The sequence below is a fragment of the Tursiops truncatus genome, chromosome 1 (assembly GCF_011762595.2).
Source record: "Tursiops truncatus isolate mTurTru1 chromosome 1, mTurTru1.mat.Y, whole genome shotgun sequence".
NCBI classification, from domain to species: Eukaryota; Metazoa; Chordata; class Mammalia; order Artiodactyla; family Delphinidae; genus Tursiops; species Tursiops truncatus.
The window spans coordinates 64,308,307-64,885,022 of NC_047034.1; the positions used below are offsets into that span (position 1 = coordinate 64,308,307).

General features: G+C 41.9%; 1 protein-coding gene, 1 non-coding gene and 1 pseudogene across 6 annotated transcripts; all 3 read right to left on the reverse strand.

The window, feature by feature from the left end:
* Positions 1–62,246: 62,246 nt before the first annotated feature.
* On the reverse strand, positions 62,247–345,112 carry PBX1 (PBX homeobox 1). 5 transcript variants are annotated; one of them, XM_019931872.3, is made up of 11 exons: positions 344,705–345,112; positions 344,213–344,503; positions 340,870–340,943; positions 119,344–119,588; positions 112,809–112,999; positions 108,327–108,389; positions 104,682–104,817; positions 99,477–99,636; positions 91,970–92,082; positions 90,534–90,623; positions 62,247–67,492 (listed from the first exon to the last, which is right to left on the reverse strand). In XM_019931872.3, the coding sequence occupies exons 2-11, from the start codon at positions 344,401–344,403 to the stop codon at positions 67,400–67,402; spliced, it is 1,356 nt and encodes a 451-aa protein (XP_019787431.1). In that variant the 5' UTR covers positions 344,404–344,503; positions 344,705–345,112; the 3' UTR covers positions 62,247–67,399. The 5 variants fall into 5 exon arrangements, with proteins under 5 accessions (XP_019787431.1, XP_019787446.1, XP_004312575.1 ...); XM_019931887.3 differs by lacking the exon at positions 91,970–92,082 and having other exon boundaries at positions 344,213–345,111; XM_004312527.4 differs by lacking the exon at positions 108,327–108,389 and having other exon boundaries at positions 344,213–345,106.
* Positions 208,645–208,748, reverse strand: LOC117309767 (U6 spliceosomal RNA). Its single transcript, XR_004524065.1, has one exon. It is a non-coding gene; the product is annotated as a U6 spliceosomal RNA (small nuclear RNA).
* Positions 345,113–456,850: 111,738 nt separating the features above from the next.
* Positions 456,851–459,061, reverse strand: LOC117312159 (RNA-binding protein EWS pseudogene; annotated as a pseudogene).
* Positions 459,062–576,716: the final 117,655 nt, after the last annotated feature.

Sequence of the window (576,716 nt, forward strand, 5' to 3'; positions counted from 1 at the left end):
CAAAGCACTCACTATCTCCCTCCACTGCCTTCTTTTTCTAGCATTTATCACCATCGGCCGTAGTTTGTAGTTTATTTTATGTTCTCCCATCCTCCCCAGCTAGCATCTAAGCTCCTTAGGGCAGGGATATTGTCCATTTCATGGAACAGAGCCAGAAACATAGAAGGCACTCAACAAATACTCATTGAGTGAAGGAACCAAAGAGTAGCAAGGTTCATTAAACATATATCAATATACCACCTATGATGCAGGTGCTACATATATTATTTCATTCAACCTTCACAACCTCCCAAAGAGCTAGGTATTATAATTTCACACACACACACACACACACACACACACACACCATGAGAAGACTGAGGCAGAAACAGGTTAACTGCGTTCAATTAGCAGCTGTCACGTCAGATTTAGAACGCATACCTACTTACCTTGTTAATCCGCGCTCCCAACCACTCTACTCTACTGCTTTCTTGTGAATCACCCAGGTAACCAGAGTTACGGGGATTCAAAGAAAAGAGAAATGGTTTGCCACTGAGGGGAATCTGGGAAAGATTCACCCAGAAGCTAAAATTTGAGATGGATCTTGGCAGATGAATAAATTTCTAATAGGTGGAGAGTAAAAGGTGATGTTCCAAGCAAGAAGAGAAGTATGAGAGGTATGGAAGCGGAACAACTCAAAATGTGTTCATCCAAGAGTGACTTAGAGAGGACAACCTACTCGTTCCACTTTGCCCAGGACTTTCCTGGTTCTAGCACCAAAAATCCTGTGTCCTGGGAACCCCTTCTGTCCTGGGAAAACTGGAGCAGTGGATCATCCTATGTGACAAATGTATCAGCTTCAATAGAATGGAGTGTTTGCATGCATTGTTGAGGAAATGTTGAGAGAAAAAGTGCAAAAGAACTTGGAGGCTGGGGGAACAAGTTTGGAGCTCATGGTGCAGGTAAGGGGAAACCTTCTGAGGTTTTTGAGTGGAGGTTGGTGAGTGGAAACACAAGCCCACATGAAACAGGAAAAGACAATGCAAGCCCAGTTGTGGTAAAATGCTGCCTTGTGTGGGGTAGACCGTGGATGCCAGAGTAGCTAATAGTAGAGGGAGATTGATCAAATCTCATCTATCCCAGGTTGTTTCAGATAGCTGCTGCCTCTTGAAACTGACATCCTTCCCTCTCCTTAGAGCTCTTCAGTCCTTGGTAACAACTATTGCCAACATCAGCTCCTGGAGGATAGAGGTATGTCATCTTCCATGCCTTTGCATCCAAAAATAATTTATGAGCCCTGGGGATCCAGGGAAAGCCCCTGTCTTGGCTCCATTTCACATTTTCCCATCCCCTCAAATTTCTCTTTCTTCAAGCATGAACCTACAAAATGCTTTTCCCTAGAGTGGCAGGGCTTGTGGTCAAATCCTTACTCACTCTATATTAGCACTTCCCATGATCTCTTTTGGGAGTTCTACACTCACTAATTTAGTAAAATGTCCTTCTTGAAATAAAAGTGAGTGCAGTGCATATTTAAACACTAGATGAAAAAAGAAGTACCAGGGAGCTTATGACTGCCTTTATCCTAGGAGAGATATAGGATCATCTTATGCAAATTGCACAAAAGGCAGTGATGCTGGATAAAAACCACCAAAATAAATGCACGTGATAGTTTTTTCCTCACTGTGGTATATTTAATATTGACTGCAACAGTCTTGCCATCAGAGGTCCTCAGCACTTCATGAACTAAATGGAGTGGGACGAAGGCTTCAAGCAAAGTACTGTTAAACTGGGATAAGCAAACTAGGGTCCTGGTAGAGCTGGAAATTGTCCTTGGCTTCCACAGATATCCTGGCAACACACACACACACACACACACACACACACACACACACATTTCTTCTTTTTCCATCTCCAGAACATACAAAGGAATTTTGTCTTAACAATACAAGTTCCCCCAGAGATAACTGACCTCAGTGCCTAGGAAATTATTTGTCCCCAGTTCTCTTCATGAGTAAAGTCCGATTTTACCCAAACCTCAGAACACTTAGCCCTTTCTATCTCTACCTCAAGCTTAGCTTTCTGGGTGAGTAGAAGCCAGTGCCCTATAATTGCAGCTGAAAGGAAGCTCTTTCCACGGCAGCAGAGTCTGCACAATGAGATGGACGGAAATCAGCCAGGCTCACCCTCCATCCCACAATGCTTTCTGAGGCAATAAGAATGGAAAGAGAAAAAGAGGCTCTGACACCGTATCACACTCCACTGCCAGTGGCAAAGGGGAGGGAAACTCCCCTTTCCTCCACATCCTCCATATTTCCTCCTCATTTCAATGTTGCTAATTTGGATTCAGATGGAGCTGGATTCAGTTCAGGTTACCTCAGTAACAATCTGTGTGAACTGGATAATCTGCTTGACTTCTAAACTTCAGTTTATTCATCTGTGAAACAGGGAAACATCTTTCCTGGTAACTTCAAAGTTGCCATTGGGTTGTTGTAAGAACTGATATACCAAGTGCTTAGTGCAGAGCCTAGTATATAGTAAGAGATCGGATAAGGTAGCTAGAATTATTGTGCCTCCAACCTCTCTCTTCATTTTTTTGTTTGTTTGTTTGTTTGTTTTTGCCATGCCTTGCAGTATGTGAGATCTTGGTTCCCCTACCAGGGATTGAACCTGTGTCCCCTGCAGTGGAAGCGTGGAGTCCTAACCACTGGACCACCAGGGAATTTCCTCTCTTCATCTTCTTGCTTCCTCTGTTTCTCCCTCTCCTGCTCACTCATTTCATACCCCAACTTCAACTCCCGGCCCCGGAAGGGCAAAATAATATCTGCTTTCACCTGTCATTCATTGATTTGCTAGATGGGCTGCTTCCCAGAACCACTCTTAGAAACTTAACCGTATTTGAAATTTAAAACCATCTCATATTCATGTGTAGCTTAGACATTGCTTTGAACCTGGCTAATTCAAAAAAAAAAATTTTTTTTAAAGACGGATATGTATTTTAAAAGCTCACAAGTTCTCCTGGGTACCAAATGCCTCTTTGGAAAGAATCCTGTGACAAGTTAAGCGTAAATGAACCAGAAACATAGAGATTAAATTCCTCCTGAAACACTCCTGGGTGTGGAAATTAAGGAAAAAGCAATTGGAAGATGTTTCCCCGTTTTGCAGAGCTACATGCAGCTGGCTTCCCTTAAGGATGCCTGCTGAGCTGTGGGAAGAGCTGGGCTGGCTCAGCGGAGCCTCCGGGGTACCCCTGAAGCCAGTGGGTGACTTACCCACCACCCCCAGGGTGGGGCAGCGGAGGTGATTTGATGGGAGAAACTTTCATTCTAACTGCTCTTCTGGCAAAGCTCCTCTCTGGGGACCTCAGACTGACACCTTTCACCATTGTTAAATTCACTTAAGATAAAAGCGACACCAGGCAAATGACAAGGGAAGTGTCATTAAGGGATGAGCATCAGTGGTGACTGACAGGCAGGCTCTGTTAAACGCTTGGCTGCTAGCCCCAGCCTCGGTGAGAACTGCTACCTGAATGCCTGCCTCAGCCAGACAGACGCACAGGATGCAGACCTCAGCGTGTGGGCCTCAGCCCTTTGTTTCCCGAGGAGCCTCGGCCTCCAGCCCTGGCACGCACACCCCGCCAGCCCTCCCATCCAGGAACGGCACCAGCATCCACCCGGAGGGCTCAACGCCTGCTGAAGGCGGGTGCCTGCAGGTGGTGGCCAGGAGCTCAGACTGGGCAGGAACCCACTCATCGGGCAATTAGGAGAGAGGAGAGGAGGCTAACTCAGCAAACCATAGGGCACATACTCTGTCAGGTCTCTCTTTCATCCTGTTGTGTTTCGGTCTTAGTTTAAAATCATATTGGCCGTTTTGATCCTTTCCTGGGATTGTGGACCAGGAGACCCACTGGGGCCCTTGCCTGGATATGCTCATATCCATCAACTCGGCTCAGGTCAGGAGCCCTACAGCACTGGGTCTTATTGAATTACTTGCTTAATCATTTTTATTAGGGTGAATTCTTGTATTGGAAAATATTTGAAAAGTACAACAACAACAAAAAGCCACAAAGAAAAAGAAAGATGGTAGTCACACAGAAAGTCTGCAATTGTTAACATACTGTTGGAAGGTCTCAGAAGCCAGAATACATGGGTTCCTAGTCCAGCTCTGCTGTATCATAGCATGTGAGCTTGGGAGAGTTACTTATCCCCTCTATGCTTTCAGTCTCTTCATCTGTAAAATGAAGTACAGAACCCACCTTATGGAGTTGTGAACCTGCCATAAGTTTAAAAACCAAAGCACTTAGGAGAGGGCCCAGGGCACTGTAAAGACTCAACAAATGTTAACTCTTTTCATGCAGCAATTTTCACCAATCTGTCATTGCAGTTGCCGTTCCATTAGATCAGTGATTCTCTGCCTGGGGAGATTTTGCCCCCCGCCCCTGCAGGGATGTTTGACAGTATCTGGAAATATTTTCTGTCACCATTGGTGGAGGGGAGACTACTGGCATCTAGTGAGTAGAAGTCAGGAATGCTACTAAACATCCTACCCTACACAGGTGGCCGCCCCAATAGCCAAGAATGGTCTGGCCCCAAATGTCAATAGTGCTGAGGCTGAGATCCTGCATTACATTAAGACACAAACTATGACAAATCCCAGCCCCCACTCGCTCACCCTGGACTTCAGCTCCCCCTCAGGGCATTTTGTAGTATTTTCCAGGGGTCCTGGGTGATGGTGTATCTTATATATGCTTGGGAACTCACCTCTCTTCTGCTGCAGCCTCATCTCCACCTGTGTGGCTGCTCTCCCTGTGATGGCCCCTCTGCTGGTGACACCCAGAGCTGAGTTGGAGGTTGGGGACAGGGTGGACCTTCTCCCAAATCTCTGAAGCTTTGTTACCTAGGTCTTGAGGAGGCATCATGGGTGCCCAGAGGCTGGCGGTTTTTACCGACACAGCCTCCAGCTTCTCTCCTTAAATGCTTTCTCAGTTGAGTCTCAAAATCAGACTCTCTGGCTGGGATTTAGAACAGAGTCTATGTTATTGAAATTATCCTCATCTTCTCATCTTCATGGGTGTCTCCATCCCCAACCTTCCTTCAGTCCAAAACATAACAATCTCATGCATATCGTATCTCTCATCAGCTCATGCAAACAGACTCTTTGAGGCAGCGAGACAAAGGTGTCCATTTCTCAGCAATATTCTTGCTAGTACACACGAACTTACAGATATATAACTTTAAAACACAATTGTGATTTCACCATACCCCTGAGGCCTAAATCTTTCACTAAACAAAATAGCATTAGCATATTCAGATGTCATTAAATTGTCTTCCACATCTCTATTTTATTGACTGTATAGAATTCCATTTCATTGCTATATAATATCTTTGAACTCATTTCCATTTTATTAGACATTGATGTTGTTCCCTAATATTGAAAATAATAAGATAATGTAGCACTGAATATCCTTACAAAACATCTTCATACTCTTGTCCAATTATTTTCTTAGGATAAATTTCTAGAATATAATTTAAGGGTTTTGATACATATTGAAGAAGAAGAGATTTAGACACTTTGTCTTAGCAACAGTGTCTGCCTATCATAAGGACATCAGAATAGCAATTCAATATTCAAAATGGCTGGGAAAAATTAAGTCTTTTAGTAACTGGAACATTTTAGTTAGGTGAGAATTTTTACCCACTAATATCACATATGGAAGGATTATTTTAAATAATACACTTAACACTAATTTACCCAGAACAAATTTCCACCTTGCTTTAATAATTCAAAAGGCATTCACAGTGCTTCAAGGTCATTAATATAACCTCACTTCTCACTGTAGAATTTCAGATCATGTGTGTAAAAGGTCTTTGTAAGTGGCAAAAGAAACAATAGAGATATGAAGGTTTATGATTTCAATTTTTAAATAGAAATTGTATTGGCCTGATTCAACAAGAAATGACATATCTTGAAAACTTCTTTTTTGGATAAGGCCCTGATATTTACTTACATACCATTTATCCCTTCCTTATAAAAGCAAAGTAAAGAATGTTGAAAAATTCCTGTTGCTTCAGGTATTTTTTATTATGTTCTAGATGAATATATTTTACTATAATTTTGATATCTCAAAATATCAGTCATAAATTCTTTCCAGTACCCCCCCAAATGATAAATTTAGGATAATAATAATAGAGAAACATCACAGTGAAGGAAAAAGTACTTTCCTCTGCCTTCATCAAGTGAGGAATCTATAGGCAGACCCATCACTACCCTTAGCTACCTCTTATAGCCATGACCTTGGGCAAGTCAGTTATCCTTTCTGGAACATGTTTTCTTCATAATGAAAAGGCAGTGGTTTCTAAGATCTCTTTAAGCTCTAAAACTTCTATGACTTTATGACTTGGTTCATCTCTTCTGAAGGATTTGAATTCCATTCTCTAATTTTCTTGAAGAATTCTTGAGCTAAAGAAAAGCATTTTTCTTAGATAATAGGATGTTGAGTGGGAATTTCCCCAGTATCTTGGACTGTTGGCTCAAGCTCCAAAGCTGAGAACAATGGATGAGAAGTAACTCCTCATTTTAAAGAGAAGAAATAGAAACATCTTGCCAAAATGTACTCAAAGGAAGCGGAATGTCTCCAGCAACCATCCGCCCCATCAATAGCTGACAGTGAACGTGAGACAGCTGCAAAGATTCAAATGGATGACTTAGAGATGCATTGAAAGAAGGTTTTTAGACTAGTGGGGAGGACAGGGATATCTCTTCTCCATTTACTTTCCTTTTCCAGGTTGCCTCCCTCCAAATCGACTAATGAGGACCCAAGAGAAATACTCATAGAGATTGAAGGTGACTGTGAGAAGTGGAGAAAGGTCTCTCACTGCCCCCTGGATATTTAGGAAGTGCGGAACTCTGGGCTCCAGGACTGAAGGAGAGAGATGGAGTGAAAGGGTCCTTGGAAGGCTTCTTTGAGATTGTACGTGAAACTCACGACTGGTGCCTGTTCCCCACACAGAGAATTCAGAAGGCTGGAGACCAGCTGTGGCCACGCACAGAGATAGGATCAGGAGAGAGAACAATAATAGGCAGCCAGCTACACTACCACCTTGTGGTCTGGCAAGGATGAATAAGATTCCTATGACCAATTAGGTCCTATGGAAAGTCTCTGGGCTCAAGTCACCTTACAAGAGGGCAGCCTGTCAGAGCAAGAGTACTTCAGGAGTAAGAGTTATAGGGTGAAGAGTCTAGACAACTAAGGTTAGTCAAGAGAGTGGCACCAGTGACGTGAAAGTCTACCCCTCTTAATCTAACCTCCTTCCCCTTGCTTGGATCTCAGGAGGTCCAGAAGACAAAATGGGGAGGTGACAGACAAAGAACAAAAGACCATATCATGCCCTCTCCCCAACTGTGGGTGCTTGAACCATGAGTCAGACATGAGTTAAAGAGAGGAAGGAAGTTATGGATTGCATTTGAGATTGAAGTTATAATATTAGACCAGATTGAAACTTTTAATATCTTACAGGGAGTAATAATGAATTAAATTACCCATTTACAGCTGAAAGTGAACAAACACTGCAAGATCTGCCTGAGATTCCATGAAGGGGTGGGAAAAGGGAATAAAACTGAGTAAATAAATATTTTTTATTTAGTTATACCTGTAAAGGCCATGTAGAAAGAAATCTACACTTCTCAAAGAAATTACTTAATAAAATTGGGTTTATGGAAAGTAATGGTCTTTGAAGACAGACAGACTTTGGTTAAATTCCCATCTCTACCACTTACTATTTATGTTACCTAGGGCAAATCATTTAGTCTGTCTGAATGTCAGTTTCCTCATACATAAAATGGGACTATTAATATTTATTTCACTGAATTGTAAGGATTCAATGAAATCACATTGACTCAAAGTACACAGTCAGTAAATTTGTTTCCTGCCTTCCCTCTGCTTTTCAGTCCTAAAAATGTTCGCCTAATTTTATTTATTCTAGTTTGAATAAATAATCTGCTTCATCTATTACATATCCTAATAGTGTGTGTGTTTATTTTTATTAACTGGATTTTTAATAATTATAAACTTGATCTGTAATTTTTGTTACAAGTCAAAGAGAAATTTAATGAAGTGTTAATGACCTCAACACCTCCCTAAATTAACCCAATATTAACAGTTTTGGGGGACCCTTTTTCATACTCTTTCCTTTGCTCGTGCAGACATTGTTTATACATTATTCTGAAAATTGCTTTTCCCTCTTAAATATGTATTTGGGCACATCTCAGGTCGATACACATAACTTATGTTTATTCTCTATAATAGCTATAAAACATTCCATAACTTGATATTCCTATTTTAATTTCTCCTTTTCATTGACATTCAGGTTACTTTCAACTTTTTGCAACCATAATTAATGCCACGATCACCCACATATGGGAATCATGCCCACTGGGGTCTGCATTTCTGAAGTCTAGAATCCCCAAAGAGAGACTGCGGAGGCAAAGAGTGTGTGCATTTTAATGTTAATAGATATTGACATATATTGGAAATATATTTGAATTAGGTAAATTCATATGTAAAAAAAAACCAGCAAACAACTCAAAGAAAATTTGGTGAATTATTCTATTAAGCGAAAGCAGCTTTTTATCTAACAAGACTTTAATTTGGTAAATGCAAAACCTCAGAGATTGCTTTTTCTTAGATTGAGGGAACTTTCCATGCCAGAAAAGGTATGGTGAATGGCTGAAGGGAAGTTTAATAATGTATTTTCAATTTAGTGTCCAAGGCAGGGCTCCGGTCCTCTGAATAATTTCTTTCCCTCTGGCCATTGGCCACGGTGAGGGGAATGTGAGCTACTAGCTGCATCGGAAACTGCTCCTGATGTCACCATGCGAGCTCTTCCCATTTAGAACAAATCCAGTCTCTGGGTCACTAGAAAGTCACATGTCACATGTCACATATTGTCAGCTTTTCTCTCCCATCACTCATTATTTAAGGGTGTTGGCTGAGATCCCAACATCTTTATCTCTTAGGGGGTTGGAAGCCTCGGCAGCTTCCTTCCTCTCTCTCTCTTCCCTTCCCCATATTCCTCCACTTTGGTCACTGCCTTTTAGGAAGATGTTGCTCAGTGAGTCTCAGAGTTGTCTGGCCTTTTGGAGCCCTAGATTCCAACACTGATAACATCAATATCACCAAGATCAATGGGGAAAAATCTACATCTGCATCCAATTCTGGGCAGACTACAATGTGGGCTCAACCATGGAAGTTGGGGTGTCATTTAAAACAGAATCATCAGAAACCATTGCCCTTTCTGCCCTCCTGTGAGCATGAGGACCTAACATCTGAGAAGTGACTTTTCTTAGTTTTCTTCTTTTATAATGATAACAACAACAATAACAATTTTGTGAATGCCCCCTATGTACCAAGTTCTTTGGGAAACATTTTCTATACATTATCTTGTTTAATCCTTATAACAACCATTTTTGGATGAGGAAAATCATATTCAAGAACATTAGGTAACTTTTGCAGTGTATCACAACTGTAAAGGGTAAAGTTGAATTTGAACCTAGAACCATCTTCCTCTGAAAACCATGTTCTAATATAACCACCATGTTATGGTATTAGAAGACAAAAGTCCCAGATAGAATTAATATAGGCAGAATAAGGTGGCACTGGGTTTTCCCAGTTACCTTGGCCAAGGGTGTCATGAGACGTTTCTTTTATGTGCATAGTTGGACAAAAGTGTTGCATGGTTAAAAACAGGAACGTGGTCAATATTTATCATATAAATTCTATTGCTGAATAATAAATTTCAAAGGCATTAAAAATCCAACTTTTTATGGTAAAACTGTGATAACATGTTCTTTCTGATTATTTACAAGGAATTTCAGTATTTTATGGGGTCTTGGGATCATAGAAATTCAAACACTCAAAAGTAGAAAAGTCTTTTTTACCCTCTTACTTGATTCTTAATTCTCCTATTCTACCTCCTTGAAATATGTCATAGATCATCTATTTGGAGTTCACTAGCATAACCAACATGACACAGAAGAAGAACCAGACAAGTAAATAGACAATTACAATCAAATGTGATGAATGCTATAAAAGATCTACGTACAAGTTACTAGGCAGTGTAGAAAGGGGACCAGCTTGGATGGATGGGGATTCAAAAGAGGCTTCTGAGGGAGTATGACAGTGTGTAGCTCTTGAAGTAAAGAAGTAAGTCTGGTAACAAAGAGGGATAGTAGAGGAATGAATGGAGATAATTCAGACAGCTGGAAGTGGGCAGAAGTACCAAATCTTCAGCAAGCATGTGAGTCATAATTACGAGAGTCCCAGTGTGGCTGGAGCACAGATTTGGGGTGAAGGAGTGTTGACCGCTAAGGCAAGACCCACACTGGAAAAGTCTATCCCATGCTAATGAGTTAGGATTTTATCCTGAAGATGAAATGGAGTCACTGAAAGTTTTTAAGGGACAGAATCAAATCTGCATTTTTTAAATGAGCACCAGAGGGCAGCAATGTGGGTGATGGGTTAGAAGAGGATGAGGATGGAATCTGGGAGACTATGAGGAAGTTAGTGCAGGACTTGACAAAGAGGTGGAAATGAGGAGGACAGTGAGCAATAGATTCCATCAGTACTTAGCAGTTAAGTTGAAAGAATTTGGCAGTAACATGCGTGTAGTATGGGTAAAGAATGGGAGAACTAAAGGATGATGCCCAAGTTTCTAGCTTGGGTACCTTGATACATAAGGAAGAAGAACCCAGGAAGAAGCAGAGCCAGTTCTATCTCACCACAGGCAAACTCTAGTTATAAAACAATTCTTCTTGTATTGACCTGACAACTACGACCCTTTAACATTCTCTGTTTTGGTCTTCGTCTGTTCTCCATCATTACAAAGAACAATGATAGATGCTCATAATTGATAGATGCTTAAAAAGCCAGATTTTATTATCCCTATCTCTGTATATATTTATTTATATATTTATATGTTCCTCTTTGAGCTCCTACAAAAACAATAATTATATAACTCCAAGGGTTCATTCCCATAATTTTGCTTAATATCTGAAAAATAAGGTTACCTTCTGAGATTTTATAAGAAACAAGTATTAAAAGTTCAGCCAGCATATACACTAAGAGGCAATGGATAAATTGTGAAAAACGTAATTGCACCCCATTCTTTCCCTCCACCCACTGGCCTTTTCATTGCTGGGTGTTATATGTATTACCATTTATTCCACCATAATGACTAGGAGGCTGACTGTAGTTCTGTTCCTGATATGATACTTTTGTTTTACAAAAGCCCTTGGGATGAGAGAATCAAATATGGAATTTGCTGAAGGGCACAAATATCGGCAGTATTCAGTGATCCAAATCCAACTTAATGACATTCAGCTAAATCTAGGATGTCAAAGATGCCATCCACTCTCAATGACAACTGCTTTTTTTCTTTTTTCCTATTCAGACTTTTTTCAAAGGGAAGATAAGTTTTGACTTGGTCAGTTACTGAACTTCACTCAAAGAAGATACATGAAGAATGAAGTGGTTTTGTATAGAGACACAGTATGTGGCGGTTATAACAACTCCTGCCTCCCGATTAAGAAATCGGTGTAAACCCAAGCTGCACAGTCTTTTCTTCCTTCTGGGCAGATCTTTACTTGGATAGCCAAGTTGCAAGCATATCTTATTTTAGTAGGAATAAGTGAAGGTATTTCTCATTCTTATATTGAGCCAGGATCATTTTTCAAATATATGAAAAAACATTGTGTTTTAATATAATCCCATTAAATTTTAAAAAATGGTATAAAAATCATCCACGGATGTATATTTAAAGATGGTAGAATAATGATATTTTCATTTAGCTCCTCTCCATTGAAATCTACTAATCCATTGACATTAATTTTTTTAATGAAAGAATAAAAAGGAGAGAAGTCTTCCTCTTTAATAGATCAAGAAACCTCCAAAAACCCAAAGCACAAATTACAAAACACATCCACCTAATAATGTAAATTCTAGGATAATATGAGGGGCTATAGGGAAGCCAAATACATGGCTTCTTAGAACATAAGTAAGTTATAATGTCTCCAAACCTTTTTGCCAAAGAAATCTCTCTGTGGACTCTGGGTGAAGGAGGGAGGGCATAAATTGACATGGCAACATGAAAGGTCTATGAATTAAAGCAGAGAATCTGCTCCCATTTTTCTTTTGGAGAACCAAGTCTTTTATGGATTTATAAGCACTCCTGTACTAAAGATCTGAACCTTTTGTCTGTTATGTAGGCTGAACATTTGCTTCCTAAACTTTTTATGTTTATTTAAATTTTACATATAATTTATGTTTCAGTGTTGCCTTTACTGGGATGGGGGCAGAACAAGGGGTCTTTTAGGTAGTCAAATACATTTTTTCCTACCTTTGGTGCTATTTTTAGAAAATCTTATCCATTCTGAAATTTTTACTGAAACGTTAGTTCATCTGAAATTGATCTTGAGAGTTACCTTTTTGAGGACTTCCCTGGTGGCTCAGTGGTTAAGAATCTGCCTGCCAATGCAGGGGACACAGGTGCGAGCCCTGGTCCTGGAAGATCCCACATGCTGCAGAGCAACTAAGCCCATGCGCCACAACTACTGAGCCTTCACTCTAGAGCCCATGAACCACAACTACTGAAGTGTGTGTGCCTAGATCCTGTGCTCCACAACAAAGAGGAGGCACTGCAATTAGAAGCCCGTGCACCACAGTGAGGAGTAGCCCCCACTCACCGCAACTACAGAAAGCCTGAACACAGCAATGAAGGCCCAACACAGGCAAACATAAACAAAGAAATAAAGAAATAACTTTATTAAAAGCAAGAAATTTACCTTTTAGAATAAATTAATTAATTCAACAGTGAATAAACCAGCCTTTCCACTATCACCTTTATCATATATTAAATTATTATATATGCTCATGTCTATTTTTGAACTTTTGAATGTAGTTTTGCGGCTGTTTAAAGTGGTGGTGCAAGACTGGGTATTCTTAATGAATCATTGCTAAACCCAATAGATGAGAGGGAAGACAGCAGAAGCAAGAAGAACTACAATCCCGTAGCCTGTGGAACAAAAACCACATTCACGGAAAGATAGACAAGATGAAAAGGCAGAGAGCTATGTACCAGATGGAGGAAGAAGATAAACCCCAGAAAAACAACTAAATGAAATGGAGGTAGGCAATCTTCCAGAAAAAGAATTCAGAATAATGATAGTGAAGATGATCCAGGACCTCGGAAAAAGAATAGAGGCAAAGATCAAGAAAATGCAGGAAATGTTTAACAAAGACCTAGAAGAATTAAAGAACAAGAAAACAGAGATGAACAATACAATAACTGAAATGAAAAATACACTAGAAGGAATCAATAGCAGAATAACTGAGGCAGAAGAACGGATAAGTGACCTGGAAGACAGAATGGTGGAATTCACTGCTGTGGAAAAGAATAAAGAAAAAAGAATGAAAAGAAATGAGAACAGGTTAAGATACCTCTGGGACAACATTAAACACAACAACATTCGCATTATACGGGTCCCAGAAGGAGAAGAGAGAGAGAAAGGATCTGAGAAAATATTTGAAGAGATTATAGTAAAAAAATTTCCCTAACATAGGAAAGGAAATAGCCACCCAAGTCCAGGAAGCACAGAGAGTCCCATACAGGATAAACCCAAGGAGAAACACGCCGAGACACATAGCAATCAAACTGGCAAAAATTAAAGGCAAAGAAAAATTATTGAAAGCAGCAAGGGAAAAACAACAAATAACATACCAGGTTACTCCCATAAGGTTAACAGCTGATTTCTCAGGAGAAAATCTACAAACCAGAAGGGAGTGGCATATTATACTTAAAGTGATGAAAGGGAAGAACCTACAACCAAGATTACTCTACCCAGCAAGGATCTCATTCAGATTCGATGGAGAAATCAAAAGCTTTACCAACAAGCAAAAGGTAGGAGAATTCAACACCACCAAACCAGCTCTACAACACATGCTAAAGGAACTTCTCTAAGTGCGAAACACAAGAGAAGAAAAGGACCTACAAAAACAAACCCAAAACAATTAAGAAAATGGTAATAGGAACATACATATTGATAATTACCTTAAACGTGAATGGATTAAATGCTCCAACCAAAAGACACAGGCTTGCTAAATGGATACAAAAACAAGATCCATATACATGCTGTCTATAAGAGACCCACTTCAGACCTAGGGACACATACAGACTGAAAGTAAGGGGATGGGAAAAGATATTCCTTGCAAATGGAAATCAAAAGAAAGCTGGAGTAGCAAAATTCATATCAGATAAATTAGATTTTAAAATAAAGAATGTTACAAGAGACAAGGAAGGACACTACATAATGTTCAAGGAATCAATCCAAGAAAAACATATAACAATTATAAATATATATGCACCCAACATAGGAACACCACAATCCATAAGGCAACTACTAACAACTCTAAAAGAGGAAATCAACAGTAACACAATAATAGTGGGGGACTTTAACACCTCACTTACACCAATGGACAGATCATCCAAACAGAAAATTAATAAGGAAACAGAAGCTTTAAATGACACAATAGAAAAGATTGATCTAATTGATATTTATAGGACATTCCATCCAAAAACAGCAGATTACACTTTCTTGTCAAGTGCGCACGGAACATTCTCCAGGATCGATCACATCTTGGGCCACAAATCAAGCCTCAGTAAATTTAAGAAAATTGAAACCCTATCAAGCATCTTGTCTGACCACAACCCTATGAGATTAGGAATCAAGTACATGGAAAAAAATGTAAAAAACACAAACACATGGAGGCTAAAAAATATGTTACTAAATAACCAATAGATCACTGAAGAAATGAAAGAAGGAATCAAAAAATACCGAGAGAGACAAATGACAATGAAAACACGATGATCCAAAACCTATGAGATGCAGCAAAAGCAGTTCTAAGAGGGAAGTTATAGCTATACAAGCCTACCTCAAGAAACAAAAAAAATCTCAAATAAACAATCTAACGTTACACCTAAAGGAACTAGAGAAAGAAGAAGAAACAAAACACAAAGTTAGCAGAAAGAAAGAAATCATAAAGATCAGAGCAGAAATAAATAAAACAGAAACAAAGAAAACAATAGCAAGTTCAATAAAACTAAAAGCTGGTTCTTTGAGAAGATAAACAAAATTGATAAACCATTAGACAGACTCATCAATAAAAAGAGGGAGAGGACTCAAATCAATAAAATTAGAAATGAAAAAGGAGAAGTTACAACAGACACCGCAGAAATACAAAGCATCCTAAGAGACTACTACAAGCAACTCTATGCCAATAAAATGGACAACCTGGAAGAAGTGGACAAATTTTTAGAAAGGTATAACTTTCCAAAACTGAACCAGGAAGAAATAGAAAATATGAACAGATCAATCACAAGTAATGAAATTGAAACTGTGATTAAAAATTTTCCAACAAACAAAAGTCCAGGACCAGATGGCTTCACAGGCGAATTCTATCAAACATTTAGAGAAGTGTTAACACTCATCCTTCTCAAACTCTTCCAAAAAATTGCAGAATAAGGAAAACTCCCAAACTCATTCTATGAGGCCACCAACACCCTGATACCAAAACCAGACAAAGATACTACAAAAAAAGAAAATTTCAGACGAATATCACTCATGAATATAGATGCAAAAATCCTCAAGAAAATACTAGCAAACAGAATCCAACAACACATTAAAAGGATCATACACCATGATCAAGTGAGATTTATCCCAGGGATGCAAGAATTCTTCAATATATGCAAATCAATCAATGTGATATACCATATTAACAAATTGAAGGATAAAAACCATATGCTCATATCAATAGATGCAGAAAAAGCTTTTGACAAAATTCAACACCCATTTATGATAAAAACTCTCCAGAAAGTGAGCATAGAGGGAACCTACTTCAACATAATAAAGGCCATATACAACAAACCCAAAGCAAACATCATTCTCAATGGTGAAAAACTGAAAGCATTTCCTCCATGATCAGGAAGAACACAAGGATGTCCACTCTCACCACTCTTATTCCACATAGTTTTGGAAGTCCTAGCCACGACAATCAGAGAAGAAAAAGAAATAAATGGAATACAAATTGGAAACGAAGAACTAAAACTGTCACTGTTTGCAGATGACATGATACTCTACATAGAGAATTCTAAAAATGCCACCAGAAAACTACTAGAGCTCATCAATGAATTTGGTAAAGTTGCAGGATACAAAATTAATGAACAGAAATCTGTTGCATTCCTATACACTAATGATGAAAAATCTGAAAGAGATTTAAGGAAACACTCTCATTTACTATTGCAACAAAAGAATAAAATACCTAGGAAGAAACCTACCTAGGGAAACAAAAGACCTGTATGCAGAGCACTATAAGACACTGATGAAAGAAATTAAAGATGATACCAACAGATGGAGAGATATACCATATTCTTGTATTGGAAGAATCAATATTATGAAAATGACTACACTACCCAAAGCAATCTACAGATTTAATGCAATCCCTATCAAACTACCAATGGCATTTTTTATGGAACTAGAACAAAAAATCTTAAAATTTGTATGGAGACAGAAAAGACCCTGAATAGCCAAAGAAGTCTTGAGGGAGAAAAATGGAGCTTGAGGAATCAGACTTCCTGATTCCAGACTATACTACAAAGCTACAGTGATCAAGACAATATGATACTGGCACAAAAACAGAAATATAGATCAATGGAACAGGATAGAAAGCCCAGAGATAAACCCACACACCTATGGTCAACTAATCTATGACAAAGGAGGCAAGGATATACAATGGAGAAAAGACAATCTCTTCAATAAGCGGTGCTGGGAAAACTGGACAGCTACATGTAAAAGAATGAAATTAGAACACTCCTTAACACCATATACAAAAATAAACTCAAAATGGATTAAAGACTTAAATGTAAGACCAGGCACTATAAAACTCTTAGAGGAAAACATAGGAAGAACACTCTTTGACATAAATCACAGCAAGATCTTTCTTGATCCACCTCCTAGAGTAATGGGAATAAAAACAAAAATAAACAAATGGGACCTGATGAAACAACAGCTTCTGCACAACAAAGGAAACCATAAACCGGACAAAAAGACAACCCTGAGAATGGAAGAAAATATTTGCAAATGAATCATCAGACAAAGGATTAATCTCCAAAATATATAAACAGCTCATGCAGCTCAATATTAAGAAAACAAACAACCCAACCCAAAAATGGGCAGAACACCTAAATAGACATTTGTCCCAAGAAGACATACAGGTGGCCAAGAAACATATGAAAAGCTACTCAACATCACTAATTATTAGAGAAATGCAAATCAAAACTACAATGAGGTATCACCTCACACCACTTAGAATGGGCATCATCAGAAAATCTACAAACAACAAATGCTGGAGAGAGTGTGGAAAAAAGGGAACCCTCTTGCACTGTTGGTGGGAATGTAAATTGGTACAGCCACTATGGAGAACAGTATGGAGGTTCCTTAAAGAACTAAAAATAGAATTACCATATGAACCAGCAATCCCACTACTGGGCATATACCCAGAGAAAACCATAATTCAAAAAGACACATGCACCCCAATGTTCATTGCAGCACTATTTACAATAGCCAGGACATGGAAGAAAGCTAAATACCCATCGACAGACAAAGGGATAAAAAAGATGTGGTACATATATACAATGGAATATTACTCAGCCATAAAAAGGAATGAAACTGGGTCATTTCTAGAGACGTGGATGCATCTAGAGACTGTCATACAGAGTGAAGTAAGTCAGAAAGAGAAAAACAAATATCATATATTAATGCATATATGTGGAACCTAGAAAATGGTACAGATGAACCAGTTTGCAGAGCAGAACTTGAGACACAGAAGTAGAGAAAAAACGTATGGACACCAAGAGGGGAAAGTGGCAGGGGGTGGTGGTGGTGGTGTGATGAAATGGGAGATTGGGATTGACATTTATACACTGATGTGTATAAAATGGATGACTAATAAGAAAAAAATATATATATATACTAGATAATAATTTAAATACTCAGGCTAAGTGGGACATTCTATTAGGGGCTTTTCCATTCCGTGCTTGAACAGAGAAGTATTCCTATTTGTTGTTTCATGTGTATGAAGAACAAGTAGTCAAAACTGTCTCCCACTATAAGGGGAAAAATTATAGCAGACGGCTATTATACCACTTTTGAACAGTGGTATTTCCTTTTATGGGGGTTAATGTTTGAATGTGGCATAAGAATTATTACAAGACATGTTAATACTGAAATGTGCAGCTAACCTTCTGTATAAAATTTTATTTTCTCCTGAATTTCTTACTCTATCTGATCATTACAAAAATATGTATTTATGGGAATGCCACAAAAAAAAAACCCAGTAGATGTTGGAAATGGTACTATATTAAAAAATTTAAGGTGGATATTGAATTATTAGCGAAACTAAAAGGGGGTAAAAATGAAGCACATGTGGAAAAATAGTAGCTATTGAAGCTGGGTGATGGGTAATGCTGTACTCTGTACTTGTGGGCATGTTCAGAAATGTTCATAATAAAATCTTATAAAAAAAAAGATTGGGTTGACTGTGTATGGCAACCATTTTGGACCCTCCAATAACAGAAGACCTGCTGTTTTATCTCAATCTATATTATAACCTCTCATCTGAGTTTGGCATTTCCCTAAGCAATGGTACCCAAGGATCCTCCAGTTTCCCCTTTCTTGCTTTGGCCTCTTGACACACTGTTGATGCTGCCCACCATGCATTGTTTTGGAGCAGCTTGTATGAGGTTACTGCAGCCCCATGGGCTGTCCTCCAGAGGGAAAGAAGGAGAAATTTCTGGAGGTCCCTGGTTGGCTACTTCCCCCTGCCACCTCCCACCCCCACTTCATGGTCAAAGACATTAAAGGTGTCCTTTCAATCAAATATTCCTTATTATCTTTCTATACTTGTTTGGAGAGAGCAAGAAACTGATTTTCTTTTAAACATGATTATATGTCCTCTTATGAGCTCATACTTCAGTTGTCCTTCTCCCTCTCCTTTAAGTTTCCAAAACCAATATTGCACTCCTATAACAATTACCATGAATCTTGTAGAATTTACTACAGAAATTCCTAGGGCTGAAATATTTCCACCAGAAATATTTCCAAAGTGGGGCAAGTTGCTTCTCCCCAGTGTTTCTCCAGTCATCCAACTGCTGGGTCTCCTCTTACTTTTTTCCTCTGACACCTTATTATTATCCTACTTTTACAGAAGGCAAAACGAAGAACCAAAATAAACTGGCAAAACTAAAGTGGCAGTAGATTAGAACCTTCCCATAATCACACCAAGACTGTATTTTTTCCAGGCCTTTTGCAAATGGCTTTGCATGCATTTTCATTTAATCCTCAAAACACTCCCATGTAGTATATATTATTATGTCACCATTTTGCAGATGCGGAAACTGAGGTCCAGGGAGGTTAGTTTCCCAGGGCCATGCAGCTAATAGGGATCAGTGCAGAGATTCAGACTCAGTTCTGTCTGAATTCACAGCCTACTGTTGAACACCATCTAATGGTGCCTCACAAATCCTCATTTATTCAGGACTCACATCAATACTAAACACTCTTCCTCCCCTGCCAGGCCTCTCTCTTGTTGCTGGGTGAGCGACGGTGCTGTTAGCCACCACTGCGGAAAGAAACCTCTGTGACAGTTAGTGGTCTTCATGCACGTAGGAGACTCAAAATAAAGCAAAATAGCCGATTTGCATGAGTACAATCTGCTCAAATGTCAGCGAACACGAGCTGCGACAAATTTGAAGATAAGGAAAAGGAGGACAAAGCACCGCCACTTGCCTCCCACCCAGCCTTGTCTCCGCAGCCATTGTCCGAGCCCTGGGACCTGCTGGAGAGCACTTCCTGTCGGATAATCCCCAGCAGGACAAACATTGCCATTGGACTTCAGCAGATCACTCTCATCCAAATCAGTTCCCGGTCCAAGCTCGACACCCAGTCATGAGTGGAATTTGGTTTGACATGTACCTGGCTGTGAAAGCCAAGCGCTCGCCCCTACCCCTGCCCCTCTTGACCCCCGTAGCCTCATATGTCAGAATGTGACATCTCAGGGGTCAGCTGTAACTCCAAGCGCACAGAGCAGGAGAAAGATGGACGATGACAACAGAGGCTCTGGTGCCCGACCCAAGCCTGGCACCAGCACCTGCCTCCTGCCTGGATGGGGGAGCTGGGACCCACTGGCTGTGTGTCAAGGGAGGCTGGAACCCCACTGCTAGAATCTTTTCCTTGCTTAAGTACCTTTCATCATAAACTCTGAACCACTCAGTGTGAATCTGGATATCAAATAGCATCTTCCCTGGCTGGAAGAACCCAAGGGTGCAAGAGTGTAGACATGAGATCACCAAAGACAAGACAATTCACAGTTCCGCCTAGGATGGCCCCTAGAGGCAAGGCAGGAAGGAGACGTGAGCAAACGGGGACAGAGAGTGAGGCCGACTGAGCATTTAGTACAGACCATTCTTGAATTAGGTGCTTTATCTAAGTTACATCATTTTATTGTCACAACCACACTACAAAGCTCAAAAAGGAACCTGCTCAAAACCACATGCCTAGGGCTTCCCTGGTGGCACAGTGGTTGAGAGTCTGCCTGCCGATGCAGGGGACGCGGTTCGTGCCCCGGTCCGGGAAGATCCCACATGCCGCGGAGCGGCTGGGCCCGTGGGCCATGGCCGCTGAACCTGTGCGTCTGGAGCCTGTGCTCTGTGGCGGGAGAGGCCACAGCAGTGAGAGGCCCGCGTACCGCAACAAAAGAAAAAAAATAAAGCCACACACCTATTAAGTAATGGCCCTGGCGTCCAGCCTGGTGCACTGCACGGCACCCTTCCTGTTACACTTCTCCACCTGGGGCAAGGAGAGCAGTACCAGGCGCATGCAGCTGAGTTCTCAGTTCTTTGCATTCTCTCTCTTATCTGGCACCCAGAGATGGGAAGGGATAGTCAAGTTCAGGGTCACATCAGCCCATCTACCTCCTAAGCCCCAAAGGATTCCGTGACAGCTGAAAATCTCCCCTTCCTCGCAGACGTCTTGCAGCATCCCTGGAACTTTGCACGTTCCTCACAATGCACTAGGCAGGAGCTTTCAGCTCTGTGAGGGAAGGGTCTTCCCCCCATGGTGCTGAGGCACAGAATGATGATGGCTTCTTGACAAGATAATGAGTCAAACGCTTGCAGACACCCCCTGCTCATCTTTGCCAACATTGCTGGCAACCGTATAAATGGTATTGTAGAGTACTGTGTTCCCAGACTTTGGGACTTTTAATTTTTAATAACTCTGAGGGCTGTCATGTTATTGCCTGTGTTTTAATTTGCCAGGCAAATATATAAACCACCCCCAGTTATTATCACTATAATTTTATAAAGAAGGAAACTGTATGAAACATGTAGGAAAGACACCATCTCATCATAAAAACAGGCTTTTCCAAGAAAGGAACTTGGCAAGCATCTGTGGACATATGTATATGTTTCATATTTTGTCACAGATAAATGAAAATATTATCAAGCATCAGCATGAGTCCTTGGGCTAACATTTAGGGACCCCTAATTAAGGTGGAAAGACCTTAGACTGAGAGTCAGGGTACCTGGGGTCAATCCCTGACCCCACTGCTAACAATCTACGTGGGCAAGTTACATCATCTCTCTGGTACTTAGTTTCCTACCCCATAGCATGGAATAATAGTACCCATCTTAGAGGGTCGTTAGAGGATTAAGTGAAATAATGAGTGCAAAGCACAAATGAGGAGACTTGTCAATTTCCTCCTCTGTAAAATAAGGGAAATGGAAGAAATGAGCTTTGAGATCCCTTCCAGCTCCCTGTGATTCCAGGAAAGCAGCCCAACCCTCCCGACTGAGCCGTATAGCATATACCTAAGAGAGAAGATACTTTCTCCAAGAGAGACTCTCAAAGAGAAAGTATCTCATAAATCTCAGGGCAGATCAGATTTGGGGTGAATGTGAGCAAATTCTCAGCCCCTCTTTCTTTTTTATTTTATTTTTATTTATTTATTTTGTATTGAAGTATAGTTAATTTACAATGCTGTGTTAGTTTCAAGTGTACAGCAAAGTGATTCAGTTATAGATATGTTTATATTCTTTTTCAGATTCTTTTCCATTATAGGTTATCATACAATATTGAGCATAGTTCCTTGTGCTATACAGTAGGTCCTTGTTGCTTACCTATTTTACATATAGTAGTGTGAATATGTTGATCCCAGACTCCTAATTTATTCCCCGGCCCTGCTATCCCCTTTGGCAACCATAAGTTTGTTTTCTATCAGCACCTCTTTCATCCATGGTCTTTTCCCAGTCTTACTAGTACACAAATAAAAGCAGCAAACACTCTCACGTTGTTGAAATGCTAGGTTACCCACCTCAGGAAGCTGAGGGCAGGGTCAGGAGATAAACATAAGAACCTGAAAAATTAAATAACAAAAAATTTCAACCCCAACAGCATACTGGCTCTGAGCCCACTGTTTGCATCAGGACCCCTGAGTCCTTTTCCATCTCACTTCTACACTGCGATGCTCTCAAGAATGTCAAATCTCAAGAGAACGCAGGGGAAGAAGGTAGGCCCGGGGCATGCATGCTGTGCTCCTGCACGTGCGTGAAGGATGAGGCAGTGGGGTGTCCTTGCTTCTCCCTCCACCGTCCTCCCACCTCTGGGCCTCATCCACCTGAAACCCACCAGGAGAGAGGGGCCCTACACACCTCCAGTTGTCTAGTGAGCAGATAATCACTTGCTCTCCCTCTCACGCAGCGAGATGTACACATTAGGTGTATGAGGCCAGAGAGCTTAGGCGGGGACACATTTTCCAAAGCTCCAAGAATGATTTAAAAACACTACAGGCTCAATGCATCAAGCTCCAGGCTGGATACAGGTGCACTGGTGGCACCTGCCTTTGACCAACTGTTGGATTTCATCCTGTCTCCAGACCCCATTACCTCATTGTCACCAAACCTGGTTCAAGTCCAGTGCCTTCCATTAGGGTTAGTCCTGTCAGCCTCGAGAGGTTCTGAAAGCTGACCATCATAGGAGAAAGTCCATGAACGAGAGTGTATGTGTGTATGTTCGTATTTCTCATCGGGGAAGAGTGAAGACAGTCAAGGATGCAGCTTGTCAAAGGTCCCCAAGCATCAGCATGTTATCAGATGATGTTCTGAAGGTCATCTGCAAAAGCCCAAGTGCAGTTGAAGGTCAGGATGCCCAAGGGAAGTGGCTTTAGCAGCTTTCACTAGGAAAGGAAGATGGAGCAGAGTACAGCTCAGAGCCTCGCTACTCACTTACCCAACCTCCTCAACCAGCTGGAGGAAGCTGCAGGCAGCCCTCCAGATTCCAGAACTTGGCTCAGGGCTACATAAGAGGATGGAGCTGGTAGAGGGCAGCAGTGGAGGTGTGAAAGACATACAGAGCTGGAGAATGTTTCATAGCTGCCAACATCCGGTTTCCCCTCTGTTCTTTTAAGGTAAAGCTCAAGGAACATCTGAGGAGGGCAGGAGGCAGGTTTCTGAGTCAGGGTCTCTCCTTTTTTATTATTTGCCCGTGTGAACCAGAAGCTTTCAAACAAAACTCAGCAAGTTTTATTGTCTTTTTCTGCACAGCAGAGATAGTTTCTGGAAGAGCCGTCACAATTAAAATGGCACCATAAGAGCATCTACATAGCTATAGAATTAAATACTAAAAGAGATGAAACAGCTCAAGTGCACAAACCACGGTCCCCTCTCCCATCTCAAGCTCCTGCCTCTCTTCCCAGGAAGACCTGACTTTTAAAATACTTCAGGTCTCCACAGGGAATCTGCTGAAGATGCAAGAGTGAAATGTAATAGGGGCTGCTTTGTGCTTGATCACCTCTCGGCCAGTGGGGACACGTAGTATTGGAAAGAATGACAGGTCACACAAAAAGAGCAGGGAAAGACCACCAGGGTGACATCCTGGGACAGGCAGCTCTTCGGTGAGAAATCCTCCTCCAGAGCAGGGAGGGCTCTGCTAGGACCTGCCAGGGCTGGACTGCAACGGAAAACCCCATCTCCCCTGGGTGGATGTGCCTAAAAGTGGCTTTGGGCAGGTTTGCAATAAGCCAGAAAAACGTATGTCACACATATATTGAGCTGGGGCTGACATGTCAGGCATTGCCCAGAGCACTGTGTTAGTCAGGATTCTCCAGAGAAACAGAGCCAAAGGTGATATATTGTGTGTAGGTATGTATGTGTGTATGTGTATTTATGTATACATACATACATATATGTATACCATGTTTGAGAAGGGCATGAGAGCCACATTCACCTTAATGCCAAATGTATTCTTCCCTGTTCCAATTGGTAACAGCAGTACTACCGCCTAATCAGAGTCAATTACCTTTGTTTTCTTTTCTTGCTGTCTGGTCTTTTGTCACAAAGAGTTTAAAGTGCCCAGATAGTAGCTATAGCTTATAGTCCAATGGGACTAGCAATTCTCCTGGAGGAAGCATTTCTTCATTGTGAATTAGACTTCCAACCCACAGAGACTAGAGTTATGGGCACGGGATATACAGATCCCCTAAGTCCGTCACTGGAAGTGATGGAAGTAGGTTCACTTCGACTCCTACACTTTGGTCTCAGATTCATGTGCTCTACATATCAGGGACATAGCACAGGAATGGTCATTGATTTAAGATGTATAGTATATTCTGAAAGATGAGCCCTATCATTTCAAGGGATCATCTCCAAGCTGGTGCTGTCTTCAGGTATCCATTTTATCACTCTCACATGCTAGCAGCATCTGGATGCTGCTGCATATCATAGAGAAAGTGAAACTCGTGGTCATGTGCTCACTGTCACCCTTCCTTTGCTATACGGTGTGTTCCTTGGTATGATGTGATATTATGTAGACTCCTGTGTCAGTGGATCATATGCTTTAGAAGCCCTCAAAGAGGTTTTGAAGGTAGGAAAGACAAACTCAAATGTGAAATATCTGTTGATTGTAATCAAGATGAATTATTGCTCTTACAGAGTAGAAAGGATCCCACGTTGCCAAGTTGCTACCAAGTGGTTGGTTTGTCTTCTTGGAATGGTGCTATCTTGGTGAGGGAGGGGCTCAGTTTGGTCTGCATTGCTGCATGGACCCTTGACAATTGCGATAGCTAGATTAGGCTTGGTGAGTGGGAAAGCCATGCATGTTTCCTGTCACCATGAACATTCCATTATATGTCCATTGTGCTGACACTGGGGTGACCAGTGAGAAAACAGGCTGAGTCATTCTGTCCACGTGGTTGCTTAGTGCCTCTTCTGTGAGGGATGCTGTCTGGGGCATTAAATAAGGGATGTAAAGTTCTTCCTTCTTTGTACTCACTCCCATACGTCCATCCACCATATGTCCTCCCCAGGTCTCTTTGTCTCTGACCTTGAAATCTTTCTTCTTCCAGGCTCCTGTACCATTAGCCATGGAAAAGCAGAAGTTTCAGAAGCTTGCACTTGATCTTCATTGCACAAGCTCTTACACCACAGTCCTAGGAAGCTTGTGAGGTTTCTATCAACTACCAAATATATATACTCCAATTATTCTAATTCCCAGGGACTGAGGAAATTACCAGGTGTGAGTCCATGGACCTAGTGAATGTACTGTGAGCCAGACCTAGGACCCCTCCCCTAACAACAGACCATGACAATTATCTGGGTCCCAGATATCACTGTCAACTTGGCACCTGTGTCAAGCAGTCTTCAAAATGCTTGGGCAGTCCTCTTCCCCCAGTATATGCTTACCTGAGTAAATGGCCAGGGACCTTTTGGTGAAGGAATGGGAAAATCATTACCATATACACATACTATAATATTTATAGGGTCTTTCTACCTGGGCACCCAGGCTTTCTGTCAATGGGTTCTGGATCTGAAAACTGACTCACATCTGGAAGCTGGGTAACAGACCGTGACTTTTAATTAGGGTGCCTGTCCTCTTCTGAACATGTATCCTTGGTTTCTTTGACTATATAGATTAAGCAGTGTTTTTATTGGCTGTCCATTTTTCTTGCCCCTAGAGATGTCATGCTTTACTATGCATCTCCATGGCTCTCTAAGAGTGTGACTCACTGGCTGTATTCCAAGCTTGTCCCTCATTACGATAATTATATCCAGGGTCAATGAGATATGGTTATCCAGCTTCTAGGAGACCTCTAGGCATGAGCAGTTCACCATCTCCTGAGACAGCTTATTCCATCATTAGACATCCAGTTTTCTGGAAATCCTTTCTTATGCAACAGAAATATGCTTCATGGAATTTCTATCCATGTGACCACAGCTTTAGGTATTTTCAGGTAGCTACCATGCAAATCTTCTCCCTTATTTCCTCACAATGATTAATTCTTCTTGCTTTGAGACTAATTTCAACAGAGTCAGACCTTCACATTTACCAGGAAAATCAGAATGCTCACCCTAGGTTATCTGGAGGGGAAAGAGAACAATGCGCCCCACTGAGGTGCGGCAACATAATAATAAAATGATAATAATAAACAGACAACACGTATGGAGTGTTTACTATGTGAAAGGCCCTGTGCAAAGCACTTGACTCACATTATTCTCACAACAACCAGTCATTTATGCAACAAATATTTATTAAGCACCTAAATCATTCTAGAAACTGAAGATACAGCAGTAGAGAATATAAAAAAAACCCTGCCCTTATAGAGCTTACATTCTAGAGGTGGGAAACAGGCAATAAATAAGATAATTAAGTGCTATATATAGTATGTTAGGTGTTGAGTGTTAAGGAGTATAATAAAATGAGGAAAGAAGACAGGAAATGACACATGGTTTGCAATTCAGAGATCATGTTCAAGAAAAGTCTCACTAAAAAAGTAACTGAGTGAAGACCTGGAGGAGGTAATAGAACGACATTTGTGATAACTGGGGAAGACCGTTCCAAGGAGAACAAACAATATGGGCAAAGACCCTGAGGTAGGTATTATTATCTCCATTTTACAGATGGTTGAATGACTTGCCCAACAGCCACTGCTTGAGGATGGAGCCAGAAGTCAAACTCAAGGCTACTTGACATGAGAGCTGGTACATTATATACCTGCCCGGTGACAGAGTGTAAGCGACCTTAGACAAACCAGAAATGCTCTGTATTACAGACGGTGACCCAAAGGCCTAAAAGAGGGAAGCAACTTGCTCAGATGAACACTTGTAGATAATGGCAGAACTGAGACCAGAGGGCTGTCATTTCAAATGCACCATCCCTGCCTCCAGAATCCAAACATTTATTCTCTGGCTAGAAATCTCTCCCAAACCAATGAATGAACTTGGCAAAACTTTATCAATGTATTTTACTGGGAGGTATTTTAAAGAGCCTTGTCTTGACCCAACAGCATAAACGATGTCTAGCTCTGATTCCTCTCATTGGCAGTGGGTAACGAGGCATAGTCCATAAAGTTAGATTCCTCTAAACTTGAAAACAGGCTCCACACTTTTCTCACTATGTGATCTTGGGCAAGTTATTAAGCATCTCTGATTCCCAGTATCATCATCCGTGGAACAAGGATAGAAATGTGTCTCAGGGATGTGGTAGGGATTAGATAAAATAATATGTATACAGCACCTTGCACAGTGAATGGAATACAGGAGATGCTCTAACTGTGTTCACTGTCTTCTTCCCTATGTAATTAGTTGTATTTTCACATGCACAACTCTTGCTTTCTTAATGTATTATAATTTTATTGAGGGTTGAGAGGTCATATATGTAGGTACTCACCACATTTTATATTATATGGTGGTACATAGTGAATGCTTACAAGTGATTATTTGATTGCTGGATTAGTGGGGAAGAGAAAGAAGAGTGATTATTGCTTTGGGATTCTGTTGATGCAACAGTCATCTGGTTGCAACATGTGCCAGTCCACTGCTCACCATAGTTGTTTGGGCCGATGTGACTGACCAGGAGGTATCCTCTTACTCCTTCAAAAGTCAGTATGTGTCATTCTGGAAGACAGACCACTATTCAGGTCGAGGAAGACATTTCTTCAGTCAAGAGAAGAGAAGTAGTTGTCAGCACCAGGACATCCCAGCCCTTAGTAGGTTCTTGCAATTTCCTGGTAAGAAGCAGAATTCCAGTTTAACTCACAACTTTAACACCCTCTACCCACACATTTTTCATCAGGACTGCTATCAAAGAGTCAAATTGACCGATTTCAGTTTTTATTTCTTTTGCCCACCCTCTGGCAAGATCTCAATAAGCAGCTAACCAGCTGAAAATAGGAGGAGAAGGAAAAGGCCTGAACCTAGATGATTCAGGAAATGGCTCATCAGCCATCCAAAATTGAAGTTACTTTTTCATTCGTATAATGTGGAGAAAAAGGTCTCTGTGATAAATATTAGGAATAATTCAGTGGGGTAACTGTTTATAATTTCTTTTTTAAGAAAGAAAAAGCGAATCATTTGTGTTGTCCTTTCCCCTACATTAGCTTGTTTAGTCCTCATAACAGCCCTGTGAAATAGTTATTATTACCCATGTTTTATAGATGAAGCAACTGATCCCAGGAATATTAAATAACTTGCTTGAGATTATACAGCTGATAAATTGCAAACCCAGGAATTACATCGACGTGCTTTTAATTTGAGTCCAGTGGCTTTCCTCTGTACCTCATTTTTCTGCCTCCATTTCAAAAGGATTGATAAAGGATAGTCTCTCCTGATCCTATTATGAAGGGTCAATGAATGTGAAGAGGGAGCATTGTAGAACTATCTTCTCTTTTTGTAAATCGTACAGAGAACCCAGCCTTAATACAAACAGATTTTTTTTAGAGAAAAAAAATAGTTTTCAGAAGTTAATAATGTATCTAATATTAGTTTGTACTTGTCTCTGAATAACTGAGAAGACCTCACAGACATGATGCTTCATCCCCAATCACTACAGAGAGGGGGAAAGGGTGTCAATGTTCCCATTTTGTGGCTACAGGATGAAGAGGAGAGAAAGAGAAGGTATAGCAAAGCTGGGAAAAGAACCAGTAATTCTAAATTCTAGACTCGTATATTGGCCAAGTTCAGCTTGACAAACTTTTAAAAATAAATCAGTCTATCAATAAATTGCCAAAACATTCATCATACACATACAGAGGAACAAATAATAAAAGAGAATAAGGAAAATAAGTACTGTTGTGTTAGGGAGATAGAATTATGAAGAAATGTCCCAAGTTTACATATTTTGCAATGATTTTATATTATTTTATTATAATATAAAAGGAAGATATAAAGCAATAATTATATTCACTTTACTGGATGCCGTGAAAGTACCCATTTGTCCAGGGCTAGGGTACTTCTTTCTATCAAATTCCCAACAGGACAGTTGATTGAATTGACGCCCTTGGAAGACAGATTTCTTCTGGGTCAGGAGTACCACTAACATCTTCTCAACGACATATTGTAGGTGGAATCGGTTCTCATGGAATTAGCACCCCGCAGCTGAACAGTGATGGCCTCAGTTTCCTCTAGTACTCCTCAAAATGAACAGTGATGTAGAACTTGACTTTTTGGACTAAAGTCTCTTTGAACAGCTTTGGTAACAAGGCTTTTCACTGTGTTTTTATCTTAAAGGCTTGGAAGAGTTTTCTTTCAATTATTTCAGTAAATTATGCCCAATTTGCTAACTTTTATAATTTCTCATTTATTTCACTAGCTTTTATAATTCACCAAGTGGCTTAGAATGCTGGTGCTTAAGGGAGAGAAGAGTTAAACTTTCCTGTCTGCAGATGAAGAAACTGAGGCTTAGAGAATATATTTCTAAATTTAAAGTAAGTACATATCATATCACTTTGGAGCATAGCCTATATCACATTTTTCCAACTATAATTACAGGCTGCCCTATAAAATAAGTACAGCAGTTCTTCTCCTTGATATTACTGGTTTCCTCAATTATAATATTCATTAGTTCAGCAGAAAGCACTCTAGCTGTAGGTACCGAGGGCTTAAGAATAAACTTGAACTATGACGTTTTCACATTTTATAGTGAGAGACAGACATTGCACATGTAAGAACTTACACATGGACAATTTCAATAACTGGTTCCCATTTCACTTGTTTTCTTACAGGAGGATATTATCCCATGACTTAAAAATCCAAAACAAAATTTATCAAATCAAAAGAAAAGGGAGTCATCCCTGCCTCTTTTCATCTAGCGGAATTCCATAGCTTGAATATGGGTGATGCCTCCCCCAAATTTCTGCTAACTCAGATGGGAGTAAGTGAGGTATGGCATAGAGGAGGGGTTTCTACCTTTGTCTGTGCCTCTCTACCTATATACACTTGAGTGTATGCCATATATATATATATATATATATATATATTTATTTTTTTTTTTTTTTTTTTTTTTTTTTGGGTATGCGGGCCTCTCACTGTTGAGGCCTCTCCCGTTGCGGAGCACAGGCTCCAGATGCGCAGGCTCAGCGGCCATGGCTCACGGGCCCAGCCGCTCCGCGGCATGTGGGATCTTCCCAGACCGGGGCCTGAACCCATGTCCCCTGCATCGGCAGGCGTACTCTCAACCACTGCGCCACCAGGGAAGCCCAAGTGTATGCTATATTTTACAGAAGAATTCGGGGCAGCCAAGGTTGGGCAGAATCACATTACCCAATACCCAGTTACCCAGTACTCAGCTCCCTGACATTTTTTTAGGCTCCCTTTTTCCTCCCTTCTTCTTTCTACATTTCCTCCTTCTTTCATTTCTGCTATCCTGAGCACTCCAAAGTCATCTCCCTGTATGATAAAGAGCAGCATCTCCATTCTTATGTCTTCACACTCACCTCATAACGCTGACACCTCAAAAGTCACTCTTCTTTTTCTCCAAAAAGATCATTCTCTCTTTAGTAGTTCCTGTTACAGTAATAAATATTTCCCCCATTGTGATACCTACAAGATGCAAGCCACTGAATGGGCCACAGAGGCAGACAGGACAAGGTCTAGGGAAGGTACAGTCAGAAAAAAATTGCTGGGAGAAATATGCTATGGAAAACAATTTTACAGTTTCTCCAAAAGTTAAATATAGAATTGTCAGACAACCCAGCAATTCCATTCTCAGTATATATCCAAGAGAAATGAACACACGTCCAGACAGAAACTTACTCATACATGAATGTTCATAGGGACACTGTCATAATAACCAAAAGGTGGAAACAACTCAAATTCTCATCAACAAATGAATGGATGAATAAAATGTGGTATAGCCACACAATAGAATATTATTCAGTTACGAAAAGGGACAAAGTACTGATACGTGCTATGACATAGATGAACTTTGAAAACATTGTGCTGAGTGAAAGAAGCCAGACACAAAATCTCACCTATTATATAATTCCTTTTATATGATATATCCGTAATAGGCAAATCCACAGAGACAGAAAGCAGCCTAGAGGTTACCAGGTGATGGGGGCGGGAGGAACGCGGAATGATTACTTAACGGGTGTGGGGTGTTTTTATAGGATGATGAAAACGTTTTGAACCTCGAGAGAGATGCTTGTTGTACAACATTGTTGAATACTCTGAATACTTCTGCACTGTACACTTTTTAATGGCTAACTGTATGGTATACAAATTTCACCTCAATTAAAAAAATACACATACACCAAAAAAAGAAAGAAAAGGGAGTCATGAAAATGAGGGTAGCCGTTGAGAATTTCCCAGGCTCTCCCTGCAGACTCTCAGGCAGTTTCCAGGAGTTGCCCCACTTTCTCAGGAGATGCACAGTGAGCTCTGTATTCAGGCAGCAGCATCTCATGGAGTTAGAGGCCTGGACTCTAGGCCCCATGTGCTAATTATTATCTGTGTGATTCTGAGAATATCACTTAATATCTCTGGTCCTCAGCCTCCTCCGTCAAAGAAAGGGGTTGGACTAAACAATCTCTAAGTCACTTGGATTACATGAAACAGACTGGTTAATTTAAGCAGAAAAGGAATGAACCAGAAAGATATCAGTTGGTTCACAGAACTTAGGGAAGGCTGGGTAATTAGTCTTGGAAAAAGATGCAACCACGACAGTTTGGTGGGTGAGTTGAGGAGGGTGGAGGCTGACGGTGGGAGGGGTACCGTGTAGGGGAAGAGGTTTCATTGAAGCGCTGCTGCTGAAGCGAGTGAGCACCTAACACTCTCTCCTGTAGCTCTTTACTCAAGACCCAGAGCCCCAGGACAGAGGCCAGTAGGGTATGTCCATGTGTGCAAATCTCAACCAAAGACAGCAGCCAACTTAATTAGAGCCTCAACAAGGCTGCCTATAATGGTGGAGAGGCTGTTACCAAGCAGAGGGGCAGATGCTGGGATGGAAAAAATAAAGACTTTTAGGACATTTCTAGTTCTTTTCTTCCTCTTCCTTCCCATTCTCCCTTCCTTCCTTCCTTCCTTCCTTCCTTCCTTCCTTCCTTCTTTCTTTCCTTCTTCTTTCCTTCCCTCCTTCCCCTCTTTCTTTCTCCTTCCTTCCTTCCTTCCTGCCTTCTTTCCTTCCTTCCCTCCCTCCCTCCTCCCTCCCTCTCTCTCTGTCTCTGTCTCTTCCCCCACCACCCCCAACTTTCTTCCTGGCTCTTGCAAATATCAACTGGCTTCTATGCAATGGCGAGATTATATTTTAGGACATATCAGTGAGCTATTTTCTCCCAGAAAAATTCCCATTTCTTTCCAGACTCCCAGGAAGATGAACTCATGGTGGGAAAAGGAAAGGGTTGCCCTGGCCGCAGCTGGGTACCAGAAAGCTGGAGAGTGGTACTGCCCAGAAGGATCAGAGCCAGAGAGGGCTGGGAGCATTGAGATTAGAGCAGATGGCTAGGAGAACCGTCCACCAAAGACCCCTAGGTACAGCTGCTAGTCAGAGGGGTTTCCTTTCAGAGTGTTCCCATTAACACATTTTCTTGGCATTAGCCTATGGCTGCTGGGATGAGTGGCTTTTTTCCTCTTCCAAACTGTCCTTATCAGTAATGCAACAATAGCTAATTTAATTAGCTGACCTGAACGGCAGCCAGTTTGAGCTAATTTGGTCTGCTAGCTGCTCCCTGGTACGTACAGAACTGATAAGCATACTTCCCTCCAGACAAACAGTGGGGGCTTTGAGGGGGCAGAGAGAGGGATAGTGGCTCCTCCAAAGTCTGTCCTACACCTGTGGGATTTAGTGCTTGACCAATGGCAAGTTATTCTTGAGTCGCTATTCCCCAAGGGCCTGTCCAATTTGTCAGCAGAAAGAGACAAAAAAGACAACCAGGAAATTGCAAAGGCAAGGTGCCCAGGATGAGCATGCTGGGGAAGAAAACATTCTCCTTCGCAGAAAGAACACTTGGCCAAAAAGATCTGGATCTCAGCCACTGATTGACCTTCCCCAAGTCAATCCACCTTTGTGTCTCAGCTACCCATGCATAATAATAATATCAGGATATATGCATAATATATATTATAATATTATATGTATATAATATGAATAATAATTATCATTCCCCTACTTCCTTCACTGACGTGTTGTAGAACTCCAACACTATAATGAGATGAGATTTCTTTGACACATATAAAGGACTATGCCAATGGGAAACGTTTTGGTAATTAGCACACTATTAGGAGTGTATTCTCTGTTTCTCAAGAACAAGAACCAAATACTACTCCTCTCTGTGGCCCTAGCACTTGACATGTGCCTACACAGAGAAGATGTTCAACATGTGTTTGTTGACTGAATGATAGAGAAATACGGGTATGAGGAGATGGGTAGGCATAGTTTAAAGTTTGATGAGGTCAGTACACAACTAGCTAAATATCATAAACTGTAAGCCTTCTTTTCAGTTCAGTATCTTAATCTTCTCCAACCCTGATAAAGGAAAACTGGTTCAGAAAGACACCACTGTTGATGTCAGATTTATGTTCACAGAAGAGCTGCTCTATCCCACCTGCACCTCTGCCCACCATCCCTACCCCAGGGTCTTCCAGAGCGACCGCCCCCACTAGTAGGTGAAGGACCACACCCAGAGCAGGCTTTTGTGTTTGCTTTGGGGTTCTTTTTCCTTTTAAATACTGCCTTTCAATGGGATACATTGAATTATAATTCGCATCTATTCACAGGGAATAAATGGCGTATGCTTGAAATGAGCGGATTTGAAAAAGTTGGGACTAGGAAAGATCTAAATGATAATCTCCATTCCTATAACTTTAATATGCTTTCTGATATTGGTTTTCGGTCCATCCTATTTTTAACCATCTGGACGACCGTGTTAACAACTTCGTCTTACTCCACGCACTCCGCTGGGAGATCACATTCATTCCCATGGCTTCCACGGCATCCATCCCATATGTTGACAGCTCCCAAGCCTTTATCTTCAACCTTGACCTCACCCCTGAGCTTAGTATGCAGGAACACAACTGCCTGTTAGAAGTTTCCACCTGGATCTCCTCTTACACCTCAGAGCCAAGGTTCCCAAAATTACCCTCATTACCTAGTTTGCAAAGTCTGTTTGTCTTAATTCTCTGTGTTTTTGAGTGGCTCACAGTTTCCAGACCATAACCCCAACCTTTCCTTTATGCCTACTTCTAGGTGTACAATGAGTTTATCAATTTTGACTTCTAAATATCCCTTCAATTCAGGTCTATTTTTCACCACTGAAATTATCTTATTTGTATCTTTCATCTTCTATCCCACTAAAAACAGGAATTTCTCCAAGGCAGAGATTCTGTGCATATCAGGCAAATAAGAAATGTTTGTCCATCTGAACTGAATTAAAAGCACCCTCACTCTGTTCTATCAAATTCCGAATCTTTAATGAAAACCAATTACTGTACTTAAGACAACCGAAGATATAGCTGAGTTTCTCTATTCTACTGTAACAGCTATTCCAATGGACTCTAAATTGACAGTCAGTCCCCAAACTTGGGGTGCATACAGTCTGCTCAGCTGGGACTGTGCAACCTCACTGATTGGCCTACTTTCTGGGCTTGCTCTAAAACTTACGACTCAGACAGAGAACACTCAGCTCCCTCTCCAGTGTTTTCCAGGAAAGGCGGAATCTATTCTATCTGCCTTAATTACTTCTTTACAGATTCCTTGTCTTTGATTTACTCACAGTTAGACCTAGAATCAGGTGTGGATTCCTCTTCATAATGTCAAATTACAAGTACATTTGCCTATAGTACATTTGAAGTACTGGATATCCCTTAATAATTGGTATCAATGATAATTTTTTTTTTTTTTTTTTTTGCGGTACGCGGGCTTCTTACTGTTGTGGCCTCTCCCGTTGCAGAGCACAGGCTCCGGACGCGCAGGCTCAGCAGCCATGGCTCACGGGCCCAGCCACTCCGCGGCATGTGGGATCTTCCCGGACCGGGGCACGAACCCGTGTCCCCTGCATCAGCAGGCGGACTCTCAACCACTGCGCCACCAGGGAAGCCCATCAATGATAATTTTTAAAATGTTATTAGCTATTTCTCTTTTGCTTAGTTACTAATATGGTTTTCATATCTGTTTTTTTCCTAAAACTTGAACCCTAGAGTTAGTGGATGACATCACTGCATATGGAAAGGCATCCCAATCAAAAAAAAGGGTCTTGACCCCGACAGCCTCAGTTCAAATTCTGATCCACCACCTACTATCTGTGAGAATGGGTAATTGCCATACTTCTCTATCTCGGTTTCCTCAACTCTAACTGGGGTAATAATGTCCCCACATACTTGTTAGGCTTCTTGTGAAAATGAAAAGAGCTAATTTGTATGTCACATTTAGTATTCTACTTGACACAATATATGCCAGCTATTATTATATTACTTGATAGTGAGGACCGAAGGACATCAAAGGGGATTTTGATGAAAAAAAATTTTATTTTAATTGCAAAACTAAGCGCTTACCATGGACAGATTCTGCGCTATTCATTTTACCTATATTACCTCATCTAACTCACACACCAACTCTGTAACGTAGCTTTTATTACGCCCATTTCACAGATGAGAAAATTAAGCCTTGTAGAGGTTAAGAAAATGACCACTTAGCACACAGATACTAAGTGACAGAACTAGAATTTGTACTCTTGACTGAGTCCAAAGCTAAAATTAAATACAAACTAATTATTCCAAGTCCTTATGTCTCTGTAAATAAAACAAAGAAAACACTTGGGGCTTCCCTGGAGGCACAGTGGTTGAGAGTCCGCCTACCGATGCAGCGGACGCGGTTCGTGCCCCGGTCCGGGAAGATCCCACATGCCGCGGAGCGGCTGGGCCCGTGAGCCATGGCCACTGAGCCTGCGCGTCCGGAGCCTGTGCTCCGCAACGGGAGAGGCCACAACAGTGAGAGGCCCGCGTACCGCAAAAAAAAAAAAAAAGAAACCACTTGGATGAATCACAAAATAACTATGCTGAGTGAGAGAAGCCAGACCAACAAATACTATATACTACATGATTCCATTTATATAAAACTCTGGAAAATGCAAGCTAATTACACTGACAGAGAACAGATCAATGGTTGCTTGGGGAAGGTATTAGGTGAATGGGCTGGGATGGATGAATCGAAAAGAAAACTTTTGAAGGTGATGGATATGTTTACTACCTTGATTGTGGTGATGGCATCACTGGTGCATATGTACGTCAAAATTAACCAAATTGTGTATTTCAAATATGTACAGTTTATTATATGTCAATTATGCTGAATAAAAGAAACTGTTAAAGAAAAAACAATCTACTTTTATACCCTCAAAATCAGACAGTTAAACAAAGAATAATTAATCATTATTAATAACACAGCCCAGTGTTGGGCAAAAAAGAAACAAATCCCCAAGCATCAGGGCCGCTGAGTTCACATGTGGTGTGACAAGATTCCACATAGTTAAAAGCCCAGGCTTTGCTGACGGACCTGGTTCTCGTCTCTTTCCTCTTGAACTAGTTGTGTGACTTTTGCAAGTTACTTGGCAAAATCTTAGGTGTTCTCACTTCAGGTGAAAACTCAGAGGCATTAAATCCTGCACCACAGTGTTGCCGGGAGAATTAAATGAGGTGATGTGCATACGCCCCTCAGTGGAGTGTTTGGCTCCTGGTAACCCTGGATCAGTATCTGCCGACTGTTGTGGAGGTGTGCGGAAGGTCTGAGTGAGGCTCCGTTGAACTTTGCTGTCCAGGTGGCATCAGGTCCACAGTGGAGGCTAGGAGGAGCAGTTATTCTGGGTGTACCCCAAAGGGTGAAGTGACTGTCACCATACAAATGTGTGTCCTGAAAGGTCTGAGCACTTGGGGACTGTGATCAATCATTGGATCAAGCTTTCCCTCATGCCCTGGAGGCCCCTCGCCATTGTCCTCCAGGTCCCACTCCTGCCCAGAATGCAAAAAGCAAAACACCAGCTACACCGCTGGGCTCAGGCTTTGTGCTTTTCTACAGAAAATAGTCATGCCTTCTGCTTTATTCCACTCCTCTGTTACCGTAATGTGCTGGCCTGGAGGATAAATGAGATAATAAACCCAGAACCCTGAACACAGGGCCTGGGTCACAGGAGGAACTCAATAAATGTTCGTTCTCTGCCCCCTTTCGCCTTATAGATTAGACCTGACTTCTCAGAAGTGCAAATCCTTACACACTCACTTCAGTCTGCTTTCAATATCCCTACACAGGAGCCTTTTTACGACCCCCTTAAAGCCACCCAGCATCCCTCTCCTCGGCTAATTGTCCCACAGAGATCAGGGGCGGGGCAAGTTGAGGGGCGCATATGGAGGCTTGAGCGTCCCAGCAGAAGAGACCGCGCAGGTGCCGAGCTCTGAGAATGAGGACCTAATTCATCTTAACTGACGTTGCTGCGCCATCCACTTTCAATGACATGGTAGCCGACCTGTTTATCAAGATCAGCATACTACTCTATTATTATGATTATTTAGCAGTTACATAACATTGGATTTGCAAAGCGCTTAATAATAATTTATTTATTATTTCATCTAACTCTTCACTAATGGAAAATCCAAGGGGTTGTCCTGAGTTCACTGACCTTCACTCTGGAGACCCCTTAGGCCATTTCCAATAGCTTGCCCAAGTGCCGGCTGTAAAATATTTTAATGAAAAACCAATTAGTATATATATATATATATGTATATACTATATATATACATATATATATATACATGTTTTTTTCCTCTTGGCATTTGTAATGTATCTACTGAGATAATACTCTTACTTTACAATAAATAAAAATAAGCATTACTATAATAATAAGTCACTGAAGCTATGTCTCTCTAGAACTGATATGAAGCCTACAGGTGTGAACCCCAGGTGTATGGCAGGCATGGAAATCCACCACTCGCATCTCCCTTCAAGGAAGGGCTCATTGCCCAGCCCTGAGGTGTGTATTAGCTGGCAGTCTCTGGTTGTTAGAGCCTTCAGGGTCCACCTCAGACAGTGACTGAGCATGGCCATGGTCCAAAGGTTGGCCTTTTCTGCCCAACGCGGGACTCATCTAAAAGGCAGGCTTTGTTCCAGAGCTCCTTTTTTTCAGGTGTGCATCACTGTTTGATGGCTTCTCTACCCAATCATGCTTCCTTCCCCTTTTCCTTCACAGATGTAACTCTCCAATCAACATTTTTAAGTCCTTACTTCACCTGAGTGTCTGCTTCCCAGAGAACCTAGCCAGCCAGCATGAACCCAGAGTTTATACTCTGACAATAAGCCATGTCATTTTAGGCAAGTGTTTCTGGACTGTAAATTTTTCACCACCCTATTGGGATGACTAACTTTGGTTCTTCCAAAGACCTTTCTATTTCTTCCATCCTATGATACTTATGAACTTAGGTAGAATGGAACTTGGTATAAATTCTGCGCCTTTAGTCTACATGCAAGGGGGTTTTGTGATGGAGGAGGGTTTTGAGGAGCAAACTCAAGACCCCCCATTTTCCTGTCTACAGTAACCTATAATGACTCTACCTTTCTACTGCGCATTAAAATGTGCAATAGAGGGGCTTCCCTGGTGGCACATTGGTGGAGAGTCCGCCTGCCGATGCAGGGGACGCGGGTTCGTGCCCTGGTCCGGGCATGCCGCAGAGTGGCTGGGCCCGTAAGCCATGGCCGCTGAGCCTGTGCGTCTGGAGCCTGTGCTCCGCAACGGGAGAGGCCACAACAGTGAGAGGCCCGCGTACCGCAAAAAAAAAAAAATCCATGAAAATGTGCAATAGAAAGATGATTATAAGTGTGGATTGATGTGTGTGAAAATTATACTGTAAGAATGTATGTGTATGTGTAAAATAATATCTTTAACATAAAACATGCAAAATGCATATAGTTAAATAAGTGTCATGGTATAGGTGATTTAATACATATACTTACATATATACATGCATTTTATTTATACATAAAATATCAGTCAAGACAGAGATCTGCTGTGACAGAAGATCTCACAGCAGAGAGAAAATATGTAGAAGGTCTCACTGAAAGATGGGGAAGACAGGACTGCACTCTTAGAAGACCTAATACCTGAGTCTAATGGTCCCTAAATCAAACTATACCCAATAAGGATAAGAAAAAGTTTAAGTGAACCACCCCAAAAGTGGACAGCTCCTTGGACAGTGCACACCTCAGAATTCTGGGGGATGCAGCCCCCCTTATCAGATGCTCAGACTTGTCACCTGCAGAGGTTTGGTTTTCAAGCCCAGAATCAGAACAAAAGGTGTGTGCCTGCTCCCTTCATGTCCCTATTTCTTTTTTTTTTTTTTTTTTTAACTGTTGCTCTCTAAACAATCTTTGACAAAAGGCTTGTCTCCACCTTTTCCCTGGATTCCTCAGCGGTCTCAGGTCAAAGGTGTCTGCCACAAGAGAAACTGTTAAGAAACTTAATTAGGGTTTTTGAAATTAAAAGCCAATACGAATTTATTTCTGTAGTAATAATTTTTACAGAAGCTGTCATTGTAAGGCCTAAATGTAAGGTTGTCACTGGACACTGGTCCTGTGAGTCACATATGTAAATGGAAGTCTAGTTTAAAAGGTAGTACTGGCTAAGATTTTAAAGCATAGTCAACAAAGTTTTATGTAAATTCATGGAAGATTGATCTGTAATTAATTAGGATGGGGATATGGGATATTTGAGAGATATTTTGCTGTAGCTCTTAGAAGCCTGGTGAAAGAAAGTGTACCCCCAACTCCCAATGAAGAAGACTCAGCAATATTCCTGGGCAAGACTCTAGACTTAATTCTTTAAACAACCATTTCAGAGCAGGTAGTAAAGGAATCTGGGACTTAACAGAGGGCAGCATGAAGCTACCAAAAAGAAGTCACCCCACATTCACATCATTTACAATTTGGTAGGGGACTCATGGATTAGCACAGAATTACTATAAGTGCATTTCTTCAAAACAGTGTACAAAATTCTTCTTGTTATGCCTTGGGATCAGGTGGGTACCGTGGGAGGTAACTTGCCAATCACAGGGAAGGAATCATGATACATGAGTCAACCCTCAGGCAAAATCGCTCTCAGGTATTTTTCTACAAGGCCCGGGACCTGTCCTGTCCTGTGCAAAATATGGCTTGGATGAAAGCAGCATAGGAGGGTGGCTATGTACCTGGCCTTTAGAGTCAGACGGAGTTGGGTTCAAATCCTGACTCTACTACATACTGGCTGTATATCTTTGGACAAGTTACTTAATCTTTCCAAGTCACAGTGTGCTTAGCTCTAAAATGGGGACAGCACGCACTTTGTAGAGTTGGTGAAGGCAGAATGAAATAATGTGATGTGTAAAGCACAGTATCTGTCAGAGACATGCTCCCAAAATGGTAGCTCTCTGCTGCACATTGAATACATTGTCTGAGAGTAATGAGCTAATATGCTGGATGACAAAATCAGGATCCAAAAAGGTCTCGCCAGGCTGGACTCAAGGACCAAATCTAATAGGATGGCATTTAACAAGGATAAATGTAACGGTACTGCAATTAGGTCTGAATGGCAAGCTGTACACATGCCCAGTGGGGAGATAGGGCTTATCAACAGCACGCCTGGAAAAGACTTGGGGGCATTACGTGACTTTTGCTCATTAATGGGTCAGTGGGGTGAAGTGGCTGCCCAAAAGCAAACGCAGTCTTAAGCTGTGTAAAGGCAAAAGCTCATTGTCAGGAACAAAGGGAGAAACAATGCCTGTCTCACTGCCCCTCTCTGGGCACTACCCTTTAATAGGGGTGGCGATAAGCTGTGCTTTTTTCAAAGATAAAGAATCAGGATAGGGCGAAGACATAAGCTCCATCAAAGCAAAGAACAGTGGAGGCCAGGGAAGACAAGGGAAGCTCAGGACAAGTATTTACAAACATTAGAAAAGCAGTTATGTACATGATGATAAATCAGAGCTCTGTGATACAAATTCCTAGCTCCTTCCCTATTTAAATTTGCTCAGAGAAGAATGAGGATGAGGGTGGCATTACAGAAAGGAAGGTTGCTATGCAATATAAAGAAGATACCTCTAACCATTAACGCTGTCACAATTGGGGAGGGAGCGAACTCCCCATACCTGGAAGCGTCCAGGCTGAGGCTGCAGGATTACCTGTGAAAGATGTTGTTAAGTGATTAATACACCCTCTGGAGCAGGGCTCAACCTGCAGCCCACTTGCCCCCAGAAATTGTTTGAAAAATCCTGTAAGTATGTGCATAAGTTCATATTTCTCTGGGATTTCTTCAGATCCTTTATGGAACCTGAAACTCTACCCCAAAAAGATTAAGATGAACTGAGTTGATGCACTGCTGCTTTCAATTTTGGACATCTACTGTATGCTACTAGGCTAGGTACTGGAGACACAGAGATGAGTAAGATATTATCTCTATCCTTATAAAGGGAAACTTTGAGCTTGGTGTGTTCTTTTAAACAAACAAGTGTACCTGGCCTTTAGAGTCAGACAGAGCTGGGTTCAAATCCTGACTCTACTACATACTGGCTGTATATCTTTGGACAAGTTACTTAATCTTTCCGAGTCACAGTGTGCTTAACTATAAAATGGGGACAGCATGCACTTCATAGATTTGGTGAAGGCAGAATGAAATAATGTGATGTGTAAAGCACAGTGTCTGTCAGTCAAAAATTCCTTATCTGTGCTATGATAGAGAATGATGTACAGAAGAGCAACAGGAAAGAGTGGTCCTTTCTTCCTGGGAGGCGGTTCCTTCCGACTCTGTGATTTGGGGATTCCATCGGCCTCCTTCACCACTCTTTGGGCAGACGCTAGGCTCACAGACTCACCAAGGACTCCAGATTGGTGGTGGAGACTTGGCAAAGCAGCAGACCTCTTGAGAGCCCCAGAAGACTCTGGAAGTAGCTTATCTCCAGACCTGACCTTTCCCCCAAGATCCGTCTTATCTACCTATGATGATGCAGGCTCAGTAGGATGTCCTAAAAAGAGATGTCATGAAATCTGTAGGAATATGTTTTTGATCACTTCGTGAAAACCCAAATCACCCACTGCCCGGGCCTGTGAGCACAACATTAAACTGCCAACCTGCTTTACATTTACTTACCCACCATGTAATGCCTGCTTTATTGAGCCAGTAAGTTGGAGGCAGTAATATTCATTCACCCATCAAATCTACCTGGCTTCCAAGGCCTGGCTGTCACCCTACATCCTTCCGAGGTCCCCTCAGGCCCTCTGCCTGCTGAGAGCACCTGCTCTCTAAACCCCTGCGGTACCCACTGTGTATACCTGTCATTAGGCACCGACTGTTTACCATTTTGTACTGTCACTTAGCTGGATCCTATGAGTACATTTGGTCTAGTTTTAGACTAGACAACTCTTGCCTGATCATCGGTTCTCCAGGGATGGAGGACCTGTCTTGAATCCTTCTCCTCTGTCTTCCATTGAGCTTTCCCCGGGACAGCTTATGTCATAGGGGCTCAATTAAATAGGATGGAACAATCATTATAAAACTAGAGTGTTTTAGATAATCAGCTTGATCTGTTTGACAAGCACATGTGAAAGAGGAGCGGATGTGAGATTTAAGACCCCCGTAGAGACATAGATTAGTTTTCTATACCTCTGATCTGTCTCCACACTCTGAACTAAATAGGAGATGGGGAATAATGCCCTCCTGGTTTCTCATAGTTATCTGTCCAAAGGAACTCTGGACAAGCAAGAATGTGGAAACGTGCCCTTCCAGTGCTAACAAATTTTGATTTAGTTTTGAATTTGTTTGGCTAAAATCACAGACTGTCAGAGCTAAAAAGATGCTAGAATTCAGAAGTACAAACTCCTCATTTTGAAGGTGATGAAACTAAAGTCGCTAGAAGCAAAGTAATTTTAGGACAAGGATAACTAAAATTACTTGGTTATAGATCTACTTAGTAGCAAAGTTGAAACTAGATCGCTTGAGTTCCAGATAAGTGCTTCTCTACTTAAATACTCTGGACTCATGTCTGTCCAAGTAGAAGGTATAGTCCTGACAATGGACTTTGTGGTCCCTTAGTTACTAAACCTACTGCTGTCCCTCTTGGTCTCTCTGCGGCAGGCATGCCGGCCTCTGTGCTGTTCCTTGAAATGCCAGGCAACCTCCTGCTTCAGGACCTTTGAACATGCTGTATCTGCCTGGATGGTTCTTGCCCCAGATATCCGTGTGGCCTGCTGCCTCAACGCCTTTAGGTCTTGTTTAAATGTCACCTTCTGAGTGAGGTCTCCCCTAGCCATCCCAACGAAAATGACCTGCTCTACTGCCTGCCCCAGCCAAATATTCACTCTCTCCTTTCTCTGCTAACTTTTTTTTTATTTTTAGCACTTACCACTAACATTTACTAATATTTTACTTATTTATTTTGTCTATGCCTCTCTCCTTTATTATACTGTGTCCTCTCAGAGGGCAGGGTTTTTTTTTTGATCTGCTTCATTTGGTTATATACCCCTGATATTTAGCACAGGTCGCGACACATAGAAGGTACTCAGTAAATCCTTGTTAAATGAGTGATAGCAGTGCTGATCGGGACTGAAGCCAAAGCCCAAGAGTGTTGTTGCAAGATTCAGGGACATGTGAGCCAATGGCCAGAGAGGTAGCCCTATTCTGGTCCTTGAGTCTTTCCTAGAAACCTGCCGGAGCCACATGGAGCTAAATCTGGGAAGTTATCCCACCTCTTCCTGGCCTGTTGTAGTTACCCAGGCTCCCTGACAGCAGGGCAGAAGGATGCAGAGGGATCTCATGGGGTTTTAGCCATGGATGTAGAATTGCAAACTACATGTCTTTCAGTGGAGTCAAGCCCTACTGACCACCCAGTCAACCGTCATATAGCAGCTAAAGAAACCTCAGCAGATGAATCTAATGTCTGGGCTGACTGGGGTAGGGCATCCCTGAGGCGATACTTAGGTTTCGTTAAAGTGAAAGCTCACGATTAATACACACCAGCGACAAGAACCAACATTCAAACTGCCACAGGCTCATTTGCGAACGTCCAGGAGACCCCTTGTCATCTGCCAGCGAGGGTCCCAGCCACGCTTAGAGAACCACGGACATGTACGAGGAAGCACCGTGCAGTGTCCAGACAGTAGTGAAACCCTTCACCATCTCGGCACCATCTGAGTCGCAAGGTTGTAATTGGCTCTTAGAGGGACTCAGAGGATCTGAGTCATGCTCCATACCTGGCTCCCAGTTGAGCACCAGCTGGGGGAGGAGGGTGCCAGCCCCACAGACTGTCGGGGGTCTCCGTCTGTGAGCCCAGACCTTCCATAAGAGCTTCTCATTAACTCCCAACCACTGAGAATCCTTTAAGGGCCAAAGAAACCCACGACAGAGAATTTCTTCATACCCAGTGACACAGATCCAGGTGTTTCCAGGCATTTTCCAAGCCAAAGTGTCCTATGGTCCCCTTTTGGTCCCACCCATCCCTTGGACCATGTTACTTGCAGATGAACTAGGTTTCAGTGGTCACCTGAGGTCTTGCTGTCCCCGCCTTTCTTACGCTCCACATAGGGCTCCTGTGTTTGGGGTAAACCTCTAAACTCAGGTCCAAACACCGATTCAGAACAGGAAGATTTTCCAATAAAGCTTGAACCCTTAACCATGGAGTTTGTGCTGCCCCTCCCAGCTCCCCCCAGCTGTCAGGATGCAGGGAGGCTGATCTTATCTGGTCTGGGGGCTCTCAAAGTCCTTCCTGCCCTGGGGAGCTGCTCTGAAACCCAGTTACACCAGGGAAAGGGAGGACAGCTCCGTGTGGACACTGGTTATAAAAGTGGCCTCCCTCAGAAGTCACCTCCAGCTCTGGCCAAGTGGGAAAACATCAGCCATTTTCTTAAGCTGCCGTCGTACACGAGCTGAAATCTAACGCTGGCTGTGAGACCCTCTCTTCCTTCTCTCTCTCCAGATTCTCCTCTTCCTCCAGCGCAAAATGCTTGGGGCCCACCTGAGACCTAACATTTGTCTGTTTTGAGAATAGATGAGTATTTATTAGAATTAAACAGCTGGGAGGCCTGTGATATTTAGACGGGTATTAGGAGGAGTGTATGAGAAGAAGATAATGCTGGGTCTTTTTTTCTGTAAACCAGTCTGGGCTTAGTTACTGAGGGGATTTCTTGGGTCTCCTGTGAGAGCCAGATACAGTTAATTTCCTGCGAAAGCTGCGGGCTGGGCTGCGCTGATATTGCAGTGTTATTTAGAATAGAAAGGTCAGGCCTGAGATTGAATAATCATTGACAAGAAATCCATGGGGGATATGAAGCAGTTGGTGATCAGTGACTGAAACCTAGCCTAAATCCTCCCCTCCTTCCCTTCCTTCCCGGGAATCTGGCTGATCCTGGGGTTTGTTAATTATTTTTTTCTGCAAAATGTTTCTTGAACCTCAGAGCTAATGGACAAGGTGTGTGGAGACAGGGAACAGGACAGCTTTCAGGCCACATTCCAGATGGGAGTATCAACCTTACACACATGATGCTCTGGCTCTGGGGCCACCCTTTGCCCCGGGCACCTGCGTGTGAATTTTCATATTACAAATGGCGGCTTTCTCCTCAGCACCTGGAAGCACTCTGAACACCAACAGGGCATCTTTCTCTGCCTTGTCTCTGAGATAGTCTGCGTAGCCCAATCTCGCTGCCTGTCCTGAGTGTGAAGCCAAATGCAGGACGTCGGGAAAGTGCAAGGGGAATCGGATGGATGTGAAGTAGGAGATAGATGGGTCCCTGGGCCGGACAGCTGGTGTTTGTCACGTGGAGTAAAACTGAAGCTTTGTTCTCACCCAGACACTCCAAGGACAAAGCTAGTGGCAGAGCTGAGCTCTGCTGAAGTAAAGAGGTAAGGTGCCCACTCCTGAGGTCAAGGAGAACTCTCCTGTCTGCACATTCACAGGAAAGCTCCTTGGGGGTCATAAAGGGAGGGGGCACCACCCCATAATAAGTGTGGACATGCACCCACACGCCTCTGCGGTGGGATCCATCTTAGCAAAACGTTGCACACGTGTGTTGGGGAGGGTCCTGGGACCAATCAGGTGTGAAAAAAGAAACGAGATAATTGGCCAAAGGTAAACAGAGACCCAGAAGAACTGTCCTATACAAGGGATTTAAATCACCTCTTTACTGCGCTCCTCCTTAGAGAGGACGCCCATACCCTTTCTCCCTGGGCGTGTATTTCTGCCTTGCTTCTGTCTTAGATAAACAAACTGCTTCTCTGTGTGCTCTCCCATTCCTTGTGCTGTGTGTCTGATAATAAACTTTGTACCTGTTTTTATAGTTTTTGCCTCCTTGAAACATTCTGACTTTCAAATGGGGGAAAGAGCCAGGGCCACTTTGCCTCTAGCCTCTAGCCCCTGGTGGTCTGGCGGTTAGGATTCCTGGTTTTCATCCAGGCTACCCAGGTTCGATTCCTGGGCGGGGAACTAAGATCTCTCTTCAGGACCGCTCACCGATGTCCCTCCGAGATCAGATGGAGAACCCACTGTGTGTCACGCACGCAATGTGCCCTTTGAATAGAGTGTCTCATGAATCTTGGCAGCCCTGAGATCCCTGCTTTACAGATGAAGAGAAAGGCTCAGGAGGCTCACAGAGGTTGAATAACTTGCTCAAGTTCTCCCAGCTCCTAAGCAGCAGAACAAAGCTTTTAAACCTAAGGCTTTCCAGGTGCCAAGTACACATTCTTTGTCTGAGTCATGCTGTCTCATAAATTTCCTAATCTCCACTCAGACTCTTTCCCCGTTGCTGCCCTCCTTCTCTTTAACCCAGTCACCCTAGAGCGCTCTCAGAAATCCTGATTCTCAATAAAAAATTGAGAAAACCATCTTGTTGAAAACCATCAGTAGCCACTGTATCAGAGGTCAGATCCCACAAACTGGATGGCATAGGGTGGTGTCCAGCTTGGAAAGGGGAGAAGTAGGCAAGGGGATTTCTCAGATCCCTTTTGAATCTCAGATGCCATGCAATTTATTTATTTTAAAATTCAATTAATTTCTTAAAACTTTGGTCTTGGAACAATTCTTCAAAGCATAGGTATCTTGCTTAACTTGGGAACCTTAAGGGCAAAAATAATAAATAATCAACAAATAGTCCACGAGCTATCAATTGCAAGCTATCGTCTATGGTTAAAGTTATTCTGAGGGTCATGAGTGGGTCATGAGTGGTGCCAGGTAAGGATTAGTGTCCATGGTCTGGTTAGAATAAGGTCAGGATCGGTGCTATATCTTTGTGGGTAGCTCATAATCTAAGTAAGATTATCAATAGGGAATGTCATTTGAGGATGACTTCAGGGCACAATGGGACACATTTGGCCTGTTGCTGCCCTGTGTTGTCACAGACTGTTCTGGCATCTGGTGACACTTTCTGTGCTCTCCGAGATGCCATGCCTGGGTAACATGAAGGAATCTTGGATAATGGACTGGGTAATAGAAGAAGCTTGGACCAACAGACTCTTCCCCAGGGTTGCCCACCAGGAGGCATGAGTATCTTTAAGTATGAATATCCCAGAGTGTGATTAAATGACCTGAGTCATCAGTTTTTCCCCAGGTTATGGAAATTCACCTCCTTCCCTGAGATGCAATTTGATCATCATTGCCAAACTAGTTACAGAATAATGAATAGAAACATTTGTTTGCCTTTTATTAAAATTTAAAATATTGATTAAAGAAAATAATATACATTTTTAAGGACCATGATCTGGTGTCTGGTATTTGCACTAGAAGCTAGAAGTCCTGAGTTTTATCTCCAGATTGGACTGCAATTTCTCTGGAAAGAATTGAAGTAGAATTCTTTCACAAAGAATTTTGGCCTTGAGTCCATTTCCTGAAGCTAGAGAAAGTGCAGGGACTTGCCAAAGGGCTTGAGAGTTTGTTTAAAAGGTAAGTTCTTTAGCCCAGCAAAAATATCTTCTATACACTAATATGTATAAAATAGATAACTAATAAGAACCTGTATTATTAAAAAAATAATAAAATTCACAAAAAATATATCTGCTATTATCTACTGTCTCCTCTTGTTCCTGAGCTTCCAGTCCTACACCTCGGCCAGAACTGCTTCCTTCATGCCACCTGTACCTGAATTCTGAGACCTCTGGGACAATGAGATACGGAAAGCAAGAGGTTGCACATTCTGGAAGAAAATAAAGAGGAGGTATGGCAGAGTGCTCAACAGCCCAGACGCTGAGGACTGACCACCAAAGTTTAAACCTGGGTCTTCACTCTGTAGTTTTGGACCCTTAAGAAAGTTGTTCAACCTCTTTGTGCTTCAGTTTCTTCATTTGTAATGATATCATGATAGTACCTATCTAGGTTTGTTGAGAAAATTAAATAAGTGAATATATCCCTTAGAACCATGCCTGGTCCATCAGAAGCACAGTATCTCTCCCTGCCTGCGACACATCTACACCTTCAAATCACCCTCTCTAGCGTCGAGCCCTTTGACATGCAGAAGAATTAATTAAGGGGAACTGGCGGTGATTTCCTACCCATCTGGTTCAGGTGGAAGCTGCAGCTTCCTAGGACCTTAGTCCTAGACCTTCCTCTGGATGTGGTTGCAGAAGCAAACCGAGGGACATGACTTTGAGGCAGCATGAACCCATTCGTTCCTTCACTCCACAGTCCCCCCATCTCAGTTTCAGAATGGGAATCATAACACTCGCCCTGTCGCACTCACAGGACTGTCGTGAGGCTCCAGAAGAATGTGTCAGCACGCATTATAAGTGCTAGACAAATTGATGTTGCCAACACTATAACCATGATGACTGTCTCTCTCTCCAGGGTGGTGGCCCTGCTGCCATCAGACGGCAATCCCTCTGGTGCAGAGCGGCACTAGATCAGATGTATGACCTCAGGAACACTGGCGCCAGGGCACCATCTGGCATCCTCTTTGCCTTTGAGTTATCAGCGCGGAACTTTCCCCGTGCAACACAAGGTTGGTGACACCTTTACTGCCTGACACAGTGTAGAGCAGCAGTGATCTTATGCGTTTGAGGACAAAGTGCAGAAGCTCACCTCTGCCTTCTCAGCACCTGTTTCTCAGGCTAGAAAAAGCCACAGGTGCTGTCCAGGAGAACGTGGGCACTCTAGCCGCCCCCAGAGAGGTCAGGCTGAGCAGAACAGCCAAGGCCGAGCCAGGGGAGGATGTGTTTCTGCAAACCCTCCCCCCGCCTCTCCCTAGTTTGCTCCTGTGGCTGCCATCCCTGAAGTTTATAGGTATAATTATCTATGAAAAATCTGTTCTATCTGAAGACAGTCGGAGATGGAGATGGGTGGCAGATTGCAATTTAATGATCAGATTAAAATATGCTAAAGCAAACAAACAAATAAATAAATAGCCCAGCAGCCTGGAGCACCACAATTCATTCTGTGGGCAACCGAGGCTGGGGCTCCAGAGACCGGCTCGTAATTCACCCCACAGGCAGGTTTAGTAGCCTGTTACTGTATGACCACAAGGAGAAAAACTCTCCAAGAAAGATTTACACTGAATGGCACTGGGAGCTGAAGGGCTCAGAGCCAGGAGAGGAGAGAGAGGTGGGAAAGTAACAGTGGTGGTAATAATGGGAAAAGAATGGGTGCTCGAGTTCCCTGTGTCAACATCTTTCCTCCTCTTCCAAGTCTCCTCCTGTCCCTCCATTGACTCACCCCCTGAGTCAATGCCACCACATGGCAATGAAACATAACGTGATTAAGACCACATCCCAGAATGTAGGGTCATGTTTCTATTTCTATCCATCTCATCAGCCTGTGATCTCATGAGGGATGAGCATGTGAATTGTTCCTCTTATGATTCTTCCTTTTAGATACCAAGATACTGCTCCACAGGTCAATGTTAGAAGACTCAAGGAATGAGCTATTACTCTTCAGAGCTTGTGTTCCTCATTGAGAACCTACTTCGTGGGGCACTCTAGAGTGGAGAGCGGGGAGATGGGGGAACACAGCATCCAGACCCCTTGTGGTCCTCGCATGTCCACCTCTCTGGCCTCTTCGTCTTCCTCGGGGACCTTCCCTTGCTGTCTCTGGCTTGTACCTGCCAGGTTCCCTCTTCCAAGATAAGCTTTGTACCTACTATTCCCCCTTGCCTAGAATTCTCTTCTTATTCATCATTACAGTTAACTAATTTTCCAGTTTGCACCCTGAGACACAGTTTCTCAAGAAAACATTGCTGACTCCCTTGACTAATTCAGCTCTCTTTATTGTGAACTCTCATAGAATGGTATATCTTTTTCCATATTACATATCCAGTTGCAGGTGTACCCCTATCTATGTGAATAATGGATTGATGTTAGATGCCCCTACTAGGCAGTAAGCATCCTGAGAGTAGGGAGAGTAGAGAGAGTAGAGAGTAGAGAGTAGGGAGAGTAGGGAGAGTAGAGAGTAAGGACTAGGTATTTTTATTTTTGCTTATCATCCCAGCATTCAGAATAATGGCTGGTGCACAGGAGGTTTTCAGGAAACATTTGTTGATTGGAGGAACAGAACCTATCCTTAGGCGTCTCATTATCCTACGTGGAGTGGACATCACTGAAGCCTCCACCTCACCATATCCTATTATTCCACGACCCATCACCCTTTGCCCTCCACTGAAACATCTACAGTTATTACAATAGCTCATCTCCACAAAGCCGGAATGTAAAAACTGATTAGGGCAGCTCCCCACCAGGGCCCAGCATGGCTGTGCATGGCTGTTGTGTCTGAAGGAGGAGGAAAAAGGGTGAGGAGATCTGAGATAATCATTCATTTCTGCCCTTGGGGGAAACTCTTTTATTTTTTTTTTTCCACACTCAGCAAATGATGCTCTTGTACCAATAACAAATGTCAAATGTTCTGCTTGGGACTTGGGGGAGACAGAACATTAGCAAAGGAGGAGCCATTCAGTGAAAAGGACAGAATTTCTGTTTAAGGACTGAAAAGCCAAGTAACAAATGTCACCAAGAGACTCCAGGGAGACAGCCTTGCAGCAGCAACCAGTACAACAGAAAAAAATAAATATATCCACGACCACCTTTAATCATCTTTCACGGGGTCTCTTTCACGGGGTCTCCCTCTCTCACTCTGACAAGACCCTTAGCTCTCAGCACTGTAGCATCTGTGGGCAGGTGTCCTGCTGGACCAGCACCGGGGAAACAGCAAGGGGAGGCCGTGAGAGCAGCAGACAAGACCCTGCCTTGCGACTCCTTAAACAGCACTGTAAATAAGAAGACCACAGCTCCATGCCACGGTGGCATGGCTTCTGGCAATTTTCTTTGTTCCTTTATTTATCTGACAGCTATGAGCCAAACTCCGTGATAAGCATGGGAGCTCAGTCTCCTGTACTAGGTTGTCATTGGGATAACGATTTATTCACCTTTTTATTCCCCCTGAATAAAAGTGTTTGGGAACTGAGCTGAAATGGAGGTGTTCTCATTGTGGAGGGAGGCAGATGGAAACCAGTAATTGCAACACAATTTGATGAGTGCTACAAGAGAGGCATATACAGGGTGCTATGGGGACAATAGTCCTCCCTGGGGACTCTGGGGACTGGGTGACATGAGCACTGAGCCTTGAAATACGGGAAGGTGTTCTAGTAGGGAGAAAGTCATTCCAGGCAGAGACACTGTGTATACAAAGGCAGGTCCCAGCGAAGGCAGATGGGCTTTCTTTACACTGGGTTTTCTCGGAGTCCATGCCACCATCCTCTCTTGTCCCAAATACTCCAATTATCTTCTAACTGGGGTAACTATTTCCAATCTTATTTTCCTGTGGTCTATTCACAACTCTGTTGCCGGTATCATACTGTTAAAACTTAAAGTCTCATCATATGACTCCTTGCCCCAAACCCTCAGAGGCCTCCAGGCTCATTCAAAGGAAGAGCTAGAGTCCTTGCCACGTCCTACAAGAGGCTCTGTATGTTCTGCCTCTCCCTTGCACTGTTCATTTTCTGACCACATCACCTAATAATCTTCCCCTCATTCTATCTCTGATTCAGCCACACTGGGTTACTTGCAATTCCTCAAACCTACCCGATGTGCTCTGGCCTCAGGCCCTTTGAACGGGCTGACCCTGCTGCCTGGAACCATTTTCTCAGATATCCTAATGGCTTCCTCCCCTCCCCTCCTTCAGCAGTTTGCTCAAAATCATCTTCCTAGTCAGTCCTGGACCAACCTATCTTGATCCTCAACAGCAATTCCATCATCCTTTCTTACCTTTTCCCCAGCACTTACCACCATCCAACACACCATCCATTTTACATATTTTGTTTCCTGTCCGTTTCCCCCACCCACAGGCATCTAAACTCCCTGACAACAGGGATTTGGTCAGTGTTGTATCCCTAATTCCTAGACTAGTACCTGGCATGCAGGGCAGGGTGCTTGTTCAGTATTGACTGAGTGACAGAATAAATGAATGGATAGTTGCAAATAACCATGTGTTCAAGCCAAATGCTGGCAGGGCTAGTGAGGTCTGTTAGACACCCCAGGTTTGCATCTTAAAGATAATTAGAAAGCTTTAAATAAATCACAGACTTCCTGTTCAGAAGCGAGGTTGGCAGAGCTGCTCTTAAACAAAGCTGTGTGGTCATGCCATGGTAGTTTGTCTTCATCCCTGATGCCCGCTTTGAGACCTTGTCTCTCTTCACAACCCCACGCTTTTTTTTTTTTTTTTTTTGGCCATGTGGCTTGCGGGATCTGTTTCCTAACCAGGGATCGAACCTGTGCCCTCTGCAAAGGAGGGCAGAGTCCTAACCACTAGACAGACAGGGAAGTCCCCACACCCCCTTTTCTGACTTCTTACTACGCAAGTGCCAGGGATCTCATTTTAAGGGGGAAGATGTGACCTGCCTCCAATGTCTTACTCGGCTTTGATTTCCCCCCCTCCTTTTCTCCCCTCCACCCCTGCTGTCCTGCTGTCCTTTAATATTTCTCCCTCAACCTTTCTCCTCTCCTTTCCTCCCATTTTCTTTCTTCCCTGTCCTTTCTACCTCCTCCCTCCCCTTCTCTCTACCCTCCACTCTTCTCTGTCTTTCCTCCTTTCCCCTCTCCCTCCTTCCCTCATTCAATCTTTCCTCCCTCCCACCTCCCTCCCTTTGTCTGAGCACCTACGAGGCTTATAAGGTGGTGCTTCTTTCTCTGTGTGAGAGACATCTGGCCCCTTGAGTTCTAACAATTTATGTGGGGAGATAAGATATTTCATAACAATTCAAAGCAGGGCCAAAGACACACCAGAAGACTTTGGGGGAACAGATGACTTCAGGAAGGAGAAAGTCTTCCTAGAAGAGATGGACCCTGCTTAGAGAACAAGCACGTGAGCGGGTCTGTGAGTATGGTAGGGCCATCATTTTGGGTGGCTGATATCATGACATCGTGAGCAAAATTTGCAAAAAGGATAAAAGAAAGGGAGAAGCTTGGAATTTTGGAGGTGCTATGAGAAGACCATTGGCTACAGCTAGCATTTCTTATTTGCGCTTATAGGAAAAAGGGGGCTAGATTAATGAAGATCTCTCAGAATGATATTTCTTTTCTATCCTAACGTTGTTTCTTTACCTCTACAGAGCAACCTAAATGTATGTACCTATGTTTTAAGAAAGCAGTTACTAACTGGTCTGAGTGACCTTGTTCACTGGCGTATTCCCAGTCCTCAGCTGTCAAGAGTTATTGGTTGAAATGGATGGAATCGAATTTCCGTATGACTGGGGGAAGGGAGAGTAACTACAGTCCAGGCTTGGGAAGGCTCTAACTCGACACCATCATTGCTTCTGGGTGTTAGGGATGCCTGCCTAGCATCCTTCCACCTTCTCCTTGAAGCTAGGTGATTTAAAATAATGAGGTCATACATTTCCTCAGCAGCTTCTTGGGCTTCCTATTGTCCTATCCCTTGATGGGATTAGTTGCTTCAAATCATCCAGTAGCAAGAATGTTTTCATTCTAATCCACATCTGTTCCCATCAGCCCAGCCTAATTCCATTTCCCTTTGGTTTTGGGCTTTGTTAATGGACACGATAATTCTAAATTCTTTCCCAAGCTTGTTAATTGATGAATACAGTTGTTATTCATCAACAGGGACCTAGAGATTTGGGTTGTTTTTTGTTGAATAATTTGTCTTATTGAAAAAGTCTTCCCAGTGGTAGTCCCTCTAGAGGTTAAGATCCTCCTGAAGTACAGAGCCACCGCTGGCACGTAGGAGGTGGTGAAGTGCATGCTTGCTACCTGAAGAAATGTAAGGATGGTCACACAGAGAGCTGCCTGTCTGGCAAGTGTCTGGGATGTCTCAAGCAATAACCTCCTGGGAGAGGAGCCCAGGGGGCTCACAGAATCCTCAGCAGAGATTTTGTTATTGCCATAAAGGAGGTATTGGCCATGCAAGGAAAGTCCCAGGGAGGGAAGTGTACTGAATAAAGCAGTAATGTGTGGAGAGGTAAGACTGTAGACCCAGAAGTAAAAGAGCTGGGTTTCTGTCATTGAAGCTTAAGATGCAGTGAACTGACTGATACAAAGCAAACTTGGGTGCAGAAGACAGATGGTTAATGTGATTGATGAGATCACAGTCGCTTGTTATCTGGAACCAGGTGCAGAGGGCCCTGTTTGAGCTTCCAGTCCATGTGGACATGAAGAGGTCTGGGCTCTCCAGGGCTCTCTACTCATTGGTCTGTCCTCTTAGACATGCCTGGTGGGTGATTCAAGCCAGACCTACACAGAAGGGCCTTTGTCTTCACTTTGAGCTAAGAGTTGGGAGGTCTGCTCCATTCTCTAGGAAAGTTTCCCAGAGCCCTGCATCTGGAGAGCAATTTGGCATCTCTGACCATTAATAAAAATTGTTTCTTTTTTTTTCAGTTTTGTTGAGATATGGTTGACATAGAGCACTGTATAAGTTTAAGGTGTACCACGTGATGACGATATATATATATATGTGTCACTATATATATATATTTATTATATATGTCAATATATATAGTGACATAATTATATTTCATTGTATATACGTGTGTTTATATATATACACCGTGAAACGATTACCACAATAAGTTGTTAACATCCATCATGTCATAGATCCAAAAAGAAAAAGAAAGAAACGATTTGTTCCTTGTGAAGAGAACTTTTAGGATCTACTCTTTTAGCAGTTTTCAAATATACAGCAGTGTGAACTGCAGTCCTGGTGTACATGTCTTGATTCCCATTCAACTACTGCTCCCTGTATTGATTAATATGAAGCTAGAAACTCAAAGTAGGTTTGGCCTGGAAGACTTGTGAATAAACCCAAAGACTAGAATTCAGAGAGCAGAGTATCCCCTGAGGAGAGATTTTACACGTTGAAGCCATTCAAGTAAGACATTAGAGGCACAGCGCATCCTTTCCTCCTGGAAAACGAGAGCCAGGAGAGAACAGGGATTCGGAGAATGTGGCATGTGTGAGACAAACTTCAACGACCTCACAGTTTTGTCCAAGACCAGCTCTGCTTATCTACTTCTAAGCATCAGTTTTGTGCTTTGTTTAAAGAATCCTACATTTTCTTAAGTTAGGGACTGTGCAATAGTGAGTGAGAAATGAAGAAAGACACTGATTGAACCAGAGAGATAACAGGAATTTCCTCAGGATGGACAATATCTTAGCAGCTAGGCTAGACTGATATAAAAAAAGAAAGAAAATATCCATAGCTAATAGTTCCTTATGATGGAACTAGGAAAAAGGAGGACATTCTAATTGTTACTAGTTCAGAGATGGCGATACACCCAGACAGAAATACCAGAAGAAAAAGTAATACTACTAATAAACATATTCTTAGCACCTATGTGTGTCAGGCATTATTCTAAGATTTTTGGTTTTTTTTTAAATTGATATATAGTTGATTTACATATGATATTAATTTCAGGTGTACAGCAGTGATTCAAAAATCTTATCAGTTGTACTCCATTGAAAGTTATTATAAAATATTGGCTATATTCCCTGTTAACTGTTCTAAGTATTAATGCATTTAATCCCCCCCTACAACCCTATGAGGTAGGTGTTAGTATTATCTCCATTTTATAGGTGAGGAAACTGAGGCATAGAGAGATTAAGCAATTTATCCAAGGTCACAAAGCTAGTAAATAGTTGTAGTATAATGGGGAATGTATATCTGGTCTCTGTCCCTGGTTCCTGACACAGAGCTCCGAAAACCCTTGTAACTTCCTACGTGATAAGAGTGACAGGAGTATCTTTAGTCTGTGGGCCCCTTGATATCTTCAGGATGGGGGCTGGTCAGAGAACGACCAAACCTTGTTGAGAAACTTGAAGCTTTCAGTCCCACCTCCCAACCTCCAAGTAGGAGGAAGGGCTGGAGATGGAGAAAATCACCATTGGCTAACGATTTAATCAATTGCATGCATGAAATGATACTGACATAAACACCTCCAAGCCACGGCACCCACATGCTGGGAGGGTAGGACACCCCAGCTCCATGGAGAGAGAGGATTCTGCACTCAGGACCCTGTCAGACCTTGCGTTATGTACCTCTGCATCTGGGTGATCATCTGTATATCCTTTATAATAAACCAGTAAGTATAAGCACATCAGCTTCCTGAGTTCTGTGAGTCGCTCTAGCAAATGATCAAATCTGAGATGGGGGTTGTGGGAACTCCCGATTTATAACCGGTCAGTCGGAAGGATGGGTGACCTGATACTTGCAGCTGGCATCTGAAGGGAGGGTAGTCTTGTGGGACTGAGCCCTTAAGCCTGTGTTGTTTGATGCTAAATCTGGGTAGCTGTTGTCAGAGTTGAGTCGAATTGCAGGACACCTAGTTGGTGTTGGAATGTTGGAGAATTGGGGTTGGTATGAGATAAAAACCTCTCATGTAGTGTCAGAAAGAACCTGACAGTAGCAGAGCTGAGATTCAAGTCTATGTGGTCTGGCTTTTAAGATCTCAGTGAGCAAACTACATGTATCCCTCACATCAAAGGCTCCAGGAAAGATCCTCTGAATGCAGCAGATGGGGGGTGGGTAATGAAAGCAATTGGAGATGCTCCCATGGATGACTTTAAAGGTCTCACTAGGGGACTTCCCTGGAGGTCCAGTGGTTAAGATTCTGTGCTTCCACTGCAGGGGGCGGGGGTTCGATCCCTGGTCAGGGAACTAAGATTCCGCATGCCATGTGGTGCAGCCAAAAAAAATAAACAAAGAAACAAACACATAAATAAATAAAATAAAGGTCTCGCTAGATGATATAAGAAAATGTGGACAGGGCTTCCCTGGTGGTGCAGGGGTTGAGAGTCCGCCTGCCGATGCAGGGGACGCGGGTTCGTGCCCCGGTCCGGGAAGATGCCACATGCCGCGGAGTGGCTGGGCCCGTGAGCCAGGGCCGCTGAGCCTGAGCATCCGGAGCCTGTGCTCCGCAGTGAGAGAGGCCACAACAGTGAGAGGTCCGCTTACCGCAAAAAAAAAAAAAAAAAAAAAAAAAGAAAATGTGGACACATTTGAAGTGGAAAATCGAGAAGATCCTGGTAAAATACTTCAAGAGCTATTACTGAATTCCAGCAGAGCAGTTATTGTGTAGAGAGACTCAGACATGTCCTGTGTTATGAAGCTGCTCTACGGAGATGGTGCTCTACGGTAGGACTGGGGAGGGCAGGAACACACCTGTTGGGAAAACAATACCTGAGTGGGTGATTGGAAGACACCTCTTGTGGAGCCTGACTCCACTTAAGGGATTAAAGCTAGCAGGATGTATCTGAACAATGGAAGCCTTGGACCGATCCAGAACATTGGAAACAATTTTCAAAATAGAGTTTAGAAAAGTGTGTTAGGAGAACATATGTCTGGGACCAGCAACAAAGAGAGGGAGCTGTCCACAAGACAGAGAAGGGATGTGACTGGGGAAAGGGTGGGTTACACCATTTTCAACTTTGTTGGCACTGCTTAAAAGGAGTTGGGGAACAATAGGAGAGAGAAACGTTAGGGTGAACATCAAAGAGATTGCAGAAAGGAATGTTTCTGCTGATACGGAAGCAGCACCAGACACTCAAGGCCTAGGACCCCAAGGCAGAAGGAAGGAGAGGCTTTGTGGGCAGAGGTGATAGAGGGACATCACCTCTGTTGCCGGCATCGTGCAACGTCAACCTAAGCTCGGGCTTAGCAACTGGACACCAACTCCAGTGGAGACAAGAGTGGGTCACAAGCTGGAGAAGTTCGAGAAGGAAGAGAATTCACAGTGATACAGGATAAATGTATCTGGGATTAGGAACACGAGGCTTAAAGGGAAATGGAAATTGCGATTCATCTTAAATATGTCAGTGGATACCAGGAGGGAAGAAGGGAGCCTCAAGTAGCCTGTGGTGGGAGGGGGCCCATTTCACATTTTTGAATTTTTCACAAAGACATGAATATTTCAAAGGTCACTCTCTGAGAGAGGAGGCAGAATGCAGAGGTTGGATTGTTTGCCCCAGGATACAGGAAGAAGAGAGCAAAATTAACCTCTTGTTGGTGGCTTTTTCTCAACACCGCAGTTGATACTAGTCAACTGGCATGGTAAAGACTGAAGCAAAGATTTCCTTTTTACTTTTTTATGCGTTTTCTGTCTTTCCTGCGCCCTCCCTGTATTATCAAATCCCTGATCCAGTCATTCATTAGCAATAGTCATGTGGTACCAGGATCTGGGTTCTGGGAACTTAATTTTGCTCTAGTAGTCTGGGCTTTGCTTGTGTTTTCTAAATTCTCTGAGAGGAAGCTGATCCTGGGATGCGGTTCATATGCTTCCTGAGTGACTTTTTAGGAAAACTGGGGTGCCAGAGAAATTCAAGTCTGGATTGATGAACTTTGGAGGAACTGAAACAGCTACCCCCATGCCAGTAGAAGGGACCTCTGCTGCTGCTATAGAAGGAAGAGGGCCTTGCCTCTACCTCTGGCGATGGAGTGCGCTTTCTGGCTGATGACGAATGAGCATAGTAGGAGATCAGGAAAGGCAGAGCCGTAGACTAGCATTCCTTAGAACTTTTAGGTTATGAGAGAAGGAGATTTTATTTTAAACTTTAATTTCTCTCTGGATATATATTAATGGGAGATTTATATTCACATGTACTGTAGCACTTGGTGCCTTTTATGCTGTCCAGAGGTGCTCACTGCCAATGCTGGTGAGCTACCCTGGACAGTACGGCTGGTTATCATGGAAGAGAGGGAATGTGGGCTTGGAGTGTCCCCTGGACATAATGAATGGACCCTATGATCTATCCAGAGGAATCCAGAAGCGTGAGCTAAGCTCTTTTGTATGGATCCCAGGTGGATAACAAGGACAAACCTGTGGCCCTTTACCACTCCTCTTCCCGACCCACACACTGCCCAGGGTGGCCTCGGGAGCCTGCCCGAGGCTAGAAGCCATAGACTGTGTCTCACTGTGTCTGACTGACCCAGACAGTAAATCCATTGCTCTCTTTATTTGTACACTGTTGGAGCTTTTCTGCAAGGCGTGAGAGTAGAACCCCCAGAGCGTAGCCTCAGTCCTCTCCCCGGGCCTCTGGTGCAGAGATCCAGGGTAGAACACCTTCCTCGGCTCACCCACTAAATGATCTCATACGACTGAACGCTTGCGCCATCCTCCATGCCGAATATTTCCAGAAGGGAGGCGATATTTTGGATAACAAAGGGTGGTCGAAACACTGGGATATTACTTTTTGTTTTAAGTGGGGAAGGTGTGATAGTCTATAAGGATAGGCAGGTAGAACTCTATGTTGGGGGAGGGGAGTGCTGAGCATATCCGATTTTGTGATTTGAAAGCTTTAGACCACTATGCTTTGAAGTGACTGCTGGCCACCAGACTTGACCCTTCTAGACATCAATAAACACGGAAATGACTTCCTGACGGAGGGAACAGGCTGCCTTGAGGGATGGCAGCTCTCCCCTCAATATGACCACAGGCTGAGCGCCCATCATGAGTTTAGACAACAACAAAATTTGGAGACTGATGGGGGGGCAGTATGGGGTGGATCAGTTCTGGCCCCTTTGTGATACCCCTTTCTGGATCTTCCCTACTGAAGAGTGGCAAAGCCAAGTCTGGGATGTTACTGGAACTGTTTTTACTGGGAGAGTGTCCAGTGCAGCGACACCGCCATGCGGGCTCGTTTTCGCCCTCACTAATCCTTTTGATCACTAGGTGTGATACAGATGGCCAGCTACTCAAGGAGCTACTGTGTGCTGTTGTTGCCAGGAAGTAGCCGCCTAGCCAGGGACCACTTTTCCATCCTCCTGCCCCACCCCCAACCCTCACATTTAGGAATACGAATATAAGGGAGGTCTTGGTTAAGGTTTTCAAGAAATGGTGAGCCTTCTACACACACTTTCCCTCCTGCAGGCCAGATGTGGAGGACTACAAATTCCTGCAGGGTGAAGGAGCGTGATGCCCGAATCCCCGCATGGAGACAAGGTATCCTGACCAGGAACGTTTGCCGGAGACTATTACCATTATAAGTGAGAAGTAGACTCGTACTGTATTTGAGGCACTATACATTTTGCTCTATTTGTTACAACAGTTTAGTACCACTCTAAGTAATAAACTAAGTGGCTGAGTTAGGTCCACAATTTTCCAGGCAACGGAAAAAGGAAGTGGTCTGAAACTGCCTTGCGTACCCAAACTCCCATAAATGTGCTCCCTTGTTCAGATTTGAAGAGGGAAGGCAAGACCTCCATCTTGGCTCCTGGAAATGCTCTCCAAATCAATATTGGCAAGCTAGTCTTATACTTTTGAGTCCATTGGACCCTTAGCTAGTCCCTTAATAAAAATAATAATTTGATCCCTGATGACTCTCCATTCCTTTGATCATGATCATTAGAATCATGATAGAGATGAAAGGGTGAGCGACTGGTGTTTTCAATACAGACCGGCCTCACTGTGGGGCTCTGGGCGAAGCCTCCCGAGAGCTAAGGTGTGAGAATGAGAAAATGATGCGTGTGAGTCCCTAGAGGAACAATATGCAGAATGGCGGACAAGCGGCTCCACCCCACTCCATGCATGGGAGAGGGTGTTAAGGGCTGGGGTGCAGAATTAGCTGTTGAAGGCTGAAGTGGTGGTCCAGCCAGAACACTCTGAGACATCAAACTCTGTAACAGACCACAACCCCAAAGGTCGGGGCTCAGTGCGGGCACAGACAAACCACTGGGAGAGACACACGGGATGGAAGACATAACACACGGTAGGCGTGGACATCTAGTGGAGTGGCATCTAGCTAGCATACTTCTGAGAGCCTACAATTGGGTAGTGTTTCTAACCTAGATTCCTTCCCCTGAAGCATCTCTTGGCTACCACAATTTTCCTTATGACCAGATCACAGCAGACAAAGACAAGGAAAGGAGAACCACTGGGCGAACAGCTGTGACTCAGAAACTTAGAATTTATTCTGGAACATCACCCTGATATTTTAACCGGTGCTTGGTGGATGGGAGCTAATCACAGGCAAGCAGACAAGATGGGGTGCTCTGCCCTCCTACAGCACAGCTAATATTTGCACATAAAAGATCCTTCTTTCGGGCTTCCCTGGTGGCGCAGTTGTTGAGAGTCCGCCTGCCGATGCAGGGGACACGAGTTCGTGCCCCGGTCCGGGAAGATCCCACATGCCGCGGAGCGGCTGGGCCCGTGAGCCAGGGCCGCTGAGCCTGCGTCTCCGGAGCCTGTGCTCCGCAACGGGAGAGACCGCAACAGTGAGAGGCCCGCGTACCGCAAAAAAAAAGATCCTTCTTTCCCTCTCTCCCTCCCTCCCTTCCTTCTTACTTCGGGGTAAGTGACGCAAGGTCATTTGCCCCACTGTCAATGTAGACTTTAACATGATGAGGGTCACAGTTTAAAGCCACACTAACCCACGTCTTACTTTGGGGAAAGACAAGTTTCCAGCAGGTATAAATTTACACAAAATACAAGTATGCTTTTTTGCAACAAAAGAAACTATTTATTTGGAATATGCATTACCAGTACAAATTAGGAGACTGTAAAACCTACACCGTGTTAGTATCATTAGAGAACACAAAATTTCAGTTGGAATCAAAAGGGACAGAAGCCTGTGCTCTCACAGAAGCAGGAAAGCTTAAACTTTCAAAACCAAAACAGAGCAGAGCTTTGCAGGTTTATACTCTGAATAATAAGAACAGGGGAGGGGGAGCGGGAGAATAAAACCAAAAACCAAAGGAAAGCACTTCAAAATAGTTGAAAACGCCAAAGGAAAGAAAAGAAGTAAAAAGAGAGAAAAGGGGGAAAACATTGGATGTTTTATTAATTTTAACAAAAGGGAAAAAAAGTTTACAAAAAAATAAAAGATTCCAGAAAGCTTTGAGCTAGGGATTGAAACCATAAAGGTGATGTGAAAAGCTTGTCATTATTTTGTTATGACTTAAAAACAAGAGTGCAAGCGATTGGGTAGAAACACTTCCTAAAGTGTTCTTAACTCTTCTTGCTTGGGTTCTTGCTGCTGTCTGAATGCTTAATCATTTGTTGAATGAAAAACATTTAAATTAAGCTTCCTCCAGATAATATTGCTTTCTTTTCTCCCCTAACTTAACAAAAACATTCCAAATCAAGCCAGTTTGACAGCTGCCTAAATCAGAGGTTCATACGAGGCGCACGGCCAATGAATCAGGTGTAACTGCTCAGCACTGTAACAACAGCACTGAGTCTGGCTCAAAAGATCAGTAGGCCAAATGACTCCAGGACGGCTTCCTGGATCTGGTCTACTCAGCCAGTGGTGCACAGCCCACCAGGATCTCCTGTGGGATTCTACTGGAAGAAAAAAATCCTCTCTAGCTGGAAAGAGTCGTGGAACGTTGTTATTAATCAGGAAGAAAGAAAAGAAAGCATTTTATTGTGTCATTCACAATCAACCAAGGCAAAAAGCTTTCCCTACAGTACAAGAAGGTCCCCTGGACCAATTCCTTGAATTGTTAAAGGGCTAAAAAGAAAACTCAAGTCCTTGCCTTTGTTTTTCTCAGGGATTGCAAGAATGCCACACACTCCAAAAACTGCAGGTGAAAAAATATGAATCATGGTGGGCTTGATCTTTGAAGTCAACTGAATTCTGAAACAAACGGAAGTACAAGGAAACAGCCTATTCTACAAATGTCATCTTTTCACATCACCTCAAATACATATTTAAGGAATAAAAACAGCAAGACCATAATCCTGACGATTAAAAAAAGCCCCCCCATAAACAAACCAAAAATAACACAAAACAAAACATAGTTTCTTTTTTTATATTTTAAAGAGCAGAAGAAAGAAAAGAAAAGAATTTATTTCTGGGTCTCGAAGTTAATAAACATAATAACGTGTTAGGCTGTACCTATTATGCTCACTATTCCAACCTTTTTTTTTTTTTTTTTTAGTTTACAAAATGAATTACTGTCACTTTTAAACATTGTGAAACAGGAAATGGATGTGCACAACTCGACACTTTTCTAGCATTCTTGAACTAATTCACAAATGCAAGAAAATAAAAGAAAAATGGGGGAAATGGTGAATGTAGGTAGTTCGGTGTTAAAAACTAATGCAGGAATGATGTGCATTGTCACAGAAAGAAGAGGGGAAATCCCCCATCCTGTTTTGCGTGCTATGAGGGTCATTTTTAAAATTTTTATTATAAACACTATTAAATTCAGACCGCTTTTTTGGTTTTTTTTCTTTATCTGAATATACAAGAACATTCATTATCAAATGTTCATCATCAATACTACAAAGAACGAGACACGAGTCGCAAGAAACAATGGAAAATGTTAATAAAGCTGAAAGAATCGTCGAGTATTTTTTTGTGTTTTTTTAAGTTTTTTTTTTTAAATTTGAGTTTCTGTAGTTTCATCTTTTTTTGGTATCGAAGTCAGGTTTTTCTGGGCAGAAAAATAAAACTCAGAAGGAAAGAGGGGCAGGGAAGATATGTGAGAGAAAAGGCAAACGGTAAATAAAGAACTACCACCACAGCAAAATGAAAAATAAATGGAAAGGTGTCACTTGGCAAAAGTACCGCACAGGAGTCAATTCCAAGCCAGGGGGAGGAGTCAGGGATGAAAAGGAGGATGTGATGAAGAGTTACAAGGTGGGCAAACCCTAGGGCTGGTATCATTTCTCAGGGGAAATCTGCCAGGGAAAATGGAGCGCTCCCACTTCCATCAGAAAATGAAGGCGTCTTGGGGCACATTTTGGTATCTGTAGGATTGACCTAATACGAATTCCCAGGGAGCTGTATTTCCAGAGGCACGCTACTTTCCACCCCCAACCTTCCGCTGCCAGTGTTCTCATGCTTCGCTTAATGCAAAGAGATGTGGTGGCCGCCACGTTGGATGTGATCGTAGGCGAGGAGGGGAAGTCGTGGGAAAGGTACTGGATGCGAAGAGCACTGCATGAAGTGCTAGGTGGGGAAGATGCTGTGAGAGGTGATCAGTGCAAACTACTGCAGGGAGAGAGACTGCCTGTGCAAAGGTAGCACTGCTCTGATCTATTTCATCAGCTTAAAACGGCAATCATTCAACCCAAATCTGGAATCATTCTTCCTGTTTCCAAGAGAACCCTTTTGTGTCCCTTTTGTACTTTGCCCCTAATCAGGGGGAGGCGATCCCACCATATTCCTCTGTGGGTAGTTTCAATAGATCCCTGCCACTCAGACAAAGTTCTCCACTGGTTTTAATCACTGTAGAATGGTCACAGGATGGCTCCTTCCAGGAATCCTCTTTATCAAGCCCTGCTCTGATTATGGCACTGGTTAGAAGAGAGTCTTTCTACTGACCTCAGTCATCCAGGCATAATGCCATCTTGCCAACTATTTACTTTTTGCATTTCCTTCAAATACACATACCTTCTAGTTCCTTAGGTTAACCCCCCGCCTCCCAACAGCCACACACAGGAACATTTTCGACTCATTACTGAAGCGTCATGCAGAATGTCCATGACCTTGTTAGCTGGCCACTCTCACCCCTCAGGGTCTTATACCTCTCCCGGAGGCCGCTCAAACATAGCAGATGTGACAGGGACTAAGTAGTTACAAGGCCACATACTGGATTCAAGTACAAGCTTAGAGAACCACGTCCCATTTTTTCCAATTTAGAGACATCTCTATTCTAAGAAACCAAGCAGACCAAAACAAACAGAAGGAACAACACTAACCCTTCTCTTTGTCATCAGGCTGATGACCTCAGGGGACTAATGTTAACCAGAAGTTAGAACAGGAAAACCATTTATTGCCCCTATGTGGCATGAACCAGTTTATCTTAGGGATGCTTCTTCCCCTGACTTCACAATTACAGATTGGATATGAACGAAATCAACTTCTTCGGCCTCTCACACGCCTCTTGGTGAGCCAGGCGTAATAACCCCCATTTTACAGATGAAGAAAATGAGGCACCACCTCCCACTTAGTCAAGTGACAGAGCTGCCATGTTTATTGCCGGCACAGTTGGCTATGAAGCATGTGAGCACAGGCGACATGAGGACAGCTTTCTAGTACCTCCTCTTCACTCTCAGATATTACCAGGGAATAAAAATCATGGATGATTTCACTGAAAGCATGACCTCCCTGCTCTCCATCACTCTCAGGTCTTCAAAGTAGGCAAGCAAAAAGTTTGCCCAAGTCATGTTCTTATACGTCTTTCTCCTCCAGGACGAGAATGTTGGAGCCATATAACCCTTTGGATAATTAATACAATGTCCCTAACATAAACACAAAAACAAAACAGAACCAAATCCATTGTAGGCTTTGTAAGTACTGTGTGTGGCTCCCTGAGAGCTCCAGAGGTGGTGAGAACAGGATTAGTTTGTACTGGAAACCTGGGCTTCATCACCATCGAGTCCTGTGTATGTCGTTCTGGTGTGTGCACGCTGGGGGCCTGGAAGCCCCAGGCACACGCTGCTTCTCTGTGTCAGTGACCTTCACTCAGAGTTGTTAATTCCCTCTCTTGGGCTCACAAGGTATAATGCTATGGTTACTAATATAGGTATCTGAATGTGGCACGTGCCTGATTTGGGGCAAGTGTAATGTGTGAGGCTGTGCACATGCCTACGTTTGTATGCTTGTGTGTGTGTGTGTGTGTGTGTGTGTGTGTGTGTGTGTGTGTGTGTGAGAGAGAGAGAGAGAGAGAGAGAGAGAGAGAGAGAGAGAGAGAGAGAGAGAGAGAGAGAGAGATAAAGGGGATAGGTAAAGGGTTGCAGGATAAGAACCTTCTACTCCTTAGTGATGCATTCACCACCATGCCTAACTCAGACCTGGTTTTGCAGTAGATTCTGAACACCATTTACTGCACGGTCTCCAGAGACTGTCCCTCTGAAACCAAGAGCTGTTATTGGGAAGATGCAAAAGCCTCTAGGAATTCTGCCCTTGTTCTTGAGGCTTGTCTTGCTGCCTGATGTCCTGCTGGGAACCAAGCTAGCAGAGGTGAACCCAGAAACTGTGGCACTTGTAGAAGCCCAGCAAAGGCAGCCCCCAAAGAATAGCTGGGGCTGAGAAGGAAGAGGAGGAATTGTATTCTAATCAGAATCGCCCCCGGGGAGGTTAGAGCAAGAGGAGGTAGGGCGGCCTGGAATGAGTAGGGCAATGTGGCGTATTCCTGCTAAGAGGTAGTGAGAGTAACGAGAGAAACAGAGAAGGACTGCCTGTTAACAGAGGGAGCAAGGGATCCCAGGGAGGTAAGTCTGGCCCCTCAAACCACCAGCATGAAAACATACCAACACTTTTATTATTTTCTTTGTATTTTTTTTTCCTCTTTAAATTCCTCTAATTGTTGAAAATATCCTTCAGGGATGTAATAGAGGGCAGGGACCCAGGGAGTCTAGGACAGAGGGAAAGGGGCAGGGAAGATGATGGACACCAGGCTGACAGCTGGAGGCAGGGAAGGGTGGCTTCTACCCAGAAAAAAAGGGAAGAGAGTATAAAGAAGTGTCCAGATTGGCTGAAACAGCATCCCAAAGAAGAGAAGAGAAGGAGACTCTTATTGTGTGTGCTGATTGCTTCGACCTCCAGTCTGACCGCTTCAGCGTTGAGAAACCCTCCCTCCTGGCCCGGCCCCGACTGGAGCACAGGGTCAGCCGGGATGCGACTGCTGGGAGATCAGTTGGAGGTATCAGAGTGAACACTGCCAGGGCCTTCTGTAGGGGAGGTCACTGATGAAGGGGTAGTAGCATCCTGCCAACCTCCATTAGCCTAGAAGGGAAAAAGGGAGAGAAGTCAGTCCTCTGAGATCGGGTGGCCGTTCTGAGCAGACAATGACAATAAGGCAACTTGGGTAAAGGGCCGAGCACAGTGCCTGGCCCACGGGAACACTCATCCAAGGGGCGGCTAAGACTGTGGTCGATAATGCCCACCTCCCCCACCCTCAGATGAGTTTGGCTCTTCCCAGCGAGCCTCTGGACACAGTACTAGCACCTCTCCCTTCTCACAGGCTTTGTAATTCAGTCCAAGCCACCAGATGATTGTTCTGTGTGCTCTAGGATGACGGCAGCTGTCCCTGCAGGCCAAGGGACCGAGTTCTAGCTCCGACCCTGGCAACAATTAGCTATTGGTTCTGGCGAAGCACTTCCCCCTGTTTGGCCTTGGGTTCCCCTTTAGAAAACTTAAAAGATTAGCTCAAATGCTTTCTCGGGTCCTTTCCAGCTCTGGATGTTCCCTGTATTATGGGATCCCAGGCACCTGTTCTACGCAAGGTTCTGTTCTAGCTGCTCGAGGGTATATAATGATGAGTGAGATACAGTTCATGTCCTCAAGTATGGGGATGAGACAAGCAGACGAATGAACTATAATGTCAGGCAGAACCTAATACATGGTACAGCCCAGTTGTCATGAAGCTTCAAATGAAGGCAGTATCTCCTCTTGAGGCAGTATCAGCAAAGGCTTCATGGAGGAGGGATTCTCTGAGGTGAGCCTTGAAAAGCGGGTGATCAGACCAATAAAACAGGTAAAACAATGGTGCCAACACCACAAGGACTGGTCTGTGTGACTATATCTAAAAAGGTGGTAAGACAGGAAGCTACAAGTTTGATCTGTATTTGTAGATCATCTTCTAAGACTCTAAATCCAGATGCATTAAAACAATAACATTGTCCTAAAAGGATTTGTTTTAATGACCACCCCTTTCCAAAAATACCCCACCATTAAACAGCTGAAGAATGATTTGCTACAGTGGTTGATTCATGACTGTTCACATATTTTAAAGCACTGAACTGTACATGTGCTAAAAGGCCCCTTTTCCCCAGTCACTGGGTTCCTTTGACGTTAATAGACTCTCGACACTGGAAATGTTAATACTGAACAGACCAGATTTTAGGGAGTCCCGGTAAATTATTTTTATTGTACTTTCCTCTCCTTTTACTCCCTGAAGTAGGTGGGGGTACCTGGGGGTAGGTATTATTCTTGCCATTTGGGAGGGACCACAGCTTCCACCCTGGTATAATCCACAGTACTTAGGAGCATGGCTGGCACTTGTAGGTGCCGGCAAACATCCATTCACGTCTCGTTCATAAGAAAGCACAGGTGTGAGAGAAAATCAGCCTTCCAGATTCCGACTGAGACAGAACACAGGCTTCCTAACCTTTGAACCGGGCTCCTTTTTCTCTGCCCTTTTCATCCATTTGGCTCTCTCTGTCATTGGCTCACCCAAATGACGCTCCAATGTTCCCAGGAAAGCCAGGCTTTTCATTCAGAGATGCTCCCACCACTTACTTCAGCATGAGGGTAGGTGTTTCCCCACACACCTCACTTTAAGAGCAGATCTGGACACTAAGCGGGCAAAAGGTCATCCTGGGCAATGCCAGGAACACGGCCCCTCAATCTTGGATTATCGAATAACTGCTCTCAAGTTCAAATCTCCATCTCTTAACTGAGTCAGGCAGCTCTACCCACTCCCTTTTTCTGTTGGACGCCATTTCCCCTGCTGTTTGTTAAAGAGAGATTAGGAAGAGGGCAATGAGGGGAAAATGAGAATCCTTTCTCTTATAACAGGAGGCTTTGCTATCTTTTGGGGCCTAAGCCTCTGTAGTATGATCAGAATCAAGAAGAGAATTCATTCAATTTCCACATTTAGGTTGGTCACCAGAGTGACAATATCTTACTTAGCCTCCCCTCTCAACCAAGAACACATGTATTCTTTTGGTACCATTTTAGGCTGATTGAGAATCATCGTTCTGTTTATTTTTCCCTGAAGAAAATCCTTTAGCATCATTTATCTTTTCTGACGGTAAAAGTAAGATGTGCTTATACGATATTTGCAAATACAATATTTGCAATTATGCATGCAATATCATATTTGAAAATAGGAGAATTGCAAAGAACAAAGAGTACTCTAGCCATAATCCTACTACCCAGAGATAATTACTCTTAGCATTTTGATATGCATCCTAATAATTTTTTAATATGTGTATGTTTATCAGATAGGTAGATAAATAAATTAATTAACTCACTAATTAAATAGACTGGAAGAGGTGTGTGTGTGTGTGTGTGTGTGTGTGTGTGTGTGTGTGTGTGTGTTTGCTGGGTAGCATGGGATTTTAGGAAACTTTCCAGGAGCTCCATAAGCACAACATCATAAAGCAGAGAGTGAGGTGCTTATAAAAGAGGAAAAATGTCATGCATCTTAGACTTGACCTGGTATGAGACAAGTAGGGGAGGAAACTCTCTAAAGCAGCTAGTGTCCATGTCACAGCACGTGGCACAAAGGCATGTCATTACATTGCTCACAAATTACCAGCACTACCATTGTCGAGCCATACCCTAATTCCATTAAAATAACAGTAAGTGGTGCCCCAAATGAAGCCAGTAGTAAAAAAAAAAAGGAGCTCTGTGGCGTTTCATTAGCAGGGAATTAGCAAGGCACTGTATATTGACCAGAAGGTTCTAGGAGACTTCTTTTTGAGTCATCTCTGAGCTGAAATAACTCAAACAGCAGACATTTGATCTCTTTCCTTCAAAAGTTCTGTTTTCTCAGACCAGTGCTCAGGACGCCAGAGGGGAGAGAGAGCTCACAGATGGTGGAAACAGGAATTAGTGCAGCCTGATACCAAAACCAGCATTTAAATTATGCTAGTTGGCCTGGTGAAGAAGAGTATATAAAACCTTAAAAAACCTTATTAAAAATAAAGAAAGAAAACAAATCTCTTCAACTGCCTTTTCTTCACTCCCCCTCCGTCCACAAACACACACACAGACACATATGCACACACACTTCAGATGGGGTGACCAATTGCCCCAGTTTGCCCAGGACTCTGGGATTTAATGGAATGGGGGATTTTCAGTCCCGGGTCACCCTACCCCAGGATATCCCAGCTATGACCCTTGACTTCTTGCTAAATTCAGGACACTGTAGCCTATGGGTTTCAAGTTAGATGAATGCAAGTACTTTTTAGAACAAACGAGTCTAACACTGGGAAATGCTGAAGGATCCTTTTCTCTGGAGGTGCTTTCTACCATGGCATATTGTCTGCCGCTGCTCAAGCCTCCGTGAGATCAGAAAGTGCGAGCAAATCCACCCTAACCGGCTTTCCCGTAAATCACTTCAGCCGTTTCAGCTGTATCATTCCAGCTTTAATGTAAGACGTTCAGAGGCTGCACCGTCTTGGGAAACAGCTGACCTCGCTTACTGCCACGTTAACCCGGGGAGCAATTCCTTCCCTCTTCCTCCACTGCGGGTGAATATTAAGTAGGAAACGCCGCCTTTGTGTGTTTGTTTATCTCTGGGAACAGTGAGAGTCAAAGATGGTCTCATTAACAACCGTGTGAGGTGGCGGGAAAATAAGACCTCTGTTTTAATTTTTCTTCCGCACCCCAACTGCCTCCTTCACTCTCCGATGCAAACCAGCCTTTAAAGGGACACACTCACTTTGTAAAATGCTGTTGTTGGAAACCACCCTGAGGGGATACAGGGGTGGGAATCTGCAAAGCCAAATATGCCCTTTTTATCTCAAAGCATCCATAATGGGAGAGAGTTCACATTTACACCCAGTTCCTTCAGGTTAATTCTGTAGCCTGTAGCCTGGGAAGCAAGACTTGGTGTAACATTTAATTCCACCAGGGGAAACCTAAGCCGGCAGCAGGCTTGACCTGGAACCTCATGAAGAGGAAGCTAATAGAATATAGAATTAGGACAAAACGCAGTAGATTTCCTAGTTAAGGAAATCTGGACTTTCAAAACACAAATTCAAGGCATTTGGGAACAAAATGTTTCAGGAACAAAAATGACTACTCTCTATCCTACCCACATAACTTGATAGACGCCACATTTTGCCAGAATCCCATCTAATGGATAAGGCAAAGCACGCCTATCAGAGGAGGTGGAGGAAGCCAGCCATGGAGCTGGGGATGGAGCGATGGTGGGTGGCAAAACCCGCACGGCTCCTCCTGACATACACAGGAGCAGAGAACTGCAGCTTAAGCCCTGACTTCCCTGTCCTCTGTTGCCCTCCTCGAGCCAGAACTCAGGGGGCCACCTGCCTCTGCCTCGCTGTTGCGGAGCCAGTACCCCTTTTCGCCCAGAGCAGCGGCTGCTGGGCTGAGTGAGAACCGCTGGTCCCATCCTGCTCTTATTCCCGCTCTTCCTCTGAGCTTACCTTAGCAGTACACGGTTGATGCAGAGAATTCATCACCTGATGTGACAGCCCAAGCGAGCCTGGCACTAAGAAACTCTCATTTGCAACCCAGAAATACACTGAGGTGCCACAAACCGGCTGATGTCAGCACCGAGTTGAGCTTGATCTGCATATGGGCCAGATGCCATTACCAGCAATGCCTTCAGCAAGGGTGAGGTAGACGTGCTCCAGGCCCTCAATAACCCAGGCTCTGGTGGGGCCAGACAGGAAGAAAAACAAAGAAACATGCATGCATCCTCTCCCCCCCCCACACACACACACACTTGCACATACAAGCACACACACAGCCACCATTTATCAGGGGAGACATCAGCTCACACAGTGGAGTCACACCCTAGATCCAACATTCTTCCACCAAGACAGAACTATGTCTTGCTGATATGCATAGACTTTTCCCAAGATTATTCTGTGAGCACTTCCCAAGAGATGCTCTGGGATGAAAAAATGCTACTGGAAAGCCCCCTTAGGGACAAAGGATTCAAAATTTCCCTGGGAAATTTTACAACAGTAAACAGACCCACGCCTATTTGGCACCCCTACAGTTCCCTCTCGAGCTGCCCTCAGCGTGAGCTTTCACAAATGTAGTTTTGATCATGTCACCTCCCTTTTCAAACCTTCAGTGTCTTCCTACTGGACTCAAGGTGAGGTTCAATGTCCTCGTCAGGTCTATCATGTCCTGGACCTTGCTGACTCTTCAACTCCATGCTCATGTTTAATATTTCAACCGTATCAGGGTACTTAGAAATTCCTGTAACAGAGCTGCCATTTCATGCCCATTTCTTTCCCCTTGAATACAGTGCCCCACTCATCCATTTACTTGCCACTATTGCCCTGCTTCTTTTTCAAGACTGAGTTTAAGTATCCTTGCACCTGTATCTGACCCCTGGCAACTTTTCTTCCTCCTATAAGCCCTCCAGGTCATCGCCCCCCCCCCCACCCCGCATCTCCCTGCCAGGATGTACCTCTATCACAGCACCTGTGCCGCCGTATTGTATTTGTTCTTTCACACGTCTGGACCATGAGAACAGGGCCATGGAACTTATCTTTGATTCCAAAGTTCCTACCATGATGCTTGACACAGCGTAGATTTTAATAAATATCTCTTGGAGGAACATAAGAAGAAGTAAATAAACATTTAGTGGCACTGTAACATCCATCCTCCATCGTGGGTATGGACACAGAGAAGGGTATCAGGTCCCTGACCTCCACAGTTCAGTCTGACTACACGTAAAGAGCTGTGTATACCTAGAAAATATTCAAGATGCAAAGCAGAGGTAGCACCAGGGTTCAAGGTAACTTTTACACCTAGGAAGTGAACGTTTCTCCTGCTAATAAGTAGGCATAAAGGAGATCTGGTACTTCATAGCTTAACCCAAACAAGAAACTATGTTTCATGTTTAGATTGTTCTGTTTTCTTTTTAGGGAAAGCAATTGAGAAAAACATGGGATACTGCCTGTTGCAGTTCCATCTTAACAAGGAGTGTTCTCCACAGGGCACAAGGAGCGGGAAGATATCCCACCCTGCATCTGGAACAGTCTCCTAGTCACCACCTCAGGCATCCTGGGAATCAGACAAATGTACAAAATAGACATAGTCCCAAAGTGGCCTGTAGGTCTTTGCCCATCTTTAGTCTCTCGAGGGCTGAGACCCACATGCAGGTAGAGCTTCCACCATGGGACCTGGGAAAGGAATTGCCAGATAAAATATAGGATACCCAGTTGAATTTGAGTTTTAGATAAACAACAAATAATTTTTTAGTGTAAGTATGTCCCATGCAGTATTTTCATTTGCTAAATCTGGGTAACCCTGTCTGGGAAGAACATGTACTCTTAGCCAAAAATTGTTTATTCTAGTCTAGTTTGGCTAGAATAAATTTTTTGAACTTTGACCTTCTGCACCTGTATCTTCATAGAGGGAATGTCTTCCTTGTGGCTGTGACCATCTCTACCAAGCCCTTGCCTAGTTTCTGCTTGGTGTCCTGCTATTTACCACAGTTCATTTAAGAATGAGGTAGTGACATACATACACTACTATGTATAAAGTAGATAAATAAGGACCTACTGTATAGCACAGGGAACTATACTCAATATTTTGTAATAATCTACATGGGAAAATAATCTGAAAAAAGAATATATACATACATATATGTATAACTGAATCACTTTGCTGTACACCTGAAACTAACACAACATTGTAAATCAACTATACTTCAATTTTTTAAAAAAGAGAATGAGGTAGTGACTTGCTCTTATAAATGAAGTCCTGCTCTGGAACCTCAGCCCACCAACTACTGCCTGCCATCACGTTTCCCTGAAGTTGGTCCTCTGTCTGGATTATCCCATGCCGCTGGCTCTAGGATTCCTGTTTCCATGGTCCCCTGCCTATTGGGGGTATCCTCTCTGATTGCCACTTACCACTAGGTCAGTCCCTGGTGACCTTACACCCAAGTCACACCACCATACCCCTTGCTAGTCTGCTTCCCACCACAGACTCTTGAGCCCTGAGATTTTGCTGTGAAGGTTAAGAGAGATCAGTGGTACCATTAGCCTTTCCCGGTAGAGAACAGACGTCAGTACTTTAAGGTGCTCTGAAGGAATAACAGATTTCTCACTGTCCAAGTGAGATTCCTTCCTACTCTACAGAGGAGTCAAGTGAGAGGTTTTCGCCTTTGCCTACCCCCTTCTCTGGTCTCTAGGAATCCATATCTTCTTTCATGGCCCAGCCTGAGGGCTACCTCCTTTCTGCAAGTCGCTTCAGGGCAAACCATCACCCACTTCTCTACGTTCTAGTACCACTGACTTTTTGACCTTTCATGTTGACATTTAACCACGTGCAGCTTTTATTTATGTAAATATCCATGAGAGCACCAGATCTTATTAGCTGCAATCCTTTAATTCTTAAAATCTACAAATATGTGTTCAGTGCCTACCTCATACTATGTACTAGGCATACTGTGGTAGATATAACACATTTTAAAAAAATGTGATGTCTGCCCTCATGGAGCTTGCCGACTTGTGGGAAATAGACATTCAAAACATATCAAAAGAACAAATATAGATTCCAGATGGTAATAAATGCTATGAGACAGAGGAACAGGGACCTCACTGAGGTTGGGGCTTCTGGAAAGTCAGCCTAAAAGTGAACAGAAAATAGACAAGTAAAGAGTGGGGCAAAGAGCCTTCTAGGCAGAAGGAGAAACCTGTCCAAAGGCTCCATGGAACCGAAAGAAGGCCTGAAAGAATGGAGCATAGGAGCACAGTGGCGAGTGCAGCAAGACGGGCCTGGAGAATGGGATGGCTTGATCACGCCAAGACTTGCAGGCTTTGATTTTTATCTTCAGTAAGATGATAAATCATTCAACCACAAGCCGTTAGAAGACAAGGATCATGTCTGATAGAGCAACTGCTCAATTAAGTACCTGAGTTGAACAAATAGAGAAATGAATGCTTTGAAAGCTTCTTTTGGTGCCTGTCCCTGTGTCTGTAAGGCCATCTGTATGCTGGTACCCATCGTAACTTTGTAGTTATGTAAGAATAGTAATAATAATTCTCTTACTTTGGTTGAAACAAATATATAATGGTACATAAACTCAGTGTGAACATCTATTCTTCTCAGGCCAGGAATCTACGACTCAGAAACTAGAATTCGCCAGACTTAGTCCCCACTATATGCCACAGCTTCTGGACATTTCAGGTTTCAAAAGCTTGGGGTGCATGAAGTGCAGAGCATGGCTGCTACTGACTCATGCTCTTAAGTTCACCTTCTGGGAATCTATGCGCTGTTTATGAAGGTGCTAGAACCTATGAACCACGAGACTGGCCTCAGAGAATTCTTTCCGGGGTCTAATACCTTCTACTCTCAAGTCTCAATCCACCTTACCAAACTTGGTTTTGGACAAGACAAACTGTATTCCTCGGGGGTTATACTTCTGAGACATCACTGTGTGTGGTACCACCTGGTTAGTTAATACAGTTTACCTTACACGGGCAATGCGAAGTCCTGGGCTGAGACCTGTATAGTCAGAGGGTAACCCTGATCCATGTTCACTTGGTATGAATGTGAACTCTCTCATTACAAGTCATTATCTCCAACTGTATCTGGCATGCACTCAAGGGCACTCAGTCAAAATCCAACTGCAAAATTACAGCACCATCACAGTGCAACATCCTGCCAGCTCTCAGCGCCACACGACTGAAGTACACGCACATATAGGTCAACTCCAAGATCAAGATCTATTTTGGAACCTTCTTAACTTCATCCTTCCTTAATTCATCTGTTGTGAAGGCCCAGAATTAATACTGCCATGTAAGGCACTTGAGACACAGAGGATGGTCTGGGTTGAACCTTTCGTAGCTTGCACAGGATACGAGGTAGTGTACATTTCCAAGTTTAAGGCTGGGATGCTTTTGGATTTCTGCTCAAAGTGCAAATAGGACAGTTACATGTAATGTTTCCATGTTCCACAGACTTAGGGGGGCCTTAGATTAAATGTACATACAGGAAGTGAAAACTTCAAATTTGTTTTATTTAACTTTTCAGAGACAAAGAAAAATAAGCTCAGCTTGCTTTAGCTAAATAGAGGTGTCTTAGTGCAGAAAACTATTTATATCTGAATAAACATCCTCTACATCCAGCCCTGCAAAACTAAAGCACACGCACACTTACACCCATCCACACACACTGCACAAAAACACACATAATTTCCACACACTTTATCATACTGACGTAGAGCTAATACGTGTTCAGAAAATACTTATGGCACCTAAAAAATGTGCATACACACACAGATGCTGCAGATGCTGGAAAAGAGTAGCTCTATAAGACAATAGATAATTATATTTACTCATATAGCCAAATCTGAAAAATTCAAGCAAAGGGTATTTTTTTTTACTCTCAGTATAAATTATCTGATTGGCTGATACAGACAGCTCCAGATTCTTCACTTTAGTTTCATAACCTTTGATTTTGCCGTGGCTTTGTTGAAAGGCTATTATCTACTCAGGGTACACACAGGAATTGTATACACACCTGAACGAGAAACGGTGGCTATCTACGGAACACACACATAACTCGTGGTGCAAACCTTGAGGCTATTTACCATCACACAGGAAGCTAAATCCTCTTACACTTTCCTGACCATCCAAGAGACAGCAATTACCCCAGATTATCAGACCAACAATGACATGTCGCGTAAAGAGAGACACCGAGCCAACTTCACATCCCAAAGACTGGCATATTCAAGTACACTTAGGACATTAATAGCAATTTACGTGCCATCACTGAGACAAAGCCACAAAGGCTCCGTTGGCAGCCTCTTATTTTGAAGCCTATTATTTGTGGGAGTTACAGGCTATAATCACAACAGAAACTTTCAAAACCCTTATCTTCCGTGACGCACCAAATCTATTTCAGAGCCATAATTGCTATGTCACCGGAGAGTCTGCTGCTTAATGCACTCAAATGCCATTTAGTGTTTGCAGGGTCATTACAGCTAACAGAAGGGTAGGAGGGAGAGATGGTGGGAAGTTGTGGGGTACAGGCAGACAGAGAATGTTGAGGGGAACGTGCTAGAATGGGGCATGAGGCTCTACTGTGCCTTATTTAGGGAACGATACTGTTGTTTTGAGAATTCTATGTACCTATGAAATGAAGGCAAGTGCTTGGAAACTACGTACTCAAGAATTCAGAGTTATTTTGACACCACCCCAGATATCTTCAGTGGATGCTGGGGGATATCCTCTTTTATTCTGAGATTCTCATCCAAGTATAAGACTGGGTTGATTTTTTAAATTTTAATTTTTTTCCTTTTAGATTGTCCCAGCAATCTCTGCAGTGGAAATCTTCCAGCTGTGCTGTGGGCTCAGGAGTCTGACTTGGCTTTTCTATATGCGTTCTGCCACGGAATGAGAAGGGCAGAGGGGAGTGATGATGGTGAGATGTCAAAATTCAATCATCTAGAAGAATGTGCTACCTTTCAGACGGTAAAAGAAGATGCAAGGAGACAGATATAGCCTCCAAAATATGAGAAAACACCTAGTCACTCAAAAGACCATTTTTTAGACCTAAGTTGAGCTAAGGTCATAAGAAAACTTTTAAATTATATGTAGCTTTATTTCTTCAACCTGGCTATAAACTAGCCAATGACTTATTTGGCAACTCCTAATACTTAGGGGAATACTAGACATAGGGTAAATCTTCAAGGAAAGTTTTGACTGACTAATGTATCTCTAGGTTCTTTTTTTTGTTTGTTTGTTTTTTTGCGGTACGCGGGCCTCTCACTGTGTGGCCTCTCCCGTTGCGGAGCACAGGCTCCCGACGCGCAGGCTCCGGACGCGCAGGCTCAGCGGCCATGGCTCACGGGCCCAGCCGCCCCGCGGCATGTGGGATCTTCCCGGACCGGGGGCACGAACCCGTGTCCCCTGAATCGGCAGGCGGACTCTCAACCACTGCACCACCAGGGAAGCCCCTCTCTAGGTCCTTTTAGACAATTCTTGGGTTCTATTTTATAGTCCTGAGTTTTTTCATACACTAGAAATACACAAAATGTCAAGCCAGTTCAGATTGCAGGGTTAATATTTTTTTTAAGATCGCCACCAGTATCACATATAGATCTGCCTTTAGTTTTCCCAGGATAACAACCAGCTTTCACTCTGAAGAACCTTCCACAGAAACAGACAGAATGAGACCTGGGGCCTTATTCCTCCTGAGTCTTCCTCCATTGAGAAATAGAATCTTCTCTATTTTCTAAATATTGGCCAAGTGAGAAATGGAATCATACCTTTCTCGTGTAAGAGTTCTTAGAAATCAATAAGAAAAACATGAGCGTTTCAAGAATGCATAAAAAAGACTAACAAACAGATGAAAAATGTTCAATCTCATTAGTAAATCAAAGAGAGATACAAATTAAATTAAACTAAAAATGAGATGGCATTTTATAATGTGATAATTGAAAAAGACTGAAAAACTGCTAAGACATGGTTATTGAGAATGTAGGGAAATGGGAAGGATCAAAAATGCTGGTAGGAACCATAAATTAATAGGAGTTTCCAGGAGAAAAGTTTGCAATACATCACAAAGGCCTTAGATTTGTTCATACCCTTTGATCTAGCAGCTCCATTTCTAGGAATTTATTCAAGGAAATAATAGAAAACATGCACTGAATTTTCTGTACTATGATGCTTACCACAGTGTTATTAATAATAGTAAAAAAAAAAAAAAAGAAAACAGCTTAAACGTTCCACAGTAGAGACTGATTAAATAAATCACGGACCTTCCCAGTAACAAGCTCTTATGCAGTTATTAAACTTATGTTTGAGAAGAATGTTTAATGATATGGAAAATATTCATAATATATTTTTAGTAAAATAAGTAGGCTACAAAATGATGTGTTCCATATGATCCTAACTTTTCTACACCCACACAAAACATACTTAGACACAAAATGCTAGGAGGCTGCCACGCAAAAAGTTAGCAGTAATTTTCTTCTTTGTGAATTGCCTGCATTCTCCAAATTTTCTATATTAAATATTAATTTGTAATCAGAAAAAAAAGTAAATGTAAAATTTAAACGAAGTGTAGGAAGGAAAGTCCACATCTAATTTAGGTCTTTGTCTTGTGTGTTTGAAAGGTCGTGGCCAACCTCTACAGCTCATTGGAAAAAAGACCAGTGCAATTAATGGACAAATCCAAGTCTGAGGAAGAAAGACGGAGGTAAGAGGGACTCTTCTGCCTGGAGACTAGTGCATTAGCAGGTGATTTCACAACTCTCTTCAAAATATAATTACCTGTCAGGAGTATTAATCAGTTGTTTTTCCCATTCCACAAAAATTAAGGTCAAAGGAAGGAGGCTAAACATAGCAATCAACTTAGACAAGATGGAGAGTTGCTTGAAAAGAAGCATTTGATCTCTTTTTAATTTTCCCTGTCCCAATGCCCAACACAACTAGTTAATAGTAAATTCCAAGAAAATGCCTGCTGATCGAGTGAGTGAATATGAATGAATGAATAAATGAAGGAATTGCAGATCAAGCCCAAGTCTTCAGAGATAACACTTGCCCCAGAGAAAAGTATGGGGAAGAGAAGAAACAGCAACAGATACCTGGTCTCTGAACATATGCATAAAAGGGTTCTAGCATGAATTAGTAAAGATTATTGGGTATAAGGTATATGGAAGTTGGAGGTAAAAGATGGGTACTGGGATATGATAAATAGAGAGAAAAAGAAGAAAGAGCCATAGTCTTATGGGAGAGACTCTTTCTGGACCACAGAAACCCCAAAATGTGTAGGGGTTCCAGGCAGGCAGAAAATCCAGACACAGGTTGGTTGCTCGTTTTTCAAAAAAAGAAAGAAAGCAAAGAAAAACCTCTTGACAATAGGTTCAAGTAGGCTCACTTCAAAAAGTATGCATTAAAAAAAATTAAAAAAAAAAAAAGCATGCATTAAGCACCTAGTGTGTACCAAGTCTGAAAGGAAGGCTGGGATACAAACTAGAATCCTCTTCAGAAACCTACGGCTGAGAGGAAGTAAAGAAAAGAATCAGAGAAGAACGCCCATTCCAAGCCCAGCACACTAAGTACTACGTAGGAACTAGGAAGAACTTCTAGGAGGAGATAATCCTGATCTAAACCCTGTAAAATGGGTAGGATTATGAGATGTTTTCCCACTGCCACAGGTTCTGGGCCATGGATTCTACTGCTTGAGAATTTTAACCACTAGCAATTGTCTCTAGGAAAGGCCAAGCTTACTAGGACAAGAGGGTTAAAGAACCAACATTTACAGTGCCAGGCACTGCTCGAACATGTAATCTAGAGAAGTACCGGGGCAGGTACTTGGTGATTTAACAGCAAAAACAATCACTCCAGACAAGGAATGAAAATTGACACCCATAGGTATATTTTTTCTAACCTTTAGACGTTTTTTTATTGCTGTTGTTCTGATGCCTGATTTCATCCCTCACTAAGCTTTTTTTGTTTACATTTTTAAGGTCCTAATTATTTTAATAAAATTAAATAAGTTAATGCATGTAAAGTTAAATGAATTAAAGTTAAATGAATTAAATAAGTTAATGCATGTAAAGTGCCTAACACATGGGAAGAAGTCAGAAAGTGTTAGTTATTAATACAATTATTAAATGTCCTTTTAGCCTGTTAATTTTCTCTTCTTATTGTTTTATAATTGTTCTTTAATTTACTGCTTTATACCACTTCCTTATTTTATTACTACTTGATCTGTTTTATAATCTTTGTAAGTATGTTCTTAGAGGAGGCTATTTACTTTAACCACTCATTCTAGCTTATTTTATGTTGTTATTACCCTCTTTGCTACTTGCATATTTTAATTGCTTTTAATGTTCATTTTGCCATTTCACATGCAATTTTATCCATCTCCTGCCTTTTTATCATTCCATTGCCTTCTTTCTTCTTAATTTTCTGTTTTTCTTATTTCCTGGATCTTTTAAATTTAATATTTGCCATTATTTTTTTCTATTTATTTTTTCTAGTTTTGTTCATCTATTACCCTTGTACCTGTTGCACTTATTCTTTTAACTTATTCTTTTAAATTTTTATTCTTTTTAATTATTAAAAATGCCAAGTACTAAGTGTCGACAAAGGGGGCCACTTGACAGAAGTCCTGGCCCAGTGAAGCAAGGTGGCTCCTTCTCATCTTTTCTGTTGGCCTAGGAAAAACTGCTACTTCTATAGTTAATGCTCCAGTTTCTTCACTGCTGATCTTCCATCCTCCAAAAACATTACTTAACATGTATAATTTATTAAGTTAACAGGCGAAATTTTCCTCTTCTTCCATTTCACTGTCCCCAAATTAAAACTTCAAAACAAAACAAAACCTCTATTGATATTTGGTACCTAGATTCCTGAAACAGTCTTGCCATCTATTTTAGTGAACCATCAAATCTCTCCATGAAGAGACACTTGATCTAAAATCCCTCTTCTCTCTTGTGTATGATCACTGGGACCCTGGCTAAGTTGGCTAGCCAAATATGACATAATAGTGGTGAAGAGTAAGCTATATCCAGGGAAGGACTTACTTACTATATAAGTTTTAGATTTAATTCTAGTAAAAGAACCAACCAGTCTTAAGCCTTCTATACGCTACCCTGAAAGGATATATAACAGAATAGTCATAACTGAGTTCTTATAGTTCTTTCCCATATCAGCCAGGCTCCAAAATATTTATTACTAGGAAACATAATGGATTCTCTTACTGTAAGGTTCTTGACACCTCCCTTCATTAAGCGTAAGATCTAGAGGTTCAAGTGTCCATCTGGATAAAGGGAAAGAACAGAAGCTTCGGAGTTAGACCGTCTTGGCCCACACCCTGGCTCTATCACTGACGGGCTATTTGACTTCTGGGCAAATTACTTAACCTCTCTGAGTCTCCATTTTCTATCCATAAAATGGAGATGAGAATGTTTATAAAGACACTGGATTAGGGTACTCAATAACTATTATGAATTAGTATTCTTAGTATGATATTTGTGGAGGCTCAAGTTATCCCCAGAACTTTAAGCATGTAATTAATTGTGCTTTTGTTCTTCTACCCCTCTAAAAAGGCACAGAACCCTCAGTAGTTACGCTGGCTCTCTGTAGAACTCCTGAGCTCTGGTGAGAGAGGGATCCGAAACTTCCCTCATGAGAACCTCATCCTCTTACAGAGAGAGTATCCTCAAGGTCTACAGGTCGGCTGAGGCTGGCTTCCACACTCCCAGGGACTGGACCCCTCTAAGCCCCGAAGAGTTTTTAGAAATGTAGAAAGGTTCAAGTCAAGATGAGTTCAAAGACACGTCTGGCTTAGGCTTGAAAAATTATTAGGTTAGATGAATTAGTGGCGGACAGAGTGGGAAATTATGATGGCCGTTCCCCAAATTCTTTAAAAATCATATTATCTTGATTATATAAAGGTGGTGTAGTCCTTCCCTTTCAGTGAAGCAGGGGACTGAACCAGGTAACTCCCAGTCCTTCTAGCTTTCTGTGACTTTACAGAGTGCAAGAACCATGTCCTATTGATATTTGCATTCCTGGTACTGGGTATCAGAAGGTTCTCAATAAATCTGTCAAATAAAGAACTTATTCATTTACTTAACCTGGTTAGTTGTTCCAGACTCAAGTCAGTCATGCCTTCTGCCTTATATATCTGTGAATTTGGAGAATATTTAGGGATCCAAATACTTAATATTTAAAGATGTGGAACAGAATATCCCAAAACTCACTTAGAGCCAGGTGTAAGTAGAGATTTTTAAAATGTACCAAAGTTAAAAATAACAATTGGATTTTCTTAAAAAAGAGGTCTAATATTTTCTCTGAAAACAAACTTGTCTAAGAACATGGAACTCCTTCCCAGATGTCAAGAAGAGGGCCATCTTCTGAAATCAATACTAACTTTTCCCCACAATTAAATTCAGCCAATTCAATTAGCTTAATATTTACCGAGGTCTAAAGGGGCTATGCCACTTTCAGGAGCAACCACAAAAACAAACTGCCCTTTTGAGGTTGTAACTGTTTTTTCTTTATGGAGCAGAAGGCGGGGTCGACTTGAGTCTGGAACAGCTAACCCAATCCTAGCCCAAGGACAGCATGGCTGCAAGGACAAATGTGGGCCCAACTGGACAGGATGCTATAACACATCGATTCCAATGAAAACAGCATGGCGTCATTGTCGTGTCAGAGATAGGACTATTTCCAAAAACACAAATTTATCTTTTCCTTATAGCTTTGAAGTATTTCCTCTCCTCCTGGATTTTCTTGGGAGTGGAAAAACATCATGCTTATAAGTAGAACAGGGATACTGCAAGAGGCCTTCGACAACATCCAGCTCAACTGTCCTTTTTAGAGTACAGGAGACTGAGTCTTATCGAGAGAAAGTGACTTGTCCACAGTTACACAGGCAGAAAGTGGCAGAAGTGAAAGTTGTGTACACACATTATAAATGTGATCATGTTTGGAGTGATTGTATCACTAGGTTTGAGATCAAGAAAATTCTTTGTGACTACTTCTACTTCTACAAAGAGATAAGGGATCTCCACAGAAGGATACTTATTTTAAGTCCATGGTATGGCTCGTTTGTGCAGCGGGGAGTAGGTTTCTCAAACTATTGCTGGTTGGTCTTGAATTCCTCTCTTCTGCTATATAGCTTAATTTCAAATTCCCTCCTAAACTACAAAGTTGATTGGCTCCCTTGTCCTAGTATTCCAAGAACAGGAAACGTAATCTCAGATAAAGTGTCGAATGAGACTGAAAGTTAAAATACATCTTGATTGGCATCAGGGTTTCTCCAACTTGACCTGGATATATTATGATGTAGCCTCATTCCCCGAGGTCAAAAATGCTATTGATGACATATTTATTGAAGGAATGGATGAACGAATTAATGAATACATGAATGCATGAATATTTAAATATGCCATTGAATGATCTGGCCCCATTCATCTTCTGTACCTTTAAGGACTTTCACCTGGCAGCTGGTGAAAAACAGTGGATTGCATATGAAATTACAATATTGGGATTTTTTTTTTTTTTTTTTTGCTTCTCCAACTATTGTGGGCTCAAATAAAATGCTGTTCTAGTCTCGAATGCTCAGTTGATACGGTATTAAGGCTGAAAGGCCTCATCATGTAAGAAGCTAAAGGGACTTTCCCTTTGGCTCTGTCATCAGGGAGAGCCAGGCTTATAAGCTTCTGGAAGGTGGGAGTCCATCTCCTCTGTACTGCTGCCTTCAACCCTGCAGAGACTGGTTCACCGTGTTCAAGCCTATCCTCACTCCCTTTACACCCCAGACTGGGGCTGTTCACTGGTCCCTGGCTGCAGCACCAGAAGGTACCCAAAGGCAAGTAACTGGGAGCACGTCTGAATATGTTTTAGTAACTTCAAAATTCACATTCAGCTTGGTAGAACAATTAAAACTTCACATAATTAAAGTGAGTTTTTAAAGATCTGCATATGACTTTAATTATCACCCTCACTCTCCAGTCTTACAAGTCCACATGTGGCAACATCTTATTAATATATACTTTAAGTGGAAGGAGGTCTCTCAGAAGTAGTTAAGAAAAAATGAAAATGATGGCAGGTGGCCAAGTATTACCAAGTAAGCCCTGTGATGTTTAAATGCCTGAAACGTGTTCACTTAAACAGTTCTCTATTTTTGTCCCAATGATTCTATATTTTATTTATTTTCTTCGTAAATGTCCTTTTGTCCCTTTGCCTAACATGGGAGAAAGCAAAAAAAAAAATAAAATAAAAACACGTATGTTATGGTTTACAAAGATCAAAGCTTCATATCTATTTTTCCACTACTATAATTATCACAAAGCAAAATCAATGAGACTTTTCTGTCATAAACTGACGTTTATGACACTTTGCCTTTATAGAGAGAACACTAACACTTTACTTCTATTTTCACTTAATCTCTTGAATAATGACAATCTTATAGGGGTATCTGTCAACATTTAAGATGTGGCTGGAGTGAACTCACTCCCTTAACTCACATGTTATTTTATTTTTTAAAAATTTATTATTTTTAAATATTTATTTATTTATTTGGCTGCGCTGGGTCTTAGTTGTGGCACGTGGGATCTAGATCCCTGACCGGGGATCGAACCCAGGCCCCCTGCATTGGGAGCACCGAGTCTTAACCACTGGACCACCAGGGAAGTCCCCTCTCACATTTTAAAATAATCAAAAATAATTTCACCCTAAAGACTAATGCTTTCTGCTATCTCCGTGAATTCAAAGGGAGAAGTTCATGTAATGCAAGCTCTTCCTCCTTCCCTCAAGATCCAACTGAAAGGGGAAGCGATAGGGTAGGCTAGAAAAGATGGCGGAGACTAACTCAACTGAAAGAGTTTTCCGGAAAGAGGAGCCTACAGTTGAGCCTGGTGTCCCTTGAGTGAACAGTAGGAATCAAAAACCATACTTGTAGGACTCCAGAACTACTAAGCTGAAAGGAACTTAGAGCTTGTTGATGGGATAAATTTGACAGATGAAGCAACGATACAGAGATGAAGAGACTCGCCAGAAGAAGGATCCAAGTTTCCTGATTTCAGGTTGCTGCCACTGTCCACCCGTTTGTTTGTGCAGGTTCTAGTCCCACGTCTGGTAGGGAAAGCAGTGAGAACCCCATGAGAAACGGTGTTCTCCAGGCTTGTGGTTGCCAAAGGAGAGTGGGGATGGCGGAGGGAAGGATTGGGAGTATGGGGTTAGCAGATGCAAACTATTATATATAGGATGGATAAACAACAAGGTCCTACTGTATAGCACAACTATACTCAATATCCTGTGATAAACCATAATGGAAAAGAATATGAAAAAGAATATATATATGCATAACTGAGTCACTTTGCTATACAGAAGAAATTAACACAACATTGTAAATCAACTATACTTCAATAAAATTAAAAAAAAAAAAAGAAACGAGGTTCTCTTGCTGTATAGATGGCTACCCCACAAGCAGGTTTTGATAAGGGGATTCTTTTAGGAAAGAAGGTGCTAAAGAATTCAAAGGGTAATTCTCTTGACAATATCATCACTCTATAACTTCATCTATTTAATGCTGATCTGACTCTTAATTCTCAGAGAATCTGCCTTGGTCAAAAAGTTTAGAAACTTTTTCCAAAAAGAAAGACTTAAGAAGCTTTTTGAATTAAACTGAATTAAAAAAGATAGTCTATTTGTGGGTTTTGAATTAAAAAAGATAGTCTATTTGTGGGTTAGTAAGGCATTTAAGAGAGAAAATCATTACTAGGTATTTTACAGCTGTTACATAAGATGTGGCATTTTTTAATTCAGTGGTAGCTTGTCTTCTGATTTATTCATTCAACAAACATGTTTTGAGCAACTAATATATGCATTTTGGGATCACATGCGTATTTGGGAATGAAAGACAAAGACTGATTGAGTGTGTCCGTGCATATATCCATAAGGCAAGGGAGTGTGTGTGTGATAAAGTGGAGAGAAGAGAGGAAGGAGGGCTAAGGAGAAGAAGACAAACAGCAAGGAGGATCTGGGCGTGGGAGAGTCAGTGTGACTTGGGGAGTGAGGGGGATGCATAGGTAGATGGGGCCGGAGCGTGGAAGACTCTGAAAATGTCCGACTCAGGGATTCAACTTGCTTAGGTGGGCAATAGAGAAGTGCTCTTGATTTCTGGGCAAGGAATGACAAAATTCTGGGGGTGTGTGCAGGAGAAAGGAGACACTAAAGGCAGTAACGGTAATTAGGAGATAATCACAATAGCCTAGCTAATGAACCGTTTCTAGAACGAGGATGGTGGCAGTGGGAAGGGAAACCAAAGAGTGGATGTGATAGCTAAGTGATCTTTCAGTCTGTCTAACTGACAGAGAAGTGAAGTAACCTCCCTCCATCACTTAGAGCCACTCTAAACCCAGTAAGCATTGCCCGTTGTCATTTGAGAATACAAAGCACTCAAAAAGGTATAATTTAACACAACTTAAAATTGATACCAAAGGAACAGACCGTATCATGAGCAGCCTTTGATTCACTTACCCTGTGTCTTAAAGACCCAGGGTCTTTAACGCTCACTCTGGCTAAGGAAGGGGGTCCTTAGGCCTTGCATAACTCTGTATCCTTGTCAAAAGTGTACCTTTCCATCAGAAGAGAAAAAAGTGACAACTGTGTCCTAACCTATCCTCACTAGGAACTACCTACTGGGAAAACTGCTCACACAAGAGGAGGAAAAAGGTCAAATTAGAAAGTTATCACTTGTAACTTTTCATGCTGCATTCATGTGGAAAAACGTGTGCTTTGCCAAGCCCATTCCTACCTAGTTTCTCATTTTCCCTAAAGCAGTCATGAAGGCACTAAGGGTGAGAATTACCGGCCCCATTTTATAAAAGACAAGGTTTGACGCCTGCCCATGGGCACATGAGAGTTACAAGGACCAGAGTCTCCCAACTCCCAACGCAGGGCTCTCACCACCACACCTTGCAACCCGATCACTACGTGGCCTCAGTTAAAGGCAAGCCGTCTGAACTCTACAAGATTTAAAATAGACGCTGGTTGGATAAGATGTGAGTGCTGTGAAAATCCAGGCAGGGGAGTAGATAAAGGCTGCCCAGAAAATGTCCTCCACTGAATGAAACACAATCCAGCCCAGCTGGGAATTCCATTGCTGCCATGGGTTTTGGAATTGTTTATTTCTATTCATTGGCTCCAATCTCTCATTCCTGTCCTTGTCTCTTCTTGTCTACCTCCTTTTCTCTCTCTCTCTCATTTCTCCTAGCAGCCAGTGCCCCTCTCTGCACATACACATGCTTCGGCATCTAATACCACTCTCTAAAAATACATCCCACAAGCTTAGTCTCCTGCAAGGTGGCACAACTTAAAATCGATACCAAAGGAACAGACCGTATCATGATCGGCCTTTGATTCATTTACCCTGTGTCTTAAAGACCCAGAAATAAAATAAACAGTTCACAGGGGAAAAAAATTAATGCAAAATGAGAGACTCTTTCAAGTGGCATTTTCCAGCCCAGTTTTTGCGGTGGGCTTATGTAATCAGACATAATGATCTGCACATGTTTGGTTACACTATTTCAGAAATGATTCCCAGCCCACCAGATGACGTCAGAGGGGCCAACGTTGACCCCCCAGAGTCTGAGTGCCGCTCTCTCCTGTGCTGCCCAATTAGGAAAGAAAGATACCAAATAGCAGAACTGTCAGCCCCACTTCCCGCCCAGTCATGTAGACTTTCTGCAGTTCTCTTTCTGAGTGCGTCCATAGTCTCCTCCCCACACTCTTATACTTTCCTCATGTTCCTCTCTTCCACTTACATACAGAGCAAAACTTTTTCTGGAAAGCCCGATCTTCTAGCTCAAAAAGATCCAGGAAATGGATAAATGCCTATGTGCTTAAACCTCCCCATACAAACACAGAACAACTTAATTCATTTGGGATCCATGTTTGAGAACGTAATTCTCCACCACGGTATCTTGGATTTTTTCTAAGCAGGCGTCTGACAAGTCAGCCATGAATACAGGAATAATAATTAGTATAAGCACAAGAAGGGAAAAATCCCTCTGCTCTGGAAACCCTTTCTAAAAAAGGGACACAGGTGCCCAGAGTATGTTTAACAGGGTCAGCTCTAACCTCCCTCCTTCCATCCCAGAGAGGAACTTGATAAATATTATATAAACTCAGAGGAGATTCTGCCTAAGGAAGGTAGAAAATAAAGAATTCCTAATTGGAAGGGGCCTTAAAAGTCACCAAGACAGTCATCACCTGGTACTTAACTCCCTTCCACAACATCCTTACCAAGTAGTTAGCCAAACAATGTCTGAACGCGCCAATGATGGGGAATTCTTGGCTTCCAGAGGCAAAAGATCCCTTCTTTGGACAACTCTGACTGCATCTTAGAAAGGCCCTTGAGATGCTGAAGTGAAATCTGTTTCCCTGAATCTTCTACTCAGTGATCTATCCTACCTCCCTTTACATCATTCACGATGAATCCAATCTCTCTCACTGATGACAGCGTGTCTCAAACTATTACTTACCAGCCAAACCTTCTCTTTAATGGGCTAAGAATTCCTAATTTTTTCAACCGTTCCTCATCTGATGAAACATCTGGTATCCTCTTGCTTCCTTCCAGTCTGGCCATTGTCATATATGATTTCACCAATGCAGAGTTAGAAAGCTATCACCTTTTTCACTGCAGATACCATTCCTCAATTAGTATAGGCTAGAATTACATCAACACACTATGCCTACCTTTCCTTCCCTCCATCCCCAATTTACTTTAATCCTAACAACAGAAACAACAACAAAAAATCCTCACCATCATCCAATCATAGTTTTCTTAGACAGTTCTGAGCCAATAGTTCTACTGGAGCATCTTATGACCTCTAAAAGCCCAGGAAATCACCTCTGATCTAAAGAACAGCTTCCTTTTCCAGGCTGCCCCCTTGTCCCAGCTTGCTGTCACCGCTGCTGAGATAGCGGACGATTGATCTGAGAAATCAAGTTGGATTGCTGTCCCAAATCTACACTCGATTCTCCTTGTGTCTGTCTGATCGATTTCACTCTGTGCGACATAGCTTGTCGCTATGAATTTTCATGCTAGTCAGGAGCCGCCAGCGCACCCAAGAACAAGTAGAAGATGGTCTGCACCCCTCCCCATCCCTTCAGCATACCCAGCCTCTGTGTTAATTTTTTTTAATCGTCCTTAGATGGGAGAAAGGTTTTTTTTTTTAAGACCACAGACCTGGATGCAATGGATTTCGGCTACTGGTTTTTCTCCCCAGGTTCCCAGGCCCCCGCTGGTGGGGACGTTTCCTACCACTGTTGTACTAGGTGTCACCTGTTTAGCAGCCCCTCTCAGCTGAATGCATGTGGCCGCAGGTGCCATGCAAACACTGATTGTGTGTGACAGCCCTAGACGCCAGCTGCCTGCATGAAGCCTGCCCAATCGCCACTTTTTTTGAGGGTAGAATGCTGCCGACGGCATGACCGATACAGAAACAAGAAATAGGTGACCGTAAAGCTAAGAAGTCCTACTAAGTGGCGTTCTGAGCCCTGTGGCTTTGAACTAATTGATAGTGATAGAATAAAAACAAAGGGTGGCGGGGGGAGCCTTGTTTTCTTACACTGATGCCCTGCGGACTGTACATCTGACTGGCTGCGAGTCCGTCACTGTATCCTCCTGTCTGGCTGATAACATGGCGAAGGGTATCCACCTAAACAGATGAACAACAACAGAGAGGAAATTAGTCAGGGAGATGCAGGGAAAGGGAGGCACATCATCATCACACAGGCTACCATTTGGGCTCGCCAAATTAATGCGATCACTGGAGACATTCTTCCTGGGAAAGGAACCATTAGGAGGAGGCTGGGCCTCCTCTCTATGCCGAATCCACTATCCTTTCTGATTTCAGTAAGGAAGACAGAAAAATGGTCAAAGAAAGCTGGGATTCCCAACACTGAAACTAATTCAACAATGCTGCATGAGACGGCAGGGACTGGGTGATAGAGGGGCTGAGAGTGGGGAGAGTGAAGGGATTTTCCCTGCCCTCCGGATCATCCTATCTAACTTCTTTGCTGGGGATCCTACAAAAGTCAAGGTTCTGTGTAGAGGGGCTTGGCCAGGCCCCTCCCAGAGAGAGCAGTGTGCGACTAATGTTGTCTTTCTGAGGACTTAAATGATGGCCAGCTGTTTAGTCATCTGACCGAAGTCTGACTATATCTCCTCGAACTTGTTTCCAGGCAATGTTTCCTGAGCAGGGCGCTGAATTACCGGCCAGGTGGTCTCTTCCAGGCATGTAAAGCTTCCTGCTCCTCTGGCAGGGTGGGAGCCTGGATGCGCTTGGCTCAGAACTTCCCTAGCGATTCTGACCCAGAGCACAGGACCTCACCCTGTCACATCAGGCTGCGTGCTGACACAGGAGGATGGCTTCTGAGCTCTCGTGAAGGCGAGCTGCCGACTAGGGAGCGCTGAGGGTTTACAACCACACGCTTGATTTTTGTTTCCCAGCATGGACTTATAGACTCATCACCAGAAACCCAAATCCCTTGACCTCAAGGATGACTAAGAAGATGAGTTTAGTCAACCTGGCTGGGTGTTTTCAAAGGTTAAAATGAAAACGTGAGATCCTAAGGTATGTGCCTAGTCATTCATGACCTCTATATTGGGCAGATGTTGAGTGTGGAAAAGCAACAAACAAGAGAGGGACCTGAAAAGTGAACTGATGGACTCAACTCCTCCTCCCTTTCCCTTTCATGAGCAAAGAATACACTGGGTCCACTTGCCTGACGGGCCTTAGTCACCTCACCCCGTGCTTGCCGCTCTCCTGCCCTCCTAGGGTGACTGACAAGCCAGAGCCAGACGCATTCACAAAGTGTGGACGAGATTCCCCACGACAATGGTTGTCTTTGATTCGGTTTGGTTGTTGGTAAGGTTTTGTCTCTACATCTCTCTCTGTCTGTCCGTCTCTCTCTCTCTGGACAGAAGCAGGAGGTGCCAATCCGACTGAGGGCTCTTGGACGCTAAAGCATTCACCTGGCGGCACATTGGCTGGGTCCCTACCTGTGATTGCACGTTGGCTCCAACCTGGGCCCCTTGGTAAGAATCCCCATTGAGTGACTGCACGCTCATGAACAAATCTCCAGAGTTTGACATGTTAAAAGAACTGGAAGAACCTGGAAAGGAAAGAGTGAGGCACCTGAATCACAGAAAGGAAAAGGCTTAACCCCCGCAACTAACAGCCAAGAGGAAGAATGACATGCAAAGCAACCCCCCCCCAAATAAAAACTAAAATCAAAACAACATCAACAGAGTCTGGTTAGTAGCATGAAGAACAGAGCAAGCAATAAAGGGTGCATATCATTGATGTTATGCGGAGCCCACATCTCACTGCAAGTTGCCCATAGGTCTGCTTCCCCTTAGCAGCTTCAAGCTGAGACAGGAAACATGTATTCTTCTCAACTTGCTCTGTTTGAGTTGAAGACAGTCTCCAGACCCAGGGTCTCTCTCTCTTGTCTCTAAAATTCTAGGATTGGCTGGGGGACTGTGGGCTGGAGACTACAGGCTGGTCAGTGGTACTTCTGCCACCACGATGGAGCACGTGAGCTATCAGCTGGATTCTAAATAAACTAATGCTACACCCATCTACTCTCACATGGGTAGCAGCACCTGGGAGGGGAGGGCATGAAGGTAACGCTGCACAGGAGGGCTGGCCCTGTGATATGAGTCACCAACATTCCTGATTTCTAGAAAGAAGGTGATGTTCCCTGCTGGGTGGCAAACAGTCCAAGAGGATCATGAGGACTGCAAAAATCAGTGAGAATAATATGCTCTTCTCTGCCACCTGCCATTTTGGAGGAAGATGAGACAGAAAATGGACCAGGAATTCTCAAGCATGCATGAAATATGAAATGATAGTAATAATAATAATAATAAAGTGAGTCTTCAGAAGAGCAGTTAACTATCTGCTTTCACCTCCTAGAGTTGAAACTTTCTCCCAGACTTAGCCTGTAGGCACCACCCGGGTTCCACCGGTTCTACTGTGGTAAACCTAGTCCCCCCCTCAACCTAAACACAAGGCCGTGGAAGAGCTTAATATTATTCTGAAGCCATCGTGCAGCTCAGTGCATTAGGAAAGAAAGCTCAACGTGCAAGGTTTGGTTAAAACATGACGTTAGCCTGGAAAAGGAGAGACCTCAGGGACCCAGGTCAGTTCCACTCTATTGTTTCCGTCCCTATATTGCTCAAATTGCACTCCTGCCCTTGAATTCTGAGACAGCCATCATCCGTGTGGAATCGCCCAACAATGATTCATGCCCCAGCTCTGACTCTCTTTTATCCCAAAATAGGGATTTGTGCCATCCTAGAGAGCCGTCTCGCCTCACATGAAGAGCTGCAGCTAAGCTGAACAGAAGGTTTTTTTGTTCCATGGCAGGACCACTTAACTAGCAATGACTTCTAAACTCTGCCACTCTCCTCAACTATTCATGCTATCCTCATCCTTCAAAGGCAAGAGCCATTTAGAGGAACCAAATGATTTACTTGAAGACAATTGACTTGGGGACAACCTCAAGTTAAGGAACATCTCCATCCTGCTTTGTTCTTTGGGGTGTCCGTCCATATGCAAGGAGCCAGCTGAGTATTTTGCTACACAGACGGATCCTCCACTCTTAACTCCCTTCTCATGGGAAAAAGGGACTGCTTTCTCTGGGGGGCGGGGGACAACTCAAGCACCATCCAAAGAATTATGACGTCCTGATTAACTCTGAAACATGTCCTATGTATGTCATCTGGTACACGTTTCTCGGTTTAGCTTATCTGAAAGGAATTAGAAAAGTTGGATCTTAGGCAAAATAGGTACAAGATTTGACCAGGTGTGGCTTACACCCAATCAGTGGGCAGAGGCTTTGGCCTGGACCCTCCTTCCATTAACGTGCTGCAAATCTTTCAAACAGTCCCCCCCACAACGTGTGGGTGAAGCAGTGGGTAGCACAGATCACATTCGTATGTTAAGATATATAAGACCCAGGCATCTATGTCCTAGTTACATCCCTCTCAAGTCTTTCTTTCAACCACAGCGATATAACCTAAATATTAAAAGCCATTTTATAATAAGTATTACAACACATGCTCACAGGTAGATGTCATCAGAACCAAGAACCAGCAGCTCTAAGAACCCAAATTATAATTGTTTATATGATATCAGAATTTTTTTTCCCCCGAGAGTATTCAGTTTGAAGCCCAGGTATCTTATTTCTCTCCCAACCAAATACCATGTAATAAACATACACTCTACATGCTTGGTTGATGGTTTATTGGAAATTAGCACACAGACTGAGAAATGGGAGAAACTTCCAGAGGGCTACCCTGATGACAAGGGACATGGCACCCATGGAACCATGAAGCCACGGAATGTGCCACTTACAAGATACACACTGCAATTGACACAGATGATTTAAAAAATATATGTGCATAGATAAATTGTAAATATGTCTGGCTGCCTAATGTACATAGAGATAAATATGCACATATCAATGTACTTCGTGTACAAATGCATTTGAATCAGAGCAGTAATTGCAGAAGGAGTCCCTGTGCTTTTGGCCATGCTGTTTCAGCATTTCATTGTCTCTGTACACCCACGTACAACACCGCCATGGCTTCTGCTTCTCTGATAAGTAACTAGAGGCAGTGATTTCACTGAGGAAAGAGACCAGGTGTCACGAATACCGCAATAAGGCAGACACGTCCACACAAACATCTAAGTAATGAGGGGGAGACTCATTCTTCATCTGGCACTGGAAGTTGGAACGAACTTATCCTGGATTGGATAACCTCCTGGGAAGGATGTGATTCATAGACAAATAGCATGTGGGCTCTCTCGGAGGTGCTGTGGAATTCTCAAAGAACTAAAACAGAATTACCTGGTTTGCTGAGAAGGTCAGTCTGGAACCTTACCTGCAGGTGGCTATAAAGTGATGGCAATGACTAGAAGCACATTTTAAGACGTGCTTGCCAGTTAAAAGGTTCTGAATTTGGCTTGGAAAGGGAGGCAAGTAGCTCGTTGAAGCCATAATCCAGACAGCTGGGGCACGTACAAAGCTAAACTTGCACTCAACTAGACAGAGAAGTGATAGATCACCTACAGATTCTGATGCATTTGCTCATGCAAACACGATGTGGAGATGTGCTAACAGCCATTTTCATAAAAGACAATTTCCTGAACACTCTGTTTCTACTCTAAAGAGTCTCCAAGAGAATTACATTTGCTCAGGGGGAAAAAAAAAAACACCGAAACTCAGTTAACTTCAAAATCCAAAACATGGAATACTAATGATAATATCTCAATCTGGAGCGGGGTTTCTTGACTTTGGCACTATTCACATTTTGGGCCAGATAATTCTTTGTTGTGGAGGAATATCTTATGTATTGTAGGACGGTCAAACACATCCCTGGTCTCCTTAACTTCAAAATCCAACAAATAGAATACTAATGATAATAGCTCAATCTAGAGTGGGGTTTCTTGACCTCGGCACTATTCACATTTTGGGCCAGATAATTCTTTGTTATGGAGGAATATCTTACGTATTGTAGGATGGTCAAACACATCCCTGGTCTCCATCTCATAGATGCCAGGAACATCCATCCCCCTACAACTGTGACAGCCAAAAATGGCAACTTTACTGACATTGAGAACCCACGACCTAGAACAGGAATGAATTTACTTTTTCTTCCTAAGGAACTTGAGGTGTTTTAAAAGTATTAGCTCATTATAACTCACAGCATTTTTAGGAAACAGATGGATGGCAAGTATTACCTTAATTTCTGCAATCTAGAAGTCTAGGTAGGCGTCACACAGATTAGGTGGCCAGTTTGATCATACTGGACTCTGTTGGCCTCCTATACCATTTGGAGGCTCAAAGATAGAGTCTCTTTGCTGGATGTAAGCTTAATTATATTATGCTCACTTCTCTGTTTTTCAAGACTTTTCTCTCCAAATTAAAATAAAACCATTATTACTTTCTACTCAGGGCAAAGTACAAGAGGGAAAGGTTATCTGGTTCAATGGGAAACCAGATAACCTTCAGCAGGTGTGCATGTCCAGGTTCTAGAGTTCCAATTCCAGGAGGCCGTGTTTTCATTTTCCACAAGGGAAGAAACATAGGAAGAACGAACACAGCAGAAAACATCAAGGGGATAAATTCTTTCACTGGTTTTAAAAAACAAAACCATGAGTGTTCCGATGGCTTTACTAGAAGTGTCAGTCAACTTCTCTGGATGTGTTACCTCCTCTCTAACCATGTGTACTATACATAAACTTCTCTTAGGAAGCCAGTGTCCAGGGCCTTAATATGATAACCTTCCACCAACCCAGAAAAACACCAAACTTCCTATGAGGGGCATAATAAGAAAATGTTAAAGGGCTTGCTGCTAACTAATGTCATGGCTGAATCTACTGTTGTCCTTGACACACACAAACACATACAACTAAGCAAAAGAATTCAAATCTGTGGGTTCTGAGCCTCAAAAAACGGGGATTGCTTAGCTAATCACAGATCCTGCTAAGATATCAAGGCTGATGCTATGCCACAGAAAATATCTGTAACGCATAAGCCAATTTCTTTCTTCTTGGATATTAAAATGTTCTCCAACCTTCCAAAATAGATAATCCAACCTTCTTAAAAGGGCCTTATTTTTCTGAGATATTAACTCTTGCTTTCATAATCTCATCAAAAATAGGAAATTGAGAAGGTATCACTTTAGGTCACTCCAAAAGAATGATGGACCCAGGGTTATTAACCATTGCTTCAGTTGGTCCCCATTTTTGTTTCTTTTTTTTCAAAACTTAATTTTCTTGTCTTCTCTCTATGTTTCCTCCTTGCTCCATCCATTTTGCCCAACTCTGCTGGTATAAAATATGAAGCATTCCAAGTATCTCGAAATACTTGTTCATTCCTCACAGGCTCCAGCCCTACGTGATTTTTATGAATTATGCTTAAGGAAATAGGAGGCCAGGCATACATCAACAAAGAGGAATATTTAGAAGAGGCCTAAATAAAGATACTGAAGTACTGCTCTCCACACAAAAGCCTCTAGAAGGAATAAGATTTACTTGCAAAATATCTTCCTTGCAGTAGAAATGAGTATTTATATTTAGTAAAGCTTCTGGAAAAAACTCCTGCTTCTATACTGAGGATATAAAAAGTTCCCAGGTTCCAGAACTCTAAACTCAACTAAAATATATTTTCACTTCCTAACCTCTTATTTAAAACTTGCTAGTTCAATTATTATTTACCCTTCGGAATTATCAAAGAGCTGGTATACAACATTATAAACACCCTATGTGCAAAGCTGAAACATTTGAAAGTTCTCCCTCTATCTGTGTAGCGATTTGGGTTGTGTTAAGAGCAAAGAAAAGATAGAAAAACCCATTTATAACTTCTCCTGTTAAACCATTTATCTTTTAAAATTCCACGCTATTGCACATATACAATAGTATTTTCTTTTGTCTCTATTTTAGAAAAAGCACTACAAAGGGGTTCCTCTGCATATTATTTCTAACAACTTAGGCACCACTGGAAAGCTTAGCTCAAATTTTCCATAATAATTTACTCTGTGCTCAGAATAGTCACATGAAGTTTAAGCCACCAGAAAAATTCCTTAGAAAACTGTAATCACATACTGATATTCCAAGAGAGCCAAAATAATTCTTAAATGCAGACGAGGGGGTTAAAACGCTCACTTTTCTCTTTTCAAGTACTTTAGGAAAGAAGAAAAAGGGATTTAGTAATGAAGGGAGTCCACGGGGCCCTTCTAAAGACTGTTCATAAATCATGCTAAGCCATCTGCGATGCAGATATATCAGGGACAGGAAAAAGTCATTTTGATATCTGTTTTACATTATGATAACCTTTGCAAGAGTATCGAATGTGTTTTTGCTAATGTTGACAGAATTGTACTTCTTCCAAAGAGACAAGTGAAAATGTCTGCCTAGCAGTACAATTCAACTAGCGTTGCTGGGTCTGAAATGCTTAATAATTGACCAGATGGGGATGAAGGAAACTCTCTGGTTATTGAACCTGTTAGCCTTGATCCTTTGTCAATCATACCATGATGAGAAGAGAAGGAAACACACACACACACACACACACACACACACACACACACAAAACCTCAAAAAGCAAATATGCTCTCCATGGTTACCTAATCTGGAGTGCTGGGAAAAATGAAACTGGATTGAATTCTACATTGTCTTACCATATCCATGTTTACAAAGCCCAGGCCACTCTTCATGCATGATTCCATTTAAACAAAAGAAAGCTGTGATGGTACAGCCCAGTGACTTGGAGAACTTTATGATAACAAATTAGAAGCATCTAGAAGCTCACAGAAGACACTAGTGTGTGGAGCCTTACATGCCTCCAATAACAATCTACCACAGGGTAGAAAGAGGACTTATTTTAGTGGGCAAACAGGCGGGGAGGTCAAAGACACCACATACCCCCAAATGTTAGAAATTAGATTTAAAAGTCATATTATGATCTAACATATTTAATTTGTGACCCTTTAAAGTTGGGGCATCAATTTTCTTAGATATGTACCCCACAGCCAAAATCAATGCATCTGGTTCATTATGGGGAGAAATATCTTAATCTAACTTATTTAATAAAGCCTTATTTAATAAATAAATACTTATTTAATAAGAAATATTTCTGGTTTTCCCTTTAAAAAAAAAAGCACCAACATGCATGCCTTCCATAGCATACAAACACCAAGGTTACATTTTTTATGCATTACTGATTATTCTTTTCACATGTGGAAATTAAGAACTGGTGGTACAAGGCACACCCCCAAAATATATTACGTTAGCCTAACTCTGAAATTAGTGATACAACGCACATTTACTAAAATAAAACCAGGAGTACAGCACGTGACTGATACTGTAACAGAAAAACTGGAATCTGAAATCATTTGAATTAATGACTGGCAATTTTCTTTGTAGTTTACATAAAGAAAACCAACACAATAAAACAGTAAAGAACGATAACTATAAAAAATGGATAGCAATCACCATAGTTGGCTTTGCAGACCAGAACATTTTAATAAGATATTTAAAGAAGAGTGAATATTCCTTCAAAGAATGCATGCTAGTAGATGACCCAGACATCATGTGATAGGAACAGCAAAATAGATAAGGACAACAACTTTGTATGAGACAGACTAAATGCCTGAACCCCAAGGGACTATCTCAAAATATTAAGTCGAGCTTACTTATTAGAATCTCTGAAAGGAGAATTTAGTGGTCTCCTCATCAAAACCAACCAATTTACCTCTGTCCGACTTAAAGAGACACATTAGTGCAAACCCTCAGACACGTCCATCTTATAAACAGCAAAACACATTGCTTTTTGGAAATGAAAAGAAAAACCCAAAGGCGCATCAACAGTAAAAAAGACAATCAAATACATAAATCAACCCATCCATAGCCTAAAGAATTAAAAGAAAACCCCAGTGTAGGAAAAGCACATATAAAAATGGAGAACATTTCCCCCAATTCAAAGAAAAAACTAACCAGCTGAATTGGGAGTTGACGGTGAGTTAGCTTGGCTTCCATGGGCTGACACATTGGTAGCAGTGACAGCTGTTTTGGCAGCATAAATATTGGCTTCCTCTTGAAATTTACCTATGTTCTTCTTGTACCGGATTCGTTTATTTCCAAACCAGTTTGATACCTAGAGAGGTTTAAAAGAAGACGAGAAAGTTACCAGTTCATCCCGCACAAATATCACAGAGGAAAAGGAAGAGCTTATGAGAGGGTTGAAGAGGTAGGCTAATTGGTCTCATCCTAGCTCTGATTCTGCAACATCAATTAAAAGATCTGAAGGAAGGGCTTGGAGAGGAGCAACTACATAAAATGAGATTCTCTTGCTTAATATAACACAATCTAGCAAAACCACTGTGACAAAGATTTTTCTAGGGAGGAGCTGCTCATTTAACTAGGACCCTTGTAGTTTAGGGCGAGCATTTTAAATCTGCTTACCTCTTAAGTATAGGACACTAAAATAAACCTAGCATTTCAGGAGAAATGCCTGTTACTTACCAATGCTAAAGCTGACTTTGGGCAATCAAATTATACAGACCTTTAAATATTCAAAGAAATCTATATCAACATATGGGTGCTTTCATGGATGGATTAATTTCACATTTTTATTAGTTAAATAACTTTAATATGGACTAGATTCTTAGCTGCATTGTACTACTGACCTTAGGATCAATATAATTCAATCCAATAAATTTCACTAAGTATTTTGTGCAAAGCTTGGTGTTATCTATATGAGGAAAAACTGAAGCCTAGCACTGATTACTCCTTTGAATTCCAGGCTTTAAATGTTAACAATAATACACAAAATAAATGTAATTTACTTTCATTTGTTAACCTATTTCCTTCATGTGGCTCACAGCGGCTGTCCTGGCTTGATTCTATGCCCGTTCTCTTTATACCAAGACCTCTGCCAGACACAAGTGGAGACACAGTGAAATTCAAGTTTTACTCCCATAATCCTGCCTTAGGAAGCAGAGTTTTATACCCCATATTTCAGATGTGATTTCAAACTAAAATATTGTGGGTTTATACAATTACAAAACAAACCATGAATTTGGTGAGAGAAGGAGAAGTTGGTAACACATGTACCATAGCTTACATGTAATTTAATTTACCCCAACAATGGCAGATAAAGAAAATTCTTGCAAAACTACACTTATTTTTAAAGTGGATTAGCTAAATTTAAAAATCTTATAAGGCTATCCCTCATAGACCCATACAGCTCATACTGAAGCAGAAATGCCAAGCCTCTGTAATAAAAATCAAAACATAGCATTGCAATATTAGTAAACAAGAGAGAAACTCAAGAGAAAATGCTTTATTTATTGTAAATGCTGGTGCCTACAGAAAGAGAGTTAAACTGGAAGAGGAAGGGCATTTCTGGGTCCATTCAGGGGCCACTGCCTATCTAATTTCACTCCCAAACTCATGCTTTTCTTGCTGTAACTTTCACTATTCATAGGAATCAATCATCGTTGTGGTTGGGTTTTGACGTCTAAGTGGAACAGAGAGAGAGGAAAAGAGGCAGGGAGATTTTTTCTGAGGTAACTGGATGAGCTGGAAGAAAGGGGGAAAGATGAAGGAAGTTTGGAACGACTTTTGAGGAGGAAAGAAAATGCCTGTGCTCTAATAAATTGGCTACATGAGAGAAGGTGAGAAGGAAGAGGGTGGAGAAGGGACCGGTCCTGGGATGATTCCTTTCTACAGGAGAATAGATGCTCATGCAGGGAAGATGCTGGGTCAGTTCAGGCATTTCCTGCATCGTCCACTAGGGGGATGTCATATGCCCTGAACAATGTATAGAATCGGTGTTTTCATTAATTAACCCACTGTTCAACAATCATTGACAAGGTCTACTATGTGCTAGGCACTAGGGATACAGAGATGACTGACTTACTCCGAGACAGATAATGCAGAAGGAATCACTGATTCTCCGGGGAAAGTTTGGTTCACATTTTGGACATTAAGTTTGAAGAGCCCGTGGGCAGAGCCATGGTGAAGTCCAGTGGGAAGTAAGATATATGAGTTCGGCATTCCAGGAGAGAAGTCTCATGGGGATATTTAAAGAGAAGTATATTTGCAGCTGTGAGCACGGAGGGGGCCACTCCAATTCACTGTGTAGAACAGCACTTTTCAAAGTCAAGTGTGCATGGAGGGCTTATGAAGACAGATCCCTAGCCTCCTCTCCTTTCCACCAGAGATTCTGATTCAGGACTGGGGTGAGACCCAAGAAATTTTTTTTAAATTGAAGTATAGTTGATTTACAACATCGTGTTAGGTTTAGGTGTACAGCACAGTGATTCAGTTACATATATATATATATACACACACACACACACACACAAATATATACGTATATTCTTTTTCAGATTTATTTTTCTCTTATAGGTTATTACAAAATATTGAGTATAGTTCCCTGTGCTATACAGTAAGACCCAAGAGTTTACATTTCTAACAAGCGCCCAGCTGATGCTGCCTTCTGTAGATCACACTCCAAGCAGCACTCCAAGCATTAGAATAGAGGAAGGGCTGTTCTGGGATCAAAGGAGAGGATGGTCAATAGATGGGTTTCTGTGTCTGAGCATATTTTTGTTTGGGAATCACAGGAGGACTCACTAGTAAGTGGATTTTAAAAGAATATGTGTCTTAAAAATAATTAAGGACCATGGGCTAGGACATGATGAGATGGGGGTTAATGAAAGAACAATACTTTTAGGATAGGTAGAGACGGCAGATCCTCTAAGAAGACTGAGCAGGAGTGGCCCAAGAGGAAGGAGAAAACTCCAGAGAGAACAATGTCAAGAAAGCCAAAGTAGGAGAATTTCAAGATGGAGGGTGATTATTAACAACAACAAAAAAAAAAAACACCCCAAAACAGGGCTTCCCTGGTGGCACAGGGACACCTGCCAATGCAGGGGACACGGGTTCGAACCCTCATCCAGGACGATCCCACATGCTGCGGAGCAACTAAGCCCGTGAGCCACAACTACTGAGCCTGTGCTCTAGAGCCCGCGAGCCACAACTACTGAAGCCCACGTGCCTAGAGCCAGTGCTCCGCAACAAGAGAAGCCACCACAATGAGAAGCCCGCACACCGCAACAAGGAGTAGCCCCCGCTCGCCGCAACTAGAGGAAGCCTGTGCCCAGCAACAAAGACCCAACTCAGCCAAAAATAAATAAATTTAGTTTTAAAAAAACCCAAAGCGACAAACAAAAAACAAGAAAGATACAGTCAAAGGCATCTCCTAGATCTGAGAACTAGAGATAGAGGGAGATTTAATATATCATGTGGTCCAACCAACCATGACTGGAGATGGGGCAACGAAGACCCAAATAGAAAGAGTGAGTTCCTAAAATCCCACGGTTGACTCAGCATGAACACGCTCCTAGCAAATGCTCGTTCTAGGATATCATGTTGTCTCCCACTGGAACTTGTGTGGCAATGGTAGAACAGTCTGGTTATTGTTGGGAGGAAGTGATGTGATGGGGAAGGAAGAATGGTATCGCCCTGGGATGGATAGGGGAAAGAGAAAGGTGATACAATATATGTAAATCATCATTTTAATGGACACACTATTTGCACCCTGGATTTCCATAATGAAGGATGTGAAGGTTGCTGGAATAGGCCAAGATTCCATTTTTTATTCACACACAATACAGACTAGATCCTGAAGAGTTCATTCTATTTTCAATACGGATTTGGAATTCCAAATCCCAGAATTTGAATTCAAACAATATAGTGATTTTCAACTTTAGCAGCAGAAGATTCCATGACCGAAATTCACTGTTTGTGGGTTAGTGGTATGGTTTATACCTGGAAACATGCAGCAAGCACCACAAAACATCGGTTCACTTTACTTGTGGACAATGAGTCTAGATTTGGACAAGAATGCTTAGAAACCTAGATAACAATCAGGCCACCTGAATTAGACCACCGATGTTCTGCTCTCCCAGGGTTGCCAAGACTGGAAACGACCTTCTGCTGGGTCCAAGTACCTGAGGAAGGTCCAGGTTAAAAAGGAGACGATTCTTTCTGCCTTGTCTGAAAGGAGGTTTCCAAGGCTGCTGCAAAAATCACACATAGAGTGCTGGGGAGAGCCCGGCAATCTCTTCATTGCAGATCCCCTGTGTGGAGTTCTTTATTTTGACTAGACCTAATTCTGCTTAGCTAAACACAGGTTGATGGGATCAGCACCCGGCGGGGAGTAGCAGAAGCCAGGATTCAGCTCAAGGAAGTACAGATGCTCAGTTTATACAAAACAGCATCTACTTCATTTACAAAATGTTAAGTGAAGTTTTTCACTAAAGTAGGCCTCTTCTCCCCAACTTCCCCCTCCCCCTTGCCCTTTTTGGAAACACTAGTACATTTGATTCTCTTGCACGTGACATAATTCTGAGGAAAGCTTTCTCTGAGAGGTTTCTTGACTATCCCTACTGGTCTCAACTAGAGACTGGTGGTGGTATTTGAGGTTCAGACAGAGTAAGAAGTTTGGATGGATCCTTTGTGTAGACAAAATGTAGACACATATAAAACTTGCTGACCTTTCTACTTCATATTAATGCTGAACACTCCAGGTCCATAAAAATTTTATGTCACGTACCTTTCCACGTCAACAGGCACCTGTTACGGTTATTGCTCTTTGGGGGAAGGGGGCACTCAGTGACATTTTGTGCAATCATTCCAATGCAAGCATAGTGACACGTTAAAATTCCTACACTCCATCAGTTACAGAGTGAGGACATCAAGAGAGGACATTTGAGTCCCTTTCATTTAAAAGTTCCATTCACTGACTCTTAAAGTTCCTGGGTTGGGCAAAAAAATGGGCCAAGGAATTGAGCATGCTTGAGAAAATAACACGAGAAATTCAGATGGCTTTCCAAGTACATGTAGAATTCTTCACCCATTTGAAGCAACGGAGAGCTCAGAGGGAAGAACCCTGTCCCTGTTTTTACACTGTACTTAGTCTTCTCCTACTTCTGCTGGTTCCTCTCAAGTTTTTCCAGGTACTGCCTTGGAAACTCTCTTATGCACATTATGTGTTGACCTTGCCATTTTAAGGCTTAAGTTGATGGAACTTACAAGGCATGAAAGTTCAGGAAAGCAAGACCTCCAAGACTCTGCACTGTGACTCCACCAGGGCCAGGCTATGGGCTGAGCCCTTTGAGGGCTTCTTACCTGGGACACTGTGATGCCACACTTCTTGGCTAACTCCTCTTTGGCTTCCTCACTGGGGTAGGGGTTGCTGAGATGGGAATAGAAATATTCATTCAGGATTTCCGTCGCTTGCTTGTTGAAATTCCGTCTCTTCCGCCTTCATAAAGAGAAAGGAAACAACAACGACAACGGAAAAAAAAAAGTTCACACCAAATACATATAAAAAGGGAGAGGAGAGGATCTACGTCTGGGAGAAGACCCTTTTTTGAGTGAAAAGTGAACAAGAGGAGATTTGAGCAAAGGGGTTGGATGCTGAAAGCAGTGCTGAAAGCGTCCTTTAAATACTTCATTGTGTACTGTCGGGACACTAAGCAGAAGAACAATCACATGTATTATACAAATATTTATACAGAGCGGTGAGGGGCATGAAGTTTCAAAATTCCACCATGTTGGTTTTGAACCCTGGACCAGCTGAGTACCAGCTGGGTGATTTGGGGTGCCTCTTCAAACTTCAGCTTCTTCAAATGACAGTCAAAAGAGTCAAACTGACCTCACGGGGTGACAGGGAGAAATCAGGTCATACACAGAGAGGACTCAGCACAGTGCCTGGTACATGACAAATACTAGGACTTACTGGGGATTCTTCCTACCAGGTTCCAGGCCTTGGGCCATACGCCCTCAGAGCCATCAATTCAAATTATTCACTTTTCACAACTAGTGAGGTAGCTATGGTTATTCCCATTTACCAATGAAGAACTGAGTTCAAAGGTCACTCAACTAGTAGGTTATAGGGCCAAAGTATCAATTCAGGTCTGCCTGACTACAAAACCCAGCCTCTTTTTTGTATACAGATTGCCTCCTGGCAATTACACAGACACTCTGTAGCCATAAGTTAAAAATAAGTTGTCTGGACTTCCCTGGTGGCACAGTGGTTAAGACTCCATGCTCCCAATGCAGGGGGCCCGTGTTTGATCCCTGGTCAGGGAATTAGATCCCACACGCATGCTGCAACTAAGGAGCCCATGTGCCGCAACAAAGGATCCTGTGAGCCACAACTAAGGAGCCCACCTGCTGCAACTAAGGAGACTGCCTGCCTCAACTAAGACCCATAGCAACCAAATTAATAAATAAATATTTTTTTAAAAGTTATTTTCTCTCTGTTCTATCCCCATATAGGTGCATGCAACATTTTTAAAAGGCATGGGGAAGGGGGGCGAGAAAGGATGGAAATTAACCCCCTGACTACTTGACCTCCCTTGAAAGGAGAAAAGCAGCACTTTCTAAGCAGGAACAGCTGCTAAATGGTAAAACATAAGCCCACAGAAATCTTTTTAATATATAGGTTGCTAAAATGAAGAAAACCACTTTTTGAATAAAAGCGTTTTTCTTCTTAAAAGAAAAAGTGCTAATTGAACTAATTTAAAGTGAGAATCACTTTGTTGCCTCCTCCCTGCTAAGGCCTGAGGATAGCTGGGGTTTGCTTAGGGATGCCTGGCTCCTTGCAGATGCTGGCTGGCCCTCCTTGAGGGGGTGGGGTCTCTATCTTTAAATTAGCTCCATTAGCACTTCTGCCTTTCTAGCTTTTATCAAAGGCTTTTCCTTATGGGGAAGAAAAATTTCCAGAACATCCCTGGTTATGCCAGGATATTGAATTTTCTGATTTAAGCCAACAGAAAGCACCAATCGCCTTGCTAGACAGGAAATTCAGCTAATATTGTATTTTCCGGGTCCCACTTGGATTAATTAACATAATAAAGTGCCTGATTTTACCGGATGAACACCATCTGTCCATAGGTATTAACCACATCTGCCCAGATTATGCCAAGCCCAAGTCACCCTCCCAAATCATGCTGAGTTTCTGGGTCACCCAGCATCAGAAATTGGGCAGATTGGATTAAAAGGCCCAACTAAAAAGGAGGCGTGTATTAAGAGCTCTTGCATGATGGGAATTTGAGGATGGTAGCCAAGTGGCTAACCCGGTCTCCAAGCTAGTCTTTGGATAACCTCTGGCTTCCTCTTGGCCTAAAGAAAACAGTTGTTTTAGGCCTGGGGAAGTGGCCCCTGAAGGCTCCCCTAATTGGGAGTTGTTTGCATTAGCATTACAGTGTATTTCTTGGGACTCTTCCAACTGAGCTCATAGGAAGCCTCTCTGGAATGAGCTGGGGTGCAGGGATGGTGCAGACAAGCTGTTCCCGGCTCTCTCCTCCTGGTGATGTGCAATCTTCCTTTAGGTGGTCTCATCTACTCAGATGAATGCACTTAGCACCTTGTGCAGTGGCTGTCTCAATCTAGGGCCTTTGAAGCCCCAGAAGTAGGATTTTGCAGAATTTCAAGAAACTCAGTAAAAATAATATAATTCTGACTATAAGGTTATTTGAACGAAGACACCTGGTTTCTTTGCTTTGGCTGGAAGCGTTTTCAGCTCGGTGAGTTAACATGTGTTATTTCAAGCCAACCAAAAGCTCTGATCATCAGTTATCCAGGTAAACTTAAGAGATGTGGAAGTTGATTAAATTTTAGGGATGGAACCTTTCAAATCACAGTGACTCAAGAGGGTGGAGTGTAGGCGCTGTGCACATACGTTGCTAACCACCAAATGTGTTATCTCTGACCAAATGCCTCTCCTAAAAGCCAACACCCCATTTACTACTGCATACCCCAGACACTTCCAACAAACTCTGTGTTGCTAAGACTAGTATCACATTTCACCCAAACCAGCTCCATTTTCTTTTCTTTCCATATTATATAATGACATCACCATCGATACAGAGTTCATTGTATTTGCTAATCTGTTCGTCCCTTCATTCGTTTGTTTATTCCTTCAAATATTTGAGTACCTAGCATGCGCCAGCATCTGGGAGCGATTCTCAGTTCTTCTTGTTCTCTTACTGGATAAACACTCTCTGTCCATAGGTGTTAACCACATCTGTCCAGATTATGCCAAGCCTAAGCCACTTTCCCAAATCATGCTGAGTTTCTGGGTCACCCAGCATCAGAAATTGGGCAGATTGGATTAAAAAGCCCCACTAAAAAGGAGGCGTGTATTAAGAGCTCTTGCATGATGGGAATTTGAGGAAGGTAGGCCCCAGAGCAAGTCTTCCCAGTTCTATTTTTCAAATCTATCCCTTTTGTTCCATCCTTAGTGTCACTGTTGTTTTTGAAATGGGTTTAGAGGAACCACAGTCTGTCATATAATGGTCTTAGTAGTGTTGTCCAACAGCACTTTCTGCAATGAGGAAAATAAATGTTCTCTGTTCTCCAATATAGCAGCCATCAGCTGCATGTGGCTATCGAGTGGCTGAAATAGGGCTCGTATAACTGGAGTGCTAAAGTTTTAAATTTTATTTACTTTAATTTTAATTAATTTAAATTTAAAATCAAGAAGCCACAGACTAGACAGTGCAACTCCATACTGATGCTTTCCCTAAATCATGGCCAAGCAACCCTCCTAGAAGGAGAGCATGGACTCACAGCCCTGGTGCACACCATCAAAAGCACGAAATGGCTCCAAAACCTCCTGCTGTAGTCTATTCCATCACATACCAATGTTTATCTTAAAATAAGAATATCTTCCTCCAAATATCTGAGTAAAATGGGGAAGGTTTTTCATACTTATTCTGTATTTCCCCAGTTTGAGAAGCACACACCTCAACAGTGGTCTCCTACCGTTTCTTTGAATTCAGCTCATCTTCAAGAAAATCACTAGAGGAATTCCTCCAAACCATGGATCTGATCATGAAAATAATAATAATAATAATAATAAATAATATATAATATACTGAACCTTACTATATTATAGCTGAATTACGGTGTGAATACTATGTTCCAGACACTATACTTTTTTAATATATTATCTTATTTATACTTGTATAGAATTATCCCCATTTTAGAAACACAAAAACTGAGTCTTAGGGAGGATAAGCCACTGACCCCGGGTCACAAAGGTAGTCAGGGTTGTAGCAAGAATCTGAATCCAAGAAGTGCAGCTTGAGAACTTACACTATAAATTACTACATCCCCTCCTTAAACAGCTCAGAGTTTCTGCTGCTTCATAGGACCAAGTTGAAATCTTTGCTGGTACAGTTAAGGTCTTTCAGTGGATCGAGCCCCTCCCTAGTGTCTCATTTCCCTCCAATCCTACACATGCTCTACATAATTTCATCCAGCTACATCATATGCTTCTCCATTCCCCAAAGACACTCACGGCGTTCATGTTCCCTTGCCTTTTCATACCACCCTGTGTATTTCTCTCCAGCAGCATTTGCCACAAGTTTACATGTGTCTTCCCAACTAAACAGCAAACCCTCAAGGGGAGGAGCCATGTTTCACACATATTTGAAACCCCGCTGCCCAACACACAGTATGCATTCCAGTAAGTAATGCCTGTGGAAGTTGAATTATGTTGCTCACTTTGCTTCTGTGATTCCTTCTATGTGTTAAACATCATACTCCTCTGAGACTCAGCACTGTCTGCCTCTCCCTGATTTTCGATCCTCTCTCCCCTTTGGGTAAACTTGGCAGATGTACTTCCTGTGATCATGCGCAGTTTTATGCTGTTATAAGAGCACCTGTCCCAGGAGGACCCACATTTACATGCATTTTTTCATCTTTGTTATTCCAGTGGCTAATATAGCATTTGACAGAGAGTAAAAACTCAGAGAAGTAAATAAATCTAAATACAGTGCCAGTTTGGCCAGACCTTATTGGATGTCCTTTCCTCTTTCTTACCGTCCCCTTTGCTAATCATTTTAGGTAACTCCATCTACCAGGGTGAAGTGCAGAGGTGTACTTCCAACCATGTGTTTAGGTTCTTATTGTTCTCTCTAGCAAGATGTTATTTTTAAAAAACAAGATAAAATTACTGTATTGCTAGAAAACCATTAAAAGGGTTTACAAGTTCTCTCTCTCAAAGAATTATTGTAGTCCTGACAATAAGCTTACCAAGTTTTACAGCACAATGCTTGATATAAAGCTGAAATAATAAATGTTGAGTGAATGAATGAATGAGTGGGATTTTTAAGTTAAACTTTTCTGGCACTATAAGGAAGACAAAAAGGATATGACTTGGGGCTTCCCTGGTGGCGCAGTGGTTGAGAGTCCGCCTGCCGATGCAGGGGACACGGGTTCGTGCCCCGGTCCGGGAAGATCCCACATGCCGCGAAGCGGCTGCGCCCGTGAGCCATGGCCGCTGAGCCTGCGCGTCCGGAGCCTGTGCTCCGCAACGGGAGAGGCCACAACAGTGAGAGGCCCGCGTACCGCAAAAAAAAAAAAAAAAAGGATATGACTTGAGTGGACAAACCCTGGCCCAAATGCTCAGCTGGGGAGTGTGGAAGGCAGAATCCTAAGAAGATATGTAAGATTCCACCCTGGGGTACATCTCTTTCCCTTGAGCGTATGTGTTGGGGGGCACTGTGAAAATAACAGGATATCCTTCCTGTGATTAAGTTACCAATCAGTTGACTTTGCGTTAATGAAATGGGAGATTAGGTTAAATCCTTAAAATGGTGACATTCTCCAGGAAGAAAGCAAGCAGACAACTTGTAAGCTGCCTGTGGAGAGGGCAGCTTCTAGGATCTGGGGACTTCAGTTCTACAACCACAAGGAACTGAATTATGCCCCTACTGGAATGAGCTTCAGATAAGAGCGTGGCCTCAGCGGACCCCTGGGTTGCAGCTTTGTGAGACTAGAGCAGAGAACCCAGGTTAGCCTGCCCAGGCTCCTGAACAACAGAAACCGTGAGATAATAACTCTGTGTTGTTCTAAGCTGCTAAATTTGTGGCGATCTGTTCTTCAGCAACACAAAATACAAGGAATGTTACACAACAAAGCAGTAACATTCAATTCTGCATACCCATTACATGACGAAGACTAATCCTGTTACTAAATCAAGTCCTCCTTGCATTTTGTCTTCCAAGAAATCTTTTCCGATGAAGCCCTGCCCATCAGATGCATGGTTTAGAGAAGCACATGAACATTAGCAGTGAATGTGTCTCTCTTAGTAAAGCGTGTTTAGCTAGCTTTCCCAATTATAGATAGCACTAGAAGCAATGATATTAGCTACCGCAATCAGGAAGTCCAGGCAAACGTTTATTTTTGAGCTGGAAAAACCATTTGCTTAGCCTGGGGTTGGCACTTGGGGTCATATTTTTTCAGCGATACTAAATATACATACCTCTAAGTAAATGCTAATAACAAAGACAAAAGGTTAGTTGTTTTAGTTTTGAACCTTGGCTCAGAGGCAATGATTTAAAGCTTGCAGCCAAAGCAGGAAAGAGACCCTCTCTTACAGTGACTGTCCTTCTGGTGCCAACTGGAACAATCTAGGCAAAGGCTGGTGGAAGTGAAAGGGACTGTGTACAAAGCTCGCCTAGTTTCGCGTCTTTTAGAGTCTGACCTTCTGCTGGCCACAGCAGAGTTACTGAGAGGAGAAATCCTATGAGAAAATGATTCTGCTCCTCCCTTCTCTCTGATTTCTTTCTTGAAAAGAACCGAGTCTGGGCCCAATTTTTCTTCTTTTTTTTTCAGTATCTGCCAACATAAATGCCAACTCCAGCATTTTAACGAGGGGAGTTACCATGGGGATGTAAACAACACACGCAGAGTGGCAGCGGCCACAGCACAGGGGAAAGACCCAGACACAGGCCACCAGTCACTTGCACTTTGTACCGTGCGGAACGGCCTGCTTTAAAGAAGCCAAGCTGGCAGCAGGCCACGGGGTGAGGGCGATGCACGGCGGTGGGGGTGGGGGGGGGGGTCCTGCTTCGGAGGGCCTGTGCATTCCCCCACTCATCACCATGCTCTGCTGGGAACAGCTCTCTTCATTTGTACTTTCTCTCGACTTACTCTATGGAATTCTATTAGCCCAGAGATCCAGTTTGCTAGCTGGCGTTCTTATTTCATATTCCACGTGATCCAAAGCACAATGAATAAAAGGGAGTTTAGGAGGTGCCAGGGAGTTTTAAAGAGGTCTGTGAACTGTAAAGACCACACTTGTGAAGAGAGAGAAAAGTACAGGTAAGAGAGCTGAATACTACATGATTTCCGGGGTGACAAAATTTAAAAAGCAGAGCATTTGGGTGTCTGAATGAAAAGGAACAAAACTACAGATTATTAAATGGTATATGACCCTGACATACCTAATGTTTCAATAATAAAAATCATATGTTGGGATTACATTCAGGAATTGAAACAATGAATGATGAAATCTGCATTGATAGAAGATGGCTAATTTAAGATGAACTGTAGATCACAAAGGATATCCACACTCTGAAAACTTATTTATTAGATCAATTATCAACACACTCCCCTAGAGTAGATGAAAGATATGATATCGTCATTTTACAGGCTGGATAACAGAAGCCAAAGAAATCAAAGGGATTTGTACAAATCCATTGGTCTAGAGGGTAGGAGGACCAAGGACTGATTATTTGTTCTATAGTCTCAGTTTTTGTCGTAAAGGACCTTTCTATCCGTGATTTCAACTGAATTCTTTGACCTCACAAATTAGGTCACAAGTTAACGTCAGGTAGAAAACATCAAATCTTGATTGAAAATCTGGCCCATATCAGACCAGTCCCTTGCCCCTCTACGCCCAAGGGACCATGTCTTCTTCATCTTTTCATCTCTGTGCCCCTAAAACTCAGCCCAGAGTAGGACACATGGTAATCTAGTTACAAATATTTGTTGACTCGAACTGGGTGCCCTCTCTGCCTACATATACTGTGGCAAAGATTCCCAGCTCTCAATCAGAACTTTCTGGGAGAAAATAGGTCATTGCACTATCTAGCAAGACCTGTATGGGCCCATAGTTACAAACGATTCCTGTGAAAGAGACACCTAGCGGTATGAAAACAAAAAGTCCTGCTTTTTCTGTCCCTGTAGCTAAGTCATCCTTGCTTCTCATGAAGAGTGAGTAAGCAGCGGCCATAAAAAATACCCCCGCCCATGACACGTTTTCCTGGAGCCGTATAAGACCAATGGCCATCCACCCTCCCTGCACTCCTTTCCCTGACTAAGAACATTTCTCAGGCTACCACTTGGCTTAGCCTTGAACATGATGACAACGGAGTCTTTGGAGAGGGCCAGCCGTGGATTCCAACCCTGGATCAGTGGGTTCTCCCCAAGGACAGACCCCTGCTGGGGACTCACCGCGCATCCAGAAACCGGGAACGCAGGATCATGACGGCCTCACACGTGCTTTGCTTCAGCTGCATCTGGATGGAGCTGAACTTGCGGTGGATGATACTGACCATCCGCTCGATCTCCTTCGGGGAGATGGGCCGGGTCCGGCTTTGCTCTCGCAGGAGATTCATCACGTGGGTGGTGAACTCATTACAGGCCTGGAACGGCAGGATGACACACGTGGGGTGTGGGGAGGGTCCAAGCCTCAGCACACTCGACGTGAGGCTGTGTAGGTCTTTTGCTAGAGACGTGTGCAGGTAAGGAAAGTGGGCTAGTTTGTGGCATTTTGTCAAATCGGAAAAAATAAATGATGCCTGGAAATCCCTTTCCTCCCATCTGATTATAATTTTTGGCCATGCTGTGGATTTTTTTAAAGGGAAAAGAAAATTCTTAAGTATTTTTCAAAATCAATTATTTTTCATGATTTTACTACTATGAAAGATGAGAACACGGACACTAGTATAAAACACACTTCACAACCCTTCACCCCAATGTTAACAGTCAAAGAGAGTTTGGGGCCACATATAGCATGAACTTTCTGTCTTGCCCTTATCTCTGATATGTTAAAGCTTCCAAATATTCAATTCAGCATAAACAGCCCGAAGAGTGGAATCATGGACTTAAAAGCTCTGATAACTCTTCTGGGAGATTTCTCATCCATCTATTTCTACTTCTACTTTTATCGTAAGGACTCCCTCCTATGCTGGTCTTCTGAAGATCTGCTATGTCTATAACACAAAGGGAATAGGTTAAAAAAAAAAAAAAACAGCATCTAAATATGAATTAGAGGATTCAAGAGTTATCCCTCCAGAAAGGAAAACTCTCAGGTTAGAGGCCAACATACTCTCAGCTCTGGAAGTGAAACTGGAGATCATTTTTCCCACCTCCTTATTTTACAGTTGGGAAAACTGGCTGCAAGAGATGAAGGGCCCACAGCAAAAAACAGCAGCTGAGGCAGGACCTGAACACATTCTCATCCAGGCCAGGGTGTCTGTTCTTTCCCAGACCCTGAATCTGCTCCTCAGAGCACCACTGCCCTTTCTCTTAGTTACTATTACTTATCATCTCGGTAGTCGGGTTTTATTAGTGAACATTCAATAAAATATCTACTCACAGGTTAACTCACAGTAATGTTCTAAAACTGTATAAGATTGTTCACAAAAAAGGGCAACTTGATGCTGTGAGACTTGAAGAACTAAGGACTCAAAGGGTTCAACTTAATATTAACAGTGGAAACATGCCCATTGAGGCTAACACTGCCTTGCCCTTGTTTTTTACAGCACCAAGCCCTTCCTAGCTGTCAATTATGCAGTAACAATAACATATTTACAGTTCATTTCTCCAAGAAATCCTTTGAGGTCGGCTGGCCAAAGATACAAAGGCAGACGCATCCACTGGGCTGTGTCTACACTGGGGGCTGGGAGGCCTGGGTTTTGACCTGCCTCCGTGAGTATGTGGGTAAATCCTTTCACTACTCAGTACTTCGTTTTATTGGTCCGAGAGTGGATTTAATCATTCCTAACCCTTCAGCAAGGCTAGCAGTGCCCATGCTCTAGTGCAGTGACCTGCAGATGGAGTAAATCGCTCACATGAACGCAGCAGTGGGCTAAGAGCACAGACTGCCTGCGTTCAGATCCTGCGCTGGCACTCACTTCGCTCTGGGGCCTTGGTTAGTTATGTAAGATCCCTGTATCTCGTCTTCCCTATTTGTGAAATGGGGATGACAGTACCTCAAAGGGTGTGGTAAGGACTACATGAGTTACTCTCTTTGTGTCTGGCCACATAAATTGTGTCATTATTATCTCTTCAAAGTACAGAGAACTTAGAAACCCAGCACAGGATCACGATTGGGCAAACCTCCCCAGGCTTCAGTCTGCCCCGTGGTAAAACTAAAGGGGGTCACAAATACCTTCTTTCTAGGCTGCAGGCATATGCTGCAGACAGAATCCACAGCAGATCAGGTCCAACAGCAGTTTGCTCTTACTAAGAAAACTGCTACCTAAACACAAGATCTTAGTATAAGCTTCATCTCTCCCCAACCTCAACAAGGGAGGGAGATAAAACCTGGCAGCGAGTTGGCGGCAAGTCGATGAGAAGTCGGGGTGGGGCGTGGTGGGGGGAGGCACACGGCAGGCATCCTAGGTGGCTTTCCGGAGAAACGCTTCATCCCCCGCTGGGCTGCAGCCTCCCCCCCCCCCCAATGGGGGCTCACAGGGAGGAGGGACTGGATGTGAAGGAGGTATTGTCAAGTGCACTTGCTCTCTGCTGGGGAGCCACAGTGCTCGGCTAATGATGATGTGCTTCATTTCGGTGAATAAAAATACTCACAATACCTGATGCTTATTTAGGGCATTGGATCCCGGGCCCCTTTCTGCTCTGCCCCAAACAGACAGTGGAGTCTTTTCACCCACTGCTGAGGTGCAGCAAGACAGCTGCTCAACAGCTGCTCGGGAACACGCAACAGACAGTGCAGAGGAGTTCCAAGTCCATTTTAGACAGACAGAACACAGTGATCCAGATTTTTCCAGGACCTGAACTACCCACGTCTCCTCCTCAGTTCCCCCAAGCTCGGCACCTTCACAAGCTGTGCTGCTCCCATGTAGCCAGGCGCTCCTGATGGAATTGGGAAGCGTGGGGATGGCAATCGTTCATTAAATAGGACCCTCGCCGGCTGAAGGTTTCTGTGACAGAGGAGACTCTGCTGCAGACTGTCCGAAAGATGGTACACCTCCTGGAGCTACCGCTCCAGCTGCCCCCAGAAAGCGGACGCTTTCTGAAAGGAGACGTCCCAAGTTCCAGGGCAAAGGCCCTTCTGGGAGCAGCCTACCCAAGAGAAGCTCTCTTAGAAAATCCTGCTTGAGTTTAAGCAATTTAATCCTAGACTTGAAGCCTCCTTCCTGCACTTCTCTTCAGCCCACCTTCTTCGCTTACTGCTTCCAACTGGATTCGGCTGCCAATTTCAGCAACGAATGTGACTGGGATTTTAAGACTTTCTTGGCTATGAGTGGACCTGACCCACCTGGGTTCGGCCTTAGAGACAGCCTTGTCAATGCCCTGGCAGCATTATTCACAAAAACTGAAAAGTGAAGAACTCTGCAAAACGACAAGAGTATCGTTTCTTAGAATAGCACTTGGAACAAAATTCAGGTTTCTGGATATCACGGTTTTATCTATTAGAATATGCTAGCTCTTAAATACCTTAGCTTCCAACATGATCTGCTGAAAAAGTGTTTTACCAGCACCTTTTAATGAAGAAAACAATTTCCTTCTTTTCTTTTGAATGAAAGTCTCTAGAAGCCTTCTTTATCTAATAACCTCAGGGTGAAACAATGGCTGGCTCACGTGGGTTTTTTTTGGCGGGGGGGGGGGGGGGGGGGGGGGCGGGGGGAGGTGGGGGATGGGGGATGGGTGAGTAGGGTTATGGTAGCTACTTACTGGAAAGCTAACTGATCCTCTGGTTATCTACCATCACCAAACTAAAATCAAAACAAAACAAACCAAAACAACAGAATCAACTCTTAAATAGTCAGTCTGGTAACCATCTAGGTACTACTAAAACAGAGACTGACATTTTTCCTAAGGTTTCCTATTTTTAAGGAAGCTCCCGCAAGGAATGCTTACAGAAAACAATGAAGAAGATCTGTCTCTCAGACATACTAGCTAGAAGGTTAATGGCATAATTTCCTTATAATCTATTTACTATAATTAACAATACAACTAATATTAATAAATTATTAAGCACATAGAGTATGTTAAACGGTATTCAGTTCTTACCCAGAAAATGCCCAAAGAAATAAGGAAATGATTTTTTAGTGTTTTTGAAGAATAACAAATACAGACTGCTACTACATTTACCTAATTTGCTCTGTACTGATGGAGCTCTTCCTTAAGCTCCCAATTTCCAGCATGATTATTATTTAGAATAGGTAGCCATCTATGAGAAGTTTCTGAAGAAGAATACTTTTTTTTATCACTAGCCTCTCTTAGAGAGCATCAATCTAGTCCATGAAAGTAACAGAGAGGTCAAGCCGGTTACTTCATTGTCTACAGCCGTCCACACTTGTTCCACATTAAGTGCGGCTGGCTGGGTATTGTTCCAATAAAAGCCCTTGGGCTAAGGGTCAAAATCTGGCTTCCAGGGCCAACTCTGTCCCTCCTTTGGATGTGTGACCCAGATACATCACCTAACCTCTTTGACCTCCAGTTCCTCAGCTGTATCGAAATGAAGATGATGACAGTACCTGTCTGGAGGACCCAGCCTTAAAATTACCTTGAGGAACAAGTGCAGTTAAGTTGACAGAAGTGCTTTAGTCATTTTGGATGAGGATGGAAGAGTGAGACAAGGGGGGGCTTAAATCAAGGAAAGAGTCCATTCGTCTATGTTGCTGGCAACCTGAGCTAAGAAGAAAGCCAGTTCTAAACGCCATCCAGCCTAACATCCATGCCAGTTATGGGTTTAGGGAGGAAGCCACACTCGTCGTGTACCCCTGGAGTTTGGCATGAGTTAACCTGGATACTACGTCAAGATAGTTTGTTATGCCAGAGGCCAAGCTTAGCAGTGAAGGTAAAATAGGGAAAGCACAGACTAGGAAGAACCCAAGAGGCCAGCTAGGGACCTTGTCAGCAAACGTCCCCATGTGTCTTCCCAAGTTATCCCATTAGTTGGGGCAGACTCTGAACCCTAACATGATGGCCCAGGTGGGGAAGCTGTCATAGATCAGCCAGCTTACCTGAGCTCAGCCTCTCCTGGGAACTGAGGAAATGTCTACATGAGCCTACACCGTGTTAAGAATGTTTCTTCTTTCCCAGGAAGGTGGAGGGTGATGGTCCACAGGTTCTTACCACAAGATTGCTTTTATTTTCCTCCCCTTGAACCCTCCCTACACCCGTCTGATGGCTGAAATTCACCACGCTTGGCTTCCAGCTTCACACCGTTTTCCCTCATAAAAGAAGGGACTTTGTAGAAATCCATTTCAAAGGTACATAGGAGTGCAATAATGAAACTTTCTTCACTTTAAATTTTAAAATGCCTATTTCTATTTTAAAATTTAAATTTTCTATTAAGTTTGCATTTGCCTTCTACCTAGACAGTCGTAAGTGGACAGTACAGGGTCTTCCACTTTTTGCTTTTTTTCCCCCTTCTTCTGTGACCCTTAAAAAAGAAAAGAAAGCCATAAACCTAACAATTCAATGGAAGTAAGTTAACTTAGAACTTCAGGACAATGTCACATCCAAAGAGATGACAACAAATATATCTATAAATAATGGGAGGACAGCCTGACGTTAAGGGTCTCCTAATAAAGTAGTATTGCTCATACTGACCAGAGGAAACAATATTGATATTTAAATTCACATGTGGGGTCTTCCCCGGTGGCGCAGTGGCTAGGAATCTGCCGGCCAATGCAGGGCACACGGGTTCAAGCCCTGGTCCGGGAAGATCCCACATGCCGCAGAGCAACTAAGCCCTTGCGCCACAGCTACTGAGCCTGTGCTCTAGAGCTCGTGAGCCACAACTACTGAGCCCACGTGCCACAACTACTGAAGCCCACATGCCTAGAGCCCCTGCTCCGCAACGAGAAGCCACCGCACCGCAACGAAGAGTAGCCCCCGCTTGCCTCAACTAGAGAAAGTCCACGCACAGCAACGAAGATGCAATGCAGCCAAAAATTAAATAAATTAATAAATAAATTAATTAAAAAAAATTCACGTGTGTGTATGTGTGTGTGGGGGGGGTCCTCTAGTAGAGAGGGGCGCTATTATAATTAGAATACCGTACAACATTTATATACTGTTCTATGACTTAAAGCCTTTCTTAGCCTTTCCTTCATATGATTTTTATGGCTCTTTGATATCCTAGACTCCAAATCCACAGCTCTTTGCCAAAAACCCCCAGCTTTTAGGGTATAGTATGTGGACCACTGGATCCCAGAGACCATTTAGTGGAGTGTTAGGACTGGAATTCAACTTTGTCTGACTCCAGGGGTCCCCTGAGACCCTCTACTCTTCTTCTAGCGGGAGGCGTGTCTCGTATTGCACACCATATATAAAAAGCAGAACATGTTTGACTCCCATTTGAACTGAATCTAGGTAGAGCGAGGGACTTTAGTGTCCATTTCCATAGGATTCCATGAGCACCATGACCCTCTGCTCATGACCCTGAGAGCCCTGGGGCTGCATGTGCACAGGGAAACACTCCAGAGCTCCAGGAACTGAGTTTTCCTTATATTGACTATGGATGTTTTCTGAAATCATCATTTACAACTTCGACTTTTTTTTAATGGCTTTATCTCTAGTTTGCCCGGGTTTTCAACAGTGGACACCAAGGACTCGGTGGGCTCAGGTTCAGCAAGTGGCTCTGGGGTGAGGCCGGAGATGCTGGACCCCAGATGTCAGTCTCCAGGAAAGGCTGCCCGCCTCGGCGCCCACAGCCCTGAGTTTCCTGATGCCTCCGCCCTTTTCCTGAAGGGCTGGGGGGGCCCAGACCCCACAGGGCTGTGGTTACCTGCTCGTATTTCTCCAGCTCCGTGTGGTAGATTTGTCTGATCTGTGAGAGTTTGGCTCTGTAATCAGAATGCTCCACCGAATTGTCGGAACCGGCGCCTCCAGAAGCTGCCGCCGCCGCAGCCGCCGCGGCCGAGCCGCCACCCTTCTCTGGCCCGGCCACCCCCTCCGCCAGCAGCATGTTGTCCAGTCGCATCAGCTGGGGGTCTGTTGGCTCTTCTTCCTGCGCTCCCCGGATACTCAAAACTGCGGGAAGACCCAAAAGAGTGGGGAGGTGTTAAGAGTAACCCAACGAAGCAAAGGTTAACAACAACAACAACAGACTCCCGATGTATCGTTTGGCTAAGTCTCAAATTACTTGCAATATGGCATCTGAGCAATGGGTTGGAAAAAGAGAGGGATTGGAGGAGGAGAAAATGCAAGGACAGATTTGCTTCGTTCCCCAAGTTAATTATATCCCATCCTATGAGGTACCTAGCATAGTCCAATTGATGAAGGCAGAAAGTAGACCAGTGGGTACCCATGGGCTGCCGGGAGGGAGGGAGATAAGGAGTTCGTGATTAACCGGTACAGAGTTTCATCTTGGGAAGATGAAAAAGTTCTGGAGATGGATGGTGGTGACGGCTGCACAACAATGCGAATGTACTTAATGCCACTGGACTGTCCACTCAAAAACAGTTACAATGATAAGTTTTAGGTTACGCATATTTTACCAGTGAAAGAAATTTCAAATCTACAAAAAAATTAATGATAGCAATATAATTTTCACTTTCATCCCCAAACTGCCGAATTTTAATTCAAGGAAAAGCATTTCCTTCTTCATTTCTAATTTTAGATTTCTGTGAGGTTGTGGTTTTATACTCATTGACTTTGTAATATTCGATCAGCCTGAATTTTCATCTCCCAAATGATCTAAGCCAGGCAAATCCAGTTAATTTGGAGGGAAGTGTTAAACCTCTCCCCCGGACTAGGGATTTCCATCTCCCCACATTGAGATCAATCTGCTCCAGGTGATAAGAACTCCATCCTGGTACAAACAAGGGTGAGGTCCTTTTAACAAGCTGTCTCAGGGATTCAGAGAAGCCAGTATTCTGATAGGATGGAGAAGGCTCAGCTCTGTTAGAGGCTCTGCTTTTTATTAAAACACCATGACCATTTGCGGGGGATGAGGGGGTGATTTGGACTGAAAGAGATCAAGTGATTTAGTAAATCAGCAGAAGAGCTAGGCAGTCTCTTTTTACTACCTTCAGACAACCTGCCATAAAGTAAATCACTCATCTGAGCCCAGTTTACTTGTCAGCAGCCAAGTCTTTGTTGAGAGCGAACACGAAAAGAATTTCCAATTAAAAACAAACGGAGAGTAGGAAAGGAGGAACACGATTAAAGACGGAGGAGAAGGCGTCCCATGCTGGTTCACATCTTGGGGACGGAGGTGGCAGGGTCTACGCAGCCTGGTGGGTATGTGAACACTGGTGCAGCCAGAGAGCCCAGAGCTGTTTCCAGCCGGGATGCATCCGGTGAGCACCACGGGGACGGTGCCAGGTGCAGTTGTCTCCTGAGCCCTAGCAAGGCAGCCCCACGGGGTTGTGACAGGGAAGGTGGATCTGAGCTCAATCCGAGGGGACATGTAGACACTCAGGGCATTTCATCACATATAATACCAGCATAACTGCTGGCTGTGTCCACATGCTCCTGGCTTCTAACAGGCATGACAAGAAGCAACCTTGGAAGCTGTTTCAAAGGAAAGCCCGATTCCTGTGCTAAAAGGAAAACGGCAGCTTTGCTTTCATGAAACAGGAGACAGTCAAGTGGAAGGTCAAGTCATGTGGACCAGGGCTGGCGGTTAGGATTAAAGGCACGGGGTAGGGACACGTGCCCCCCACACCCCATGAAGTAAGAAAGGACGGGAGGAGGGAAAGGAGGACGTGGGGTAGGCAGTTAGCTGGGGAGGAAAGAAGGAAGTCCTCTCTGACGCCCAACAAGCCAGACTTCAGGACCCAGGTTCTCCTCTTGCATCTGAATTTTTAATATTCTGCTGCACTAAAAGAAAATTGCTACATTGTTAATGGCACAGGTTAGGGGATCCTGGAGGTTTATTTTGTGGACCTTTTTCCAATGACATGCTTTTTTTGTAATGGGAAACTGTCCCTTTGATCTTAGAATAATAAAGATTTAGTCATGTTATTCAGTTCCTTGAATTTATTTACTCAGATCTACAAAGTCCTCAGAAGAACATATCACTAACAAAGGTTTCCTTAAGAAAGGAAATGAATGCAGTAACCATTTCCTGAATACCAGTCCCTAAAGGTGGGGAAAAGAATGTGACCCCGCAAGGAGCTGGGCTCAGAGCCCAGGAACCCTTCCTTCCTGGCCTGTACAGCCCAGTGAATTCTTCCAGGTGAGGGCATTTACGTGGGGTTTATGGATGTTTCCCCAGTGAATTTTACTGAATGAATTTTCATTACTTTACCAACGACAAATATCGATGGGCCATTTACAAATGAAAAAAGAAAAAGAAGATCAACTCTGAGCCATTCTGTAATTGTTGCACTTTTGCTTGATCATTAAGAAACTGGTGCTGAGGCAAAACCTGACACTAATATGGCCAGTGTATCCCAGAAGAGGCTGCAAACTTTGGCTGACGGGAAATCTCCCCAAGATGCTGAGGCTGGTTAACTCCGGAGCTGGGCAGTGATGCCTCCAAGTGCTTCTTCCTCATCACTCTATAACAATCCTTCCTGACAGATCCAGCACTGACAGATCTTGTGATGGTTTCTGGTCGCAACAATGGTAGCAAAGCAAAAAATAAGCACGTCATCTTAATGGTGAAGACGCACTTTCCTAGGGCTACCTAAACACTGCGTTACCTGAGGTGGTGATGAGCATCGTCAGACAGCACCTGTGCCTAAGACTGACCTGCTCACCCCATTAGCTTGCTCCTCTAGCAAAGTTCAATTCGTTATGAGAGGAGCAAGAGAGGCAAAGAGACAGGCATGCACAGACCAAAGTGCTGGCACTAGTTCCTCCAGGTACCAGGTAGGTGACTAGGTGGGCATGTTCCTACTAGTATTTCCCATGTGCCCAATATTTACCTCTGAGAATATTTTCCTTTTCCAGCCTCTCTCAGTTGCACCCACGCCCATGCCCTACTTTTTCGTTTAAACAATCAACGGGAAGCACGAAACGTCCACACAAACTCTGTACACCTACCTAATTAATATTTTTCTTGGTCTTGAAATCTAACTGGTTTTAAATGAAATAAGACAGCAAGTTGCTAAAGCTGGCCAAGGACACTGAAAGGATACAGCGTTAACCCCCTACCCACCAAAGAAGTTCCAGGACTAGCACAGAGGGTGAAGCCGTAACCTATACTGACTCTTATTTTTCTCCCCCCTCAGGTACGAAAGATACATTTAGTTGGGGGAAAAAGACACACACACGCAGAGTAAGAGTGTTATCATTTCGCTTAGCTTTTATATAATTGGATGACTCCTGTAAATAAATACTCTTCAGAAAGAAATTTGGATTCACTGAGATTTAATATAATTGATTTCTAAATGTGGCCAAGAAGAAATTGGTATGCTAGAAATACAATGTACCATAACATCAATGGTGCTTGCACTTATATTCAGAGTTCAGGACACATAAATTGGCCCCAAACCAGAGATCTGAAGAAAATAAAGGAACAGAAAAATGTGGAAAAACAAAAAACCCAACAGTCTTCTCCAAATTACACCCTTTAAATTATACTCAAATGATTGTGAAAATAGAAATTTCAGAGTATGTGTCAGAACCACCACCATAACTATCCACACACACACACACACACACACACACACACACACACACACAATATAAACAAAAGAAAACTTTCCTCTTCCACTATTTTACATGGAAGATTCTGGTTCTGAGGGTCTTGGACTGTGTATGTGTGCTGGGCAGAGGCCCGGATGGACCAATAAACAACACTGCATGTACAGGTTTCTGCCCAGAAGGAGCAGCATCCGTACCACTATAAAAAGGGGTGTTGGGGCTTCCCTGGTGGCGCAGTGGTTGAGAGTCCGCCTGCCGATGCAGGGGACACAGGTTCGTCCCCCGGTCCGGGAAGATCCCACATGCCGCAGAGCGGCTGGGCCCGTGAGCCATGGCCGCTGAGCCTGCGCGTCCGGAGCCTGTGCTCCGCAACGGGAGAGGTCACAGCAGTGAGAGGCCCGCGTACCGCAAAAAAAAAAAAAAAAAAAAATGGGTGTTGAGATTCACTGGTATGAGAAACTGTTCGGCCAGGGAGTTAAAAAAAAAAAAAAATCCCACCAACATTAAATAAACGAAAAGGCTGATATGTCTAAGCAGAGTGATGCTACCCATTTACTGCTTGAAGCCGGCACTCTGGCAAGTAGGAGACAAAATGATTATTTAAAAGCTCCTTTTTTATCTCTGTAGCACCATGCAGGTCTCAAATGAACCTTTCACCGGGACACCAGAGATGTTAACACTCACCCTCCAAGATCCAATTTCAACCAGCGGAGCTGTTACCTAATCCAGCAACCATCACATATGATCAGGTTCCTGCTCCCCTGATGGGTGTCCTGCGCCCTCCCTAGCCCCCGCCCCTCTATGCTCCGTACCCAACAGCTTTTACTGAAACAGGTTTTAAAGGGAAAATTCCCCTGTTTATGCCAGTACATACAGGGTTTTAATAGTCAGATCTGTACACTTCCACTACCAAAAATGAAATCAACTGCGGTGGATTTGCTCTCCACGGAGGGTCACCCGACAAGATATTTAACCCTTTCGGTAATCATTCTTCAATAGAGTTTCCTTCTCACAAATCTAACCCCTCATGGAAGAGACCGGCCAAGACAGGTAAGTGATGTATATAGAAATTGTCACATGCCCTTTAAAAAGCACCCGATGTCATGGTCTACCTTGCTGCCATCACTGGCCCTGGGGTTCTTTGGTGAACCTCCCAAGACAAGGAGGCTGTCAGAGCACTGTCGGAGCTGCTCTCACAACTGGTCTCCCGCTGTTCTTTCTTTATTTTTCTTCACACAAGGAGAAAAACAAACCGAACCCAAAGGCAGTTTCGAGATCCTTGGCAGGAGGGCCACGAGCGGGTTGTTTTGTCCTTGGCTGAGCTGTGACATGGATCCGGAGCAGCTCCAGACAATGCCCACTAGAGGGCACTCTTTCTTCACCAAGGACTGGTTGGACTGGGAGGGTCCGGCTGTTTCCTGTCCCAGGTTATTTCAGAGCTGGGGAAAATGCCCCCCGCTTAGATTCATACTTCCACGTCTGGGGCAGGCAGCAGGGGAGGAGGGCAGATCTACAGAGAGGGCTGTCTTCAGATTCGGACAGCAGTCCAGGGACCCAAAGCCGGGCTGAGAGATAGAGAGAGATGATAGAGATAGACAGCCAACAGACAGGCGGTTTGGGAAAGGGCATGAGGCGTTCTCCCCAGGACGGGAGCCCTCACACTTTCTGGCCAACCTCTTTGCTTGATTTGAAGGCACGAGACTTAACCTCCATGCAATTGTTCCACTGTCCACGAGCTGTTCGTCAACATACATGACCAGGAAAGCTGGGGGAGGGAAGCTCTGCCAGCCTCACCCCCAGCCCTGCTCTGCCATCTCCCGGGGGGTCAGAACTTTGGACAGAAGTACTGGGACAGAAATCCATTGTCCTTGCATTTTTTAGAAATAGAACAAAGTGCCTGCCTCCTGAAAATATCACAGTTAACACCTTTTATTTGTTCAGAAAGTACTTGTGCGCAATGAATTGCATCACCTTATAAAACATGAAGGAATATTCCAAACTTAGAGAGTAGATAACTGCAGGTTACAAAGGCAGAGTAATTTCCCCCAAATCAAAGCAAACGGGACAAGCCACGACTAGAATCTAGGTCTTCAACTCTTAGACGCTTTACCCTCTACTACAACGTTAGGATTCTGACTGTCACAAATGGTAGGCAAGCGGATGCTATTTCAATTCTGCGTATGTGTGCGTGTACGCACACACACACAAACGCACACACAAACTGTCTTTTGAGGCCTAGGTCATGACTGACACTCTAGGCAGAAGACAACCAGATATGAGGTAGGGAAGGAAGTTGTTCCTACTGACTTCTTAATTTCTTTACAATTTCCTCCAAATCTGGTCCTCTTCAATTACTTCTTTCGGCCAATAGGACCATCATGATTAGAGCCACTGAGCCGAGTGATAGAATGCCCTCTTCCATCTCAGCCAGAAGAATCCACTTACTACAGTCCCATCCTATTTCAAATCTCAGCTCAAAGTCCTTCTCCATGAAACCCACCCAGACAACAGCTAAAAAGGAGCTCCCTTGCCTCTGAGCCACCAGGGCAAGTACTATCTACACCACGGCCACAGCACATCTCAGAACAACCAAGGTCACACCTGCCGCCTTGAGAGCAAGGCTGTGAGCTTCTGAAAAGCAGTGACAACCTGTCCTACATCTACGTATCCCCCCATGACCACACAGAGCCTCTGGCACTGAGCATCTATTCAAGCATCTCTTAATATATGAGAAAAAGGGAAGGAGGGAAGGATGCAGGATGGTACTCTCCGATGCTCTCTGCCTCGGTCCACTGTCCTTGGCGAGGCAGTTCCTTAGATGGGCTCTTTCTCCCTCTGGTCCAGTTACCAGACCAGAGTCAGCTACTAGTAGAGGGCCTTTCCCTCTGTCACCTCTTCCACCCCCACTTCAAACATCTGTCAAATCAGCCTGAAAATTCTAAGTAAGCAAATCTACACAGTCATTAAGCCAGAGCCTCCGGAACGCGCAGCCTGGTATGTCCCCAGTAAGCCAACATTATCCACGATGAAGGCTCTGGGTTTTGGGGAGAGCCTGGCACATGACTGGTACCTGGGGAAGAATTCCTGGGAGGGCTGAGAGTGGCCCACAGTGAAGGGGCCACACATACCATGTCACCCAAAGTGAGCCCTCTGAGGAATGCTCAGTTCACTTACATCACTAACTGAGGGCCTCTGAGGTGCCAGGAACGAGGTGGGTGCTGGGATTCCCAAGAATCATGAGACACGGGCTCTGGCTTCAAGAAGCCCAGGGTTTAGACTCCTCTAGTCCCTTCTTGCATGCTACACCAACTGCCCTGAGGCCTGTGGTGGGCGCATAATGTTGTCAGAGTTGGTGGTTGGCAACCAAAAAAGTCCCAAGGGATACACACCCTCTCTTCCTTCCTCCAGTTTCCTTCATTTCCCACAAGCACACCTGTACCCACAAATCATAAATTCCTAGCTTGAGCTGAAAAATACCGATGACATAATTTGATTCTTCTGAACCAAAGATGGGACCGACATCTGATGTCAGTGGCTTGAAGCTCAGGGTAGTATGTCCCAATGTTTTTCACCCCCTAATTCTCAACCCCTTCGTTTGTTTGATGGACAAGCGTTTTTGTGTGTTTTGAAAGGAGTCTGTCCATCCAACAAATGGAAACGATTAGCAATGTGATTTCCTGAATTTTACAAACCAGCATTAGAGACAGCTGTCAGTCAGTGCTTCTGGATAGCATGGAAGAACGAGTTACCACCTGAGTGGAGACCATCCAGCCTAGGTGGAGATCTCTGAGGCTACAGTTGCCTGGAGCAGATGTGTCAGATGAGAAGGCCAAGTTCATGGAGACTTCAAGTGTGACAGCCACCCTCGGACTGCCAGCTGTTTGTCTCTTAGCCCTTGAGAAGCTTAGGGACACCAAGGTTGGGACCCACGGGTCTAGGGTTTCTTATAGCATCACCAGGGGTTTAGACATGAAGATAAGATGTCTTCTAGGCCTTTCAACTTTTCATCTTGGTTTGTTAGGCAGGTAGACCAAGCAAGGAGACTTGAGGGCTTTAGTCAGTTGACAGCAAGACTTTGAGATTCCTCAAGCATTTCATCGCACAAATATTCATTGAGCATCTCCTATGGTACCAGGCACTGTGCTGTGTTGCAAAATAAAATTGGTCGAGCAGGGACCTTAATGATACACTCATTTTTTCACACTTACCATCCGCTACTACGTGCAAGGCTTTCGGAGAAGTTTTAGGGCAGGAGGTGAAAATACAAATATATGACACTCTCGAGACGGTTTTACAGATTTTTGTTGTGGTGGTGGTGGTTTATATCTTTGGGTCTTCTTTAGAGAAACATGCCTTGCTTTTCTTGTCATCCCTTTTTCTGGGCCAGGCTTTGGCAGCCCTGGTCACATGCATTTTCTACTTCTCAGGAAACACTCGGGCATGGATCCCGTCACACATCCCCTGCTTGGCACACGGAGCCTCCTGGGCCAGCTGGCAGACAGCAGGCTCATGTGCTGGGCAGCAGACTCCTGCCTTCCTGGACAGGTGCCGGCTGCCTGGGTGAGGGGCACTGGGCCTTAATAGCTCTAGCTTGGACTGCTGCACGGGGAACCCCTTGGCCTAAAGAGTTATTGCAGAAGTTGGTAGGAGGGCATGACGTCACACTGGGCTTGGCCTCAGACGGCCATGCTTAAAGGGGTGAGAGAAGAAGAAAAGCTCCCCGGGGAGGACCAGCACAGGGTGCGAGAGGCCCAGACGGCACCCGGTAGCTCATGATGCAAGAAACGGTTTCCTACCCAGTTGTACACAAAAAGCATGAGAAATTGGGAGCCACTGGTTGGCAGCTTGCTGTGCAATCCCAGAGATGCAAGCTTCTCCCTGCAATGGTAGCTTCTCAAGGAAGTGACCACGGAGAAAGAGATCGCTCACTATTCTCTTGCCTTAAGATGAAAATGTTCTGTAGCTTTTGGAGTCTCAATTAGACACCTAGCACATTGCCTGCAAGTGCTAATTCCTGACAGATTTCCTCTCCCATTAGATTTCAATATCCTCCCAAAGTGTAAGGGCCCAAGCCCTCTTCTGTCAGCTCTGTAACATGGCACGAAGGAAGGACACTGGTACAAAGCCAGGTCCAAGGCTCCCACTGCATGACCTTGCCTCCCTTAAGCTCAGTTTATCACCCGACCGTCAATAATAATATCAACCACGCCACGATTCTTATTAAAGGATTAAATAAGGTTATTTTTACAAAAGCACATGTCCGTGCTTGGTAACTGGTAGGTTTTCAATTGTTGGTTAAATCTAAATCAATTCCATCGATAAAGGTCCCTTTGGGAAGAATAAGAAAGCAAGATAGATTTAGGGTTAAGAGTTTGGTTTTCATATATTAGGAATCAGCAAGGCAGAAGGAACCAGGCTAAGTTAATGAGTGTACAGACATACACACACACACACGCACACACGCACACACACACACACACCCTACCTCACTGTGCTGTGCTTCCAAGGCAAGCTCAGACTGACACCATCAAGCCCAGGAAATCGATCCTCAGCTCAAAGAATTCATTTCAAAACGTCTTCTTCTTTTTTCTCCTCTTTCCCCCTCTTTATGTTCCTTTCTTGCTATTCTTCTCCCAAGCACATTAAGAATCCCACTTCCTCTGAAGCCTGGTGTGTCCCCTCTTTACAAGAGCCCCCGGCTTTAGTCTACCTAAGCCAGAAAGCACCCTGACCTGGCAGAGCTCACACTGTAAGACGCAATCCTCCTAGAAGGCTGAAAAGACCCTTCTGGGAACCACTCAGCTCTGAAGCAATCTCACCTTGTGTCAGACAAGCTAGCCTGGATGTCCTCTTTAATGGTTACTTTCAAATTTCCATTAAAAAGTAAATAAATTATAACCAGAAGGGAGCAAAGATTCTATTCATGATCAAGGTTTGAAGAAATGTGTTTCAGTTTCGACTTTTGGGTGGGATTCAGACCTCACAGTCATCCCTTTCTGCCGGGGCATAGAGAAACTCCACACTCAAAATATTAAGATAATTGGATATTGCCACATTTGTATCATGTGTTATCTTATCATCTTGACATAATTCCACTGTCTTAGGACTACGAATGCTTTTCTAGCTCCTAGTGACTAGCGGTGACTTGCATATTTTCAAGTTCAATCATAGCAGAATTTTTTTTTTTTCCTCCCACCTTCCAAACGATTTCCTCAGAACTAAGTTTGAAAAAAAGAGCATTTTGTTCCCACAAAAATCTTTCCGGTTTTTGAAAATTACAGAATAATTCAACGGCAGGGTTCCTAATACAATGTGCTGTTGATTTTGAGGGGTCCTTACGGAAGATAGTGATAACTTAGCTAACTTGCTTCATGATTATTTCCAATTCCACAAATCACAGAAGACACATACTTCTACTAATAGTACACCTCCATCCTCTGGAGGAGGCTTACTCTCTAACAGGCGGGAAAGGGACACCTCTGCCAGATGACCTCCACAGACAGAGGTGTGCAGACCAAGGACAGAGGGATGTCATCACAGTTGGCAGACAGCAAATTCTAGTCAGGGTCAGACACAGGGCCTAGAATCAGGAAATGAGGTGAAACATTCTGGCTGTCTCCATCCCTTCGGCCTCTTTAACTTGGTCCTTCTACTTCTCCCTCCACTGGAACACAATTTCTTTGAATCTATAAGAGGATGGAAAAGACTCGCTGAATCTCAGGACTACCGTTACCACTGCAACTAACACTGATAATAATAAGATCACTTCATGTAAATGTGTGCTTTACTAATATTTTTCTTGAGATATGAGATGTGATGGAGCATGTGTCTCTCTCCTGTATGGGACCTAGGAGAGGGGACAGCTAGGAAAAGGGCCTGGCAGAGAGCTTTGGTACAAAGATGAAGGAAAAGGATGACCTGCTGGTTTCTTCCAACACATTCCTCTCCATGGACACAGAACACTGATTTTTAGTTAAGTTCAGGGTCACTGGGAGGAAAGACAATTTCCAGCTTCCCTTGCAGCTAGATGTGGTCATGCCTCCAGTGACAAAATTCCAGTTAGTGATAGATGAGTAGAAGCTAGATATAAAACTCCTAGGAACGTCCTTAAAAAGAAGGAATGCCTTTCTTGCCTCTTTCTCTCTTTTCCTTTTGCTACCTGGAACATGAATATAATGGCTGGGGCTCTAGCAGCCACTCTGGGCCATGAGTTGACCTGGGGAACAGAAGCCACTAGAGAGAGAAACCAGATAGAAGTTCTCATATCCTACAGACCAGTCTGTGGTCACCTTCAGACTATATGAAAGTAAGAGAGAAATAAACTTGCATTTTTTTTAAGCCAAGTTGTCTTGGGAGTTGGGGAGGTTTTTGTTTTATTTGTGTTTGGCAGCTCAACCAGTCTAAGCTAACACAAGCTATTAAGAAAAAAAGAAAGAAAGAAAGAACTCTAGAAGGCAGAGTGATTTCTTGTTGGGTAGAATGTTACAGAGGAAATTAGAAAGAGGCAGATTTAATAACTAGAGGCAAGTCACAGAAAAACCTGAGAAGCCACTGGGGAGAATTTCTCCCTGCAAAAAAAGAGAAGGTTTAGAACAGATAGAAAAAGCCTTGATCATTAGAGGGGTCTCTCTTGGGTATCACTCAGGCTATTAGCAGAAGTGGGAGAAGATCTGGGAAGCCTGGAGTTTGGAGCAGGGGAAGGAGAGGCCTCCTGGTCGGGGTGTTGGATGGCCTGGAGGAGTGTAGTCTGAACCAGGAAAGAGAGGGGTGGGTGGTGAGGGGTGGCTGCATGTGGAAACCCGCCAAGAGTACTCTGCCACCTCTGTGACAAAGGAAGCAAAGTGGGGATTCCATCTTGACCAGAGGAAAGCTAAGGCAGGCTAAACTGTCATCCTAGGAGCAAATGTAAGAGCAGTTGCAATATGTGAGACCAAGTTCTAACAGATGACTTTCGGCTGCTGGAACTTGCCCACCTACATACAGCTTGTATTGGGATATTTTCCTTACACCATAGTAACATAATGTTTGTACTCTAACCAGCCTGCTGGATTTGCCAGCTCCAGAGAACTGGAAGAGGGACACGGGAGAAGGGAAAGAGAAATCCCAGTGCGGCCCACTTAGAGAAGAAATCACCTCCGTTCGCTTTGGTGGTAGCAGAAATTCCCCAGCGGAAGGACTCCGGTCTATTTATGGGCATCCCAGGTCCATTTCAAAACACCTGCCAATTAGCTTTCCTTTTTCCATGACCACAAACAACACCTGTGACCCCAGACAGTCATCTCACAAACGTACACAAGGTCAGTCAGGGTCCTTCAGGGAGGGTATGTGAATGAGCCATCACCACTCTTTACAAAAACCACCCGAAGCACACGTCTTGCTGCTAATGAGTCGCCGGTGTCATTCTCAGACACCAGGGGCTGCAGAAACCGCAGGCACACAGGCTACAGGAGAAGCAAGAGGCTTTTTCTGCTCCTCAAAACGTTCTGAGTCGCCTCTGAAGGCACCAAGTCTTTTCCTGATGAGGAAGGTTGGAAGGCAGGACAGGCTGCTGGCTGTGTCTAGAGTCTCATCCTGGGCAAGAGGAGGAGAATGCTGAACAAGAAATGCTGGTTGTGGTGGTGGAACGGGGGGAGGACGCTGAGATGATGAGCTCCAGATTGCAAAACACGCCTTCAGTCATCACTAGCCTGGTCTCACCATAAAGGAGAAACGTGTCATGGGGACCAAGAAAGGATTGGCTTAAGAGGGGCGTGACATTTCTGCTCTGGGGAAGAGTCCACGAAGCCATCATTTCCAATCTTTCCCGTCTCAGCACGTGTGCCTTTCCTTGGGGAATGAGCTCCGCAGTGGCTCTGAGCTCCTGGGCTGTCCTCCATGGTGTCCCCTCTTCCCACCAGAGTCCACGTGGCCGAGATCTCGAAAACATAAACACCTGGCAGTCAAATGGGTTTCACTCTTCTTGCACTTGAGTGTAAGCGTTCAAACTCTACCCTGAGCAAGCATTCTCAAAGCGCCGATTCAAGTTTCCAGGGGGATATCTTAAAGGAGAAGTCGATTTCAAGTAAATGATCGCAACTTATCGAAAATAATGTGCTACTTAGCGTCTGCGGCAAACATCCTGGCAGGCAGCAAGGGGAAGCAGCGCTGAAGCAGATGGGAGCGATTAGGCTCTGATTTTCAGTCGGGCTTTTTCTTGTTGGTGTTGCTTTTACATCCTGGTAAAGTCAGGATGTGGGGGAGAGAAGAGAGAAGGGTTCTCTGGACCATTCCTTCCTTCTGTGTGCTTGCGATGGAGCCCCCCCCCCACCAAGAACTCTCACACAGGAGGTGCCCTCCCTCTGTGGGGAGGTACGGTGGTCATCATGACCATCATCATCAAAAAGCATTTAGCACCACGAGGCACTCGCTAAATACATCAACGGTTGACAGAGAGACAGATGATGGAGATCTTAATTTTCCTTTAAAGATCTGCCTCCCTGAGGCTGGGCCTTATTTACTGTGGTTCTTACTACACTTATCTGAACAGGTATCTTGTTTTCTCTTCTACTGAGTGAGCCGGCATCTCTCCAACCCACAAAATATCTCTTAACTGTTCCACCAGGCTGATGTCACCATGGTCCTACTAGGCCCCTCCATGACGGTACATCACTGGCAAAGTGCATCTCTTTTGCTGAGGACACGGAGGTACAGAGTGCTGATTGCCCAGCAAGTCCCCTGCAGTAAAGAGAGGAGACCCCACCTGTCCCCACTTCATCAGAGGCCCTTACAGGACCTCGAGCTCTTTGGGGTGACAGATACACAGTCATCTCAGAAGCCAACTTTGCTTTTCTCTTTGGGAGCTGCTTGCTTTCCAGTGACACTCTGACTCTGCCAGACTGGTCATGTCCACTTATGTCTAGGGACAGCCTTACAGCTCCGTTAAAACAAAAATCTCTCAGCCTGCACAAAGTGTTGCCAGCCTGCACAATTTCACCAACACGGCCATCCCAACAAGGACCCAGGCTGGTCTCTTGGTCAAGCACTCAACAAACATATGCCGAGTATCTACTCTCTGCTGGGTCCTGTATTTCAGCTGGAGAGACTCGACCAGAAATAAGAGAAGTCTGCAGAATCATGGGGAAAAGAGAAGCATCGGCTGATAACACAAAGTGAAAGCAATAGGTGTGTGGACAAATGGTACGGGAGCCATGGAAACAGGGATATTTTCTTGTGGGGGAATGAAACTTCAAAGCAATTTGCCAAAAATAAGCTCATTTGCTTGTACTCTCACCTGAACATTATGGGGTATTATTAACCCCTTTATTCGGATGGGGGAATGGAAGCACAGTAGATTCAGAAGGGCCCATGGGCACACAACTAGTTCTGCAGTGGACTCACTGCCAGGGCCTTCCCTCTACATCCCAGCCGCCTCCAATCTTAGCCGGGCTGGTAGCAAGCAAGGGCCAGAGCCCTGAAGAAAGCACAGGGCTGACCCAGGACGCTAGGGCCTGAATTAGCAGCTGGCAACTCTCACAGGTTGGAGGTCAGTGTGAACTTTCATGCTGCCTTTTGCAGAATTTCATTTCCTCTGCTCTCCTGAAAGAGGCTAAACCAAGAAAAGCTACTAACAACACACATGTGGTTTTCCCAGCTTCAATGCCCTCTGCCCCATTATGTCTTCAAGTAAACCAAAAAGTCACAGAATTGTTCATACACCAAAACCATCAGTTTGCAGTTGTGCAAACCTTTTTTTTTTAAGCTGAATTTGTCTTCAGTTCTTGTGGCAGGAGACGTGGAAGTGAAATTTAAGGTGCTGTGCTGTTGCTGTTTGGTAATGTGTGGAGACGGGTTGCTGGCACGTGACCTTGGTTTCACGGTTTGATATCACACAGTAGGAGACACCCTCCAGTTCCAGGTTCTGTTCCCAGTTTGCAAAGCAGAACTGCAGGGCCATCTCTCTGCCTTCATATGCTACCAAATGACACTTAGACCCATAGAAAAATGAGGAGAAAGGTTCTTTGACGTCCTCCAATGAAAGAAGCGCTTAGCACTCGCATCAAGATGGTTGAATGTAGTCTTCTCTCTCTTTTTGAAATTAGGCAGAGATCGTTCAAGTCTTGTTTATAGTATGGGGTATGAATGCGGAATAAAAGCAAAATTAAAATGTAAAAAAGATGGCTGAATGTGCATATATATATGTATATATATACATATATATATATTCATTTTGCCTGGATAAAATAAAAAAGTTATAGAATTATTCTCAGCCTTTCCTTCTCATCTTCAAACATTATCGCAAACCCGTTATGGAACCATGACAACGTTAGGAAAACAACTAGCTAATTTAAAAATTCTGTAAACCAATGCAAATGCTGTGTATGCAGTTTCCCCCAAAACCGACTTTGGTTCCTGGAACCCTAAGGTTCCACTGACCTCCATGCAAGGCCAATTATTTGGATTATTTTGGCATTTATTAACTATGCTAGTAAAAGCTGTTTTAAAAAAGGGATGGGGCGTGGTGGCATTTGAAAGCGGCCGATGTAAGCCCTATACAGGGTATAAAACTACTACTTGGTGCTAGCTGCCACCTAATGGTTTTGCAGGGGTGGGTGGACCTACACTCTTACACTTTTAAATTCCCTTTTGTTTTCCTGCCCAAATCTAAATACTTTTGCTACTTTTGCTGCTGGCCTTAAAACTCAGGACAGCAGCAACACATGTAAGATGAGACAGTTGCCCAGCCTTGAAGTGACAGGGATGGAAAGAAATATGAACAGAATAAAAAGCAGAGATCTTCTTAATTGCTCTCTGCCTTACTGCTATTCATGCAGCTCTGTGTTTGGTAGGACCCTAGACTCTCAAAAGGCATTAGTCTGTGCTTATGTCCCATGAGAAAATGCTCACAGCTAGTTCTGCGGTCAGAGGCAGAGTCTCTGGGATTGCAGGATCACTGGTCATTTCTTCACTCTAAAATAATTCTGAGATTATCTCAAAGATGCTAAGGTGAATTTCAAGGTATGGTTTTCCCAGACAATTATTTTTTGGATAGCCAAGCGTTTACTCAGTTCATGTGTAGAAGTGGAAAGACCCCATTACTTGGCCCTCCATCATCTAAGTGACAGCACCCACACTCTCTCACATACACACTGGGAACATAGGAACGTACAATCCTGGGATCTCGTGTAGATATCCTGTCTTAAATTTTAACTGAAATTTAGAAGTTCAAGCCATGTACACAATGATGGGTATACTAAAGGCATAGGTTTATCATCCCTTAAAATGAAAGAAGAAAAAGTTAATCAATGCATGTCAAAGAAACTTTTCATTGCTGAAATTAGACTTAAAAACTTTGCACTCGCTTTCCACAGCTCTGTGTTATTGTACAACAACCCTCTGTGTGGATCCTTCTGGATTTTTCCTAGGAGTATAAATTAAGTCCCGAAGAAAAAGAAATCCCCCAAGGGGGTACAATTTATCCATTTGGAGACTATGCTGATCTTTAAAAGACATCGATTTCCCTAGAAAAGGTAGAGAGGGAAGGAGAGATAAAATAACTCTCAAGATGTTTGTGGATCAAGAAGCATTACCCTGGGGATTCCTTGGAGGCCCAATGGTTAGGACTCCTCGCTTTCACTGCCGAGGGATCTCTGGTTCGATCCCTGGTCAGGGAACTAGGATCTCAAAAGCCATGCAGCACGGCCAAAAAAAAGAAGAGAAAACAGAAGTGTTACATAGACCAGATGCCCAGTGGTTAGGACATAATACAGTGGCCCTTCCTCCTAAATCCTAACATGTGACTTGGCTTTGCGGTGTTGCTGTCCTGCCTTTAGCTGGCCATGCCCTTTATATCGAAGGAAACACCCATGTCCCTGGGGATTTGGAGTCTCTGCTTCCTGGAAAGAATAGCAGGAAAGGTGCATGAGAAGGAATACACGTGCGGTGAGCTATGATAAATAGCTAACAATTTATATTTATTCTTGGGTACAGCTCTTCTTTACTGAAATACAGTAATTAGGTTATTCATTCATTAAATCAAAAACATCACTTCTTGAGGGCTTACCATGTGCCAGGTAAGTACTATGTGTACTGGGGACACAGAAATAAAAGACAAAATGCCTGCCCTAAAGGAATGGACCGTTTCATGGAGAATAGCTGACAAATAAATAGAGCATTAAAATGCCCTGGTGTGGAGGAAGTTTACCCTCCAAAAGGCCTCTGCTTGTGATATGATCACAATTAAGCCGTGTTGACATTCATCCTAATTTCCTTACTCCAGCAAAGGCTGTCACATATTCAAATACACAAACAGACACCAACATATGCTGGCGCAGTGGTGGACCAAAGCCAGGGACCAGGTGTTCACATTTACCTGTAACTGTTTCAGCCTCACCTCATCCCCACGCCGTTAAGTGCAGCAACTACTTGCAGGACTTAAACAATTAAGAGCCACTATTAAAAAGAACCTCAGCTCTGCATCTGAGGACACAACACCCCACCCTCTCTCCCCGAAGAGCTGCTTCAGGGAACGGGGTGCGGGTAGGGGGACCACGAGAGTGCAGCCAGCATCCGTCCCACCAACATCCCCCGCAGACAACTGTAACACATGCACTTCCTCCTCTGTGAAGAATCAGGGCTTCATAGCCTGCACCCAAGCCACAAGCTGCACACCAGACCAGAGATGGGCTGGGAGGGAGAGACAAAGGTGGTTTCCAGGCTTTTGTGGCTTTGAAGAAAACATCTCTGAATGTGAGAAAGCATTCAAATGGTCTTGCAGGCATCCCGGCCCTGTGGTTGGGCACTCTTGGGTCTGTGGCTATTGCGTTCACCTCAGGCTCAACTGCATCCCACTGTATTCCTCTCTCACTTAGCCCTCGAGACACCCCACCACTGGGATGGCCCTGCAAACCTCATCAGAAACGTGAAGAGTCTGGGGCAGTGATCTTTCACCCTTGATCTTTGACAGGGCGTCCTGAAGGCAAAAGTCTCAGACTCTTGAAATCTTATCTGGTTCTTTCCGGTACCAGAGAAGAAAAGTAAATATTTAGCCACGGGCGCAGAGGTTGAGGGAGCAGCAGCTGTAATCAAGACTCTGTTTCTCACCCCTCCCGGATCCAAGATGAAGCCTGATGCCCCCACCCCTCCCTGACCCCTCTGTGCAAGCTTACCCGGGGCAGTAAAGCACAGACCCCAACCAGCAATAATTCCACATATAAACAACTCTTGCTAGGCATGAAGCACACACCAGACAGTAATCAGCTTATCTAATAGAACAGGCCTCTTTTCCTAACGCAGAGGAGGATTAGTAGGCTTGAATTACAGCCGTGAAGTGTAATCAAGCCCTGATCGACACTGGCAAAGGATACTGTATATTCCTGCTGGGCCACGGGTTGTTGGCGCGATGTGGTGTACCTACAGGGGACGGAAAGGAAACGCTTGCGATGGTAATGACTCTGGGAGAAAAATTAGATTAGAGCTGGTGCCCATGGCCTCCCTCTACCCCTTCCAGTCTTTGGAAGGTCTTAAAGTTACTGCATTTGAACAGATTTTGCAGGTCCATGGAAAATATACTCTCCCCCTAAATCGTAACCAAGGGTGAACTCCCCCCTCACTTTTGGTCACAGAAGCCACTTCAGCGGTATCTGTGACACACAGCCCACGCTGTCTCTAACCACAGTGAGGGCTACGGCGTGGTGCTGTGCAACCCACTGGGGGCTGGAGGCGCAGGGGGGACACGGCTGACACGGAAATCACAAAGGAATCTGTACTGGGCCTCAGAAATCCAAGGACGTATTGATAATTTAAGAAACTCATTCTCACTTTGAAGATGCTAAACCAACCCAAACCAGCTAGGAGCTGCCTTTTCTATCTCCCGCCACAGAGACTTCTCATCTCATTTGGGAGGCCGGCATTTAATGACATGCTTGTGAAAAGGACATCTTTATTTAGTAGATTCCATGAGAGGAGACAAAAATTTTTTTAAAAAAAATCTGAATTTGTTGAAGCTTCCCAAAGGACCCTGTACCTGACTTAAAAAGGAAAACATCTTACTTAAAGTTTATTTTCTCTTGCTCTGTCACTTCTCTGTGAGGAACTTCCTGTCACATCCTCTTCAGAGCAGCCCTCTGAATTCAACAAACCAGTGGCCTTCTCTTCTAAAGGATAGAGAATCACAGCCCCCTTTGAAATTCATCTGTCTTGCCATCTAGCCTTTTCTCCTATTCATGTTTCTTAAAGATCAAAGAATCCAAAGTGGACCTAACATTTTAGGAAACTGCCTCCGCACAGCATGAGGAATACTAGGAGAATCACTTCCTGACCTTCCTGAGTCCTGGACCTCCCTCTCGAGGTGGATCCACCGCACTGACCCTGCAAAGATGCTGGTCACCTCTGCCCTGCCCCCAGAGGTCCCTCGCCAGGCCTGCTTCTCTCTCATCCAACCTCACCTCAACTAATTCTTTCCAACACCTGCTTTTCCATGTGTTTCCAACACCTAATTCTTTCCAGTACACTTAGCAGGTGTCTCATGGCGACTTCATGAATGCCCTCTAGAGATACTCCACAGGTGAGGAAGGAGAAGCAAGGTGGGGGGGGGGGTATAGGTAAAGGCTGTAAGATGATGTGTGTGGACCACTAGTCCTGCCCTTCCCATCCTCTTCCTCACCAGCTTATCCCTTAAGACACAAACCCCCCAAAACACTCTCCACACTTAAACACAGCGTGGAAATCCCGCAGCAGAGATGTTGAACTCTATGGTCTCTGACACGAAATTTTAAGCCCAAACTGTCAGACTCTTCAACAATTGATAAGCACACAAAACTAATGCTTAAAGCAATTGAATGGACTACAGTATAACTGCCAGTACACATGAGATACACATGTGCCTGTAGGTAAATGCTGAGTTGAGTGGTTTCCCCAGTTCTGTCTATCGGGGGGCAATCTATCCACCAAGACTTGAAGATAAGAGGCAGCGTCTTTTCAAGGGCAGTGTGTGGTAACTGTATTTAAGAGCTGGGTCGGGGAAGAAAAGAGCTCTATTCAATGAGGGACATGGGCTGAAGATCCTCTGAGAGATGAAAATTCATTCCAAGACGCAACCAAAACAATTCTAGGGTTCAAAATTGTGCTGCGAACACAAAGGCTGAGAACCACTGCTCTCAGTGAGACAAAGCCACCAACGGCAAGAAGGAACCCAGCTTTATCGAGAACGTCCTTGGTGATGAGTTAAGCTGACCTGACCTGACGTTAGCTTTGACAGCCAAGGAACAGTTAGGGCTGAAGCCTGGAACTGGATGTGATCAGATCTGAGAAATCAGACACTGAGTATGAAACGCCTCTCTGGGTCTGAGTCAGCGGCATCTCCCCTCTCTGACAGGCCCCACCACTTACCTTGAGCTCGCCGTGCACTCAGGGGTTGCCTCAAGGATGAATGCCGCTAGCTCAGCTCAGACTTCCAGCCAGCCTCTGTGTCATCTCTGGGGCCCTCCAACTGGCCTTTCAAACCTCATTCTAATATCTCCACCCAAAAGAGTGTGCAGGGCTGCAAAGTATTGTCCCACCACGCCAGTCCTCTTGAGGGGTAGTGTGGGCAGGGGAAGGGGAGGGGGCAGTGCTGTTCACGAGCCATCCTCCAAGCCACATGTCCAGTTTCTATTATAGCTTTCCAAATGGATATGTGATCCTGAGAATGAGTCGCTCTTTGCACCCAAGTGAGTTAACACCGTCTGCAAAATGGGCCCGTTGCCTCTCCCTTGCAGGCCTGGTGTGAGCTGTATCGACACACTCCCCCAAAGTCCTCTCAAATGTATTTTCCCAGCTGACATCTTATATTTTCCCATCAACAAGCATGCTGTCAGAGTGGCTTGTCAGTGGTGTTGCATCTTTGGCTAGGATTTAAAATGTCTAAAAGGATTTTAAACCGTATGCTCTTTTAAATACAGACTTTGTTAAATTAAAAAAAAAAATTGCATCGCTGAACCCCAAAGGTCTAACGGCAAAGAATTTGGGTAGAGTAAACCTGTTACAAATTACATCCTGTGGGGGAAAGCATTGCAAAATTAGAAGGTGTTGCTGCTGTAGGCATCTGTCTGTGGAGTTTCCTATCTGTAGCTAAAATGAATCTCGCAGCATCTTTCTGCTGAGTTTCCTATCTGTAGCTAAAATGAATCTTGTGAGAGCCACCAGGTGCTTTCGTGAACAAGGGTGATCAGACAGAGGCACAGCTTGACTGCTTGAGATCAGTGGGGTTTTTCCTATTCTTGGGGTAGGGCCCAAACTTGAATTCAGCCCTACCTTGCCCTACACAGATCTCGGGTTTCTACATTCCATTCTCCTTCACTCATGTTCGCCCAGCCCCCCTTCCGGCCTGGAGGCCCGCAGGGTCTCAGGCAGACAGGTCTGGCGGGGGCAGATGGGTAATTTTTCCTTTCAGCTTTAATGGCTGCTATTAACAATAAGTTACCCTGCCCTACTGATGGCTCAACTTTCAGCTTTTTCTCTGATTGCCTATGAGTAACACTGTGTCACACGAGCTGTGTTTAACAGAGGTGTAATAAATGCCAAAGAAGAAATATTACCCCAAATAAAAAATAGTTTGTCCCCGTGTGGCCAGGATCTCATGACTCACAACAATGTTCATTTCAGCTTCCAGCATAATTTCCATTTGCATTTTTTTTAAGGGTCTCCGGGGGCTTTAAAAAAGCTGTTTAAGAGAAAAGACAGAAAGACTGTAGTGATTGTCAAGTTTGGGGATTTCTGCGCTCCAGAAAAACAGTTCCTGCCTGCAGACAAGAGACAGACTGACAAGAGAGGAGAACCCTATGGACACAGAGGACAGAGAGAGGCAGGCAAGAAGCTAATTACTGATGGTCTGCCTTTGGTGAAAGGCAGGCTGCCCTCCTTGGTGTGGTTCAGAACATGGGCTTTGGCGACCAGGAGAAAGAGATGGAGGAAGGGAAGGCTGGACACCCCTCTACCTCCCTCGCCCCCCGTACACACACACACACACACACACACACACACGCGCGCACACACACACACACACACACGTGCAAACTCACACCCTCGGGGCAAGAAAGGTATCAAGTTCTCATTTAGTTGCAGGAAAACTCTGTTCTCCTTTTGATAATAAGCAAAAAATACCGCTATGTTTTTCAAATAGTAGCTGGTTAGAGCTATTCCGATCCCGAAGAAAACAGCAATAAAATCTGAAATCCCCTGGTGGTCCCTTGGTTGAAAACGTGGGCAGGAAGTATTCCAAATCCTCAAGGTTTTCAGGGAGAACGAAGATGGAGATGGAGGGAGGGTGGAGGAGGGCTCACAGAGGCCTGGGAGTGAAGTGTGCTCCTTGTGTGAAAGCTGGCATCTTAAGGCAACAGGATCAAGAGGTATCTACTTTTAAACTGGCTTTGCCTTTGAGAGGGATCAGCTACACGCTGCCCACACAGCAGTCTGGAATGAGTGGATGCGTGAGCCCCGCTGGTACTGGCCTAGGCCTCCTCACCTCCTTCTCTGCACATCTCTCCTGCCTGTGTAATAAACACCAAATCCTCACTGTGCATCTGAGTAAGGGGATTTAGAGACATCAACAGTGGCACTTGACTTCAGAAAGGCACTCTGCTCAGAGTTTCTGAGCCGGCAGTGTTAACTGGTAGAGATGGTGATGAGCTCCAAAAGTTATGGCCCAAAGAATAGACGGGCAAGTAGGATAACTGCCTGGCCATACCCTACAGAAGGCCCAGGACGACGGTGAGCCCACATAAATGCAGAACGGCTGCAGGCATCGTCTGCAAGACAATCCGGGCGATGAAGCATGGCAGGAAAAGGGAAGAGAGTGGCTCCAGCCTGCCTTGGTCACTACGGGAAGAGCATACCCACCAGCCTGTGAGGCCGAGGGCAGCTGGGGCACAGGAGGTGACTCTAGTGATTGTACTGAGTGATTGTAGTGATGCCACAATCAAGAGGTGACTACAGGGACTTCCCTGGTGGTCCAGTGATTAAGACTCGACGCTCCAAATGCAGGGGGCCAGGGTTCGATCCCTCGTCAGGGAACCAGATCCCGCATGCTGCAACTAAGACCCGGCATAGCCAAATAAATAAATAAACAAATATTTTTTTTAAAAAAAGAGGTGACTACAGACGGAAAAGCACTGGTTTTTAAGTAAGATCGATGTCCTTGGTCTGCCATGCTTGATATCTGTGATCTTGGGCAAGTCATTTTACTTTATTGATTAAAAACCATAGCTGGGACACAGAGGGTTCCTTAGGTCATTTTTAAAGGTCTCGGTTGTTAAGGCACGTCTCTGGAAAACCAGCCATTGTCTAAATGGGAAGAGCTCGTCAGACAGCCTTTGAACAGGTTCGGATGCCTTTTCTGCTATAGCGCTTTACACACTACCAAGATCTTTCATGTTATCTCACCTACAGTATCTCATCTGAGCCTCACATCCATCTTCAGAAATTGATCTTGGATACCCATTGTTTTGGAAACTGGTTCAGAGAGGGGGAAATCAGCGCAGGTTTACACAGTTCACGCAAGTCCAGTTCTTCAAAGTCCAGGCTCTTTGCACAATCCTGGGCTTACGCCCTGCTATTCGGAGAAGCACGGACTGTGTGTGTACGAGCAGGAGGAGGTACTGGTGTCACGCCAGTTACCATGTTGTGAGCTGGAGTGGGGAGTACAGAGGTAGGGAGGTGGGGTAGGTGCAGGCAAGTGGAGAGTGTGGCGAGATACACGGACACGGCGGAAGGCAGTGGGGCAGGCTGGCAGCGACTGGACCCAAATCCCTTTCAGTAGTTCAGCGTCTCATCACTTATGTAACAGTTATTCATAAACCATTCCATTTTGTGCCATGGTAATAAAACTTGGCTCAAGGTCCACATTTGGTTTCCTGAATTTCCAACTCAAACCCTAGCTTCCTGGTTATAATGATATTATTTGCGTTTGTACGGCATACACAATACCTCATCTGATCCTTATGACAGGACCAGTTCTATCAGGCCCATTTAATAAATGACAAAGTAAGACTCCACTATGCGAGATATGGAGAAGAGAGCATGACCCAGGTGCCTTAATTAAGGGCAAGGTGTTTTCTTTCTTTCTTTTTTTTTTTTTTGCTGTACGCGGGCCTCTCCCTGTTGGGGCCTCTCCCGTTGCAGAGCACAGGCTCCGGACACGCAGGCTCAGCGGCCACGGCTCACGGGCGCAGCCGCTCTGCGGCATGTGGGATCTTCCCGAACCGGGGCACGAACCCGCGTCCCCTGCATCGTTAGGCGGACTCTCAACCGCTGCGCCACCAGGGAAGCCCGTGTTTTCTTTCTTTATAGGGTCTTCTGAGCCTAATTCTTTCCTTGCTTCACACTACCCCTCTCAGGGCCTGAGTCAAAGATGGAAAGGCTTCTGAAGTTAGAGGATTGTGTCTTCTGCTCAGCTCTGTAGGGGCCACAAAATGAAAGGAACCAGAGTACAGTTCCACAATCTGGACCAGTCTCATTCATTCAGCCTCTGTGGGATTCTTCCTGATCCCCCAAACTTTAAGCCAGCAAGTTCGAGTCATTAGTAATGGAGTCCAACACGTATATGCAAGTTGAGGCAATGGACCTGATGTTTAAATTAATTTGAGCGGACTTCTTAAGGAATGTGCTCTTAACTCCCACAACTAGGCTGACGATACTCAGGGTCCGAGGTGGGGCAGTGAGTCAGAGTGGAGTGGCCAGAGAAAATGACAAGAAAGTTAAGTTGGTCTGCTGGAAGAGTCGATATGCTTCTGGCCTGACTGGGCCACACTCAGCCCAAAGCGACTGTCCTTGCTGGCTGGAACCCTTCTATCGGGGACCACTGGGTTTCACACAATGGAGAGGCGATGTGGGTATCAATCCAAGTCACATTTCGGAAACATTTAAGGGAGTAAAAGCTAAGTTACAAAGCAGTACTCAGCCTCCACAAGGACCTAGTGGATACTGACAGAGTCCCCCCTCTGGATGACAGGGTTCCTACAAGGTGGAGAGGTTGCTTTACTTTGCAGGCCCTATTCTCTACACCTCTGGCTCCCTGTGTTGGAATTGCAAATAGGATGGGTTATCTAGTGAATGAGGAGAATATAGCTTTGGACTTAGCCTTTAAGTTCTACCTCTATAACTTATTGGCAGGGAGGCCTGGGCTGACATCTCGGGGCTTCTTTCCTCAATTGTAAAATAAAGTTGGCAGGGCTCTCCGTCTGCAGTTCTGGTGAGCCCCTAGTATATGGCCTGTGTGAAATAAATGTTAAGGTTTTTTTCTCCCCTTTTCATGTCCCTTTTGATGGTATGATTCAAAAAGAGTACTAAATGAGAGTACTGAATGAGAAAAACTGTCTTTGTTAAGTGGGCACATCCGCTGATGTGAAGATAAAGGGGGCCAAAAAAATATATATGTACATATATGTATAAGTAGAAGAAGATCAAAAAATACCCTCCTCCTTCAGAAGACGTAGAGTTAAACCACATTCCGGTTCAACAATATGAGTCCTTCGTTTGAAATCTTGTTCTATTTAAATACCCTGTGGTTTTCGCAGCAATTTCATGTTTTACTTAATTGTCCAGAGTGGCAGATGTGATTTTTGTATAAGTTTCTATCCCATCTGTTTTTGTGCTAGAAATACATGTGGAAGGTGCTGGGACTTCTACATAAGGATGGGCCTTATCTACACTTATAATAACACGCTTACGAACTTGAAAATGAACCCAATCTGAGTTGGCAGTGAGTACAGAAGGCCCATTTTTTGACGTTTGTGCTGCCTCCCACTTCTCCATTCTCTCCTCTGCTCCAGATTAGAATTCTTCAGGAATGACTAATAGAGATATCTTTCCTTATGCAATGGAGAGTTAACACATTCCTGGTACATCTACACAGACAAGCAGATGCAAGATACCACCTCCATCCTGCACCCTGTACGCTGCTCCTTTCCAGCCCCGACATGGGCATATGCCTCCTCTCCACTCCTGTTTAGGGGAGCTCTGATAAAGCTTCTAGGATAAAAGGTATTCCTTGTATTCTAAGCCAAACCTCCACACTGGGCTGCCTTTCTGGGCAAGGGACCTGTGCAGTCACACAGGGCCCCACACTCAGAAGGTCCCTGCCTTTGGTTTAATGCTCTGATGTCACCATCTTGAAATTCTTAATAATTTTTGATCCAGGGGTTCACATTTTTGTTTCGCTCTGGGTCCCCCAAAATTATATAGTCAGTCCTGCTTCAAAGTATAGTTTCTTATTAAAAACTATTTTGTAGTCATGGAAGCAACCTAAATGCCCATTGACAGACGAATGGATAAAGAAGATGTGGTACATATATACAATGGAATATTACTCAGCGAATACAACCCATTCATAAACTGGAACCCACTGATAGGGAGTATCGAACTCTAGAAAAGCCTTTACTTTTTATACCCAAACGGGAGTCAGAAGACTTGGGACAAGGCCACATCTCTGCGTCTCGCTAGTGGCGTGACCTTGAACAAATGTGGTGCCTCTTCTCTCCTAGCCCCAGATTCTCTCATTCATTTCTTTCAGAACCCTTCACAGAGCCCAGGAAATGCTTGGAACAGGGCTTGGTTGGTGTTTCTTGTTTGCAAAACGGGAGTGATGATGACGATGATGATGACATTAATACTAACAATATCTGTACCTCAATAAGAGAGGAAGTGAGGATAAAAGAGATAAGGAAACATAAGTGCTTAGAAAACTGTAAAGTGCCAGGCCAGGCAGATATTATTCTTACACCTGCAGATGATGATACTTTGTGTTTCTACAGCCAATGCTCAGTACGGCTGTTCCTCTAAGGTCTTCTCTTTAGCCCCTTCATCCAGCCACCCTTAATGTGTCCTTCTAGGTTCTGTTCAACTCTGCATGTATTAGTCTTCCCCCTTCTCTGCTTCTGGATATCTTCTCTGAATGAAAACGTACGGCTCCATAGTTACTGTTGACACCCTACAAGTCACAGGTTTATTAAAAATCATCGTGGCTATCAGTTGTTCCACATACTGTTTTCTCATTGCCTCTGAGAGTTATCCGTCCAAGGGCTGGGACCACATCTTACCCTTCTCTTGTACCCCTACGGCATTTGGGACTTAGCTAGGGGCAGGGAACAGGTTCATAAATACTTCTTAATTTAATGAAACAAGGTAAGCAGAGTCAATGAGGATAGCCCATAAAGCCATTGCCATGATTTTGCATAACAGTATTTTAAGGGGCATTTCACATCCTGACGGTGTATCTGACTCACAGTGACACAAGTTTCCATGGTACCCTGGAAATAGGATGGTTTTATAATCAGACGAACCTAAGGTATATTCTGACTCCTCTGCCTCTTATTAGCTGTCTGACTCCAGGCGAGTTAGTTAACTGCTCGAAGCCCTAGTAAGTAAAGTGGGGAGAATCACATTTATCTCACAGGATTGCCATCAGATTAAAACGAGTTAACGTGTGTGAAGCCATTAGACTAGCTTGGCACCACAGAAGGCACCCAATAAGTGAGAGGTGCTTTCTCCCTGACTTTTACTAGGTGAACTTCATTTTGAACAGTTATGACTCCACTAGCTGTTTGCCTCCTCCTTCCAAATCTAGCACCGAAAGAGAGCCGTTATCAGGAGCCAATCATCTTCACAGGTGAGGCCAAGTTCCCCCTTTCCAAGTTTCCGAAACAAATCAGAGCAAACAGTATCCTATTTTCTTCAATCAGAAAAAATAATTAATGCCCACCCTACTGCACATGTGCGCACACACACACACACACACACACACACACACAAACCTGCACGTATAATGCACCCAAGACAAATTTTGTAAAAGATAACATTTAACCTTGCTGGGCAGTGACAAAAGTCATGAATGAATTAATAGCAGGACTGTATGTACGTATGTCTTTAACCTGTCTGCCATTTCTTGTCGAGACATTAGGTCTATATGCTCCTGAAACTGAGGCTTAAATCAATATCCGTATACTACTGATGACCATATATGTGGTCACTGGTAGAAGCTACCATGCTGGAAAGACCAAGGTGGAGGAAAAGTATTTTAATCTGTAACTACATGGATATCTGTCTTGCTGTGCTGGAAAGTTCCTTCCCAGAGGAAGAAGCTCAGTTCACAGAAGAATTATAATTATGACAACTTACAAAAATAAAACAAAAGCCTTAAACTTGATCTTTAGACATCATAAACATGGTCAGTAGTTTCAATAACAGTAAAGAAATATACTGACCTAAATATTTGATACAGGATTGTGAAAAAATTTTGTATCTAATATTTCACTATGCATTTCAAATCCTATAACGTATACATAGATCTGTGTACCAAAGTTGCCACAATTAATAAAGTATTTTTCCATGTAGGAGACCTGTAGCTATTTAGACAAATTCCAGTAGAATTATAAAGGCAAGATAAAAGAAAAATTGCAGCTGAAGATATAACAGAATAAGACAACTAAATTATGGGACCAAACATCTGTGGTCTAAATAAAATATGTGATGGTACAGGCAGCACCATAAAGTCTCTCCTGACATTCTGAAGAGACCAGCAGTGGTCACTCATGAGTAATACGGTCACCTCCACATTACTGCCACAAAAACATTAGAGCAAGCTACACTGTCAAATATTCTATATGGATGTGTGACCTAAGGAAAATCATATTAGGAGTCTAAAGTGATACACAATGTGAAATATTATACATAGATACACACACACACACAAAATGCTTCCTGTCATGAACATATAGGCGCCCGATTTTCATCTTATTCTTTTAAAAATATAAATAAATGAAAGCCACCAGCCAGCCGTCAGTACCTCTGAGATGTGATGTGCGTACAGTCTGTCTCCCAAAGCTTTTGAGGCTGTTGATACAACTGATAGAAGTGCCCAGGGAAGACGCCTACTCACTCAGCTCATGGGCAAAGACTTGAGGGACACTTGGGCTACAAAGCAAAGAGTACATGCCCAAGTACTTAAAAACTTGGACTTTTTCCTCCAGAAATAAAGCTAGTAGTAAGATGCCCTCTCCACTGAGGCTGTATGGAACATTCAGGTTCCTTGACCATTGGCAATAGAAGAGCCAAGAAACTGAACCTATCAATCTTCACAATCCTTTAAATCATTCTTTTATGATTTGGGTGGAAGTAATACCAAGGGGGCATGAGGATTTGGCGGCTACCTATTAAAGAAAAAAGAAAGAAAAAGAAGAAACCTCTGCTGGCAGCACAAAAAGTCATCTTAAAGAATTTATTCCAGGCCTTGAAGGTCACTCCTATCTCCATGGATTGGTCATCCATGGTGTGATTAGAGTCAGACCTTTTTAGTGTCGCTGTTCAAAGCATACCACCTCCTCTTATCTGATGTGCCTCATCGTGCCTAGGTTTAGTTACACCAATTTAGTAAACATGCATTAACGCAATCAAGATTCGCCTTTGCCTTTATAGCACACGGGTTCTCTGGTCTAATATGACCCTTATATTCCAAATCAGATCTAGACAATAAAAATGACTAGCCAGTCCATCTTCCCCGGTCAGGGGAAATTTGGGAGCTAAGGCTCTCACTTCTAAATCCAAGTGCAGTGCCATTTCAGAAACTTGCCCTCTTTCTTGGAGATCGCTGAAACATTTCCATCCAGCTGCATTTCCACGGCTCTCTTATAATTAAGTATAGTCATGTCAATAAGTCCTAGTCAATGGGATACAAGCAGAAGTATGAGTAATATTCTACAAAGTCCTCTTGAAAGAGAATAAGTCCACCCTTCTTCCATTCAGATGTATGGGATAGCTGGAGCTCTAGTAGCCATCTTGGATCAATGAGTATGTCAAAAGATTACACTTGTCTTATGTTTCTTGAAATGGGGTGAACAGTGGTTTCTGTTACAGTTAAACCTAACCCTAACGCATTCACACTGGATTTGAATTGTGATTTTGGTTAAGTTGTTTAACCTCTCTAAGTTTGTTTTCCAATCTGTACACTAAGAAAAATAAAAACCTATCTATTCAGAGTTATTATAAGGGTGAAAATTGAGACAACGTATATGAAAAGTACTTGGTACACTGACAATTATGGTACCAATATCAGTAGTGTTGCTATTATTTTCCAGTTTACTTATTGCCAGAGAAAAGTAGGTCAATGACTGACAAATTACAACTAGCTAAAAATAGGAACTCCAATTTCATTTTTCTTGCAAGATTTTTTATTAACAGAAAGTGAGTCCAAGATAATTAGTTGTATGAAAGTGACCATAGGTTATTAAACATTTCTAATTGTTGTGTTCCTAGAAAATTGGCTGCCAAGATTTTAGCTACCTGAAAAACAGAGAACAACAGTATTTCTCATTCCATTGAGGTCCAAAGTTTTTGCCCCTTGCTCACCTAATATCATTTGGATAATAGAAGCCAAGCCAGGAATCAAGGTGGATTGAGACACAGGGAGGAGTCTGTGTACAGAGCACTTCAGAACCAGGTCTTCAACTACAAGATCACCTCCAACAGGTGTGGTAGCATAAACCAATAAGAAAATGAAGCACTTTATTTTTTATGATATATCATAAGTCTGAAAAACTTAGCTTTCTGTTTTGGGTTAATTTTCACCATTATCTCTAGAGTTAGGTTGGATCCCATTTAGCTGAGTAGGAAAATGAAGGAAGACTCTGAGCTGAGAATTATTGCAACTTGCATGAGAAAAGAACAGAGATCCTTAAGCCAGGCTGCTTCTGCTAGGGCATCACAGCTCTTACCATAACCTTCTGACACTTTCTCTTTTCAATTGGCAATGTCTCTGTAGGCTGCTTTCTCTTTCCTTTTAATGACTTAAACTTCCAGAAATGTAGGTGGTTAGGAGATACTACAGATGTATATCCCTATTTAGCTTTACAAGAATAGAACATCAGAGTGAGGTGGAAACAATAACAGATACGATCATGCAAAGCTGGTTTCCAACAGTAGGTGAGGAACAAGGTGAAAGTTTTAAAAAATTGATCTGTATAATGGAGCATCCACACGAACTAATGAAATTTCAGTTAATCAATCAATCAATCCAAGAGAAACAGGGTTAATGATTTTCCCCCCTTCTTTCAAATTACTGGTAGATATTTGAATCAGCCATTCCTCTAAGCTAATCTGTAGCACTGCATGAATCTGGGATTGCGGGGGAAAAATCTTACATGGATCCCAAATAAATATAGCCCGAGGTAAACAGCTATACCATTTTCTAAATGCTTTACTATTTACTAAAAATGTTCATAAAAATAATGCCCAATAAAAGAAGATATGCAGTGTTTACTTTTCAAGCTTTCAAAAACACACCAAACCCAAGTCTTTCGGCACACAGACACACACACTTAAAATACTACTAGTATCTAGTAAATATGTGCATATTAGATTGCACTCATAAGTTTGCATAATTTACTATACACGTGTGTTCTATTTTTATATATTGAGTTTTAGTAAGCAGGGTATACATGTTTCAATGTGAAGAAAAATCCTTGCCCCTGACCGCCAATGTGTCCTAAAGTGGAACGATGTGAGGGGACAGGACTTTTTAGGGTACAGAGAAGGGGAATGGTTTTACTCAAGGTTCTTGACTAAATCACGGAGTCATAGCTAAGGAATCGATGAGAAATAGAAACTAAAAAGAAAGGGGCAGGGGTTGGGGCAGAGGCCACTTGTACTTTTCGAAGACAGCCCGAGTCCAAGTGGAGGGGAAGAAAATATCCAAAGAAATAATTACGCATTTGGCTTCCAATGTGAGTGCAACCCAAGTACTCTGAGGAGAGATCTAATTGGGAAACGTCCGAGGAGAAAAAGAGGCAGTTTGAGAAATTCCTACCCATCAAGCTTTATTGTGTTATTCCAACTAAGCAGAGACAAAAAGACAAATCTCAGCTCCCTACTTTCATTTATAATTGAACCAGGTCCAGAAGGATGAAGCAAGTACCATCTGTAACGCATGCTGCATTAGCAGCCGGGAGAATGAAATATTCAAATTACTCTAGGCTACCTCGCATAATGACAGGAGTACAAAAACTGACTTGGAATCGGGGAGGGGATTGGAAGAAAATAAAGTTTTTTGGGTTGTGTTTTGTTTTACATTGTTGTTGTTGGGGGGCATGAATTAACCTAACAAAATGTTATTCTCAAAGAGAGAAAGAAAACATAGACCAAAGCATGTCCCGGAAAAACAAAAAACTTATCATCTATTTATTATTCTCAGAAAAGCTGAAGAAGGGAAGGAGACAGGGAAGGAAGGAAGGAAGAGAGGGAGGGAGGGAGGGAGGGGGGAAGAAAGGAGAGAGAAAAGAGATGGAAAGAAAATGCTAGCCCAAACTTTATCAGTTTGGAATCCCTCTCGCTTTAGATAAGATGCCGTTGTTCTAGTATTTTGCTTCATGTAAATAGGGGCACTATTTGGGGGGAGGGGGTGGGGGAGGGGAGAGTTGGAGCTGCTCATTCAGATACTGTTAATCAGGGCTGCTGAATTGTGTGACATGGTAAGTGGCTCTAGCCCCTAGCAGTAGTCAAGATGGAGTGACAGGCTCCATTTAAGATGTCACTGCATATAATAAAGTGTAAAACTATACTTAAAATAAACGAGATAGAAACAATAAACTTGACTCAGTATTTGAACTTTCACAGACACACAGAGACTGGAGGAAAAAGCATGTGTGCTTTGGGACTTTTCAGAGGGCCCTGTCGCTACAGTGCTTTCACAGCTCTCATTTTTAGGGGGATCCAATCTGGCTCCAGGTGGAGGTCAAGTGGTCATATCTTATCAGGTGAAATGGGCATCTGACTAGCTCACAGCCAAAACCCTCTGGGGGGCTCAGGAGCACAAGCCGGTCCAAGGGCCAGGCCTGGAGTTACCAGTCTTCCCTGAAGAGTGTGTCAGAAAGGTAGTGTCAGCACCCTTACATCTCCTGCTTCCAGAAGATTCTCCTGGCTACTCTCTTCTGTGTCCCCTATTGTTCACCTGCACCAGGGGGGCCTTGCTGCAGCCTGGCTTCATCTCTTTAAAAGGTTTAACACAACATTATCAAGGCTGGTTGGCCCCAAATTGGAATGATACTTTTTTTTTTTCCTCCAGGCCCTGCAATTACTGTTACATGTGGGGGTGGATTCAATGTCAAAGCAAATGTTTTCCTTATGTTTCTTTCTTTAAAAAAAAAAAAAAAAAAAAACCATAAATGGGAGCCAGCAGACAGAGCTGAAGCAGCCACCCAGGCTTCTGCGTCATCGACGGGGCACTGAGTGTGGACTTCCTCGTGTATGACCTGGAGGCTTCAGCCCAAGGGCTGACCCGCCCCCCAGAAACCCATGTTAATGTCACCCATAAGGGCAGAGCTTGGAATGAACCGCTCGTTGCACTGCTATCACACCAGTTACTGGAATTTGGATTCGGCCAAATAACATTCTAATTTGTTGCCTCCATATTGCTTACCGCCTCTGCCTTCCATGCCACCCCCCACCCCTGGCAATTACATCGTACGTTACTTGAGGACAACCTTTAAAAACACTGTTTTTAATTGCAGGGCAGAGTACATTAAATAAAAGTACACAAATCATAGATGCCTGGCCCCATGAATTTTCACAAAGTACATGCAGCCCAATATTCAGAATCAGGATCAATAAGGAAAATATTAGCACAGCCCAAAGTCCTGGTCACCCTCTTCCAGTCACTATCTCCAAAGGTAACCAGTATCCTGACTCCTCTTACCCAGAGGTTTGTTTTGCTTTACTCTTGAACTTAATTTTCCCTTCCATTTCCTCATCACTCCCACCCGGCCTGCTACTTCCATTCACTTAGTAATTCAGCAAGTATTTCGTGAGCACTTTCTATGTGCCAGGCACTGAGCTAGGTGAGCACATCAGGCCCTCAAGACATGAGTGTGGAATTGCCTAAACCGAAAGCAAAAAGAAACAGATTTTAGTTTTAAGCGTCTTGCTGTTGGCATCAAGAGAGCGAGAAAAAAAGTCATCTAGCTAACACACTTTGAGGAGGCGAAGTATAATTTTATATCAGAGTTTGCACTCTTGTCTTGCACTTGGCTGACTGTTGAGGAGGAAAAGAAAGGCTGTGGCATGCGTTCTGATGGTGACAGAGGAAAAAGGCAGTGAAGTTTCTACTCGACCACAGGCCCTGGAAGTCTTTCTCCCGTGCTCTGGCAGGGACCCTCCTGTCATCTGCTTTTCCTATGTCCTCCACTCCACGGAGCTGAGATCAATTCCTGGCATCAGGGAACATCTAAAACCTGCCACTTCAGAGTCCGCCTGCAGCTCGCTATGTCACTTCCCACCAAGCCAGGGTGCAGTCATTCGGAGTAGGAGTTTTACTAGCCATAAGCACGACACCATGTGATGATATATTTAAGCAATTATGAGCAAGAAAACAGTGGTTGTCTGAAACAACCAACGAAGTGGTAAAAATAGTCAACAGTGTTTTGTGATCGCAAAGCCCTACCTGCAGACTTGTGAGTCTGTAAGAGGTGAAAATAATGCAGGTTTGGGGGGGGGGGGTAAGTTGTAGGATCAAAGAGGAAAAATCGCTGTGAACCATGAGGTGGTCATAGGTGAGGGTCTAAGTGGCCAAGGAGATGGATCTGTGTAGATTGGCTGCCCAACCAACAACAGAGTTCAGTTTGGCCCCAAAGTCTAATCACTTCAAAAGCCATGAGATACCATTCTAAATGATAAAACCAAAAGTGCTGCAGTGAAAATCACTCAAGTACAGGAGTACTTACTCAGTCTCATTAGATCCTAATAGACCCCAAGGTGCACTCTGACCAGCCCACAGAAGATGTAAACCGTGTCCTTGGGTTATAGTCTGAACTAGTCTGGTGGTTAACGAACCTCAGGAAGTTTTCCTGGGTCAACACAACCTAGTGTGTTGTATGTAGTTTCACCTGAACGAGAGCTTGCTGGGCTACAAAACAGTAACTGTGTGACTCAGAGTTTTTTTGCTTTTTTTTTTAAGGCTGAAACCAGAAAAACACCTTTTAAAACTCTTTTCTTCATTCTCTGACAGGACCCAATTGACTGCAGGACCCACTGACTTCATTGGCTAAACATAATTTATGTGATTAAAAAGGTAGATGAGATAACACCTCAAGTCCTGACACCTCTTTCAATAATTTGAAAATTAAAATATTTCTTTGGAATCGCTATTTATATTCTTTTTTTTTTTTTTTTTTTTTTGCGATATGCGGGCCTCTCACTGCTGTGGCCTCTCCCGTTGCGGAGCACAGGCTCCGGACGCGCAGGCTCAGCGGCCATGGCTCACGGGCGTAGCCGCTCCACGGCATGTGGGAACCAGGGAAGCCCTATTTATATTCTTTTAATCAATCCCTTAGTATTCCTTATTTGGTCAAACTTCAGACAATAATAGAAAATATGAATCCTCCTGAGTTGAAGAGTGAAAGACTCTAATATAGGACCAATTATTATTAGGTTACAGTGACTCAGAGCTTTCCACATGTCGTGCCAATTTTTAAAATTACAATATTTCGTGATTTTTTTCCATTTGTACTCTTTGGAAGTCGTGGTCAGCCCATCAAAAATATCACTGCACCTTATCAAGTTATGTCCTTAAACCCCAACGTAGTTTATATATGCCTCCCCTACAGGAATCTGGGTTCCAAGGGGGATAGGGAAGATAGTGATGGCCTCTGTCTTGTTCATTGATATGTCCTCTGTTCTTAGTGCAAGAAAGGGTCATCTTTCTCTTGACCACCACGACCACCACCAACAAAAAACCCACCTTGATCAGTCAGTTTCAGAAATGCGGCTAAACATCACCTCTGCTCCTTGGACTCCAAACTCCCTCCCCTACAACTCCCAATGCATCGCTGAGCTCAGATTGTCGAGCTCTTCCATGAGTTGCTACATAAATATAAAATTGTTCTCCTTGTCTAGACTTTATCTTTGACAACTATTTGAATCATGATTTTTTGCTATATTATCACATTAGGAATTCTCCGGGTCCCAATGTCTACCCTTCGTCCCTGTGCATATAGGTTCATGTTGTCATAAGCCTAAACACATATATTTATATGTTAGTATACAGACATGCAGAGTTTGTACTAAATATATTACCTTCCTCCATTTGTCTTATAAACACTGAAGCTGGTGAGCTAAGAATACCAGGAATTCTCAAATCAGTTTTCCTCTAGTGAGTACATTTTGTGGTTCTTGTATTTTCACGAAAGAGGCTTCTATTCGGAATTATCAAAATGTATGTGATGGTTTTTTTGTTCTGGACTATGTATGTATGCAACGTTAGGGTACCTTAAGACCTCGTAGCCAAGTGCATGTTTTTAAATCACAGCAAAGAAAAAGTAATTATAAATACGGCTGTGAGCAAATGTAGGTACAGTCTTTCTGTGTAAAAAAATGTATAAATTACCTCTCTGGAGAAAAACACTCTACTAATTTTTAACATGTTTTGCAATGCCCGAATTCAAGTGGCCTTTTTAAAAACTGAGGTTTCCAACAGAGGCCACTATTTTCCATAAGACTACGGAGGGTACGAAATCCATAAGCCATTTCGTGACGAGTACTTGGGTTACACAGGACAGTGTGTGAGAGAGGGATGGGGGGGAGGGCTAGTCTTTGTGTTCGGCCATTCCTGTGCAACGCTATTCATATAATATGACAATGATGGCTTACATCAAAAGCCACAGTGCAAATAATCCCCTTCTCCATGCCATCCCAAAGCAAAAGCTGGCCCCTAAAATGAGGGGCAATGTGCCAGCATAGATATTCCTTGTATGCCAGCTAGCTCTGTGCAGAGGGGAAAGCAGGGGAGAGTTTTTTTGTTTTTTTGTTTTTTCTGAATTGGGTTTTACAATGAGTGTTGACTGGCACCAGGAGGCTACCTTGGGCCCCCAGAGTCTTCTTAAAACCCTGGCAGCCTGCCAGGGGAGCTCCAACTTTGCAGCCCAGAGACAGCCACGCTGGCAGCTTGTCAGGAGCCAGGGAGTTACATGGCGCCCTGGGGGTAATAATATTTTCCAGAACGCTCAAGCTAATAGTCCCATGATGGGTGATTCAAAGGACTATAGGTATGTTCTTCCCCGTCCGCAGTCTTGGGACTCCCATGCATCTCTGCAAAGTGCTGCACCACACTCTGCTGACCTTGATGGCAGAGTTGGGGACACAGTCTTTCGTTTCACTTTACCTCCACACCGAGGGTGTTCCGTTCAAGCCAAGCCCGGTTGCTACTTACTGTCATGCTTTGAATTCATTTATTTAAGACAAGAATATGTAGGACATGTACCTAGAGGCGTGTTTTTATATCTTCTTTAAAAAAAAAATACTCCAATGACATATACATAAATACATGTTAAAATCCACCCAAGTTTAGTAGGATATCTAGTTCACACATTGGTTTCTCCCCAGATCAATGCGATGGAATCTTCTGTTGTTTCTCCGAGGGTAGCTGCAGAAACTGACAGTTGACTAGCTTTTGTTCTTCCACCAAAGTTCCATGGAGAGGAAAAGCTATGTTTCATCTCCCAATGTCACCTTAAATTTTAATCTTTTAATTTCTCTCATCAAGATGGCTTTTAATTCTTAGCATTGCATTCAATATGATATAGAAACTTGTAGGGCCCTCTGTTTACACTGTATTGATTAAAAAGACAAAGGCAGAATAACTGAGTTCCTTTGAGTAAGCTTTCAGATAAAAGGATCCACAGGGCCCTCGAACCTTCCAGATGAGCTGAACTACTTCAGAGGACCTGTCCTATGATTCACAACCCACCTATCACAAAAAATGATGAAGTAAACATGCCCATAAGCCCATCTGTATTATCCTAATATGTAGATCTCTCTCTCTCAAACACACCCCTCTATTTGTTTTCGAACAATAAACTGCATTTAGTTACTCCGTTGAAAAGGAGGGTAGTCATTTCTCTTTACACAACGACTTTTTTCAGGCCTTGCAATGCAACTACACGGAAACCCACATACAGGTTGATGCCAGTTTTACGTGTTGAAACAAACCAGTCACTCTTTCTCCTGCTAAGCAGTTAAATTAGAGAGTCTTCAATTAATAACAGCTGAATATTCTGTCACATTTAGGAAGATGTATGGTAAGACAAGCGAGTTGTGATGTATCTGACAGAAATGATAAAGGTTCTCCCGACACAGTCTGGCAGATACTTGGCTCCTACAGCAGCTCTTTCTCATGTTCTAAAACGTCAGCAGCACAGACCCAAGATCTAGCACCGGCTTCAAGAAAAGAAACACTCCTAAGTGAACAGGGAGGTCTCTGACAAGTCCTCAGAAGGTGCTCAGCCTCTGCGTTTACTCGTGAGCGCACGAGCCTGTGTTCCTGTCCACCAGTGAGCCGGCCGCGGAGGCAGCAGGGCAGCGGGTGAACTGGCATCAAGATGCTGGGCATGCGGGTGGGGCGCAAACCCTAACCCCCCACCTGCCCCATCCAGCTTTGCTTATATATTCATTTCCCCCCAAGCCCACCCTGTGACGACCCAGGGAAGGCGCTTTTCTTATTCGACATCTACCAAACCAAGGCTAAGAGTGCTGAGCTCTCGGTCGTACTAAACAACAATCTCTCCACTCAGGGGTCTTTCAAGTCTCCTCCGGCCACTCTACAGGGTGAGGCAACTACTCAAACTGCATTATTCCTGCTTCCAATACTGAGCGCCTTTATCCACATTCTTTGAAGAAACTGTTCAGGCCCAAATTGAAAAGGAAATAAAAGAGACCATGGTAAAATTGCTACCAGACGGGGAGTAATGGAAACACTCCGCGACACAGTTCTATTGTGCTTTTCCCCCAAGACGGGCCAGCCAGCCCCGTGGCCCAGGGGAGGAACCACTCTCATTTCCAGGAACCAAAGGGGTCAAAGCCATGTACAGGCTGTGTCACTCACAAACGGAGCTTCCAGAACCACACAAGGGCAAATGTGGTCTTAAAAAATAATGCATTTTTCAATACCAAAGAACTCCTTTTCTAAAACTGAAGCATCATTTCACAAACCTGGGGACCAATGTACCAAGAACAGTATAAAACAGGGGGGTACAAAGTCCTGCTACAAAACAGTGTGAGACAACCACCACCAAAAGAAGCAAAACCACACAACAAAAGAACAAGGAGAATTCCCATAACCATGCTTTTGTACAGAGAAAGGATTGAAGCAGTAGTCTAGAGGCTTTTTTGATATAAAGACTAAGAGTTGCCAATTTAACTTGTGATAACTATGTTTAAAATTGAACCGCACCACCTAAAAAGAATCTCAGAACCACGCACATTTGAAAACATTACAAAATAATTCGAAGAAACAAAAACACATAGACAATATCCTGCACTTTTTCACTTTCCATTAAGAACTTTTGAAAGCTAGAAGAGATAACGATACAACTTTTCTCTTGCAGCATATATACAGGATTCAGGTCATTTTTACAGTTCGCTCACCATACCTGCCTTAACAAAAACTACAAAATACAAACTCACTCATGTTTCCTGTTAGGAAATCAAATTCATCCCCAAAACCCTTTCAAGTTACATTCTTTTGAAACTTTTATGTCAAAACACACATATGCACACACAATTTTTCCCTTCAAGGTACTTTATAGAATTGAAACTAGTTCTAGGGATTCTTTAGCCATTTCCCAAGTGCAGAAAATACTTATGTAGATGTGGAAGGGCACACAGGAGGACCTCACCTCCCTTGCCCCAGTGACAAAGGCCCCAACATTACACGGGCAGCACCTCAGCTGATTCACTGCGCTCCAATCCAGGTCAGAATTGTCCCTTCAATTCTTCCATGTTCCATAAAATTATTATTATTGCCGATTTTCCCATCTACTTTATTGGCAAAATGCCTTGGGTTAATAAAGACCTCATGGTGTTTATGAGCGGAAGATCACTTTATTCCCTTCATACACCCAATGACACTGTGGGGCAACAGGCCCTACCACTTAATTAGATTATATAACTGTCAGGAGTTGGTGAGGTTTTGAATTTATATTTCAATTCATATTTAATAGAGCTTAATGAACAATTCCCCCCTCTCCTCCTTCTGCATTCTGCATTCTCCCCTATGTCTTATTTCTCAGATCTTGTTCTAGAAGGGGAATCTGGCTCATGGCATTTGGTAGGGGAGCACCTATGTACTGGAGGTCATTTTCCTTAGAAATGACTTGGCTATGGAAATGATTGGGAGAGGTGGGTCTCTTTCTTAAGAGTTGATTCTCTATCTACCTGGATATCTAAGCACTGGAGGCACCAATACCCACACCACCCCCCCTCCAAAAAAAAAAAAAAAAAACTGAAGGAAGTTAAAATAACACACTAATTGCCGACTCCTCTGACTTGTTCATTTCTTGGGGAGGCACCTGAAAACCTCTCACAGCACTTGAAAAAAAATAGTTGACTTCCGCAAACCCATGAGACACACAAAGGTATAGAGAGCCAGTTTGCAGAAGTAGTGGTTCGCAAACATTTCGGGCTTGGGACCCCTTTACAGTCTTAAAAATTATTGAGGACCCTAAAGAATTTTTATTTATATAGATGATATCTATCAATATTTCCTGTATTAGAAATTTGAAACTAAGACATTTTTTAAATGTTTACTAATTCATTTTAAAACAAAAATAAGCCCATTATATGTTAACATAAATAACATATGAAAAATATTAATTTTAAAACAAAAAATTAAGAAGCGTGAGTTTGTTTTACATTTTTGAAAATCTTTTTAGTGTCTGACTTAATAGAAGGCAGCTGGATTCTCATACTTGTTTCTGTATTCAGTCTGTGGTAGTTTCACATGTCATGTAGCCTCTAGAAAACTCCACTGCACCCTCATGAAAGACCAAGGGTGAAAAAAGCAAATAATCTCTTAGTTTATCAAAATGGTTTTCACCTCATGGCTCCCTGAAAGGGTTTGGGGATCTCCAGACTATAATTTGAGAAATGTCACTTTTGAGAATTTCAAAATGTTTTATGGACATAACACAACAGGCCTGAAGTAGGTGAATTCCTCCTTTCCTTCCCCAGTCCCTACCCTGATCATCTTAGCTAATGACATGATATGTAAGCCGCTAGCTGCAAGTCACAATGAAGACACATCTGAATATAGTCTTTCTGTCCCATAACTTAGGTGCTAGGTCTTATAGAACCTTCTTACCTAGGATATAAGATAAGGGATGGTTGGAAAAAAAACACACACACTGGAGGAAGAAGAAAAAGGAGAAACAAAGACTTTCCTAAGCAGCCAGACAGGCAAGAGGATCCCAGACTATTTCAGATCAGTTTCATTCCTACCCAATAGGAATAGCTTGCCCAGACATCAACTATGGGTATATTTGTTCTTTTGTGGGCTTTTTTTTCCCTTTTTAAATGCTCTTGTTGGAGAGCATATTTTAGTTGCTAAGAAACTAGTTTCTTATTGTAGACTCAGTGAGAGTAAAGATAAAGCAACTGTCAAAATAGCATGTTATTGTGACAGTAGCCATATCATAACCATAAATGAGACAGTTTATCTGTACATCTTTACCCTCACTAATGGGATCTAAATACTGTATTCTCAGATATTTCATACATACACAAAGACACACACACATGCATTTTAGTAAGAAAGGCCATCACACAGTTAGCAATGAGCATTCAGGGAATACATACACACAGACACACAGACACACAGACACAGACACACACCCCACCAGCCTCCCAGTTTGAAAGCTCCTTTTAAATGAAACTTCAGAGAAGTACACGTACTGTACTGTCTTTAGCTCAGTGTGTACTGTCTTTGAAGTATTTTTTAAAGGTAATACACATTTTCCCTCATCAGTAATATTTTTAAATCCTAACTTTTTACGTAAAGCAAAAAAGGTGTGGGTATGTTTGTATCCATTCAAACCATCATTCTTACATACTGATTCTTGATCCAAGAGATGATGGTACCCACTATCAGACGGGGTACACCTTCCATACTGGCCTGCTCGGTCCATGGTTCTTCTAAACCATATACTTGTGCTTTGATCAATGACAGATTCATTTCTTCCCTCTTTCTCTCACATCCATCCATCCATCCATCCATCCATCCAATCATCCCTTAGCTACTGCCCTTTAATGTGGCAGCTAATCCCTTAGCTACTGCTTTCAATGTGGTTAAAGGATCCAACCCTGCTAATAACAATATGTTCATGTGAAGGAACAAATCTACCAAAAATCTCCAAAAAACAAATATCTGAATATGTACCTCATTTCATTTTTGTTTTGCTCACAAGTAGTATCTGGCAGAATTTGAAGCAGGGAAAAAGCAAAAATAAATCATTATCTCCCTGTGTCTGCCCAGGTTTGACAATAATAATGAATGCTATTCAACATCACTTTCACCTCTTTCTAACTAAGGTGATGATTCTTAAAACTCTATCTGAAATATATTAAGCAGGTGTTTAAAATAATGATTTGAAAGTAATACAGCAACATGGAAAATTCTTAAGAGTGTTTTAAATTGTGAGTTCAGTAAGCAAGACACTTGTACAGATACCAGTTTTAGCAATCTAATCTGTATCTATACCTACCTACCCACCTACTTACCTAACTATCTGTCTGCAAATGGATAAAAACTGAAGAGGGATAATAAAAAGTGCAGGGAGTCACTGTATTGGGGGGATAGGACTAACAGTATTTTCCCCTTTGTTTTCCAAATTTTCTGTTGCCTTAATATTGTCTTGATAATCATGTAGAGAAGGAAGGGTATCTTTTTTTTTTTTTTGGTACGTGGGCCTCTCACTGTTGTGGCCTATCCTGTTGCGGAGCACAGACTCCGGACCCGCAGGCTCAGCGGCCATGGCTCATGGGCCCAGCCGCTCCGCGCATGTGGGATCTTCCCGGACCGGGGCACGAACCCGTGTCCCCTGCATCAGCAGGCAGACTCTCAACCACTGCGCCACCAGGGAAGCCCAGGAAGGGTATCTTAAAGGGCTTTAGTTGTACTTGATTTTCCTGACTTCTGGTGGCTTGAAAAGTTTCTGCAGAGGGAGTGAGACCTACTCAGCAATGTCAAGGTGAAGAGTAGGCTAAAATCAAACCTACTATCAAGTTGTGATATTTTTCTCTTTGGTGTCCTCTTCATACTCCTGATCCCACTTGACATAGAGAAAGATTTCCTCCTGTCCTCTCCATCACCCACCACTATCCCCACTCCCACTCCATCCTGAGGTGCTCCCATGAGGTCATGGTGTTCTTTTCCAACCCCCATTGGATATCTGATGCAATGTGTTGACCTTGCTCCTCGTTGGAGTGAAGGAGAGATATCATGGTTGCTTGCTCCCCATGACCACAATTCCCATTCCCATCAGGGTTCAGGGGTGCTCCCTCTGAATTCAGCCAAACTGCGATGTATAAACATTTCTGCCGTGAGATTTGAAATTTGCGAAAAACATTCCAAGAAGACAAAGCCTTCTGCAAAATATGTGAATCTTCGGGAAAGAATCTGCTCTTTTCCGATTGACCCTTTTAATGATGTATTATTTAACCTCAGATGATAGAGATCACAGAGACTGCCACGACCTCTTCGAATGGCTGTTAAGCTGACCTCAGGCAACAAAGCCAGCAGGAATCAGAATTGATTAGGAGGATGTGCTACCTCTTTCTGAAGAGGCCGGCTGTAGAGTTCTTATTTCCACTTAATTATCCCTTGGCCTGTCCTCGGATACACATGACTGCTCCTAGAAGCCAGCAGGAAACGTGAAGCAGCGGAAGTCAGTGGAACCCCAATGAACTGCCTCTCTCTCCCACACTGGAGACACACACACACATATACATACTCCCTTTGTCTTGCACAACAATTATTTACAGTATAATATTTCTATATCTTGTATTTTGAATAGAGGATCCGGATTTGATGCTCTTAGTTTTCAACATTTTGCATCTCAAATCCTGCTAGTTTGTATTATCAGCAGTACTTTTACTTCTCCTGACAAACCCCAAATAAAAGAGAATGAAGGGTGCCCATACCATTTATCACATTGGCTAAATGTCTTCATTTTGGAGTTAGAAGGGTGGGTAGACCTTTTTTCATGGATTGTTTGACAGGTAACACTCTAATACAATCTGTTTATATATTAGGAGATGGAGTAAGAAATGTTTCTCTTCTGATTTGTGAACCTCTATTATCCAGCTCTCAATCTCCAGTTTAAACAAAATTCTAAACCTTCCTGGCCCTGGCATGTTCTGGTACACAATAACTCCACGAATATGCCAGTAGTCACTTCCTTTATCTCACTGCACCTCAGGTCAAGTCCCAGGAAACTTAAGCATCACCAAGGTCTAGAAAATTTCTCCATTGAAAAGAATTATTAATTATTTCACAGCTGCTCTAATCCATGGCCCAAGAAGAGACAGCAAACAAAATCCTGCTTTGCCCACTCTTCATGTGGAAACTAACAAATACTTTCATTTCCAGTGAGCCCATATCATTAAAGATTCAGAAAGGTAAGTTACCTGTTTATGATTACACACAATTGATGGCTGTTGTAATCTAAGAGCAAGCAAGCGACCACAAAATATATAAAAATGCACTGTCATATTACATCCATAACAGGCCAACAATATAAACATGACTAAACTTATCTTTGTAAATAGTTTTAGTCCTACCATTTTGTACTTTGAAATATATATACATATTACACAAAATATATATATATACACACACATACATATATATATGTATATATGTGGTTTGTACATATATAGATGTCACATTTCCATAAGTAGGAGAGTTACAAAACATAGCAGCCTGGACCTGCTAAAATAAACAAGATCATTCTCAAATAAACTAGTATTTTAAATCTGGAAAAAGGAGTCAGTAGTATTTAGTGGTAAGAGAATAAAATTTAGAGTCAGGAGATCAGAATTTGAGCTGGTGTTCAGCAACTTATGAGTTAGGTACTCCCTGGAAACTCAGTTTGTTTACGCTTCGATTCCTCATCTGCATAATGGGAACAACAATAGCTCCTCAAAGACTTGTGGAGAGAAGAAAAGGAGAAAATGCAGTGATTTTCGAAAGAATTTTGTGAAATATGAAATCCTTTCTTTAGGATTACTTAGAAGCCCAATATGTAAAATAGAGCAAAGTGGTCCTCCTCCAGAAGAAAAGTGGGATCCTGCAGAAGCTCACCTGCCAGCCCTCATCTCATCCCCACCCCATGCACCAATGCGGAACCATGAGGATCCTTACAGAGCTGTTTTTTTTTTTTTTTTTTTTTTTTTTTTTGCGGTACGTGGGCCTCTCACTGTTGCGGCCTCTCCCGTTGCGGAGCACAGGCTCCGGACGCGCAGGCTCAGCGGCCATGGCTCACGGGCCCAGCCGCTCCGCGGCATGTGGGATCTTCCCGGACCGGGGCACGAACCCGCGTCCCCTGAATCGGCAGGCGGACTCTCAACCACTGCGCCACCAGGGAAGCCCCCTACAGAGCTCTTTGCAAAAAAATTGAGATAATCCATGTAAAAGTGATATAAAACTGCTGCTGTTAAAATGAGGTAGGAAGAATCTAGGTAAGAGTCACTTAGAAAATAAGACAACTATTCATCATAACTTTCTCAAGTTATATTTAAGAATGTTACTACCACTTTTACCTATGAATTCCACGCTAAGTGACTAAGACATAAGTGCGGTGCCTTCCATTACTATACTGGCTGCTCTGAACCTCTTACACAATCGAGATGCCAGACACAAGCAAGATACTTCTCAACACTTTTGAAATGTAAAAGCCGACTTTCCTGGCTTTTCTTTGGCTTTAAGAAAATTAGATTTAATACTTTACTTAAAAATATACACGTTAACTACTGATTATAGGCTTTGCCTGAGTATTTTTCCTAATAAAACAAAGCAACTCACATTTAGCTTATATATATATATATATATATATATATATATATATCATATTGAGCTTACATATATATCAGCTAAATGTGAGTTGCTTTGTTTTATATACACACAGACGTGATATTGTTCTGTTATAGAACAATCATATGCTTTCCTGGGTAATGCCAAGGGCCCTGTGGGAACAACAGATCAGTAAGTGATTGTTTATTCTGATATTTACGATGTATGATGGAGGCCAATGGAGGAAAATCTTTCATAATTGCATGACTCAATAAGGTCAGCTCTGGTTGGATTGGAAAGTGAAAGTATTTGGAGGAGAATGGAACTCAGGAATATGATATTAGTTACATTTGGTCACATATGCAACTATGAAGGCACACAGCAGAATTCATTAAGAGACTTTCCCGAAGGCTCCTGGAAAGGTCTTCTCTCAGACGGGCTCTACTCTGCTAATGACTTTGTAAGACATTTCATAGTGGGAGTAAATTCCCTGGAAGAAAATGCATAGAGGCTCTGGGCTAACCTGTACCTGGTTGACTAAGTTTATCACTAATTGCTATTGAATTGATATTGTTACTATTACTTTTACCTTCTTTCACTGCTTTAAATTTTAATGCTCAACTAGAAGAGCCAAAATCACTTTACAAATTTACTCTGTTGACAAATGGTGATGTTTAAAAGGCACCTCATTTGTAGTTCTCTGAGCATCTTCCAACGTATTGATTACTACAGGACTTTGGAGAAGAAACGGTATTATTAGCCCAATTTTATAGGGGCAGAAATGCAGGTGTAGATATAAGTGTTATTATTAAGATGAACTAGAATTTGTATAGTAAGGGCTCGAGTCTTTATAAAGCACTTTTATTTAACACGCAGCTTGTGATGATAAAGAAGGTCCCAGAGCACAGTCGTGGAGAGACAGAATTCAGTAATTCTAATTTCCAGGCCATTGCTCAGTCTGTGGCCTGTGCTTTCCTTAGATTTTTCACTGTAAAGTTTAAGTTTCCTGCTTTGATATTTTTCCTTGGAGAGGCAATGTGTCATAGTGGAAAAAATATGGATTTTAATATCAGCTTTGCCACTCACTAGGTATGTGACCGTAAGCAGCTTTCTTCATCTCTCAGACTCAGTTTCCCCAACTTTAAAATGAGAATACAACTGTTCACTTGCAAGTTTGGTGTAGAAAATAAAAATATGACTTTGTATGTTTGGTGTGGAGAATATGAACATTGCCTTGCAAGCTTAGTATATTACATGGAATACAGTCTTGCAGATGACAGGTAATCAAACAGGATGCAATCCTCCTTTCTCTCCTTCCCTCACCCACTGTCTTCTCAGATAAGATACTAGCCCAAATAGCTCAACTAAGATTTGGGACTTATGTAAAATTTTTTCCTATGCTGCTGAATGAAATCTCCTCAGATTACCTATGTATCGCCAGTCTGATTAACAGCTACTTTAGAAAAGAGGTCACGTCTGTAACTTCTACTTATTAACCCTTTCAAACTTCTTCCTATGAGACAGTGGGGAGAAGTTATTTATTAGGCAACCACCAGGTACCAGCCATTGCTCTAACCACTGGGGATGCAGAATCGATACAGACAGATCAGGATGTTCTCCCAAAGACAAGCCCTGGGCCCTGTTGGATTGCTGCAAGGAGGCAACAAGGCAGTAGATTTGAACTCATCAGGTACCCTGTGGAGCTATACAGACATCAGAGTAACCATGAGTGTTATTGTTATGTCACATAAGAGGAGCTGTGTTCAATAACCACTTGCTCATTGGATATATATGAGATGTTGTGGATGGAAGTTCTTCAGCAGTAAGATATCTCAATCCAAACGTAAGGAAGTAAGGAACTAAGAAATAGACAAGAGGGATTCTTCTAAAGTTACAATAATAGGCTAGAAATAAGCCTAAGAAGCATAATTTGCCGTTGAGTCAGACATATGAGCTTGAACTGCTGACTTCAATTTCCCAGCATCAAATACATGGGGATTACTGGCCTGTGTCCTCTGGGTATTCCTGAAATTCTGCCGTTGTTCTCTGATGTTCTGTGACCCTACCTCCTGGTGTATCTTCTGGAGCTCTGGGACAAATGTGAAACAAAGTTATCAAGACAATCAAACGTGTCCATGTGATCCCATTGGACTTCAGTTAACTAACCAATATCCATCCTACCTTTCCTCCTTAGAGACAGAAATCCAATTTATTTAAAGAATACGCCCAGGTAAATAATTACATTTCTCAGCCTCCCTTGAAGCTAGGAGTGGTCATGGGACTAAATTCTGGATGATTTATATATATATATATATATATATATATGTATGTATGTATGTATGTATGTATGTATTTATATGTATGATTATATGCACGTGGAAGCGTTACATGAGAGTTTTAAGAAGGCTCCTTAAAGGGAATTAACTCAGGGCTTCCCTGGTGGCGCAGTGGTTGAGAGTCCGCCTGCCGATGCAGGGGACATGGGTTCGTGCCCCGGTCTGGGAAGATCCCACATGCCGCAGAGCGGCTGGACCCGTGAGCCATGGCCGCTGAGCCTGCGCGTCCGGAGCCTGTGCTCCGCAACGGGAGAGGCCACAACAGTGAGAGGCCCGCGGACCGCGGGAAAAAAAAAAAAAAAAGAGAACTATCTCATTTTTTAGCCTTCTCCTTCCCTCCTTCCTGCCTAAAATATTAATGTGATGGCTGGGAAATCCAGCAGTAATGCTAAATTATGAGGTGGTCTTGAAAATGGACATTAAATGTAGAATGATGCCTTTATAAGTCCCCTGGTTCTCTGTTCACTCACCTTTGGAATTCTATTCCGTAAGATATTGTTTAAGCCACCATAGTTTTAAAATGCTGCCAGCAGACAAATATAATCCTAAGTGATACAGTGTTAGTAAGCTATCTGACAGAATCCTGGATTTCCTTGCAATCAACTTTGGAAACATAGATGAAAGATCACACACAGTCTCATAGATGGTGCCTATAAATTCTGAGGGGTCCAGCACACATGGTTACACAAAAGTACAGGTTCAACATATATCATTTCCAACAGCGGCAGAGGGAAGTAAGTATTTGAGTAAAAAGATCAAAATAGCAGATGGCAACAAGGGCTAGGAGTGTTGGATCCTTGAGTCCTGAGGAAGTCTCATTAAAAGGAAATCAAGAGAAAAGAAGAAAGGGACACTTCAGCATGTCAGGGTCAACCAAGACTCTGACTGCAGTAGAGAAAGGAAATAAACAAGAGATCAATAGAACCGTTATCAATTTTGTTATCAAGGCAATAAATATTACTATGATCATGGCCATCTTATTATGTTGCCATTGATTGGATGTTTGTGTAGAAGGAATGCAACAGCTGAAATACCACCAGGAGCACCCCTTTTAGGCTAGCTGGGTTGGTCCATCACTAGACTTGCCCCGCTAGGAATCTTTTTCACTGGCTTACACTGCTGTTTGCCGGAACTGACCCTGCAGCAGGAAAGTCAATCATACTATTGGAGTCAAAGCCTAGTTCCACTCCTTCCGTCCAGTAACTAGTATGCAAAGCCACGATATCTCTGCTCCATTATGAAGTTATTCATTACTATTTCACATTCATCACTGTCAACTGCTCTACAGTCACTCTCAGAATCATGCCTCTAGCATCTTCAAGCAGCAAGCTGGCTAAGACTATTAACTCCCATTCTGTAGATATCTAAATAAAAGTCCAAATTTGGTTAAAACAATCTCCATGTGGTCTTTTTGGGGTCAAGCTACAGGTCTCTGACTTCATTTTTTAAAAGTCGGAGGTTAAAACAAGGTTAGTAAAAAACAGACTGTTTTTATGTAGCAGTTTCCTGAAATTTAGTGTAAATATTGGTCTCAATGTGTCATTCATTCACTGTTTTTGTTTTTGCGGTACACGGGCCTCTCACTGTTGTGGCCTCTCCCGCTACAGAGCACAGGCTCCGGACGCGCAGGCTCAGCGGCCATGGCTCACGGGCCCAGCCACTCCGCGGCATGTGGGATCCTCCCAGACTGGGGCACGAACCCGTGTCCCGTGCATCGGCAGGCGGACTCTCAACCACTGCGCCATCAGGGAAGCCCTCATTCACTGTTTAAAATGAGTCTACTACTGTACTGGAAGTCCAGTTTTGCGATCCTTAGTGTCAAATATATGATAGGTCTTCCAGTCCATAGTAATACAGATATCTTGAGGTTGAAGACCTTGAAGGTTTTTCTCCCCTTACCTCAGAATAAAATATCTGCAGTTTTCCCCATTCTGGAGTTTCTCTAGAACTCATTGTACCGTGAGTAGGAAAGATACTCTTCTCTTCAAGAATCCCTGAAGACTGCCTCTCAAAGATTGGGCATTTTTTTATTTAACTCTTACATAAAAACTACAACTTCCAGCTTTTCTTCTTGCCCATAAATTTGTATTTTTTTCCAGGTGGGATGTAGTTTCACCTAGAAAGGTTAAAGAAATTTCTATTTTAAAAGAATTAAACCGTTGGCTGTTAGCTCCAGGTTTACAAGTCCCTCTTGGAATGGATGGTGACATTTCTTTGCTGTTAACATAGGTGATTTTCACCCTAGTACTTCATCGTGGCTTTGGTGGTTTATAAATCAAATGCAAACACACACACACACACACACACACACACACACACACACACACACACACACGCTGACTCCAGCCTCCTAGGACACCAGCCTCACAAAGTTGTCTTCATCTAGCGATCATAACTATGGCAATGACCAGGGGACTTATTAAAACACTCTCACCATTTATTAGAGCAGTGTAGTGAAAAAGAAAGAAAAAAAAAGAAAGGTTGGCTACCATCCCACCGCTGCAACCTACAGGGACGCACAGCCCATTTCTGCAGTTACTTCCTTGCAACGATATTACATTTAAACGACAGAAACAAAAGACTATACGACCCCGTATATCATTCTTTCACTCTTGGATCTGAAATACATTTTACTTCTAGGACCCCTTCTGGCTGCTTGTTAACAGGAATTGCAATTTATAACCTTAAAAATCCATCCAGCCTTCTTTGGCATAGTAAGGCCATAAATCTGAGTCATACGATTTCTGGATCACTATGAAGAATTTTACCAAAAAGTCCTCCTGGGCCACTAAATCCAGAGCTATCTTCTTCATGGCCCATGGATGCTATCTTCACTCCATGAGCCTCAAATACCCACAATGGCTACTTGGCCAATCTCTTTAGTGATGTCCTAGAAAATGTGCCCATCAGTCTATTCCTTAGCTAGGATAGGCAAAACTATTAATCCCACAGAGTGGCAAAGAAGAAGGAGAAATAGCCCCTCTACTAATACCAACACTCACACATATATAAATTACCGATTCTTGTTGGAGTTTCATCTTTATATTTTTACTTTGGCTGCCATATTCAATAATGGCAGTTCCAAGTATGATGGTTTCAAAATCTTTATCCTATATCTAGTAACAGAGATCAAATATCAATATCCACCGGGAGAATTAGTTTTCCTGTCTTCCCATTGAATTTTACAAATATCTATATTACAAAGCACTTATTATGTACAGGAAAGAGCTGATTTCGTATCTGTCTTCCACATTAACTACGAGCTCCTTGAGAGCAAAGATAATGTCTTATTCATGCCTGGCACATAGCAGATACATATTCAATATTTTATGAATTAATTAACAAATTCATCTTTGTATCCCAAGTACCTCAAATAATCGCTGGCACACATCAGCTACTCAGAAAACATACTAATTCCATAGTACACAAACCCTTAATAGCGGGGTCTGAGCTTTGAAGGGGTCTTCCCCCCAAATTGGCACCAGGATGGTTTTTTTCCATCCATTGTTCCTCTATCTGCCATGGTCACTTATTTGGAATAGAGCTGGCTACCACTGGGAGTACAGTTTATGGCCACTAGACTGAGTTCCCTAAAGACAGAACTGACTCTTTTCATAGTTTTTATTTTTTCCACACTACAATTTAAAATGTATTTTCTTCATCATAGGGTTCAGCACATATAAAGCATATGGCGTGAAGTAATGGCTCACTACGTTTTGTTGTCATGGTCACAGATCACTGTAAAGATAACTGTGACCCATGGGAACTGGACCCATGACATTGGATCCATGAATAAGATGCTCTCATGGCCTCTGCCAAATGGCCACAGGATTTTGCCATCACCTCATTCTTCCCTACGTCCCATCCCTAGTCCTTCACTGTACCTCTTATTTCATCTCCCTACCTTTGTATCAAATTGTCTCTTCTTCTGATATGAACATTTTTAAAATGTACCCTATCTTACCTACTCTTCAGTCACTGAGGCTAGTTGCTACCATATCTTTTTCCACAAAGAAATAGAGACTTCCCATTAGGTGCATTTCTTTTAGCTATAAACCTCTAGTATTTGTGCCTAGAGAAAATAGACTTTAGAATTAAAATATAAAATGTTAATCGTATATATCAATATAATCTTATTACACCTCTGAGATCTCAGGTAAATGAATACTAATGTGCAAGGAAACACACACACACACACACACACACACACACACACACACACACACAGAGACAGCCACTTCATAAAGGCTGCAGCAGGAACTGTGTCCAATCCCAGAAAAAGAGACGGCACTGTGCTGCTTACATGAAAAGGAAGAAAAAAGGCAAGAGGGAAAAAAAAGTATAATCATCTAAACTTTTAAAGACAGCAATTTAAGCAAATTGCCATATCTGCTTTTAGAAATGAAAGGGGAAGAAAAATGCTCCTTTCTTTTGAAGTAAAACTGAGTAGGCCAATGGCTGTGACAATCCTCTCAATAACCACTAACAAAAGACCAGTTTGGATGGTTAGGGGAGCCGCTCGATAGCAGGTATTCATTGAATCTTGGAATAATTTCGCTTACCACAAGCTGCGAGAGAGAACCAAGCACGGCGCAGAGTACAGCCCGCTAGGTAACACGTCAGCAGCCGACGTGGAAAAATAAAACCCACGACCAAATAGTTCTTGAGCTTCAGTGTGTGAGTATTTACTCAAAGGCAGGGAGCTGAATGTGGAGCCCATTTAAGGCACATGAACACGCAGGATGGTTTCAAAATAAAATTGAGTATGAACGTATGTCTATGACTGATTTACACCAGGGAACCCTTACGTGTTATTTAAGCTATTTTACCTTAGACTACAGACTGGTAGTGAGTTTTCTGAACTGTAGCTCCTGGGGACTAGTTTCATTTATTCAAGTATTTATTGAGTACCTATGGTATGCATGACAAGAGTAAGATGCACCATGACTGTGAAGAGGAGAAGACATGCTCCAGTTCATAAGGGACCTATACCAAAACTGGTATCCCTAAACAGACCAACTATCACACCAACTAGAAACAACTGAAGAGTTAAAAAATACTGTCGGGCTTCCCTGGTGGCGCAGTGGTTGAGTCCGCCTGCCGATGCAGGGGACACGGGGTCGTGCCCCGGTCTGGGAGGATCCCACATGCCGCGGAGCGGCTGGGCCCGTGAGCCATGGCCGCTGAGCCTGCGCGTCCAGAGCCTGTGCTCCGCAACGGGAGAGGCCACAGCAGTGAGAGGCCCGCGTACCGCAAAAAAAAAAAAAAAAAAAAATACTGTCTAAAATGGATGGCACTACAGTATAAGTGACATGAGTAAGAGTAGAAAGAATGAGAATTAAGGAAGTTCAGGGTGGAGTTGATTAGGGAAGGTGAGAAATTGGGCCATGTAACACGTTGAGTAGTAGAACTGTTTTTCATGTTTCTTTTAAGTAACTGCACATTCAATGAGATCAACTAATAATTAAGACCTGTAGATTTTAGGAAAGGTTTTATTCTAATGTTATTTAATTTAAAAAATTGAATAATTTGAACTGTTCATCTGAGCATAAACACAGCTTTATAGAACATGCGAAGCCTATATCCACTGGCCATACCTATTTGTATCACTTTATGTAATATCTCATTTAATTTTTCCTGTGTGGAAAAGAATGTACAGTCTCACTCAAGAAGAGCTAGAGGTATAACCACTTTGAAAAACAGTGTAGTAGTGTCTTATAAAATTAAATAGATAGTTATTATATAACTTAGGAATATAAGTCCTAGGTGTTTACCTAAGAAAAGTGAAAATATATGTCACACAATGATTTGTGCACAAGTGTTCATAGTAGCTTTATTTATAATAAAGAGCCCAACTGGAGACAATCCAAATGGAAAAATGGATAAACATATTGTAGTATTTTCTCACAATGAATACTACTCGGTAACAAAAAGGAAAACATTACTAAGTCGAGCACCAATGTGGATGTGTCTCAAAATACGATTTTTGAGATTTTATATATAAGAAGTCTGACACAAAAGACTGCATTCTGTACAACTTCATGTACATGAAAATCTAGAGGAGACAAAACTATTCTAGAGTGGCCGGGGATCAGGGATAGTGGTGGGGACTGATTGCATAAGGGCATGAGGGCATGTTTTGGGGTGACAGATGTTCTCAATCTTGATTGGGGTGGTGGTTGGAGGAGATACACATATTTGTCAAAGCTCATCAAACTGGACACATGAAATACAGTTACTTATGCAAACTGCATCTTTTGAGTTGATTAAAAATAAAAAAAGAAATAATACATTGAAGTAAAAACTCTGATATATTTCCCTAACTTCAACCTAATTTATTTCTTTTTTTAAGGGACTGATCCAGTCCATCTTTAAATACCACTAATGTTATATTGTGATTCACGTCAATCTAACTTCAAACAAATGATCATTCAGAGGTCTGAAAGTTTAATAACCCAAGGCTCAAAGAAGGAGCTTTTCTTGTGGGGCTCTGCCACCAGGTGCTGAGAAAACACAGAGTGGTTAAACTTCCAGGGCCACTGAAAGTAAAGGCAAGGAGATGCTTAGGTACCACTGTCAGGTAGAATCCACTTGGACACACACCATTCCTCCTTGTCTCTTTGAATCTCTGTCAATGGCATCACATCCCATTTTACCTCATAATCCTTCCTGAATATCTACAGAGAGACTTCTTATGAACTGAAAAATCAAAGGCATTCACATGACATCTATTTTCTGGCTCCACCATATTCCCACTCTACTTTCCTTCAATAGAGTGAAACTCTAGGCTTCATTTAAAGAGGGACTACAAGGAAACTAGACCATGAGAAACCCACGGTATTTTCATCGTCTCTTCTCTACCTTGTTCTCTTTCTGATTTTTAAGCAAGTTTTTCCCTCTTTTCTCTTTCTTTCCACGCTGCTTTGCTGACTTTTTTCCTATCTCTCTCCTGCATCTGTCCATCTTGTCTGCCTCATACGTGGTTGACAATTATTATTTTGACTTTCGGTGCCTTTCCTGGTTTGAGCCTTTGTTAAAATCTATGTATTTTTTCTGGAGGATAATGCATATGTCATTGTTCTTCGTGTGGCTTTTTCCCTTTTCTTTATTCGGGGAGCAGAGGAATGGATTTTTCTCCAAGAAGGAAGATGAAAGGAGGAATTAGGTTGAGACGAGAGAGCGTGGAATAAGAGAGGAAGGTGTCAATTAAAAAAATGAACCCCACTGCATCCCCCTCTTGACAGGTGGGGTGAGTGGAGCTGACAGCCGTCACATTAGCTGGCTTTGGTGGAACCCTCATGCCTTGTGGTCCCCTGAGCTCAAAAGGAGTGATTCCAGGGCCGGCGGACACACTCACACATTTTTACTTGGTGTTCCAATGCTTCCCCCGCAGCTATTTCTAATAATGGTAATTATAATGATTTGAGGCTTAAGCAGGGCAATTCCGGCCTGAAGGCAGATTGTAATGAAGTAGTCAGGGTGAAGGGAGGGGAGTGGGCAGCGGTGGGAAGAGGTTGCATGGGGCACTTTCAGGCCTTAAATAGCTTTGTCTAGTCAAGTGCAACCAGGGCGGCCTCATCCGTGGAGCCCAAAGTTTTGTCCCGCAGGATATTCAGAAATCCGTCTCTGCTGGGGAAGGAGGATCACTTACATCCACAGACAGGCCACGCTGACTCCTGGGCAAAGCAGCAGCTCTGTGTGCCGGGACATCCACAGCCGTGGCCCTTCGTGGCCGCTGCTCTCTTGACTGTGGCTTGAATCACACACCACTTGGCTCGGTCCAGCCCCTCCCTATTCCCTCACCATCGATAATACTGTCCTAAGAGCCTTGGCCAGAATCCAATTACTGCTGATATACATCTTCCCTTGACTCCAAATGACTCTTTCTGCCATTGAAGGATACCCTGGAATGTTGAAAACTTGTCCTGATTGCAGAGTTAATGGTCATGTGGTCCTCGGCTCTGACGGAATGGCCTTAGGGACAGCCTTGATGGGTCTCTCTAGTCATCAGTGTTACCCCACCTCTCCGCTCTGCCCTTATTAAAGCCATTCGTTCTGAAAGCTAAATGAATATGTTTCATCTTCAAGTGCTGGAAAACAATAGCAGGCAGCCAGAGATCAGTATAGAACAATGCGGGCTTAATCGCTGCTATTCTCTTTCCTTCTCCCTTTCTCAATTGCTTCCTCTCCAGCTTTGTTGCTACTATCAGCAAGGAGGCCCTAATACACAAGTTCATGAATCCATCTATGTGGATATAAGCACACACATATGGGCAACATACAAATCTCTAATATTTACAAAAAACGTCTGAAGTACAAAAACATACATCTTCTATACATGTATACTGTATATAACTTAATCTCATTATACCTCTTTTAATCTCATTATATCTCTAGATATAATGTGATATGCGTAGATTATGCATATCTAGGCATGCTTACTTTTGGCCTCTCTATCCCTTCAATAAATTCTTTTGCACCAAGTGTTGAATGAATACTTACATCTAAATACTTCATTTTACAAAAGCAATGTATATTTTTTTCAAATGACTGTGGTGTTGCAGACATGGAATATATTTATATTGGAACTGGAACAGAGATGAGCTAAAGCTATAGTGCATATGTAGTTTATGCAATACAACATAAGTAACTGCATAACATATAATCAAATTAAGCATTTACACTAAATTTTAACTGAAGATGTATATTTTTGTAATAGCATTAATGAATTATAGAAGCATTTGGAACGTTCCATGTTTCCCTTTTCACCTAATGTCTATAGCTCTTGCTATCCAGCTTGGAAAATGATGTCATGATATTATCTCTTTATTCCACATTTCCTTACTTCACAGATATTCCTGAAGTAACTGAATTCATTGGCAGAAAAGTACATAAATATTCCCAGTCCAGATCACAGTACCATCATAGGTAATTTCATCTTTCCATTCCTAGCCCCTTACGTGCTATCCAGGCACTTAAGTAAATACACACCACCGCAAGAGAGAAAAGTGTTCTATATGTCAAACTATATTTGTTACTCATGGTAATGGTATATTATTAATTTTATCACACTGTAATTCATCACTACAGATGATTTAATACCATGTTATCCTCAGGGCCTAGTCCTGTGTGTGACATACAACAGGCATTCAAACAGTGTGTTAAGTGAATCACTTATGTTACAGCCATTTCATATAATGGGCAAAATACACCCATTCCCTAACTTCAAGAGTTAACACGTAGTCCTGGCATAACACATTATCTGATGGTGATGGCTTACAAATCACTTTGAAGGAGAAATTCAAATCAGGAAGCTGATTATTCAGCCAGGAAATAATAGATTGCAGTTAAGTAATTCAGTATTGTAGTTTTTATATTTTCTGTATTTTACACATGCAAATGAGTTGTCCGTTGAAGTTGGTTCTGGTTCATTGTGTACAGGAAATGCTTCCTTTAAACCATCACTGGGAATCTGGACTTTCAGCAATACACTTCTTACAACAAAATTCCAGGGGAAAACAAGAAAGCATATGACTTCAAAACAAACAGTTCTAGCATTTGATGTATTTGTTCTGTATATAAAGTGCAAACCCACTGAAATTACATACATCCGAATGTCCATTCAAATCACAATGTACAAACATGTAGTGAAAAATACAAGCACACACACAAAATGAAGCCACACTTACACAACATAACAACATAAAGTAAGTAAATACCTGCAGGGGTACAAGTAAGCCCAACATCCATTTGCACATTAGTCAACTAAAGAAAATAAGTAATAGAATATTTCTGTGGACATAGAAAGAAACATATAAAAGAGTTTATTTTTTAAAACAACACAGTTTAACTTTATGAAAGTTATTTTCCTTTAATTGATCAACAGGTCTAGTGTAAGATTTTAAAATATTTAATAAAAGTTAAAATCTTACTTATAATTGATTCAAATATAAAACTGTTTAATATTTTTACTTTTTAATTTATTGAAAAATTTCATTGGCAATAGTAAAAAAATATTTTCCATGTTCCTTTAGCACTCAGTTACGGTTCCCTTTACACTTGAGCAGTATCCTTTGGTCAATTTGAAGATGATCTTACTTATGTCCAAGCAGGTTACTTTTTATAAAGAGATGGTAGTATAGAGAATAAAAACATACCACATAGTATTCCAGCATTCTTTTTCTGCATCAATGACACATCTTTTGGAATTTCACAATAAAAATGACCTTCTTCAGACCCCACCTGAAACAATCTAGTCGCCCTAGGATTTTCTTGAATGACAAATTCAAAGACCTGCCTCACCGCAACAGAAAAATCCTCCTTTGTAAGGGTAAAGGTTCCACAGGAAACAAGAAAGACCCTTGAAAGTTGCAATGGTGGGTATCAAAAGATGCACATGACCCAGGGTTCCATGGTCCAGAAAACAGAAATAACATTGTGTTGATGGTAGCACTACATCCTTGTGGGACACAACAATGAATGAGATACATGACTTGGCGTCAAGGAGTTCTTAGTCTAGTGGGTGAGTCGCAAACATCCTGCGATTGATGGGATCAGCCAGGAAGTATGCAGAATGAGATCCCTCCACAACCCATCTGAGGTCAGAACTCTAGGGAAACACCAACATCTAAGGGTCTGATGGAGAAAGAGAAACCCATTAAGAGGAACAAAATAATGCAGAATCACAGAGGCCCAGGGGGTAGGACTTCTGAGAAGAAGTCATGAAGGAAAGTATCGAATACATCAAAAAGCCCATTAAGATGAGAACTGGAAAATATACATTGAACGGAGCAACTGCGGGGCCTTGGTGACGTTAAGCAGAGCAGTCTCAGTCAAGGACGGAGACAAACGAAGACTGGAGTGGTTAAGAAAGTACAATTTCTGTCTTTGATGATTTGAATGAAATGAGGAAGGGAAAGACTGTATATAGCTGGAGAAAGATGGAGACAAGGGAAGGTTCCTGTAGGTTAGAAGAGACTTCAGAATGTCCACGGACTGGAGGAAAGCAAACATCTGAAAGGGACAGAGTGATGTCACAGAGGACAAATATAATGATGGGCAAAGCAAAAGACCAGAAGGGAGAAGAGGCTAGTGTAAGGGGCACAGGTAGAAGAATCACCTTTATATAGAAAAGAGAATATCTCACAGAGAAAGTCTAAGAAAACTGGATCTGTATCCAAATGGATACATTTGGAGACAATGTGGGGGGAGACTGAGGGATCTCCAGATTAAAGGGTTCAATTTTCTTCATGCAGTAGAAGGCAATGCCCTCTGCTAAGGAGGAGGCAGAATTCAGGACTTAAGGATCGGGAATGTTTTTTAATAGTCACTAGGGTAACTAGCTTCCCCATCACAAGGGAAAGCGTAGACAGGCAGAGCTGAGAGCCCAGGTGAAGCTGAGGAACTGATGTCTGCGGTGGCGCTAACCCTCATATTTGTATGATTAGGTCCAAGCAGTATGCTCACCGTCCCTTTATCCACTCTTTACTACAAAACAAGACCACGTTTTAAGAAGGAAAGGTGGTACTCAGAAAGAAATGGATGACCTGGGGCTGATTTCCAGCCTCTCTTTTATTTTTCTTCCAATTACGTATGGTGAACCTCTCCTGTGTCTCAGCACCGATGTGAAATGTTGGCTTCTTACTAGCTCACAAAGCCAACGCTGTAATAATAGAAAAAGAAGACACACCTGGCTCCCACAATTGCGGGGGTGGGGGGGGCAGGCTGGTGCTTTGTGCACCTCTCTGCAGGTTGTCCAGGCCATCTCCCCAGCAACCTCCCCGTCCTCCTGGTTGCCCACTCTGCAGGGAAGTGCCTGGTAGCTGATGCCCTGTGAGGGCTGGAGCGCTGACCCTTCCTGCGCCTTTGGCCCTCCTATCCCGCTGGTGATGCTGGAAGGTCAGGAAGATTTGTGGGAGCAGGGGTCCAGGCGATACACGGAGACCTGCCTAGCTCACACAGGCCGCCAAGCCATGCTCACTTCGGTGGCAGACTTCATAAGGCTCCGCTCTTTGACTGGCGTTGAGTTTATGTGAAAGTAATTAACAGTAATTAATCCTTAATTACAGTAATTAGCCAAGTCGCAGTAAATTAAACCACATCTGGAGCAGATGAGGGCTTCCGAATGGGAGGCAAAGAGAGGCGACAATCGGGGAGATGCTGAATTCATCTGACAGCATCTGATTAAGTCTACCTGTTGCTGGCGGCCTCATTTGCATGTTGTTTTTGTTTGCATTTCCCAGTAACCCTTTCAACGGCATTCACAGTGTGGACCTCTCGGGCCTGCTTAACTACCAGTTAGGCAGCCCTGCTGCCATGAGATGAGGGAGTTCCTTTGTATCCCGCAGGGTGGTTGGGTTTGCCTGGGCTTTATTTATATGTTCCCCCCTTCTTCCTACAAACAAAAATATAAATAGCAGGGACCTCATCAAGTAACAGGCTGAAATCAGAGGAGAAGCCAAGAGAGTTTTTTTTTTTTTGGCTGATGAAAAGGGAAGATGATATGAGCCATTAACATGTGTGATGGGAGAATGGAAGCAAAGGGTGAGAAAAAGGCAAAAGACACTTGCAAAAGTAGGTCAAGGGGGTCATCCCTTGTAGACAAGTTCCTAGAGATGATAGAGAAGGAGGCCAGCCTCTGAAAGACATTGTTGACCACATGTCACAGACTCAGACATGAGTAGACACACATGTGTACGTACGTACACACACACACACACACACACACAGAATGCATTGGCAAGAAAACACTGGAACCCTCCATTTTTCTGACTTCATTCTGATGAGTGCTACCTATCTGTGCATTACATTTTTGCACATTAAAACAAAGGAATACACTCAAAATCCCACCATCCAGAGACGGGTGCTGACAAATCTTAAAAGAAGAGAAAATACGGCCCAAAATTGCAATGAATGGTTACTGAGTTGCTTCTTTAACACCAAGGGAATGGAGCCAGTTGAGTTCACTGGACTTTATGTCCTGTTACTGTACTAGACTTGACCAAGTTCACACAAAGCAGAACTTTTTCTGGGTAATGAATCTTGGAGCCGGACCTGCAAGGTTGGTCAGACCCCAATTTAGCTGCGGTGGCTAAAGCGAGGGGAACAGGGAGAGCCATAGACGCCTTTGCTCCAGTAAGACCTTTCAAGGGGGAGAACACTGAACCTTTTCGGAGGGATAGGAGAGGGCTGGGGGAAAGGTGAGAGGAGATAATCAGCTCGCCTCCTAATCTTATACCTAACCCGGCCCTTAGGCCAAAGAGGAGAAAGTGACACTATTTCTTCCTCACCATAAATAGAGCAGTTCCAGGAGCCACACCTCCACCTCTCGAGGTGGCAAAGGAGAGGTCAGGACGTCCACATACCAGACTTCTGGGCACACAGCTGGCAACAACAGGTTACAGCCAACAAGGCACGAGCTTCAGGTCAGTGATCTGGCTGTGGGGATGCCTGTGCACCACTCCATCCACGTTTGCTTTTCTCATCAAGGCCACCAGGTCTGGGACTGACAGTTAGGGGCTACGTTCATGGAGCAGAGCAAAACTAACTGACAAGAAATGGGTTCACTGACTCCACACTCTACCAGGTGGAAAGACCCTCCGTTCCTAACCTCCGCCAACTCTCTACTTTGCCTTCTGCTGCCTCACAGTGGTTTACTGTGGCCTTTAGATGTTCTGAAGCCCTCCAGGATTTATCCCAACAATAATAAGTGGCCCTGCTACTTACTATGTGTGTAACGTGAGGCAATTTTAGAAACTTAAGTCTGTTTCTAAATATGGAAATAGGGGATACTAATGGCACCTATGTCAAAAAACTACTGGGAGGATTAAATGAGGCAATGAATTTAAAGTGCTTGCCACAGTACCTGATGCACAGGAAATATTCGGTAATGTTTACTACTATCACTACTACTACTACTGTTACTACTTACAACTTCTTCTTATTATTAATATTATTATCATTATCTGTCCTTTGCTTATTGCACTACGCTGATAAGCTGCACAGTGTACTGATTAAAACATAGACTCTTGAGCCAGATCGCCTGCTTACATTGACTCAATATGCCACTGATTAGCTGTGTGACCTTAGGTAAGTGAGTTAACCTCTCTGGGCCTCAGATTCTTTAACTGTTAAGAGAAGGATAATACTTATATCTACTTCATCTACTTCTTTTAAATGCATTAAATAAATTGCTTAAAAAGTGTTAAGTATAGTAAATGCTATATAAAAGTTGCCTGTTATTTACTATTAATAATAAATAATTTTTGACGACAAAAATAGGAAAACAATTTTTTGATGATAAAAAATACTTTTCGATGATGATAAAGATGAGGAAAAAGAGGGAGAAAAAAGTGAAGGCACAAATATGAGCACAGGGATAAAGGGCAAAAGGTAATTCAGTAGGTCAGTTCTGACCATTTCATAGCGAGTGAATCTATCGATAGGCTATCATTTAGCGAAAAACTCACTTTTTATCAACGAAGGCATTCTGATGATTTGAAGCCGACTGCCCAAAATTTACTTCCTAATTACTGCAGGGATTGAGTCACATATTTTATGTTTGCTTTTTTAAACCGCTAAGGGCAGTTACCAAATAGCCCTGCATGCTGCCTGGAAAATTCTGCCTTGAAAATGCATGTCAACCACCTTTATTCAGATGGCCTATAAAAGGGCCTGTAAAGAGAAGCGGCTCTTGCAAGCAGAGCAGAAAAGAGTATAAACACTTAACACAGTGCTGGGGAGCCTACCAGCAAGAGCCCTACAATTATCTTGTGGTTTCCTAGAAGTTATAATGAGCTGATCCACTTGGCGTATCAAATTCCTCCTGGCCGGTTTTGTAGTTCTCACCCATGCAGAGACACGGCTCTATGAAGAAAAAGATCAGACCACTTAAACTGAAATATGTTGCAGTGGGTGGGGAGAATATAGAGAAAGAGATGCATCCTGCCGTTAAAAATTACTCAATGACTCTTAACTGGTGTTGTAAAGTTAAAAACCAGAGGCCCTGCGCAAAAAATATGCCTTTTTGGGAAAATAAACAAATCTTTGGGCGAGGTTCCCTCCTTCTGTTGAGTGAAGCATGTTAGTTAACACAAATACCCAGATTTTCTGCATTTCCTCCAATTTCATTATTCAGGCCATAGCGAAAACCAAGATAGGTTATAATTCTGCATAATCGGCTACATGCTGCCTGTGAGGAAATATTACAATGGTAATAAATAATTTCTGAAAATTACGAATGACTTCTGTGTTTTTGGATTCACTTTGGAAAACAAATTATTGGTTTGCACGAGAAATGGGAATGTGTTCGTGCAGGACCTCGTCAGTGCTTGTGGGCACTTTGTTCCTTTCTCCAAGAAGCACAGTCTGCAATGGTTCACCTGTGTTAACTAGCGCCACCCCAATTCTCACCAGGATCAGTTGGAATGAGCCAGCTCTGCTTTTTGTACATTTGTTTCTTTTCTCACATCCCAGAAGATGATGAAGGGAGAACGCAAATGCTGACAAATTCTACTAAAAACATCAGTGAGGTAAAAGCCTCCCTTCTCAGATCTGGGACAGTGGCCCTCATAGGTTGGGGGAAGGCAGTATTAACTGTTAAGTTGGAAGCTGGGGCGAAGACCTCCAGCACACAGACAAAAGTCAGTTCATGTACCAGGTACCTACATCCAAATTCTAGCAGCTGACAAAGGCAAAGAGCTTCATGGCATGTGTGGCAGAGGTCACCTCTTCACGTTCCAAAGTCATCACTAGTGCATGAGAGGGGACTGCTGCCTTCTGCTCCGAACTAACTCAAGACCTTACCATCGGGCTTCCCTGGTGGCGCAGTGGTTGAAAATCTCCCTGCCAATGCAGGGGACACGGGTTCGAGCCCTGGTCTGGGAGGATCCCACATGCCGCAGAGCGGCTGGGCCCGTAAGCCATGGCCGCTGAGCCTGCGCGTCTGGAGCCTGTGCTCCGCAACAAGAGACGCCGCGATAGTGAGAGGCCCGCACACCGCGATGAAGAGCGGCCCCCGCTTGCCACAACTAGAGAAAGCCCTCGCACAGAAACGAAGACCCAACAGAGCAAAAATAAAGAAATTAATTAATAAAACTCCTACCCAACATCTTCAAAAAAAAAAAAAGAAAAAGAAAAGAGCCTCGTGGTCACATAAGCCTGGACAGGGCAGGATTAACAAGGTTAAGCTTGCCTCTTAAAAAAAAAAAAAGACCTTACCGTCATAGGTGTGCGTCTGCAACACTCTAAATCAATCTCTAAATCTCAACAATAAAAACAACTGCAATTGTGTGAACGGATGCTGCTGCCAGAAGACCCACCCAAAGAACGACGACGGCTCTGCTCAGAACCACCAAGTGAAGGTTATTTGCCCTATTTACTTTCAAAATCACATTAGTTCTTGCAAAATGGACTTTATTAAAATACTCTATATAGGAATTGTATTCTTTTAAATTATAACCAAATGTAGCTTTATTAATGCCATACAAAACTGCACAGCCACAGTCCCTGTGTTCTGGAATCTTACAATCAAAACCAACAGAATTACAGATTCCCTAAGATCGTAAGACAGACATTAAGGGCACACATTAAACAAATACATAAATTAAATAAGTTAATTACTGAATTTCATTACATGTTCATTATGTACATGCCAAGGGGTGAGTGCAATAACTCATTCAGGAGCTGCTAAAGGGTCAAAATATTTATCCCTGGGGGTCTGTGACAGTAAAGCCTAAGCTTGGTGTCGAGCTTTAGCAAAACTACCACCGTATTGCACTGCTCAAGCATCTGACCAAAATGAAGTGAGCGAACAGAGTAGCGGGGGGCTCCCCTGGTGGCGCAGGGGTTGAGACCGCCTGCCGATGGAGGGGACGCGGGTTCGTGCCCCGGTCCGGGAAGATCCCACATGCCGCGGAGCGGCTGGGCCCGTGAGCCATGGCCGCTGAGCCTGCGCGTCCGGAGCCTGTGCTCCGCAACGCGAGAGGCCACGACTGTGAGAGGCCCGCGTACCGCAAAAAAACAACAAAAGAGTAGCTGGAGGGAACCCAGAAAGCTAAAGGGGAGGGCTTCTTCCTGCATTGTGGAAACACTGGAGCAGCTCTCAGAGAAAGCGAACGCTAAGATGGATGCCCATCCCCAGCTCTGCCTCTGCCCGCAGACACTCTGACGGTGTCACTGCCCCTAGATGTGCCTCAGTTTCTTCCTATGTAAAAGTGCACTCTGCCAGCCCCGTACAAAGAGTGCAATGAAGACACGAACAAAGCATACCTAGGAAGAACTGCTTCATAGGGTGAAGTGCAGGGCTGCTTTTACTAGTAAAGCCTTCTTTTTTCATTATAGGTTTTAAGAATTACCTCTCTTCCTAAAAGACTTTCTAAAGACCCTTTTTATACTCCATAGACCTCCACCTTATACTCAATAGACTTCAAACATAGGGCTGATTCAATGAGGTAAGTGGCCAGGCTTACAATTTTATATAATTCCCTGGGGTGGTTTCAGCATGCATCCACTCATATACCCAGATGTGACCAGGCTTTTTTGGTTAATTCATTGGTTCCAGCCATATGCATGGAGGAATGCCACCTGGTTGATTAAACCGATCCTATGGTGATCTAACCTAATCACTGTTGCATGGCTAAAATAACTGGGCTGTCAGGGTCACTGTCCAGTTACTCAGGTGATGGACAAGTAGACCCAGGAGCCATCATTCCCATCCTGTCCTAGTCTCTCTACGCTAAACCCATGGCAGAAAAAGACCACAGTCTCTGTAACTTTAATTAACTTATTCAAATCAGAAAGATCCCATTCCCTAGAGGAGGCAGCTGTGGTTTGACCAAAATGTTGGTATGTAAAAAGAGAACTCACAAATAAACACCCTGCAGAAACTGCATTCCACAGTAGTCTCAAATGATTTTTAATATTTTCAAAAACAGATTAAACTTGTAAGAATAAAGGGCCATATAAGACACCACGTAGTATAACACTTTTCCAGAGATAATATCCAATCACCCAGGGCAGTCAAAAATTTTCAACTAAACACAAGAGAAGGAAATTCCAGAAGCTCTTAGGTAGTTACATTTCATTTCCAAATCCTGGGGTCATCTAAGACTCCCTCTACCAACCGAAAAGGAGGACAAAGCAAATCCCATCATGGTGCCAACCACTCCAGTTGCCTTGGGCAAGTCACTTTAATTCTGTCTCTTGGCTTTCTTGCCAAAAACATGATGGATAGCTACTTCAGAGTAATGATTTACTTGCATAGGCAAAGTGCTTTGAAGATAGGAAGCCAGACATATCACAGGACCATTATTTTTGCCCCGAAATGCGTTTGTTATGGGTTGGGCATCAGATGTTCCTTATTTGTGCATTAGTCTGAGAATGTTAGACATGCAATAGTTTAAGGATTGCTGGGAGCAAAACGGAACCCTGAGATGTGTTTATGGGTAATCAGTCAGTCTGGCAAACCACCAGGGGCTGAAACCCTACCTGTGAGGAAGCAGAACGGTGGTATAGAAGTTAAGGTTGTGCAAACAAAGGCAGGTTAGGGGAAGCATGCAGGTCAAGAGAGAATAAAGAGAACTGGTGTGCAGGACACCGTGGCATATGAGGCCCTGAATGACTAAGGCGGTCTCTCACTGGCACAACTTCCTCCCGGGGTTTCTGGTTAAGTGTGTGAACGTGGGGCAGACGGCAAACCACTCTGTGAGAGACAAACATTCTGAAGACTCAAGAATCTGAAGTTAACGGAGGCTCACTTTAGTCCAAACCTTGGGGGGATTTATGCATTATTAGTCTGTATCATAGCTTCCAGGCATTTGTCCCTTTAGAACAAGAACTCTCAAAGGCCTGCCAAAGAGGAAGGGACAAATGCAGGTCCCTGTTTAGCCTTCCTCCTCTCTGAGAGTCTCCACTGGGGGAGGAAGATGCCACGCTTAGGAGGCTAAAACACCAGAAGGGATTTTCTAATGAAAAGTGGAACCCAAAGGTCCCTCTGCTTACTACGGCATTTGTCATTCAAAACCAAGCAGCACACAAAAGGACCAGAGTAGGCATCGCAAAGATACAATAAAGGGATCCCAGTCAGCGTCTGCAGAAGACAGGCAAAAGGCCCAGCAAGCTATGTCATCATCACCGGTAATAAGCAGAACCACGGTGCTCTTACACCTCGAGAGGTGACAAAGACGAGCATCACAAAGTAGCCTGAAAGTAGCAGAAAAGAAAGGCGGAGTGGTTCCAAACTCTGTGGACCAGGCCCCATCTCTGGATGAGGCACTTGGGCTCCTTCCCCTTCACTTTGTTGCTAAAAAACGGCACCGAGAATACCTTTCTTCAGCTATTGCAAAGGGCATCTGCGAGGAAAAAGAAGGTACTAGGTGTGAGACGTAGCAACACTGTTGTCTAGAGGAAGTTGTTTGCATTTCCCTGTGTGCGTGTCTGTGTGTACAGAAGAGGAAGCGCACTCCTGAGAGAGAAATCTAGGGGCCAGGAAGCTCAACAGAACTCCAGAATTTGGGGATGTGACTTATGTCTCTGCCAAGTGCAGAAAAGACCAAAGGTTCTGATGGAGGCTGAACAGAACCCCTGTGCCACAAAGATCCGTAACCCAGTAACATCTGACAGTCTCATTTCCCGTTAAAATAAGATTCTTCTGGGGCTTCCCTGGTGGCGCAGTGGTTGAGAGTCCGCCTGCCGATGCAGGGGACGCGGGTTTGTGCCCCGATCTGGGAAGATCCCACATGCCGCGGAGCGGCTGGGCCCGTGAGCCGTGGCCGCTGAGCCTGCGTGTCCGGAGCCTGTGCTCCGCAACCAGAGAGGCCACAGCAGTGAGAGGCCCGAATACTGCAAAAACAAACAAACAAACAAACAAAAAAAAAACCAACAAGATTCTTCTGGGGCCAGGGAAGGGTGAATCAAAACCAATTAAAATGCTTTGGAGCTTCTAAGAAGCTTAGTCCAAGTTTTAGATGAAAGTACCTTGTTTCAGGTAAGCCTATGTGTGCAGAGCGACCCACAGACTCACTACACCTACCCTGTGAGCCGATTTACACTATTTGAGGACAGAAGCTGAGTTCAGTAAACACTCCCCACACTTCAGCTCCTTCCAGGCTGTGGGCTCTGGCCCTTCTTCTCATCTGCACGGTTCAAATTAATTATACACTTTAATTTCATGAATTATTAATTTGATTCTGACTCGGCAGCTTATGATTATCCAGCGCTACAGACTATACAATTCCAGCTTCATTAAAACATCACCAGCTGCCTGAGAGACAGACATTAAATAGGGGAGAGCAATAATAAAATTAAGCTTCCGGCGCATAGCAACAGAGTCTTCCCCAGCCGCAGGCAGTGCAGGGCTCTGCTGCCTGGCTGGCCCGGGCAGAGAGGAAAAAGTCCTTTTAGACACGTCCACGCCCCTTCTCAGAATGTTTCTTGGCCTTCCACCAGGTACGCAACTTCAGATGGTCAGATGGCATGATGGGGGGTAGGGTGTTCATCTGTCTACCTCTCCCTCCAACCCCTTGCATTTGCCTACCACCCAATTTGAACTCTTTGATGACTGCCACGGCTCCAGGCACAATGAGGCTGGCCACCACCCCGTGTCTGCTGGTGCCAGCTTCTGAGGAGGGTCCACAATGGCTTACAACCTAGCAGTCAGGGCAGAGCTTAAGCCTCTAGGGAGTGAGTCCAAGGAACTTCTTTGCACTGAGTCTCTCTTCCCTCTCTTTGGCTGTTTGGTTTAAGAAGGGACAGCATGGTGATTGGAAAGGAACTGGGTTTTAGGTGCAGCTTGTAATATGCCCAGAAGTCAGTTACCTCACCATTCAGAGATCATTTATGCATAATGCCTAGTCTAGGGTCTGGTACATGATATGGGCTGAATCGGTACAAATTCTCTTACCCCCCGTTTGCATTTATCAAATGAGGGAATCAAGTTCATAATCTCTGAAGTTCCTCTCGGTGATGATTTCTCCCTATGGAAAGATTACTGTTCTTACAAACCTTACGATGCTTGAGCCAGATTTGATAACTGTTCCCCAGAAATTCCATGCTTACTATTAGCAAGGAACATTAGAAAATCACATATGTAAAACTCAAGAAGAGCACTGCCGTAGGATTTTAGCTGTATCTTCTTGGAAAACATCTTGGGCAGTTACTCTCGGAAAAGTCCTGGTCACACCTGTTTTCAAAGAATGAAGAAACCACTGGCTGCTAAGACAAGGTCTCAGCTCCACCAGGACTATGGAAGTACAAGACAAAAGGGGAAGATGACCAAAAGAAAGGAGACAGTGAGAAATGTTTCCTGAGGGGGAATGGGAGAAGAAGGAAAGAAGGTGAAAGAAAGAGACACCCAAGCACCTTTCTTCTTCTCCCTTGTATACAAAAAGCCCAGTGAAGAATGCAGAGTCCTCTGTGGGTTCATAGACTCCTTGAAATAAATAAAACCGCAGCATTTCCTCCCAGCAACTTTGTGGCAAAACAATTTGTAGAAGGAAAAGGCTGGAATTTAGACATTCCATTTAGCTGCTTCAGAAATCTAAGGACCTTGAACCTTGTGGGATTTGAAATCGATAGAATTAATTAAGGGAGATGTCCGGCACTCTCCACTAAGTAATCAGCAGGTACAGTAGACCTGAAAGTCTATAAAGAAAAATGGAAGAGGATGACATTGAGGGAGGCAGCAAGGATTAAAAAATGAGCATCCAAGTGGGAAAGGCACACACCCATTGATCGCGGCATAAGAGATTAAGGCTTCGGTGAGCAGCAAGACGCTTCTGTAATGGAAAATGGTTACAGAGCACAAGAGTAAGCCCTGCAGGTATCTATAATCAGTGACAGCCAGGCACAGCCACACGGGGGACCGACCACTTGCCAGGGAGCCTAGAGCTGAGAGTCGGTCCCGGGGAAAGATGCAAAACTGGGTTTAAAAGAGAATAGTATCTTACAGGATCGTGTATGATTTTTCACCATGCGATAGCATATTTATTGTTTATTTCCTTCATTAAAGTGGAAGCTCCACGAGGAAAAGGATTTTGTCTATTCTGCTCGTGTGGTATCCCTAGTGCTTAGAGTACAGCCTGACCCAATAAAGAGGCTGAAAAAAGTTTTGTTACGTGAATGAGCATCACCTGTTAAATGAAGAACAAATGAATGAAACATTGCAAGTGAATATAGTATATGTAATAATAGATGTACCCCCTCGCTAGTCCTTGGGTGGGATTCCCCCTTTCCCTGGGGCAAGCCAGCATCAGGTGGAGAAAGTGGACCCACAGGTGAGCTATCGATGAGAAGCCAAATGAAATGTTCAGGATTCTTACCTGGGGAACAGGAGTGGACCTTTAGTAACTCCATCTTTCATGCTAATAACAGCAAATGGAAAGGGAGAGAATCCAGATAAACACTTTGGAAGGTATTCCACAGCGGAAAACAATGGCACTGGCCTAATAGAGCACTGCTGCCCAAAGAAGTCAAATGTCTCTGCTTTTAAGGCCTTATGTTTCTACCTCCATTCTCTCCTAATCCTATACAGAGGACAAACAAAAACACCTGCCACCCAGTTTTACAGATGGAGTCACTGAGCTGTGGAGCAGTGTACCTAAAGAGAATTCTGGCCACGTTGAGAATCAGATAGAAGAGAGTCTTAAGAGCCTCTAGCTCCCAAATTCATATGCAACCCAGTCAAACGCCTGTTCAAGTGCCCGTGGGGGAGAAGCAGAGAGTCCCACGTTCCTGGGTGCACAGCTGACCTTTCCACCACGAACCGCAACTGGAAAAAGCCCCCTGCACGACAATGCCAAGAGGCAAATTCCAGAAATAGGAACAGACAGTCTGCATGAACCTGAGAGTGCTTACAGACCCTCGGGATTAGAGAGACCCGTACAGGCACCCACACCTGCCCTGATTCCCTCAGCCATCTTCTCACGGGTTCAAGTAAAGAGATGAGGATGCCTATCAAAGAAGTCCTGACACTCTTTTGGAGAAAGAGCCCCCCCACCCCCTGCCAGGAGGGTTCTCCGAAAATTTGTCTTTTGTTGCAATGAAGTTACAACCACTGTGAACAGACCTCAGGAAGGAAACCACAGAAGCCCTAAGCCCACCGTAGCTTCAGGAAAGGAAGCAACTCCCTTGGACCAGAGATCACAAGACCAAACAAGCAATGTTCCACTGTGCATCTCTGTTACCTTAACAAACATCTCACCACCTCCTTGCTATTCCTACTGAAGAAGACAGTAGTCGGGCCTGGGGGCAGGGGTACTCAAGCGCCAATGCTAATATTTCTCTGGGTGGGCCCCTGGCAGAAAGCATGCTCGAGGGGCTCCTGTTTAGGTCAGCAGATGCTAGCCTCATAGGTAGCAGCTTTTGTATCCGTGACTTCTTCCAAATGAAGTTACAAGGCACCGGGGCTCTCGGATACATCACACGGTCCTAGGAGCTCTCCTTCCTTGGTGGACAGAACTACAAGGTGGGGAGTAAAATGCCGACTTTCACTGCAGAGTTCAAATGTCAGTCACGTATCCAAGAGAGCCTCAGAGGGATCAGCACGACAGCATAAGGATCCTTGGCACACGGGAACTTCACACAGTAAATGATCCAGCAGACTCTGCCATCTAGGAGTTCAGAATCCAGACAGGGTGAAGTTTCCCATGAGCCCCGAGGTCTTTAACAACTCCCTGTTGTCATTAGCCCCATGGGACTACAAAAAAATAAAATAAAAATATGTAGAACAGTGAAGGGAGGATTTTGTGAAACAGAAAACACAATCTTTCATTGTTTCCCCTGTCTTAAAAACACAGCGTTGGATCCTGTCTGGACATGGGGACTTTCCAGTTTACATGTGAGGCTGGACATTTTGCATTCAATACAAATTAGTTCCTCAAAATCAGAATCAATTGTCCTAAAATGTAGGGAAGTGTTTTCCCATGGGGCAAGCATTTGTGGTAAAACTGGAAATGTTCAACTTGAGTCTAATGCTTTACGAAAAGGTCAGCGTGGGATTCCAGAGCTTTACCTAGAGGATGTGAACTCTGTTTGCAGGCAGGGTGAAATGGGGAGGGTTGGTGTGCCCAGGCTCGCCATGTCCACATTGCTCTGATCACATGTCACAGGGCCAGCAGCAGGCCGTGTGCTTCCGAAAACAAATGGACGCACGCATACACACGTACACACACACATATCCCATGTAATTTCAGGAGCCAAAACACTTCCAAATTCAATGACAGGAACAGCAGGCCACGGCTGGTACGCTCATTGGACAAGACAAAAACAATGTTGCTATGGCATTAATCTAAAGCCCTGGGCTTCAGTGGGGCCTGGAACAGAATCACCTGGGGATCTTCTCAAAAACACACATGCCTGGGGCTCCCCACATCCAGAGATTATACCCAAGACATGTACAACTTTAAAAAGGTCTCCAGGGAGTTCTAATACGCCATCCGTCTACTCCCTGGTTTCTTGTAAATACGATTTTTACAATTTGAATTAATAGCCTAAAGCTTTCAAATACTCAGGCCAAGTGAAAAGGGCTAGTACTTCCCGGCGTCCAGGTTCCTTCCGGCTGTGGATTCGTCAGAGAACTGCATCACAGTTGGAATCGGGGCTCGCATTCTACACGTTACCCTGTACGTCAGACCATTAGCCTCCTAACGTTCCCTCACACAGGATGAGGTACAGACAGAAGAGTTTCTCCCTACCCCTACACACCCAGATTTAAAGCTGAACGAGAGCGGGTAGAAAAATGGCTCATCATGGCATTGCCTGCTCCCGGGACGCCACCCTGACCATGTGTCCGTCTCATGGGCCAGCATGCCTGGGTAGGTCTCCTAGGCAGATCCTGGTAGCCCTCGGCTTGTTCAGTTCATCGGATATGATGGCGTCTCTGGCTGGGAGTAAGGCTGAGTAGAATTCTGAAACACTTTCGTTATCAACCAAGAGTTGTCATTTGGCCAGTTCCTGAGGGTCAGCCCCTCCTCTTTCAGTAAATCCAAGAGTGATTCAACTGGGCTGGGTGGGGCTGCTTTACCCTAAGGACTGGAAAAACAGGACTGCAATTCAGCTACAAAAGACCTAAAACAGGCCTTCGCTGCAATTCACATCTGTCCATTTGAAAATCTGAAACCCTGAAACAGACTTCCCTCTCACAACCAGTCCTTGCCACAAAAGTAAGATTCTGTCAGTAGCTCCATCATCTTTCTATCAAGTCTGGATGGTCAAAAGCATGACTGAGTCTCTGGTGACCTTCAGCCAGGTAACCTCTGTCATCAGCTTTGATTTCACCAAGTAGCAAAGGTGGGCTTAGCTCATCCCCAAAGCCCGGGCAATCCAGGGTTTGGCTTTTCATGTGCTCCTAAGTCAATACCACACGAATCCTCACCATGTGATAACAGTTAGCACAGCAGATCTGCAGAATCGTCTTAGAGACTTCATTTGCCACCCAATTCCTAAATACTCCTGGTGGGCAAATATTCCTCTTAGACCTACACATACCAGAGTTAGTCCTATAGGAGCAGCAATCACAATAATGAAGGTCACCACATCTTGACCACTCAGAGTCATGAGTCAAGAGTTCCCAAATGTGATCCAACTGGGGGCTTCAACTCGTAGCTGCTGATTTTCACCCAGGCACGTTGGGGGTAACAGATCCTTTTGCAAAACACAATCTAGATTCCCCAGAATGACCCTGAACACGCTACAATGCCAACACCACATGATATCATTATATATTAATCTATATGTATGAGTTTAGAGTAAAAACATAAATAAAAAGGTAAAGCATGCTGTTACTGGCAAGTTCGCATGGAAATACACTAACATTTTTACTAAAGTGTGCATAGCTTAGGAATCAGGCTTAGACCTAACTCCCAACTCCATGACTTAAGTGTGTGTGCCCTTGGGCAAGGTTCACTATTTTGAAGCTCAGTTTCTGAATCTACACAAATGGGGATAATATTACCTACCTTGATTCTTCTTTTGCAGATTAAATAAAACAGCAAATATGGTGTCTGACACATAGTAAGTACTTAATAAAAGACTGCTAATATGGTAACAGTTACCATCACTTTGGTTATTAATAGAGATTACTCTCCTTGAGATCATGCTAGGTATGGTCTGTTAGCGGTGGACAAGAACTGGATGGGGGCAGATAACATTAACTGCAGTTACTGCCCTGAAACCACAGTCTCCCCCTAGTGGAAGCCTATTAATTTGTTTGTTCTTGCACTCTGATGGGTTCAGCAAGGCACACCCTGTTTCCAGGCAGGGCTGCATGAAAAAAAAACTTTGTTCTGTTTCCCCCTCGGAAATGAGCCCTGGTCCATGCAGGGCATGTATCCAGAGAGCGTCTGTCCTAACTTTCTGGAGCCAACGCACACCTGCCCGAGTAGCTGGGACGCTGTACTCCCATAGTCCCAGAGCTACTCAAAGACCATCCCAGTTGCCGCTGGAAGTATTTCTAGCTGCATTATTTATTTGAACACCTGTCTGACAATCCTAGACAGCGCTCGGTCTTGGAAGGGAGGGGCCACCGGGCCACCCAAGATTCCTTCCCAATATGGCTGCCTTTGCTGGTCTGTATTCATCCTGCAGCCAAGAAGGGCCGTCCTCTTCCCCAAGTCTGGTTCTGCTCATACCATACACCAGTGGATAGATGTCTCCAAGAAATACCTCCAATGTCATGTTCTTAAATGCTCTCAAGAGACCCATGTACCTAACGCCATGCTCATGTGGATCAAATAAAGAGCATCTAACCATGGCAACTAACAACATATTAACCACCCTCAGCTATCCTTCCTGTGGTGGCATGCTACTAGCCAATATCATTTCCTTCATTTTTACCAATAGGAGAACAGATAGAGTGAGAATTGCTAGGAAAGCACAATCCTCTTTCTGATCTTTTGGCCTTTTGTTTATTTGGTTCTTTTCAAATGTGATGTCCATTCATCTGCCTTCTGCTGACTCCAAACCTACCTATTTCTCAACTCATTGTCCCAACTCCTCTCCATGGCCATCAATTTCCCACCACCACTACCCTGGAACGAAACTGCTCTCTGCCTCCAAGACTGAATATTGTCTCTATTATAGGATTCACTATTTTAATTATGTTCCATAGCGAACGGTCATGGCCGGAGTGAGCTCAACCAACTGAGATGACTGCTTTTTAGGTCTTGTGAGAAAGCAATTGTGTATGTTTTGCCTTTTTTTCCCCCTTTAATAGTTTCTAACTCAGTACCAGGCACATACCAGCTGTTGAATAAAAGCCTGAAAACTGACTGAAAGCCTCCTCTCAAAGCCGCACGGCAACCTGCCTTCCTACGAATGTTTACAGGTAAGATTCTCGCTGCCGGAGCTTAGGTTTGGCTCACTAGGCCCTGCTTTCTCTGCACATACTGCCTTGGGCTAAATTGCCTAATTTTGTCAATATTTAGGTTTCATAGTCTGTTCAAGGGGCTAAGGATCTTATTATTTATTTAACTCACAGGAGTCTTAAGTGACTGCATGTTTATGAAAGGTTCTGAGGGCCCGTGATGAATGATGCTACATGTGTACAGAGCCCCACTGCCTTACATATAGATCCGCGGGTGGTGTGTTCAGTCATACACGTAAAAACACTACTTGGCAGCCACCACGCACACCATTTTCCTATGATCTGAAAACACCTTGCTGGCATAATTCATAAGCAGACGCCTTTATGTTTAATGACCCAAATATGCCAGCCACGTGCCTCTGAGAAGCAAGTTAGAACCAATAAAACAGCAACAATTTTGCTATAACCCCCTACCCCCAAATAATCTCTCTGCCTTAGATTCTGACCTCTCTGAATGGCTGCTCTCAGAAGCCTAAGAGGGTTGGAATCAAAGGGCCCTGGCAGTGTGAGTTATAGGTCCAAAGATACAGATTTTTAATGGACTGACAGAATTTATGCTTTCAGGGGAAGACTTTATCCTGGCCAGGGTTTCTGAGTCAGAGGAACAGACTCAGATAATTCACAGACTGAGAAAGAAAACTAACAACAGTCCCCCAGTCCAGCTTCCCACATCGAAGGCACGGGCTAGAGAAGCAAAAGCGGACCTGTGTACATTGAACTCATCCACTTACTGAGTTCCTACTATGATCCGGGTATTATTTAGGCACTAGAATATAGCAGGAAACAAGTTAGATCAAGTCCCCATCCACAGTCCCCTATAAGTTCCCCTTCTATCGTCAGGAAAAATGAAAAGATCCCACAGCAATCTGCTGGAGAGGGTTCTTGGGTTACTAAGAATGGACTGACCCTGCTGCTGAGAACCTCGAAGTCAAAGGACCCTCAGATCACTAAGCCTTCCGAAGGCTCCATGAACAACTAATTGCAAAGAAAACAAACAACCACAACAACACTTCCGTGATTGTAATCAGGTCTCTGCGGCACTGAAAGGTTCTCCATTAGAACCACCAAAGACGACATCATTTTTCACTGCTTTTCCTGAAAGAGATTTAAGAAATGAATGGCTAAGAATGGGCACACAACTGAGAAAAATCATTTAATGAAAGAATCATCGCTTGAGAAGTCCAATTAAAAGTCGTATTCATTTATTCAGTCAATTATTCAATAGTCAACATGTATTGAGCAACTCTGTGTGCGAAGCACCGGAAGAGCTTGGTGCCTTGGGAAACACTGAGATGGATGGCAGAGTCCCAGCTCTGGAGGAACTTAAAAATCAATTGGGAAATTACAATGCTCATTTTACAGATGAGTAAACAGTGGCATGGACAGTTAAGGGATTTATTTTAAATGCTTCATCCTATAACTAAATCATAAAGTCATCATATAGATGGAAAACACTGAGTTGGAAGGTAGGACGTCCTAGTTCTAGCCCTGGTCCAGTCCCTTCTTTGGTGCTCCAATCTCCTCTGAAAAATAAGGAGGCAGGTCTTTAGAGGGGGTCCCTACAGCTCTGAGATTCTAGGACTCTACAACTAGTGACCAATAAGGTTTGGTGGTTAGAACTGAAGAACTAAACCTTTCGACAAAGGGAATATCTTTTTTTTTTTGCGGTACACGGGCGTCTCACTGTTGTGGTCTCTGCCGTTGCAGAGCACAGGCTCCAGACGTGCAGTTTCAGTGGCCATGGCTCACGGGCCCAGCCGCTCCGCGGCATGTGGGATCTTCCCGGACCCGGTCACGAACCCACGTCCCCTGCATCGGCAGGCGAACTCTCAACCACTGCGCCACCAGGGAAGTCCAAGGGAATATCTTTCAATAAGAATTATTATTTAGCTAACTTCCAGTCCTACCTAAAGGAATATGGAAGCCATTCCATTCCGTTGGCATTGTTGTATCTCTTCTTAGAACATGCTTAGTTCTAGGTGGGATATGTCTTCTACGGACTTTCTAGCTGGTATCTCTGCCATCTTAGCAACAATGGCAAAGAAAGCTGAAGCCCTCCCCTACATCTCCCTTCAGTCCCTGTTAATTGTTATAACACAGGGTACTAAGTGTTTGCAAGAGCTATGTTGCTCCGTGTAAGAATAACTGCTCCAAAGATAATGTAACCAGTCTGTGTGTGATGTGACAAATGCAGATTTGGACTATGTGTAAAGAACTCTTAATTAAAGGTTTAATAGACAGAGGATTGAACGAGATCATATGCAAGGTCCCTTCCAGTATTAGCTTTCTGTATTATATTACTGTGAATTATGTGAAGATAATGTAAAAGATTATCGAGTTAACCAGTGAATCTCAAGCGTTAACTCATTTCTATTCCACGTGTGGGTACTAACTTCCAAAAAAGAAGAATAAAAATTAGTGTAGAAACACCTCTGTTTGGATTTTTAAAGACAGACCACTTAATACTTTTATTACATTTTCAGATTCTTCTCAGAACTTGGGGGGTGTCTCCTAAATTGCCAGTCAGCTGGCCACTTCTGCAGTATGTGAGCTATAAAATCATACGTGTGAAGATCTAAAGGACAGAAAGATCAGGTTTAAAGCCTTTTGCTTATATTTAATTTTTTCCTTCCTGCTTCCATTTGTCCTTAGCACTCATTTTTTTGTTCCTAGAGGCACAGGTGGTTCTTATTTCAGGCTGCATGCACGGTTCTGCTATTCAAAGATTAATGAATAAAGGGGGCCTTGTAAACAGATTAGCATGATAATGGTAATAGTGCTCTCTGCTGCCTTCTGTGCCTACTTCAATCTGTGTGCCCCTGTGAACGCCGCCCCTCCCCCGCGCATGGGTCTCCTTGTCCCGCTTTCCCACCACCTGATTCTCCCCTTTCAGTCTTAGGCAGACAAAAGTGAGTCAGGAATCAGGCAGCTGCTCAGAGAGCAAGAGAGGACAGGAAGAGGAGGCAAGTGACGGAGACAGACAGGCAAGCAGAGTAGACAGTAAAACACCCAATGCGCTTTAGGATAAAAAGCTTTATGCAGAATAAACAGACAAAATACAAGACTTCCACTGTCTAATGCAAACAATACCTTCACACTTCCTTCTTCTTAGGACATTTGCTGCCTATCACGATTGTATCTTCCCTCCTACTTTTTATTTTCATCACATGCTTGACATCATATACTTGACATCACATACATACCTTTGCATCTCAAATTCCTAACTGTTCTAGAACCACACACATGTCAAGGAAGGCCCAGAGGTAACTTGTCCTTTTGGAGAATGCGGTCTAGAAGCAAAAGCTAGCTGTCGATTTGGTTTTTATAGGGACAAGTTCAAAGGGCCTTTCCTTGAAGGCTTTAGCGAGAGGCAGAAATCTGGACCTCTCTGAAAACTTCCAGCTCCCCCCTGGGGGCTGAGTATCAGTTATTAATCCATGGTTCTGTGGGGCCTCAGTTTACAACCTCCCTGAGCCTCAGTCAGTCGATGTCTCAATCTCTGCACCCATGGACCTTTCCGTGGGTCCTCTCCGCACCCGCGTCCCTTTAACTCTAACCCACTGTCTGTTCTCCACACCTGCGTGAGGATTAGCTGGGCAGGGAAAGTGACTCTGGAGGGACGCCCTCAAGAGGCCCACGATGTGGATTAAGTCCGATAGCCAAGGTCGGTCCCTACAGCAGGAGAGAACGTGGAAAGCACCCAGCACCCATGCCTGCTGGCCCAGACGGAGACTCCAGCAGCTGGGAGACACTGAGCTGAACAGGCCTCGGGGCCCACACACCAGGCCAGGAAACTCAGCCCCATCCCTTCCTTTGTCTCCTAAGACCTGCACGTGTTTTCCCTCATTTGAGGGGAGCCCAGAGCACGGAGAGCCGGGCTGACCCTCTGTCTCTCATGCTGATTAACGTTCCCCCGCTGCCTCCCTCTGACCCCCATGGGGGCACCCACCCCACCTCCTTCCTCTGTGCCTTCTGATACCAACCGGGAAAAGGGAATCTAAAAATAAAGCCGGGGCCAGAGTGTGTACCACTCGATTGGGCTCCTGTGCTCACAGATCTGCTTATTTTGGGCCTATCTCTCCCCAGCGAGAAGACTGCTAACAGCCTGTTATCAGCCAGTCGGTGAAAATGTGCTCCAGCCTGATTAGGCCTCAGTCTTTGCCAAGGTTATAAACAGCCGTTATCGTTTTCCCGAACAGAATAATCCGGACAGTATCAGCTCAGAAACATATGGGCCACACAGAGAAGATAGCCGCTGACGGACACTTCATTTTAATTGTAACGAGTGGGTAGCGGCAGCCTGCAGACGGCAGACAGAGAGCTACCCGATTGGCAGCAAGGTTTTTTTTTTTTTTTTTTTTTTTTTTTTTTAATAATCCCTTCTTCCTTCCCTGGTTTCCAGTGCCTAAACGGCTTTGATATTCTGGGTGGCATAATGAACTAGACCCTGCCCCAGATGTTACCAGTTACCATGCATGACCCTTCCCTAGAAGGCAGATGGGACCCTTCTGATTCTCTTACAGGCGAAAACAACAACAAGAAAAAACAACAAAGTAGAAAGCGGGGGCTGGTGATGGTGGTGGTGACCGATACAGTTCTTTCTACCCTTCAGCCCCCAGTTCAATTTCAATAACCCATCCTCTCGCCGCACCCTGATCTCCTGCCCCACAGCCAGGCTTCTTGTTCAGAGACCCACCCCCCAACCCAGCCTAGGAATGCCACATCCTAGTGCCCAGCAGAGAGCCAGCCCTCCATACGTGGTGGCTGAATGTTTCTAACAGAGCGTGTATATTATTTCCTTCAACTTTTCACAGGTAGACATAGACATCAACCAAGATTACGCGTGTGTGTGGGAGAAGCCCAGGCTTGTAGGGATTCTGTGTCCTGAAAGCAATTTCCCCAATCTGCTTTCTCCCCCTCCTCTTTTGGGACCGACTTGTTCCTCAGGCTTGTCGCAGAAATTCAACTATCTGTAGCACTGGAGGGTAGGCAGGGGGGTATCCCCAAAAGAGAAAACTGGGATGATAAAAGTTTCGGTGAAAGGGTTCATCTGTGTTTCCAGGTCAGCAGACATCGCGGTTGCTGACAGCTCAGCCCTGAGTCACTGCTGCTAGCCCGTGGCCAACACCACCACCTCCCCGTTCTTTCACAGGGTGATGCAATCTTTCCCCCTCATGTGTCACTAGAAACAGAGTGGAAGGAAGAGGGAGAAAGAGCCGATAGCAAGAGGGTAGAGTGAGATGAGCGTGTCTCTCGCATCCTGCAGCAGACTCACTTGGCGGCACCTGCCCTGTTGTTCTTGCCGTTTGCTGCCGTACTTGGGCTCACACCTGGCTGGCCAGATGGGGTCAACAAGAACAGGTGGATTCCGAATCTGAGGAAGATAAGCACGGCTGTCCCCATCTTGGACTCAGCTGCCACTCTTCACTCTTCTGTTAGGCATCCACATGTGTCAACATTTCAAACAATTAAACACCTTCAACGTGGTCTTCCTTTCCTGGCCCTCTTCTGTTTCCTCCATAAACCCTCAAGTGTCCTTTCCCTTTTACCATAGAAAACCAGCACCTTCCACTGCCCATGCACACACTCAACAAATTCAACAGCATTGGAGGAGTCCCCCAGTTTAAATTCAACTTCTGGTGGCCTTCGAATAAAGAGGAAAGGAGAGAACCGAAAGGAGAAAAAGGAAAAAAAGATAACTGAACCAAAAAGAAATTCCCTCCAACCACAATGTCGTCCTTCTTTTCTTGACATCAGTTTCCAATTCTGCAGAGAAAGGATATTGCTTTGCCCAGGAAGACACGGTAACTATAGCTGATATTACCGAGCACGGGTGTACGTGCCAAGCACTGGTGGACGCGTTCTACATACATTTGCTGATTTGACCCTCAAAACAATTCTACGATTCACACCCAACTGACCTGCTTCCTGGCTGCATCTCTACAACTCCAGCATCTCCTGGTCCTGAGCAGCTCACATCCAGGAAGCATCCTTTCCCAGGGGCCTCTGGAGGCCCACGACTAGCTCCACCACCACTCCATCCTCGTGCAATCCTCTCTCAGATTTACAGGGGCTCAGGGGAAGCCCACCCCCCAGGACCGACAAAGCACTCTGGCCCCAAGCTGACTTCTGGTATTTCACTGTCAAGTGAAAACTGTGTCCGTGGTAATGTTCCTGTAATAATATCAAAATCAAAAAGAAAAGAGGAGGGAAATTCTGCTGCCAGCTGAAACGAGCCTCAGGCCCATTTTTGTTTTCTTTTTTTTTCATGGCCTTTCAACACCTGCCTTCGCTCTCCCACTCTCCCAACAAAATATGGCTTAGGTTGCCTTGCAGAATTATCAAAAGACTGGCCGGCAGATCTCTGCAAGAAAGTCTGCAGTGGGTGGTCTGTGTGCAATGTCTTGGTGGTCTTAAGCTCAGTCCCTCCAGACCAAGTTTCAAGGTTACAGCGGTCTTTCCCTAATTGCCATCAGAAACTGGAAATATCCTGGAAACGTGAGACTCCCCCTCTGAACTCCTGAGTCGGCTCAGCGGTAGTTTATTCAACTTAAAGTGTTTTTTTCCCTCCCCTTTGCTATTTTTTGTTTTCTTATTCTTTCTGTTTCAATGGACCCAGCTTTGTTCTTCCACACTTTCGGGCTCACAAGACTAGAGGATTTCCTGAGATAAGCAGCTGGGCCTATTTTACTGGAGGGTCTGCTTCTCATTTTGTCCATAGCCCTCTTCTTCTAAGAAGCTTCCACTGTCATAGAAAGAAGGCCAGCTCTCTCAGGTGGAGCCTTCTGGGTAGTCGATGTTGACAAATGTGATCACAAGAAGTTGGTGGGCTGCAGCCATCCTGTCCCCACTGCACTGCTGCACTATGGGCTGCTGGGCCCCATGAGGACTGTGTCCAACCGTCTCAGAGCATCTATGACACCACTGCCATTGCTGATGTGCTTGGGTGTCCCCATGACTGTGACAACCTGAAGGACCAGGGCGCTGTCTTCCTCCAGTCTTGACCCCTAGCCCCTAGCATGGAACCCAGCATAGAGTAAGCATCCAGTAAATGCTGCCTGAAATGAAGGAACAGATTCAGCCCAAACCTGCCCAGTGGGTGTTCAAGGCCAAGTACTTTGGAGATAGCCTCGATTCCACATCTGGCTCTACCACACTTCTAACTCTGCCTCAGCCTCAGTTTCTCCATCTCTAAAATGGGAATAATCAGAGTACCCGTGTCATAGATGTATTGCGAAGATGACGTGTGTTAAAAGCACTTAGCCCAGCGCCTGACACATAGAAGTCACCTGACACATAAATATTTCCTGCTTGTGAATAACTACCCCTTATTCATCCCCATCCACCCCTTCCAGAGCTGCTATAGTAGGCGACGCGCTCTGATCAAAGAAAGGGCTGCGTCAAGGACCCCCGGTTCGGATCTCCATTGTGCTGGGGCTCCAACGGTCGCTTAGTCACTCAGCCTCGGCCTCTGTGGCCTGCCTTAGGCTGGGGTCACTCCACCTCACCTAACTGACTTGCAGATTGGCTGTGAGACAGCGCGACCTACCAGATGTGGACATGTGCGGAAAAGCAAAATCCAGACTCTCAAATCTGCTGCCAAGTTTTGTTCTGGCAAAGCAGCTCGAAGTCTAGCACTCCACGGACCTCGCTACATGCCCCATGGCGCCTGCGTCTCTCTGGGGCTCTGCCAGCCCCTGCCTGCCATAATCCACCCCCCACCCCGCCCCGCCATCAAGACAATGCAGAGCGTCTGCTTGGCCCGCAGTCCTCACCGGGATCCCTGCTGGAAATTAAACCAGCTTAAGGGCGAACACCCAGACGACCTCCCTCCGGCCCACAGCGTCACTGCAGCAGGACACGTGGCTCCCCCCATGGGAGCAGCAGCCTCTCATTTCCACATCCTTTCACTGTGCTTCCAGGCTCCAAAGCCGTTGGGTTTTTTTCTTCCCCTTTTTCCAAAAAGGGCATCTTAGTTTGGAGACTCTTAAACCTATTTGCGTTCCCAAGATAAGCTCTTGAGCATAAAATTCATATCAGCATGGGGGTCTCTTCCTCTTTTCTTTCCTTCCTTTCATTGTGAAGCTTTCATGAATTCATAAACAGCCCTAGTGGTTTTAGTATCAGTGTCTTATATGAGGCGGGGATTTGTTCTCTCTCTCTCTTTCTCTCTCTCCCTTTCTCTGTCCCTCCCTCCCTCTCTCTCTCTCTCTCTCTCTCTCTCTCTCTCTCTCTCTCTCTCTCTCTCTCACACACACACACACACACACACACACACACACACACACACCCCGCAGTGGCATTAGCCACAATCCTGTTCTCCTCCCTCCCACCTCTAGACCTGTCCTACCCCTGGCTCAGTCAGCGCTCTCTTTCCTGGCCTCCTGTGGGAACACTGCCACATAAAATAACAAAATATTCATATGGTAAGCCACATTAAAACCTTGGGAAGATTTAAGCCTGGGCTTCATGTCACGGACACTCCCTCTTGTAATCTGTATTCCAATCTCGGTGTCAGTGGAGCTGTGATCAGAATATCCAAGGTCTCATAAAAGATTCAGGGCTTCCTGACTTCCCTGACATTTGCTGTTTCATGTGGCTCCTGCTGGTTCCCTTTCAGCCTCTGAAGAGTTCACAGTCCCTTTCAACTCGCCCCTGAAGATGGCAAACTTGCCGAGAAAGTCTAGGAACTCAGGACAAGTATAGGACCTAAGTTGTCCTGGGAATTTAGCTGTGACTGGGGTTAGGGTTCTTTAGTTTCTTTTGTTGGCTTCTTTTGTTTGGTTGAGGGTTTTTCTAAGATGGCATTGCTGCCGCCTCCTCTGTGGTACCTGGAAGTAGGATTTAGAAATCCAAAAGGGTAACAAGACTTGATGAAGATTTTCCCTTTTCACCCTGAATGCTTTGGAGGGGTGGGTTGCGTATGCCTGACTCAGTGTGTTCACATCTTTCAGGTTCTCTTTATGATTTAAATCATAATAAGACCGTATTTATTATCTAACCTCGACTGTATGTATTATCTAACCTTGGAAAGCATTGCGGCTATCATTTGTAGGGATGGCAGTCCCTCAAATGGGGGCCAACACATTCTCTGATGGTCAAGTTTAAAGGCAGGTAAGTTACGTGTGTGTGTTTCACAACAAACACCACACTGGCATGGACACAGGTAGTCTACACATTCAAGCAAGGTGTATTATGATTCAAGGAAGCCAGATGTAACTAAAGGGGTGCTTGTGAACAGATCTTTTGTTTTATTATGAGAATCATCATAGGTGTCTTAGCCAGACGCACAAGCAGATTTCTAACATGATTTACTTTCCATTCATGCAATTTATACCTAGCTTCTCAGAAACACATTTAGGGAATAAACTGAGTTATACCATACTTCTTAAGGATGTCACACATCTTCACAAAAAAAAAAAAAAAACCCTGATGCACCTACAGAGATGGCGAGAAAAGAAGAAAAGACACATTGTCATATGGCTAACATTACCCAGCCATCGGAGGCCCGAGGGAGAGAAAAGAACAACAGATTCAAGGCACTTTCACGATACCGCTTAGTAAGTCACAAGTGTATAGAGTTTTTAAAAAGAAGGAAAGGGGCTTCCCTGGTGGCGCAGTGGTTGAGAGTCCGCCTGCCGATGCAGGGGACACGGGTTCGTGCCCCAGTCCGGGAAGATTCCCACATGCTGCGGAGAGGCAGGGCCCGTGAGCCATGGCCGCTGAGCCTGCGTGTCCGGAGCCTGTGCTCCGCAATGGGAGAGGCCACAACAGTGAAAGGCCCGCGTACCGCAAAAAAAAAAAATGTAGAACTCCAAAACTCAGGCAATCAAAAACTAAACGCCTTTTAAAATTGAATCTCTTTTGAAAACATATTATCTTAATTATTTCTGTAAATGCTGTGGCCATTAGGCAAATTAACACAAAACCCCAGATCAAAGTGCCATTCACACACAGACAACTTGCGTAACATTAGGTAGCACGAAGGTGAACAGGTGCTATAAACAACTTCTTGGAATGTTTTTAATGTATCCACTAATAAAACCTTCTGAAGAGGTTAAAAAAATGCTAGAACACAAATTGATAATTAAAGGCAAGTGGATGGTACCTCAAAATTAAAGCTGTCAAGGGAGAAAATTATAATCAAAATTGTCTGTCTCTGTACTTCTCAAATCCTTCCCTGTGTAGTCACATAATATAAACATATATATGTATATATATGCATATGTTTCTGCATATGTGTATGAAAAATCAAAGAGGCAAACACATAGCGGTGAATCACAGATAACACAAAAAGAATATGCAATCCAGCTTCATAAGGAGATATACCTATAAACACACACCCTCCGACACAGGCGGGCAAACAGGACATTTCCTGTTATAGAGCAATGTAGTTCTGAGAAATCATATGCACGGTTTTTGAGTTCTGTTACGTTCTTTGGAGAGTACATTATTTAAGAGAAGTCCACAGTCAGATATTTCTGGAAGTAAATAATCCTATCATTCATCATATTTGGTAACTATAGGGTTTTTTTTTTTCATTACCAGACATAGCCCATATTTTTTATTTAGAGTAAAATTTATTTTTTTCAAAGACATAATACTGTATAAAAGCGTGCTTCTCAACAGGGGGTGAGTACGCCCCCAGGGCACATCTGGCAATGTCTGGAGACATTTATGGTTGTCACAGTGGAGGAATGGAGATGCTGCTGGCATCTCTGGTAGTGAACAGGGACGCAGATAAACGTCTTCAGTGCACAGGATAGCCCCTCTCAACATAGAATTTTCTGGACTAAAAAGGTCAGAGGTTGGGAAACCTGGATATGGATTATCACAAACATTTCAAAATTCCTCAAATCATGTCCCTCAAAGACTTGAAAAATGAGAAGCTGGAAAACATAAAAAAGAATTTTTTTAATAGTATTTTGATTATCAAAAGAACAGTTACGTTTTGTAGATGCTACAATATATTGCTTCACCTAAAATATGTTCTTTTTTAAATTTTATTTTTATTTACTTATTTATTTTAATTGGGGTATAGTTGCTTTACAATGTTGTGTTAGTTTCTACTGTATAGTGAAGTGAATCAGTCATATGTAAGCATATATCTCCTCTTTTTTGGATTTCCTTCCCATTTAGGTAACCACAGAGCACTAGGTAGAGTTCCCTGTGCTATACAGCAGGTTCTCATTAGTTATCTATTTTATACATAACAGTGTATATATGTCAACCCCAATCTCCCAGTTCATCCCATCCTACCCCCCCCACAAAGTGTGCTCTTAAAATCTACCACCTGTAGTTGCATTACAGTCAAACTGTGAGAAATGCTGGAAAATCAGCAAGGATCTCAGAAAAAAAAAACATTTACCCTGAGACACCCTTCACTGCACAAGGAGAGTATCCTAACCGATTGTGTTAAAATCAAATAAAGTAAGATATAACAAAAGCTCACTTTTTAGCCAGTGAAAAATAGACACGTCTGGCATTTAAAGTCCTACACGTGTGTATCCATCCAATTCCATAGCATCAGAGCTCTGATGTTCAGTAATATAATACTATTATTTGTGCGATCAGTTAAGGTATAAAATGTGCGTACCCTCAGTCTTTAATATTAATAAGTCTTGTAACTAGCGGTTTCTCGCAGCTCCGAATTCTTGAGCACAACTAGAAAGGGCACTTATCCTGAAAAATCTAATAAATTTACAGTTTTATATACTTCCTTCAATTGTAAAAGTCTTGTTCAATAAACTTTAAAATGCCACTATAGAGCAATAACACAGACAGTATAAACCCAGCCCTGGGAAAGCTGTGCAACCAGAAATTGTTCCCCTTTCTGCTAGAGCAATAAAGTTTTATATGTTTGAACTGACTGTAAAAAGGTTTGAATGTTGGCAACTGGGGAATAATCTGTCTTCTTTATAGTTATTATCATATTTCCCACAAGACCCCTTGGTCTGTGTCAATCCTTCTTGTATATGACACCTTTGTACTGTCAGCGAAAGCAAGACTACTTTACTTTTTTTTTTTAACTATAGGACTTGTATCTGTTTTCCTTCAGATTACAGCTAACAGGAATAAATTATTTCTGACAAGCATCTATTGCAGCATTTTACCAAATAAAGCTGGTTGTGAGCTGCTTTTCCAAGAGTGGGGGGAGGGGGGAACCTCCCCTCTTCTTCTCTCTCTTTCTCTCCACTGATTCAAATGCAATTTAGGGATGGGTAAATTGGAGGAAATGCCAATAAAAAGAGATTTGTAGGAAAGTTGCTCTGAACGCCAGAGCCCATTGTAACAAGGTGGCTGCGTCCTCAGGAGTGCTATTGGACGTGTGTGAAGGTGAGGTTTAGGAAAAGGGAGAGGGGGAACCATCCCTTTTCCTTCCAGACATGTCTCAGGTCTGAGAGCAGCTATGCTGCTGGGTTCAGACAGAAAGCCGAATCCAGCACAAGTGGCTAGAGCTTCCCAGACTCTGATTAACAGCCAGTGAGGACACCGTGGCTCTGACCAGCAGGGGCAGACCCCCAAGCTGTCCCACGGAGGCTTGGGCTCTTGGTTAACAGGTCATCTCAGATGAAAGCAGTTTAGGCTCATGATAATCAACAAAGAGTCAGAGTGTGTGTGTTCGTGTGTATTTATGTGCGTTTGGGAGGGGCGGTGTTAAGGGGCAAAGGGTCTCTTCCCCTCTCCCTCTCCCAGCCCCACCACCATAGCTTAACAACAGATAAAGGAACCTGGACCCAGGAATCCATGACACACAACCCAGCTTGACTAAAACACTCCCCTCTCTCTCCCAACTCTGCACCACCATCCTCAAGTGCCCCTGCCTTCCCGCATTTAGAATAACACAGCGGAACAAGTTAGAGAGGAATAAATAGATACTTGCAAACACCAGGTTTTTAAAAATCAAAAGACATTATATGGCCGGTGGTCCGTGGAACTGGCACAAGAAGTCTCTGCACTTTGGAACAAAGTATCTCTAAGAGACCATGAGAACAGGATGGCCAGGCACATGGAGACAGATATATACATATATGCCTGTGCATACTCATCGTGTAGCCCTGTGAGGGCACACGCACACTCAAACACAACTCAGCCAACTCAAAATGAACAGTCAACTCAAATACGGAAGTTCTGGTGCGGGAGGGTAAATGCAAAATTATATTCATAAATATAGCAAATCTATCAGAATGGGGCCATGCAAATAAAACTGAGTAAATATGACTCATCTCAGTGACCCTGGGAACAGCCTAGCCTCACGCTCATGAAGGTGAGCTCAGGGTGTCCTCTTTCCCCACCTCATTCTCCACATCTCCACGAGTGCTCAGGGCCACATTCTGACACATTCTCCTCACTCAGTTCGCAGAACAAACATTCTAACGTATGTACGGTGACACCAAAAAACCTCATCGCCATAAGCGCCTCATATATCAGGAGGCTCAAGGAGCACTGTATCCCCTCTTACTCCCCACTCCACCCCAGAACTGCTACAGACTACACTTGTTAACAAAGGTGGACTCTCATGCCCCTTAATATCCCTTGAAATATCCCAGCTGCCTCCTGGAAAACCATGGATCCATGCTAACGGCTTTTTATTCTCTTCAAAATAGGTTCTTGGGCTTCCCCGGTGGCGCAGTGGTTGAGAGTCCGCCTGCCGATGCAGGGGACGCGGGTTCGTGCCCCGGTCTGGGAAGATCCCACATGCCGCGGAGCGGCTGGGCCCGTGAGCCATGGCCGCTGAGCCTGCGCGTCCGGAGCCTGTGCTCCGCAACGGGAGAGGCCACAACAGTGAGAGGCCCACGTACCACAAAAATAAAAATAGGTTCTTGATATAGGTCAAAAGTTCTTGGGTTGGGTCATATATCACAGTGATATTAATAAAAGGACAACAGATGCTTTTTTAAATTTTTGGTATGTAACACAGATATAGAAAAGTACACAAATTACAAGTGTACAGCTCAGTGAAAAAATACAAAACACTTTACAAATGTGCACATGATCTTCCTGCAAAGCCCATGCTAATCATCTCTGTATCCTTCTCAATTTTTCTATGTGCTGTCGAAGTGAGCACCTTCACCACCAGTGGAATGGAAGAGGAGTGGAGGTAGAGGTATTTCCCAAAGAGTAAAGCATGTACCACAGGCATCGAATTCATCAAAGGTGTTCATGAGATGCAGATTTCCAGGCCACAGAGCAAACCTGCTGAGGCCAAGCCTGTGAAGCCGCATTTCATAAACACCCCCAGGTTACTCTGGAGAACAAGTGACATTGCCTGCTGAATACACCAGCAATGCCCCTCCTGAACCCCAATCATTCCCTTTTTCAAAGATGAAGGGCCTCAGCACACACATTTCTGAGATCATAGTTGGTGAAGTTCAAAGACTGGCACTGTGCTTTGACACAGAAAAGAAAGGGATTTAGAAAAATAACTAATCAACAAGGGAAAAGAATTGTCCTGGAAGCTCTGCGTCATTCTGCCTTTCCCCTGAACTCTGTAGTCTGCAAATCTTACTATTCTGGGCATCCTAGTGGAATTTTAAAAATGCAGAGAGGCAAGAGTCTCCTGAAAAGGCCAGAAGTTGGATCTCTCCTCCTCTTCCTTTATTACTGTCCTTTTTATAAATTTTAAACAAATCCAGGGATTTGTACCTCACTGGTCCTAAAATACACCTTCCTTCCTGAACCCAAAAGGAGTTGGCTTTTGTCGGGACATATTTCAAGACAATATCCTGGGACCGCAGAGGTGCTCAGGAAGACACCATGGTAGGGTCCCAGCCTTTAGAATAAGTAAGGAGCAGAAGGAACCCACTAGCCCAGGGAAGACTCTCATTTAGAGGGTCTGGTGTTACTGTTCCCAAGCTTATAGATTCTCTCCATTATCTGATTATATGTGGAACTCGACCAAAACACAAACAGAGCAAAAAAGGCAGATCAGTGGGCATTAGGTATTACTGCTACATTCTACTACTTCTCAACTATCAATTACTGCAGATGCTACAACTACTACTATAACTAACAGGTTCTGATGCCTGCTCTGTGTGACGCATCATTCTACACTCTGCACTAATCCTCAGAGCTTCTCTTACTCAAATGTACCAACAATATTATTTTGTGAGAGACAAGATCCTGTCACAGGTTAGTACCATTTTTCTTTATACATGGATTTCATTCCCATTCCATTCAAGGCTGAATATAAGGATGTCTGAGTGTGTAAACTAGACAAGTGCAGGAAGAGAACTTTTCTGTTAAAAACTGTCAATAAGTTGAGGAAATAACAAGAGAGGCTATATACTAGATGCCTTGGGACAACCAAAGATACCTTCTTTCTATAAGGAACAGCTAGTCTCGTGAGAAAAACCAGAAAAAGCAAAAGAAAGCTCTACGTTATAAAAGCATTCTAATGAAGTAGATGACAAATCACTGAAGCAGAGGGAAGTGGGATGCCAATTATAAGAAAAGGTATATACAGGGTATATCCTTTTTTGGAGAAAATGTTAACACCCTTAGCAAGATAGTCTCATGTGAAACAATCAGAGAAATACCAAATAACTGTATATAGCCAGCTGTTACATACAGTCGTACAAATCTGAAGAATCAAGAGAAGAGAAGATTCAATGCAAGTTGTAATTACTGGAAAAAAAATAAGAAGCAGCAAAGTTTGAAGGATGGATAGAGACTCGATATACAGAGAAGACAAAAAAGCATCCCAGGAGGAGTGGGGGGACAGCAAGGCAACCAACTTGCCTGGAAGGTCTGGACCCACGAGTGAGAAAGAGGAATAGGGAAAAGGACGCAGGGAGAAAGACTGTCCCCTCACCTCACCAGTGGGCACCACATGCTAACGTCAGACTTGGAGCAGAGTCCAGACCACGGTTGAGCGGGCCAGCCAACCTAGGTCCTTCTGCTCCTGTGGAAATACTGAGGATCTCTGAAAGCTTAAATGACAATCCCAAAATCCCCCGAATGTGGACCATCTTAAGGACAGGGTTCCTAGTGACATGACCTCACAGGCAGCAACTAGATCTCAGAGGATGAGGTTGGGCTGAGGAACATCTTCTATAGAAGAGCTCCAGAGAAAGACCAAAAGCTGCTAGAGGTCAGGCCTGTGCTTCAGCAAGAAGCACTTTCCAAGCTAAACGAAGGACAACGATGGGCATGGATTAAGGTCCTTCTAACTCCAAAATTCAGTGATTCTGTGAAAGCTCTGAACAGGAGTGTGAGGCATACCACAACTCTTAGGTGACTGCGGTCCCCTGCAAGAGTTTCCGAGGCTCCCACTGACCCGGTGCCTACAATATAAACATCCAGCCAGGGTGGTGTCCTTGCTGATGTGACCACCACTGAAAGCAAAGAGACACACTTTAACATCAGACAAGAACAGCCCTGTTTGGGTAAAAGCATGTGAAGCTGCTAGCTTGAAAACATTAATTTCTTGGGTGAAGTTCTTTGCTGGATCCTTGATACACAGGTATTGTTCTGTCACTACCTGCAGAAATAACGGTAAAACTTTGGTGCTTGCGTAATGTTTTATAGCCTGCCCACACTTTCATTAGTATGAGTGTGTTTCATCTTGATAATAAATCTATGAGGTGGTATTATCCCCACACCATAGAAGAGAACATTAACACCCAGAGAGGGTAAATGACCTGTTCAAGGCCACACAGCATGTAATCACCAGAGCTAGATGAGGGCCCCTATTAACCAAGTCCTCACAGTTTTACTAAATGCTTGCCATGTGCAAGACACGGGGCTGGCCACCACCAGGACACAAAGATGGGTCGTAAAGGTCACAGGAACCCAACACAAAGGGAAAGCACCTTGCTCATGGAACCTGGTCACCTTTCAGTTCACTTCCCTTCACGTCACCTAGGCTGGCTGGACTCCTGCCGTCGTCCCATCTGAGGCCGGGTCTCCCCCTGGCATGCTCACCTTTATTACGTCTCCAGCACAGGCTCTGTACTGCTTGACAAGGAGGTAATAAAGAGGACCACTGTCAGCCCCTCTCCCTCCCATCTCACAGCAAAGCCCCACATCCCCGGCAGTGGGAGAACAGCTAGGCACTGGCTACATAAAGTGGCAGGGAATCTTCTGGGGCCACTAAGGCAGCCGAGTAACATGAATCATGAACTTCTCTCCCAGGGAACCAGAACACCCCTCAGCAGTCCCCAGTGGAGAAATCAACAGAGCCCCCAGCTCCCCCAGCATGCCTCCCTGCTTCTCCATAACCCAGCAATCAGGGCATGTTCTGCTTCCTGCAGCCCCGGGGATCCCGAGCCCCTCGGGAGCTGCCAAGGCTTTCTGATGTACAGGCTGCTGCTAATACCGTGTTATTAAGCACACATTTGTCTCCACTCCTCTGCGCACGCCTGCTTCCCTGCCTGAAGAAAAGCCACACATGTGCTCGCACAGAGGGACACGGCGGAGGGCCCTGGAACCCACAAAGGGAAATCAGCATGCCAAGGGTTAAGCACACCCTGTAATAAGCATCTCTGTTCCGGCATGTGGCGAAAGCCCATTACCTCCTGCCACATTACCTCATTCATTTCTTATATGCGGATGGTTTATTTTCCCATGAGCACCCTGGCTCTCAGTATTAAGTCCCCTCCTTCGCCTCTATTTCTCTATCCATCACATTTAACACTCTGACAGTAACAGTCTATAATGTTTCTATTCTACAAAACCGCTCTGTCAACTCCGGGCTTCCAGAGCAGCAACTGAGGAAAATAAATAACATCAACGCCAGGGACGACAGCATCACAGCTCCCTTTCTGCTGGGCTTTTTTTTATTTTATATTATTCTAAAAAGGGAACAAAAAAAGAAAGGGGATGGGGGAAGGTAGAAGCAAGGAAGAGAATTTCCTTCTCATCCAGTAGACAGACCTGAAGGGGTAGGCACGGCATTTCCCTTCCAGGCAAAGAAGTGATTTCCCCTCTCTGCTCTCAAATCCCCTGACCACCCCGTTCCACGTTCATGGTGGTTTATGGAAGCACTGGTATTTACTGCACTGCATTCCCTCTACCTGCCACCGCAGAAGCAAAGCAACAACGTCGAGTGGGTACAGGGCACCCCATTCACAGTGTAGAGTGATTCATAAATTCTTGTCATCTTTCTGGAAAAAGAGTCCATGGAGGAGATGCAGGCTGTCCACAGGTCTGTAACCTTTGTTCTGGGGAGACACCCAGGGAACAGAGACTCTGGAAGCCAGGAGCAGGTAGAAAGGTAAGAAAACATTAACTCCTGAGAAAGAAACCACTCTAGAAAGCTGCCCCCTCTCCCTATTCCTAGGGGTTTACCAAAACTGGGTTTATTTCATCTTTTTAGATATAAATCACTTAAAAACATGTTATCTTTCCTCTAGCTTCTTTAAAAGATATCCGGATAGATAGATAGATGGATAATCTTGAACGTAACTTGGCTTCCTCTTCAGAACCCAAATCATTCATCATTATGAATGCCAATTATCACCCAGGCCCACTGCTAGGTGGGAGTCTGCAAGCCTGTTTTACGTAAACTCCATCTGCTGGGCTTTTTATAGTTATGCTGAGCCTCGCAGAGTTTCCTCTTCTTCGTAGGTAGTACAGTGTTATAGTTCACATGGCTGTGGTACCAGATCCTGGGAGCCGAAGCTGACCTCGATTGATGGGTTGTGGGACCTTGTTTCTGATCCCCTCCCTGCTGGGTCCTCACCTGTAAAATGGAGACAATCGTGTTTCCTAGCTCCTGGGGTGGCTGTGAGGATTCCCCGAATTAATACCCATGAGTGTTAAAGACAGTGTCTGCCAGTAGTAAGTGCCCAGTACATATTAGTGATGACCATGCATATATTCTAGCAGGGGTGGGGAAACCAGACAACCATCCAGTTAGAATCATGTTTGAAATAAGAGTCAAGGGGTTTGGCGGGGTTGCGGGGGGGGTGGCCTTTGGGCACTCTGTTGAGTCAATTACACAAACTGATGTGCTCGGAGCCTTTACTGGGTCCCGTAGAGGCCTTCTGTGCCAACGCCCCCTCGCTTCACATGGGGGAGGCTGCCAACAGTGGGTGCTGAATGGTGAGAGGTATCAATAACTACGGCGAGATTCATTCAGGATCAGGAAAGAACGAGGGGACGGAAGACAAAACGAGAAAAACAACTAAAGGCCTTTCACTGAACACAGCCAAACACAATTCTGTGATTCCTTCTATCCATCTCCTCAGGGCTGTTTCTCAGAGAAAGGGAATACGAGGTACTGTGTATGAAACTGCCTCGAGAGGTATGAAATACTCTGCATCATTCTTTTGACCAACAGGACCATTACTATTACTCAGCTTTGCACCCAAGAGCAGTTAAAAGGCACCCTGTTGTTGTTTTGTTTCCGTGTTATGTTGAATTATAATTACTTCACAATGTTGTGTTAGTTTCAGGGGTACAGCAAAGTGATTTAGCTCATGTATATGTATGTATACATACATACATATATTCTTTTTCAGATTCTTTTCCATTATAGGTTATTACAGGCTTTGTATATACTTCCCTGTGCTATACAGTAGGAACTTGTTGCTTATCTATTCTATATAACAGTAGTGTGTATCAGTTAATCCTGCACTTTTAAACCTAAAGGTATTCAGAGGTGGGCATCTTGCTTTCTCCCTCTGCTGCTACATAAGGGGTCGTGGAATTTCTTTTTTCCATCTCAGGTGTGGTAGAATGGAGAAAAGGACAGGTTCGGGGCCTAACCCTCTCGATAATGGGTACCATGGGGATTCACTCACATCCACCTCGACTGCCCAGACCCACTCCCCACCAAGGGGAGGTCAGACTCCAGCACATCTCGGCCTTACAACTACGCCTGCATTCCAACTGAAGGGGCCGATGAGAGAAAAAAGTTAAGACCAAGTGGGATGGAGTATTTCTGATACCCGGAGGCAAGGAGGAACTGGTTCCCAATACTTCATTTTTTGTCTGGTTCAATTCTAAACACCACAAACAACTTACTGAGGAAAGATTACTTCTGCTTTTATGACGTTTGTGTGTTGCAGGGCAGGGCGGGTGATATAAGGACTCTACTCAGACTAACTGACTTTATTTCATTATTTTATTTTTTTTTTTTAATTTATTTCATTTATTTATTTATGGCTGCATTGGGTCCTCGTTGCCGCACGCGGGCTTTCTCTAGTTATCGTGAGCGGGGGCTACTCTTCATTCAGTGTGCGGGCTTCTCACTGCGGTGGCTTCTCTCGTTGCAGAGGATGGGCTCCAGGTGCGCGGGCTGCAGTAGTTGTGGCACGTGGGCTCAGGAGTTGTGGCTCCCGGGCTCTAGAGCTTAGGCTCAGCAGTTGTGGCGCACGGGCTTAGTTGCTCCGCGCCATGTGGGATCTTCCCGGACCAGGGCTCGAACTCGTGTCCCCTGCATTGACAGGCGGATTCTTAACCACTGTGCCACCAGGGGAGCCCTGTTTCATCATTTTAAATGATCATATTTCATTAGTGCCACTCATAGTATTCCTTGACACTTTAATCTTCCTATTTTGGTGACAGAAAGGCAAAGGTGAGCTCATGGCACCAAAGGTGTCCCCCCTAGGGAAGGAGTGAGCCTTTCATATAATTTCTTTCCAACAAATTAACATTGAGAATGCCTATGTATAAAGAAGGCACTGGAGGGATAATACATAGGTAGGCACAGTTCCTGTGTTCAAACGTTTGTAATTTAGTGAAGAGAGAGGAACTTAGGAACAAATGACTAAAATTAAAGGTTGAATAAAGGGTTGAAAAATGACAAAATACATGCTAATAAAAGCTATAGGTATTTGTTATAGGAACAAGGTAGAAGGGGTAATTAATCTGAATGGGGGTCTTAGGAGAGCTTCCAGATTTTCACAGAAAGAGTGATTTTGGGGAGGCTACAGAGCTTTCTTTTGGTCATTAAGCGTTCAGCTGTTAGAGTCATTCAACCTAGGTTCAAATCCTTATTCTGCCAATTCCTACATGGGTCATTTAGGGCAAGTTATTTAACCCCTCTAAGCTCAGTTTACTGGTCCATATAATGGGGACAATGATAGTATAGGCCTTACAGCTTTGCAGGGAGCATTAAAAGAAATAATGAATGTAAATAACACAGTGTCTGTTAACCCCTAAGTTAGTAGTAGCTATTTTTATTATGATTATCCTTCCCCAAACCCTATGAAGTAGGTGACGTTATGATTTCACTTTCAGTATTGAGGAAACAAGCACAAGACAAATTAGGTAACCTGCCCAGTGTCACATAGTACACGGAGGATCCAGGACACAAATTCGGGTCAGTCTGACTCCAAAGTCCAAGTTTTTCTTTCCCATTCTATTTTATTCTGATCGACTGCAAACTCTGACTCCTCACAGAAAGGAGGCCCCAGAAACTTGAGAGCTAAGTCTTGGAATCACCTGCAAATAAAGTATGATTCTAGGAGATCACACTTTGTCTCTAGGGAGACAAAGTCAAATGAATGTCAGAGATGTAGCCCATAAAAGAAAGTGAACAATTATACAGAAGCAATCACAATATTCTATGAAACTAAATAATTTGCCCCAATTTGGAATGAACGAAACTCTAGCCAGCATCCAAATTCCCTCCCTTTCCTAATTTCCTTGCTTTTATTAATGCCAAGCCCATCCTCCCAGGTAACCAGATTGGAAAACCTATAAACACAGATACATAGAAGTAAAGACGGATGACATCTCAGAGCCTAGTTCAAACTTGCATACAACACAGCAGAGGCTTCTGTGACAACCCTGGCAAAGCCTCATTTCTGACAGTTACAGGCTTAAGTGGGCATCTGTGACCACACCTTCTGGCTATTTGGGGACAGTTATAATTGTTAAACAGTTTTTCATTTCATTGTACTGAGTCATCTGTCATCTCAAAAGTTAATAAATGAATTAAATGATTCAGTCATCCTTGAGTCGTACCTATCCTTCAACCTCCTTCTCTAGGTGGTCATCAGGCTCTGCTAATCTCTCTTTCAAAATAGCCTGATCCTTGTCACTCCCCAAAATACCATTCGTTTATTTAGACCCCGTGTCCTTTTGTCTCCTGGCTGAAGTTCCTGTCTTCAATCTCTCTCCAGTCTAGTACGCCCTGCACATTTTCACCAGACAGAAGGTCCTTAACTCTGGTTTCAGCATATGTCATCTGTGCTCAGGGAACCACTGGGCCTCCATTTCTTACCACTTATCTAAACCCTTCTGCTGGACACACAGTGCCACAGGATCAATAACCACCACATGGGCCTCATTTTACCCACTGCATCCTCTTCCCAATATTTCCTCCAATTTGGTCTAAATGACCATTTCAGAGGACAGTCCCACAAACAGACCATGCATATAGAAACAGGTGTATAGAAATTTTATGGAACATGTCTAGGGCCATATAACCACACATGGATGAGCCAGGACTTGCTTTTCAGATTCCCTGTCTAGGGACATCAAGATAGGATATGGTACTAAAGGTGCCTGACTCTGCAGAATGTTGGGATCAGTGGGTAAGATGGTATCTATAGGACTCCCTCGTTCATACGATGAATGATTATGCAGCACCTACTATAGGCCCAAGCCTGTCCTAAAAAATTGGGAGAAGAATATAAAAAGACAATAAACTCAAAGTACTTACAGTCCAATGGGAAAATAAACATGTAAAAATTAAAATGATGTGCAAAAAATAAAATTACAAAGACTAATTAATCTAAGTCGTATATCACCTTGAAGGAATATACAAGGCAAAATGAACACAAAGAAGAAATATCTAACACTGGATCGGAGTACTCGGGCTAGGATTTGCACAATTAGCAATAGTTTCACCATGGGGATGGTAGGTACGGGAATTCCTAATAGAGGAGACGATTTCTGAAGTATGAGGGAAAAAAAGTAGCAGGTTTTAGGTATTTGCAGCCTGTGATGAAATAGAAGAAAATGGTAGGAAAGAGCCCTGGAGAAACTGACAAGGGCTAGATCATAAGGTTAACGTAGGTTACACTAAAGTCTTCAGGGTTCATCCTGAAGACTTCAGCCTTGCGTCCATCATACCTGCACACTCAATGATGATCAGATTTAAAGCATACTCCAGAGGGTATGCCACAGAAACGCACAATTCCCAGCAGGCTATAAAGCTACGTCTTCTCTTCCACTCAGGAAAGCATATGGGACTTCAAGTGAGTGAAAGTGACATTTTTATGGTGATAATTTGAATTAGTTTAAAATTTTAAATCATTTGCAAACCTCAGGTCTTAGACTGTTATTAATATCAAAATTACTTGTGACATACTTCACAACCGATCATGGCACAATAGTTTTGAGATTCAGGACTACAGCTTTTGACATTGGGACTGCCAGTGAAGAATTCTCAATAGGGGGACGGCAAGCAGGTTTGCATGTTAAGAGTGTCATGGTGGGCCTTAGAGAGGATGGATAGTGAGAAGATATTTGAGGCAGAGATACCAGCTAGGAGGTCAGCTGTCTGGGTGAAAGACATGAGGGCCTGACCTAGGACAGTGGCAGATGGAGAGGACACATGAGATGGGATATAGTTAGGGTGTGTTTGTTTCCTTTTGTATTCCCTCACCTGGCACCAACTCTGGCATAAAGCATTCAATAAATTTTTACTGCCAGAATCAACACAAATTGGCTAATGATTAGATGGGGGGCAGGGCAGGCTTAGAAGAAAGAGTCTAACACAGATAGGAGGTTTCTGGATTGGGCAGATGAAAGAGAGAAGGAACAGAGGAAGAAGATTTGATGTGGACCAAGGGGCTGAGGAGGTCTTCCCTGGATGTGCAGAGTTTGAGGATTCTGTTGAATGTAGATGCAGAGATGCCTGCTTGGCAGTTATACACGCAGGTCTGAAACTCATAGCATCAGTCTGGATGGAAAACACAGGTTTTAATTTACCACTTGTTCAATAAATATTTACTGGATATTTGCTTTGGTTCAGGCATTGTGCTGTTCAATGGGGATGCAGAGGTTGGCAAGAAAGAGAAGTCCCCTGTCCTCAGGGAGATTACAAGTAGATACATTTGCGAGCCACAAGTATTGAGGGGATAAATGGAGTCATGGGCAACGGTGGGGAATATCGCAGCGGTGAGTCGAAAGAGATGCACCCCTGAGGTTTGCTATGAAGCAAATCAGGATGAAATGGAAATCAGGAGAGGTGAGAGTTTCACTGAGGAAAGATCATTAGTAGTAAATACAGCATGAGTCTACAACTGAAAAGAGTGTAGATCGGATTTGTTAGCTGGGAGCTCCCATGTCCTGGAGAGGCGGAAATCTCACCTCAGCAGAAGCATAGAAACTTTCTAGAAGTTAGAAATCTTAGACTCAATGGGAGGTGGAGGGGGGAGGTGCGTAAAGCCTGGCATAGCCCTACCAGAAGGCTTCACGGAAGTAGGACCTGAGTCAGGAGGTGCAGAAGGTACACTGGACAGTTTTAGACAAAATCGAAACAGAACATGGCACACGAAAAGGGCTGGCCTCAGAGAACGCTGACCTAACTCTTCTGAAAGGCAAACAGGGAAATAAGATAACCTCTGATTAGCGACTGGTTGCTAAAAGAAAGGTATTGTGGTGTTCAGGGCAGTAGATCTCCCTCCTGGAGTCTATGGTCAGATCAGTTCTTCACTGGCTCCGTGATACTCAGGAAAAGGCCTTGCTCTTAACTAGCTGGGTCTGGAGAGCACAAGTATGTGAAAGTTGCAATGGAATGACAGATATACTAAGTGAGAACACATGAGAACAGCTGAAGGCGCAGCTCTCCCTCTGTTCTACTACGTGAGGCAGCCCTAGCTAGAGGTCAAGGAGAAAGAGTGGAGGCAGGGGGCAGGGGTGGCAACACGGGAGCTCTTCTAAGCAACGAAGGTAGCGTAAACATCTACAGAGTAAAGGAGACACCTACCTGAAGGATGCCATACAAATGTCGCACTTCACCCTCAAAGACATATGTCCTGCTCTACTAAATGTACAAGACCAACAATTTTTGGCATTTCTCCCTGCCAGATTTGTCCTCAGGTCCTCTTAGGTATTACGGTAATTGTAATACCTCCGTGATTCCTCTGGAGGCACCCAGAGAATAGCAGGCCCACCCTAAGGACCAGGTTAAAGCTACCATGCTGCCTTCCTTCCCCCAGAGAGAGTCTGAATTGCAGGGCTGGTTCAGAGACAATGCTTCTTGTAGCTCCAAGTCAGATCTTACTGGGAATATAAACCTGCCGTGTTTCAGTGCCAGTGGGGAGGGCCCCTAATCCCACATCTTCTCCCCTTCTGCAGAGACCTCAGTACATACACAGTTACTTTGGCAAACAGAGGTCCCAGGAAGGACCCCAATCACACAGGCACCCCTCTGGGGATTAGCACAGTTGGGCCAAGGCTCACAGACGCCACATGCTATGGTGAAAAGAACCCAATCTGGGTTTAGTCTTCATGCTACAACTTACTAACTCCATGACTTTGGGTAAGTTACCTAACCTCTCTGTGCCTTGGTTTCCTTATGTGAAATTAGAACATAATTAAAATGCTCCCCTATAACACATGGTTGCTGTGAAAATTAGGTAAGTTAATGCTCCCTGAAAGGTCTTTTGATTTTAATCTTATTTTTAAACACGTAATACATTTACAATATAAAAACACATCCACGACGTACATATTATGATTCCCATATGCTGCTGAGTCTTGGGCCCAGCCTTGTCTCCATTCCCCCATCCCCACCTCACCGCTAGCCCCTACAGGTAACCATTTTTATTCCTTTCTTGTATATCTTTTCAGTGTCTTTTGAAAGGTTGTTTTCAGTGTAAAGTGCTCTATAAATCAGTGATCATTATTGCAGTAGGAAAGTGGGCTGGGAGGGGTAGGATGGGATGGATGGTTGTGTTATCTACAAGGGGCCCCATCTCCTCCAAGAAAACCTGCCTCATTATTACCAGAATCAGACTGATCCCTCTCATTCATTCACTCAACCAACATTTGGTGAGTGCCTACTCTACTCAACGTACTGGGGCTAAGCATCATCATAATTCTAGGAATCCTAGCGAAGGTTAATAAGTGCATCTATGGTACTTTTGAGTTACATCATCCTCACTCACACTTACCCTCACCCTCATGCTATTTTTCTGCCTGGGTATAAGCTGCCTATGGCCAGTATACCATATAAATTTATATGACCATATACCATATACATTTTTAGTATTTCCAATAGCATATGGTCTGGCGCACACAAATACATATAGTAAATACTCAAACAGACCTGTGTACTTGAGCCGGTATGGGCAAGAAGTCCCATTAGATGATTCCGCCATAGTCAGACAAGCAATTTTGGGTTCAGCAGCCTTTCTACCAGCCCCTGAGAAAATCCAAGATGGCCTGCAAGTCCTGGGGTAGGCTCTGGACCGGGAGGATACTGTAGCCTCAGGTGTGGCTAGATGAAACCGAGAGAACGGTCTCCAGGTTCTTCCTTGGCAAGTAGAAGTGATAGAGCAGGAAAAGCAAAAGGAAGGGAGCTTAGAGCTGCTTAAAACATGGTGAAAATGACCAAGGAGAGAAAATTCATCCTCACAAGGAAATGTTACAGGCCAGCTGTTCTCTGGTGTGAACTGTGTTGCATCAATTCACAACACAAGATATTCCAGCAACTACTGCCCCTGCCCAGACAGGCAAAATACTTCCTTTTTAAGATCTAAACACTCTCAATCACTTTCTAGCACATCCTTGAGGTGCCCTTCAGAACCCTCTGCATTCTTAAGGATTCCTCCTCATTTTGCCACCATGTGGCTTTGCGACCTTCAACTATAATGTAGTGTAGCCTCTCTGTGTCTCCACTGCTTCCTCTGTAAAATGGGGACGGCAATTCCTGTTCTCCCTGTGTGGTGCTGATGGGAATCAAATGGGTTAACATATGATTCAGGTGTGCTATAAAAACAAAATGTATCACTGGTATTAGAATAAGTATGAGCTCTGATCTGGGGGGAAAAAAAAGGTGTTATTTTTAAATGAAAAATTTCAAGGTAAGGACCAACTAATCACACACACAGCAGTCATTTCACAGTCATTCTTTTTCTTTCCTTTTCTGATCTTCCAACCCTAGGGAGACCTTTCTGGCCTCTTCTCACAGCAGGCCTGACAACCGCTTCCAAAAAAATATAACACTAAAGGTTAATTCCAAATGCAAGCATAGAGTCCTTAATATTCCTTCCCCACTAGCCCTTTCATTCTGTCTGTCTGTCTGTCTGTCCAAGATGCCTTCTTTCCCAGAGACCACAGCCCCCTCCCTTTCCAACCCCCAGGCCAGCATCCAACGTGGTGGAGATGATAACGGATAATGCAAACCTGCTGCCTGCAGACACTGGAGAGAGAGAGCACAGAGGGGAGGCCGAGGAGGAGCCGGTCAGGATGCATGTAATCAGAAGGGTTATCTAATGCTAGTTTCATTCTAATTGAGTCAGTACCATATGTCACCCTGCAATAACATTGCAAGCAGCATGCAACTGAATACATATTTAATTCACATAATGGGTACAGCAGTAGAAGTAATCAAGGCAGTTTGCCATAAGCCATAAAGAAATGTAGCTTGTTCCTATCAAGAAACATTTGGCACTTAGGGAGAGAACTGTATCACCAGCGAGAGGGGAACTGCATTTCTGCAAAAGCTCAAGGGGGAAGGGGGAGGGATGGGTGTGGGAAGCACGGCGTGGGGGTTGGGGGGGAGAGACGAGGAGACGGAGAAAGAAATGAAAGATGAAAACACCAAAGAAATGAGAGGCAGAACCTCGACCCATGGCGAATGAAAATCAATGAAGGGGGCTTCCCTGGTGGCGCAGTGGTTGAGAGTCCGCCTGCCGATGCAGAGGACACGGGTTCGTGGTCCGGTCCGGGAAGATCCCACATGCCGCGGAGCGGCTGGGCCCGTGAGCCACGGCCGCTGAGCCTGCGCGTCCGGAGCCTGTGCTCCGCAACGAGAGAGGCCACAACAGTGAGAGGCCCGCGTACCGCAAAAAAAAAAAAAAAAAAAGGAAAATCAATGAAGGAATATTATCAGCGGATCGTTGGCCATTTCGATATAATTAACAGTAATGGATTTATTGGCAGAAGCTTAATGATTTAACGTTAAATGTGCCCCAGAATTTCCTGTACTGTCATTCCCTCCTGGGCCAACCCACGTCCCCGGAAATGGATGTATCTGTGGAAGGTTAAAAAAAAATTTTTTTTTCACATCTCTTCATCTGGATTGGCATCTGACAGAAACCTGTTCGCCCATTCCCTTCATTTCCTCCCTCAAGGAGATGATTAATACGGCTGGGCAATGCTCATCAATATGTTTGGACAGATCAACTGGAGTTTTCATTAAACTCATATTAATGTCCTAGATACACAGCTGTGGACAGGTTATTCTTAAAAAAAAAAAAAACCCAGAAAAGAAAAGAAAGAAAGAAAGAAAGGAAAGGAAAGAAAAGAAAGAAAAAGGAAACCTGCACCTCCGCTAACTATTCGCCTGGAATTAACAGGAAACCTGGCCCCTTCCCTCATTAGGGCTTCTTCCACCAACATGTTTTGATGTATATTTCATGAGGATAAACAAACATTCATTTCACTTTGGGAAGGTGTTTGCTGTAATGTATTGTCAGCGTAGCCAGCAATGAGGGGACATTAATTTCAATTCTGGTGTTTAAACACTTTGGCGAGTCCCTATTACTCATTCCCCAGCTCGATATCAGGAGCCCCGGAGGAAGGTCGCCAGCTCTCCAAGCGGCCCTGGGTGCCAGCGGAAAGCAAGGCTCCATCCTCTAGCTGGCTGGCTCTTCTCAGAGGGGACTGTTACCCACCATTCCTCAGTTAGATGGCGACACGAAGGGCCACTCCTTCAGGGAAGACCCAGCCTGCACTACTACAATCTTTATGAAAAGCTGTGTGCTTACAAGTTTGGAATGGAAATGAAACTCTAGTTTTTCTTGGCCTAAGTCTGAGGATGCCAAACATTTCATGGAAAAGAGCAAAGCCTTGTAATCTAGAAAGGTAAATTTTGGGAGACGAATGGGAGAATGGAGATAGGGTCATGTGTCATTGATGAAGACCTTAAAATAGATGCAGAAGAGGTGGTGGCCACTAGTGCAACCAGAGGGACTCATGGTGGCAGCTTCCAGCCACCCCATTACCCATTAGAAATGTACGTGTCAGCCTTTCCACCTGCAAAGGATCAGAGATGGAGACCACATGTATCACATGAGAGAATGTGCGGATGAGCTCTGCAAAGCTAGAGGACTAGACAAATAAATAATCACTGATTATTATTCATTTGTAGCTCCATTTCTGATTGCACCTGCAACTTTAGCTAAAAGTTCTTTAGCAATGCACCAAACCTCTCTTTCAAGCTGTTACTGGTCTATACATGCTCTCAAATACACCAGAGAATCTATTTATAGGAGCTAGCAAGCAAATACTTCACCAATCTAAGGAATCCTTTTTAATAATGTGGATATCTACCCATAAGTCTGAAGGGTTATTTCCAGTTAATGATAAACTATCTAAAGGTAGTTGCACATGCGTTTCAAAAATACAACCCTGACTAAGGCTGAGAAAAGGAAGATGAAAAGATGACATGAGATGCTTGGGCCCTGGAATGAGCCAGGAAGAGCTGGGAGAGGCAGGCATCCCCCCGACAAGGGGCTCTGCCACAAAGACTAGTCCCCAGAAAGCACCATGGGGGTCGCAAAGGGGAAGCGCCCAGGGCTTCTGTTGGGGGTAACCCGACACACAGGGTCTCAAACAGGTGCCTACAGCAGGACACAGCTGGGGAGAGTTAGTGAGATCCAAAAAACATGAAACCAATAAGGAAAAGGAAAAACCCACCTGGTTCTTATCAAAGTTACCTCTTCCTTAAATGAGCGCTAAGTCCACACTTTCTCCGTGTACAGATTCCTAAAAAGAACCCAGAACTGAGTACCAGAAGCCAGTGCTGGTTATGGTTACTAGACAAATGTTCAACCTCATATTGCCAATAAGACACACAAAATGCTCTTAAAACCTTGCACGTGTTTCTGGCTTCATTCAGATGCACACTGAAAAGCCCTATAGTCACCCAAGCTGGGCTGGTGCATGATAGTAACAGTACATGTGGACCATTGGTTCAAATCCTAAAATACTTCTCTACCAGTTGATAAACAGCTGTTCCTCAACCAACCTCTCTACCTCCAAGTGCCACCCTCTTTTTGCCCCAGTGTCTCCCCTGTACTTTCCAAAGACTCAGCAGCTGAAGCGTTAATATCCAGCACACAGAAGGCAGTCCTGTCTTGAGGACCCTGCTTTGTCACTATGGCTCTTGTCCACTCTGCCTGGCTGGTGCCCATGCCACCCTGGCTGTTGTTAAACAGTCTGAATACCACTTCTGCATCCAACAGTTATCAATGATCAACGCGTCCCTCATTTGTCAAACAAACTTAACCAACACTGAGGATGTTCCTGGCCTGCACCCAGGGAACCAGGGAAAGCAAGTAGAAACCTTGTCTCTCTCACTGACTCACCTCTGTGAACCCAAGGAGGCATCATCAAGCCCCCCTCCCTGCTTCCCCGGCCCTGGAGGTAAAAATGGCCGGGTTAGTTGCTTACTTCCCAGCCCCCAATTCCTTTCTGCCTTGTAATTTCTTTTTTTGTTTTTTTTTTTTTTTTGCGGTACGTGGGCCTCTCACTGTCGTGGCCTCTCCCGTTGCGGAGCACAGGCTCCGGACACGCAGGCTCAGCGGCCACGGCTCATGGGCCCAGCCGCTCCGCGGCATGTGGGATCTTCCCGGACCGGGGCACGAACCCGTGTCCCCTGCATCGGCAGGCGGACTCTCAACCACTGCGCCACCAGGGAAGCCCTGCCTTGTAATTTCTTAATGCACACTTTCTTCCAATCATTCTGGGGCAGCCAAGGAGAGTTCTTGGGGTCCAGTTGTTCCTGATGGTAGCAGCTGGCCCTACCTCTCATCCTGCCTGATTCCCATCAGATGGGCCAGCAAAGCTTCCCAAGAGACAGACCAGACAGGTTTGGCAAACGGAGAAGCCCGGTAAGATCTGGATCTCCGGCACAGTGAAGAGACTGGGACATTGGCAACTAGTTCTGCCATAGATCAAGTAGCCTATGTGTTGAACAGCGCACCCTTGTAGGTTCCAGGTGACCTAACACGTTCATCTAAAACAAAGTAGAATGGTAATCACCATAATAATAAAGAGCATCTATTAGCAGACACCTATCAAGTTAGGGCTTTGCATATATCCTCTCCTCTTATCTGCACAGGTTCCCCACCCTGTAGGTAGCTTTCCTTTCTATAGGTGAATTAATGGAGGTCCAGAGCAGGTAAGCAACATGTCGAAGCGATCAATACTAAATGACTAATGCAGGATTCAAACCCAGGCCTGACTAACTCCTAAGTCCAGCCAGGCTCTTCCCACTGGGTGGCGCTGCACTCTGTGACACTCTCCAAAGGCGACGGGCACCTAATGGTCTCCAGCCGGAAGGCTGCAAGAAAGCCATGGTCTGTGGTTTTCTCCAGCAGGAGGGAGGGCATCCCATGTAGACGGAATGCACACAGGCTTCAGGATCATACAAATCTGGGTTCCTGTACAGGCTTCATCTCTCGCTTCATGTGCCACTTTGGGAAATGTTACTCTAGTCCCAGTTTCCCCATCTGAAAAATGGAGATGATGCTGACCTCATGGAACTGTTGCAATCACTATTTTGATTGCAACACAATCACAATGTTTGTCATAGTCCTAACATTGTTCCTTGTACAGAGTAGGTGTTCAATAAATATTAATTCTCCCCTGGTCTCAGAACCCCCTTTCTTTTTCAGAGAAAACAGAATTATTTCATGCCTTATGTCAGGGCTTGAAGAGCTAGGAGGGAGGAAAGAGTGGAGCATGGGACCTAGGAGAGGATGAGTGACCGCTGGCTTTAGATGTCTACTGGGGGCAAGCTGATTATACATTCCTTCCACCCCAGCAACCATGAAGGTGTCCCTAATCTGCAGGTGAGATAAGACCCTCCTCATTCTGGAACACTCTGATAAGCTGCTGCTATGCTATTTTCCTGGGCTAAAAGCACATTTTTCATGAAAATAGAACTAAAAATAACAACAACAATAATAATGCAGAGAGATCTAGGAAAAGCCATTTCCATCTCCCAGGATAGCTGTGACAGCAGGAAACCATCAAAAAATGGGCTGCAGAAAATTCTCAGTAAGACTGGGAGATCCTGCTAATGCTTTTGGATTACTAGACATTTCTTAACAGAGCTAGAATGCTGGATTTGGAAGGCTAGGTTCAAGTCTTGGTCATAGCATGTAACATCCTGTGTCCTTGAGGAAGTCACTTAACCTCTTAAGACTCAGTTTCCCGATTGGTCTAATTCCTAGGGTTGTGGTAGTGATGGAGTGAGATAATATATCTGCAAGTGAGTTTTCTTTTATTTCTTGCTGAAGTTCAACACACAAGACGAAGTGGTTCTTAACCATAAAATACTATATAAAATTGATTTACTTTCTATACTACAGATACGAGTACAAGCAAAAGAAGGATATATTCTATAAGTACATATGGCTAAGAACAAAGAAGTGACATTACTAAGTGCAGAGCATCAAATCCCTTTTTTGCCAACACAACGTGGCCTTAGAAGGACTCTGTCTTGGAAAGCTCATAGGAAAAGCACCTCCCCCCGATGTTAAGTGATTTCTGGGCATGTGCAGTGATAATCCTCTGTCCACATTTATTACACTTAGGAAGTAACATCTACATATATCTTGATATCCAGTGAGGCCACTCCGGTCTATGAATCTAGGACACTTAGAGAAACATCTAAATACAGTCTTCTCAAACCAAGGGCTGGGTCAAAGAAGTATCCGGTCTGCTTGACCACATGGGATCCTTCCTTCCAGCATCTGCCCATTCTGGCTTCTAGAAATTTTAAAGCATCTTCTAAACCTGCTTCTCAATACTTAGGGCGAGCATTAAAGCACAGATTTCCTTTGTTCTCCTTCAATTTTTCAGAATTCATAAAGCATAAGAGAGATCAAAGAATAAAGACAGTTCTTTTATTTCTGCAATACTTTCACAAAGCATCAAGAAACAGGGAAAACATGACGATAACGCTCTCTGCCAGAGATAGGTAGACAGATCTATAGACACATCTACAAAAAGCAAACAGTACCCTCGCTGGAGCTGGAGGTCTTCACAAGGTTATTCACATGGCTGCTTTAAATGTAACTCTAGCTGTTAGATGTTCTTGTACATAAACAGAAGGAAAGAAGTCTTAAGAATAAACATAAATCTTAAGGTGATCCCCCATCAATACTAAAAGGAAGAAAAGGGGGCACACTAACTATAACACAAGCACAAATCAAAAACACACCTGCATTTCCCCATCACAGTAAATCTCCGGACCAGGTTCAGCAGTCCTTAACTAGTACACCTTGCGATTGCACGCGCGCGTGCGTGTGTGTGTGTGTGTGTGTGTGTGTGTGTGTGTGTGTTAGGAGGCGGGGTGGTGGTTCCTGACACATAAAGCAAAGTGATACAGCAGAAAGATTCAATTCAGATGATCTGGATTTGAATCTCAATTCTATCACCACCTATTCAACCCCAGGCGAAGCACTGAACCTTTTCAGTCTCAGGACTTGCCTTTGTAACATAGGGAAAACAAGGCTATAAACTCTGCTTATCTCGTATATTGGGAGTTAGGATAACAGCGGTGAACAATGTGGCCTGTTAAAAGGAGAATGGTCTTGGAATCACAGGGCCAGGGTTAAAAGTCCGATTTTGGACACTTGCTATATGACCTAGGGCAAATTCCTTGGAATCCTGGTTTCCTCTTCTGTAAAGTAGGGCTCTACCTTCTGCCTCAGGGCACCCTGATGGGGATCAAATAAGATGACACCTGATATGATATCTGGGAAGCTGTACACCACTACACAAAAGCTATTGTGGTTGACTGATAAAGGGTCATGCAAAGGTAAGTTATTATTATCTGCTTACTGATACCTATCAGGCAACTTCTGTTTGTTAAACCAAAATTTGATGATGGTCATAGAATCACAACTTTCCCTTCATCCTCTTCCTCAGGACATGCTTAGTGAACAGCTCTCCACATCAAAAAAAAAACTCACAGCCTGGGTTCTTAGCAGAAGTAGCATGCGGGGAAAATAAGTAGAAGGACAAAACTCGCCTGCCACCACTGCGAGCTGCTCTGTCCTTGCAATTATCCTATCTACAAGGAAGGAAGGAGTGAGGTGAGCAAAAGGGTATGGGAGGAATCCCCTTCTTCCAATTCAAGTTGTTTCCTACTGACAGACTCCAATCCATGAGGGACTCTGCCACGGCAGCGACTCCCAGCACTTGTATCCCCAAGCACACGGGCCTAATGACCCTGCCACCAATTCCATCAGCAGCCTGAGGAACGAGGTGCTATTTAATAGTAAGAGAAAAATAAAGAGCAGAACCTGGAACTTGATTAATCTTGGGGCACATGATTAGTTTTTTTAAGTTAAAAATATCCAGCTCGGGGCTTCCCTGGCGGCGCAGTGGTTGGGAGTCTGCCTGCCGATACAGGGGTTACCGGTTTGTGCCCCGGTCCGGGAGGATCCCACATGCCGCAGAGCGGCTGGGCCCGTGAGCCATGGCCGCTGAGCCTGCGCGTCCGGAGCCTGTGCTCCGCAACGGGAGAGGCCACCACAGTGAGAGGCCTGCGTACCGCAAAAAACAAAAAACAAATATCCAGCTCATAGGTAGAGTTGATAGTTGACAAAAACAGCAACTATTAAGTGACTAACGGTCATCATTCCTAAAAGAAAAGCTCTTTGAGGTGAGAAGGTTTATTTTTTTTTTCTGTTTTGTTTAACTGATGTATTCCAAACACCAGAAGAGTGCCTGGCATCTATTAAATGCTCAATAAATATTTATTCAATGAAGGGATGTATAAATAAATGGAAGGACAAACAGATAGGCAGATAGATGGATGAACATGTCCCTCCTGTGGGTCCAGGGAGAGCCATACGAAAACCACTCTTATTTCCAAACACTGGCAACAAAAGTGAGTGATTCCAAAAATCCAATTTATATGCTACTTTCTCCCCAATTCAGAACAACCATAAAGGCCTGTCTAAATTAGTGATAGCTGTCTAAGAGAGTATATTATATAAAAGTAGGATGACTTCCTTCTAACTCTTACCATTGAGCCTATAATATCCGAGACAGATCACATCTACGTTAATAAATCTATAAGAAAGATTTGTGTTTATATTACCATTGTATGTAAATGAGGCTCTAACAAGACATAATAATATAATCTTATTGAGTACTTATATAACACAAAAGATACTTGAAGGTGCTATTCTGCTTGAGTGAATACTTAGAACATTCCCTCTGAAGTCTTTTTATACTATTAATTTATTTAACAAGTTTATTTATTTGTGGATAAATATTTTACTACTAAAGACAAAGGTAAATTGGAGTTCACCAGGACCAAAGATCAAAACTTTGCCAACAGGGCTTCCCTGGTGGCGCAGTGGTTGAGAGTCCACCTGCCGACGCAGGGGACGCGGGTTCGTGCCCCGGTCCGGGAAGATCCCACATGCCGCGGAGCGGCTGGGCCCTTGAGCCATGGCCCACAGAGCCTGCGCGTCTGGAGCCTGTGCTCCACAACGGGAGAGGCCACAACAGTGAGAGGCCTGCGTACAGCAAAAAACAAAAAAAAAAACTTTGCCAACAGCAGAGTTTAAATTAATGTCTTTTTGCAATTTGATTTTCATTTACTTTCTATGTCTTGGTCTGGAACAAAACTCAACAGGCTGTTAAAACTGCATTTCTCTCTTCACAGGCATCTAGGACTGCCAATTAGTTGCAATGTATCTTTGAACAGCTCTGTCTCTAAAAGGCAGCTATAATTAACCCCATAATTCCTCTCTTAAACTATCAAAAGTAAAAAGATTTATTTTAAATGTCCAATTAGCTTTTCAACTTATTTACTTCCCAGTTTTTATTCCCAATGGTTTATGATATGTATGATATATATGTGTATATATATGTATATATACATATATGTGTGTGTAAGCAAACATACACACATGCAAACACACATACACACACACACACACACACACACACTTCATTTTCTATTACCTGAGTGTAAAGCAAAGAATACAATCAGTTTTCTTCTCCCTCACAATTTATTGCAAGGAAAAGGTTTAAATTTAGAAATGCCAGGCCCACACACAGTAGGTGCTCTACAAATATCTGTACAATTATAAATTAAGAATAAAAAATGTATATATAACACACAGAAACTCAAGGAATTGAGAGTGTTCAGCCTAGGGAAGAGAAGATGAAGGGAGAAAAAAATAATGGTCTTCAAATATTTGAACAGTCTTTGTGCAGAAGAGCAATGGATTTGCTTTACACTGTGTCAAAGAGGAGACCCCAGATAGATGGGAGAAAAGTTTCACTGAGGCAGATTCAGTTCGTCAAGAGAAAAAAAACAGCCTGTTTCATGTATATAATAGCGTAGCAGCTTTTTATTAAATAATAATTACCTCAAAGGCTCCTTTAAGATAGAAAAATTCTGTGATCTTACTACCAATTTCTAGAAGTATTTAGAAAATATCCAGATGACATTAGCCATCCCTGTAGTTGTACTGGTAGGTCCACTGGGTAGGAGTTTAATACTGAATCCCTTCTGAATCTGTAATTCTAAAATTGTAATGTCCTCTCTTTCAGATACTCCTGAAACAAGCTTAAGGGCTTTGCTTTAAAAAAAAAAAAAGCAAATGAATGAATATAATAAATGTTTGCTTTGTGATCTACTAGAATATAATATTTTAGTAACTAATTTCTAGTTCTTTATGGAATACCTATTGGACCCATCTTCCTAGGAAAGAGACTTTCCTTCTGCTTTCATTAAACCAACGAGGTCCACTCGACCCATGGTACAGGGGCCAGATTTCCACATGGGATGGAGTAATGCATCTGCTCCATTCTGCGGACTCATTTCCACCAGGAAGGAAGAAACTATTAGTTAATTTCACGTGGTCACTGGTATTTCCAATGACACCTCCTTGGTCCAACTAAGATCAGATCAGTGGGCTTAAAAAGCAGGCATTTAGAGTGAGAAGACATAATTTGTGAACTTCATCCCATCACTTCCTTTCTCTGACCCTCAGATTCGCCATCTTTAAGATGGGGCTAGGTCCATGTTTTTCCTGAGAACCTACTTCAAGGGGGTGGTTACAAATATCAAATGAGAGCATAAATATTAATGGAAACCTACAGTGCTCTTCACAGGTGGGGGCCTGTTTTCTGGGTAAATTTTTAAATAACTATAAAACATAAAGTAGTAAAAATTTTGTCTTTAATGACTTAGGCAATAATTAAATGAACTTAACTTCTTTTGATTTTCCTTAAAAAGCAACATTAGGTCTCAGATCTAGTAATTTGGGATTTTTTAATTGTGCTTGACAGTCTGATGATCTCATCTGGTGACTTTATAAATAAAAAGACCAAAAGAAGACTGTCTGCTCGTAGTAAAAGCCCAGACAATTGCACACGGTGTCCATCACCTATTTTCAACAAAGCCCTTCAACTATATCATAAGTACGTCTCTCCACCTGAGGTCTCTAAGTCCCGACAGCCCCACCACGGCCATCTACCTCTCTGGCATCCACAGCAGCAGACTGTCTCCTTCATTGTCTCATGAAACTTTTTCTAGCCCTTTCAGAGTACAAACCAAGTTCGGCCAGGGTTTCCCAGTCTTCCGTCTCACCATCTTCTCCTGCCTGGTGATCATTCACCAACCAAATAAAAAGCTCAGCCCAGTAAACAAATTATTTGATGTGGTTAATTAAGAGTATAGAAAGCCGGGGCTTCCCCGGTGGCGCAGTGGTTGAGAGCCCGCCTGCCGATGCAGGGGACACGGGTTCGTGCCGCGGTCCGGGAAGATCCCACATGCCGCAGAGCGGCTGGGCCCGTGAGCCATGGCCGCTGAGCCTGCGCGTCCGGAGCCTGTGCTCCGCAACGGGAGAGGCCACAGCAGTGAGAGGCCCGCGTACCGCGAAAAAAAAAAAAAAAAAAAAAGAGTATAGAAACCCACGTAACCTTTAGGGGGAAGATGAAGAGTGGGAGGAAAAGCTACGCATGTTTTTTATATTTATTGGCAAAAGCCCATTTCTCAAAACATCAGTCTCAACACAAGAAGATACGTGTAGAATTTGATTCCGTTTTTTTCTCCCCCTGCCTAGATGAGGACAGTTAGCTCACCATGGATGATTTCTTTGCAGTCTCAGATAAATCTAAATTAAAATGAATTTAGAGCTCCTCCCACCTCCAGACAGGTCCCTCCTGGAGTTTGGAATATGCCCTAATTAACAGATGACGTCAGTAAAAAAAGCAGCTGTCCATAAAACTATCCTACAGACTGGGGGTAGGGATGGGGGGGTGGTGCCAAAGGCAGGGCTTGTGGCAATGGTGCCCTTAACTTTGGTCTCTTTGGCACTGTGTAGGTAGTGGCAAAGGTTGAGGCAGAGGAAATGATCTCTAGCGGATAAAAGGTCTCCCACCGGTGAGCTTAGAGGCGATTGAGAAAAAGGTTTCCCCTTTAGGGGTCCCCAGGGACAGGGAGAACTAATGCCCTGGATTGGACCAAGCAAGAACCCACCCTCCTGTCTTTTCTCCTTCGAGCCCCTCTGCCCTACTCCCAACAAATGCCATACAACCAAACAGTTCGACACCTTTTTCACCTGAAAAACTGTGAGTTGAGAAGGATCACACCATCAATGTCTCTCTCTCTCTCTCTCTCTCTCTCACACACACACACACACACACACACACACACACACACACACACACACGAGATAAGAAGAACCTGGAACACATGCCCAAGCTTCATATTTCAGTCTTTGGTTAGAAACTTTCTGACAACAAAATCTGTCACAGGAACGCATCTTCTTTAATAAAGCGTTCTTTTACAGGGATAATTGTTAGTGTATGTGTTAGCTAATGAAAACCAACAGATTACAAACATAGTTCAAAGGACCACAGGGATGGGGGCTGCTTCACCCTCAATGGGTGGTGGCAGCCGAGGGACTGGTTCCTGAGATTTTTCACCTGAGGCCCCCGCCACCAGCTCATGTTCTCAACTGTTGCATGAAGAAGGCCAACAGCTTTGCTCGTCAAAAATGCAATTTCCCACACATGGAGGGCAATAGCACAAAACTATTTCCTTTCATTGCCAAATGAATTGTATCTGGTAATCTGAAAGCATCATTAATTGTAGAGACACAGACCCAAGAAGGATCATGCTTTTATGCCCGTTGGGATGCAGACAGAATGTGGATACAAACGATCTGGATGTTGCCAGTACATGGGGAAAGGATGCAGATCTTGGGAGCTGAGTTCATAATCTGACTCGAGTTTGCCTTTTTGATGGTTCTACATGTTCCACCAAAGGATCTCCTTGTCCTATATAAATAGATGTATCCATGTGCAGTAAACAACTTCACTATTAACCCCCTTTCACTTACACCTCCTTTGTTAGGAACTTGCAGTGGTTCCCCACTACCAACCATGTCAATCCTACAGGTTTGCCTGGAATGCAAGGCACCATGTTGAATTGGGAAGAGCATGGCTTTACACAGACATAGGCATGGACACCATCACACATACTTTCTGTAAAATGGAGCCAATAATACTAAATCAATAGGGTTGTTGGAGAATTAAATGACAAAATACATATGTGAACTATCTACTTTAAATTGTTTTTGCCTCCTCTCCAGAATCTGATCCAACTCATCCTACCCGTCTTAGTCCATTCAGACTGCTATCACAAAAACATCGCAGACTGGTAGCTACCCGTCTATAAACAAGAGAGATTTATTTCTTACAGTTCTGAAAGCTAGGGAGTCCAAGATTAGGGTGCTGGCAGATTTGGTATCTGGTGAGGGCCCACTTCCTGGTTCACAGATGGCCATCTTTTTGCTGTATCCTCACATGGTAGAAGGGGTGAGGGAGTTCTCTGGAGTCCCTTTTAGAGAGCACTAAGCCCATTCATGAGGGCTCTGCCCTCATGATCTAGTCATCTCCCAAAAGTGCCATTAGGGATTAGGTTTCAACATTAGAATCTTGGGGGGACACAAGCATTGTCTATAGCACTACCTTCCTCTATCACTACTTTAACCCAAATCCTATACAAAAGGCAGGCCAGTTTCCTCCCTGTCACCCCCTCCCCACGCCAAATTAATTCCCACCTCCATATTTCCTTAGTGCTGGTTACCGTCTCCCCTTATTACCCCCATTACCTCACCCCCCCCACCTCAGCTTCATGAAGCCGACTTTAATTACCATGAACCCCAAACACCCAATTAACAACTTCACTGAACATTATCATCTGCAGTTTATGTATTTTAGTCTAGTCTCCCAAACAACAGAAGCTCCCCTAAGGCAGAGATCAGTTCTTTTATGGACCCCACAGCACCTTAAAAATTGTGAGTAAATGGTGCAAATACACGTACTTTATAAACTGTAAAGCAGTATATGCATGGAAGATATTCATTCGTACTTGCCACAAACTACGGAGGTTTGGCTATTATTCCTGTTGAGATCTCAACAGTACCTTCCAGTTGGGCAAGGGGTAGAAACTAGACCAAGAATCTTAACTGGAGTATCCAAATGGGTGTGACGGTGATCAAATGAGCCTGATATGATAATCTGATGCCAAGAAAGGGAAAAAACAAAGAAACAAAAAGCCCCACCCAGGTAGTCACTGCTATGTGTGAGGCAGACCCTATGAGGCAGCACGTCCACCCACTTAAAGGCAGACCTCAGGCCCTAGCTTAAGGATCAAGATTGAAGCTTTAGGAAAAGGAACTCTGGGCAGCTAGGAGTGAGTCGGGCAGAGCTCTTTGAAGAAAACAACAACGCCAACGTGTGTTATGCACAATAGTTGAAGAACCTCAACATCACTGAGCTAGCAAGCTGAGGGGCAGGCTTTGAACCCAAGCAGTCCCACTGAAGAGACTGTCCTCTTCAACGCTTCACTATAATCCATTTCAAGACTTGGTGTCTGAGCCAAAAACATCCTAGACCATAAACTCTGTACCCAAGGCAGCCAAAGTCCAGGGCTTGAGATTTTGTATCCTCTTGTCCTTAGGAACCATCTTGCTTCACCTGGGTGAAGGTTTCCACCTTTAATCACAATCCTGCCTCCCTGCCTTACCTTCTTGGTTTGACCCACTGCCCTACTTGGATTTGATATTAATTTCATATCCTGGTTCCCCTGTAGTTCCATTCTCTGTTGGTCTAAAGCTAGCCATATCCTACTTCTACTACAAAAATCCAGTACCCCAAGGGTTCTGCTTGTTTAAGAGCAGATCTGAAAACAGAGAGAGAATTGAAAGGAGAAGCCCAGGCAATGGGCTGGACAAACACAGCAGTTATAAAAGCATGTCATGGGCTCATGGAAGCTCTGGTTTATCCTACGCAATTCAAAGACTGACCTGTGGCAGCCCAGAGAATGCAAAACCCCTCCTCTCTCTCTGCTCCCCTCTGTGCAGTGAGCTACTTTGATCTAGCTCCTCTATCAAGGTGTGCTCAAGAAATCAGATGAGAGGCTGAGTTTGCAAACTGCACAAGTTTATGCCAAATGGAAACAGCACAGTCCTAACAGCAAGGCATGACGGGAGAGGTCCTGCTGTGAGAAAGGTCCTGTTGTGAGAAGTTACCAGACTCCGACTGCAGAAATGGAAGGAGACTCAGCACACAGATCACAACAAACAAGGCATGCACAAAAAGTCCAAAACCTAGGGTACTGGAGCGAATGTTTGTCTCCCCAAAATGTATATATTGAAGTCTTAATCCTCAATCTGATGGTATTAGGAGGTGGGGCCTTTGGGAGGTAAGTAGGTTAAATGATGACATGAGGGTCCCACCCTAATGATGGGATTAATGCCTTTTTAAGAAGAGGAAGAGACATCAGAGTGTCTTTTCTGTGCCGTGTGAGGATACAATGAGAAGGCAGCCATCTGCAAGCCAGGAAGAGAGCCCTCACCAAGAACTGAATCTGCTGGCACCCTGATCTCAGACCTTCCAACCTCCTGAACTGTGAGCAATAAACGTCTGTTGTTAAGGCCACCCAGTCTGTGAATTGTGTGTGTTATGGCAGTCCAAGCTGACTAATAGACCTAATCTGATGAAATATAGAGATTTCAAATCCAATCCCCACCAGGATCTGCTTGAGAAGTTTGCATCCAAGCAGGTCCCGTGGGCTATAACACAAGAAGACAGCACTTAGTCCTTAGATGGAGGGTCCTGGAGTTCATTCGTGACGAGATGAGTAATATCAAGTGAAAGGATCTTGCAAGATACAAAGGGAGAACATGAAAGGAAAAGCCAGTAAAGTGCATGGACCCCTCATAATGATGGGCAGCCCAATGCACGGCATACATCAGAATAGCTCCTTTATTGAGAAGGCCCTACCCACTTGGCAGGTCTGGTTTTGGCTGGCTCGGTCTGAGCAGTGCTGGGCACTGGGGTGGTGGCTGGATCATGCAGAGACTGCTGTCTCCACCAAGAAGGGGCTAGGACAGAAGAGAATGATGAGTAGTATTATTAATACTTCTTGGGCTTCCCTGGTGGCGCAGTGGTTGAGAGTCCGCCTGCTGATGCGGGGGACATGGGTTCGTGCCCCGGTCCGGGAAGATCCCACATGCCGCAGAGCGGCTGGGCCCGTGAGCCATGGCTGCTGAGCCTGCGCGTCCGGAGCCTGCGCTCCGCAACGGGAGAGGCCACAACAGTGAGAGGCCCGCATACCGCCAAAAAAAAAAAAAAAAAAAAAATTATCTTTAATGCCAAGGGTTGGATGCCAGAGACAGAAAAAAAGACCCAGAAGGGAACCTTTATTTCTATTCCATTTCTAGAGATGAAATAGTTTTATAATTTTTTCACTAAAACTCCTAGAGGAGAGATCTGTGGACATCACCTATCAGTCCAGGACCAGGAATTACAGCTTAGATTGTTCTTCCGGCTCTGCCATCTACCAGCTATGTGACTTTAAACAAGCCATTCTACACCTCTAAACCTCAGTCTCCTCATCTTAAAACAGAGTGAATTTTATTTCCCTGGCCAGTCTCCTAGGGTTGCTTTTAATAGGGATGTAGATATGAAAGCATTTAGTAAGCTATAAAGCACCATGTCAAAGAAAGGGTTTACTTTCATGGGTACCATGAAATCACAACACCATTCCATCAAGTTTAAAGACCCTTGCAGGTGGGTGAGCCTGTGATGTCCTTCTCTGACCAAATACCCAGGATCACCTTCGGTCTCTGTTAGCCGAGGACCAGCGGCCTCCAGGATCAGCTGGATTCCAACTTTTAAGTGTTTCTTCATTTTCTCCAGTTTGGTAGAATTAGTGGTTTTGCTCCCTGAAGCTATGGCACATTGGGTGGTTTCTAAATTTTGGCAGCATCTGAAAAAATTTCTGCCTATTTAGTTGGCATCAAGTTCTTAATGGTACTCAGTGGTTCAGAATTAATTCTCCCACCACAGAATTATCCAGGATATTCCATGCCTATTTATAATTTTCTCAGAACTCCTTGACTCTTAGCTTTCACTCCAAGTCCCTAGGCTCTCTCTCTTAACTCAAAAAAGGGTTTTGGTGGCAATTACCAAAAAGCAGCATCCCAGCTTAGCAAAGCAATGATGACCTTGGCAGAGCAAAGGCAAGAATAGGGGAAGCAAACTATTTGCATACCTCAGCCCCAGAATCAACGAGAATGGTCCTGAAAACACAAAGACGCTAAGGTTCTTGGGTCTAGAGTTCAACTTCTCATTCCTCCTTGTTCAGGTGTATGTCATGACCCCAGGATAACCAGACTTGATACCATGAAAGCTAATCTGCTTCTAGCAATAAGCATTGGGGGGGGGGGGGGGAAGCAACGCCATCTCATGAAATTAGGAAGCCCCAACCTCAACAAACTTGAGAAGCAGAGATGGAGGCTGACCAGTGATTAATGACGAAAAGGTAAACAAAACTTGCCACATCATGAAAGGTCAACTGGATGAGAAAACTGTCTCACATGGGTCTATGAAACTACAGAGACCCATGTCTTGATGAGACCCATGTCTCAGCATCACTTCATCTCTGTGCCCCAGGTTCCCAGTGTGTAAAACAACCATAGTTATTCAAGCCCCTCTCTGACCTTTGCCTACAAGTTTCCCCGTAGCTGTGCCTTTGTTGGCATTGGACAAGAACAGACTCCTCCAGTGACCTTGCAAACCACAAGTCTCTCGCTATGCCCCCTGGTGGCTGGGTGCAGCACGTACTGAGATATTACTGTGAAATCCCACCTCCATCCCGCTGGGAGGTTTACAGTTAAAAGAAATGTTCTCAATGCCAAAATACAAGCAGATTCACAGGAGTTTAGTGTCTTAAGGCAACTTGAAAATGTCAGTTACTTTTCCAGAAGAAAAAGTGCCAGAGAGGCTGGGCTGATGAAAGCAGAGAGAAATGGTGGCTCTTGGAGCTTGGACTCTCGGAGGACAAGGTACACTCCCCTTTTCGGGTCCTCCCTGCCTGCCTCACTCTGACCCTTTGAGGACAGCACTGAGCATGTATTTACAGCCTTCAATGATTGTAGGGGATGAATATCCCAGTGGTTAATCTTCCAAGGAAATACCTTAACTGTAAGATGCTTTTTTTTTTTACCCTTTTAACCTTAATATAAAATATGTCCTATACTATGGTCATTGTCACAGCATTTACCTGTCTTGTTAGTAGGTATACATTGTATGAATTTGTTGGCGCCCAAATAGGTATGCTGGAATTCCTCAGAAAATGACCCTATTAAAGAACTCAGAATTTTATTACACACACACCCACACCCACATCTGAGCGAGTGCGGTGCTTTGGTGTTGCCCCTTTCTGTTGAGCACGGTTGTAGCTGTAAGACAGATGGGGAAATTAGACAGAGAATAAAAGAAAAAAAAGGAGGACTTACACCCCTGCCTTTGAAGTGCCTGAGCATTTACCAGATGAATTTGGAACGGACAAATCACAGTAGCCCAAAAGCCCAAACAAGATGACTGAGGGTCCTCCCCAGACAAGAACAAAACTAAAATCTATATGTGCTTAAGTGTATATACACATTTGCAAATAATCAGACGTACACACAAGGGGCACAGGCATGCCTCTGCACATTTATGTGATACACAGACAGAAGTTCAAAGAGATGAGGCCGATATCTTTTTATAAATACAATTGAGCAGGTATAAGAATGCCGATCAGCTGCGGCTTCAAAAAACGGGGAGAAAATCCTATGGAAATCATGAATACTCCAAGAACCTCTAAGACTCAAGCTGAATGCAGACACTTAAGCTCTCAGCTTTGCCATTAAAGCTGGGGCCTAAATTATTGATCTCCTGCCTTTATCAGCATAACAGTCACGTCCCAGTATCGAGATCTAAGTACACTGCAGTCCCTCTGCTGCAGCCACTGAAATAATTAGGAGAAATTCTCATTAAAGGAGAGTGAAAGGTTCAGAGACAGAGGCAGAGCAAAGGGTCTGAGAGGGTGTTTACTGTCTTCCACGGGGTCGAAAGATCACTGCGATCAAATCCCCGAGCAGTGCCCACAGATGACAGCTTATCAAAGGGAAAAAGTACAAACAATTCACACATGCGGTGGCCCTCTCTGCTATGTTTACATCTGTGAGTGTCTGTGTAGAGACACACACAGGCTGCAGAGAAATTGCTGTCTGTGTTCATATGGGGTGGGGGGGGGGGTGACAGAGCTGCATACTTGGTGTGTCAATAGGAAAATAAGAGAGAGCAAAAAGGAAAAGAAAGACCAAAAGAAGGAAAACAGCCTGAGTAAGAAAAATACATGAAAAATAAATAAAAAGAAACATATTAATAATGGAAAAGCCACTGTGGACTCTCTTCAATTGAATTTATTCATTCTTTGAAAGTACAAGGGGTCTGGGGAAGAGAGGAGAGGTAAGGCGTATGGGCAAGCCAGCACTTTCTCATGAGCTCCCAGTTGGCTTAGCAGAGATACCAGGATAATATATACCAGGATTCAGACACTCACACTCACAGAAAACCTTTACTCGACGACAAGGCTCTCTATTGATTTGAATGCAGATTTCACCAGCCTCTTACCCTCCCCCAACACGTACAAAAAGAAAAAAAAAAAATCAGCCTTTCACACATGTTCCCAGAAATGGCCCAGCCTTATGAGAGGAGAGAGCAAAGGACAGAGAACAGCCTTTCAGACACTGTACTGCTGGAGGGAAAGGGTTACAACAGGGAAAATTAAAAATGAAGCAAGTGGTAAAACAGTGAAGGAAGAGGGCAAGGATGAACGGAAGCCTCTCTCCCAGCCCCAGGTGCGGGCACACGCGTGCGTCCGCACCCAAAGTTTGCCCATATCTAATGTCAACGTGCAGTCGTTTAAGAGAAAAATTCCATCTCACCCGGCTAATCAGAATTGTTAGAGAGACCATTACCACAAACACTGGGAACATCTGAAATTGATTATTTTGACTTCACTCCGTTAATGAAATCCTCCAGCGACCAAGAACTAGCCTTGGATGAATTTCTACATAATGAAAAGAAAACACAAGAGTAACTTCACTGACTTAAAAAAAAAAAATTTAAAAAGAAAGGAAAAAAAAGGACTATCTGTGTATTTGCAAGGTACATGTATTTATTTGGTGATTTCTGTCGGTGTGGAATAGTTGAGCCGAGCTGAATCTGTTCCCACCATTTTGTGCGAGTGCAGATATTAGCATGGACCTCACATCCCATGAGGAGCACCCCACATCATTAAATGTCTTGGGCTGGCGCATAGGGAAGAGAAATGCGGGATGTCACCGGCTGATAGGGAAGAAGACTTGATGTTATTTATTAGGGAACACTTACCAGAAACTGCATTTTCTCCATTTGCATTAGATACGGCACTGCTGCCTTTGTAAAGTGCGTACAGGCGCGCGGACTCGGGCAGAAAGGGAACACTCCTTCCGAAACCACCGCCCCCCCACCCCGCGCTTTGTTCACTGTCCCCTCAGGCTCAGGTCTTGGTCTACAGAGCACCTGACCCTACCACCTTCTTCTGTTCCCTCTCCCTTCTCTGCTCCCTACCCCATTTTTCTGCCCCGGAGTCGCTTTGTCGCTCTGAAAACCCCTTTCTCACCCGTGCTCCCGGCAGGGTCAATACATTCAGCTCACCCCATCTTCCTTTCAATTCTGACCCCGAATGCCTTCAGTCAGCTAGCTATTGAGATGTCAGGATGCCTACAAAGAAAGGCCATCCCAGCAGCGCTTATAGGTGGATTTCCCCTAAATTCATGAATTACTGGAGTCACACGGGGAGGGAGAGAAGGGGGGAGAGCTGACATACATATTTTTAACGAGAGTAAGGGGAAAACTGAGTTAAGGCTTCCAGTGGAAGTGCTGAAATTTTCCACCAGGGGATTCTCCTGGAAAGGGATTGTGTGTGGAAGCATAATTGCTAGATCCCTGGCCCCCCCAGGTTCCTCCCCAGCATTTCCGTGTGACAGTCATCAAAATAATCCAGAAATTTGCTTTAAAGATGCAAGCCTCGGGCCATCAGCTCTCAAAGAGGTCTGAGGCTATTTCCCCTGGATCTCCCTGAGGGTGTGTTACAGGTAAGGGAAGAAAACCGAATAAGCGTTTTCCCGTTGTGGCAGCTCTCGGGAGTCCTCGGCACGGGGCCTCGGTCACTCGAGGACAGAGACTGGCTTCCTTGCAGACTGCCCACCACTTACAGGTCCTCATATTCTTGAAGCAGCCAAATGGATAAGAGGAATTCTCTCCAGCCCTCAAAAACGCCAGCCGGTAGTCCGATCTCCATACCGGCAGCAGCTATAGAATTGGGAGAGAGAAGGAAAGGGCTCGTAGAGGACCAACCCGTGAGGGTCCAGGAAAAGCTCCCACGTGGGCGTATCCACTGCAAAAGCCAACTGGGTGGCAGAAAGTACTGGAAGGCTGTGAGCATGGGAGTTTGGGGCTGAGGGTAGAACAGAGAATTCCCTAAGAGTACGGGGATGTGTAGTGTGAACTCAGAAAAGGACAGTAGCCCACAGACAGAAGGTCAGAGATGCAGTGCACATATTCTAGAGAATTCATCTTCTGGAAAGGAGTCTGGAATTAGAACTCGGTCCATATTTGAGACCACTTACTCCCGGGGAGTCCAAGAAAAAGGAAGAGAATAGGAGGATTCCTGTGAAACAAGTATTGCTCACCTGCAATACCCATTCTCCTCTGCTAGGAGAATCTGCCCTGGCCCCACATCCTCTGTACATCTTTTAGGGGGCACCCCTTACCCTGATCCCTTGCTCCCAACTCCCTAATGCAGCGGCCTCTCCCCCACCTAAAGAAAGTGGCCGAGTGTAATTATGCAGAAAGCACCACTGGAGCTATATCAATAAGACAGACGTCTGTTGTATCATTCTCTCTCAGTAAGGCATTTCTTCTCCCCAATTGCTCATATAGAATCATAGCCTAATAGCATCCCATTAACATAATTGCCAACACAACTAGTGTTCCGTGTCTCAGAGCCATTTACTTACTTTACCATAAAGAATACCAAAACAGCCTAAAATCACAAAGAGGAAGGAAGAAGAGGGGTGGGTGCTGGGGAAGGCGAGAGGAAAAATGTATCCCCTTTATATTCCCTTTGGTCCCCCGAAAGGGGTTCCAAAATGATAAACACAGGAGTGCCTCTCTCATCTGCGGGAATCGGAACACAGAGCCTTCCTACCAGACTCCCAAGCAGACGTGTGCTAAAATCTAAACGGATTCTGCCAGGCGAAATGAAATTCCCATTATTTTTAATTAATCCTTAATTAAAATATATTACTCCGCAGATTCCGCAAATCTCTCTTAATATGCAAATGCGGCCCATTCAAGGATATTTACATATCATTAATTAAAACGGCACATTCTTTCAGTCTAACAAGCTGAGGGGCTACGGCTGCTGCCACGCTGGCGTGAGGAGCCCGTCCTGGCAGTGCCAAGCTCATCTGATAAAAAGACGTCAAGCGTTGGCCGCGTCTGGGGACGGTGAGGCCAAAGGGGGAGAGTGCATTATACCTCGATGCTCTCTAGAACAAGGACTTCAAATATTATCTTGGGGCTCTGGCCAAGTGCTTCTGGCAGGGCTCTGAGGTTCCCTGTTATCTACACCTACCTAAAGATCACCTCAGGTCCCAGCCCAGCTGGGCCTTGGCTGGGAGACCTTGCGTTTCTCACTCAGGCAACCATGAGTCACGGTGGAGGTGGACTGGGTGGAGGAGGGTGCTGCCGTGGGAGAGAGGATTTGTACACACTTGTCCTATTTTTGCCACAGAAGTGACGTCTTTCTGAGCCTCAGAGTCGACCCCCGCACCCACCGCCCTCCAAATCAAGACACAATGAGGTTTGGTGGGGGAAAATGAAAATGGACCCAGTACACCAATTGCTTAGGTTAACAACAAAGGATTCCCAGGGGAAAAAGAGTCTCTGGGGTGGGACTTTGTGTTGGATTTCACAGAGCTCTGTAAAGGCAAGTTCAGGACCAGGTAGCAAAGGGGTTGACCATTGGCAACAGATGATGGAAGGATGGTAACAATGACACAGTTCCCAACCAAAATGTATGGTGGAGGGGGGGTTTCACCTAGGAAAAGCATGTAGAAATGGACATCAATCACTATTTCCACAGATAAGCCTTATCAATCAGGGAGAGACCCACAAACAGCACTCCACCCACCCCCGAAGTTGGACAGAGGTAGCCATTTGTGTATAGCCAGAAGGACAGCCCGCTGGCCTCACGTCTCTCACTATCTGGACCACCTGAGACAAGGACAGGCCCGGAAACAAAATTCAGGGAGCATAAGCTGCGTTTACTATAAGTCTTTGCCCTGAGACCTCTGGGAACGCCCACATCTGAGAATCTTACTCATCGAGATGGGCTGCTGGCAGCTGGCTGGGCTCTCTTACCAGCTAACTGACTCACTCTTGCACAAATCATTCAAATGTGCGCCTCTGCTAAATTACAGCTGATTATATACCATAGACATCGGTGGTCACTGTTTAATAGTCGAAAACAAAAATATGAAATCCTTGAATGCCAAGGGTCTACTGCGCTTAACTGAAAAACGGCTTATCAAATTATGACAGAGGTCTTGTCCATATGATATCTTCAGGCTGAAGTGGTGACCCAAAGGGTCTGAGATACAGCTCAATGACCATGATCCGAGGCTCCTGTCTTGGCCCAAATGCCCTCTGCTTCACTGTACTCCGTAGTCCCATCAGAATCAGAGTTATTGCTTTGCCAGTATTTATTTTTTCAGATTATAAATTTCTATAATGAAAGGACCTTAGCTAAAACACTGCATTGTTTTTTCTTTAGCTCACTGCCATGTAAAGACAGGAACTAAATACACACACAATGGATGATCAAAATGAGATCAGTAAGAAAAAGGAAAGGTCTCAAGGCCAAGCGTTCATGCAAGTGGCACAGTCGGCCTGCAAAAGCCTTTGGAAGCAGCGTCAATATGGGTGGGGAGAGACACAACATTTGCAAAAAATTAACTAGGGTGGGTAGAACCATCCCAAGATAGACATGATCTCAGCTTCTCTTCTTAGGGGGCAGCCTAGTGCTTAAAATCAAACCCAGGATCAAATCTCAGCTCTACCCAAGACGAACAGCGTGACAAAATCAGTTGCATAAAAATCTCTACATCTCAGTTTATTTATCTGAGAAAAGGGGAATTAATGCTGTCCTTTCATGAGTTCTGTGAAAATAAATGAGATAACTGAATAAGGGCCTCAGCACATAATCAGGACTCAATAAAAGGCAGTAATTATTAAATTATTATTTATTGTTACTTTTGGGGGGGGGAGGGGGGCAGATGTCAGGACCTTAGTCTGAAATCTCTCCCAATTTTTTTTTTTTTTTTTGCGGTACGCGGGCCTCTCACTGTTGTGGCCTCTCCCGTTGCGGAGCACAGGTTCCGGACGCGCAGGCCCAGCGGCCATGGCTCACGGGCCCAGCCGCTCCGCGGCCTGTGGGATCCTCCTGGACTGGGGCACGAACCCGTGTCCTCTGCATCGGCAGGCAGATTCTCAACCACTGCGCCACCAGGGAAGCCCTCTCCCAATTTTAAAATCCAGTGACTCTCGGAATCTTCTCATTCCCATCCTTCATCTTCCAAAGGCATTATTTACTGATAGCCTTTGAAACTAGTCTAGGGACATTTCCATTACTAGAATAGCAATAACAAAAGCCCCACAGTTCTACTGAGCTTATCAAGCTGCAGGATATCTGCTCCATCAGCCAGAATCTGTTATCAGGCTTCTTAGAGCAGCTATCATTATTTCATTATTCTTTCTCAAACTAATCTGAGAAACGAACACACTAGTACATTAGAACAACATAAGCGTTAGCTAAATACATTACTGAATCGTTGAAACCTCAGGCATATTTATACACAAAAGCATCAAATAAGAATAATGATAATAAGGGATTTGAGCCTCCTTTTAACATTCACAATGTGTCCACTGAATGCAGAAATGAATAGAGCCTTCTCTCTTTCCACCCAGCTTTTGAAGCTATGGGGAAGAGCTGAGTTGCAGGCAGATGAAATGGGTTCCATATTTGCAGAAGACTCACAAGACTTGGATTTGGAAGAGCAGCAGTTGCATTCAGAGGACTCGATCTTTTGGCAACCACGGGACTGAGGCATGTGGTTCTTCAAGCGCAGAAGTGGCTGAATCATTGGCGTCAGGTATGGAGTGTCCTGGCTGCCAACAGCAGAGGCAGAAGTTGTTTCTAGTGGATATGCCTCCCATGATGCTGTGGACACCGGCTGCCCGGCCCTCCAGACATTCTGTGAGCCAACCAGTGTCCCATGTACTTTTTTACCCTTTGTCTTTTAAATCCAAGATCTTTCAATAAATTTTTTTTTCTGCTGAGAGTAGCCAGAGTGTATGACTTTTAGTGCACCCCAAAATTCTGACCAGTACAGCTTTGCTGCCAATATAAAAGAGATCAGCAATTATTTCTGCCCAGTTAGACAAGGATTTTAAAAGTAAACTACTCACAGAATTCATTACAGGGTTGGAACTCCTTTGAGGAAGTCCTCCTCTGCCCCCACCCATGACAAAAGGTCTCTTTTCTAAGATCCCACAACACAAATTCCAAGTCTATGACACCATGAAGCACCAGGACAACACAGACTGACGCCAGGACCTCTCTCATGATGGGGGTTCAACCCAGGCCCCAAACCTTAATATTCTGTGCTGGTATCATGACCAGCGTTGGCACTGCTGTCACCTATTATCAAAAGCAACGTGGGGGCTTCCCTGGTGGCGCAGTGGTTGAGAGTCCGCCTGCTGATGCAGGGGACACGGGTTCGCGCCCCGGTCCGGGAGGATCCCACATGCCGCGGAGCGGCTGCGCCCGTGAGGCATGGCTGCTGAGCCTGTGCGTCCGGAGCCTGTGCTCCACAACGGGAGATGCCACAACAGTGAGAGGCCCGCGTACCACACACACACACAAAAAGCAACGTGGACATGTGACCAGAGGGAAAGTCCCCACCTAAAGGGGTTTAAGAAGACACAGAGCCTCAAAAGCTCAAGACACCTGGACAAGGTCCCCAGCTGGTTAATGTCACATCATACTGAAAAGGAAAGACTTTATTAGGATGAGGGAAACCTGGACTTCCTATGACCTCAGTTCATCCGCTTCAGTTGAGATATCTGAGTCCTCTTCTTTACCATACAGCCACCTCCCTTGGTTACATGGCTTAATATTAAGTAATTCATAACATTCACCACATGCTAAGTGGCTACCGGTTTTTGATTGACAATGCAGCCTTTTGCTCTTTCAGGATTTACCCGTCACAAATGGGGAGACTGTACGAAACCCCTTGACAGAATCATCTGGCACCATTCAGCAGGTGCTTGGATTCCTGCACACAGGGCGACCACCTAACTTTCTTCAACACTTGACTTCTGAGAAGAGTAATTAACTCACACATCATCTGATTAGTCATAGCTGTATTATGAAAGGTGGCCTAGAGTTCACCCCAAACTTACCTGGCAATTGGTATTTTACTTAAGGTGCCAACACACTTCACCATACTTCCCCAATGTAATTATTTGCATAGGACTATGATGGATAGGATATCATACCAAGAGCAATACATTGCGGAGCACTCAAAAAGGTGTTTGATGATCTCATAAATGTTTTAATTGCAATGACAGACAGGTGCAATCATCTCATTAAATGTAAGTATCTTTGATATAGCTTTACTTTCAAAGAACACACAGCGTGTCGACGGTAAGTAGCGTTACTTGCAGAGCCTAGATCAGGCAAGCTACGGGCCAGACCCCAAAGCACGAAATGTCAAACAGACTCCACGTTTCATGAACAGTAACATATTATTACACTAGGTCACACTGTACCCATGGGGAGAGGTGCCCCACTAAGATACCTCTGCTCTGTCCAAATCTCAAGATAAAAGACTTACAGGAAAAAAAAAAAAAAAAAACTTTAGATTTTGCTGAAGTCATCCCTTTGGCTGATAGACGCTAAGGCTGTGGCTTCTGGGAAACATCTGAAACTTACAAAGCTGGGCAGGACATATTTTCACAAGCTGTGCTTATGTTAGCACCAATGCATTTCTATGATATCATAGTCAATTTTAAAACATTTGTGTTTTAGAGATGTAGTTCTTTGTAGTAACACAATAATAAAAGGATAAGGGAGGGAGAGAGTTCTAATTCAGGAGGAAGAAAAACACTTCTGATCAAAGTCCTGCACATTAACACCCTCCTATCCAAAGGAAATCAGTAAATATACACCTTCATATGCATGTATAACACAGAATGATAATCTTCACATAACAAGGAGGTACAATGGGGGAGAAACAGTGGTCATAATAACCAAGCAACCAAACTCCAGACAACCGTGGAAAAGACCAGCGCAGCTTAAGTGTGGCACAAAGGCATCGCACTGCTACCCGGCCGTGTAGGGGGCCCCTGATCCAGGGGATGGTCAAAGTCCACATTTCTGAACACCATAATGGGCGCAGGGGGTGCTCCAGGCTTGTCTGGAACGAACTGAAGATGTCTCCTCTGACCCCGAGCCATTATGCATGACACCAGACCACCACAATTGACCATGGAAACTCAGGATTGACTTAGTACAGGCTGCAGGATGTACCCAGGGCTTTCTAGGGCTTCCAGGTGTTCTATAAAAGCCCTACGAACTCTGCCTAAACCCTGTCTCCCAGATGGCCTGAAGTCTGGCCAGGATAAAAGTTCTAAAAACAGACTAAGGAGGTATTAAAAACAGGCTCGTTCTTCAAGTCTGAGAGGAATTGATTTCATTGCATTTAGACAGTATTTAAGAAAACATTCGGACAACTGATGCTCTCCATGGGAGGGTATGTTTTAGGTCTTCGGGGTTTTTTTTTTCTTTTTTACTCTGGAACCGACCTAACCAACCCTGCTTGAAAACATGAAGTGAAAAAAGAGCTAACACTACTTTTATCTGAATGTCCAATGAGGTGATGACGCTTACGTACACATTCACTAATACCAAAAATAAAATTACAAAGGTCAGGATAAGAAACTGGCTTACAGTGAAATTGCCAGTGATCCTTGGACCGCACAGAGGGAACAGTCTCAGGGCTCTCTCTGTGGATGTGGAGATCTCTTGGACATGAACCACTGAGACTATTATCCCTCATGCCAGATGGTATGTCCTGCAGACGCATGGGAGACAAGGGGCCTCTGCTGGCTTCAATCACAGGTACTCAAACATTGGCCCTCCTTGTCTTTCTGACCACTACGGATGCTGAAGAAGTAAAGGATAAGAGAATGGCATCAGGGGTTCAATTTATGAAGAACATAGAGCCCAGTGAGGAAGAGTCAGCGGGAATAGAGAAAAAACGAGGAGAGGTTGCCTCCTCTTCGCTATTTCCAACCTGTGTCGCCTGAAGCAAGGTGAACAGGCACAGCGACAGGCGATGTGTTTGCCTCCCTCCAAATGTGCTCAGCTCTTTGAATGTGGCAATTATCTGATTGCCCTCCCCCCCCACACACAGGCATACTGCAGATATTAATCAAGGCTCCTGGCTCCACAGGTAAGGTAGGTAACCCTTGTGCTGAATAGCATTTGTGGGGAGGAGTATATAAATCCTTGAAAGGGAATTAGTAGTATCAACAGCTGATGCATTATTTATTTAAGAGGCACAGACCACAATCTATATTATTGTTAGAACCGAAATGAAATACCGTACTAAAATGAAAAACGTCATCCTCTGCTTGGTTTTCGAAGCTCAGTGACTAGAAAGCAAGTATGTTGCAGTCAAGGGTAATGTACATAAAAGTAGCACTGTTTTGTTAACCAAGAAAAGAAAGTGCTGGCAGCAGGCAGCAGTACAACCACTAAGTGCGACCTCTACACGATACTACTTCCTTCTTCCTCTGCTGATGTTGCTTACAACTGAATGGGCTTTTATCCAGTTGATAGGGTGACGAGGAGCAACAAGTTAATATAAAGGAAGTTTATGTAATGGCAGAGGTCCTTCCCTTTATCCCGAGGAGATCCCTAAAGCGTCCTTGATCTTTCGCCAATCTCTCCACGCAGGTGTTTTGAGTCTTCTCAGCACTGCCATGTCAGCTGCAGCTGAGAGGCCTCTGTCTCCTGGCTGCCGCTTTCAAACCTAGTGTTAAGTTCCCCAAGGCTCCAGGCCCCGGCATGTCCCATGTAGGCAAGGTCCCCAAAGGCCTCCATTCAAAGCCCAAACCAGTATTTCAGGCTTCGGCAACATTCCCTGATATATTAAAGCCAGGTGCAACCCTTCTCCAGTTTGCTTACACCTTATTTTCTACCAGGACAGCATGTGATTCTCCCCAACCTCTTCTACCAGTCAACGTTTTGGGTTGCAAACAACAAGAATGGACTCTGGCTCACCTAGTAAGGAAAGGAATTTATTGGACAGATATGCAGTGCCTCACAGAATCAACAGGAAGTCTGGGGAACCAAACTCGGCAAAATAAGCCCAGGCAGCTGAGGCCACAGCCAGGGCGCTGCCACAGGAAGTCAGTTAGGAGACAGGCACCACGCTGCTAGCTCTGGGGACGCTGACCGGCCACGACCCCCGGTTCTGCCGCCACCTCTGTCATCCTGTCCCTCTGCTCATCTCCCTCAAAGTTCAAGTTTGGGGGCTTCCCTGGTGGCGCAGTGCTTGAGAGTCCGCCTGCCGATGGAGGGGACACGGGTTCGTGCCCCGGTCCGGGAAGATCCCACATGCCGCGGAGCGGCTGGGCCCGTGAGCCATGGTCGCTGAGCCTGCGCGTCCGGAGCCTGTGCTCCGCAACGGGAGAGGCCACGGCACTGAGAGGCCCGCGTACCACCAAAAAAAAAAAAAAAAAAAAAAGTTCAAGCTTGGGCACACATTTCCAATCAGCCAAGTGCTAAGTGTTCGTGTTCCTGCTGCCAGGAACAGGCAGGCTCTGCAGGAGCCCCTCAAATGGCAAGAGAACGTTCTTCCCAAACTCATCTCCTGCTTCCTCGGTACAAATCCCACTTCCCTTTACACACTCAAAGGACCCTGCTTGGTTCAGCAAAGAGTCTGATAGATTAGAAATAGAATATACAGTATATATTCGCTCCCGTAGAAGGTGCTTTGGGGATACAAGGGAAAAATAAGCTACAGCTGCTGTTCTCAGAAAACTTCAGCATTAATATAAAGGGAGGAGGGCTATATTCCTAAGGAGGAGGTGGCAGAGAAATACATGTCCCGGGCTTAGAACTTAAAATGAAGAGAGCTGTGGGTGAAGCATTTCCAGTGGTATTTCAACAGAACCTTCGCCCATCTCCAGCTGAGATGATATGTGTAGCTTCAAGTCTGGACACATTCCCGGGATGTGATTACTACAGCTTGAAACGACACACCTAACTTCCAGCCCTTCGGGGAAAGAAGCATTTCCGCGCTGGCGTCTACGTCACACTGTTCACGGGTAGGGATGGAGGCGTGGGGATGGAAACCACACTTTCCAAGTGCCTCCTACCCACAGGCACTGTGCGACACGAGTGATAAGTATGATGGCCATTGGTCATCCCAATAATCTTGGTGAGGCAATTGTAGACTAGAGGCTAAAGGCGAGGGTTCTGGAAATCAGAGTCTAAGATCAAATCCTACCTCTGCTACTTAGTAATTGTGTGCACTTGACAGGTTACTCAGTCTCTGTGTCCTTTGTTTCCTCAGCTATAAAATGATCATAGTAAGAGCCTCTGCCTTGATAGGTTGTAGTGAACGTTCAAACAGATAATATATGTAAAGCGATTATAACAAGTACCTAGTATATAGACGCTCAATAAATATTAGCTATTATTATTATAAGGTAGCTAGTAAAATCCCCCTTTTACTGCCCAGTAATCTGAGGTTTGCAGAGGCTAAGTATTCTGTCCAAGGTCATAAAGTCGGACCTTATATGTAGAAATGCAGAACTGGAGTGTCAAACTCGGGTTTGACTCTAAAAGCCACTGTTATTCCCATGACACCATGCTGTGTCCACACGCCTATAATATCAAACACACTCAAGCTGCTGTCCAGAGCCAAAGCTGGTGTTCCACTGCTGTGACGCTGAGGAACTGTCAGAGCAATTATCTATATTAATAGATCTCTAGTATTTCATCTCTAGTGGTTATCTGTACTTGTTTTGGTCATTCTTAGAAAGGCAAGGACTGGAATTCCCAGAAACCTTTATGACCACGACAGATAAAAACAGTTTTCAGTGGGTCCATCTACACACACCAGGCTGACGAGAACCTTTAGAAATGACACATTCACTTTCCTGGCCTTTGGGCACAGGGTCACTTTTACAAGTAGGCTAAATCATGGCTGCAGAATTACAGTGTGTTATAAGGTTGATTGGGTTTTTGTCTTTGCTTTTTTTTTTTTCCCAGTTCTCCTTCTTTTGTTCTTCCTTTTTTCTTTCTTATTTATTATTTGAGAAATAACCACAAATTCTGAATGCAACTGCGGTTAAGAGAAAAAGGAACCATCCTCTGAATTTTTAGGTCTCCCCATTTGCCACCCACCTGCCACCCATCACTCTTCTCCCCCTTTCCCCTAGAATCTGCCTGACAGCGGGGCACAAATACCAGCAACCATGACACTGAAGCTGCTGGGAAGCACCTCTGCAGTGGTGCCTTAGCAGATGGCCATCCCCAAAGCCTCCAGAATGACGGGATGGCAGCTCAGGGAGGGGCGGGGCACCAGGAGTTTGTGTAACTCTGGGACTATCTGTCCATCACCTTTCTTTCCTGCACAGCATGCAGGTTGCATAGGCTTAACCACAGCAGTCGAGAGAGCCACACAGATCAGGGTGAGTCAGTGAAAGACAGTAAGACAACAAATTTAACTGAGGAGAGAAAAAGAGCATCTCTTTCCTTGACCACCCCATCAAAGTAAAATTGAGCCTCCTTTCTACTTGAGCAGACACTCATATCACCTAATGCCGAACAGGAAGGTGTGATCTAAATGTTCCTACATCCCACGTTCCGTAGTTCAGGACCAACTAAAGTTGTTGCTGGCATCTTGTATGGATTTTGTGTCTAGTTTCTGCCCTCAGAGAACAGGTACCATCAATATACTAGGATTGTGAAATTATTGCTTTACTTCTGACTTGAAGTAAATCGTACTTACATTGCATAAGATTTACTGTTATTTTGATTTTATTGCTTCAATTAATCCAGTTTTAATACATCATGATAATATGGGGTTTAGTTTACCATATTATTATTGTCTACTGTCAAGATAAACGTCTCCCGATTACCTGAAAGACAGCAGATGTCCCCACCTTCCAAACAGATACCAACGCATGACACATCTCCTACATCCTAAAAATGTTTAACTAGAGCAGGTAGTCACCGAAATAAGTGTTCCGCTCTGATGTCCCTCTATCACCACGTATTTCAGAAGCTTGTCTCTTGGAGTCAACTACTTTTTATCATCTCTCCATATGTTCTTGTTACTTTTCCACCCTGTGGAAAACAGTACCAATACACCCCATTGTTTTGTTTACCAAACAGCAGATTATTTGCTCATTTGAACTAGAATATGTTGTCTTAATATCATTGCTTTAGTCCAATATCCCACATAGGAGATTTTTTTTTCATTCTTAATCCAGGTTTGGTGTCATACATATAATCCACAATTAACCCATTCCTAAACCTACCTGGTGACCCAAGTGTACCAGCTGATGAAAAATCGTACCACCTATGTTTGATACAGTATAATCATATATTATATGCAACATATAATAGCGAATATAATAGCACAATAGTGTACCATTTACATAACTTGAGGATTCCAGGAGCAGAACTGATATCCACCACCTCATACACAGTTAGTCATATTATAAGAATTTCCCATAAGTTTCAGCGTTTTATTGTCCTTTTACTTTCTGTTCCACATTGCGAAGGTTTTTTTCCTTCATTCCTCAGCGTCCATCACTCAGTCCTAAATTGACACAGCAAATCCTCCAGTGGCATCAAATGGCACGCCACGTTTCAGCCAAATTCCAGACAGTTTTCTCCTCGTAATTTATCTAAGATGAAGGGAATAGATGTGCTGTGGTCCTACGTAGATTTGAGAGCCTGCTTCGTCTTGAAATGCTATGGAGAAGTATTTCTCATAATTTAGTTTCACGGGAGTGAAAATCCTCAGCATTACCAGTTTGTTGATCTAAATGAACTCAGGTGAGATGAATTCTACTATTATTTTAAGTTTTCTGACTCTGCGAAATATGGATTGGATCCATTAGAAGAATACAGATTATACACACAGATATGGCTGGGGAAAAAAACTTCCAAGAGACATGTTAAGCATTTGCCTTCTGAATTATTATTGACTTGAAAAAGATCCCTCATTCTATTAACTAGTCAACTATAACTGAGATTTTGTCAGGACATAACCACTTTTGCTACTCCATTTCTCAGCTTCCATATTTGCTCAGCTATTTGGCCAGAGTTACATTATTTATGTATTAGAGCAACAAATATGTGACATTTCTTACCACTGAGGAATTATACCAATAGATCCTAACAGTTATTCATTATATTAAGCAGTCCACTTCCTGGTCAATTAATCAGATAAGGAGAATGTCTTATTTTGACTCCCTTAAAAATATCATTTCTAAAATATTTATGAATATAACATATTAATTCCACTCTCTACCTGCAGCTGAAGGCAATTATCCACAACAGTCAAGGAGGTGTATACATAATGGTGAAAAGTTACATTACCTTCTTGTTCCGTACATCTACTAACTCCAAAGACAGCCACAGCCTCATTTATCATACAAAATCTTCAACAAGTCCTTATACCATATTAGATTCTAACAACGATGAGTAGATTCATTCTAAAACCAGCATATCCATGCCATGTAAGAGCCTATTCACTCAGGTTTACAGCAATTGCATCACACGACTGTCTACAATGTTTTATAAATCTAAAGCCTGGTGCAAACAAACAAAACAGAAACAGAAGACCACAGTCAAGGAGGTAAACTGGAGCTCCAGACCGGCAAACACAAAAGCCAGACTGATCACAAAAGAAAGTTCACTGATCATTACCAGAAATACATTGTCCTGACCATCCCAATGGGACACCACCACAGGTAGCTCATGTGGGGGGAGGTTAAGAGTAGTCCCAGCACCCACGCGCCTCCTCCATCTCTATTTATTCAACACTGGACTTTTCTACTCCAGAAGCCAGCCCACACCCTATACAGCACGGTGCCCTGCAGAAGACAGGTGTTCAAGGAAGGCGTCAGAGATGGGGAGAGGGAAATGCTCCTTTCGGCTCATTTCCCTAAAGTCAGTTCTTCTCCTGGGGCATCCGCTCCAGGGTGCCGTCCCTGACCCAAGCAGGCCACGTCAGGGGCCCTTCTTTCATTTCCCATCACTCTGTGTTCCTCCCTGTGATGATACACATCACATACTGTTTACCACATGTGAACCCCCTGAAGGCAGGGACTGACTATTTATTTCTCATCCCCAGTTCAATAAATGTTGCTGAATGAATAAGTGAACGCTCAAGATTCAGTTAACTGCCTTGGTTCTTCCACTGACTGATAACAACTGAGTCCTTCCTAAAGAGGCCTTATAGTGCCACATAACTAAATCTCTTTTCGTGAATTCTGGAGCAGAGGAGAGAAGTAAACAGGACACTGATGTGCTGTACCAAAGCTTCTACTCTCAGACCATTCTCTCTCCATTGTGACTCTTGTGAAAGTCAAAACATCACTAGTATATATCAAAAGTATAAACATCACAAGGGAAAGCTTAAAGATGGGAAGAATTTAAATTCCAGTATTTCTTGCTTTCTTGTCCCCATCTTTACAAACCTCCTGGATCCTTTTCCTGCTCTAATGTGCTCAGCATGGCCAAAGCAGAGGATTTAAAGAAAAAGACCATCAATGAGGAGACAATCACATTACATAACAAATTTAAAATCAATGAAACCTGAAAACTTATGTCTCGCCATGATGTCAACTCTAACCAGAGTACCAAAGACTGGGCCTCTTTTCTGTCAATACAATACAAGTGGCAATTCTCAGGGACCTTGGAAACACACACACCCTGCCTGCTTGGTTCAAGGTAAAAGCACTAGGCTATATGTCAGGGAACCTGAATATTCTTGCTATTATAAGTTATCAAACAATCTGACAAAGTTTTCCACGTTGTCCCCATCTACAAAATGAAGCTATTAGAGCGAGACACCCCGCTATTTATTGTGCTTATAGAGTACCTGCCAGAGATTTCTAGTTCCGATTTTTTATATCCTTGAGTTTTTCTCTACCATTTACCAGAAAACAAAACAACGGAAATTTCTCAGAAATAAAGTTGCACGTTAATCCGGAGAGGAGCAGATTTTTAAAATCAAATAATCAACACAGTGACAAAACCCCAAAGAAGAAGGGAAATGTTATTCTATTGTCATACTTATTGTCATCAACAGCAAAGGACAATGAACCAGAGAATGAACCCTAAGCAGAGAGAAAATTAAGTCCCAAGCTACTTAAAGCACCGATTTGTGGGCCAAGGTCTGAGAAGTGTGGTCATGAAGCCTTTGCTTACCCTGACCTCAGTTCTCCCGTCCCTCTTGCCTGGCAGCCTGGCCCTGCCACTGAATCCAGGAGACTCAGGCCAAATTGACCACCACGTGCTCCAAAACATTTTTGAAAAGTTGTATCTTAAACATCAAATTAATTTCAAAAGATTTTTTTTTCTTAAAGAAAAATCACAAGTGAGATTGGATAAATATACTGTGATATATTCATACAATGGACTGCTCACTTGGCAATAAAAAGGAACAAACCACTGATGCAAGCAACAACATGTATAAATATCAAAAAAAAAAAAAAAGATGGTGAGTAATAACCAGACACAAAAGTATACGTACTGCATGATTCCACTCATTTAGAGTGCAAGAACTGGCAAAATTAACCTAGGATGAAAAAAATTAGAACAAATGGTTTTTGGAGGTGAGAGGTGAGGGTGGGGAGAGTGGTGAATTGAAGTAGAAAGGACCAGGAGAAACTTTCAGGGTGATGGAAGTCTCTAGATCTTAACTGGGGCGTTGGTTACACGGGCATACTCGCTTGTCCAAACACATCAACGTGTATACTTAAGATCCATTCCCTTTTACTGTACGTAGATTTACCTCAATTTTTAAAATTCACAAGCTTACTCATCGCCAACCTCCTCCCACCTCTGACTAAATCTAGCACTGTTAGTGGTACAGGGGAAAAAACACTGAATTCTGGAAGCAGAGGACCTGAAATGTAACCCCGGTCCCCTTACCTTCTAGCTCTATCACCTTAACATCTCTACTCCACATTTGCCCCATCTACAAAACGGGAAAATTGTATTCATGGTCATTCTGAACAAAAGACTCCAAAGATAAAATGACAACATCATATAGAAAAATGCTTTGTAAATGGTATAATGTTATGTACAAAAGAGATTATCATTCCCCAAATTGGGGTAGGGATCAGAAAAGGGCATCTACCAGAGGGCACCCCCATTGGGATAATGGTCGTTTATGTGATGATTTTCTCTTTCTACCGTTTTGAAACATGGTTTCTGCAGCTGCTCAGGCCACTCAATGTTTGGCCCCCACCTTTCCTTACATGAGTGCGTACACACACACACACACACACACACACACACACACACCCCTTCCATAAGCTCAGTCTGCTTTCCTTTGCTTTAGCCACTCTGTCTGCTTCGCAAGATGCCCGATCTGCATAAACCATGAGGATAAATCAACCAGGCAATGAGAAAAAGGCACCAAACCACAGCCAAGGCCAAGGTGCAAAACCCCACGCCACGAGGGGTAGGGCAGTAGGTCCTGCTGGGAGTCTTGGCTGTCCCCTTGCTCAGAGTGGACTTGGTTACAGGAAGTCACCTATTGGTGGTAATCCTCTCTGCACCACTCCCCTCTCCTCTTCTCCCCAGCCTGCTCCGTTTGGGTGGTTGTTTATGTGTTCTCCGTCCCTCCCTCTTCCCCGGCTCTCAGTTCTCTCCCGCACTTTCTCTTTCTCTCCAGGCTGGGTTTAATTTGACACCTTGAGCTTTGGTAACGAGGTGGGGAGCAGAGCAACCACAGCGGAATTCATTAGGCTCAACACTGCAGGGCCCGCTCTCTGTGCGTTAATGACATCGGAGGGTAGGGAAACGAGACAGCCACCACGCGAGATGAAATAAACATGAAGACTGTCAGCAGTGACAGCCTAAGCAAAGGGGACAAAATGAGCCAGGTAGAGACCTTTCCCCGTCCGCACAATGCAAACCGACAGCTTGCAAAGACCCGGCCCCCTCCCCACATGTCCCCGCCCTTACCCAAAGCTGAAGAGTGAGGAAGAGGTGGAGGGACATGCAAGTGTGGATGGGAAAGAAGGATAGAAAACACAATGAAATTATCATTGTTTCAGCATACAAATTTCATTTATCAGTTTAATGTTGGCGCAAACCAAATTCATCACCCTCCTTCGGAGACAGGAGGTACAAGGAGGCTGGGGGCGGACCTGGGCTGCGTGATGCTTGGAGCGATCTTACTTTCCTCCTCTCCCCACCCATCCCCACTTAAGCCCTCCTGGCTGATTCTTTTTTCTGCACAGCATCCTTCCCCCCACCTTCAACTGCTGTAACTCCATCTCTCCCCGTTACTAAAGGAGGAAAGGAAGAGAGAGAGGAAGCAGAGGTGATGGAGAAGGAATAGACATGCTGGCTCCTCTACATGTGTGCACTTGTAGCAAGAAGAGCAAGGGCACCGCTCCCGGCTACCAGGTGTCAAGAGGGTTAACTGGCAAGGGAGGTCTTAGGGATTGTGATGGCCTTCTCTTCTCCAGGTAATGCAGAAGGAATGAAATGGCTGTAATCAAACTAAGCCACGGCCGCCTTCTTCCAACAGAAATCCTACATCCGCAGGAGCAAAGCGAAAGCCTCCCTCGACTGCACTTGCCTAAGAGAAAGGTGCTTCGCGATCTCCAAAAAGAGCTGACACCTACGGCTGGTATCTGGAGGGCTCCATTTGCCCCAGTGTAACCGGCAGATCCACACAGAGTGGAGAGCTTCTTTCACGCCCCTTCCCAGAAAACCTTCCACTCTTTCAGCCTTTCTCAGAGATAGGACGCATATGAGCCAAAGCACATACTTTAAAGCCAAATAGCACTGTTTTCTTTGGCCATGGACGTCTCAAGCAAGGTTTTCAAAGAACTCCCAAAGCTGCCAATATTATTATTAGAAGGGAAAAGAAAGCCATTATTTTTATTAATTGGCATTCAAAGGAAAGTTTATGAAGGCTGGATCAATGACATAATTCAGACTTAGAACAGAGCCAGCATGGCCATTTGGAGTTGCATGAATGTTAAGTTTGCCCTATCACACCCACGGCAAGGAGGGGGAGGGCAAAAACCCCCACTAATTTGCAAGTCTGCTACAGGGCTTGCTACAGGGATGTGAAGATTGTGCAGGGGGAGTGTGAGCCCCTTACACTTAAACCTGGTGGGCCATGATCTAGGGAGCCAAGTGGCCGTGACTCCAAGCCACGGGCATGTACAACTGATATCAGAAAACTGCCTAGTTGTTTTGAATACTAGAAAAAATGGATTTGGGGTGTCCTGGGTTTAAGGCCTAGAGAAGCCCAACAAAAGTTGTCTCGACACTCAACAGGCCCTTAGCTTCCTTATCAGAAAATGGTTCAGGCCTTCTTCCCCTGGACGGTGTGAAAATAGACGAGCTAGCACCCTACACGAAGTATCACCATCCCTGAAGCAAAGCAATCCACCAATAAAAGTGCTTTAGAAGTGTTTTACATTTAAGAGACCGATTTTGCTTTACACTAGAAAATCTGATTTAGAACGTTCTGTTAAGGGACGGAGACGCATACAGTCCATTTGTTCTGGAAGGTGTAAGTGGGGTGATTTAAGAGTAAGGCTTGGGGAGAGGGCTGAACTAGACCTGAAGGCCAGCATTACCACAGTCTAGCACCGGCCACCTGAAGGGGAGCCCGGTAGTCCACTGTGAATACGAAGGGAACAGCACACAGGCTGCCATATTGAACCAAGAGAAGCAGCGAGCTTAAGCAACGTCAAGGACACCAAAGGCACCAAAGGCTAAACCAAAAGCATGATCCCCATACTACTCACATTCGGACTGGCCCACAGTTTTATGTCCTTTGGCCCAGATGTAATTTCAAGCGTGTCCCGAGACCAGGGGCTCCTTTCCATTTGCATGTTTTCATGACTCTACATGACCTTACCCCCTCTCAAAGGTCATCCCTACAGAAGCTGATCGCTCCTCTCATGTTTTCTCCCTTATCTGAAAGAAGAAAGCCAAAGGCTTTCTCACCAAGAGGAGGCAGTTGACAAACAACTCCTGTGTCATCCTGAGAGGCAGGGAGTATAGTGGAAAGAGGGAGGTGGCTTTAGAGCTAGATTCACAGGTTTGATCCTCTTTCTCCACTATTTACAAGTCTGGTGACCCTGAACAAATACTTTAGCTTCGATGGGCCTCAGTTTCCCCCTCTGTAAAATGGGGAGTAGTGTATCAGCAACCTCTGCGCCACATGCACTTTAAGGATGGTAAATGTAACACACCTAGAACAGTGCCTGGCATGTGGTGGATACTCTTTCGATAAGGACCAGGTAACTGAAAAAGTGTCCAAAGAAGTTGCTATGACAGTTCTGAAGTTTCCCCGCCTCAAAGTATGTGAAAAATGAGCTACACGAGCCAAAAGGACTACACGTACTACCAGAATAACCTATAGCTTGATAACATCAAAGCAGTGCAAAATTCCCTCCCCCCGTAATTAGCACTTAAAATCATGTCCCCAGTTTTAAGCCCTTCCTTACTTTTCTTTAGGTATCCTCAACCTCTCAACCTCCCATGCTCTAATCACCACGCTCGCCCCAGTCCCCACTGCAGTATTTTACAACCTTGGTGCATAATACTGTAAGCTGGGATGCTTTGGGAAACTACGAAAAAATGCTCAGCGCCAGCCCCCTCAGAAGTTCTGATTCCACTGTTCCAGGATGGAGTCCAGACATTTGGTGGTATTTTGTGAAAGTTCTGCAGGTGATTTAAACGGGAAGTCAGGGTTTGAAAACCACTCTGTACCAAATATAATTGTTATTGAAAGGTTTATGCATAACATTAAAAACACATTTTTATGACCATAATAACTTGGCAGGAGTCTTAGGTCTGCTCACCAAAAAAGGTAGGCTTCTGAGCCCCCGTGAAAGAGCATACCTGGGAGGGGCGTGGGAGGTGAACTAGGTCACCTCCGTCTCAGGAAGGAGGCTCAGGACAGTAAAGTGACTTCCGCTAGTAATACAACAACTTGTACTGGCGAAGCTGGCTTCCTCCTCACAGAGCCCTAGGTCTCTGGAACCTACTTCCTTTGGCTCAAGGTCTGAGGTCTGAACTGCGAACCCTCATTCTCTCTTCTGGTCTCCCTCCTTCTCATCCCATCCTTCCCAGAGCTTCCTCCCCTGCCGGCCTTTGTTTTCAATTTTAGTGCTAACTGCCTCTGCTTCGAAGTGTTCCGTGTAGTGCCTGGAGCTTGGAGAGGAAAGGTGCCATGAAAATGTTAATAAACAAATAAATAATTCATACTAGGTATTGGTCTATTCTCTGCACCACTGGGTTTCAAACATTCCTTAGGAGCCGACTCTCACCCATAAAGTCAAACAAATAAAATCCATGATACAGAAGTGCAGAGGTTGAAGTTGGGATGGGGGTCCAGAGCCTCAGGGTCTCACCCACCTCCTGCCACTGCCAGGAGGGCCACCCTGGGGCACCCTCGCCCCTTTCCGGGGCCCTATGGGGCAAACATGGGAAAATTCCTCACCACAGGACACCCAACTGTATCGTTTGTTTATGATGGACAGCCCAAAGGATACGATTTCATTACATTACACATCCTCATCCCCCAGAAAACAAGAAAGAGAGGCATTTGTTTTAAAATAAGTACACTTCTGTTAAAACTGCATGTATTGCAATTGGGTTGTGAGGAAAATAAAGAAACATGGCCGGTCAGATCTACTCAATCCACTCAATCCTGAGATGGGATTGTAGTCCCCCAAAACTATCAAAAAATCTCTCAGACATCCCTGAAGGTCCAGTGGTTGGGACTCCGTGCTCCCAGTGCAGGGGGCACAGGTTCGATCTCTGGTCAGGGAACTAGGACCCCGCATGCTGCATGGTGTAGCCAAAAAGAAAAAAAAAAAAAAATCTCCTCTCAGCAAGCAGGGAAATCTCCCTAACATATGTGCACGCATGTCTGGGAGTCTGTTATCTCCCCTGAAGCCTCAGGGTCCCCACATACTCTTTCCATTCAGAAGGAGGGCATACTGGAGAACAATTAGAAGTGAGGAGATCAGTTTGGCCACACTTCCTGCCTGGAAGCATCCATAGGTCTTTGGCAGCCAAGAGAGGCTGCCTCTTCCTGGTTGTCAGCCTACACAAGAAACTCTAAAAACCACCTTCAGGTTGATTCCTTAATTGATGTGGCTGTCAGTGACAAGCGTCCCTACTGTTGATCAAACTAGTCACACAGTAACAACTACTGGTTCAGTGGCTAAATTTGCCAAAAACATCACATTGATTATTTTAAATGATTTTCATAACATAGATGAAGTCAGGGTTACAACCGAATTTTTGTTTCTTTGCTCACTTTGCTTAATTATGTCTTTACCCACCATGAGCTTCCAAATCAATGTCCCCTTTATTCTGCTCCAAAACAATCCTGGCTTGCTTAAGGCCTAGGTCTGAACATCTAGAAGGCTGTCAAGGAGAGGAGGCAGAGACTGAAAAATAAAATCTCTTCTGATTTGCATTATGGGTTACTTGCCAAAACACTAATGTTTCATCCTCGGATCTCCACGAGGCAGATGCCATGCTCCCCATTTAAAGATGAGACAACCGAGGCTGAGAATGGTTAAGTGACTTGCCCAAGGTCACACAGTCTGTGCGTCCTCGGTCTTGGACCCAAGGTCGTCTTCTTCTAAATGTAGCGCTTTACCCACCACATAACTCCTGCCTCAAAATTCCAGGCGCCAATTGTTAAACTGTACTGAAATGAGTCAGAAGTCACTGCCAAATGTTTAATTCAGCAGGTCAGGTGACTACGGTGGTGTCATTTCTCCCCAGCAGAATCTTACCACCATCCCCAATTTCTCTGCTGACAAATCTGCACACTAATTGGGAGTGAGGAAGGTACTGGTGTGTATGTGTTGGCAAGCATAATAGGCCACGAACAATTTTCAAAGGGCCACTTACTTTGTCCTTAGTATATCAAACCCAAGTCCTTCTGCCATCGTTTTCCTCCCACCTCTTGCTCCAGATTCTTTTCGATCACTCCCCTCTTACTGTTTTAACCCCCCCGGCCTTCTCCTCTGCCTTAAAATCAAACAGCCATGGAGTTTGTTCAGATTCCCTATTCATCAAGGAAATGAATTCCATATGCATAATTCATTTCTTTTGTGACTTTTTTCCCCTGCAGGGAGTTAATGCTCCCCAGTGCATTGGGAACAGAGACAGTGACAGAAGGAGGAGAGAGCAAGGGGGCAAAAATGCCTTTCCCCATGTAGCCGGGACAGATAGGGGCCAAGAGGTCTGGCCTCTGCTGGCTGACACCTTGAGCTCCACAATTCCATCTCGCCAAAAGGAGGGGGCACCCTGTGCTGGTTATTAGGAGACAATAAGCTTCAAGGGCGAGTAGCCCGCGGAGCCTGGAGGCCTTTCGAGGCTGGAGGCCTTCTTTCCAAACCCAGTGGCTGACTCACGGGTGGAAAGAAATCGATAGCGTCCTCCCACTCCTTTATGGCTCTGCTCATATGAAAAGCCCCAAACTAAACAAAGAGATAGACACCGTGCCCAATGTACCATGTTTAACAGCTGTTGCATTTGGAGAAAAAGCAGTCCCTAGTCCAAAGTCAGATTTGAAAAACGGCTTTATTAAGAGAAAGATTTACTGTATATGAACTCCAAGCCTAGAAAGTGGAGGAGAGCAGCTGAGAAAGACAGATCTGCCAGACGGGGAGCCCAACTGACTCCACTGGCTGGTGTTACCTTTTGGCAACATCCACTGACCCACACGACATCCTGGAAGCTACAGGCCTTCGGTTATTAACTCTTTAATAACAGCCGAGAGTCCCCAAAGTTCAGAGCTCGCTTGATAAATGGCAGAACAGACTTTAAAGCCAAGATGGAGCTTTGATTCCAGCACAATTTATTTCAGGGAATTTATGTTACTTAATATCTTATTTAAATTTTTTTTTTCAAAAATCCATCTTTCAGGGGAAAGGGGGGAGGGATAAATTAGGAGATTGGGACTGACATCTACACACTACTATATAGAAAATAGATAACTAATAAGAACCTGCTGTATAGCACAGGGAGCTCTACTTAATACTCTGTAGTGGCCTATAAGGGAAAAGAATCTAAAAAGGAGTGGATGTACGTATATGCATAACTGATTCACTTTGCTGTACAGAAGAAACTAACACTACATTGTAAATCAACTATACTCCAATAATAATTAATTTTTAAAAATCCATCTTTTCTCTCTTTTTTTACTTCTGCCTTCCTCCATCTGTATAAAAAAGGTGCTGGGGGGGAGTAGCTGATATTCATTTTTAGATTTGGGAATTGTTTTACCTAATTTCAAAGACCTCCTGTAGTTTAGGATCTGCATCTCGGAAAGGAAGATGGGCTGGCTACCCTAACTGTCTAAGATCAGCACAATTTTGTACACAGCTCCTCGAACAGACTGGCCCAAAGTTGCTGTTTAATAAGTAATCATGAAATTTCACTTGTTATTTACTTTTTTTTCTCTGTGTGGTCTGATATGGGCTAGGTAGGATGAAGCCAGTAAACTAGTAGAAGACAGAAGAGGATCTACCAAGAAATTTTACTATGATTCCTGTCAAATTAACTTGTAAAGACAAATAGAACCCTCTACAGCGTTCATGCAATGTACGAAAACCAGAAAGCAGCTGGCCAGCTTTATTTACCACCGACGAGAAGCACAGTGGCAAACTAAGCCCTCTACGTGGAAGCTAGGGACATCAACAGTGGACAGGTGAGTTATTAACCAGAATGTTTGGTGTTTGGGGCACTAGAGTGAGGACCCTGTCCCGGCCTCAGAGAGCTTATGGTCTATTTAGGAAAGAAAGAACTGTAAAGAGAATACTAAAGTTAAAGTGAAAGTGAACCCAAAGAATATATAAATATATAAGTGAGCCAAGCTACCCCCAACAATTAGCAGGGATTCCCAGATACGCCCTGCATAAGAGCCATCAGATCACGGAAGTTTAATGCAAAGGCTTTGGAGTTGGATGGACGTGTGTTCAAACCTCAGCCACGCCACATACTGGCTATGTGATTTTGGACACGAATTTAACTCTCAAACCTCATCTGTAAAATATATGCTACAGTTTCTCTTCTTCAAGGGTGTTTGTAAGCACTGAATTAGGTTAAGCTACATAAAATACCTTGGTAGTGTACCCAATAATGTATGTATGTAATAGGTACTTAATAAATTATAACTTTAAAAAAAGGTATTAGCTCATTTAACCACTGGAAAGAAAGACAGTGATACAAACTGACATGGTGACAGATACGTTGCTGTGGCACAAAGCGGGAGGTTGCGCTCTGGAACTTACAAACCAAAATGCTTCCCCATCTGCAGTATGGACTAGTTAGAAGGTGTGACAAAGAGAATAAAGCAAAACAACCCCTTCACCACAACCTGAGCTTTTCCATCCCATCCTGGAGTGTGCGTCTCTGAATCTTGCCCTTTGTTTCTGCTAAGTGGCCCCTCCACCAATATTCTGTCTTTGACCACAATACCACGTCAACACTGCTCTCCTTCCTATACTAAATCTGGACAGTAAGCAGAGATGTACGCCCCGTCACAGGGGTATGGAGAGCGTCTGCAACGCCCCATTTAACTGCTCTGGGCTCCTATCTCTCGTCTTCATTAGCATATTTCAGCAGTGCCTTGATGGATGAAGATAGATGGGGGAACATCAGCCTTGGTGAAATCACTGTTTCATCAAGGTTAAACCAGCCTCGAGCTTCGCCACCTCCCTTTGTTTGGCTAGGTCTCTAATAACAAAATTAACGGCAGAATTAATGCCCAGGAGGCTCCCAATGAAATATACTGATGCTCCCAGAATGAAGCTTTAGCCTGGACCTCCCAGTTTATAATCCATCAATCAGTTGCTTCCATACTTTATCTTAAAATAAAATATCACCTCCATCACAGCAGAAGCCCGCCTCTCTATCCTTTCCTTTAGGCTAAAACGGCTGGGCTGGGTAAAAGGATAAGAAGTGGCCTGTTGCCTTAGAATCGTCACAGCGTCACCTGTCAAAGCAAAGGACAGACATTCTGTATTAGGTCCTCTCTCTACCAGTAGACTGTGAGCTCCTTGAGGGCAGACGGGTTTTGTTATATTATTTCCTTTCAACGTTTCACGATGTCTGTTGTTCTCTGAGGCAAGGGTGTTCTTTACTACACCCTCGCTGATAGTAAAGAACTGTGTTAGCCATGACAAAAATACCTAATCAAATCGATACATGTATACTGAACACTTCCTATCTTCGAGGACTTCACAAGACAAGGCTGTAGAGCCAATCCTTAGGCCTCAGGACTGTAGGAACTGCCCCATGTTTAGATGTTCCAACATCACTTCTACAGGATTTCATCCCCTAAGCAACCCCTGGGACACCCTTGGGTGTCGGTTGGCCATATGAAAACGGTCCGATGTCCTGCATGTCCTAACGGAGACCAAGCCGAGGAGTAATGCAGAGGAGAGCTGGGTGAAAGGTCTGAGGTCTATTTTTAGTTCCCCTTCTTATTAATAGTTACATCCCCCTGGCAAAACACTTCCACTCACTGGGACTCAGTCTCCACGAGACAGAATAAGCCTGAGCTCAATTCCCTCAGTTCTGAAGTGGGGTTACTACCAACTTCTCATGCATCCTCTCTCAGGGAGATGGTGACGGAAATGCAGAAACACACCTGAGTTCTTCTGAAAAATAGGCCTGAGAGAAATAAACAGTACTAGAGATAGGACTTATCGTATGAAAGTAGACTATTGCTAACCTATACAAACAATTTTCTAACAAAATGAGAGAGAGGGAGAGAGAGGGAGAAAATGGGGGAGGGGGCAGGAGGGAGAGGGAGAAAGGGAGAGAGGAGGGGAAAGAGAGAGTGGGGGGAGAGAGAAAAAGGGATAACCGAAAAGCAGCCTCCACGTTATATAATTAATCAAGGTACTTTATCTCACTGGACCTCAATTTTCCAGGAGTATTTGTGAGGATCAAAGGCTTAAAATCTATCCAGTGTTCTAACTTCCTGAAAGGAAGGGTGTTAGCTGAATACCAAAAGCCGCCATGCCCATGCACAATCAAACACAATATGTGATATTGGTCGTGGAAAGGATGCAGACCCCCAGGCCCACGCCACTTGGGGGGGCTTTGAAACTCAGCAGGCAATAAAATCTCTTTCCTCACACTATTCTCTGATGTAGACTAAGTGCTGACATTCCTAAAGTCCACGGGAAGAAAGAGCACTGGGGAAGACACATGACCTTGAAGCTGTTCTTCATGCCTCCCCAAAGAATAGCTGAGGGAAGAGCCCTGAGATGGGCTGGGGCCGAGACCGCTCCATAAGCTTCCTCTGGTGGCAGGCAAAGTCTCGCAGAGAGAACCACATGAAACCTGGGCGTAAGAAGGCGGGTCATTTCCAGATACAGCCAAGTAAGAGGGCAGCTGGGGAGGCACGTCTGGTTGGGAAAAGGCCTAACTGCTTTTCTGGTCTACATTGGGTTACTGGGTGTCCTCCCGGCCTGAGCAAGTTTCCTGGGTGCCCCAGTAGGAGCTGCTGTACCCCTTTAACGCCAGATAGCGGGGGAAATGGACCCCATGCACGTCTCTCCTCTCCTCTCCTCTCCTCTCTTCGCTTCTCTCTCCTTCCTCCCTGCCCCCCAACCCCGGAGGAAAACACTAAGTGAGTATCACAAGTCAGCTGTGGCCCAGGGCCATGGAATGTGAGGTCAGAGGCAGCTCAGGACGCAGCGCAAAGAACAGGTGGTGTGGAATTCTAGAACCACACTGCTTTCCATGTTCTGCTCACAGATCACGAATGGCTGCTTCGACGGGAACTTTTTGAGGGATGGTGTCTCCCTGCGCAGAGAACAAGAAATGGCCGAATATAGTTCTATAGCATCTTATCACATGTAGATTTGTGTAACCACCACTGCCATCTAGATACAGAACTGTTCCTCGCTAGGATCTCCCTCCAGCAGGCCCTTTTAGAGTCACACCCACCCGCTCTGGCCACTATCCCTAATTCCTGGCAACCACTAATCTGTTCATCATCTCTATAACTTTGTCATTTCAAGAATGTTGTATAGGGCTTCCCTGGTGGTGCAGTGGTTGAGAGTCCGCCTGCCGATGCAGGGGACGCGGGTTCGTGCCCCAGTCTGGGAGGATCCCACATGCCGCGGAGCAGCTGGGGCTGTGAGCCATGGCCACTGAGCCTGCGTGTCCAGAGCCTGTGCTCCGCAACGGGAGAGGCCACACAGTGAGACGCCCGCATACCACATAAAAAGAAAAGAATGTTGTATAAATGGGATCTTACAGTGTGTAACCATTGGGACTGGCTTTTTTTCAGTCAGCATAATGTTCTGGAATCTCCTCCAGGCTGTTGCACGTGTCAATGGCTCATTCCTTTTTGATTGCTGTGTGGTGTTCCATCGAATACTCACTGTCCTGTCTAAGGACATCTGGGTAGCTTCCAGTTTTTGGCTACTCCAAATAAAGCTGCTATGAACATTCATTAGAAAAAAAAGAAAAAGAAATGACCGAGGATGCTGGTATCATGCAGAGGTTCTAACTTGCAGAGCCAAAAGGGTTCTGAGAGACCAAGTCCCTCCCTTGACAGAGAATTAAAGCTATTAACAGTTGTCGGTCCAGGAGACTGTGCCTGTGTTTGCCTTAAGACACAAGGAACCGGTGAAAAAGAAGCACATCCTGTCCTTCACGCTGGTGTCATCACATGTTTCCAAGGATCTGTGTTGGGCACGGAGCCATCCCGAGTGGAGTACTTTTAGAGCAGTGCAAGCTGGTAATTCCTAACCCTAGACTTACCTTACTCTGATCATCAGTCTCTCTGGGGAAACTTAAGAATGAGAGCCTTTAGCAGGACTTTCATGAGAGGCAAGGTGAGAATCTGGAGCTCCCCCATTAGAATCCCTTTGCTCCTATGCCAACTGTGGACACACAAATCTAAACACAACAGAGAAGACACAGGCCTGATTTCAACCCTGCTCAGCTAGGCTTCCAAAATCCACACTGCCGTCTGTCCAGAGGACACTTGCTGACCTGGCAATTCTGAAATCTAAAATCCAAGTCTTGTCAGCGCCTAGAGCATTCTGACTCACTGGGACTTCCTACACCACCCTGTCCACTCTGGCTTTGCCAGAGGCTTCATTTACCCAGTCAGGCCCTAGGATTTTGATCTCATCTTGGAACCAATGGTTTCTAGAATCCCAAACAAATAATCTCACTGTCCTGTATGACTGTCTCATCATCTGTGAAATGGGAGCAAATCATCCTCACTGATTCTGTAAGGCGTATCTAAGAAACTACTAAAAATTAATGACCGCCTTCCCGGCTCCCTAGGAACCCGGTCAAGCTTCATAAGAGGAGAGGTCTCTTGCCTTGTGTTACCTACACGGAGGGAAATAATGGCTCTTCGTTTGGAAGGCTAAGACCGGGGACAAAACCCAAGACACTGAAGTCTGTACTAAGCAGGTGGGCTACAGGGCTCGCCTTGTCCTTCTCACTTCCTGCTCTTGAACCGATAAGAGGAGATTAGCAGCATGAACCCCTTCGTGCTGGCCACAGGCCAGATGTGCCAACACGCTTGTGCCTTTTCGAACCTTCAAAACCACCGTAAGAGGCACATATTGATATTTTCCTTTCCAGACAGGAGCACAAAGGTTCAGGCGGGACAAGGGGCTGCATAAAGCCACACCGCTAGCAGGTAGTGACATTAAGGACTGAACTAGGGCCTTCTGATGCCAAGCCTGTACTTGGCTACCACTCAACTCCCAGAGCAGGAACCGGGCAAGCAGCACTGACTCACCCCAGGAAGGGTAAGGGGTCGTATGCTCACGCTCTATCTCTGGCCGCCAGATACTACCTTCCTTAAGCGTTCAGCTCCAAACACTCCCGGTGCTGCATACGCACGACCGCCAAGAGGGGCAAAGGCCACACTCTGACCCAGGAGGCCTCTGCCAGGGAAGCATCTTTAGAATCGGTAGTGAGCAGGTGACCTCATTGAGGAGTGTCCCGTGCAAGGTGCCAGTCAGAGCTGGGAGAAAGGGCAGATCAGCAGGGCTCGCCTGCCTTTATCTCTCCCAACTGCTTTGTTCCTCAGACCCCAAAGAACAATAGGTGGTCACGCTCTGCTCCTCCTGTCTTTTTCACACGGACTGTGTGTGTGTGTGTGTGTGTGTGTGTGTGTGTGTGTGTGTCTTTATCAGAAAATTGACTGTTTTATATTATATTCACACATGCTTTCCAGAGTAAAGGCTCCACCAGGCTCAGAAGAGGCAGCACACAGAGAAGTCTGGTACTTTCCTAAGACTCCTCTTCTGGCTTAGCAATCAACCTGCAGGTCCAGCTGTGCACAGGGTCTTCAAAGGGGAAACTGAGCAATGCTGTACAAAAATCAACGCTTGGCCCAAAACAGTTTGGAAAGTAATCATTTTAAAGCACACACTTGTGTATTTATCCACCCTGGTTCACTATGTTTTCCTACATCTCACTGTGGCCAGGGCAGAGCGTGACCCAGAGAAGGCATCTGTATTTTCCAGCAGACCAAACAGGAAGAGGCGTAGAAATCTGCACAAGTGACCACGCTGCCGCTGTTGCTAGGCAGCAAGATTATGTCCATTCCCCGCTGCTTGACAACTAGCATTTCCCATCACATACACACACAGCCATAGCAGCAGCACAAGTGCCCTGAACTGTTGTCTTACAGCTTTCAGAGAAAAGGGCTGAAATTCAAGGAACCTTAGAAGTCCAAATGGGTCCCTGGCAACATTCCACTGATATCCAGGTGGCCCCTAGACCAAGACGGCCCCATTCAATCAAAAAGTGTCCCTTTGGTGACTCACGAATTTGTACCTGATGGTTGCACAAATATTCTACCGAGTGCAGTGACACGCCAGAGAGATGGGGAAAGAGCTTGAGTCAGCAGGCTTGAGCTTTCGGAGAAGAAAGTCTATGCTGTCTGCTCCATACCTCCAAAGAACTCATCAGTGAAATAATCATCTTTTTCCTAGGATTGCCTGTGTAGCGGACTGGGACACAGTAAGAGGGCCAAATACCTTAAATGGTGATGTTTCTTTCTGGGGTCCCCAACAAATGCCAGGGGAACTTGGCAAACCTGTCCTGAGGGCAAAATTGGCCAACAGTCATCCTAACCTCATTGGCCACAATCTGTCAGCTTCTCTACAGCAAAGCCAAAGTCATGCACTTATTGTTCAAATCGAATAGCTGCCTACTATATAACAGGACGCCCTCGGTCCACCTCCTGTCTTTGAGTGATAAAGAAACAGATGTCCCAGCACTGGAAGTTAAGTGTCCCAGCGTGCACTCGAACTCAGAAGCCCTTAGCTTCTAGTCAACTGTCTCAGCCACTGTAATACCAGCTCCATTGTCTTCAAGCTAGACCCACATAAGAATCATGTGCGTTTATTTTTTCTTTCAGTTTTATTTCAGCCCACCTTTTTAATGTGTTAACTTTTCTAACAGCCCCTTTAAGAAGAACCATATAAAGTTCTGCTCTGCTCACCAGGCAAGCAGTCTCATAATACCATTGGGGGCATATGCCTTCTCTTCTAAATCTCTCCACAGCACTTCAGAAAATTCTCCAGGCATCATTCCGATTCTACTCTGAATTCAGTGAGATCATCCAAAGCGATAACCTCACTGGTATTTCATCTTCTCCTCAGCCCCAGCTGGAGAATTTTTCCCCACATTAAAATTAACGAGGTCCGTTTCCCAAGTTCAAGACGGGGTGCACTCCTGTTGGTGGAGTTTTGTTTCTTACATTGAGCTACAGTTCTCTGAGTGCAACGTTATACTAAGCGTCATTTACTTTACTGCTACGTAATAAGAAGCCAAAATGGAAGTGCTGAGCTCTCCTCCTAACACATCCGACACTTTGGCGGCCACGTGCAAACACACACAAACCACACATCCCCAGCTCAGCCCACAGTCTCTCTGCATTTGGCCACAAAAGGAAACTTAACCGCAGTTTAGAATCGACAGCTTGGAAGAAAAAACTAAAAACTCGTGCCTTTAAGTGGCCAGGGATCTAGCGTTACAGCCCATCTAAGAAGAAAGACACAGTCTCCCTGCATCTGACAAAGCCACGGTGTCCATCCATAAAGTACAGGATAAAAGGATCTGAGCAGATGGGAGAATTTCTGTTCCCTTCTCTGCAGCCAGCGAACAGGTGACTAAAGCCAGAGCTGAATGTGGCCTTAGTCAACAGTCATAAAACACTCCCGTCTGACCAAAGTCAAGGGAAAATACTGTGTCACCAAATAAAAGATGTACTCGACACTACAGTACTCATGAAAGGAAGGGGAGAGAAGGATAAAAATAAAAAGCCAATTTCATAAATGAGGTGGAAAGGAACTCTACAAGGGAACTATAAATATTCAGATCCTACACACCCGCTAGAAACAAGCTGGCCTCGTCCCCAGTGTTCCAAGCTGAAATAAGATGCTTTCAGATGGTCACGGAGAAAGGAAAACGGTCGTTCAGACCCACTCCTTCGGTCACCCTTTCGAGTGCCTCTCCTTAGTTTAGCCCAACCAATTTTGTTTGCTCCAGCTTTTTCTCCCCTGTCTCTGTAGACCTGTGTTTCGGTAAAAATAAAATATAACTGTAAGTGAGATCAAAAGGAAAAAAAAAAAAGATGCTGAGGGCTAGGACTGAAGCTGGGGTAGGAGCGGTGGTGCTGTCCAGTGATTCTAGGCCACCAGATTTGTCAGAGCCCATTAACCCAGGCAGGGAAGGGAGCTCACAGCTCCCACTGTTGGCTGATCAAAGTCCAATCAGAAAGTAAGGGAGGAACCCAGCCAGCCTCATGTGACCCAGCACAGGAAGCCAAGTCTAAAAAGAATAAGCGCTTGTGAATAAGGTGCACCCAGACATCGTTACTGAGCCTGCCAGAGAGAGGGGGGAGGGGGTGGGAAGGAGGTCTATTTGAAGCTGCCTCCTAACTAACCTTAATAAGTTAATGCAGAAATCCTCCCAAGGAGTCTGGCTATAGGAGACGCTGTTCTCAACTGAATCAAAATCTGTTCTGTGGTAATATAATAGATGTAAATTAAAACAGAAAATCTATCATGCCTCTAATGTACCCTGATAGCTGAGTGTGTGGATCGTCCAAGGAGAGGCACCAAGAGGAAGGGTGATATATGGCGGAGCTGGATGGAGGGTGAAAAGCGTGGCGAGCCGCGCGGGAGAACGGTGCAGCCTGCTTGCGCCCCTCAGACCCAAGGGCAAGAGACGAATAAATGTTGATTAGTGTTGATTTTGTCCGACAAACGCCTGTCGAGTGACAGTTGGGCTAAGCTGCACTGAAAGAGAACCATTAATCTTGGTCTGGTTTAAGTAGAGTATATTAATTTGTGTCATTTTTACTAAGTTGTACCGAGAAAGGCCTCTCGCTGCTTTGCATATGACTGCTTTGGCGGTTCAGCCCGGTTCCCCTCCCTCCCTCCCCACCAACCCCCCACTTTTTAAAACAGATACCACGGTGGCAGCGGTGGCAGCAGCAAATTCAAATGACACAGCAGGGGACTGAGAGCTCCTCTCTTGGATTAAGAAAATAAACTCCCAGGGTGTTGGCATAGCAACAGCATTTCAGATGAACTGCTATATATTCAGTGATTAATAAATTAACATTTTTTACAGTGGTTCCCCCTTTCCTCTCCACCCCCGCCCTCACCATAAGCCCCCTCCCCACACACACACTTCCACCTTCTCTAAGCTGCATCTCTGCTCCTAGAAGGCGAAAGAAAGGAAGCTCGGCATAGCTGCAGCCTCAGAGCTAACTCCTGCCCACAGCTGCCATCTCTAAAGACAGACATCGCAGCCCCTTGTCACCTATAAGGCTGTGAGGAAGCTGGGGCTAGGGGGCAGACCCAGACAGAACTACGTTCAACAAGGTGCACGGAAAGCTCTCCAAGATACTGACAGCAGGAGGCCCCCGCCCCAAAGGTTTGGGCCTTTCCAAGTCCCGACAGGCTAGGAAATAACGAAGAGGTTTTGTTCCTCCCCAAAAATACATCCCTGAAACAATGACCCCAAACAACGTCCAACAGAGTCCTGACCTCCCACGCTTGTGCTACGTGAAAAGAAAGCTTGTGACCCTAGGATGGCGGTACCTTAATAGGAAGCTGACACTTCCCTTTGAGCTTACAGTTGGCCAGCAGACACTACAACAAATTTGGGCAATTCACATTCCAGAAACAGGACCCGATTAGCATTGTGGGAGGAAGGGAAGAACAAAAAGATATTAAGGACTGCCATGGCAGTCTAGGCCAGTTTCAACAGTAAGTCAGATTCAAAAAGCAGGGGCTCCCCTGGTGGTGCAGTGGTTAAGAATCCGCCTGCCAATGCAGGGGACACAGGTTCGAGCCCTGGCCTGGGAAGATTCCACATGCCGCGGAGCGCCACAACTACTGAGCCCGCGCTCTAGAGCCTGCAAGCCACAACTACTGAGCCCGCTTGCCTAGAGCCCGTGCTCCGCAACAAGAGAAGCCACCACAATGAGAAGCCCACACACCGCAACGATGAGTAGCCCCCGCTCGCCGCAACTAGAGAAAGCCCACGCGCAGCAACAAAGACCCAACTCAGCCAAAAATAAATTTAAAAAATTTTTTTTAATTTTTAAGAAAAAATTCAAAAAGCACTCTTTTTTCAAAGTCTTTGTAAAATAATACTATGCTTAAGGCATAATATAGGAAGAGGGAAATGATAAATTCTGTTTCTTCACAGCTCTCACCTGTACCAGTGCTTTAGCATAATCACGAGTCCAAAGTGAGCCCCAGCAGGTGTGGCACGAGGCTGGGTCCTGCTAAAAGCCAATGGCACTGACACTGGTCCTCAGGAGACACACGGCCACGACATCCCTGAAGGAGCCTCTGGCTGAATCTCCCAGTAGCCTACAATTATAGGCTCTAAGAAACCAGGAGGAATACTCAGTGAGCAACTTAGAAGCTACCTTCAAACCGAAAGAAAGAATAGACGTACTGTGTATAGGTCCAGAAGACAAAGCTGGCACGAAGGATGAGTATTACAGGTAGTGGTGAGCTAGCTTTCAGAGAGGCAGTGCTACAGAGCTGGGTAACCCTTACCCAGGACCGTTACAAACAGGTTCCTTCCTCAATTAAATGGCAGGTTAAACTACATAACTTTTTAGATAGCTCAAAGCCACTGCTGGAGGATGAAGAAAACAAAGAACAGCAACAAAAATATTCTATGAGGCTTAACGTGTGCCAGAAGCTGTTTCAATGGCTTTACACATATTAACTGTGAGAAGGATATCTATGAAGCAGACACCACTGTTATTCTTCCCATTAGGTAGATTAGGATGCTGAAGCAAAGTGAGGTTAAATAATATATCCAAGTCACCTAGCATATAAATGGCAGAGCTGGGAGTCCGGAGCCAGGCTCTTACCTACTACGTGATGAGGTTCTCCATCAATTCAATTCAAATTCTACCAGATCTAAGACACAATCCATGGTGGGACCCTTGAATAATAGCAAAATGGACCTGGCAATGAAAACACTAGTAATAGAAAATGATGTGATTATTAATAATATAAAGAGAGAGAGAGACAGAGAAACATGGCCCTGGAAAACAAGAAAAAGTCAGTCAACGCCATTCATTTGAGGACATTCTACATGGAGGGTGTAGCACAGCGGATGTGATAACAGGAAAACTGATTCTGAGTCCCAGCTATGCCACTAACTCATTGTATGAATCCACTCTGGGTTTTCTTCTCTGTAAAACAAATCGGTTGGGGATTTCTAAGGGTGCTTCTAGTTCTTAACCCTATATGAGCAGATTGAGGGTCCAAGCACCATAAAATCAATTGCCCACTTTTTAGGTTATTCCCAGAGTCACCCGAATAACATCATTTTGTGCTTCCATCTCTACCTTTCCACCACCTCCAAGCTTGTGGAGAGCACCCGTGAGTCCACGGTTACATGTTCTCTGGATCATACGTACCACGTGTATCTAACGCATCCAGGCCGCTGATTCTCCCCAGTCTATTCATCATGAGAAAGGCCTCGTCATAAGTGTGTTGGAGTGGTTGATATAAAGCAAGAGGTTGAGAAAAAGCCCAAACACAGGGCCTGAGCAGTGTCAACTCCATCGTGGGCACTCTGCCTTTTCTATACTAATGGACATCTCTAATTCCTGAAATTATTCATGGATAATGAAAACCTATACACTCAAGTTCATAGAGTTTGGCTTTTCTCCCCCTCCCGTGTGCAGCAGGAGAAAAGCTGTGTTGTGAGCCTGAGGACAGGTACACCAGGTCTCACCTCTCTCAATGCAGAGCCTGGCTTCTTCCCTACCTCCCCCTGAAATCAGGATATCTGAGATTTTAATTCCTTGGGAGAACGGGCAGCAAGCATTACAGGGGGAGGGAAAAAGCATAATGAAGATGAAGGGGTTGAAGGCAGTGGGGGCACTAAAGGATACTTCCCTCCTTTGTAACTTCAACTCCAGTTCAGCCACGTCAATGAGGTGCTGCCAGGGCTACTGATGCCGAGGCCGTGGCCAGGTCCTAGGGCTTCAGGGCAGAAGGGTGTTAGGTCAGCCCCAAGTAATCAGGATGATACCAATAACAATATTAGTATTTGTCCAGAGAGAGGGGTGGTGTGAAGGGAATCACATTAAATCCAAGAGGACTCAGATAAAATGATGCTAAGGGTCAGACTGAATCTCACAACAGCCTGTGATTTGTGGCTTATGCCGCTTTTCTAATTTGCCTCTCCCTGGCTGATGGCCCATGAAGGTGAGGGGGGTTACTGAGTGTTGCCCAGGCTCGGCTTCCAGAACAAGCAAGTCACAACACTGCTCGCCCCGTTCCTGACTCTGCTGCAGCCACCGTGGCTTCCAAAATCATGTTTTGAACTGTGAAAATAGTCAAATGTGGAAGCAAACCCGTTTCCGAGTCCTTGATTTGTATTATTTTCCTTCACTTGCTACGAATGCTGATTTATCTTAGTGATTTCATATGCATCTTAATTGCTTTCCTCTTGTGTGTTCAAAGTGTATCTGATGCAAGTGTCTGTCTGCAAAAACAATATGTCCTGTTTATATATTATCTATCGTGGACTGTAAACAGTAATGGCAGGGACTGTCTTTTTTCTATCACACTTGTAAATATGCCCAGAGGCTAAGCAGCTTCTCCAATAAGTAAAATAAATAATGAATTAAGTAAGTGGACTTGTCACTCTCTGTGTGGAATATTTATGCTTCGCACCTTATCGCACTAAAAGGGTCAACACAGAGTGATAGCGTTTACTTTCCTCTTTTACTTAATTTTTTGTCCCCCTCCTCCACCCCCACGATTTTATTACATGAATCTGAGAGCTATAGTTTCTAGCTTCTCTATGTTGTTTACCTCCAAAGACATTTAAGTTTGTTCATAAAGTACTCTGAACATTGTAGAAAAAAAAATTCTCGCACTCACTGTGCCTATTTGTTTTATTTTAACCAGAACTTTCATCTAGCACTTAAGCCAGATGGAGGCTTTTAAAAGGTGTCAAAAAAAAGAAGAAGAAAAAAAAGGGTGGTAACGGTTATGTACATGAACCTGGAAGAAAAAGAATAAGCAACTCTGTGTTTAATATATTGCTTCTTCCTTTCTTCCCTCCCCAGCCCCCAACTTCTGCCAGGTCCCTATATCTCCCTTATATAGCCCATAGTGCTGCTATTTCATAACCTACTCTGTCAGTGACATCAAACTACCTGGAAACCTGCTAGAGCAGACAAGATACCTTCATAGGAAGGTGAGACTCACGGACTCTCAGGCTTTTGTGTGGTGACGCCAAGTGCCTGCCATTCTTGTTTTACTAGGAGTTGTGGAGGATCGGAATTCAGTACATGATAAAAGCAAAGATCCAAAGACTGTGCAGAGAGAGTAACTGCCAAGTATCTTGTGGGGGAAATGTGATCAAGAGGAAAGAATGTAGGCTTTGAAATCAGAGAAACCTGAGTTTTGTCACTTACTAGTCATAGGAGATTGGACAGTTTATTTAATCTCTCTAGGGCTCAGTTTCCTCATCTGTTAAATGAAAATAATAACTCTTTCAGGATCATTCAATGTACTTTACACGGATGATCGCATTTCATCTGCTTTCTCTTCTCCTTATTATTGAGAAACAGAAAAATGATATCAAACGGGATATTACAGTGTCTCCTCGTTGATAGATGGATCAATGGAAAATCGCTAATTACCACAGGCAGGCTACATATAAAAACTGCATATTCAAATATATGAGCACCAGGCCTACAGGTCAGAAAGGTCAGCTGAAGATCTAAAGGAGACCATGACCTTTCTCCTAAAATGCCCCAATACCCAAGCATATAAAATACCTCACTCAGACTTAAGAAACTCAGAAAAGGAAAATATACTCAGAATTCTTTTTTTATTATTATTATTTATTTATTTGGGGCTGCATTGGGTCTTTGTTGCTGTGTGTGGGCTTTCTCTAGTTGCGGCAAGCGGGGGCTACTCATCACTGTGGTGCGTGTGCTTCTCATTGTGGTGGCTTCTCTTGTTGAGAAGCACAGGCCCTAAGCACGCAGGCTTCAGTAGTTGCAACACACGGGCTCAGTAGTTGCGGCACGTGGGCCCTAGAGCACACGGGCTTCAGTAGTTGTGGCATGTGGGCTCAGTAGTTGTGGCTCGCGGGCTCTAGAGCACAGGCTCAGTAGTTGTGGCACACGGGCTTAGCTGCTCCGTGGCATGTGGGATCTTCCCAGACCAGGGCTCGAACCCATGTCCCCTGCATTGGCAGGCGGATTCTTAACCACTGAGCCACCAGGGAAGCCCAGGATTCTTTTTCACGTCATCCAAGAATAGATTAAACAAATCTTTCTTTCTATGCCAAAAGACTCTCAGATCTAAATTCTTTTCCCTAATCAGAATCACTAACGTCCAAAAGCATCTCCACAGTTATCACGAGCACTAGCTTTTCTAATGACTTCGCAAAAGGACATTAGGACTAATTTCACATTGTTTTAGGGTTATTTTATTCACCTTCCTGAAAAAGTGGGGGTTTTTTGATAGCGTTTTTTATATCATCTGTGATTTTTGGCATACTCATTCACACTGTCTTTCAAAAAAGAAACAGTCAAAATATTGCCCATATAAAATATATAAATAGATGGAGTCATACATACAAGCATCCCAAATGTGGCTGAGATAACAGATTACAGGAACTACTACCTTTTATCAAGGAGTTGGCAAGCCAACCTTCTAGCTGGAAAAATAATTGAGAAATTTGGAGGCATAGCCTCACAACCAGTCTACTTTTGCCAAATGATCTCTCTACTACCGCTACACCCACATTTAACAGAAATGCTGAGGTGGCTTGATGGGAAATTGGCCTGACAGTAAAACCTTTTGAATAATTTGTTTTAAAGAATCAAGTAATCGTGGCAAAGCTGAAGTCCAGCTAGGGACCAGGAGATGTGGGTTTTCATCCCATTTGTGCTGCTACAGGCCGAATGACCTCAACAAGCCACATGCATGACCTTTTGCATCTCAGCTTCCCTGTAAATGCAATGAGTGGGTTGAACTCAATTCTATGTGACTCCTCTCCAACACTAACAGTCTGTGAGTCAAGAAAAGGGAAAGTCTGCTAGAAGGGGAAAACCTTAGAGACACAGAGAGAAGACCTAAAAATGCATATGGTAACCTGCAGAAACTGTGCCTGTGAGGGAACTCTAAAGAGCATTTTGATATGCAAAAGGCTCCCTTCCCCCTTCTGTCTGGTCTCAGTATTTCCTAAGTAGCCAACCACTTACACAGCTCCATATTTAACTCAAAACGCTCAACGTTAACTTTCTCTTTTTCGATTTTTAGATCACAAATGTCAGCTTCTCCACATTCCTTAGAGGACAGGTCCACAGAGACATGGAAAATGATTAATGTAGGAACGGCCACAAGCAGTCAAATAAGCAGAGCTACAGATATTAAAGAGAAAAAAGTGCCACAGATGACCAGGGTATGGGCCCCAGCCCTGGCCCTGGCTGAGAATTGGAGGTCAGCCCAAACAAGCACTGACTTCAAGAAGCTTGCAGGAGGATGTCAGTCTGCTCCGCCCTAAGTAATGATGGAACCGTTGCCATGGCAACAAAGGTACTTGAGAGGGACATGAGCAAAGGGAGACTTAAAAAGAAAAAGACAATATGTGGCCTAAACAAAAATATGTGACGGCGTAAGGGGTGCTGTAAAGCCTTTACTGCCACTTGTTAAGGAAGACCTGTATAGCTCACTCGTGAGTAATAAGGCGGTCAACCCAAACTAAGGCACTAAAAATTTTATAGCACCCCACATATCATATAGATCTAGATAGACAGAAAAACAGAGAGATACATATATAAAGGATTTCTGCAGATACCCTCACAAACACACAAGGAAATGCTGCTACTGATTCTGGAAACACCATCTTCTAATAGAGTCGTTAAATTTACCAATATTCTTAATTTATCTGCTATCAAATTCCACATCCCATCAGTTCACTTCTTAAAAGGTTCAGAAAGCTCAGCTGCAATGAGAAGGCGCGGTGATGGTTTCACAGGGAGTACAAACCAGCCAGGTGCATAAAGCTAGGAACCTTAGTTCTAATGGTGACACCACAACTAATTTATTATTTCACAGTTGGACTAAACATCGCCTACTGCCATCAGAGATTGTCAAGGTGACCGTTGGGGACTTGAACAGCGAGGACCATTGCGGCCCAGTATAGAAGATAAGAGACTGCTGTGTTGAGAGTCTATATCCCTTACCTTACCCAAAAGATACGCTCCAGGGGGACTAGTCGTAAACTGATTTATAGTCTTATTAGAAGACTACAGGACTAGAAGACTTAGCCATTTAAAGCAAACCTGTAGTAAACGATTTTAGAGTAGACTTTTTAAAACCTTCTTGTAAAATGAATAACGACTCCTTTAATTTTTTTCTCTAAATTTAGTTTTCTATGAGTTTTTTCAAAGTGAAGTACACATAACCCAGGGGAATTCCACTGTGCACTGTGCCAAGAACAGACATCCCCCAAACAATCGAGGTACTACTTCTCAGTCACCTGAATCTAAAACAGGTCCAGAGGGCTTCCCTGGTGGCGCAGTGGCTGGGAGTCCGCCTGCCGATGCAGGGGACACGGGTTCGTGCCCCAGTCCGGGAAGATCCCACATGCCACGGAACGGCTGGGCCCGTGAGCCATGGCCACTGAGTCTGCGCGTCCGGAGCCTGTGCTCCGCAACGGGAGGGGCCGCAACAGTGAGAGGCCCACGTCCCGCAAAAAATAAGTAAATAAATAAAATAAAACAGGTATAGAAAGATGCCTTCTTGGGGCCTATGCTCTATTTGCTGTAACTCCCGGCTGCCAGTTTGAAATGCATGGCCCCAGCAGGAAACCAGCTTGGTGAAATTCAGAGGCCCCATCTTGCCCACCACTAAGTACTTCGCCATGATATGTGAGAAAAAAATGAGATTACATGGAGGAAAGTGCTCCATGCTCACTGGAGAAAAAATACTATAGAAATGGAATGGATTGGTATTATTAATTATTATTTCTACTGAACCATTTCTGAAGCACAGACACGGATGCTTGCCTGACTTTTAAAGAGAGAGCGACGTCCATCCCTCAACCAAAGGCCACGTTCAGTCCCTTTGGTAGCTCAGAAGACGTGAACAACCAAGTCGAGCTTCCCAAAACATCCTGTCCATCATATTGGCTTCCAATCTCTTGCAACTTCCTTTAGGTGGAACGTTATTGCCTATTCTGACTCTCCTGTCCTGTTGCTGAGGGTTCATTCTTGGGTCCCATGTGGGTCACCATGTGGGCTCACCATTGCCAAGCTGAGCCACGCTCACTTATGCAGGAGGCAACTCTCCCTGAATTGAACACACAGAGGCTGTAGGTGACACAATGATCAGGCCAAGCCGCACATGTGTCCCAGCGCATTCCAAAATCAATAGGACGTTTATAATAATGGAAGTTCAACGGCTTCCATTTTGTGAAGTATTAAATGTGCCAAGAGACTGAGTTAAAGCTCAGGCTATGAAAGGGGACTGTAAGTTATACTTCCTTAAAAAAGAAAATTAGCAAATGGTTCATTTTACCTTAAGGGAAAAAAAGAAAAGGCATTTTCAATTAGGTGAGTGGAAGGACAAACGCTCCAAAGTGCATTCTGCTGAAGTTATAAGTGCTTTTGAAACCCCTCCTGTCAAGGCGTTAGTAACACAAGATTTAAGATGCCCAATTAATTTTTCCCAGCCACCAGCCAAAAGTAGATGCAGGAGGAGGTTAAAAGCTAAGTGTTTAATTAATATTAAATTTATAAGATTCTCTATCACTGAAAGCATTGTAAAATTGAAAAAGCAGTTAATTTTACGGTTGCTGTGTATTCCTCTGCTTTGATCTTTGATCTATGATATAAAATCACCAACTGTAAAGATTCCTGAGCTTTATTATACCTGTTTAATGGTGAGAAGGAAGAAGGAGAGGGGGAACCTACAGACATGAGTGGGAGTGATGTCCTGAAACCGGTCATTAGCGTTGATCAGCAAAAAACCTAAACATGGGATATATTCAAGAAATAGCCTTTGACCAAGCCACAGAGAGAGACAAGGCATACTCATCTCACCCACTGCTTACACCTCATTTTTCTAGAGTACTAAGACCTACACACAGCAGCTGTCTATCTATGACTTCAGACAAAACACTGAAGCAGAATTAGGGAAGAATTTTCCGAAATTGAGAGTTGCCAAGACTTACACTGTTCACTGGAATCGACCACCACATTGCCTTTCCTACAGAGAAAAATTCTGAAATTAGAAAAGTGTGTGTCTGTCTTGAACAGTCTATATAGAGATTCATTCTACCAAGGTTTCCATCAACTCACCCACGTGGAGAAACCCAGGCCTGGACAAGGAATGCTCAGCCGGGGCAATGAGCCCTCTTTCATCAACGGCATTTGCCAAAGCTCTACTGATAAAGGACAAAGGGACAAGAGTCGGAGGAGATGGGAGGAAAACCTGCCGCTAGAAATGTTACCATCCTGAGCAAGGTTTCCCCAGGGTTTCAAAACACCCTATTTCTGCCAATCTAGACAGACGCCTGGTCTCTTTGTACAAGACCAAGTCATGAACGCTTAAAGTTAAAAAGGGGAAAGGGAGTATGTACCCCTCAAATAAACCGAACATTCAGCCTGCGAAAACATCCAATACTTGCCTTCACCCCCTCCCCACCCAAAGTTGGGGTTGGAGGAGAGGAGCAGTTTGAGGATGGGGGTGACAGAGTCCAGGGAGGAACGGGGCTAGGAGGTGGAGGAAAAGAGAGCATTCCCTGCCCAACAGAAGTTTGTATCCTGGTACCCAAAAGAACAATGGGGGCACTTCCAACTCCTGGCCTCCTTCAATTCTGTCTCAAATCCAGAGACAAAGACCTATTATGCAGAATAGATTTTACAGAAAGGCACAAGGAGGGTGAGGGGGAAACGGGATAATTCATGTGAGGTGTTTTTTCTTTTTTTTTTTTAATCCCATCAGGGATCTCATTATAATTTCATTATTAGCAGAAAAACCAAATAAGTGGCAAGAAAAAGAATATCAACTTAATATTAACACACACACACTCACACACACAAAGATGAAAGATCTTCTGAGCTTCAAAGCGGCTGCTAATTTTCCCAGCTTCAAACGACTCAGTGAGAAAGACACTGATAATGAATGTGCTTTTTCCACTGGCTCACTTATAAACTTTTTCCCTTTCCGTCTCCCTCCCCAAAATTAGTTCTCATTTTTAACTGGAAGCATACATCAGATGCAATAACAGAATCCTGACTTCATACATGATCTTCCTCCAGTGCTTTATCAATAAAAATGCAGAGGAAACAGAGAAGGAAGAAGTACAGATGATGCTCATCTGAAACACGGGGATGCTGAAGTGGTGGAATGTACAAGGCTGCATGAGTACTGGAACCTTACACAGTTAGTGAATCAGGGTCTCAAAGACGGGAATCCACATCTCTGAAGTCTCAATGCTGGGGACAGTCAAAGAGGGAGAGAAGACAGAACACAAGAGAAAAAACAACACAAGTTTCTCAGAGCACCAAAACCACACAGAATCTTTTTTTTAATTTTTTTTTAAATTTTTAAATTATTTTTTAATTGAAGTATAGTTGATTTACAGCGTTTTGTTAGTTTCAGATATACAGCACAATGATTCAGTTAAACATATATTTTTCAGATTCTTTTCCCTTATAGGTGGTTACAAAATACTGAGTATAGTTCCTTGTGCTATACAGTAGGTCCTTGTTGTTTATCTATTGTATACATAGTAACACGTATATGTTAATTCCAAATTCCTAATTTCCACCCCCTCCCCTTTCCCTTTTGGTAGCCATAAATTTATTTTCTATGTCTGTGGGTCCACTTGTGTTGTGTAAAAAAAAAAAGTTCACTTGTATCATTTTTTTAGATTCCACGTATAAGGGATATAATATGATATCCGTCTTTCTCTGGCTGGCTCACTTCACTCAGTATGATAATCACACAGCATTTTTGACTCACCGCATTCAAAAAGGGAGTCCAGGTAGGTCTTAGCACATTTCTAAAGAGACAACCGCTGGTTCCCTTTAAAAGACAAGCTCTCTCACCAGCAAGCATCTGTCACAAGCACAATGATGGGCAGTGTCTAAACTCAGAAAACTAAATGTCTTGGATGTCAAGAGGCCACAATTTAATAAGTGGAGTGATACATGTTTTTCCTTCTTTCTTTTTACAATCAATCTCCTTTAAGGTAACACAGAGCAAGCCAAAGGAAGACCACCTCGAAAACTAAGGTAAGCATCACTGTGGGAGGCCATTCTGTTCCCAAGCCCATGTCCTAGTACCAACCCAGAGGGAGGTCCCGTGATGAAGCTTGAGGCAGTGAATAATAAAAAGCACTTAGCACTGTGCCTGACACAGAGGTGGTGCTCAGTAAATAATAAAACCCAAACAAAGAAATCTATCCCCCTCCACCTTCCTCAACAGTAATAGGGCATATTGCCTTGGGAAGAACTGCCAAGGAAAAACTACAAATACACCTCATCGCCCATAACCTGAGAAAATACATTTCAAGAGTACAGAACTGGTGCCCAGAACACTAACTTTCTTTGTCTCTGTAACGGTCTTTTTCCATCAAGAAGCTACAAACTTGAGACGTGTTTGCACTGAATGTATGTTTCTGAAAGCTTTCCCTGGTGGTGAAGTGGGATACTGCGAGCCTAGCTCTCCTAGGCAATTTCATTCTGGACCAAAAAATAAAAGTGAACAAGTTTCCAGAACTGAAGTTCCCATAAGCTAGTGCCAAGTGGACGCTGCAGCGCTCAAGAGTCTATGTGAGTCTCTTTCTGTTTTGGAAGTAAGTTCATTTGTATCTTTTACTTTTTAGATTCTACATATAAGCGATATCATATGATATTTGTCTTTGCCTGGCTTAGTTCACTGAGTATGATAATCTTTAGGTCCATCCATGTGGCTGCAAATGGCATTCTTTCATTCTTCTTTATGGCTGAGTAATATTTAATTGTGTGTGTGTATATATATATATATATATATACCACATCTTCTTTATGCGTTCATCTGTTGATGGACCGTTAAGTTGATTCCATGTCTTGGCTATTGTAAATACTGCTGCAGTGAACACTAGGGTGCATGTATCTTTTCAAATTACGGTTTTCTCGGGATATATGCACAAGAGTAGGATTGCAGGATCATACGGTAGCTCTATTTTTAGTTTTTTAAGGAACCTCAGACATAGAAAACAAACTTATGGTTACCAAAAGGAAAAGGGGGTTGGGGGAGTGACAAATTAGGAGGTTGGGATTAACATATACACACTACTATATATAAAATAGATAACCAACAAGGACTTACTGTATAGCACAGAGAAGTATACTCAATGTTTTGTAATAACCTATAAGGCAAGAGAATATGAAGAATAATACATATATATTCAATATATCTGAATTGCTGTGCTGTACACCTGAAACTAACATGATATTGTAAATCAATTATACTTCAATTAAAAAATATAGAGAGAGATATATACATGAAAAAAAAGCGTCTATGCGGTGGGTCGTGACATAACACATTCTGTAGGAAAACCATTCAATTCTGACTAAGGGGAATTTTCTACCCTAAAGAAATATATTTCCAAATTTATGATAAAAGTCACTGGAGAGGGAAGGAGGGAGACGCAAGAGGGAAGAGATATGGGAACATATGTATATGTATAACTGATTCACTTTGTTATAAAGCAGAAACTAACACACCATTGTAAAGCAATTACACCGCAATAAAGATGCTAAAAAAAAAAAAAGTCACTGGAGAAATAGACAACACTTACACAAATTTTCACAAATATATTTTCTAGAATTAAAATGGTTTTCAAAAGTGAAAGTTATTTGCTTAAATTTTTATAAGCAGCTTTCATGACCACAGGCTAGGCAAAGGTTCCCAACCTTTGTGACTATACAGTCTCCCTTTTTCATGCCAAATAAATTGCAAGGACCACTAGGAGACAGTAGTTCTACTTTTAGCTTCTACAGATGGAGGAAACTACACATGACAAAAAGCCAACAGAAACTGAAAAGTGCTTTTTTAAGTGAATAACCACAATAGCGTCTCATACATTTAAAGAATTTCAGTAGGTATATCTGTATGTGCATCTGTGTGTACGTGCATGACACTCTTCTGTTTACAGACAATGCTTGGTGTACACAAGGATTTTCCAAACCTTTTCAACAACTTCATGGTTCCCCCAGGGTCCATGGCCCACAAAATGGGAATCACTGCACTAGAGGAAAGAAGATTCCAGTTGAAGAAATATATGCCTCTAACCAATTCTTTCATTGAGAGAAAATGACATTCAAACAGCTGAACGATTTTATACTCACCACTCCTCATTTTACTACTTCTACCAACACTATCAAAATGTTGATAGACACAATAGAGATAATTTCCCAGTTTACATGGTCTTGGTTTATAGCACAGTAAAATTTCTCTTTGGTACAAGAACTGATCTTCTTCTACCTTCTGTGTATACATTTCCTATTACAAATTATCTCCGTAAGGGTATTGCGGAGAATAACATAATCAAAATAACATTTCTAACAAAGATATATGTGTATGATCAATAACAAGAGTAGCAATTGCTTAAGAAACATTAACAAAGAATTCTGATCCAGTTCGCCCTGTGGTTTTAGGACAGTGGAAGGATGAGAGGAAAGCAACAAACCATACAAAAGACTAACCTCCACCCAAACAGCCACAGGCACTCCCTCCCCCAGCACACACCTCGTCCCCACTATCTCCCTATCCGATTTCCACTCATCCGTTCTCAGCTCCCGTTTGTCTGAGGCCACACGCAACTGGATTTGTCAAGCCCCCTTTTAACAACTTGTTGTCACAGTCCATTACCAAATTGCATATAGTTATATATTCCACTAATTAGGCTTCTAAAATATCATTAACATGTCTCTTGATCATTAGCATAACGTATGAGGCGTCCTCGTTAGGCACGACTCGAGTTTGTTAACGTGGTAATGAAAGGCACAAGGCAGACTCGGCAGGAACCGAGACACACAGAAGTGGAGACCATCCAGGCACCGATGCCAAGCCACACAGACGTGGACGGAGATTCTGACAAAGGCAAAGAGGAAGAGGCAGAGAAACACACCCAAAAGAAAGCCTCAGAAACTCAATGGGTTTGGCATTTAGATGGCTGTTTTGGCATGAAGGTGAAATTTAATGCACCCTTCCCAGCTTGAAGGGAATTGAAACCTGGCAAGGCTGTTAATCTGCCTAAGCAGGAGAAGTTTTAAAATTTCCTAGACAAGAAGGAAACCAAGTACAGAAATCTCATTTCCTCTGACCTAACACGCTGGTGCTCGTCTCTCCCCTATTCCTCTCCCACCTCCTGTCCAGTCCTGGTTACAGCAAACGGCAGGCAGTCTATTAGAATTACCTGGGGGCGGCATTTTTCTAGTCTTCACCAGGCCCTTTATTAACACCCTGCTAGATGTCTCTATCTGTACCCACCGCGTTAGTGATGATCACCTCGTGTGTAATGGGGCAGGTCTTACCTCCAGAGATGAGAGGCATGCTTTGTGAAGAAAACAGGAGGGAGGAAGGCATTTAAGGAATGGCAACTGTGTGTCTGTGTGGTGAGCGTGTGTCAGCATGTGTGTGAGCCCATACCAACAATGTGCCAGACGTGGATGGTCATCTCAAACAGCCAGTCTGAGATGGTGAAAATGTTTCTAAATGTTAGGACTCACGGGACGAGGACAGAATAAAGTATTTGGTTTAGAAAAGTGACAAGCATATGCTGGGTTGAGAATTTGAAGGGATTTGGAGAGCTGAGCTAAGAGCATGTGCAAATCAAATGCCTAATTCATCCTAAACAGAGAAGAGCTTGGTCCAGGTGACTATACTTTGGTCACAGGCTGAGGGCATACGAGGGCAGCCTCAGAAACAAGCAAGAGAATCTCAATCCTGTGATCACTACCATAAAAAAAGATCAATCAAGAACTTGGGAGTTCAAAGTCCCACCCATGACCAGCACAGAAGACTCGCTGGGCTAATATCTCGGAGTCTGAAATTTCATACAGATAAACTGAAACTTTCCAAAACACTCTCAGTACAGCACAGAGAGAGGTTGTGTCACAGTGGCTTTCCCAGAATGGCTTCAGCAGAAGCAACAGCGGAAAGAGAAATCAAGGTGTGTGACGATCCACTGTTTTAAACCATATCTCCTCCCAATAGGATACCTTCTCCTATGTAGGGATCATTACCACCCCAGTCTTGCCTCCTGGGGCCACTTCAAGAAGCATGTACTCAGCATTTACAAATATTAAAGCCAGTGCCACAGGAGAAAAGAGGCTGGGTAAACTCAGATGACGCCTAAATGGAAGTTTTTCCTGGACTGCCTGGCCCAATTGACACCTGAATGAGTAGCCTTAATAGTGTCTCAACAATCCCATGACTTGATATGTCTATGCAACCAGGGTTTACTTACAGGGAGGGAGAATAAAAGTTAGTTGGTTTTATAGACCAGATTTGATACGAATGATGGGACCTTTTTGCTTTAATCTACCTCTTTCTTAAATAAGATAGAAATAAAATGGTAGAAAAGAATCTACCCAAATGCCTGTTCAGACATTCTACAGGCAGACACAGGAGTAATCCTCTGTGAGCTCTGAATGTAATTCTTGCATTCCAGAACCATAAAATCCTTTCTGATTAGGTATGTCCATCCATCCTTTTCTCAGTGGAGCTGTCAAAATACTCCACTGGCCGGATATGCATCTGGATGTGGAAGATTCTTAATTATGGCCAAATAGATGGAATGTGCACCAAAAGCGATGGCCAAATTTCATGATTATTTCTATTCAGAAGTCCTCTGTTGCTTGTGGAATGGTCAACTAAGCCAGCCCAGGACCGCAGAGCCACTGACCTAAAACTGACTCTGAAGAAGAATTGGCAGTAAGCCAGCCGTCATCCCAAGGCCCAGCCCCAAACTGCCCCTCCAGGCTGTCCTTTGCAACACTTTCCCACATCTTCAGCAGTCAGGCCAATGTCCGTAATAGGTTCTGAAAACCTAATTCTCCCTCTCTGACAAAAAAAGAAAAAGAAGGCAAAACATAAAGACAGAAAAAGAGGAGGACAACTGAAAAATGGAAAAGATGAATTGAAAAGAAAAAATTTCTTTGGCTTTCCTCGCCAAACCTGAAGTCAATACAAATCCAATCATGCGTTCAATAATGTACTCTGCACCAGGCCTGGTTTTACACTGTGGGGATATAGTTGTGGACAAATCCCTACTTCACGTCAGGGGATGAGGTGAGAACGGAAAAAACTACACACACACACACGCACACGCACACGCACACGCACATGCACATACACGCAGGCAAGAATGTGAACTAGTAAAAGAGCCTAAAATGATAAGGATTATTTTTAAAGACATAAAAATGTTATGTCTGCATGCCTACAATAATTAGAATTAGCTAAAATGACACTAACAAAATATAGCCTCTAAATAGCGACTTAGGAGATACACTTTAATTAAAAAAAAATTAAGTAGATCTGCTTCTTAGACATTTAAATACAAATGGGTGTCTCTGAAATACTTGAATACAAACTTTTTTCCTAAGGTCCTCTATGTTTTCCTGTAAAAGTTTGCCTAGATCTTTACAATATGTATTTGATGGGTCTGCCTCATCAATGAAACAAAGGTAAACTTCAGCCACGCCTCTGCAATAGTTATCACAAATTCAAAATCAGTAAAATCAGCCTTGGCGACATCTGACCATGGATAAAGAAAAAATAGTTCCCCTGTCTTCATCTCAATACCAGAAGTTGATGGAGAGAAGGCGCCTCACCTCTGAGCAAAGTCAGCTGTTCTACCTTCACTTCTCTGAGTGGTGCTCCTGGTAGATGGTCCTCCCCCGGCCCATCCCCTCCCACTTCATCTTGCTCTTCATCAACCAAGCACATACTTAGGTGGGATGGAGCCTCGGCAAGAACTGGGACTTTTTTTTTTTTTTTTTTTTTTTTTTTTTTTTTTTGCGGTAGGCCGGCCTCTCACTGTTGTGGGCTCTCCCGTGGCGGAGCACAGGCTCCGGACGCGCAGGCTCAGCGGCCATGGCTCACGGGCCCAGCCGCTCCGCGGCCTGTGGGATCTTCCCGGACCGGGACACGAACCCGTGTCCCCTGCATCGGCAGGCAGACGCTCAACCACTGCGCCACCAGGGAAGCCCTAGAACTGGGACTTTTAACAGAGAAAGCAATTAGTGATAGGGAAAACAATACCCACTTACCTGGTGGGACTGTGGTGAGAGCTAAATGGGATGTTTAAAAAGTGTCCTCTAAACTACGAAATCACATACACAAAACTTACTATGATCACCATGAAGCAGGAGGGGAAGAATGGAGGACAAAATACTTCGAAAAGCCCCAGTTCAACAGAGCTCTCGCTGAAATATGCTGGGTAACCACACTGTTATTTCTCTGGAGTCTAGAAAACTTCCTGGTCCTACCTCTGCATCTAAAGCAGGATTTTTTTAACCTGACGAAATTAGAAGATCCATGGATGGTCTTTCACGGGTTCCTTAGCTTCCTGAAATTACTTGAGGAAAAAAAATGTGTGTATCTAAGTTGATTTTCTGAGGAGAGGGCCATAGCTTTCATCAGAATATAGAGACACCATGACCCAGAAGAGGTGTCCTGCTCTTGCTGTAAAGGTGAGTGTTTAAGGCTGTGTGCCAAGGATGAAGATCACGCAGCAGTTAACATTTCGAGAGTTTAAGAAAGCATCCACTGCCACGTCCAAACCAGCTGGTCCTTCAGGTCAATTTCCTCCCCTTGAGGACTCCCCTTACCCACAGGCCCTTAACTGAATAATCCAGTAAGTCCTTGCTTGAAAGATATTGTAAATAGCTCCAACTGAGTGCAGGTTGGGGCAGCTTCCAATTCGCCTTCACTTAACGGTCTTTTTTCCCTGCCAAGTTTGAGCAGTGAGGATACAAGGCCCTGCCCTCTGCTTGGCTCAGGGTTTAGGGGCAGGGGGGAGTCAAGTTCGTGATCAAGCCGGTAGGTGTCAGCTCGCACGTGTCCACATGTCCCACCTGAAAGCCGAAGAGGGAAATTAAAAGGTGCTTTCGAAAGAGGTGTGCCTGGCAGCCCGGTAGCAAAGGGAGCTGGTTTCCCGTGAGTTTCCTTCTTTTGTTTCTCTCCCTCTAGCCTAACCCTAACTTTCCCTGCTGCCACTTAATCATCCAGGATCATTTTACCCTTTCCTCTGCTTACTGGCTGATTATCTCCCCATTTCATTTGAATCCCACTGGAGATACAACCCAGCTAAAAACAAAGCTGATGGCCAATTAAAAGGTAAGTGCCTTATGTCCAAAGCCAGAACACTTCAATATTCATAAGGAGGTAACTTCTGAATGACGGAAGAACAATGCATGTCCATAGACGGGGCTAATCAAGCACCTACCTCTTGCAATCCAAATCATCCAGCGTCTGTTTAACTGATTGCTGGGAATTACCTGCTTCCCTGTTGCTGGCTGGGAGCCTCACTCCTTCGTAAATATTAGAGATGTAAAAGACCACGGAGCTCCTAATGTGTTTATTTCAGCATAATGAATTCTTCACGCAAGTGATAGGATTACTGAAGCAGAGCTTGGTAAAAACGCTACTGATTTTGGCAGCTCTACTATTCTTCAGGAATAGCATCTAAATATAACTGAGGAATAGAGCATAACGATCATTCCCTTGGACTTCATTTTGTAAGTAAAATAAAACTTACTTTTCCCTTATTTTCCAAATGATCAGACCACCAAAATTGCCGCTGGAGTAGTACAAAGTTAAACAGAGAAATAAAGGAGAAAGTGAGCCCTGGAGCAGCAGGGCGTCTTTGACAAGATGCAAGTGGACTTCAGCATCTCCAGGAGAAGGTTAGGGGTCTGTGTCGGTCATCTCTTGAGTTCCTCTCCAATGTGGTGATTATTCTCCCAATAGAAAGTCAATTTAGAATTTGCTCTTAGGACAAGGGATGCTTTCCAGTGTTTATTAATAATACTGCTAATTTGGGGGTGGGGGAGGTGTTAAAGGGAGTTCTTCAGTCTTGCGCAGAGAGGTAAGACAATGCCACTTTACAAACTGAGGCAATGGCAGGCCAAAGAAATGTTAAGTCACAAAGCAATTCTTTTTCTAGAAAAGAATCAGGTATGAACATCTCTGCTCCCTGCAAATGCTATGTCCACTGGGAGGCAGCATAGGCTGTTGGAAAGAGAAATAGGCCAGAGTCCAGAGATCTGGGTTCTAGTCCCTGCTGTGTCACTGACTTGGGGCACGTGATGTGGCCAGCAACAGGATCCCAGTTACAAAATGAGGGCACACAGGGAGAACGAGACAAGTGATGTGGACACACTTCAGAGGCAAAGCTATAACCTGCTAAAAGGAGATCCACACATACACAGAAGCTTGGGGAATGTGGAAACTGATCTTCTCAACTGTAACTGGCTCTCTCCTGATGTGGAGAGACACCACTACTACAGGGATTTAAAATGAACAGAACAACAGGGCAAACACACCTTAAGACAGAGTTTTCTAAAGGGTATTTCTAAGAATCCCAGTCCAGGGAGAACGTCCTCAGCTCAAATTCTGAAAAGCAACCTCACTACACCATACACACCCCTCTGGAAGATTTCCAGCGCTCATGACAACAAATATTAGCTCCACGGAGCACACTAAGAAATGCTGTTTGAATCTATTAAAAATGGTAATAATGCCTAGTTCCAAACTGGAGAGAGAAGATTCTTGAAAGACCAGCCATAGTCTTAGGTGGCCGGTCAAGTGGTTTCTACTATTTTATCCACAATCCCCTCCTTATTCTTTGAGATGAACAATATTCATTTGTGAGGCAGCTCACCCAGGTGAAAGGTTAATCCATGGTCATGAAACTCAGCCCAGCTAACACACTCATATGGGGGTTGAACCTTGCCACCCTGGCCCCATTAGCTCTAACCAACTGAGCTGACCAGCCCAGACATTAGCCTTAGTTATAATCTCTCAGGGAAATAAAAGTTTAAAGGCACCAGCATATGGCCTATGGACTTTAGCAGATAAACTTAAGGAATTTTTAAATAATATTTGAGATGAAGGTATGCTATTTCACCCATAACAGGAAAGAAATAGTCAAGGGGTAATATGATCTGACCTCTGGAGCTGGGCTCCAGGTGGGTTCAAATCCCAGTTCTACCATTTAACGGCTGTATAACCTTGAGCAAATTAATTCACTTATTTGAACCTTGGTCTCCAAATCTGTAAATTAGGATAAATATATTCCATTCCTCAAAGGATTATCAGGAGGATTATGTGAAATGATCTATGTCAATGGATTTAGCACTGTGCCCAGCACATGAGAAATATGAAAAAATATTAGTCACTACCGCTACACTCAAAAGGACTAAATAATCTCAGAAAACGCAGCTCCCTCTCAGGTGAGCATCTAGAAAACGCAATTTGGGACTTTCTTTTCTCCATTACATAAAGTGCTTTTACCTCGTAATTTATCAGAAAATGTGCCTCTTAAACCTTTGCTGAGAATTTCAGTGTGTGGTTGAGATGGCCGTGGTCAGGTTTTTGTCCTTGAGAACAGATTCCTAAATTAGTAACTTCAGAAGTTATAAAATATGATTCAGCTAACTGAAACTCATTTTACTGGTATACTCCCAGGAACATATTTCTCAAGGGAGGTACACCCAATAAAATGCTAAATAATTGCAAGGTATTATTATTTGGCCTAGCCTAGAATTTCCCACCAACATAGATGGGTAAACGGAGCTTCCTACCACGTATCAGAGGAGTAGGAGGAAGGAAAAGGTGGGGAGGGAGTCCCGGAGGACACAGGGACAGCAGGAGGCTCGGAGCACGGACACGGGGACTCCAGGGGCACAGGGCTGTAGCAGCGGGCCTCCTGAACTAAGCCCTGGTGACAACGTCAAGGACCAACCTAGACGTGTTCACACACTGAATCAGCCCCAGGTTTCGAAAACAGCCATTGGAAAGTTGCCTAGGAGTCTCACAGCAGCAGCTCCAGAGGCCAAATATAGAAAGAGACTAAGCCAACCTTTCGAGCCCCATCTCGCGGTTCACAAAACCGTACTCTACACGGACATATCCTGGGTACGTCTCCTGTCATCTCAGGAGACCCCAGTGAGCAGGATTTCCATGGTGACCACCTGGAAGGCACCTCAATCACCAAATACAATAACCCTTCGCCTCCCCAGACTCCTGGCTCTTAACCTCTGAGACCTTTCCAGGCACACCCAGCCCAGGGAAGCCAAATCCCACAGTCAGTAGGGTGCTTCTGTCGTGCACACAAGGCCTGCAGGCTCTCCCTCCCACTCCTTCTCCGACTTCACTTCTTCCCTCTTGTGACAGGTCATTTGTAACTGTCTCGTGGGTTTTATGTAGTTGTGGTGGGCACAATTAAATGCTGTTCTAACTAGCAGAGTCCTTGTCCAGAAAACAAAAACCACGCACAAGTCAGTCTGGTAACTCTGGCCACGTCTAGCAGCTGCTTCACATGGCCGCCTCGTCGATCCAATCAATGGTCAGCTGTTAATAAAGCGGGATAAAAACAAATTGATCACAAAAGGTCAGTTTGGTACCTAACATTCAGAAGGCTGCTGAGTGAACACTTGCTATCTGTGGGGAATCCACACCACATAAAATCAGCAATATGCCACCTTTACAGAGTCATTTGCCTGAAAGAAGGAAAAACGACTCCAGAAAAATAATGTTCTGTATCTCTATCAGTGCAGAGGAAATAAGGTGTGGAGAAAAAGAGTAATAAGTTAGTTTTCTTTTATTCTAATTCCTTGTGTATATTTAAAAGATTATTCCAACCAGAAGTAGAAATGGAAACAAAGTGGTCCCGGCGTAACCCGCAGATTGTTAATAAGAAAGGAGATGAGTTTCAGCTCAACTCTTTATTTTCATACCTGGTTACTACATGTAGAAATTGTGCGCATAAACTTCCTTTGACTACTTGAGAACTACAGTTTTGAGGAGTCCTCACTCCCCTACAATAAAGGGAAAAGTTGAACAGGCTTACAGAGTTCAACTGACATGCCCAGGAGTGCCAGGCTGAGCCGCCAACCGGTCATGCCCTACCGAACCTGTTTATCATTACCATGTGCATTGTATTAAGGTCCAATTTAGACCTGCAAAATGTGTGAAAAAAATTTTTATGAGCTGCAAAAAATTTTTATGAGCTGCCTCTCCATTTCAGAGGGTGAAAATGAAGACACAGCAAAGTGGGAGAGGAGACCCTTCGTCAGTCCGTTGGCAAAAATCAGCGGTCTAGGTGGGAATGAGGCAAGAGCCAGATGTCACAGGTCGGCAGACACAGAGAGAATGAGGAAGGAGGGAGGTGGTGTGTGTGTGTGTTGGGGGGGGGGGGGGGTCAGAGAGAAAGAAAGCCAGACAAGAAAGGAGCAGCTGAAGAAAAGGCTGGCGGGTATAGGCTGACCCGACCACGTGGACCTGGCATTCAGAAGGCAGCATGGTTAGGTACTGGATCTGGATACCAAGCTTTCGTCATAATATTGGTCTGTGTCCTTGGTCAAGTCGCTTCATCTCTCTTTGCATCACTCTCCTCACACATCCTCTAACTCTGTCTCCATTCTGCTTTCCTGCACTTGAACACGTAGGGAAGACCCAACCACTGAAGGCCCCAACGCATGGAAGAACAGAATTATATCTTGCTTCCTGAGTGTTACGGGCAAAGAACTGTGTTTGATTTCTTCAATCCTATGCTTTTCCCCCCCATTAGACATCCCACAGAAATATTCTAGGAAGGTTATCTCTGGGAGTTGATGGAGTTTACCTCTGGCAAGGCCATGAGGACACGCCAGGTCTTCTTGGGTTCTGAGTGCCCCCTGGGAACACCACTTAGGCTCCAGAAGAAGAGAAGGAACCCCAAGGGGCAGTCTAGCTGCAGCCCCCCGGTAAAGCCCAGCATTAGACAGCACATGCTCTGGAGTCATCCCACCTCAGACTGAGAGTTCAGTCAGATCCTAACATGGAGTTTGATTTCTTTGTTTCTTCCCCAAGGTGACCTCACCAGACATGCAGGTAAGACAAAGGAATGTATACTGTTGTTACCACAGGGTACTTGTTTGCTTATTTATTAAGATAAGGAGCATTAACTATCTAACAGGCACTGTGCCAACTACTGGTGCTGGTCTGGGAGAGCTCGGGGCTCCCACCTACACACAGACACAGGAGCAAGACAACAGCACAGTGACCCTCACACCGTCTCCGAGGACCCCCAGGAGGAGCCTGGGGAAGGTAAGAAGAGCTCTCCAGCACCACTGATATTGGAGCCGGTCCTTGAAGGAGGAAGAAAAGTTTGCCAGGTGGTGTGGAATATGGGAAAGGCATACAAGGCAGAGGACACAGTGCAACCGCCGAGAGTCAGCAAAGAGTGTGACCTGTTCTGAGAATAGTGACAAGTTCAGTGCCGTTGGTATAGCATGCATTCCTTGGCAGTCCAACAAGGCTTTCGGTATAAATGTCTAGGTGACGGCCTCAGACGGCTTGCCTACAGGGATGGTAACAAAGCATTCAGGTTCGAAAACTGGAACATAAGGACTGAACATGAGCCACTTCAACCTTTAAGAGTCACATAGGGGCTTCCCTGGTGGCGCAGTGGTTGAGAGTCCGCCTGCCGATGCAGGGGATGCGGGTTTGTGCCCCGGTCTGGGAAGATCCCACGTGCCGCGGAGCGGCTGGGCCCGTGAGCCATGGCCGCTGAGCCTGCGCGTCCGGAGTCTGTGCTCCGCAACGGGAGAGGCCACAGCAGTGAGAGGCCCGCGTACCGCAAAAAAAAAAAAAAAAAGGTCACATAGAAAGAGAATCTTAGGTAGAGAAAATATAAATATAGTCGTAATTTGTCAAAACATTTCTGGAAGGACTTTTTAAAGGACATTCTCCTACAGTGTCCCCTATGTACTAAGGACTATTCTAAGCACTCTCTGTATATTAACTCATTTAATCTGCTCAATAACCGCAGATCTGTCATTCCTCCTACTCAACCGATAAGGCAAGGAGGCGAAGAGTTCAACTAACTTGTCCACGGTTAATCAGCCAATTAATAACAGGGCCAGGACTGGAAAGCCAAGTTGGATTCCATCTCCAGTGCTCTTAACCACAGTGCTCGACCACCTCTCACGAGGCACTGGTAACGCCCTCACCTCTAGAAGGCGAGAGCAGGGGGACACAGGTGCGATCCCCATCTCTTCCTTGGCATAGGGCAGTGCTCCCAGTGAGTGCCAGGCAACTTTCCACTGTAGAATCTTTTGCACCTTTGAATTCAAAACAAATGTAAAGACAGAAATGGGCCAGTTCTGAAATTTTCAGGATATAGGTAGTGTCCACAAAAAGGCCACAAGCAACGGGCTTAAGGGGAGGGAGGATGAGGGGCCCGCAGGCTCCCTCTCTCCATTCTATCGTCACTTCCTAGTTCAGTCTTGGCCACTGCAGGCCGCTCAGTGGCAATGCATTACAATGGCAACAGATCCCAGCAAGACAGCTCTGCAAGGGGCAAGTGCCAAACTTCCTTCCACCAGAGCACTGCCCAACAGCAAAAGGTTGGCTTAGACACCCGGAAGTGGAAGGTCTGAGTACCAAAGAGCCTTACCCCTCACTACCAACTCCAGTGCAGAGCCCCGCTCTATCCCCTACCGCCACCTTCTTGATCTAGGAGCCATGGTTCATTTCAGCAAAACTCAACTAGCATTCTTCTGACCTGGGGCAAAAAAGTTCCCTAACTGAGATCCTGAAAAATAACATTACATCATGTTGCCCGTGTCAAGTTTATAAATGGGCTAGGGGGAGGCTGGGGTGCAACCTGACACTATCAAAACACTGGCCCTGGAAGAAGAAAGGAGGCCATTGTTGTAGGCTGTCAGCCCTCCTCTAACTGGAGGTAAAGTGAGATGCGAGAAACGTGAGCGGGAGGGAGGCACAGAGCAGCCTCTCACTCCCTGTCTCCCAAGAAATTAGGCAGCCTCCCTGCAAAATGGGGTTGTCTCCATTTCCTGTGGGGTGGGTCACCCTCCTTTCTGATGGTGGATGAGCTTAGTAATTTTTATTCCCATACCTCAGAGCAAAACAGGTATGGATAGAAAAGTCCAGGGGCCTTTTTTTTTTTTTTTTTGTAGCAAGACTCCCATCTCTTAACGGACAACCCAGGGGGGAACTGAGCCCCAGTAATTGTGTGTCCACGAGAGTAACAGTTTTATTTGAAAGACAGAAATGTGAACATGGCCAGAAGTTAGAGGAAAAAAACAAACCCCAAGAAGGGTCAAGTGAACATCCAACCATAAAACAAGAAATCCTGAAATCTGAAAAAGAAAAGGAAAAAAAGGCATTTCAAAATGAAGGGCTGGGGTTCAGATCAGGAGACAATAAAGTGACAAAAAGAATGTGAGGGGGATTAAGGAGCTGGGACAGACGCGGAACCAGCCAAAAGACAAAGCGTTGGCACAAAGATTAAAAACATTTTAATGGATAAAAGGAGAAGAAAAAGGATTTATGGTGAGCGAAAGTTCAGAAAATAGAAAGCGAGACAAATGCAAGCCAGCCTGACTGGAGACACTGTTCTGCTGGTTGAACATTTCATTTGATTTTCTCTGTTCTTTCTTCCCCATCTCCCAGCTCAGCCTCGAAGCACAGGAGAGCATGCACATGTGCTATCCATGGCAGAAGGTGCAGGAAGGCCTGCCAACCCGTCCCCAGCAAGGGTGGCACCAGCCCTGCAATGGTCCAGGACAACAGGGCTTAAGGGCCACCAGTGAACCAGAGAACCCAAGGACAGGGCACCAAACTGATCACTCGAATTCCTGCTGGTATTCTGCTCGTTTCCACCCAGCTGTTGCTAATCCTATCATCACTCCACCAGGAATTTAGCCTGGTACAAAAGTTCTCCCCACCCCCTCCCAGTGCCTTCTGGGCTTAATTCACCAGCAGTTAAGAAAGCAGACCGTTGGGAACCCTGGGTTCCTGGTTGCTAAATTCTGCTTTTATGTTAATCCCACCACATTTTCTTTGGGACACAACAGGAACCCCCTCAACTAAAGTGGAATGGTGCCCTGTGGCCCAAGTGCATCGCCCTTCCAAAGAGCTTTCCTACAGAGCCTGGAACCGGCCCCCTCCCTGGTTCAAAGAAGAGAAGGGGAGGGGTCGTGGACCACCCTCCAAGCTCAGAGCTTGCATTTCCCTCACTCAATTCCAGTCCCTCAAGTCTCTTTTTCTTTTGGCTGGGGAGACTGTTATTGGCGCCAGAGTGTGACGCATTGAGGCTTGCTGGCTGATGGCAAGCGAAGACACACAGGGGTCAGGAGAGGCAGCCACCAGTCACCTCAGTCCAGAACCTAACGCGCAGACGCAGAAGGTGGGGGGCCCTTGGACACAGGACGTCCACGAACTTGCACCAACCCTTCGGTGTAGCAGGCGCCCCATGAGAGTTCTTTCCCTGTTGAAGGTGCGCGGACATTGTCTAACTTCCTCTTCTTTTGCCGTATCCCCCAATTAAATTATCTGTCACATTTCACTGAACAGGAATGGAGGGCCTACTCTGTGCCAGTCCCTGGCTTAGGTGCTGGGAATACAGTGACAAGCAAAATCAGAATGGTCTTCACCCCTCAAACTTGTTTTCCTTCCTTTTCCCTCCCCTGTGTCCAAGGCTCTTACCAAACTCAATCAAACGGTTTCACGTGATTTCATGTAAGCCATGTGGTTCATGGTGATTTGCCCAAAGAGAAACGCCCAGATTCTAGAAGATGCTGAGAATCTCAGAGTACCCAGGAAAGTGGGGGATGGGAAGGCCTCAAGGAGCAAAGAGGAGAGAAAGGGAATTCGGGGGGATGGATGTCGGCTGAAAGAGAAGGAGAGGAAGGATGCGGGAACATAAAAATGGCGATTTTAGGAATCTACCTACACATTTTTTAGATTGTTATACGAGTCCTGCCAAGCTTCTATCCCCTCAGGGATAATATCTCTGATTATCAGGAAGAAAGGGCTGGTCCAAAACAAAAATTAAAATTGCCTAGCCTGCTGAAGCACGGTGGGATTATGAGGAAAGGCCATGTCCAACCAACCCTCACCATTCTGTGTTCTTAGAGACTTTGGTCTCTTGCTCTGAACTTCTCACTTTCTCAGGAAAAAAAAAAAAAAAAAAATTAGCGCTAAGAAAGGTCTCCTGAAAGTCTGACACCTCTGTCCCTTAATTTACTTTCTCATTAATGAGTAGAGGGGGGATTTATTGTTTGAAACAATGTCTGTTTCATATCAACTCTTTTTCCCTGTTTTTCCCCTAGACAGTGGAGCTCCAATGAGACCCAGAGCAGATGTTTTATATTTCAGGAGAGAGCAGTCTCCCCCAATTCCTGAAAGATTCCTGGAATTCTTATACTTAACAAAAATTAGCTACAGAGAAAGAATCATGAATCATGACTTGGGAGTCCACGAAGCCTCTGGGAGCCCATGGTGTCTTCCCTCCTCCTACCAACCTTCCACCACCCCAAATGCTTGTCTGTCACCCACTGGGTTTCAAGGGAAAACCCCTCTGAAAAATGAGGCATCTGCCTCAAGAGTAGACCTCTATGTTTGATCAGAGAAGCCAATCCCTCTGCCATAATCCCAAGAGCTAGAAGTGGGAGTCAGACCTGTGTTCTACTCCTGGCTCAGTCTTGGCTTTGTTAATCATTCCAGAAATATAGATCTCGATTACCTCATCTGTCCAATAGAGGTAACATTTGACCTCTCACTCTTGTTGGAATCATGCAAAGATGAAGTAAGATGCAAGTGTGCTCTAATAAGTTAAATCCTTATAAAAGGGTCCCTTTACCACTGCTGGTAAAGGCTGTTACACTGCGAGCCTTGAACCGTTCCACATTTATTCGATAACCATTTATTGAGCGCCTGGCACGGTACTTGGCACATGTAGGGGGCTCAGTAAATGGTCACTGAATAATGAATGAACGAGTGCCTAATGCAGAGGTGAAGATGACACGGCAAGCTGCCACCACTCTCTGATCCTGAACCCATATCCAAAATCATTAGTGGGTTAAGGCACTCTTCTCTGAAGTCCCTGGCCTCAGCTCAGAATTCTCAGACTTGGCACATGAAATGAAACCTCTTTGCCATTCCTGACCTAGGCACAAAGATAAAACACATTTTAACCCTGCTTTCATGGAGCTCCTGAACTAACAGGGAAAAGGCAGTAAACAGACAAATGTAGCACAGTATATGTTAAGAGAGAAGTATAAGAGCCCAGAAGAAGGTCGTGGCATCTAATGATGTGGATAAACTTATTGTTCTCAAACTTGCCTTGCCTCTTAAGATGCCACTCCCTCCAGGTTTCTCTTCCGCATCCCTGATAGAACTTTTCTTATTCCCTGCCCTACTCAACTTCCATACTTTGGCATTCTCAGGGTTCTGCCCTGGTCCTCTTCGATTCCGTACAGACTTTCTGGGATCATCATTCCTTCTCTTAACATCAGTCGCCATATACATGCTGATTACACCCAAATTTACGTCCGTAGCCCTGACCTCTCCAAAGCTTCAGACGTGTATTTCCAGCTGCCTCCTACACGTCCACTTGAATACCAACAGGCTACTCAACTCCTAACTCATGAAGTCTCTTCCCCTAACCCTCCTCAGCACCTCTCTTCAGCCTCTGATAATCCTGATTTCCTTTAACACATTACCATTCAAGTTTTCCAAAATACAACTTCTTAGCTTGGCTAATCTGTCCCTGTGATGGCCTGAGTCTCTGGCCATAAAGGTCATATGACTCTAAGCCTCTGCCCACGCTGTGCACTCAGCCTGGTATATACTACAGACTCCCTCTTTACTACACCTTTGCATCCTTCCAACATCCAGAGACCAATTCCAACATTACTTCCCCAATACTCCATGGCAGAGTTAGTTATGCCATCCTAACTAATAAATGATCTTACAAGATTCTGAAATTCTTCTCTCTCATCAAAACAATTAAGTTACGCTGAAGGCAGTATGAATGTTTATGCAATCTAGTTTATGCAAAACTTGCAAGTATCGTCAATTTCCTTGCACAAATAAAGTATCAACTGTTTCATTCATTAAATAAATAGGAAGTCCTTGCCATGTGGCAAGGCATGTTCTAGGTGTTAGGGACAGAGCAATAAGACAAAGTCTCTGCTATCATGGATCTTATATTCTAGTGGGAAACACAGACAGTAAGCCAATGCAACATCAGATTACCAGATTTGATTTTGACTATCAGATTATCACAAATTTATTGCAAAACTCATTTATTAGAGAAGATGGAAGATGAGAGTTGTTTTAAATATACACAAAAAAATTATAACTCTTGAATAATGAAAAAAATTTTTAAATCCCTTAAAGCCGAAAGGAATTACTCTCACCCTTCCCATGCCCTTCATGGTCACCGTCATTCACATGCTTATTGTTATTAAAAGAACAGACTGCAATGACAGTAAATCTTCCCAATCTAGGGAAATTAGAGGAAAGGCATGAATTACCAAAAGTATCTGCATTTAAAGAATTTTAGTGAAAAATAAAATTTTTAAACTTTATAAGACATAAACACTAATTGCTACAAAATTAGTGTTTCCACAAAAAGGCACTACTTTTTGGAAGAGTGTATGTTGCAATTGGTATGCAGATAGATGTTGTTCACTTTATATAGGCTTTAAAAGTTTATTTATTTGAACTGGCTACATATTTCTTTGAGCAATCTTGAGTACCTAAACCCAGTACCCTAAACTTTTAAATGTTCAATACATACTTATTAATTTAACATATTATTTATATGCTTGATCAACTGCTTTTTATGGGAAGACTTTCACAAATCGCCAAACATTTTAAACACTGGAGTTTGAACTGAGAAGACTGTGTTATGCCTAATCTGAAAGAAGAGGAAAAGCCATCAGTACAGCCAAGTAAGAGAGTTAGTGAGACCTGAGCTCCTCAGGGGTTAAACTCACATTCCAAAAGACTGGCTCATCTGCTTTAGGATGACTCAACTCTGTTACAGTCTTGGAAGCTCTGCTGTAGAACTTCAGAGGACCCAAAGTCATCTTTCTCCAAACAAAAGCATTTTCACAAAAATGTTCTTCTGCCACTCTGCTCCTCTCCATCCCTTACACCCACCCCATCTGGCTCACTTCCCTTCATTCCTAGCACCCTGCTCATGTGTCATCTTTTCTTTTTTTTTTTTTTTTTTGAGGTACTCGGGCCTCTCACTGTTGTGGCCTCTCCCGTTGCGGAGCACAGGCTCCGGACACGCAGGCTCAGCGGCCATGGCTCACGGGCCCAGCTGCTCCGTGGCATGTGGGATCTTCCCGGACCGGGGCACGAACCCGTGTCCCTTGCATCGGCAGGCAGACTCTCAACCACTGCGCCACCAGGGAAGCCCCATGTGTCATCTTTTCAAAGAAAATTCTGTGGCCCTCACCACCCCCAAGATGGCGAGGTACCCTCCTAAACACTCCCACAATACTCCATCTGTATCCCCATCACAGCATTTCATACTCTGAATAGGACAGTTTCCTTGTCTTTTCCCCCGGAATACGAGTTCCTGCAGATCAGGGTCTATGATGTGATCATTGATGTCTTTCCAGCAATGAACACAGTGCCTGATGCGTGGAAGGCACTCTAGCCTCTACAGAATAAAGATGTTTGTCTTGCCTTCTCCCATCTTTACTTTTATTTATTTGTTTGTTTGTTTGGAAAACAGAGTAAGAAATTTCAAATGCAGTTTATCTAAAAATGAAGTATTTCATAAATGAAAAAAACTCAGTCCTAGACATGAGGAGGTCATAGGAAAAGCCTCAAAGGAACAGCTCAGCTCTACACCAAGACACGTTTCCAGCTTATTACTTAGAATTCTTCCTATTGCAATTTAATGCAGTCTTCTCTAGCAGTTCATTTTGTCTGCCAAGTCCTTTATGACTATTTTGATAAGTTATTTATTACATATGGATGCCACAGTAACAAGCGGGTAGCGTAAGCAAGAGTTCAGGGGACAGAATGAAAGGGCCACATCCCCTCCTGATTGGCTGAGACTCAATCATTAGATCCTGTGACAAGCAGTTATCACCAAGTGCTGGCCTGAATGACAGAGCATCCTGGTACACAGTAGGCAGTCAACACAGGTAACCAATGAGTGAATGAATGAATGAATGAATAAATATCTGGGTGCAAGGGGCCTCGGAAGTCAAACTATAATCCTAAGAGTGGTAGGACCACAGGGCAATCAGGATGGAACACTGATGGATAAGAAAACAAGCAGTTTTATATAGAGCAGCCTAGTACAATTCATATACCCTCAGTTTCCTCACTTCTAAAATGAGACTGATAATAGACCTAAATGAGATAATGAACAAAGGGCTTTACATTATGCCTAGCAAAGAGTGTGTGCTTAAAATTACTATGGTATTATCTCATAGGCACAGCTCACAGTTCCTAAGCTGAAAAGCACACCAAACTGAACTTTAAGTAGATGTGATAGGAAACATTCTGAACCCAGGAAGTAGAACATGTAGGTATTCTCCACACAATCTATCATAAGTACTCTACTGGAGAATAAATGGTTTTAGGGTAAAGAAATCATACCTTAAACAAACCCAAAAGTTTGTTATCTAAAAAGAACTCATTACCTTGCACAACTTATATACTGCCGCTTAAAAACACACACTACGTTGAATTACACAAAGACTCCTTCATGAATCTTTTTGTATATATTTCTGAGGATCCATATTTTCACATAATGGAGTTGCTTGAAATGTGACTACCCCTTACCCAGGTATAAATATATCGGTGCTGTGATGGTCCCCTAGCTACATTTGGCCAGTCCGTCAAGGTCACACTTGCATTATTCTTCTCTAATTTTAATTTTTAACACATGGGACAGAGCTGAACTTTCTCCACATTCTGTTTATCTTAGGCAGTCATTCAAAATTCCTCTCTTCTGCAAGCATCCATTCTGAACTTGGCTTAAAGAGAAAGAAATAAAGCAAAGGACAAAGAGAAAAATAGGGAAAAAAAAAAAAGAATAAACTCCTTTGGTCCTGCCTTATGTAGGAAAAGAAACAAATGCTGTTTTCCTGGCCTCATTATTTTCACTCTGCTCCTGGGTTCCTTTTAGAAAAATCTAGAGGGGTGGGGGAAGAGTGGGTTTGGAAGAAGAAAGGAAAGAGATGGAAGATAAGGAAGGTAGGGGGGAAAAACAGCTGCGGAAGAAAGGAAGAAAAAAGAGAAGAAAGGGGAGCTGAAACCTGACACTCAGGAACTCAGGGCCTGCAAGGAAACGACTTCGCAGGACTGAAAACTTGCCAGCCTGGCGAGGTGGGCTGGTTCCAGCCGAAGCCTTCATTAATGCTTCATACGTTCAGCCCCTAATTTACAAACGTTTAAGGGCAAACATTGCAAGTACCTTTGGGGACCTCTGAGGACAGAAAGAAATCTAAGAGAAATTAGGTGCCTAGAGAGCTCCCCTCAAAGGCTACAGTCCTTTTGTGCAGACGAGCAATTTAGTAATTTGTTTTTGTCTGCTGGGGGCTTTCAGGGGTGGGGTGGAGTAGAAAAGACACACAGCCGGTCAGAAGCTGGGGGTAGTGGAAACGGTTGGGGTGCCTATGTATGTGTGTGGGAAAATAGAGGCTTTGTGTCTGTGAGGCTTTGGGATGTGTTTAAGTGAGTGGGTATAGACAGGGACGCAGCCCAAACAGCCGGATCCTTGTTCAAGACATTAAATAAACAAGAACATCAAAAAATAAAATAGAATAGAATAGAAGCAAAATAAAATAAAGTAAAAATCCCACTAAACCAATCATTGCTGGGTGGTTTCCTGGAGCGCTAAAATAGAGAGCAATTTTTTTTTTAAAGGATTTAGAGAATGCAGCATCGCCCTGAAGTTCATCCCAAGCTGCAGACTCTGAAACCTGGCTGAGGCTGGGCAGGATGGATGGAGGGTGGGACCCCCCAGCAGTCCTCTCAGCAAGCCTTTCCCTAAGCTTTGTTTCTCTTCAGCCCATGCCTGTATGAATGGTGAACACTGTGTTTTAACCAACCAGGGCCTAGGAACTGGTTAGGCAGCTTTTCTCCCAAGGCCACCATGAACCGTCAATCAGCCACAGCTCAGGAGTCCTGTAAGGAAGACTTGAACTCCCTCTCCTGCCTCAGGAGGAGGAGAACGGAGAAAGGGAGGCTAAACAGATTACCTTTTAACCAACAGCTTCACCCAAAAGGATTAACACTGAGGATTAACTTTCACAGGGCCGCAGAGCTGGATCCCCACTGCTGAGGGTGCAAGGCTGAGTGCAGGCTGGCTCAGCTCGCAGCCAGGACCCAGGAAGGAGCAAAGGGCAGTGTCTGGTCTGAACTAACTTCCCTTTCAAAGCTGCTCTCCCCAGAATGAGCTCTGCGGAAAACGGATCCCACAGGCTAAGGGGTCTCATCTTCAGAGTATCCAGTTGCGACACTTCAACCCACAGGATCCTCAGGGAAAGAGAGTGAAAGCTCAAAGTGAGGCAGGTGGCAGGAGTGGGGGCAGAGGGGTCAGGTAGACGCCACACATTGCCCTGTTCCAGGCTTGAGCCTCACCCCCTCCTACCAAAATTTAAAGTCCAAAGACTCCCTCATCCCCACCTCCTCCAGAAAGAGTACTTCCGTGCTTTTCCTACCAGTGAGATACAAACCCCAACACTAAGGTTCTTTTTCCCACTTTCCCATCCAATGTGGTAAAAATCCCTGTCATCCTTACAACGGGCCCACCTGAAGGTGAATGAAGCTTCCCGGGAAAACCCCTTTAACCACATGCCAAGGTCTCAGAAAGAACTACATACAAAGTTACCTTCCTCCTCTCTATTCTTTGTTTTATTGCCATCACAGAAGTTCTCTTAGCCCAGGGGTCCTAGAGGTGGTTGCTAGTGAATAATGAAACTGGTTAATTGCACCTCTAACGCCTGCTACTCTGAGGGCAGAGGAATACCTGATCTCTATGAAACACAAGCCATTCTTCAGGTATGAAGATCGTAACTGCTGACCCATCAAAAGTAATCTGTTTGGGGCTTCCCCGGTGGCGCAGTGGTTGAGGGTCCGCCTGACGATGCAGGGGACGCGGGTTCTGTCCCGGTCCGGGAAGATCCCACATGCCGCGGAGCGGCTGGTCCCGTGAGCCATGGCCGCTGAGCCTGCGTGTCCGGAGCCTGTGCTCCGCAACGGGAGAGGCCACAACAGTGAGAGGCCCGCGTACAGCAAAAAAAAAAAAAAAAAAAAGTAATCTGTTTGGATTACTCCAGTCTCGAATCAACCTTGATCCCCCAAGTTCACTGTGTGACTAGAACATTTACGAGAAGGCCAGACCCCACTTTAAGGATGGTATCTGTGGCCAAGGAATACAGTAAAGGAACTATATATAGCCCACAGAGGGTGAGTATACTAGCCCACTGCTTTATCCAGTCAAGTTCTACTACTTCCAACAGGCATGGTGGTGTCCCAGTCAACGGGAAAGTACCAAAATCCCTGTTTGCAACTTTAGTTAAAAAGCAGTAGAACAATTTAGGTCCTTAATATTCTCATCGTTTTACTCTAATATTACAGTGACAATGTATTGTGGATTTTTTTTTTTTTTAGGACAGTCCTGACTCAAATATTCTATCTAAGTTTTCCCATAATTATACTTACAATTGTCGGGCCCAACAGACTAAATTGAGATTTAGGAAGTAGGAACATCATATTGAAAGTGCTCAATATTGGGAGATTGGTACTTCGGACTGCCAGGATGATTTGGGTCCTACCACTGCCCCAAACCGGCAACCGTGAATTCAAATTTGATTTGGAAAAGAACTGCTCCTGAGGGCTGAGTCACATACACACTCTGGCTTCAACTTTTGTTGGCTTGTTTCAAAAGAGCACAGAACCATTTTAAGAAAAGGGGAGGAAAAAATCGGGGGCGGGGGGCGGAACGGGGGAAGGGGGAGGAGTTGTACGAAGCCTGCTCTTTGCTTAGCAAACTCATAGGAAAAATAAAATGAAAAAAAAGGACACACATCAGGATATAATTCCAGTCTTCTTAACTTCTGCAGTAGTCTATTAGAAGGGTGCAACTCATTGAGTCTATGCTTCCTCAAGCATTTCTACTACAGCAGGGCAAGGAAGAGGCAAGTGTCTCATGATCACCAGCATCCCAAAGGGATTCCCAGTTATCCCCATCCTAGGCCTGTGCCCCTCCCCCAACCCTGAGGGACCGTCTTGCTCCAGGCAGCTTTTGTTAAGTCTCAACCCTCACAAGAAAAATGATGGGTTTGAACTATTAACCCTTCCCCAGAGGACTGAAATTAAGAAGAGGCCACCGACAAAATATTCACGTAGGAATACTATAAAAAAAAATAATAAGCTAAATGTTTGCCCAGCAGTTCCAGGTTTGCCTGAAGAAAGAGAAAAGAAGCAAAAAAGGAGGGGGAAGTGACCAACAGTAGAAAGAGACTAGGGTCAAACTCAGGATCTGTGAAGAAAGAATTACACAATTTAGGGAAAACTGGAGTTCATGTTGGCAGCAGAGGTGAGCAAGGTTGCAGTAAAAGAATGGGGTTGGACATGAGATCTCTAGGGAGAGATGCAAAGCGGAAAAAAAAGAAATCATACTGACTGGGGGGCTGACTCTTTGCTGAAATCAGGAGGAAAAGGAGATGAAAATGGAGTCTGGTGTAAAGAAACAAGGCTCCACCTATCAGCAGGGAGGGGTTGATAAGGACACAGACCAGGATTCAAATTCAAGCCCTGCCACATACCTGTTGAATAACCTAGGGCAAATCACTTTACCTTTTTGAGCCTCCATTTCTTTTTAGGTGAAAGGGGGAAAATGATACCTCTCCCTCGTTCCTCCAGGTGGTTTTAAAGGCCAAATCTGATCATATAAATGAAATGTGCCGTAAACACTAAGGTACTACACAATGTCAAGCTATTTTAAGTCCGAGACTCTTTATGAAAGATGTGGCTGCCCAGGTAGCACTTCAAAAAGTCAAGAAGGACAAAAGGGGCAGAGCGGAGCTGGGAAGGGTGGAGCCCGTTGCCTAGAAAGGATATGAACCAAGGACAAAACCAACTATGATTAGGTTCTCCAAGGTCTTTACCACATACTGAGAGCTCCAGTTAACGCTCGATACTAGTTTGCTCATCAGAAAACTCTAGGAATTAAACTAGTTCACCTCCAAAAGAAGGCTCTTCTAGCTCTAAGAGTGTACCGTAGGCATCTGGGTGGACTGGAGGGGAGAGATACCCAAAGAAGCCACAGACGATGGAAAGCAATGTCTTAGAGCCTCCACCACGCGCCTTTGTCCCCACCTAACTCTATTCTGAAATTGGCCAGCTCAAGGCTCTACCACCCTGTAGGAAGAGAGGAAAAAAGGAAAAAAAGGAAAAGACAGAATAAGGTAAACATATTCTCATTTTAGTAGTCAGGTGAAACAAACAAACAAACAAAAACCAGAAGCCCGGGGACTGGGAACCCTACAGAAAGCTGTGGCAACAATTCAGATCAATTTCTTAAAAGGCCAAGGCTTCTTGAGGGCCGAGAGTAACAAGCTACAAACTCTTCTGAGGTACCACATGTCCACAAGACCCCCCAAAAAGCCCATGAAGAGTCCACTCTTAACGGTAAAGTCCTAACATGTAGAAGAAACTTAAGGAATTCTTCTTAATTCTGTGCACTTAAGGAAAAGTACACAGCAGATCTTGGCTTCAAGGCCACAACTTTAGAATCATCATAGCTGGGGACATCCAAATGGGTGTAATGGTCCCCTTAAGGCCATATAAAGAATTGGGAAATTCTCGCTTGCTGGCCAACAAATTTGGAAGTATGGTAGACAACTATCTCTGGGCCCCCTGACCCCCACCAAAGCTCCATTATGATACTGCGTCTTTCCAACAAACCAAGATTGTTCCACCTCTTCAAAGAACTGTGTTGCATTTTCCAACCATCAACCTTTGATGTCTCTATCTACCTTCTCAGGAGATGACCATCCTTTCAGATAACCATCAATTCTTTCAACAAAAGACAGGGAGAGGGGAGGTTCTTCCTAGCAGGCCCTCAGGGGCCATCTAAACCCACCCGAGATGAAGGAGAGAGATACTGGTAGTACACAAAAAGTCAACATGACTTGAAGCCATGTTTTCAAAGTTTTTAACTGCAATGACAATCCTTCCAAAGAACTCTTACAGTGTCGAGCAATTTATGAAACAAAACAAAGACCACCGAGAACTCCTATCTCAAAGAGTGGGTCCTGAGCACCCCTTCTTTGAGTGCTCAGGACTGCAATGAACACAACTGAAAATAAGTCATTGATTCAAGTCAGGAGGCCCAGTCTCACATCCCAGCTGTGCCACTCATTCCCTGTGTGGCGTTAACCAAGATACTAAACTTCTCTGAGCCCCAGGGTCCTCCTAGATAATTTTTATTATTATTATTACTTTAGAGAAGTTGAGCAACAAACAAATTAAAAAGAAGCTCAGAAGTTACTATGAAAACAAAATTAAGGTCGAATAGTAGAGGTAGAAATAATAACACCTTAATTCTCAAAACACTATCATGTAGTTACCGGTATCCCTATTTTATACATAAGAAAACAGAAACTGAAAAGTTAAATGCTGTATCTAAAATCAAGATAAATGAGACAGAAGCTTCTGTCCCACAAACAAGTGTTCTTTCCACTAGATCTAAGTTTCTCCCATATCATGAGCAGGTCCATAATGACTCTGGTGATATCCAAGTCATTAAAAAATGCAAATAGTACACAGTAAAAGTAGATCATAAAAATAAACCTGCATTAAAAAAAAAACCTGCATGCCAATGAAACAAAACATACATCCAACTTTCCCCTTGTATTTCTTCGTTATAACTGTGTCTAACAGTAAAACTGGGCTGAAACAACGGACTTGCTTTTACTGGGAAATTCTACTTTCTCTTTGTCTAATCTGTGTTCAAGGTTCCACATGGAACTTCACCAAAGCCCTAAAAATTACAACCTTTGGAGCTATTCTGTCAGCTGTATTTCCCTAGAATGTATTTTTCCTAGCTAGCCCAGGCTGGGTGTCTCTTTCTGTCATTTTTTTCTTATGAGCCCATTTGCAAGGACAGGGTCTAATTCTGTGTTCTTTAGAGCACCTTTCATATTGCTGTTGATGAACACTAAATAATAATGATGTTTATAATAATGGCTGTCAATAATCATAACCATAACCATCATCCCCATAAATAAGATTTCTCACTGGCAGTTTCTAGAAGCCGATGAATATAACAAGGATCATGTCAGTTTGGAGATCACCTGATAAAAGTGAAGCTGAGCTGGGTGGTGACAATGAGCAAATGAATCATACATAACATGCCAAAAGCGGTGATTAATAAAGGGCTCCTCTTCTCCTTTAAAAAAAAAAGACTCCCCAAGTCGTCATCCAGGCAGGTAACTGACCTTGTTTTCCATTAAGGCTGCTCAGTCTTAGCTTCAAGCGACATCATTCATTTCATCCTCAACTGTTTTACAGCCAAATTAATACCGTGGGACCATGACTGAAAATTGCTCTATTGGCACTGCCCACTTGGCTCAATAGTGCCATTTGCCAAGGGCGCTGCTTAGGTTTCCAGAGATTTTTTTTTTTTTAAGGAGAATCATGCCCAAGTTTACAGGCTTAAGCAAGGGAAGCTCTGATCAGCATTGACCCCATTCCCCTGAGGAGAAATCTACAAGGCATAAATTCCATGGATTCCCACTTCCCCTTGAGCAAGGACATGCTCAGGAATCAGAAAGTTCTCTCTGCTATGGGAAAGACTGTAACTTTCGGGACAAGCACAGCACTGTCTTAGCCTGTTAACAGTGGGAGCCTTCTCCAAACCCAAACTATAGAGTAGAAGAGGGCAGATGTAAAATTACAGCAGAAGCCAGGTCTTCTGTCTTTAAGACAGCTGAATGCAGACAGTATAGTTGAAACGAGCTCGGAACAGAGACTTGCCACTTATCAGTTAATCATAATTCTGGGCCTCAGGGTCCTAATCTGTAAAATTAAATGGTTAGACTAGATGTACACTAACCAATAAAGTAAGCCACTAGCTACGTGTGTCCACAAAGCACTTGAAATGTGGCTCATCTGAAATGTACTGTAAAATGCACATATAATTTTGAAAACGGTACCAAAAGAATGTAAAATATCTCATTACTAATTTTATATTGATTACATGTTGAAATAATATTTTAGATATATTGAGAGATACTTTTTAAAATTCACTTCACCTGTTTCCTTTGACTTTTTTAACACGGCAATTGCAAATCCCAAATTTTCTGTTGAAGTTTCTTTTCCTCAGGGCTGGACTAGGTGTCCTCTAAAGCCTCTGGCAGCTTTAACAATCCGTGTTTCATCTTGTGCTTCTGAGTGACTTTCCCACAGCAAGTTATTAGCAGAAGAGAATGTAAACCTTTTTCCTCACAGAGACTCAATTTCCTTATCTCTAAAATGGGGATAATGCCATCTTTGATGTGAGAGGAAATGGAAAAATGATCTGAAATTAAGACAGAGCTGTGCAAATTAAGTTGTTATAATTATCACACTATACTATTACTTCCAGCAACTGGGAATGACAGGGATAAAGGAAGGATAAAGTGGGAAAAGTTAGATTCTTTCTAAGGAAGAGAACATCAGTTAGCCTAACCTTGATGTTACCAAGCTTCTAGGCACAGATGAACCCTGAGAGAATTGGAGATAACCCTCTCGAGAGCCAGAGAGACCCAGAATCATCATGCAGAGTCAAGGGAGAAACCCAGAGAGTACTAGTAAGTGCCTGCTTTAGGTGTGAAAAGCACCTTGGTTCCCAAAGCCCAAAGCACTTTATACTTTACAGTGGAAAGGATGGTGTTTCTGAACTAATTAAAGCTAGAAAGCAAAAAAAAAAAGAAAATTAACAATATTTTTGCAAACTAGTGGCTATTATTTCATTGCTTTTTAGCCCTCCCAACAACTTTTAGCCAAATACCCACATTTTTCCAGATTTATTAAAAAAAAACACCACCAGAAGTTAAGTAACTTGTGGGGCTTCCCTGGTGGCTCAGTGGTTAAGAATCTGCCTGCCAATGCAAGGGACACGGGTTCGATCCCTGGCCCAGGAAGATCCCACATGCCACAGAACAACTAAGCCCGTGCGCCACAACTACTGAGCCTGTGCTCTAGAACCTGCGCGCCACAACTACTGAAGCCTGCGTGCCTAGAGCCCATGCTCCGCAGCAAGAGAAGCCACGAGAATGAGAAGCTCGCGCACCGCAACTAAGAGTAGCCTCCGCTCACCGCAACTAGAGGAAGCCCGCACGCAGCAACGAAGACCCAACACAGGCAAAAATTAATTAATTAATTAATTAAAAATATTAAAAAAATAAAGTGAACAATTGATTAAAAAAAAGAAGAAGAAGTTAAGTGACTTGCCCTGGGTCATGCAGCTAGCTGGTAACCACAGAAGTTGAAATTCATACCCATGTCTCCCTACTCAATTAATTCTTCCCATCAGGAAAAAAGGGGAGAAAATATGGGGCAGACTTAGTATTTCTAACCTTTAAGGGAAGAGCTTAATTCTTCTCAAGTAGCCCCAGCATCTGGGGTCCAGCTAACATTTGGAAGATAGAAGTGCTACCACCACAGCAAGTCACCCACAGTCAAAAGCTAACAAGATAATTGTGTCTGGATCTATAAATAGGTGGGTTGGGTTTAAAAAGAATGTAAGGGTTGTGTGCCAGGGAGGTACTAGTTCCCAGTGTGTGGAGAGAGAAAAAGGAACCTATCGTAACTGAGTATTCACAAGAAAACCCGGGTGGAGTCTTCTTCGTCAGCAAGGCCAGTAGGGCAGGGGAGAGTGAGGGGACAGGCGTGTTTGCAGGAAGCAGCAGACTCCACTCAGCAGGGGTGACGGCACAGTGGGAAGGAAGGGGATCCACGAGGGATAGAATTTAAAGCGCTGACACCTGGCTGGCCATCTATGACCACAGATCCTGTACTGCTTTCCAACTTACTATGTGGAGGTGCCATGCCAATCCCAGCAAGGTCATTCCCTTTCATTCTGCCTGAACCAGTCTAGGCCTGACCCCAAAGCCTCCAGAAACAGCTCCAGCACGTTCAGACACCGCTCATCCTCAAGGGCAATGAGAGACGATGATCACAACCCAGGCCTCCACGACTTCTTTCTTTTCTCAACAGACTATCAACTTTGCAAAACCTTGAGACTGAAATGGCCAGTTGGGGACGATCAGAACTTTGGACAGTTGGCAACAAGGCAAATTAGAAGCAATGAAAGCGGCTTTGAGAGTTCCCATCAACTCAACTGAGAAGGGCGGCATGGAAGTTTACAAGTTAAAGTGAATTGTTTCTGTTCCCTTTCCTATGACGCACATGGGGATGAACTGGAAAAGCTTCATGGATTCTCATACTGAAACCGTGAGCCCTAAGAAGGGACCCTGGGTACTAGGATTCCCCGCCGCCCTCACTCAGAACCACCGTCTTGGAACACAACTCGGCTTGAACAAAGACCTTCCTCCCCATCACCCCCGAGCTCCCCAACACCCACCCCCTTCATCTGCCTTCCCCTCCAGCCACATTAACTGCTCAGAAACGCAGTCACTCCACTCTAGAGTTACTCAGGAATCGCATTCTTAGAATAACTCATCAATTATACCTGTCAACTTGCCAAAAGTGCCACAGGGGAGGTGGAAAGTCTAGACTGCATCTAACTGCAGCGGCAAGCACCCCTGTTCGCAGAGGGCCCCAACTTTGCAAATGGCCTTGACAAGCTCACAAGAAACAAGAAGCCAGGAAAATGCAGAAGTGTCAGGTTGGAATGCAGACCCTATCACCAAGTTCCTCTCAGGCCCAAGGTAGGGCATGCATATCTCCCCATTTCTCTACTTGTAGACTAGGAAAATCCACACCCGTCTGCTAAAAGGATGTTCTGCCACAGAAGACCTGGGTTAGGAAACGGTGAAAAGAAATGTCATTGTGTGACTTAAATATAAACATAAACTCATTGTCAACAAAAGTGCTGCCAGGAAAGCAGCGCCACGACAGACAGACTTTTTAATTAATTGGCAAGAATCATTAGTAATTAAAACATTTATTATATGCAAATTCCGCTGCTAAATCTTTGGAAAGTTTATTCTGCTAAGCAGGATAAATATTCCCGTGAACACCATTTATGTGACTAATATAGTTAGAAAGCCCCCCTTTGTTAATCTGTGAAAAGGTAAGCTTTCACTCAACTTAGCCTGAAATGAATCAGGATCCCAGTTATCCAGAACCCTAATGAATAAGGTGGTCCCTTGATTACAAAACTCTTTGTGAACAGAGCTATTCTGGGGAAAAAAAAAAAAAAATCACTGGACGTGCACTGTATTTCCATGATAACGCGCATAACTATTGACCAAACTAATCTTAGGGAAGTTATTTTTAATCACCCTGTGCCTCAATTTCCTCACCTGTTAAATAATTATTTCCACCTTGTAGGATTGTTGTATACTTTAAACTGAAATAACATATATGAACAGAAATGCTTTGCACAATGAGTGGCACATAAAACCTCAGTAAATGTTAGAAGTGTAATCATGCATTCAAAGTTTTTAATATCACCAAACCTCAACATCCCTGCAGAGTCTTTCTTATAATTTATTTGGTTTATAGTTTACTATAACAAATCCGCAGTCAGAAGGAGAAACAGACCCCAAGCGTCCTGACTCCTGAGATCAATTCCCTGTTCATCATCCAACAGAAGGAATTCTCAATTCCCTCCATCATCCAAACTCTGAAGGGCTAGGTGACAGCATCTGCTTTCAGGTATCACAGAGTTCACTATGATTTTGAAGATTTAGGGGAGCAAAAGGCAATAGATCTTCTGGCCATAACACCAAGCAGGATTTCACGCTGTTGTCCTCCCCACTAAGGCTCACCAAAAATGGCATCTCACAATTTAACTTCCTCCTCACCAATTCAGGCCTCATTTTTCATACACCTCCCCCCACCCATGCTTGTTTACCTGAACTCAGCAGTATACCTGACCTTGGAGGCACAGGGAGTGGAGACCATTGGGAACCGTGGCAGGAGCGCATGAAGCCTTGACAAGCAGTGCGAGTAAGCCAGCCCAGAGCCCCAAAGCACTAAAAAAAAAAAAAAAACCTGACGAGGTCAGGACTATGATGGAAGCATCCTCCTTTTGGCCTCTCCCTTCCCAGTGAGAGCTGGCTGAGGTATTACTCCTATCAGCCTTTCTCCATGAGGCTCCACGTCAGAGTCAATACGCTTATTCTTCTCTGAGAAACAAGTGCATTGCCACAGGGACAGAAATCTAATTCCACCTCAATCAGTGGCTCACTCACCATAAGACCTTGGAAAAGTCACTTCCCCTCCCTCCCTGGCAATTCAATCCGGGAACAGGAATCAGAAAGGCATTCATCAGCCCCCTTCCCGTAGTGAGAGGTGGATAATATCACCTCCACCTTAAATACCTCACAGGGATCGGAGAGGATGGATGAGCCAGCATTACAGCCAATATTCTACTCACCGGCAATAAACAACTCACCTTTTGGAGGTAAACGGGCTCCTTCCAGGGCACCAGGGGATCATTTAGCACTCAGAAATAAGTAACCTGCTCTGTGGTCCTCTGGTGCCCTGAAAAGTGTAATCTACCTCCAAAAAGTGAGCCCTGAACTCCCAGAGAATTCGTTTTCTCACGGTAGGATCAGAAAGCTTCGATGTTTCCAGCTTCAGGAAAAACACCCCTGATATCTTTTTCCCATCCCTTCTCTCCCCTCTGTTGGGCCCATCTCCTTACAGATCATCCTATTCTCTCTTCTCCTCAAACAGAAACCAGATGAAACCGTCTGCAAACAAGTTGGGAATGCTCAGTGTGTGCCTGGGGAAACTTAAACAAAAATCCTTTCTGGGCCTGCCACCCTCCCCTCGCCCTCCCCCTCCCCTCCTCCTCCCCCCCCCCCCCCCCCCCCCCCCGCCTCCCCTATCCCTCCCCTCCCCCTCCCCATCCCTCTCCCCTCCTCCCTCTCCTCCTCCCCCTCCCTCCTCCTCCCCCGGCCTCCCCCTCCTCCCTCTCCTCCTCCCCCTCCCTCCTCCTCCCCCCTCCTCCCCCTCCTCCTCACTCCTCCCCATGGTTGTTAAGGGCCCAGCCAGTTAATGGGAAATCTTCTCCTTTCTCCCCCCTCCCCCACAGCCCCTCTCCCGGCTGGGTCCTCAGCATTTGATTCCTGTCTGTCACTGAGTGATGAGGACAAAGGGTGAGGAGTCAGGAAAAGGTCTGGGCCACTTTGTTCAGAGTCTGGATGCGAACTTTGGATGAACTCTTCATCAGGGAGGGGGCTGGGGAGGAGAGGAGAGGCCAGCAAGGAGAAATTCACTGCTCTCTGGGCTCAAGCCTCAAAAAAAAAAAAAAAGAAAGAAAAGAAAGAAAAAAAGGAGATAGAAATATTCTCTTTAAACAACAGAAGGGGGAAAAAAATAGGTTAGGAGGGTAGAAACAGCCTCCCTCAGCCCCCTTAGAGAAAAAGAGGGCACCGTGTGGGTGAGGGGTGTGTGCTTAAGAAAACAGAAGGCCAGGGCACCGCTCTCTAACGCGGCTGTTGGGCCCATGCTGTGGGCTGCCAGCCAAGAGCTAGTTTTGTTTCTTCCCCCTCCAGCCGGTCTCTCTTTCTCCCTCTAATTTTTTTTCCCCCTAAACCAAAGGGAATTCCTAATAAAGCCACAGTAGACTTGCAGAAAGCGAAGGAAGGAAGAAGGGACCAGGGATGGGAAAAGACAGATCAAACCCTGTGCCATCTGAAAGTCCAAAATATGCATGTAAAATTACAGCACACTTCATCACGTGCATAAACCCATATGCATAAACCCGAGAATGTTCAGTCCTGAGTTGATTTCTCTTTTTTTCATCATCTGTGTGTATGTGTGTGTTTGCATGTCCAGGCTGGCAACTTCTAGTGTGTGACTTTTCCCCCCTACCCTGTACAGGAGTTTTTTAAAAAGCACCATTAACATAGAGCTGGAACCACTGCAAAAGCCAGTTTGTCTTCTTCGTGCTCAATAAAAGCCGGCTAGAACTCTTTCACCTCCACTTACTATTGATTTTTCTATTGTACTCTACAGGCGTGTGTATCTCACTCATCGGACTGTCTTTCATTCTGTGAACCTCTCCAACCACATCTGGACGTGAGGTTTTTCAGCTCCCAGTGATGGTATCCCTGTTTCATTCAATCATTTTGCGCCCGGCTGCCATCACGCAGCCACTTTGGGTCTGGCCTCTGTCCTTTGGTCTTTGCCTCAGACTCTGGATTTCAATTCCCCCAAATCAGCTGTCCGTCCCAGCAAGGACAGGTGAGAGGGGACAAGGCCTCCCTGCATCCCCAGGGCTCTTTCCCCTCTCATTCTGCATATAAAAAGTGGGCTTAAGTGACTGGGTAGGAGATTCACACTTCCAGGGCTAGAAAGCTGTGGGAAGTAGGGGGATAGGGATGCTACAACATCTGGCACTTGTCTCTCTACTTCTCCCGGGAACACCCCCTGGGGTGGTGTATGTGAGGCTGTTTCTTGAAGCAGAAGTGCCCAACGGCTGCAAGCGGGCACAACTTCAAAAAAAAAAAAAAAACTGATGAAAAGAAGCAGATAGATAAAAAAGAGTAGATATATGTATATGCATAACTGAATCACTTTGCTGTACACCTGAAACTAACACAACACTGTAAATCAACTGCATTCCAATCAAAATTATAAAAAAAAAAAGAGAGAGAGAGGCAGATAGATGGACCAACGAGATGACCATTCACTAAGCTTCTGAGAAACTGGAGTTAGCAAGGGAATCTGTGTATTGAAAACCTCTCATTTTGCACTCCTATGAATAGGAAGATAAGCTCCACACATCGAATAAGTGTGCCTGATGTCCTTCCTCAAGAAAATCGGACGCACAAAGATTGGCAAGTAATAACAAAAAAGAGGCAGATGAAACATTATGAGATGTGAGTATTCACATTACAAAAACGGCTCTTCGCCCTACAAAAGGAGTGCTACAAGCCTAGCCCTAGAAGAGACCTCTTAATCTTTCAAATTGAATCTCTTCACTTAATAAGGCAGCCAAGACCGCCAGAGTATAAGGAACATACCCAAGTCCCTGCTCTCTGTAATATCCCCATCCAGGGTTCTTTCCATCACACACGTTGTTTCCATGAAGCGAAGGAGTGGACTCAGATAAAGGACACAGTTATCAAAACTGGACCCAAACACTTTTCAGGAACTTATCCACACAAAGTGAAAGATGCCGGTACCCATTACCTGAAGATACAGCAGAAGCTGTAGCATCCTAAGGCCTGGTGCACGAAACCAGGGAATATGAAATCGGCACACACATAAACATCAAGCCACGTTTGCTATCTCCCTTGTGTCCATCATCCTGGGCGCTATCCTGAAGTGTGAGGTGTGAGGGTTTGTGGGGTCGACCTCCAAGTTTCATTCTCCGCACAAAATCCTGGTGGACTGCTGCCGCTGTTCTCTCTGTGGGCAGCTCACCTCTATCTTCAAGTTCCCTCTGTGGATAACAGCCTCAACAGGCCATCATCAAACCTCTCCATCACGCCTCTCTGTTCAACTCTCTTGGGATCTTGAGCTCCGTATTCACTGCATGCCCCACCAATTCTGTGTTCAACAAGATTGCTGAATCTATGCCATGTTCTAAATCAGCCCCGCACATGCCGGCCAACCTGTGAGTTCTCTCTCTTCGATTCTGCTTCGATTTTGTAAGCAGTGGTGACAGGATAGGTTAGAGAAAAAAAAATCTTCAAGTTGGGCTGTCGTTTGTAACTGACAATGCATTGTACACCCATATCTCACTGGAGATTCATAACCTCCCTGGAAGTGGACAGAGCCAGGGGGATGAGTGTAATAGTGCCCACCTTACAGGTGAGGAAGCCGGCCTGAGTGGCAGGCCTCTTGTTACCTATCTACTCAATAGTAGAAGAGGCCAGAATCTGTTCTCCTGCATCACAGAGCTGCTCCAAATGGGCCTGGATGTTTCTGTTTTGCTTTGGAAATGAAGAGGGGAAAAAAACATACATTTCCTGAACACTCATCACGTGCCTAGTGCCGTGTCTGAGGCTTGTTCAGGGATGACTATAGCATCTTCACCCATGAGCAGCTTCCTCTGGGCAAGCAATGACACAGATGCACATGTATCTTCTGTATCCTTTGCTCTTCTTATTCCTATTTGTCTGCATACATTAGAGCAATAACTCCACCAGGATAAACCGTTAAACATAAGCAGTGGATGCTGGGTGCATCTTCCTGTTTGGTTTGACAGGTAGATTTGCCAGTAGGATCATGAGAGTGATCATCTATATTTACGGTTCTTCCAACATACTAAAAAATGCTCTAATTTCCAAGGGTGTGAGTACAGCACATAGCCTCTCTGTGTACAACACAGTTGTACTGTCAGGTTCCCAGATTTCTTTCTCTCTCTTTGACTTTAGTACCCTAGGAAGATGCCATCTGTTGAGTATAGGAATGAGTGAATGAATGAATGAATGTATATAAGCACTGCTTATTCAAGGGATAGTACAGAAAAGGCGTGAGACTATAAATTGAAAGTTATTTTGTTTATTAATGACACAAAGGAAAGAGGTCTTATTCAAGAAAAAAACTACACATGGGTGTAAGGTGTAAAGAAAAAAGTTTACAGACCAAAATGCTGAAAGTTTCTCTGCTAGACATCCATTGTAATTAGCTACCAAGATGCCCAACTTAGGGTGAGAGTGTTGGCAACTGAGAAGAGCCTTAAACAGAGTGGCTCTGCTGAGCAAAGGAGTGGAACAGCCACAGAAGAGAATCAGACAAAGAAACTGGTTCTAGTGGTCTTTGAATCAAGCCAAAGGAACTCTTCAGGACACTTTTATCTAAATGTACTGACCCTCAAAGACCACACAGCCCTCCTCAAAGTCCACAGTGAGATTCCTGGTCTAAGACAAACATCCCCACTCTCCCCAGGAGAAGACTAAATAGCAAAGTCACTAAAGCAAACGCAGGACCCTACATGGAACAGGGCTCATGAGGAGGGAGATGTGTGGGGAAAATGAGCTTTTTGATACTCTTCACTTGGAAACATCTGAACTGCACTGGGATGGGGGAAGGATATCCTCAGGGAGTGACCCTGAAAAGTGACAGCCTGGTTTGAGATATCACAGACTCCAACTAGGAATTTTCAAGCAGGGAGGGGGCTGGCAGGAGGAAGGTAGGGGCAATTCTTCCTTTCTTCCTCCCCAAGGACAGGTTTAAATTACACGTGCTTACACTGGGAGGGGTGAGGGGAGAAGTGTAGAGGGTGCCCAGAGAGCCTCTTACTCAATTACTTCCCCTGCTGTGGGGTCTACAACAGCTTTCACGTTTTAAAAAATCACACTTTCAACTTCTTGAAAGTAAATAGTATTTATTACTATTACTATTATTATTATCTAATGGAGGAGTCCTTTTCCAGGATTCCAATTGATCTGATGGGAGGAAAACCGGGCAAAAAGTCAGAAGCAGAAGTGAAGAGAAAGCTGGCATAACTTTAGGGAGAGGGGAAAGAAAAAAGAGGAGGCTTTGTAGATAGGAAAAGACAGGACAATTTGAGGATGGGAATAAAAGGAAGGTACTGGAATCTGAGCCATTGACTAGTTAAAGCAGCTGCCCCTCCCACCTCTGCCTCTCCCACTGAAAGGTTGTGTCTAGCCAGCTTCCTAAATCTGATTATCATTTGTCTTACACGGTTCTCATGTGACGTCTCTTGCACACTCTTCCCGCCCCTCCGTCTACCTTGTGACACCCTGAGCACCCTTCATCACCCCAAGGCCGAGACCATAACTCAGAAAACCCAGACTCAGAGGAGCCATTCAATAACAGGTTGATTCTAACCAGAAACCTCTTTGTCTCTGAGCACTGGGTTTGGAGCACTTCACTGGAGTGATCCAATAGATCTAAGAGGGATTTCCATCCTGTCTTCTTATTTTTTGACACATTGCAGAAGCACACGCATAAGGTTCAGAAACTAGTACGCTCACAGCAGACAGCAGTAATTTTGGAAATAATTTCTTAAGATAGGCAGTCTGAAAATAGAAATAAGTACGATTCAGATTTAGATGAATTATCTGTGACTCCTTTTTCCCTTCCTTCCTTCAACTAACACTTACTGAGCATCACATATATACCAAGCACTGTGCTAGGTATGCAGAGATGAATAAAGCATGGCTCACTAGTTTACCATCTGGAAGGGGGAGAAGCTTACAATCTCAGACAAAACTGCAATCATCTTTCTGGAAACTTTGAGAGTGTACAGAGGGTTAAAGACTGTGCTATACTTAGGTCACCTGCAAGGCCCTGATCAATGGCTGCCCTGAAGCCCCCTCTATTTTCTCCCAATGATAAGCAATTTGAGGACAAGGTCCTATCTTGCATTTCCCATTGTGCCTAGCTTCGAAGTCAGCACCAGGTAAAGGTTTTTAAAAAGAAAGGAAAAGAGGGAGAAAGGGAAATATGAACGTAAAGATTCTCTGATTAATATAGCAATGAATAACTAAAAAATTAACAAAACTGGGTAAAAGCCAGATGTGGCAGTTATCTGTTCTTTTCACTCTTTATTTTACAAGTATGTCCCAGGGATCATTCGTTCTTCCTGGTCTTAGGATCCAGTGTTCTCTATAAGTCATTACAGTAATGGTAGTGGTGGCTCTGACGGGCAGCGTGAAAACGAACAGTCTTCCCTCTGAGGCTGCCAGGTCAAGTCAGGAAGAGGCCAAAAGAGGGGTCCCACTCCCTACCTCCCTGAGGCCCCATCACACCCTCATCCCAGAGAGCTGGGGGTTGGGGAGGCTGGGGTAGTTAACCGAGGACCTCCCCGCTAAAAGAGAAAGGAAATGAAAATGCTAATCTGCAAGACAGTGGCCTCATTCCTCACTCAGATGCCCTCATCATTCCTGTTTTTACCCTCCCCTCTCCGGGCTTAAGGATCCAAACCCCAAACTCCAAAAGGAGAAGCTAGCTGTATTGAGAGTGTATTTTAAGCAATCTTATACGTCATTTCACACACAAAAAACGTTCATGCCTCTATTATACTTATCAAGCTAGAGTACAATGTATCTATTAAGATGTACCTATGTACCTAGGTCTATGTACCTAGACCATAAACTCCTCAAGGGCAGGAACTTTTGATCCCTCTTTTTGATGGCAATTCTCAGTAAATGTTAATGAATGGATTTTCCCCCTTTTTGGATAAGAAGATAAAAGAGTGTTTCAATTCAAAAACTATTAACTGAGTATTTACTACACATATGCTGGGCATATATGTTCTAATCACTGTTTTCCAGAAATTCATTAGCCTAATGAGGGAGTCAGTTTGTCAACCAATAGTTATAAGATCTGGCAAGTGTGGTAGGGACGTTATACATAAAGGGCTATAGTAAAATATGAAATATAATATCTTGTTTATATGTTGAGGGCAACATCTATCATATCATTTAGCATCTTATTAGGAACCACAGGAGAAATTCTGCATGCAGCCAACAACTGATTCACTTTCAATTCTAAATGCTTTGAAATTTGAAATCGAACCTGTTTCCCTTTTTGCTTTTGCTACCAGGAAGCAAACAGTCAAATCTATAGCCAGCCTCTACAGGATCTAGACTGAACAAGGTCCTAAGACTAGTTTGATCCAAAGTGTCAAGAAGCTATTTCCTTACCAGCAAAAGGCTTGGGACGGCCACAATGAGAAAGGATCTTGTGCGTGCAATTTTACATACTAATGCTCCCTTGCACTTTATTTTTCTACCTTAATTTTCTCTTCTAATTTCCTCATTTCTTTAGTAAATCTCTTCGTTTTGCTTGTACCTTCTGGTAAGCTGCTTGAATTCCTCTTTGAAATGAGATGAGCAATAAACAAATAAATAAATAAGATACATAACAGATTCTATTCATAAATAGAAGAGAATTTCATTCCTGAGTATATAATCATCTCCAAGAAACAGAACATTCCTATGGCCATAAGGAAAATGACAGGAAGAAAATATAAATGTGGGGGAGGGACTTATAATAGATACTGAGCTAGGGCAGTACAATTAAAGGTGAATTTATTTTCTTTTATAATGTATTTTCTTTATTAAGGTCTTCCTGGGATTATACTGTTTTCTAAACAATACATTTAAACATAAGATACCTTGAATTCTTTTTTTTTCCTTCTAGCCCCTGGGGTGATGTGAAGATAACAAGCCCTGTACCATCACCATCCAGGCCCATCCCGGGGACTTCATCTCCACCCAGGTCCTTGGGAGGCAGCTGTCCCCTCCTCTAAGCTGAGAACACCCACTCATCAAAAACAGGAGCTGCTCAATGTGCCATTCTGAAAAGACTGGCTCTGCAACTGGGCAGGTGAGACTTTCTGGTTTCACCAAGGAAGCTTCCATTCAGTCGCACACGCAGGTGTGACAGAAGGACAGCAGGACCAGGAAAGGCATGCAAGAACAAGACACTGTGCTCGGCTTTAAGTTCCCGAGTTCTAGGCTTCTGAGAAGGAACTAGAAAAGATGACATAGATATAAAATATATATAAAACAGACGGGCAGTCAAGCTTTAGCCCACCTATGAAAGGAAGTCATGCACACTGCCTGAAAGAAATCAGGCAGATTCTAAAAAAGCAAATAGGCAGGGGCCTAACAAAAACCAGGAAACAGGCCCAGGGAGAATTTTGGACTTATCTCCTTTTATTTATGTCTTACAGCCAACCACAGCCAAGAGATAATGAAGTTCATGTACCTGAGAAACAGGACCAGAAGTGGGCAAGCCAAATGATTTGTTATTTGGACACCTGAGTAGGATTCCACGGGATTTTCTGGGAAGAATCACAAGCTGAAGGGCTGTCACTCAATGGGAATGAAGATTTTGGTAGAAAAATCTACGTTTAGTAAAACTTCCTGAGTCAAACCTGTCCCAACAGATCCTCTCATAAGCTGTGCAATTTTCGGGAAGTTCATGAAACTCTCTTTCAGTTTCCTCATCTTAAAAACTGAGGCAACGATAGTAGCTCCACATGTGCTCTATGCATTAACTATTATTACCTGCGCACAGGAGAATTTCCTGCTCCAAAGGGGAAAAGGGGCATCACTTCCGCTGACGTTTTCCGTTCAGCTTCATGCTAAGATGACCCACCACCACTCTTCTCCCAGCCTGGGGCCCACGGCAGTCTTCCCTTCAAATCACTTGGATAGGGTAAACATGAGTATAAAGTAACAGCTTAACCATCTACACTGCCTGCCTCCCTTCCTCGGCTGACAGCCAGGACAGACAGACTGTGCGTCTGTGTGTTCCAAGAGTAGGAGAAGCCTCCAGGGCTGGCCTGTCCCAGTAACTGGATTGAACAAGCTCCTAGACCAGTTTGATCCAAAGAGACAAGCAGCTATTTCCTCACCAGCAGAACAGCTGGGCCTGGCTGAGCCAGCCACAGCGAGAAAGCCATCACCTGAGTCCCCTAAACCTTAAGGAGACAGTAGGTCTAATGGCACAAGGCCTCAAAGAGCGTCAAGTTAACCCAGTGTCTTCTACCAGCAGGGGGGGAAAGAAGGGAGCTGTGCAAGGGGAGGGTATGAATGTGAAAGATGAAGCTAACCATGAAAATTTGATTTGTTAAAATAATGACTAGAAAATGACAGATAATGCACAAATTGTCTACATGCATTTACTGAATACATAATAAATGTGTGTGTGAATATACAGAACTATATATGCATACCCTGATAAAAATTAATTCCAGCTTCTCAAAAGCATCCTTGTTTGTCTCCCTGCTGGCGAGAACCCTGGCGCACAGAGGTAAATTTCACACTTCCTCTCAGCAGTCCCTCCACGCGGACCCTGTAGCTTAAGCCGCCCAGGTGAGCAAATGTCACAGATGCCTCTTCGGCGGGCGGTAAATTCCAGCCATCCCAGGGAAATGCCAAGTGGTCTCAGGTCACAGGTTGGGCAAATAGTGATTTGAGGGTCTGGGGGATGCCCCATTGAAGGCGAGGAAGGGAACAAAAGAGAGTGAAAGGGGAAGCGGAAAGGAAAGGAAAGCAGAGGCAGGGTTTAGCAAAAAGCAAGAAGGCCAGCTATGTGAGGACTCAAACACAGAACATTTCTCAGGCTGCCTAAGTAAAAATCAGCACCCTTTGAAAGAAAGAAAGCGTTCTGCCACGTGTATCACCCTGCATGTTCAAGAACTTTGGGTCGGAATGACATTCTCAGATACACTCCTGGCCGTAAGGAACAGAGTCCTGTCCTGGGCAGAGGGCTTTGGAAGCAAGTCAGCTGCCCATGTTACAAAGATCATGACCATGATACCGGCCCCTTACTGGGCTGTAGGTTCCTTGAGGTTAAGGCCCACCGCTGGCACATTTGTGTTCCTCGGTGTCTTTCATGCCTTATACAGAGAAGTTTCATAAATATATGCTACAGCAATGAATGGGCTAAAATAGTATACAACTCTGCAATTTCATCATGCCCTCCAGAAGGTCTAAAATGAAATGTCTAACTGGTGTTGAAATATTAAACCCAACCAGGACAGGAATTCATTTTTAACTTTTTCACTTTTCAACCTGTGGGACATAAGAGTTTTGCCCAACATCTCCAGAAATGATGGCGCTCAAAAATATCTGGTCAAACTTACTTAAAAACAGTCAAGCTTCCATGACCCTCACTTATGAAAGCCAACATTCAAGAGGTGACGTAAGTCAACATAAGTGAGGAGAAGACATATTCTAGTGGGATCTTGAAAAGACAACCAATCTTTGCATACTTAAGACCAAATGGAAGCCACTAGGGAGATTCTCTCCTTCGTATAAGCCTCTAGGAAGTTAATCTGCAGCTGTAGTTACCAAGATGTCACAGCCTGAAACACCTAAAAAGGGAAGAGGAAATGAGTAGGTAATGAGTAGGAGGTGGCAGTGTCCAAATCAGGAACAGAGGGAAGCAATTATTTTCATTCTTTATTATCCCCATTGCTGGTATTAGTATTGCTACTCTTATATTTTAGCTGTAACATCTGTAACAGAAGGAACATGTGAACTCTCAACCTATATAATAACCCTTCCATCCTCTCCCCCAGAGCTACTGGGATGAGAAACTCATCCTGTGAAATTAATAACGGGCCTCATTCTTCAGCTGGTGGATCAGAGACTAGGCTGGTGGAAATTTATAGAGAGAATGAATTCATAGATTTTCGAAGTAATGAGGGAATTCAACCTTCTTGCTCTCCCACATTCATTCAGTAGAAAGTTTCTGGAGGGTCTATGAGAGGACCTGGTGGGTGCCCAAGGAGGCTGCAACAGAGCAATGATAAGAAAGCACAAGAATCCATTTAAGAATAATAATCACACATCAAGAACATCTTCCCTGGTGTAACTTTCGAAGAAGAAAAATAAAGTAATATGGCTTAGGCCTGAGCATGATGACAGCCCCTTCCTGCCTTGGCTCCAGCAGGCTAGGTGGGGGAGGGGAGGCAACTCTGTGTGTATGGGTTGGAGGGGGGCAAACTACCAAAATCGATTCTTTACTTTCAGAAGACTCTCGCAAAAAGAAGGCAGCGTGAGGCCCCTTGAAGCCTTCCTCTGAGATAAGACAAGCCAGCACATAAGAAACTAGGTCCGTGGGAAGGCACCCAACCTTCTTCAAGTGTTAAAGAAATCAGACCAAGCTTAAGGAAAACAAATGTCAGCGCTGTTTAAAGTACATCAAGGTTCTTTGGGTTAAAAATCTCCCCAGGGGAAGATGATGTGCTCCCTGTAAGAGCTGAGAGAGAGAAGATGGGAGAGGGTTTCTGCAGTAACTTCAGATTACGTTATTCGATTCATTTCAATACCATGAAGCATCAACCGGACTATTTATTGAACAGAAAGGAAACAACACAGAGGCAACTAAGCAAGGAGCTGCAAATTAAGATGTGTGCCTGTGAGCGCGGGTACCCGCACACGCTCACCCACGTGCTTACACGCTGCCTTCTGAATTTCACTTCTGTATGCAAGACCACCACCGCCAGCGTCTGCACTGCACGGCCACTTTGCATACCGAAAATGCGGCACAGACCCCGCGCCTGGCTCCCTGGGGACAGACCCCCGCAACCCTCGCTGCTCGCTGGAGGCTCCGATTGCTGTGGCTGCGAGGGTCCAAGCCCAGACTGAGAGGTGTTTAATAAAGGAAGGATGACTCCCGCGAGACTTTCCCCCTGGCGGGTGGGGGGGTCCTCTCCTATCTCCCTCTCGGGAATTGGAGAGTGAGGGCAGCTAAGGAGAGGAGGTGGCGGGGGGAGGAAGGGATCCTGGGGCGCCCAAAAGGAAGGAATCGGTGAAAACACAACCAAGCCCTTCTCCGGGGACTCTCGGCTTCCCGGGCCGCGCCCGGGCGGCCCGCGCCAGGGGTTCGGAGGCTCGAGGCCGGCTCTGCGCTGGGCGGCGGCTCCCCGCCAGTGCGCGCAGCCCCGCGGGGCGCAGAGGAGGCCCCCGGGCCCGGCCGGGAACGCGAAGGCGGCGGGCGCTGATACCCCTGCATCAGCATCAGCCCCGTGGTGAGGTCACCAGCTTTCAAGGAGGCTTCGCAGCTCCCCCAGAGCCCACTCCTCTGAAAGGCTAATTGTGCGCGCTGCTGCAGCAAGACCCAGGCGCCCGTCTACCCAGGCCCAGCTCAGAGCATTACGATCCTGTCTGAAAGGGGCCTCTGCTTAGCACGAGGCCATGTGGCCGGCCACCCCGCTCCTCCAAGGTTTCTTAGCATTTTCTTAAGTTCCCAAAGTTTTATTTCGTAATGCATCCCCTTAAACTCCTTCCCGACGACTCCGATTTCTCTTTCCCACCTGATCTAAGCAAACAGGCTCTCTCATCTCATGCGTTTTCTGGTTGTTTTCTCCTTTCCCCTTTGATTAGCCTCAGGACGAAGCTGCTTTAATTTATTCCTCACACGATCTAGTTACTTCTCCGGCCTTCAGACTCCGTGCTGCGCGCAGCATCACCACCCACCCACGCATTTCCCACGCAAGGGGTTAGGGATTACAAGCACCCTAGTAAGGAGGCCACACAAAGGAAAGCGGTGCATGTGTTGCCCGCGCTTTGTTTTTAAACGTTTATTAATGTAAGCAGGGTGCACGGCCCTAGAGTCTCTGCATGCAAATTCTGTAGAGAGGAATTAACGTCTACACACTCGTATCCACAGAGAGCCTTTCAGAATAGATGTAGGCTGGGCTCGTCATCAGGGTCTCTGAGAGGCTCTCTTTGTTAGGGACAAAATATAAATGCAAACTTTCAATTCTATTAACAATGGTAATTATAAGGAGGATTCTCTTACAGTGACAAGACTTGGGCTCAAATCACCTAAAGCCCTCAGAAAAATGACTGACTGACAGCTATCTCTCAGCCCTACCAGCACAGGCCACTAGGTAAATGTATTCCTTTGACCTACTAGCAGATTCAACCCTGTCTCAAAGCAGGACAAATAGATGGAACTTTCTTCTCACACTTACCGAACCACACTTTCTTAAGGAAAGTCAAACATCTTTCTAGGTATCCTCACTTTGTTTCCAGAAGCCCCACTGACAGGTAGGTGGGAAACAGACATTATTTTAGTATTTCAGCTGAGGCACACTGTACAAGCAACTGTCCACAATTCTATGGTGAAAATCAAACCCAAGTTTCCTGACTTCCTGCGCTGCACCATATGAACTTGGCAAACGTATCCTGCACTTCCAAGCCTGCAACCATATATCTTTGTATTTCCCAAAAGCAATTTTCAGTCTAGAATCCAATAGCTACAAATAGATAGGACACAAAAGAAACATAATTTGCATTCAGTCATGGAGTCAACAAGGTGGATTAAACTGGGACTGGCCTCCAGCTGGCCTTGTAAATGTGATACTGAATGCTTCAATTAAAAAAAAAAAAAAAAAAACACTATTTTTTTTTCCTCCCGGTTTGCCTTCTCCAGCTCAACTTGAATGATGGAGGCAGCTTTAACACCACCATAACCAGTTTTACATGACTGTCTAGAAAAGATAGAAGGAGTCAGAGGATAAATCAGGAGTGCCATGACAATGAAAAAAGAATCGTGTTTCATAAATGCTTCACCTGCTTTCAGTGCTATGTATCCAGGCCTTGGAGGAGACTATGTTGGGGTTCATGATCCATGAAACGTGGGGTCAGATTAGTGGCTCTTTAGAGTGGCCCATTCCATGGATGTAGAAACCCGAGACCAAGAGGTTAAACGGCATTCTCAAAATAACATAGTAACTTGGAGGCAGGCGGTGTTAGGCTTTAGAACTCTTGATTTGGGGTCCAGCAAACACAGAATTCTCTGTTCTTTTTCCATTGTATCCTAGCCGTACAAAAACAAGGTGGCTGCTTCCACCACCCATTCTATTTTAGGGAACATTTCAGATTTTGTTAGGGATAAGGTATCAAACCATAAAATGAGGAGTTAAGGAAAGAAAAAAAGTAAAAACACAGAAGAAGGTAAAGGGGAAACACCTCATCCTGGCTCCCAGTAGTGGGATATTCCCTGCCAGAAAGCAATGCCTTAGATAAGCTTTATTCTGGAACATGGCTATCCATCAGGAACCAATTTCAATTGTTGCAGAACTACCAGATCAAGTCTGAGTAGGGAACAATCAAGTTTCACACTCTTCCTTAGAGTGCGAAAATTATGCCAAAAAGAGAACAAAACAAAGATTTATGCCAGGACAACCATTCTACGGCTATGCTCTTCAATATGGAGAACAGTAGCCCCATGTGGCTATCGGGCACTTGAAGTATGGCTAGTCCAAATGGAAGACGTGCTGTAAATGTAAAATACACAACTGATTTCAAAGCCTTAGTACAAAAAGAAATGTAAAATATCTTATTAATAATTTTTATGTTGACCATATGTTGAAATATTTTAGATATATTTGGATTTAAATAAAATGTGTTATTAAAATTCATTTCACCTGTTTCTTTTTACTTTTTTTCCCCGATGGGTTACTAGAAAATTTAAAACGTTAAATTTAGAATGACATGTGTTCACTGCACAGCACTGTTCTATGGGATTCTCTCCCTAGAACTCTAGGATTGAAGGAAGGAGGCGCAGGAATGTTGGGGTAACTTCTGCTGAGCTTTGCCCCTGACTTTTTTCCCCTCTCATATTGAAAACCATTTAAAGCATTTAAAAGCAGGGTCAGGAAGCATCTCACTGAGCCCCTAAAACTCCTGGCCAGAGCTGGTAGAAAACCGAACCTGAATAGACGGGGTCAAACTAATGAGACCAGTGGTAGACAGCCACGTGGTTTCAGAACAATAACAGTAGTTGCCATGTATTGAGCATACTCATGGAACTATGTGCTTTATATTGGCTAGTCCTTCAACAAGCCTACATTGTATTATCTTTACTGTACAAATGAGGAAATTGAACCTCTGTTAAATCAACTTACGTTACACAAGTGAGGATTTGAATCCAGATTGGTTTGACTCAGAGACCATGCTCTTTCTAGCATACTAGATTGCTATTCAAAAAAACTGTCTGATCTTTTTGGCAAAGGTCTTCTTCTCTGGGAACCTGACACCCGAAATTCTAGCAGTAGAGATTCATTCCTTTGACTTACTTTTTTTTCTTCTCTAAAATGCAGATAGCTCTGAGAGAGGTTTCACATAAATCCTGATCATGCACACTTCAAGTCAAATAAATGTATCAAAATATTTTTTCTTAGAAAAAATATTTTTCTTCTTAATCAAAAGAAGAAAAATACTTTTCTTCTTAATCAAAGAAGAAAAATAATACAGTGCACCCTTACACATGGAGGAGAAGAAAGATCAGTGATTGAAGAAAAAGGCTGAAAAATAATGCTGAGAGCGACGAAGACCAAATTTAGTGTTATTTACAATAAAACTTAAGAATACACCTACTACAGCTACTCTGGAAAACAGTTTGGCAGTTCCTCAAAATGCTAAGCATAGAGTTACCATATGATCTAACATTCCACTCCTAGGTATATATATATCCAGAGAAATAAAAACATGTCCACATAAAACTGTTATGCAAATGTTCAGAGCAGCAACAACATATGAAAACAACCTAAATGTCCATCAACTGATTAACGGATAAACAAAATGTGGTATATCCATACAATAGAATATTATTTGGCTATAAAAAGGAATGAAGTATCAGTAGACGCTACAGCACAGTGAAACTTAAACACATTATGCTAAGTGAAAGAAGCTGGTAATAAACCAGATATTATATGATTCCATTTATGTGAAATGTCCAGAATAGGTAAATTCATACAGACAAGAGATCAGTGATTAGTAGGGGCTATGCAAAAGGAGAAATACAAACTGACCAGCAATGAGTACAGGGTTGTTTGTGGGAGGTGATAAAAATATTCTAAATTCAGGTTGTGGGGATGGTTGCACAGTTTTGTGAATACACTAACACCACTGAACTGTATACTTTAAATGGGCGAATTTCATGGTATATCAAATATATCTCAAGAAAGCTGTTAAAGAAAAGAAAAAAAAAACTACTAGTATCAAGGTTGTTATTATGACTGATATAACATTTTCCCTAAAGGAAGAACACATGAAGAAGACAGGAAGAGATCAGGTTGCCCTAAACTCACTTTATGTTACTCTTCCTGCTTTGAAACTTTGAGTTGAATGGATGGGCCTATGTGTTTTCAAAGGGAAAATATTTTTAACTATGATTACATAATATCTCCAGTTGCTGATGCTAAGAAAACACCATCACTAAAAATGCCATTCTAGCTTTTCAGGAGGTTGTTGTCCAGTGTGTAGATAATTAAAAACCTCTGTCTTTGCTCTTACCCATTCTTTTTTTCCCCTCTTCTTCCAACCTCGACCAGCCTTTTGGCCAGATATAACTCATTCTCACTTTAAGAGAATGGCAAGAGAAACATAAGAAAACAAATCTTAAATTCAGCACTATTTTTCCTTTTTCAGCATAGAATCACAGAGTCTTGGAATTGGCTTGGTCTTTTGGGACCATCTGGTGCAAGCCTCTCTTTTTCATATAAGAAAACAGGGCCAGAAATAATAAAAGCTAACAGTTATGGACTGTTTACTCTATGCCAGGCACTGTAATTTACATGTATTACCTCATTTAATCCTCACAACAGCCCTCTAAAATATGTACCATTATTACCTTTATTTTACAGGTGAAAAAATGAGGCACAGAGAAGTTTAGTAAATTTAATTAGGTCACACAGCTGAAAGATAGGAGATCGGGATACAAACCCAGGTGGTCCAGCTTCAGACACCAAACCTTTAACCACTACTGTTATAGTTTCTCCTAAAAGTACTTAAGCTATCCGCCTGCCATCTTATAACTACTTAGTGGTAGGTCCAGAACTAGTACAGGTATGAGGGACTCACCCCAGTTTCCACTTACTGACAGAATGACAATGGGAGATATAGTTGAAACCAGGACCTAAACCAAAAAGGATGAATTTTTCCACCCATTGCAATCTTGATTTCCACCAATAATTGAGAGATTGAAACAGAGCCGTCAGAGGTAAGAAGACCTTCCGGGAAGTCACTACTGACCTTATTCTGCCATGAAGGGAGATAGGTTTTATAATCCTATGACAGTCTATACCCACACTTTTTTTTTTTTTTTTTTTAATTCTGGAAATCACTCTGCCAAGTTCTGAGAAGTGATATCACTAAGATGTAGATGAGGCAAAAGATTCAACCAGAGGACTCTCCTGATGAGACATACTGACTATGTCACTACTTAATTATATATTTGTAGAAAAAGTTAACACAATGACAAACTATGAAATGGAATAGAATAGGAGTCTTGAGATAATTTACTGTAGAAAATACAGCATCTCTTATCTATATCACTCAGGGAGCTCAGAGCACTTTGAAAACAACTCATTAATTCTCTGCTGATTTTATTTATCAGTTACTACATTCCTTAACCCTCACCACACCATCACAGGTAAGGGGCAGGAGTAGAGCCAGAATTATTATATTCCTCTAACCCAGGCTAAAACGGCCACGCAAATGGCCAGGGTGCTGCCAGGGGCATACAGAAAATGAGTAAGAGCTGTCTTTGGGAGCTGCACCTAGGACACTGCCTCAATCATGTGACATTTCGGGCAAATTTTTTAATGAAAAGAAAAGGTAAAAAGTATGCTTAGAATCACTACAACAAGTTCCAACCATAACAGCATCCATCTCACAAAGGTTTGAAACCAAAGTTAACCAATGCTAAGTTTTCCTAAGGCATGCCTGTAAACTATGCCTCAAGAGAAGCCAGGGTTATGCTTTAAATTAAAATTAAAATGCTTTCTTATTTAAATACGTTCAATATCTGGGTTTGGGATTGGTTGCTTGCTTGGGGGTAAATTTTGTAATTTTGCCAACAACAAGCAAAAGTTTATGGATGTCAGCAGAACGGAGAAGCACGTGAAGAGAGGCATGTGAGAGAGGCCTGGCACCAGCAGTGAGCTAGATGCGCCAGCAGGCAATGCCCGCCTCCACCCAGACTGCAGCCTGCCACCCACCTGGGGACCCACACCCTCGCTCCTTCCAGCCCGCAACACCCCACAGGGCCTAAGTCACAAGTTTCCCCTGCGTTTCCCCACTCATAAATCCTCTTCCAGCTTCCTCAGTTTCACTTAAATCTTTTTCATTCCCAATCCTCACAGACATCCTATTGTTAGAAGAAATGACACCAAATTTCCAAAGACCTCACTCTGGTGGGTCTGACCAAGCTGTTCTTTGCATCCTCCTCTCTACCTCTCAGGTGCCAGAATTGGTCCAAATCCACTTCTAAAAGTGGATGACACAAAATCGACTGAAGAGAAGGGACTCTTCTCATCATAAGCTCACATTGTGTCTGCCACGGAGCCGTATTATTGTAGGTCTATCGCTTCTAACCAGATTATAATAAATAGTACGGGGTCTAATCACCTGACTTCTGCCTAGCACATCGCTGTACCTGAAACAGAGGTTCAAGTAAAACTGATCAAGTAACTCCCCTTCATTTGCTCCCCTTCTCTCTCTCTGTCCCTTCCACAAAAAAAAAAAAAAACAAAAAACAAATACTTGAATTCTCTCATCAGCAAGAAAAAGTTTTTGCATTTGCCTGCTAGAGATGAACTTCTATGAAAAGTCACTCCTGCCACGTCAACCCTAAAAGGAATCTGATCAGAGGCAGCTCTAAATTGTCTGAAGTTATTTCACTCCACACTCCTGTTCTCTGTTCAAGGCCTAATCCCATCAGAATTATTTCCCTGAAATATATAGCTTCCTTCCACGGTGTCCCCTCCACCTACATACACACACACACACACACACACACACACATACACATGTACACACGTGTGTGCACACAGACAAATTATTCTCTAATGCTATAAAAAGACGACGATTAGGAATCCCATAATGTAATTGCTATACTAAAAAGAAGTAGCAGGCGAAAATAATAAGGAAGGGTGAAAAAAGGTGAAATGCAGCAGTAGACTTCAGGAAAAAAAAACTACAGTCTGTGATGGGGGTGTTAATTGAACCCAGAGAAAAAAGAAAAGAGAGAGAACAAAGGCATGTTAAGAAAGCAAAAAATAATTTTTTTAACCTCCTTCAGTGATTTGATAACTTCACTGTAGATAATATGCAGAGGAAAATTGGCTGAAAAGTGCCATATATAGCTATTATGTTCTAAAAGTAAAAACTATTCACAACAATTACAGCTATTCGTTACTATCTATAAATAGTCTTCTTAGTAAACGGCACCCAAAATTTTTTGTGTGTTTTCCTCATTTTTAAACCTGCATGATTTTTGACACAGAAATTTTTAAAAATCAAGAAACATTTAAAAATATAGTTAAAGGGGCTTCCCTGGTGGTGCAGTGGTTGAGAGTCCGCCTGCTGATGCAGGGGACACGGGTTCGTGCCCCGGCCTGTGAAGATCCCACATGCCGCGGAGCGGCTGGGCCCGTGAGCCATGGCCGCTGAGCCTGCGCGTCCGGAGCCTGTGCTCCGCAACGGGAGAGACCGCAACAGTGAGAGGCCCGCGTACCGCAAAAAAAAAAAAAAAAAAAAAAAAAAAAAAAAAATATATATATATATATATATACATATATATATAGAGAGAGAGAGAGAGAGTTAAGGTCTTTTTAAGAAATGCAGTATGTTTGAATTTTTCTTCTCCTTCTCTTCCATCCTATCAACCCCACTACCACTACCTCTACACATATGCAAAACCCAGCCTATTGCTAATATGTCAGAAGACAAGGAAGGTTCTTAAGAAACAAAAGAAAATGAGATATTAAATGGTCCAAAACTCTCTATGAAATCTCTATGTTCCCAGAAGGAACAAGCAGATAAAAGCCACTTCTGAAATACACTTGCTGGAGGTCTTGACAGGGCTTTCTTGCTGTTGAGATCTACTGCCTGAGAATTTTGCAGGCATTCCTTGTTCTTAGCATTTATTAAAAAAAGCAAAAAGTTACCAAAATAAAAACTTACCTACATTCTCAACAAGAAAACACTAGGGTTCTCTTTTTTTTTTTTTTTTTTTTCTGAATATCCCCACAGTAATTTTTGACTAAATACCTATCAATCAACTGTAATCTAGACGGTGCTGCCTACTTTGGGTGTTATGCGTGTGTGTTTCTTTAAAGTTCCAAAAGGTTGGTAAGACAATCTTAGCTAGTTTCCCTACTAATTTCTGAGTTTTCCAATGAAAGTCTTTCACAAAATCAAAAAGGCAAAAGCAGCCAAGGAATGCAATCACCAGGCTTCCTTTCAGGGTCCTGCCTTCCTTGTAAAGACCTAGGTAAGCCCACTGAGCGAGCTCCGTGTGAGAATACAAACAAACAAACAGAGCCCACCCTAAATCAAGTAACCTCCACAATGCTTGAGACGGAAGCTCAAAAATACTCATTCAATGTGAGGGGCTTGAAAGTAACAATAGGAAAAGTCCCAAAACAATGAAGAAATGTATGTGAACTGATCATCCAAGTGATCTTTTCACTAGCTCTGTATCAAGAGGGGGAAAAAAAAGAGATCCTACAACTTTACAGACACTATGTGTCTCAGACACGTCAACCGTATGTAAGATTTGTGGGCTCGTAGAAAGAGGGTGAGGCCGATCCTGAGTAAGTAATCGTGCTTTAGAATCAGAGTCCTTTTCAACACACCGCAGTTGTCTCCTACCTATAACACCGAACACTCAACATTCCAGGAGAGGTTTCTTCCTTCCCCTTAATCCTTCCAATACACAAGTTGAGGAATAAGGAGAAAGGACTTTTTTTCTTTCTCTTTTTTCTCTTTTTCTTTTATTTTTTTTACTTTCACCCATGGGTGCTCTCTCAATCCAAAACTCTGTGTGTGTGTGTGTGTGTGTGTGTGTGTGTGTGTGTGTGTGTGTATTTCCCTCTTAACACGGGGCCAATGATCCTTATCATTTTCAATTTACAGTACTCAATGAACAATTTTTTAAATATATTATTTGAGAGACAACACACAAAACCGTGATTTAGATTTTTAAAAATCTCCAAATGTTAATGTCATTCAATAACAGAAAATCTTATAAACAAAATATATAATCCAACAATTATACCTTTAGAGTATTATTTTGACCTTCCTATCACCATAGTTTAGGCAATATTCATGTAAGGAGCAAACTCTTGAACCCACACCAGAACCAGATCTCCATTCACACCCACCCACTTTGATCTACTGCCTCAGTAGGTTTTAATTAGAAGACTAGAATTAAACACCTTGGCCACAATATACATTTAAGTGCCCTGATGGGCTTCCTTTCAATAAAAGTCTGATAAAGTGTCTTTAAAATAGAGTCTCTTTGGCCTGGATTATCAAATATGCCTTTAGAGCTTGGTTCTACATTTTATGAAGCAAGATTAGCAGGAACGCATACCTGATTAGTAACAAATTTCAACAGACCAAATATTCCAAGTAAATAAGCAACAGAGAAAAAAGAAAATGAGAAGGAAGGAAAAAAAAGAAGAGAAAGAAATATATACACACTTAGGTTTCCTGCTCCGGGTTAATAGAAAAAAAAAAAAAACTAGAAAGTGTGACAAACTGAAAAAGCCCTTTCGATATTTGTATACACAATCCATACATTTCTTAAAAGGTGTCTCACAGCTAAAATAATGCAATTCACAGCTTTGCAATAAGGTTAGGCTTTGGCAAGGCAACCCGGAAGACTTAAAGATCTAAACATCACTGCTCAGGTGCTTTGTCTGGGATATCATGCACAACACAAATAACATTCAACAAAGGAACTGCTTACTAATTTTCCATACATTTCAAGACCCGAGTAATTACATATTTGATCAATGGTCACATCTTGAAACTATTTATTTTTAAAAGAGAAACACAGAGAGGACTCGAGAAGAAAGCCGCCCTGTGTGCCCTCACTCCCCCCGCTTCCTTTTTTTATGTGTAACTATCAATGTATATCAGCCGGGCATGCAATCATATTTATTGTCACTTTCATTCATGTCATGCCCTTGCTTATATGGTTTAGATATGAATTATTGACTGTTACACTCCTTGTTGTAATAAATAAATAAATAAATAAATAGGATGTCAGGTACTTTGCACTGCTCTACAGCGAGCAAGCAAGTCAGGGGCCAGCAGAAGCTCCCGCTTTATATAACCACCCCTCGTTCCTCATCTTTATGCCCTGGTTTCAGATTGCCTTCTCAACTCTTTCTTTTTACAGGGGAGAGACTCACCCACCTTGGAAAATTAAGGATTAAAATAAACAAACAAGAGGATGTTGCTAAATGTCCTTCCCAGAGCATCTGTTGTTTAAGAACACCTCTGATTGATGACTGCTATTTTTTAATTGTTGCTTTAAATTTTAAATGCCCTCCTGGGATGTGTTATAAGTGTGTTAGTCCATGATATGAGGTCTAGAAAGTAGAAAAACAACAGAATGAGTGAGCTCATGGCATTCTATTCTCCTAAACCCAGTGATTCTCCCAGCTATAAAATCACAGGGCACTCAAATACCGATAACCTGATGTTGTGTGACGCTTTCCACAAAGATATTTGACAACACTCTGTCAAGAATCTCTAGTTTGCTGCTTCGTGTAATTACAAGAAAAAAAGGAAAGGAAACTTTAAACACTTAAACATCCCGGTGCCCAAGTCCAAAAAAATTAAGTGTTTTAAAGATGGACCAAAATATATTCCTTCAGGAAACAGACTTTTACTTTCATATTTTTCCCCCAAAGGCACATCATTCTATAAATTTCCCTTCATAACCTCTATTTCAGCCTCAATTTCAAGGAGGCCGGGAAGAGAGTTAAGGCAAATAAACCAGTAATGCCTGGTAATAACTGTCAAAGAAACTTGGTGCTTTCTTTTACAGGAAGCAGGGCTACTAGGACTTCCTACTGGAATATGCGATCAATCTTGAGAGTACTTCTATTCTGAAATTTTAATATTTAAATAATGGGTTCCTGATTGCCGGTTAAGTGGTCAATTGGCCAAAGAAAATGCTTAAATGTTGGAATCTCATTCCTACCTGTTTTTTCTTTGATTTCACACAACACATTAAACAAGGCAGGCTTCATTCTGTGGCAGTTTAAAGCATGTTTTCTGCAAGAAAGAAACAACAGAATAGCTTAGGTGGACTCTAGAGAGCAAGCTGCTCCTAATGCACAGGGGGAAGAAAATTTGAACATTTAGCCAAAATTATAGACCAAGCATAACTCTGTGGCATGCTTCAATTGCTTTATGACTTAATAAACAGAGTCCCGCCATAGAAAAAGAACTAATGTTAATTAGCAGGGAGAGAGTAGGGATTTAACTACAGAACAGAACTAATCTCAATTACGCCCATTTAGGAAGAGTTTTGGGCTTGTTTGTTTGTTTTTTTTTTTTTAAATAAGTAGTTTAATCCAAGTGGAAGTCTTAAACCAATAATCCTATCCAGGGCAATGAATACACGGCAGAGTCGAATGCATGGGTTAACAGTTTTGTATAATCTATGCAATCACCACAGCCTAGGAGCTGTCTGCTTCTCGGTCCGTGTGTGTTTTCAAATTTAATTCATCCATGTGTTCGAATTCATTCCGCAGATGCCCCTGTATTCTCATAAACACAAGATGCTTGAAAGGTCTTCTGAGTAGAACTGTCAATTTATAAAATTTCAGTCCCCAAGTTAAAGAGTATGGAAATGCATTGCCAGGGGGCAAACATACCCATATGGGGAATAAATTCATTTCTCTGTGTTCACATTATGTCGCTTGTGCACACACTGCTTATTTGCAGGTGTTGAAATTCAATTATTTACAATTAGGACCTTGCACCCACTGGGGGAAAAATAAATACAATTCTGCCTTTTAGATTAGTGATTTACCTGGTTCTTCTGTGTGCTTGTATTCAGAATGCACTTGAAGACCAAAACAATACCTTTCCCTTTATTATACTCTGGAAGCACTTAGCAGAAGGATATTGTTTTGGAAACAAAATACTGATCATATCAGCTATTAGTTAAGGGAATTCTGTTGACTAACTAAAATGAATGTGTAAAGATAAATGGGAACCTCTGGCACTCAAGACACATGCAGTTCTTTTTAAATCCCTTTCAAAGTTAAAAAATAGACACATCCTCATGAACGGAAACCATGAACCATGCTCTATATACTGTACCTCAGAGGAGTCATAAACTCAAAATTCAAAAGTATCAAAATAAACATACACATTGTGTCTAAAACAGGAATGGTTCCCTATGTAAATAATAAATGTACATGATGAAGATCTGACTAGGGAAAGGAAACACCCGATTAAAATATTTGCTCAGTTACATTGTTTAACCAAGAAGAAAAGCTTAGTGGCGATTTAGTTCTCTTGTGGGATGTGCAAAAAGGTGAAAAAAACTTCAATGTATCAAAGACTTCTTTCTGGGCCTTTTAAAAGAGTTTTCATTAATTGTATTCTTATATAAAGGCCCAAATGCAAAAACAAACAACAACAAAAAATTCCACACGGCTTTGCAGAAATATTGCATTGCCACAGCACATCAGTGGGGTTAGAGAGAGAGAACAGAAAATGTCACTATCCCAAAATTGTGTCTGATCTCTCAACATCTAGGCCATTAAAAGGAGGAACCCGCCAAGCCACGGCTGTCCTCAGTTGTACAAAAAGGAGTGGGACTAAATATCAGAAAAGTGGTGAGTTTCCAGTCTTACCGGCCCCTTCAGCTACATAAACTTGTTATTAAAGCAGTTTATTGGTATGTCTGAGTTTATTTTCCTGGAACAATGTAATGGAGAAATCTGTTCCAATTCCAAAAGAGACTGCCAGTGGGAAATCTTCCTCTTACCCTACCTATTAGCTTTTCTCTGGATAATAAAATTCAAAAAGGGCACCGATTAATTTTTGAAAACTTTCCCCTATTTAAAAAAAATTTAGCATAGTTCCAGTCTTTGAAACTTCCCAAGTTTTCAAGCACCCATAAACCTCAGGACTGTTGAGTTTACATGTTGCATGCGCTTACAGCTAAAATAAGAGTGTAATTCACAACATCCATGTTTTTAACTGCTCCTCATTTTCTAAACTCAAATTCCTATCTCCCTTAGACAAAAATACATATAATGATGTCTTCTCCATATAACTAAGTCTTGTGAGGTACAGGAATTGTGTATATATGATTAAAAAGGCCAACTGCTTCTGAGATTTAACAAAGCTGGGTAATTGTAAAGACATATGTGGTCATTAGATTTTTTAAATTCTTCCTTTCGAGATCGGCCTTGGGCAAGCAGTTGGTGGGCTGCTATTTAGTTAGTGTTTTATTTTGAAAACAGAATTTACTGTAAAATCCTAGAGTGGAGAATTATATACCTGGTAGTGGATTAAGTTGAGAAGCTACACAGCTTCTTTATTATGCTTCCTTAATGAAGATCTTCCTATCCTATAGGATTGAAATACATAAAATACACACTTGCCTTCATTTCTATTTTAGTAGCATCTAAGTGGTCCTGAAAGAAGCATAGGAAAAAGAGCATGCTTGATTTCCCCCCCCACCCCTTTTTAAAGGACCATACATTCTGTACTACGGAAGGTTAGTAAACCCACTCAAATTAAGAGACAATAAAGTTACACTACATATCTGAGCCTCTTAAACCTACCAAATATGTTTAAAAGCAAAAGTATCTCTTCTTTCTTTACATCAGCTTTTCTTGAAACAGAATTAAATAAATGCAAAATATTTTCTGGATAGCTGACAACTACTGACAAAGAATTACCTTGCCTTTTTTTTTTTTAATAGGGAGATAAAGGGGAAAAGATAAAAATTAATTTTGGAGGAGTAGTCCAGAAAGAAAATCCAAAGTCTCTAATTCAGGGAAGGGGTCAACTAAATTTGCAAATAAAGTGTTCATGGGACATTTTATTTTGTAATGTTACGGAGTCCTTCAACAAGAAGTCATGTAATGCTGTTCAAAACTTGACAATTCTGCTCTCTCTGATACTTTTTTAAAGCAGTAAAAAGTGCCGAGGGCCGCTTTTGGATCAGTTGGCAATATTTTCGGCGTGCCTGAGTGTTTGTCTGGATATATATGAAGACCTCTATATTCACACACACTCACACACACATACACACACACACACACTCTATATATATATATATATATATATATGAAAATATATATATACACAGCCATATCACGGCATGGGAGATTACACTTTCGATAACAACGCTCCTTCAAATTTTACTCCTCCGCCATATAGTTGCTCGTCAAAATGGGCAAAGAAATAACATTTAAAAAGAAAGCGCTGTGGTGATTCGGTTCCCATTGTTTCCCCCAGCGAGAGGGAGAAAAACAAAAAACCCCAAGAAAGGAAAAGAAAAGCCTCCATCTCACCTGGCCTGCGCCTCATCCAAACTCTGGTCTGTGATGGTCATAATTTGCTGTAAAATGTCTCCAATGTCCTGCTTCCTCCCGCCCTCCCCCTCGGTCCCTCCGGCCCCATCCTGCAAGTGCTGGGACAGGCCGGGGTGTCCGGCCATCCCGACCCCAGCATGGGAATGCATCAGCCTGGGCTGCTCGTCCATCTCCAAAGGCAACGGCAGCCCCCGGCTCTTCCTCTTCTGCTCCTCGGCTCGGCTCCTGGGAAGCACCAAGGCTTTTTATCCTTCAAGCTGTCTTCAAATCCTTTTCAGGATAAACAGGGAAGGGGGGGAAAAAGAAGACCAAAAGAAAAAGAAAAAAAAAATCCCTTTGCCTCTTTAGAGGATGGTGGGAGGATGGGGAGTGGGGAGGGGGAGGGGGGCGTGAAGGGGTTGCGGGGTGAGGGTGGGGATAAGGGCTGGTGGGGAAGGGTGTTGACTCCAAAAAGCAAGAAAAATAAACCACCTTCCCACTTGACGAAAAGAAATCAGAGCTGGCTTTTGGTTTTTCAGTCCGGTATCCTTTGCAAGGCAGAAATGGGCTCCCGGCGCTTATATCTGTGGCTTAATCCTTTTGCAAATATGCATTGATCGGGAGAAAGGAGAGGAAGGCAGGGGGATTGCAATGCAAACTTTCCCCCCCACCCCCCGCTGCCCCCCACCCCCACTCCGGGCCAGAGTGATCTCAAAGGGGGTGGGCTGTTGCAAAAGCCAGATCTCCCCCAGCCGCGGCGGCAAGGCAGAGCACAGGCTCTCTCCTCCACCGTGTCTCTGCAAACTCCAGCAGCCCCGTCAGCCTCCTGCTTTTGTTTAGCTCAGGCTCAGGACTCCAGAAACATACACAGAAAAACCACAGCCTGAGAGGAGGAGGAGGACGAGAAGGAGGAGGAGGACGAGAAGGAGGAGAGGGGAGGGGGCAGAGGAAAGGGAGGAGGGGGCGGGGAAGCCGGGAGGCGGGGAAGGGAAGGAGGGAGGAGGGCACCCGGAGCCCCGCCCCCCTTCCCTGATTGGCCATCGGAGAAAAGACGGGCCCCCTCTTCCCCCTGCTTTCCTCCCTGCGCCTCCTCCTCGGTCTCCTTCGGCTCCTCCTCGCCCGGCGCCCTGTCAATCAGAGTTCAGAGGTGGGCCGGGAAGGAAGGCGAGCTGCTACCAAGTCTCCAGTCCTTAAAGGTGCAATGATACCGAAGCGCCAGCTCGGTTAGTCAGTTCCCACTTTTCCTGCCTGCCTCACTTGGGTTCTGTCCTTGAGAAAAATGTGGCTCCACTAAAAAGCAAACGTATAAAATTAACACGAAAGAACAAGGACGGTGTGGGTCGCCCCCTCAACTCGGGTTTTTCTTCTGCTGTAACGTTGCCATTTAAAACTTGATCCTTTTAAATCGTTAGAGCTCAGGGAAACTGTTGAGAGCGAAAGTTTGTCAGCACGAAGTTGTTATGAAACAATCGAGCTGTTAATATAATTAATAATGATCTCTAATAAATGGCATATGTAAAAAATAGATTTTAAAAAACAATCACAATAGAGCTAAAAGTAATACTGAACTGTGACATTTTGGTTGCATGGAAACTAAATTATGGATTATGAAACTAAATAATGCTGAAAAAAAAGATTAATAAATAAGTTCACCAAATGAAACTAATTCAACATCTCTCTCTCTTCCCCCTGGGGGAAATTAGTTATTTGGCTTAAGTACTTAATAAAGAAATACATTATCACAGTCTGGTTCTAGTTTTTAATGTAGTCTAATAAGCATTATTAACTGGGATAAGAAGCGAACTGACATCTATTGAATGCCTACTACGCACCAAGTAATTTACATGAGTTATTTTATTTAATCCCCAAGACATCTGTGTGAGTTATGGATTATTAGTTCCATTTTACAGAGAGGGAACTTCGAAAGGTTAAGTAACTTGTCCAAGGTCCCATGTGTGAATAGTGTAAAAATTAGTTATGTGCCCATCTTGTCTGAAAAGAGACTCAAGATGCTTAAAATGATACATATTCAAACAAATTGACTCAAATTGATAATGAGTAGGAAAGAATGAAAAAAAAAAATTAAATTAAATCAGGGGATGGGACTTCCCTGGCGGTCCAGAGTTTAAGATTTCACCTTCCAATGCAGGGGGCACGGGTTCAATCCCTGGTGGGGGAGCTAAGATCCCACATGCCTTGCGGCCAAAAAAAAACAAAACATAAAACAGAAGCAATATTGTAACAAATTCAATAAAGATTCTAAAAATGGTCCATATTTATAAAATAAATTAATTAATTAAAATAAAAACAGTGGGGGCTTCCCTTGTGGCACAGTGGTTGAGAATCTGCCTGCTAATGCAGGGGACATGGGTTCGAGCCCTGGTCTGGGAGGATCCCACATGCAGCGGAGCAGCTAGGCCCGTGAGCCACAACTACTGAGCCTGCGCGTCTGGAGCCTGTGCTCCGCAACAAGAGAGGCTGCGATAGTGAGAGGCCCGCGCACCGCGATAAAGAGTGGCCCCTGCTTGCCACAACTAAAGAAAAACGCTCGCACAGAAACGAAGACCCAACTCAGCCAAAAATAAATAAATAAATTTAAAGACAGAAATCTATAAAATTTATTAAATAAATAAATAAAAATAAAATCGGGGGGAAAACCTAATAAGAAACTCGTAGCTGAAGTTCGATACTATCGCTCCAGGTAGACCATCAATTCACCTCTCATCTTTCCATCAGGCACATGAGAGAGGAACTCTGACTGGGTACACAGTCACAGTGGCCACAAGATAAAAGAGCAGATGAATTATTTTGGAGAAGCCAAGAACAGTATTTCGGAATATAAAATATTCTACTGTGCAGATAGCCCTCTTCCTGGATGGCAGTATAGCCAAAAGAAATGCATTGAACTGCTCCAAGCATAAGTGTACCTGATCCGCAAAATGGAAGGTAGCCTCACCAAATGCTTTGAGATCCTCAAATAAAATGTTATTCTTCTTCTCAGTCCAACCTCCTTCCCAATCATTACAAAAAATAAGTCTGGCAAGATAAGGGACTTGTGACAGGATTTCAAAGCAATTCTTAAGCTATTTGGTACTCATTTGCATGAGGGCATGCAGTAGGGAGTGTTAATTGCACTTACGATGTCATATTACTAGAAACAACTGTTCTATCCACTTACATATCCTGACTTGTTAACTGGGTTTTTTTAATCAACACTAATAATCCTCAAATCACATATCAGTTCCAGTGAGTGTGAGTTAGCACATCCCCGACAACGATGAAGTTATCATGTCTTAAAGCATGAAAAGAAGTTAACTCAGAACCAATAAGAAATCAGTTTGTGAGCAAGTAATTAGAATTACTAAAAATCTAATAAAAGTTTACTAGGTAAAGTATCGGAAAACATACTATCAGTACCAGAAGACCATTGTCATCTAGGAACGTTTTAGTAGGGAAATAAGAAATGTACAACAATAATATTAATGACTATTAAGTGCTTTATAAGGATAAGATATATTCAAGGTGCTTTATTAATTTAATCACCACAATTATTTGCCTCAACACCTACACTTTTATAGTATCGCCAACACTATAGTGTTGCCGAAATATATTTTAATACAAAGTAAATGCTATAGAAGGTATGCTATGCCTTAGACATCCTATAAAGGATGAGATAAGGGGACAATTTGGTTAGAGTGATTAGAAGAAGACTTTGAAGTGGAGCTGAAGGATGAGTTGGATCTAGAAGACATGGTGAGTGAATCTGACAGAAATACAGAGTTTCTCTTCAGGCAAAATGCAAATGATTAGCAAAGTATAAACGTGAGGAGTCTGAACAGTAGCATTTGTGCTTTATTCGGTGTATGCTGGGAAGCCACTGAGGAAACAGGGGAGCCGAAAAGCATGTTTTAAGAAAAACTATCTGGTTGCCCAACACAAAATCTAAGAAGATGAAATAAGGAAGGTAAATTAGGAAGGTGGCAGAAGAAATGGAAACGAGAGGGCAATTATGAGGAACGTTTTCAAGGAAGAGCCACTAGAACTCAATAATTGATTTTGTGTCAGTGGGAAGAATAAAGAAAATGTTTTCAAGCTTGGGTGAGAAGAATGCAGTGGCACTCACAGAATAATAATTATACCTATAGATAGAATTTGTTGAGTACTGATTACGTTTCAGGCACTGTGTATACATTACCACTTAATTTTAACAATTTGACAATTTTAATAACATCCTTGTAAGGTTATAATCTCCATTTTGTAGATGAAGAAACCAAGGTTCCTAGAAGTTAAATTACTTGACAAAATATGTATTTAAAAACTCTCTTATTTTTAATACCTTACAGAGGATCAAGAAAGAGGAGATACTGCCGTAGGTGAAACAGAATAAAAATTAGTCTTCTATTTGCATTAAACAAACAAACAAAACTTCTAAAAGTAGGAGGAGAAACTTACACATGCAATTTCCATATCTTCTGGGTTGTGGCAGGGGATGGGTAGTACTTTTTTGTACCTTCCATACCTCAGCAGTGCTTTAATTCTACTAGGTATGTATTAAATATGCGTTGAAAGAATGAATGATGAATAATCACACTGTATTTCTTCAGAATAATAACTGAAGTCCACTGAATCATGTTTTAAGGGCATGGCATGAGTCATGACCAAAATTTGGCCAACTAGCAGAGTAGTTCTCAATCTGACCTTATTCTAACGTTTACAAAGTCACCTCACCATGTTTGCCTCTGCTACGTCAGGATTTTGTTTACTCTGAGGATCCCCTTTCAAGCTTCATTACAAGCCCACTAGCATGTTGTCTCATCTGCACTAAGGAACGAAGATCGGGGTGCAAGAGGAATGTACAAGGACCTCGGTTTCTCCCCCAGAAAACAAAATGGTTGCAAAGGCATGGGTCCCCTGGCGTAGTCACAGAAATAAATTCACTACCACATGGTGTTACATCGTCTAAGCAGAAACTCATCTGTGTATCTTTATGATTACGTTTGAATTGGCCTCTAGGTTTCTGTAACTCTTCTACTTTATGGGAACAAGTAGAAAAACTCTTCACCTCTTCTCCAGAGCGTCAGAACCAGAGTTAGTAACCAAAGACAAGACCTGGGGCAGTAGACGGCATTTATTTCTCCGCCCAAGGATTCTCATCTTTCTGCTTCAGCTATTCTCTTACCCCATGCTCCTTGCTTTTCTTCAACTTTTCCACTCCCTTCTCCACCCCCATTCCTCTTGCTCTTCTTTTTCTTCTGTCTAACCTCCCAGTCCTGATCACAGAGATCTTTCCCTCCCAGTTTGGTCCTGTTGGCTTGCCTCACTGGGCGGACCCTGAAAGAGTGCTGGGCCCACCACCCTGCAGGTAGCACTAAAGTCATGTATCAGAGCAGGCAGAGCCTAGAGCAGAGATTCTTAACCCAGGGTCCATAAGTGGGCTTCAGGAATTCTATGCACCCTTGAAAATGATACACAAAATTTGGTAGTATGTACTACTTTACATTATTCTTAGAACAGGGTCCATTATGTTTATCAGAGTCTCAAGAGATTTCAAGACCCCAACAGGTAATAACTACTAGACTTGGATTATCGAGGAAAGTGAATGGTACAATTCTACCCTGCCTAGGTCTGGAAAAATCAGGTGGCTTTTAGCAGGTGAGATTTTTCTAGGAAATATCTGCCTCTCTTTCCTAAACAAAGCAAAAGCTACCAGACGGTCAACAGCTTATTAGGACTGGCTATTGAATGATAGTCAATCCAATATCAATATCAGGCCTAAAGAGCTGCAAGCACTAACCCTTGAAAGCAAATCAAAAGGAAGAGGCTGGGGGTCTTTGGTAGAACATTGATGTTGTCGTATTGTTCATGACACGAATATAGTGGTAATAAGACAAACTGGATTCCCTAATTTCATGGAGCTTTCATGCTAGTGTTAGGAGATAAACAATAATCAAATAAAGGAAAATATAAGCTCAGAGACTCATAAATGCTATGAATAAAATGAAACAGGGTAATGTGATGTGAAGCTGGGGAGGCAATATCAAATAAGGTGGTCAGAGAAGGGCTTTCCAAAAGCTGACATTTAAGATTGAACTTGAGGATAAAAAGCCAGATGGGCAGATCCTGGGAAAAAGCAATGGGTGGGAGTGGGGCAGGAGGGAGGAAATGACCTATGCATAGGGCTTGAGTTTAGATTTGAACTTGAAGGAAAGAAAGCCAGAGAGACTGGAGCATAATGAACAAAAGAAAAAGTTTACAAAGAAGAAATCGAAGAGGGAAGCAGAGACCAGAAAACACATGCACTTTTTGACCATGGTAAGGACTTTGGATTTTTTTTTCTTTTTTTAGAAAATTTATTTATTTATTTATGGCTGCATTGGATCTTCATTGCTGTGTGCAGGCTTTCTCTAGTTGTGGCGAGCAGGGGCTACTCTTCTTTGGGGTGCGTGGGCTTCTCATGGCAGTGGCTCCTCTTGTTGCAGAGCAGGGGCTCTAGGTGCGTGGGCTTCAGTAGTTGTGGCACATGGGCTCAGTAGTTGCGGCTTGCAGGCTCTAGAGTGCAGGCTCAGTAGTTGTGGCACACGGGCTTAGTTGCTCTGCAGCACGTGGGATCTTCCTGGACCAGGGCTCAAACCTGTGTCCCCTGCACTGGCAGGTGGATTCTTAACCACTGCACCACCAGGGAAGCCCCAGGACTTTGGATTTTATACTAACTGCATTTCAAATCCACTGGAGTGTGCTAAGTAGGGGAGAGACAGTGAACATGGATTCAACAAATATTCTTTGATGACATACTATATGCCAGGCACTTCCTAGTCACTGGTGAATATGCCAGACGTGGTCTCTGCTCACATGGAACTTACATTCTAATGAAACAAGCAAATGAATGCAGCAACAAGTAAACATAACGGAATGATAAAACATGTGGTGGAAAGTGACCTGGGAGCTACTGTAGATTGAGTGGCCATGGAGGGCAAACTGAGGAGGGATATTGAAGCTCTGACATGAATGGGAAGGAGTATACCACGCTAGGCCAGGCAGAATAAATGGCAAAAAGGATAGCTTTAAGTGAGGAACAAACGTGCCTAGAATGTTTGAGAAACAAGAACCAAAGCCAATGTGGCAACAGGGGAGAATGGTACAAAACTGAGGTTAAAAAAGTAGGTAAGTTTCAGATTTAAAAATGGGAAGACATTGGAGGGTTTAAAACAGAATGTCTTAGTCTGTTTGGGCTGCTATAACAAAATACCATAGACTGAGTGCATTATAAATAGCAGAAATTTATTTCACACAGTTCTGAAGTTGGAAGTCCAAGATCAAGGCATCAGCAGATTCCATGTCTGTTGAGTGCTTGTTTCCTGGTTCTCAGATAGTCATCTTCTTGATGTATCTTCACATAGTGGAAGGGGCAAGGGAGCTCTGTGGGGTCTCTTATAAGAGCACTAATCTCATTTATGAGAGTTCCAACCTTCTGACCTAAGCAACTTCCAAAGGCTCCATCTCCAAACACCATCACATTGGGCCTTATGTGTCAACATATGAATTTCGGAGGGACACAAATGTTCAGTCTATAGCACAGGAGAACAACATCATCTGACTTTTGTTCTAAGAGTATTATCTGCCTCAGTGCAGAGAATGGTTGGGGGGATGGGTGGAGGGCGGGTAAGTGGAAGCAGAGTGTTTAAGGAAATATTGCAGTAGCTTGAGCCAGGAAAGATGGCACCTTGGACAAGAACAGTAGTACTGGAATTGGTACAGCCACTATGGAGAACAGCATGGAGGTTCCTTAAAAAACTACAAATAGAACTACCATATGACCCAGCAATCCCACTACTGGGCATATACCCTGAGAAAACCAAAATTCAAAAAGAGTCATGTACCAAAATGTTCATTGCAGCACTACTTATCATAGCCAGGACATGGAAGCAACCTAATTGTCCATCAACAGATGAATGGATAAAGAAGATTGGCACATAGATACAATGGAATATTACTCGGCCATAAAATGAAATGTAATTGAGTTATCTGTAGTGAGGTGGATGGACCTAGAGACTCTCATACAGATTGAAGTAAGTCAGAAAGCGAAAAACAAATACCGTATGCTGACACATATATATGGAATCTAAAAAAAAAAAAAAGGTTCTGATGAACCTAGGGGCAGGACAGGAATAAAGATGCAGACATAGAGAATGGACTTGAGGACACTTGCAGGGGGAAGGGTAAGCTGGGACAAAGTGAGAGAGTGGCATGGACATATATATACTACCAAACGTAAAATAGATAGCTAGTGGGAAGCAGCCGCGTAGCACAGGGAGATCAGCTCGGTGCTCTGTGACCACCTAGAGGGGTGGGATAGGGAGGGTGGGAGGGAGAGAGACACAAGAGGGAAGAGATATGGGAACATATGTATGTGTGTAACTGATTCACTTTGTTATAAAGCAGAAACTGACACACCATTCTAAAGCAATTATACTCCAATAAAGATGTTTAAAAAAAATGCAAAAAAAAAAAAACCACCCAGAGCTACCATAAGCACCAGGAATTCTTACATACTTCTGGGTATATATCCAAAGGAAATGAAAACATGACCTCAAAGAGATATCTGCACTCCCATGTTCATTGCAGCATTATCCATAATAATTACATAGCCAAGATATGGAAACAATCTATGTATCCATCAACAGACAAATGGATAAAGAAGATGTGGTATATATATGCAGTGGAATATCATTCAGCTATTATAAAGAAGGATATTCTGTCATTTGTGACAACATGGATGGACCTTGAGGGCATTATGTTAAGTGAAATAAGTCAAAGAAAGACACATACTTTATGCTATTGCTTATATGTGGAATCTAAAAAAGCCAAACTGATAGAAACAGAGAATAAAATGCTGGTTACCAGGGGCTGGGGTTGGAGGAAAGGAAAGGTGTTGATCAAATAGGACAAATTTCCAGTTAAAAGGTGAATAAGTTCTGGGGTTCTAATGTGAAGCATGGTGATTATAGTTAATAATACTGTATCACATACTTAAAAGTTGCTAAGAGAGTAGATCCTAAAAGTTCGCATCACAAAAAAATAAATGGTAATTATGTGACATAGTGGAGGTTAAAAAAAAAAGAGTAGTACTGGACATGGTGCAAAATGATTGGATTCAGCATGCTTTTTGGAGGTAAAGTCAATGAGACTCACTAGAGGCTGGGATGTGGATGGAGGAGGAGGACAAGGAATCAAAACTCACACCTGGATTTTGGTTTGACTGATTAAGTAAGTGGTCAAACTGAGATAGAGAAGACTTCTCCTGTCAGGTAAATATTATCATTCCCATTTTATAGATGAGGAAATTGAGGTTGAACATATGTCATCCCAAAGCAGCATATACATCATCCACCATAGCATCTTTTTTTTTTAAGTTAATAATAATTTTTTTATTGGAGTATAATTGCTTTACAATGGTGTGTTAGTTTCTGCTTTATAACAAACTGAATCAGTTATACATATACATATGTTCCCATATCTCTTCCCTCTTGCATCTCCCTCCCTCCCACCCTCCCTATCCCACCCATCGAGGTGGTCACAAAGCACCAAGCTGATCTCCCTGTGCTATGCGGCTGCTTCCCACTAGCTATCTACCTTACGTTTGGTAGTGCATACATGACCATGCCACTCTCTCACTTTGTCAAAGCTTACCCTTCCCCCTCCCCATATCCTCAAGTCCATTCTCTAGTAGGTCTGTGTCTTTATACCTGTCTTACCCCTAGGTTCTTCATGACATTTTTTTTTCTTAGATTCCATATATATGTGTTAGCATACGGTATATTTCTTTCGCTTTCTGAATTACTTCACTCTGTATGACAGACTCTAGATCCATCCACCTCACTACAAATAACTCAATTTCATTTCTTTTTATGGCTGACTAATATTCCATTGTATATATGTGCCACATCTTCTTTATCCATTCATCTGTTGATGGACACTTAGGTTATTTCCATCTCCTGGCTATTGTAAATAGAGCTGCAAAGAACATTTTGGTACATGACTCTTTTTGAATTATGGTTTTCTCAGGGTATATGCCCAGTAGTGGGATTGCTGGGTCATATGGTAGTTCTATTTGTAGTTTTTTAAGGAACCTCCATACTGTTCTCCACAGTGGCTGTACCAATTCACATTCCCACCAGCAGTGCAAGAGTGTTCCCTTTTCTCCACACCCTCTCCAGCATTTATTGTTTGTAGATTTTTTGATGATGGCTATTCTGACCGGTGTGAGATGATATCTCATTGTAGTTTTGATTTGCATTTCTCTAATGATTAATGATGTTGAGCATTCTTTCATGTGTTTGTTGGCAGTCTGTATATCTTCTTTGGAGAAATGTCTATTTAGGTCTTCTGCCCATTTTTGGTTTGGGTTGTTTGTTTTTCTGTTATTGAGCTGCATGTGCTGCTTGTAAATTTTGGAGATTAATCCTTTGTCAGTTGCTTCATTTGCAAATATTTTCTCCCATTCTGAGGGTTGTCTTTTGGTCTTGTTTATGGTTTCCTTTGCTGTGCAAAAGCTTTGAAGTTTCATTAGGTCCCATTTGTTTATTTTTGTTTTTATTTCCATTTCTCTAGGAGGTGGGTCAAAAAGGATCTTGCTGTGATTTATGTCATAGAGTGTTCTGCCTATGTTTTCCTCTAAGAGTTTGATAGTTTCTGGCCTTACATTTAGGTCTTTAATCCGTTTTGAGCTTATTTTTGTGTATGGTGTTAGGGAGTGTTCTAATCTCATAGTTTTACATGTACCTGTCCAGTTTTCCCAGCACCACTTATTGAAGAGGCTGTCCTTTCTCCACTGTACATTCCTGCCTCCTTTATCAAAGACAAGGTGACCATATGTGCGTGGGTTTATCTCTGGGCAGTCTATCCTATTCCATTGATCTATCTTTCTGTTTTTGTGCCAGTGCCATACTGTCTTGATTACTTAAGCTCTATAGTATAGTCTGAAGTCAGGGAGCCTGATTCCTCCAGCTCTGTTTTTCGTTCTCAAGACTGCTTTGGTTATTCGGGGTCTTTTGTGTTTCCACACAAATTGTGAAAGTTTTTGTTGTAGTTCTGTGAAAAATGCCAGTGGTAGTTTGATAGGGATTGCATTGAATCTGTAGATTGCTTTGGGTAGTAGAGTCATTTTCACAATGTTGATTCTTCCAATCCAAGAACATGGTATGTCTCTCCATCTATTTGTATCATCGTTAATTTCTTTCATCAGTGTCTTATAATTTTCTGCATACAGGGCTCTTGTCTCCTTAGGTAGGTTTATTCCTAGATATTTTATTCTTTTTGTTGGAATGGTAAATGGTAGTGTTTTCTTGATTTCACTTTCAGATTTTTCATCATTAGTGTATAGGAATGCCAGAGATTTCTGTGCATTAATTTTGTATCCTGCTACTTTACCAAATTCATTGATTAGCTCTAGTAGTTTTCTGGTAGCATCTGTAGGATTCTCTATGTATAGTATCATGTCATCTGCAAACAGTGACAGCTTTACTTCTTCTTTTCCGATTTGGATTCCTTTTATTTCCTTTTATTTCTGATTGCTGTGGCTAAAACTTCCAAAACTATGTTGAATAAGAGTGGTGAGAGTGGGCAACCTTGTCTTGTTCCTGATCTTAGTGGAAATGCTTTCAGTTTTTCACCATTGAGGACGATGTTGGCTGTGGGTTTGCCATATATGGCCTTTATTATGTTGAGGAAAGTTCCCTCTATGCCTACTTTCTGTAGGGTTTTTATCATAAATGGGTGTTGAATTTTGTCAAAAGCTTTCTTTGCATCTATTGAGATGACCATATGGTTTTTCTCCTTCAATTTGTAAATATGGTGTATCACATTGATTGATTTGCATAGATTGAAGAATCCTTGCATTCCTGGAATAAACCCCACTTGATCATGGTGTATGATCCTTTTAATGTGCTGTTGGATTCTGTTTGCTAGTATTTTGTTGAGGATTTTTGCATCTATGTTCATCAGTGATATTGGCCTGTAGTTTTCTTTCTTTGTGACATCCTTGTCTGGCTTTGGTATCAGGGTGATGGTGGCCTCGTACAATGAGTTTGGGAGTGTTCCTCCCTCTGCTACATTTTGGAAGAGTTTGAGAAGGATAGGTGTTAGCTGTTCTCTAAATGTTTGATAGAATTCGCCTGTGAAGCCATCTGGTCCTGGGCTTTTGTTTGTTGGAAGATTTTTAATCATGGTTTCAATTTCAGTGCTTGTGATTGGTCTGTTCATATTTTCTATTTCTTCCAGATTCAGTTTTGGCAGATTGTGCATTTCTAAGAATTTGTCCATTTCTTCTAGGTTGTCCATTTTACTGGCATAGAGTGGCTTGCAGTAATCTCTCATGATCTTTTGTATTTCTGCAGTGTCAGTTGTTACTTCTCCTTTTTCATTTCTAATTCTATTGATTTGAGTCTTCTCCCTTTTTTTCTTGATGAGTCTGGCTAATGGTTTATCAATTTTGTTTATCTTCTCAAAGAACCAGCTTTTAGTTCTATTGATCTTTGCTATCGTTTCCTTCATTTCTTTTTCATTTATTTCTGATCTGATCTTTATGCTTTCTTTCCTTCTGCTAACTTTGGGGTTTTTTTGTTCTTCTTTCTCTAATTGCTTTAGGTGTAAGGTTAGGTTGTTTATTCGAGATGTTTCCTGTATCTTAAGGTAGGATTGTATTGCTATAAACTTCCCTGTTAGAACTGCTTTTGCTGCATCCCATAGGTTTTGGGTCATCGTGTCTCCAAAGTCATTTGTTTCTAGGTATTTTTTGATTTCCTCTTTGATTTCTTCAGTGATCACTTCGTTATTAAGTAGTATATTGTTTAGCCTCCGTGTGTTTGTAATTTTTACAGATCTTTTCCTGTAATTGATATCTAGTCTCATAGCGCTGTGGTCAGAAAAGATACTTGATACAATTTCGATTTTCTTAAATTTACCAAGGCTTGATTTGTGTCCCAAGATATGATCTATCCTGGAGGATGTTCCATGAGCACTTGAGAAAAATGTGCATTCTGTTGTGCTTGGATGGAATGTCCTATAAATATCAATTAAGTCTACCTTGTTTAATGTATCATTTAAAGCTTATGTTTCGTTATTTATTTTCATTTTGGATGATCTGTCCATTGGTGAAAGTGGGGTGTTAAATTCCCCTACTATGAATGTGTTACTGTCGATTTCCCCTTTTATGGCTGTTAGTAATTGCCTTATGTATTGGGGTGCTCCTATGTTGGGTGCATAAATATTTACAATTGTTATATCTTCTTCTTGGATCAATCCCTTGATCATTATGTAGTGTCCTTCTTTGTCTCTTCTGATAGTCTTTATTTGAAAGTCTATTTTGTCTGATATGAGAATTGCTACTCCATCTTTCTTTTGGTTTCCATTTGCATGGAATATCTTTTTCCATCCCCTCACTTTCAGTGTGCATGTGTCTCTAGCTCTGAAGTGGGTCTCTTGTAGACAGCATATACATGGGTCTTGTTTTTGTATCCATTCAGCCAATCTGTGTCTTTTGGTGGGAGCATTTAATCCATTTACATTTAAGGTAATTATCGATATGTATGCTCCTATTCCCATTTTCTTAATTGTTTTGGGTTCGTTATTGTAGGTCTTTTCCTTCTCTTGTGTTTCTTGCCTAGAGAAGATCCTTTAGCATTTGTTGTAAAGCTGGTTTGGTGGTGCTGAACTCGCTCAGCTTTTGCTTGTCTGTAAAGGTTTTAACTTCTCCATCAAATCTGAATGAGATCCTTGCTGGGTAGAGTAATCTTGGTTGCAGGTTTTTCTCCTTCATCACTTTAAATATGTCCTGCCAGTCCCTTCTGGCTTGCAGAGTTTCTGCTGAAAGATCAGCTGTTAACCTTATGGGGATTCCCTTGTGTGTTATTTGTTGTTTTCCCTTGCTGCTTTTAATATGTTTTCTTTGTATTTAATTTTTGACAGTTTGATTAATATGTGTCTTGGTGTGTTTCTCCTTGGTTTTATCCTGTATGGGACTCTCTGTGCTTCCTGGACTTGATTAACTATTTCCTTTCCCATATTAGGGAAGTTTTCAACTATAATCTCTTGAAATATTTACTCAGTCCCTTTCTTTTTCTCTTTTTCTTCTGGAACCCCTATAATTCGAATGTTGGTGCGTTTAATGTTGTCCCAGAGGTCTCTGAGACTGTCCTCAGTTCTTTTCATTCTTTTTTCTTTATTCTGCTCTGCAGTAGTTATTTCCACTGTTTTATCTTCCAGGTCCCTTATCCATTCTTCTGCCTCAGTTATTCTGGTATTGATCCCATCTAGAGTGTTTTTAATTTCATTTATTGTATTGTTCATCATTGCTTGTTTCATCTTTAGTTCTTCTAGGTCTTTGTTAAATGTTTCTTGCATTTTCTCTATTCTATTTCCAAGATTTTGGATCATCTTTACTATCATTATTCTGAATTCTTTTTCAGGTAGACTGCCTATTTACTCTTCATTTGTTAGGTCTGGTGGGTTTTTATCTTGCTCCTTCATCTGCTGTGTGTTTTTCTGTCTTCTCATTTTACTTATGTTACCGTGTTTGGGGTCTCCTTTTTGCAGGCTGCAGGTTCGTAGTTCCCGTTGTTTTTGGTGTCTGTCCCCAGTGGCTAAAGTTGGTTCAGTGGGTTGTGTAGGCTTCCTGGTGGAGGGGACTAGTGCCTGTGTTCTGGTGGATGAGGCTGGATCTTGTCTTTCTGGTGGGCAGGTCCACGTCTGGTGGTGTGTTTGGGGGTGTCTGTGGACTTATTATGATTTTAGGCAGCCTCTCTGCTAATGGGTGGGATTGGGTTCCTGTCTTGCTAGTTGTTTCGCATAGGGTGTCCAGCACTGTAGCTTGCTGGTCGTTGAGTGAAGCTGGGTGTTGGTGTTGAGATGGAGATCTCTGGGAGATTTTCACCGTTTGATATTACGTGGAGCTGGGAGGTGTCTTGTGGACCAGTGTCCTGAAGTTGGCTCTCCCACCTCAGAGGCACAGCACTGACTCCTGGCTGCAGCACCAAGAGCCTTTCATCCACACGGCTCAGAATAAAAGGGATAAAAGTAGAAAGAAAGAAAGAAAGAGGATAAAAGAAAATAAAATAAAGTAAGATAAAATAAAAAATAATTATTAATAAAAATTATTACGAAAAATTATTGAAATAAAAAATAATTATTAGGAAAAAATATTTTTTAAAAAGTAAAAAAAAAAACAAACGGACGGATAGAACCCTAGGACAAATGGTGAAAGCAAAGCTGTACAGACAAAATCTCACACAGGAGCATATACATACACACAAAAAGAGGAAAAGGGGAAAAAATAATAAATATTTCTCTCAAAGTCCACCTCCTCAATTTGGGATGATTCTTTGTCTCTTCAGGTATTCCCCAGAGGCAGGGTACATCAAGTTGATTGTGGAGATTCAATCCTCTGCTCCTGAGGCTGCTGGGAGAATTTTCCCTTTCTATTGTTTGCTCGCACAGCTCCCGGGGCTCAGCTTTGGATTTGGCCCCGCCTCTGCGCCGTAGGTCGCCGGAGGGCGTCCGTTCTTCGCTCAGACAGGACTGGGTTAAAGGAGCCGCTGATTAGTGGCCTCTGCCTCTCTCAGGCCAGGGGGAGGGCGGGGCACGGAGTGCGGGGCGGGCCTGCAGCGGCAGGGGCCTGCGCGCGGCACGTTGCACGAGCCTGAGGCGTGCCGTGCTTTCTCCCGGGGAAGTTGGCCGTATATCACAGGCTCCCGGGAGGGGAGGTGTGGAGAGTGACTTGTGTTCGCACACAGGCTTTTCAGTGGCGGCAGAAGCAGCCTCAGCGGTTCATGCCCGTCTCTGGGGTCCGCGCTGTTAGCCGCGGCTCGCGCCTGTCTCTGGAGCTCCTTTAAGCAGCAGACTTAATCCCCTCTCCGAGGTACGTGTGGAGTTTCTTGCCTTTTGGGAGGTCTGAGGTCTTCTGCCAGCGTTCAGTAGGTGTTCTATAGGAGTCGTTCCACGTATAGATGTATTTCTGATGTATCTGTGGGGAGGAAGTTGATCTCCGCGTCTTACTCTCCCGCCATCTTCCCCCTCTCTCCCGCCATCTTCCCCTTCTCTCCCGCCATCTTCCCCCTCTGTCCCACCATAGCATCTTTACCAGGAGTGAAGATTACCAAAATTTGCTTGATTGTTTTGGAAAAAGAACATACGCGGCACAATCAACGCAAGTGGTTTCACAGTGTATGTATAGAATGTGTGTGTGCGTGTGTGTGTGTGTATGGGTACCTCTGTGTGTTATGCTAATAATCTTGCTGAGAACAGTGTCAGAAGCAACTCTCTTATTTTTTTCCCCCTTCCTTTATCTTCTCCATCTATCAAAGTGAGGGGTGGTGGAGGAATTAAGACCTGGACTTAAGAGCAGCCTGTGCTGGGGATACTAGGATGAACTCTTGCAAACTGAAGTTGACAGTGTAGCAAAAAGTCCTGACCTAGCAACTCAGATATTTATCATCTGTGGTCAGAGTGCAAATAAGACCTTCAATTGCACGGCAACTACCACCAGAATCCTAGGCACAAAAACAAGATAAAAGGCAGAGCCCAGTGTTTAGAGGCCGAACAGACTCCGGCTCTGGAAACCCCCACTTCACGACCTTGGCCAAGTAAGATAATTTATCTATGGCCTCATTTTCACAACTTTAAAGATTGTGGTTAGGTTGAAATCAAATCACAATGAGTGTTAAGCATTTAGTATAGTGCCTGATGGAGAGTAGGTGCTCAATAGAAGACTAATTTTCTAATTCTTACTATGACTCTTGGGTAGTTTCTCCCAGAGCCATCTCATTTTCCTTCAGCCCTTCCCTGCCTTGGAGGCCACTAATAATATCATGCTTTCCTCCATAGTTCCTAAATCTTCACAGTTCTTCAGGTCAGAAAGTGACCTGCCTGAATATTTCCTCTTTTCTATCCTCCAAATTAAATTTTCATTCACTTGAGACTAGTCCCATTAAGGTATGACTAAAACAATTTACTTACAATATAAATAATATATGTGTAAACCCCTGAAAGACTATTCATTTTAGGGAATCCCAGTTGTCAATATATCAATTATTTATTGTTGTGTACCAAACCATCCTAAAAGGTTTAGTGGCTTCAAACCATAGCCATTATTTTATTGCTCACAACTGTACAGATCTGAATTGGGTCAAGCTTGGCTGAAAGTAACTGGACTTATTAAGACAGTTGGAAAGTTAATTGGGGCCTGCCTTGTCTATGATGGCTTCTCTCAAATGTCTGATGGTTAATTTGTTATGGTCTGGGATAACAACAACGATTGGATCTTGCATTTTTTGTCATCCATCAATCTAGCTCAGACTTGATTACATGGTCTCCAGGGTTCAAAGAGAGAAAGTGGAAGTGCACAAAGTCTTTTGAGACCTGAGCTTGGAACTCACACACAGCTACAGTATTCCCTTGACTGAAGCAAGTCCCAAGACCAGCCCATATTCCAGAATAGGGAAATTGACATGACCGACACATCTCTTGATGGTAGTAGCTGCAAAGTCATATTGCAAAGGGATTGGTGAAGAATTGGGAACATTTTTGGAATTAAGAATCAAAATGGATTGTTGGCCTGGGACACTTTGATTGTCCTTGCTAACTTCAAGTATCCTCCATTGTTTCTCTAATGAGTTAATAGGTAAAATTTAGCCTCCTTCTTTTTCTTTCTTAAAAATATTTATTTATTTATTTGGCCGCACCAGGTCTTAGTTGTTGCACGCGGGATCTAGTTCCCTGACCAGGGATCAAACCCGGGACCCCTGCATTGGGAGCGTGGAGTCTTAACCGCTGGACCACCAGGGAAGTCCCTAGCCTACTTTTGTTTGCCCCAGTAATACTAATCCAGGCTGCTCTATTCTCCTCAAGTCTAGCCTTTCTGGATCAGTATTATCTTGGAACCATAAGCACTTCTTTTACTCTATGAAAGGGAGCAGCTAGAAGGGGAAAAAAGAACATATTAGAAATTTGCTTGCACCCGGAGAAAAGTTAGACTCTTATTCTCAGGTGACCCTCCCCCATTAGGATCCCCTTGCCTTTTTTCCCTCTATCTTTAGTGTGCTGGTACGGCCAGTCCTGTGTATTCACAGGCCCTGCATCCGTGGGTCCAAACAATGACACATCAAAAATATAAAACAAAAAACCCCAGAGTTTCAAAAAGCAAAACTTGAATTTGTTGAATGCCAGCAACTATTTACATTGGTTTTTTTTTTACAACTATTTACATTGTATTAGGTATTATTCATAATCTAGAGATGATATAAGGTATACAGGAGGATGTAAGTAGGTCATATGTAAATACTATGCCATTTTATATAAGGGACTTGAACATCTGTGGATTTGGGTATCTGCAAGGGTCCTGGAACCAATCCCTTGTGGATACCGAGGGAAAGCACTATATCAAAAATATCAGTAGAAACTATGATCTGTAAGAAAACCTTCTACTTTTTATACTTAAAAGGAAAAGGTCTGGGTAAACAACAAGGTCTTACAGTATAGCACAGGGAACTATATTCAACGTCCTGTGATAAACCATAATGGGAAAGAATATGAAAAAGGATATATATGTATAACAGAGTTACTTTGCTGTACAGCGGAAATTAACACAACATTGTAAACCAACTATACTTCAAGAAAATTTAAAAAAAAAAAAGGAAAATGTGGCTGGCAGACTCAGCTAGTTGTATGTCTCAACCTTATTCTTTCTTACTCACAGGTCACAATTTATTTTTGACAGCAACATACCCAGCAAATAACTAAACCTCCCAGGCCTCCTTGCATTTAGGCGAGTTCAAGTGTCATAATTCTGGGCAACTAGATATAAGAAATTTCTTGGGTTGAACTTCTGGGAAAGCTATTTTTTAGTGCTAAAAATGGACCACTTAGCATACTCATGCCTTATGCCCTTTCTTATTTATTGCCTGGACATAGATGTACTACCTGAAGATAAAATCGCTGTCTTTAGCCCATGAGAATGAAAGGTGTTGCTACACATGGTAGAAGAGGAATCTAGAAATGGCCTAGATCTTTAATGATTTCCTTGAAAACCATACTGGTCCTTGACTGCCTACCTCTGGATTTCTGATACGTGTAGCCAAACACTATTTTAGCCCATACAGCTACTGAATTGGCCACAAAAGCATAAATTGTTGCTAACAATATAAGTGACAGAGAAGAAATAAAGGAGCAGTTTTCTCCCAAGAACAAAAATATCATGAAGAGTCTTGCTTCTCCCTGGATCAACAACTGTGGGTGGACGTTGTGGGTGGGCAAGGTATGGAAATCATGTAAAGACAAGGAAAATCTTGCAGTATGTGGATGAGGAAGGAGATCTCAAGAGAAGGAAAGTATTGGTAAGCCATTCTATAGAGTCCATCATATCAAACTTTCCTCAGAATGTCACACTGAAAAGTCAACTGGAAGCTGACCAAGCTCAACATTCCCCTCTGGTAGTTCCTCCTTATATGTTTCTTATCCAAGTTAAGGGCATCACCATCTACCGATTCTTCTTAGTCCAAAAGTGTTTTCTTCTCCTCCAGTTCCACAGCCACTCGACTACCAAAGCCTCTTGAGCGTATGTCTTTAACTCAGACCTTTCTGCGTATGTGAATGAGGAAGACAGATGTATAAAGATAACTGTAAATCACTGCTCAAGACATTGTCTCTCATCTGGACAAATGCATCAATTCCCTATCCACCAGTGTGTCCCCATGTCTCCGGTCTAAAATTCTGGCAAGATCGTGTTCCTAAACACCAAAATTTATTATGTTGCTCCTTTGCTTTAGGATATTTAGAAGTTTTGTGTTTGGATAATGTTCAGATTCCTTTGCATGGCATATTAGGACTTTCAAAATCTATCCCCATGTTATATCTCTAGCCCTATTTCCTATCATTGCCTGAACTTCCGCTTCCCAAGTGTGCCATAAATAATTCTATAAAACAGTAGGTGCTCCCCCTAAACTACCTTTCTGTCTCTTTTCATTGGCTAAACCCAGCTCAAATTCCTTTCTGACTTCTCCAGGCAAAATTAATTATTAATTCTTCTGGGCCCCCTGCGTGGTGTTCTCATAACACTTTGTTTATAGGTGAGTATCTTCTAGTGGCCTGTGAGTGCCTTGAGGGGCAGTTCAGTGCCTGGGTGGCTGGCACGTGGAAACATCTCAGTAGATCTAGGAAAGAGGAAAGGAGGGGGAGAGTTCAATTACAGATTTTTTTCTTTTGTTCTTGCTTATTTCTTCTAGTTAGTGTTAAGTTGAATCTGTGTCTTCATATACAACGTAAAATGTTTTCAGACAATTATGTTTGCGGGAAGGGATTCATGTTTCAGCAAGGAGTTGGACTACAAAGACACCTAAGATCCTTTCTAACTCCAAATTTCTGTGCAAAGTTCTCTTCTTTGAAATCGTTGCATCAGAATATTTTAAAATCAAATGTTAGTAGAATTTAATTATACAACTAATTGTCTGAAATATTCCCTTTACTTTATATTTATATGTAGATAAAAGTAAATTGAAATCAATGACCTTTACATTCCTGAATTAGCACTTTGGATTTCAACAAATTTCAAGGCAGCATAAAATAGTTCAATAGACTAAGTAATGATATAAAATGATGGAAATTTTTATGTTTCTCTTCATTGCATCACATTTTGTAAAGTCAATATTAAATATATAAGTTAATAGCAACTATCTTTCTTAGGTCAATATTAACTACTTAACGTTAGTTGGGATTAAAGGATTGTTTTTATCTGACAGTTTCCCAAATTGTGAGGTAACTGAAAACAAGATATTACTTATCAAATAGGACAGAGAATGGAGTGGGAACACTAATTCATGCTTCTGCTAGATCTAGTCCTCTTGTCTGGACAAATCAGGAGTGAAGTATCGATGAGAGCTGTAATACCTGTAACCATAATACCTTGCTGCCTCGCAGGCAAAGGTGATACCTCTAACATCCTATGCAAACAAGTAGAAGCTCACTCTCTATAATGGAGGTTTATTTATGAACTGAAGAACTGAAATTTGTTTCTTCTTTTCACTGTAGAACAAGACCTGTCAAGTTCAATTCTTCAAGACTACAGAAAGCAAGCAGTTCTGGATTTCCATTTCTGGCTACGGCAGACTAGCTTGTATCTGACAGATACTCCTGACGATGACAACTAGAAAGGGTTAAATGAAAAAGTCTGTCTGAAGGCATTTGAGAATTACTGAGCAAAGACCTAAGGCCCTACAATCCAGGAGACAAGGGAGGTTCAGAGAGGTAAGCCTAGCTTTCAGCTTTGTTTTTCCTTTGGAGTCATTTGCTGATTTTCAGGTGGCTGCTAAGAGGCTGAGAAACTGAATAAATAGTTTCACAGTGTTAGGGAGATTAAAAAATTATAGTTCAGGCCCCCTAAGAGGGAGAGATTTTTGTGTATGCCTCTGTGCTACATTAGGAATAGAGGTGATCCAAAAACTAGAACAGCCCTCACAAAACCTAAAATCCATATTCTAATTAGCACAATTACAGACTGGGATAAATTGATTTGACTCTACCTATCTGCCTCTCAGAAGTGAAAGTACATCCTTTCCAGAAGTATCTGACATCAGTCTGAATCTCAAATTATCTCTTAAGTTTTTCATATACAACATTCATTATTATTAAAAAATAGGTGGGCTTCCCTGGTGGCGCAGTGGTTGAGAGTCCACCTGCCGATGCAGGGGACACGGGTTTGTGCCCCGGTCTGGGAAGATCCCACATGCCGCGGAGCGGCTGGGCCCGTGAGCCATGGCTGCTGAGTCTGCGTGTCCGGAGCCTGTGCTCTGCAACACAGAGGCCACAGCAGTGAGAGGCCTGCATACTGCAAAAAAAAAAAAAAAAGGCATACTGATAAACAAGGCCAAATGAGCAGAAGCTAAGAGAAAAAATAGACGCATATCAGACCCATAGAGGAGGTTCAGATATTAGAATTATTGCAGGTGGACTTTAAAATGTGTGATTTATATGTTCGAGAAAAACAGAAAAAATATGGAAAAATTTAGTAGAGAGTTGTAATCTCTAAACAAAAAGAAAGAATTGAGCAATCTAATAACTAAAATTAAGAATGCAATTCACAAGTTTACCAGCAAAGTAGATGTAGCTGAAGAGAGGACTGTAATCCAGGAGATAAGTCAGTAGACTGAAGCATGGAAAGAAAAAAGATAGATATTATAGGAAAGATCCTATGAGATAAATGGAACACAATGACAGGCCTAATATACATGTAATCAGAGTCATAAAAGGAGATGAGAGCTATATTAGGTCAAAATCAATATTTGAAAAGAAATGGGCTTCATTATACACTCATTGTAATACATTAGTATAAGCTAAATGACACATCCACCAGCACCATGACAGTTCTGAGGCCAACAATAAAAGGTCAAAAAGTGGTTGGTGGCCCAATTGCTGGAAATCTCCTCCCCTTCCCCAAAATAGTCGGAATAATCCTCGCACTCATTAGCCTATGAAGTTACCCAGCCCATAAAAACTAACCACTGCGTATTTCAGGGCCTCTCACCTTCTGAGATGGCCTACACTCTGTCTGTGGAGTGTGTTTCTCCCAAGGCTGTTCTCGCCTTTTGACATGGACTGCATTCTGTCTATGGAACGTGTCCCTCTCTAAATAAATCTACTTCTTACCTATCAAAAATAAATAAATAAATTTTTAAAAAGGGCTAAAGTTGATAGAAGACATTTAGCCAAAAAGTCAAGAATACTTATGGATTCTAAGCAAGATAAATTAAAAGAAAACCACACTGAGGCACATGATAGTATATATAACTGCTGAAAACCAATGGAAAAAAAATCTCAAGAACAGTCAGAGAAAATACATACATTACTTTTTTTTTTAATGTTGCCTTTTTCCTTTTTTTTATTGGCCATGCCACATGGCTTGTGAGATCTTAGTTCCTCAACCAGGGATTGAACCCTGGCCCTCAGCAGTGAAAGCCTGGAGTCCTAACCACTGGACTGCCAGGGGACTCCTTCATACATTACTTTCAACAATAAGACTGACAGCTAACTTCTTAGTAGAAACATTTTAAGCCAAAAGATGGGAGTGATCATTGTAAACCACTGAAAGAAAATAAGGCTAAAGTAGATATCTGTTAACTAGAAAAAACTAATCTTTTCTAGGGATATCAAGGCAAATAGAGTAAGGGGTAATGATATCTTGTGCTGCTTTTCAGGAGCCACAAAGCAGATTGTTAGCTCCATGAAAGCTCTTCTTTGTATCCTTAGGAGTGTATCCGTACTTAAAAGACTTGTAGAACAAGCAGCTGGGCCTTTCACTAGCTGTCCAACTCAGTGTACCTGGGTTAAGTTGTTGTTGCTCCAGTGCACAAGTTAAATGAAATATTTTTATGTGGGCCCCACTACTTCCCAGTTGTGTTATATAGAGAAAATTATTTAATCCCTTGTATTAATTTCCATACCAAATTACTACAAACCAGGTGGCTTAAAGGAGCAGAAATTTATTCTCTCAATTCTGGAGGCTAGAAGTTCAAAATCAAGGTGTTGGTGAGCCTATCCTCCTTCTGAAGGATCCAGGGAAGAAACTGCTTGGACTCTTCCCAGTTTTGGGAGGTTGCTGGCAATCTTTGGCATTGTAGCTACATCACTCCAGATTCTGCCTCCCTTTTCACATGGCCACAGTCATGCTGGGTACATCCCTGTATCTTCACATCTCCCTCTCCAGTCATTGGATTTAGAACATCAGACCGTGGATTTAGGCCCACCCTAATCAAGTATGACCTCTTCTTAACATGATTATATATGCAAAGACCCTATTTCCAAATAAAGTCACATTTATAGGTAATAGGGGTAAGGGTGTCAGCACATCTTTTTGGGGACACTATACCCCTGAACCTCAGTTTCCACTTCCATAAGATAAATATTACAATGCCAGTCTTGAAGCATTGTTACGAGCAATAATCTATAACACCTAAGACTCGATAAATGGGTGATAAATTCTCAAGGCAAATTTTAAAAACCAAGTGATACGTAGAAGAATGACACATCAGTCCATATTGATAGAGTCAGGAAGGGGTGGAATGATTGAAAGATCATACTCTACATTCTGATAAGTTTATCTGAATGAGGAAACTTCATTTTTTTTCAAGAGACTATAATATTGAATAGTCTAATAGCAAATGGAACACTAAGAAAACATAAGAACCAAAGAGACATTTGAATAAAAATTTTCAGCCCATTTTTTCTTAATGTTACGGTTTGGCACATTCCTATGTTTTTCCATTCCTATTTCTGCCATCAGCAAGATGTGCTGACATTAGGTACATTGTTACATTGCTTAATTTATCATTGCCTGGATTTCCCCATTTATAAAACAAGAGATTCAGATCCTCTTTTGCCTTTTAGAAGGCAAGTGAGAGAAAATCCACCTAAGAGTGGCTTAAATAAATAGGAATTTTATCTTTTTTATTGTGATGCTGTGATATAGTAAGAAATATATATTTGGTCTTTGGCTCCATTTCCTGGCACAGAGCTCCTAACATCCTTGTAGTGTCCTGAATGATAGAGGTGATAGGAGCATCTTTTGTTATAATATTTGGTCTTAATGCCCTCCCCCAATCGTACCTGGTGACACAAAATCTTCTAAGATCCTTAGAATCTCTAGAGTGATAAGGGTCTTTATGCTAACAAGATGACTGGTGGCGTTGGTGCCCCTAGATAGCTTCGGGATGGGAGCAGGTTGACAGAAATATAAAACATTATTGAAATATTAGCCCCATCCCTGACCTCTAGAGAGGGGAGAGGGACTGGAGATTGAGTTAATCACCAGTGGTCAAAGATTTAATCAATCATGCCTACATAACGGAACCTCCATTAAAACCCTAAATGATGGGCTTCAGAGAATTTCCAGATCAGTGAACACATATTGGCCCTGGGAGGATGGTACACTCAGAGAGGGCATGGAAGCTCTGATCATTCCTTCCCCTAAAACTTTACCTCATCCATCCCTTCCATTTGGCTGTTCTTGACGTTGTATCCTTTATAATACACCAGTAGTGGTAAGTCAAGTGTCTTCATGAGTTCTGTCAGCCATTCTAGCAAATTATTAACCCAAGGAAGGGATGTGGGAACTTGTGGTTTACAGCTGGTCGGTCAGGAGTATGGGAGGCCTGGGGTGACAATTGGTGTCTGAAGTGGGAGTAGTCTTGTGGATCTGAGACATTAACTTGTGGGATCTGATGCTAACTCCAGGCAGATAGTCGCAGAATGAATTAAATTGTAGGACACCCAGCTGGTGTCAGGGAATTGGCTGGTGAGGGATAAAACCCTCACGCATTGGTGTCAGAAGTGTTCTGTGGGTAGAAACAGATCTTAGTACTTATGTAAAAACAAGATCAAAGAAAGACAGTTACTGCCTTTAAGTCAGATGCTCATTGATGCCCTTTGACACTGAGACCCTTCTGTATTTCTGCTCAACTAGTCCTTGCATTCTGTCTCTCATTATAAGACAGCTGCTAGAGCTCCAGTCCTAACATCCATGTTAAGGCAGAAAGAGGGGGGGAAGCAACAGTTATCAGTCATTTCTGCCTGCCTTTATGGGTACGACAGAGGCTTTCCCATACATTGCAACAAATTTCAGCTTAATATCATTGGTCAGAACTGGTCATGTGACCATCCCTAGTGGCAAGGGAGGTTTCAAAAGTCTGAAACACAATTGTCACATTGGCTAATCAAATTATCATCCATCTCCTGGCACTGGTCCATTGTGACCACAAAGTCAGGGTTCTCTTAAAAAGGAAAAGGTGAGTGGTGCCAGTAGATACGGAGATATAACAAACAGGATACATCACAGGTCCCTTCTGCCAAAGGACTGTGTACTTTTAAAGTTCCAAATGGTGAGACATTTCAAACATGCCCAGTTTCCTATGACAAACAGTGTTTTGAACCACAACTTGGAAATGTCTCAGATATCTGTGTCAACCTGGAGAAATTAATGCAAGTCTAGATTCACTAGACTCCTTGGGACATTGGCCATATTATTAGATTCCAATCTTTGTTACCTTCAACATGTAGCAGAGTATCTGCCTTACAATATACTTCAATACATGTTTAATGAATGGATAGGTAAATTCTTAGAATCCCCGAAAAAACTGAGATAATTAGGAGGAGGCACCTCATACTTAAATAATGAATCGTGGTGCAAGGTTGGGCTCCAAGAGTCTTTCTGATTGACCAAGGAGTGATCCAAAAAGGCAGGACACATCCTTACTTCTTCCAGGTGAATAATATTACAATTCCATAAAGGTGCATTTCTGTAAAAAGTTAAGGAAAACTTATTAGGAATGTGCTATGCAACTTATGAAGGTTATTAAAACTAGAGTTTTAATAACTCTAGAGTTATTTCTAGAGTTCACTGAGGCTATTTAAAAGCCTGCCACCCAAAGATTGGCAAGGTAATTATTGCATTTGGACACAAGCATATATTTGGAATTCTAACAAATTTCTGGAAGGACTCCTTGAAATAAGGGTATCATGTCCTTACTGAGTTGTGTTTTTTACACTTAATTCTTCTTCATTTTTTAAAAATCAAAGTAACATATACTTTTAAATGTCAAATTGTACTTTAAGGCTTTTAACCAAGAGCAATAATCCTTTCTCTTTTCACCAGAATTGTACTTCCCAGAAGTGAAAATAATAAGCAACGTTAGTTGTTCCTTCTGGCATTTTTTTTTTATACTTCCATATTTCTAAATAACATACTTAGATTTAAGCTACTGTGTTTTTTTAATCAAGATTTTATGTATTAATTTTCTATCATACTGTTATTCATTCATTGTCCTGGGCATTTACTAGGCCCTTCCAATCTAGAATCTTATATCCTTCAGTGGGAATTTTCCTATAGTATTTCTGTGAAATTGTGATTTGTAATAAGAAATACATACTTGGTTCTTGTCCCTTTCCTGACACAGAACTCCTAAAACCTTTGGATTTTCCCAAGTGATAAGGGTGATAAAAGTGAAAGTGGAAAAAAGGCGGAAAGAGAGTCTTTTGTTATTCCTAACAAGCCTATTTCAACCACACCTAAATTTACATTAATGAGGTAACTTTTGGAAAGCCCCTAATGGTGGAAGGGGGCTGGTTGCCAGAGAAACCAACCCTGGATGAGAGGGTTTGAATTTTCAGCCCCATCTCACCTCCAGGAAGGAGAGAGGAGCAGGGGATTGACTTAATCACCAATTGCAATAATTTAATCAGTCATACCTACATACTGTTAATAAAGCCTCCATAAAAACCCTAACCTAAGGGTTTGGAGAGCTTCCAGGTTGGTGAACACTTGGAGTGCTTGGAAGGTGGCGCACCTTAGAGAGGGCATGGAAACTCTGCACCCCTTCCCCGACTTGCCCCATATCTTGTCCTATGCACCTCTTCCATCTGGCTATTCCTGAGTTGTAGCCTTTTATAATAAACCAGGGATTAGTAAGTAAACTGTTTTCCTGAGTTCCATGAGGCATTCTAGCAAAGTATCAAATTCAAGGAGGGCATCATGGGAACCCCAGTTTATAGCCAGTCAGTCAGAAGCACCCGGGACTTGGGATTGGTGTCTGAAGTGGGGTGGCAGTTTGTAGGACTGAGCCCTTAACTTGAGAGATCTGATGTTAATTACAGGTAGATAGTATCAGAATTGAATTAAATTGAATTGTAGAACATCCAGTGGGTGTGTGGAGAGTTGGAAAATTGGATGGTGTGGAAAATCCCCTTCTCCCGTCCCCATTTTGGTGGCCAGAAGTACTAAGAAATGTAGAGAGAAAAAAATAGACTTTTTCCTGTTCAACTTATTTGATAGTTTCTTTCCATCTTTTCTCTCTTTATGGAACTTTTATTTGTTCGGTATTATACCTCCTGGTTGAGCCTCTAAATTTTTCCCCTCATTTTCCTGCAGGTTAATTTTCTTTCCTTCCTTGTTTTTTTTGGCGGTATGCGGGCCTCTCACTGTTGTGGCCTCTCCCACTGCGGAGCACAGGTTCCGGACGCGCAGGCTCAGCGGCCATGGCTCACGGGCGCAGCCGCTCCGCGGCGTGTGGGATCTTCCCGGACTGGGACACGAACCTGTGTCCCCTGCATCGGCAGGCAGACTCTCAACCACTGCACCACCCGGAAAGCCCCTTTCCTTGTTTTTTGTTTGTTTGTTTGACTGTTATGGGAGATTTCTTTAACTTACTTTACCAAGCTTTCTATTTTTATGTTTATTATTTTGTTTTTGTCTATTATATTTTAATAGACATTTATAAATGTCTATTATATTTTTAATTCCTAAGAATTCTTTCTTATTCTCTTATTTTTTCTTATTTTTCTCACCTGTAAAATAACTTCTCTTATCACTGTGAAAAGTATAATACTTGGTTGTTGTTTTTTTTTTTGCGGTACGCGGGCCTCTCACTGTTGTGGCCTCTCCCATTGCGGAGCACAGGCTCCGGACGCGCAGGCTCAGCGGCCATGGCTCACGGGCCCAGCTGCTCCGTGGCATGTGGGATATTCCCGGACCAGGGCACGAACCTGTGTCCCCTGCATCGGCAGGTGGACTCTCAACCACTGCGCCACCAGGGAAGCCCTAATATTTGTTTTTAAGGTTTCTTTTAATGTTATATGACTTGTCTTTTTCTCTGAGTTTCCCTTTTATATTTGTTTGCTTTGGTCCCTATTGTATGTGCTAGTCTTTTCTCTAATGGCCAGGACCCTTGTCTCTGTTTGCAGTTATAGGTGAGACCTTAAGAGTTTGATTGAAAACCTTGTGGAGCTGGCTCAGTGACTGGTGGGTTTCATATGATGATCAAGCCTATCATGGCCTTTCGTTTGGGAACTCTCAAAAACTGATTTTCCTACAAAGCTAAGAGCTAATCCATTTTGCCAGAGAACAGTTCAAGTTTTTTTTTTCCTGTCATCTGGGTTTATTGTCTGGGAGATGGCTCTGGATGCAGCACTCTCCTAAATAACTTTCTGTGATGATGGAAGTATTCTGTTCTGCTCCATAAACCAGCTATTAGTGTTTGATATGTGGCTAGCAAAACTGTTTTATATCTTAATTAATTAATTGCATTTCATTAATTTAAATTTAAGTAGCCACGTATGGCTAGTGACAACTATATTGAACAGCACAGGCCTTAACTTCTTCCATAGGCTTTACCATCTTCTAAAGAGACTTCCTTGGCAGTCCAGTGGTTAAGATTCTCTGCTTCCACTGCAGGGGGTACGGATTCGATCCCTGGTTGAGGGAACTAAGATCCCACATGCTTCCGGTGTGACCAAGAAAAAAAAACACTTCTGAAGAATTTTAAACATACTTTCGACCTGACCCTTCAACCTTGCCTTCAGAAGTAACTTGTACCTTTCATTCCTGAGCCTTTTCTGGCTCCCGTACTGAAAATCAGCTTGCCTTTTGTTGACTTGCATTGATCATTCTCCTCAAGGTCTAAGCACATGCAGCAGTTTAGATAAACCAGAAGCCTAGATAAGATCGCATTGATTCAGGTATCTTTCATCCTCCATTTGTTGACTTGTCTCATTTGCTATTGTCTTTTTCCCAATTCTTTTTGTTATTATTTGTTCATATCTTTTCCTCCCACCATCCCCTTAGAGTAATATTAGTATTGTTTTTTTTTTAGAAACTATTTTTTTAATTTATTTGTTTTATTTATTTTATTTATTTATTTATTTTTTTAACATCTTTATTGGGGTATAATTGCTTTACAATGGTGTGTTAGTTTCTGCTTTATAACAAAGTGAATCAGTTATACATATACATATGTTCCCATATCTCTTCCCTCTTGCGTCTCCCTCCCTCCCACCCTCCCTATCCCACCCCTCCAGGCTGTCACAAAGCACCGAGCCAATATCCCTGTGCCATGCGGCTGCTTCCCACTAGCTATCTACCTTACTACGTTTGTTAGTGTGTATATGTCCATGACTCTCTCTCGCCCCGTCACAGCTCACTATTTTATTTTTTTGGCTGTGTTGGGTCTTCATTGCTGTGCACAAGCTTTCTCTAGTTGTGGCGAGCGGGGGCTACTCTTCGCTGCAGTGCGTGGGCTTCTCATCCTGGTGGCTTCTTTTGTTGTGGAGCACGGACTCTAGACATGTGGGTTTCAGTAGTTGTGGCTCGTGGGTTCCAGAGCACAGGCTCAGTAGTTGTGGCTCACGTTCTTAGCTGCTCCGGGGCAGGTGGGATCTTCTCGGACCACGGCTTGAACCCATGTCCCCGGTGCTGGCAGGCGGCTTCTTAACCACTGCACCACCAGGGAAGCCCCTAGTATGATTTTTGAAGAGAACCATGTGAAAACCAGACTGCAGTTTTTCAATTGCTTTTATCCTTTTATTTAAATAACTTACTCCTTGATTGAGCCTCATTATCAGTTGAATTCAGTGGTGGCTCCAGAATTTCTACGTATGTTGGGTGTAAGGGGGAAATCTTGAGGAAATCCTTGAAATCCCAAGGAAGCTTGGGAGTTTGTCTTAAAGTGAGTTTGCATAGCACACACAGGTTTCTAAATAAGATGTGTGTTCATTTGGGGTGACTGGAAAGCATTTGCTGATGGAAATTACGGTGGGGTTAAAGAATTCCCCAAACTACTCCCACTATTGCTATTTTAATATTTTCAACTTTCTGGATAGTATTCATTAGTGGGTTGTAAAGTCAATTAAGTGGATTATAAACACCATTTTTTGGAAATAAAAAATTACAAAATTGACTAGAAAGTGTTTAAATTCTAAAAAAATGAAACTTGTGTGTATATGTATGTATATGGGTGTGTATATATATATATATATATATGAACTGTGTATATATATGTATATATATACTGAATCAAGATACAGAATGCATTTCTTTCTGTTAATCATGTCCAAAAAGGTTTGAAAGCCACTGGTTTAATTAACTTTACAGTATATAAAAATTCCTGTTTGTATCAAGAGTATTTTTGGACTGTATTTTTCTACTAATTAGACTTTAGGACATGGAATATTGCAAATGCGATTATGAATCACCCAAACCTTCATTGCTAAGAAAGATGAATACATAACATTCCTCAACTTTTCTTCTGTATTGAACCTTCCTTGGTATCACCAAATTCTTTTTCCCAACAGAAAATGAGAAAGGGTAAGGTAGGTGAACCTGACTAAAAATTTTGAGAGCAACTGTTTTAGACCAGTGATTTTTCATTTATTTATGAATAGGAAATAATTTACGTCGTTAAAAATTTTAAAGGTAGAAAATAATATGTATAGAAAAATCTTCCTCCCCACTCTTACTCTCTTGCCACTAACGCACCTCTGGCCTGCCCTGAGTAGAAACTAGTGCTTTGAGGTTCTTGTGTGTACATTCCATCATATACCTTACTTTTAAAATACTAGTAAAGTATGTATATTCTTAATTTCTTTTTACACAATAGTAGCATAGCATACACACTGTTTTGCACTTTGCTGATGTTACTTAACTATATGTATTATATTTAAGATTATTTTATATCAGTACACAGTATTGACTCATTCTTTTATGACTACATAATATTACATTTTCAGGGTAAACCATAATTATTTCAACCAGTCACCTATTAGTAGAAATTTGAGTTGTGCTAAAAATTTTTTTAATAACAAACAATGGTTGAAATGAATAGTTTTTTTTTTTTTTTTTAAATGAATAGTTTTTATACATATCATTCTGCACATGTCCACATGTATTTGTAGGATAAATTCCTAAATTTGGAATTACGGAGTCAAAAGGCATTTTTTATTTAGATAGATATTGCCCCCCATGGAGGTTATATCAAGTTTTAATTCTACAACTAATGTTTGAGAGTTTCTGTTTTTCTCCCCCTTTACCAAATCAATAGCATAACAATATTTATGATCTTTGCCAAACTGATGCGTGAAAAGATGATATTGTAGTTAAACTTAATTTGTATTTTTTATATCATGATTGGACTGAGTATTATATTACAGATTTAAGCCATTTGTGTTTCTTTTACATTGAACTGCTAATACCCTTTGCTAATCGTGGACAAATGTAATCTTTAATACATTTCTCTCGATAACTGATAGGTCAGATATTTAAAAAACCTAATAAAATGGGTAAATTCATAGCAAGACTGATCAAGAGGAAGAGGAAGAAGGCACAAATAATCCCTGTTAGGAATTTTTTTTTTTCCTGTTAGGAATTTTAAAAGAGCTATAAATATAGATTCTGTAGCAACTAAAAAGATAATAAGAGGATGTTGTGAATAAATATGTCAATAATGAAGTAAAAAAAATACAATAAATTGAATTTACTAAAATGACCACAGAAAGAATTGAAAATGTGCATAATCCTATAAGTGTTCAAGAAATTGAATCTGTAATTAAAACTTTTCTACAAAAGAAGTTCCAAGCTCAGAATGCTTCACTGTTGTAATTCTGCATCACATTTAAAGGACAAAGTCTTATACAAACTCTTCCAGAGACGTAGAAAAAAAAATGAAATACTTTATAGCCACCATAACCTCCATATCAATAATCTGCAAAGATGTTGTGAGAAAGAAAAATGATAGGCCTACCTCTCTTATGAACATAGATGCAGAAATCCTAAAAAATGTACTATTTACAAGCCAAGTCCTTCAATATGTAAAAAGCGTATACATTGTGACCGACTGAGTTTATTTCATTATTACAGTGTTGGTATAACATTAAAATATTAGTATAATTTGACATGTTAACAGAGTAAAGGAGAAAGATAATAATCTTACTTGAATAGAGGTATTAAAAGCATGTAATAGAATCCAACATCCATTCATGATAAAAACTTTTTATAAACTTGGAACACAAGGGGGGATTCTTAATCTGATAAAGATTGTCAGTGAAAAACCTACAGTAAACATGATTCTTTTTTGGTTAAGTGTTGAAAACTTTCCCTTTGAGACCAGAAACAAGACAAGGATACTCAATATCCAGACTTATATTCCTTTTACTAGAGCTGCCTTTTACTGGAGGTCATATCCAGAGGCATGAGAAAAGAAAAAGAAATAAGTAGAGCAAAAATTGGAATGTAAGAAATAAAACTGTCATTGTTTGTGAGTGACATGTGTATAGAAAAACTCCCAAAGAATTCCTAGATAAATTATTAGAATTGATAAGTAAATGTGGTGGATACAAGCTTGATAAACAAAAATGGAATGTATTTCCATAATCAACTATAAACAGAAACTAAAATTTAAAAATATCATTTATACTATCATCAAAAAATATATCACTAAATCTAACTAAATGTGTATGAAATCCCTATGCAGAAAACTTTAAATCATAATTAATGGAAATTTAGAAAGATCTAAATAGAGGTATTTACCATGTTTTCTGGTTAGAAGATTTAATATTTAAAGGCGCCAATTCTTTCTATATTGATCTATACAGTCAATACAATGCCAACAGCATATGTTGAGGGAATTCACAAGCTGATTCTAAAATCTGCATGGATATACAAAGGACCAATGAGACAAAACAATTTTGAAGAAGAAAAAGGAGAATTTACTTTACCTTATATCAAGACATAAATGTAAACTAAGTTATACAATATGGTATTGTTCTAAGAACAATCAAATAGAAAAATAGATAAAATAGCACACCTAGCTGAGAGGTCTCTGTACCTGTGAAATCTCAATTTATGACAGAGTTGGCACTCTGCTACCCTGGTACAAGGATTATCCTTTGAGTATGTAAGCTGAGGCACTTAGCTATTCACATGGGAAAATCATGAAATTTTACTTCTACTTCTCACTATAATCATTCCAGGTTGACTATGTACCTAAATGTGATAAACAAAACAACACAATTACTGGAAGATAATGTAGGAGTAAATCTTCCTGGATTTACGGTAGGGAAATATTCTTTAAACACGTTAAAACAAGCACTAATCATAAAGGAGGTGGGTCAATTTGACTACAAATTAAGAAGTTCTATGCGTTGGACAGTTAAGAGATTAAAAAGGCAAGCTATTCACTGAGAGAAGATATTTATAACACATAAAACTAACAGAGGGCTTGTATAGAAAATATTTTTAAAATTTCTACAAAAAAAAGAGAGCAGACTACCTGATACAAAAATGGCCAAGAAACTTAAACAGGCATGTCACCAAACAGGATATCCAAATCGTTAATGAACATTTGAAAATATACTCAATCTTATTAATAATCAAGGAATAGAATCTTAAAACTGCAATATGATACTACTACATAACTTCCAGAATGTCTAAAATTAAAAATACACACAATACCAAGTGCAGTGAGGATGTGGAAAATTGGAACTCTCATACTCTTCTGGTGGGAGTGTAAGTTAATACACATACTTTGGAAAACATCATTTACTAAAGGTAAATATGCACACGCCTTATGATCTGACAATTTCCCTCTTAAGTATATATTGATATTAACATTGTCATGCATGTGTGTACCAGCAGATGTACGCGAATGCTCATGTCTGAATTATTCATAATAGCCTCATATTAAAAACAACACAAAACTCCAAACAATAGAATGTATAAGTATATTGGTATATTCATACACTGGAAAATTATATGGTCATAAAAATTCCTGCACTACTGCTATATTATACAACAACAGAGGCGAATCTTCCAAAGATAAATTTGAATAAAAGAGGTCAGATATAATAACAGAAGTTCAATCTACACAACTCACCTAAACTACTTAGGAGATACACACTTAAAATTATAAAAAAAATAAGGAGAGAGATACACACTTAAAATTATAAGAAAAATAAGGATGTGATTACCATCAAAGTTGGGATCATTGTTATCTTTAGTGGGGAGAAAGGGGATTTTAATATAAGGGGTACATAGGGGTTCTAGGGCTACTTAATTCTGTTGTCCTGAGTGATGGTTACATAATGTTTACTTCATAATAACACAATAAATACAATAATTCATTAAGTCACACATTTACGGTTTGTGTACATTTTTTGTATTTTATTTTATTTTATTGAAGTATAGTTGATTTACATTGTGTTAGTTTCAGGTATACAGCTCAGTAATTCAGTTATACATATATGTATATATACACATATATATATATATTTTTTTTCTTTTTCAGATTCCTTTCCCTTATAGGTTATGACAAAATATTGAGTATAGTTCCCTGTACTATACAGTAGGTCTTTGTTGGTTATCCTATTTTATAAATAGTAGTATGTATATGTTAATCCCAAACTCCTAATTTATCCCTCCTTCCTCACTTTCCCCTTTGGTAACCATAAGTTTGTTTCTGTGGGTCTATTTCTGTTTTGTAAATAAGTTCATTTGTATCTTTTTTTTTTTTTTTGGCTCCACATATAAGTGATATAATATGATATTTGTCTTTCTCTGTCTGGCTTACTTCACTTAATGTGATAATCTCTAGGTCCATCCATGTTGCTGCAAATGGCATTATCTCATTCTTTTTTTTAATGGCTGAGTAATCTTCCATTTGTGTGTGTGTGTGTGTGTGTGTGTGTGTGTGTGTGTATGTATACATACATATATACATACATATATACCACATCTTTATCCATTCATCTGTTGATGGACATTTAGGTTGTCCTGAATGCTGGTTTGTATACTTCATGGGTATGCGATATATTTAATAATGAAAAGATGTATAAAAGAGAAATACATTTTATATATTCCACAATAATTAAGTTCATATATTGCAACTAAAATAAAAATTTCATGAATTAATACTTACCCTTACCATGTGTGATATATTCTGATATATCTCTTTTCTCCTGTTCTCTCTTTTCTCGTGTTCCCTTTTATTCCAACTCGTTCCATTAAAAAATGTTGGCCATAAACCACTAAACTGATTTAATGATTTACAGTTTGAGAAACATTCATCTAGATCATAAAAAAACTCTTGGGATTTCTCTATAGTGACTGCGAATTCCAAGTTGGGATCAGAAATGACTCATCCCTCTACAGCAGCATTTTAAAAAATTGTATTGAAGTATAATTGATTTATAAAGTTGTGTTAACTTCTGCTGCACAGAAAAGTGATTCAGTTTATATATATATATATATATATATATATATTCTTTTTCATAGTCTTTTCCATTATGGTTTATCACAGGATATTGAGTATAATTCCCTGTGCTATACAGTAGAACCTTGTTGTTTATCCAGCCTATATGTATATGTAATAGTTTGCATCTGCTAATCCCAAAGTCCCAATCCTTTCCTCCCCCACTTCCCACCCTTCTGGCAACCACAAATCTCTTCTCTATGTCTGTGAGTCTGTTTTTCTTCATAGATATGTTCATTTATCTTGTGTTTTAGAATTCCACATACAAGTGATATCATATAGTATTTGTATTTCTCTTTCTGTCTTACTTCACTTAGTATGATAATCTCTAGGTCATCTATGTTGCTGCAAATGGCATTATTTCATTCTTTTTTATGGCTGAATAATATTCCATTGTATATATATACCACATCTTCTTTATCCATTCCTCTATTGATGGACATTTAGGTTGTTTCCATGTCTTGGCTATTGTAAATAGTGCTTCCAGCAGCATTCTATGTTGGAGAATTAATTCTTTGTTGTGGAGGGTTATCCTGTACATTGTAGGACATTTACCACCATTGCTGGCCTTTACCTACTAGATGCCAATAGCACCCACCCAATTCCTCCAGTTGTGACCACCTAGAAGGCAAAATCACCCCAGGTGAGAACCACTGATCTAGAGGGTCTTTAACTTTCTAAACTTGGCCATGTCTTCATGAAGAGTTCTTAAGTTAGCATTTCTCAAACATGAGTGTCATCACAATCACTTGGATATTCTGTTTGAGAAGTAGGCTGGGAATCTGCCTTTTTAACCAGGACTCCAGGTGATTCTGATGCAGGTGTTTCTAAAAGTAAGAAACATTGCCCTAGGATGACAGCAGTCTTGAATCATAGTGCCCTTGGAATTATCAGAATGCTCCTGATATATTAGTTTTCAAGGGACAGGTCAATGCATTAGAAAATGATAAGTATCTACTGGGTGAGAAATTATGTAAAACATCCAAGAGCTGTTTATGGAGCAAATCTAGTACACACACTCGTGAAATCACAGCAGAGTCTTTTCTTTGTGTCATTGCTCTGTGACATGTTTGGAGCTGACAAGGGAGGTGCTGGGGAACTGTAGAAACTGAGTCTGACCTTTCTGTGTCCACGATTTTCCTGAAGCTCACACTGGAGAAGGAACATGAATCCCCAGTAAAGACATTGCCTGGCGCTGCCAGTTACTTCGTGCCTGATAGAGAAGCTGAAGTGCCTCCCCATACTTCAGATTTGTTTTTTCATCCCAGTTAATTGTTCTTCCTAAATTGAATGATCTATTTTTGGAGCTAAAGGAGATGCAGTGTAGAGAGAAAGGAACTGACAGAGCCCAAGGCAGAGATGGGAGGTAGTCAGAGGCAAGGCAGGAAAGAGGGAGGGATAGTATCTGCCTCCATCTTCCTTAAAACAAACACAAAGAGGAAGGGTGTTCTCTCTTGTTGGGAGCGGAGGTGTGAGACATCAGGGGAAGGAGATTTTGCTTAAAAAATGAGGAACACATGAAATTTTAAAAAAATGTAAAATTGTGGAAACGGCTGTGTGACCTGGAGGCCTAGGTCTTAAAAGCCATTGGGTTTTACCTTAAAACTCTATAGTGGCTGAGCACGTTCATGTCATCGAATCAGAAAATGAGAAAACCCGCTCCTTGACTCGTATTTCTTAATATAAATCTATTTGAAAAAGCACCATGGCCTTAGTCCTGAAATGTGGGACTGTCTCATGGATGTGATTCCAAGTCTATGTAGCAGGTCTTCTGATGCATCTAGTCTGCACCTACGTCCAGTGAGGCACAGATGCATACAGATGTGTGCGTTTCTAATGAACTTGGAACTGTAAGTAACGTCCACCTTAGCCAAGTCCATGAACGATCAACAAAAACACATTTGAAAAAAGCGTCAGCAAACATTGCACCTAACAACCAGTGTGGATATCGGTTTTTTCCATTTGGCTGCTTCTGTAAACAGTGCTTTTGTTAACTCCAGTAATTCTTGTGATCCTCCTTCCGACTGAACATCGTGCTCGAAGCTTTGGAGCATGCCTCTACTAGCCATCTCTAACGCTTCTCTTCTCCAGGCATTTCAACGGCAGTTACATTTTGAAAATACTCTCTTGTATGCTTTTAAATGTTCAGCAAAACTGCAAAACAGAACACACATCATTTTCTTCAAAACACATAAACATTGTGTCCTGCGAAAGAGTCTATTCCAAAGACAGCTCAACTTTAAAATACACGAGAAAAGCAGAGACCTTTCAAACTCCTGTAAGATTGTGCCATTCTTTTCACCATTCAATGGAGATTTTAACAATACATGCAGTTCACTCCTGAAATGATTCAACTAAGCAAAGGGAGAGGCTGCAAACCACTGGATACACTTGCCTTTCACTGCCATGAGGTGTCAGGAGAGGAGTTCCTGCAAGGCTGCCCTTGGCATCCCTTTTTCCCATTTCCCTGCCATTTTAGTCTTAGCCTCCAGTGGATGGAATACCCATCTTTTTCTATGTGTCTGAGCATTTGATTTCCATCCACTTTAGTAGGAGACTCTAATATCAGGATGGTGGTGAATGGAGCATGGAGAAAGAGAAAGGAAAGTTTCTGGGAATGATAGAATTCAACCCATCAGGCTATGCAGATGCCTTTATGCCAGGTTTCAACACAAAAGTGGTAGGACTGAAAGACCATTGCTTTCCTTCTCACATATGTAAACATACAGGCTGACCAAGCAAACCTCTGTTTGATCCTAGAGAGTTTCTACCAAACCCAAACTCTAATAAACAGAGATAAGGTCCTATAGTATAGTGACCGAAAATGTAGGCTTTGCAGCTAACATGCCTGCATTCAAATTTTAGCTCCACCTGGGTTTGTGCAACCTTGGGAAAACTTGAGTGACCTTGAGCTAATGACTGAACCTCTTTATGTATGTTAACTCATCTGTAACATTGAAATAGTAGTAGTACATGTCACTAGGGATATTGTGAGGATGAAATGTGTGGTTGGATATAAAAATACTTAGAATGGTTCCTGTCTAATAATTATGAAAAATAGAAATTTTTATAATTGTTGATATTAGTATTATTTATTTTATACATCCAAAATCACTGACAATATTATAGTAGATTGAAATCTAACAAATTCTGCAGAGAAATATCAATAGTCAGGGAGGGGTGTTGCCCTTATGACAGGTATTGAGACAGCTTAAACCTTTGGGTCACTTTGTCAAATCCTTCCAGAATCTCTCGAATTTTATATTTGCAGAATGATCTGAGGAGAGTGGTTATAAAAAGTATGCATCTGGTTTTAAAATATTTTTCCTAGAGTTGCCCTTTGACATTCCATTTTGAGTTTGTTCTTTCTGAAGAGTCTTGTAAGAAAGAGTCAGGAACATTTCCTGTTATTTAGATGTGGTTCAGTGGTGTTGGATCATTATTCACTTCTATTACTGTGTTTTTGGCCCAGGACTTCAATGGTATTTCTGGTGGTTGTCAAATTTACCATTAATTGAATAATCCACTTCGTTCTGTTCTTCTGGGTCCACAGGTGGTTGAAGTAGTTATATTTCTGCAGTTTTCATACTGTTTTGTTTTTCTTTTTAGATGTAGGAAACATTTACACTGAAACTGTCTTTGTGGCCTATCTTCCCCTCAACATCTGGCCTAGGGAACCTGATGGATTATTCTCTATGAGTGAGCATAACAGTAAAAAGATGGTCTTCATCCACTGAAAACTTATTTATTCATTGAGTATTTATTGAGCACCTACTATGTGTATAAGTTACTGTACTTGCTATTGAGAATCCAATGTTGAACAAGACAGACCCAGTATCTGCTCTCGTGGGTACATTCTGCTGTGAAAGGCAGAGGTTAAACAAATAATTCTATGTTTATTTGTTTGATTACAATTGTGAAAAGTATAGGGGAGATATGGGTTGTTCTGTGAACATGTCGTTAGGATGTGAGACCTAATCTGAGGGGTCAAAGAAGGTTCCTAGAGGAAGTATTATTGAGGTGAGATTTGAAGGATGAATAAGAGTTTCTTAGATGAAGGAGAAAAGATAAAATACCATTATAGGCAGAAGGAATAGCATGTGCATGGGCTCTGAGTACAGCAAGAACACAGAACATTTAATGAAGTGTGGAGAGAAGGGGAGATGGGTGTGAGACAGGAGAGAGGAAGGCAAAGCCAAGCCAGGTAAGGACTCAAGGCCATGATAAAGAACTTCATCTTTATTCAAAAACAATGGGAAATCATGAAAGAGAGTGACATGATCAGAATTGTGTTTTTAAAAAAGCTACCACATGGAGGAGAGAGTTTGGATATAGGAAAAATGTTTAGTAGACTATTAGTCTGAGGGAATTTAGAAAAGTGTTGATGGCAAAGTGGGCATGGATAGATATGGATAGAATAGAAAAATATTTAGGTGGTGCAACTGAAAAGATACAGGTGGTAAAAATAAGGAAGAGGGAGATCATAAGCCTAACTATGAACTGGACTTCTGGTGGCAATATTCACAAAAATAGGGTTCACTACAAGAGAACCAAGTTGGGTAAAGTGGGAACAGTATGCCTTCAGTTCTGAAATATTAAGTTTATGAAGCTTTAGCAGTGGTGTTTTGTAAAAGATGAACAACTAGCTGTCCAAAAAGAAGAAAAGAAATGAATTTGTAGCATTTGCCAATTTCCATAGTGTAAATACTCTCATCATGGTGGATTTCAGCCATCCAATACCGTGGCACTGACCATAGTGCCGTGAAGAGATGCTTCCAATGGGAGAAATGTCGAGAGGTGTTTGGATATATAAGTCCTGGGCTTAAAGGAGTGGTCTGGGCTGGAATCTGGAATCATCAGTGTATAAAAGAAAACTATACGGATGAGATTGCCACGAAAGCATACTTAGTGAAAAGAGGAAATGACTGAGTACCAAGACTTGAGAAACCCAAATCTCAGAGTTTGTTAGGAGAAGGCAGGAAGGAAGAGTAATTCCCAGAGGATGCATCCTCCCATGAGCCATGCAAAAGTGTTTTGAGAAAGATGATTTGGTGAACAGAGTTAAATGGTACTGAGAGGTCAAATAAGGTGAGGGCTGAACATTTTCCATTAGATTTAGTGACAGAAATCATTAGTGACCCTTTTGAGACCACTTTCCATTGGGTGATGAGGACAGAAGTCAGACCAGAATGGTTTGAAAACACATTTGAAAGTTGGAGACAATGAATGTAGAAGACTGTTATGAGATATTTGGCTCTGAAAGGGTAATAGGAGATAGTCTGTAGCTATCAGCTTGAGGGCTTTTGGTAGGAAGTTGGTTCAGGGTGTTCTGATTTTGCTTTTGTGTTTTAAATAAGATAGAAATTTGAGCATGTAAATGCTGATGTCAAGAATTCAGCAGAGAGAGGGAGGTTGCCAATATGTGAAATGGCTAATTTTGTGCAAAATTTCCTCTTCTTTTATTAGCTTGGGCACTTTAGACTATGCTCTTCTCATCTCTATGCCTTTCCTTGTGTTACTTGTCTTTCTCTTAAAATATCTTTGTTTCTACAACTTTCACTTAGCTTAAGCAGAGAAATTCATGTCTTATCTTCTCTCTGAGGTTTTTTTCTGATTATTCCATCATATCCTAACCTCTCCCCTTCTCAACCCTGAGTTGTAAGCAGCAGGCAGTCTGCTTGTTCAGTAGATCAGAGGAACAGGAGAGGATATGAATGGTCTGGGGCCATCATCATGTTCTTTCCTTTGAAATTTCTTACCAGTCCTGTGGAAAGTGTGGACCTAGGTGGCCATGTTTTAACTTTTAAAACTGCCCATCATTGGTCGCAGCTGAGGACTGGAGCGAACAGTTAAACCAAGTTGAATCCATCAGATCTCTAGTGAGGGAAGTTGAAGCGAGACATGAAAAGTGTTTGTTCATGGTGATCCCCAAAATTGCAGGAACGTAAGAGTGGGGGTGTTTGGATGGCTCTTTATGGACAGAGGGTCTGATGACCAAATAACAGTAGAGAAAGTATAAAGCAGGTTCACAACATAGATAAGAGATTGAACCATATGAAGAGAGAGAGAAAGCAAGAGAAAGCAAGAGAGCCTTTGTGTCGTATCCCAGGGCCAGCCATTTTTGTGGCTTGGCTACTTTGCCTTGCCTTGAGTAATGGGACACCTCTTAATGAAAGGACATTCCCTCTACTTAAGATTTCTTCAGATTGTTGCTTTTTCTTGAAAAGAAACAATCCTTGACAGGTGACATCAATGATTAAGACTAGATGGATCATTCTGAGCTGATGGGTCTCACGAGGTGTAGCTAGAAAGAAAATGCAAGATAAGGCAAAGTCGACCCTAAAGGTTGGAGAAAAATTGGAATCAATGGTTAGGCCAAAAATTGAGATCTAAGAATTTAGCAAACATGGAACGTGGCAGAGATGCAAATTCTAGACAAATAAGCCATCTTGAGCTGAAAGTTTTCTTGTGCCAGGACAAGATTCTTTGCTTACCTTGTCTTCAGGTCTGTTTGGGGGTCTCTGATAAGGAAAATTAAACCAAAACCTAAACCAAAACTATACAGGTGTCCATTACCCTACCCTCTGCATCTTCTCCCATCGTTATGACTATCTTTCCTCCGAGTCTCCTTTCTCCTCTAGCTGCACAGTGCAACCCCATTTCGAGAATATGCTGTCAGCTCCTTTCCTTTTCCTTCTCTTCTCTCCTTACATTCATTACTTTTGCAGGCTCATGTGTTTCCATGGCTTCATCATTGGCCTTTATCTGCATCTACAGTCTTGATTCCACCCAAACGTAGTACAAACTTTATAGCAACCTGTTGGATATCTACTTGGGATGTCTCACTGTTTCTTCAGTAAGACACAAATTGGGCTGGAATGCACACTCTGGAGTCAGACTGTCTGGGTTTGTACCCAGACCCTGCCCCTTATTAACTCTATGATTTTGAAGTTATTTAACCTCCGTCTCAGTTTTCTCATCTGTGTATGGGGGTGCTAATAGTACCTGTGTCATAGAGTAGTTACAGAGAGAAGCTTATGGATGTAGAGTTGGTACACACTGCTTGGTTTATTGTAAGCATATGCTAAATGAAATACTTTTTATTGTCATTGTTATTATCTTCATCTTTATTTTTGTTATTAAATGTGTTCTCCCTTAGGCTGATTATTTCTCTGGATAACTTCCCTAACCTTTGATAAGTTATATGAACTTTGGAAGTCAGCAGTTTGGGATTTTAGTCTAACTCTGTCACTAGTGGCTGTGTGACCTTGAGTGGATTACCTAAACTCCCTGGAACTTAAATTTCATCTTTGTAGTAGTAGATTGTACTAGATGAACTCTGAGGGCTTTCTTAGGTCCAAAACAATATAAGATAGGATCTCCTTTCTCAAATTTTAAAATTCTTGGTCATCATCTTTGATATCTTCCTTTCTCTCACCTTCTAAATTCAATTAGATACCAATTCTTGTCAACTTTACCTCCACAACCTCTCTCTTACCTGACGTCTCTTTATCCCACTCTACCACCTTACTGCTTGTTGGACTATTACAGTGGCCCCCACCGGATCTGGGACCATTAAAGTGGCTCCCTACCCAGTCTTCCAGCTTCCTTGTTATTTCTTCCTTTAGTGTATATTATATATCACCAATTAAACTCTCCAAAATTTGCAATTAATTTTTATTCTCATGCTTTTTCCAAATACTACTTTTTTTTTTGGTTTTGTTTTTGCGGTACGCGGGCCTCTCACTGTTGTGGCCTCTCCCGTTGCGGAGCACAGGCTCCGGATGCGCAGGCTCAGCGGCCATGGCTCACGGGTCCAGCTGCTCCGCGGCATGTGGGATCCTCCCGGACCGGGGCACGAACCCGTGTCCCCTGCATCGGCAGGCGGACTCTCAACCACTGCACCACCAGGGAAGCCCCAAATACTACTTTTAAGACTAATTCAAATAATAGTCTGTTCTTTTTTAAAAAATTTATTTTATTGAAGTATAGTTGATTTACAGTGTTGCGTTATAGTCTGTGTTTTTTTTTTTTTTTTTTTTAGCTTCGCCACGTGGCATCTTAGTTCCCTGACCAGGGATTGAACCTAGGCCCACAGCAGTGGAAATGCCGAGTCTTACTCACTGGACCACCAGGTAATTCCCTATAGTCTTTTTTTAATATCAGCCTTTGATCATCTTCTCTTGTGAAATTTATGATTCATGCTAATAAACACCATCATCGCATCATTCTTCTTAAATGCTAAGCTTATAAAAAATTCTGGTTCCTTTATCAGGGTGGTTGATGTATATGGAAATTAAACTGCTTGTAGGTCAGTTTTTTTATTTTTAGAAAGACCATTTTCTGTACATGAAAATTTGAATAGACCTGGCAGTCAATTCCTTTGTGAAGGTAGCTAGCTAAAATTTGTCATTTTGGGATCTGGTATTTTTTTCATCATGTAGACACAGTCATTGTTTTCTTATTGCTTTATTCACCTGGTGACTTTTAGATACATTTTATAGGCTTATCTGTTGTACTTTTTCAGAAGGCTAGTGAATCTATAATCAATAAATTAAAGAATAACTACCAATATGTCATCTTCGAATAATCTGCTGATTCTATGTTATAATGTCACTTAAATATCTGAGTTGTAGTTCTGGAGCCCACTTACTTGTTTCCTCTTTGACCAAGAGATTAGTCTCTTAAAAGTAATTTAAGTGGAGTCAAAATCCAATTAACTTGGCGATTCCATGAACCATAATATCATTTTAGAAAATGATTCTAGTTAAGAGTATTAGAAAACCCACGTCATCGCTTGCTCTTCAATAGTAGAGAGAAAGGGATAAAAAATGAGGAGAGAGGGAAGAAAGTAGTTCCAAGCATCTGTTCTTCCAGTTATCAGACAAAATATTGGATAAGACAGCTGGAGACTGATATAATCTTTAAGATGTCATATGATTTCTGTATATCTGTTTCTGCCTCTAAAGGGTGAGAACAGTAATAGATAACATGGCCATATGTATTTGGTGAGCTTTGATGAGACCTCATTCTGCAAAGTGAGAAAAATGTTGACTTTTATCATGCTATTGTCTAATATTATGATATATTTCGGGATAAAATACATTAAAAAATTTTATTTATTTATTTATTCATGGCTGTGTTGGGTCTTCGTTTCTGTGCGAGGGCTTTCTCTAGTTGCGGCAAGCGGGGGCCACTCTTCATTGTGGTGCGCAGGCCTCTCACTATCGCGGCCTCTCTTGTTGCGGAGCACAGGCTCCAGACGTGCAGGCTCAGTAGCTGTGGCTCGCGGGCTCTAGAGTGCAGGCTCAGTAGTTGTGGCACATGGTGCTTAGTTGCTCCGCGGCATGTAGGATCTTCCCAGACCAGGGCTGGAACCCATGTCCCCTGCATTGGCAGGCAGATTCTCAAACACTGCACCACCAGGGAAGCCCTAAAATACATTTTTCTATCCTTCTTTTTACTTGCATAATTGCGTTGGCAATATCTTGGACAAGTAAGCCATTTAGAAATGCATGCTGAAATGTTTGAGTCCAGGTCCTTATTTATATTTGTGTGTGTGTGAATGCAGGTATATGTGTGATGCCATTCACATATACATTCATATATAAATATCTATATCTATGTCTATGTCTATATCTATGGTCTATGTCTGTCTATATCTATATATGCAATGCTCACTGGCAGAACTTTTTTTTTTTAATCTGCCAGAATACCAATCCAGGAATAAAATAATTTCTAATTGTATGCGATCCTTGGTCTTGAATCATTTGGTTTTTTGTCTTTTTGTTTGTTTTAACTAGATTGCTTTTAGGGGGCTATTTTACTTTTTCAGCACCTAAATTTTATTTCCTTTCTCCTGTGAAAAGTCAAAGCTTAATCAACCTCTCTCGTTTTCTTACCAGTTTGAAAATGGTAGAATTTTGGCATGATGTGGTGATATTTAGATATTTTAAAAGAAAATATTCTAGGTGAAAATAACCAGTTAAGTTAAATATAAGAACAAGTATTTAATTTTGTAGTAAATGATGCAGTGAGAGGGAGCTAATATCTGAGAATAAGATAGAGGTATTTCTCAATGTGAGAGATGCATTCTTGCAGATTCCTCTGCAAAACACATGTGAGTCACATAAGCCTTATTTTCTTCAATGCTCATAAAACCAGAGGTCCTATGGATAAACAGATTCTCTCTAAATGTATAGTAATGTTAAATCTGTGTCATAATTGGATAATGAGTTCTTTTGAGTTAATACATTTTGATAGCTGGATATTATGCACTTGGGTGCTGAAACCTTAAGAAGCCATTTTGTCAGAAGTCTTTTTGCAAAGTTCATGAAGAAGCCTGGCTTTAATTAAGCAGAATTTACAGAACAGAGTTGAGCCTCTGTGATGTCAGGGAAATCACATTTAATGCCCCTTTCATTATTGAAATGTGAGAAGTTTCACATTCACCTTATCAACTTCACCTTAGAAAATCTTTGTTGAAAGCAGGTGAGGAAAGAGCAGGGCGGAGAATAAGGCAACAGACAGAATTGCTAAGGACAGTCAGTACTATCATCTTGCTCCACTACATTATTTTTTGGAGATAAGTAATTATTTACTTTCTGAGCAACCATTGTAAAAAAAAAAATGTGTGTGACAGAATGCCAAATATTATAGCATACAAGACAGGGAGGGTTGGTAGCACCAAGGATAAGATGGTGGGTACACACAGGATGGCCACTTGGGACTCCAATATGTTACACATCAGGAGGTTGCTTCCTAGGATGAATATGTGGCATATGGAATAATTTCTTTGTGAAATTATACAGAATGAACTTCTATGTAACAGGAACCGTAAATGCTCACTTCATAAAAATGACATGATGATAGTTGCAGTGTGTCTTTTTTGACGTCTATACTGCATAAGTAAGAGGTTAAGATTAAGTCCTTTTTATGTGTAGATGCCAAGCTCCTTACTTTTCTTATCTCATTTAATTCTTAAGACTATCCCATAAAATAGGTATGATTTCTTATTTTCTCTGCCAGTCCCTGCCCTGGCCCTGCTCCTTCTCTCTCCTAGGTTAATGCTACCTGACTTCCCATTTGCAGCCCCAGATTCCTTGGTTAATCCTGTTCTTATGCAGAGGAATTTTAAGGTGCCTGAGTCCTGTAGCTTGATTTCTTTCATGCCCCTTGGTCCAGTTTGCCAGGCTCTGAATTCACATGTGGTTTATATGGCGATAAGCTCTACCGCTAATACTTGAGAATGACTCCTTCCCACTAAGTCTAGATCTCACTTCCTTTGAGCATTGCTTGACTCTGTTACAATAAAACAGATCCAGCAAGGTATGAACAGGGACTTCTGCACATCTCAGTATGAACATATTTTTATGTTATATATATAATATATATTAATATATCTTATTATATGACATATAAACTTATACAAACCCATAAAATTTAAAATACAGTATATAAAATTGAATAATGAGTTTGCCTTTTAATATATCTTTAGAAATGTTTATAATAGATACACGAAAGTATAAATACACATACAAATTATAATCTATATAATATACTATTATAAATTATATATAATTTGTATATATATTAATAGGAATTTCTAAAGGTACATTAAAAGGCAAACTCATTATTTTTCCTAGGTTCTCTTCACTCTCCTCCCCACAATTACATATAAAGGTTGTTTCTCCTTTTCAGATTCTTTAATCTCTAATGGTGTCACCATCTACCTAGTCATCCAAGCTGGCACACTAGCATTTTCTTTGACCACCTTCTTTTCCCCATGGCTCCAATACATCACTAGAATCTATAAATTTTACCTCTGAAATGTCTCCTATCAGGACTATTGAAAATACAGGTCTTATTATGCTATTCCCTTGATTAAAAATCTTCCTTATTGGGTGTAGAGTAGAATAAGGTAAGATATATTTTCCCAATCCACCCATAGCAGTTTTTCCTCATGGTCCATGGCTACATACCATGTACCTTGTGCTTTGACTCCAGGTCTTAATCAGTAATCATGCCTTGTCCTTTTGAGCCTCTGTGCCTCCGGGCAGACTGTTCCCCTTGTCAAGAGTGTGCTGGTGAAATACTACACATCTTTCTAGACTGAAATGTCATTCCTCCATGAAACTTCCCTGGGTCCTACTTTTTCTCTCTAAGAGAAAATGAATTTCTGCCTCCTCTTTTTCCCAGCAGGTTTGTTCCCACCACTGTTATTGTATTCATGATGCTTCACAATAATTAGTTATTTATGTGTCTTGCCCATGGAGTGGGAGCTTCTTGAAGTCAGGGACTATGTTTTATTGACCTTTGCATTACCTTATTCAGGGCCTGGGAGTTTCTTTTTCATCCAGGAAGAGACGACTAAACCAATTCAAAGGAGTGGTTTTACCCTGCTGTAAAAGGGCAGAAGTGGTGAGGATGACACTGAGTTTCTTAAACTCACTCCTAATGCAAAAATCATTGAGATTATTGCAAAGCACAGACGCGATGCACTTTTCATTCACACTGAACAAAGAGACACTTTAGGTCGGAGATAGTCTTATTGTTCTTCTGAAAAGATTAAATTTATTTTTTTACTTTATTAAACGATGGAACCCAGGGTTCATTTCATCAAGCAGTTTTCCTCCTGGAACGAAAATCAAGTGTAATTCCCCTTTTAAGATCGAATGAACAAGTTGAGAGAAACTTACATGACATAAAACACAGGGCACGGTGTGTGGCAGTGAGTGGGTGTTGGACAATGACGTTTATAGGGAGGAAAGGAGAGACACAACAGCAAAAAGTGAAAATATTAGCTGCTGCTACCAAAGGAAGATCAGAATCTAAGATAAAACAATTCTGTAACGGAATGTTATTCAATAGGAAACATGGGATTTATTTTAGAAATAATTTGTCACAGATTCTATTCTATAAAGTGAAGTGTGTCTGTAAATGTCTGTATGCCATATTTCCAAGCTTTGTTGTTTTTGTAGAAACACAGAATACCAAACCTGGCTTTCAGTGTTGTTTAGTCCAGCAGTTTTTGCTCAGAGGAACCCAGGAGTCCCCTGGCGGTGGCTCTGGGGAAGCCAATGGGGTGTCGGTGAAGCAGCCTCGAGACACAGAGTGCTCTCCGTTCTATGCCATAGAACTTCCACTTCATCAGTTTCATAAAGGAGGTGTCTGTGTATGAGTTTGAAGAAAGTTTCCTAGCTTCAAAAAGCTTTTAAAATCTCTGATCTACTACTTAGGTCTAGCCCTTTTATTTTTATAGATGAGGAAAATGAGACCCAGAAAATTCAAGTGACTTATCTGAGACCAAACAACTATTAGTGTACTAGCAACTAGTTAGCTAACCAGTTCGTTTTCTACTTTTTTTTTTTTTTTTTTTTTGCGGTACGCGGGCCTCTCACCGCTGCGGCCTCTCCCACTGCGGCCTCTCCTGCTGCGGAGCCCAGGCTCCGGACGCGCAGGCTCAGCGGCCATGGTTCACGGGCCCAGCCGCTCTGCGGCATGTGGGATCTTCCCGCACCGGGGTACGAACCACGTCCCCTGCATCAGCAGGCGGACTCTCAACCACTGCGCCACCAGGGAAGCCCCCCTTTTCTATTTTTGTTGCAATTGTTACTGATTCCGTTTGGGTGAAGGATGTGGGACATTTGGCCACTAGGAGCGCAGGTAGAGGTGAGGACCAAGGTTAAGGACAAAGTGAGGAACCTTGTGACAAGGGCTTGTGTTTTCATTGCAAAACCGGAAAACAAGTTAGGATCTATCTCTCCATGTCTTCCCTCTTTTTAGAATGCTGCTTGTAAACATATAAATGGCTGCAATGGCTTTTCTTTCCTTGTGAATGCTCACAAGGGCTCAAATTGAAGTAAGTGTTTTATTATACACTCACATTTTTATATGTGTAATATATATTAAATATATATGTATTATATAGGGATACATGTATGTGTATATAAATCCTTAGGCGTACATACATATATATGTATATATGACACATATATATGACATTTTGATAATAAGATTGATGTAAAATTTGGATGGCCTGTAAAATGTGATTATGGAATTAAGAGAAAATTCTTTGCTTGCAGAGAAGGTTCAAAGATTCATTAACATTGGCCTTGAAATAAATTGGATTTGACTATCGAAAAGAGTTCTTTCACCTCTATGATTCAATTATTCTACCACTGCTGGAGGACAGGGTGTGGTCAATAGAAAAATAGCTAGCAGGAGTGGACAGAGAGATGGTTGGAAGACCATTAAGTCACTTGATTATGAAAAGAAAATTGGGAAATTATTTTTAGGTGAAAGCAATGCACTTAGAAGGTGGGGAAAGACTCCTGTGATAATCAATGATTGAGAGGGAAAATAGAGGTTACAGTTCAGAAGCAGGATAAGAGATTCTTGGACATCTTGGTAACATTAAAGGGAGATTATTCCATTCGACATAAGAACTAAACAAAGAGGCATAAAAAGGGCCCGTCGGAAATGCAGTGACTAAAAGATGAATTATGAAATGAAAGAGTAGGTTCAGGCAAACAGAGAGAACATTAAAGAAGGAAGACTAGATTCTACAGTGGAAAATAGAAGACGAACAACAGACAAAAGTCTAAGGAGACACAATCTGGACTGAATAAACTCTCCAAAATGTCAAAAGGGAAAGTCAGTGCCAAAGGGGATAAAAAATAAGAGTAAAAAACTCATTGATGTCTTATGGAAAATTAACACAGAGGAATATAATCAAAGGAAGCTATGTATTTGAAGAGATCCCAGGCAGCTTACCTGGTGATAGGAGAGGGCTAAATAATGTGCTCATTTAAATTGCAAAATTAAGCTTCTCTCTTATTTTGGGGGGGAATTAGAACGAGTTCATGCAGAATAAAGCAATTACCACACATGAGCTCAAGTTAAGGTTTCCTGCCTCCCAATGGCATGCATGGCTTTGTGCCATGAAATCAGAGTAGACAAGACTCAGGCGTGTCATTGGAATTCCAGCAAGTTGCGAACTATATATTTCGGGCAGAATCACGCTTTTTCAACTTCAGGAATGAATTCAGGAAGGCTTATATTTCGCATAAGGGGGATTCTCACATTCAAAAGATCAAATTGGAAATCACTAGCACCGATGAAATGTATAATTTGTGTGTGAATGTGTGCGTGCGTGTGCGCCATGATGAAATAAAAACGGACTGGAGCATGGCAAATAATTTAACCATTTAAAGATACAATTGTTTCATTAATATTTACTTTTACCTGATTAAATATTCATGATGCCTTGCCTTCCCTCCTCGTCTAACAGTGTTGCATTCACGGCCATCTGCACCAGCTCTGTGCACGGGAGGTCTCAATTAGCCATTCAGGCTGACAGAAGACTCTCAGCCGAGGGGCCCTTACCCTGCAATGGGCTGAAAACAGATGATGAATTTGTCTGTGGGCATAAGCAAGACTGAAACAGACTTGCCCTGGGCTGGGATTATAGTAGAGCAGAGGCTGCAGCATCACAATCCCCTAAAGAAGACAGAGAGGAAGATTCAGGCGTATCTAAATAAATATGGGCAAGTGGAAAATCTCTACTCAGGGTGCATGACATCCTGTGGAAAGCAGTACTCAGCATGTTAGCAGGACTGGAACTGGGGCTCCTGACACCCAGCAGCCTGCTCCCATCTGCCACCATGAGGCTGAACAACATATGATTTCATTTCTAAATTTCATTTAGCAATCTATACAATAGAACTGGAAGTATCTGCCTATGTAGGAGGTGCTGGGAGGCAGTTATACATGTCAGCTCTGCTAGTTGCTGTGGTCTCTGGCTCTCTTATACAGACCACAATGGCAGCACTGGTTTACCTTGTATTGTAATCTCTCCTCTGAACTGTGAGTTTCTAGATTATGCTGTATTTATTGTGGTATTCCAAGAGTGTGGCTAGCACACTAGCCGGTATAATATAGTAACTCTTTTTTCAATAGTTTAGCCTTTTCAAGGCAGGTTTGATATTAGAACATGGCAGTACACACAGTTCTATATATTGTGTGAGTGTGCGTCCATCCTGGAAGCACTCACACACAGTGCAGGTATAATGTTGTCCATTATTAAAAATCAAACGCTAGCTTTTTTTCTTTTTGATTTCTGTTAGATTCTCCTGAAAGATACAAAGATTAGCATAGAATCATGACGTCTGTGCTAGGCGGAATAATGGCTCCCCAAGTATGACTGTGTCCTAATTCCCAGAACCTGTGAATGTGTTACCGTACACAGCAAAAGGGACTTTGAGGGCCCAGTCAAGGTGGAAGGACCATGATAAAAGGAGATTATTCTGGATTTTTTGGTCAGCCCTATCTAATCACATGAGTCCTTAAAAATGGAAGAGGAAGGCAAAAGAGTGATGCCACAGGCGAAGGATTTGACCTGTTATTGAAGATGGAGAAAGAGTCCATGAGACAAGGAGTGTGAATGGCCTCTCAAAGCTGGGGCCTCAGTCCTACAACCGTAAAGAACTAAATTCTGTCAACAAACTGAATGAGCAGGAAATGGATTTCCTCTAGAGCCTCCAGAAAGGAACAAAGACTGCTGACATTTTAGTCCAGCGGGACCCTCTTGGACTTCTGACCTACATGGCTGTAGGATAATAGATTGGTGTATTTTTATGCCACTAAGTTGGTGGTAATTTTCCAGGGCAGAGATAGAGAACTAATACAGCATCTCTGACTGTCAGAACACATTTCCCTTTAAGCTTTTAGATCCTCTAAGGATTTTAACAACATTGAGGCTATACTAAGACATTTACCAGTGGTCAGGATGAAATCAAAGTGCACACAAATTGTCCTTTTCTCCCCTTAGAAAGAGGCATTGAACTTTCATTTTTATTACCATCTCTTTGGAAGCTCTTTGGGCTCCATTTGGTCTAAGCAGTGAAGCAAGGTACAAAACTTGATTTTTAATTTGTATTATTTAGTTTGTTTCAGCCAGAGTCTTCAGAGCTCTGACATGTACAAAGTGAAATCACCTATACGCTGTATCTTTAAAGCTGGGGAAGTGCACGGAGCAGCAGTAGTCAATACCAATTTCCACACCTGGATCAATACCATCGGATGGCTCTGTAGCTGCAAAGATCGTTTCACACACATACTCAGGGAGACGGAGGGCCGGGGAGAGAGAAAGGGAATTGGTTTTAATGATTTCACGGCTCCGAGTATTCCCTCTCTCCCTCTTTTCTTTAAAGGAAATAAATACATACAATTAGAAATCAAATTTACGAAACTGTCAGTCTGCATCCAACCCCACTTCTTTCCCTAGCCTGTCACCAACACTGGCATCCAATCTAGCAAATATCCTTGTTCTGTGTGTGCGGTTATACGTATTGGAGAGAAGAAAGTGATAACACTGTTTGCAGTGATGCAATAATAAAAATGCTCTGTATTTACATCAGGCCTTTCCTCAAGGATGTTGGAGGCAGTTTTTGTTAATTTACAAATAGAGAACAAGGACCTGGAGCTTGTTCACCAGCACGTGTGAATACTGTGTCTATATGCATGTGCTTGGATAACACGGAACTAAAATGTTTTCTTAGGTGTTTTCCCTGCAGCCTGACGTGGTAGTTTTGAGTAACAGCGTCTCCCTCATGAGTGGGACTCTGTAGCTGTTTTTCACAAGGCAGGGTTGTTGGAACTGCCAAGAGACGGCAACTGCAATTGGAACAGCAGGGGAAGCACAGGGATCTGATGCCATTAGCTTTGCTGGAAGCTTTCCTAGTAGGTCAGGGTCTCAACCATTTCTCCTCCTGGGATTGGCCATGGCTTTGATTCTACAGCACCTCGGTGAGGCCCCAGCAAACACGCTCTGCTGCCACGCAGCCCATTAACTCACCTCCAAAGAAGGGTGACCCTCGCTCACAGGAGGGAAACTCGTCATCACAATGAGTCAAATAAAGAAATAAATATGTCCCCTCTGGGCCCTGACAGAATGGGGCAGCTTAATCCTCAGCTTGGTAAATGCCACAGCTACAGCCATGACCAGCTCAATCTTGAAGGCAGATTGAATGAGTTTCAGGGATTGTTCTGTGCAACCCCGAGCTGGAGGGCCAAGAGGTAGCCTGAAAGAGTGACTGCTGGAGAGTGATTATCAAGATGCTCTTCCTCTTCATCGTCTCTTACATTTTCTTCTACTCTGTGGTTTTTCAAAGCATTGCTATAGACATTATCCTGCCTACTCCTCAGTGACTATGCATTTGAGCCCTTCTCTATAGCTGAGGCTTGGGGAGAACAAGTCTCAGGGTTAGGGAAGGCAATCACAGGATAGGGAATTATGGAGCTGGGGATCAAACACACAGACAGCCCCTTTAGTGTCATGGTGTAACAAGAGCAGGGCAGCAAAGTCTCATACACCCTTTTTCTGATGCTGTTCATTTCCACAAATAGAAGCAGAGTCATAGACTCCTCAAATCCTAGCTGCCCGATTAAAAATAGGCTGGCTCTCTGTGTGGACTTCAGCCATCTGTGCCTGGGTTCACTTTGTCCTTCAGCAGGGATCCTAAACCCTTACTCTGCTGCCCATTCTCCTGAAGAACAGGCTTGAAGCACTAGCTCAGCAGGGAGAGTCCTGGAAGGCAGCACATTTCTAAAATTATTACGGCTTTCCTTGAAGAGCCGGTAAATCTCCACTAAATGAATCTTCACTAAACTACATTTGAGAAAGCACGCAATGCTGAATAACCATTGAAAGTGCCACTCATTTTGCAAAAAGTCTCCCTGCTTCACTCACGTTCTCAGACTGCCTGCACTGCGTTTACTTCTTCCTGATGCTTATTACCTTATGCTCACGCCCCATACCTCCGAAATGATCAACAGCAATTAGTTTGATTATGAAACTATGAAAACAGATATAAAAGTCCCCCATGAATCTCCAGTAAAGCACCCAGCGAAACAAAGTCTTCTGGCTAATCACTAAATTCAGTTGGGTTTTTTGTTTGTTATCACGTGGCTCCCATGTTAGGCTAATTAGAGATTTTCATTATAAAAGTTCACCAGAACACAGGTGATTAGCAGGTCGACTCAAAAGTTTCTGGTCGGGGAGGAACAAGCAGAATGCCTTTTTCCCCATGGTTTTATTGACCTTTCTTTAGTTTTCCAGAGTGCTATACCTTCTTTTATTTAAACTTATGATGATCACCCGATCACAGCAAGGTAATTTGCTCTTCAAGAAAGATTATTTTTGATTAACCACTCCAAGCCTGCTTGAAGAAATTACCATGGTTTCCCATTAGGTGTGGAAGTTGCAAGGGACCACTCTTTATGTGAAAAGAGGACAAAAATATAGGTCTCCCATATACTACCAGATAAATGTCCAAAAGGCAATATCCAAAACATTTGTTTAAGTAATGTCATTGGGTGGTCAAAATTCAGTGGTGTGGCCAAACATCTGGCATGTGCTGGCACCAAAGACCCTCAGGAGAAATGCACATAGGATGTATTATTTTTTGTCTGTCCCTCAAGGAACAACTTTTTCTTCTTCCTGTTCTTTTTCTTCCTCTTCTTCTTCTCCTTCTTCTTCTTCTTCTTCTTCTCCTTCTTCTTTCTTCTTCTTCTTCTTCCTCTTCTTCTCCTCCTCCTCCTCTTCCTCCCCCCTCCTCCCTCTCCTCCTCCTCCTCCTTCTTCTTCTTCCTCCTCCTCCTCCTCTTCTTCCTCTTCTTTGCATAAGTGATACTAAAAACCATATAGTTTAAGGCACCTATTAAAAGGTAGCAAAACACCAAACTGATCATTATAAAGAAAGACACAGCATGTTTATAGTACCTAAGTTTAAAAAAAGTGCTTTCCCCGTTGATCTGTGAACTTTCTCCTACTTCCCTGTAGTTTGGGAGACGGAAGTAGCCAATCCTAAGCATGCCATGAAGAAAGCTCATGTAAGTATCCTTGTGTGTCACTCAACAGCTGGGCAGAAGGGGAAACTCTATGCATTGCTGGGCAATGTGATCCTGTCCTCAAGGAAAGGAAACAGAGCTGACATTAGATAGAGATCATGTCCCTCTAGGTTTTTCTTGTGTGTGCCAGTTCTAAACCCTCTTTCTCTAGAGCCAGAGTATGGCACATTTGATTGGGAGTCATAGTAGAACTTGTATTTTTTCTGTGTTTTGTTTTCACTGATTTCATAAAATTTATTGAGCACCTACTATATGCACAGTGCCACCTGCATAGGCATTTATTCAATTACGTCTTGCATCATTTGGCAGATTGATTCCATAACCACAGATTAGTTGGCTGGGATGCTGATTCTAAGTTTACGCCATTTACCATGTGGCTGTGAGTTAGATAGCTCACCTCTGTGAGATACCTCAATGTCTTTCACTTTGTGGTAGCAATAATGGTAACTAACAGCTGCTTAGAAGTGTGCTGGATGATTCATGTTCAAGTCAAGGTTAGGCTTGTGAAATTCAATTATTTCATCCTCAAAATGCCAATTTGAGATTGGTGGAAGTGAAGATTTCTTTTAATTTATATTGCAATAGTTATATATTTATATATAACTATTTATATTATATATAATATATATATATAAAACGATTTATATAACTATTTATATTGCAATAGTTAAAGCTTCCTCCAGATACTTGCTGTATTTCTTGGTTACTGTTTTCTAATTTAATGACTGCTAACTAGATTCCTGGCTTTCAGTACCAAAGTCATTAACTTGAATTGATTGGCCAAACTTGCATTCTTCCCTGAAAGATTTTCAGTGGCAATGTGGAGGTAAAAATGCATATATGCCCCGAAGGTGGATGAGCCCATTTGAGTTAGATTTTTCAAGGGAACTGAATTTGGGTCTGAGCTTGAATTTGGCCTCCTAGTTCCATCACTTGTTACAAAGCACTAAGAGAATTCCGTTCCCATTAGTGTAGTTAGTTAACTTGATTTGTTCTAATGGCCAAAGGCCATCTCTTAGCCCCAGACATCTTAACCTCACCCATGTACTCTGAACTGGCAAGAAAATACATAGATGTATATATCATCCAATCGACAGATAACACCACGAAAGTTGTCTATATCTTCATGATTTCAAAATAATCAGTTTATATTTTTAAAAGTTATTAGGTATGATAAATGGCTGACCTCCAACACCACTGGGGCTGGGCCTTGGTGGGGCAAGGCTGAGGACTCCAGTGCAATCCTAGGTGGCTTATAGGAGTAAGTCCAGAGGGAAGGGTCTTAGGTCTAGCTCCAAGTCAGGTATCTTATTTTAAAATTTTATTTTTTAAAATTTGTTTTATTGAAGTATAGTTGACTTACAATATTGTGTCAATTTCTACTGTGTAACAAATTGATTCAGTTGTCATATATATACATACATTCTTTTTCATATTCTTTTCCATTATAGTTTATCACAAGATATTGAGTATAGTTCCCTGTGCTATACAGTAGGACCTTGTTGTTTATCCATTCTCTATATAATAGTTTGCATCTGCTAATCTCAAACTCCCAATCCATCCCTCCCCCACCCACCCCCCCTTAAGTCGGTTATCTTAAGGTCACAAAGACCCAGATGAGATGGGAAGAGACAAACTGTGAGCTGGAAGACAAGATAGTAACTTCTGAAGGCCAGAAAACCTAAGACACTTTAGTGATCACCTTTTCTAACCATGAGACTTTCTCTCCCCAAGCCTCAGCTATAGAGAAGGAGTCAAATGCACAGAGTCGCTGTGAGGAGTAGGCAAGATAATGGGATGAAGAGGAAGAGAATCTGGATAATTACTCTCCAGAAAAGTCACTCTTTCCTTTTTTTTTAATTAATTTTTTTTTATTTTTTTGGCTACGCCACACGGCTTGTGGGACCTTAGTTCCCAGAACCTGTGCCCCCCCGCAGTGGCAGTGCAGAGTGCTAACCACTGGACTGCTAGGGAACTCCCCAGAAAAGTCACTCTTTCAGGCAACCTCTTGGCCCTCCAGCTGGGGGTTGCACAGAACCATCCCTGATCTGCCTTCAAGATTGCGCTGGTCACAGTTGTAGCTGTGGCATTTACCAAGCTTAGGATTAAGCTGCCCCATTCTGTCAGGGCCCAGAGGGGACATATTTATTCTGTTGTTTGGCTCATCGTGATGATGAGTTTCCCTCCTGTGAGTGAGGGTCAGCCTTCTTTGGAGGTGAGCTAATGGGCTGCGTGGCAGCAGAGCGTGTTTGCTGGGCCCTCACCGAGGGTTGCAGAGGGTTAGGAGGAGATGAACTTGGAGCTCCAACCAGGGAGGACTGTGTAGGCCACAATAAAGACTTTGTATCTTGTTCTTTCTGTGATATGGAACACAGTGGATGGCTCTGATCAAGTGAGTGATGTGAGACAGAAGGATCAAAGTTGGAAAAGAGATCTGTCTGGAAGCTATTGCAATAATAAGACATAGCAGTTTGGACCAAAGGGTAGCAATGGAGACAGTGAGAAGTAGTTAGTTCCAGGATATATTTTGAAGGTCAAGCTGATGAGATTTACTGCTGGATTAAATGTGGGCCATGAGAGAGAGAGAGAGAGAGAGAGCAGAAAATCAAGAATGACTTAGGGTTTTTTGCCTGAGCCACTTGATGCCATCTAGTGATGGGGAAAACTTTGGAAGGAGCACATTTGGAGGAAGGAGGCAATGAAGAGCTCAGTTTTGGACATATAAAGTTGCAGATTTACATATTCAAGTAAGCATGTCAAGTGGGCGAGTAGGGCGAGTAGATATGTAAGTCTGTCGATCAGAGGAGAATTTGGAAGCTAGAGGTATAAATTAGGGAGGTATTAGTATAGAGATAATTTACATCTATAGGACTGGGTGAGATTACTTTGGTGTGGTTGTAGCTAGAAAAGAAAAAGATGCCTGAGGAATGAGGCTTGGAGCACTGCAAATATTAGAACTCAGGAAGAGGAAGGGGAGATAGTGAAGGAGACTGAGAAGAACAGTCTGTGTGGTAAGAAGTGAAGAGGGCAATGTGGTGTGCTGGAAATCAAGTGGTTAAAATTTTTTGTAAAACACCGTATGCTTAACTGTGTCAGTTGCTACTAATAGGGAAAACAAAGTAGACTGGGAATTGACCAATAAATTTGTAGCATGAGGTCAGTGACTTTGGCAAGAGCAGTTTTTTTGCAGAGTGGATTCAAGAGATCATGGGGCATAAGGAAGGAAGTGGAAAGAGTAAGATGACAATTCTTGTGAAGAGTTTTGTTGTAAAGGGGAGGAGAGGAGAGATAGTAGCAGGAGGTAGGTCGGTGATCCAAAGATAATTCCTTTTTTTTTTTTTTTTTTAAATTTATTTATTTGGCTGTGCCGGGTCCTAGTCATGGCATGCATAAGGGATCCAGTTCCCTGACCAGGGATGGAAACCAGACTCCCTGCATTGGGAGTGTGGAGTCTTAACCACTGGACCACCAGGGAAGTCCCCAAAGATAATTTCTTTTTTCAAAAAGATGTTTACATGTTGATGAGATAATTCAGTTAAAGAAAAAATGATGAGAGAGGGGAGAGAAAAAGTAGGTGTACCCCATACACTTGTTAGTTATTGACACTATAATGTGAATGTGTACTGCCTACATCCATAGCTTAAAATATTTTTAAGCAATGAAATTCTTTTTTTTTTCCTATGCAGTCTTATGATTCATATATAACAGATAAATCATGGTGGAAGGGGTGGGTGAAAGATGGATAGAGTACCAGGAGCCCACCAGCTCTGCTGCCCTTGATCCCTTCCACCTTCTCCCGCCCCCAAAACCCTTAAAGCAGCTCCTCAGAACTCTAAGACTCCAAGGTATATAGTCTGAAAAGTTGTGCCCTAGATAATCTTTTTACCCTTAAAGTTGTATGAGTCCCATAGAGTGAAACAGGATGGTCTTTAAATCTCCCTGTTCAGGACACCGGCTATGTGACAACAGTCACGGGAATGGAGGCAATTAATGGAATTGTTTGCCTCATATGGATACAGGATTCCCTCCCCTCACCTTGCCCACCCCCCAAAAAACCTAGGAAGTCATTTGCAAAACAAGACATCCTCAGGGAGATGGAAATCTTGTTAACAGTTTAGGCTTGTCTGCATGAACATCTGTTTTAATAGCACATCTGTATGGTGTAGTACTTAGCAGGGTGACCTCGGTTTTGTCTTAGAGAATTTAATGGATTTTTCCTTTCTTGTTTTAAAGCCCTTTCCCTACACAATTAGTCAGTTGAAAGTGAAATCGTTCTGCTTGGTCCTGAAACGGGAGATCAATAACTGTGGGGCGATGCTATGTGCAGCATCCCAGGTAGCAGCCATAGCTAATGAAGCAGTGGGTAAGCGATTTCACCAGTGTCTGAGCTCTGACGCCAGGAAGAAGCACAGGAATGCTGCCCAAAGGGCCACTTTTCCAAAGAGGAGAAACGAGGGCGTCTTCTGGCTGAGACAGATGCAGTTATAAAGCCAGGTGTGGGGGAGGGTTGCCCAGCCACCCTGGATATGAGGAGAGCATCAGAGAGTCTAGGATAGAATTACACATAGGTCTGGGGTCAGGGAGCTGGGAGGAGCATAAAGATTACAGTTAAATTTCTAGTGAGAAACTCTCTTTGACCTTTTGTTCAATCATTTACTCGTTCATTTACTAGTGACTAGTTATCGAGCACCTATTGTGTGCCAAGCAATTCGTTATATACTGGGAAGATAAACAGGACATAGGCCTTGTCCTCAAGAAGCAAATAGCTCAGTGGGTCAGACGGAAATGAAGTTGAACTTGATAATTTTAAAACATTGGAGCATATCCAATGATGGAGATATGTACGTGGGTTATTGCTCATTCTGTATTTTAAGATCTCAATCTCCATTTTTCTTAGATGAATTCCCTAAAAGAAGACCTAAAAGAGTACCTATTTGGCTCAGTAACAATTGTTTCCATGTCCTTGACATACAGGATGTGCCACATAAAGTTGTTGGAATCGAAATTAGATAGCACTTAATTAATAACCTTTCAAGATAGATAGACCTTAGCATTTTTATCATCCTCATTTTCTGATTTGAAGTACTGCTACATCAAAAATGATGTTTATCAGCTAATTCCCATTATGGTGTCAATAACTAACAAGTGTATGGGGTACAGCTACTCTGGAAGTCTATGCATTTTAACATGGGTTAATATCCTGACCCAGACCTGAACTTCAGATAAGACATCAAACACAAGATAATATTTTGTGGGAGACAGAAGATTGCTTGGCCTCCCTCAAATTATACCACAAAGCCCAGTGGCCATGAACAACACTTAATGGCTTAAATAAAATTTTTACAAGGGTACATGAGAATCAGAATTCCTCTTTGCCTTTAAGATATCATTATTCATCAGTAAGGACTCAGGTTAAGCAACCTCTCCAAGACCGTACAGCTAGGATGTAACTGATGTGGGATTCTGAATAAGATCAGTCTGATTCCAAGAATGCTGCTCTCATCCTAATTTGGATCAAATTTAAAGAAAGCTGATAAGATCAACTCTGGGGACTAGATTGCACTGGGACTCTGACTGCCTTATTATGAAGAAGGCTGTAATGGCTCTGATGTGAACTGGAAAAGCTCAGCCAAAAGTCACCAAGAGAAGCTAGCTCCTCCTGGCGATGCTGGACCCCAGTCTCTAGTATCAGGATATGGCATACTGCAAACAGCGTTGCCCGTAGAGGCAGCCAACCCAAGTGCAGATCCCAGCTCTGCCACCTAACAGCTGACAACCTTGAGAGAATTACTTTATTTCCTTGTACTCCACTTCCCTCAACTGTAAATGCAGATGAGAACAGTGTACTCACATTCCACAAAGGGTTATTGGGAGGGTTAAATAATTTTTAATATACATAAAATGCCTAGATTAGCACTTTATTCTCATCAGAATAGATGTTATATAAGGTTAGCTACTAATACTATCTTTCGGCACAATTTTCACCCTTCTCTCTGCCAACACCTAGCACAGATATTCTCAGGGACTGCTTAGGGTCATACATTTTAAAAATGGCCAGGAGTCATAGATATAAATGCAGATGCTATGCTGTCTTTCCCTTTTGTGTCTCTAAGGCCAGCCAGCAATGGGCTGAAATGGGAGGAGGCTACCCCACCTAGTTGTCTCCACTCACAGCCTTTCCTTGCACAGTCAGAGGCAGGCTGGGTTAGCAAATACTTGTGAATGGCTTCCACTGCCTGGCTTCCTTTGGGTGACTATCCTGTATCTTTTAGACCTGCTGGTGGTTCCAAGGTGATATGAAATAAACCAACTAACATTTTATTTTGTCTTATAGCCTCTCATGACTTCTTAGGTATAGGGAAATTCTCCTGTTCTCTTATTACTTCCCCAAGTCGGTCACTGATGGCTCAGTTTCTTTTCAGAGAAAGGAAGGAAATCCAATGAACATTGTCTGAGTCAAATATTGTTCTAGGCACTTAACATGCATAATCCCATTATACGTTTGTAACAGCCCTATGAGGTAGATACTATTACTCCTGCTTTACTGTAAGGAAATTGAAACGCGGGTTATGCAACATCCCCACTCACCATGGACAAAGAGCAAGTAAGTAGCTGAGCTGGGATTTGAAACACCATTGATCTGACTCCAAGCCTGAGACTTTCACTCTACTTTTATGGGCAAAATCTGTTATTACACAATTAGAGCTAAAAGTGAAAATGCAAATGCCATTGGGAGAGGTAACACTGATGTGTGTTTGTATTAGGAGACAAAATTGCTATCAGATCTTTCCTTGAAAACAGGCTTTGATAAGAGAGAGAGCACAGATGAGAGAATATGCTTGACATTAAGTACCATAAAGGAAGTGGGGGGGAGGGAAGGAGAGGAGTATGAGGTATGTTAGTTTTCCATTGCTCCTGTAACAAATTAGTATAAATTTAGTGACTTAAACAACACAAATTGATTATCTCATAATTCTATAGGTCAGAAGGTCAACACAGATGTCACCAGGCTAGAATCAAGGTTCAGCAGGGCTGCATTTCTTTCTGTCGGCTCTAGGGTAGAATCCATTTCCATGCTCATTCAGGTGGCAGAATTCAGTGATTGGGGTTGTAGGACTGAGGTTCCTGTTTCCTTGGTAGCTGTCATCTGAGGCTACCCTTAGCTCCTAGAGGCCTCTCTCTGGTCCTTGTACATGGACCAAAACTTCTCAACTTCTCAAAACCAGAAACGGGGTGTTGAATCCTTCTCATGTTGCCATCTTCCAACTGACTTTTCTGCATTCCATTGTTGCATCTGTCTAATCCAGCTAAGAAAGTTCCTTCCATTTTTAAGGATGCATGTGATTAGATTGGGCCCACCTGGATAATTCAGGATACTCTTCCCACCTCAAGGTCATTACCCTTAGTCATGTCTGCAATGTTCCTTTCTCCGTGTAAGGTAATATATTCACAGGTTCTGAGTACTAGGGGAGAGACATCTTTGTGAGGAGACATATTATTCTGTCTACCACAAGGGTGGGTCTGGGGGTGACCTGCAAACTATGCCTGCTTCATAGCTTTGTCCTAGGTGTCCTGGTCTTGGGGAACAATTTTGCTAGTTCCCCAAATTGTTCTCTAGAATGGATCTGAAGGTCAGGATGAGGATGAGGGACAGGGAAGCTCTGAGCCTAGCAGACATATCCTGACCTACCTCCAAAGGGTTTCTGGCCTACCAGCCTTCCCAGTGTCCCTTTAAAGCAATTTGTAATCCGTTATCCTGTATCATTAACCTAATTAGTGTAATTGCACCCAATTACATAATCAGTGTAAATACATGAAGAATCCCATAATTAGACAATGTAATTAGGTAATTAATAGATGACGTGGGAAAAATCCATAGAAAACATTCTGAAATGGACATGGTGCCTGTATGAAGCAGGCAATTTGCTAACTTCAGCATCTCAGCCAACTCCCTCTGTTGGGGAAGAGAGATCCACAAACTAATTAGAATCCGAACCATAAAATTCTTTTTTTTTTTGCGGTACGCGGCCCTCTCACTGTTGTGGCCTCTCCCGTTGCGGAGCACAGGCTCCGGACGCGCAAGCTCAGCGGCCATGGCTCACGGGCCCAGCCGCTCCGCGGCATGTGGGATCTTCCCAGACCGGGGCACGAACCCGCGTCCCCTGCATCGGCAGGTGGACTCCCAACCACTGCGCCACCAGGGAAGCCCAAACCATAAAATTCTTGCTCTAAAAACTCCTGCTGTCTTGTATCATGTCCGTCCACCCCCAGTTTTATAACTCTATGGCCAGATTCTCTCTCTGTGTTGCTCCTGGGGAGAGAAAGTTCTCCCACAGAACTGAGTAAGATGAAAAAATCCAGCCCATCGTAAACCGGATTTGACACTGAGTCTATAGATAGGATGAGACTTTATTAAGGCCACGTCTGTGTGACAAAAGTAACCAGACAGGCAGAGGCAGAGTTGGGCTGCTTGGTCGACAGTCTTCCCAGCTGATTCTCATTGAGGGGACAGACATGGTCCCCTTTCTTATAGCAACCTGTGAGAGTTCAGTGGAGAAAGAGGTCCTGACAATTTGATCTCCAAATATACCTTCAGTTTATCCACTCTTTCTGCCTTTGTGGCCATCACCCTAGGTTCAGTCACTGACAGGTGTCTCCCCTGATCTACAGCAGCAGGGACCAGACTGAGTTCTTTGCATCCTTTCCCACCCTTCCTCCAATCTGTTCTCCTCCAGCAGCTGGAGTGGTCTTAAGATCTTCTCAGTCCATTGCCAAAATATTTTAATGGAGAAAACCCACATCTTTAACATTACCTACAAAGCCTTATGAGATCAGGCCTCTGCTTACCTCTCAGACCTTTTTTGTACCCTCTCCCCAGACATTCTGTCCACATTGGTTTTCTGCCCATGTCTTCAAATATGCTACGCTCTCTCCTACTTCAGGGCTTTCCCACAAGCTTTTCCCTTAGCTTCCAAGCGAATGTCCTTGTCTTTTACTGGCTAAATCCATCCACTCCCTAGGCTGCTGGTTCCTTAGAGAAGCTTTCTATCATCCCTTGATTTAAAACATTTTGTCATTACAATTTCCCATAACACATTATACCTTTTCTTCCTGGCATGCTTCACAATCTGTAATTCTGCATTTATGATCCACAATATTATTTTATGATCTGATCTGTGCCATTCACTAGATTGTAAATTTCATAAAGACAACAGCTATGGTTCTGTTTACCATGGAACCCCCAGTATCTAGCACATACTAGACACTCAACATATATTTGTGGAATGAATAGTGTGTTGAAAGTGGGAGCTCTGAGAACCAACCAGAAGTTATCATATCAGTGGTCAGGGCCAATCCAGACCAGCAGGGTGAGAAGCTGGAATGGAGGCTCCAGCACCACAGAAAAAAGCATTTGATCAGCAGCTGCACGGGAGCTTGGATTCCCTGGTCAGTGATCACTGTCTCCTCCTCATAGCTGCAACCACAAGACTTCCAACCAAAAAGCATCTGACTTCTCCTAATTTAGAGTTGTGATCAGGCTTTGTCTTTTACTCACTCTTTTCATTTTAGCCTGTTCCTTAGAGAGACACCTATGGAGCCTGGGCTGTTGATCACACGCAGATACACCATTAAATTGATTTTTACCTTCTGCTTTGCATTACACATTCCAGAGAGAGACAGTGGAGAGGTTGAGGTGATGTAGATTCAGAGATGGATTAGTCTCCATTATGAGCAACAGCAGGAGTTAAAAAAAATGGGTGGATGTTTTCTGAGGGAAGGATATTCAAGTCACAAAAAGTGGTCAACTCCTCTGTTTCCAGACATGGAACTAAGCTAAATCAAGAATGGCATCAGCCTGGATTGTCACTTTTCATTTGCTGACTGTTATTGTATTTATAGTCACTTCTCTGATGGCCACTGATCATTCTGTAATCATTTCATTCTTTGGTTTATTCTTCATTATATTTATTCTGTGGTAAACATGTACTGAACACCTTCTACTTGCTTAGGACTCTGCTGGTCATTGGTAATGCACAAAATCCTCTTCCTAGCAACCTGTCTTCTTCCCACAAAATCAGAACTCTGGGTCAGCCCTCTAAGAGCTGGATACCCAGGAATGTTTTCAGGCAGATAAATGGCTATGGCTATGTCTGGATTTATAAGCTCAGATGGCAAGTCTATTGGATTGGTATGACTCAGATGGCAAGTCTATTGGATTGGTATGACCAAGACAGACATGGTCCCCTTTCTTATAGGACTTACAGTCTAGCTGACACAATAGACTATAAAACAAGTAATTCGGGCTTCCCTGGTGGCACAGTGGTTGAGAGTCCGCCTGCCGATGCAGGGGACACGGGTTCGTGCCCTGGTCCGGGAAGATCCCACATGACATGGAGTGGCTGGGCCCGTGAGCCACGGCCGCTGAGCTGCGCGTCTGGAGCCTGTGCTCCGCAACGGGAGAGGCCACAGCAGTGAGAGGCACGCGTACCACAAAAAAAAAAACAAAACCAAAAAAAACCCCAAGTAATTCTAGTCAAGTGTGAGGAGTATGATCCTGCAGGAGGTACAGGGTGCTATGATGACACATTTTAGGGGAATCTCATCTAGTCTAGGGCCTTGGGAAAAGTCTCCTGGAAAAACTAATGTTTAAGTTGAGATTTACAAGAAAGGTAGGGCTTAGTAAGGTCAAGGGCTGCCAGGTATGAGTGATTTTTTTTTTTTTTTGAGGAGAAGGGAATGTATATATAGTGATAGTGATGCAGGCACTGGGAGGCAAGTTCAAAATAATGGGACTGAGAGGGTACATGGCATGTTGAATGGACTGAATGGAAGAAGAGAAATATGATTTGTAAATTTCTTTCCCCTGCCCCCAGCAAGAGGGAGCCCCTTGATACAAGAGAACTCCTATTTTATATTTTATTCACATAAAAATTTTATACTTTATATACACAAAATATTTAATATTTCCTAATTTATATTTCCTATATCATTTAGCATAATATGAGGTATATAATGTTGATTGATTATGTGACAATCCAGATTAGTTTTTATCTTTATTCGGATTCCATTTGTATCAGCATTAGGAGAAATATGTTGAGGAAGTTTCATCGTGAGTGTCCAGATGACCCGAAGATATTCTGTATGATTCTTCAAGGAAGGTGAATTATGGATGGATGCTGCTGTAAGAAACTGCAAATGAGAATTACGAGGGAAGCTTGTTGTAGTCCATCTTCTTCCCGCCAACTTGCCTTCTCCCTGCAATTTCCTATCCCTGGCTCAGGCCCCCAAGTGTTGAGTAACCAGGTCCTTTTTCAGGGAGGTAGTGACTACATCTAGATTCCTTGCCTGTACCAGTAGGACGTAGAGAGAGTATGTCTGTTTGATTGGGCTGACCAACCAGTGGCTCCAGTGAGATGCCAGTGGGCACACATATTGATCATAAATAATGTCTTCATATCCTATAGTAGGTAATAAATCAAAGAGATTTCAACATACCTTTCTCTCTTATTTGTTCTAATGAACTGTGTTCTGGCCTGGAACTTTTCTTTTTAGGGTGCATGCATGACCTGGCCCTGTTGCCCACTGCAGTTCAAATCCTTTTCTTTCGTTTCTGTTTTTTTTTTTTATCTTTATTTATTTATGTATTTATTTTTAATTTATATTGGATTGGAGTTGATTAACAATGTTGTGTTAGTTTCAGGTGTACAGCAAAGTGATTCAGTTATACATATATATGTATCTATTCTTTTTCAAATTCTATTCCCACTTAGGTTATTACAGAGTACTGAGCAGAGTTCCCTGAGCTATACAGTTATTCCTTGTTAGTTATCTGTTTTAAACACAGTAGTGTGTACATGTCAGTATTAAACTCCCTCTCCATCCCTCCCCCCACACTCTCCCCCTAGTAACCATAAATTTGTTCTCTAAGTCTGTGAGTCTGTTTCTGTTTTGTAAATAAGTTCATTTGTATCTTTTTTTAAGATTCTACATGTAAGTGATATCACATGATGTTTGTCTTTCTCTGTCTGACTTACTTCACTTAGTATGATAATCTCCAGGTCCATCCATGTTGCTACAAATGGCATTATTTCATCTTTTTAATGGCTGAGTAATATTCCATTGTATATATGTACCACATCTTTATCCATTCATCTGTCTGTGGACATTTGGTTGCTTCCATGTCTTGGCTATTGTAAACAGCACTGCAATGAACATAAATCCTTTTCTTTCTTCTCCTTTTTTTTTTTGATGTTTGTTTAATTTAATGCACAATAATTAATGTTATTGTCCAGCTTCAGAGGAACTTTTTTTTTTTTCCAAATCCTTTTCTTAACCTCTCATTCCACAGAGTCTGGAAAGCTTATTATAAACACCTCTGGCTCTGTGTCCATATCACTAGAGTAACCAGAGGGTTGCAGAGCCTTCCTACTCTGCCCTCTGTCAGTACTCAGTAAATACTCTAGTGGCTATTTGATGGACTGCTCTATTTTTTGCTAGTAAACAATTTCCCTCTGTTTTAACGTTAGCTATTACATAACCAGAAGGAACTTTCTAACTCACTAAATCCAGCCCTTTCTTTGACAAAAAAAGAAACTGAGGCAGGAGAGAGAAAACAGTTTGCTCAAGCTCATCCGAACCTTTGAATGGAGTTTGGAAGAAGGAACTAGCCATGCTTTGTTCAGTCCTTCCTGAGTGGGTATAGTCTGGTTGGCTCTCTCATCATGGGGTGAGATTCCTGGGATAAGTTTTGCCTCTGCAGGAGGTGAGGTGAGGGTCTGAAGTGGTCTGTCTACTTGGTACAACACGTGACCTAATAGGTACTGAGTAACTTTGTTGAATAAATAAATGAATACCATATGCAAGAAACCATGTGATAAATGACTACAAGGATGATTTAGACATTGTTCCTGTCCTTTAGGAGCCAACAGTCCATCTAATGAAGAAATAAGACAGGTAAAAATAACTCAGTTTTGGACAGTGTGTAGTTGGTGTTTTTAAAAAATGACGCACACAGTGTAATGATAATGGGTCAGCAGAGGAAGCCAGTCTGTTGGCACATCTGGGTAGGCTACCAAGTGGCCTTTATCGTGGGAACCAGGGTAAATAATTACTATACATCGTTATGGCATTTCCAGTTTATGTTTCTAGAGCAAACAGGTAAATTTAGAGCAAGTCAGTTGCTTTCAACATATAATTCATTGTAAACTTTTCCTAGCCTATTTCCCACTTAGAAAGATTACAAATAGGGTGCATCTTACGGCTGGGATGGAGCTGAGAGAGAGCCTGTCTCTTCATTCGAGGGTTCGCTGCATCGGGGCTCACTACAATTTGAATATTTACTTCTTCTTTGTGCACCGTCTAATGTCCTTGAGGCTGTCTGTTTTCTTTATGGCCTGGAGCTGTTGGGCCCATTTTAATTTGAATGTTCACTTTGTCCTCTGAAATTACGAATAAGGAAATCATTTAGAACCATAGGTCTGTTCAGAAAAACAAAACAAAGCAAAACAAAACAAAACAAAAACTGGCTCTATTTTCTGAGGTTCCGTGGCTGATTATTTTTCAAAACCGAAGACTTCCTTCCCATGATGTGTAACTGCAAATTGCCAGAATGGTTAAAAATAACAGATATTTTTAAAGGTTGCTATACTTGGGAGACCCTTAGACTGTTGCAAATTTTTTATAAGTTTATGAAGAAGCTGCATATGTGGAAAACAATAGGATGTCTGTGTCTCTCTCCCTGCATCCTGTTGTCTGTGAATCTGGGAGTAGATCTGGGATGCTGTTGCCAGACAAAAGAGGGCACTATTTGTACCTGCAGTTGGCAGGTAAAGATGGCAACACTCAGTGAGGCTGATGCCATTTGTCCTTTGGTTGTGACTTTACTCTGTTGCCTTGACAACTGCCATGGAAGGTGAAACCTCTGGAACATGTAAAGCTTAGAAACCTCTCACTGAGATTGTTCATGGTTCTTTGGCTAAGCCCCCTCTTTTAAAAGAGTGGCTTCATTTTTCTTCCCATTGTTGTGGCGATGTCCTAGTCTGTCTCCATGCAAAAATCATCTCTCTCCGCAGCAGGTGTGGCAGAACTTCCATCCTGCTAAGAGTTCTCCAGGGGGAGCATGGGCCCCGGGGAGTCTCTGAAATCACAAGCATTTAGAGGAAAATTGAAGCTCTGTGGAATTTCAATCTGCCTTCCTAAAAAAGGCACATGGGTATAAATCATTGTCCCATTAAGTCTTTTGCATTCTCCAGTTAGTACTTCCTATGTTTCTCTTGTCCTTTGGTATTTTCTCTTTAGCTTATCTGCTCATCTGTCACAACTCTCTTCTCAGGTGTCCCTATGACTTACGAGGAATTGACAAAGTTTCTTACTTTGATGCTGAGGCAATTAACCTCTGTCCCTGCAGGTGTGGCACATCTATCTCAGAGACACCAAAAGGACTAAGGGACACTTTGTTACCCAAGACTCTTGTCTGGAAGATGCTTCCTTCCTAGAACAAGTCTCCAGTATCACAGAGAATTTCCACAAACATTCTGAGCCCCTGACTTCTCTGTTTGTGCTGTTTATATTGATACGGCCAGAAAGAATTTCCCACCCACATGAAAATTTTGAGATGGAAAGGGGTTCTAGAACTCTGGAGGAGGACAGAAGAGTACAGCCCCCAGTGTTCATGTTTTTCTAGGATTCCAGGCAAAGACAAGTGATCAAGTAGAGACCACTGGACTGGAGATGAATGCCTGGCCTTTTTAGGCAGCATTATTAAGCATATAGAAGGTACCTAGGGAACATTTAGTCCAATTAATTTATTTTACATGTAAGGAAACTGAGGCCCAGAGCAGGGAAAAGCTTATCCAAGGTCATCTAGCCAAATAACCTAGCCAAGACTGGAACTCAGATTGCCTAAGTTTCCAGCCAGTGTTTATTCTGCATTAATGGAATTCTCTGGAAAAAGATTACTGTTTTAATGAAACATTGACAGGTCTGTGGACATTGTAGAACTTTCTTGGTAAGGTTCAGTACCACTGAACATTCTTGATGAATGAAAAAGAACTTACAGAGTCTTTGGAACAGAACAATGTAATGAGTAACAACCTGTGTGGACCTTATTCTCTGTGGAACAACATTCATTCACTTTTTTTTTTTCTTTTCATTGAATATTTCATGAGTACCATAGAGTGTGCAAGGCACTGGGAGATAGAGAGATGAAAAAAAATAACACCTCAGCATTCCTGAAGCTTATGAAAGTTTTGTATTGCAAGTAGCATTTGACCTGAGTTTTGAAAAAGGGGTTCCAAGTGGAATTAGTGTCAAGTATCCAGTCTTTCTGGAACACAAGCTTTCTATAGGGAAGCAATGGCATATAAATCTAGATTGCAGAGGTTTGTATTATTTTAATACATTTATAGGGCTGGTCAATTAAGTAGGCATAATAGATATAACCTAGCTTAACTTTTGCAAAGCTTTTGAAACTCATCCTTTGCAGATTCCTCATTAATAAGTTGGAAAACAAATTCTAGGCCAAATAATTTTTAGGTGGGCGAAGAGTAAACCATAAGATTAAGTTGATCATTATCTATCAATGTAGATTTAATAAGTGTTAATTTCTGGGAAATGGAAGAAGAGGGGTTAGAAAACTATAACCTGGGGGCCAAATCTGGCCCATCACCTATTTTTAGGTAAATAAAGTTTTATTGGAATAGTGCCTTGGCCATTTGTTTATGTAGTACGGATGGCTGCTTTTGCCTTAACACTGGCAGAGTTAAATAATTGCAACAGAGACATAAGGCCTGGGAGAGATACAGTCCCCGTCTCTGTCTTGGGTCAGGTTCCCTGGGAAGCAGAGTCTAGGATGGAGATCTGCATGCAGGAAACTTAACAGGAAGTACTGTCCAGTTCAACATCTGTAAGGGAGTGAGGGAGGAAAGAATGGGAAAATAGAGAAGTTGAACTACCAAGAATTTGCAGCTGAAGCCTCAGCCTTACAGGGAACTGCACTGGGATGGCCCTGCAGAGCAATCCTGAATCAATGCAAGGAGGCTGGGCCTGTGTATCCCCACTCTGCTCAGATATTAGATACAAGGCTCGTCCCAGGGAGGGACATAACTTTGGGCGAGGTGATTCCCTTTGGCTAAAGACAATTCCCAAAGAGGGGCTCAGCGGTCAGTCGTAAGTAGCCGCCTCTTCTTGAGCCTGGGGGAATCAGTACCTCAGTTCTGAGTAGGTTCTGAGAGGCAGATCACAGTATCTACTACAGTTTCTTGCCCATCTTATTTTCCCCATACAAACCCTGGGTTGAAAACTTCAGGGAGGCATTAAGGAAGAGTGCTCTAATTCACATCATCAATAATTTATTCCAAAGATCCAGTTACATAAAAGAACATAAAATCCTGTAATTCTATGGCCCTATGAGTTGTCTGTGGTCTCCCATGGATTTCCACTTTTAAGCCTGTTCTTCTGTTCCTTATACTTGGTGTGTGGGCATAGCACGTCCAGTGAACGGTTGAGGGATGAATTGGGGTGAGCTGATTCAATAGTGTTACACATTCAGGAAGGTTCCTGTGTTGGTATGAAGATGGAGTCATTTTCCGAGGTCCCATCACTCTCATTAGATTCGAAGTTAAGGTTTCCCCAGAAATGCATTTTGCATTGGAAGGGGCTAATTGCCATTTCTCTGCCTGGAAAGATTCAGTGTGGGTGTGTAAGGGCCTAGGGGCTTGGGGTGGGGGAGAATTCATTATAAGCTTGATTGTACTATGCAAATATTAAAAAATGTACTATTACAGCATCTTCGAGCTAGTGGAACTTACAATGCTACTTCATGTATATTGGGATCCTGAAAATAATTATATTAACTTTTGCTTGGTAGTTAGCTCTGATCCTTGGTAAGTTTCATAAGATGGAACTTGCAATATTGTCAGTATCCAGAAGTAGAGTATTCTTGGAGAATGTTTCAAGGGAAAGATATTCCGTATCTTGTGAATTTGAAGGCATGAATCAAGCCTTATGTGACCTCTCTGTGAACAGAAATTAGTGTGGTTCAGCCTCTGTACAGAGTCATGTGACATATGATGTGGCGGCACCACACCAACTGCAGAAGCTTTGAAGAATGACATCAATTTTCACTGAAGATTTTCCTGAAAGGGGTTAACCTTAGACTTTATCCAATGGGCCAAACTGAAAGCTTCCCAGAAAGCCTCTCTAGATGTTATTTTTTTCCCCCAAAGTTCTATCCTCAGGACAGTCGCTGAAAATCCCTCCTGCTGTCATTTATCAATCCAGCTTCTTTCTTGCTGGGCTGCTTCCCCCGCCTACTTCCTCCTGTTAACCTGCTGTGTTGCTCCTCAAGCTTATAACAACTTCTGTTCCAGCTCTGGACAGGTCACTCTATTACTTTCTTCTATTTTTCTTTTTTTGGGTTACGCGGGCCTCTCACTGTTGTGGCCTCTCCCATTGTGGAGCACAGGCTCCGGACGCGCAGGCTCAGCGGCCATGGCTCACGAGCCCAGCCACTCCGCGGCATGTGGGATCTTCCTGGACCGGGGCGCGAACCCGTGTCCCCTGCATCGGCAGGCGGACTCTCAACCACTGCGCCACCAGGGAAGCCCAGGTCACTCTATTCTTTGTCAGTGCCATGCTTTATGGTCCTCTCTTGTCTAAAAAAGAAAAAGCATATTTTCTGTTATCCTACTTTTCTTGTGAAGAATTCTCACAGAACACTTCTAGAGGATAAAATTCTTCACTTCATTATGTCTTTGACAGGTAGTTGCTTGGTGAGATTGACATCAGAACCATCTGTACTTTTGAATGGGAGTCAGAAGCATTTTCTCTCTTGGTTCCATCTCCCTTCCCCCCAGTACTTCATTTTGGTCCCCAGAAGAGGGTAAATTTCCATTGTTTATCAATTGAAAACTTGGGATATATTTAACTGGTGTTAGAAATTAGCCACCGAGAATAACAGTGGCCTATGGAAGATGCCTGAGTTGCAGATATTCTTCTGGAACATGATCCATGTGTAAACTAAGGATTGCATGTCTAAATAAACCTGAGTGTCTGATCTCATTTTTTTCCCCTGAGAAATGTGACGATTGATAATGACCTAAGTATACCCAAGTGCTTACCCTACTAGGGCAGCTACACAGGTAAGAACAGATCAAGGTTATATGCATTTTACCTCAAGATTCCCTCCTTAACTCTGCTCTTTTCTCTCCATCCTAAGATTGCATATCAGAATGAAAGTAGGTGGGAGTGATATTTTTATTGGGATAAGTTTGCATCCCCTTCATTTTTTTAAAGCAAACAATTTGCAAATACCCATGCTTTATTTTTAGTAACAGACTACTTTCAGTAAACTTCATAATCCATCATGATTTCCCAGAGCGCTGTGACATGATGGTTGAGAACTGTCGGTTTGGGGTGTGAGTGTAAATTTATTAATGTTTTCCTGAACTTCTCTTTCCTTTTACCCATAGTCATGCTGGCTAAGGAACAGAGGGCAATTACAAGCTTCCCAGTGTTTATACGGATGGCAGCCATCTATATTTCTCTGCGAAGGGTGTATGGAATAAAAGTGTGCATTGCAGAGGCAGTTAAGTGAGCCAGATATAGCAAACTAAGGCAGATAACGATATGGCCTCGGGCTTAACATGGCTCAAGTCATTCCTCCCTGACAAGAGTAACGGCTCTTTTGCCCTTAAGGCCCTCAGTTCCACAGGGCTCTGGGCTGTCATCCCTCTCTCCACAGAACACCTGAGGTCATTAAGAGAAATGCTGATGCCATGCTAGGGGCCATGATCTTTCCTGCCATCAGGTTGCAGCTGACACATGGATGACATTCCTTTGGTGTCAAATCCAGGCAGAGTGTTGTCTTACCTGTCCCAATATCTGTTGGAAATCAGCTCTTGGAAGGAATTTAATTGGTTTTACCTAAATTCAGATAAGACTTAAGAGGCAAGGATAAAGTTGCCACACAAGGGCAATCCTGGATTCCAAATAGCCCTGGAAGATCCCTGGATACAGTGAACCCCATATGTCTGCAGGAACTCTAAATGACTGGTTAAATCCTAAAGTAATGTATGTATGATATATCAGATTTATTGTGGACTGCATATGTATGTTTGCATGCCTGGGAGCAAAGGGTTGCTGAACCCAATTCCAAAATGTGTGTGTGTGGAGGAGTCCCCACTCCAGTATGCAATTCTCAGACACCAGCAGAGTGTCCGAGTTTTCAACTCAATTCTGACACTGTTTACCTAGAGATAGAATCAGATTCCACAAGTAAAGGGCTCAGTCCCACAAGACTGCCCTCCATTTCAGATGCCAGATGCAAGCCCGGTTTGTTACCTGTGCTTCTGACCCACTAGCTGTAAATGAGAAGGTCCCACGACCCCTCCTCAGGTTCAGTTAATTTGCTAACATGGCTCATAGAACTCAGGAAAACTTGTTTCCTCACTAGATTACCAATTTATTATAAAAGGATATGTATGAAGAGATACAAATCAACAGCCAGATGAAGAGAGAGATAGGGCGAGGTCCTGAAGAAAGGACCTCTGGCCTTGTGGAGTTTGGGGCCTGACACATGGAAGTATTCTGATTTCCCAACATGGAAACTCTTGGGAAAAAAAGGAGCAATAAGCTGTCCTTCTGTTTCTTATGGAACCTTCTTTACATGGTCATGACTGACTAAATCACTGGCCAATGGCAACTGATTCAACCTCCAGTTCCTCTCCCCTCTCAGGAAATCAGGGAGTGGGATTAGAAATTCCAGCCCTCTAATCAAACGGGTTGATTCTCCTGGCAACCAGTCCCCACCCTTGGGTGGGAAACAAAAGTCACCTTCTTGAAACTTTTTCAGAAACTGAGGACAAGAGACAACATATTATTCCACTGTTCTTTTTTTTTTTAATTTAATTTTATTTTTGGCTGCGTTGGGTCTTTGTTGCTGCATGCAGGCTTTTTCTAGTTATGGCTACTCTTCGTTGCGGTGCGCGGGCTTCTCATTGCAGTGACTTCTCTTGTTGCGGAACACGGGTTCTAGGCGCGCGGGCTTCAATAGTTGTGGCGCACGGGCTCAGTAGTTGCGGTGCGCAGGCTTAGTTGCTCTGCGGCATGTGGGATCTTCCGAGACAAGGGCTTGAACCCGTGTCGCCTGCATTGGCAGGCAGATTCTTAACCACTGTGCCACCAGGGAAGCCCTTATTCCATTGTTCTTATTGCTTGGGAATTTTAAGGGTTTGGGGAGCTGTGAGTCAGGAACTGTGGATGAAGATGAAATATATTTTTCCTATAAATCACTATATTGGGCACTGGGTATATGGAGTAAATTGCCTTGTTAATAATGAGGATATGGCTGCATTTGGTTATTAGAAATTTCATTTCAAAAGTTAGAAATAGAATAATAAGCATAATATATTGTTCTAGGACATGGATGTTCTTCCTTCTGTGCTGCAATGAGGTATATCTTCCCTCTATTCTCCCTTACTCTTCACAAGGTAGCACATTGATTCACTGGACACCTATGGTGCATTGATCCTCCCTTCTTTCACATGATTCTTTTGCTAGGAATGGACACAGAGAACAGAGCAAGACTGGAGAGAAAGATGCCCTTATACTTCTGTATAATGTTGCGCTGGGGAAACCCTTTCCTCACGTGGGTCTCAGCTTTCATCAATTAGCTGGAGCCGTACCTAAATCAGTGCCACTATCACCACCACCATCACCACCATCACTACCACCACCACTAACACCACTCTAGCTGAAGCAATCCCCAAGACGTCCTAGAACAAATTTGTTTAAAGGCACTTTTCTCTTAGATTATCAAGATGTGTGTAGTGCGTTTTCAGGTTTCAAGAGACAGAGACATATTCAGATAACCACTGTTGACAGCAGCTTATTATGAGGATATGCAGATAAATAAATAAACACAGAAAAACTTTTCGTGAGCACCACTGTCGAAGGAATTGAATGTGGCTCATCCATTACAGAATAATTAGCAGCTCTAAGATCCAAGAGTAACTCAAAATGTCCCCTCATAATTGTGTCTTTGCCGCTCCTGACTCTTGACACTATTATTCCAGAGGCTTGGCTTCTGCCTGTCTCTGCTTATATTTCTATTTCGGCCTTGAACTAGTTTCTTCCCTCTCACTCCTCTCCGGTCAGTCATTTGGTTTTTGCTTTCTCATGTCTTCCACGGCTCCATGACTTCAGTCTGTGATCTCTTATGTTTGTTTCTATTCCCCTGCTCCCTGTGTAGTTGTATGTTCTTTTGCAAATTCTTTAGGAGACATGAAGATCTTACTGATTCAGTTACAATATAAAGTACTACTATTGGCAGATGTCTCATACTAGGCCACTTCACCAACACTGACCAGCTTATAAGTGACTGACCCTGGAACAGGCACCTACCTCCCTGGTCCAGTGACTTGAGTCAGTGTGATGGGCATTGGCGTAAAGCTTGTGCTTTATAAGTAAGGAATTCTTTTTATCTGCTTTATCTAGAATGTAGCTATGGGAGTGTCAGACTCTTCTCTAGGTAAGCCATCACTGCAGGCTCTCTGTGTGTGCACTAGTGTTGCACCAAGTATGATGTATCAAGAATGATGAGCACCAAGTACCATATAAATCTTCTTTGCCAGCATGTGGGAAAAAATGGACCTCAAAATCAAAATCAAACCCATTCAGAGGAAGAAGAAAAAGAGAGAGAGAGAGAGAGAGAGAGAAAAATGACAGTGCCAAGTTCCACAGTTCAGCCATGCCTGAAGACAGCTATAGTTATGGGCTTCTCTTGTTTAGTTAAAATTTAGTTGAGTAAGTTAAGTTTTCTGTCACTTGGAACGCAAACCACTGTGGTGACTATGCTAGTATATTAACTTTAATAACTGATTTTAAACATAGAATCTCTACGGTATCTGTTGCCTCATAGGAGTTTGTCAAGAATGGGGATTGCCATTGTGTGCTCACTCTTCCTTCAGGGAAACTGACTCTGGCTGGTTCATAAGAGTTTTTCATAATAAGGACTTTGAAGACAACCGCAAGCCACTTTACATTAGGCTTCCTGGAACAGGTTTTAATCTAATGAGCTCATTAACACATGGTGACATATCAGGGGCTGCCTGATATCATCACTGGATAAGGGATAATTTTTCCTTCTTCTTTGAGAATAGGAGTACCTGCTGCACACAGGCCGACACCTTGTGAACTTGGGATGTAGGACAGTGATGTAACAGACATTAATTTTAAGTCAAGGCAGGATAAATGTAAAAATAAGCCTTCTTGGTATGATTGCCTATGGCCTCTTTTAGTGAAACCAGTGAAGTCTTTTATTGAGAGAAAAAGACATGGGTGTGGGACTGCTACATCTGATTTTACATTTTAGAAGCAGAACCATGCAGAAGAAAACTGCTGACGTTGGTCATTAGTAGACCCAGATTTTGCCCCTGGTATGGCACTAACAAGCTCTGTGATTAAAGCGACAAGTTTGTGTGTTAAATAACCCCTTTCCAGTTCCCTCTTGTGACCAAGGGGATGCACTGGTGAGACAGCAGTCTGGAGAGTCATGCGGCGTTCACTGTCTATATAATCCTGGTAGCTGGACTCAGCGCCATGCTCCATCCAGCTCGGCTAAACAGCCCAGAGCTTCGACAAAATGCTCAGAGGCACTTGGATGAACTCTGTCATTTTATTCTTTTATGTAAATTCAGCACTGACTTTTCAAATGCCATGCAGGCATGATTTTAGTGTATAACTGACAATAGTGTAATGTTTTATAAAGTGATCTTTCAAGTAAAAACAATTGGTAGCAGTTCTATGAGCATTTTAGTGGGAGCTGCAGTGGATTTACAAAGAAGAAAAGTACAGTCTTGTGGAGCTTTGGAAATGCCCTGCTCAGATCTTCCTTCAAAAGGACCTGCTGCAGGAACATAGCTGATGGATCTCTTCCAGCTGCTGCTCCTTTGGAACCACGGTGGCATTCATTCTGAAGTCACATTTCTCACAGGCTCTTCCCAGCCAATGACTGAGCGAGCGTGTTACTAGAACCAGGCCATTCCTTCCCGAGACAGGATTTCTCTAACGGACAGTTTGGGTCAGGAACTGGTCTGGCCAAGATTTTCTGAGAACTTGTCTGCCATCTGAAGTTCTTCTTACCCAATTTTTCCTTCTCTCTCCCTTTTCACAGATACAAGTCTTGCATCATGCCTGTGTGCTTTCTTCCCCTTTACCCTTCCTAGGCATTTCCCCCAGTAAATATATTATACATCTCATTTCATTTTGGCATCTACTTCTTAGAGGACCCAAACAGATGAAAACAGGATTGAGAGTGCTCCAAGAAAACAGGCAGTAAGATGGGATTTAGGACAGGTCCATTCATTTAGGACAGGTCCGACTGGAAAGAGGACCTCTTCCTGAGTAGTATGTGGGAAAAGGATAGTCCCAAGCCAACATGGCAGCCCAACTGCTAAATTTGTCCCTGACGTTTATCTAAGAAAAAGTCCTTGCTTTCATGGTAGTATTGTTAGATATTTTACATCTGTAAATGTTATGACTCAATAATACATTTTTGTAATTATTACTTCATATAATTTTACGACTGTTAGATTTAGAGAAGAGAAAAAAGTAAATACGCATTTATGCTTTTGTTAAATTATCCTTCTTAATTACCATTTCTGGTTCTCTTCATTTGATCCTGTGTATTTGAGTTATCATCTGGGGTCATTTCCTTAGTCCAGTACAGTTTTTCTCCCATGCACCTCCTTTGTACTAAATGTTTTTCCGCAAACTTGGGGACATTTCAGCCATTATTTCTTTGAATATTTTTTCAGCTCCTTTCCTTTCCTTCTGGTAATACTATTATGCATATATTAGTGTTCTTCATGGTGTCCCACATGTCTCCGAGTGTCCGTTCATTTTTCTTTTTTCTCTGCTCTTCAGAGAGCATAATCTCTTATCAGTCTACCATCCAGTTCACTAATTCTTTTGCCTGTTCAAATCTACTATTGAACACTTTTAGTGAATATTCAATTTTAGTTATTGTACTTTTCAACTCTAGAATTTCCTTTGTTGTTGTTGTTGTTTTAAATAATTTCTGTCTCTTTAGTGATAATCTTTATTTGATGTGACCTTGTCAGCATACTTTAATTTTTAAAATTATGATTTCCTTTAGTTCTTTGAACATATTTACTGTGGCTACTTTGAATACATGGTGAAGAGAGGGCAATAGCCTCAGTTTCTCTCTCCTAACATGAAACCTTCACCACATGAGCTAGGGCAAGGGACATTGGGACCCCAATATTCTTGAAAGTGCCACTCCAAGACGGAGCCTCCATTTCATAAGTTGAATCTAGGTGGAAGAAGGGAGCCCCACCTTTTGGCTGCACTCACCTGGACATAGCCTTAGCAACAAGTAGCTAGGAGCTTCATGAGAATAGCTGACATCCTGCCATTTTTAGGACGATAACCCTCCAACAACTGGGAGCTGGGCAGAGAGGAAGCCCTCTGTTCTTGGCTTCATCAGTTTCACTGAGTTGAGAGGAGGAAGGGAGGAAGCAGATCTTGGTTTAAATATCAGAGTCTTGCTGTTCTTATCAAATTACAGTAGATTTTCTTGAATAAATGTTTCTTCATCTGTTATATACCCTTAGGACCATCTCCAGATGGTTAATTAAAAAAAAAAAAGTAATTTTCACTAGTTGCAGAGTCATGGAACTCCTAATGCTATCTTGACAGAAGTGGAACTCCCAACTTCTTTTTTTTTTAACAATTTTTATTGCAATTAGCAGTGAATTTGTCCACACGCCTATCTAAATTCTAAGCAAATTGAGAGAAATTGCTAATTTATTTACCTTTATATTTCTAGTGTCTACTGTAATTTAGTGCATATATTAAGTGCTTAATTAACATTTGTTGAAGGTATTTTGCCAAAAAACTATCATCTATGTATATTTATAATTGGAATATATAAAATTGCAAACCAGAAATTATAAACATAAAGTTTGATAAACAGAAATTCATATTCTAGACAACTTCTTAGCAACCTGAATATGGCAGTGGCTGCAAATTATATGTTCAATAACCTATATTCTTCTTTTCCTTAGCACTAGATCCAAATTTACTTGGGATTATAATGTACCCAACTAAACAACTACATTTCCCAGGTTTTCTGGTAGCTAGGTGTGACCACATGACTCAGTTCTGACCAGTGAGGTATAAGTAGAAGATGTTGAGTTAATCTTCTGAGAAGCTCCTTAAGAGGGGGATATACAACTGGATTAAACTTTTTGCTCTTTCCGTCTTTTCAGTGTTTCTTGCATTGAATGTGGCATAATGGCTGTAGCTCCAGGAGTCACTTTGGTCCTGGAGATGTCTTTGAGAACTGAAACTACATTCTAAGGATGGCAGAGCAGAAAGATAGAAGGAAACTGGATCTCTGATGATGACACTGAAGCCTGGAGCCTATACATTGACCCTGATAGATAGATAGATAGATAGACAGATAGAAAGATGGATGACAAACTTTTACCTTGTTTAAGCCGCACATTTCTAATTTCTGTTAATAGTAGGTGACAGTCATTCCTAACTGATATATCATCTATTTCACATTTTGGTGTATTAAGTTCTACTTATATGATATTTATAGTGAATATCATGTTGTATTTGTCTGATTTGGTCTGAACATTGCAACTTTCAGGACACTCTTCTCTACAGAGTGCATAAAAGTGAATCCAGAAATGGTGCTAAATTAGTAAACAAACCAACTCTATATCTATATCTATAGATTAATCTCCTGCTTTCAGCCTGCCTCTGCAACCTCAAACAACTGTATTTATCCACAGAGTTGTGCTTTGAGCTAAGTGGAGAATGAATACAAGGGAAAAAAATGTAATCTCCAGCTTTTCATTTTTTTCATGGTTCCATTCAAATGAAGTCATTATTTACATGTGTTTGAGATTTTCAAGTAAAATTTAAAAGAATCTGACACCCTATCAACATCACTCATTCTTTCATATTTGGTTTCAATCATGGGATGATAATGAAAGTTCACATTTATTGAGTACTTACTATGTGTGTATGAAGCAGTGTTCCAATTGCTTTATATGTAATCTATACAACAAATTTGGAAGGTATGTACTATTATTATCCTCATATTACAGATGAGGAAAGGGAGGTACAGAAGGTTAAATACGTTGCCCCAAACCACACAGCTAATAAATGGTAGAATGAGGATTCAGACTTTAGCAATCTGCTCCAGAGTTTGTGCTCTTATCAACTATACTGTATTGTATTTTCTAGACATGATTCTGTTTTTAGTCATGGAAGCTCTTCTTGGTGTAAAGACATCCCTTGTTTCTTTTTAACATTTGTTAAGAAAGAACTTTAATGATATGAATACCCAGAAGACTTTCAGTATGACTAAATTATAGCTACACGTGCAGATAATCTTTTTGTTTTCCTGTATAAAATTATCATTAGAGATGGTAGGGGAAGAAGGTATCAATAAATTTCATTGATGCTGAAATAATACGCCCTCCATTTTCAATATAACCAGAAATTCTTGATAATATGTTTTGTTATTGGTGTGCCATGAGGTATATCAAGTGCAAATTCTTACTAATAAAGGGCCAAAGTTTGTGGTTGACTTTCTTTTTATATAAACCATAGTAGCTTCAGGCTTATCCTATTATAATCATTCTGCTCATTTGTGTTACAATAAGTTTTCATGTGTTGGAAAAGAATGCTTTGAGTGGTAATTACTAGGAAACATACTTAACCCCTATCTAATTTGATCTGTCTTTCATATTTGAATACATTAGGAGAAAGAGGTTAAGAATCATTGGTCTAAATGATCAACCATAGTTGTCTGCCTTACAGGTTGGTTAGCTGAAGTAAGAGATACGATGGTTAATTTGACATTTTTAGACCTTCAGAAGTCTATGTTGGCGTTGGCTCAATGGTGGGAATAATCTTGTGGATAATTTAAGCAAACTTTTAAAACCACTGCCTCTTTTCTTGACTGTTCTTAGATGTTGAGTTGGCCATTCAGTAGGCATAAGTATTGCTTAACAGTTGTCCTACAATACACATTAGATAGGTAAGCCCTCCCAGTAGGGCATTTCAGTAGCCTGAGTTAGTCTTTCACATGTGAAAGTGACATAGGAGCTACCCCCAAAAGCAGTTCCTATTACTGGGTGTCAGAAAATATCACAGAACTGGCAAAACACTTCAGAAGGAACAGTGCTTTAGGAATGTGAGATATTATTATATAATATGGGATATACAAAACAATGGAGAATAAACAGCCTTCACCTGCAGGGAATCAATACCACTGACTGTATTATAGTCAACTCAGTAACTTGCTATTTGAGTTGGAGAGGTGGTGGTGGGGTGGAAAATTATGAGGTGCTTAAAAAGAAACCTTGCACCAAGCACTGACTAATGATTTCCGGGCTGAGAGTAGATGTCATTAATGACCCTTTTTATTCATGCAGAAGTTCCCAAAGAGGAGTGTAATGTTCCATTAGTAGTAATTGAAAAAGTCTCTCTTCGGGATTATGTCAAAACCTGAAGATGATGCTTCTGCCAAAACATTTTGGTGACAAACGTGTGAAGTATTTGACAGAAAGGTGCCACTGCAGGTTGAAGAGGCTTCTTGAGGAGATTCTCAGAGAATCTGGAGGCAAGAGGCTAACATGAGACTGTGGGTGTCAGCAGGTAACTCCCACCTACCATCCTAGTCATGAAGAATCACAGGATTCCTCGTTTTTAATAGCCCAACCTTTGTGGTAGGCTCCAGGTAGTTTTGGCCAATACTGTTGGTATAAACCTAAAACTAAGACACATTGGATAGGCAGACCTTCCCACTACATAATTTTAACTTTTATTCTTTTTTGTTTTTCAAAAAAGAGGGGCCATTTTTATTTATCTTGGCTATTTCAGGGTAGGAAAGGGAACTCACATTTTTGGAGCTTATTCTATACCAGATGATGTGTTATGTTCTTTTTTTAAAGTATTTTAATTTTATTAGAATATAGTTGATTTACACTGTTGTGTTAGTTTCAGATGTATAGCAAAGTGATTCAGTTATACATGTACATATACTCATTATTTTTAGATTCTTTTCTCTTATAGGTTATCATAGAATATTGTGTAGAGTTCCCTGTGCTATACAGTAGGTCCTTGTTGGTTATCTATCTTATATATAGTAGTGTGCGTGTGTTCATCTCAAGCTCCTGATTTATCCCTCCCCCCTACGTTTTCCCTTTGGTAACCATAAATTTGTTCTCAGTATCTATAAGTCTGCTTCTGTTTTGTAAATAAGTTCATTTGTATCTTTTTTTAAAATTAGATTCCACATATGAATATTATATGATATTTGTCTTTCTCTGTCTGACTTCACTCAGTATGATAATCTCTAGATCCATCTATGTTGCTGCAAATGGCATTATTTCATTCTTTTTTATGGCTGAGTAATATTCCATTGTATATATGTACCACATCTTTATTCATTCTTCTATTGATGGACATTTAGGTTGCTTCCATGTCCTGGTTATTGTAAATAGTGCTTCAGTGAGCATTGAGGTGCATGTATCCTTTTGGATTATGGTTTTCTCTGGCTATATACCCAGGAGTGGGATTGTGGATCATATGGTAGCTCTATTTAAAAATTTTTTTTTTTCTGTTACGCGGGCCTCTCACTGTTGTGGCCTCTCCCGCTGCGGAGCACAGGCTCTGGACGCGCAGGCTCAGTGGCCATGGCTCAAGGGCTTAGCTGCTACGCGGCATGTGGGATCTTCCCGGACCGGGGCACGAACACGTGTCCCCTGCATCGGCAGGCGGACTCTAAATTTTTTAAGAGACCTACCTACTGTTCTCCATACTGGTTGTACCAATTTACATTCCCACCAAGAGTGTCGGAGAGTTTCCTTTTCTGCCGATGCAGGCGGACTTTAAATTTTTTAAGAGACCTACCTACTGTTCTCCATACTGGTTGTACCAATTTACATTCCCACCAAGAGTGTCGGAGAGTTTCCTTTTCTCCACACCCTCTCTAGCGTTTCCTGATGTAGATTTTTTGATGATGGCGATTCTGACCGGTGCGAGGTGATGCCTCATTGTAGTTTTGATTTGCATTTCTCTAATAATTAGCGATGTTGAGCATCTTTTCATGCGCTTTTTGGCCATCTGTAACTTTTATTCTTTCTGTAGAATGGGCATCTGTAGGAGCTCATGGGAGAGAGAGAAATAACATGATATCATGGGCTATGATATCAGAGGCCCAGTTTCAGGACCACAAAAAGCTTGCTTTACCCCTGCCTCCCTGTGCTGACCTCAACAGTCCCATTACCCTTGCTCCATTGCTTCCAGGCCCTGATCTCATTTTTCTTTTAAACTTTTCTTTCTGACGCTTATTCACGGGCTTGAGTGCTCAATACACAACACCTCCAGGCAAATGCTAAGCTGAATGTTGGCCAAGAAGTTATACTGATTTAAAGAGAAAGATAATAAAACTTTTCATTCTGTTCTTGCCTGCAAGCTCCACTATTCTGTTGCACCTCAGGTGTTCCCTGTAGATACTTCCTTCATAGCACATATTTGATTTTATTGCTTAGTTTTTGCACGTGCCTGAGTTGTTCTACTCGACTGCAAGTTCCTCAAGTCTTGGGACTCTGTCTTACTGAATGAAAACCTGGGCTCTAATGATCTGTGTAAATGCGTGAGTTGCATAACCTCTTTGAGCCTTGGTTTTCTGATTTAAAATTGGAATAATAATGATTTTGTGTTGTAAGTATCAAAGGAGATAAATCTTATAAATGCTTCTTATAAGAAGAAAACATAAGCGTTTCTAAGGGTCTAAGATGCAGGTTAAAAACTAACAAGGAATGAAATGTTTCCAATGATCTTGGGTTCTCCAGACTAGGGAATCACCAAGGCTGTCCTCAGATAAGCTCTAACCTCAATTAATTCTCATGCCATCCAGAACAAAGCTAAGATTTCAGCTAGATGATTGAAAAGATCGTGGTAGAATTAATAGAATTAAGAGACTCAAGATGAGGAACCAGTTTGGGGTAGTAAAATGGAATTAGTATTGTACCAATTGGGTCTCATGCTCAATAAATTTTGTATACAAGTGATATTAGAGAGCGTATATATTCAAATAGTGATTACTGAGCACCCATTAAATGCCTCTAGGTGTTATGGCATATAAAGACGGATCAAAGGGAGATTACTGGGACCTAAAAAAGTGAGCATTTTAGAGTAATTTGCTTACAAACGTACAGGCTCATCCTAAATACTATACACATTATTTTGATGTAGTAGTTTTACAGATTCTGAGTGTTTCTTCAGATAAAATGTTACTTCTGCTCTTTCAGCCTCACATGCATTTAGAATTACTTTTCTGATGGGAGTGGTAGGTTTAAATTGATCCACCAGTTTCCCTTGTGATGACTGGCATAGATTTATGTAATAGCTGATCAGAGGTAAGACCACAGTTTGTGACCTTAGAACAGAAATATTTTCTCTATAAATTTACCAGAAAGACACTGAGGTTGAACCTGAAAATTTACCTCAATAGTGCCAGGGTCTGACCAGTTTTGCAGTGGTACAGAGATAGCTGTTAGGGACATAATTTGCAAAACTAAACTAACCTTCTTCCTTATTTTCATTATTTCTGGCATATTTGCATGCGTATGTGCCCTCGCACACGCACGCACACTTATACTATAGCATGGGTCAGGAAGCCAAATCCAGCCTACCACTTGTTTTTGTAAAAAAGCTTTCCTTAGAACAGGGGCACATGCATTCATTCAAGTATTGTCTATGACAATACATTCTCTGCCATATAAAGGCAGAGTTGAGTAGTTTTAAAAGGGAACTTCTGACCCTCCATGACAAAATATTTACTATCAGGTCCTTTACAGACAGTTTTTCAACCCCTACAAACAAACAAACAAACTCTTGCAGGTGGTTTTCCTATAGAATACACTAAAATTTGAAGTCAGGTTTCACTATCCCAGTATATCAAGGTCAAATTCATTAGGGTAAAGGGTTTAACCAACCACATATTTTTGTAGAAAACAAAATTAAACAGAGAGTGTAAGAGAAAAATATTGATGCTAAAAAATGGGAATTTTTGTCCTGATGCTGGGAGTTCAGAGGTTCCTTAAAGCCAGTGTTACTGAGAGATTTATTTTATATTTTTAGAATTCTGTGACCAATGATGTTATTTTTAAAGCTTGCTAATTTAATTAAAACCACATATTTGACAGCTGCTATCTATATCTGACAAAAGATTTGTACCCATGATACATAAAGAACTCTTACAACTCAATTAAAAGAAGACAAACTAACAAAAAATGGGTAAATAGTTTGAATAGGTACTTCACAGAAGAAGAGAAATGAATGGAAACTAAGCACACCGAAATATGTGCAGCATAATTACTTACCAGGAAAATAAAAATGCAAATCATAATGTTATACCAGCATACATACATTAGAATGACAAAAATTAAAAGGACGGACAATATGGAGAGTTGGCAAGGATCTGAAGCAAATGCAACTCTCATTCACTGCAGGAGGGAATGGAAAGTGGTGTAGTCATTTTGAACCAGACTGAATGTCTCCCATAAAGTTAAACATACATTTATCATATGCCACAGGTATTATTAATACAATTCAGGAAATTAATACTATTAATACAATTAATACTATTCAGGAAATAAAGATTGAACCTGATACCTGTAACAACATGTATGAATCTAAAATTCATTATGCTGAGGATAAGATGGGAGACATAAATGGGTACATACTATATGATTCCATTTATTGGAAAATCTAGAAAAGACAATTTAATCTATAATGACAAAGCATATCAGTAGTTACCTTGGGAAAGGTCACAAGGGAACTTCTGGGGTGATACTTATATTGTGTATCTTGATTGTGAGGTTGGTTACCAAAGTGTATAGATTTGTCAATATTCTTCAAAATGTATACTTAAAACGGGTGTCTTTTTGTATGTAAATTATATCTTCATAAAGTTAATTTAAAGACTCAAATGATGGAGAGAGAGAGAGAGAGGGAAATGAAGAAGGAGAAGGTGGGGGGGGGAGAAGAAGAAAAAGAAAAAGAAGAAAGAGTAAAAGGAGAAGAAGGAGAAGGGGAAGGAGGACGGGGGGAGCACAAGGACCATGATGAATCAGAGAAAGATACAGACAGAAGACAGATGGACACATAACAGAGAGACAAAGAATCAGAAAGGGATGGGTCAGGAGAGAGTACTTTTCATTCATTGTATTTCCCAGCAAAAAGATAACATGAAAAAATCAAAATTAACAGTTGACTTTGATACTGGATTCTGAAGTTCAGTCATCTTCTAAGCTATGCAGCAAATAAGTACCTTAGGTACCTCATTTAGCCTGTTTTGTTTTTCTGTTTAATTTTTTTGCTGTGGCTCTAGTGGTATATAGTCATCAACTCAAGTCAAAAACATAGTTTTCCATTTGTAGTGGAAAGTGGAGCTGTCGTGCTTGGTGCACGAGTCCTTGAGAACAAGATTAAGAAGCCCAGGTCCTTAGTGACAGTGAGTGGCAAGGGATGACTGCCTTTAGAGATCTTCCACAGATCTTCCACAGAGTACCCTGTTCTGTACTCTTTTTCCACATCTCGGCTGATGTCTTCATCTCCCAATAAATGTCCTGCGACCTAATTTTTTTCCTTCTCGGCATGCTGTCTTTATCCCCCACTGTGCATCCTTTCTCTGCAGGGAGAGGTTAAAAATCTTACTTATTTTTTGCAGAAATTACATTCATGTGACTTTCTGAATGCACAGCTGGACTCCTTAGAGACATTTCAGGCTGGCAAGAGATAGTGAGCCTTCCTTCACCCCTAGAAACAGACTACTGAGACATGTGCTTGACTGTACCAACATGTAAGGCTGTTCTGAAGAACCCAGTATATACGTACGGTCAGAATGAACAGGTAATGAGAAGTGAACAGAAAATAGCAGATCACTTATGCTCTTTATTACTCTCTGCCTTACCAGGGTCCCTAACAGCTCTCAGTATGTACTCAATACATCTTTCTTTGCACTCTTCCAACTATTTTGGAGCAACTTATACTACATTCAGCACTTTGCGTTTTCTGGTCCTATAGTGTGCACAGATCTTGCCTGCTTATACCCAGTTTAGGCTCCCATTTGTCAAGGAGGGGATAAACCATGACTTCTTCACCTTTACATCAAAGCCTCTTTTTGTTCAAGGCATGTGTCATTTGGCAGTATTACCAGCTGTTTCACTAAAGCATTGGCAGGTGACTTCTAGCATGGATGTCCTTCTAAACTCTGGCAATACTGCCTTATGATTTTGATGCCTTATAGTTGCTTGACCTTTTCTACAATTCCCAGTCTCCATCTGTGGCCATTCTTGCTCCTTGCATTCGTCTGTTACTTCTCCACCTCTTACCCTCCAATATATCTCTGCCCACAGTCTCTTTTCTAGCCAAGTTGCTCACCTCCCTCATACTACATTCACTTTAAAAAAATTAATTAATTAATTAAAGTTTGGCTGTGTTGGGTCTTCTTTGCTGCGTGTGGGCTTTCTCTAGTTTTGGTGGGCGGGGGCTACTCTTCATTGCAGTGCGCGGGTTTCTCACTGCTCTGGCTTCTCTTGTTGCGGAGCATGGGCTCTAGGTTATGAACTTCAGTAGTTGTGGTGCGCGGGCTCAGTAGTTGTAGCTCGTGGGCTCTAGAGCGCAGGCTCTAGTTGTGATGCATGGGCTTAGCTGCTCCGTGGCATGTGGGATCTTCCTGGACCAGGGCTTGAACCCTGTCCCCTGCATTGGCAGGCGGATTCTTAACCACTGTGTCACCAGGGAAGTCCCTACATTCACTTTTAAATTTCAAGGTCTTCTCTCCCTGAACTGCTCCATTTTCTTCAAATTTATGAGTCACTTTAAGTCTTTACTTCTTGTTAAGTCTTCCCTAGATCACACAGAACATCATTTCACCCACTCTTTAGCCAATTGTCTTGTTACCTTGCTTCTTTATCTCTCCAATCCATCCACCTAGCACAAACAGACTCTGGATTAATCCATTCAATCCAATTATTTCCTTTGTCTTCTCTTATACTTCAGGTACTGTGGCTATTCAAGAAAATTACAACTTGATATATATTATGGCTTCTGTAAATTAATGGTTGATTTCTTTAATAAATATCCATTGAGCATTTACTTTGTACCAGACACTGTAGTAGATTCTAAGTACACAAAGATAAACAAAATGGGCTTCTAGGGTCTGTGACAGTGTGAACTACAGAAAGGTGGAGAGAGGAATTCAGAGAGAGAGAGAGAGAGAGAGAGAGAGAATTAATTGTTGGCAAATGGTTTTACTCAGAGGTGCATTCCTTCCCTTATTACATCAGATGAACAGGTTAGAAAGGTTGGTGGGAAGGAAGTATTGTGTAATGAAAAGAGCATAAACGTGAAGTCAGATAGACCAAGATTTGAATCAAGGAGAAGGTTAAAGCTGAGGGCAGATAGAAGGCTGTTGCAGTAAACTAGGAGTAATGAGAATCTGAACTAGGAGAGTGACAAAGACACTTGAGAAGAAAGAAATTTTATCTGCTCTCACCTGACACTTTAATTTAAAAGTGAATGGCATGCTAAAAGTAGAAACATTTTTCGACTATTAGAAATGCTGTGTTTACAAGATGGCAGATTTTTAGATGAAAACAGAACATGTTCTTTAAAAATTTCTAGGACAACTGCTTGGAAAATCAAAGGCAGCTGAGAAAGTACTGAGTCTCTGCTTTTTCAGGCAGTGAAACAATCTACCATTATATGGTAGATAACTACTCCAGAGCTATAATTTAATTTATTACCATCTCAGCACAGACTACATATAACCTTCTTGAAGTGTGTCTGCAGAAACCTAGGAAACCCAGCAAAGGGTCCTTTCAGCCAGCCTGGCGGTGCCTGCTGGCATTTGGGGAGCACATCACTTTTAAATGGTCACCAAGTTAGGGACCATGTCCAACTCTGTGTTCAGTGCAACACTGTTGAAGGGTCTCTGTGGGTGCTGGTTTCCCGTTGCTGGCTGGAAAGCATAGTAATGCCCTGCTGGGCACAGAGGGGAGCTGGATACTTCCACACTGTCCCCTCCCCCCACTTCACTCTCAAAATTCTTCTTTTTATCCAGGAAAATGCCTGGTAGAGGGGAGAATATACGATAGTTAGAGGCAGCCAGTGCTCTCACACTCTCTGCCAGGAGGTGTAATTTTGGGGCCAGGCATGGGGATTTTTTTTTTCAGTGGAAATGCCAGAGATTATAATAACTTGGCAAAATTTCCTACGTTAAATATCTGGGTCATATAGTCTCCGCAAACCATGCCCTTTCTTAACTCTAAACTAAGTCTCCTTTCCTTCCTTCCTTCCTCCTCCTTTCCTTTTTTTTCTTTATAAATCTGTCCATCTATCTGTGGGTGCTAAAATAAGATACAGTTCTTGAATATTTACTTTGGACCAGAATTTGTTGGCAGAAAGGATTTGAAGTAGGCTGGAATCAATCAATTAGACAAACAAACAAATCAAGTAAACACACACATACACAAATGAAACTTTACTAAAAAATAAGTAAAGGGCTAAAAAATGTCATTAATCCGCAAGGACAGGAAACAGAAAAGGAGATAACAGTAGGTGGGTGAATTCAACACATTTTGGAAAAAAAGCAGAGACAAAGAAGTCAGTGGCATGGATGAAGTTATATTATAACTAATTGCTTATAGTTGTAGACATTGATGTGAAATGAACCAGTTCATTCTGAAAAACCCTGAGAAGTTCAGCGTTTGGCATACATGGAAGACAAGAATGAGACACTGGACTGAATGAGGTTAATTGAAAGTCTGCACACAGAATCTTATTTTTTACTTTTTTTATACAGCAGGTTCTTATTAGTCATCAATTTTATACACATCAGTGTATACATGTCAATTCCAATCACCCAGTTCATCCCACTACCACCCCCACCCCCTGCCGCTTTCCCCCCTTGGTGTCCATATGTTTGTTCTCTACATCTGTGTCTCAATTTCTGCTCTGCAAACCGGTTCATCTGTACCATTTTCTAGGTTCCACATATATGCGTTAATATATGATATTTGTTTTTCTCTTTCTGACTTACTTCACTCTGTATGACAGTCTCTAGATCCTTCCATGTCTCTACAAATGACCCAATTTCGTTCCTTTTTATGGCTGAGTAATATTCCATTGTATATATGTACCACATCTTCTTTATCCATTCGTCTGTTGATGGGCATTTAGGTTGCTTCCATGACCTGGCTATTGTAAATAGTGCTGCAATGAACACTGGGGTGCACGTGTCTTTTTGAATTATGGTTCTCTCTGGGTACATGCGCAGTAGTGGGATTGCTGGATCATATGGTCATTCTATTTTTAGTTTTTTAAGGAACCTCCATACTGTTCTCCATAGTGGCTGTTATCAGTTTCCATTCCCACCAACGGTGCAAGAGGGTTCCCTTTTCTCCACACCCTCTCCAGCATTTGTTGTTTGTAGATTTTCTGATGATGCCCATTCTAACTGGTGTGAGGTGATACCTCATTGTAGTTTTGATTTGCATTTCTCTAATAATTAGTGTTGTTGAGCATGTTTTCATGTGCTTCTTGGCCATCTGTATGTCTTCTTTGGAGAAATGTCTGTTTAGGTCTTCTGTCCATTTTTGGATTGGGTTGTTTGTTTTTTTAATATTGAGCTGCATGAGCTGTTTATATATTTTGGATATTAATCCTTCGTCTGTTGATTCATTTGCAAATATTTTCTCCCATTCTGAAGGTTGTCTTTTCGTCTTGTTTATGGTTTCCTTTGCTGTGCAAAAGCATGGAAGTTTCATTAGGTCCCATTTGTTTATTTTTGTTTTTATTTCCATTACTCTAGGAGGTGGATCAAAAAAGATCTTGGTGTGATTTATGTCCAAGAGTTTTATAGTGTCCAGTCTTACATTTAGGTTTCTAACCCATTTTGAGTTTATTTTTGTGTATGGTATTAGGGAGTGTTCTAATTTCATTCTTTTACATGTAGCTGTCCAGTTTTCCCAGCACCATTTATTGAAGAGACTGGCTTTTCTCCATTGTATATCCTTGCATCCTTTGTCATAGATTAGTTGACCATAGGTGCATGGGTTTATCTCTGTGCTTTCTATCTTTTTGCATTGATCTATGTTTCTGTTTTTGTGCCAGTACCATATTGTCTTGATTACTGTAGCTTTGTAGTATAGTCTGAAGTCAGGGAGTCTGATTCCTCCAGCTCTGTTTTTTTTCCTCAAGACTGCTTTGGCTATTAGGGGTCTTTTGTGTCTCCATAAAAATTTTAAGATTTTTTGTTCCAGTTCTGTAAAAAATGCCACTGGTAATTTGATAGGGATTGCACTGAATCTGTAGATTGCTTTGGGTAGTGTAGTCATTTTCACAATATTGATTCTTCCAATCCAAGAACATGGTATATCTTTCCATCTGTTGGTATCATCTTTAATTTCTTTCATCAGTGTCTTATAGTTTTCTGCATACAGGTCTTTTGTCTCCCTAGGTAGGTTTTTATCTAGGTATTTTATTCTTTTTGTTGCAGTGGTAAATAGGAGTGTTTCCTTAATTTCTCTTGCAGATTTTTCATCATTAGTGTATAGGAATGCAAGAGGTTTTTGTGCATTAATTTTTTTTTTTTTTTTTGCGGTGCACGGGCCTCTCACTGTTGTGGCCTCTCCCGTTGCGGAGCACAGGCTCCAGACGTGCAGGCTCAGCGGCCATGGCTCACGGGCCTAGCCGCTCCGCGGCATGTGGAATCCTCCTGGACCAGGGCATGAACCCATGTCCCCTGCATCGGCAGGCAGACTCTCAACCACTGTGCCACCAGGGAAGCCCTGTGCATTAATTTTGCAAATTTACCAGATTCATTGATGAGCTCTAGTAGTTTTCTGCTGGCATCTTTAGAATACATCTTTAGTATAGTATCATGTCATCTGCAAACAGTGACAGCTTTACTTCTTCTTTTCCAATTTGTATTCCTTTTATTTCTTTTTCTTCTCGGATTGCCGTGGCTAGGACTTCCAAAACTATGTTGAATAATACTGGTGAGAGTGGACATCCTTGTCTTGTTCCTGATCTTAGAGGAAATGCTTTCAGTTTTTCACCATTGAGAATGATGTTTGCTGTGGGTTTGTCATATATGGCCTTTATTATGTTGAGGTAGGTTCCCTCTATGCCCACTTTCTGGAGAGTTTTTATCATAAATGGGTGTTGAATTTTGTCAAAAGCTTTTTCTGCATCTATTGAGATGATCATATGGTTTTTCTCATTCAGTTTGTTAATGTGGTGTATCACATTGATTGATTTGCATATATTGAAGAATCCTTGCATCCCTGGGATAAATCCCACTTGATCATGGTGAATGATCCTTTTAATGTGTTGTTGGATTCTGTTTGCTAGTAGTTTGCTGAGGATTTTTGCATCTCTATTCATCAGTGATATTGGTCTGTAATTTTCTTTTTTTGTAGTATATCTGTCTGGTTTTGGTGTCAGGGTGACAGTAACTTCATAGAATGAGTTTGGGAGTGCTCATTCCTCCACAAATTTTTGTAACAGTTTGAGAAGGATGGGTGTTAGCTCTTCTCTAAATGTTTGATAGAATTCACCTGTGAAGCCATCTGGTCCTGGACTTCTGTTTGTTGGAAGATTATTTTTAAAATTTAATCTTATTTATTTTTTTATACAGCAGGTTCTTACTCATCAATTTTATATACATCAGTGTATACATGTCTATCCCAATCCTCCAATTCATCACACCACCATCCCCACCCCACCCCCGCCACTTTCCCCCTGTTGGAAGATTTTTAATCACAGTTTCAATTTCATTACTTGTGATTGGTCTGTTCATATTTTCTATTTCTTCCTGGTTCAGTCTTGGAAGGTTGTACTTCTCTAAGAATTTGTCCATTTCTTCCAGATTGTCCATTTTATTGGCATAGAGTTGCTTGTAGTAGTCTCTTGGGATGCTTTGTATTTCTGTGGTCTATTTCTGTTGTAACTTCTCCTTTTTCATTTCTAATTTTATTGATTTGAGTCCTCTCCCTCTGTTTCTTGATCAGTCTGGCTAATGGTTTATCAATTTTGTTTATCTTCTCAAAGAACCAGCTTTTAGTTTTATTGATCTTTGTTATTGTTTCCTTTGTTTCTAATTCATTTTTTCTGCTCTGATCTTTATGATTTCTTTCCTTCTGCTAACTTTGGGTTTCGTTTGTTCTTCTTTCTCTAGTTCCTATAGGTGTAAGGTTAGATTGTTTATTTGAGATTTTTCTTGTTTCTTGAGGTAGGCTTGTATAGCTATAAACTTCCCTCTTAGAACTGCTTTTGCTGCATCCCATAGGTTTTGGATCATCGTGTTTTCATTGTCATTTGTCTCTAGGTATTTTTTGATTTCCTCTTTGATTTCTTCAGTGTTCTCTTGGTTATTTAGTAATGCATTGTTTAGCCTCCATGTGTTTGTGTTTTTAACTTTTTTCCCTGTAATTCATTTCTAATCTCATAGTGTTGTGATCAGACAAGATGCCTGATATGATTTCAATTTTCTTAAATTTACTGAGGCTTGATTTGTGACCCAAAATGTGATCTATCCTGGAGAATGTTCCGTGCGCACTTGAGAGGAAAGTGTAATCTGCTGTTTTTGGATGGAATGTCCTATAAATATCAATTAAATCTGTCTGGTCTGTTGTGTCATTTAGTGCTTCTGTTTCCGTATTTATTTTCATTTTGGATGATCTGTCCATTGGTGTAAGTGAGGTGTTAAAGTCCCCCACTATTACTGTGTTACTGTCAGTTTCCTCTTTTATAGCTGTTAGCAGTTGCCTTATGTATTGAGGTGCTCCTATGTTGCGTGAATATATATTTATAATTGTTATATCTTCTTCTTGGATTGATCCCTTGATCATTATGTAGTGTCCTTCCTTGTCTCTTGTAACATTCTTTATTTTAAAGTCTATTTTATCTGATATGAGTATCACTACTCCAGCTTTCTTTTGATTTCCATTTGCATGGAGTATCTTTTTCCATCCCCTCACTTTCCATCTGTATGTGTCCCTAGGTCTGAAGTGGGTCTCTTGTAGACAGCATATATATGGGGTTTGGTTTTGTATCCATTCAGCAAGCCTGTGTCTTTTGGTTGGAGCATTGAATCCATTCATGTTTAAGGTAATTATCGGTATGTATGTTCCTATGACCATTTTCTTAATTGTTTTGGGTTTGTTTTTGTAGGTCCTTTTCTTCTCTTGTGTTTCCCACTTAGAGAAGTTCCTGTAGCATTTGTTGTAGAGCTGGTTTGGTGGTGCTGAATTCTCTTAGCTTTTGCTTGTCTGTAAAGCTTTTGATTTCTCCAGCGAATCTGAATGAGATCCTTGCCCAGTAGCGTAATCTTGGTTTTAGGTTCTTATCTTTCATCACTTTAAGTATATCATGCCACTCCCTTCTGGCTTGTAGAGTTTGTGCTGAGAAATCAGCTGTTAACCTTATGGGAGCTCCCTTGTATGTTATTTTTCGTTTTTCCCTTGCTGCTTTGAATAATTTTTCTTTGTCTTTTTGCCAGTTTGATTAGTATGTGTCTCGGTGTGTTTCTCCTTCGGTTTATCCTGTATGGGAATTGCTGCGCTTCCTGGACTTGGGTGGCTATTTCCTTTCCCATGTTAGGGACGTTTTCGACTATAATCTCTTGAAATATTTTCTCTGGACCTTTCTCTCTGTCTTCTCCTTCTGGGATCCCTATAATGCGAATGTTGTTGTATTTAATGTTGTCCAGAGGTCTCTTAGGCTGTCTTCATTTCTTTTCATTCTTTTTTCTTTTTTCTTTATTCTGCTCCGCAGCAGTGAATTCCACCATTCTGTCTTCCAGGTCACTTATCCTTTCTTCAGCCTCAGTTATTCTGCTATTGATTCCTTCTAGTGTAGTTTTCATTTCAGTTATTGTATTGTTCATCTCTGTTTGTTTGTTCTTTAATTCTTCTAGGTCTTTGTTAAACATTTCTTGCGTCTTCCCGGTCTTTGCCTCCATTGTTTTTCCGAGGTCCTGGATCACCTTCACTATCATTATTCTGAATTCTTTTTCTGGAAGGTTTCCTATCTCCACTTCATTTAGTTGTTTTTCTGGGGTTTTATCTTGTTCCTTCATCTGGTACATTGCCCTCTGCCTTTTCCTCTTGTCTATCTTTCGGTGAATGTGGTTTTTGTTCTACAGGCTGCATGATTGTAGTTCTTCTTGCTTCTGCTGTCTGCCCTCTGGTGGATGAGGCTGTCTAAGAGACTTGTGGACACAGAATCTTTGGACTACATGTATCCTTTGCTGCCTGTGAAGCTAGGAGTTTAGGTGTGGTCTCCGGTCTCTCCTGGTAGAACAAAGGTTTATACTGTGGAGAAAGGACATATATCAGTCTCTGGGATAGCGGTGGTTATAGTGGAGTGCAGGATTGAGATGTGGGTTAAGAACAAAGGGATTAAATGAGAATCCATGTAGCGTAGTATGAGATACTTCAACTCCCTTCTCATGCTCAGATTCTAGAATGTCAGCAGACAGAGATATCTGCTCTGTTCTTTCCTTCTATCTACCCCACCCTCATAGTAGAATAAAGACTTGTCTCTGGAGATAGGACATTCAGTCATTGATATTTGGTGGCTTCCATTGAATGCTAATCTCCAGTTCCTATCATTTTTCAAGAAACCTCTGACAGGAAGCTCTACCTTTGCATACAGTACCATATTCACCCTTAAAAATGAAAACCAAAGTTGTCAGGTAGATGGGGAAAGCCTCCAAAATGAAAAAGGATGACTAAAACAAAAAGTAAAAAAGGAACCTAGAGGAAACTGCCATTGCAGGTAGGAGAAAAACCCCCAACATTCCAGAATTATAATCCCCAAAGAAATGAGAGAAAATGCTGCTTCCAAGAAACAAAGACAAGAATGCTACTATAATAGAATATTCAGGAAAAAAGTTTTGAAAAAAGTAATAGGAATATAAATTTCAGTATTACAGTTGGAGAAAAATATTTAGGAGATCTGCTGGAAAGTAGAATAAGTCAAAGCAATGGAACACTAGAGAGAAACAGGTAAGAAAATTAGAGAATTAATACAACAACTGACTAGTAGTATTTCTAGAAAGAAAGTAGAGAAAATGGATGTTAGATATTGCTAAAGAAATAACATGAGAAAATTTCCAAAAGCTGAAGGTTGTAGACTGAAGAGTCTCACAAAGTGTTTAGCACTATGTAAAAATAACACACTCAGAAAGGTATCTCTGTGTGAAATTTCAAAGCCACAGAAGTAAAGAGAAGATCTTAAAACCTGAGAGAGAGAAAAAGGGAGAGAGAGAAGAAAGGAGAGGAGGTGAGGAGAGAGAAAAGGAGGAAAAACAAGTTACATACCAATGAATGAATGAATGAATGAATGAATGACATGGAATGTCTCAAGAGCAGCGCTGGGTGTAAGAGGATGCTGGGTGCTAAAAATTCCAAGGAAATTATTTCCAAACAAGAATTCTATAGTCATTTAAACTGTTAATGATTGGTGATGTACAAAAGCATGTTTAAAAATATAAGAATTAAAAGAAACGTGAACTGGAATGCCATATAGAGGTAGTTAAAAGTTGGTTCATTCCTCACACAGTGTACCAGGATGAGTTCCAAATGAATAACAGCAGTGAAAAATAAAACTGTAGATATACTAGATGAAAACACAGGGGAATTCCTTCATATCCTAAAAGCAAACAAGATATGCCTCACTCTCTAGAAGCAATGAAGAAAAAGATTAGTAAATTTGACTATATAAATAAACAAACAAAAAACTCCACCAAGTCATGACAATAAAGACTATAAGCTAAATACAAACATAAACAAAAAATCAGGAAAAATATTTGCAAATTACAACACAAAGGGTTAATATCCCTAATATATAAAAAGCCTAAAATAGAGAAACAAAAAGTACAAATACTCTATAGAAAAATGGACAAAATTTATAAATGCAGAGTTCACAGGGAGAAAAAAAGGCATAGGACCTTAAAATATTAAAATATATTCAATCTTACTTATTATAATGAGCAATGCACAATAAAATGAGATTGAAATACTACTTCTCACCTTTTAGATGGATAAATTCCAAAGTTTTGATAACATACTATATTTGATAGTGTGCAGGGATAGTTACTGATAATGAGTCACTTTATATTTTTAGACCATACTTTGGGAGATATTTAATTTTTACAGATATAAAATCAGATAATAAATGCAACAAACTATCAAAACTTCAAAGGTCATAAAACATAAATTCCTATATTATATGAAGTAAAAGATACTCTATATTTATCTCTCTAAACCTTTGAGATATAGCTGTTCTAATATTTTGAACTTTCCAACATGATAGAAAGAACAAGGGTTTTAGATTCAGAGACATCTCAGTTCTAATTCACTACTTTAGTGATTATGGGAAACAGGCTATTTAAAAACATTTTGAGTCCCAGTTTATTCACCTGTAAGCTCAGTATAATTAAACCTATACCTGAATGCTATTTTAATTTTTCTGGGAAATCATATATGTAAGTCCCCAGCACACAGTAAGTGTTCAATGAATGTTAGGCATCTTTTCCAACCCTGAACAATCAGAGCCCTAGGTAATAAAATATAAAAGAAATAATGAAAGTTTAGTCTTTATTATAATTTTTAAATTCATAATTAACATCTCCTATATGTGTGAGCTATCTTCTAATTATCTCTTGGAAAAGGAGGAATGGTTGCCTTTGAGCCTACAATCTCTCATATTATGGCATGCTCTCTGAAATATTTTTTTCCTAAACAATATAGTATTTTTAAAAGAAGACAAATTATATTCAAATCATTTCAATCAGTGCTAGCTTGTTGGTTAGAGAAATCAGTGCTAGTTTATGTTGGTTAGAGAAATCATCTGATGAAATTATTAAAATAAAAGGAGGCAGATATATTAGTAATTTAGTCATTATTTTGGGGGGTATACTCTCACAATTCCAAGTGTTTGATATCATTGTGAACAACTTAAAAAAAGCAGAACAGATAGGTGGTTAAGTTTTGGGAAACATATGCAATAAATTATGGTGCTATTATTATAATATGTGAATGAAATGATGGATTGTCCAAGTGCTATGTGAATAGGTACTTGCTGTTTGGAATCTAATTTCCAGCAAAGCGACACATGGATTCAGAGTACAGCACCTCAGACGACTTCAACGGCAGTGAGGAGGATGTGCTTTATAAAACTGTACTAGATGACTCAAAATGTGACTTTAATAATGAAAGAGTTATTCATACTAAAGGTGCACATGAAGAATTTGAGAATAATTGTTTCAAGAAATGTGAGAGTTAGAAGAAACATTATTTCTAAAATAACATTTTACTTTATTTAAATCTGAGACTTTAAATATGTATGTATAACTAAATTAAGAAATGTTGTTAAATATTATATGGGATGGTAATGGCAGAGAATTGCTTTTTCATAGTCGTAGTGTAATTTAAATCTTTTTAGGCTGTCCTTCAATGATTACCACTTTCCACGATCTAAGCCATTAAAGTGTTCTCATTCTAGATTTGTTCTAATTCCTCAGACTTTTCTAGAGGTGTAGCAATTTGAAGAGTATTGCATTTCAGAGGGAAGTATAGTGGTTCTGTTTTCTGGGTAAATGCTAAATTGGTCTGCTTGTGTTTTATAATACCCTTTTGGATAATACTCATCATTTTGTTGACCTTTGCAGCTACAGCACATTGGGCTGATGTCCTCAGCAGTCTGCAATAAATTCTTGAATCCATTTCTCACACCACAACTGAGAGTTCACAGCCCCTTGTCTATAGTTAAGGTATGGATAATTTCTACCTCATTGTGTTGATTTTCATTGTGCTAGCCTACAGTGAAGTTGGCCTACAGCTTCTGTGTCAGTCTGCACAGGACCTAACATGTATTTAATCCAGTCCCTTTGTTTTCTGTGCAAAAGTCTACAAAGTGAGTCCAGAGAGGTCAAACAACTCGTTTAAAGCCACAGATGCTTGGTGAGAGAGTTAGAGCTGTTGCCTTTCCTCCCTCCTCTCAGTCCACTGAGGGTCCCTGACACCGCACTCTTGGGAATTGGACGAACAAAAGGAAATTGCTTGCCTCAGATCCAGGATAGGATTTTCCAAGGAAGCAATGACACTTTGTCTAGGGTGGTTTCCAGAAGGGATGGGCAAGTAATAGATTCAACTCACATGGAGGTGCAGCATCTTGAAGCTATTCCTCATCTGCTTAAGGTTTATTCCAGATAAGTTTCTGAAAATAACCTTTGCAAGAATGAAAAGCCAGGGGTTCCAGTCCAAAGTTCAGTATGGCAGCCATGTGCACTTGGACATGTTAATGAAACACTTTGAGCGAAGCTTCACTTTTCTCATCTCTAAAATGGCAAACCAGAAATCCTTTCCAACCTGTTGATGAAAACAAGGCACAAGAGGCGATAGAGGTGATCCCCTAGGTGAGCAAGCAGATTCCTGTGAGGTTAGTTCCAGAGCAGGGATATGGGCAGCTCTGTGACTGCTCTTCCGTCTCCACACCTGTGCCTCAGGAGGATGGGGTTTGAGTCATTCCATACTGCTGAGTGCGTATCATCTTGCTTTCTGTGGGCAGGAGGCCCTGCAATAGAAGATATAACGCTTTTCTCCTGAGGCATCTTCTCTGGGGCTGGGGAGGCAGAGAATACATTTTGAAGTAGACAGGATTGCTGTGTACTCCATGGTGCTTCTGCTGCAAATGGGTAGATTGATTTCAGCTTGTCATTAGGCATCTGAGAGAAGCACCGTGTGCCCGTGTTCTACAGGGGTAAGCAATAAATAACCTGGGAGAAGATGTGCGATTAGAAATGGCTGCAAACTCCATAGTGGCTGTACCAATACTCAATACTCTGTAATGGCCTATATGGGAAAAGAATCTAAAAAAAAAAAGTGGATCTATGTATATGTATAATTGATTCACTTTGCTGTACACCTGAAACTAACACAGCATTGTAAATCAACTACACTCCAATAAAAATTAAAAAAAAAAAAAAAAGAGATGGCTGAAAACTCATGGTAGAGTCAGTTTCCATTCAAGGCACCCTCTCTAAGTAAATCAGAAAAGATTCCATTCATTCACTCACTCACTCACTCATTCATTGATTCAAGCAATTTTTTAAATGTCTACGGTACAGTATTGCAGAAACTTAGTGCCAGGTTGTGGGGATACAAAACAGAGTATGATCCAATCTCTATTTTCAAAGAGCTCCTCTAAGTGACAATGGAGTTAGCTGTAAATAGCATGGGTTCTGGGTTCAAATCCTGATGCAACTTTTACTGGTTGGTGACATTAGGCAGGTTACAAGACCTCTGTCTCCAATTTCCTCATCTGTAAAATGGGGACATCAAGATACTCTACCTTATAGAATGATTATGAGGGTAAAATGAGTTAACATTTGCAAAAATGCTTAGAACAATGCCTGGCATCTAGTAAACGTTACAGAAGTTTGAAGTAAATGAGTAGATAAATATATAATAACTTAGAAGAGAAGACATATAGGCAAATAAGAGAGTCACATGCAGTGATGGGGATTTCAACTCCTTTCACTCTTTTTCCTTCCCCATCCGGCTCCTCAATCTCTCCCCTCACATCAGTTTTCCTTACCATAAGGAGGTGTCTTAACATTATGATTTCTCAAGCTACGCTGTGAGAGGTATCAATATTAGCAAGTTTGAAATTTGTTGTCTCGTTGCTTCTCTATTCTGAAGCCATTATGTTTGCTCTGCTTGATGGTAAGGGATGAAGCATGGGTAAGATGAAGATGGTGTGTGTGTGTGTGTGTGTGTGTGTGTGTGTGTGTGTGTGTGTACGCACAGTGGGAGTGATAGCAAAAGAGTGAGCAAGGGAAAAAGGAATATGAGATCTCCAGGCACCCATGAAGTGGACTGAGGGGTAACCTGAGAGAAGGAGAAAGAAGAACATATTAGCGTTATCTTCTGGGCTCCAAGAGGATCTTGGGGCCACCTTATAACACAAACTTAAGGACTATAATGGGAAGGATACCCCCTGGAGCTGTGTAAGCTGTGGCTCTAGGTATAATGAAAGAATGGTAGGCGGGCTTCTCGCCAGTGATAATCTTAGTTCAGATGACTTTACTAGATAGGCGGGTAGGTTATAATTATAATATCATGTGGGATGGGTTATAATAGAGATGTGAGGTGCTATAGGCATACAACAGGGAAAGAACCTAACTTGGTCTCAGTGAATTTAGAAATGCTTCCAAAGCTGGTGACAACTCAGCTCCAAAATCAGGACAAGCTTCCATAAGACACTCAGTATTTATCAAAGGCTTGTCCTTTGCCTGGAATTGCATCAAGCATTGCCAGAGAGGAGAAACTTAGGATCTTGTGGTGGAAACATAATTTCCATAAAGACTCATTCTTCTATAACAAAGATCGTCTGTGATAAAGGGTTAGAGGCAGACATAAGTCATGTGGAAGAGGTGTTAGGTCAGTTCTGTGTGAGTTCAAAAGGCATACCAGGACCAAACTGAGCTAACAGGAAGAAAAATCTGCTTAATGCAGGAAAAACTTTTTCATAGTCAGAAGCTGTTCAAACATGGAATGATCTGTCCATGGTAGGAGCGAGGCCCTCGATATTGTGTTTAATTTGAGTCAGGGGGCTTGTTGGAGATTTTTATTTGTTAGGATAATGCTAACTATGGAAAACAGTTAAATCTCTAATGTTGCTGTCTTAACACAATTTCAGATTATTTCTTGTTCATGTATAAGTGTTCCAGTTGGCAGACAACTTTCTTCCTTAGGGTGATTCAGGGCACCTTCTGTTCTCCAGCTTCATTGTCCTCTGAACTAGGGGAAAAAGGGTGGAGAAAAAATGAGAACTTCTGCTCATGTTATATTGGATGATAATTGATCACACCTAGATACTAGAAAGACTGGGAAATATGGTCCCTGGCTGGAAAGGCACCTCCCAGTTATAAATCTCTACTATGGAAAGGAGAACCCCAATTTTGAACGGCCAGCTGGCCATCGCTGCCATAGGACTGATGCCTCAGCAGAGAGGTTTCACTAGATGACCTTTAAGGTTCCTATGAACTTTGAATTCTATGGTTCTAATGGGTCCTGATTCTTTCTATAATTACTTTCGTGTTTTGGGGCAAGTCACTTATCCTCTTTGATCTTAGTTGATTCATCAGTAAAATGAGATTAACAATTGCATTTCAGTTAACAATGACTCAGGGTCATTGTGGGATTCAGATGAAATAATGTGCGTGAAAGTGTTTGCTAAATTTGAAAGTGCTCTAAAGCTATGAGACATTATTCTTAGACAGTTGATTCAAACTTAGCTTTGACTTAGGCCTGTAGTTGAGCTTAGATATTTCTTCCATGTGTCTGTGAGAGATTATTATAATGTTCTGGTAAGGAAAATTTTGAATGACTTGTATTTCCATAGTTTTGCTTTTCATTTTTGAATGACCTTAAAGTATTTTTCTAACTCAAGAAAAAAGGACAATACAAACTATACCAAATAGAATCTCTTTGCCTGTTATACAATTACATCCATCTCTTCAATATCACAGGGTACAGAAATATAGATCACCTATTCATTTTGGACAGTTTGAAGTTCAAATAAGAGCATAAATAGGTATCAAAACATTTATGAAGTTTAATGATACACAGGTAAAAGATATAAATATTGTTACTACTATATTAGAACTTAATTAAATAGAATGTAGGGTAATGAATAGTCCAGTTAATTGAATATTCTATTAACTGAGATACCCCACATGCAACGTTCTGAATCTTCAAATCAGAAACCTGAAAAAGAAACAGAGAAATTACCCACTCTATTTTCTCAGTTAACAGACCAGGAAACTGAGGCCTACAGTGGTGGCCAAAGATTACAGAGCTGGCTTTCAGGGGCGGTGGACTAAACAGAATAATAGAAGAGGTGCATTTTGTCTAGGACCCCTAAAATTTATATAGCTCTTCTCAACATATCATAGTATTTATTTGTCAACATTTTTGAAAATTTTATTGTTTAGAGTAGCTATAGAGATGAAAGGAACAGATTGGGCAGAGTATACATGCTCTGAACACACTCTAGAAGTTTCCTTTTTTGACAACTCTTTAAAAAAATTTTATTGAAGTATAGTTGATTTACAATATTGTGTTAATTTCTGCTGTACAGCAAAGCGATCCAGTTATACATAAATATTCTTCTTCCTATTCTTTTCGATTTTGGTTTATCACAGGGTATTGAATGCAGTTCCCTGTGCTGTACAGTAGGATCTTGTTGTCTGTCCATCCTATATATACTAGTTGTCACCTGCTAATCCCAAACTCCCAATTTATCCCTCTCCCACCCCCACTCCCCCTTGGCAAGTCTTTGATACAAAGTTGGTTTCTATGATTTGATGGTTTTTACTCTCATTTCTGGTTTACTAGGGATTTGGGCAAGATGAGTGCTGGTTAGCTGAAATGTTAATTGTATTCTTAGTAGTTGTGATGTTTTTAAGCAGACTGTCCCACTGTAAAAGTGTGGATCAGCTTGTCGCAGAATAAAGGGACCGGAAATAAGTAAGCACTGTGATGATAAGCACTATAAAAGAGAGAGATAAGCAGATGGTGATAGATGGGGAGACAGGAAGAATTAGAATTTGTCTGGGACTCTAGTGTTCTCACCCTGCCCCTTACGTTCTATATTTAACATCAGATGGCAGAACAAGGTTGCTGAGAGTAAGAAGCTGGAGCCCCGCCAATCCACTGGCATCCAAGCCACGCACTTTGCAACTCCACTTCTCTAGGCTGTTCATGTGAGGAGGATGGATGACAACAGGATTCTGAAGAAATTACTTTGCCCTGAGCTGAGAGGACAGCCATTAGCAAGCCTTCTCCTGTATGTCAGGGGAAGCTCTCCAAGGGTATATAAATGTATATAGAGGTAGTGGAGCACAGGCACCAGTTGCCACAATAGCTGTGGATAAAAAATACTGATCGGAGTGGAAGTCATTACAGTGTTGGGTTAGAGGGTTCTGGGGGGCTATAGTTTTGTGTGTATGTGTATGTGTGTGTGTGTGTGTGTGTGTGTGTGTGTGCATGCATGGATCTGTGTGAGTGTAGGCACCTAATATTATAAGCAGATATCACTTTTGTCCCTAGTGTTGTGCACAAGTGTCTTGATTCTATTCCCTTTTTTTTTTTTTTTTGGCCGTACGCGGGCCTCTCACTGCTACGGCCTCTCCCGTTGCAGAGCACAGGCTCCAGACGCGAAGGCTCAGTGGCCATGGCTCACGGGCCCAGCCTCCCCGCGGCATGTGGGATCTTCCCGGACTGGGGCATGAACCCGTGTGCCCTGCATCGGCAGGCAGACTCTCAACCACTGCACCACCAGGGAAGCCCTGCTTTCTGTTTTTCATAACAGTCACTACTATGAGAAATTATATCGTGTATGTAACAGGTTGTATGAGGAAATGTTTCTGTTGTCTTAGATTTGAGCTTGCAGAGGTGAAATCAAGGGATGTTAATTGCTGATATATTCTAAAAAAGTGCCAGATCTCTGTGTATATCTGTAAGGGGACAAGTTAACAATTGTCCAGCAGCCCTTAGCCATTCATGCATGTCAAGGGCATGTGAGATGATGGATGTGAGGAAGACTAGAGAGGAAGTATCTCTCTAAAGAGAGTTGCCAATGGCTATGCTGGGCATTGAATCCCTCCCTTCAGGGGAAGGAGAACTTCCCCTTTAACATAAGCCAAGTAAATGGTCTACAAGAAAACTGCTCAGCACATGTGACCTGTGTCCTGGGATCTTGGTGTGGGTAGGAGATTGGTGGACATAGGGACCAGTTCCAGATTCCTGCCTGTAGAGACCCAAGGGTTGGATCCAGAGTGACTGGCTGGAGCCACTCAGAAAGCAGAGCGAGGGCTTCCCTGGTGGTGCAGTGGTTGAGAGTCTGCCTGCCGATGCAGGGGACGCGGGTTCGTGCCCCGGTCTGGGAAGATCCCACATGCCGTGGAGCGGCTGGGCCCGTGAGCCATGGCCGCTGAGCCTGTGCGTCCGGAGCCTGTGCTCCGCAACGGGAGAGGCCACAACAGTGAGAGGCCCGCGTACCGCAAAAAAAAAAAAAAAAAAGCAGAGCGAGCAGGAAGGTTCACAGTGAGGGCAAGCCTCCTTTGCTGATGGCAGGACCAAGATAAGCATACTTTTCAGCAGACCAGGTAGACCTGAATCACATATCCAGCTTTTAATCTTACTGAAGAGGGCTTTTCCCAAGAGGGTTTCCTGCCAGTGGATGGCACCCAGCAGAAAGGCTGGAAGTGTGGTGTGGACCATCACAGCCCGGGTGTGGGTTAGAAGAGTAAGTGAGTGGGTAGGGTCATAATGGTCATAAGTTTGGAGGTCACCTGATTGGGAGGAAATTCTTCTAAAGGTCTCCAGAGAGATGAGATCATCAAAGGAACTACAAAGAGTCCCATAAGAGAAAGAGCCAGGCTAGATCTGAAGTGCGTCTCTTGTAAACAGCATATATTATATGTTTCTTATTTTTATATCCATTCAGCCAGTCCATGTCTTTTGGTTGGAGCATTTAATCCATTTACATTTAAGGTAATTATCAATATGTATGTTCTTATTGCCATTTTATTAATTATTTTGGATTTGTTTTTGTAGGTCTTTTTTCTTCCTTTCATCTTTTGTTCTCTTCTCTTGTGATTTGATGACTTTCTTTAGTATTGTGTTTGGATTCCTTTTTCTTTTTTTTGTGTATATCTGTCATAGATTTTTGGTTTGTGGTTTCCATGAAATTTTGATATAGCAGTCTATTATATACACGATTGTTTTAAGTTGCTGATCTCTTAGTTTTAAATGCATTGCAAATATCCTGCATTCTCTTCCTCTCAGGATTACTGGTTTAGATATCATATTTGTGTGTGGATAGTTTCCTACCTTTACTGTGTGTTTGCCTTTACCAGTGAGCTTTCCCATTTCGTAATTTTCTTGTTTCTAGTTGTGGCCTTTTCTTTTCCACCTAGAGAAGTTCCTTTAGCTTCGTTGTAAAGCTGGTTTGGTGGTGCTGGCTTGGTGGCTACAGTACCATTGAAATAAGACCTATCTTGCTCCTTAACTGTGTCCCCACTTTTCCCTCCTCATTATCTACCAACCCTGAAGGAATAGGAGGTAACAAAATGAGGAATGAAGAGAACTAAAGAAACAGAGAGGAAACTCACTAAGTACCCCACCCCTTTCCTGCTGCCCAATTCTTAGCCCAAGATGGAGGATACACTAAAAACCTAAAAATTGATGGGAGTGATATTTTGATATTAAGTTGGATTGGACTTTAAAATTTTTGAAAATGAGACTCATTCAATAATGTGTGGAAATGAAGAGAAAATGTATGCTGGGTGCCCTAGATATCATTCAGTGGTCAGAAATAAAGCTTCAGCATAGCAAATGAAAACGAGTTTATGATGATTAAAATGAGCTTATGATGATTTTTGCTTCACACTCCACGGAATCTAGTTTGTTAAGTAAACTTGTTGCACACACACATGTACACATACACACACACACACATTTATTTATTATGTACTTCCTGCCTCTTACATCAGAAGGTAAGCTCCATGAGGGCAAGGCCTCTGTCTTCTTTGTTCACTGTTGTATCCCAGTGTTTAGAAGAATGTTGGCACCGTGGAGCTGCTTGATGTTTTTTTCCTTGAAAAATGAATTCTAGAAGGATGGAAATAAACTATTTTTTTTTCCTGGATATTATAATTCCTTAGGGTAGCACTATTCTGGCTCAGGACTCCCACAGAAAACGTATCCTTGTAGAGTCCTGTGAGTTGGCTGGAGAGGAAGAGTGGGCAGGGGAGTGGAAAGTGCTGGAGCAAAGGCACCTACTAGCTGTGTGTCTGATGGATCACTTAACTGCCATGAGCCTCACTTTCCTTGTCTGTGGAATCAGGATTCCATCATCTACCTGACAAGGTCACGGTGAGGATTATATTCATAATGTACTCAGTTTCTGGTTCACTGTGCCTACTAATTGTTCATCCTCCCCTTCTTGCCTGCAGAAAGAATACTGCCTTGTTTGGCCTTGCTGAGGTTTTCCTGGTAGACAGAACCACTGAACTTCTGAATTCAGAAGGGTGACTATGATTTGCAGCAGGAGCAGTGTTTTCTCTGGGAGTTCTCTGGCCTCGAAGGTGATGGATGGGCACCTCTCAGGCATAGTTCCTTGATCAATAAGCTATAAAGTCTCAAATTATTTTGTTAGATCCATTGATCAAATCCACTGAATTTGTCCCAACTCTTTTATCGTGAAGGCAAGGACTGGTGATGTTCAGTTTCTCTCTCCTTGCTATATTCTTTCTTCATCTGGCTTTGGGGTGATTTGCAGCAGTGTGGAAAAGACCAGAAGTGGAGAATGAAAGTTACCATCCCCAACATTGAAGGAAGAAGGCTTATTTTGGTTGTCTGCTTCAGAATGAAGCAGTGTGGTTTCTCTCTTTGGTCTTTTAAGAGGTTCCTCAGTATACAGTACTCTCCCATTATCCCCAGGGGATATGTTCCAAGATCCCTCAGACCCTCATGGATGCCTGAAACCGCAGGTGGTACCTAACCCTATATATACTATGTTTTTTCCTATACATACATACCTTTGATAAAGTTTAATTTATAAATTAGGCACAGTAAGATATTCTAGTAATAAAATAGAACTAATAATAAAATAGAACAATTATAACAATAAGTTATGTGAATGTGATCGTTCTCTCAAGATATCTTACTGTGCAAATTTAATGCCTTTTACATCTTAACTAAGCACTTAACACACATTGTGGCTGTAATTTTTGGAGTTTGAGGTGTGACAGCAAAGCTAGCACAAATTTCTTTTTCTTTCTTCACAATTTTACAGATAGATTTGTTCTTACCTTAGATCTTAGCAATTCCAGCACATGATTTTTTTCCTTTCCTTATTACATTGAGAACTTTCATCTTTTCACTTAAAGGAAGTTCTTTGTGCTTCTCTTGGGCATATCCAAATTGCCAACATCACTACTCCTGGGTTTTGGGGCCATTATTAAGAAAATAAGAGTTACATGAACACAAGCATTGCGATCTTGCAACAGTCGATCTGATAACTGAAAGGGCTACTGAGTGGTTAATGAGCAGGATATGTTGGACAAAGGAATGAGGCACATCCTGGGCAGTACAGAGCTGGACAGCGCAAGCCTTCATCATGCTACTTGGAACTTGCACAGTTTAAAACTTACGAATTGTTTATTTCCGTTTCCATTTAATATTATTGGAATGTGGATGACCTGGGGTAACCATGGAAAGTGAAACCATGGATAACGGGGGACTACTGTACTGGCTACGGTGCACCTTTGCCTTTTTTGTATTCATTCATTCATCTGTCCAGTCATTCAGTAAATATCTAGTATGTGTTAAGTACCCTGGGTGGGTTATATTTGCAAAGCTGTTTGTTTTTTCTATAAGGGCCAACTGGGTTTAGGTTCCCAGGAAACTGAGATTTTCTAGGTACATGGCATTTCCTCAATTTTTATTGTTGGATGAGTGAATTGAATTGCTTCCAGGAGTAATTTGTTAGGCAGAGCTTTTATTCACTCATTTAACAAACTTTTACAAATTACTTTCTAGTGCAAATAATAATACCTAGCTTTTAGGGTTGTCTTGATGATAAAAGAATATATAGATTCTCTAGCACATTTTCAGGTACAAAATAAATTCTTAATAACTGGTAGATATTATTATCACCATTGTCTCCTGATAGATTTGAATTATGGCGAGTGAATGTCACTTACTATTTATTTGGTTGGTTTATTTTAGAAAATCCTCTTGCTGAGAATCTCTGGCTCCTACACAATAAATAAAATGGCTCAATTAAATATATTCTTAGGATCTTATTCGACGACTCCTTTTTACCCTGTCCTCCTAACACATACACAGTTATTTAGTTCAAGAAGAATAGCACCATCATAGAATTACCCATCCCTCTGTTATCCTAGAAAGAAAAGGTATAATCAAGTCTTATCTTAGTGAGTAAAATACACTCATCCTTGGAAATAGAGACATTTAGCTCCCTGTGTAAGGCAAGCTGCCTCAGGTAGGTAAACATCTCTTTTTTCCAATGAGAATCTTATTCACTCTCTTTAGAAGTGAATCTAATATTCAGTAATTAGTTTGTGTTGTTTATAGAGTAGTTTTCCACAGAAGATTTCCAAAAAAGAACTAAAATTGCACTTACTTTTAAATATTTCACGTTAAAAGGGGAAAACCTGAACTTTATTTTATTTATATTTTCTTCTCGCCCACCGCATCTTGGTCCTCCTCTGCTCATTTTATTATTTCAACTACCAAATGATTTTCAGACACCCTTTACCTATGTAGTACTGTACTTGCTTTGTCTTCTCCGGGCTTTTTTGTTCATGATCCTCCTTTTATTTGAATATATTCCCTACCTTTCCACTTGAGATGTCTTCCACGAACTCTATTCCAGTTTAAGGGTCTTTCCTATGAGCTTCCATATTCCCCAGTGCTTACTTTTATTTTGTTTTTTTTCCCTGGGTCTCATTAACTTTTCTTTTCTTAAAAATTGAAATATATATAGTTGATGTACAATATTATATAAATTACAGGTGTACAATATAGTGATTCCCAATTTTTAAAGGTCATACTCCATTTATAGTTATTATAAAGTATTGGCTGTATTCCCTGTGTTGTACAATATATTCTCTGTAGCTTATTTTATATATAATAGTTTGCACCTCTTCATCCCCTACCACTACATTGTTTCTTCCCCCAGTGCTTACTTTTATTAATACACTAATCACTCTACATGGGAAGTACAGAAATACCAGTGTGCTTCCCCACTAAGCTATGTTACTTGAGGTTGGGGACACTGGTTTGTAATCCTGGTGTCCCGTACAGTTAGTTTCTCAGATAGTAGTTGCTCATCGAATATCTATCAAATGAAAGCATGCTTGAATAAATGAATGACTGGTTGCTGGTGTGCAGCACAAAGGAAAACAAAACATGAGATAATTATATGGTGCTTGCGGAAAGGAGACACTTGTGGAAAGAAGATAAACAGTCATAAGAATGTTAGGAATATTTTACTCCAAGACAGGGTGTATTTTGAATGTAAATTAGTTGTAAATAAACTGAGTGCTCTTATTTCATAGAAGAGAGAGTCTGTGTGAGTTGAGATGGTAACTGGTTTCATAGAGAAAGTGGCATTTAAGATGAGTCTTAAAGGATGCATCAGAGTTAAATATAATCACAGAAATCCAATAATTGGCACTGAAAGTAATGAATTACGTAAATTTGAGTTGTCCACTTTTAATTTCACTAGAATTCTTTCTATCCCCAGCTGAAAAAAAATCAGGGTATTGTTAATGAATACACAATGGCTATGAATAAAGCACTTTGAATAACATTCAAGCTGTGTCAAATACTTTTATATTCAGTGGGTTCTGTTAGAGATACCATCAATATTTTTTTTTTTTTTTTTTTTTACCATTTAACTTGTTTTAATGTTTCTTCACAAATGGTGAAAAATACTAAAGTACAGACAGGAATAATCATAATGTTGTGGCCAACATTATAAATATGGAATTATAAATTTAAAACATTTTCTGGTTTAAAAAATAAATCCGGTAGTCAATGCAGCTCTGCGGGGTCTCTGCGTCTAGTAAGGCCGGTCTCTGCGTTCCTGACGGTGCTCGCCTTTATCCATTTTTCCAGGTCCTCCACGTCTGCCTCTTCTTCCTCCCATCTGTTCCATCAAAGGTCCAGGGGGTCCCCCAGGGCCACCTCGTCTTCCTCCACCAAAGCCACCATGGTCCATGCCCCGGGTGCCACGGAAGCCACCTCTGTCTCCACCACGGCCACCTCTGAACATTCCACCAGGACCACCTTGATCCATGAAGCCACCTCTTCCTCCCCGCATGCCACCAGGGCCACCTCTGCCACGGTCACCGCCCGGGGGTGGGAAAGGTGGTGGGAGGAAGCCTTCAGGCTTTGGGGCCTTACACTGGTTGCACTCTGTTCTCCACGCAAAGTTCTGGTTTCCACACACCAGATTGGGGCACTGCCAGTCTCCAGCTCGGTGCTGGACGTTTCCTCCTCCAGACGGGTTTCCTCCTCCAGACGGGTTCCCTCGGGAACCGCGGGGCCCTCTTGGTGGGAAGCCTCCTCTGTCTCCTCCACGGCCTCCCGTGCGACCCATGGGTCCTCCAGGACCTCCTGGGCCTCCTGGACCTCCTCGGAGCGGCGGCGGCATCCCTCTACCCTCACGGGGGGGCATTCCTCCCCGCATGCTGTTCATTGGAGGCTTCTTCCGAGCAAGAGAAACTTTAAGTTTGCTCCCTTGAAAATCTTTCCCATCAAACCACTCGACGGCAGTTTTGGCAGTTGGCGGGTCTTCATAGGATACAGTAGCATCGCCTTCGGGCTTTCCTGTTTCCTTGTCCAAATAGATATGGATCATGGGTTGTCCAGTCCTCTTGTTTATCTTGACAACTCCACACTGCTTAAAGAAGTCTGCCAGATCATCTAGAGTCACACTGTCACTTAATCCTTGCACATAAATTGCACTATTGTCACAGTCTTCATCTGGATCTACAGGTGGGCCTAAATCAAGATCTGGTCCTTCGTCCATGGGTCCACCAGGCTTATTGAAGCCACCTTGCTCTCCAGCGCTGCCCATTCCACCGCGTCCTCCTCCCTGCCCACCTCTGCTCATGCCTCCACGATCAAATCCCCCTCTTCCCCTGCCCCGGTTATCAGGGCCACTCATGCTCCGGTTCTCCCCTGGTCCGGAAAATCCTCCAGACTCCTGCCCATAAACACCCATGCTACTGGGGTGGTCCTGTCGGAATGAACTGTGCTGCCCGTAGCTGCTGCTCTGTTGGCTATATTGACTTGGAGCCTGGCTGTAGGATCCAGTTTGGGGGGGGTAACTAGTGGGCGGCTGCTGCCCATAGCTGCTTTGTTGACCATAGCTACTCTGTTGTCCATAGCTGCTCGGCTGCCCATAGGTGTTCTGCTGGGAGTAACTGCTCTGATCATAACTAGTCGGCTGTATAGAAGAATAGCTGGTAGGAGGATAGGATGGTGGTGCTGTGACTGGCTGCATGGGGTAGCTCCCAGGTACCTGGGGATAGCTGTAGTTACTCTGTCCATATCCTAGGCTGGGCTGGTTGTAACCCCCTGTGCTAGATTGAGGTTGACTAGTCTCAGCGGGTTTGTTACCATCCTGCGGTCTTGCAGGCGCGGTGGCTGCTGGCTGCTGCCCATAGGCTGGATAAGCAGGCTGAGTGCCGTATGCAGACTGAGCTGCATAGGAGGCCTGGGTGGTAGTGACTGTAGCAGTGGTGGTATCATAAGCACCAGTGCCGTACCCCTGGACAGGCTGACTGTATGCCTGGGGGGCAGTTGGAGTAGAATATCCAGTGGGAGGCTGTCCATAAGAAGTTGCATAGGCGGTCTGCCCATAGGTTGCAGTGGTCTGAGCCTGGGTATAGCTGACATCAGTGGGCTGTCCACAGGTTCCGTAACTTTGTTGCCCATATGCCTGGGTGGTCTGTGCATATCCTTGAGTGGGCTGGGCGGTGTAAGCACTGTAGCCCTGCTGGGCTGCAGCTTGGCTGTAGGTACTGTAATCCGTGGACGCCATTTTCTCTCTCCTTCCTTCTCGTTCTCTCAACGTCCGTCTCCCTCTCGCTTTCCCTCTCAGAGATACCATCAATATTAATAAGAAAAGTAATGGTGTCTACAGACGTATAGATTTGGAATTATGTAAAGCTTGTTTGGAAAAAGACCCCCAAAGCCCCATGTTTCATAACTTTTTTTCACACTGTCCAATGTACACAAGGAAGCAAAGCTTTCTGTACATATATATGCTTGGAATTAAACATTTTCACAGAATTTTCAGAAGTTGTATGAAAGGTTGTGATTTTAGAAATTTATAGGGGCAAAGAAGGGTTCAAGGCTACAAACCTATGGTAAGTGAGCAGGGAGTAACTGAGGGAATGAGTTATTAAGGAACAACATCATTATGGGGTCAGAAATTGTAGACCTATTGTTAAATGAGGCATGGGACATGGCCGCTGCCAAAGTTTTAAGTTAATTGCTGGCACCTCTCTTTGTGCATTTGATCAGACACGAGAGGGAGAAATTCCTCTTGCCCTTCATAAACTGTCAACAAGCCAAATGAAATATGTGTCTTGAGAGCAAATGCAAACCTAGTGAGAGAGGAACATGATGCAGTGATTTAGGCACCTGGAAAACATAGCTCTTTCCCCATTATACTTATTTTTTATATTAAAGTAATGTACAGATTGTGTACTTGAAAGGATACATTTGGACTGTCTTCATAAGATTTTCTTCAACTTGACAGTCAAGCAATATATAGCCGTCTCTGAAGTGCCCATATGTGGATTTTCCATTTGTGAATTATCTGTGGCACATTTTCCAACTCTGATGGCCTAACCCTGTTACCCAGCGTATCTTAGAGCTATTCCTCCCTGCTCAGAAAATGAAGAACTCATTTGAATATGAACCCAAGCAAAATGCAAGTCTGCAGGTCAATGCACTGCCAAAACAGAAAACTTTCATGTGGTACATTTTCAAAGCCGTCTAGCAGAATAAATGGATTCCTTTATATTCCTATAGCAATTTTTACCAACTTCTATTATAACATTTATCACATTTTATTACAGTTTTTCATTTGCCTGCCTGATGCCCTAGGCCTATGGTAAAGGGAGGTTTTAAATTTATTTTTCTTCCCTTAGCCTCGAATTCTATATATGGTATTCAGTAACTTTTTGTCAATTAATTAATTAGAGTACAAACGAATAAGTAAATAATGTTTTGCATGATTGAAACCAACGTATGGCTCCTGCTAGGATATAGAGAATTGTCTGTAGATAACTTATATTTCACAGTATTTAGAGCTGCAGAACATCTTAGAGAATATCTGGCACTATATATTTTTAAAATTTATTTATTTTTCTTAAAGTGAAATAATTTTTTTTTTTTTTTTTTTTGGTACACGGGCCTCTCACTGTTGTGGCCTCTCCCGTTGCGGAGCACAGACTCCGGACGTGCAGGCTCAGCGGCCATGGCTCACGGGCCCAGCCGCTCCGCGGCATGTCGCAGCATGTGGGATCTTCCCAGACCGGGGCACGAACCCGTGTCCCCTGCATCGGCAGGCAGACTCTCAACCACTGCGCCACCAGGGAAGCCCTAAGTGAAATAATTTTAATAAAATATTATTTTGAACTTTTTCAAGTATGAGGCAGAGGGGTATAAAACTGACATAGGCAAGGAAGAGATGAACAGCCCTGCATTCCATCCTCTGGCTACTCCACTGGTCAGACCAGAGCCCTGTCCCCAACACAGAACCTCTTTGCCAGTAACAACTTGGCGAGTACAACTTTATAGCTTTTCAGATGAAGCCAGAGTTTATTGGAGTTCCCCAAGTTTATTCCCCAAGCCAAGACTGGAACTCAACCCCCTGAATAAACAATGCTTTTTCAACTGTACCAAGTTTTTACCTCATTATTATTTCTGTGGTTGTTTCAGATGCCCCACACTCCCACTCCCCTTCAGTGAGTCAAAGGAAAGACAGCAGACTGTAACATCAGTTTGAACGGGGCAGACCCATGAGACTAAAATGTTGTCATCTGAAGTACTTTCTTGGTTTTGTGTCTAGCATACAGTCACCCTGAGTGGGGGACCCTGTGGTGTGGCTGAGAGCTTATTGGAGAGGATGCTTTGCAAGGGCAGACATGATTTCTTAACCTGAATATGCATTAATTCTCCCATGGGCAAGAGTGGGTCAACCAGCTCTGGTCTATGTGGTCAAGGGGAATTGGTGTAATAAAGATAACAGAGAATCCAAAACTTCAGAGCGGCTTGGCATCCTTTCTTCTCTTCTAAACTTTCATCTGGGTCTTGTAAAGGTAACCAAAGTGACACTTTTATCTTGCCTGATACAGATGCAAACAAATAATTGTAAGAATGATGATGGCAATGATAAGGATAGTCATAATTACAAGTTGAAGTGCATGTTTTAGTGAACAGAGTGTGGAACACTATAGTTCATAGTATCACTAAAGCAATTTTGTGAGGTGAGAGAGCAAGCATATGAGAAAAACAATGAAGCTGAAGATGAATATTAAAAGGACTTATTCAATGTGACACAACAAATGGCAGAAATGAGAATGAAACAAGGTGTGTTTTCCTCTATATAGTACAATACAGTCATGACACCACAGCTTCACTTCCACCTCCCCAAACTCCCCAAACTCATGAAACTGCACTTTTGGCCAATTACCATCCAGAACCGTACAGAGAAGAGGCTATTGAGATATGTGGTTCCCAGTGTGAACAAATTGCTATGGAACAATCCAGCCTACTCCTGCACCTCTACACTTTATTGGTCACACAATTTTGTACAACTGAAAGATGTGCCTTCTATACAGAGTCAACTACTAAAACCTTAACACTTTTAGAGAGAAATAGGAGAGTACCTTTGTGACATTAGCATAGGCAAATATTTCTTAAACAGACCCCAAAAGCCATAACCATAGAGGGAAAATTTAAAAATTTGAAATCATAAAAATTTTAACTTCTAAAGAGAAAACACTGTACAAATGGGTCAATAAGTACAATACAATATAATACAAATTAAAAAAAAGCAATAGAGAAGCAACAAACTGGCAGAAAATCTTCTGAATACACGTGTCAGTGACCCTTATTCAGACTATAGAGAGAACCCCTGCAAAAAAAAAGACAATGAAAAATGAGCAAAAGTTATCGATACTACACAAAGGAAGACATACAAGTGACTAATAAACACACAAAAAGTACTCAACATTTTTAGCCAGTAAGGAAATGTAAACTGAAACCACAGTGAGATACCATTATACACTCACTAAAATGGCTACAAAGACTAACAAAATCAAATGATGGTCAGTATGTGGAACAACTGCAGTTCTAATCCATTGTTGTTGGAATGTAAAATAGTACAACTTTTATGGCAATCAGGTTGAAAGTTTTGCATGAAATTAAACATGTGCCCATGTTGTGACCCAGAAATTTCACTTCTAGACATTTAGCAAAAGACATGAATATGTAAACACAAAAAGACTTTGTATAAGCATGATCGTAGTAGCATAGCTCCAAATTGGAAGCGATCCCAATGTCCATCAATAGGAGAATGGATAAACAAGTTATTATATATTCATCCAGGGGAATACTGCTCAGTAATAAAAAGGTACAGACTACTGATACAAAAACATGGATGAAGTTCACAAATGTTATGAGAATGGAAGGCGCCAGATATAAAGAGTGCATGCTGAATGATTCCCTTTATGTGAAATTCTAGAACAGTTAAAAATAGTCTATGCTGAAAGAGATATGAAGAGTGTTGGCCTCTGGGGGCAGGGGTTTGTGGGGATTGATTAGGAAGAAATAAGAGGAAACTTACTGGGGGTGTTGGAAAGTTCGTATTTGGATAGGCTGCAGAGGGCTTGAGTTTACACATTCATCAAAACTCATTGAACTATAAAACTTATGAACTGTACATTTGAGTATATGTATACTATGCTTCAGTACAAAATGTTTTTTTAAATGATAAAAGAAATCTGTGTTGTATTTGTGTACTTGAACATAATGTGAATACATTTTCTGATCCTGCTACCCTTCACTGTGGTCTACCTCTATGTCAAATTATTTATTTATTTTTTGGTATGTGGGCCTCTCACTGTTGGGGCCTCTCCCATTGCGGAGCACAGGCTCCGGACGTGCAGGCTCAGTGGCCATGGCTCATGGGCCCAGCCGCTCCGCGGCACGTGGGATCCTCCCGGACCAGGGCACGAACACGTGTCCCCTGCATCGGCAGGCGGACTCTCAACCACCGTGCCACCAGGGAAGCCCTCTATGTCAGATTTTAAAAGCACAGACTTTGGCACCAGAACACATGAGTTTAAAATCCAAATTCACCATTTTTTAGCTGGGTAATTGTAGGGCTGTCATTTATACTCTTTAAGGCTCAGTTTTCTTACCTGTAAAATGGTGATAGTAATATTACCCACCTTGCTGGGTTCTTGTGAGGATTAAATGAGATAATGTATGTGAAGAGCTTATCACAGAGCCCAGAGCTGCACTGTCCAACACCGTAGCTACTAACTACATGTGGCTAAATAAATTGATTTTAATGAGATAAAAGTAAACATTCAATTACTCAGTCACACTAGCCACATTTCAAGTGCTCAATAGCCACACGTGGTTAGTGTCATCTTTATAGATCAGAATATTTCCATTATCAGAGAAAATTCTATTTGTATAGTGCTGTCATAGAGCATAGAAGTGCTAAATAACTATTAGCTATAATTACTATTAAGAGAGAAAAAACTTCCCTTAAAGACTTCACATTTTATTGGAGAAATTAGACAATGAAACATGAAAACAATGTGATTAAATGCTACAACTTTGAGGGATACTATGGTGTGAGGGAGAAGGACCTTCTTTAGGGAAGAGCAGGTAAGCATCATTAGAAGCAACGCTTGAACTGTCATAAGTTGATGGTGGGCTCATCAAGATAAATACCTATAGGAAGTTTGTTACTAGGGCAAATTCTGGGAACACTGAGCATACGCAAGCAGCTGGCTCTCACCCTTTACTGGGAGAGCATCCTTAAAGAGGCCAAGTGGACCGTGATGGGATTGGGGAATGGTAGAGAGAAGAGTAGGAAGACATTCTGAACAGAAAAATCTGCTCATACTCAACAAGAGAAAAACAGAGACTAATAAGAGGTTCTGTTGCCTATAACAAATAGGCTTTGGGTAAATTGTTGGGGTGGAATGACAGGACCAGAGGATAACGAGGTGGGTAGGGCGTAAATGAAGAAAGGGCATTTTGTGCCATGCCAATGCATGATTTGAAAGATAAATTTATTTAATTATTTAAATATGTAATATATTCATATGGTCCAGCAATCAAAATGTATAAAAGGAAATATAGTAAAAAGTACACACACATAATAGGTAACTACTCCTCTCTGTTCCTTATTTAATCTTCCAAAGTTTATTTTATCACATGTAAACAAATACAAATGTTTGTGTATTTCCCCTTTTTAATATAAGCAGGTTTTGTACTATTCTGCCCCTTGCCTATTTTCACACAAGATGAAGATCTTTCCATATAGGTATATACAAAACTATTCTGATATTTTCTTTTTATCCCTTGCTTTCTTCTTTTTTTAAACAGCAACATAAAATTCTATTATATGGGTATATAATATTTATTTAACAGTCTCCTATTAAAGGATATTTATGTTTCTAATCTTTTGCTTTTGCAAAAAAGTGCTCTAACCAGTAACTTTGTACATGAATAATTTTTCCAGTGTGAGTGTGTGCCTATAAGATACATTTTTCTTTTACTTCTTTATTAGAGTATAATTGTTTTACAATGGTGTATTAGTTTCTGCTGTATAACAAAGTGACTCAGCTATATGTATACATATATCCCCATATCCACTCCCTCTTGCATCTCCCTCCCACCCTCCCTATCCCACCCCTCTAGGTGGTCACAAAGCACCGAGCTGATCTCCCTGTGCTATGTGGCTGCTTCCCACTAGCTATCTATTTTACATTTGGTAGTGTATATATACCCATGCCACTCTCTCACTTTGTCCCAGCTTACCCTTCCTCCCCCCCAGCCCCCCATGTCCTCAAGTCCATTCTCTACATCTGTGTCTTTGTTCCTGTCATGCCACTAGATTCATCAGAACCATTTTTTTTTATTTCCATATATATATCCATTAGTACATGGTATTTGTTTTCCTCTTTCTGACTTACCTCACTCTGTGTGACAGATTCTAGGTCCATCCACCTCACTACAAATAGCTCAATTTCATTTCTTTTTATGGCTGAGTAATATTCCATTGTATATATGTGCCACATCTTCTTTATCCACTCATCTGTTGATGGACATTTAGGTTGCTTCCATGTCCCGGCTATTGTAAATAATGCTGCAATGAACATTGAGGTACATGTCTCTCCTTTTTTTTTCATTTTTATTTTCTCAGCTTTTGTTTACCTGAAAATATCTTTATTTTCCCCTCATTTTTATTTTTTTAAACATCTTTATTGGAGTATAATTGCTTTACAATGGTGTGTTAGTTTCTGCTTTATAACAAAGTGAATCAGCTATACATATACATATATCTCCATATCCTCTCCCTCTTGCATCTCCCTCCCTCCCACCCTCCCTATCTCACCCCTCTAGCTGGTCACAAAACACCGAGCTGATCTCCCTGTGCTATGTGGCTGCTTCCCACTAGCTATCGGTTTTACAATTGGTAGTGTCTATATGTCCATGCCACTATCTCACTTTGTCCCAGCTTACCCTTCCCCCTCCCAGTGTCCTCAAGTCCATTCTCTAGTAGGTCTGTGTCTTTATTCCTGTCCTGCCCCTAGGTTCTTCATGACCATTTTTTTTTTTCTTAGATTCCATATATATGTGTTAGCATATGGTATTTGTTTTTCTCTTTCTGGCTTACTTCACTCTGTATGACAAACTTTAGGTCCATCCACCTCACTACAAATAACTCAATTTCATTGCTTTTTATGGTTGAGTAATATCCGTTGTATAATATGTGCCACATCTTCTTTATCCATTAATCTGTCGATGGACACTTAGGTTGCTTCCATGTCCTGGCTACTGTAAATAGAGCTGCAGTGAACATTGTGGTACATGTCTCTTTTTGAATTATGGTTTTCTCAGGGTATATGCCCAGTAATGGGATTGCTGGGTCATATGGTAGTTCTACTTTTAGTTTTTTAAGGAACCTCCATACTGTTCTCCATAGTGGCTGTACCAATTTACATTCTCACCAACAGTGCAAGAGGGTTTCCTTTTCTCCACACCCTCTCCAGCATTTATTGTTTGTAGATTTTTTATTGATGGCCATTCTGACCAGTGTGAGGTGAAGATACATTTTTTGAAATGAAGTTGCAGGTCTCTGTGTTCATGATTTGGAGGGATATTGCCACATTGCTTTCCAAGGATTTTTCCAGTTTACATTCCCACTGGCACTGTGCAAAAGTGCCAGTTCCTTACAGCTTCCTCAGTAGAAATTGCTATGAAACTTTTTTGTTTGTTTGTTTTGCATTTGTTTTGTCAATGTGACAGGTGAATCCATGTCATTTTAATATACATTTCTCTTATTATGAATGTGTAAGAAACATTTGCTTTTCTTCCTTTCCCGAGAGACATCCGTCCATATCCTTTGCCCATTTTTTATTGTTAAGCATTTTGATTTGAACTTTCTTCTTCTAGCAGTAGTCTTTGAAGAGATGCTGACGTGATCAGATTTGCATTTTAGAAAGTTATCTTTAGCAGAGGCCTTGAGGAGAGTGGGCTGAAGCTAGGAGAGACAGGAGATAAGAACACTAAGAAGAGGAATATAATTCATGTGAAAAGTTCAATGAGACACACTAAGGGCTAGAAACTAGTGCACTTGGAATGGAAAGGAGGGAGCGAATTCCTGAGATAATTGGAAGATGGAGCAAAACAGATTCAATTGGTGGGTTGCTTGGGGTTAAGAGAAGAGCAGGAGTCTAGGAAGTCTCTCAGGCTTCTGATTTGGGGGACTGAGTGGCCAGCACCTGGGACAGACAGTTCCGAAGCAGGAGCAGATTCTACAGGGAAGCTGTAATGTCCCTGCGGAATGTCTGTTTGGTTTAGCACATCCAGAATTTTAGAAGAGAGGTCAAAAGTAGATCTGGAGATGTGAGATATCTATATATACTATATGTGGATATATAGATATGCTTATTAATCTGAGGTCCTTATGATAACCCTGTTAGTGGGGAGAGAGGAGCAGAAGTATCTGTGTTGGAAATTTTTGTAACCGTTTTAACGAGTGGGTAAGATTCAGTTATAATTAGCATATCCTTTGTTTGAATGCAAATGTTGTTTCTAAAACTCCCCATTCTCAACTAGGCTAACACTTCCCTTGTTTCCAGCAGTAATTTGCTGGGCAAATCCTTTCTTCACTATTACCAGCAAAATTCTATTACATATGTTCTATGAAACATGTGCTTCATATGCCAAGCTGACTCTAGTCCAAAGCAGCAGTGTTTGTGACTGAGCGGGACGGCCCTCTCAGTCCCCACTGGGCTCCCAGAACCCTCAGGGTATTTTCTATCTTTCTAACGATCACACTCTCTGGGGGAGACTGGCTGGTTTGAACATATCTGAAGCATATCTATTTAGTTCCTATAATGTCTTATTTGGCTTTGTGTTGCCAGAATACAGCATAGGGCCTGGCACACAGTAGGTGCTCAAGAAGGGGTCACTGAAGGGAGAAAATACTGACAGAGATACTTAACAAGTGTCAGGCATTTGTAGTAAACTGCCTTTCTTTTCATTTCTCTCACCCTGTTTTACGGTCGACAAAACTCAGGTCTATTAAACAAAGCCCTCCCACCTCTGACTCACCAGTGAAACTTCTGACCCCTCCCTACAAAGTAATCAGGTGTAGTTTGCTCTAGATTGAGAGTAGGAGAGAATTGCTAAACTGAGGTTAAGTTGTATCACTACCAAACTGTTTCAACTCTTACTTTACCACAAAGTATAAAGCAACATTAAACACTACTTATCTCTCCCAAACATCATGTCCAAAACACCTTTTCCTAATCACAGATTTAGAAAGAATCATGACAGATTATTTAGGAGCTGGGGTGGGCTGTTGGTGGGGAAGAGGTAGGGAATGCATAATTACTGCATGGTGCTTTTTTCCCCCCCACTATTTTACTAGCAAGATGCTTGGTCTCCACAAATTACTTCCCCTACATTTACTTTAAACTTCTAGTCAAGGTGGACTTATTAGTCCCCTTATATCTTGAGTTTTTCATTTTGTGCTTGCTTTTTGTTTTGTTTTTATTGTGGGATAACATTCGCATACAGAAATGCATAAATCATGAGTGTCCAGCTGAATGAATTCTCACAGAGTGAATCCCCCCATGTGAGCAGCAACATAGATCAAGAAATGGAACACTACCAGTCCCCCACTACACCAGAAGCTTCTTCCGGTGCCTCATCCCGGTCACTACCCCTTCTGTCTTCCAAAGGTGATCACAACCACCATCGTGATCCTAACACCACGGATGTTGCCTCTTGGTATGTTATATAAATGGAATTGGATATAATATGTTCCCTTTTATGTCTAGTATTTTTGCTCAAAACTATACATGTGAGGTTCATCCATGGTATTGCATTTAGAGTTGGTTCATGAATTTCATTGCTGTATGGTATTATATAAATATACCACAGTATATCCATTCTTCTGATGACAGAAATTTGGGTTGTTTGGAGTTTTCGCCTTTCACGAATTGTGCTTCTGTTTGCATTCTTGACTGTGTTATCGTTTTTGGTCTTCCCTTTTCTTGAACTTCCCTCCCACCCTGCCCCCGAAATACCTTAATTCCTAGCACAGATTTACCTAATTACACTGGCTGTCAATGAGCTTCCCCATCCCCTCGAAGCTTCCACCTTTCTACTTTCTTAAAGTACATCTTATATGTCATGAAATGGTTCCTTATATTAAAACCGTTTATATATGTGAATTATTTCTATTAGATTGTAAGCTCCTGAGGGCAGAGAATGTCTCATTCTTCCTGTTATTTCCAAGTGCAGTGTCTTGCTTATAGTAGCAATTCAATAAAGATTCAGCTAGTGAATGAATGGATGAATTAGGAAAATTTCTCCCTGACATGGCGATGTTGAATCAATTTGATTAAATATGCCGCATTTTCATGATGGGCTGATCAGCAATAAGATCTATGGTCAAACTGTTAAGATATAGTTTTTGGTTTTTTTTTTCCCAATTCAACTGTAAGAGTCATATGGTCAATACTTAAAAATATCTAAGAATTATATTTTAAAAATCAGGAATCATGGTACTCTTGGATGAAAAATCTATAAATTATTTCATATGCCACTCTGTAAATCCTTGGCCATATTGTTAAAAAAATATTTCTGTAGTTGGTATTCTTTCAACAAATAATTATTTTGTACTTACTATGTGCCAGGTGTCATGCTAGACCCACAATATGCTCTCTATTTATTTCACATATTAACAGAAAAAGGGTCAGAATATTCTTACTAAAGGGCTATTTTGAATTCTTTATTATGTCCATGATTTAGCTTTGAGTAGCTTCTTTCAGACAAAGAAGCTCAGGACATATTATGCTGCACAGAATTAATTAAGATCAAGAGGCAAAGAGACAGAAAAAGAAGTGGAAATGTTGGTGTTTGGGGGATGTTAATCACTCGCCAGTCTCTGTTTTGGCTTCTAAGCAATTAAGAACAGATGAGAAGCCAAATAGAGGCTGTGATATTGGCTTTTTAATTGCTTAGACTGGATTGGGGAGCACAACAAAACCTTCTGTGTCTCGCTCCCTAATGAGTACCCACCCCAGTCCAGGCAGAGAAATTAGAAATGAGGAGGCCTTCCCCTCAGGTAAGGATCCAGCCACTGAGAACTAATCCCTCAGGGTCAGGAAGCAGAAAAAAGCTCACTTCATTGAAGGCCAGGTTGGTTTTGAGTGATAAAGAGCAAGATAGGGTAGAGCTTGCTTTATAATTTTATTTTTTTGCTCTTGGGCTGTCAGTCTATCCCCAACCTCAGCAGTTTGGTAATAATTCCTCTGATAATCGTGTTGGTGTGTGGGTAGGGAGCAAAGGAAGAATGAGGGTGCTCACTCAAGTATTCCTCCTTTGTGGAGAGTGGAGGAGACACCCCCTCCTCTCTTCGGAAACTTGAGAGGAGACAAAGAGAGGAGACAAGGAAGAGAGATCAGGAGCATTGTTTTTTCTCCTGAAATGTCAAAATCAAGACAGTTGAAAAATGCAGAAGTTCGAGGCAGAACTGTAGAAACTTTTAATGTGCATTTAAGGCCAAATTTTGAAAGATACAGAAGGGAGTTAGTTTGTAGATAAATGGGGAAGAAAAAGAAATGTTAGGAGATCCATATCACCACACTTTTCTGGTGGATCTCTACAGCCAGAAAATGTGAATTGAGAATTGAAGGGTTATGGGAAAAGCCAGAGTTGCAAAGGGCATCTACTCAGCTTTGTGATGAAGAAAAGGGGACATAGGAGGACACTGCACACACTCAGTGGGACAATGGCTGATGTAGTGGGCCTGTCTCAAATTTCAAGCTTAGTTCTGTTTTATTCTTTTTTTTTTTTTAGCAGAGAAAGATGTACCAATCAAGCCTATCTTGACACAAAGAGCTGGCAATGTCTAGCTGGAGCTGTGTCTCTATAAGAAAAATCTTGTGAAAAGAAAATCTGTTGTGTTTTTTCCACTTTTCATTCTTCCAATACTGCATCTTTTATCTTTTAGTAAAAACTTTATCTTCTTTAAATTAAACTCTGTTTGCCTTTTAAATTATTGAAGAGGTTGGATTCTACTTTTAATTTCTTGATTTTAATGACTAGATACCAAAAAATGATCTGAATTATAATTCTAAAATATTTACCAATGCATTGAGAAGTGCAACATAACATGGCATGAAGAAGCCTAGATATTTGGCATAAGTAGCTATCTGGAAAGGGATCTCAGTACCAGAACCATTTCTTATCCATACCTTTGAAGGTGTTCACTGAATCTACTGATGCTAAACTAGAGCTGATTGAGGGCCCTACCATCCTCTCTCCTGTTGTCTGGCCTTTTATAACCTTCCTTCTAATATCAAATCCTGCAGTGATGTCTCAGTCTTAATTCTGCCTGATTTCACACCTCTGGAATATTTTCATGGAGAATTCAATTTTTATAGGGCCATTTAGCATGAAGAAGGGGGACTTGCAGCTCCTCAATTTAGAAAGACACATCAATAAGGAAAAAGGTAATGTTAGACAGTGGAGTCAAAAACAATTTAGTGCCCAATATTAATGATAAGATAGCAGTTCACAGAGGACCAGGGTAATCCATAACCCTAGGAAATGGATAGACCTATGAGTACGTTTGAATTATCTCTGACAATTGGAGGACTGGCAAAAATTCTCTGTTCTGTACAATGCTCTGATTGAGGTCAGTACAATCTTGATTTTTGAAGAAAATCTCTTGATTTTTCTAAGCAAACATATGTAAAGTAACATCAAAGTATTTATTTTTTAAATCAATGCTGTAAATCAACTATTTATTTAAAATTTTAAAATAAATAGTTGATTTACAGTGTTGTGTTCATTTCTGCTATACAGCAAAGTGACTCAGTTATACATATATATATTCTTTTTCATATTCTTTTCCATTATGGTTTATCACAGGATATTGAATATAGTTCACTGTGCTATACGGTAGGACATTGCAAAGTATTTAGTTCAAATGAAATGAGAAATAAAATGAGATATAGCATTGAAGGCAATTGTCTATGTAAAAAGTAAAATATACTGACATTGGTTAAATTACAAAAAAGTGATGAAATACGAATGTGACTGTGAAGGCGTTTATGGTCGACAGAGTCCCTCACCTAGGTGATCTCACTTGTGGTTTATGACACAGGGCAGGGATTGCTATCAGATTTTTTCCAGTTGAGGTTATAGGTTCAGTGGGATTCAGTGCCTTGCTTAACATCACATGACTTATATGGGGCATAATTATGACCAGAACACAGACTTTGGTTCCCTACCCTAGAGTTCTCTGATACATATGAGGTTGCAGGCTAGGAATCTGCTCCAGCTTCAAGGCTCTGGGCAAGATGCTACTCAGCTCCACCTGGGTGTTGTGTAATTGAGTCATTGATCCTAAATCAGAGATTTTTAGGAAAGGGGATGCAACATGATTTCTTTTTGTCTTTGGTGCAAAAATCTTTTCTCATATCTGACAGCTATGTTTTTTTTTTTTCCTGCTGAAATTTAAAACCAGCTTCTGTTGTTCTCTCCCTTGAAGCACAAAGCCAGTTTTGGTCACATTCTGTTTGGTTTCCTAAATGGTAGTCAATTCTATTTTGAACATTATTCCTAATTCTTGAATCAGGTGGCCCTGCTCCAAGTTTTCTACATGTTTCATCATCACATTGATTTCCTAACAATGACACAAGTAAAATCCCATTGCAACCAATATCAGTATAACAATTTATGCTGTTTAAAAAATATTTATTGACGTGGGATCAGGAGAGTGGACAGTGAATTTGTTCCTTCTTACAGAAAATTATTTAAACACTCTTACCCTCCCCTTCCTCATCTAAGAAATGGAGATAATCATGCATATTCTGTTGGCCTCACTGAGATATGAAAAGCAAGTGAGGTCAAGCATGAACCACTCTGTATATTGTAAGGAGCTATAAAAATGAAAGGTTTCCATCTAATATAATGAAGTTCTTGCATGTCTCGGTGAAAAGGTGTGTTTTGAGAGTCTAGGTTAGATAGCAGCTTTCTAAATTTTTGTTGCTAATGAGAAACAGGAAGGTGGAGGAGAAAGGGCATGAGCTCTGGATCAGTCAGACCAGTGTGACTCTGGCTCTGTCACTTCCTATCTGCATGACCTTGGAGAAATTAGAGTCACTCTGGTCCACATCTCTTCACCTGTAACATCAGGCTAATATGTCTCAGGACTGTTGTGAGGAATAAATGAATATAAATGACACTGAATGAAAGGTAGCACTTGTTATCATCATGTTTTCTAACCCTGGTTTTCCTATAATATTATTGTGCAAGCATTGCTAATGTAGATCAAAACTGATTCTTTACAAAAGAAATTCTGCAAAAAATGCCATTTCTGGGCCTAGGTCTTTAGATCATGGGGTCCGTTCTCTCTCTCCTGCCCAACTTTTTGAACTTACTCCAATTATGTAGAGGAGGACAGTTGCCCTGGAGCAACCGAGTTGAAGGAAACTTTGATCCATGAATGGATACAAGCAATGTAGTAGCCCACCAACTTGGAACACTCACCTCTATGGTTCTGTGAGAAACATGCACTTCTCTCTGCATTTTTGTTGTATGCCTTTGTTAGAGCCTAACTAGAAAAAAGGAAAATTTCTCACCAAGTTTAAATTAGTGTAATAAAGATGCTGTTATCTAGATAAAATTTTTATATGTAGCTAACTCTTGGGAAACGTATTGTGGGCAAGTTGTTAACTCAATATTTTAAAAATGTTTTATTAATTAGTTAATTTTAGCATTCTTTCATGTACATATATATTCATTGTTCTAAAGCTATACTTACGGCTTTTTGAATGTAGAAAAATTGTAGCCCACAAGTGATGGAGCCATAAGGCTGTCTTCACATAACAACATTTCTACCAGCGGAAAGCAGTCATCTTGGTTTTGACAGCTTATGTAGAAGTGACTTGAATCTCTGGATACCTGGATTTCTTATATTATTTCCCATTAAAAATTGACCCATCTGAGTTATGTAGAATAACTTTTTCTATCTTAGCTCTGCTCTGGATAGAAAGTTCAAGTTTTAAGCGATAGGAAAATTGTGAATTTTCTTTGAATTAATACATTCAATTATTCAGCTAATATCTATCAGATTCCTATTATTCACCAGGCACTCTGCTAGGTAATGAGGATAAAAAAGATGAATTTGACATGTTCTCTCTACACTACAGCTTCACCACAGCAAAGGTGTGTCCTGCTAATTCTACCCAAAATATTCTCCAACATTTGGGGAGTTTCTGTATGCCACAGTGCCTTCCACAGAGCGCATGTTTAATCAATATTTGAGAAATAAGTAATGGAGAAACAAATGGAGGAAGAGCAGAGGGTACAGAAGGCTTACTGTGATCGACACTAGACATGAAAATGCCTGTCTATTAGCTCATTTAATTTACATATCAATTCCATGAAACAGATCCTAATATCCACATTTTACATGTGAAAAAACTGAGGTCAGAAAGGATGACTTCCAAATTACACAGCTAATGAGTGATGGAGTTAATATTTGAACCTAGACCTAACACCAAAACAGAACTACTGGCCCCTTCTCCCCACCAGCATGGCCTTGCTAAAGTCCAGGAATGAATAGCGGAAGTTCCCTTTCCCTTTAAAGTCAAAACAAGGCTGTTCTCCTTTCTTTGGATCACTGTTCTGTAACTTATTTTCTTAGACTGCAACAGATTCATTTCCTATAGGGCACCTATGTTTCTCACCATGCTTAGTAATCAAAGAAGCACTGTTTTGAAAATAACAGGGCACTGTCTGTTAGCAGTCTTCTCCTGTGATCCTGTTAGCTCTCCTCTCCTCCATTTCCCAGTGCTGCTTTTCTTTTTTCTTTTTTTTTAGAGGCTATATTATACATGACCAGATGTATAAGCAGAGGACACCTATAACAAGCTGCCTTAGAGTATGGCTTAGAATTCAGATTCTTCCTTAGTAAGTCGAGGTCATTTTGCACCTTCCCCCTCCTTATTTCAGCCATTTTTGCCGAGTGTTCTCAGCTATAACCGGCCAAAGACCCCTATACATATGCATATTTAAAAAAAAATAATGGTTTTATTGACATGTAATTCCATACCATAAAATTCATCCTTTTAAATTGTATAATTCAGTGATTTTTAGTATATTCACAGAGTTGTGAAACCATCACTACTATTGCATTTCAGAACATTTTCATCAATCCCAAAAGAAACCTTGTCCATTAGCAGTCACACACCATCCTTTCCTTGTCCACCTCCGTTCTCGTCTCACCCACCTCCCAGCCCCCAGACCACCAGTATGTAATCTATTTTCTATCACTACATGTATGATATGATATGTGGTCTTTGGTGCTTTGGTGACGGGTTTCTTCAACTTAGCATAATGTTTCATCCATGTTGTACCATGACTCAGCACTTCATTCCTTTAAATGGCCAAATAATATTTCATTTTGTGGATATACCACATTTTGTTTATCCACTCTTCCATTGATGGATATTTGAATTGTTTTCATTTTTTGGTTATTATGCATAATGCTGCTATAATATTTGTATACAAGTTTTTAGTGGACATATGTTTCCCTTGGGCATATATCTAATATATAGGTATTACATATTATCTATGTATCAGGACTATACTTGCTAGATCATATGGTAACTCCTATATTTAAACTTTTCAGGAAGAGCCCAACTGTTTTCCAAAGTGGCTGCACCATTAATCATCCTACCAGCTATGTATGAAGGTTCCTAAAAATTTCTGTAGGTTCTGGGAGACACGTGTTATTGTCTATGTTTGTTTAGTCAAACTAGGGGGTGTGAAGTGGATCTCACTGTGGGTTTGATTTGCATTTCTCTAGTGATTAATGGTGGTAAACATTTTATGTTTTTATTGGCCATTTGTTTATTTCTGGAGAAATGTTTAAGTCCTGTACTCAATCTTTTCTCTTAATTATATCCTTTGACATACAAATTTCAATTTAATGTAATTTTGAAGTAGTTGAGTTTTGCATCATTTACTATTTTGTTTCTCTTTATCCTCTCTTTTTATTTCTCTTTTACTTATTTCCTGCTTTGTTTAAACTAATTGTAAATTTATGTGATATTTTATTTCTTTTATTGACTTATTAACTAAACTTGTTTTAGTTTTTGCTCTATTATTTACAATCTCATCTTTAGCTTATCATACTCTAATTTCAAATATATTATACCAGGTAACATATAATGTAAAAACTTTGCAGTATTGCCTTATTCCCCCACTAATTTTTGTTATTATTTTCACACTTCTTACTTTTGAATGTGTCATAAACTCCAAAATATATTTGTTTTAAATAATCAATTATTATTTGAAAAAAATTGAACACTTTTCAGTGTTTTGTATTTACCCACACACCTACCGTTTCTGGCATTCTTCATTTCCTTTTGAGTAGATAAGAGTTTCTATCTGGTATCATTTTCTTTTGGAACTTTAACATTCTTCTTTTTAAAATTAATTTTTATTGGAGTATAGTTGCTTTACTATGTTGTGTTAATTCCTGCTGTACAGCAAAGTGAATCAGTTATACATGCGCATATATCCACTCTTTTTAGATTTCCTTCCCATTTAGGTCACCACAGAGCACTGAGCAGAGTTCCCTGTGCTATATAGTAGGATCTCAGTTACCTGTTTTATACATAGTAGTGTATATATGTCAACCCCAATCTCCCCATTCGCTCCACCCCCCCAACTCCCCTTGGTAACCATACGTTTGTTCTCTACATCTGTGACTCTATTTCTGCTTTGCAAATAAGTTCATCTGTACCATTTTCTAGGTTCCACATATAAGCAATATTATATGATATTTGTTTTTCTTTTTCTGACTTACTTCACTCTGTATGACAATCTCTAGGTCCATCAACGTCTCTGCAAATGCACTATTTCAGAACTTTGTTTAACATTCTTTCTTAACATTTTTGTATTGCTGATCTGAAGTGAGGAATTCTTTCAGATTTGTTTGAAAAGATCTTTACTTTCATCTTTAAAAACATTTGTATTGGAGTATAGTTGATTTACAATGTTGTGTTAGTTTCAGGTGTTATACGTATACATATATCAACTCTTTTTTAGATTCTTTTCCCATATAGGCCATTACAGAGTACTGAGTAGAATCCCCTGTGCTACACAGCAGGTTCTTATTAGTTATCTATTTTATATATAGTAGTATGTATACATCAATCCCAATCTCCCAGTTTATCCCTCCCTCCCTACCCCTGGTAACCATACATTTGTTTTCTACATGTGTAACTCTATTTCTGTTTTGTAGATAAGTTCGTTTTGTTTGTACCCATTTTTTAGATTCCACATGTAAGCAATATCATATGATATTTGTCTTTCTCTGTCTGACTTACTTCACTCAGTATGACAATCTCTAGGTCCACCCATGTTGCTGCAAATAGCACTATTTCATTCTTTTTTTATGGCTCAGTAATATTCCATTGTATATGTGTAGCACATTTTCTTTATCCATTCCTCTGTTGATGAACATTTAGGTTTATTCCATGTCCTGGCTATTGTAAATGGTGTTGCAGTGAACATTGGTGTGCATGTATCTTTTAGAATTATGGTTTTCTCCAGGTATATGCCCAGGAGTGGGATTGCGGGATCATATGGTAGCTCTATTTTTAGTTTTTTCAGGAACCTCCATGCTGTTCTCCACAGAGGCTGTACCAATTTACATTCCCACCAACAGTATAGGAGGGTTCTCTTTTCTCCACACCCTCTCCAGCATTTATTATTTGTAGATTTTTTGTTGATGGCCATTCTGACTGGTGTGAGGTGATACCTCACTGTAGTTTTGATTTGCATTTCTCTAAAAATTAGTGATGTTTAGCATCTTTTCATGTTCTTTTTAGCCATCTGTATGTCTTCTTTGGAGAAATGTCCATTTAGCTCTTCCACCAATTTTTTGATTATGCTGTTTTTTTTTGATACTGAGCTCCATTAGTTGTGTGTATATATTAGAGATTAATCCCTTGTTGGTTGCTTTGTTTGCAAATATTTTCTGAGGGTTGTCCTTTCATTTTGTTTATGGTTCCCTTTTCTGTGCAAAATACTTTCATTTTTGAAGGGTATTTTCCAAGGTATAGAATTTTAGGTTGACCGGCCTTTTTTTGTATTTTAGTACTTTAAAGATGTCATCCTATTGTCTTCCTGTTTGTATTTTTATTCTAATTGGAAGTTAGTAGTAGTTCTTACTTTTGTTATCCTGTTCATATGTGTCTTTTTTTCCCAGGTGCTTTAAGTATTTTCTCTTCATCACTGTTTTTCAGTGATTTGGTTGTGGTATGTCTTGATGTTATTTTATTTGTATTTATTTTACTTGGTGTTTATTCAGCTTCATGTATCTGTGGGTGTGTTATTTATCTTACTTTTGAAAAATTTTGGCTATTATTTCTTCAAATATTTTTTCCTGGGCCCCTCTCCTTCTGAGATTCCAATTACATGTGTAATAGATGCTTCATTACGTTCTACTAGTCAAATGGGTGCTCTTCATCCTTGTGCAGTCTTTTGTGTTTCTCTGCTTTAATTTGGATAGTTCCTATTGCTATGCTTCAGTTTCACTGATCATTCTACAATGTTTAATTTGGTATTAGGCCCATACTGGGGTTTTCATATGTCAGATATTATGTTTTTCAGTTCTACAATTCCATTTGATTTTGTAGTAGTTTTCATTTCTTTCCTTATTATGTTTATGCTTCCCCACAAATCCTTGAGAATATTTATAGTAGGTGTTTTAAAATCCATGTCTGTCATTAGTGTGTCTGTTCCTATTGTCTATTTTTCCTTTTGATTATAATTTACATTTTCTGCTTCTTTTGTATGCCTGTATATTTTTTGGGGTGGATTCTGGTTATTGTTATGTTATAATTTTTAGTGTTGGTATTTTGATGTTTAATTTAAAGTGCACTGATTTTATGTTGCCAGATAGTGAAGCTACTTGCAGTTCAGACTTATCTTTCTGAGGCTTTTTTTTTCTTTGTTGAGTAAGTCTAGGGTTGTAGCTTTTACTTAGGATTAATTCGGACCCAAAACTAAGGTATAATTCTTCATATAGCTCTTCTGAATATTTCAGGTATCCAGTAAAGTCTGTCTACTTTGGTTGGAATACAAACGTCTCCCAACCTTGTGTGAATTATGGAAACTTTTCATCTGTGGCTGCTTCATTTTGCCTCATTTTGTGGAGTTTTACTCTATGCATAGACAACTTAGTATTCAGCTGAAGACTCAAGGTGACTTTTAAGGAGATTCCAGGATCTCTCTCTCTTTCTCTCTGTAGCTTCCACTTCTCAAGTGCTGTATCCACAATTTCTAGCTCTTTCAGCCTCTCTGAATTCTAATTTATCTTTTTAATCTATTAAAATCATTATTTTACACCTTAGGCCCTTCTGTTTGTGCTATGACCTAAAAAATATACACTACAGGGTAATATATGAATACAGGAAAGAGGACCTTATATTTACACTGTAATGGCTCTATTAGGAATTGTCTTATTTAAACCATTGATTATTAGCATAATTCTAGGTAATAATTCTCCTATTTTGAATATGAGAGAACTGATATTTGGATAACAACATGAAATCAAATTCATACATTTATTCAAGAAGTATTATATTTACTGAGCATCTACTATGTGTCAGGCTTTTGGAGGCAGCTAATATATATTGATGAATCAAATAGGCATGAATCCTGTCTTGAGGGTTTTGATGTGGTAGGAAGTCTAATAATAAGCAAGCATATGTGGAAATATATATGTATGCACTGTAATAAGAGCCATGAAAGAGATGAAGATGCCATAGAATAACTGATGGGGGCCATGAAGGAAATGTGGGAACTTAGGTGGGAAAGGTGGAAAACAGAGACCTAAAGGAAACTAATGAGCTAGCTACATGTGAAAAGTAGAGAAAAGTATTTCAGACAGAGGGTATGATATCCGAGGTAGAATGAAAACTATGTGTTCAAGGAAGCAAAAAGAGGCAAAGAGGAGGAAGAATATTGGATGACGGGAGAGTGACCTCAAATGAGGATGGAGAGTTGGGTAGGAGTCTGATCATGCAGGGTTTGTAAGGAGCAAAAAAATTGGTGAATTATTTGGAAAATTTAAATGTGAGTTGTATTTTCATCAGTTTATCTGCTGTGTGGGACATGGTATTTAGGGGAACAAGAGCAGAATGCATAAGTCATAAAGAAAATATTTTGTAATTTAAGAGGAGATTTCAGTAGCTGAATTTAAGGCAGTGGAAATTGACCCAGGTGGATAGATTCCAGGTATATTTTAAAAGAGAAACTACAAGACTTGATGGTTTATTAGCGTTTGGGATGAGAGAGAAGGATAAGTCAAGGGTGAAACCGGGTTTCTGTCTTGAGCAACTGGATCCTTGGTTCTGCTATGTACAAGATGAGACCTATAGAAAGAGAAATAGACATAGATGAGGCAGGAGTTGACTGAAGGATTCAAATTGGCATATGTTGAGTTTTAGGTAACCAGGAGGCCTCAAGGCAGAGATATTTGGTAAATGCAAGAAAACAGAGGAGCAGTATCAGCTGAGAATATAAATGGGGGAATTGTTGACACACAGATGCTTTTTAAAACCATAAGAATGGAGGAGCACAGTTAGATCATGTAGAAAGAAAGGAGAAGAATAAAGGGTTTAGGTTCTAGTGCTCATAAACTTTGTCCTTTAGAGATTAAGTAAAGGAGAGGTCACCTTCAAATGACACTGAATAAGAACTGTAGTTGTAGGAGGAAAGCCATAAGACAGAGGTTAACACAAAACCATGAGAGCATTTTATAAGGAAGGATAAGTAACTGTCAGTTTCTGTCCTTGGTAACCTTGGCAGTCACAGTTCTTGTGGTCTGGTGGGTGCAGAAGCCAGATTAAAGTGGTTTGAAGAGTTAATGGAAGGTGAAGAAGGGGAGGAGAGTATAGACAATTCCTGTGAGCACTTAGACTGTGAAGAAGAGTGGAGAACATACACATCAAGGGAGAGTTGTTTTAGGATGAGAGAAAATAGAGAATTTCTGTGTGCTGCATTATGCCACTAAAGAGGAATAAAGAGTTTTATGATGCTTGAAAAAAAAGAATCCGTGAGAAGCTGGAAAAGGAAGGGATTCAGAACCCATATGGAATGATGAGTCTTTGAAAAGCCAAAGAAAATTATTCCACTGTAATTGGAAGAAAGAGACAAAAAAGAAAAATGTTGTCGATGCAGGTGTTTTTGTAGATGCAGTGATGGGCCATCAAGGATTTTTGAGTGACTGTTCAGAATATCTGAGTTTAGTTGGTTCTCATATCTGCAGGTTCCAAATCTGCGGATTCAACCAACCATGGATCAAAAGTATTCAGAAAAAAAATTTCAGAAAGCTTCAAAAAGTAAAACATTTACATCGTATTAGATACTATAAGTAATCTAGGAATGATTTAAAATACAGGGGAGGATGTGCATAGGTTATATGAAAATACTGTACCATTTTATATAAGGGACTTGAGAATTCTTGGATTTTGGTGTCCTCCAGGGGTCCTGGAACCAATCCTGTGCAATGACCAAGGAATGACTGTATAGTAAGTGTTGAGGTCATCGGCAGAGAATGAGGGGCAGGGGGGAAGGAGAGGTATGACTTGAGAGAGGAAAGTGGAGAAGGTAAGGTATAATCCTCTTGGAGATCCAGGAAACATGTAGATGTGCCAGGCAGTGTAGAGAGTACAACTACATTTGAGATTATGTTTAATACAAGACGTTTTAACCTACTTGTGTGATTTTTCTCCATCACTGTTAAGTTCTGTATGTGCAGCACAGAGAAAATGGTTCTTTGAGCTAAAATAGGACTGATTTCTGTTTTATTTGTTTTTATAAGAGATATTACAGGGGATGGGGGCAAGTAGTGGCAGCTCCAAAATGTCTACATAAGAGGGGTTTAGAAGTGGTGTTGTAGTTGGAAGTGTGGGAGTGGGGACATGGCTATGTTGGGGTGGCTTGGGACCATGGGAATTGTTTCAATGCTACATCTACATATCAGCCCCACTGTTTTCACACAGAGAACATATTTATCTGGGGGTAGCTTGGAGGTGAGCAAATAAAAATTATTTAGTTCTCCCCCAAGCAACCCCTTGATGTTCCCACTGGGACAAGGGAGTTGAGGGTTTATGCAAGGGAGTAATTGCACAATATTGTACCATTGCTAAAAGTGTCGTATTTGCTTTCCTTTTATTACATTTGTGACCTTGGACATAGTATTAATATATGCGCACCTCAGTTTCCTCATCAGGAACATAGAGGTAATAAAAGCTCCTACACTTTGTGGTTGTTGTGAATATCAAAAATGTTATTACATGTATAATGTTTAGGCCAGTGCAGGATACGTAAGTGCTCAGTTCTTGTCTCCTCCCACTATGATTTTATTGTTGTTGTTATTATGACCAATGGCTCTAAGCAGGACAAGAATGGAAATGAATTATGAAGAAGATTGATGGATAGTGAGAAAGTAGAAAGTGAGAAAGTAGTGAAACAATGGTAAATAGGTCATCATGATGTAGAATTACTATAGTAGTGACACTAGAATAAGAAAGTTGGTAGGATAAGAAGTTGGTGTCAGAGAGATGGAAGTTATCATTTAAGATTTCAAGAATGATAAAGAACTTTCTGATGACAAATTATGTTTTGAAAAAGAAATAGTGTGGAAGATTATACTATTATCTTAAATTATGTAAAATCCTCCCCCCCATATCAGTATTTTACATTATTTTCCCTTACATGTGCCTTACTTTCCCGCATGTGCTTCCCTGTGAGAGGGACATACTTCCTTGCCTCCATGCTTGGCCATGTGACTTGCTTTGGTCAATGAAATATGAACAGAAGTGGCCATTGTTGAGCAGCAGGTTTTTTTTTTTTAATTTAATTTTTATTTTATATTGGAGTATAGTTGATTTACAATATTGTGTTAGTTTCAGCAAAGTGATTCAGTTATACATACACATATATCCATTCTTTTAAAAATTCTTTTTCCATATAGGTTATTACAGAACATTGAGTAGAGTTCCTTGTGCTATACAGTAGGTCTTTGTTGATTATCTACTTTATATATTGTAGCATATATATGTTAATCCCAAACTCGTAATTTATCCCTCCTGCCGCCTTTCCCCTTTGGTAACCATAAGCTTGTTTGTGAATCTGTGAGTCTGTTTCTTTTTTGTAAATAAGTTCATTTGTATCATTTTTTTTTAGATTCCACATGTAAGTATAGCATATGATATTTGTTTTTCTCTGTCTGACATAACTTCACTTAGTATGATAATCTCTAGGTCCATCCATGTTGCTGCAAATGGCACTATTTCATTCTTTTTTATGGCTCAGTAATATTCCACTGTATATATATACCACATCTTCTTTATCCATTCCTCTGTCAATGGATATTTAGGTTGCTTCCATGTCTTGGCTATTGTAAATAGTGCTGCAATGAACATTAGGGTGCATGTATCTTTTCGAATTATAGTTTTCTCTGGATATATACCCAGGAATGGGATTGCAGGATCATATGGTAGCTCTATTTTTAGTTTTTTAAGGAACCTCCATACTGTTCTCCATAGTGGTTGTAATACCAATTTACATTCTCACCAACAGTGTAGGAGGGTTCCCTTTTCTCCACACCCTCTCCAGCATTTATTGTTTGTAGACTTTTTGATGATGGCCATTCTCACCACTGCAAGGTGATGATACCTCATTGTAGTTTTGATTTGCATTTCTCTAACATTTAGCGATGTTAAGCATCTTTTCATGTGCTTTTTGGCCATCTGTTTGTCTTCTTTGAGCAGCAGTTTTAAGAACCATGATATGACTCTGCCATTCTCAACCTCCCTCTCCCTGTTTCTTTTCCCTATAAACCCAGCATGTTTCAGACAGGGACTGCTCCTTACGCCTAGATTCCAGACATATGGAGCAGAGCTGCAGATTACCAGTAGCTGATATTCCACATGAGTAGAAAGAAAATAAACCTTTTCTTGTTATAAGGTGCTGAGATGTTGGGGTTGTTTGTTACTGACACTTAAGAAGAACTGACTAATACAGATAGAATGGCTGATGCGGAGTGGAGGAAATGGTCTTTGGAGATGAAAAGCTCAAGGACCTGAAAGGTCAAAGTTTTGAGAGGACAGAGTTATCCACATGAATGTTGAAATTGCCACATACACTGACTAGAGTTAGGTTGGCAAGAAATACTGTTAGCATGGAGTTCAAGATTTTGATGAATGTGGCCACATTAACAGGATATTGGTAGAAATAAAAAGTAAAGTAGGATGATTTCTTAGAGGAGGAGGGATTTTTATAAGAGGAACAGAAATGAAGTTAGTTATCAAGAACAAGAAAAACTAATCCTACCTCCCAGCCTGCTAGTGTAAGATGAATAAGCTTACATTGGAATAGGTTGTAGAGGAGGTAGGGACTTTGAGATATGGATAATTTTTTAGTAAAATGCAATTTCCCGAAGAGGATGTGAAATGATATTGGGTCAGTTGAGAGAGTTGGTTTGTTACAGAATGACAGCTCCAGAAGTCAGTGATGATTTAGGAGAGCTGGAGGAGGGAAGGATTGGGTCATACTAACAAATATGCAGAGAATATGTGATTTGGAGTTAGGGTGATGAATAGCCTAGGAGGCTTGGGCTTCTAGTCCTGACTGAGGTCATTAAGAATGGGAGGCTTGATGGCGTAGTAATGGCAGGAGGTTGGTTCCGGTACTGTGGGTCTGAATGCTTCCCCTGATGCTGTAATGGTGTCCAGGGAAGATGCCCTTTCACATTCTAGTCTATTTCAAAGGATGCCTTATATGATTTATTAAGAGTCACGGACATAGAAAACAAACTTATGGTTACCAGGGGGTAAGGGGGGGAGGATAAACTGGGAGATTGGGATTGACATATACACACTACTATATATAAAATAGATAACTTATAAGGACCTACTGTATAGCACAAGGAACTCTGCTCAATACTCTGTAATGACCTATATGGGAAAATAATCTAAAAAAGAGTGGAGATATATATATATATATATATATATATATACACACACATATATAACTGATTCACTTTGCTGTACACCTGAAACTAACACAACATTGTAAATCAACTATACTCCAATAAAAATTTTTAAAAAAGGAGGCAGAACTGGTTTTTAAAGTTTCTCCTTGCCTTTTTATCTCTATCCCACTTCACACTCTCACCTCTAGATATTAGTGTTTCCAGTATCCCATGACAGAGTTTCTTCAGGATTCACTCTCCAATATAGCATTAAGTGGTTCAGGATTATTCTATTTCTTGTACGAATTCCCTTTAACAATGGGGCTTTGAAAATCATACTAGGTCTCTGAAAGTAATATATGTGGTCACAGATTGTCCAGTGCCCCTTAAGTTTCTCTGTAACTCTACTTGTACAGAACTGGCTTTTCCAACTCTGGCATTCCCTATGGATAAAGACAGAATTTCAAAACCTCAAGAGATATTATTAGCTGAATATTCCTAGATGCTCCATAATATTAATTAAATGATCATTTTATAATCATTGTACCATGTAACATTTTGTACTTTCTTTCTCATTACAACAAGATTGCTTGCTAAAGTTGAGAATATTAAAAAAAACACATTAATAATTAAACCAAAATGAGAGTAATTGTCCTTGCATGAGCAACTGCTAGTTTATTAACTTGCTTACTCTGTGAGTATTGTTCAGTATTCAAACACTGAAGTAGCAGTCATTAAGATTGCCAGAATGATAGTTCCTCTTTATTTAGCTCTTTCTACACAATGACATCAAATAAGTAAATCAAAGTTTGAATACTTTATAGAAATAAACTTTGACCTTGAGATCTCCGAATGCTTTTCTGCCTTCATTATTTCACTCTGCTTATCTTATTGAAGTCAGGTCACTGTTGCATTGACAAAACTTTGGTTCTTTTGACTTCCATTTTTAACGCAAAGAAATGTAATCTACAAACTTTAGTTAGATTTCAACAGCAGAATGAAAAAATTGGCAAACCTACTGTATTCTAAAGTGGGGCTTCCTCTCAGTAGATCAAGAGCTTAGTAAGAAGCTCAAAGTCCCCACCTGTGCTGCTGACTGGGAACAGGTCTCTTTTTCCTCCACTGCCATGGCTGAAATTTGCAGAAGGGAAAAAAATACAAAATGATGACGATGGTGATGGAGAAAATAATGATGATAATAGCAAACATCTTTACTGAATGTCTCTTTTGTTCCAGATACTTTACACTAGTTTTGTTCTTCTCACAAAACCCCTGCAAAGTGGGCTTTATTATTCTTATTTTGCAGATGGGGGGACCTGAGACTCGATGAGGTGATAAAACCTATCCCCAAATCATACAACAACTTGCACCTGGCTGAGTCAGGATCCAGATATAAAAATGTCTCAACACCATGTTGACTCGCAACCACAAAAATTTGCATCACCTTTCCAGCATTGTCCAGAGGCTGTTATCATTTTCCCACTCCCCCTTTTGACAGGGAAATGAAAAAGTGTCCCGCTGTAACAAAATATTTATTAAAATTGTCATAATCATAATAACAAAACACTATCTTGCTCATTATTTCTGTTGATCATCAGCAAAAGCCCATGAGGTAGGTATTACTGTCACCCTTAAAACTGAAGCTCACAGAGTTAATGTAACTTGCTGAAGGCCACATAGCTACTAAGTGACAGAGATGGTAATTTTTCTCAAGCCTTCTAACTCCACATATGCTTTTCACCATGCCATTGGGTCTCTCAAATGATTTTTGTATGGCAGATAACAGTTTACAGAGTCATTTAATCATATTATTTAATTTGAGTTTATTGGTGCTTCATGATAGAATTTTATTCTGTGTTATGAATCTTATAAAATTTTATTAGGATGTATCTAAAATTGATTCCTGTGGTATGAAGTTAGGTCATTTTAGAAGCCTATCTGTTTCTGTCCAACACCAGATAAGTATATTCCCCAAATATGTTTTGGAAAATAAATGATGTATTAGTAAGAAAAAATGTCAGTCTTATCTGTGTCATGGAGGCATTGAGAATATTAGATGAATAATATAGAAACTCTTGATTCCTTCTCTTTCCCCTTCTTTAGCATATGGGTGAGGTCCAGTAGTTTTTTTTGTTTTTGTTTTTGCGGTACGCGGGCCTCACACTGTTGTGGCCTCTCCCGTTGCGGGGCACAGGCTCCGGACGCGCAGGCTCAGTGGCCACAGCTCACGGGCCCAGCTGCTCCACGGCATGTGGGATCTTCCCAGACCAGGGCATGAACCCGTGTCCCCTGCATCGGCAGGCGGACTCTCAACCACTGCGCCACCAGGGAAGCCCCAAGGTTTTTTTTTTAACCACAACACACTCTCTGGGTGAAATGGTTCCACCTCTCTGTATTCTGCTCTCCCATATACCACTTGATAAATATTTGTTCATATTTCACAATCCAGCTTCAATACAACTTCATTTATTCAACAACATTTCTCGATCGTTAACCATTTGCTAAGGACTATGCTGATGTTGAGGAAAACATATGTAAGAAAAGACATAGTTTCTGGCCACAAAAGGAATAGTCTAAGGGGTTAGATAGACAGTTAAGCCAACAGTAATGTGATAAACAGCAAAGGAAAGGAAGCCAAGAACCGAAGACACCACCGCTGCCCGAGGCCCCACGTGATTAGATCAGGAAAGTTTAAACCATGGCAATAACACCCAGATCCTCCAATAACAATCAGATCCTCCCAAGTAGTCTGGCTCAATATACCAATCATGTACGTTCCCTAAATGCCTAGAGTGTTGAGAACCTGGTAATATCAGCCTGGTGGGGTTGTTTTAATGAACCATGAATAGTCACCTTGGCTAAATTTTATTGTGCTGTGGGTGTACTCAGACTCTACAACGCAAGTTATAATCCTGGTGAGTTAAGTTTCTCTGCATCTTTGTTTTCACTGTCTACTGATCTCCACAGTGCATTTCCACCTTTCATTATGACAGAAGTGTTCACCTCATGCCTGAGTTGGTTTTACTCTCCATGTTGGAGACCTACTTGGTGATCACACCTCACAGTTCCTGAACCCCTTATCACCAAGAGCAGCTATCACCACTCTACCGTAAACGTGCTCCAGCAGGTCACTGTGTAGACTTAGCTTATCATTGTTCAGACTTCTTTCATCACCAGCGTCTTCACAATGGAAACTCTCCATCACTTCATAGCCCCCTTTCCTCCTATTTCACAGACTTGTCACTGCTCAGCCAGCCCTTCAGTCTCTGTACCTCCAGACGCAGTATGTATTCTAGCCGTAGGATATTGGGCACATCACTTAAACTTTTAGACCTCCAGTTTCCTTATCTATATAATAGGGATCACATTACCACTTTGAGGAGTCGCTGTAAAAATTAGCTTAACTGTAAAAGTTCTTCTGAGTTCCTTCACCGTTTGGTTTGCACTACTCCTATGAAATTCAGCACACACTGCTTTGTGGCAGGATAATGAGTGTAAATCTCATCTATCTCCTACTGGATTCTAAACCCAAGAAGGAATACAACCTAATCTATGCCTCTCACGAACCTTGAAAATAATGGATGATAAACAGGTAAGATATTATAAAGTTTTAATGAAAGAAATACAATTTTTTCTGTGTCCTTAAATTATCCTTGCTGTTCCATTTTAATACCCCTATCCCTCTTTACTGAGAGGATTGTTTTAATATGTTTAGTCAGATTAAGATAAGTTGTTCCTGAGCTTATCCCCTGATGCTCAGAACCCGCTTCCCCCTGCCTGTCTCTGACTTAATATCCAACAATAGCCTTTTAATGGTCAGAATTGGAGCTGCAGCTCCTGCAGCTGACTTGGGGTTGGGGATTCAACGAGACTGTCTCACAGCTACAGTGACCTTGATATGCTTTTTATTTTTCATGAAATCTACCACTTGTCCTCATTTTCCTCCATACAATCCCCTTTTAGGGACATGAAGCCCCGGTCTTGGAGAAAGACTGCCAGGGATGTGAAATTCTCCTGGCAGTTTTTTTTATGTGCCATGGCTTCATTCCCTTTGGTCAGCCAGTTTAACATTTAACAAACAGTTATTGAGTACATGTTATTTGCAAAGAACAATGTTCATATAAGGGGAAAAAACGAAACTGTTAGTTCATAAAATGTACTTGCTTCCAAAAATTATTTGGACTTGAGAAAGATTTCTCCCCTGTGTGTCCTCATTATCCAAGACAGGATAACATACCTATATTTTGTATAACATTAGGATTCTTAAGACTGTGAAATCAGGAAGCTGGCACAATTATTTCTAAAACCCCTTCTAGTTCTAAAAGACTAGACAACCCCCATTGGAATTAGGGATCACCCATGAACTAAACAATCCATTCGTGAGACTGAAATTTGTTTCAAGGAAGATTCATCTGAACGTCACTGGTTTGTTCAGATCCACAGTTACTGCAGACCTGAGGATGATTATTATGAAGAATGATAACCAAACATTATGATCATGTCGACGCGTGGTCAGTGAATCAAACCAAATTGGGAGTTTAGTCATGATTGATTTTCTTGGCATCCTGTGAGGTGATGACTGTTTTATAGGAGCAAATGAGTGGTTTTGTAAGTGGTGGCGCCATGTATTCCCAGCCAAACTGGTGACTGTGTCTGCCACCTGGGGTTTTGATGGCAGGAAGCTGTGTCCTGGTGTCTGGCCAGCTGACTCAGTCACGGCCTGGACCCTGCGCCAATGATAGTCCCCAGAAGACAGTCCCAAATCTCCCCTCCAGTCCAACCTTTGAGGGTCTCAGGAAAACCTGTGCCTTTCTGCATGTTCCTCTGTTTTCTAGCTGTATTGTCCTAGTACACATTGTGTACTTTCTCTTAGTCTCTGTTTCTTCAAATGGAATTCGGGGAAAATATCTACTTCGCAGGGTTGTTGTGAAAATTATATGAAATTTAAAGCTTCTCCAGCATAGAGGAGGTATCCAGTAAATGTTATTTTCCTTTTGCCACGTCACCCTTTCTTCATCCATAGCTGTCATGCCCCTTGGCACAGCTGGCATCTGAAAGGTTAATTGCAACAATTATTCACTGGGGCAAAAACATATCCTCTGCTCAATCCCACCCTCCACCTACTGTGCTGCGTCTGCACAGCCGAACCTGCTGGAGGACAGCACACAGTCCTGCTGCCTGACTGTAGACTCGTGACCGCTCAGCACCAGGGGGCTACAGGCTGCCTGGCAGACCCAGTCCATTCATTCTTCTGCTCTTCTCCATGACAACCGCATACCTCCTCTCTCTTCTCAAACCTCCATTAGCTCCTCCCCAGTCTCCTCCGCTAGTGACCATCTTCCTATTCCAATGGGAAAACTGAAGCACTCAGCAGACGAGCCCCCCACAAGCTCCCCCTTTCCACACCTATGTATCTACTGACACCTTATGCTTATGGATGCCACCGTCTTTTTTGCTTTTGTGGATGAACTCTCTTCACTACATCTATGGCCACCTCTTCCTCAGGCAAAAACTTCCATCCCTCCCCATTGATTCCCAGTAAGTCTTCCCTCTTTCTCTTGGGTTAACACATTTTCTCTCTCTGTTGGACCTTTCTCAACATAAACATGCTTTTATTTCTCCTATCTAAAACCAAAAACCATCTTTCACTTTACTTCTCCCTCAGCCAGGACCCCACTTCTTGACTGAAAAATTCATTTAAAATATTTGAAATGCAAATCAAAACTACAATGTGGTATCACCTCACACCGGTCAGAATGACCATCATCAAAAAGTCTACAAATAAAAAATGCTGGAGAGGGTGTGGAGAAAAGGGAACCATCCCTTTTCTCCAAAGGGAACTCCAAAGGGAGTTCCAAAGGGAACTATTGGTGGGAATGTAAATTGGTGCACCCACTATGGAAAACAGCATGGAGGTTTCTTAAAAAACTAAAAATAGAGTTACCATATGATTCAGCAATCCTACTCTGGGTATATATCTGGAAAAAAATGAAAAATCCAATTCAAAAGGATACATGCACCTCAGTGTTCATAGCAGCACTATTTATAATAGCCAAGACATGGAAAAAAACACAAGTGCCCATCAACAGACAACTGGCTTAAGGAGATGTAATATAGATAGATAGATAGACAGATAATGGAATATTACTCAGCCATAAAAAAAGAATGAAATATTGCCATTTGCAGCAACATGGATGGACCTAGAGATTAGCATGTTGAGTGAAGTAAGTCAGAGAAAGACAAATATCATATGATATCACTTCTATGTGGAATCTAAAAAATAATACAAATGAATCTATATGCAAAACAGAAAGAGACTCATAGACTTAGAAAACAAACTTACAGTTACTAGCAGGGAGAGGGATGGGGTAAGGGACAAATTCAGAGTATGGGATTAACAGATACAAACTATTATACATAAAATAGATAAGCAACAAAGATTTACTGTATATCAGTAATCAGATTTACTGTAATAACCTGTAATGGAATATAATCTGAAAAAATATATAACTGAATTACTATGATGTATACCTGAACCTAACACAATATTGTAAATCAAGTGTATCTCAATAAAAAATATATATATATATTTGTCTCACCCTTGCTGTCCCACTTTTTTTTTTTTTCCATTCTCTCTTAAACTCACTGCAGTCAAGCTTTTGACTCCATGTCTGCCCCAAAGGATCTCTCGTTGTGGTTACCAATGATCTCTGTGTTACTAAATCTAGTTATTTTGCAGCCTTCATTTTACTGACCTACCAGCAGCATTTAATACAGTGGATCATTTCCTCTTTCTAGAAATCCTTTCTTCTCTACTTTACTTCTGGGCCCATTTGGATTTTCTCCAGCCTCACTGATCACTATTTCTTCTCTTTACTTGTATCTCCTCTTTGCCTCAAACACTTCAGAGTGCCCTTGATACAACAACTTCACTTGTGACTCTTCTCTTTCTTTCACTCCCTTTATCTAATCCACCTGTAAATCCTGGTGATTCTAGCTACAAAATATATCCAAAACCTGACTTCTCACCACCTCTTGCTACCTTCCTGTTCAAGCTACCCTATACTCTTCTCTGAATTGTTGCATTCATCTCCTGACTGACCTTCTTGCTTCTTTTTGTGTCCATCTACCGTCTAGTCTTATCACAACAGCCAGAGAAACCTTGTTAAAGTGGATGACAGATCGTCTCATATTTCCTCAATATCATCCAATGGCTGCCACATCATTCAAAGTAAAATTCAGAGTCCTTATAATGGTCTACACGGCTATTCATACATGATATGGATCTCAACTGGTTGGGGTCATTGGTATCTTCATGTTGTCATATCCAGTGATGTGTCCTTGGTCCTCATCTTTATGGGTCAGCAGTCTTTGCCTCAATTGATCATTACCTTAAAAAATGCTTTCCACACTTGGCTTTTGAAATACACATTTTCATGGTTTACTTCTGACATAACTACCTGGCTACTTCAAATCAGTTTTTGTTGCTTCAGCCTCCTCCTATCTTCTAGATGTTGTGATATGTCCTAGAATTTGTACTGGAATGTTTTCTGTCCTCTCTCTTATTTTTTATTCCCACGGCTTTAAATATCATCCATGTGCTGATGCCTCTCCAGGTTATGGCTTCAGCCTTGGGCTACAGGTTTGTCTGTCTTACTTCTGTTCTACTTCTGGGTGTCTAAAAGTCATCTTACACTTAATGTATACAGAAGACCGTTTTTCAGTTTCAACCCTAAAATTGTGCCCTTTGCTCAGGTTTTCCCATCTTAGTAAATGATACCATTTTCTGTGGTTGCTTAGGCTAAAGACTAGGAGAGATTCTTGTTTCATCTTTTTCTCTCATTATAGCTATCCATTAGCAAATACATAGCAAATGTATCCTAAATCTCACATTGTTTAAATAAAAGAAAGAAAGAATGAATGGGTAGATGGATGAATGGATAGATATGGACCTAATTTTTAATCTCTTTCTCTTCTTCTGGAAATTCCTCCAAAAGTGTCCTTTAGAATATAAAATGAAAGGCCTTCTTTCTGGGGTACCCCGCATTAATTCAGGAGGTTCCACTGTATATAGTAGACATTAATATTCATTAATGTCAGAAAAGAAGTATTATCAAGCTACAAATAGTGAATGGACAATCTAATGTAATTTTCCTTAAATGGTTCAAATGTTTCACAAAACATGCTTAAAAAACCCCTGTCAATTTAGGGAAACAAACAACCCTACTCATTTTATAGCCAGGGAAAGCAAAACATTGAAAAGTAAAGTAAGTTGTGTAAAATTATGGCAGTGGGTCACTTAGTTGGAGGCAGTTTCAACAATCTAGGGAAAATATAGGAACTTTTCACTTATAGCATAGATATGTTTGGAGTAAAGATGTCTACAAAGCAGGTATCTGTAAAGATATTATATTTAATCTTTGAGCTCTATTATTCAATTAGAAATATGTTATCACAGGATGAATTATCTAATAGATTTACGGAGCAGTCAAGTCTTGAATGCATTCCTTTTCTATTATGAGAAATTAATGGAGGAATGTAAGATTTAGAAAGATACAGTTTAAATAAATAGTTATGTCTCCTGTTTGTTGAAAATTGTACTGGGGGTGCTTTTGGGAAAATCTGAGTTAAATAAACTTAACGGTTTCTTCTGTTAGTCATTTTCAGAGTCTCTAACACGGTTATACATACTGTGAAAGATGAAGATACAATATGCAGCATTTCCCATATTAATTTGATCAGGTAATCTCTTTTCATTTGCACAGATTTATTTCTTGAGGCACATTCATTTTTTGTGGAAGAGAACTTGGAAAATTGCCCATAAGTGGCAATTTCCTAAATGTCTACTTTTTTTTTTTTTGCGGTACGTGGGCCCCTCACCGCTGCAGCCCCCCCCGCAACCCGCCGCGGAGCACAGGCCCCTGACACGCAGGCTCAGCGGCCATGGCCCACGGGCCCAGCCGCTCCGTGGCATGTGGGATTCCCCCGGACCGGGGCACGAACCTGCGTCCCCTTCATCGGCAGGCAGACTCCCAACCACTGCGCCACCAGGGAAGCCCCTAAATGTCTACTCTTAATCCCCAATATGTTGCTTTTCTCTTTCTTTAATATAGTTATCTGTATTTCAACTCCATGTCATCCTGACGTCATAAGAGAGTATTCTCTGATCCATTGCATAAGGCAGTCTAACTTGCAAGTACTATTAATTCCAGGCCTGGGAAAAGCAATATAATACATTCCCGATTATTATAAGTACTCTTTTATGTAACTTTTCAGAAGGACTGTATTTATATGGCTCTCCTCACCCACAAAATTTAACTCCTGTCAGCAGTCGTTCTACACACACACACAGACATTTTAATATAGCAGTAAGATACATATAATAAAAGGCACAGACATGTTCTGTTCAGTGAGATTTGACAATTGCATCCGGCCAAAATGAAGTATAAAATATTTCCATTTTCCCAGAAAATTCCCTTATGTCCCTTCCCAATCAATCCTTCCCACACCCCCAGTGAGTCAACTACTTTCTGATTTCTATTACCATAGATTGGTTTTTACCTGTTCTTATACTTCCTATAAATTAAATAATTTAGAATGTACGCTTTCATTTCCAGCTGCTTTTGTGCTTTACACAACTTGTTTTGGAGACTCATCCATGTTATTCTAAGTATAGTGATCCATTATTCTAAGTAGTGGTCACCACTACTTATTCTAAGTAGTGATCCATTTTATGACTATATCACATTTTGTTTAACAATTCTCCTGTTGAAGAACATTTGGATTATTTACAGTTTCTGGTTTTCATGGCTAACATTGCCAGAAAATTCTTAAACAGATCTTTTAGTTGATCATTTCTCATGAGTAAATGTCTAAGAATTGAATTATTAATTAATAGAGCAGCTGTATGCTTAAGATTATAAGATGCTGCCAAATAATTTTCCAGAGTAATTTTATCATTTTACTCTTCACCAAAAATGTGAGTCCCAAGTTTTCAGCATCTTTGCTGACACCTGTATTGTTGTTCTTTGAAACTTTAGACATTTTAGTGAATGTGAAATGGTATCACATTTAAAATTTTGCATATCCCTGATGATTCAAATTGAGCACCTTCTCATGTGCTTATTGATACTTTTTTATATTTTCTTTGGTGAAATGTGTGTTCAGATATTTTGCCCAATTTTCCAGGGTTGTTGGTGTTTTGACTTTTGATTTATAGGTGTTTTTTCTGTATTCTGGAAAAAATTCCTTATCAGATATATGTATTGCAAATATTTTCTCCCAGGCTGTGGCTTGCCTGTTTATTTTCTTACTGGTGTATTTTGATGAACAGAAATTCTAATTTCAATGAAGTCTAGTTTATCTACATTTCCTCATATGGTAATATTCTTATGTCCTATCTAAGAAATCTTTTCTTACCCATGGTCATGCAAATATTTTTATAAATTTCTGTCTAGAAATTTTATTGTTCTAGCTTTTACATTTATATTTATGTTCCATCTCAAGTCAGTTTTTGTTTATGCAGTGAGGTAGGAGTTGAGGTTTATTTTTTCGCTGATGAATTACCAGTGGTCAGTACCATTTATTAAAAAGCCTTTCTTTCCTTCATTGAATTTATGTGGTGCTTCTGGTAGTCATACTGGCATTATGTGATTTTATCTCTCTGGCTTTAGCCAATAGAACAAAATCCTTCATTTTGCTAATAATCCCTAGCCTCTATTCTGAACCAGGCACTGTACTAGTCTCTAGAAACACAATGGAAAACAACAGTCATTGTCCCTATCCTTAGAGTTAGATTAGTTGGCTAGCTAAGTAATTGAAATCTTGTCCTAAAGTAGCTCAGACCTAGGGACATACATAATCTCACAAAACTGGAATTCTGTGATAAGGCTAACTGCAGGGTTTATTAATTCTGTGGTCCAATGGTATCATCAAGGTCTAGGTTTTTTTCATCTCTCTCCTCTGCCGTCCTCACTCAGATTGGCTGCATCTTCAGGCTGTAAGCAAGGTGGTTACTGCAGTTTCAGGCATTACAATGAGACTGAGTGACGCTCAGAGGTGGAAGAGAACTTGTTTTTACTTTTAGCCCTGGTTTTGGAGGGAGGATTCTTTTCCCAGAGTCTCTTCATTGGACTGTCATTCGTGTCTCATTGAAAAGAAAAGAATCATGTCTGTTCCAGAGCCAAACATTGACCAGGGGCATGAGATTGCTCTTAGACCAATCAGACCCCCTTCTGGACCTGGGGGGGCGTTACTTCTGCTGAGGCACATGGAAATTTGGGGAATGGTTAGGTACCTGAGAAAAGTAGGGAATTTTCAGTAAGCCAGGCAGGGAAAATGATGATCGTTAGCAACCACTGGTGTTCATGGTCTGTTCCTTATGCTCAATTAGGGAAGATGCACATTACCCAAGTATATCAGCAAACAGGAAAGAAAATGATTGGAGTTTTTAAAAATGGAAATTAATCAAGGTCCCGTGATAGAGAATAAACAGAGTGGATGGGCAAGGAATTCCCATTTAAGGTAGAATGTTCAAGGCAAGCCTGTCGGAGGCAATGATATCTAAGGAGAAAAATGACTGAGAAGAAACCAACCATGCCCATATCTGGAGGGAGAATGTGCTTGTCAAAGGGAAGAGCAAAAGCAAGTGTCTGGGGACAGCTTGCCATTTTCTAAGAACTTCAAAGGGCCAGAGGGTTAGTGAATGAATCAGAGGAGGGCACGATGCAAGGTTGGAGCAACAGGAAGGGCCACATAATTCAAGGTCTTGTAGGCCTTGTTGGACCAGCCTGTGCCCTCACATTTGCTCTCCTGGAAATTCAGAACTGAGAATAGCAGAATGTATTTCAGCTTGGAATTGTGTCTCGAGAGGGAGGGATATTAACTGCAGAGCTGGAGTAGGGGCAGGAAGATGAGTGAAAATCTGCCTGGCCCTGGAGTGAGAGTTAGAGAAAGTCTGTCTATAAAGAGAAAGAGAAGAAGCAGATGTGAAGAAAGGAGCAGAGACAAGGCAGACAAAGAGAGGAAATCCTGATTGCTTTTAGCTTCCAGTACCTTCTATGAGTCCCTGCTCTCATCCTTCCTTGAAATTGCATGAATGAGCTGGATTCATTTAGTCAATTCACCTTTCTTGCTTAAGTTAACTTGAATTGGATTTTATGACTTACAACTAAAAAGCTGTTAATCGATGCACATATAATTTCCGTGAGTTTGACATTCTACAAAGCAAGTTAACTAAAATCAAGTCATCTGTATGAGTCAGTCCCAGCTAATAATCATTTTTGCAGATTTGGTTTCTTTTGGAGGTGCAGCTAAAATGCTGGAAGGGTAAAAAAAGTAGTACAGAAAAGGGAAAGAGAACCCCTAAGACTGCAACAAATTCCTTTCATATAAATGTTTTTCACATGTCCATAAAAACCGTTCTGCTTACATTCTATTCTCTTATGCTTATTTTGCCCATATTTTTGAGATTTCATCACATTTTTTTCCATAGCGTTTTTCTCCCATTATGACAAGTTATTAATAATTATCAGCGATTTGAGTACAAGAAAGATTAACCATTTCTACTGCTCTGACCAGACTAAACATTTCTTAAAAGAACCATAAATTTCCTTTCATTCTTTGTTATTCTTTTCATCACATTAACTGGAGAGCTGATTCTTTTGTTACACTTGAAAACCCACACTTTCTTCTCTCTACAGGAACAGCTCTCGTATATACTCATGAATTAGTTTTATTAATTGTTTCTTTCTTTTCTTCCGAGTCTTTTCTTTACCCTTTATTTGGTTGACATATTGAAAGTTCCATTTCTCCTTGTCCACTGTCCAAATCCCCTGCTTCTTCTAAGACCTAGTTCATGGTTAATCTTCTGCTGGAAACCTTTGACCTTTCGACCAGCATAGATTTTTTGCCTTCTCTGATATCCTTTTCCTCACATAATCAGATCCACAGAGTTTAGAATGAAACCGTTTTCTCCCTCTCTTTTTTTCTTTTTGAAAATATGCATATCTGTGTTCTCAGTAAGATGATCAATCTTAGAGAATGGGATCTCAGTTTTACACGTTGTGCCAGTTAGAATTAGGCTTTGCTTCATAAAACAGTGAAGCCAAATAAGTTAGTTAAACAGGAGAGAGATTTATTACTTACTGATGAAAAAGAAACCTGGAGCTGTAGTTTTGGGAGGGCACGGCAGTTCCACTGTCATCAGAGACCCAGGCTCCTTGCTTCCTTTTGTTTTACCATCCTTAATATATGACTTTTCAACCAGTTTGGAAAGCTTAAGACACCAGCTTGTGGACAACCTTGAGGGGTGGGAGTACTGTCCTCTGGTATGTTATATGCCCTTGTACTGTGTTGAATAGTGCCCCTCCCTCAGTTCCTGTATACTTAGCAACTGTAAATGTGACTTTATTTGGAAGTAGGGTCTTTGTAGATGTGCTCAAGTTAAAATGAGGTCCCGTTGAATTAGGGTGATATCTAAATCTAATAACTGATGTATTCATAAGAAGAGGGAAATTTAAACACAGACTCACAGAGAGACACAAGGAAGAAGTTCATGGGATGAAGCAGGTAAAGATTGGAGTGATACACCTACAAGCCAAAGAACACTAAGGATTGGTGGCAACCAACAGAAGCTAGGAAGAGGCAAGGAATGATCCTTCCCTAGAGTCTTAAGGGAATTCATACTTCTAATCTCCAGAACTGTGAGAGAAAAAAATGTCTACTGTTTTAAGTCATCCAGTTGGTGGTAATTTGTCACACTAGCCATAGGTAACAAATATAGTCCCCCAATAGACTCCATACGTGAATCTATGAATCAAAGGGTGGAAGTAGGATGGATTCTCTCACCATCACCCCACATGACTCACCTGTGGAATTTGTGCCTCCTGTCTCAATAGCTTTGGTTGTGCCCAATTAGAAGCTCCTGGTTCCTGGAGTGGGGATGATGGTAGTGGTGGAGAGGCCCGACCAGGGGCCATATTAGTTCTCTAAACTTAAAGCTGTAATTACAGTCTGCTCATTTTGGGCACCTCATGCCAAGAGTACCAACAGGCAAAGAAAAGATTGATGATACAGATGAGATAATTGATTCAAGTTATCATGAGGAGTTAGAGTTGTTGAAACAAAGAGGTCAGAGAAGAGCATACCTGGAATCTAAAGGAATCACTGCGACATCTCTTGGTACTTCCACGCCCAGTGATGATGATGAAGAGGTAACTGTCATAATCATTGCTTGACTCGGGCAAGGCAAATAGGGAGGCACATCTTTCAAGGATGAAGGTCTGGGTCACTCCATCAGGAAAGCAATCTAGATCAACTGAGGTTCTGGCTGACAGTGAAGAAAATCTAGGATTGGTTATGCTGGAGGTGGATGATGAATGTCAATTACTACTTCAAGACCTGCTGTTTGTTCCACTAACTCTCTTGTATTTAGCACATGCAGAGACTGTGACTATCACTATCTTAAATAGGACTAAAAGGTTAGACTTAATAGAGAGCTAAGTGATAGAAGGGTGGACTGTATTGAACACCTTTGTGTGCCATTCAAATCCATTCAGTCTCATTTCTTATTCCAGCCACTGCTGTAGCAGCATCTTCCATGTAGGTTTTGACTAGCTTTGCATGGTGAAGCCTGATAACATTTTTACTTGGGCCAACACTAAATACCTCTTGCTCCCTTTCTCAAGGTTTTGCTGATGCCACAATCTGGGACACTTGTTGAAATCTACTTAATATTTTTGCCAATGAAGCCACCCTTGGCAAGGAGGAGGAGTCAATGGATAAATTTGTCTTCCTACCAAAACTAAAGTGTATAGCTTTGAGACTCACTTCATAATATTCTTCAGAAAGGCTCATGGGGTTGAATACCAGATGCCCATCCCTCTGGTCAACTAAAGTTGCTGTATTGGCTTTTCCTCCTTCCCTGTTTTATTCCCTCTTAACTCTTCTCCTCTTCAGGGCATTATTTCCCAAACAAATCACCTGTATGTCAGTCTTTTTCTCAGCCTCTGCATTTGAGGAAGCACAAGCTAAGTTAAAAAAAGATTTAATATTTATTCTGCCTTAGGCATAAGTATCTGACAGCATTTTGATGTTACATGCTCAGAATATTTACAGTTCAACAGAGTGAAACATCTATGTCCAAAGGATTGACTCTTCATATGGGTTTTCAGACATTAGTGACCCCTGATAAAGTACTTTTGCATTGAGGGATCTTCCTTACATTTTTCAACTATGGCAGGATCTTGAACTGACTTATTTAGTCCATTCTGGGTTCTTAACCATTTATTCTTAGACTTTTAGCCTCCAAGTAATAATAAACCCCAATAACTTCCTGAAAAATCACAGCTTGAGATAAAAATGTCAAAAATACACGAATGTTAGAATGCTCTACTGCCTTCCACAGTAGGTTTCAGGAAAATATACTTATATTTGGCTATCTGACCTCTAACTTCATCCCAACAGGGCTTTACCCATTTTCAGTCATATTTGGTCTTCATGGAAAAAAGCAAAGTTGTTCCTGGGGTGACCGCAGCTGTATCATTATTCTTATGTTTGGTTCATACACAAATTAAAACACTCCATTAATTTGGTGCGTACTGCTTTGAGAGCTAACTTACTACACTTTATCTGACTTACTCCTATTTGTCATCAAGAAGAAGTGCATCTCTTTTAATAATCCATGAAATTCAGCCTGAGTAGGGTAACATCTTGTAGGAGATAGGAGCTGCCTGGCAGGGAAGTCCCAGCACCTTGTGGATTAGTCTCTTTTTGTGTGAAGACACATTCTGGGGGCTCTTTTTTTTTTTTTTTCCGGTACGCGGGCCTCTCACTGTTGTGGCCTCTCCCCCTTGCGGAGCACAGGCTCCGGACGCGCAGGCTCAGCGGCCATGGCTCACGGGATCAACCGCTCCGCGGCATGTGGGATCTTCCCGGACCGGGGCACGAACCCGCGTCCCCTGCATCGGCAGGCGGACTCTCAACCACTGCGCCACCAGGGAAGCCCCATTTTGGGGGCTCTTAAAAATATATTGTGGGGGGGTGAAAGAAACCAGATTAGAAGTACCACAGGTCCTGCATTTGAGGAGGAGTTAAGAACTAGAAAAATTTTCATTGTTCCTGGTAATGTGATTTTTCCCCCCAATATTTATTAGGCTGATAGGATCTGTGTGAACTCAGGTCACATTATTATTCTCATTATCAAGTGAAAAAGTTGAGGCACAATTGGGGCAAATTACACGCTTGGAGCCATTTGACTGGAAGGTGATAAGACAGGAATTCAACTCCGAATCTCCAACTCTAACTCCTATGCTAGTCGTTCATACTTGGTCCTGAGTAAGTTCATTGGCTGGAGCTTCAAATTTCCCAAAGTCTTCTCTTTCTTACAGATTTTGGATAGTTTTGATTCTTCTTTGTCAGTTACTGTTTTTCGTGTTTTCAGGGCTTGTTTTCTGTCAATTCTTATACCTACTTCTCAAAGCTTATACCACAGTGCCCTCTCTTTTATAAGGCGTACATCTCTACTCATGAAACAGGACAGGCTCTAGAGCTGTGGTCACCTGTGACTGCTGAACAGTTAGAATGTGGCTAGTGAGAACTGAGGTGAGCTGTAAATGTAAACAATACACTGTATTTCAAAGACTAAACAGAAAAACGAAGATTATAAAATATCTCATTCATATGTTTTTATTGATTTCATGTAGAAATGGTAATATTTTAGATACACTGGGTTAAATATATTACTAAAATTATTTTAACCTGTTTCATATTACTTTTTTAATGTGACTGTCAGAAAATTTAAATTATGCATGACTCCTATCTGTGGCTTACATTATATTTCTGTTGGTAGCCCTGCTCTGTAACTTGCCAGTGAGGAGAGAGAAGCCATAGGTTAAGGTTCTAAAGACCAAGGCCAGTTAGTAGAGCCCTTGAGAGCTCTGAAGTCTGGATCACTGAATCTTAGAGTCCATTTGGGCTCCATGAGGACAGAATCAGTGCCTGTCTCATTCACAAGGGTAGCCAGTGGTATCTTGATCCATACCTGGCACACAGAGGGACTCATGAATCTAGAGTGGTGGTTGTTGGCAGAAAGCCTAGGACAGGGTCACTTGTGTTTGACAAGAGGCAGAGTCACAGTTTCGGAAAGGGGGGCACCATTTTCCTATTGGTTAACTTTCTCTTTGTGACATCTTGGGGCTCTAACTTCAATGTTCATTATCTCATTTCTAATACTTCTCTTCCCGAGCTAGGACTCTTTATCTAAAATATCCCAGAGTTTTGGATAATAGTGTATAGATTCGTATGCCACTGTTACCTGCTTTTCAAAATGTGCTGACAACTACTTTCATTCCTCAATCATTTATTCCCTTACATATTTCTTCTTTAATAAATATTTATTTAGTGCCTATTTTCCACATCGCACAGTATTAATTTTTGTGGGTAGATGAAGAAGAAAATATCAGGGGGTTGTAGTAAAGTCCTATTCCTTTTTATAATAAGGCAGACTCATTTCTTCATGTTTTCTCAAGATGACTCTCATAACCCCTTCTGTCATTTTGTAAACTCATTCTGTACTTACCTGTCTTGACTTTATTTGTTCATCATGTTCTTATTACCTGAAAAGCCTACCATCTTATCCCTATTTTGAGTGCTCAACCCAAATTCTATTTTTTTCCTTGAGGCATATATATTCCTTGTTTCCTCTTTCTTGTCCCAACAAGATGTGGTTTCTCCTCATAGGGTGTGAGTTACAATGAAGGACACCTAAGAGGCATCATTACAGCCACTATTTCAGGTAAAAGGAATTGGGATATTGGGGTAATTCTATAAACATACCATGTTAGCTATCTCCTCGGTGGAAACTGGTTTCATTTATTGGCTTATTTTGTTTTGCCTTACTTTAGATATTCGTTGGACCTATTTTGGTTTTCCTCTGCTGAGTCTATCCTGCTGATAAGCACATCGAAAGGATTCCTTATCTGTGATAGGATTTTGTTTACTTCTAGGATTTCCATTTGACTATTTTCATAGTTTATACCCCTCTGCTAAAATTCTTCATCTGTTCATGTGACTTTTCCCACTAGATTCTTTAACATTTTTAGCATAGATATATTAAAGTCTGTGTTGATAATTCCAGCATCTGGGCAGTTTCTGGGTCTGGTTCTATTGACCATTTCCTTTCTTGGAAATTGGCCACATTTTCTTGCTTCTTCACATGTCTAGACATTTATGATTGAATGCCAGAAACTGCATGTAAAAGAAACGTAGAAACTAAAGTAAATAATGTTTCAACTCAGAAAAGGGAATCACTGGGGGTTGGGTGAGAGTTGAGTCAGTCCAGTCTGTAGTTGACCTGAGTGTGCACTTTGTGGTTGCTTTAATTAGATTCATTACAGCACAGCATCAAATGATTTGAGGGCTGGAAAGAATCCCTCCTTTAGCAGGGATCTGAGTTCCTGAAGGGTTTGTCTCTGTTCTCCTGCCCTGCTCTCAGCACACTTATGCCTCTGGGCAGGGATGGGGATCTATCTCAGCTCTCCTGTCTCTCTTACAGCCACTTCTACCTCATATTCAGTGTAAGACCAGAATTTTTAGAGGAATTTCTCAGCTTTCAGACTTCAGTAGGCTCTGCTGTCCCTTTCCCAACTATAGCAGCAGCTATATTAACGTAAGATCAGGAGTTTTTGAAGTGCTTCTCTTGGTTCTCCTGTCCTGCCCTGAGATTTCAGCAAGCCCCCTTTAGAAGTTTTTTTTTTTTTTTTTTTTTTTTTGCGGTACGCGGGCGTCTCACTGTTGTGGCCTCTCCCGTTGTAGAGCACAGGCTCTGGACACGCAGGCTCAGTGGCCATGGCTCACAGGCCCAGCCGCTCCGCGGCATGTGGGATCTTCCCAGACCGGGGCACGAACCCGCGTTCCCTGCATCGGCAGGTGGACTGTGAACCACTGCGCCACCAGGGAAGCCCCAGAAGTTTAGAATTTTGAAGCCACTCATTTTGTCTCTCTCTTTCTGATATCCTTCAGCATTACTTAACTGCTCCCCATAGTAGCTTCTTATATTGTATCTTTTCATTTAAAACCAACAAACTATTTCATGTTCTGACTCTTCAGTCTTTCCAAATAGGGCAGAGAGACTGCAGAAAAGACGGTTTCTAATGTCCTGAGCGTCATCTGGAGCACTTTACACACATGTATTCCACTTTATCATTGTAACAATAGTGATATATCACCATTGTACAGATCAAGAGACTAGGACTCAGAAAGGGTGAATTCATTCATTTATTCCAGAAGTCATTTTGAGTGCTTACTAAGGTATTTTCAATGCTAAGATAGCCGTTTAAATATTTCTGAAATTGTGACATACTTCACAATAGATCTAAACATTTGATGTGGTAGTAGCTCTCTCCCACCAGAAGGTTGTTATTAAGTACTATATAAACATTAGGGTAGGGGAAATAGATATAGCAGTGAAAATGCCTCATAGAGACCTAGACTCATGGAGATGATAGGCCAGTAATCACACAGGGAGCAGGAAGTGGAAACGGGACTCAAATCCACATAAATTCCATCTTGACACTAGCCTAAGAAGCTCCCTGATTGCAGTTTCTTAGTTTCCCGCATTGATTACATATCAATAGCTCCTAACTCAATGCTGAGAGTGGAGGTACTGAGTAAACAATTAATTAATCAATTGAATTTAGTTTTTGTCTTTTAACCTCATCTAGCTTCAACTACTTCAATTATTAAAGATTTCTGCTCTTTTTTGCTCCTTTACCATGTCCCTAACTTAGTTTTTCTATCCTTGGGACACATCCCTCACCTTGGGTACTGTTTATTATCTATTTTTGTTCAACCATGGGCGGATCCCCTCCTCCCTTTCTGGGTGGTGACTGACCGTGACTCTGCCAGCGGTACTATACCATTAAACACTTTTTTATTCTTTGATTTTGGCCCATTGACCATTTTGTCCGTGTGGAGCCACTCAGCTCTAATCAGGCTTATCTTTGGGTATATGGTTCATACTGGAAAACTTGGCTTGGGCCCTGGCTTCACGGACGTTTGCCTAGCTGGATTTTGAAGGCAGTGCCAACCTCATTACATATGATCTGTGCACACGGCCATGGTCTACCCTTTTGTGTGTTCTCTATAGGTGTGTTTCTCGTACCATAATAGACTGGGAGTGATAAATAAGGTCATAATAAGGCCACTAACTGTACAACAAGTACTCCCAGGTGCTACCTCCTTCTGCTAATGTGAGGGCTTTGATGCATGGTGAAGTCTCTGCAGGTTTTCTCTTGCAATTCTCAAGGAGAGAAAGTAGAGTGATTTTACATATGCCATGAATGCAACACCTTCAGCTCTCATGGGACTGTTGCTCATACATACATACATACATACATACATATATATATATATATATATATATATATATATATATATATATATATATATATATATATTTTGGCTGCACTGCACATCATGTGGGATTTTAGTTCCCCAACCAGGGATGGAACCCGCGCCCCCTGCATTGGAAGACAGAGTCTTAACCACTTGGACCGCTGGGGAATTCCCTATTGTTCACTTTTATCGCTTTGACTTTTTGCTGTTTTCTCTTTCCTTTATCACCTGTGATATCCAATGAGGACACTTCAGAGCTGTGGTACCTTCTGCTGATAGCCATCAAAGTTGTACTGTATCCATAACACATTGAATTCCAGTGTGCCCAAACCACCATGTTTGATCCCAATAACATTTCTGACATAAATGAGGGGATGGTGCCCTTGATATGTGCTCTTCCAAGTAGGGGAGAAGTCTTCCTTTGTGTTTTTAAAAAAGGATATGACAAGGTGACAAAATAGTACTGTTCTGTGATGCTGTAAATATAGTGAAGTTTTTATGAAGAAAGTTGCACTTTTAGCCCTCTTTTCCTGGAACTCAGATTTGATTTCCTAAGGCCCTGGGCCAAAGGACAAATTAGGTGACAGGCATCACTGGGCACAAAATCATGCTCCCTTACGTACAGCTGGGTATCACAATTGGCCCAGGCTTGTGTGCCTTACTCTCGCCTTTGGGGGAGGTCTTTTCCAGTTGATTATTTTGGGGGGCAGTTAATGCATACAATTCCTATACACATGCAATCCTATAGACATGCCTCCTCCATATGTCTAAATTCCAGAGTGAACACAATTTAAGTTCCTGTCTACCTCCCTCACTCCATCTTTATGAACTTTTTAAGTGATCACAAGTTAATTATTCTTTTTGTCCAAGTTAATTTTTTCCTTTTACCCAATGAGGTAAGGATAATATATTACTTCTAAATGAAGGAATGTGAAAATCTGTAAAATAGACCAATAGATTCTTATCTGTAACTTTTTCTTTGTGTCACCAAAATGCTTTATGGGACTCTTATAAACTTGGCTTCATATCAGATGATTAGTACTTACAGGTAGGGAACTGTACATATTTAGAATTCATTAATATCATATTTGCTGTGTCTGTAGGTTGTTTTTATTTATGTTATTCTCAGAAGTAAACCATTTCCATACCCCAGCATCTAGTAATGAGTTGCTTGCAAAAAAAGTGACTTTTTTTATTATACATCTTTAAAAAATCAATTGAGATGACTGGAACATAGATTAAAAGGATAAAATCAGAGTTAATGTATTATGAGGCTGATATTTTCAACATTAAATGTGAAAAAGTAACGTATGGTTTGTCATCCCAAATAGTATGAATAAATTGAGATAAGTTTAATGATCATTGGATCAGAAATATTTGAAGGTTGTATTAACCAAATATGTATACACACACACACACACACACACACACACACACACACACATACAGAGAGAGAGAGAGAGAGAGAGAGAAAGAGAGAAAATGAATATGGATATATGCCATGCTTTATAAAATAGCATTGCTACATACACTGTAGAATACAGTGTACTCATTCAGCTTTACTAGAGAATAGTCCTGATGAAATCTGGCATGTTTATTCATAGGTAGTATAGATTGAATAACTACCATTTTGTAAAAAAAATACACTAATGGTACTATTAAAAATAGTGACTTTGTGCTTGTTAAGTGCTCACTGATTACTTAAAAACTCACACTCAATCTGGAAAATAATAAAAGAAACATTTCAGAGTTCAATTTCCCAATTACAAAGTTTATTTCTACATTTACTGTAAAAGAGACAATATTGTTGCAAAACACAAAGCTGTAATTTGCCCCATTTTAACTACTTCTGTGCTTCAGCTCTCTCACCTTGACAGAAGCAAGGTGAAACTTCTGAAACTGAAACTCAACGTGCCAAGATGGTGTTAAGTTCTGTGAGACCCCTGAGGACCTGGCTGTGGAGAGCCTGGTCCTAGTATACACTTGTGAACCCTGGCTTCTTTTTTTTTTTTTTTTTTTTTTTGCGGTACGCGGGCGTCTCACTGTTGTGGCCTCTCCCGTTGCGGAGCACAGGCTCCGGACGCGCAGGCTCAGCGGCCATGGCTCACGGGCCCAGCCGCTCCGCGGCATGTGGGATCCTCCCAGACCGGGGCACGAACTCGTGTCCCCTGCATCGGCAGGCGGACTCTCAACCACTGCGCCACCAGGGAAGCCCAACCCTGGCTTCTTAAACTGGAATTAACTTCACAAAGAATTGTGCTTAACTCTGCCTAAATGTGGTCTGCTCTGACAGAGTCTGAAATTGTTGTTTGGGGTGCATAGACCGTGCCAATTTGATTCACTCATGGACACCAAGCGCTTCAGAGGAGGCATAAAAACAGAGGTTAATCGAGGGCTCTAATAAACAATTTGCTTATAGTCAATTTCCATTAAAAGGCCAAATAGCTGGCATTTGTTGTGGTTCTTTTTCCTGGCTGATATAAATGCCTAATGTCCCAAAGAGTCCATTTTTGCTGTTATATGCTATACTGCTGATTTGAGATAGTGTAAGAATCAAAATACCTTTGCACTGGCTTTGTCACTTTAGACCCTAGACTCCTCTAGCTGTCTTCATTTGGCTGTTCTAAAACTCAAGAGGGAATTCTCCCTTTGCAAGCCTCTAAATGCAGCAGGGGCTCCCCACAGAACAGCTCTGCCTGTGCCGTTCTTGAAGGGTATTGGCAGTGCCTACAGCATACCGTGAGTACCCCTTCCACCAACACATATGAACCAGGAACTTGGGTTTGCCCTTTGATCCAAAACAACTTATATCCAAAACACACATAATAGACGAGATTAGCCATCTGTGGTAATAAACCTAAAGACTGTCAGAAAATATGTGATGGTAACACCTAGGGTGCCTAAAATTCCAATCAAAGTGTACTGGGTATCATCTAAGGGAGATGGGACTGAATGTAATTGTAATTTGGTAAGAACATGCCTAATTCATTTGATTGTACCCAAACTGGAAAAATGAAAAGAGAGCAAGCTGACACAAAGCATAAGACACAGAATCCCAAAGAGCCAGAAATCAGCAGCATTTACTTAGAGCTGTCTGCAGGAGAGAAACACACATCGTAGAAGACACCAACTTTCTCATCACTGGAGAGGCGGTCTCTGTTTTGGCATAGGAATGGCTCATTAGGACTATGGCCAGCTCTAGACCTTGCATTTGGTAGCTCTTTTGTCTGAAACAAAAGGACCTATGAAAAGATTATATCTACATGTGGAAACCTTTGTTTAAAAAAGACTGTGATTTGATACAGACCTTCCCGTTACTATTGACATAGTAAAGAACAATTATAGAAATAAACCTGCTTTAACATTTTGTAAAGTAATGGAAGTGGGAAGCCTCACATCACAAGTGGATGATGGCAGGCAGATTTCCTTCAACAGCAGATTGGGACTTTGTCAAGAATCAATGAGAATGAGGATAGCAGGACTGGATTAAGTTAACTAGGTGGAAGGGCTGATCCAACTAATCCTTATGGGAAATGGGTGGGATATAAATTATAAATTAACAAATTAAGTTGATAGTGGAAGATCCTGATGGCCTGACAGAAAATAAATAATTGAATTAAAAAAATAATAAACCTGCTTTATCAATAGATGTATCCAAAATTATATTGCCAATAATTCTATCCTTTGGAACATTGTAAAAATGTCTAGGGTTTATACTCATGTCCACAAAATTACATATTTAGAAGAGAATATGTACAAAATATGATGTTACTTTATAATAACAGTCTTTTATCCAGTAGACATTTATGAGTACTTATGGTGTGTCAGTCTCTTTACAAGGTACTGGAGGAAAAGTGCTGATCTCAGAAAGCTTGAGGTGATAGAAATACATGACCACATGGTTACAGAAAAGGTACCGTAAAAGGGGCTATGGATGGGTGCTACAAGAAGTACCAAATACGACACACACATGCACACAATACTCAGGGTGTAAATCCTCTGACACATCAGTAGACACTGATGACTTCTGAAGGCTATTGTTAGTCGAATAGTCTAAGCTCCAACAGGAATTCCAGAAGGAACAATTCTTTCCTTGTTCAATTATCCATCCATTTCCTCATGTAGTCACTCATTCAACAAGTGTTTTTGGGGGCCTGCTGTACGTGAGGTGCTGTGCTGCTTCCACTCTTTGAATGGGGTGGTGGACATGCCATTCGGCATGCCATCAAGAGGAAGAGGACAATTTTTAAAGCTCTTATTGTCCTCAAGCTCCCTCTTTTGGGTCATTCTAAACTTCTCTCTGGGCTCAGTCTTCTTCCCTTGAAGTTGTTTACACCTGAAACTAACACAACATTGTAAATCAACTATACTCCAATAAAAATTTAAAAAAATAAGTAAACTGTAGCACTGGAGAGAAAAAGATGCCTCGAAAGCACCTCAGGTCCCAAATGAGAGTGAAGATGTAGCCTGGGTGGTTGTCAGCTTGGCTTCAGCCCTTAGGGAGGGGCTCACTCTCTCTTTTCTCCGTTCTAGCTCATTTCCTGCTCTCATAGTTTCATGGTGAGACGGGGTGAACAAAGCAAAAGGCTGGGACTGAAAGATGCCATTTGGTCAGGCTTAGCATAAGCCTTAAGCTAAAGGAACAAAAAGTGATCACAAAGTATAGTGGTTAAGACTGGGAAAGCCTGCCCAAGCAAATGACATTTAAGTTAGGACTTGGATGAATACTGTTTGTCCAAAGGAAGGTCAGAAGAGAGTTGTATATGGAGTGGGGAAGAGAAGAGAGTATATTAGGCAGAGAAAATGATGTTTGAGAAGGGAAATTATGGCACGACAAAAAAACTGAAGGGAAGTATGGATGAAACTCAGGGCAGATATGGGTACAGGCAGAAGAATTTTAAGGAAGGAAGTGTCATTATCTGATTCCTCTTTAGAAAGAATACTCTCTGGCTGCAGTGCAGAGAGCAGATTGGTACAGAGAACCAGAAGAAGGTAAAACCAATTTTCTAAATAAGAAATGACAGTTATCTGGTCTAGAGTAGTGGCAGTGGAGATGGAAATATATAGACTTATTGAGAACTATTTTGGAGGCAGAATCTGCAGAAACTTACATGGAGAATTTTTTCTCACATAAGGCAGAGCCAGAATAGGTGTTGGTCTAAGTGGGTAATTGTTTGTCTAAATGTTGTAAGTTAGACATTCCTAGAGAAAACCTATCTCCAAATATGATCCTTGAGATCTGCAAACTGATGCCTAGAATTCTATCATTAATGATTAATTTCTTTTGTTAAATGCCCTGGATTGTCTGTTGTCAACTAGGCACCATCATAATCCCCTTCTAAGGTCTATGTTCATTACGGAAGCAAAGCCAGAAATTACATTTCCCAGAATCCCTTTCCTTGTGTAGTTCTAGGTGAGATATTTTTTTTCCAACATGAAGCACTCACATGTGATTTGGAAAGTGGGAAATGAGAAGCCATTATTCTCTGGACACAGTTGCACCAGATGCAAAAGCAAAGGTGAAATTCACTGTGGCTTCCCAGCGAGCTCTTAAGAACCATTCTGTGGCAGGCCAAGACAGTTGGTGCAAGCTTCTCTGCAGTTCCCTGGCAAGCTTTTGAGGATCACCCACTTTGCTGCTTCGGTCTGATACCATCAGTGTCAGTTTCCTTGACCTTTTCTCCTCTAGCTTTTCCAAAGATTACCCCTAATTCCTACGGTAAACTCTTTTTGTATCCCAAATGCATTTAATGGTTTCTATTTTCTCTGAAGGAGGTCTGACTGAAACAGATTTCTGTACCTGAAGTGTTTCCAGGGGAATTGAAAATTAAAAAAATGGGAATCTCACGTTAGTTCTACGATCTGGTTAGGTTTGGAGGAAGTAATAACTTTATTGATGGTGAAAAATGAGTCACTCATAGTTCATGGCATGCAGTGATAAACCAGCTGCTTAAATTATCACCTTCAACTGCCTGGAGTCGAGTGGCTACAGAAGATGAGTGTTGGGATCACGGAGTTGTCCTAATCGCACTTTATGGTGCATAAAGACTAGTGGGGATGGGATGGCTGTTTCTTCCTGAACTGGGGAGTCTAGAGAAAGAAAAGCAAAAGCTGAAAACTTTAAATTCCCAGCTCAAGGTACAAATAGAGAACCAGAAAGTGTCTATGGCTGTCCTAAAGGAAACAGAGATTTAGATATAAGTTGTATGTAGATATATAGGGCTGAAACTAATGAAAAGCAAAACCAGAATCTGGGGATGGCTGAATTAAGTACAGATTGAGTCCATGAGCTTGCTTTGTCTCTTACATGAAGGTGAATCCTTAATTAGGGAAGAATGGGGCCCTGAAATTATAATAGGGCATTTGGGTAGATTATTAAGAATTTGAGTTCATCAAGCCTCCAGATACAGTCATCCCTCCGTATCCCTGGGGACTGGTTTCAGGACCCACCTCAGATACCAAAATCTTGGTGCTGAAGTCCCTTATATAAAATGGTGTGGAATGGTCAGCCCTCCTTTTCCATGAGTCCGTATCCACAGATATGGAGGGCTGACTACACCAAGCCTTCCTTCCCAGTTGAAGTAACTCTTCCACTCCTGTTTAAAGAGTTCAGTCTCCGCCTGAGAAAGGTCCTGAACTGATCTTAGGTGAGGCACTTGCCTTGCTGTGGAATGCTGACTCTCCTCAAGACCCTCTCCAACCATCTCTCATCTCCTGCAGACCCGTAACTAGACTCAAATACCTAGGGATCTGAGAGACAAGCACACAGTCTGACCCATGAGGAGATAAAAAAGGAACTGTAATATTTTGCCATTTAAAATCAGCAGATATTTAGTAATGTGTGGAAATGGATTCTAACTGTGTTAAACCATGGAAGAAGATATATAATAATGGACGGGGCCGAACTGATTCATATGGTAGCACTAACTAGAGATTACCTCTGTTACCTCAAGCATCTGGAAGTGGTTTTAACAATATTCTCTGTTGGCTGATTGAAACTTCCACTTAATCTTAAATGAAGATGAGAAGCTAGACGTCTCTTGGTATCCTATAGAAGAAAGAATTTAAAGGCTGAGGGAGATAGGAATGCTGAAGTGGCTGTATTAGGTGTAATCTGTAACCATCCCGCATTACTGTCCCTCAGCAGGGTGCAGAGGGGCCTCTCTTCATCAGACACTGAGAAATATATTGGTTAGGGAAGCGTCACCATCCCTAAAAGGCTCTGTATTTGTTGTTCTCTGGAGGTCAGGGTTGACAGTGGGAGATGCCATCACTGAGAAGGATTCCGTGAATTCAGTGGGAATGATAGGGTCTCAGAAAGGGAGAGGGAGATACTTAAACATCAGGGACAAGGTGGAGGAGCTTAGTCTAATAGACATCAAGGCCAAAGCATTCATCTGAATGCTTTAAGTCTAAGACTGAAATAGATGGGTAGCCTGCTGTTACTTGAGCTGTATAAGAAAACAATGAAACAAACTCTCCAGGTTCACTTCTTTCCTTAGCAATGGATTTCTTTTACTGACTCACTTGTGCCTTGGTTCTCATAAGGACCGTTTTCCCTGTGGCCTGAGATATGACAGTGGTTTGGCACACAAAGAGTTAAGCTTATTGCCATCTGTGTCTAGGTTTATGAGCAAGACCCTATGGCTGCCTCAAAGGAGCCTTGAGCAATGAGAATTAGACTAGGCCCACGGGAGGGATAAAAACTGTTACCACTATGGAGCAATTTTGTGCTTATTCTGCCTGTTTGCTTATGATTTTTGCTTCCCTTTATTTAGCCCCTGTGACAAACTCTTGACCCTGTCACTGTACAGTAAAAACTCTGAGCATTGTTTCTGGTTCACTGAGCTCACCTGTCTGAGTGGTACCAATCACTGAAATTGTTCTGAACAATTCATTGACACCTTTTGTCTATGAGACCACGAGAAGATGAGGTGAACCACAAAAATGATACCACTAACTGATGCCCACAGACTAGTCTCCTGCTCAGTAAACATGGAGCTCAAGTCAGTATGGCTGCCACAGACCTAGTCCCATGATATACATGAGGGCTGATGTCAGAGATGGGAAAGGAGGACCTGGCTGTGGAGACTAGAAATTGGGGACCGGCACTTGAAGCTGGACACTACTGTAGATGGTAGAAGTCATAGAGGCAGGCAGGTAAATCATGCTGTTCAAAAAGTATAGTGATGGGGGCTTCCCTGGTGGCGCAGTTGAGAGTCCGCCTGCTGATGCAGGGGACACGGGTTCGTGCCCCGGTCCGGGAGGATCCCACATGCCGCGTGGCAGCTGGGCCCGTGAGCCATGGCCGCTGAGCCTGTGCATCCGGAGCCTGTGCTCCGCAACGGGAGAGGCCACAACAGTGAGAGGCCCGCGTACCGCAAAAAAAAAAAAAAAAAAAAAAAAAAAAGTATAGTGATGGGAGTATGGGGGCATCTGTGTTGTCTTCATGGGACATGGAGTGTCAATGTCTGAGGCTGGGAGGTACAGAACAATGGATCAGTGGGTGGGTGGGTGCTGGGGGAGTTAGAAAGATCAACAGTTCTTGGAGACCAAAGGGAGAAATCAGCTGGGATATGGAGGTAGAAGTTCAGAGTCAGGGAGCAAAGTTTCAGGGAGAGCAGGTTAAGATGAAATGGAGTGGAGCATGAGAAACTTCTGTTTAGTATCCAGTAGGAGTAGGGTTCATTGGTGCAGTGGAGGCTGGATTAAAGGTCAAGGAGTTTGAGGGCAGAGGGTGAAGAGTAGGTGATGAACAGATATTAGTCCCTCAGTTTGGGGATGGGTCTTTAGGGGAGGGCTTTTGGAGACAATTGCCAGTAGTTACACATGGTCTCTTTCGTGGAGTAGATGAGGAACTGTATAGGATTCTGAGGTAGGACTTCGGCCATGGTGAAATTTAAAAAGTACAAAACTGGGATACAAGGCAGGAACTTGTCCACAAAAATAAAGTAGTAGCTTAGGTATCCGAACTAGGTACAAATGCATTATTATATATAAGGTTCATTAAATTTTCCTGTAGAATAGAATCAATTCCAGGACCTAGGGTGGAAACGGACCGAGGCTGTAGTTAAGAAAACCCAGCTATGGACAGGGGAGAACAAGAACCATGGTCAAATAGGAAATAAATAATTGTTGGGCACCCATTAGTACAAAACACTGGTCAGTAAAAAAAAAAACGGCAAATGTAAAGTGTGTTGAGTGTGTGTGTGCATGCATGTGTTTGTGTGCTTCCCTGGGAGGAGGAGGAGAGATGAGATGCAAAAATAAGACATATAAAACAGCTACAGGGCTCCCCTGGTGGCGCAGTGGTTGGGAGTCCGCCTGCCGATGCAGGGGACACGGGTTCGTGCCCCGGTCCGGGAAGATCCCACATGCCGCGGAGCGGCTAGGCCTGTGAACTATGGCCGCTGGGCTTGCGCGTCCGGAGCCCGTGCTCCACAATGGGAGAGGCCGCAACAGTGAGAGGCCTGCTTACTGCAAAAAAAAAAAAAAAAAAAGAGAGGCCCATGTACTGCAAAAACAAACAAACAAACAAACAAACAAAAAACACAAAACTTGGCTATAGCTTTTTTCAGTTCTCAATCTAGTCAAGGAATTAAGTCATAAATATTCTCATGGGAAAATGATAAATATTGCAACTGAGTACATGAAAAGGAAGTCAAGTGGAAATGTGGTGACCAGAGAAGCCTTCACCAGAGAGAGAACAGAAACTGAACTCAGTTGCAAGTTTAGGACTTGCGAAGACGGAAAAAAGGAGAAAGGGCGGACTGAGTAAGGAGAAAAGGCATAGTTCATGGGAGGAAAGGCATTAGAAAAGAGAGTGGAGCTGAAGGTGCCTTGGCACATTAGTGAGAAAGACACCTTAGCTGGTGTGGAAGGGTTTTGTAAGGGAGTACTGTAGATAAAGCCAAAAGGAAGAAATGGGGTTCATATTTTGTATTTAAGGGGTCATTGCTGATCTCTTCCATCACACTTTGATGTTCACCTCATCAGGGCCACTTTTTTGTTGCTGTTCTATTTATTTTGGCTTCAACTAAGAATTAGATGGGATAAGAAAGTTCTAGGCAATAAATAGATTAATATTTTGGCTTATTGCTTCTTGGAGATATTTCAAAGACTTCTTAACTTTCACTGTCACAAAGGAATGTTTGCTTTGTTTCTGTTTGCAGTACAGCTAGTAAGCTAATCAATGTTCAAGCGCAATTCAAACCCAGGTGGCCTTTCCTAAAACCTGCATTCTCTCCAACAGACAGTGGTCACCCTGTAAATATCCATTCCATCCTGTTCAGACACCTCTGAGTTAGGCTCATATGTATAGACACTGAGCTCATAGGTGCTTGAAGCAACATGCCAGGTATTTTTCTTATATGAGAATATATAAAACTACAAAAGGAATGTGTGTGTTTTGTTTGACATGCATTTAATTGTACATGAGCAAAGTATGTAAAAGAACTGAAGCCTTGTTTTCTTTTGTAAGAAGCCATCAGTGAGTGAATAGCATTATGTGTACACAGACTTCCAGGAGGGTGACAGGTGACAATGATTGACTGCATGGGTGGGTATACCAGTGAACACCGAAGTGAGGATGATGCATGCATAAGGTGTCAGAGGGAATGTGATTGTGTCTTAGACAAAGTCACTTAGTCAATTGGGTCTACATTAAGGATAGCTGTGTGGCAGGATATGAGGGCACAGCTATTGCAGGCTTGGTTTCCATCTGGGGGTGGAGGATTTAATCAGAGTCCACAGGCATGGCCTACTATCTTATAATTATCATTAAGGCAGAACAATTTACCTATATGATGAGTCTGGAGTAGTTTCCTCTCAGAGGCAAAAAATACCTATTCAGATCTGCAAAAGAGGAGTTGTTATACTCTTTGCGTGTTGTCTGTGTGAGCTTGTGTGTGTGTGTGTGTGTGTGTGTGTGTGTGTGTGTGTGTTTCTTTGAAAGCTAACAGTGAAAGGCCAAGTAAAGCACTGCAAGGCAACATAAATGATTTAAGACCCAACGATTTTGCCAGGGAAACATTCAAGACAGAGTCTAATCCTTTAATCTAACCCCAGTCCCTTTAAAAGCTTTGAGCTAGGAGTTGACTCAGCATGTCAGTGCCAAGAAGATCCATTGACCCTGAGTTCAGTGCTGAGAAATTGAGAAATGTTCTTTTTAATGTCTATTCAATAAATACAGCATCCACCTTGCAAGGGGCTGCACAATCCACTTCAAATCCATTATGGGATGTTCTCGTGGGCTGACAAGTTGTCCTGAGACAACCGTGGCCATGAGATGAGGTTAACCCTTCTGTGGAATGTAAATCGTCACGGCCACCACTGCTGGCTCTCCTGAGACCCTGGAAAGAAGGTAATATTTGTATTGATGTGAGGACCCTGTGGTGTGCATTTCCTTCCAGACTGAGGTCATCTTCTTTGGAATACATAAATTCATGCACAGAGGCCCACATAGAATAAACACAAAATGATGTTTTATAAGACAAAAATAATGACAAAAAAGTTATGAAATTATACCTTTCCTTGTCATCACCCTTGGGGACAGAGATCAGATTTCTCTCACTTCATCTGGCACGGACTATTCCTAGGTGTTGCCTCTGAGTACTGTGGCCATACTTTATGACGTTCACATCAAGACATGCAGTCTGATAAAGAATAGTTGTGCTGATAATAGGTGAAAGAAGAAATCTAGGAAATGCAGCTTGGGCACTGAAATATTAGAGTTGTGTGTGCATTTCAGTGGTTTATAAGACAAATGGAAAGACTAATGAAAATCAGGACAATTCCAAAATACGTCTAATAGATGATAAATGCCTCCCTATATGGCTAGAGGGAGGAGTGACCTAGAAACAAACAAACTGACAGATTTCTCCAGTGTTAGACCAAGTCAAGGCTGAGGTTCAGTGCTTTGAATTTTTTGCATCACAATAACAGATTGTCTGGTATGAAACCATTCAACTCACAGCAAAGTCTATATGCATTGGATAAATATTTGTGGGGTGACTGATTAGTTAGTTGACTGTATATGGTGTCACATTAACCAACATGGAATAATTGCCTATTGTTTGCCAAATGGCTAATCACTTGTGAGATCTATTCATTTAGCAAAGACTTACTGAACACACTCTATCTGTTAAGAACTCATTAAAAGCTAAATGGAATTTTGAATACATGGGAGAAAACAGTCTTAGACTCTTTGCCAAAGTTACCTTCCTTGAAACCAGTTTCGCAGAATTTTACAGGTCTTCTTTGGAAAAGGGATTCCCTTGTCAAATCAATTTAGGAAATACTAATCAATACACAGAAGTTGCTTTACCAGAATCCCTTTCTAATAATAAGCTAATGCTGACTCTCAGTCTCAAAAAGGGGGATATAACATGCAGTGTTTTGCCAACCTTTGACCATGAAGTAGTCCTTTTTTAAATTTTTTTAATAAAAAAGTATCTCTTGGAACTAGCATTTTGTAGAGCATACTTTGAAGAATGCTTGTCCATTGAATTCACGTAGGATGACTTTCTCAAAGCAACTAGAAGATTTTTGCAGTCAACCTTGATTTTCTCCTTTGTGTCTGAGAAGGTGCTAGCAATTTGCTACAGTGGACTCTGAGGGGGCCAGGTTTATGCCTCCCAACAGAGTAAAGTGACTTCAATGTACAGATTGCTGGTGTTGAGAAATGTAAGCTCTGTGGATAAAGGGAGGGTTTAAGCACCTAGGGAATATCTCAGCAGAAAAAAATGACTAAATGGCTCTGCCCTTCTCCATCCCTGCCATGCTCCCTCCTGGGTCTGTTTAGATCAGGGATAGGGCATTATGCCCAGGGCTTTGCTTCCTGCGTGCAGGGTTGAGAGTGATTTCCTGTCTCTCTTTTGTAACTTTATATGCCTCTCACTACACACCTCCACATCCAGGTGTAGAGCTCATATTGATACTTGTTTACACTTACCCTTTCTCCCATTTGCAGAGGGGTAGGTTATCCCCATTGTCTTAATCAGGATCATCCAGTGAGCAAGTGTAGGAGAGAATGGAAATTTATTAGATTTTCTGTCCTAGGTATGGTGCCAAACATTTTATGTATGACTTTTGGGGATGGTATTATTGTAAGGGAACTTAAGTAACCAAGAATATGGAACTGGTAATTAGTGGGAATAAAGTGGCACCTGGGTGGGTTTGCCCAACTTCAAAGTTTACTGCATCATAAGATAGATAGGTGTGTATATCAGTGCTTTACAGGTGACAAAGAGTTACACATGCATTATCTCATTTGAATTTTGACTTTTTATTAATTCAGCATTCAGATTAAGAAAAGGAAGGGATTACCACTTCTCCAAGGTCACGTGGCAATTAGTAGGCTCAAAGGAAAAGATCCTGGTCTAGGCTTGGGCTAGATATCCTGCCCCCAAACAGATGACAATTTAGGTTGTCTTTATAATAATCATTTTCTGTCTTTCATAAATTCGTAATGGTTCATAAGTAGCATTTTCCCATTAATCCTTGAAATAATTCTAAAGGTAGGTATTCTTATTTCCTGTTTATTCCAAATGAGGACTGTAAGGCCAAAAAAGGTTAAATGACTTAATCCACATCAATGCTAGATACAATGCCAAGAGTTCGGTAGTCATTATTTTATTTACTCCTCCATAATCTTAAGAGGTAGCTACTATTATTATTATTATTTATTATTATATTATTTATTATATAATATATATTATTATAATAATATAATAATATATTCTAATATAATATATTATTCTAATATAAATAATATATTAGAATATATTATTATATATAATATAAATATATATTATTATTATTTATTATTTTTTTTTCTGGTACGTGGACCTCTCACTGTTGTGGCCTCTCCCGTTGCGGAGCACAGGCTCCGGATGCGCAGGCTCAGCGGCCACGGCCCACGGGCCCAGCCGCTCCGCGGCACGTGGGATCCTCCCGGACCGACCGGGGCACGAACCTGTGTCCCCTGCATTGGCAGGCGGACTCTCAACCACTGCGCCACCAGGGAAGCCCTAGCTACTATTATTATCCCCATTTTGCAGAAGAGAAAACTGAGGCTTACAGAGCTTACGTAGGAGTGTTGGAGTTGGTCCTCCACCCTCTTCAGAGTCTAGAGCCTCAGCTCTCAGCCCAGTGCCTGGCTGCCTCTCAAATTCACACTCCTCCTCAAGACTTCTTTCTGGGAATTCCCTGGCGGTCCCATAGTTAGGACTCAGTGTTCTCACTGCCAGGAGCCGTGTTCGATCCCTGGTCAGGGAACTAAGATCCTGCAAGCCGTGCGGTGCGGCCAAAGAAAAAAAGACTTCTTTCTGATTCTTATTCTCTTTCCAATATAGTCGTGAAGCTGTTAAAAGCTATGGATGTAAAGTGAAAGTTAAGTCAGTAACCCAAATACCTTCTCTATTAGAAATATCAGGTGTGCATGTCAAAATGCGTGCATGTTTAAGGTGGTAAATATAAGCGCAGCCCTCTGTGCCTTAAAACAACTCACCAGCTTTAGAACTACAAGGGAGGGATCTCCGTGGGCCCCATTTCCGTGGCTTTTGCTCATGCCGTAGTGAAATCCTGTCATAAGTTGATTTCTTTATATCTGAGTCCTGGTGAGCTTTTCCTGATTGATTAGGATGGAGGATCTTTTCCCCAACCAAAACTGCGTAGTGTGCATCGTGTGACGGCCCTTGCATCAGTCTGGGCCTCCGTCACTGCAGTAGCCAGAGTCCCGGACTGGCTTGCGCCTGAACATTGACATTCCGCTATTGATGCTCACGTGATACTGGGAGCTATTGTAACAATCTTTATTTTATCTGTGGCTTTTGCTCTCGGGCTTGGGTTGAGCACCCACAGGGTTACCACGATAATCAACACCTCTAATTAGCACTTAGAAATGTCTGGCTCCCAAGGCTGTCGTTAGAAGACAAGCTTGGTGTGCAAAATACTGAAGCTCTTGCATTTCCCCAGCAAAATCTTCCTCCCAGGCCTATGTCATGGATCGTGCTTTCAACACTCTGCCAGCAGGAGACACCCCCTCCTGCTCCCCTCATTTAGGAAGAGCTGAATTCAGGGGATGAGGTCTGCCTGGGCAATTGGGAGACTGGAAATTAGACCACATCGCATGCCTGATTCTTTCTGCTCAGAAGGCAGGTCTCCGATTTGAGCCTGTGCTCTCTACCCACCCTCTGCTGTGATGACTGGGCTGATGGTGTGCACGGTGATCAGTGCAAAGAGTGTCTCTCTCCTGTATTCCTGCATCTCATTTTCTTTTTACAAATGGGATGGGGAGGAATAGCTGAGCACCTGCTGATAACTCTGTACTCAGCAGGCCCAGGGGAACACGGAGAAAGACACTGTCTCCGTTCCACTCACTTCCACCCTCCTTCTGCAGGGAGCAAGTGATGAGAGGCAGCAGGATAGCTCCTCAGTGGAGGTTTTCTGGGAGGAGGGAAACGATCCATTGGCTAAAGGGACCATGGTATACTTGGGAGCAGGCTGGCTGTTTATTCTTCACAAACCATCACCAAGTCAAGTGGAAGCTAATGCTGATAACAATTTATTGCTGTTACTGTTGCTGTTACTGATGTGAACATAAACTCCAGAGCAATGAGGGAGGGCAGTATGACACCCAGCTTCAGTGGATGTCTTTGACTTCCTCCCTCCTTTAAACACAATCTTTTCTTTAATCAGCGGACACCACATCATGCCCCTATCCAAATCTTAGGGGAGCATTCTTTTTTTTTGGCCACACCCCTCGGCATGTGGGATCTTAATTCCCCTACCAGGGATCGAACCTGCGCCCCCTGCAGTGGAAGCGTGGAGTCTTAACCACTGGACCACCAGGGAAATCCCAGGGGGAGCATTCTTAAAGGGCTTTATTTATCTATTTTGAGAGCCAGGCCAAATGCAGGAGATGGTAGAAAGGGGAGTAAGGGTAGAAAGGGAATTAAGGTAGAATGAAGCTAGCCTAGACCCCCTGGGAAAGGGCTATGCTGTCCTCCACTCTCAACCCCTCCCCACCCCATCTAGTTCTTGCAGCCATGATGGATGGATTTCCCCAGAACCAGATCTGGGGAAAAGCCCAGGGGACAAACAAGAGGCTGGACAAGCCCGTTGCAGCCTTCATAACACAAAGATAGATGACTCGGTTTCTCTTCTGCTCCTAGCCATTCTGGTGAAGTTGGTGAAGTTGCTTCAGTGTTTTCTGGTCCTTATTTTCCATCCAAAAGAGATAACAATATTTACTCCTGGAAGACAGGAGGCAAATGGCCTCTGAAGGTACCTTCCAGTTGAACAATTTAGGAAAATAGGCTTTGGCACTACCTCTTCCACATTTTTCCTAACAAAATGGACTCACTCCACTCTCTTGAGAGGAGAAAGCTCCAGGCTGGTGGCTACTCATTCTTCTGCATTTACCTGTGACGGCCTCAGCTGGTTAGCAAGGTTACCAAGGATAAAAATTGACCTGGTGCTACTCACCAGTAACCAGCTTATTTGGTTATCCATCCCCCAGAGAAACACACACATACACACACACACACACACACACACACATATGCACTTTAATAGAGATCTATTACCTTGACAATATTTTAACTCAAAGGAGTGGCTAATGGTAGTATTTCATTCTTTCTCTTATGAAGGGTCTAAGATTCATATTTAAAATCTGCCCTCAAGCACCTTATATATATCAGGAATGGTTCCAGGCATATTTTGTGTATTTTATCTTTTTAGGTTAATTTAACTCTCAAAATCAGAACCTGTGGTTATTATTCTATATATTTTGTACACTAGAAAACTGAAGTATAGAGAGAGTTTAACTTGCTCAAAGTCATACAACGATCAATTTTGGATTGAAGTGCCTTTTGGTTTTTCCTCAAATTAAACCAAATGAAAGCAGGTTTATTTCATTTTTCCCACAAACCTAAATCAGGTTCCATCTCGACATCATCTGGTCTGGAAGCTGGACTCACACGTGAGAGCAGTCAGGCAGCCCTGCCTGTGTCTGGTGACCACAGAGTAGTGGGTGTGGTGTGGTGGGTGAGAGACATGGGCTGCAGGTTGGTCTTGAACTTGCAGGTACTCTGTGGACAGATAGGCAACCATTTGAGCCTCAATTTTCTCTGTAAAATGGGACTGATACACCTTCCTTAAGATTAATGTAAAGCACCCGGCAAATCGGTGCTCAGTACAAGTGATTTCTTTTAGACTAAGGCAAGATTGTACGTTTAATAATAATAGCTAGCATTTCTGGGACAGGTTATAGTTCACGTGTTCTTTATCACCTCACCCTTCTGGACAATTAAATAGAAGAGGTAGTCAGAGACTAAGTATTTTGATATTGACACCTATCAAGTAGTTTACTCTGAAAGGAGGAATATTAGAACTGGTGGGTAAAGCAGACTCGGAAATGTGAGAAGGTGATGTTGTTTTCTTGAACGAGTACCTAGGAAACCTAGAAGATGGGAAATTAGCTGTATTCTCTTTTCTATCTACTAAAGCATGCGTTATTTGATTCCACACCTGCTTTGCCAGTATGAATCCTGTTTGGTCTGTTTACTTGATATTTACCCAAGTCTGCGATCAACAAGAAAACACACCTCAGCATCTCACTTGGCAAGAGGAAGAATTGAGGCAGCACAGCAGCTGTCATATTTATTTCAGTGGCAAAGCAGGTCAGGAAAATTGATAAAATTAATCATACAAACTAGCAAACATCAGGAGTGAGAACGTGAAGGAACAGATGAGTTCTCGCTTCATTCCAAGCTGCACCTGCCCTTAGTTCTAATGGAATCTGTGCAATCAGCTGATGAAAGCAGGAGTGGAGGGGGCCGTGGCAATGGGAATAAAAGCTTGAAGAGAAATTGGAACATGAGAGATTATCGGGGCAGGTCTTTTTCTGCGGACCTGAGGTGTCTGTGAAACTCTATTAAGTTCTCTGAGGCAGGAGGAAATCCATCTTTCGGTGTCCCATGAAGAGAATAAGTTCGGGACCTAATATTGGCTTGGATCTATGGCAGGTGATCCTAAGTAATTTGGGCAACATTTCTTCCCTGTTAGGAGAAGCAGCATGGCCTTTACTGCAGTGGCTCTTGACTCTGGATGTACTTTAGCATCACCTGGGGAGCTTTTAAAACTACTGATGCCCACACCGTACCCCAGATAAAATGAGTCAGACTCTTGGGGGTGGAGCCCAGACACTGACGATTTTTATAAACTCTCCAGGTGGTTCTAAGGTGAAGCCAATGTTCAGAGCCGTTGGCCTACAGCAGCAGTTTTCAAACATGCGTGTGCATCAAAATCATCTGGAGGGTGTGTGAAACCAGAGATTGTTGGTCCTCACACCTGAAGTCTTGATTCAGTAGGTCTGGGGTGGGGCCTGAGAATTTTCATTTCTTTTTTTTTTAAGATTTTTTTTTTTTGATGTGGAACATTTTTAAAGTTTTTATTGAATTTGTTACAATATTGCTTCTGTTTTATGTTTTGGTTTTTTGGCCCCGAGGCACATGGCATCTTAGCTCCCCTACCAGGAATCGAACCCACACCCCCTGCATTGGAAGGCGAAGTCTTAACCGCTGGACTGCCTGGGAAGTCCCTAGAAGAACCTCTCTTTTTTTTTTTTAAACAATGTTTTTTTGTTTTTATAATTTATTTATTTACTTTCAGCTGCGTTGGGTCTTTGTTGCGGTGTGCGGGCTCCTCATTGCGGTGGTTTCTCTTGTTGCAGAGCACAGGCTCTAGGCACGTGGGCTTCAGTAGTTGTGGCTCATGGGCTCAGTAGTTGTGGCTCACGGGCTCTAGAGCGCAGGCTCAGTAGTTGTGGCGCACGGGCTTAGTTGCTTCGTGGCATGTGGGATCTTCCCGGACCAGTGCTCGAACCTGTGTCCCCTGCATTGGCAGGCAGATTCTTAACCACTGTGCCACCAGGGAGGCCCAGAATTTTCATTTCTAATAGGCTCCAGGGAATGACCATGTTGTTGGTCCAGAGATCACACTTTGAGAGTCACTGGCTAGAGGAAATAGCACCAGGTTCTCCTTCTAACCCCATCATTAATTAGCTGTATTACCTTGAGAAATTCATGCACAGAAATTTATGCTGTTGCTCTTTTTATTGCAAAAAAAAAAAAGAGAAATGTATATGGAAGTATTTCATAAACTATAAACATAGGATGAAAATTAATTTTAATTATTTCTATTCAAATTTCCATTTTGCTCGGTGTTTAATAGATTTAGCTGTGATCATGACAACTTACAGCCAGATTTATTCATTCATTAAAAAAGTAACTAACACATGCCATTATATACCAGGCCCTGGACCAACTGTTGGGGTATAACAGTGACGTGGCAAGTGTATCTCTCTCCTCACAAAGCTTATATTCTGGTGCAGGGTCAAATTCACCTGTTTTATACAGTCTGTGAGCTAAGTAAGGTTTTTACATTTTTTGGTGGTTGAAAACATCAAAAGAATATATTTCATTATTCAAAAAGTATATGGAATTCAAGTTTCAGTGTCTAGAAATAGTTTCATTGGAACACAGATATGCTTACTCATTTTTAACTTTTTTTATGGGATTTTTGTCCTATTGATTTATGTAAGTTTATTTTACTTTTTAAATGTATTTACTTATTTTTGGCTGCTTTGGGTCTTTGTTGCTACACGTAGGCTTTCTCTAGTTGCGGTGAGTGGGGGCCACTCTTCATTGTGGTGCGCGGGCTTCTCATTGCAGTGGCTTCTCTTATTGAGGAGCATGGGCTCTAGGTGTGGGGGCTTCAGTAGTTGTGGCACGCGGGCTCAGTAGTGATGGCTCACGGGCTTATTTGGTCTGCAGCATGTGGGATCTTCCTGGAACAGGGCTCGAACCCGTGTCCCCTGCATTGGCAAGCGGATCCCTAACCACTGCACCACCACGGAAGTCCCCACTTTTGTACTTTTAACAACTGTTTTCGCTCTACAATGGTGGAATGGAGGAGTTGTGACAAAGACGGTATGGCCCAAAAGGCCTATGATATTTACGCTCTGGCCCTCTACAGGAAAAGTCTGCTGACCCCTGTCTTAGGGGAAGAGTTAAATACCACCATAGTAAGTGCTGGGAGAGAGCAAACAAAAGACTGGATAGAATCCCAGAGCGGGGGGTCTACTTTGGATAGGGAGGCCAGGGAAGGCCTCTCCGAAGAGATCCCATTAACATGGGACCTAAAAAAAATGAAAGGAGTTAACCATGCAGAGTTTCAAGGAAGAAGAGAATAGCATGTACAAGGGCCCTGAGGTGAGCAGTTTGGCTTGTTTGAAACAAGTAAGAAGACTAGCATAGCTGAAGCATAGGTTCAAGGGGAAGTTGGGTTTGTTATTGATTCGAGATGAGGGCACATAGAGGCAGGGATGAGGTCAAGAGGGGCCTTTTATGTCTTAATGGGTTTCTTTTTATTCTAAGTACAATGGACACTATTTTAATGAAGGGAAGGTAGTGATGATAAAAACAGTAACTTTTATTGAGTGCTTATTATGTGCTAGGTATTATTCTAAGGGCTCTCCAGTCTTCAAAACAAAGCTGTAAGACGGGCTATTATTGTCCTCATTTTTGATGACAAAAGTAAGGTACAGAGAAGTTAATCACCCAATGTCACACAGCTGATAAAGTCAGACGTGAAATTTGAACCCAGAGAATGTGGCATCACTGTTTGAAGGTGTAATAAGAGGAGAAACAGACCAGTTGGGAAGCTATTCTACAAGTCCATGCAAGAGATGGTGTGGGGCTTCCCTGGTGGCGCAGTGGTTGAGAATCTGCCTGCCAGTGCAGGGGACACGGGTTCGAGCCCTGGTCTGGGAAGATTCCACATGCCGTGGAGCATCTGGGCCCGTGAGCCATAATTACTGAGCCTGCGCATCTGGAGCCTGTGCTCTGCAACAACAGAGGCCGCGATAGTGAGATGCCCGCCCACCGCGATGAAGAGTGGCCCCCGCTTGCCACAACTAGAGAAAGCCCACGCACAGAAACAAAGACCCAACACAGCCATAAATAAATAAATAAATTAATTAATTAATTTTAAAAAAAAGAGATGGTGTGGACCAGTCTAAGGAGTTAGCAGAAGAGATGGGCAGCAGCAGAAGAGGCTGAGGCATAATATAGGGCTCTGGTTGATGGGACCCTCTAGGTAAGGGAGTGAAAGGGAGAGAAGGGTCAAGGACAACTTCCAAATTTCAGGTCTGGATCAATGGCTATTCACTGAAAATGCCATGGCCAGAAGCCTCAGTAGACTCTATAATTTGGAACAGGACTTGCAAATACACATAAATACCTATGTTACTCTCACTCTCCCACTCCCCAGAACTGTGCACCCTTTAAGGGTAGAGATAATGACCCTTGGATCTTTCTATGTCCAACATGTAAAACAGTGTATGGCATATTACAGCTGGTCAATATGATTTAAAGCAAATTGAATACATTTGAGTACTTACGCATGTTGCACATGTATAAGTTGACTAGGCTATAGGCCACATAGAATTTTGACCAGCAAACTGAAATTTGAAAGCTTGAGTCTCAGTGTTCAGGCAGATTGATTTATTTTGCAGAGAGGGGTTTTATTTTATTTATTTAGTTAGTTAGTTAGTTTTACTTAGTCATGTTTAAAACTCTGCAGGGTTTGATTCCCTCCTGACCAGTCCTTGAAATTCTCTGAGTATTCCTCAAAGTATTTACGGCTCTTAAACTTAAAAATCAATATAAAAAAGATCAGAAAGGAAATCAGAAATGTGTGTGCCTACGATTTCTGCCCCTTCTTTTTAAGAATAACAAGAAATTAAACTCAAGAAGGATCGGATATGGTTTATACACATTTCTATTCACGGATTCTTCAATTTCATCTCACAGAGATCAGTAGAGAGTTCTGTGGATCCTCAGTGACCCTTCAGTTCCCTTGATCCCGATGCCATGACCTCTCCTGACTCATTGGATCCCTTCAGATTCTTAGAGATGTCACCCACAGGTTGCCAGGCAACGCTAACAAGACTGGTCCTTACCCTGCAGTTAGGCATCAGCGGCTGTCATCACATTTTAAGTTATTATTACTATTTAACAAAACAATGGCCAAGGCCAGTGTCACTCTCAGTGGGGTACTCTCTCTGGAGAAAATGCTCATATAGATTTCCTGGGAAACTAATTTCTTTTCTTTTCTTAAAACAGATCACAGTTAAGTCTGTAAAGGATAGACAAGGTCTAGGATAGGGTAAAGGAAGTGTGGTGCTGGAGGGATGAAAAGACACAACACAGGCCATCCTGAGCAGATACATAATCAGTATGTGCAAATTATATATAGGAATGGAGCAGAAGACACATTTATTTCCTGACAGTTGCTAAGACTACCAGTGTTTTGGTAACTTCCTAAGTAGGAGCCTGAACTTGAATTATAGAAACTCTGTACCCCAGAGCCAACCTTTCCGTGTGAGGATGAGCCTTAACAAGCAGGATTTTCACTTTTTAGAGTTGTAGAGATGTTTTGTTGCTAATTCTTTACTGATGTCTGGCTAACACAAAGATGAGCACAATTCCTTGGTCATTGTCATTACTTGATGAATATCTGTGGACTGGGGTTGTTTATACAACAGACTTTCCCCATTGTGCTTAGAGCTGGAGTTTATCAATCAAGCAGTCAAGCCCATATTTATTTAAACATATTCATGCATTTACCCATGTGGTCATTCATCTAACATCTATCTGGTTTTACCACGTACCTGACAGGGTGCTCAGTGTGTGGGAGAGAGAAAGACTCACAGGACCCACTGAACAACACAAACGAGGTCCTTGCCCTCATGGAACTTACATTCCAGTGGGAAAGAAAAACGAGTGAGTAAGCCAGCAGCAAGCGTCTGTAATTTCTGGTAATAAAATATGCTCTGATGAAAATAGAGCAGGCTAAGAGGAGGCAGAATTAACATGACTTGCTCCAGTTTGCCTGTGATAGACCCAGAATTGTTGACCACTCTTCCAGTGTACTTTCTACTTCATGATTTCTTAGAAAAGCCAGAATCTTCAAGCATTTCCAGCTCCTGATATGGGATTTACACACTATGATTTGCTAATAATGCTCACTTTAACATCACAATGTAATATTCCATTTAAAATCAAGTCCAATAACTCTGAAAGTCAAATTACATCTTTGTGATATATGCAACTGGGCCATCTGCCTCATATTACAAGTCCCAATTCTTTGACTTATGTTGATAGCTATGATAATGATAATGAAACAGCAATTTTGAGTGTATACTGTATGATAGGTTCTGTGCTACTAGTGAAAACAAAAACAAACATACAAAACCCCTTGTTTTCTATGTCTTATGACTCTGAGAAGAGGCACAAATGAAGGTCTTTTAAATTCTGTTGCTGCCTCCCTATCTCCCCTATTCTGCCAAATAATGCAAAGTCGCAAGTAGAAAGGCAGAAAAACATTGCTGCAAATGCAAAGAGTAATTCTACTATTAGAGAAGAACAACCCAGGAAGACACAACCACTAACAAGCATTAAAAAAAAAAGGCAGAACAAACCCTTGTATAGAATCTTGCTGACAAGTGCTATTAAATATTAATTCTATAGACCGTGGAGACATCATTAAACAACCATATATACCCTGATGCTGAATGTGCACTGGTCCAGACATTTGTTTTACACGTGGTTGTTGGCTAGGTGTACTCTTTTGTGTTGCTTTATCAGGCAGAAAGCAATTTTCTCTTAGTTGTACCCTTACACATCACCAAAATTCTCATTGCCTTTTTGGTTATTTGTCTTGTCCTTTCCTTTCATTTAATTGGAAAGACAATTTTAGGGAGAATGAAGGGAGTTACCTGTTTTAAGGCTGTCATGCATGGATAAAAATTCTTCATGGTTTGATGGCGATCTCCTAGATTTAAAGAACCAGTACTATACACATGGGCATTTAGAGAAATGACAGCACTGGGTGACCTTCACCCCGCTTAATACTACTTTCCAATTTCTTCTCCTCAAGACTCTTTCAATAAAGATCCTAAATATTAAAGAGGAAAAAATATCTACCCCATAGAATTAGCAAAGCTTATCTATGCAGTTTATTCTTAAAGTATGGGTGGACTTTAAATACTGTCAGTATGAAGGAACTACCTCACCCTATTTGGAATTGTAGTCATGGAACTGCAAAGGGCCTTAGAGAGCATCGAGTCCAGTGATTCTCAAACTTCAGTGACATCAGAACATCCTTAATAAAACACAGACTGCCAAGACCTACCCCTCCTTCCGGGGAGTTTTAGATTCAGCAGATCTGCGCTGAGGCCAGAGAATTTGCATTTCTAACAAGCTCCCAGGTGATGCTGATGTTGCTGATCTGGGACCACACTTGGAGAACCACTGATCTAGTCACATTTTACAGAAGAGGAAACTGACACCCCGAGAAGTTACTATAATTTCCCAAGGTTAACTTTAGTTGAAGGCTGATTCTCCACTGGAACATGAGTCTCCAGAGCCTAGACCATGCTTTTGCCACTACCCCATGGAGAATTTTAGACAGATAACGTAGGAACATTTCACCTCTGTTACTGTATCAGGAAATCACGCTCTGGGTTAGTCATTCTTCTGAGGAATCTGAGAATCATCCAGTGATACAGCTGGAGAGCACGGAGGCAATCTCCCAGTCCTATCGCCCTCTTATTTTATTTTTATTTATTTATTTATTTATTTATTTGCGCGGTCCTCTCACTGTTGTGGCCTCTCCCATTGCGGAGCACAGGCTCCGGACGCGCAGGCTCAGCGGCCATGGCTCACGGGCCCAGCTGCTCCGCGGCACGTGGGATCCTCCCGGACCGGGGCACGAACCCGTGTCCCCTGCATCGGCAGGCGGACTCTCAACCACTGCACTACCAGGGAAGCCCCCTATCGCCCTCTTGAAGGGCAGTAACCAAGCTTGGGATGCATGTGGCATGTTCGGGGCTACATCACTGTCAGTGACTGAGATGGAATCAAAATCCAGCTCTCCAGAATCCCAGGACCGGGCTTTTTCTGCCAGTTGTGCCACCAGATGGGACAACCATTGCCTGTCTCTGCAGGACGTTGGGGCCAACTGAAAAAAGTGGTAACCGTTGCTTGCCTACTTTTAAGGGAAACTTCGTCCAAGCAGCAACATAGCCAGGACGTAGGATTCAAAACCTCCTAGAGAGCACATCACGTTAACACCATGTATCCCATGGCCGCCTTACGCCTTTCGTGGGCCTTTTGTTTTCGTGGCTCCCTTCTTTCATCCAAAAATAGGAAACGTGATCTTTTATCCTTACATTGACATGAAGACAAGTGTAATCCAGGCTGCCTTCATGATTACATACCCCTTACGATTTCTTCTGATTCGAAAAGAAATTACCATGAAAGCTTTCTCGTGGGCCCCTCCAAACGCAGGCACCGTGCCAAGCGTCCCAATGGGAGAGTGGGCGCCGAGGGGCTCTGCACTCTGCTGCGCATTAGGCTCTGGGCTCTGCACTGGAGACAAAGGGGTGGGCCTCCCAAGGCCTTCGAGGCAGAATCTGGCGGCAGCGACGGCCAGGCATCCCCGAGCATCGCGCAGGTGGAACTGCCGGGCGCTGGCGGAGGCCTCCGGGACCGCGGGGCGGAGGCCGGACTCGCGAGGCCCAGGCCGGGCTGCGGGCGCTGGAAGCGCGGTCTCCGGAGCGGGTGGCGGCGCCTGCGACCCTCTTGCGCCGAGGAGGCGCGGCCCCGGCTCCCGGTACGCTGCGCACACAACCGAGGGGAACGCGGCGCTGGGCTTTTTTTCTTTTCCTTTTTCTTTTGCATACAATTATAGTGATGGCATCATTTTTTTTGAAACAAACTGTCCATAAATGTCACTGAAAATCCGGGTCTCCTTTTATTAAAACTGAAAAATGTGTATAAATGTAAATAACAAATGACTGATACAGGGATAAGAACACCAGAGCGGCTGCTGGCGTCTCTCTCTTTCTCTCTTTTTTTTCTCTCCTCCTCATGTAATTTGCATTAATAAAGAGGCTGTTCCTTGTCGGAATGTGTTTCATCCGGTTTAAAATCCCAGGGCGATCCACTAGGAAGAGCTCTGGGAGAATCCAACTGTCAGAGCCGACAAGACAAATGAATCCTGATGTCAGGAGCGTGTGGTTCAACGATGACAGATTGAGAAGAACTGTCCCCCTCTCGACAGGCGGGCTTCATTTTCAAATTAATAAATCTGAATAAAATATTTTTCCTTTCATTACGAGCGGAGCCTGTTTGACAGTTCCTGTGACAGGAGGGAGTAGCAGTGTTGATGAGAACAGTTTGCATGAATTCCACCTGGGCTTTTTCTGTTTTATTTTTACCTGCAATCTCTTCCCTGTTTGCCTCTCTCCTTACCCCCTTCCTCACCTCCCGGGTCTCCCTTTTCTCCTCCCTCTATTCTATCCATCTTCTGTTTCCCCCCCCCCCCATATTCTTTTCTCATGATTCTTGCCTCCTTTCCACTCCCTTCGCTATTCCTCGCTCTCTGAAATGTCACAAGCTCCTATATTTTTTTTTGCTATTCTTTTGATTCACCGGCAGGCTATTACCCTGAATTAAAGGCCAGAGTATTATTTCACTAAAAAAAAAAAAGGGCCACAACTAATTATTATGAAATATTTGCTTTATTCCATGTTTGCTTATCATTGATCATATTATGATAATAGCTCACCACCAGGCTGGAGGAAATAGTGGATTTCTCTAATTTATAATTTCACCTTAGGAGACAATCCTCATCATTTCCTCTTCACACGCACAAAATAAAAGCAACCCTTTCAAACAAACAGACAAACAACCCCAAACTCCTTTGTTGTCAATATTCCTCCCAAAGCCAAAAGAATGAGATCAAGTGCACCTTAGGAATTGGATGTGCACAGGCAAATCTTAATGCACAGGGTGACAGGCTGTTCCTCTTAAATAATTTAGGAACACTTTCTGGGAAACTGTATGTGATCATTAGAGAAATACTACTGAGAAAAGTGACTTCTTGATAACAGAGGGGGTTTTGTTTTTGCATTTAGTGTAGAATCCAGGCACAGCAGGCAACTTGCAATGTCCCTGTTCTCCAGCCTGAGATCCACAGAGTCAGAGAAAAATTAATGTGACTGCAGCAGTCAGTGGCTCTCAAGTCCCCAGCCTTAAATGCAGGACTCCTCCCTCCTTTCTCCTCAACTTGGAAAGAAGGAAGAACCCTACCACAGCTACCACAGTAAAATGGGAGAAGGGTCAGGAGATCCGGAGCTCTTTAGCCCAAGGGTCTGATCTCTAACCCTGATTTGTTTTAATCTGCCCGTCTGTTGTTCCTACTCTTTCCCATCCTTTCACAAGGGTATGAGTCTGCAATGCCTTCTCTGTAATTATACAGGACAAACTTAGGTCTTACGTTTTTGCGTCTGATGAACATAGAAAGTTTGCTTCCCTTCCTCCACAATAGTCTTTAAGAGCATAGGACATAAAGGTACCAAGATGGTGTTTGGTAAATGTAGATGCAATCGCCAAGCAACAATGTTAGGAAAATGTTTATGAGCATATGAGCATGTGTGTGTATGTGTGTGCGTGTGCGTGTATCACATTTTGGGTTGGATTCTTGAAATAAATTATTCAACTGGTAGAAATTAAGACAAAGGCAAAATCAGAAGTACTTTCTAAATTCTCATGTTATAAGTATCACAAACTGCACTAGTAGGAAGTGTAATACTCAGATTTCTCAGAGAGGTGACTTCCAGCTTTAATTTTGCTGAAATCCTAGATTAATCACTAGAATAAATAGAAAGGCCATCTACTAAAAGGTCAAAAGCAAGTCATCACCGGGAGGATGGGAGGAAGTTTGATGGTCAGTGTCAGGATTCCAGAAGTTCTTACCCAGGTTGTTGTGGTCACTTTATTATATAGCTCCTGAATTATACTTTTACCACATAGATAAAAAATATCTTTCTAAGAGTGTCTACCAATGATTCCAAAACCCAATATCACAAATCCAGATTTTAATGTCGAAGTAGCTATTGTGGAACTATAGGTATATAAGAAAAGAAATGTGAATGTTTCACGTTTTTTAACGTATAGTAATTTATTTGATTTTCACAACAACCCTGGTAGGCAAGGTGGGTATTGCAATCTTCATTTTACAGAATTTACAGGAAACTGAGTGTCAAGATTAAGTGACTTGCATTACTTATGGTCACTTGACTCATAAATAGAAAAAGGAGGATTGATTTTTTTCCTTATTCCATGTGCCATTACCTTTTCACCAAATTATACTGCATTCTGCTCTGTGTGTGTGTGTGTGTGTGTGTGTGTGTGTGTGTAGAAGTCCTTAGGTAAATCAAACAATAATAGAGTTGACTACTATTAATTTTCCAATGGTTGGAAATTACTGCATTTGAATCTTACCAATCCACATTCCATTTTGATGACTGATTTATATCTGCCTCTCCAAAAAAAAGTTTTTTCAGATTCTCTCTTACATTTTATTTGTGGATAATATTCAGATGTTTATCAAACAATCATACCAGGATGATTGCTGCCCTCAAACAAGCAGTGTTATTGATTATTGTATGGAAAATAACCTACAAAAATTTGAGGTCCTTTACAGTATTAAAAAGTATTCACAGCATTGAAAGAGGATCATAATAGATAAAATGATTTATTTTTAAGATGTGATTCACTTTAAATTATGTGAGCATGGGAAATTATGCCCTACTATAATTCAGTGAGCTGGTTGCTTATTGAGTATTGGATTTTTTGGCAGTCTCTCTTCCTTGTGGCTGTATTAATAAAAGTGGACAGTAATTATTTTATAGGAACACTTTGAAGACACTTGAGGATAATATAACACCTTACATTTACAAGGTACAATTTTCAAACTATCACAGAAACATTGTTTCTTTTCTTTCTTGAATCAGACAGAATATGAAAGATGAATGAATGAATGAGTAAACAAACAGATGAACAATTCCCTTTATGTTCATGAAAACCCTGTAAGGTGGGCACGATTATTCCCATTTTACTGCCAAATGACATACAGAGCGAATGGCTGACAAGATCCAAGGAACTAACATGAGGCAGAACCAAATTCAAACCCTCTTCATTGTCTCAGTCTAAGGTTTTTTCTACTCCACCATAGGTAGGCTTTGAATCAAATCATGTCTTTTATGTTATTAGAGCAGACAATGAGCTTGGGCCCCTAGGTGATGTACTAAACTGGCAAATTATATCAGGTACAAACCCATGCTGGGAAATGGGGAAGTATTTAAAGGACAGAATGAGTAACTCGTTCCACGATTCACCTTTTAGGTTGAGATTTCATTAAATGCAACTCCATCGTTTACTAAGAAGATGTGGCTAAGGCTTAGGATCTGGTTGCAGCTCCATAGACCCAAGGTCACCGTGAGTGCCCCAAACACCAGAATCACTGGGGTTCATGGCAAGCAGAGGCCAGCCCAGCTCCTGGCATGACCTCCCTCCTTCCAGGTCTCCTGCATGGTGCTACAGGAAATCAAACCACTAGAGCATCTTTTGCCCCTTTACCGGAGGGAAGCACCAGAGGCAGCTAGAAGAGAAGTGCAAGTGATTGACTTAAACGTTTCCCGAGCTCCCACTCTATGCCAGACACGTGCTGGGAAATGGGGCTAGAAAACTGAGCAAGACTCAGGTCTGTCCTCAAGGAGCTAAGTCACACAAATACTCATACTTTTCTGGACTAAGTCTCTAACAGAGGCATGTTCACAGTGCTTTGGGAGCAGAGGACGGAGAAACTAACTTTGTGTGGGGGGATTCATAGGAAGTTTGCCTTTTAGGTTGATGCAGAGAAATAGGAGAATTTCATTGACAGACACATGCTGTTGAATATGGCATGATGTCACAGCTCCGTATTCGTCTTACCTTTCCATTATTCATTTACACACCTTCAATTTTCCACTTAAATTGAATCACTTTACTGTCATTAATATTATTACTATACCATTAATTAGACACCTACTGTGTACTAGGCACTTTGCTATCTCTTCCATGTATGTCCCATTTAATCCTGATAACAGCTCTGTGAAAGTATTTTTATCTTTTTCTTGTTACATAGATGAGAAAGTTGAGGCTTAGGAGCCAAACAACTCCTCCTAGGTCATGTGACTAGTAAGGTGTAGATCCTGGATCCACGCTGTGGACTTATTAACTCCTAAATCCGCATCATTAATTCTGAGGCATTACAGTCACTTACCTCATTTACACGACGTTTCCTTGCCTTTGTTTCATTTACCTAGAATTGCCTTTCTCTTTATTTCCACTTGTCAAAATCTCACTCGGGGCTTAGTTCAGATGCCTATTGCTCTGTGAAATCTTTCCTGATTTTGCACTGCCAGAGTGATGTCTCCACATCAAGAAGATTCTTGTGCTTGGAAATCAAGGCAATCATTTGAGGATAATTATGAAATCATGACCTAAGAGCCCATAGTCCTGCCTTCAAACAGGCTTGATTCATCGTGTCCCTCCCTCAAGATATATGAATCTCTGTTCTTCCTTCAGTATCTCCAGGGATAGAATTACTGCAGTCTCTAAGTAGTCCATTTCTTTTGGCAGATCAACATTTCCCCCACTTAATCTAAATGCATCCCCTGCTGTTTGATATTCTGCTGCATTAGAGGCTACCTGCTCATAGATAATGCACCAACTGAAAACCATCCTTAAGCTCCAAAACAGTTAGCAAGCAACCCCTTTGCCTTCCCCTCTCTGACTAACCTTTTGCAATTCTTGTGACCTTTCCTCCAAAGTCTATTTCTCATCCCTTTAATATTTCTGTCACTGCCCTTTCTTACCTCTAGCAGCAACAGAAAGGATACCAGGTTCTGACACACAAACATGCCACTAGCAGGTGGCAAGCAAATTGGCACACTTAGCGCAGCCCCATACACCCTCCGGGGATTAATAATAAAAAACGATTTGATGATGAAATCTGAGTGCGTTTTCTTTTCAATGAGACAGTGTCAACCGTTTTCTTCTAAAATAGAAATGAGCAGAATACAAAATCGAACAGCCTTCGTTTCTCCCCACTCAGGAGGCTGTTATTACTGGTCTGGTTGGCATTCCTCCTGGCTCAGCACAGACGGAAAGAAGCTTAGTGGGTGCTGTTGCACCTTCCATTGATAACTAGCTATTATTTATGAAAAATTGGAGACAAGTACTTGGAATGCTTTGTTTTCTTTATTTCCTGATCTGGTTGGTATACCTCAGATTATTAAAATAGATGCTTTTAACCATTAACTAGAACTCCAAAACAAAGTAGGAAGTCATATACAGGAATTTAAAAAAGCGGATGACTACAACAGGGCTAGCAGGATTCGTTCTTTTGACACTTACTGAGCCCTTTCTGTATTCTAGGGTTGAGGTGGATTTGAGAGAAGGGTGTAGGGAGAGAAATGAGGGTGGAGATCCTCAAAATAATCTACTCCAAAGACTTTAATTCCCAAGTTAGAAATCTGAAGCTCTGAGAGGCTGAATTATATGTATATAATTCCTTAGGTATTTATTGGTAGAATTTGGGTCAGGACACATCTTACTATGCTCACTGCAGGTCTATTTCCAGTGTAACCGTGCTACCTCTGTTTTTCCTCAAAAAAGCATTATGTCAGTGCTATGGCAAAAAGAAATATAAAACTATGATTAAGACATCCCAAAACAGTGAAATATAGATCAGGTGAACTTGGAGCTCTGTTTGAATTAGGATTGGAAGCTGGAGTTCTGCCTCCCTTGCCTCTCTCTCCTAGAACCCCAGGGTTTAGAAAGCGTATAACAAAACCATGTCTCCAGGGAGATGCAAAGAAAAAATAGGAGACTTTTCCTGTGTCAAGGAGAATCCATGTCAGTTAAGGCTAAAGGTCAGAAAAATGCAAAGAGTTAATAATGCCAGAAATAAACCAACAAGGCAATCAAATATAGACTAAAAATTGGAATGCATAATTAATTGACAAATGAGTGATTCTGTAATTGCTGTAAGAATTTAAATATGAAGAAAAACTGTAAGGAGGGGAGCAATTTTAGCCTCATCTGCAAGAATGTATATGATCTGAATATGTAGAAAACAAAGGGAAGAACCTTCAAGGAGATATGGGGAAGACTTTGCATCAAGAAAATGTAAAATCGTTTGGATAACGAATAAATCATTTATTATACTGGGGTAGCTGATAAAGAGAGTTGTTAGAGGTAATACTGGAAAGGCAGGTTTGGGTCAGACAGTGAAAAGTGCTGAAAGTCAGGCCAAGGAAAATGGAATTTATTTAAATTCCTTAGTATTGAATTGTTTCAGTATTACCCAAAGAGCCAGCCCATAAGAGCTGATCCACACACCCTCCTTAGGTGGAATTTGTTTTTGTTTTTAGATGACTTTCACATAGTCTCTAATTTATGAACCAACATCTACCACTTGTTCAGGTTGGTAAGCATTCTTCAAGAGTATGTCCCTACATCTCATTCCTATGCCACAGCATACGTTGCTCTCCAATCCTGTCATGGCAACCGACCACAAAATACTTCTTTTACGTGTGCTGCTTCCAATTGCTGTGGAGTGACATATGGTATGAAACCAATCTGCTGATCTGCCTCTACCTCGTCTAGCCACACTGCAGTTTCATGAACAATGTTAATTGCATCTTCCTATCTTTAAAATGGGGATAGCACTCAGACTGCATGCTTCTCACTGGTAGGTATGTGACTATTCTAATTTACCAGATAGCAAATGCAAATATCACACATAAAGTAATCAGTGGAGCTGACAAGCATCTAAGGAAAAGTCTAGGACCTATGTGCAACATGAAAGGAGACTGAGGTGTATTACTTGCCATGTGATTGGGGAAAAAGAGTTAATGGATGTAAAAAAAATCAGAAATTCTTAGGAACATACTCACGATTAGGGTACAGATGCTAGTCTGAATAATCACTTAATTGAGAATTATTTGATTATATTAAATAGTCTATATGATACTCATGACTGTATTATCTGCCTTGTGGTTAAAGGTAAGAAATAGTCTTGTTATTAAACCTATAGTATAATATCTTTAAGAGAAGGATCCATTTCTAATTGATGAAAAGTTAATTGTTGGCAAGAACTATGCAATGGGCCAGAAAGAAAATAAAGCAAGTTAATAGCAACCACCACATTTTGGAAGTAGTTGTGAATCTTTGAGTGGAATAGTTTAGGAGCTTCTCTATATAATTATACGAAGTGCAGAAAGTACTGGAAAGGTCATTACGTTCCCATAGGGAGAGGTGGTGAGCTAACCTTGGCCTTATTACCAAATGTGTGATTTGGAGTAAGTCACCTACAGGGGACCAAATGATTTTCTGGAGATGAGACAACATGTAATCTAAGAAAACTATTTACCCAGTTTACCATACAACACTGAAAAAGTTGTGAAATTTTGGGGACTACTTTGCAGCTTGAGTTCTCAAATTTTATAACTTTGAAATTTTCTGTCACATAAACCGGAGTGTTTCCTTAGTTATTCTCCAAAGAACCTTTGCAAGATGACCTTCAGGAACTTTTATGTGTGGCTTTAATTTTCTACTGCATTTTTAAAAAGACAGGTTAGCAGTTTTTCTTTATAGTGTATATATATTTAAATGATGGGGTTTAAATTATAGTAACTGACAATATTTGCATTATTTTACCATTTATCAAGTGCTTTTATATACAGTTATTATAAAATATGTATTAAAAGGTGATGAGATAACAATAAAAATAAGAATAAAATTTTGTATCTTAAAGTAAAGAAACAAAGGGTCAAATTACTAGAGCAGGAATCTATAACTTATAGAAGCCATAGCCAGAAGTTGAATCTAGGTCCTCTGGCTCCAAATTCCATATGCTTTCCAATCTATCATCCATCCAGTGTATCACATGTAATTTATGGTCGAATGCAAGACATCTGGATATTTTAGTTGAGATTTTTAGATTTGTGTTTTTTATTTGCGGTACGCGGGCCTCTCACTGTTGCGGCCTCTTCCGTTGCGGAGCACAGGCTCCGGATGCGCAGGCTCAGCGGGCATGGCTCACGGGCCCAGCCGCTCCGCGGCACGTGGGATCCTCCCGGACCGGGGCACGAACCCGTGTCCCCTGCATCGGCAGGCGGACTCCCAACCACCGCGCCTCCAGGGAAGCCTTAGCTTTGTTTTTAAAGAGATGTAGCACTTTGCTTTTGAAAAATCACCTTCATTTATGACTCACAAGTTGGTTGGATGACCACAGACAAGACATATTCCATCTCAACTTTCCCATCTGTAAAGTGGAGTTAATGGTCCTGCCATCTTTCTTCACTTGCAGAGTGGTTGTGATGATAAGTGATGCAATGGATGCATGGCTCCTTGGAGTAAGGAAACCATATAAATCCAAGAGATTTCGTCAAGATGCCCCTGATATTTACACAGCTCTCTCTTCAGGGTACAGAGGGCTTTTACTGCTTCACAGAACTCTAGGAAGTAGAGCAGTAATGCTCTTTACAAAAGGGAAGCTGACCGATAGACTGGATAAGTAGCTGACCCCCACATGGCACAGTGAGGTGATAACGTTATTGCCCAGTGCTGTTGATTAATAATTGTTAGTAACAGTTAGTCCAGTGAGTCTAGCTTGCTGTTGGCTATCACTACAGCAATAAAAACCCTCCTGTTATAGAAGAGACCATGGTTTCTAAAACGGAATTTAAACTGAACTTTTTTTATTTTTCCTGCGGCTCTTAAATTCTCAGATAACTTTCTCCTACACTTACTTTCTGGTTTCAATAGAAATAGCACAAAAATGCTGACTGTGGAATTCCTGGCCAACAAAACAGTAGAGGGTTTGAATGTTGCAAGAAATATTGGTTTCCTTGAGGCTTTCAGACATTTTTTTTTAACTACCTAAATAGCTTGGGGGTGAAAGAGAAGGCAAGAGATGGGAAAGAGTTGACAAAAGAGTGAAAACGTTGCATTTTCAAAAGAGAGGTGGATAGTGTATTTGTGCATTGTCTTATTAAGAAGAAAACTGTGTGGGTGTTTGGGGGATGGGGGGAGTGGGGAGGTGGGTTAGTAGGCATGACAGTGTGAAATAGGGGGTATCAGGAAGTAGAAGACCTGAGCCCTGCTCTTGATTCTGCCACTGAGTTTGATCTGGGAGATATTTATTTAATCAACCTTGGCTTTAATGTTTGGATCTTTAAAATTAGAAACATAGAAGATCTCAAGGAGACTCTTTAAGATGTGGTGTGTCCCTAAATACCACCATAAAATTGCCCACTGCATTGGCCGACTATTTTTTGTCCCTCCACTCTCTGCCACAAGAAAACTTTCTCATATGAGGAAAGGGCAGCCCCAAATTACCCCTGTGGCTTTTTGAAGTTTCGAAATGTTCCATGAGGTTCCAGCATTCTTTTTCAAGGCTGAATTCCACTTGAGGATGACTGAAGGGAGACTCTGATATGGGCCTGAGGCTCCAAAGGGAGTCTCTCATTCTGTGAACCAAGGAATGAGGAGTGTTGATTCTGTTCACAGCCTCCAAGAATCGGTACTCATCTCTATCAGTTTTATGTTCCCAAAGCTTTCAGTACCATATTTGCTAATTCATTTGCATAACGATCTCAGCATTTAACCTAGATGCACAGGCTATGGAAAAACAACAAGAAATACAAAAGAAGAGATAAGACTGCTTATCAATCTATTGAAGTTCCAAGACTGTCAGCGTGAGTGGAAATCTGGATGTCTGAAAATTTGGTTGATCTAGAATATTTATCGTAAATGGCCAGATATCTTCAAATGAATGGAAAATTTACCTGATTTGATCTAGGCAGAAATTGATTCACTGAGTTAATTGTTCATTCTATACAACTAATTTTAATAATAATAATTCAAGTATTTGCTTCCAGATAAACAGGGCTCTAGAATTACCCACATCTTCCTAAAAGTAAGCAGCATGTGACTAACTCTTACTGGGTAGTCTTAAGCAAACACCTGAGGTCTTTTACCTGCTAGAAAGAGCTGAAATTCTCTTTTTCCACCTTAAAGAGATAGTTCATCTCTGCCACTGTGGTGTTGTAATAAAATCCACTAAATTCACAGGTGCTTTCCATTTTACAATTCATTTCAAGAACAGCCCTGATTCCTGAGAGGGAGAAATTGAGCATCCAGAAATGAGTCTTTCCTCTCTAGCTGAGGTCATGTCTCTTTGATCATGTCTTATGTCTGGTGCTATTCTATAATGTTTCTACCATCAGAAATTTCTCTTGTGACCTCCTCTGGTGGTGGTAATAAAGGAACATCAGCCAGGATTATAACCAATATTTCTAATTTGCTTTCTCAGCCTATTCTACCTTGGATAAGAAGAGTCACAGCTCTCTAAGGAAATTCAGTTACAACCTCCAGTTCATACACACTTCATAGGTTTGGACCTAAGTCCTGTGACCACAAGAAATGGGAAATATTAGCTCTGACTTAAAGTGAAGCTTCTATGTGGGAATTATTTTCATTCTACAAATGAACAATTGTTTTAATTTGCTAGATGACTCTGGAATTATCCCTCTGTGACTATCCAGCTCTGGACCAAAGCTTAGAATATTAATCTAATGGAACTGAACAATTGTCTGGCCCAATTTCACACATAAAGACTGGAGATTGTACTTATAAAAGTAATTGTCTTTTTTCTTCTACTTTTATCTGTAAACCCAACCTATTTGACAATTGAGCATTCTTCTCACAAATTAGCCCGGGGGCTAATTTGCATAGTCACAGATTAAAGTGGGATGTCCCATGTCTCAGGAGCCTCTTTTGAAAAGGCTCTCTGGCTCCCTGGCTTGGACTAGAAGGAGGACTTTGAAAAGGCTTAAGAGGATGTCTACCAATTAAGGCCCAAATATTGATACTTACATGACGGACATGATACCCCTTGGGGAGAAGATCTTGACATAAGCAAAATGGCAGGAGAGAGAACCAGAGCAGAGACTATTTAGATTAGGAAGACGCTGTAGCAGGTAACACGTATTTAGTTTTTATACTTTTGGACTCAGTCAGTGCAACGTGGAATATGGTCCTGCTCCTTTGGCTTTCTAGCTTAAACCAGTTCATCTAGTTTAGTTCTGATGTAGACGGAGCCTGTAAGAACAAAGCGTCTCCATGCCAGGCATGCTCTGGCAGACAAACATTTTGACCTGGAGAAGTGGCAGCAGGCTCAGCCAGCGTTGGGAGAACTGTCCCTGGCAGGGATGTGAAAGCAACAGATGTAGGCCTCAGAGGAGAGCAGTGGGCAATTACGGTACCAACTGGAATTGCAATGTGGTCTGTTGGTGTCTCAACAGGATATGTGGCTACAGTAGCAATAATAATAATAATAATATTAACACATTTTTTGCTGGGTTCTTTTCATATTTGATTCTCATAATAATCACATGACAGGGCTATTATTATCTTTTTAATGCAGATTTTTTAAAAAAAAGGAGTTGCAAGACTTGCCTAAAACCACACAGCTATAAAATTGAAACTAAGATTTAGACTCATTCCGTCTTGAACCAAAACCACCTCAATGTCACAAACAATAGAAATTGCTCCTGCAATGAATGAGCCTTTAGTGACTCAGGGATTTGGACTAACACATTCTCAATAGAACCATCTTGCCAGTAGTGGTCGGTATTGGAAAATGATGGGCCATGGCTGGAGTGCCTGGCAGAAGAATTGTAGGAACAGAGTAGGGGGATAAGAAGCAGAGGCAATGCAGTAGAGTGACCCCTGGTGATGGAAACTGAAACCAATATCAATAATGGCACCTGTGCTTCCCTTCTAGTCTGGTAGCATTTGAAGGGCAGGAATTATATCTTATTAATTTTTATATTTTCAGCACCTATGATAGTATCTGGTATATTCCAAGTGGTAAAAAAATTCTTAAATGGTTGAACTCAAGGTGGTTACACAAGACTCAAGGTAGCAGGGAGGTGGAGGTCAGCCAGAATGGACAAGATCCGTTGCCAACAGGGTGATGCCAGAGAGACTCTGCTATATAGGGGTCAAGTCTACCCCAGTTCAGCAGGGTCATTGGATGCACAGGAAGTAGAGGACATTGCAGGGGTTTCCCCTCTATATGACAAAGAAAGGCAGAATTCTATGACAGGTAATTTTTGCTTTGAGGGAATATGATATGATATATTTATTAGTTATTATGGGCTTATTATATGTGAGTCACTGTGCTAAGTTTTGAGGCAAACAAGACTCCCAAAGTCCTTCCCCATAAGAAACTTACCAAGTGGTTATAGGCAGCTAAGCAATTATAATGCAATATAAGAAGTACATTGGCAGAAGTACAGGGTGCAATTGGAGTAAATATTAGGAACACCTATCCCAGAGATGGAGGTTCAAGGACAGCTTTTTAGAAAAAGTGGAATGAGGTATTCAATTTGGATAGGACCTGGGTTTGAAGTCCTATCCTGTCATTTTATAGCTGCAAGACATTTGGAAAGTTGTTTAACCTATCAGAGCTTCAGTTTTCCCATCTTTAAAAAAGGGAAAGTTAAAATTGACCATTCATGTTTATCCACTAATTGTATGAATTAAAGTATTTAAAGCATCGCACACAGTGCTAGGCACAAAACAGATGCTTAAGAAAGTTTTCATCCATCCACATCCTTCCCTTTCTTGTGGAAATATTAACGTACAGTGGTGGCCATGCTGGCACGTAGTACACACATTCAATAAGTATTTCTTGAAATGACTTGAATCTCAACAAAACAATACATTTTGGTCAAGTTTTCCATTTTTTCTGGGATATTTGTGTTTTTAGCGTCATGTAGAATCTGCAGTCATGAGGTCATGTCATGCAGTGATAGCATCCAGGTAATGCTTCACCTTATCAATCAAAAAAAAATTCAACTCTTATGGGAATGCAGAATACCTTAAAGTGCTTAGATAATGTTTAGCATACGCAGGTAACTTACGGGTTCTCAGTTTTTCAGAATGCTTGCCCATATGTTGGCAAACTTTTCTTTTCTTGGGTATGTATACAGAGTCTGGAAATACTAGATCAGGGGAGTGAAGTGTTTTAACTGCAGAAGACAGTCTTTTTTAATTTTGGCTCCACAGAGACTGTCTCATAAAGTGACGTGTGAATTAAAAATTTAGCAGAGGTGCTAACAGCAGTGTCCTAAAAGTGATTAGGATGACCATATCTCCTTAATCCAGCAATATACACCAATTTGCAATGCAGATGACTAATACAGTGGCCATGAACATTCCAGTCCCAGCCATTCCCATCATTGTGGAGACTTGGCATAAGAATTCCAGGTTTCCACACGCAGACTTAACAAAACTCTATCCCTGTTGACTCTTGCACAACGATAATGACAGGAACACAGGAGCAACACTTCTGCAATCAGAAACTTCATGATATCATGAAACCAAATATCTATTCAACACAAGTGCTGCTTCCTGGAAGAGACTCCGGGCCCTTTGTGTGGATGGAGGTACAGCGTCTTCTAAACTGCAATTCTCAAAACACTTAACAATTCCCATTACTTTATGAGTAAAAGGAAAAATCCTAGGGGCATTCGAAGATATTTGGCTCAGGACTTGAAGTGTGCCAGTGCCCTATAAATGTTTTCTTGCTTTGTACCCCTAGGCTCTTTTGCATAGATTTCGTTCACTTCCAAAGGGAGGAAAAACTAGAAATCACGCAGACAGTCCTGAGGACCAGCATTAAGATAAGTGTAAAAAGAAGTTATGCAAACAATGGAGAAGAGGGCAGCAGGGTTTGAAATTGGCTTGAAATCTGTCTTTCTGAAGGACTGCGAAAATGTTGATGGGAGAATGGAGCACAATGAGTTCTAAAAGGCTTTATGCATCCTTCTATTTACGACTCTTCCACTCTTTGGTCCAAATAAGTTGCCCCGAATTGACTTTGTTTCTCTTCCTGTGACACAGACACTCTTAAAATGCCCGTTTACATTTTTGCAACACTTAGAGTTGCGCAAAGTACATTTTCCCATCTTTCGTGTAACAATCCCACCCTCTTGTAAAGTGAGACAGATGATATTTCCCGCATTTTACAGAAGCAGAAGTAGATATTGGGGGATTTAGAACAGTGAGGGAGTTGGGGCTACAGACCAAAGTTTCCTGATTCTCAGTCTAGGTCTTCCCAGTAAATTATGCTTCCGCCCTGATCCTGGCTGTTGTTGAATTTCAGTATGAGGCTGATTTCTTCATTATTGATTAATGACATGAAGTTGTATCATCAGCAGAGGCTCATAATGTGATTTCCCTTTCTCTTCTCTTCTGAATCACGGTGAAGCCATTTATACTGTTATAACCAAGTTCCCCCATCTATGAAATAGAGGGAGCAGGTGAAGAATCAGGGAGAGTTAATATCCTACCCTTTCCTTCTATAGATGATTCTGTGACTATATACATACATGAAATTATAATTACCAGGTAATCTGTTTGAACTCTGAAGGAAAAAAAAATATGTCTTATTAATCTAAGGCATTATCATTATTTTTATTGCTTGGATTAATTGGCTCTTAACACAATATAGCAACAAAGATGTTATCAAGATATATTTTAATTGTCTGTTTTGAGGTAAAAATGTCAGCTGTGCAGAAATCTAATTGGATGCCAGGGTATGACAATTCTGTAACTTCTCACTATATGTGGAATCACTCTAATAGTTGAACTGCCTGACTTTTGTCTAATACTCCTCAATCTCTGGCTTTTTTTCAGCTCCTTTAATTATAAATAATATGATCTTATCAGGCATCTTGGCATCTGTTACTGGTATATTGCAACTTAAAGAAATCTCTCTATTAGCATTCACTATTTTCAGACTGTCTGTCTCTGCTTGGTTCAGATCTCATCATAGAGTAACACTTAACCTCCTCTAAAGGCTGCCAGGCACCCTGTCCCAGGATCAATGGGTCTAGCTGGGCATGATGTTAACATTCCTTCCTCAGTGAGCAAGGGAGTTTAGGAGAGATTGCCTGGGTTTGAATCAGCTCCAGTACTTATTTTATAAACAGGGGTGATCATATTCCTGGTTTGACCTGGACAATTCCAGGTTGTCTACTGTGCCAGAAAAATTATTCTAACTCCCCCTTTCACTCTCAAATGGGCCCTAGCCACTCTATATATGTGGCAGCCTGGACACATCACAACTTCTTTAATCTGTCCCTCTTTTCATCTGAAAAAATTTTGAAATACACAACAAGTATTCAAGAAATATCGACTGTTATCATTGTGTTTAGCAGTGTTCCATCTGTGGGCCTTTGGAGGAGGATGAACTTACTCTGTTGCTCTCCCATGGCAGTTCTGAAAAACAGCTGCTAGAGTCCATCCTTTATAGGACTCTCATCTGACAATCTATCCATCTCTGGTTTAGGTTAGCAGAACACCTGGAGCTTTTCTACTTGATACCTCTCATTCCTGGTTGAGAAGACCTTTGCTCTATTCCAGGTGGACAGCTGGGCACTGACAGTGTTGTCTCCCAGGCTGGGCTGGATCCTACTCTTCCTCAAGTCATATTGGATGGATTTCTCTGGATACCTGGGCTCTGCCTCTACTTGAAAGTCTTGAGATCTCACCCTGACATGCCCACTTATCTCCTCAGTGATTGGATGATGTAGGGTGAGTGGAGCTGTAGAGATATGATGCAGCCAAACAGATGGTGAGGAAGGGAGGGGAACTGTGAGAAAAATGTGAAGAGCCAGGGGGCCAGCCAAAGCTGAAGCCCTTTAGAGAAAGTGGAAATCAAATGTCAGGTACAGACACCAGGGACCAAGGGCAAAGGCAGAACCCAGGTTATCATGTAGAGCCAGGAGCCTACAGTATGACAGACGCAGGTTCAGAGCAAGAGCAGACGGAATGCAAATAAGAAAGGCCTGGGTGGTTGCTGCAAAGAACACTGAGATGTCTTCTACTTTCTTAACTGGCTGGTTTGAGTGGTACGCGAGAGTGTCACAGGCTTGCAGAGACAGGGGTGAGTGGACTGTCTTCCACTCTCTCAGGTGGATGCCTTCTTGGGTACGAATGCCTTCTTGGAACTGGACTGGAGTTGTCACAATCTCATCAATTTATTCTTGATTATGATTCTTGACTCCTCCTTGGTCCTTTGCGTGTCCTGAAATCCCACTAAATCTCTTCTCGGAACTCAGTCTGCCTTTGTTCTCTGAAGGATGCGACCTGCTGTGGCCTAAATTTCTCCTGGGAAATGAAGTGGTCCCCAACAGCAGGGGAGAATCCCATGCACAGCCCCACGACAGGATTTAAAGTTCCGCACTACAATCCAGATTCCAAGGATGCACAGGAGAGCAGGTGTTTCTAGACCCAGCCAACATTTTGCACACCGCTACCTGTATTAGCTCTATTTTCTTATTTTCTGTTTTCTTGATGCTCTGACGTCAGAAGCTTCTGACCTCTGATGACCCAGAGAGGGACTGCCCCTTCCAGGGTTATCTAATTCTTAGAGACAGTAAAGGCTTACCTGCAAACATGGCATTGATATGCAAACCAAACAATTCTAACCCCATATCCCCTCCGAAAGTCTATGCCCCTGCCTTAATCATCCCAAGGCCAGGTACTGAATAACTAGGGACCACCTCTATAGCTCAGAACCCACTGGAATTTTTCAAACTATCCAGTCCTACACCTGCTTACCTTGCCTCATGGTTCCTTTCCTAGGGAAGCACAATCAAGGCTCCTGCCAGCAGTTCCTTTCTCTATGCCTGCTCATCTTGCCTTGGTGCTTCCCAATGTTGCCTTGAATAACGTGTTCCGCCATGACTCTTGTTTCTAGGGGACTAGGAGTATAGTAAAATGTTCTTTTTTATGACCATGATTTTTGTGTCTGTGTGTCTTACCACACCTGATTAAAACAAATCCTGGGCATGATTAAAACCCCTCTATTAATGCTCTGGTATTATAGTTGGGCTTCACTATTTTAGTGGTGAAGACTAAGCTTTGCTCTTCTCAGTATCTGCCCTTTCTCATAACAAAACACTTCGAACATAATGAATATATGTTATAAGTAAGTGGAATCTTAGATGGAAGGTTTTTCTATCTGGGAAGGAGAACTAAGCCAGGCCTACCTCAAGTTTGGGAGAATGACATCTGGTCTTGATTGAGGCAACGTTAACTTCAGCTAATAAACAATGTGAAGGGTTCCCACAGATGCTATAAGTGGACATGCTCCCTTGTGCCCTCCAACCATGCTTTTCTTTATCCTCAAGACTTGTGTCCCAGATTTCAGAGGTTTCAGCAGACTGTACAGAGTGAGGATTCTGCCAGGTCAGAGAAACAGTCATAGGCTCACTGCATTTTTTATATTGTTTCAGACGGGAGTAGCTGCGAAGGAGGGACAATTTTCAGCACTCAAATTCTACCTGATCAGCATAAAAATAATTTCCTGCTTCACCATAATTGCATACTTCAGCTTTTATTTCTTTCTGCATTTACTGGGACCCTGAGGTTTCAAGGCATCTAAACTGTTCATGGTTTACAATACAGGGTTCTACAGTCAATTCTTATTATTTGTAGTAGTTATGTTCTATAAAATCACCACAAACATTTAATTAGCAAATACTAAACCATTATTCCTAGTGGAAAATACAGCGTTAGTTTCCTGCAAGCCTCTGTTCACAATATTTTCATTAACTTATCCATACCTAACCTGTATTTCTGTTTAAAAACACCATATACATGTGGTTGACTCACTAACATTGACCTCACAGCCATCAACATATAACCATGCCTGAGTGAAGCTGATCTGACACTTACATTTTGTTGGTCAGGTGCATCATTGCCTTCTTGCACTCAGCACACTAGACAGCACCTTAGTATTATGCTTGAGGGACGATTTAAACAGTAAAATTATCCAAAAAATGGGGGGAATGTGGCATTAAATAGACCCCCAAAGGACACCTGCTTACATTATGAGAGCTGAAACAAGAAGGCACAGCATAGCCTTGTTCAAGCTCAGTCAGGAAAGGGCACATTGGGCAGCTCAGATTTCTCACAACTCTGAGGATATCTGCGAATAACTGCAAAAGCACTATGTATATCGGTTTGGGGATTACAGATGCATTTTAATGAATAGGTGAACTTACATACTTGAAATCCATGAATAATGAGGATCAACTGTACAAAATCATATGGGAAGACCCACAACACTCAAACGCCAGCTCTTCCAAAATTCTATTCTTGACCAAGCCTACAACTCTTCATTCACAACCCACTGTATCTCTGCCTAGTTTCTGTCCCACTTGTCACTTTGACCTCCTGGGGTTCTGTGAGTTTCAGCCTCATTTCAAACTTAGGAACATTGATACAACTACTTCCCTGGGCTCCTACTCATTGGGTTTTCTTTCATCTTGTGATTTTTTTCCTTCTCTACCTGCTTCAGCATAGCATGTGAGCTCTCTGGTATACACATAGGACTCTTTCTTACTAATTCACGTCCATGGATAACCTCAGTGGATACCCATGAAGGATATCCCAATATCCTTAGGGCTTGACACCTTCTGGGGCTCCCACTCCAGAGAGTGAGCCCTGCACACCCAAAGCTGAAACTTGCTTTATGACATACAATATCTACTTGCTCTTAGTACAATGGAAATCCTACTTCATGGGACAGCTGATTACATTTTTCAATACTTTTAATTGTGAGAAAATTATTCCTTCCCTTAAAGTTTAGATTTGAATCTCTATAAATTTTACCTTCAGGTCTCAGTAATTTTATTATCATGATACAGTTTATTGATTTACTAATGCTTTGACCAATTTTGCTGACAGCAGCTGTCCACTAACTAACACTGTCCTAGGTTGTGAACTGTATTTCCAGATTAATTACAAAGCCTACATTCTAGGGTGAAATATGAAGGTAATATACAAACACCATAACACTAGTACAATAATCCACACAAGACAGCATTTTCCCCAGGTGGTAGCTCATGAGTCAGCAGGTGGAAATAGAGGTTAGGCAGGCAGTTTGTTAATGGTAACTTGTGGCAAAAGTCTTGGCTGGAACATGTAACTACTGTCTGAGTGCAGAGTTCCAAGGATAGAATCAATAAAATTATTGGGACTGTCACACTCTAGATGGAGAGATTATATTATGTTGTTATAGCAGAATCATGGAGGAACTGATTGAAGCAAGTACATATAACCTGATGGGTATTGTTCTAGGGTCTAATTATTATCTTGATCTGCTTGTTGGTATGAGGACACTGTACTGTCACCAGACTCTATATAAACAGAGGAATGTACTTCCTAAAACTGGGAAATCAACTGTGGCTCCCAGTCAAATATGATACAGTCTCCTTACACTCTGACTGAAAGATGGCCTGGAGATACTGTATAGTTATCTCTAGAATTATAGAGGATTCTGGCAGAGAAAGTCAGGCATTACCTTAGTCAGTTGTCCATAATGACCAGAATGACTTTTTGAGAAAGCATGATGTCATTTATATAATTCACATAAGACCTTACCAAAGGGCGCTGCAACCTGGGAAGTGTTAGTGAAAACTGAATGGACTGAATGTTGGTGTTCCCCAAAATCCATATGTTGAAGCCCTAAATGCAAATATGATGGTATTTGGGCATGGGGCGTTTGAGAGATAATTAGGTTTAAATGAAGTCATGAGGATGAGGCCCCCATCGTGGGATTAGTGTACTTACAAGAAAAGGAAGAGAGACCAGAGCTCTGTCTCTCTCCACCATGTTAGGATGTAGAGAGAAGGTGGCTATCTATAAGCCAGAAAGAGTTTCACCAGAAACTAAATCTGCCAGCACCTTGATCTTGGACTTCCTAGCTTTCAGAACTGTGAGAAATAAATGTCTGTTGCTTAAGCCACGTAGTCTATGGATATTTGTTATCGCAGCCTGCGCTGACTGAGATAGAGGCAAGTCCAGTTATTTAGGATATGTAGGTGCCCTAAGCCACGAGACACAGGTCCAACATATAGAAGATCTGGAGCCACTCTATATCTCCTGTGAACAAGCTTAAGGTTTTTAAAAAGCCCTGATTCCCTCAGCAAGACACCAAAGCATAGGATGATAACTTGTGCTTCGGGGTCCTTAGTGGGAACAATAGGGAGAAAGGTGCCAAATGTGATTTCAAAGGTAATCTCCTGAGATAACATTTAATCTGGGAAGTTTGGGGCAAGCTCAACTGAAGCATATCCTGGTTGATGCTTGTGTCATACAAGGGCTTCCACAACTTAACAGGTTTAAGCTGTTAACCTGGTTTCCAGCTCACAGGCCCACTGTGGAGTTTGGATATGAGAGGTCATTCCCTGGGGATTGAGAAAACCGTATTTGCTCCCAAATTCCTCACAAATTCATTTGCAGAAGGCAGGTATGCTTCAGCAAGACCGTGCTGAGAAAAGATGAAAAAGTGTTAGCACAAAACATGAGGCATATTGAAAGACTTGGTGGAAAAAAAAAATTAACAGGGAGTTAAAGTAAATTACCACACCATAATGTAGTAGAATTGAAGTATTATGCTAGAGCAGTGAAGAATGTAGGATTTGCAATCTATCTACCTAGTTTCAAACTCCAATCCTACCTTTTATTAACTGTATGACTTTGGGAAATTTATTAAAGTCTCAGTATCCTCACTGGTTAAGGTTTACTTAACAATAAAAGGGAACCAGGAAGATGTGTTTCATATAGAATGGATAAGAGAACAAAATGACATGAAGCAAAGAGAAAGAAAGTTGCATAGTGATTGGCATAATGAACCTTCAATAAATGGCAGCTATTATTATTGACACTATTATAGATTCTGATGTCTTAATTGCTCAGAGTGGTACCAAATAATCTTATAAACTTATCATGGAAAGGCCTACTTTTCTCCAAATGCAGGTAGTTCTCCTCAGCTTGGGTCAAATTCTATGGGAAGTAGAAAGATAAAAATGTGAGCTTTGAATGTGCTTAGGAGATGGCTCCTGGAAAAAGTGGCATACACCTGCCAGTAGGATGCACAAGCTTGGGCATGAGTGCTTTAGGATGGGGAATGTCATGTTGTGACATTTTATTGACCAGTCAAGTGGGTGGTTCTTTTAAAAATTTGATAAGGGAACAATCACAAGAATAATAAATTCATTTTAGTTATGGGACATATAATCAAATTTGGCATTTAATTAATCTTAGAATATATTAGAAAGTGATGATCTATAGCAACTTTTGATCAGAAAACTTTTTCTGCAGAGGACCAGGTAATAAATTTGACTTTGTAGGCCTGGCCATAGTTATCTATAACAACTACTCAATTCTGGCATTGTAGTGTGAAAGTAGCCACAGATAATACATAATTATGGGCGTGTCTGTGTTCCAATAAAACTTTATTTACAAAACAGATGACAGGTTGGGTCTGGTCCATAGGCTACAGTTCTCCAAGCCCTTATCAATAGAAACTAAGCCTCTCTATTTGTATATTTACATCTCAGCAATCGTAATAACTAAAGCTAAGATATTCAAAGATAGGTTCTTGGTTAAGTTGGATCTGAAAAGAAAAAAAAAGGTCAAGTAAATAATCACATTTATTATAAATATTTTCTCATTATTTTTCTTTTCTTTTCCTTTCAATGTATCAATTGTTTGAAACATTTTATTATCTAACAGAAAACCAATACTTATTGACCTAGTCAGCAAATATTTATTGACCTACTGTGTGAAAAGCATTTTGTTAAGTGATAGAAACAGAAAAGCAAATCAGGGGAAAACGGGATGTTCAATAAGCTTATAGTTTGTAGGTAAAATAGTTATGTAAACATACAATTATAATTTGGCATAGTGTCCTATAATAGAGGTGTCCTATACACCAGCTGAACACCAGGCCCTGCCAGCTCTATTAACTTTTTTAGGATTTTATCTAGTTTTTTATAAAGCAGGTTCTTATTAGTTATCCCTTTTATACATATTGGTGTATATATATCAATTCCAATATCCCAATTCATCACACAACCACCACCACCCCTCCACTTTCCTCCGTTGGTGTCCATACGTTTGATCTGTACATCTGTGTCTCAATTTCTGCCCTGCAAACTGGTACATCTGCACCATTTTTCTAGGTTCCACATATATGTGGTAATATACGATATTTGTTTTTCTCTTTCTGACTTACTGCACTCTGTATGACAGTCTCTAGATCCATCCACGTCTCTACAAATGACCCAATTTTGTTCCTTTTTATGGCTCAATAATATTCCATTGTATATATGTACCACATTTCCTTTATCCATTCATCTGTTGATGGGCATTTAGGTTGCTTCCCTGACCTGGCTATTGTAAATAGAGCTGAAATGAACATTGGGGTGCATGTGTCTTTTTGAATTATGGTTTTCTCTGGGTATATGCAAAGTAGTGGGATTGCTGGATCATATGGTAATTCTATTTTTAGTTCTTTTAAGGAACATCCATACTGTTCTCCATAGTGGCTGTATCAATTTACATTCCCACCAACAGTGCAAGAGGGTTCCCTTTTCTCCACACCCTCTCTAGCATTTGCTGTTTGTAGATGTTCTGATGATGCCCATTCTAACTGGTGTGAGGTGATACCTCATTGTAGTTTTAATTTGCATTTCTCTAAAATTTAGTGATGTTGAGCATCTTTTCATGTGCTTCTTGGCCATCTGTATGTCTTCTTTGTAGAAATGTCTATTTAGGTCTTCTGCCCATTTTTGGATTGGGTTGTTTGTTTTTTTTAATATTGAGCTGCATGAGCTGTTTATATATTTTGGAGATTAATCCCTTGTCCATTGATTCATTTGCAAATATCTTCTCCCATTCTAAGGGTTGTCTTTTCATCTTGTTTGTCATTTCCTTTGCTGTGCAAAAGCTTTTAAGTTTCATTAGGTCCCATTTGTTTATTTTTGTTTTTATTTCCATTACTCTAGGAGGTGGATCAAAAAAGATCTCGCTGTGATTTATGTCAGAGTGTTCTTCCTATGTTTTCCTCTAAGAGTTTTATAGTGCCCGGTCTTATATTTAGGACTCTAATTCATTTTGAGTTTATTTTTGTGTATGGTGTTAGGGAGTGTTCTAATTTCATTATTTTACATGTAGCTGTCCAGTTTTCCTAACACCGTTATTGAAGAGACTTTCTTTTCTCCATTTATATCCTTGCCTCCTTTGTCATAGATTAGTTGACCATAGGTTTATCTCTGCGCTTTCTATCCTGTTCCATCGATGTATATTTCCGTTTTGGTGCAGGTACCATGTTGTCTTGATTACTGTAGCTTTGTAGTATAGTCTGAAGTCAGGGAGTCTGATTCCTCCAGCTCCATTTTTTTCCCTCAAGGCTGCTTTGGCTATTCAGGGTCTTTTGTGTCTCCATACAAATTTTAAGATTTTTTGTTCTAGTTCTGTAAAAGATTCCATTGGTAATTTGATAGGGATTGCATTGAATCTGTAGATTGCTTTGGGTAGCATAGTCATTTTCACAGTATTAATTCTTTCAATCCAAGAACATGGTATATCTCTCCATCTGTTTGTATCATCCTTAATTTCTTTTATCACTGTCTTATAGTTTTCTGTATACAGGTCTTTTGTCTCCCTGGGTAGGTTTATTCCTAGGTATTTTATTCTTTTTGTGGCAGTGGTAAATGAGAGGGTTTCCTTAATTTCTTTTTCAGATTTTTCATCCTTAGTGTGTAGGAATGCAACACATTTCTGTGAATTAATTTTGTATCCTGCATCTTTACCAGATTCATTGATTAGCTCTAGTAGTTTTCTGGTGGCATCTTTAGGATTCTCTATGTATAGTATCATGTCATCTGCAAGCAGTGACAGTTTTACTTCTTCTTTTCCAATTTGTATGCCTTTTATTTCTTTTTCTTCTCTGATTGCTGTGGCTAGGACTTCCAAAACTATGTTGAATAATAGTGGTGAGAGTGGACATCCTTGTCTTGTTCCTGATCTTAGAGGAAATGCTTTCAGTTTTTCACCATTGAGAATGATGTTTGCTGTGGGTTTGTCATATATGGCCTTTATCATGTTAAGGTAAGTTCCCTCTATGCCCACTTTCTGGAGAGTTTTTATCATAAATGGGTGTTGAATTTTGTTAAAAGTTTTTCTGCCTCTATTGAGATGATCCTATGATTTTTCTTCTTCAGTTTGTTAATATGATGTATCACATTGATTGACTTGCATATATTGAAGAATCCTTGCACCCCTGGGATAAATCCCACTTGGTCATGGTGTATGATCTTTTTAATGTGTTGTTGGATTCCATTTGCTAGTATTTTGTTGAGGATTTCTGCATCTATATTCATGAGTGATATTGGTCTGTAATTTTCTTTTTTGGTAGTATCTTTGTCTGGTTTTGGTATCAGGGTGATGGTGGCCTCACAGAATGAGTTTGGGAGTATTCCTTCCTCTGCAATTTTTTGGAAGAGTTTGAGAAGGATGGGGGTTAGCTCTTCTCTAAATATTTGATAGAATTCACCTGTGAAGCCATCTGGTCCTGGACTTTTGCATGTTGGAACATTTGTAATCACAGTTTCAATTTCATTATTTGTGATTGGTCTGTTCATATTTTCTATTTCTTCCTGGTTCAGTCTTGCAAGGTTATACCTTTCTAAGGATTTGTTCATTTCTTCCAGGTTGTCCATTTTTTGGCATAGAGTTGTTTGTACTAGTCTCTTAGGATACTTTGTATTTCTGCAGTGTCTGTTGTACCTTCTCCTTTTTCATTTTTAATTTTATTGAATTGAGTTGTCTCCCTCTTTTTCTTGATGAGTCTGGCTAATGGTTTATCAATTTTGTTTATCTTCTCAAAAAACCAGCTTTTAGTTTTATTGATCTTTGCTATTGTTTTCTTTGTTTCTATTTCATTTATTTCTGCTCTGATCTTTATGATTTCTTTCCTCCTACTAACTTTGGGTTTTGTTTGTTCTTCTATCTCTAATTTCTTTAGGTGTAAGGTTAGATTGTTTATTTGAGATTTTTCTTGTTTCTTGAAGTAGGTTTGTTTTGCTATAAGCTTCCCCCTTAGAACTGCTTTTGCTGCATCCCATAGGTTTTGGATCATTGTGTTTTTGTTGTAATTTGTTCTCTAGGTATTTTTTGATTTCCTCTTTGATTTCTTCAGTGATCTCTTGGTTATTCAGTAACGTATTGTTCAGCCTCCATGTGTTTGTGTTTTTTATGGTTTTTGCTCTGTAACTGATTTCTAATCTCATAGCTTTTTGGGCAGACAAGATGCTTGATAATTTCAATTATCTTAAATTTACTGAGACTTGATTTGTGACCCAAGATGTGATCTATCCTGGAGAATAGATAGATCTTCCGTGTGCACTTGAGGAGAAAGTGTAATCTGCTGTTTTTGGATGGAATGTCCTATAAATATGAATTAAATAAATCTGGTCTATTGTGTCATCTAAAGCTTGTGTTTCCTTATTAATTTTCTGTTTGGATGATCTGTCCATTGGTGTAAGTGAGGTGTTAAAATCCCCCACTATTATTATGTTACTGTTGATTTCCTCTTTTAGAGCTGTTAGCAGTTGCCTTATGTATTGAGGTGCTCCTATGTTGCGTGAATATATATTTATAATTGTTATATCTTCTTCTTGGATTGATCCCTTGATCATTATGTAGTGTCCTTTCTTGTCTCTTGTAACATTCTTTATTTTAAAGTCTATTCTATCTGATATGAGTTTTGCTACTCCAGCTTTCTTTTGATTTCCATTTGCATTGAATACCTTTTTCCATCCCCTCACTTTCAGTCTGTATGTGTCCCTAGGTCTGAAGTGGGTCTCTTGTAGACAGCATATAGATGGGTCTTGTTTTTGTATCCTTTCAGCGAGCCTGTGTCTTTTGGTTGGAGCATTGAATCCATTCATGTTTAAGGTAATTATCGGTATGTATGTTCCTATGACCATTTTCTTAATTGTTTTGGGTTTGTTTTTGTAGGTCCTTTTCTTCTCTTGTGTTTCCCACTTAGAAAGTTCCTTTTGCATTTGTTGTAGAGCTGGTTTGGTGGTGCTGAATTCTCTTAGCTTTTGCTTGTCTGTAAAGCTTTTGATTTCTCCATCAAATCTCAATGAGATCCTTGCTGGGTAGAGTAATCATGATTGTAGGTTCTTCTGTCATCATTTTGCATATATCAGGCCACTCCCTTCTGGCTTGTAGAGATTCTGCTGAGAAATCAGCTGTTAACCTTATGGGAGTCCCCTTGTATATTATTTGTCATTTTTTCCTTGTTGCTTTCAATACTTTTTCTTTGTCTTTAATTTTTGTCAGTTTGATTACTATGTGTCTTGGCATGTTTCTCCTTGGGTTTATCCTGCCTGGGACTCTCTGAGCTTCCTGGACTTGGGTGGTATTTCCTTTCCCATGTTAGGGAAGTTCTCGTCTATAATCTCTTCAAATATTTTCTTGGGTCCTTTCTCTCTCTCTTCTCCTTCTGGGACCCCTATAATGTGAATGTTTTTGCATTTAATTTTGTCCCAGATGTCTCTTAGGCTGTCTTCATTTCTTTTCATTCTTTTTTCTTTATTCTGTTCTGCGGAGGTGAATTCCACCATTCTGTCTTCCCGGTCACTTATCCTTTCTTCTGTCTCAATTATTCTGCTATTGATTCCTTCCAGTGCATTTTCATTTCAGTTATTGTATTGTTCATCTATGTTTGTTTGTTCTTTAATTCTTCTAGGTCTTTGTTAAACATTTCTTGCATCTTCTCGATCTTTGCCTCCATTCTTCCCCCCCCCCCCCCCCCCCCCCCCCCGAGGTCCTGGGTCATCTTCATTATCATTATTCTGAATTCTTTTTCTGGAAGATTTCCTATCTCCACTTCATTTAGTTGTTTTTGTGGCATTTTATCTTGTTCCTTCATCTGGTACATAGCCCTCTGCCTTTTCCTCTTGTCTATCTTTCTGTGAATGTGGTTTTTGTTCTACAGGCTGCAGGATTGTAGTTCTTCTTGCTTCTGCTGTCTGCCCTCTGGTGGATGAGGCCATCTAGAGGATTGTGTAAGTTTCCTGATGGGAGGGACTGGTGGTGGATAGAACTGGGTGTTGCCCTAATAGGCAGAGCTCAGTAAAACTTTAATCTGCTTTTCTGCTGATGGCTGGGGCTGGGTTCCCTCCCTGTTGGCTGTTTGTCCTGAGGTGACCCAACACTAGAGTGTACCCGGCTCTTTGTTGGGGCTAATGGTGGACTTGGGAGGGCTCACGCCAAGAAGTACTTCCGGGAACTTCTGCTGCCAGTGTCCTTGTCCTCATGGTGAACCACAGCCACCCACTGCCTCTGCAGGATACCCTCCAACAGTAGCAGGTAGGTCTGGTTCAGTCTCCTATGGGGTCACTGCTCCTTCCCCTGGGTCCTGATGCACACACTTCTTTGTGTGTGCCCTCCAAGAGTGGAGTTTCTGTTTCCCCCAGTCCTGTTGAATTCCTGCAATGAAATCCCGCTAGCCTTCAAAGTCTGATTCTCTAGGAATTCCTCCTCCAGTTGCTGGACCCCCAGGTTGGGAAGCCTGACGTGGGGCTCAGAACCTTCACTCCAGTCAGTGGACTTCTGTGGTATAATTGTTCTCCCCTTTGTGAGTCACCCACCCAGCAGTTATGGGATTTGATTTTATTGTGCTTATGCCCCTCCTACCATTTCACTGTGGCTTCTCTTTCTTTGGATGTGGGGTATCTTTTTTGGTGAGTTCCAGTGTCTTCCTATTGATGATTGTTCAGCAGTTAGTTGTGATTCTGGTGCTCTCACAAGAGGGAGTGAGCGCACATCCTTTTACTGCACCATCTTGAACGAATCTCCTGCTAGCTCTATTTTCTAGTATGAAACTATTTCTTCTGTCTTTCACTAAGTAGTTTCATAAGGTTAGTAACATGGGGGCAATTTTACAATAACAAGGACACATCATCCATAATAAAAACTTAGGTAATGTTCTGTTAATTGGATTGGCTTTGCTGATTCAGTTTCTTGGGACCTCCCACATATCTCAGGAAAGATAATAAATTTGGGGGAAAAAGGATTCATTTGGGGCATGAGGAGCAAAAATTGAAACACCCTTTAGGCATGTGTGCTACATCATTGTTTCCATTTTTTTACATCTAACAAGTTAGGGGAGAGAGAAAGGGAGGGAACTAGCAGCAGTCAACAGTAGTTGATAATTTCTTATTTGCAAAATAATGCCATTATAAACAAAATTGTCTGATTCTTTCACCATCTTTGCATAAAACAAACACTATTTTAACATCAAAATTATCAGGAAAGATATAAACTATCTGGTATAATATAATCTGTCTGAAAAATTACTATATTGTCTTTTTTCCCTCTCAGGCAAACAGGTGAAAATTTCATTGCAGATTTTTATCAACCCACCACAGATCAGATGTGGGAACTCGGGGACTAGATTTCAAACATGGACAGGATCTGCATAGTCTCCATCAGCATGGCAGTGTTTTGTAGGTGATTCAGGAAACTCTCCTGGCACTGATTCAGAGGGCACATTCAGTGCCTTTTTTGTAACGGACGTGGCCAGAGGGGTTGAGATGTAATCAGTGAAGATGGTGTTTATAATGCACAGGGTGAGTCCTTTTGGATGTCCTGTCATCAAGTGTGTAGCTTCCCCTATTTCAGTGACGAGGTCAGTGACAGGAATTGGCAAATCTGATCTTATCCCCAGATCCCCCAGTTTTAACTTCCATTGCCTTTGCTGCCGCCACAGAGTAACTTTTGAAACTAGCGCCTCATAATTGAACGTGAGGCCAGCTGCTATGATGATTACTCCTGCAGACAACATGGCATCTTCAAGAGAGGGAGATATGAGTCCAGCCTCTTGGCTAAGGTACTCCTTAGGTTATAGGCTCATACTAAGACATTGTTCTCAAAGCATTGTTCTCCATGTCAGGGTGGCTGGCTTAGAAGCTGGCTTGGGCAAAAGCCACACGTGCCAGAACAGTCCTCCTTTCACAACAGCCTGCACCATAGTGCTGGGCCTGGATCACGTGCCAGATCCTCCCCTGCTCCCTCTCTGCCACGCTAGACTTAACTTGGTCACCCTAATCTGCTCAAACTCCAAAGCATCTTGGGCAAAACTATCTCAATTCATCAGAAAACGTCTAATAATATTGACATTCAGAATGAAAGTGGCCAGGATCTCTAGTTTTTCCCTTCCACTTGGCTCCCTAATCCCTACATAAAACATAATCACCTTCTTCCCAGAGAGGGACTCTGATCCAAAGGCAGTGTTTTTCAAGGTACAAATGGTTCCTTTTCACCATTCAGCACAGCAGTGATCGCAAAATTAACTTACATCTGCATAATGAAGGGGGAAATTCATACGTGACACAGGACAATACGATTTGCTTTGAGGTGATTTTCTGTCTTACATTGTCTAGGAATGCCAGGCAGCCTTTAAATAACAACTCCTCTCACTTTAGTTCCACTTAGCTTGATCCCTTGTTAATTTGGTTTATTATTCAACCAAAATGTAAGCCAGTTACTCACATTTTTCATTTAATGGTACACTTTTTAATGAGTGTATATAATTGTCATTTCACTTGACTGTAGCTTCATATTCTTAAATGTGGCTATCATTGCATTAAAATGTTTGCCTACAAGCTGAAAACTGTGCTTTAATATAATTTTTTACAAAGTGCTTTGAGCTCTTCAGTTTGACAGGAAAACAGAAATCCAGATGATTATTTCTTTTACAGTTTTAAAAAATGTCGACACAGTCTAATTTTATTTAATTGACAAGATAAAGAGCAATGCTTGTATGGTCAGTGAAGACTTCTGTACGGAATTTGAACAAATATTTAGGTTGTAACAGTTGTAACTTTCTCCATTACAAATTCTATGAACTCTCGAGGCATCAGTATTTCTCCATTCCTTTCTAGCTTCTTGGGACATTACAAGAAGAAAGACAAGGTGAGAGGATGTAGAAACAATTGAGTATATGGGTCACAAAACTAAAATCTGCCTACTTCATAGGATGAAAGGGAAGGAAAGAAATAAAATCTCACCAAAAGTTAAAACAGTAATTAGGGAGCAGCTCTTCAGAGAAAGAGATAAAAGTAAATGGCAGAAAGGCCAAGGGAAGCTGAGTGCTTAGAACTGGCAGAGGTGCTCCAAGGCTTGGAGTGATTGGCTCAAAGAGAGCACAACATTAAAGGAGGCTTTGAAAACACCTCAAATGCAGAATGAAAAAGGATAGCTAAGCAGGGATTACTTTATCTTGAGGAAGGACATGTTTTATTTATGTCTATATAAACAGATATGAAAAGTTATGTCACTTCGCTTGTTTCTTTTTCTTGTTAGGAACAATGCTGTTTTGTAAAGATGGACCCTGGGCTTGGCTTGAGCAGATCAGATGGTCTGACCCTGATTTACTCGAAAGAAATTCTTGAAGCATAAGGCAAGAAAGATGGTATTCAGGGTGCTTGAAAAGAATGGCGACTAATCCATGGCCCTATAAACTGTGGAGTTGTGGGAAATGTTACAGGTAAAGGAAAGGCATGATCCATGTAAGCTCGATGAATCTGAGCTAGAAAATGGGAGAACTGGAAGGAGATGAGTAATGGAATCAAATATGAGACTTTCCTCCTCTCTCCCAAATTATTATTTTTAATTCTTCTTTTCTTGCATGCTTCCAAACAGCTCAGTGCTGTGTTTCTAATATATTCCTTGAGTGGGATTGTCCTCCTGATTGTTTTTTCTGCTGGCTGTATTGCAGGAGGGATGAAGCATCAGGCCCTAAAATATACCTTCCTTGATTCCCACCCTCAGTCATAAGTCCTCAGAAAACTTAAAAGGTGAATGTGTATTTGTTCCTTACTGTAGCCTAAAAGCTCGAGACAATCACTTTTCTTAACCAAGCGTCTCTTTCTGGCCAATTGGTGCTGGTGCATATTTCTACCACAATAGTTCTCACATGGAATCAATCTCATAAATCAATATAATTCCAACCCAACCCATATCACTACCACCACGACTGTCACTACTTCTTCTACCATGGTGGCAACCATTATGATTAGCTGACATTTACCAAGCACTTGCTATATGTTGAGCACTACATTGAAACTTTTCTATACATTAACTCATTAAACTTTACAGTAATCCTCTAAGATAGATGCCCAAATTCATACAGCAAGAAGCTCTCAGAGCAAGAACTCAAACTTTGATCTGATCTTTCATTATATTATGCAACCTTGTTATTTGATGCCTTGGGTATTTGTTTTCTCTGTCAGTACTGCCTGACCTCTTTCCCCTAAACCATCTCTCCCTTACTGCTTCCATCTGCTGCAGGTTGCTCTCTCTGAGAGGAGCATTCCACAAAGTCCTGGGGCCCTGAGGGTGGGAGCTTTTACTTAGCTGAAGGGGTCTGCATCTGTGGCTGAAAGATGGGTGTTTTGAACATCTGTGCAATGTTGTTATCGTGTGTTTCTCTCTTATTATGGCTTGCTGAAGAAGATCACAGTCTACTAGGGCTCTGTGACTCTGGTGGGTACCCCAGCCAGATCGTCAGTGTGATATTCCCTGTGGTCTCTTCCTTCATCAATTGTAGACCTTCTGTGGTCTTATGGGATGGCAGAGAACACATCAGTCTGCATCTCTAAGTGAAATGTCTCTCCTGCATAAGTCTACATTGTACCGTAACTATAGAAAGTAGTGAATCCTTACTTTGTTGAACTACTGAGAGTGGGGTTCTTTGTTACAGTAGCTGGTATTACTTATCCAAACTAATACATCGCTGTACTGGTCTTACTTATCATAGTAATAAGGATGATACTTATTACTTCCTTTCATCCTTACACATTTTAATAAAAGCTTTGGCTTTCACCAGGATGAAAATAATAAAATAAGGGAAGAAAAGAGGGGATATGAAAAGGAGAAAAGAAGGAAAGAAGTGAGGGGAAAATAACAAAATAAAAGAGGGAAGGAAGAAGGATTGGTATTTAGATATATCATTTTGATAAGAAAAAAGACGTACAGTAGTTGTACCAGTCCCATCTCTGGATACATGTTCCAGGTCTTGTTTGTACAACATTGTGGTTTGTGGCTCACAGATAGGGATATCAACCAAGAGACAGATACACATGGACTGTCTTCCAAAACCACCAAGCAATACTTTAATTCTCAGTGGACACTGACTGAGTGTCTTACAAACTTAACTCAATTTTGACACTGTGTATCTGGTGAGAACATCAGATCCCACAAGTCAAAACGTTTAGTTTGACAAGACTGCCCCTACTTCAGATGCCAACTGCAAATCCAAGTTGTCACTTACACTCCTGATGGACTGGCTATAAACCAGAGATTCCCATGATCCCCTTCTCAGCTTTGATATTTGTTAGGATGGCTCACAAAGCTCAGGGAAACATTTACATTTACCATTTTATTATCAAGGATATTATAAGGGATACAGATGAACAGCTAGATGAAAAGGTACACAGGGCAAGGTCTGGAAAGTTCCCAAGTGCAAGAGCTTATGTCCCTGGGGTGTTCTATGTCCTGGCCATGTGGATGTATTCATGAACTCAGAAGTTCATCAAATCTCATTATGCAAGTGTTTTCACAGAACTTAACCTGCAGCCCACCTCCCTTTCCCCTTTCCAGAGGTTGGTGGGTGCAGCTGAAAGTCCCAGTCTTTTAATCATTGGATCTTTCTGGTGACCAGCCGCATTCTAAGGCTATCTAGAGGCCCCATTTTAAGTCACTTCATGAACCTAAACCCAAGTGTGCTCAAAAGGGGCTCCTTATAAATAACAAAAGACACTCCTATCCCTCAGGAAATTCCAGTAATTTTTTAGGAGCTTTGTGCCAGGAACTGGGGAAAAAGTCCAAATGTATTTCTTAATATACCAGAGGTCACCATTTCTAGAACATGCTCCTCTGGCTTTTGAGCTCTTATTCTTCCTGAGAGCTATCACTCTTCTCCCCATTCCTCTAGGAACATATTTTCTTCTTTTTTTAAAACAAATTTTACCTTTTGTTTAATGACCACTTTAATCATAATCACTTTAATCTTCAGAAATGATTTTAATACACATTGATTTTTCTCTATCATCTCACATTTTGTCTTTCCTCAATCATTTAGTCAATTAGCCACATATTATTTTGCTTGATATTATTCTTATTTCTATATATATAGTTTATGCAGATAGATTGAAAGCTCCTTGAGGCCTGAGAGGGTGTCTTGTTCTTCTTTATTCATAGGGGTATCAGGCATAATATAGATGCTGGATAATTAATAGATTTCCATAATTATTATTTGAAGACAGGTTCCTATCTATCATGATTATGTAATACCTTAACATGTTTACATGTTCATGAAAATTAAATATGAGGCAATGGTTTATAATAGTGAAGGAACTCATTAGAAAATTCATGAATCATGATTCTCAGGATAAGATTTCTGTTATTTTAAGAGTGATGTGATATTGGGACCACAACTTTCATTTTGTTTAAATATAAACAATTCTATAGACCTGTATAGTCTTTGTAGCTCATTAGAGACATTAATAGTGCCAAGGAAGGCAGCCAACGTAGCTCAAATAAACAAATGATTAGAGATGACAACCAAAATTTAAACCAAGCTCTCATGGCTCTCTTCACCCCTCTGCACTTTGTTCTCTGTTCTATTACCTGTAACATACATGCATTCATACAGTACCATTCACAGATGCTGCTTCTATTCAGCATAGAATAGCTTTACATTTTTAAAGGATATTATTGTGTATATCCATAGGTACAGGTTTCCGAAAACTTCCTACAAAATTATCATCATATTAACAAAGCAAAACTTCCTACCTCTATTTTGTACCTTGCTTTATCAGTCAGCATGGAAGCTTTTTAGGTTTGTAGGTCAATGGAGTAGAAGAAAACACAAGACCAGGAAAAGAGAGGCAACCAGGAGCTGGAGGGTACCTGGGGAAAAGGAGTGGAGAGTGGAGTTGAAGTTTGCACCCTGGCCAACAAGGTCCATGAGGGTGATAGCATTTCAGAAGCTGCTGACAATTCTACGGCTTTCTTTTAACTTAAAAGCAGAAAACAATGTCTGGCCAAAAGTGCTATTTCAATTTAAGTGTGTGAATGGGAGACATTATGTCCACATCATATTAATTTGGGATGTGCTATGTAAAGAAAAATGGAAAGAGTCCCATTTTCTCTTCTTACGCCCCTGAGTTTCTTAATCTATTTTTAGCTTTTGTCCTTTCAGCTCAGCCAGGAGCTGCCTTGAGACTCAGTCTATGGAAATGTGCTGGGCTCTGAACTGAGCTGTAAAGAATGAAGGTGAAGTTTTGAGCTGCTAGATTCATGGCTGGGGTTTTTACACACACATAAAATATGAATCTCAGTTGTATACAAAGCTGAACCCATCGTGCCAAAAAGATCCCAGTCAAGCAGGCCTGTAAAATGAAATCCTCTTGGACTAATTTAAGGAGACCTGAGTGATATAAATTGTGGCCTGCTCAAATGCAGGAAAAAAAAAAAAAATTCCAACTTGAACACATGCTTCTCTCTTGGTGCCGTTGGCAGCCCTGGTGTATGAGCAATGGGAGCGAAAAACAGACCCAGAAGTTAGATCTCGATTCATTTTCCAAATAACTCTGCAGCTCCCTGTTTATACTGGTCTTGTGGGCCTAATGAAACCCTCTCCACTGAGAATTTAATACACAGATAAACTTTTCAATAAATAAATGGCTCTGAGTTGGCTCAACGCTAATGCCTTTCAGTATGGTTTAGCCACTTCTCTGGAATTGGTATGCATAGAAGGAAAATGCTCGTAAAACCATTCCCGATAAAAGAATTAATTCACACAGAACACTGAGCCGGAACCTCTGCCTATCAGACTGAGATTTCTCTATTTTATTTCGATTTTTCACTAACCATCTTAGAGGTCTTTTGTTATCTGACTAGGTACAAACGCTCAAGGTCCCTCTGACCTTCTTAAGCAGGCACTTAAATGGCTATTAGAGCAATTAAATACTGTTGTATGTAAAAAGATTTCAATATCTGTTTAGGAGATTTCACATAGTAGAAGGAGATGCACTGCAAATAACATGTGTAACCTTGAGGATGAGTTTCATTTGAAACAACATTCAAGCTCTTATCTCATATAAGAAATTAACTTGTTAGGATGAGAAGTGCATCGTCTTCATACACTGGGAGAGAGGATCTGCTCTTTTCCGTAGAAGATAGAAAATAATTTCTGTGACTGTCATTTAGTTAAGTTTTTAGACAAAGATACTTCTATCAAGTCACCATGTATTAATTTAAAAATATTTTTTCTATTTAAAAAGATTTTAACAAATATTGTTTGAGCATTAGCCAGTGTTCAGAGCGTTCATAATATTCCAGACCATGATCCTTTCCTCAGTAAGTCAATTAATGTACAGAGAAGACAGCATAGTCATGAATATTTTATCAAAAATTAGATTTCCACTTTCTTGTGGTACACATGAGAATCTTAGAAATCAAAATACGCTTTTCTTTTCAGTTTCAAAAGCAACAAAAACCTACAACTTTGTGCAAATTGATGTGGCTTATTTCTCCAAGTGTTGGGTAAATTGCTCTCTTCCAACCTCACATCATTATAAGAGAGAATGATTAATGTTGTAATCAATTTATAAGGGGTTCATAAGTATTAAAACAAAAGTGTAATAGAAAGTAGACACTGTTTCAAGAAACTGTTTTATGAAACACTGAAAAATATAAAAAATTTTTAACATAATATATAAACGGTTATAATTTTTCTTTTTTTTGCTGTCTAAGGAAACAATTTTCCAAAAGAAAATGTGAATCTCCAATGTATCGTCATAATATTGTTATAACATAAAGATAGTTTAGTAAGCCAAATAAGAATTTTCAGGAACTGTTTGCTACTGAGATGTGTGCTATGTGAATCCAAAGAGAGCATTGCAAATAGATCCTCTAAAAGAGAGTCGATATTTTTTTTCTTTGAGAGTCTCTCTCAAATGTCAAAAGTTCTCCTGTTTCTAGTTTCTATAAGAAAAGATTTTATTTTCTAATATACTTAATCAAAACTTAACTCTAGTGGTTACTATTTTTATAAGGTTATTCTAATAGGACCTTTTACAAAAATGATGGGCCTGAGCTCTGAAGTTCAGAATGTCAGGCCTGGAAATTTACTATAGCTTCAGGGCAAAGCCGGCCTTATTCTGGGGCGGAAATGGGTGCCAGAGTGATCAGAGGCATACTAAGGTCTTAGAATTCAAATCTTTCTGTCAACCTAATATTACTACAGAGCTTGAATCTGGTGTTAATGATTTCTTTTTATGCTTTGGCCAGGAATGGCAATAGATTTCACTTCATTTTCCAATGTTGGCAGTGGCCGCTGGGACTGCATGTTTAAGGTTGTTTGACTGCTACAAAGATCAATGGAAAAGAGTAATACGATTGTTTAACAATGTCTGTCGTGGGTCAGGGCTAGATTGTACTGTATCTGACAACGTTCTGGGTTATCAATTTGGCCATATAAAGCATAAATACCTCCTAGGAGGGTATTTACTATGCCTATTATTTCGTCTTTGGAATCCTTTTTTTTGGGTAAGCATATTTATACATATGTACACATGGATACTTGTTTATATATATTAACAAACATGGATAATTATAGATACTGGGAATATATAAATACATGTATTTATATTTTCACACAGATTGTGAGTGTAGAGCTCAATGAAATTTTACAAAGTGAACATAGTAATATAATTACCACTCAGAATGAATATCAGAATAGAAACAAAATATTACCAGCACCTCAGAAGCTCCTTGTCCCTTCATAGTCATTATTTACTCCCCTCCCCAATAACAACATATTTTGACTTTTAACACCTTCTATTAGATTTGCCTGCTTTAAAATGTACGTTAATGAAACCATACAGTATGTCTTCTTTTGTGCATGCCTTCTTTAACTCAGTATTATGTTTATAAGATTCACTCATGCTGTGGCATATAGCAACAGTTTATTTTCATTGTATATTATTTCATTTCATGAGTATGCCGCAATGTATTATTACATATTACTGGTAATTAACATTTGGGTTGTTTCTAGTTTTGGGTTATTAACACTGCTATGAACATTCTCATGCATGTCTCTTGTAGCATATATGTATACCTTTTTTTTTTTTGCGGTACGCGGGCCTCTCACTGTTGTGGCCTCTTCCGTTGTGGAGCACAGGCTCCGGACGCTCAGGCTCAGCGGCCATGGCTCACGGGCCTAGCCACTCCGTGGCATGTGGGATCTTCCCAGACCAGGGCACGAACCTGTGTTCCCTGCATCGGCAGGCGGACTCTCAACCACTGTGCCACCAGGGAAGCCCTGTATACCTTTCTGTTGGGCATATGCTTAAGAGTAGAATTGCTTGGTCATAGAAGATACATATATTCAGTTTTAATAAGTACTGCTATGGATTTCTAAAGTATTTGTGTGAATTTATATGATCATCAGAAATTTATAAGACTTCTAGATATTCCACATCTGGTCCAACACTTCATACTGTCATTTTGTAAGATTGTGGTCATACTAGTGGGTATGTAGTAGAATTTTGTTGTGGTTTCAATTTGCATTTTCTGATGACTACTCACAATGAGGACCTTTTCTAATACTTATTAGCCCTTTGATATCCTTTTTTGGTGAAATACTGTTCAAGTCTATTGCCCATTTTTTTCTACTGAGTTGATTACCTTTTCCATATCAGTCATAGGAATGTAAAAATATATTCTAGGTACAAGTCCTTTGTCAGATACATGCATTTCAAAAATCTCTCAAAATATTTAATACCTTTTGGAAAACAGAAGTACTTAATTTTAATGAAGTTTAATTTATCATTCTTCATTTTATTGTTGACAATTTTTGTCCTGATTAGGAAATCTCTGCTTACTCCTAAGTCATGAAGATGTTCATATTCAGATTTATATCCCACCTAGAATTGATTGTTGTTATATATAACGTGAGGTAGGGGGAAAACTTTGACAATGAATATCCAATTTAGTGAACATTATTTATTAAAAATATTATACCATCCTTTCTCATTGAATAGTGGTGGCAACTCGGTCTTAAGCAACCGTATATAAGTCTCTTTCTGGTTTCTGTCCTGTATTCTACTGGTCTGTTGTCTCTCTTTGCATCAATAACGCTCATGGAAGCTTTGTCATGTTTTTATTCTTTGCGGTACGCAGGCCTCTCACTGTTGTGGCCTCTCCCGTTGCGGAGCGCAGGCTCCGGACCCGCAGGCTCAGCGGCCATGGCTCACGGGCCCAGCCGCTCCGCTGCATGTGGGATCTTCCCGGACCGGGGCGTGAACCCGTGTCCCCTGCATCGGCAGGCGGACTTTCAACCACTGGGCCACCAGGGAAGCCCTGTAGATTTTTAATAGGTAAAAATGTTGTCTTTAGGTAATGGTAGTTCTATGTTTTTCCATTCTAATTTTGTTTTTATTTATTTATTTATTTATTTGAGGTACGTGGGCCTCTCACTGTTGTGGCCTCTCCCGTTGTGGAGCACAGGCTCCAGACGCGCAGGCTCAGCGGCCATGGCTCATGGGCCTAGCCGCTCCGCGGCATGTGGGATCTTCCCGGATGGGGGCACGAACCCGTGTCCCCCACATCAGCAGGCGGACTCTCAACCACTGCGCCACCAGGAAAGCCCATTCCATTCTAATTTTTATCTTTTCTTACTTTATTGGTCTAGCAAAGACCTCTACTACAATGATAAATAGAATTGGTGAGCATTCTTGTCTTGAAATGCTTTTAATATTTCATCATTAGGGAGGTATTTGCTGTTGGCTTTTTTGTACATATGTGTTATCAGATTATGTAAGTTTCCAGCTGTTTCTAGTTTGCCAAAAGTTTTTTTTTTTTTTAATTATGCTTAGGTATTGTATTTTATTAAATGCATTTATCCAAATTCTGAGAAAATCATGATTTTTCTCCTTTATCTGATGATGTGGTGAACTATATTGATTCTCAAAAGTTTGATCAATCATACAGATCTAGAATAAATAATGCATTTTCCTTTTCTATATTTTTGGATTTGATTATATTTTATATAGATTATTTTACATCTACTTTTATAAGAGCTATTGGCCTATTTTGTAATTGAAATTTTCCTTTCCTTTAAGTTGCTTGTCTAGTTTTAGTATCAAGAAGCCATAGAATAAGTTAGTTGGTATGTGTTTCTTCTTTTTATTTTCTCAGGAAACTATTTAAAATACATAATCAAATTAATATTATGTTTTACTTTAATGCTTAGGAAAATTCACCAACAAGCCATATGGGCCTGAAGTTATCTTTGTGAGTACAAAGTTGTACTTTTCAAGCATTTTATCTATTTCATTCAAAATTTTCAAATTTACTGGCTTAGAATTATTCATAATATTCCCTTATTATTTTTAAAGTCTGTAAAACTTATAGAACCTATCATATGTTTATCTTTTCATTCCTGATACTGGTAATTTATGCCTTTCTTTCCTTTTGTTTTTTCTTGATTGATATTGCTAAGGGGTTATCAATTTTATTAGTCTTAAAAACAAACAAAGAAATTTTGCTCCTCTTGATTTTCCTCAATGTATTAAAAAAAAAAATCCATCAGCTTGTGCTCTTTTCTCCTTTACTAATTTTTGTTTGATTTGCTCTTTTTTTCTCCAAGCTCCTTGAGATTGATACTTAGATCAGGCATATTTTTTCCCTTACGTATGTGTTTAAGGACTTACTAAATTTCCATCTAAGCTTAGCTCTAAATTCATCCCATAAAATTTGATTCATTACGTTTTTACTTTCATTCAGTTTAATATATATATATATATATATACATATATATATATGTATATATATATATATACATATATATATATACATATATATATATTTGTGGTACGCGGGCGTCTCACTGTTGTGGCCTCTCCTGTTGCGGAGCACAGGCTCCGGACACGCAGACTCAGCAGCCATGGCTCACGGGCCCAGCCGCTCCTGGGCATGTGGGATCTTCCCGGACCGGGGCATGAACCCGCGTCCCCTGCATCGGCAGGTGGACTCTCAACCACTGTGCCACCAGGGAAGCCCCAGTTTAATATATTTTTAAAATTTCCTTTAGGATGGCTATTTTGACACATTGGTTAAGTAGGCATATATTGGCTGATTTACAAACATTTGGGGATTTTCCAGTTATTTTTTGTTTTTATTTCTAGTTTAATTCCACTGTTGCTGGAGAATACACTATGTATAATTTTAATGCTTTGAAAATTTTTGAGACTTGTGCTTTATAGTTCAACATATGGTCAATTTTGGTAAATGTTCAGTTTACACTTGAAACAATGTGTTTCATGCAGATGTTGGATGCAGGATTCTATTAATGTTAATTAGGTGAATTTGTTAATCATGTTTTCAAATATTTTATTCTTTATTCCTCTAGTGATTTTTGGTCTGCTTCTTAAATCAGTTACTAAAAGAAGCATATTTAGGACTTCTGTGGTGGCACAGTGGTTAAGAATCCACCTGCCAATGCAAGGGACACAGGTTCAAGCCCTGGTCCGGGAAGATCCCACATGTTGCAGAGCAACGAAGCCTTGAGTCACACCTACTGCGCCTGTGCTCTAGAGCCTACGTGCCACAACTACTGAAGCCTGCTCACCTAGAGCCTGTGCTCCGCAGCAAGAGAAGCCACTGCAATGAGAAGCCTGTGCACTGCAACGAAGAGTAGCCACTCACTCGCTGCAACTAGAGAAAGCCCATGCACAGCAACAAAGACCCAACACAGCCAAAAATAAATAAATAAATTTATAAAAAAAGAAACATATTATAGTCGCCAACTATAATTGTAAATTTATTATTTTTTCCTATATTTCTTTTTATTTTTGTCCCATTTCTATGGTGTTTCCCTTGTATCATTTGTCATGTTATATATTGCCCTTTTATCTTTTTTTGATTAAATAAGATATTTGTTTTAAAAACCTGAAATTTTGATTTTTAATTAAATTTGCTCTTTTTTTAATCTGTATTAATTCCACTTTTATCTTTATTATTTCCTTTCCTCTGTGTGTGTGTGTGTGTGTGTGTGTGTGTGTGTGTGTGTGTGTTTAGTACATTTTGGGTTTTTTTCCCTAACTTCTTGAGCTGGGAATTTATTTATTTTTATTCATATCTATATATATTTAAGGTTATAGATTTTTTTCTGGGCACTGATTAAAATATATCCCACAAAATCTGTTATGCAGTGTTTTGTTATCATTTTTTTAGATATTCTATAATTTCATTTTGTAGTTTCACTCTCATCTAAGAGTTGTTTAATGGAAGTTTTTAAATTAACTGTTAGGAAGTTAATTTAAAAACTTTTGTTACTAAATCTGAGTTTTACTGCACTGTGATATGAGAGTGTTCGTTGTGAGAATTCTAAATTATGAAAATTACTAATGTTTTCTTCATAACCTCATACACAGCAGTTTTCATGAATGTTCACTTTAGAAGAAAGTGAAATCTTCCAGAAAGTGAATTTCTTCCAGAAAGTGAATTTTACCAGGGTAAAAATTTTGCCATATATATATATATATATATATAGAGAGAGAGAGAGAGAGAGAGAGAGAGAGAGAGAAAGAGGGAGAGAGAATTATATATATTTTTCTTTATATTCATGAGATTTACTTACTGACTATATCATTAGATTCTCTATAACAATTTTTGTTTACTCAGTCTGCTTTGTACTGAGAGTAGTATGTTAAAGCCTCCTCCTATTTTCTTTCTATGTTTTCTTGCATTTAAATTAATTTTTTGCTTCATATAATTGGCTGCTGTGTTGTTTGCTGTAGATATTTATAATACTTATACCTTCATGTGAATCTTGCCTTTTATTATTAAGAAAGTATCATTCCTTGTTATGTTTCAATGATGTAGGTCTGTATTCTACTTTGTTTGATATCAGTAACACTCTCCTTGTTTTTCTGTTGTTTCCATTAACTTATACCTTTGTTCATTCCCTTAATTTAAGCCTTTCTGAATCATTCTGTTTTGGGCATATCTTGCGCATATGGAAAATAATTGGTCTTTATCAGCTAAATTAAAAATCCTTTTCATTTAATATAGTTAAGCCTATTTCCATTTGTCATTATTATGACAATAATGACAAATATTATTATGCACATTATATTACCTTTGTCATATTTCTTTCTCTATATGATGTTTAAAATATTCTTTATAAAATTTGTTGGCATATAGAAAAGTTTGTATTTCTGTTCTATTAGTTATCTTTGTACTTATACCCTTATTATTGTCCTTATTTCCTTTTATATATGAGTTGCCTAATTTTGACTTTGTCAGATCATAAAATACAAAGGTAGAGCATATATCATGTAAAAAATAACATTATTTTTTGTCTTTTTCTTCTCTAGTTTTCCTTATTCAACTGACTTTTACTTCATTCCTGCCCATTTTCGTGTTTCCGTTTCTATTCTAAGTTTTTTCCCTATGTCCCCAAATACTTGTGTGTTGATATTTTAATTTAGTTTAAAGTGCTGTGTTAATTTCCTTTTGCATCATAATTTTCTTTCTTTTTTTCTCTCTCTTTTTTTTTTTTTTTTTTTTAGGGCAGTGATGGTTTTCATTAGCTTCTTATTCTTATTCTCCTTTTATGTTTTATTTTTGTGGTAATTTTCAATAGATGAAGTCTGTTTCTGAGTTTTCCCATGGAGAGGACTGGTAGTTTGATAGTTCTATAAGATTCATAGTTTAAGATCATCCACTTCTGCTAGTGTAGTGAAGTATAGTTCTTTATAGATAGTCTTTGTTTTGTGGAGATGAGTTTCGGAGGAAAGGATTGTGTGTCCTTTAATGTTAAATTGCATGATATATTTTGCCTTATGAGATGTTTTATTTTCCCCTCTTTTTTCCCCCTTTACCAGGTGCTCTTCGAAGGGTCCTTTTCCTTTCTTTTTACCCTCTTCTCGTCCAAAGTGTTATCGTTTCAAGACTATGTCCTCAAGTCTCACATGAACTTTTTGAGTTTTTTCCCTGTGGTTTTGTATGAGTTTCTATTCCTTTCACACTTGGGGAGGATATTCTCATTTTAAAGATTGACTTACTTTAATTTTAGGTCTGATGTTATTTCTATTCTTCTCCCTTTTGTACATTTGTGTGTGTGTGTGAGTTGCATTTGGTTTTAGTGAAAGTTTGCAGCAGCAACTTGGAAAGTAGCTCATTGTGATCTGGTGTTTATTTTCCTACTTACAGGTGACTTGAAACTTCTAGGTTTCCTAATTATATTAATTTCATGAGATAATACAATTGTTTTGTTATTATTGTTATTAATTTTCTTGAGGGGATATAATACGAGATTCAGATTTACACCATACCCATTACCTTGGCTACCTAGAAAACTAGCTGGTATTTTTTTTAGCACCTTAATGATATCAATCTATTTTCTTCTGTCTCCAATATTTCTTTATAACGGTCAATTTTTAGTCCTATTGTTGCTCCTTTGAAAGTAATGTGTCTTTTTTGTTTTAACACTTTTAAAATTTTTTCTTTATCTTTTTCTTCTAGAAATTTCACTCTGATTGGCCTAAATGTTATTTACTTTGTCTTTATCTTGCCTGGGATTTGCAGAGATTCTTCCATGTAATGTTTGCTGCCTTTTTTCAGTATAAAATTTTTTTGATCAGTGTCTCTTTTTATATTGTTTCTTGCACATTTGCCCATTTCTCTTTTTCTGGGATTCCAGTTAAATTTATTTGAATTTTCTACCATACCTCATATTTCTTTTCCTCACTTCTGAATTTTCTATCATTTTTTCTTTGTGTATTGATCTGGATATTTTCAGTTGATATATCTCCCATTTCACTAGTCCTTTCTTTTGCTGTGGTTAAATGTTGTTTCACTCACCTATGAAGTATTAGTTTTAGTTAAAGTTTACTTTTTAGCTCTAGAATTTCTATTCTATTCTTTTTTTAAAAAATTGATTTCCTATTGCCATCTATTTTGTTAAGCGTATTAAAAATATCTATTTCACAGTCTATGCCTGCTAACTCCAGCATCTATATCCTCTTCATGTTTCTTGCTTTTTTATAATTTTATTGAGATAAAATTCACCTTTAAAAATTCACCTGTAAAAATGAATTCAGGGCTTCCCTGGTGGCACAGTGGTTGAGAGTCCGCCTGCCGAAGCAGGGGACACGGGTTCGTGCCCCGGTCCGGGAGGATTCCACATGCCACGGAGTGGCTGGGCCCGTGAGCCATGGCCGCTGAGCCTGCGCTCCGCAACAGGAGAGGCCACAACAGCAAGAGGCCTGCGTGCTGCAAGCAAAAAAAAAAAAAAATGAATTCAGCATTTCAGCATTTAAAAATATATTTTCAAAAGTTGTGCAACCATTATCGAAATCTAGTATATTTTTATCACCCAACAAGGAACCTCAAGTCCATTAAAATCACTTCCCATTTTTTCTCCCACCAAGCCCCTGGCAACCAGCAATCCAATTACTGTCTCTATGGATTTGCCTCTTCTGGACATTTCATATAAGTGGAATTATAGAATATGTGGCTGTTTGGACTGGTTGCTTTCAATTAGCATGTATTCAAGTTTCGGTCATGTGTTAGATGTGTCAATAATTTATTAGTTTTTAGAGGTGAATAATATTCCACCATATGGATTTACCACATTTTACTTGTACATTCATCAGTTAATAGACATTTATGTTGTTTTTACTTTTTGGCTACTATGAATACTAGTAATATGAACATTCATGTACAAATTTCTGTGTAGATATATGTTTTTTTTTTCTCTTGGACGTACACCTCAGAGTGGAATTCCTGGGTCATATGATAACTCTATGATTGGCTTTTGAGGAACTGCCAAAATTTTATCCAAAGTGGCTGCACCACTTACAGCCTCAACGTCAGAGTATGAGGGTTACAACTTCTCTGCATCTTCACCAACATTTGTAGATATCAGCCTTTTATAATTATAACTATGCTAGTGGGTACTAGTGGTATCTCATTGCAATTTTGATTTGCGTTACTGATTACTAATGATGTTAAGCATGTTCTCATATGCTTTTTGTTCATTTGTAAGTATTCCTTGGAGAAATGTCTATTGAAATAATCTGCCAACTGTTTAATGGGAAGCCTAGGTCTTCTTTTGTATATTCATGAGCTGCTTTGTATAATTATACCTGGTTAAAATCTTTTGGAAAATATACAAAAATAAGCCCAAACTTCTGGTCATGCCACTCTAGTGATTCCCCTATTATAAGCAACCTAGCAGGATGCAGCTATTTATTTTCACATCTGATGGGCTTCTCAGGTCTCCTATCAACTTGTTGGACACAGAGTCCCTAGGTGCTGCCTTCAAGAGCAGAAGGAAAGGATTGACTTAGAGGTTGATTTGCAGCTGGGTGACTAAGAGACCTGAGCACGTGGAGCTAGATCAACCTCTGCTTCTCCATGTCCTGGTCCTCTTAGGAGGACCTCTTAGGTTGCCCAGGAAAAAGGTGGGGCTGGGGAGGGAGTCTGGGTAGGAGTCCAGATCATTGACAATTAG

Excerpts from the sequence above, each read along its gene's own strand:
- PBX1 (XM_019931872.3), bottom strand. The coding sequence starts at position 344,403 with ATGGACGAGCAGCCCAGGCTGATGCATTCCCATGCTGGGGTCGGGATG. Across the intron at positions 104,818-108,326 it reads GAGCTGAATTCAAAGAAACG|GCGGAAGAGACGGAATTTCA; the intron begins GTAGGAGACCAC and ends CTCTTTATGAAG. Across the intron at positions 90,624-91,969 it reads GAGCCAACGTGCAATCACAG|GTGGATACCCTTCGCCATGT; the intron begins GTAGGGACCCAG and ends TCATCTGTTTAG.